This window comes from Mobula birostris, chromosome 2 (assembly GCF_030028105.1).
Source record: "Mobula birostris isolate sMobBir1 chromosome 2, sMobBir1.hap1, whole genome shotgun sequence".
NCBI lineage: Eukaryota > Metazoa > Chordata > Chondrichthyes > Myliobatiformes > Myliobatidae > Mobula > Mobula birostris.
This window is the reverse complement of record NC_092371.1, coordinates 98883008-99459723: the sequence shown is the minus strand read 5'-3', so window position 1 is coordinate 99459723 and position 576716 is coordinate 98883008. Positions and strand designations below refer to the sequence as shown.

At 45.9% G+C, this 576716-nt stretch overlaps 1 protein-coding gene across 3 annotated transcripts; it reads left to right on the top strand.

The window, feature by feature from the left end:
• Positions 1 to 93154: 93154 nt before the first annotated feature.
• Positions 93155 to 555934, top strand: LOC140188970 (sialate:O-sulfotransferase 2-like). Of its 3 annotated transcripts, none has more exons than XM_072245635.1 (10): positions 93155 to 93473; positions 193036 to 193094; positions 249968 to 251416; positions 382568 to 382682; positions 385078 to 385262; positions 474934 to 475055; positions 483085 to 483259; positions 484713 to 484877; positions 506407 to 506607; positions 553697 to 555934. In XM_072245635.1, the coding sequence occupies exons 3-10, from the start codon at positions 250996 to 250998 to the stop codon at positions 554047 to 554049; spliced, it is 1737 nt and encodes a 578-aa protein (XP_072101736.1). In that variant the 5' UTR covers positions 93155 to 93473; positions 193036 to 193094; positions 249968 to 250995; the 3' UTR covers positions 554050 to 555934. The 3 variants fall into 3 exon arrangements, with proteins under 3 accessions (XP_072101736.1, XP_072101743.1, XP_072101750.1); XM_072245642.1 differs by having other exon boundaries at positions 93155 to 93681; XM_072245649.1 differs by lacking the exon at positions 484713 to 484877.
• Positions 555935 to 576716: the final 20782 nt, after the last annotated feature.

The following is a 576716-nucleotide window of genomic DNA, read 5'->3' as shown; positions in this document are numbered from 1 at the left end:
CATTTGAGCTATACTCAACCACACAATAATGGGAATATAGAGAGTAGAGCAGTGGGTTGAGCACACACCTCTGAGGTGCGCCAGTTTTGATCGTCAGCGAGGAGGATATGTGATCACTAATCCGCACAGACTGTGGTCTTCTGGTTAGGAAGTCGAGGATCCAATTGCAGATGGAGGTACAGAGTTGCAGGTTCTGGAGCTTATCGATCAGGACTGTGGGAATGATGGTGTTAAATGCTGAGCTATAGTTAATGAACAGCATCCTGACATGGGTGTTTACATTGTCCACGTGATCTAAGGCTATGTTAAGAGCCATTGAGATTGCATCTACTGTGGACCTATTGTGGTAATAGTCAAATTGCAGTGGGTCCAGGTCCTTGCTGTGGCAGGAGTTGATTCTAGCCATGACCAACCTGTCAAAGTATTTCATCACTTTAGATGTGAGCGCTACTGGATGACAGCCATAAAGGCAACTCACACTACTCTTCTTAGACATTGGTATAATTGTTGCCTTTTTGAAGCAGGTGGAAACTTCCAACCATGGCAGTGAGAGGTTGAAACTGTTCTTGAACACTTCCGCCAGTTGGTTGGCACTGGTTTTCAGAGCCTTACCAGGTAGTCCATCGGGTTGAGTGAAAAGCAGCAGAGTTTTGAGAAATTATGCATTTTAAATCCCATTATTTGTTGCATGGACTGTATTTGTTACACATTAAATCAAATGAAGGTGTTGACTTATTTTGTAGCTTCTGAAGTACCACTGGTCTCCTCACTGCCAACATACAAATTGCTCATTTAATAATTCTGACATTAACTGACATTATCAGAACCTTTCGTTCAAAGCCTGGAACTTCACGACCTCCAGGTTGCTGTTCATCAGCTTTCACAAGAAGGAAACCAAGGTCACTCGGGAGAGCCAGCCGGTTGTTCTGCAGAGTCAGTGCACCTTCCAACCCCGGAGAGACCCGACGGTGACCCGGATTCTCGCCGCACTTCCTCACCCAATGAGTACTGGTGTTTGAACTCCAGCGCTCCGGTTCCCTTCACAGCGAGGAATGGCGGCCCTCGTTATCTCTCTCTTTTGACTGAGAGAAGGGTGTTCCATCATTCCACCAGAGCCAGCTTCATCTCTGGCTGCCTGATGAAGATTCAACATGGTGGACAGTCAGCCGCTGACTACACCATTGAAATTCAGACCCTGACCCAAGAGAGTGGCTGGGACGGGGAGGCCTTGGTCACTCGACACCGCCTTGGACTCTGAGATGAACTGAAGAAGACCCTCGACTTGGGAGAGCCAGCAGAGAACTTAGAGGTTCTGATGGATCAGTCCATTAGTCTCAATAATCGCCTGGCAGAGCAAAAGTGGGAATATTTCAGGAGGTCAAAGAAAGCCAGTCCAAGCCCGGCGCCTACGCATTGCAGTTCCATTCCCCAACCTCAGACCATGACCAGCCCGTCCCCTTTTCAATATCCAGTTGAACCCATGCAGGTTGGTTGCACTAGACTCGCTGCCAATGAGAGGTCACAGCATCAGAGTCAAGGTTGTTGCTTTTACTGCAGTGAAGCAGGTCACCTGCAGGCCGAATCCCTCAGGCTGCCACCGTCGGAAACGGCTAACACCATCCAGTGTCAGGAGGACAGTGACGGCAGCAGCCAATACGCCCAATCCCATGGATTCTCTTTTCATAGTTCACCTGGGGTAAGAACTTGAGCAGGTGAAGGCTTTTGTGGACTCGGGGGCAGCGAGTATTTTCTAGATTTAGAAACTGCCATCAGTTTGACATACCGCTGTAAGAGTTGAGCCAGTCCTTGCCCACAACTGCCTTGGAGGGCTGGCACTAGGCTCCAGGCAGATTGTGCTTTTGAAGGTGAGGATAGGGGATGATGTGGAGGACATCAGCTTCTCCATTATTGACTCTCCACTTATACCCCCGATCCTTGGGTACCCTTGGCTGTCCCTGCATAACTCATCTGTGGACAGGAGGGAGGGAAGAATCACTGCTTGGTCCAGTCATTGTAACAGGATATGTTTGCAGCGTGATGTTCCAACTCCCAAGAACAACAACCACCAAGGGGTTGTGAGTGTGAGGTAACCTGAGGCCTTCTGGTGACCTAGTCCTGCCCTCAAGGACAGACAAGCCGGTCCCGGCCAATGGGACTGTACGTGTCCCAACCCTGTCTAGTCGGGACCGCATGAGAACTAGAGCGAAGGAATCTCTAGTTCAGGAGAAGACCAAGGAGATGCTTGAGCAAATATACCTAAGAAATCCAGTCACCAGGTTTCGAGGAAAGGAAAGACTTCTATATGTAGATCCTTGAAGCCTGTTCCTGGGAGGGTTGTGGGGTAGGGGAAGGACCATGTGTAACACCTCATTGCCGTTACCTGAGGATACAGATTTGGATTTGGACTTTGATTTGGCCACTGTTTCCACAAATGAGTTTTGTGAACCTAGGGAGTTGACTCTGAGGTCCGTTGAATCACCCCTGCTACCTAAGGAGCAACAGGAGTCATCCTTGAATGAAGGTCTGGAGGAGATTGCAAAACTCAAAAAGGTCGAAATCCTTTCCATCTACAAGGACTTGCCCTCTGCAGGATCAATTATACGTGCTATCAAGCTCAGAGAGAAGTACAATGGAGGAGTTATCAAGGTAGACTGGGAAAGATTTGGACCCAAGGAAAGGTGCTGGGTGTCTGAAAGAGACATCTTGGATCCGGTTCTCACCCAAGACTACCATCACTGCCTCTCCGAGCAGTGAGGGCCACAGGGCAGTGGGTCCTGTTACGAGGTGCTCCCAACCATGCCAGCTTCTGGGGTTTAGACCCTCTCACACACCGGAGTACGGGTAGCTGGCACTACCCCTTTATGGGTTCAGGACCATCTAGCTAATTGGCAATCATGTTTTGGGGGCCAAGAATTGTGTATTTAAAGAGCACCTGAACGGAGGCTCAGTGCTCAACCATAAGCCTAACTAGAACTATCGCCTAGCATTTTGTTTTCACTCATTTCTTGTTCCATTTTATCCTGTGTCTCAATCCTTGCCCTCCGATACTCCAACATTTGGGTCCCAACTATCCTTGTCAAGGTCTCTCGTCCCAATTATATCTGAAGAACAAGTGCAATGAGCGAGATTTGTCAGACATTAGTCTCCTTGATCCTGAAGGACTGGGTGACTTTGAGCACAAAAATGTCGAATTGTGAACAAAAATTGTCCTTTCATCCTTCGCATTCACGATCCTGCCACTTTATGAACACAAGGGACACTATTACTCTGCTGAAGCAATCGCAGTTAAATATCGCCTGCAGTGTAATTGTTGAAGGAAGAATGACTGGTGATTAATATACCACATAGGTAACCAGCTACAGTATTTTTTTAACCTCCATTAGCATTAAAATGTGCTGCTGTTAGAAATAAGTTCAGTAATAATGATAGTTTTGTTTAACTAGTTCAAAGCCCGAGGGTCGAGGCTCCAAGAACAATGAGTCCGGAGGTCAGAGGCCCAATGTCTGCAAGGCTTGGGCTGCCACCTGGAGGTTGAAGGCCCAGTGGAGGCGTGTCCTGGATCTGAAGGCCCAGTGGAGGCGTGTCCTGGGGTTGAAGGCCCAGTGGAGGCGTGTCCTGGGGTTGAAGGCCCAGTGGAGGCGTGTCCTGGAGCTGAAGGCCCAGTGGAGGCCTGTCCTGGGGTTGAAGCTGCGTATGTCTGTGTGGATGGGTGGGGGGGAATGTATGGGAAAGAGGTTTGCTTTGTTGTTGCTTCTTGTTGTACATTAACTGTCTGCTGGTCTGCTGAGCGATGTGGGAGTGCTATGTCGGCGCCAGAAAGTGTGGTGACACTTGTGGGCTGCCCCCAGCACATCCTCAGACTGTGTTGGCTATTCACATAAAAGATGCATTTCACTGCAACAGGTCCACAAAGCTGCAGGAACTCAGCAGGTCAGGCAGCATCATGGAGGAGAGTAAACAGCTGATGTTTCGGGCCGAGATCTTTCTTCAGGACTGGAAAGAACGACGAGAAGTCAGAGTAAGAAGGTGGGGGGAAGGGAGGAAGAAGTGCAGGGTGGGGCAGGCATATTACTCTTTTCCATAGATGCTGTCTGACCTGCTGAGTTCCTCCAGCATTTTCTGTGTGTTGCTTTGGATTTTCAGTATTTGCAGACGTTCTCGTCCTTGTGCATTTCACTACATGTTTGATGTACATGTGATTAATAAATCCACCTAAATCTAACTCAGTTCTGGGCTCTTAAATAGAGGTATAAACTTAAATATTGTCTTGAAATAAACAAAATGATCCCAGAATTTCTAGAAACACAAAAACTGCAAATACTAAAGTCGTTTTCTCGCTCTCCTTTCAGTCTCAGGCCAGCCCATTATATGTGACTGGTGCACGTCACAGAGCGTGAGAATGAAATGATATAGTAGCTAAGATTTCAGGTACTGGTGTAATCAGCTACCAAAATGTTCACAATGACGAGCTACTTAACAGCCTACAGTTATATGTAGAATGTTGGGGAATGGTACAGCAATTATAGAATTACAGAGTTGTAAACACAGCCCAGTCCATCAGACAAACCAGCCTCAACTCCGTGTAGAGAATTGTAAACACAGCCCAGTCCATCACACAAACCAGCCTCACCTCCATGTAGAATTGTAAACACAGCCCAATCCATCACACAAACCAGCCTCGCCTCCATGTAGAGAATTGTAAACACTGCCCAGTGTCATGGTCCGGTCCGTGAAGTCGGCATTCCAGCTCACGGTCCAGTCCATTGACCTCAATTCCAGTTTTTCCTGTTTTCCCTTGTCCTGTTGTGTGCCTTAATTGAGGCACACGATTCTGATTTTGGGCTGGCTACATAAGTAGCTCCTGGGTTCAGCTTCATTTGCTGGACTGTTCCCATCCCTTCCCTTCACCTTCCTCCTGAAGCCTCAGCCTGCAACCTCCGCCTGAAGCCTTCCCTGCAACCTCCACCTGAAGCCTTGCCAACAATCTCTGCCAGAAGCTTTGGCCTGAAGACTTGCCTACAACTTTGCCTGTATTGCTGTCAAGTTCCACCGCCGGACCAAGGCTGGAGCCTTGCTGTGTCTAGATAAGGAACTGCCTATCGTTGTTTGGAACTGTCTCTGTGTCCACGCCTTTGCTAGGTAGGTCCGGCCGTTTGCCACTACCTTGTGTTGAAAATTATCAGTGTGTCCACGCCTTCACTAGGTAGGTCCAGCCATTTGCTGCTACCTTGTGTTGAGAACTGTCTCCCTGTGTTCCATGTATGAGTCCCGGCCCTACGTCCTGTGCCCACGGAGGGGACCTGGCTCTGTGTTCCATGCTCCTGTCTCTCCCCTGACTAAGGCTCTGCGTTCCCTGTTCCTGTCTCTCCCCCGACCAAGGCTCTGTGTTCCGTGTTCCTGTCACTCCCCTGACCAAGGCTCTGCATTCCTGTTTCCCTCCCCCGACCCAGGCTCTGCGTTCCCGTTTCCCTCCCCCGACCCAGGCTCTGCGTTTCCGTTTCCCTCCCCCGACAAAGGCTCTGTGTTCCCGTTTCCCTCCCCCGACCCAGGCTCTGCGTTTCCATTTCCCTCCCCCGACAAAGGCTCTGTGTTCCCGTTTCCCTCCCCTGACAAAGGCTCTGCGTTCCCGTTTCCCTCCCCCGACCCAGGCTCTGCGTTCCCGTTTCCCTCCCCCGACCCAGGCTCTGCGTTCCCATCCTCCCTCTACTAAGGCTAGGCTTCGTGTTCTTGTCCTGTCCATGTGTTGAGGAGTATCTCGTCCAGCCCAGTGCTGGAGTTCTCGCATCCTGTCCAGGAGTCTCTCGTCCTGTCCAAGCCACATCCAAGAACATCGTCCTGTCCAAGTCAAGGCTTTGTGTTCTCGTCCTGTCTATATGCATCATCCTGTGCAGGAGTTCCATGTCCTGTTCTGTAGCCACGTCCTATCCCAGCCAAGGTCCTAGTTCCGAGTCCTAGCCTAGACCTGGGTTCCGGTTCCGAGTCAAGACCCAGATTCTGGGTCCTTGTCCAGGCTCTGGTTCCGGAGTTCCGTGTCACTAGTCCAGGCCCCTTGTTCCTAGTTCTTGTCCGGGTTCCGTGTTTCTTGTCCATGCCCTAGCCCAGGCCCTGCATCCTAGTCTCGTCCAGGCCCTGTGTCAATGTCCAGCGTCCTTTCTTCCCAACTTCCCTTGCTTTTTTGACACACCAAGTCCTGTTCCTAGTACTTCAGTGTCTGTGTCTTGCACTTGGGTCTGCTCCCAGAGCCCCCACTATGACACCCAGTCCATCACACAAACCAGCCTCACCTCCATGTAGAGTTTAAACACAGCCCGGTCTATCACACGAACCAGTCTTACCTTCATGTAGAGAATTGTAAACACAAACCAGTCCATTACACAAACCAGCCTCACCTCCATTGACTCCATCTACACTTCCTTGGGAAAGCCACTAACATAACCCCCTTCCCCCACCTCACCAGTTGTTATCTCTTCACCCCTCCCCCCTTCAGGCAGAAAATACATAAGCTTGAAGATTCAAGGACAGATTCTATCCTGCTTGAGTGGACATCTCAACACTGAAGCTGAAGTCTTGATCTCCCAAGTTAACTTTGTAGTGACGTTAACTTTGTTTGTCTAACGGCACTGCACTTCACGTTAACTACAACACTGCATTCTGCTTTCCTCCTCAGCACCTCAGTCTACTTCTGTATAACACGATCTGCCTGCACGGCACAAAGCTCGAAGTGCATTTATTGTCAAAGCGTGTGTATCACATGCAGGCAGCCAGAAAACAGAAACACAGCAGCTCCAGGATAAGAACATTCCCTTGGAATGGCGATGGACAGAAATTTCTTTATGCAGAGTGAGGGGAAACTGCCACTGACAGCTGCGGCGGTCAGGTCATCGGGTATATTTGAAGTGGAGATTGATGGCTGCTTGACTGGTAAGGGTATCAAAGGTTACAGAGAGACGGTTGGAGAATGGGGTGAGGGGGATAATAAATCAGCCGTGATGAAATGACAGAACAGACTTGATGAGCCAAATGGCCTAATTCTGCAACTAAGTAGTGATCGTCTGAGGTGCTGGGGGAGGAGGGGGCGTTAGCAGGCAAAGATGTCGATCAGCCTGACGGCTTGGGGCAAGTAACTTTTTGAGTCTACGAGTCCTGGTGTAGATGCTGGGTAGCCTCATCCCTGATGTGAGCTAACGTGATTGTTCAGTTCTGTTATTATGAAATATATATACTTGATATATTTTTATTGTGTTTAAACCTTCATTTTGATTTGCTAGCTGTAGTGATGATGAAGGAGGAATTTTAACTGTTTGCTTCCAAATGCTTTGATTCATATTGCCTTGTTTCAGGGTCACCTGCCACAGAAAACACATGTAATTTGCACATTAGCTGGCTTATATATGTGCATATCAGGAAGAGATACCTGGGTCGAGTTCATTTCGAATGACTGAGATTTGTGAAAGCAAAGTTGTGACCGGCAGCTGCCGAGATAAGGGCACCAAATGCAAATCAGACAATCTGTTATTTAATTTTCTTTGGTATTACACAAAACAGGGGAATGTATTATAACAAACCACCCTTCAGTTAACCTGGCAAGTTGAAACTTATGCTGTTCTACAAAAGCAAGACCATACAGTACACTAGAATGTTGGAAAATGAGGGGAGGCCTCACAGAAATTATGGAATGGATAAAGCGCACGGTAGCAGATGGGTAGCACAATAGAATAGTGGTTAGTGCAAACCTTTATACTTTATTGTCGCCAAACAATTGACACTAGAGCGTACAATCATCACAGCGATATTTGATTCTGCACTTTACGCTCCCTGCAGTACAAATTGATAGAAAATATTAAAAATTTAAATCATAAATCATAAATAGAAAATAGAAAAGTGAAGTAAGTTAGTGCAAAAAAACCGAGAGGCAGGTCCGGATATTTGGAGGGTACGGCCCAGATCCGGGTCAGGATCCGTTCAGCAGTCTTATCACAGTTGGAAAGAAGCTGTTCCCAAATCTGGCCGTGCGAGTCTTCAAGCTCCAGAGCCTTCTCCCGGAGGGAAGAGGGACGAAAAGTGTGTTGGCTGGGTGGGTCGTGTCCTTGATTATCCTGGCAGCACTGCTCCGACAGCGTGCGGTGTAAAGTGAGTCCACGGACGGAAGATTGGTTTGTGTGATGTGCTGCGCCGTGTTCACGATCTTCTGCAGCTTCTTCCAGTCTTGGACAGGACAACTTCCATACCAGGTTGTGATGCATCCTAGAAGAATGCTTTCTACGGTGCATCTATAAAAATTAGTGAGGGTTTTAAAGGACAGGCCAAATTTCTTTAGTTTTCTCAGGAAGTAAAGGCGCTGGTGGGCCTTCTTGGCAGTGGACTCTGCTTGGTTGGACCAAGTCAGGTCATTTGTGATATTAACCCCAAGGAACTTAAAGCTTCTGACCTGTTCCACTTGCGCACCACCGATGTAAATTGGGCCGTACGGTCCGCTACTCCTTCTGAAGTCAACAACCAATTCCTTCATCTTGCTGACATTGAGGGATAGGTTATTGTCTTCACACCATGCCACCAGGTTCTTAATTTTCTCTCTGTACTCAAACTCATCATTACCCAAGATACGGCCGACAATTGTGGTGTCATCAGCAAACTTATATATTGAGTTTGATGGAAACTTGGCTACACAATCATGGGTGTACAGTGAGTACAGCAGGGGGCTGAATACACAGCCTTGTGGGGCACCGGTGCTCAGAGTGATTGTAGAGGAGAGCTTGTCCCCTATTTTTACAGCCTGGGTCCTGTCTGTGAGGAAGTTGAAGATCCAGCTGCAGATCTGAGTGCTAAGGCCCAGGTTCCGGAGCTTAGGAATCAGTTTATTTGGAATGATGGTATTAAAGGCAGAGCTGTAGTCAATGAAAAGGAGCCTTACGTATGTGTCTTTATTCTCCAGGTGTTCTAAGGAGGAATGTAGGGCCAGAGAGATGGCATCTGCTGTTGACCTGTTACTCCAGTAGGCGAATTGCAAAGTGTCGAGGTTGACCGGTAGGCTGTGGTTGATGTGTGCCATAACCAATCGCTCGAAGCACTTCATAGCAATTGATGTCAGAGCCACAGGTCGATAGTCATTCAGGCATGCCACCTTGCTCTTCTTTGGCACTGGGATTATCGTCGCCTTCTTAAAACACGAGGGGATCTTAGACTGAAGCAAGGAGCAGTTGAAGATGTCAGCAAACACTCCAGCTAACTCGCTTGCTCAGGCCCAGAGAGCCCGTCCCGGGACGCCATCTGGGCCCGTCACCTTCCTTGGATTTATCTTCTGGAAGGCCCTTCTAATGTCCTCCTTGGTGATGATGAATCTCGATGCCACCAGGTCTGGTTCATCCGGAGGAGGCGGGACACATCTCTTCTGTTCAAATCTTGCGTCGAATACGTTAAGTTCATCAGGAAGAGAAGCGCCACAGTTATTGATATTCGCAGCCTTTTCTTTGAGCCCAGTGATCCCATATTTAGACCCTGCCAAGGTCTACTGGCATCTCTCTGGTTAGCCTGGGCTTCCAACTTGGCTCGATATTGCCTCTTGGTGCCCTTAGTGGCTTTCCGGAGTTCACACCTGGATTCTGTGTAGCACCTGGTATCCCTGGACCTAAAGGCCGCAGCTCTAGCCTTCAAAGCGGACTTGACCTCATAATTCATCCAAGGTTTCCAGTTAGGGAATACCAGGATCGCCTTGCAAGACATGCAGTCCTCTATGCACTTCCAGATAAAGTCCACGACAGCTGAGGCATACTCATCGAGGTTAACTGCCGAGTCCTTGAATACTAACCAGTCTACCTATTCAAAGCAGTCACGGAGGACCTCATCCGTTTCCTCCGTCCAACGCGACACTACTTTTGACACCATGACCTCCCGCTTCAGTTTCTGTTTGTTAGCCGGGAGGAGGAGTACGGCCTGATGGTCCGATTTTCCGAAGTGAGTTCATGGGACAGAATGGTAGGCATCCTTGACTGCTGTGTAGCAGTGGTCAAGTATAGTCGGGCCTCTAGTGGGGCAGGAGACAGGTTGGTATAACTTTGGCAGCGCCTTTCTGAGGTTGGCCTGGTTAAAGTCCCCGGCTGTAATGAGCAAAGCCTCCGGATACTTGGTCTCAAGTTCACTGATGTTGGCATACAGTATGTTCAGAGCACACTCCACGTCCGCCTGGGGGGGAATGTAGACCGCTGTCAGTATGACTGAGGTGAATTCCCGTGGCAGATAGTAGGGATGACACTTCACCGACAGGTGTTCCAGGTCCAGGCTGCAGGAGCTTGTCAGTGCCATTGTGTCAGAGCACCACGCAGTGTTGATCAGTAGGCAGACACCACCTCCCCTTGTCTTGCTCGAAGACGCCGTGCGGTCCAACCGATGGATCGAAAATCTCTCCGGTCAGATGGCACAGTCGGGGGTGGCAGGGCAGAGCCAGGTCTCGTGAAACAGAATACACAGCAGTTCTGCATCTCCCTGCAGTAGGTGAGTCTCCCTTTAAGATCATCCACCTTGTTCTCTATGGCTTGCACATTAGCTCGTAGGATGGTGGGCATAGGGACCCTGAAGCCCCTCAGCTCTCAGCTGACCAGCAGTCCAGCTCTTTTCCCATGCTTCCTCGGTAAGTAGTGCATCTTTCCAGGTCTCCATCGATGCAGTGTGTTATTGTCATCTCTTTGAGTTTGGTGGACGCGTCCCGTGGGGATTGATCGGCGGGTCACATCATCGGGTGCTCCTTGTCAGGCCGAGTGGCAAGGGAGGCTCCGCTGCCACTTCCAGCTGCCGGGGGCACGGGCTGTCAATTGAGTTGAGCCCCGAAGCCAACACTTAATCCCGGAGGGCCAGGCTCCTGTTTGAAACAAGTCCATGAGTTGAATCATGGTTGCGGAGGCCTCTGCTCCAGCCGAGCCTCAGGCTCGATTTCCGAGGTCAGCAGCAGAGGCCTCACTTCCAGCAGCTGTGGATGTCCACCAAGAAGCTTTATGGTGGTCGATCCGGGGAAGCGTCTGGGGCACCTTGAGGTCTCCGATGTCACTTCTGTGTGGTCGTCTGCTCTGGAGAGGTGCTGGTTGGAATGGGCCGCGTCTCCAAGCCCTCCTGCACAGTAGCAGGCCATGGGTCTCTGGGAACGTGGTGGGCCTTCGACCAGGTCTCGCTGGTCGGGTCCAGGTGCGGTCTGGATTTGAAGAAGCATTTCTGGCGCGGTGATCTCCAGATGGGTCAGTAGCTTCGCCAGGGTGTTGTTGATCTTGCTAGATGTAGCAGATTGGAGGTTTAGAAGGGTTTCTTGGGTATAGGATAGTGTAGAGGGCAGTTTGCTCAGGAGAGCACGCACAGAGTCACCAGATACCGGCGCCATCTTGAAACTGTCTTTACCACGCTGCCTGTAAGATCGGGGTTAGATTCCCACTGCTGTCTGTAAGAAGTTTGTACATTCTCCCCGTGACCGCCTGGGTTTCCTCCCATGTTATAAAGACATACTGTATGTATTAAGGTTAGTGATTTTTATGGACATGCTATGTTAATACTAGAAGCGTGGTGACACTTGTGGGCTGCCCCAAGCACTGATTTGATTGGACACAAATGACACTTTTCACTACATGTTTCGACGTATACGTGACAAACAAAACTAATCTTTAAATCTTTAACCTCCCTTTTCCACGCAGTCGAGCAGAACAAAACTGGAGGGCATAGGGTTCGGGTGAGAGAGGTAAGATTTGAAAGGGACCTGGGCAGAAACATTTTCACACAGAGGTTGCTGAGTCTACGGAATGAGCTGCCTGAGGAAGAGGTTGAGGCAGGTTCAGGAAGCATTTGCGTAGATACATGCAGGTTGGGGTTTAGAGGGATATGGGCCAGATTGGGACTAGTTGCATAGAGAACATGGCTGGCCAGATTGGCTGGGCCAAAGGCCCCGTATCATCCAGTATTACTCTATGACTCTCAGATCACAAACTGCCACACGTGTGTCCTGAGGATATACCAGACATCTCTGTAAGTGTGTGGGCAGATGTGGAATGGAGGATTTGCAAGATTGCGGGTACGTGGTGTGGCATGAAAGGCGGCAGAGAAAGGATTAGTGGGAGTCAGACAGGGAACTAACACTTTCTGAATTAAAGTGTCTCTGCAAACCCATTACCTTCGGGTGACTGAATTTCAAAACTTTTGTCTCAAATGAATAAAAAGACAATTCAGACAGGATGCCTCAGGAAGCCCACAATGTTGTGCCAGACTAATTAAATTAGTAATCAAATACCCAACTGAATTAATCCTTTCTGCCGACACAATATTCATATCTTTTCATTCCTTGCACATTCATTGACCTATCGAGACGCCTCGTGAATGCCTCTATCATATTTGACAATGCCACCACATTCCTGACATGAACACTGCTTTCTGTGCTACAAACTGGCACAAAATGTCTCCTTTGAACGTGCCCCCTCTAACCTTAAATGCATGCCCTCTGGTATTAGACATTTCAACCACAGGTAAAATATACTAGCTGGCTATCTGTGACTCCCATAAACTTTTAAACCTCCAACAGATCTCCCCTCAGCTTTGGCCACTCCTGGGAAAACAACCCAACTTCTCCTTATAGCACATGCCCTCTAATCTAGGCAGCTTCCTGGTAAACCTCATCTGCACCCTCTTCGAAGCCTCCACATCCTTCCTATAATGGGGTGACCAGAACTAAATCCAATGCATCCTGATTTAACAGTATTTGTGGAGACGCTAGAATCTACTATCCAATTATCACTAGAATAACAAGGAGTGCTGAATTCATTACCTCTCCAGGTTAGAGATAGAGTGCAGAATAGGCCCTCTGGTACAATGGGCTGTACCACTCGGCAATCCACTTATTTAATCGAAGCCTAATCACAGGACAATTTACAATAACCAATTGACCTACTAACTGGTTTGTCTTTGGACTGTGAGAGCAAACTGGAGCACCCGGAGGAAACCCACGCGCTCACGGGAAGTACGTACAAACTTCTTGCAGATAGGAGTTTGACTCTGCATGGGTGTCCCTGATAGGAGTCTGACTCTGCATGGGTGTCTCTGATAGGAGTCTGACTCTGCATGGGTGTCCCTGATAGGAGTCTGACTGCATGGGTGTCCCTGATAGGAGTCTGACTCTGCATGGGTGTCTCTGATAGGAGTCTGACTCTGCATGGGTGTCTCTGATAGGAGTCTGACTCTGCATGAGGGTACCTGACAGGAGTTTGACTCTGCCTGGTTGTTTTCAACACGTTTAGAAAGGTAGTTGGCACCAGATTCCCCACAGGAATTAATCCAAGCACTAACAGACAACTCTTTGTGAGTGTAGTGTGGGGTGGGTAATTGGAGTGTTAGACCACCGGCTGAGCAGTCCAATTTATTTGTGACTTTGCCCCATGGAGGGAGTTAAATGCAGCTTACATTGGGGTTTGGAGCATTAAAATACAGTCTGGATCCTAATTCATGCTGAGCCTAATTCATCCAACAGCCTTCTCCTTGTCGACCTTCCATGACCACCACCCCCAACTCCAATCCTATTACCTGAGATTTCCACTCCCTTCCAACTCTGGCCTCTCGACCATCCCTGAATTTAATGTTCCACCACAGATGGAAGTGGTGAGTTCACTCCCCTCTGAAGGAAAAAGTAGATTGTGGCTAAAGTTAGACAAAGACACTGTAATTTCCCAGCCTTCCTAAACTTAGACATGGCCACTCCAGTATCCTTGTCCGTCCCACTGATCTACCACCAGTTAAGGTCAACTTCACAAATCCCAAAGTGCCAGCGCCTAATCTCTGCTCACTGCAGCTGCTTTATGAATAAAGACACCACTGTGAGGTTGTTTTAATAAAAGTGAAATGTAAAGAGATGGCTGGATATAAAATCATCGATTGAACAGAGAAGCAGACTTCTTGCCTGATTGTGGTCAGATTTAATCCTCGGAAATTCCAAATTCAAAGGCTGACACCTCTGCTGTTAAGTATTGCATATATCCAGAAAGCTGACAGAGTCAAAGCACAATACATGCAAGCAAAGACTAAATATCTGGTTAAAATGCTCATTTGTTTTCAAATACCTGGAATCCAGGTGTAGGGTCCGGACCTGAAATATGAGCTGTTCATTTCCCTTCACAAATGCTGCCTGACCATCTGTGTTCCTTCAGCATTTTGTGTGTTGCTCCAAATTACAGCATCTGCAGTCTCTCTTGAGTCTTCCAATCCCTCAGCTGGACCTGCCAACCATCTTGCATCACTCCTCAGTCCACCAATCACCTGTAGCCCCTGTCTCACCACTCCCTCCCCTTCTTTCCACCAGCATCTCCCCTCTCCACTCTCAGTCCTGATGCAGGGTCTAAAACCTAAATGTCAACAGTTCCTATCACCTCGCACAGATGCTACTCGACCTTCTGAGTTCCTCCAGCAGACTGTTGCTTGACATTCCAGCATCTGCAGTCCCTAAGAGGCATTCTGTTTCTTTTGATGAAATATTGTGAGCTCAGCCTGTTCTAAGTGTGGACAGATGGCAGGAAGCATGCTGTCCTCTCTTTTACCTGATTTTTTTTTCCTCCAAAAATACTTTATTCAGAAGTATTACAAAATAAAGTTACATACATATAAAAAAAAGTTCGTTGACCCTGAGTCCTTATTCAATAAATAAAGTTATTTACAATAAAATTATGCGTTGACTCTCTGTTCATATACAAATGAAAGATGTTTACAATAAATCGTTCATTTACTCTCAACCCTTGGTCAAGAGTTTAGACTTATTTACAATAAAATTATCAACAATAAAGGCAGGCGTTGGCTCTAATTCCTTTTCCAAATTAACAATTCCACCCACTCCTGGGGCACCATGTTGATTCATCTGTCCACACCGCTGATGAGGGTTATTCTCCTCTCCACCCGACCCCTCCCACTCCCACGGGTGATGAACCTTAAACTGTGGTCCTTCCCCACCGGGCCTTCGCGGTGGCCGCACCAAGCTTGAGTGCATCCCTCAGCACGTACTCCTGCAGGCCAGAGTGAGCCAGTCGGCAGCATTCAGTCACGGACATCTCCATGTGCTGGTAGCCCACCGAGTTTTGGGCAGACCAAAGCGCATTTTTCACCGAATTGATGATCTGCCAGCAGCACTAGATGTTTGTCTCCATGTGCATCCCTGGGAACAGCCCGTAGATCACGGAGTCCTCGGTAACGCAGCTGCTGGGCATGAATCTTAGCACTGTCTGTTTACGTCGTGTCTGAGCATCATAAACCCACAAAGGAAAGCTGGTCCTTTGAAGACAAAGGGCAATTATTCTGGTTACCATAGCAGCCAGGTGATGACCTTACACCCACAACTGCAACAATCTTCCAACGTCTCTGGGTTTCTCCAGCTCTTCCCTCCTATATGTTCCCAGTTCTCATCATTCTGGTAATCATTCTGTGGCCTGGCTCCTAAGTTCTGTAACCCTTCCTCAAAACCTTTTTGACCCTCATAAAAACACACAATGTAAGATGTAAACACAAAATATTCTGCAAATGCTGGAGATCTTGAGCAACTCAAACAAAAATTTTGGAGGAACTCAGCAAGTCAGGAATAAGCAGTCTTTCCGGGCCAAGACCCTTGGTCAGGACTGGAAAGTAAGGGTCAGAAGCCAGAATAAGATAAAATATAAGATATAGGAGCTGGAGTAGGTCCTCTGGCCCCCTCGTAGAGACAGAGAGTTAATTAGCATGAAAACAGCCCCTTAGACCCAACTCATCCATGCCGATCGTGATACCCACCAAGCTGGTCCCATTTGCCTGCACTTTGCCCAGATCTGGTTTAAAATGGCGCTTGTGAACCTCAGCGCTTTCTGGCTGGTAAGTAACGAAATATAGAAAGCAACTAAATACTTCGTTAACCACACTTCATCTGGCTGACGATCATAGCAAGTAATAGCAACACACACAAAGTAGTCTGTTTCTTCCCTTTGGATATTGAGGCAATTCGATGTGACAGAACCCGACGCAAAGGCGAGGCAGCGGGTCCGTCGCCGAGAGCGTGGAAGATCGGGCACAGGCCGAATAGAAGCCGCGGGCTCCAGACGGGACGGAGATTTACATTCCGAGTCGAAGTAATGAAGTCTAGGTGGCAGAACCCATCGATCAGACGGAGAATCAAGCGCCGGCCTAATCGAAAGGGTCAGGGTGTCGGTGCAGATCGTTGCTCGAAGCGGCAGAGCCTGTCGTTCCGATGGAGAGCTAAGCGCCAGGCCTGATTGAAAGGTTCAGGGTGTCGGTTCAGATCGCTGCTCGAAGCAGCAGAGCCTGTTGCTCGGGTGGAGGGTTAAGCACTGGGTGAGATTGGTAAAGTCGGAGTGTCGGGGCCCGGGGCGATGAGGTACAGGCCCAGTTCAGATCGCTGCACTCGGCTCTGCGCTGAACTACGGGACTCTCTTGTGGACTTCAGTTCAGAAACACTATTTGCTTGCGGTTACTGTTTGCATGGGTTTTGTTCATTGAACATTGGGTGTTCAAAGGTTCTTTTATGGGTTATTTTATTCTTTTATGGTCTTGTGGGCACAATGTGTTATTTCTATTATCTGCACATTGGGTGTTAAATAGTCTTTTTTTTCTTCTATATGGGGTTTGTTTTGGGGTTTCTTTGTTTTGTGGCTGCCTGTTAGGAGACGAATCTCAAGGGGAAACGAGCTGCCAGAGGAAGTTTTGAGGCAGGTAAATGGAGAGGAGGAATTTACAGGGACCCCAAAGTTCATTCAAACACCAACAAGAGAAACCCTGCAGAGACTGGAAATCAAAGCAACACACAGAAAATGCTGGAGGAACTCAGCAGGCCAGGCAGCATCTATGGAAAAGGGTAAACAGTTGATGCCTCCGGTGGAAACGTTGACTGTTTACTCTTTTCCATAGATGCTGCCTAGCCTGCTGCTTATCCAGCATTTTATGTGTGTTCAAAGTTAGAAGTATATTTTATTATCAAATTATGTATACATTGTAAGATCTTGTGGTCTTATATCTACATAGATAATAAAAAGTACATTGAACTTCGAGATCCCTCTAAGCCCCTCCTATCCATTTAGTTATTCAAATATCTTTTGATGTTGTTATTGTACCTGCTTCAATGCTTCCTCTGGCAGCTTGTTCCCTCAGGTTCCTTTTAAATCATTCACCTCTCACCTTATCCATCGGCCCTTCAGATTTTCATTGCCCTTCCCTGAGAAAAAGACGGGATGCATTCCCTCCTTCTACACTCCTCATGATTTTATTCACTCCCCTCAATCTCCTATGTTTCAAGAAATAGAGTGGCAGCCTGCTTAAACTCTCCGTATAATTCAAGCATTTGAATCCAGACAGCATCCTTGTAGATCTTCTCTGCACTCTTTCCGGTTTAATAAACAAGAGATTCTGCAGATGCTGGAAATCTGTTCAACGATGTCTTTCCTAAAACAGGGAAAACCAAACGGTACGCAATACTCCAAGGGCAGTCTCACCAGTATCTTGTACAATAGCAACAGAACCTCCCAATTCCTATTCTCAATGAACATTAGAAAGTTTTTGACAAGAACGGGGCATTTGGCCCAACAAAGCCTGCCAAATTCCTATTCACATAGTATGTTTAAATAACTATCAAGTTTAGATTTACAGTCTCTAAGATACTACTCTCAGCTACTCAACGAGGTAGTTTGTTCCACATGTCCACAACTCCCTGTGTAAAGAAATGCTTCCTGATGTTAGTCTGAAATCTCCCTTTAACAGTGCCCACTTATAGCCCCATATCCTTGTTGGTGGAATAACTTTAAAGTAGTAGCTAGCATCCATCTTACTTACACCCTTAATGATTTTGAACACTTCTGTCATGTCTCCTCTCATTCTACATCTACTTGGGTAAAAAGATTTAATTCTTTCAGTCTTTCTTCATAGCTCATACCCTGCAGACCAGGAATGAGTGTAGTCGCCCTTCTCGGGACTCTCTCCAGTGCCTACACATCCCTCACAAAATATGGAAACTAAAATTGTACACAGCTCTCAAGGTGTGGCCTCACAAGCATGTTATACAGTTGAAGGAGACATCTCTAGACTTGAACTCTACTGAACGCATTATATAGCCCAAGATTCTATTAGCCTTCCTCATCACTTGTGTACACTGTCTGGATGTTGGTTGTGATGAGTTTAAATGGACACCCAAATCCTTCATACAGTGCACTGTCTAACTCAAGAGTTCCCCCATTGTATATTTATATCTAATATTTCTAATTCCTATATGTAATATTTAACATTTACTTATATTTAATTTCATCTGCCATTTATCTGCTCACATCTAGATTTTGTTTATTGAGTTGATTCTGCTCCCTGAATGTTATCAGCCCGTCCCTCTATTTTTGTGTCGCCTGCAATCATTACAAGTTTATTTGTTATGTGCTTATCCAAATCATTAATGTAAAATAAAAACAGCAGCAGACCCAAAACTGAATCCTGTGGAATCCCACTTTTAACATCTTCTAGGTGTAACAGTGGGCACGTGGCCAAGTGGTTAAGGCATTGGACTAGCGACCTGAAGGTCGTGAGTTCAAGCCCCAGCCGAGGGAACGTATTGTGTCCTTGAGCAAGGCACTTAATACACATTGCTCTGCGACGACACTGGTGCCCAGCTGTATGGGTCCTAATGCCCTTCCCTTGGACAACGTCGGTGTCGTGGAGAGGGGAGACTTGCAGCATGGGCAACCTCCCATATAACCTTGCCCAGGCCTGCGCCCTGGAGAGTGAAGACTTTCCAGGCACAGATCCATGGTCTCGCAAGACTAACGGATGCCTTTTAGGTGTAACAACTCGTTGCTTTCTGTTTCTGTGCCTATTCACACACTTTATCCTGAATCCCTACCTCCTGTAATTTGATTATTATTCTCTCACAGGGTACCTTGTCAAAACCTTTCTGAAAGTCCAAGTAAATGATAGCAACCACTCTATTGTTATCATAAATTTTAGTTGCCTCTTCATAGAACTCCAGCATATTAGAAAAATATGGTTTCCCCTTTCTGAACCCATGCTGGCTTTCTGCTAACAAGCCTGTTCTTATCAGCTGCTTTGCCATCTCATTCTTTATTAATGTTTCCATTATCTTATCTACAATACATGTTAAGTTTACTGGTCGAGAGTTACCAGGGTCAGTATGGTCACCCTTCTTATATACCGGGACAACGCTAGGTCATTTCCAGCCCTTTGGGATTTCACCAGCATTTTATAAGAAGGGAAAACAAAACTGTACGCAATACTTCAAGTGCAGCCTCACCAGTGTCTTGTACAACAGTAATAGAACGTCCCTATTCCATTCTCAATGGCCTGACTCATGTCCACTCTGGCATTTTATAAGATAGTGGTTGATCTTTTACCTAACCACCATGTTCCTGCACTAACCACCTATGCCATGACTTCCTCAATATCCAAACTCCATCAGCCTCTGTCCTGAATGTACATGGCAACTGAGCATAGAGTAGATGGGCTGAAGGGTGTGCTTCTGTGCATTGTACTCTATGGTTCTGTGACTGAACTTTGTCTTGCTACTGTCCAGAAGCAGACTGTGACATGCATTTAAGGTAAGAGAGGAACAGTTTAAGAGAAATAAGCGGAGCAAGTTTTTATGTCTAAAGTGGTACTGCCAGGCGTAGTGGGGAAGGCAAGGTGACAGTGGCATTTAAGGGACTTTTATATAGACATGCAGGGTATGAGACCATGAGACACAGGAGCAGAATTAAGCCATTTAGCCTATCAAGTTTGATCCTGTGCAGAGAGGAAAGATTTAGTTTAATTTAGCTTTGTGTTAAGTGCAGGCATCACAGACAGTGTCTGTGCTGAGAACAACGTGAAATTAAACAACATCTTTCCTTTCATCTAAATAAATGCATACAACCCAGTCCATTGCAGGCAAAGCCCTCCTCACCCCATTGAACACATTTACATGGAGTTCTGCCACGAAAAGTAGCCTCCATCATCAAGGACCCCACCGTCTAGGCCGTGCTCTCTTCTCGTTACTGCTATCGGGCTGGAGGTACAGGAGCCTTAGGTTCCACACCACCAGGTTCAGGAGCAGTTATTACCCTACAGCCACCAGGCTCCTGAACCAGAGTGGATAACTTCAACTCTGAACTAATTCCCCAACCTACAGACTCACTTTCAGGGACTCAACAACTCATGTTCTCAACATTTATTTATTGTGTTATTTGCATGATTTGTCTTTGGCACATTGGTTGTCAATCTTTGTTCAGGTATAGTTTTTCATAAGTTCTATTGTATTTTGTTTTTCTGTAAATGCCTGCAAGGAATTAATCACAAGTAGTATACAGTAACATATATATATATATATATATATATATATATATATACATAATTTGAAAATAAATTTAATTTGACTTTGACTTGACTCAAAGGCCTCATTAACAGCAACCTCCTGTACCTAATCAAGTGGCCACTGAGTGTATGTTCGTGGTCTTCTGCTGCCGTAGCCCATCCACTTCAAGGTTTGACATGTTGAGAATTCAGGGATGTTCTTTTGCACATCACTGTTGTAATGTGAGGTTATCTGAGTTATGTCACCTTCCTGTCAGCTTGAACCAGTCTGGCCATTCTCCTCTGACCTCTCTCATTAACAAGGTGTTTTCACCCACAGAATTGCTGCTCAAGATGTTTTCTGTTTGTTTTTGCACCATTCTCCGTAAACTCTAGAAACTTGTGTGTGAAAATCCCAGGAGATTAGTAGTTTCTGAGATACTCAAACCACCCTGTCAGGCACCAACAATCATTCCATGGTCAAAGTCATTTAGGTCATATTTCTTCCCCATTCTGATGTCTGCTCTGAACAATAACTGAACCTCTTGACCATGTCTGCATGCTTTTATGCACTCACTTGCTGCTACATGATTGGCTGATTAGATATTTGCATTAGCAAGCAGATGCACAGGGTAACTCATAAAGTGGCCACTAAGCGTATGTTCTATGTATGATAAAATGGTCGATTAAGGCCGCATTACACTGTTACCACAGCTGTAGAGAACAACCAGAATTGCATGTGTGTATTATAAATGCAGCCAACAATGACTTGTCTTTACTCATCCAATTAAGAATGCCGATTCTGGTCTGGGAGTGCTTGCTGTAAATGAGTACAATTCATGTCTTTAACTTGCTGAATAGAAAGTTGACCTATTAGGTCACCAGCAATATCCTGTATAAATTTATACAGAAATTAAATGAACATTTCAAACCCTGTCAAAGAAAGATGAGGAAGTGAATGAGAAGGAGCAAAGATTTTATCAAAACTAAATCCCTGTTTTATTGTATATTGATTCCTGACTGAATGAAGTGCTGTCTCCATAGTCTGGCTGTTTTTGATTCCTCACTCTTCTTTCCCTTTACAGAAGATATTTCGGATACCCTAACCCAGGAGCCTCTGAGACAGGCAAGTCAACACATCCCAATTACAAAAATTTCTGGTTAACAATGCAAAAGAATTTTCCTGGCATCGGAGAAATAGAATAAAGCCAATTTCTCCTTTTAGCTCCTGCTTATGAATATAATCCAATCTAAGAAGAAAGGATGTCCTCACACCCATTCCTGTGACAACCTCCAGGATCTTCTGGAATTCACCAATTCTGCCCTCTTAAGTAAACCCACTCCTTACTGTTCATTGTTCTTTGGCCTGGCTCCTAAACCCTGGAATTCCTTCTCGAAACCTTTTACTTCTGATAAAGACATGAAATGTAACGTGTAAATGCCGGACTGTGGTGTGCGTTACTACCAAGAGTACAAATCCACAATTCCTTGACTAATAGGTTGATAGGGTTATAAAGAGAGACTTTGGCACATTAGCCTTCATAAATCAGTGCATTGAGTACAGGAGTTGGGAGGTCATGTTGAAGTTGTATAAGATGTTGCTGAGGTAGAATTTGGAGTATTGTATAGAAATATAGCATCTACCTACAGGAAAGATATAAATATGTTTGAAAATTTACAAGGATGTTGTCAGGACTTGAGTTATAGGGAACGACTAAGATACGGGAAGAGAATGAGGCCATTTGGCCCATTGAGTCTGCTCCACCATTTCATCATGGCTGATCCAATTTTCTCTGTCAGCCCCGGCCTCCCAGCTTCCCTTCATATCCCTTCATGCCCTGACTAATCCAGAATCTGCCTTCAATGTACCCAATGATTTGGTCTCAACAACTGACTCTGGCAACAAATCCCACAAATTCACTACTCTATGATAAAAGAAATGTCTCCTCATTTCTGTTCTAAAAGGATGCCCCTCTATTCTGAGTCTGTGTCCTATGGCCTTCGACTCCCCACCATAGAAAACATCCTCTTCACATCTACTCTGTCGAGGCCTTTTAACATTCTATAGGTTTCAGTGAAGTCACCCCTCATTCTTCTGAATTCCAGTGAGTACAGGCCCAGAGCCATCAAAGGTTCTTCATATAACAAGCGTTTCAATCCTAGAATCATCTTCGTGAAACTCCTTTGAACTCCCTCCAATGTCAAGACATCTTTTCTTATATAAGGGACCTAAAACTGCTCACAATACCTGCTGAGCAGTGCTTTGTGAATCCAAAACTGCTCACAATACCTCTCAGCAGTGCTTTGTGAATCCAAAACATTAGACCCTTGTTTTTATATTCTTGTCCTCTTGAAATGAAAGCTAACTTCGTATTTGCCTTCCTCATCAACTCAACCAGTAAATTAATCTTTAAAGAATCCTGCATGTGGACTCCCTTTGCACCACAGATTTTTGAATTTTCTCACCATTTAGAAAATAGTCTATGCTTTTATTTCTTCTACCAAAGTGCATGACCATACACTTCCCAACACCGTACTCTATCTGCCAATTTTTTGGCCATTCTCCTAATCTGTATGAGTCCTTTCTGCAGCCCCTCTGCTTCCTCAGCACTACCTGCCCCTCCAAACATCTTTGTATCGTACACAAGCTTTGCCACAAAGCCATCAATTCCTGCATCCAAGTCATTGATACAGAATGTGAAAAAGAAGCAGTCCAACATGGACCCCTGTGGAACATCACTAGTCACGGTCAGCCAAACAGAAAAGGCTCCCTTTATTCCCACTCTTTGCCTCCTGCCAATCAGCCACTGCTTTATCCATGCTAGTATTTTTCCTGTTATACCATGGGCTCTTAACTTGTTAAGCAGCCTCATGCATAACACCTTGTTAAAGGCCTTCTGAAAATCCAAGTACACAACATCCACCAATTCTCTTTTGTCTATCCTGCTTGTTATTTCTTCAAAAAAATTCCAACAGATTTATCAGGCAAGATTTTCCCTTAAGGAAACCATGATGACTATGCCCTATTTTATCATGTGCCTCCATGTACCCCAAAACAATATCCCGAACAATCAACTCCAAGATCGCCCCCAACCACTGAGGTCAGACTAAATGGCCAATACTTTCCTTTCTTCTGCCTCTCTACCTTCTTAAGGAGTGTAGTGACATTTGCAGTCTTCCAGTCCTCTGGAATCATGCCAGAATCAACTGATTTCTGAAAAATCATTACTAATGCCTCTGCAATCTCTTCCACCACATTTTTCTGAACCCTAGGGCATACACAGTCTGGTCCAAGTAGCATATCTCCATCAGACCTTAACATTTCCCAAGAACCTTCTCCTGTCAACTTCACACACATCTGCTCCCCGACATCCTCTAACTTCCGGTATACTACTGGTGTCTTCTACATTGAAGACTGGTGCAAAATTCTTATTTGGTTCATCCACCATTTCCTTGTCCCCCATTACTACCCCTCTAGCATCATTTTCCAGCGTCCAATATCTATTCTCGCCTCTCTTATGCACTTTACATATCTGAAGAAACTTTTGGTATCCTCTAATATTATTGGCTAGCTTACCTTTGTATTCCATCTTTTCCTTCTCGAACTTCCAACGAGTTTTTGCTGGATGATATGCCTTCTCTTTGGCTTTCATATTGTCCATATATTGGTCACTTCTCTTGTTAGCCTCATTTGTGTCATCCTGCTATTAGAGTACTTCTTCTTCTTTGGGATGTATATATACTGCGCCTTCTGAATTGTTTCCAGAAACTCCAGCCATTGCTCCTCTGCCATCACACCCTGCCAATGTTCTTTTCCAATCAATTTTGGCCAGCTCCTCTCTCATGCCTCTGTAATTCCCCTTACTCCACTGTAATACTGATACATTGGAATTTAGCTTCTCCCTCTCAAATTGCAGGGTGAATTCTATCATATTATGATCACTGGCCCCTAAGGATTCCTTTATCTTAATCTCTCTAATCAATTCCAATTCACTGCACAACACCCAATACAGCATAGCTGATCCCCTAGTGGGCTTGACCATGAGCTGCTCGAAAAAGCCATCTCATAGGCACTCTGGAAACTCCCCCTCTTGGGATACAGCACCAATGTGATTTTTTCAATCTTCCTGCATATTAAAATCCCCCATGACAATTGTAACATTAGTCTTTTGATATGTATTTTCTATCTCTCGTAATTTGCAGACCACATATTTATTACTGTTTGGGGGTCTGTATCTAACTCCGTTCAGGGTATTTTTACCCTTGAAATTCCTTAGCTCTACCCACAAGGATTCAATGCCTTCTGACCCTTTGTCACATCAGAGGGTAGAGAGATTGGGACTTAATACCCCAGAGTGCAGAAGAACAAGGAATGATCTTACAGAAATATGCAAAATAATGAAGTGTACAGATAGAGTGAATGCAAGCAGGCTTTTTCACCTCAGGTTGGGGGAGATTGGAACTAGAGATCATAGATTTAGGCTGAAAGGTGAAATATTTAAGAGGAAATTGAGGGGGTGGTTTTTCACTCATTGGGTGGTGCAAGTGTAGAAAGCGCTGGCAATAGAGATGTTGATGCAGAGTCAATGTGACACTTAAGTTTGCAGAGGTATATGGATGACAGAGGTGTGGAGGGCTGTGGTCTGGGTGCAGATAAATTGGACTATCAGAGGACAAGGTCTTGTTTCTGTACTGTAGTACTTTATGACTCTATGGCTATAAATCGCTACCTGGTTCCTTCAGCAAAGACTCTGCTTTAAAATTTACTCTTGAGCTCCTCAGAAGTGTAAAATTCAATTGGGAGGGAGAGAGGGGAACGTCGACTCAGACCGTGAGAGGCCTGCGTCAGGCATTTTCATGCCTTACAAGGTGCAGATTGGAAGTCTGTGTGGGGCGCCACTCCTCGCACAGACTAGAGCAATGTGTGATTAAGTGCCTTGCTCAAGGGCACAAACACGCCGCCACAGCTGAGGCTTGAACTAGCGACCTTGAGATCACTAGACGAATGCCTTAACCACTTGGCTACGTGGCCAACACCAATTGAAGCTTCTTTAAATACTTTGTCAAAGCATCAAAGAGCCCCAAACTCCACTGGAAGTTGTCATGAAGGGTTGTACATCTCCAGTAGATATACCTTCCATCTTCTCAAGAGGTTGCTCACAATTTCAGGATGGTAATATGAGGCAGGTGGACATCAGGACTACAGGCCTTACTGTGGGGACTCCCATCTTTCCTGAAGATCGCATCACAGAACTACCAATGTAACCTGCCCCAAGGTCAAATATATTTGCCTCACTCTGGGTAGTCCACGTAAGTCCCAGATAAGAGAACATAGAGACATCTGTGTCTTACCCTGGTTTCTATCTTTCAACAAAATTTGAGCTTGATCTCAAATCTCTTCATGGCCTTATCTTTCAGTAATCCTGTAGTTTCTCCCAACTGTACTCAGTTTGTTGTACACACCAGCCTCCACTCCATTGATTGTATTGCTATTGGATTATTATTGTCACATGCAACAGGACTGATGAAGGGTCTCAGCCTGAAACATCAACTTTTTAATCCTCTCCATAGATGCCGCCTGACTTGCTGAATTCCTGCAGGGTTTATTTTTGTATTGCTGTTGGTTTATTATTGTCACATGTACGGAGATGACTTGACTTAAGTACTTTATACAGATCAAATCATTGCTCAGTGCATTGAGTTAGAATAAGGTAAAGCAATAGCAATGCAGAACAAAGTGCAGTGCCGGTAAATAGTTAAGCATAAGATTATAATGAGGGTAGATGGTGAGGTCACGAATCCATCTTATCGTACCAGAGGTCCACTTAAGTGTCTGGTAACAGTGTGATAGAAGTTGTATTTGAGCTTGGAGACAAAATTCCCGTTGCTTTGGGAAAGTAGCAAACATAACCAAAGACCCTGGTTATTCTCTATTCCCTCCCCTCCATTGGAGAGAAGGTACAAAAGACGGAAAGCATGCATCATCAAGCTCTAAAGACAGCTTCTGTCCTGCTGTTTTAAGGCTCTTGAACAGACCTCTGTTCTGACAATCAACACAGGCCCAACTCAATGATGTGTGCTGAGCACACTGTCTCTGCACACATGAATCCATGGCTAGGCCCAGCTCAAACACCATCTATAAGTTTGCAGATGACATCACTGTTGTTGATAAAATCCTCAAATGGCAACCAGGCAGAGAGGAGTGAGGCAGATTGACTAATTGAGTGGTGTTGCAATTACCGCACACTCAGCATCAGCAAGCCCAATAAATTGAATGTGGACTTCAGGAAAGGGAAGTTGGGAGCACATACATCAGTTCTCACAAAGTGGCCAGACATGGAAAGAGTGAGCAGCTTCAAGTTCGCAGGCACTAACATCTCACAGGGCCCAACACATCGATGCAATCACAAAGAAGCGCACCAGCAGCCCTGCTGTTAGGAGTTTGAGGAGATTTGTTATGACACCAAAGATATGCAAATATCTCTCGACATATGGAGAGCATTCTGACTTCAAGCTTCAGCATCTGAGGATCTATCCTAGGGCTATAAGTACAGTGGAGAGCATTCTTCAAAGGGCAGTTCCTCATGAAGGCAGCATCCATCACACACCTCCTGGGACGTGCCCTCTTTTTGTTACTACCATTACAGTGGTACAGACACACTCAAAAATTTAGGACCAGCTTCTTCCCATCTGTCATAAGATTTCTAAATTATCCATATGAACTCATGAACACTTCCTTATTATTCCTCCTTTTTTGCATGATATTCTGTATTTAATTTTGTAATTTATAGTAATTTTATGAATTTGCACTACACTCCTGCTGCAAAGCAACAAATTCTTTGTCATAAGTCAGTTATAATAAATCTGATTCTGATTCTAAAGGTGAACTCTTGATCCCTCAGTCTCCCTGTTGTGCTCTCACATCATGCTGTCTTCCTGCAATTCATGTTCTCTGTAACCCTAACACTATATTTTCCATTCTATTATTGCTTTTCCTTCTGTATTATCTCAGTGTACTTCTGTTTTGTAAGGATCTGTATGGATGAATTACAACAGGAAGTCTTTCACTATGTCTTTGTGACGTTGATATACTAATTGCCAGTTGCCCACACAGCCCAGTTTCTTTCTTACTGTAGGTTTACACTCTCTGCCACTAACATCTCTTCACATACTGAGGCCCTAAAAACTGACTTTGTACCTTGAACCTCTCGTTCCAGAATCAGAATCAGATTTGTTATCAATGACATTGTGAAATTTACTATTTTGTGGCAGCAGTACAGTGAAAGACATTATAAATTACCTTAAGTTACAAAAATACATAAATAGCATAAAGGAGAAATAATGACATAGTGTTCATGAGCTCATGCTCTGTTCAGAAATCTGATGGTGGAGAGGAAGAAACTATTCTTAAAACATTGCGTCTTCAAGTTCCTGCGTCTCTCCCTCCCGCTCCGCCCATGGTAGTAATGGGAAGAGGGCAATCCTGAATGATAAAGGTCCTCAGTGATAGATGCCACCTTCTTGAGGCTACTGCCCTTTGAAGATGTCTCAATGGTGGAGAGGGTTGTGCCTGTGATGGAGCTTGCTGAGTCTACAGCCCTCTACAGCCCCTTTCGATCCTGAGCATTGGTGCCTCTACTTCAGGTTGTAATGCATCTAGTCAGAATTCTTTCCAGCATACGTTTGTAGAAGCTTGCTGAACTCTTTCATAACAGACCAAACTTCCTCAACCTCCTAATGAAGTATAGCCACTGGCACATGCCTTCTTTGTGATTGCATCAATGAGTCAGGCACAGGAAAGCTCCTCTGAGATGTCAACGCCGAGAACACTTCCACCTTCGGGATACTGCTCAAACCTTGAAGCAAACTTTACACCGTCTGTTCTGCCATGTTAGCAACCTCAAATGCTGTGTTAGTAATGTTAAATAAATGAGAGTCAGTTTTATGATGTTGTTGCTGAGTCACATTATGTTTCAGAATTGATTTTGACCCATTCTTTCTTCAACCACTACAGAACAAAATAGTACTTGTTTTGCTTCAGTGAAATTGCATTTGCTTATATGTTAGACAAATGGATAGCCTATGGTCTGCAAACATGATGCATCAAAATGAGAGAACAGTGGAGGATCAACGTTACAGCTCATTGAGTCAGGCACCCTGCAGTGATACTCCACAGTTCTGGCATTCCAGCCACCACATGCCAGCAGCTCAGCCTACCGGGTAGGAAGGTCAAAGGGGAGGGAGGATGACAGAGGTGAATGCTGCCAGTCACATGCATCCCACTCAAAAGGGCCAAGAATAAAAGGAACTTAAGAATTACAAGTAGGAACCGACCGTTTGGTCTTGGAGTCCGCAACACTATCTCGATTGGCTGATCTTCTGTCCCAGCGCTATTTCTCCGCACACTCTCTGTAACCTTTTATCCCCTTAAATTCCTGTGATATCTAGCAATCCCCCTGCATCATCCTGGCTTCTCTTTCATAGTTGGCACAGTAGTAAAGCTCCAGTGACCCAGTAATCCTGTCCATAAGACCATTAGACATAGGAGCAGAACTAGGCCATTCAGCCCATCATGGCTGATTTATTATCCCTCTCAACCCCATTCTTCTGCCTTCTCCCCGTTACCTTTGAGACCCTTACTAATCAAGAGCCTATGAACATCTGCTTTACAATATACAGGTATCCCCTGCCATCCGAAGGTAGAGGGTTCCTATGAAACAGTTTGTAAGCCGGAATGTCGTAAAGGGAAGAAGCAATTACCATTTATTTATATGGGAAAATTTTGTGAGCATTCGCAGACCCAAAAGTAACCTACCAAATCATGCCAAATAACACATAAAACCTAAAATAACAGTAACATATAGTAAAAGCAGGAATGATATGATAAATACACAGCCTATATAAAGTAGAAATACTTTTCCACAATCATTGCCTGAACTGTTGTCCGTAGCAAAAATCTCATGCAAGCGCCGTTGGCAAAAACACGGCGCAGGCGCTCTCCAGTAACCTTTAAGCTATGAAGCTGCCAAATCATACCAAATAACACGTAAAAATACACAGCCTATATAAAGTAGAAATAAAGTATGTACAGTGTAGTATCAGTTACAGGAATTGGGAAAGTGCGGAGTACACTGATGATGGTGTGTTAGGCTGAGCCGTTGGAGTTTGGGTGGTGCAGTGACCCACCCAATACCAATCCGCAAAGCATGCAGTGGTATAGTGGTAACCAGGAGGCACACAGCACGTCTTTAAGAAAAAAGCCGAAATAAACAAACTAATTAATTAGGTGCCACCCGGCACGTAAACGTCGGCCCAGATCAGAGACGATTGCCGATTGCATCGCCTCTGATCTGGGCTGACAATTGCGTCCCGGGCGGCACCTAATTAATTAGCATGTTTATTTCGGCATTTTTCTTAAAGATGTGCTGTGTGTCTCCCGGCAACCGCTGCATTCTCTGCGAATCAATATCTGTCCGCGACCTGGCTGTTGGGGTGGTGGGACACTGGGGTGTCACCTTGTCGTCTGTTTCCATTAGAGCAGGCAGCTCATCTTCTCCTATGACTGCCTACCTCGATGTCAAAGGTCGAGGTTCGTCATCTGCTGTGGCTGATGTGGAAGGCTTGCTTGACTGCTGAGCCTCGCGCATTTTTCTATCATACAGTTCTTTGTAAGCACTCAAACCATCCTGCAAAAATCCCCTAAACCGATGTACCCTTTCAAAACTAAAGTCGTACTTTATCATTACTCATTCGGCTTTGATTGTTATCTTTTCCTCTTGCAATTACATCAGCTCTTCATCTATCAGTTCTTGGTCATGGAATGCCAAAACCTCTTCAACATCATCTTCGTCAGCTTCCACAAGCCAAACTCACTTAGTCCTTACTTCGTTCACCACGATCGAAGCGCTTAATTATGTCTAGTTTTACGCTATGTGTAACACCCTTACAAGCTCTTTCAGGCTTTTCCGATACCATAGAACTCATCTTGCAAACGGCTGCTCTCAGACACGTGTTTAAGCAATGCCGGCGAGAATGCTGTTCCGAATCCGGGGGACAGCGGCTGCTCGGGGCACGCGCTGCCTTTTATCGCGCGCTGCTTTTTTCATAACAGTGAAAACACCTTCTGTTACCGAAAACAGGGTACTAATGTAGGTCTTTCGTAACAGTGAGGTTTCGTAAAGCGAACGTTGGAAAATTGGGGGACACCTGTACCCAACAACTAGGCCTCCATAGCTATCGGTGACAATAAATTCCACACATTCACCAGTCTCTGTCTAAAGAAATTCCTCCTCATCTCCATTCTAAAGAGATGTCCTTGTATTCTGGTCCTAGACACCCCCACTATAGGATAAGTCTTGGCGCCTGGTGGGATTTGAACTCACACCTCCAGGTCATTAATCCAGGCCTATAGATTGGCTACTCAACTACTTTGCTACTAAGGCTCCCTTGACCTCTGGTGCTGTCTGTACATTTTTCCCTGTCTTCCGCCGCCCCTCCCCATATGTTTCCTCCAGATGTTCCAGTTTCCACCCATATCCCACAGATTTGTGCGTCAGTCAGATCTTTGCTGCTGTAAATTGCCTCTAAGGTATCCGTAAGTGGTAGAATGTGGAAGGAGTTGATGGAAACATGGGGAGAACTGGATAGAGAGAATATTCATGGGGGAAATGAGTTAACTCCATGAGGCAGCATAAACTCCATGAACCAAATGGACTCCTCTATGTCGTTAGAAATTATGAGTGGTTAGAGATGTGATAGAGGGGGGAATAGGATAGAAGAGATGCTTAAAAGCAGGAAGGGGGAAATATTTCAACAGCCCAGATTAGCAAAGTGGCATGCAATAGAAATATTAATAACATCTTGTAGAGGCCATGTCATTGGGTACACTGGAAGGCCAAGATAAATTGGATGTAGAGAGAATGTTTCCAATAATGGGTGAGTCTAGGACTAGAGGGTACAGCCTCAGTAAAGAGGGTCACGACTGTAGAACAGAGATGGGAAGGAATTTCTTTAGCTCTAAGGTGGTAAATCTACAGAATTCCTTGCCATGGATGGCAGTGGAGGCCAAGTGATTGGGTATATTAAGAGCAGAGGTTGATAAGTTCTTAATTAGTTAGAATGTCAAAGGTTATGGGAGAAGTGAGGACAGTGGGATTAAAAGGGAAAATAAATTAGCCATGGTTGAAAGATGAAGCAGACTAGATAGACCAAATCTCCCAATTCTGATCCAATGTTTATGGTCCAACATTTTCACAACAACAGTATTTGTTCTTGCATACAGCCAGAATAAAGCAATCTGCAGAAGTCAGGGGAGTGTGATTAGTCCCCTCACTATCTGGTAATCCTAGGGTACATCCTATCCCTGCTGGTTTGGTGGCACTGCTGAATAAGGTCACAGTAAATAAAATTAGGTCTCTCCTTTGTCACAGATATGTCCTTAAGAGGGAGTAAGTCATCTTTGCTTTGGTTAATTGAATCAGATTCACCCAGGTTATTGAGGGAGGCAAGAGATGAGGTTGCTGAGGCCTCGACCATGTCCTTTCTAGCCACAGGAGAGGTCCCAGAGGATTAGCGAGTGGCTATTATTGTAGCTTTGTTTAAGAAGGGAACATGGGAAAATCCTGGAAACTATAGACAGGTGAGTGTCACATCAGTTGTAGCAAAATAGCTGGTGAAACTTCTTCAGGATGGGATATATGAGCATTTGGAAACCCATGGCTTAATGAGGGAGAGCCAGCATGTCTTTGTGCAGGCAAGTTGTGTCTTACCAACTTGATTGTGCCTTTTAACAAGGTGACGAGAGAGATTGAGGAAGGTAGAGCAGTGGATGCTATATACATGAACTTCAGTAAGGCATTAGACAAAGTCCCTCATGGGATGCCAATCAGAAGATTAGGATGCATGGGGTCCACAGCGAAATGGCTGTTCAGGTTCAAAACTGGCTTGTGTATAGAAGACAGAGGGTAGTGGTTGAAGGGAGTTATTCAAGCTGGAGGTCTGTAATTAGTGGTGTTCAACAGGGATCTGTGCTGGGACCTCTGCTGTTTGTGATGTGTATAAATGACCTGGGTGGGTTAGGAAATTTGCTGATGATACCAAGATTGTTGGAATTGTGGATAGTGTAGAAGACTTTTATACTTATACTTTATACTTTATTGTCGCTAAACAATTGATACTAGAACGTACAATCATCACAGCAATATTTGATTCTGCGCTTCCCGCTCCCTGGATTACAAATCAACAGTAAATATTAAAAATTTAAATTATAAATCATAAATAGGAAATAGAAAAATGGGAAGTAAGGTAGTGCAAAAAAACCAGGATGCAGGTCCAGATATTTGGAGGGTATGGCCCAGATCCGGGTCAGGATCCGTTCAGCAGTCTTATCACAGTTGGAAAGAAGCTGTTCCCAAATCTGGCCGTACGAGTCTTCAAGATCCTGAGCCTTCTCCCGGAGGGAAGAGGGACGAAAAGTGTGTTGGCTGCGTGGGTCGTGTCCTTGATTATCCTGGCAGCACTGCTCCGACAGCGTGCGGTGTAAAGTGAGTCCACGGACGGAAGATTGGTTTGTGTGATGTGCTGTGCCGTGTTCACGATCTTCTGCAGCTTCTTTCGGTCTTGGACAGGACAACTTCCATACCAGGTTGTGATGCACCCTAGAAGAATGCTTTCTACAGTGCATCTATAAAAATTAATGAGGTTTTAGGGGACAGGCCAAATTTCTTTAGTTTTCCCAGGAAGTAAAGGCGCTGGTGGGCCTTCTTGGCAGTGAACTCTGCTTGGTTGGGCCAAGTCAGGTCATTTGTGATACCGACCCTGAGGAACTTAAAGCTATTGACCTGTTCCACTTGCGCACCACTGATGTAAATGGGGTCGTGTGGTCCGCTACTCCTTCTGAAGTCAACAACCAATTCCTTCGTCTTGCTGACATTGAGGGATAGGTTATTGTCTTCGCACCATGCCACCAGGTTCTTAATTTCCTCTCTGTACTCAAACTCATCATTACCTGAGATATGGCCTACAATTGTGTCATCAGCAAACTTATATATTGAGTTCGATGGAAACTTGGCTACACAATCATGGGTGTACAGTGTGTACAGCAGGGAGCTGAGTACACAGCCTTGTGGAGCACCGGTGCTCAGAGTGATTGTAGAGGAGAGCTTGTCCCCTATTTTTACAGCCTGGGTCCTGTCTGTGAGGAAGTTAAAGATCCAGCTGCAGATCTTGGTGCTAAGGCCCAGGTTCCGGAGCTTAGGAATCAATTTGGAATGATGGTATTAAAGGCAGAGCTGTAGTCAATGAAAAGGAGTGTTACGTATGCGTCTTTATTTTCCAGATGTTCTAAGGAGGAATGTAGGGCCAGAGAGATGGCATCTGCCGTTGACCTGTTGCTCCGGTAGGTGAATTGCAAAGCGTCGAGGTTGATCGGTAGGCTGGGGTTGATGTGTGCCATAACCAATCGCTCGAAGCACTTCATAGCAATTGATGTCAGAGACACAGGTTGATAGTCATTCAGGCATGCCACCTTGCTGTTCTTCGGCACTGGGATTAGACTGGCAAAGAATACAGCACAATATAGATCAGCTGCAGATTTGGGCTGAGAAATGGCAGATAGAGATTAACCCACATAAATATGAGATGTTGCATTTCAGTAGGAGTTAAATGCAAGGAGACAGCGCACTGCTAAGGGGAAGTGTTGCTGAGCAGAGAGGTCTTGGGGTCCAAGTTCACAGTGGCTACACGGGTTGGTATGTTGGTCAAGAAGCCTTACAGATGCTCACTTTTATTAGCCGAAGAGGGGCTGTTACGTTGCAACTTTATAAAACTCTGCTTAGGCCACAGCTGGAGTAATGTGTCCAATTCCGGTCACCCACTACAGGAAGTATGTTGAGGCTTTGGAGAGGGTGCAGAAGATGTTTACCAGGATGTTGCCTGGTTTCGAGGGCACTTGCTATCATGGGAGGCTGGACAGGCTTGAGTTGCTTTCTCTGGAATGGCGGATGCTGAGGGGAGATTTGACAGAGATTTATAAGATTATGAGAGGCACAGACAGAATAGACAGGGAGTATCTGCTTCTCAGGGTTGAAATGTTTAATACCAGAAGACATGTGTTGAAGGTGAGAGGGGTAGGTTCAAAGAGGATGTGAGGGGTAAATTTTTTACTCAGAGACTAGTGGATGACTTGAATGTGCTGCCTGTATGGTGGTAGAGGCTTTTAAGAGACATTTAGATGGACACATTAATAAGAGGAAGATAGATGGATACGGATAGTGGGTAAGTAGGAGGGATTCGTTTTTAGGGTCTATTCAGTTATTTTTTAGCTAATGTAGCACAATATTGTGGGCCGAATAGCCTGTTCCTGTGCTATTCTGTTATATATTCTTTTGACTGGAGGATGCTTATAATGCTTTGGCATTCTTAGGCTAAAGAACCCCACTTCTGATTGTTATTGACATGAAACACCATTAGGTCACGCAGAACCTCCAGTCTCCTGAGAGGTCACCGAGCTAAGGTTGTTGATCACTGGAGGCTCCTCATGTCCTGTCCCATTAAATGTCCATTGCATCTCTCGCCATACTGTACCTACCATCAGGTTAATTATGCTCATTACAATCCTCTCACAGTTTGGTATGGCAAATGCTCTGTATACGACTGGGAGTTGTGGATGCAGCTCAGCATGAGGGGAACTAGCCCCCTCTCCAGAGACTCTATCTACACTTCCCACCTGCTCAGTAAAGCAGCCAACAGAACCCAACCAAACCATTCTCTGTTCTCCTCCCACCCGCCCCCCACCACTGGGCAGAAGATCTGAAAGCATGTACGACTACTCTCAAAGACAGCTGCTGTACTGCTGTTATCAGACTACTGAACAGTGCCCTTGTACAGTAAGATAGACCCCTGACAGCACAACTGACCTCATTCCGCCCTGGCACCTTACTGTCTGCCTGAAAGACACTTTCTCTGTAACTATTTATTCTGCAGTCTGTTATTGTTTTTAGTGTGCTGTTGTAATGAAGTGATCTATACGGATTGCATGCAGAACTTTTGTTCTTTACTGTAGCTGGGTAAGAACCAATTTATCAAGTTTATCAAAGTGAATGATTTGTAAGATTTTGGACTGAGCCATAGGCTCCTCTCCACACTGAATTACTCTCAATTACACTTGGGATTGAAGGAATGGCTGATGCCCTGTGGATTTATAGATTGGGAAATGCACAGGCCCCGTCATATTTCTTCCTCCTAATGGCTACTGGGAACAGACTAAAGGCATGTTTCAGCAGTTTTCGGATGGTGGCTAGCCTCCATCCCTGGAAAGGTGGAAAGGGTTGGGAATTATTAGTGTTCTTCCCTTTTGGCTTGTTTCTGTACCTGGGCACTGTTTCTGCTTTGTCTCTTTCTCTCTCTCCATTGCATCTGACTGGAATCTGTGCAGACATTCACAATTAATTTATTTTTTATGCAGAAATTTGCCATGGTAACGAGCCCTTCCGGCCCACTGAGCCCATGCCACCCAATTACACCATGTGACCAATTAACCTGCTAACCCGGGATGTGGCGAGGAAACCGGAGCAACTGGAGCAATCTCACTCACTTGGTCTCAGGGAGAATGTACAAACTCGGAACAAACAGTGGTGGGAATTAAACTCAGTTCACAGGTGTAATAGCGTTACACTAACCACTACGCTATCATACTACCCTGCTTGCTTCTGATTTGTGCTGAACTTGCCAATTCCTGGTGTAGCCCCCCTGGCCAGACTCGGGGTCACTCAGCTCGCTGTCGTCTAGGGAAACGGCCCTCGGCCTCGCCAAACTGGGTAATTAGTTTGTGTGGATGCTGTGTGATGTACCCCACCCCGCCCAAATAACAGACAATACACCAGATACAATTAAATGAATTACAGTTTATAGATATTACTGGAACTATATAATTAATAGAGATAAAATATAAAAGGAAAATAAAAGGCATCACTCTTATCAAAGTTCAATATCTTCGTGCACAAACAGTTGGAGCTCAGGACCCTCCTTCTTCATCCTGCAATCCCCTCGGACCACCTCGACCTGCCGCCTGGGACCAACAACGGTGGTCGACCAGACGCTTCACATGAGTCTGTCTTCGTCTCCTCTCCTTGCCGAACACCCTGCACCTCAGGCTCCTGTTCGGGCTCCGACCACGTTAGCCAACTCATAGCACCTTGTCCATCCTCTCTCTCTCTCGCGCGCGCCTTCTGCCCAAAAACCCGCGCATCACACTAATTTACAGACACACAGAAAGAATAACATCTATCCCAATTGGTTCGTTCATCCTCTTATCAATAACATAATCCAAACAAACTGCTAGCGGGAGGACATTCTCAGCAGTTAACATAACAAAGAAGCCATTTCAATTATAATATAAGAAAGAAGCCATTTTAATTAGACTACGCAGTAACATAAAAGAAGAAACCCCTTGCACTGGTTTTAGTGAGAGGAATGGTTATCTTCTCCCGTATTGTAAAGATTTCTTTATCCTAATTTTTATACAAAAACAAAATGCCCTGACCTTGACAACAAAGTTTTCCTCAATATGTAAATTTCCTTTTTTTTTGCAAAATTATTTTCCAAAAACAGAAAACATTAAAAATGGTGCCAGATCTTAAATGAAGGATTTGATTTATAGTTAATTGTTTCACCATTAGTCAGTGTGCCTTCAGCTCTGAAATCCCCAGTCCAGTCCTTCCTGTCCCCTTCTTCCCCTTCAAAATCCTTTGGCCTCTCTTTTCTGCTCGAATCCCAGCTCTTTGATCTGTCATTCCCAGCACACAAAGTGCGGTAGGGACTCTTCAGGTCAGACAGCAAGAGGGGAGGGAAATGGACAATCGACATTTCAGGTTGAGACCCTTCATCCAGACTGAATGATAGAGAGAAGACAGCCAGTACAAAGAAGTGTAGGAAAAGGTGGTGATCGGTGGATCCAGGTGCAGGGGATGATGGACAGGTGAGGAAGTGGGAATGGTGTCAGAAGCTGAGAGGTGACAGGTGGCGGTGACAAAGGGCTGAAAAATGGTAGAACCTGAGAGGATTGGAATGTGGAGCATGGAACAGAGGGAGGCAGGTGGAAAGGGGAGCCAGTGGGAAGAGTATGTAGGTGTTGGCCAGTATTGAAACAGTGGAGCAAGAGGGCATTATCAGTCTTGTCTGGTGTTTCTGTGAAGCCCATGGTGTTTTTCTTTGCTACATTAAAGGTGTAAGTAGTCACTTCATTAGGTACACCTATACACATGCACATTATAGCAAATACCTAATTAGCCAATCATGTGGCAGCAACTTAATGCATTAAAGCATGCTGACATGGTCAAGAGGTTCAGTTGTTGTTCAGATCAAATACCTGAATGGGAAAGAAATTTGATCTAAGTAACTTTAATCATAGATTGATTGTAGGTGCCAGACGGGGTGATTTAAGTATCTCAGAAACTGCTGATCTCCTGAGAATTTCACACACACAACAGTCTGTAGAGTTTACAGAGAATGGTGCAAAAATCAAAGGGCATACAGTGAGTGGTGGTCCTGTGGGTGAAAACAGCTTGTTAATGGTCAAGCAACACACATCAAAGTTGCTGGTGAACGCAGCAGGCCAGGCAGCATCTCTAGGAAGAGGTACAGTCGACGTTTCAGGCCGAGACCCTTCGTCAGGGCTAACTGAAGGAAGAGTGAGTAAGGGATTTGAAAGTTGGAGGGGGAGGGGGAGATCCAAAATGATAGGAGAAGACGGGAGGGGGAGGGATGGAGCCAAGAGCTGGACAGGTGATTGGCAAAAGGGGATACGAGAGGATCATGAAACAGGAGGTCCGGGAAGAAAGACGGGGTGGGGGGGGGGGTACCCAGAGGATGGCCAAGAGGTATATTCAGAGGGACAGAGGGAGAAAAAGGAGAGTGAGAGAAAGAATGTGTGCATAAAAATAAGTAACAGATGGGGTACGAGGGGGAGGTGGGCCTTAGCGGAAGTTAGAGAAGTCGATGTTCATGCCATCAGGTTGGAGGCTACCCCCTCCTGTCTTCTCCTATCATTTTGGATCTCCCCCTCCCCCTCCAACTTTCAAATCCCTTACTAACTCTTCCTTCAGTTAGTCCTGACGAAGGGTCTCGGCCTGAAACGTCGACTGTACCTCTTCCTACAGATGCTGCCTGGCCTGCTGCGTTCACCAGCAACTTTGATGTGTGTTGCTTGAATTTCCAGCATCTGCAGAATTCCTGTTGTTTTTGTTAATGGTCAGACTGGTTCAAGCTGTCAGGTAGGCCACAGTAACACAAATAACCACAGGTTACAACAGTGGTGTGCAGAAGAGCATCCCTGTACATACATCAAACCTTGAAGTGGATGGGCTTCAGGGTTCCACTCCTATACTGTAAAAAATAAGCGACTGAGCATAAACACAAACTGGTGTATAAAACTTGTCATCTCAATGTGCTATTTAGAGAATGAGATCTGAGGGTAGGAGGGAGCCTATTGCCCCTGTACACTGCTCCACTGTTGGTGCTATTCCAATCTTGACTCCAATTTTCCTACCTGTCCACCATCACCCTTCATACCCAGTATTCCAGCTTCAAATGCTTTTGGTTATTCAAACCTCAATGGCTGGCTGCCAATATAGAATTTTAATGGTTGTTAAACTTCTGAGAAAAAAAAACCCTCCTTCTCCTCCTAAGACTACACCTCTAGTTCCTAGGTTCCTCTCTGCAGCAACCCCAGTCAGTGCGATCAAAGATCACAATAGCTAGGTTGATGACACACTCAGCGACACAGAGTAATCCCAAGCATCTTTATGGTGTTCATTAAAGTTATTGGCCAGGACACCAGGAGTAACTGTTTTGCATTTCACTGAAATAGGAACAAGTCTCCCTGATAGAACTATCCAATAGACAACACACCTGACAGTGCAAGGCACTCTCTCAGTTCCTCACTGTAGACTCAGCTTGGATTGTAGCACACACACTAATGGACCCAAGAGATTCTGCAGATGCTGAAAATCTTGAGCAAGACATAGAAAGTGCTGGAGGAACTCAGCAGTTCAGGCAGCATCTATGGAAGGGGATAAAACAGTCGATGTTCCATCATTCAGACTGGAAAAGAAGGGGGCAGGAACCAGAATACGAAGGCTGGGGGAGGGGAATTAATACAAGCTGTCAGGTAAGAGGTGAGCACAGGTGAGGGGGGAAGGTGAGTGGGTGGAGGAGGGAGGAATGAAGTAAGAAGCCAGAAGGTGATAGGTAGAAGAGGTAAAGGGCTGAAGAAGAAGGATTCTGGTAGGATAGGACAGTGGACCATGAAAGAAAGGGAAGGAGGAAGGGTACCAGGGGCAGGTGAGGAGAAGAGAAGGGATGCGATGGTAACTAGAATAGGGAATGGTATATAAGAGTGAAGGCAGGAAGGGAGGAATTACTGCAAGTTGTCCCAAGAAGGACATGTGACTCTGGCCCAGGAAGAACATGTTACAGTGTCTTCTTCAGTCCTGCCTCTTTCCCGTTCCTTTCCAGTCCTGATGGAAGCTCCCAGTCCAAAATGTCGGCTGTTCATTGCCCTTCATAAATGCAGTCTGACACGGTGATGGAGCATTGATAGAAAGCTTTGTTTTTGTCCCTGAGAGCTCTCCAATGGGAGACTCCTTACAGAGACATTGCAACCAGACAGTTCTCACAGTGAGTCTGTGGGGAGCCCTCTGCCTCTGGGGAGAGATCTCTGGCAGTGAGCCTGTGGGGAGCTCTCTGCCTCTGGGGAGAGATCTCTGGCAGTGAGCCTGTGGGGAGCTCTCTGCCTCTGGAGAGAGATCTCTGGCAGTGAGCCTGTGGGGAGCTCTCTGCCTCTGGGCAGAGATCTCTGGCAGTGAGCCTGTGGGGAGCTCTCTGCCTCTGGAGAGAGATCTCTGGCAGTGAGCCTGTTGGGAGCCCTCTGTCTCTGGGCAGAGATCTCTGGCAGTGAGTCTGTGGGTAACTCTCTGCCTGAGGTACCAGTGACAGAGGGCTCCCCACAGGCTCACTGCCAGAGATCTCTCCCCAGAGACAGAGAGCTCCCTACAGAGTCACTGCCAGAGATCTCTCTCCAGAGACAGAGGACTCCCCACAGGCTCACTGCCAGAGATCTCTTCCCAGAGACAGAGAGTGCCCTACAGGCTCACTGCCGAAGATCTCTCCCCAGAGGCAGAGAGTTGCCCACAGACTCACTGCCAGAGATCTCTCCCCAGAGACAGAGAGTTGCCCACAGACTCACTGCCAGAGCAATCTCCCCAGAGACAGAGGGCTCCCCACAGGCTCACTGCCAGAGATCTCTCCCCAGAGGCAGAGGGCTCCCCACAGGCTCACTGCCAGAGATCTCTCCCCGGAGACAGAGGGCCCCCCACAGGCTCACTGCCAGAGATCTCTCCCCAGAGGCAGGGAGCTCCCCACAGGCTCACTGCCAGAGATCTCTCCCCAGAGACAGAGGGCTCCCCACGGGCTCACTGCCAGAGATCTCTCCCCAGTGACAGAGTGCTCCCCACAAGCTCACTGCCAGAGATCTCTCCCCGGAGACAGAGGGCTCCCCACAGGCTCACTGCCAGAGATCTCTCCCCAGAGACAGAGTGCTCCCCACAGGCTCACTGTCAGAGATCTCTGCCCAGTGACAGAGTGCTCCCCACAGGCTCACTGCCAGAGATCTCTCCCCGGAGACAGGGGGCTTCCCACAGACTCACTGCCAGAGATCTCTCCCCGGAGGCAGAGTGCTCCCTACAGGCTCACTGCCAGAGATCTCTCCCCAGAGACAGAGAGCTCCCCACAGACTCACTTCCAGAGATCTCTCCCCGGAGGCAGAGAGCTCCCCACAGGCTCACTGCCAGAGATCTCTCCCCAGAGACAGTGGACTCCCCACAGACTCACTGCCAGAGATCTCTCCCCGGAAGCAGGGAGTTCCCCACAGGCTCACTGCCAGAGATCTCTCCCCGGAGACAGAGGGCTCCCCACAGACGCACTGCCAGAGATCTCTCCCCAGAGACAGAGTGCTCCCCACAGGCTCACTGCCAGAGATCTCTCCCCGGAGGCAGAGTGCTCCCCACAGGCTCACTGTCAGAGATCTCTCCCCAGAGACAGAGGGCTCCCCACAGGCTCACTGCCAGAGATCTCTCCCCAGAGACAGAGTGCTCCCCACAGTCTCACTGCCAGAGATCTCTGCCCAGTGACAGAGTGCTCCCCACAGACTCACTGCCAGAGATCTCTCCCCGGAGGCAGAGGGCTCCCCACAGGCTGACTGCCAGAGATCTCTCCCCAGAGACAGAGGTCTCCCCACAGACTAACTGCCAGAGATCTTTCCCCAGAGGCAGAGAGCTCCCCCCAGGCTCACTGCCAGAAATCTCTCCCCAGAGACAGAGGACTCCCCACAGACTCACTGCCAGAGATCTCTCCCCGGAAGCAGGGAGCTCCCCACAGACTCACTGCCAGAGATCTCTCCCCAGAGACAGAGACAGCTCCCCACAGACTCACTGCCAGAGATCTCTCCCCAGTGAGAGAGAGATCCCCACAGGCTCACTGCCAGAGATCTCTCCCCAGTGACAGAGACAGCTCCCCACAGACTCACTGCCAGAGGTCTCTTCCCAGAGACAGAGGGCTCCCCACAGGCTCCCTGCCAGAGATCTCTCCCCAGAGACAGAAGACTCCTCACAGACTCACTGCTGGAGATCTCTCACCAGTGACAGATGACACCTAACAGGACAAAGGGCTCGCTATGAGATACTACAGAACTGACAGAGATAGCCCTAAAGAGAGGTTTCTACAGAGATAGAGGGCTCCCCACAGTTTCATTGACAGAGATCTCCCTGTAAAGGTAGAGGACACTGCATAGACTTATTGACTGAGACCTTTCTACAGAACTGACAGAGGCTCCCCACGGACACACTACTGAACTGACAGAGACTCCCCACGGACACACTACCGAACTGACAGAGGCTCCCCACGGACACACTACCGAACTGACAGAGGCTCCCCACGGACACACTACCGAACTGACAGAGACTCCCCACGGACACACTACCGAACGGACAGAGGCTCCCCACGGACACACTACTGAACTGACAGAGGCTCCCCACGGACACACTACTGAACTGACAGAGACTCCCCACGGACACACGACTGAACTGACAGAGGCTCCCCACGGACACACTACTGAACTGACAGAGACTCCCCACAGACACACTACTGAACCGACGGAGGCTCCCCACGGACACACTACTGAACGGACAGAGGCTCCCCACGGACACACTACTGAACTGACAGAGGCTCCCCACGGACACACTACTGAACTGACAGAGACTCCCCACGGACACACGACTGAACTGACAGAGGCTCCCCACGGACACACTACTGAACTGACAGAGACTCCCCACAGACACACTACTGAACCGACGGAGGCTCCCCACGGACACACTACTGAACTGACAGAGGCTCCACACAGGGACAGTACTGAACCGACGGAGGCTCCCCACGGACACACTACTGAACTGACAGAGGCTCCCCACGGACACACTACCGAACTGACAGAGGCTCCCCACAGGGACTGCTACACCAAAGCAGTTTGACCAGATTGAGGTCAGAGCAGAACCAAATGTAACACGGGTTGGCTTTTTACCTTTCATTAACCCGGCAGCCTGGAGGCCAAGCTGTATTGAAACTAAAATTATAAAGAGTCAGTACGTCAAATATGTACAGAATGAATTTATTTATTACCAGTTCAGTCAAGTTTACTGTCATTTAAGTACATACATGTATATAATGTATATAGAAACAAGACAACATTTCTTTGCACCAGGTTGTAAATTGCATGACACACATAATACACAATGATTTATGAAGGTAAGGATAAAATCTACAGATGAATCACACATAAATAACAAACTGAAGTGCATTATATTAAATACTGTAATGTACAGAACAGATTAACCAGTGACATTTGAATATGATGTGGCCGGGAGTTCAGAAGTCTAATGGCCTGGGGGAAGAAACGGTTTCTCATCCTGACCGTTCTTGTTTTTATGCATCGTAGAAAGTCAGAGGATGCTGGATGAATGGGTGGGATCCTTAATAACATTGAGGGCTTCCGATAAGTATCCCCTATGGATGGTAGGGAGATCCCTATGGTCCTCCCAGCTGTTCTCACAGTCCTTCGTAGGGACTTCTGGTCTGATGCTCGACTGTTCCAGTTAAGATTGGGGAGTGGGGGAGAACCTTGCTTGCCTCTGACTCCTTAGGAAGTGCAGGAGCTGCTGTGCCTTCTTGGTCAGGGAGGTGGTATTAATGGACCAGGTGAGGTCAGCCATGATGTGAACTCCCAGGAACTTGGTGCACTTAACTGTCTCTATGGAGGAGCCATGAATTTGCAGAGGGGATTGGTTTGCCTGCATCTTCCTGAATTCCACAGTGATTTCCTTTGTCTTCTCCATGTTCCGGCTTAGGTTGTTCTTCTCACACCAATCCACAGCCGCTCCACTTCCTCTCTGTCCTCCACCTTGTCATTGTTCTTGGTAGGGCCAACCGCTGTTGTGTCATGCGCAAACTCGATGACACAGTTTGAGCTGGATCCTGTGACATGGTCATGTGTCAGCAGTGTGGACAGCCCTGGGGAACGCGAGACCTCAGCGAGAGATTCCCCATTAACACCAAATCAATAAAATAGAAAGCACTGAAGCATCCTGTAATGCCCTGGATTAAGATTTTTACTGCTGTGCTGTAGGTACTTCATTTTAACAGTTCTGTAAGAGCAGTCACTTCTGCTTTCAGCACGTTTGGGTTTGAGCTGAGATAAGAGGCTTTGTTTTTTCCATTAGGAATGTGATGTCAGCCAATCAGGATGGTAGAATGGGGAGAAGGTTCTAGAGAACGATGGGGGAGAGGTTTTTTTTGGCAGGAGCTGGGAGAGGACAGGAGGGAAGAAGGTGGAGGATGTTGTCCTTGTTGCACAAGGTGCTTTGTGCAGCTGAATGACTTTGAGGAGGAAGATCCAATCCTCTCGTGGGAGATCTGTTTGTTCCAGAGGAATTTTGAGTGACCTTCAGAAGGTGGTGTGTGTTTTCATGCAGACCGAAGGTCCAGCGTGTGAGTTACAGACAAGTTCAAAATTTGAGCTCCATCATGAACATGTGACTATTTAAGGATGATGGGCCTTTTTTGTCTTTTTTCTTTCTTTCCTTTAATAATTGTTTGCTTAAGTTAACATTCTTAAATATACTTCATATTAATTGTATGCAGTGTGCGATCTGTTATTTATTGTCGACAAGTGATTGCCAGGGCAATATATCACACAGCATTCACACAAACCGGGATTTGGGTGGGTGAGACATCCAACCTCACAGATTTGGCTGGACCAAAGTCGTACACGCCCTAGACATATGAAGCCTGAGAAAGGTGGGTTTCTCACCGTGGAATCCAGTGGCTGTCAGTGAGGGGCTAACAATTTGCATTTCCAGAAACTTTCAGTAAGAGCTGGGTTTCAATTATTAGAGAGCAAATTTATTGCAGCTCCCTCTGCAATAATGCACCTAAAGATTCCAAACATGAGGAAATCTGCAGATGCTGGAATTTCAAGCAACACACATAAAAATTGCTGGTGAACGCAGCAGGCCAGGCAGCATCTATAGGAAGAGGTACAGTCAACGTTTCGGGCTGAGACCCTTCATCAGGACTAACTGAAAGAAGAGCTAGTAAAACATGGTGCCGGTAACTGGTGATTTTGCGCGTGCTCACCCAAGCAAGCTGCTCTCCCCACTATCCTATACAGGTTTTCCCCACCATCCGAAGGTAGAACGTTCCTATGAAACGGTTCGTAAGCCAAAATGTCGTAAAGCAAAGAAGCAATTACCATTTATTTATATGGGAAAATTTTGTGAGCATTCGCAGACCCAAAAGTAACCTACCAAATCATGCCAAATAACACATAAAACCTAAAATAACAGTAACATATAGTAAAAGCAGGAATGATATGATAAATACACAGCCTATATAAAGTAGAAATACTTTTCCACAGTCATTACTAAACTGTTCTCTGTAGTGAAAATCTCACGCAAGCGCCGTTGGCAAAAACACGCGCAAGCGCTCTCCAGTAACCTTTAAGCTATGAAGCTGCCAAATCATACCAAATAACACATAAAAATACACAGCCTATATAAAGTAGAAATAATGTGTGTACAGTGTAGTATCACTTACGGGAATCGGGACAGCGCCGAGCACACTGATGATGGTGTGTTAGACTGAGTGGCAGTAGCCCCCACCCTCCAGGCCGCCGAGCGATACATTGCTGCGAAGCACGCAGGGGTGCAGCAGTAGGAGGTACACAGCACATCTTTAAGAAAAAAGCCGAAACAAACATGCTAATTAATTAGGTGCCGCCCGGCACGTAATTGTTGGCCCAGATCAGTGCCGATTTATGATTGCGTCGTCTGTGATCTGGGCCGACAATTATGTGTCGGCAGCACTTAATTAATTAGCATGTTTATTTCGGCTTTTTTCTTAAAGATGTGCTGTGTGCCTCCTGGCTACCGTTGCATTCTCCGCGAATCAGTATCTGCCCGTGGCGTTGGGGTTGGGGTGGTGGGACACTGGGGTGTCATCTCGTCGTCTGTTTCCATTAGAGCAGGCAGCTCAACTTCTCCTATGACTGCCCGCCTCAATGTCGAAGGTCAAGGTTCGTCGTCTGCTGTGGCTGATATGGAAGGCTTGCTTGACTACTGAGTCTCACATATTTTTCTATCACACAGTTCTTTGTAAGGACTCAAACCATCCTGCAAATATCTCCTAAACCGACGTACCTTTTCAAAATTAAAGTCGTACTTTATCATTACTCATTCGGTTTCGATTGTTATCCATTTTTCTTCCAATTGCATCAGCTCTTCATCTGTCAGTTCTTGGTCATGGGATGCCTAAACCTCTTCAACATCATCTTCGTCAGTTTCCACAAGCCAAACTCACTTTGTCCTTACTTCATTCACGATGATAAAAACGCTTAATTATGTCTAGTTTTACGCTACGTGTAACACCCTTACGAGCTCTTTTAGGCTTTTCCGATACCTTAGAACTCATCTTGCAAACGGCTGCTCACAGGCACATGTTTAAGCAATGCCGGCGAGAATCCGGGGGAGAGCGGCTGCTCGGGGCACATGCTGCCTTTTATCACGTGCTGATTTTTTTGCGCGCTGATATTTTATCGCGCGTTGCTTTTTTTTCGTAACAGTGAAAACACCTTCTGAAAGCGAAAACAGGAAACTAATGTAGGTCTTTCGTAACAGTGAGGTTTCCTAAAGCGAACGTTCGAAAAGCGGGGGACACCTGTACCTGAGAAACCCTTCTAAGCCTCCAATTTAGCAAGATAAACATCAACAACACCCTGGCGAAGCTACTGATCCAGCTAGAGACCACCACGCTTCTTAAACTTCTTAAACTCCGGACCGCACCTGGACTCGACCAGCGAGGCCCACCACGTTCCCGGAAACCTGCGGTCTGCTACCGTGCCGGAGCGCTTGGAGACACGGCCCATTCCGACGTGCACCTCTCCGGAGCAGACGACCACACAGAAGTGACGGCGGAGGCCTCAAGATGGCCCAGACGCTTCCCCGGAGCGACCACCGTAAAGCCCCGTTGGTGGCCATCCACAGCTGCCGGAAGTGAGGCCTCTGCTGCCGACCTCGGAAATCGAGCCCCTGCAACCGTGACTTGGCTTACGGACCTGTTTCAGCAAGGAGCACGGCCATCCGGGATTAAGTGTCGGCTTCGGGGCCCGACCAAATCGACAGCCCAGGCCCCCAGCAGCTGGAAGTGGCAGCGGAGCCTCTCTCGTTACTCGGCGCAACCCAGAGCGCCCGACGACGCAACCCGCCAACATCAAAGAGCTGACAACAACACACTGCATCGATGGAAACCTGCAAAGATTCACTATTTACCGAGGAAGGGTGGGAAAAGAGCTGGGCTGCTGGTCAGAATGAAGCTGAGGGGCTTCAGGGTCCCTATGCCCACCATCCTACTAGCTAATCTGCAAGCCATAGAGAACAAGGTGGATGACCTTAAAGGGAGACTCACCTACTGCAGGGAGATGCAGAACTGCTGTGTATTCTGTTTTACCAAGACCTGGCTCTCCCCTGCCACCCCCGACTGTGCTATCTGACCGGAAGAGTTCTAGATCCATCGGATGGACCGCACGGCGTCTTCGGGCAAGACACAGGGAAGTGGAGTCTGCCTACTGATCGACACTGGGTGGTGCTCGGACACAGTGGCACTGACAAGCTCCTGCAGCCCGGACCTGGAACACCTGTCGGTGAAGTGTCGTCCCAACTACCTGGCACGGGAATTCACCTCGGTCATATTGACAGCGGTCTACATTCCCCCCCAGGCGGACGTGGAGTGTGCTCTGAACATACTGTATGCCAACATCAGTGAACTTGAGACCAGGTATCCGGAGGCTTTGCTCATTACAGCCGGGGACTTTAACCAGGCCAACCTCAGAAAGGCGCTGCCAAAGTTATACCAACATGTCTCCTGCCCCACTAGAGGCCCGAATATACTTGACCACTGCTACACAGCAATCAAGAATGCCTACCGTTCCGTCCCATGACCTCACTTCGGAAACTCGGACCATCAGGCCGTACTCCTCCTCCCGGCTTACAAACAGAAACTGAAGCGGGAGGTCACGGTGTCAAAAGTAGTGTCGCTTTGGACGGAGGAAACGGATGAGGTCCTCCGTGACTGCTTTGAATCAGTGGACTGGTTACTATTCAAGGACTCGGCAGCTAACCTCGATGAGTATGCCTCAGCTGTCACGGACTTTATTTGGAAATGCACGGAGGACTGCGTGTCTCGCAAGACGATCCGGGTATTCCCTAACCGGAAACCTTGGATGAATTATGAGGTCAAGTCCCTTTGAAAGGCTAGAGCTGCGGCTTTTAGGTCCGGGGATACCAGTCGCTACACAGAATCCAGGCGTGAACTCCGGAAAGCCATTAAGAGTGCCAAGAGGCAATATCGAGTCAAGTTGGAAACCCAGGCTAACCAGAGGGATGCCAGTAGACTATGGCAGGGTCTAAATGAGATCACTGGGCGCAAGGAAAAGGCTGGGAATATCAATAACTGTGGCGCTTCTCTTCCTGATGAACTTAACATATTCGACGCAAGATTCGAACAGAAGAGGAGCGTCCCGCCTCCTCCGGATGAACCGGACCTGGTGGCATCGAGATTCATTGTCACCGAGGAGGACATTAGAAGGGCCTTCCTGAGGATAAATCCAAGGAAGGTGACGGGCCCAGATGGCGTCCCGGGACGGGTTCTCCGGGCCTGTGCAAGCGGGCTAGCTGGAGTGTTTGCTGACATCTTCAACTGCTCCTTGCTTCAGTCTAAGATCCCCTCGTGTTTTAAGAAGGCGACGATAATCCCAGTGCTGAAGAAGAGCAAGGTGGCATGCCTGAATGACTATTGACGTGTGGCTCTGACATCAATTGCTATGAAGTGCTTCGAGAGATTGGTTATGGCACACATCAACCACAGCCTACCGGTCAACCTCCACGCTTTGCAATTCGCCTACCGGAGCAACAGGTCAATGGCAGATGCCAGCTCTCTGGCCCTACATTCCTCCTTAGAACACCTGGAGAATAAAGACGCATATGTTAGGCTCCTTTTCATTGACTACTGCTCTGCCTTTAATACCATTATTCCAAATAAACTGATTCCTAAGCTCGGGAACCTGGGCCTTAGCACTCAGATCTGCAGCTGGATCTTCAACTTCCTCACAGACAGGACCCAGGCTGTAAAAATAGGGGTCAAGCTCTCCTGTACAATCACTGAGCACCGGTGCCCCACAAGGCTGTGTACTCAGCCCCCTGCTGTACTCACTGTACACCCATGATTGTGTAGCCAAGTTTCCATCGAACTCAATATATAAGTTTGCTGATGACACAACAATTGTAGGCCGTATCTCAGGTAATGATGAGTTTGAGTACAGAATGGAAATTAAGAACCTGGTGGCATGGTGCAAAGACAATAACCTATCCCTCAACGTCAGCAAGATGAAGGAATTGGTTGTTGACTTCGGAAGGAGCAGCGGACCACACGACCCAATTTACATCAGTGGTGCTCAAGTGGAACGGGTCAGAAGCTTTAAGTTCCTCGGGGTCAATATCATAAATGACCGGACTTGGTCCAACCAAGCAGATTTCACTGCCAAGAAGGCCCACCAGCGCCTTTACTTCCTGAGAAAACTAAAGAAATTTGGCCTGTCCCCCAAACCCTCACTAATTTTTATAGATGCACCGTAGAAAGCATTCTTCTAGGGTGCATCTCAACCTGGTATGGAAGTTGTCCTGTCCAAGACCGAAAGAAGCTGCAGAAGATCATGAACATGGCGCAGCACATCACACAAACCAATCTCCCGTCCTTGGACTCACTTTACATCGCATGCTGTCGGAGCAGTGCTGCCAAGATAATCAAGGACACGACCCACCCAGCCAACACTCTTTTCGTCCCTCTTCCCTCCAGGAGAAGGTTCTGGAGCTTGAAGACTTGTACGGCCAGATTTGGGAACAGCTTCCTTCCAACTGTGATAAGACTGCTGAACGGATCCTGACCCGGATCTGGTCCGTACCCTCCAAGTATCCGGACCTGCCTCTCAGTGTTTTTGCACTACCTTACTTTCCATTTTTCTATTTTCTATTTATGATTTATAATATAATTTTTTAATATTTACTAATTTTAACTATTTTTAATATTTTTAATATTTAATATTTGTAATCCAGGGAGTGTGAAGCTCAGAATCAAATATCGCTGTGATGATTGTACGTTCTAGTACTAATTGTTTGGCGACAATAAAGTATAAAAGTATAAAGTATTTGAAAGTGGGAGGGGGAGGGGGAGATTCAAAATGATAGGAGAAGGCAGGAGGGGGAGGGATGGAGTCAAGAGCTGGACAGTTGATTGGCAAAAGGGATACGAGAGGATCATGGGACAGGGGGTCTAGGGAGAAAGAAAAGGGGGAGGGGGGGATAAAAGCCCAAAGGATGGGCAAGGTGTGTAGTGAGAGGGACAGAGGGAGAAAGAGGAGAGAGAGAAAAGAAAGTGTGTATATAAATAAATAACTGATGGGGTACGAGGGGGAGGTGGGGCATTAGCGGAAGTACATTCTGTCCGCCAGAAAAAGCAGGATCTCCCAGTGGCCACACGTTTTAATTCCACTTCCCATTCCCATTCTGATATGGCTATCCACGGCCTCCTCTACTGTAAAGATGAAGCCACACTCAGATTGGAGGAACAACACCTTATATTCCGTCTGGGTAGCCTCCAACCTGATGGCATGAACATTGACTTCCCTAACTTCCGTTAATGCTCCACCTCCCCCTCGTACCCCATCCATTATTTATTTATATACATACATTCTTTTTCTCTCTCTCCTTTTTCTCCCTCTGTTCCTCTCACTATACACTTTGCCATCCTCTGGGCTGTTCCCGCCGCCCCCCTTTTCTTTCTCCCTGGGCCTCCTGTCCCATGATCCTCTCATATGTCTTTTGCCAATCACCCATCCAGCTCTTGGTTCCATCCCTCCCCCTCCTGTCTTCTCCTATCATTTTGAATCTCCCCCTCCCCCTCCCACTTTCAAATCTCTTACTATCTCTTCCTTCAGTTAGTCCTAACAAAGGGTCTCGGCCTGAAACGTCGACTGTACCTCTTCCTAGAGATGCTGCCTGGCCTGCTGTGTTCACCAGCAACTTTTATGTGTGTTACCTAAAGATTCCAGGTGATCTGTGCTGGTCTGATAGTCTTGACGAGCAGAGGTTGGTCGTGTCACTGGGCTGGAGAAGATGGATAGATTGGTGGACTCCATGGACAAGGGGATACACCAGAAGCTCTATTTCCTCAGAAAGCTAAAGAAGCTTGGCATGTCCCTACTGATTTTCACCAATTTTTATAGATGTACCATAGAGCACATCTTATCCAGTGGTATCACAGCTTAGAATGGCAAATGCTCTGCCCTTGACTGCAAGAAACTGCAGAAGGTTGTGGACACAGCTCAGCACATCATGGAATCTAGCTTCCCCTCTCTGGGCTCGGTCTACACTTCTTGGTAAAGCAGTTAACATAATCAAAGCCCCCACCCACCCCAGACATTCTCCCTCCCCGTCCATCAGGTATATAATATAGAAGCCTGAAAGCATGTACCACCAGGCTCAAGGACAGCTTCTACCCTGCTGTTATGAAGCTATTGAACGCTCTACTTGTACGACAAGATGGACTCTTACCCTCATCATGGCTTGGCACCTTACTGCCTGACTGCAGAGCAATTTTTTTCCGTAACTGCAACACTTTAGTTTGCATTCCACTATTGTCTACCGTTGTAATGGTGCCTACGACCAAGTCCATCACAGGCAAAGCCAGCTCTACCACTGAGCACATCTACATGGAGCGCTGCCACAAGAAAGCAGCATCTATCATCTAGGACCCCCACCATGTCCTCTTCTCACTACCAGCATCGGGCAGAAGGTTCAGGAGACTGAGATACCACATCACCAGGTTCAGGAGCAGTTATTACCCTACAACCATTAGACTCCTGAACCGACGTGGGTAACTTCACTCGCCACTACTCTGAACTGACTCCACAACTTATACAAACATGACCCTACGACACCAGTTCTCAGTTTTTACCTGCACAGTTTGTCTTCTTTTGCACATTGGTTGTTTGTCAGTCATTCTTTCTGAATGCTTTTTCATAAATTCCATTGCATTTCTATATTTTTCTGTAAATGTCTGCAAGAAAATGGATTTCAAAGTAGTATATGGTAACAGAGATGTACTTTGATCATTAATTTAGTTTGACTTTGATGTCAGCTAAACAGGGGCATGATGTAATCGAGGATCCTACAACTAAAGAGGCAGCAATGCATTTGTACCTTGTAAAGCAGTTCAAGGGGCTTTATAAAAGTGTTGGTCAGACTGCACTTGAAGCATTGTGAGCGGTTTTGCTCCTGTTATCTAAGAAAGAATGTGCTGGCACTGGAGGGGATCCAGAGAGTTTCACAAGAGTTACTCAGGGGATGAAAGGCTTTATGGATGTGCAGGGTTTGATGGCTCTGGGTTGTTCTCACTGGAGCTTAGAAGAATAAGGGGGATCTCATTGAAACCTGCCAAATATTGAAATGCCTATATAGGGTAGACGTAGAGAGGATATTTCATATTGGGGGAGTCCAGGACCAGAGGGGACAGGCTCAGAATAGAAGTACACCCCTTTAGAATAGAAGTGAGGAGGAATTTATTTAGCCAGAGGGTGGTGAATCTGTTGAATTCATTGCCACAGACAACTCCAGAGGCTGTCACTGGGTATATTGAAAGCAGAGGTACCAAAGGTTACAGGGAGAAGGCAGATAATAAAGAGGGATAAATATAAATATTGATGTTTATAAATATGGAGAGGGAGAATAAATCTGACATGATGGAATGGCAGAGCAGATTCGATGGGCCAGATGGCCTAATTCTGCTCTGAATCCTTGTGGTCATTAAGCGAGGATTGAGAGAGGGCGAGAGAAGCAGAAAAGTGACACAGGGGAAGGGAAGTCAAATCAGTTGCAAAAACAACTGAAGATTGGATGGAGTGAGAAATAATACTTGGGAGTTTAAATTCTCAGAATCTTGAGTCAGTAATTCACTGGCTGTTGGAAGAGGCTTCGCAGTTTCCTTTGACTCCACACTGTCGAGTGGCATTGCAGGAACATAAACATTCCCATTGAAAAGGTATTTACACTGTTAATTGTCAGCTTTGCGCCGTGTTTAATGGACAATTACACCACAAGAGCAGCAAGCTCTGCCAGTAAGCTTTGACAGGCTGCTGCCATTCCAAATAGTCAGTCAGCAGCCTTTGGAGATTTGGGAAATCTCTTCTTCACCACGCACTAGGGTGATTTTTGCACCTTCGCGTTGTGATGGACTCTGACTTAAATTTTAACTGCCGCATTAAGATACTTAAAAAGTCAGCCTTATACCATCTTAAAAATATAGCGAGAGTTAAAAGGCTTATGTCCCAGCAAGATCTAGAAAACTCGTCCATGCATTTATTTTTTGTCGGCTTGACTGCTGTAAGAAGTCCCTCAGACAGCTACAGCTCATTCAGAACACTGCTGCTGGAGTCCTCACTAAGACCAAGAAAATAGAACTCATCACTCCCCTTCTTAGATCACTACACTGGCTTCCTGTCTATCAGAGGATTGACTTTAAAATATCACTACTGGTCTGTAAAGTACTGAATAGTCTCGGGCCAAAATACATCTCCAACCTCTCGCTGCATTATGACCCTTCCCGAGTTCTCAGGTTGTCTGGGGCAGGTCTACTTAGCGTCCCCAGGGTCAAAACTAAACATGGTGAAGCAGCTTTTAGTTACAGTACTATGCTCCACATATCTGGAATAACCATCCAGAGGACCTGTAGTCTGCCCAACTTTAAGTTCTGTTTAATCGAGGCTTAAAACTTTTCTTTTTGCTGTGGCTTTTAATTAGAATCTCCAGCATTGTGCCTTCTACTTATCATACTTTTGTGTGATTTTATTCTCTGATATATTGTCTGAAATTTGACGTTTGATTTTTATATCTTGTTTTATGTAAAGCACTATAAACTGCCTTGTGCTTGGAAAGTGCTGTACAAATAAACTTGTTGCTTGCTTGCACAGATTTAGAATCCTTGTTCTTCAGTCCTTCAACTTTCCCATCTATCACCTCCCAGCTTCTCACTTCATCCCCCCTACCTCATCCAGCTACCTTCCCCATCATCTGGTTTTACCTGTCTCCTTCTAGCTTGTACACCTTCCACTCCCCCACCTTCCTATTCTGGCTTCTTCCCCCTTCCTTTCCAGTCCTGATGAAGGGCCTCGGTCCAAAATATCAGCTCTTTATTCCTTTCTAAAGATGCTACCCGACTTGCTAAGTTCCACCAGCATCTTGTGTGTTGCTCTAATCTTTACACTAATATTTGCAAGCTACATTCACAGATGCTCCTCTGCACATCACTATCGTAATGTGTGCTTATTTACATTGCTGTCACCTTCCTGTCAGTGTGGCCATTTTCCTCTGAGCTCTCTCATTAACGAGGTATTTTTGCCCACTGAACTGCCACTCACTGGGTGTTTTTTTTGCTTCTCTGTAAACTCTAGATCAGGGGTTCCCAACCTGGGGTTCACAGACCCCTTGCTTAATGGTATTGGTCCATGGTATATAAAAAGCTGGGAACCCGTGCTCTAGACCTTGTTGTGTGTGAAACTCCCAGGAGATCAGAAACTTGTGAGATACTCACACCACCCGATCTGGCACCAACAATCATTCCACGGTCAAAGTCACTTTGATCACATTTCTTCTATATTCTGATGTTTGGTCTGAACAACAATGGAACCTCTTGACCACATTTACATGCTTTTATGCATTGATTTGCAGCCATGTGATTGGCTAATTAGACATTTACATTAATATGAATGTGTACAGGTGTACCTTATAAAGTGGCCACTGAGTATATCTAAAGCAGACATTGATAGGTATGCAGTCCGTAAGGGTGTCAAAGGTTATGGGGAGGAAGGCAGGAGAATGGGATTGAGAGATCCAGATTCAGATTTATTTTGTCACAGATACATTGAAAAGTGTCATTTGCGTTAACAACCAACACAAGCAAAGGATGTGCTGGGAGCAGCCCACCGGGGCCGTCACATATTTTGGCATCAACATTCTCATAGTGTTTGACACAGCAGAGAACAACACAAGCAGCAGTAGCAATAAACACAGCAGAACAAAACAAGACAGCAACACCAAAACAAGTCCTTTTCCCGATAGGGAACATAAATTTCCCATGATCAAATCATGTAGCAGGCTCAATGGGCTGAATAGCCTAATTCTGCGCCTATGGCCTTGGTCTAACATGACTCTAAATGGCGGTCGCTCCAGTGCAACACTCCTGTACATCTCTGGGGACAGCTGAAGTGTTTCTATCCACGTCTTTGGATCAGAACCCACAGACTTCTGACTCCCAGGCAGCTGATTGATCCTCTCATCCACGGGCTCAGTTACATCCCAAACACAAACACAATAACAGCGATTGCTTTATGCACAGTTCTGTCCATTTTACCCAACGGAGTTGTTTTGAGAACAACCCAACAACTTATTTAGGACGTCATCAGAGAGAGTGAGGGGATTAATTTATTCAATTCATTCTGAGCTCAGTTGAAACTCACACGGTTGTGGGTTTCCTAGTTCACAGCTTCTCCTTGGATCCAATACTCTCTCCATTTCTGTTTGATTTACGGGTTGTTGTTTGGGAGTGTTCACTGTTTTACCATTTTTAATGTTTTGCCAATATATCACGGGAATGATCCCACAGAGAGTGTGGAAATTACATTTGTGTTTCAATTGCAGATGCCTCTTTCCCCATTGATATGACGATTTAGAACAGCCAACACATATCCTGTCCCTTTCATTTCACATACTGGCTTTGCATTTCAATACAAGCATCAGTTCCTCTCCACTGCTTATTGATTATTTCAGTTAATCCTGTGCCAAAGAAGAGTGGTGTGAGCTGCCTTAATGACTATCGCCCGGTAGCACTCACATCTACAGTGATGAAATGCTTTGAGAGGTCGGTCATGGCTACACTGAACTCCTGCCTCAGCAACGACCTGGACCCACTGCAATTTGTCTATCGCCACAACAGGTCTATGGCAGATGCAATCTCAATGGGTCTTCACGCGGCTTTGAATCACCGGGACAAAACAAGTACCTACTGTGTGTCAGAATGCTGCACATTGACTACCGCTCAGTGTTTAACACCATCATTCCTACGGTCCTGATCAATAAGCTACTGAACCTGGGCCTCTGTACCTCTCTCTGCAATTAAATCTTCGACTTTCTAACCAGAAGACCACAATCTGTGCAGATTGGTAATAATATCTCATCCTCACTGACGATAAACACTGGCACAACTTAGGGGGTTTTGTTTAGCCCACTGTTCTATTCCCTCTATACTGTGAGGCTAGGTATAGTTCAAATCGCATCTATAAATTTGCTGATGACAGAATCTCAGATGGAGATGAGGGGGCGTACAGTGGTGTTGTAGCAACAACCTGGCACTCAATGTCAATAAGACCAAAGAGCTGATTGTGGACTTCAGGAAGGGTAAGATGAGGGAACACGAGGGATCAAAGTTGGAGAGAGTGAGCAATTTCAAAGTTTCTGGCTGTCAAGATCTCTGAGTATCTGACCTGGTCCCAACGTATCAATACAGTTATAAAGAAGGCAAGACAGCTGCTGTATTTCATTAGGAGTTTGAGGAGATTTAGTTTGTCACCTAAAACACTCGATGTACCATGGAGAGCATTCTGACAGGCTGCATCACTGTCTGGTTTGGGGAGTGGGGAGCGGGTGTGGATAGTTCTTGCACAGGATTGAAAGAAGCTACAGAGAGTTGTAAAATTAGCTCCATCTTGCGTACTAGTCTCCGTAGTATCCAAGACATCTTCAAGGAGCAGTGCTTCAGAAAGCCAACATCCATGATTAAGGACCCTCCTCACCCAGAGAATGCCCTCTTCTCATTGTTACCATCAGGAAGGAGGTACAGAAGCCTGAAGACACACACTCAGCGATTCATTTATTATCAATGTATGCAACTTGAAATTCTTCTTCTCCGGGTAGCCATGAAATCAAGAAAGAAAAAGAAGGCAGCAAGAGCATCAACCCCAAATACCCCCACCCTGCACAAACAAACAAACACTAAACAGGCTTACTCAACCCCCAAATTCCTCGATTATTACGATCAAGGAACATGTCTGTAGCCCGGATATTGAACTTTTTGCTGTTGGACTCCGGCCATATTATTTGCCAAGGGAAATCTCGCATGCAATTGTGGTTGTTGTGTACATCCCTCCCTCTGCCAACCCGACGTTGGTGTGTAACAGCATTTACACCGTCATAGCCAGATTACAAACCCAGCACCCGAGTGCCCTCATTACCATCTCGAGCGACTTCAACCAGGTTACCATGGCTAGAACACTGCCCAACTTCACGCAGTATGTGAGCTGTACAACCAGAGGGGAGAGGACTCCGGATTTGATGTACGCTAACGTTAAGGATGCATACAGCTCCTCTCCCCTCCCCCCACTGGGAAGGTCAGATCACAACCTGGTGCATCTAAAACCCTGCTACGTGCCTCTGGTGAAGAGTAAATCTGCAACCTTGAGGACAGTGAGGAAATGGTCGGAAGAGGCTTTTGAGGCGCTCCAGAGTTGTTTTGAGGTGACAGACTGGCAGGCACTCTGTGAGCCACATGGAGAGGATATTGATGGGCTCACAGAATGCATCACTGATTACATCAACTTCTGTGTGGTCTGCAATGTTCCGACAAGAACTGTCTTTTGTTATTCAAGTAACAAGCCATGGGTGACAGAGGACATTAAGGACATCCTGAATGCTAAAAAGAGGGCGTTTAGAGCTGGAAATAGGGAGGAGCTGAGGGCAATACAGAAGGGCCTGAAAACCAGGATCAGGGAGGCTAAAGACAGGTACAGGAGGAAGCTTGAGTGGAAACTCCAGCAGAACAACATGAGAGAGGTCTGGAGGGGGATGAGGACCTTCACGGGGTTCCAGCAAACTTGCAACAGAGGAGCTGAGTTCAGTGTGGACAGCGCCAACGAACTTAACCTGTTCTTTAACAGATTTGACATTGTGGCCCCTGCCCATCCTCCACATGAGCCATCTGTTGTCGGCCCCCAACCAACACATATTTCACTCTCCCCTCCTACCCCTCCTCACAGTCCTCCACCCTGCTCTCATGACTATACCCCTTCCCCACACGAAACCACCACGGTGGGCTTCACAGCTGAACAGGTGAGAAGACAGCTGAAACGTCTCAACCCAAGCAAGGCTGCAGGACCGGATGGTGTCAGTACCAGGGTGCTCAAAGCCTGTGCCCCTCAGCTATGTGGAGTACTTCGCCATGTATTCAACCTGAGCCTGAGGCTCCGGAGGGTTCCTGTGCTGTGGAAGACGTCCTGCCTCGTCCCTGTGCCGAAGACGCCGCGCCCCAGCGGCCTCAATGACTACAGACCGGTGGCATTGACCTCTCACATCATGAAGACCCTGGAGAGACTTGTTCTGGAGCTGCTCCGGCCTATGGTCAGGCCACACTTAGATCCCCTCCAGTTCGCCTACCAGTCCCGACTAGGAGTTGAGGATGCCATCGTCTACCTGCCAAACCGTGTCTACGCCCACCTGGACAAGCCAGCGAGTACTGTGAGGGTCATGTTTTTTGACTTCTCCAGTGTGTTCAACACCATCCGCCCTGCTCTGCTGGGGGAGAAGCTGACAGCGATGCAGGTGGATGCTTTCCTGGTGTCATGGATTCTTGATTACCTGACTGGCAGACCACAGTACGTGTGCTTGCAACACTGTGTGTCCGACAGAGTGATCAGCAGCACTGGGACTCCACAGGGGACTGTCTTGTATCCCTTTCTCTTCACCATTTACACCTCAGACTTCAACTACTGCACAGAGTCTTGTCATCTTCAGAAGTTTTCTGATGACTCTGCCATAGTTGGATGCATCAGCAAGGGAGATGAGGCTGAGTACAGGGCTACGGTAGGAAACTTTGTCACATGATGTGAGCAGAATTATCTGCAGCTTAATGTGAAAAAGACTAAGGAGCTGGTGGTAGACCTGAGGAGAGCTAAGGTACCGGTGACCCCTGTTTCCATCCAGGGGGTCAGTGTGGACATGGTGGAGGTTTACAAATACCTGGGGATATGAATTGACAATAAACTGGACTGGTCAAAGAACACTGAGGCTGTCTACAAGAAGGGTCAGAGCCGTCACTATTTACTGAGGAGACTGAGGTCCTTTAACATCTGCCGGACGATGCTGAGGATGTTCTACGAGTCTGTGGTGGCCTGTGCTATCATGTTTGCTGTTGTGTGCTGGGGCAGCAGGCTGAGGGTAACAGACACCAACAGAATCAACGAAATCATCCGTAACGCCAGTGATGTTGTAGGGATGGAACTAGACTCTCTCACGGTGGTGTCTGAAAAGAGGATGCTGTCCAAGTTGCATGCCATCTTGGTCAATGTCTCCCATCCACTGCATAATGTACTGGGTGGGCACAGGAGTACATTCAGCCAGAGACTCATTCCACCGAGATGCAGCACAGAGCGTCATAGGAAGTCATTCCTGCCTGTGGCCATCAAACTTTACAACTCCTCCCTTGGAGGGTCAGACACCCTGAGCCAATAGGCTGGTCCTGGACTTATTTCATAATTTACTGGCATAATTTACATAATACTATTTAACTATTTATAGTTCTATTATTATTTATTATTTATGGTGCAACTGTAATGAAAACCACTTTCCCCCGGGATCAATGAAGTATGACTATGACTATGAAATTCCTCCTCCCACACAAAAAAAACCAAACAGGCACATCAACTCTCAAATGTCTCTTTCCGCACAAAAAAACAAGAAAGATGGGGCAAAAGACACAGAATTAAAAAACGATAAGACTGAAAAAAAAGTCTGTAGTCCAAGTCCATATATAAAATGCAGAAAACATGAAGAACACTCTCCAGCCCAAGTGACAAACATTTCCCTCTCCGTAGCAGGTCACTGAAAAGACAGGCAGCCAGTGCACACCCTCTGTACTTGCCTTGATGCTTTAATCGGTGAAATGGAGTCGAACGACGCTTTGCACCTCATCCCACAGCCTTCTCGCCACAAAGTTGACACACAGTGCCTCCGTCTCCTGGAATCCTCCCAGAGACCGCAGAGTGCTGAAGCACCCAAATGATCTCCAAACTTCCACATTCACCTTCATGTTTCAATCTGACTCTTCGCTTGAATCAGCGAAGAATGAAAGCTTTAATTGGTGAAATGGAGTCGAACATCAACTCGCAGCCTGGCTGACATCAGTTTCCCTCTGTCTCCTGGAATCCTTTCAGAGACTTGAGCGCTGGAACACCGGAGGGATCTCCAAACAGCAAATCAGGCTCCAACAGTTCCAGCATCAATTCCAAGATGAGAAACAAACGTGAAAGGCATAAAAGGACTGAAATATATGGTTTCTTGATCTATCCAGAAGATGTCGACTGAAGGAGCATTGAACGCAGGTGCCATTTAGACCAGAAGTTCTGTATAGTCTTTTGTAAATTCTATTGTGTTTCTTTATTTTTCTGTGAACACCTGCAAGAAAATGAATCTCAAGGTAATAGGGACATACTTTGATAATGACTTCGACATTTTCTGTTTTTTGTGTCAGATTTCACCAGGTGTAGCTGTTTTAGGAGTTGTTAAGACCCACAACAGAAAGGGCAGGAGACAGATTCAGCTGTAACTTCCCAGTGGACAAACAGTCAGAAGGAAGATTGTGCAGGATAGTGGATGAAGGGAGACGGAAGACTAACTGAAGAGTTGCTGAAGAGTCAGCAGGGGAGTATTGACCCAGGCAACCTCCTCCGAGTCCACAACAAAAGCTGTTATGAATCCAGACCATCTGGTGCTATTTTTAGTTCTTCTGCTTAACCGTCAGTCTCTTCAGATGGAGCCTGTTTCTATTTTGACTCCATTATAGTCACAACCCAGAGCTAAAGAGAGGAAACAAAACCTGAGCTTGCAAATACACGTTCCTGAAATAGATCACAGCCACAGAGAATGAACCAGCTTAATAATGGGCTTGGTGGGAGAGATTGTTTTATGCAAGAAGAGCAGACTTGTAGCTATCCAACCCTGTTTTAAAATATCACCAACAAAAAATCAAAAAAACAGAGGATGAGATGTTAATATCCCTTGTGCCAATGGGTCGGGAACACTTGCTTGAGATTGCCTTGATAGACAATAGAAAATAGACAATAGGTGCAGGAGTAGGCCATTCAGCCCTTCGAGCCAGCACCGCCATTCACTGTGATCATGGCTGATCATCCACAATCAGTACCCCGCTCTCGCCTTCTCCCCATATCCCTTGACTTCGCTATCATTAAGAACTCTATCTAACTCTTTCTTGAAAGCATCCAGAGAATTGGCCTCCACTGCCTTCTGAGGCAGAGCATTCCACAGATCCACAACTCTCTGGGTGAAGAAGTTTTTCCTCAACTCCGTTCTAAATGGCCTACCCCTTATTCTCAAATTGTGGCCTCTGGTTCTTGATTCTCCCAACATCAGGAACATGTTTCCTGCCTTGAGCGTCTCCAATCCCTTAATGATCTTATATGTTTCAATCAGATCCCCTCTCATCCTTCTAAATTCCAGTGTATACAAGCCCAGTCGCTCCAATCTTTCAACATATAACAGTTCCACCATCCCGGGAATTAACCTCGTGAACCTCCGCTGCACTCCCTCAATAGCAAGAATGTCCTTCCTCAAATTTGGAGACCAAAACTGCACACAATACTCCAGGTGTGGTCTCAGCAGGGCCCTGTACAACTGTAGAAGGACCTCTTTGCTCCTATACTCAACTCCCCTTGTTATGAAGGCCAACATGCCATTAGCTTTCTTCGCTGCATGCTTACTTTCACTGACTGATGAACAAGGACACCAAGATTTCGTTGTACTTCCCCTTTTCCTAACTTGACACCATTCAAATAGTAATCTGCCTTCCTGTTCTTGCCACCAAAGTGGATAACCTCACATTTATCCACATTAAACTGCATCTGCCATGCATCTGCCCACTCACCCAACCTGTCCAAGTCATCCTGCATCCTCCGCACATTTCTCACTGCCACCCAGCTTTGTGTCATCTGCAAATTTGCTAATGTTACTTTTAATCCCTTCATCTAAATCATTAATGTATATTGTAAATAGCAGCGGTCCCAGCACCGAGCCTTGCAGTACCCCACTAGTCACCGCCTGCCATTCTGAATGGGACCTGTTAATCCCTACTTCTGGTTTCCTGTCTGCCAACCAATTTACGATCCATGTCAGTACCCTACCCCCAATACTATGTGCTCTAATTTTGCCCACTAATCTGCAACAATGTGGATGCCAACTGCCGTAAAAACTCAAAAAGAAAGAAGAAGACCTTATCAAAGGCTTTCTGAAAGTCCAGGTACACTACATCCACTGGCTCTCCCTTGTCCATTTTCATAGTTACATCCTCAAAAAATTCCAGAAGATTAGTCAAGCATGATTTCTCCTTTGTAAATCCATGCTGACTCGGACCTATCCTGTTACTGCTATCCAAATGTGCTGCAATTTCATCCTTTATAATTGACTCCAGCATCTTCCCCACCACTGATGTCAGGCTAATTGGTCTATAATTCCCTGTTTTCTCTCTCCCTCCTTTCTTGAAAAGTGGGATAACATTAGCTACCCTCCAGTCCTCAGGAACTGATCCTGAATCTATAGAACATTGGAAAATAATTACCAATGTGTCCACAATTTCTAGAGCCACCTCCTTAAGTACTCTGGGGTGCCGACCATCAGGCCCTGGGGATTTATCAGCCTTCAGTCCCATCAGTCCCATCAACACCATCTTCTGCCTAATGTGAATCACCTTCAGTTCCTCCGTTACCCTACGACCTCCGGCCACTATTACATCTGGGAGATTGTTTGTGTCTTTCCTAGTGAAGACAGATTCAAAGTACCTGTTCAACTCGTCTGCCATTTTCTTGTTCCCCATAATAAATTCACCCATTTCTGTCTTCAAGGGCCCAACTTTGGTCTTAACTAATTTTTTCCTCTTCACATACCTAAATAAGCTTTTACTATCCTCCTTTATATTCTTGGCTAGCTTGCCTTCGTATCTCATCTTTTCTCCCCGTATTGCCTAATCAGTTATCCTCTGTTGCTCTTTAAAAGTTTCCCAATCCTCTCGCTTCCCGCTCATCTTTGCTATCTTATACTTCTCTTTTATTTTTATACTGTCCTTGACTTCCCTTGTCAGCCACAGTCGCCCCTTACTCCCCTTAGGATCTTTCTTCCTCTTTGGAATGAACTGATCCTGCACCTTCTGTACTATTTCCAGAAATACCTGCCATTGTTGTTCCACTGTCATCCCTGCTAGGGTATCTTTCCAGTCAACTTTGGCCAGCTCCTCCCTCATGGCTCCATAGTCCCCTTTGTTCAACAGTAATACTGACACTTCCGATTTTCCCTTCTCCCTCTCAAATTGTAGATTAAAACTTACTAAATTATGGTCACTACCTCCTAATGGCTCCTTTACCTAGAGTTCCCTTATCAAATCCGGTTCATTACACAACACTAAATCCAGAATTGCCTTCTCCCTTGATGTTGGGAGTGGCACAAAATTGACACACGGGTTTTCAAGTGGGCAGCCTCGTATCTCAGTGTTTCTATATCTCGGAGGGCTTGACAATGACTTCTGACGTCCCAGAGTCACCCACCGTTCTGTCTGCACGGTCTCTTGATGCTATCTTGGAGCCCAGAAGAGGTCTTTTTGCTTGATCCAAAGCCAGTTACTGTTTCTTTCCACCGATACTGGTGGTCTGCCGTGGAATCTGATCACAGATCCCTAGCTCCTTCAGCAATTTGATGGTGGATGTGGCTATAATTCCCCTACAACCACCTCCACAGGACAAACTTTGGTTTTCCAGCCCTGTGGCTAAGCTTTAGCTGCTAGATGTTCATTACAGGGACACTCTGTAACATAAGTGGCACACAGCTACCTGGGTGAAGAAAGCTTGCATGAAAAAACAACTTAAATATCAAATGTATGTCCTCATAGTAGCTGAATTGGAATATTGTCTGAGTGCTTTATTCCAAAACAATCAGCTACACTCATGGTTTATGATCAACAAACTTTAATCAGAAAGAAAATCTGGCCATGAACTTCTGTTTAATTCAGCACGGAACAGGCCAATCTGACCCTTCGAGCCACACTGCCCCAGTAACCCCTCTCTCACTCCCATGGCCCCACTCTGCCCCAGCAAGCCCTCCCTCACTTCCATGGCCCCACACTGTCCCAGCAACCCCTCTCTCACTCCTATAGGCCCCATACTGTCCCAGCAACCCCTCCCTCGCTCCCATGGCCCCAGACCGCCCCAGCAACCCCCCTCTCACTCTTATAGGCCCCACACTGCCCCAGCAACCTCTCTCTCACTCCCATGGCCCCAGACCGCCCCATCAACCCCTCTCTCACTCCTATAGGCCCCATACTGTCCCAGCAACCCCTCCCTCACTCCTATAGGCCCTACACTGTCCCAGCAACCCCCCCCTCTCACTTCCATGGCCCCACGCTGTCCCAGCAACCCAGACATCCTACTTCTCCCGGAAGTTCTGGGAGACTCCCGCATATTGATGGCAACTCCCTGACATCCACAAATTATATACAATATCTCAGAAACTGATTTTTTTGAGAGGGAGAGCGAGAGCAGGAGCGAGAGCGAGACCAAGAACGGGAGCAGGAGCGAGAGCGAGCATCCTGATTGGTGTCTCTTTGTGCTAAGTAGACCTATTAGTTTTCTCTGTCGACCTCTGTCTCCATCAGTTCAGTTTAGTGTCCTGCACCGCCATGGCAGAATGTTTCAAAAAAAATATAAAACGTACTTCACCCCAGACTACACTAAAGTGTACCCCTGCCTGATAGGGGTCAAAAATAATGACAGTGTTGCTCGCTGCACTGTTTGTGACAGTGACTTTTCTATTGCCCATGGTGGGTTAAGACTGTAAAAGACATGTTGAGGTGAGTTTAACAGGTGTCATTCGTTCATTAGCATAGCTAACGTTATTTAAACTAGCTGACTAGCTGCTAAGGAGCTACTCTATTGATGTCCTACGTGATGAGGCCAAACTCCCTGTAGACGTGCTTAAAGTTGTAATAGAATAAAAAAACGACTCCATGATAAAGATAGCGGAGTGAAGGGATATGGGGATAAGGCAGGAAAAGGGTACTGATTGTGGATGATCAGCCATGATCACAGTGAATGGTGGTGCTGGCTCGAAGGGCTGAATGGCCTACTCCTGCACCTATTGTCTATTGTCTATTGATAATATAATATAATATAAGTACAGAAATAGCAAAAAAACTATGCCTGCTCATCAACCAAGACAGCAGCAATTGTGAACATGGCACTGGAACCTAAATGTTCAGAGGATCCGTACAAGTTCATCCGGACAGAAAAAAGACCATACAGTATTTTGGTTACTGAAAGCAACGATATCATGTGTGAGAAGGAACGTGCCATTTTAGCCAGGTACTAGAATGAAACACAGGATAAGGTAACGGTTGGATTCGCAGACATGCCAGTGAGCAATGATGCCAAAGCTGAAAATATATTCAACTGCATTGCATCATCCATGCATGACAAAGGTCTTGAATGGTCTAATTGTGTAGGATTTAGCAGTGACAACTGCAATGTGATGATTGGCAAAAACAACTCTGTTTTATCAGGAGTGAAAGAGCAGGCCCCTCATATTTACAGTGTTGGCTGTCCAAGTCACCTGGTCAACATTTGTGCCAACACTGCTGCTAAGGAGCTCTGAATGTCACCTGAAGAACTGCTCATTGGCATCTACTACTACTTTGAGAAAAGTTCCAAACGAAGAGAAGACCTAAAACAGTTTCAAGTGTTCTGTAGTGTTGCCCAGCAGAGAGTACAAAAGCAATGTCCTACACGCTGGCTTTCTTTAGGAAAAGGTTTGGACCATCTGCTCCACCAATGGCCAGCCTTTATTTCATATTTTGAGTCAAAGAGTGAGAATCAGAAGTCATCTCATATTCAGAAGAGGCTGAAATACCCCCAAATAAAAATATACACATGCTTTCTCCATAATGTTTTGACAAATTCAATTTGTTTTTCATAACAAGGCACCTATCCTCTTCAAGTTGGATCAGGGTTTAGAAGAGCTCCTGCATGACGTAGCAAGCAGATTTATTGAGCCAAAGGTATTGAGAGAACGGAACATTCAGGAGATACCCTGAAATTCACCACCCAGATGAAGAGCTTTTTACTGGGGACCTAGCAAGGAGGCAGTTGCTAAGTGAGGAAGCACAAGAGATCCCCCCCCTACAAGACAAAGCAGTTCTTCAAAGATGCCAGAGCATTCTATGTCAGGTGCTTTCAAAAAATCTTGGAGAAGTTCCCAATGAGAGACCAAATCTTGAAAAATCTGTCAGTGGTCAATACAGAGTGCCAAGATGAGGTGAATCTAGAGCAGATTTTGACATTGGCAGAGAGATTTCCAACTGTGATCAAGGCAGATGCAAGAGAACAGCTCCACTTGGAAGCCCTGGATGATCTCTCAACTAACCTTGAAGGACTGGTGCTAAACTACAAAAGTTTGCCAGTTGATGAGTTCTGGGGGAAGCTATCCAAAGTAAAATCTGTGATATGCATGTGTTGAGTAAATAGTTTCAATATGTGATCAAATAAATTGTTGTGTTCTTTCATAATCAAACGTCCTGTATACATGCAGCCTTGGAGGTCGACCGGGGGGGGGTGGGGGGGGGCGGTATGTGAGATTGCTGGGGGGCGGGGGTGCTACCTCCTTGAAATGGTGGTGATACCTCCCTGAAATGAATTTCTGCAGGGTGAGATGTCTGGCAATCCCTCTCTTACTCCTATAGGCCCCAAGCTGCCCCAGCAACCCCTCTCTCACTCCCATGGCCCCACACTGCACCAGCAACCTCTCCCTCACTCCCATGGCCCCACACTGTCCCAGCAGCCCTCTCTCACTCCTATAGACCCCACACTGTCCCAGCAACCTCTCTCTCACTCCCATGGCCCCACACTGTCCCAGCAACCCTCTCTCACTCCCATGGCCCCACACTGTCCCAGCAACCTCTCTCTCACTCCCATGGCCCCACACTGTCCCAGCAACCCTCTCTCACTCCTATAGGCCCCACACTGTCCCAGCAACCTCTCTCTCACTCCCATGGCCCCACACTGTCCCAGCAACCCTCTCTCACTCCTATAGGCCCCACACTGTCCCAGCAACCTCTCTCTCACTCCCATGGTGCCACACTGTCCCAGCAACCCCTCTCTCACTCCTATAGGCCCCACACTGTCCCAGCAACCTCTCTCTCACTCCCACAGCCCCACACTGTCCCAGCAACCCCTCTCTCACTCCCACAGCCCCACACTGCCCTGGCAAGCCCTCTCTCACTCCTATAGGCCCCACACTGTCCCAGCAACCCCTCTCTCACTCCCATGGCCCCACACTGTCCCAGCAACCCTCTCTCACTCCTATAGGCCCCACACTGTCCCAGCAACCTCTCTCTCACTCCCATGGCCCCACACTGTCCCAGCAACCCTCTCTCACTCCTATAGGCCCCACACTGTCCCAGCAACCTCTCTCTCACTCCCATGGTGCCACACTGTCCCAGCAACCCCTCTCTCACTCCTATAGGCCCCACACTGTCCCAGCAACCTCTCTCTCACTCCCACAGCCCCACACTGCCCTGGCAAGCCCTCTCTCACTCCTATAGGCCCCACACTGTCCCAGCAACCCCTCTCTCACTCCTATAGGCCCCACACTGTCCCAGCAACCTCTCTCTCACTCCCACAGCCCCACACTGTCCCAGCAACCCCTCTCTCACTCCCACAGCCCCACACTGCCCTGGCAAGCCCTCTCTCACTCCTATAGGCCCCACACTGTCCCAGCAACCCCTCTCTCACTCCCATGGCCCCACACTGTCCCAGCAACCCTCTCTCACTCCTATAGGCCCCACACTGTCCCAGCAACCTCTCTCTCACTCCCATGGCCCCACACTGTCCCAGCAACCCTCTCTCACTCCTATAGGCCCCACACTGTCCCAGCAACCTCTCTCTCACTCCCATGGTGCCACACTGTCCCAGCAACCCCTCTCTCACTCCTATAGGCCCCACACTGTCCCAGCAACCTCTCTCTCACTCCCACAGCCCCACACTGTCCCAGCAACCCCTCTCTCACTCCCAGGGCCCCACACTGTCCCAGCAACCCCTCTCTCACTCCCACAGCCCCACACTGCCCTGGCAAGCCCTCTCTCACTCCTATAGGCCCCACACTGTCCCAGCAACCCCTCTCTCACTCCCATGGTGCCACACTGTCCCAGCAACCTCTCTCTCACTCCCATGGCCCCACACTGTCCCAGCAACCTCTCTCTCACTCCCATGGCCCCACACTGTCCCAGCAACCCCTCTCTCACTCCCAGGGCCCCACACTGTCCCAGCAACCCCTCTCTCACTCCCACAGCCCCACACTGCCCTGGCAAGCCCTCTCTCACTCCTATAGGCCCCACACTGTCCCAGCAACCCCTCTCTCACTCCCACAGCCCCACACTGCCCCGGCAAGCCCTCTCTCACTACTATAGGCCCCACACTGTCCCAGCAACCCCTCTCTCACTCCCACAGCCCCACACTGCCCCGGCAAGCCCTCTCTCACTACTATAGGCCCCACACTGTCCCAGCAACCTCTCTCTCACTCCCAGGGCCCCACACTGTCCCAGCAACCCCTCTCTCACTCCCACAGCCCCACACTGCCCTGGCAAGCCCTCTCTCACTCCTATAGGCCCCACACTGTCCCAGCAACCCCTCTCTCACTCCCACAGCCCCACACTGCCCCGGCAAGCCCTCTCTCACTACTATAGGCCCCACACTGTCCCAGCAACCCCTCTCTCACTCCCACAGCCCCACACTGCCCCGGCAAGCCCTCTCTCACTACTATAGGCCCCACACTGTCCCAGCAACCCCTCTCTCACTCCCACAGCCCCACACTGCCCCGGCAAGCCCTCTCTCACTACTATAGGCCCCACACTGTCCCAGCAACCTCTCTCTCACTCCCAGGGCCCCACACTGTCCCAGCAACCCCTCTCTCACTCCCACAGCCCCACACTGCCCTGGCAAGCCCTCTCTCACTCCTATAGGCCCCACACTGTCCCAGCAACCCCTCTCTCACTCCCACAGCCCCACACTGCCCTGGCAAGCCCTCTCTCACTACTATAGGCCCCACACTGTCCCAGCAACCCCTCTCTCACTCCCACAGCCCCACACTGCCCCGGCAAGCTCTCTCTCACTACTATAGGCCCCACACTGTCCCAGCAACCCCTCTCTCACTCCCACAGCCCCACACTGCCCCGGCAAGCCCTCTCTCACTACTATAGGCCCCACACTGTCCCAGCAACCCCTCTCTCACTCCCACAGCCCCACACTGCCCCGGCAAGCCCTCTCTCACTACTATAGGCCCCACACTGTCCCAGCAACCCCTCTCTCACTCCCATGGCACCACGGTAGTGCAGTGGTTAGCGCCACACTATTTCAGCTCAGGCTGTCAGAGTTCAGAGTTCAATTCCAGCGCCTTCTTAAGCAATTTGTACTTTCCTTCCCATGTGTAAGTGAGTTTTCTCCGCATGCTCTGGTTTCCTCTCACATTCCAAAGACGTACTAGTTAATAGGTTATTCAGTCATTATAAACTGTCCCTATGATTCGGCTTGGGTTAGGTCGGTGGATTGCTGGGAGGGGCAGCTCCAATGCTGGAAGGACCCGTTCCATGCTGTATCTCTGAATAAATAAATATGTGGTGCAGGATGCCAGTGTAGTGGTTAGTGTAAACTAAAGAAATGTGGCCTGTCCCCTAAAACCCTCACTAATTTTTATCAATGCACCGTAGAAAGCATTCTTCTAGGGTGCATCACAACCTGGTATGGAAGTTGTCCTGTCCAAGACCGGAAGAAGCTGCAGAAGATCGTGAACACGGCGCAGCTCGTCACATAAACCATCGGAGCAGTCGGAGCAGTGCTGCCAGGATAATCAAGGACACGACCCAGCCAGCCAACACACCTTTCGTCCCTCTTCCCTCCGGGAGAAGGTTCAGGAGCTTGAAGGCTCGTATGGCCAGATTTGGGAACAGCTTCTTTCCAACTGTGATAAGACTGCCGAACGGATCCTGGCCCAGATCTGGGCCATACCCTCCAAATATCCGGACCTGCCTCTCGGTTTTTTTGCACTACCTTACTTCCCATTTTTCTATTTTCTATTTATGATTTATAATTTAATTTTTTAATATTTACTAATTATTACTATTTTAAATATTTAATATTTGTAATTCAGGGAGTGGGAAGCGCAGAATCAAATATCGCTGTGATGATTGTACGTTCTAGTACCAATTGTTTGGCCACAATAAAGTATAAAGTATAAAATTGTGTTACACTTCATATCACTAGTGAACAGCCATTAGTGTAATGCTTTACATCACTAGTGAACTGCCATTAATGTATCGCTTTACAGCACTAGTGAACAGTGATTAGTGTAATGCTTCACAGCACTAGTGAACAGCAATTAATGTAACACTTTACAGCACTAGTGAACAGTGATTAGTATAATGCGTTAGAGCACTAGTGAACAGTGATTAATGTAACACTTTACAGCACTAGTGAACAGTGATTAGTGTAACACTCTACAGCACAGTGAACAGTGATTAGTGTAACACTTTACAGCGCTACTGATCGGGCTTCAATTCCCGCTGCTGTCTACAAGGAGTTTGCACACTCTCCCCACAACCACTGAGGTTATCTCTGGGTGCTCCGGTTTCCTGTCACACTCCAAAGAGGCACGGGTTAGAGTCAGGGTTGGTAAGTTGTCAGTGTGTTGTGTTGGTGCTGGAAGCACGGCCACACTTGTGGGCTTGTCCCCAGCACATCCTCGACGTAAACAGCGCATTTCTCTCTATGTTTCAGTGTACATGTGGCAAATAAAGCTAATCTCATTTTAAATGGTTTATATTCAAGATAAAGGATTAAAGATTGTTTAATGTCATTTCCAGACACAAGTGTAAAGGAGAACAGAATAATTGTTACTTCAGATCTGATGCAGCACAAGAAACAGCACAATAAGATAAAGACAGAGATTTTATATATATGTTTGTGGATCAATGTCAAATTAAATTCATTATCAACATGCATATACAGTGGTGTATATTAGGTTCAGGAGTGGAACCCAGTGTGCATTAACCACCAGGTTTACAGTATCCCTAATAAAATGGCCGCTGAGTGTATGTTATGATATGCTTCCCTGAGATTCATTTCAATGTAAGTGTTTACAGGAAAATGAAATATAATAGACATTATGAAAAACTACACATAAACGGACTGGTGATGGTATGTGCCTCTGCGTTGCTGTGCGGAGGTCTGTATGCAAACATGTTTGTATATGTCCCCTTTGCCATTCCTATACACCTCCCCCTTTATTCCCATTGCTCCGGTCTCACTTTCTGTTGAAAAGTAATTATACATAACTGAAGCACCTTCAATTACTCCAAAAGACTGAGGTTTGGTAAAATACTGAAAGGCTTTTGTTTGCTGTACAATACGACCTCCACAGTGAGTGTCTGCCCCTGGACTGAGGGGGAGGGGCAAGGCGAACACCTTTATACAGTACTCTGTGGGAGGAGCCACAGGGGCAGTCAGCAGAGGGGTGTGTCCAGACAGGTAACCGAGTTACAACATATATACATGGTTTACCACATTCACCCCTCCATTTTTTAAAAAGAGTCCCGTGGGGTGAAATGACTGACAATATTTACAAGAAGTATATTTACAGGTTAAGTCTATCAGGCGGTCGAGTCCGTCGCTGTGATCTACGTAGCACCGGTGGTGATTGCACCGGCGATGGCGGTTGTGCTGGCTCCGGCCTGACTTCAGGTGCCAGCATGTTAGGCGTTGGTAATCCCTCGTGCGTGTGCGTCGCGCCCGGTATGGGAGTGTCGTGTGGTGTCTGTGTAGGGTTTGGGGTGCACGGTGTCTCGTAGGTACATACATTGGTGGGTACGGGGTCAATAGTCACCATGGAGTGTTCAGGGTAGGGGCCTGGAGCTCCTGCGGGCGCCAGGTCGCGGATGGAGACCGTGTCCTCCCGCCCATCAGGTAAAACCACATAGGCATACTGGGGGTTCGCATGAAGTAAGTGAAACCTCTCGACTATCGGGGAGTATATATTGCTCCTCGCATGTTTCCGCAGCAGCACTGGCCCCAGGGGTGTCAGCCAAGATGGTAGGGTGGTTCCAGTGGTCGATTTTCTGGGAAAAGAAAAGAGCCGCTCATGAGGGGTGGCATTGGTGGCCGTGCATAACAGGGAGCGGATGGAGTGGAGTGCCTCGGGAAGGACCTCCTGCCAGCGGGAGACCGGCAGTCCCTTTGACCTGAGGGCTAAGAGTGTGGCTTTCCACACTGTGCCATTCTCCTTCTCCACCTGTCCATTCCCCCGGGGATTATAGCTCGTGGTCCTACTGGTTGCAATTCCCCCAGCCAGCAGGTATTGGCGCAGCTCGTCACTCATAAACGAGGACCCTCTGTCACTGTGGATATAGCATGGGTATCCGAACAGAGTGAAGAGCTTGCGCAGGGCTTTTATAACTGACGTGGTAGTGGCGTCGGGGCAGGGGATGGCGAAGGGGAACCGCGAGTACTCGTCAATTACGTTAAGAAAGTACACATTGCGGTCAGTGGAGGGAAGGGGGCCCTTAAAGTCAACACTCAGTCGCTCAAAGGGGCGGGTGGCCTTGATGAGTTGTACCTTTTCGGGTCGGTAGAAGTGCGGTTTGCACTCTGCACAGACTTGGCAGTCCCTGGTCATCATCCTGATCTCCTCAAGGGAGTAAGGCAGGTTCCGGGCTTTCACAAAGTGGAAAAGCCAGGTGACTCCCGGGTGGCAAAGGTCTACATGTAGGGCGTATAGCCGGTCGATCTGCGCGCTGGCACATGTTCCCCGGGATAGGGCATCGGAGGGCTCGTTGAGCTTCCCAGGCCTGTACATGATGTCATAGTTGTAGGTGGAGAGTTCGATTCTCCACCGCAGAATTTTATCATTTTTGATTTTGCTCCGCTGCTGATTATTAAACATAAGTGCGACTGAGCGCTGGTCAGTTAGCAGGGTGAACCTTTTGCCGGCGAGATAGTGCCTCCAGTGCCTTATAGCTTCCACTATGGCCTGGGCCTTTTTCGCTACTGCAGAGTGCTGAATTTCAGGGCCTTGAAGGGTACGGGAGAAGAACGCCACTGGTTTTCCTGCCTGGTTGAGGGTAGCAGCCAGCGCAAAGTCGGAGGTGTCACTCTCTACTTGGAAGAGAATGGCCTCATCCACCGCATGCATTGCTGCTTTGGCAATGTCCCCTTTTATGCTGTTGAAGGCCGCGTGGGCCTCGGCAGAGAGGGGGAATGTGGTGGACTTGACCAGGGGGCGGGCCTTGTCTGCATAGTTAGAGACCCATTGAGCGTAATATGAAAAGAAGCCCAGGCACCTTTTGAGGGCTCTGAGGGTATTGGGAAGAGGGAGTTCCAACAAGGGGCGCATACGGTCGGGGTCAGGGTCAATGACTCCATTCTCCACGACACACCCAAGGATAGCAAGTCGGGTGGTCCCAAATACACACTTGTCCTTGTTATAGGTGAGGTTGAAAGATTTGGCCGCTTGGAGAAATTTTTGGAGGTTGTTGTCGTGATCCTGCTGGTCGTGACCGCAGATGGTGATGTTATCCAGATATGGGAACGTGGCCATCAGCTGGCACTGGTCCACCATCTGGTCCATTGCCCTCTGGAAGACAGATACACCATTCGTGACACCAAAGGGGACGCTCAGGAATTGATAAAGCCTGACGTCTGCCTCGAAGGCAGTGTAAGGGTGGTCCTCCTGGCGGATGGGGAGCTGATGGTAAGCGGATTTTAGGTCTATGGTCGAGTACACCTTGTACTGTGCTATCTGATTGACCATATCCGCGATGCGGGGTAGAGGGTACGCGTCGAGTTGCGTGAACGGTGTGTGTGTGTGGTCAGTAGCGGGGTACGTGACATATCTCTACAAAACTGGGGATTTCTGACAGTGATTGGTGGGAGGGGCCCATCATACTCCATTGTCACGCTTTTCAGGTGGCTCTGGAAGTCCAACCCCAACAGCACAGGGGCACACAGTTGAGGCAAGACCAGTAACGTAAAGTCCCGATATTCTGTTCCCTGCACCACTAGCGTCGCTACACAACCCCCCCCGGATGTCTGTTGTATGCGACCTGGAGGCCATGGTGACCCTGCGACTTACCGGCCTTATCATGAGTCCACAGTGCTGCACCGTGGCCGGGTGGATAAAACTCTCCGTGCTGCCTGTGTCAAACAGGCAGCTTGTCCTGTGCCCCTCCACCAGGATGTCCATCATTGATCTTGCGAGCTGGTGGGGAACGCTTTGGTCGAGGGTCACGGAAGCCAGGGTGGGGTCGCTGTCTTGGTCCGGCGCGGTGGGGTGGCCCGTGAGCACCCGTTGGTCGTAGGCGGTGGGAGGTGGCGCCGACCAAGATGGCCGCCCCCATGTCTCGCACGTGGTGGTGGCGTGCAGGGAAGATGGCGGCAGGGAAGATGGCGACCCCCATGTCTCGCACGTGGTGGCGGCGTGCAGGGAAGATGGCGACCCCCACGTCTCGCACGCGGCGCTGCTCGATCCCGCTTGCGGTTTTGACTTACAGACCTTGGCGAAGTGGCCCTTCTTTCCGCAGCTGGAGCAGGTAGCTTGTCGGGCCGCGCAGCGTTTCCGGGGGTGCTTCTCCAGTCCACAGAAGTAGCACTTTGCGGACTGACGACTGGCGGCAGCCGAGGTCAATTCGCCGGCGGGTTGCGGGGTCTGCAGCGCCCACGAGGCTATCGGGGGATCGCGTGCCTGGAGAGCTTCGGAGTTATGCAGAGCGGCCTCCAACGTATCAGCCAGCTCGATCGCCGAACTTAGGGTAAGATCAGCTTTTTCCAGCAGCCGCTGGCGCACGTACACTGACCTGGTCCCCGTGACGAAGGCGTCCCTCACTAGGAGCTCTGTATGCTGCGCCGCCGTTAGCTCCTGGCAATTGCAGGCTCGCACGAGTGTCTGTAGGGCCCGGACAAACTCAGCACTCGATTCCCCAGGTCGCTGTTGCCGTGTCGCAAAACGGTGCCGAGCATAGACGCTGTTTATCAGCCGCAGGTATTGTCCTTTGAGTGCGTTCATTGCGCCGTCATAGTTCGGCTGGTCTCTGATCAGCGAATAGACCCATGGACTGACCCTGGAGAGTAGAACTCTGCGCTTCGCTACGGGGTTGATCGCTTTAATCTCCTCTAGATACGCTTCGAAGCAGGCCAGCCAGAGTTCGAAAGCGTTTCCAGCGTCAGGCATTTGCGGATCGAGGTCTAATTTTTCTGGTCTCAGGGCCTGTTCCATGTTTTAAAATGTACAGCGAATAAAATTGAAGCACCTTCAATTACTCCAAAAGACTGAGGTTTGGTAAAATACTGAAAGGCTTTTATTCGCTGTACAATACGACCTCCACAGTGAGTGTCTGCCCCTGGACTGAGGAGGAGGGGCAAGGCGAACACCTTTATACAGGACTCTGTGGGAGGAGCCACAGGGGCAGTCAGCAGAGGGGTGTGTCCAGACAGGTAACCCAGTTACAACATATATACATGGTTTACCACAGTAACACATTCGGCTCCCCCTATGTGGCTCAATAAGATTTGACCTTTACCTGGCAGCACCTATAACCAGTTGGAGAGATGGTTATTAGAGCTATGAGCCATCTGAAGCCCACATATCCACACAGCAGCTGATCTCACTAAGGGGCTCCTGGGATCTGATGAGGACCTGCAGATGATTTTTTCTGTAAACACAATTGAAAAGATAAACCAGTATCCGTGGAGAAATGATTCAGTCAGAGCTACCTAATCCTGCATTAATTTTATGCACTGTGAGTCATTGCTTTTGTCAGGTGATATTGTGCCTGCCAATGGAAAGAAAGGTCACAAGATGAGACAGGTTATAAATAGCGTGTTCAACTGTGATTCGTCAAATATGGAGTTTGATTTAAGAGGCAAAGGTTATCAAGCAGTGAGGGGACGCAGACATCACTGGTGATGGAATAAAAAATATACTTAATTGTTTGAGATTTTATTTATTTTATCTTGTATTTAGAGATACAGTGTGGACAGGCCGGATGAACTACACCATCCAGCAACCCACCTAATCAGAGGACGATTCTGAATGACCTCCTAGCCGGTACGTCTTTGGGCTGTGGGAGGAAACCCAAGCACTTGGAGTGAACCCTCGCGCCCGCGGGAAGAATATACAACTTTCTTACAGAGGACGCTGGAACTGAACTTGAAATTCTAAAGCCCCAAGCTGTAATAGTGTCACACTAACTGCTTCACTACTGTGGCGCCCAATGATAAATGAAATATAAACTAAGAAAAAATAAATAAAATCAACACAATTCAATTCAATGATTTTGAAAGTAGTTGCCAGAATTCCAGATTATGAGATACTAGAGCAACAATTTTCTGTGTGCAGGGTATTCCATTGTGTTAGGGGGCACCATAATGTAATGGTAGTGTGACTGCCTCGTACTCAGGTTCAGTCCCACCGCTGTCTATAACGAGTTTGTACTGTCTCCCCATGGCTACGTGGGTTCCCACCGCTGTCTATAATGAGTTTGTACTGTCTCCCCATGGCTACGTGGGTTCCCACCGCTGTCTATAATGAGTTTGTACTGTCTCCCATGTCTACGTGGGTTTCCACCGCTGTCTATAATGAGTTTGTACTGTCTCCCCATGGCTACGTGGGTTCCCACCGCTGTCTATAACGAGCTTGTACTGTCTCCCAGGTCTACGTGGATTCCCACCGCTGCCTATAACGAGTTTGTACTGTCTCCCCATGTCTACGTGGGTTCCCACCGCTGTCTATAATGAGTTTGTACTGTCTCCCATGTCTACGTGGGTTTCCACCGCTGTCTATAACGAGTTTGTACTGTCTCCCCATGTCTACGTGGGTTCCCACCGCTGTCTATAACGAGCTTGTACTGTCTCCCATGTCTACGTGGGTTCCCACCGCTGTCTATAACGAGTTTGTACTGTCTCCCCATGTCTACGTGGGTTCCCACCGCTGTCTATAACGAGTTTGTACTGTCTCCCCATGGCTACGTGGGTTCCCACCGCTGTCTATAACGAGCTTGTACCATCCCCCCATGGCTACGTGGGTTCCCACCGCTGTCTATAACGAGCTTGTACTGTCTCCCTATGGCTACGTGGGTTCCCACCACTGTCTATAATGAGTTTGTACCGTCTCCCATGTCTACGTGGGTTCCCACCACTGTCTATAACGAGCTTGTACTGTCTCCCAATGGCTACATGGGTTCCCACCGCTGTCTATAATGAGCTTGTACTGTCTCCCCATGTCTACGTGGGTTCCCACCGCTGTCTATAATGAGCTTGTACTGTCTCCCCATGTCTACGTGGGTTCCCACCGCTGTCTATAACGAGCTTGTACTGTCTCCCCATGGCTACGTGGGTTCCCACCGCTGTCTATAACGAGTTTGTACTGTCTCTCCATGGCTACGTGGGTTCCCACCGCTGTCTATAACGAGTTTGTACTGTCTCCGCATGTCTACGTGGGTTCCCACCGCTGTCTATAACGAGTTTATACCATCTCCCATGTCTACGTGGGTTTCCACCACTGTCTATAACGAGCTTGTACTGTCTCCCCATGGTTACGTGGGTTCCCACCGCTGTCTATAAGGAGTTTGTACTGTCTCCCATGTCTACGTGGTTTCCCACCGCTGTCTATAACGAGTTTGTTGCTTCACTCCATGGCTACGTGGGTTCCCACCGCTGTCTATAATGAGTTTATACCATTTCCCATGTCTACGTGGGTTTCCACCGCTGTCTATAACGAGCTTGTACTGTCTCCCCATGTCTACGTGGGTTTCCACCGCTGTCTATAACGAGCTTGTACTGTCTCCCCATGTCTACGTGGGTTTCCACCGCTGTCTATGACAAGTTTGTACCATCACTCCATGACTACGTGGGTTCTCACCGCTGTCTATAATGAGCTTGTGACGTCTCCCCATGGCTACGAGGGTTTCCTCCGGGTGCTCTGGTCTCCTCCCACAATACAAATCTGTTCAGACTAAAAATTCACTTTGTCGGTCGTATGTACATCAAAAGATACAGTGAAATGTGTCAGTTGCATCGGTGACCAACAGTCTGCTTCCGCACCAACATCGCATGCTTACTAACCTGTACGCTGTTTAAATATGGGAGGAAACCGGGGCACTCACAGACAGCGGTGAGAATTTAACCACAATCATATCTGAGTCGCTTCTCAGGCAGGAGTTATACGTTTCATCACCAATCTCTCAAACCACTTCATCACTGTCAATGTACTGTAAGTGCTACTGGATGAGAGTTTTCTTGGGCACCGGTATAATTGAAGCCTGCTCGAAACAGGTGGGTATCTCAGACTGTTGGAGCAAGAGGGTAACGTTCACAGTGAACACTCCAACCAGTTGATCAGCACAGGTCTTTGGAACTTGGCCAGGTACCCTGTCCAGACCGGATGCCCTTGAAGGCTGCTGGTATGTTGGATTGAAATCACAGGATCATTGGAAGCTGTGGGAGTTTGTGATGGTTCCTCCATGTTTTTACGATCAAAACGAGAACAGAAGGCATTGAGCGCATCTGGAAGTGAAACCCTGCTGTCACCTAAGTCACTCATTTTAACTTTATAAGAGGTGATAGCATTCAAGCCACTGCCACAACTGTCGAGCATCCTTCATTGATTCAAGTTCAGTCCAGAAATGCCACTTCGCCTGTGAAATTGCTTTCCAGAGATCATACCTGGATACCTTTATAAGAGACTTGAATGCCTCTGATATGGCTCTCAGCAGGTTTCAGAACTCATGGTTCATCCAGGGCTTCTAATTGGGGAAGAATCTGAATGATTTTGTGGGGATACACTCGTCTACAACTGTTTTAATAAAGTCCATTACAACCATGGTGTGTATTCATTCAGATCCACAGATGAGCCCCTGAAACAGCCCAGTGCACTGACTCATAGATGCTTCTCTGCCTCCCATGACCACCTGTTGCTGTCCCAATTTCTGGAGCTGTGCCCTTCAGCCTCTGCCTGTGTGCGGGTAGGGGAAGGACAGCCCAGTGACCTGATTTATTGAAATATGGTCCAGGTATAGAACAGTGCGCATTCCTTATCTCAGTAGTCTAGTGTGTTGGGAGTAAATAGAATGGACGGTCTTTGACTGTTAGGTGTTCAAGGTTAAGGGAAGCAGTATTTCAGTGGAGTAAGGGAAATTACAGTGGTATGAGAGAGGGCTCCTCATCTTAGAAAAGATGTGGTGGCATTGGAGAGGGTCCAGAGGTGGTTCACAAATATGATTCCAGGAATGAAAAGGTTATCATACGAGGAGCGTTTGATGGCTCTGGGTCTGTACTTGCTGGAATTTAGAAGGATGGGGGAGGAGAATCTCATTGAAACCTTTCCAATGTTGAAAGGCCCAGACAGAGTAGATGTGGAAAAGGTGTTTCCCATGGTGGGAGAGTCTAGGACAAGAGGGCACAGCCTCAGGTTAGAGGGGCATCCATTCAAAACAGAGATGCAGAGAAATTTCTTTAGCCAAACTTGTGGAATTTGTGGAATTTGTTGCCACATGCAGCTGTGGAGGGCAGGTCGTTGGGTGTATTTAAGGCAGAGATTGATAGGTTCTTGATTGGACATGGAATCAAAGGTTACGGGGAGAAGGCCGGGAAATGGGATTGAGGAGGAGAAATATAAAAGGATCAGCCATGGTTGAATGGCAGAGCAGATTCAATGGGCCAAATGGCCAAATTTCTGTCCTATGTCTTATGGTCTTATGGTCTTAAAATAAATTTGACAAAAATGCCACATTGGAGAGTTTATCATGAAACACATATCTCCACCTCTTGCTTTTTCCAACTCAACAGTTTGGTCCATTCGGTTTGACCTCTGTATCTTGTGTGCTGGGAGACAGACAAGTCTCACTCAGACATAGAATACAACAGTCCCTCATTTCCCTCTGATACAGCAATCTTGCTCTCAGGTCCTCAATTTTGTTCTTCAGTGACTGCACATTTGCTAACAAGATGCTGGGTAGGGGGACCTCATCCCTCTGTGAATCAGCCTGGCTTGGAGTCACTCCCTCCTGGCTCACTTCCAGATAGGGCAAGGAATCTTTGTCCACTTAACAGTGCCGTACTGCCCAGTCCATTGACACCTTCAGATGATCGTGTAGATTATTAAGTTGATTTAAGAGTACATTGCTTAGAGGGAAATTACATGCTGCAGGTTGCCGTGGGAGTAATTCAAAGAGGTATATTTAAAAGTATATAAAGAAGTAATATACACACTAATAGGGATCGCAACCTGCATCTCTGCAGGGATTTGTGTAGGAAGTTTGCTATAAATTACAGCAGACACAACAATACCTGTACCACGAATGACAATAGTGCTACAAAAAGGATCTAGTGCTTTCCCTGTGTATATGACAAATAAACTTGCACTTCCAGCGGGTACAGGTGTCAATTATAACTGACATTTCAAGGACAAACTCTGCCATCCCTGATGAAGATGGCTGAGTTTGTCGGTTATAATTGATATTCCTCTCTGGCTTCAGGCCCGAGAAGAGGTCACTCGTCAGCTAGGCCTACGTTGAGGTTAGGATGAGGTTTACGGTTTGGGTGCAGATACATTAACAGAAGCACATGCTTTGTTATCAACTGGCACTAGGCAAACCCTGGCCACAAAATAGTACTAAAATGTACCATGGCAATTTGCAAATGGATTGAATTGGACATGATAGGGGGGAAAAGTACAGGCCATGTTCATAAACAACTTTCTGTATGTAAAGAAAATTTCAGAATGTTTGGTTCTCAGGCGATGATTATTGGATCATCAATATGCTGTTGCTTCCAAAGAGGTTTCAGTGCACAAACTTGTTTGTTTCTGGAATGACAACTAGAGCTGTACTGGGTTGACATGATTAATAAGGGCACCAAAGGTTATGGGGAAAAGGCAGGAGAATTGAGTTGAGAGGGACAATAAATCAGCCATGCTGAAATGGCAGAGCAGACTCGATGGGCTGAATGGCCTAATTCTGCTCCTATGTCTTATGGTGAAAGCATCTCAATGTCTCCTGGTGAATTTGAACAATCTGAGATGGACCAGGTAGGTACAGAATTTTATTTTGTTAAGTGAAATTTGAAATAATCCGGAAAAACATTCTCTGTAGTAACTGGAAGATGGGGCTGCAGATGGTGACCTAGAAATTGTGCAATGTCTCGAAGCAAGATGACAAGTGGAGTGTTTATGCGACTTGCACAGTGCACAAAATTATTTTCCAAGTGCTCCACACGACGGAAGTGTTTATGTCCAGAGATGGCAGACAATGGAGTATAGTTTATGACTGATAGATAGATTGAATTTGTCACAGGCACATCGAAACATACAGTCAAATGTGTTGTTTGTGCCAATGACTAACGTGGTCTGAGGATGTGCTGAAGGTGGCCCAGAGCTGTCACTATGCTTTCTGCACCAACATAGTATGCCCACAACTCACTAATCTTAACCCGTACATCTTTGGAATGTGGGAAGAAAGCAGAGCACCCGGAGGAAACAAACTTCTTGGAGACAGCGGTGGGAATTGAAACTCAAGGTGCCATTCGCATCATTTACAACTGTGTATGTGGGTTGTCCACAGGCCGATCATGTGGAGGCAGGTTTTCACAGCACCCATGAAGCCTGGCTCAGCACAAGTTAGAGAGACCCACCTACACTGGGCACAGATTGACACTGTGAAGCCAATGGGCAGATCACTCTTCGGTCTATGTATTCACTAGACTCATCTCTATACTGGAAGAGGATAGCACAGGAGGGGAGAGCCTGTTACATACTGCACAATCTCATGCACCATTGATTCCCACTTAACTAAAGCTCTTTATGAAACAAATGATCAACCTGATGCAGAACAGAGATCACTTTGTGGTGCATATTCACTTTGTCTGTTGAAAAAGGCAAGTTAATTGGCTTATTGCCCTGAGTGTGTAGGTGGGGGGGGGGTGTTAGAATCATGGAGGAGTTGTGGGAACGTGGGGAGAATTGCAAATAGGTTTAATGTGGGATTAGTGTACTTGAGTGTTTGAGGGTCAGCACAGACTCAGTGGGCTGAAGGGCCTGTGTCCCTGCTGTATAACTCTATGAGTTCCTACACTATCCTGCAATGGTCACTTTCAGTTCCAGCTATTGAGAACAACAAGTGGAACAACAATTTTTGCAACTTCATTTCACAATTCCAAGCTGTGCTCGCATTAATGTTGCAGTCTGCCAATGCTGGAGGCTTTTTGCAACTCATTCTTCATGTTGTTAATGTAGAGTGTTCAAAATCTGCTTGGGCTCATCTGGTAAGGTTTGACAAAAGTTATTTACAGCAATGGCATCCTGGTGAGCACTGGCTTCAGCTTATTTAGTTGTATCTCACCTGCAGGTTTCTTAAAATCTACAACAGCATTCTGATATACTCAGAGATAACTGAACCAAGGGGCTTAAATCTTTTTTGTTTTGCAGCTCTGGGATGTGCGATGTCCTGTGCTAGACACTGAAAGTTGATTAAATTTGATTTTCCTGCTTCAGGACAGGAATAGATTCTAAACTATGGCAGTGTGTCTGTAAGGTAATCCGGGGATTTGGATCTAAGTTTTGAGGTTTGTATTGACTACTGGATGCCAATGCCCACTGCAAATCTTGTGCCAAAGCCTTTGGTTTTATCAAAGAATCTCAGAAAAATTACATCAGGAGAATTTCTTGTAAGTACGAGTTTTCAAATTTAGTCTGGGAAAAGCAATGGGGAGTTTGAACAAACTTATTTTGGCCCTAAACTACTAGAAGAGTGAAATTTGTTAACAGGGTCGATAATTTTAGTGGGAGGTAGAGAAAGGCTGAAGAGATAATTGGATAGACATCCAGAAAGAGTGGGAGTTGAGGAAATCATGAAAGCGCAGATAGAACATCGAACAGTACAACACAGGAACAGGCCCACAATGTAGTGTCGGAATAATGAAGCTAATGACACCTAATCCCTTCTGTCGTTACCGACTGCTTATCCCGTCATTTCCTGCACGTTCAGAGAACGTCGAATTTCGAACCATACAACACAGGACCAGGCCCTTCGGCACATTATGTTGTGCTGTAACATCAATCTCACCCTTCCCAACAACATAACCCGCAATTTTTCCTTCATTCACAATCCTGTCTAAGAACTTCTCAAAAACACCTGTATTCTATCTGCCACCACCACCCCTGGCAGGACATTCCAGACACCCACCACTCTCAACGTAAAATACAATAAAACTTGTCCCACACATCTCCTTTGAACTTCCTGCCCCCGATTAAAATGGTATTAAGCAATTCAACTCCAGGAACAAAAAAGATACTGGTTGTTTAGACTATAAGACATAGGATCAAGATTAGGCCATTTGGCCCATCGAGTCTGCTTCACCATTCCATCATGGCTGATTTATTATCTCTTCAACCCCATTCTCCTGCCTTCTCCCCATTAATCACCCTGATTAATCAAGAACGTATCAACCTCCACAGATCCCTGTGGCAATGAATTCACAGATTCATGTTGATGTCTCTAGTAAGTTTAGAAACTCAAATATTCAGGAATAATCTGTCAAAAAATAGAACATAGAATATAGAACATTATAGCACAATACAGGGCCTTCAGTTCACAATGTTATGTCAACATTTTAATCTACTCTAAGAACAGTTTCTCTTACATAACCCTTCATTTTTCTGTCATCCATCTATCTAAGGGTCTCTTAAATGCCCTCAGTGAATCTGCTCTGCCACCAACCACGGCAGTGCATTCCACACATCTACTAATCTATTAAAAAGACATCTCTGACATCACCCCCCATACTTGACACCGATCACCTTAAATTCCAGCTCCCTGGTATTATCCATGGAGGTGTGATCACTCAACTCGAGTATGATGTCCTCCGTAGGGGTTGTCTACTGCGTCCTCAGGAGGCTGTAGAGGCTGATTGGGATCCATAGATTCTGGTGGAGTGTCGGTAATAGTAAGCAATAGCTGTGGTTAGCTGTTGGGTTTTTTGGCTGTTCAGTCTCTCCTTTCACAGCTATAACACAATTACTGGCCCCGTTCTGTTTATTTCATTCATAACACACATGGGCTTGATGTTGCTGGGGCACAGTTGGTGTGTGGAAAGCCTCAGGATGTTTTGATGTTTGTGTGAGAAAGTATTATCTATTTGTTTGATACAGCTCGGAACAGGTCATTCTGACCCTCCGAGCCACACCGCCCAGAAATCCCCCCAGTTTAATCCCAGCCTAATCACAGGGCAATTCACAACGACCAGGTAACCTACTAACTGATACATCTTTAGTATGTGGGAGGAAACCAGAGCACCTGAAGGAAATCCACGTGGTCACGGGGAGAAAGCACGAACTTACAGGCAGCGGCAGGAATTACCTTAAGACCATAAGATATAGGAGTAGAGGCAGGCCATTTGTCCCATTGAGTCTGCTCCGCCGTTCTTTCATGGGCTGATCCAATTGAACCTGGATCACTGATACTGCAAAGTGTTGTGCTAATCACTACTCAACCAACAGCATTCCGCAATAGTGGAAACAGCAGGAAATGATTTATAAGGGTTTTTAGGGTTAGCACTGGTTCCTTTGCCTTTCTTTTCATTACTAGCTCTTGGATAACCTTTATTTTCTCCTTGTCTTTTCAAGGGCTGAGGTTGGGAATGTGTCAGCCTGAGTGGGAGCCCATGATGCCTAAGGAAGCATCAGGAACAGATGGGACCTGGTGTGCTTTACCAAATTATCACGGGGGGGAGGGAACGTCGACTCAGACCATGCATCGGACATTTTCATACCTTACAAGGCGCAGATTGGAAGTCTGTGTGGGGTGCCACTCCTCGCACAGACACTAGAGCAACATGTGGTTAAGTGCCTTGCTCAAGGACACCAACACACTGCCACAGCTGAGGCTCGAACTAACGACCTTCAGATCACTAGACGAACGCCTTAACCACTTGGCCACGTGCCCAACGCTTGGTGATTAATTCCCAGTCTGGGGACTTGAGTGACTCCAAAGTTATCCTGACGCTGCAGTGCATTAACAAAGAGGGGACTGGACGTTAAACTAATGTGGGGGGCAGCACATTATCATAGCGATTAGCGCAACACTTTACAACGTGCCAGAGGTCAGCTAGGGGTCCAATTGCTGCCCATGTCTGTGAGGAGTCTGTGTGTTCTCTCCATTACTGCACGGGTTTACTCTGGGTCACAAAGTTTGGTTCAGTAAGCTGTGGACAAGCTGTGTTGGTGCAGGAAACGTGGTGACACTTGCGGGCTGCCCCTAGCACGTCCTCAATGCAAGCGACACATTTCATTGTAAGTTTTGATGTACATGTCATAAATAAAGCTGATCTCTAAGATATTTAATGTCACCAGTTTGAAGAAGTCCCAAAAATTCCGGCCAACATACATCCCTCAGCCAATGTTGCTCAAATTGTTGATCTGGTATTTGTCACATTGCAGTTTCTGGGAGTTTGTAATCTGCATATTGACTGTGTTTCCTACATTACAACCAATACTCTGCTTTTAATTTCTTGATGCTGGATTTTTGACCCAAAACCATGACAATTCCTTTCCCTCCAAAGATGCTGCTCAACCTGAGTTCCTTCAGCAGTTTGGACACTGATCTGATTTAAAGAATCCCGATGGGAATATGAAACTCCATCTTTGTATTTAATTTGTCTACCTGCACTGAACTTCCTCTGTTACTGTAATACTATATTCTACATCCTGTTAGTTTCCATTCATGTGACCTCAAAGTAGGGAGCGATCAGTCTGATAGCATGCAAACTGAGTTTTTCATTGCACCTCAATACATGTGACATTAATAAACCAACTACCACTTGATGATTACTCTCGTTTGTGACAGGTGCTACTTAAACACAAGTCTTCCTTTCCTCAGCTTTCCCATTAGATTCAGGTCTTGTCCTGGTTTGTGAGGAGGAGTGCAGTGTGTGGTGAAGTGTGCTGGTCTATTACTGGAGAGGCAGAGAGGCTGAAAATAGGAATCCACCAGAACCAAGACAAAGGAGGCAGATTGTTTCCATCCACTGTTGCTGAGCAAAGATGTGAATGTGGAATGTACTAATAAATTAAGTTCAGATTGCCAAAAAGGCTCTTATAGAATATCATAATAACTTCAGATAACTCGTTTGTTATGATGGTGTCATCTCTCATCATTTCCCAATTATTGCCTTCTGAAGCACAGCACTGTGCCAGATGCTGTGAGATGTATCTAAGGGGGTTTAAAGTTTAGACAGAGGTCTGAGTTGCCTATGATAAATTTCCAAGTTAAAAATATTTGTGTAATTGCAGGACAATTTAATCTATCAAACCAGATGCCTGTGAGTGTGTGTTAGATGTATGTTGAGGGCAGTTTCTGGGATGTATTACTCATTATTTCAGTTGTGACTTCACAGGTGAGACTCTTGTCTCCAGATTTGAAAAGATGAAGGAAATTGGTTTATTATTGTCACATGCATCAAGATACAGTGACAAACTTCGTGTTACATGGCATCTGTACAGATCATTTCACAACATAACTACATCGAGGTAGCGCAAAGGGAAATACAATACCAAAATGCAGAATAACTTGTTACAGTTATGGAGAAAGTGCAGAGTAAGTAAAACAAAGGTGTAAGGCCATTGGCAAAGAATATCGTGAAGTCAAGAGTTCACCTTTATCATTGCAGAGTCTGATAACAGCAGGACAGAAACTTGAGCCTGGTTGTGCATGTCTTCAAGTGTTTGTATCTTCTAGCATATGGAAAGGAGTAGAGCAGAAAGTTTCTGGGTCGCTGGGATCTTTGATTATGCTGAGGAAGAATTTTTTACATAAAAGACCGGATCTTTCCTTACCTTGTAACTATGAGCCATCATTTGAGACTCTCCTGTTCAAATCCATACCTGGAGTCAGCCGCCTTGCTGTAAACCTGCAATCAGCCAGATCAAGTAACAAGGTCCATCTCCTTTCCCAAAAACCATGGCAGTGAAGTAAAAGGCTTTCTTTGTGTAGTAGCAACCCAATCGTTTTGTGGTCACCATTAGTGATCTGGCTCTTTATTTCTGTACTTAATTAATTAACTTATCCAATTGCCAAGATGAAATTGGAACCCATATCTCAATTTCACCTATTCAGCCCTCTCGCTTTCGAATCCATTAATAGACACACTGTGCTGTCATGTTCTCTTTGCACTGCAGACTCCTTTGCCTCAGTTTGTTCACCTTGGGTCAGTTTACAACCAAAGATAAATGAGCAATATTTCAAAGAATACAATAGAAGAGCATGCTGTATTCAAAACCGTGTGGCTGTATTCCATCAGTTCCAGTCATAGATCCACTCCTTGTTTTTTTCCATAAAACCTGGCACTCACCAAACAGCGTACTTGAAAAATCTCAAAAGTGGCTGATATTTAGCAGTGTGTTTTGATATCAACTACTGTCTGTGTAGAAAGATTTGCCCCTCATATCCTCTTCCTCTCGCCTTCAATCTATGCCTTCATTGAATACCTTGAAGGTGTTCTCGATCTCCCTTTCGGAGTTCTGTGAGACCCTCACTCCCTGCTCCTCCTCTGGGATCTCTGCTGTTCTCCTTTTCCCCAGACCAGATGAAGGGCTGACAGTCCATTTCCTTCTGCAGATGTTGCCTGACTCAGGAAGCTCTGTGTGCGTTGTCCTGGATCCCAGCATCTGAGGTTTCTTCCATCGATGTGTAAGAGTCGATCCCGTCAGTGAGTCGGGTCACATACAGTAAGGGTGGCACGTTTGAGGAAAAATGAAAGTATGCGATAGAGCAAGGTTAACTATGTGAGATTGATGAGAAAACATTTACATAGGAACATGGAACATTGCAGCACAGTACAGGCTCTTTGGACTATGATGTTGTGCCAACCTTTTAACTTATATGAAGATCAACATAACCCTCCATTTTACTTCCATCCATGAGCCTACCTAAGAAGCTCTTAAATATCTCTGATATATCTACCAACATCACCACCCCTGGCAGTGTGTTCCATGCATGCACCACTCTCTGTGTAAAAAAAAACTTACCTCTGACATCTGCCCATACCTTAAAATTATGCCCCCTCCAAAGGGTAATCTTATTCTAAACCTCATTCAGCATTGTTTCATTGTATAGTTGGAATCTAGCCAGACTCACTTTCCTTAGCATTAAACTATTCCATCTAGCCCATTGAACACAATTAAAAAGTCCAATGTCTTGTGACCACTGCTGTGAGTGACGTTTATCAAAATTCCAGATCTGCACACTGTATTAGTAGAATTTAATTTCCCTCTCAGCTACCTCAGGTCATTAGCCGGCTGGTGGTGTAATGGCATCTGCACTGGACTTCGAGGCAAGTGGTCTCAGGTTCAAATCCAGCCAGTTCCTTGACATTGGCCATCAATGTTGGGTTGAGTGTTGAGCTAGCAACTCGGCCTTGTAAAAAGCGGATAAAAATGCTAAAGGAATGGCAAGGTTGCCACCCAATGTACCACAAGACATGGAGAATAATAATAATAATAATAATAATAATCATCATCATCATCATCATAATAATAATAATAACCTCAGGTCACTGGATCCAAGATTCTGGATCACTGAACCACCACCTCTGGACTACTGAAGATGTGATCTCTATTACTATGAAGGTGGAGGGCACATGGGGACACTAGCACTGATATGGAAATGTATTGCTGTTTCTTTATTAATGCCGGATCTAAGCCCTGTCAACAGTTTGGACATTCTCCCTGTGACTGTGCGTGTTTCCTATAGGTGCTCCGGTTTCCTCCTACATTCCAAAGACATATGGTTGAGGTTGTGGTCATGCTATGTTGGGGCCAGAAGTGTGTGACACTTGTGGGCTGCCCCCAGAGCAATCCACACTGATTTAATTTGACAGAAATGATGCATTTCACTGGGCATTTCGATATCTCGATGTACATGTGGCAAATAAAGCTAATCTTTAATCAATAAACCATGGAACTCCCTCCCCAAACAATATTTTGAGAGTATCTTCATCAGCAGTATTGCAACAGTTCAAGTAGGCACCTCATCTCTATCTTGTCAAGGGCAGCTATAACTGGGCACTAAACACCAGCCTTGTCAGCAATGTCCGATATCCAAAACACAATGAACGCAAAATACTTTAATGTAGGTGGTTCTCATGTCAGGACGTTGGATGTGATTGGTCTCAGGTGGCCCCTTGATGGAGCTAGAGGTTCTTTGGGATCCCCACAAGTTGAAGTGGATACAGATAATACCAGCCTCCTGGAGGAATCAGTGGGGTGTCTGGGGAAGTTTCCCACAGGTTTCTCACCCCTTCTGCCTAAATCCTGGCATCACTGTGCTGCAAAGGCAGGAAGAAGAAGATGGAATTTGTTTGAGCCTTTAAATCTCAGAATGTCCCAAAGAGTTTTACCGTCAATAAAATGCAGTAGTTAGTGTATGAACCATAACCATTCTAACACTATGGTCTGCTGAGATCTTTTACGTCTGCAAAGTAACATTTGATTTAAAGAAGGGGAAGCTGGGGGAACGCACAACCTGTCCTCAATGATGACTCAACAGTGGAAAGGGTGAGCAGCTTCTGGTTGCTGGGTGCCAGGCACCTCAGAGGATCTATCCTGGGCCCAATGAACTGATGCAACCATAAAGAAGGTCAGCCAGCAGCTTGACCTCATTAGGACCCTTGCATGTTTCTATGGATGTAGGGTGGAGAGCATCCTCGCTGGTTACATATGGATCAAGAGAGGTTGCAGATGGTTGCCGACTCAGCCCGTTCCACCATGGGCAGGACTGTCCCTGCCATTGAGGACATCGTCAAACGGCAGTGCCTCATTAATGGCCCTTACCATCCAGGTCAGTAGTATCATCAGGGAGAAGCTACAGGAGCCTGAAGACACACACTCAACATGTTAAGGGCAGCTCCTGCCCTTCTGCTATCAGATTTCAGAACAGTCCATGAACCCAAGAACACAAACTCATTACTTGATTTTGCAATGTTTATTTATTTTATAACTTATAGTAATTTTTATGTCATGGACTGTACTGCTGCCACAAAACAACACATCTCATGACATATGTCAGTGACAATAAATCTGAGTTATTCTGAGCTTGACTCTGTGATACTTCTGTAGTACCCATCCTGGTGTTGTGCTGAGGTTTCTGCTGCTAATATTTGAATCCATAATATTTTGAATTGGAGTGTTGGGGAGGATTACAAGCAACTCAAACAACTAAGGAAATGGACATCAGCTCAGGAAACAGGAACCAGCAGGGGTATATGGAAGGAAAGAGTATAGGGAAGGAAGATTCTTTTCAGTAGCTGAGGGGTGAGTTGATTTGTAATTGGATTAATCCTCAGCTATCCCCCAAACATGTCACATGAATAAGACTGGATAGTTTACAGCGGAGACACAAGAGACGGCAGATCCTGGACTCTGAAGCAACTGACAATCTGCTGGATGTCCAGTTTTGACCAGAATCAAAAATGTCAAAAAAAATGTTCTATGGCAGCAGTACAGTACAATACATTTTATAAATTATGTGTTACAATGAGAATTTCTTTTAAATGCAAATAGAGATTTAATAAAATGAAGCAGAGTTCATGGACTATTCAGAAGTCAGAAGGCAGAGGCAAAGAAACTATTCCTAAACCATTGAGTGTGTATTCTCAGGCTGCTGTACCTCCTCTCTGATGGTGGTAATGAGAAGATGGTTTTGACCCAAAGCTTCAACAGCTATTTTCCCCACAAATGCTGGTCAACTTATTGAGTTCTTCCAGCAGAGTATTTGTTAATAATCAAGTCCAAGTGTACTCTTAGACGTGAAATGAAATTAATAATTGTGAAGAGAAACCATACAGCCCATTGTGATCAGTCTTTGCAACAATGCACCAATTGGTCTGCATGTACATTGTTGAGATGAAACACTAGCGCTTTGTTTCTCTCTCCTCAGCTGCTGCCTGAACTGCTGTGTGTTTCCGACATTTTCTGGTTTTATTTTATTTTCAGATTTATATAATAAAATCTGCAGGTTTTTTTTCTGCAATTAGTTCCATTCTACTGCTTTTATGTTTAACCTTGAAACTCTTCTACACATATTTACCAAATTATTTATTGCTGAACTTGGATGATGGACTTAAGGAGAACTCACGAAACTCACACCCTTCTTTACACCAGCAGCACAGCAGCGGAGACTGAGAGCAGTTTCAGACTGCTGGTAGTTTGCATCATCTCATGGTCCCAGAACACATTCAGCACAATCAGGACAGCTCACCAACACCTGCACTTTCTGAGGAGGCTGAAGCATGCTGGTCTTTGCACATCTATACTCACATCATTCTAGATGCACTGTAGAGAATATCCAAACAAATTGCATCACTGCATGGCACAGGAAACTGCACTGGACAGGACGGGTCTACAATGGGTAGTCAAAACTTCCCAGCACATCACTGACAACAGCCTGCCTGCCATCAAGAACATATATAAAGAAAGGTGCCAGAAAAGGGCCAGTAATATCATAAAGGATCCCACCCACCCAGCTCACGGACTGCAGGTCCCACTCCCATCAGGAAAGGAGGCTACGTAGCATCCACACCAGGACCATCAGACTCAAAATCAGTTACTTTCCCCAAACAGTAAGGCTGATCAACACCTCCACCCACTAACCCACCACCACTACTTTATCATTTCCTGTCAGTCACCTTATGTACACACACTGTCACGTTATGCCACTTTCTGGACGTAAAATCAATCTATGTACATAAGCTATTTTACATACTTATATTTATTGTGTGTTTTTATCATTATCGTGGTGTTGATCTTATTTTGTTTGTATGTGCTGCATCGGATCCCGAGTAACAATTTTTGTGTTCTCCTTTACATTTGTGTACTGGAAATTACGGTAAACAATCTTCAAACTGGTCTCCTATATATATTTACTAAATTCTTTATGGCTGAATTTGGATGAAAGCCCCACCCGTTCCGTTGAACCTCATGTCCATAAATTGCCCTGGGAACGGGTGCAGGCCGTGAGATGAGGCGATGAGTCTGTCCAGTGAGTTCAGGTGTCGATTAGTAGCAGACAGCCCCTCACCCCGTGCTCTTGTGGAACTGAACTGTTTCTCATCGATTCTCTATCGGATCCCATTCCCGTTTCTCTGAGAGAGAATTGCCTAATCATTGTGTGAAGCATCGCTACCTGATTGATCTTGGTTCAATGCGGCCACTCACACCTCAGCCTGGTCCCCATTTCAAAGCTCTTCCGGGTTCTGCCCCTGAGAGGGGAAAACACCTCCGTGAAATACAAGAGGTTCTGCAGGTGCTGGAAATCCAGAGTAACACACATACAAAATGCTGCAGCAAATCGGCAGGTCAGGCAGCATCTATGGAGAGAAGTTCTCCGTATCCTGGGTTCTTCGCCCTTACTTTCCAGTTCTGACGAAAGCCCGAAACGTCGACTGTGTATTCCTCTCCATAGACTGCCGTTTGACCAACAATTGTCTGTGTTACAAACAGAAGAAAATCTGCAGATGCTGGAAATCCGAGCAACACACGCAAAATGGTGGAGGAACTCGGCAGGCCAGGCAGCATTCACGGAAAGGAGTACAGTCGACATTTCAGGCCGACACCCTTCAGCAGAACTGATTGAAGGGTCTCGGGCAGAAACGTCGATTGTACTCTTTTCCGTGGATGCTGCCTGGCCTGCTGAGTTCCTCCAGCTTTCTGTCTGTGTTACCGCGTGTTCCTCTCTTTCCTCAACAATTCCGACACCGATATTAGAGATACACACGATATAGGGGATTATTGGGAGGTGAAGTAAGGACGGGGAATTAAACATTTCTTTTGGTGATGGCGAAGGGGAGACGGATGAGCAGATGAGAGGTGATCTGCTTTAAGCGGTGTGGCTGTGCCTACAACGCCTGCGTGCTGGCTGAGAGCGGAGAGGGGGTTGCGTTTAAATTCAGATTCCAGATAACAGGAGGAGAAGAGAGGGGCAGGAGCGAGGATGGAGAGAGAAAAATATTAATGTATAGTTCATCTGCCATACTTGCCACCTTAAATATCAAAATTAGCCTTACTGCCGCGCCTCTTCATTAGAATTAAGACCCGAAGCCCTTTGAGGTTGGGAGCGCGGAGTTCTTGCTGCCCGAGTTGGTGTGATTGTACGTGGAGTTATGTGCTTGGCTTCCACTCCTCTTCGGTAGGGAAGAGCGGAGAATACTGCGGGAGAAGAGAGCCGATCTCACCCCGAGGCTGCGGTGACGCCGCCGGGATTCCTGCCGATGTACCACCGAGCAGGTAGGAGAGGCGAACTCGGGGTCCGGCTGAGCCCGGATCCGCGTCAGGTGGAGAGGGGCAGCCGTCCCCCTGTGAGCTGATGGGCAACTTCATTTCGCCGGGGGAAGCGACATTCCGCATCGTGAAACCCACTCTCATTTCGATTGTCTCCCAGGTTAATGTCCCCCTTCCCGCCGGTATTCAGTCCAACGTAGGCAGCCTGAAATTTGTGAGTACTTATTGGAGGCGGGCTGTTCCTTCACAGTTCTCTCCAACTATGCGCTACTTTTAACTTTGTTCTTTCGGGGGAAATTGAAAGGTTTGCTCTTTATTTACAGCAGCGTCCTTTCGGATGGAAACTCCGCCTGTTTCTTGGTTGCTCCCGCGGGATATATTGAATGGGTGCTGCCGTTAGAATGGACGGCGTGGCTCAGTCCCCGGCCGAGGGGTTAGGGTGGGAGGTCGAGGGGGGAGAAAAGGCATGGGTGGTTGGGGGACGAGGGGCTGAATGCGCCTGTGGAGGAGAAATGCAGGTAGTCCGAGTCTTGGAGAGGGAGCAATGTATGATGGGGGCGGGGGAATCATAAAGCGTGGGTGTGTTGTTTTTTTTTTGCAACACGAGTTCAGATGCAGCAAACCTTCCGTCTTGGCCAAACACGCGAGGAACGCGTTTAACTTTTCCAACTAATTGTGAATAAACATCTCTGGTTTAAGGCGTGGGAGCTTTGTTATAATTAAACAATACGCTGGGATGGAACAGCGCGTAAAATAGGCTGTCTGTCAATTAACCTGTCATTACAGAGGGCCGTAGAGTCCGACTTGAAACAAATGAGAAATCAGACTGTTCCTCGCTGACACTTTTTGACATCTGCATTGACAAACACTTCATACTCTGACTTTTATACATTCAGTGATTATAAAGTGGCGCACACACACACACACACACACACACACTAGTACAGCTCTGTGCTGTGTCGGGGATTTTTTTCTCAATGCTACAGAGAGATTAGAATCACCGCTGCACCTTGTACTTTGCGAAAGGAGCTGCTTGTAATAATGAATGGCGTCGCTTTTTCTCGCAAATAACGCTCAAGGCGAGACTGCACTCTCTCCTAATAGCCCATGAAATGCAACATTTTAAACCGAGGGCACGTTTAATTTTATGGCGAACTGGAGACTGCGTGCCTTTGATCGGAATCTCCCCGCAGTTTCTTTTGTAGACGTGCTACTGGGGACTGGTAATTAAACGGTTGTTATTTCCTACAGCGCAATTAACAAAACTTGTAATCAGGAGGGGCGTAATTATTAGCTACGATCTGTCATTGAAATAGCTAAATATTGCAATTCCCGGCTGGGACGCGGGTTTGATCATCTCATTGAGGGCAGTGTATCGTTTACAGCGGTTGACGGCGGAGTTCACTCTGGTCCGGAGAATGCAGTTCCCCAATACAACAGAGCTGTGATGAGGAGGTTTCAGAGAGAGCGAGCTGGACTTGAGAAATGCTTCCCTGCCTTTCGTTCAGAAGTGACACAACACCGATGGAGGAATTAGTACCGCGGGATGTTTGCTGACCATTTTAGAGAGAGTTTAAGGACTCGATTTACCACCCCTCCCTCCGGAGGCAGATTCTTCGACGGCGTTGCTCTCCCCCTCCAGAAGGTCAGCCTGAATGCATTTCAGTTTCTGGAGCGGGACCGAAACTCGCAGGGTTTGAAGGCAATCGTGCCGAACGCCGCAGTCTCGCAGCCGTCCCCAGAGCAATCCACTTCAGCCCACGTCCTTAACTCTTCCCCTGCCGCCCTGCAAATACTGTACGTGTTTTCTTTTAGTTATTCCTGTTCCCTCTGTGAAAGTTGGATTGAAAGTGCGTCCGCTGCCCCTTCCGTTTACAACATGAAACTTAATGCTAGAACAGTTTCAGCAAAGGACGGCATACCACCTGTGGACAGTTAAAAACAATTCTGCTCTATTCAGACCCCTTTGGTCGGAGTGGAGGTTTTGCTTTGTTTAGAGTTCAAGGTCAATGGCTGAACTCCCGCGATTCCGCGTGGTCCCGAGAAGATGCTGTTGAGGCAGTCTGTCTAGAGCAGACGGTGTTGGTCACCCAGAGTAGACCAGTACATTCGCTTCCCAACAGGGCTTTTGTTTTTCCAATGATCTCCGTCACTTCAACAGGCTCTTTATTTATAAATTAGAATTGAATTCCCTTTTACAATGCGTTGGGGTCAGGATTTGGCGTCATAAAGCACGGAAATAGGCCCTTCGGCCCTTCGTGTCCTTGGTGACCAAGGTATCCATCTGAGCTCGTCCCACTGCCTGCATTCGACTCATCATCTCTAAACTTAACTATTCTAGTTGTACTTGACTCTGCAGCTTGTTCCATATACCCGCCACTGTGCTTAAAGCGTTACCCCTCGGGTCCTGGCAATCATTCGCCTCGTACCTTAATGCTACCCGCTCCAGTTTTACACTCCACTCCCTTACCCTGGTGAAAAAGACCACAACTTTTCATCTTATCTGTGCCTCTCATGACTTTAGAAGCTTCCAGAACATCGCGGGGGGGGGGGACCCAGCCTCATTACTCAATCCTCCAGTCCCAGTAACATCATCTTGCCCTTGAGCTTACCACGCTGGATCTCAAGATCCCCACTGTTCCCTCACTGTGTTCAGTCTGACAAGATGCAGATCCACCAGGAATTATTTAGAAACCACAACTGATTACCCCACTGGTGCAACTCCCTCTTCTTTCTCCCATGATCTACTCTCCACTGCTATCAGAGTTTTCCTTCTTCACCCTTTACCTCTTCTACCCATCCCCTCTCAACTTCTTACTTCAACCCCCATCCTTCACCCACCCACCCCTCACCTGGCTTCACCCATCCCCTGCCAGTTTCTACTCCTTCCCCTCCCCCATCTTTTTATTCTGACTTTTGCCCCCTTCCTTCCAGTCCTGATGAAGAGTCTTGGCCTGAAACATTGACTGCCTATTCCCCTCCATCGGTGCTGCCTGACCTGCTGAGTTCCTCCAGCATTTTAAGGATGTTGCTCTGGATTTCCAGCATCTGCAGAATCTCTTGTGTGTACGATTGCCTCACTGTGGCTGTCAGCTTTGCCCTGGGTTCCACCCCTCCTCCAGGGGGACTCTTCCCTCACCAGATTCCAGCTTCACAAGCCTGCAAAACCCTGGGTGAGGGAAGAGATACTTTGCTCATTGGCCCTGGAGTTTGCAATGTTGGAAAAGAGGCCAAGACCTCATCACCTCCTTTTATAAATAATATAATGACTTCGCACTGACAACCCGAGTCCAGGCAGCAATGATATATTGCATTTTGGTATGAATCATCCAAGCTTGGCTGTTTCTGAGCAAACATAAAACCATAAGACATGGGAACAGAATTAGACCATTTGGCTCATTGGGTCTGTTCTGTCGTGGCTGATTTATTATCCCTCTCAACCCTATTCTCCTGTCTTCTCCCTGTAACCTTTGATGCCCTTACTAACCAATAACCTATCAACTTCCACTTTAAATATACCCTATGACTTGGCCTCCACAGCTGTCTCTGGCAATACATTCCACAGATTCACCACTATCTAGATAAAGAAATTCCTCCTCGTCTCTCTCCTAAAGGGACATCCTTTTATTCTGAGGCTGTGTCCTCTGGCCCTAAACTCCCCCACTGCAGGAAACATCCTCTCTACATTGACTCTAGCTAAGCCTTTCAACACTGGGAGGAGCATCACTGACCACTGTGTGCTACCGCAGGGTTCATCACACAATCACTGGCATCCAGCATGTGACACATTCTGACACATTCCAAATGCAGAATGGGAAGACTTGTTCATTTTTTAGAGGTGCCATGGTAGTGTAACAGTTAGAGTAAAGCTATCACACTTCTGTATCTATCACACCATAACTGGAGAAGTTGCATACCATCTTGGTCAATGTCTCCCATCCACTACATAATGTACTGGGTGGGCACAGGAGTACATTCAGCCAGAGACTCATTCCACCGAGATGCAACGTCATAGGAAGTCATTCCTGCCTGTGGCCATCAAACTTTACAACTCCTCCCTTGGAGGGTCAGACGCCCTGAGCCGATAGGCTGGTCCTGGACTTATTTCATAATTTACTGGCATAATTTACATATTACTATTTAACTACTTATGGTTCTATTACTATTTATTATTTATGGTGCAACTGTAACGTAAACCAATTTCCCCCTGGATCAATAAAGTATGACTATGACTATGACTATGACAGCACCAGCAACTGGGTTTAATTCCTACCAGTCTAAAAAGTTTGCACATTCTCCCTGACTTTCCTTTGGGTGCTCCAGTTTCCTTCCACATTCCAAAGACGTATGGGTCAGCAGGTTAATTGGTCACATGGGAGTAATTGGGCTGCATAGGATCGTTGGGTTGGAAGTTTCTATTACTGTGCAGTATATCTTTTTAAAAAATAATAAAGACTCTTTGCTTGCATGGATCCTCTTTAATTGTTTATCAAGCAACATTTTCCCCTCGATTGAAAAAGTTGTTTAAAGGAGGTGGAGAACACAAACTTTTTTAAATGTTTCAATACAATTTTAAAATCCTAAATCTTTTAATATTAACTCAAAGTCTAAACTGTTGTTTTATTGTTGCCATGTGTACCAAGATACAATAGGTGGAAGGAGAGGAAACTTCTGTTTGCAAGCCTTCCAGGCAGATCATGCCCTACATTCAGGTAGGGAAGAGAAAATAATGCAGAATATTGTGTTACAGTTACAGAGAAAGTGCAATGCCAGCAGGTAAATTGTGAAATCAAGAGTTAACCTTTCATCAAGAGTTAACAAGTGGTTACAACTGTTGCAAGGTAGTTACTTCCTCTTTGATAATAATTACCTGAGTGGAACAGGACAATAATCTTCAGCTTCAGAACAGATAGGTCTGAGCAAATGTGATGCTGTCAAGCTGAATAGTTGCAGGAATGGAGGGTGTTTGTCTCTGAACCACACTGTGAATGGTTACAGGAATGGAGGGTGTTTATCTCTGAACCCACACTGTGAATAGTTACGGGAATGGAGGGTGTTTGTCTCTGACCCACACAGTGAGTCGTTACAGGAATGGAGGGTGTTTGTCTCTGAACCACACTGTGAATGATTACAGGAATGGAGGGTGTTTGTCTCTGATCCACACTGTGAATGGTTACAGGAATGGAGGGTGTTTGTCTCTGAACCCACACGGTGAGTGGTTACAGGAATGGAGGGTGTTTGTCTTTGATCCACATGGTGAATGGTTACAGGAATGGAGGGTGTTTGTCTCTGAACCACACTGTGAGTGATTACAGGAATGGAGGGTGTTTGTCTCTGATCCACACTGTGAATGGTTACAGGAATGGAGGGTGTTTGTCTCTGATCCACACTGTGAATGGTTACAGGAATGGAGGGTGTTTGTCTCTGATCCACACGGTGAGTGGTTACAGGAATGGAGGGTGTTTGTCTCTGATCCACACTGTGAATGGTTACAGGAATGGAGGGTGTTTGTCTCTGATCCACACGGTGAATGGTTACAGGGATGGAGGGTGTTTGTCTCTGATCCACACGATGAGTGGTTACAGGAATGGAGGTTGTTTGTCTCTGATCCACACTGTGAATGGTTACAGGAATGGAGGGTGTTTGTCTTTGATCCACACTGTGAGTGGTTACAGGAATGGAGGGTGTTTGTCTCTGATCCACTCTGTGAATAGTTACAGGAATGGAGGGTGTTTGTCTCTGATCCACATTGTGAATGGTTACAGGAATGGAGGGTGTTTGTCTCTGAGTCCATTCTGAAGATATCAGCTGGCCACTCAATAGGTGGCACTCGGAGTGGGATGGGTCTGTGATCAAGAACTAATCCATTGACCGTAGAGGAAATCCAACAGTCTAGACAGATTCTTCAAACATCGGGAGTGACACAACATGCAGAGATGCCGTCAGTCGGGGTTTAGCCCTGAGCTTGGGTTTTGTCTGTCTGGAGTCTGCATGTTCTCCCTGAAACCACAAGGGTTTCTTTCAGATGTTTCAGTTCCTTCAGGTTAAATCAGGTTAAATATCACTGAAATATGTTGTGAAATTTGTTGTTTTGCAGTAGCAGTACAGTGCAATACATAAAAAACTATGCAATGAAAATATATATAAATATGCAAGTCTTAGGCACAGATATTGTAAATAGACTTTTGCATAGTACTGTAGTAATTTTCTATATTGCACTTTGCCGCAAAGAAAACAGATTTCAAGACGTGTGAGTGATGATATCCTGATTCTGATGTGGGTCTGTGTTGCAGACTGAGAGTGGGAAAGGGTCGGAGAGAGGGGAATCATGGTTGGGAAAAGGGATGGGAAGAAGAGAGTGAGTGGGAAGCTCCAGAGAGACGTTCCGCAATGATCAATAAACTGTAGGGTAACGTAACTGGGAGAAATGTACATAATTCACAACCACTAACATTGAGGTGGAGTTTCACTTTAAGAGGCAGGTCTGATGTGATGACGTCTCTATGTAAGGGTTTCAGCTTCCAGGGTTATCCCACGGTTCATTACGGACACCCTTTCAAGGCGACTCTTCCTGTGTGACAACGGGTGCTCAAGTGAGTGTGCTGCCAGTGTCGCCAATTGTCGAGAAGGCAAAGAGTGACAAAACCTCACTGGAGGCCGCCAACGGCAGCCGGACTGGGACCCATGGGACACAACGGATGACACTCTGCTTTAGAGATTGACCTTGCATGTGGGACCTCGTCCTGGCTAAACAACCCAACTGCACTAAAGTTTGTTTGGCATGGCCTCAGGAAGGACGTGCCTGATTGGACTGTAGCTTGTATAGAGTACCAGCGGGCAAAAATTAGCTGTCACGTCCAGGCGCCGTTGGCACCTTTGGAGATCTCTGAGCGAACGTTTGACCATGTCAACGTGGACCTTGTTGGTCCTCTTCCTCCTTCCTGTGGCTTCACGCACCTTCTTACTATGGTGGACTATACCACCAGGTGGCCGGAGGTCATCCTTTCACCACTGACAATGGCTGCGGACGTGGCTCGAGCGTTCACCAGCACCTGGGGTGCTCCATTTGGCACCCCACCTGATGTTTCCTCTGACTGCGGTTCCCAATTTATTTCAGACCTCCGGGCTGCGATGGCCTAGAACCTTGGTGTAAGGCTACATCACAACGCGGCATATCAGCTGCAGTTCAATGGCCTTGTAAGTGGTTTCACTGCTCCCTAAAGGCTGCCCCGAGGGCTTCCCTGACAGACGAGTGTTGGCATGATCATCTCACCTGGGTCTGGCTGGGGCTCAGAAAATCTCCAAAAGAGGATCTGTAGTCGTCCGCGGCTGAGTTGGTATATGGGCAGTCGTTATGAGTGCCAGGTGATTTCATTCCTGATGCCCTGACTGCCTGGTTGGCCTCTCAATGGAGTTGCACCCTCCTCTGTAAACTCAACTCCTTTGCATTTATTCCTACCTCCCGTCAAGGTGTACATCACTCTTGGGTTCCTGTTAACCTACGTTTCACCTCATTTGTTTTCATCCGCCATGAAGCACACCAACGTCCCCTTAGGCCCCCTTACGACGACCCATTCCACATGTTGGAACAGGGAGAAAAGACTTTTATCATAGATAAGAGGAGCAAACCTGAACATATTTTGGTAGATGACCTTAAATCAGCCCATCAAGATTCAGAGTATTCTGCTGCCATGCCACTGGCGTTATAACATGACCATGAGATGTGTCAACACACCTCTGGAAGAACCAGAGGCACCTGCTGTCCCTCCTCCCATGGCACACAGGACCTGAGCTGGGTTCCAGACATGCACACAATGTTTTAGTCAATTCTGTGGGGACCCGTGTAAGGTAACACAGTTGGGAGAAATGTACGTAATTCACAACCGTCGACATTAAGTTGGGATTTCTTTCCGGGGGATGGAGTTGCTGGCTGAGGAAGGCCGCTCTGATGTGCTGAGATTGTTACGTAAGGATGTTTGGCGCGTTTTGTATTCAGATTTTGTAGTTCAATAAAACGTATTACGGGTTTTGTAAAGATAAAACTTGCTCTCTTCTCCACATTGATAAGTACTGTAGCTGTATATATGTACGTACACACACCTGAGACAGTATTGTACAATATTTAAATAGGTAGTGCAGAAAGAATGGGGGGGAGGGAATGGATAGTGAGATCGTGTTCGTAGGTTCATTGTCCATTCAGAAACCTGATGGCAGAGGAGAAGAAGCTGTTCCTGAATCATTGAGTGTGTGTCTTCAGGCTCCTGTACCTCCTCCTTGAAGGTAGCAATGAGTGAGGGCAGGTCCTGGGTGATGGGGGTCCTTAATGACTTGATGTTGCCTTTTTGAGGCATCGCCTTTTGGAGGTGTCCTCAATGCTGGGGATCACTAAGGCAAGCAAGTCAGTAGGTTAATTGGCCATTGTAAATTGCCTGTTGTGTGTAGGTAACTGATGGACTCTGGGATAGTTTAAGTCCAAGTTCATTGCCATTCAACCACGCATGTATATAGCTAAAGGATGCATCATGCCTCTGGGACCAAGGTACAAAACAGCGTACATATAGTCACACACAGCACATATAGTTATGATCCAGCACGTACTGTCACAAAGTATTCGCACAAGTCCCTGAGTGCCTTGGCCTGCTGATTGAGAGGTTGACATTCAGTGTGAGGTGAATGTTGATGGAAGAGTTGAGAATAGAAATGGGGGGGGGGAATGTAGGATTGGGTGTTGCTGGTCAGTGTGGACTCAGGGGGCTTGTGTGCTGCATTCCTTTATAATGAAACCCAGATCGAGGGAGTGCTGGACTATATTTTGCATCTGACATTAGACCAACATCCCCCCTGTAGAACCAGCAGCACAAATGAGAATCCCTGGCACTGTTCAGATAAAGAATAAGGGAGGTGTTTTTGTTCATATCTACCCCTCAAAATAATACCAACAATCCGTTGTTGAAACCCTGTGTGTGGGAGCTTGCTGTTAACAAGGATTTGAAGGAAAAGCTGGATATGACAAAGTTGTCCAAGATAGATTGGGCTCTTCTCTTTGGAGTGAAGGAAGATGGGAGATAACTTGATAAAGGTGATAAGAGGCATAGATCGAGTGGACAGGCAGAGATTTTTTCCCGGGAAGGAAATGGCAATATGAGGGGGAATAATTTTAAGGAATTTGGAGTAAAGTATAGAGCGGAATAAAACATAGAAAAGTACAGTACAGGAACAGGCCATTTGGCCCACAACGTTGTGCTGAACCAGCTAAAAAGCAAATCAAAAGCACCCAAACACTAATCCCTCCTACCTACACCATGTCCATATCCCTCCATCTTCCTTACATCCATGTACCCATCCAAACATCTCCTAAAAGCCTCTAATACATGTTGGACATGCATCTATCCTTAGTTGACACATGAGTTTAAAGACTTCATTTATTGCAAAGTGTTTGACACTCGCGCACAACCTCTCATGGTCCCAGAACACATCTTACCTCGTCAAGAAAGCTCACCAACACTTCTATTTTCTGAGGAGGCTGAATATAGCTGGACTTTGCACATTCATACCCACATCATTCTAAAGATGTGCAATAGAGAGCATCCTAACAGGTTGCATCACTGTATGGTACAGAAACCGCAGACAGGAAGACTCTACAATGGTAGTCAAAACTGACCAACGTGTGTCTGACCCAGCCTACCCACCACCAAAGACATGCACCCAGAAAGTTGCCAGAAAAGGACCAGTAACATCCACCCACCCTGCTCATGGACTGCTGTCCCACTCCCATCAGGGAGGAGGCTATATAGCATCTAAGCCGGGACCACCAGACTCAAAAACAGTTACTTTCCCCAACCAGTAAGACTGATCAACACCTCCGCCCACTAACCCACCACCACTTATTTCCTGTCAGTCACCTTCTGCACAGCCTTGCATCGTTTTAAGGACATACAATCAATCTCTGATATAAGCTACCCTATGTATTTATATTCTGTGTGTTTTGTTGCTATTTTTTTTTATCTTTCATTTGTCTTTTTTGTGCTGCATCTGATCTGGAGTAACAATTATTCTGTTATCCCCACACTCGTGTACAGGAAATAACATTAAACAATCTTGATACATCCTGACGAAGGGTCTCGGCCTGAAACGTTGACTGCACCTCTTCCTACAGATGCTGCCTGGCCTGCTGCGTTCACCAGCAACTTTGATGTGTGTTGCTTGATACATCCTGAGTGTCTTCTCTGTATTGGTGTCTCACTGGTGTCAAGGTCTTTGGTGTCAGTTACAACAATATCCAATCAACGTAATAATGGTAATGGTGCTTTGGATCACTTTAAAAACCATATATTTATACTGCACATTCAAAGTTCCTTTCCAAGGTTTTCTATTAATCATGCTATCGAGCTAACAAAGATAGTTGATGACATTGATTTATTGAAAAGGAAGTAGAGAATTTATTTGATGATGCATGCACTTGACATGCATATTGACAATACTATTTAGAGAGCAGCATGTAATCTTGCAAAGTGAGGCAGTCTATTGAGATGAGGTTAATCGCCCCTTCCAGAATCACTGTGTCTTGGGCACGTCAGCCTTGCAGATTTTCCCTGTCTTACCCAATCAGGGAAGCAGGAAGTTGTAAATTGTACAGTTTTGCTTGTGCTGTGCAGACTCTCAAGTATGAGAAGACGACCTTCAGACCAATTTCTTATTTTCAATTTAACATTCCCATTCCAAAATCTTGTGTCCTGCCTATTCCCACGCCAATTCCAGCAAACTAGTCGACACAGTAGCATAGCAGATAGCATATTGCTTTACAGTGACAGTGACTGGGGTTCATTTCCTGCCGTGGTCTGTAAGGAGTTTCTATCTTCTCCCTGTAACTACGTGGGTTTTCTCTGGGTGCCATCCTGCTTAGGGTTAGTAAGTTGTGGGCATACTATATTGGTGCAAGAGGCACAGAAATTCTTACAGGCTGTCCCCAGCACATAGTCGGACAGTTTTGGTTATTTAAACAAACAACACATTTCACTCTGTTTCATTGCACAGTACATGTGACAAATAAAGCTAATCTTATAATCTAATGTTGTCACTAGAAATGTAGGCACAATGTTGACAGGTGGTGAAGCTCTTGTCCGAGTGGAAGGTTTCTGGTTGGAATCTCTTTCAGTTTTGCGTAGATGAGTGAATAAGTGGGTACCCCTGTGAACGTTCGGAAATCCCTCAGCACTTTCCTGAACTGTTCTGAGTGTTGTCTGTACTTGTGTGCCTGTGATACTGCTGCAAGCAGCTTTTTCCCTGTTTCTGTATCTGCACCGTGCTGTGGGCTGGCAATAAACGTCTTGATTCTTGAGCGGAAGTTTGAGAAGTCAGTGTTCATGCCATCAGGTTGGAGGCTACCCAGACGGAATATAAGGTGTTGTTCCTCCAACCTGAGTGTGGCTTCATCTTGACAGTAGAGGAGGCCGTGGATAGACATGTCAGAATGGGAATGGGACGTGGAATTAAAATGTATGGCCACTGGGAGATACTGCTTTTTCTGGCAAACAGAATGTACTTCTGCTAATGCCCCACCTCCACCTCGTACCCCATCCATTATTTATTTATATACACACATTCTTTTTCTCTCTCTCTTCTTTTTCTCCCTCTGTCCCTCTGACTATACCCCTTGCCCATCCTCTGGGCTTTCCCCCCTCCCCCTTTTCTTTCTCCCTGGGCCTCCTGTCCCATGATCCTCTCGTATCCCCTTTTGCCAATCACCTGTCCAGCTCTTGGCTCCATCCCTCCCCCTCCTGTCTTCTCCTATCATTTTGGATCTCCCCCTCCCCCTCCTACTTTCAAATCTCTGACTAGCTCTTCTTTCAGTTAGTCCTGACGAAGGGTCTCGGCCGGAAACATCGACTATACCTCTTCCTAGAGATGCTGCCTGGCCTGCTGCGTTCACCAGTAACTTTTATGTGTGTTGCTAGAAATTCCAGCATCTGCAGATTTCCTCGTGTTTGCATTTCTGTGCTGCAGTGCTCTATCACCCTGTGACACAATTTAAAAATAATCTCATTGGCTTTAATATGTTCCATGGTAATAAAAGTGCCATATAAATGCAAATTGTTTTTGTTTCTTCCTTGCTGTGGATTTTTGAGGTTCTCATTAGAACTGTTACCCTTTTCGAGTACGTGGACTGTCTGTTGTAGGGGCACGGCAGCCCACCACAGTCTGCCGACACCTCCATTTCTCACTCGCTACCTTCCGTGTGACCATCGGCAGGGAGCTCGCTAAATCTGTGCTAATTAATGCCGGGCTCAACAAGAGTCACACTGGGCAGTCTGGGCTCCCTCCAGGGGCAGATTGAACTGTCCAGACCTCCGAGCAAGGCTCATAAATGATCATCAACGTGAATTCATGGGGAAGGATGTATAGAGCCCATAATCGGCCGTCCGTGTCCGTGTCAACTTCAGCACCGCACAAACAAAATAACAAACAGTGAAGATAAAATCTGATTTGGATTGTAGAGTTTGCATTTACGCTGGATCTTCTGGTTCCCAATTCAATAGGCTGATATTAAATTTGTATCCCTGTTATTTTAACTCAGGCATTAACTTCTTTTGGGTTTTATGTGAGACCAGCAGAAGGTAGATAATCCAATTCCTTTATGTCTTTTGAAATTAGCTTTGCAATAATCTTTAATAAGCGATGCCGCTCGTTGCGGGGGCTGTCCGTGATCCACTTACTCTTGGCTCGGTTTGAAGTCGTGCTCCTGGGTCCCAAGCACAGAAAATGAATCAGCAAGCACTGTCATGGCTCGCAGGCCTGGCGGTGACGGTGGACAGAGACGGTCGAGGGGGTGGGGTGGGGAGAGGAATAAACTGTATGGTTTTGAGTCCTAAGGTTCAGGAACAGTTATTACTCTTCAACTGTCAGACTCCTGACATCTTCACTCCCCTCCACACTGAACACAACCCGAGGATTCACTTTCAAAGACTCTACAACTCATTCTCAGCTTTATTGATGTATTATTGAAGTAGTTTTTGTATTTGCAGTTTCAGTGTATAGTTTTTCATTCATTCTTTTGTATTACTTTGTTCTACTGTGAATGCCTGCAAGAAAATAAAGCTCAGGGTAGAATTTCGTGATGTACGTACTTTGATAATAAATTTGAACATGAATCTCGGGGTCGAATTTCGTGATGTATACGTAATTTCTTTTGAACTTTGAGCGGTTGGAGGAAGACAGGGAACCAGACAGAAGGTGGGTGATAGAGTGGAGGCTGTGATGGAAGTGGTAGTTGCGTGTTTGATAGCGATGGGAGAGGTTGGTCGTAGAGTCATAGGGCATAGGTCAAAGAGTCATGTGGTGCCAGGGTAGCATATTGGTTAGATTACTGCTATTACAGCTGGGGATGTCAGAGTTTGGAGTTCAATTCCGGTGTCCTCTGTAAGCAAGTCTGTACGTTCCTTCCCATGTGTGTGTGCATTTCCTCCGCCTTCCTCCCGCAATCCACATGCTATCCAAATTTCTTTTAAATCTTGTTATTGGACCTATCTCGATCTCTTCCTCTGGCAGCTCATTCCCTGTATGGATGACCCTCTGGGTGAAGAAATTACCTCCTGAGCCTCTTAAATCATTCCCCTCCCACCTTAAACCCTATAGATTCTGCAGATGCTGGAAATCCAGAGCAACTCACCCAAAACGCTGGTGTCATGGTCCAGTCCGTGAAATCCGCACTCCGGTTCACGGTCCGGTTTATCGATCCTTATTCCAGGTTTTCCTGTTTTCCCTTGTTCCATTGGGTGCCTTAATTGAGGCACCTGATTCTTGTTTTGGGCTGACACATAAATACCTCTGCAAACCAAGGATTCCCTGCCGGACTGTTCCCTTCCCCTCCCCATCTGAATCCCTGACAGTTACCTCGGCAAGTATCCTCGGCAGTCATCCTGGCCCTGCATTCAAGAAAGGGTCCTGGCCCTGCTTCCTAGAAAGTGTCCCGGTCCTGTGCTCCAAGGAGGGTCCTGGTCCTGCGCTCCAAGGAGGAAGCCGGCTCTGTACCCAAGAGCCTAATGAAGCCGGGTCCAAGAGCCAAGTCCTGGCCTGGAGTTCCACGTCCTGGCCTGGATTACCTTGCCCAGCCCGGTGCTGGAGTTCCCCCGTCCTGTCCAAACCTAGTCCAAGAGCCTTGTCCTGACCAAGTCAAGGCTTTGTGTTCTCGTCCTGTCCATGTGCCTCGTCCTGTGCAGGCTTTCCACATCCAGTCCTCGTAGCCACATCTCGTCCTCACCTAGATCCGGGGTCTGAACTCTAGTCAAGACCCAGGTTCCGGGTCCGTGTCCAGTCTCTGGCTCGGAGTCCAAGCCCAGGCTCCTAGTTCCCAGTTCCTAGTCCTGGTCCCGCTTTCCTAGTCTTAGTCCCAGCCCAGGCCCAGTTCCCTTGTCTCGTCCAGGGCTTGTGTCCATGTCCAGCATCGTTTCTTCCTGACTCCCCTTGCTTTCTTGATAAACCTTGTCCTGTTCCTAGTACTTCAGTGTCTGTGTCTTGTATTTGGGTCCACTCCCAATGCTCCCTTATGACAGCTGGAGGAACTCAGCACCCATGGAGAGGAATAAACAGTTGACATTTTGGGCTGAGACCCTTCATCAGGACTGGAAAGGAAGGAGGTATAAGCCAGAGATGGGGCAGGGTAGATGCTAGCAGGTGATAGGTGAAACCAGGTGAGGGGGCGGAGGAGGGGAATCTCAGGTTAAACTTGTGATCTCTAGTCTGAAGGAGGTGCAGGTATCTATCAGCAAAAAAGGAGAAAATAAACAAAATAAGCTTTATTCATAATAGAACTTATGTACGAGAATAAACCATTCACTGCCTTTTCGTCCTTTACAAACCTGGTCTTCTATGCCGTTCTATTACATTCATGAGGAGCACTACTGCCACTCATGTGCTGTATAATAACTACTACAATAGATGAGGGCCTCTTCCCCCCCGCCACCCAGCCCTTCCCTCTCTAGTAGGAGCATAACCCTACACCGTGGTTCTCCTCCCCCACCACCCCTTGCAGTGGCTGCACCAAGCCTCAGCGCGTGCCCCAGCAAGTACTCCCACAGCCTCGACTGTGCCAGTCAGCAGCATTCTTACATGGACATCTCGACGTGCTGATAGACCAACAGAGTTCGGGCATCTTTCACCGAGCTGATGATATGCCAGCAGCTCTTGATGTTTGCCTCCGTGGGTGTGCCCCTGGGAACAGCCCTCAGATGAGAGAACCTCCTGTCGCGCAGCAGTTTGAGATGAACCACGACACGGGCCCTTTCATTGTTTCTCCGCCTCTTTGCCAGCCTGCCGTCCGCAAAGAGGTGAGCTACTGTCTCTCCGCCACTGGTCACCCCGCGGGCGGTGGGCTGTTGCGGTGATGCAGGAAGGAGCCATTGCTGATTATGTGAGGTTACAGACCTGAGTGCTTAGCCTATTAGTCTGTCACATCCCCAGTACCCGAGCACCTTCACCAGGCTCACACCTTAATGCCGGAGTGAGGGAACCCTGCTCAGTTCTTAGTGCCTCATTACTCATTGATGTGTTAAACTGGGGCCTGGTGTGTTCTCTCAACTGCCCTTGTGATTCCATGGCACTGTTCCAGAAGGGCCCGGGAATCATCACCAGTTTCTGGAGAAGTGATCGCTTGGTCGATTTCCTTGACAAGTAACCAGGTGTTCATCATTAATATGGTGTGTGAACTCTCTGTGCATGTTGGCTGTTACATCTCTCATGGTGATTATGGTTACACTTGAACAAACCTTTAGAGACCTAGAGCTCTAGAGCACAGAAATAGGCCCTTTGGCCCATCTAGTCCATGCTGAACTGTTGTTCTGCCTAGTCGCATCCACCTACACCTGGACCCTTGAATGATGCATTAAGCCTGCATTCAGCACTTTCACTGGCAGCTCACTCCACGTTCACATCACCCTCTGAGTGAAGAAGTTCGCCCTTGGGTCCCCCTTAAATACTTCACCTGACACCCTTAGCCTACGACACCTAGTTCTAGTCTCACCCAAATTCGGTGGGAAAAGCCTGCTTGCATTTATCCTACCCACATTCCTCATAATTTTCTATCAAATCTCCCCTCATTCTCCTCTGCTCCTCTTCATTGGTTAGAATGTGTTTTGGTGGTTTAACATACTCCATGTTCTATTTTAATTCAGTGTTGTGTTTGGCCTGCAATGTTAGTGCTGTATACGAGGTTGAATTACTCTAAAACTCTTCTGCCAGCATGTGATGCACCCCCCCATTCCCCGTACCTATACTTGCATCTATCTAACAGCCTCTTAAACACACTATCATATCTGTTTCCATGGCACCCACCACTCTGCTTTTTTAAAAGAAACTTGTCCCACCTATCTCCTTTAAACCTCATCCTCTCAGCTGGAATGATGTCTTCTGGTACTTGACATGGCGAAGCTCTGTACAAAGATTATGATTCTCTATCTTGTCCAGGGTTGTTAAAGGTACTGACGAAATATTGGTTGTTATTTCGTGGTACAACACAGTGACAGCCCCTTCCAGCCCAACGAGTCCGTGTTGCCCAGTTACACCCACGTGACCAGTGCACCTACTAATCCGTACGCTTTTGGAATGTGGGAGGAAACCAGAGCACCAGGAGGAAACCCATGTGGACATGGGGAGAGCATACAAACCCCTTACAGACAGCGGCAGGCTTGAGTCTGGGTTGCTGGCACTATAATAACGTTACACTAACCTCTACACTACCATGTCGCCCCTGTTGAATATGCTTTTTTAAGTGGTTTTCTGCATTATTTTATAGAGCCAGAGAGTACTACAGCACAGACACAGGCCCTTGGACCCATTCAGAATGATCCTGGGAATGAAAGGGTTAACATAGGAGCGTTTGATGGGTTGCTGGAGTTTAGAAGAATGAGGTGGGAATCCCATTGAAAGTTATTGGATATTGAGAGTCCTCGAGTGGATGTGGAGATGCTGTTTCCAATAGTGGGAGGGTCTAGGATCAAAGGGCACAGCCTCAGAACACAGGGCATCCCTCTAGAACAGAGGTGAGGAGGAATTTTTTCGCCGAGGGTGGTGAGTCTGGATTTATTGCCATAAATGGCTGGGGAAGCCATGTCCTTGGGTCTACTTAAAGAGGAAATTGATAGCTTCTTTATCAGTCAGGGTGTCAAAGGATATGGAGAGAAGGCAGGAGAATGGGGATGAGAGGGATAATAAATCAGCCATGGTGAAATTATGGAGCAGAATTGATGGGTGGATTGTGCACCTATGTCTTATGGTCTAAGCACAGAAACATCTTGTCCATGCTGACAGGGAATAAGTATTCGGAAGTGAGTAAGTCCCATCTGCCTGCACCCGGAAAAGAGAATTCCATACAGCTCAAGTCCATGTCCCTTTGCAGGTACCCTTCCGTGGTATTGAGAATTCCATACGTCAATTCCATAGGTAAAGAGAATTCCATACGGCTCAAGTCCATGTCCCTTTGCAGATACCCTTCCGTGGTATTGAGAATTCCATACGTAAATTCCATAGGAAAAGAGAATTCCATACGGCTCAAGTCCATGTCCCTTTGCAGGTACCCTTCTGTGGTATTGAGAATTCCATACGTCAATTCCATAGGTAAAGAGAATTCCATACAGCTCAAGTCCATGTCCTTTTGCAGATACCCTTCCGTGGTATTGAGAATTCCATACGTCAATTCCATAGGAAAAGAGAATTCCATACGGCTCAAGTCCATGTCCCTTTGCAGGTACCCTTCCGTGGTATTGAGAATTCCATACGTCAATTCCATAGGTAAAGAGAATTCCATACGGCGCAAGTCCATGTCCCTTTGCAGGTACCCTTCCGTGGTATTGAGAATTCCATACGTCAATTCCATAGGTAAAGAGAATTCCATACGGCGCAAGTCCATGTCCCTTTGCAGGTACCCTTCCGTGGTATTGAGAATTCCATACGTCAATTCCATAGATAAAGAGAATTCCATACGGCTCAAGTCCATGTCCCTTTGCAGGTACCCTTCCGTGGTATTGAGAATTCCATACGTAAATTCCATAGGTAAAGAGAATTCCATGCGGCTCAAGTCCATGTCCCTTTGCAGGTACCCTTCCATGGTATTGAGAATTCCATACGTAAATTCCATAGGAAAAGAGAATTCCATGCGGCTCAAGTCCATGTCCCTTTGCAGGTACCCTTCCGTGGTATTGAGAATTCCATACGTAAATTCCATAGGTAAAGAGAATTCCATACGGCTCAAGTCCATGTCCCTTTGCAGATACCCTTCCGTGGTATTGAGAATTCCATACGTAAATTCCATAGGTAAAGAGAATTCCATACAGCTCAAGTCCATGTCCCTTTGCAGGTACCCTTCCCTGGTATGACTGCCATTCTGATGGTAATGTCCCCATGTGAAATACGGAATAGTCAATTCCTGCTACAGAAAACTCTGCTCCTTTCTGATCAGAAATGCCCATCCTTGAGTATCTCATTAATCAGTAAATCCTCACTGCAAATTCTGCAATGGTTTAGTTGCTCTGTCGTGGAATTCAAAAGCACTAATTCCCTGACCTTTCTGCTTTAGAAGCTTTTGGTAATTCAATTGACCTTAATTCTGTCGTCTATTGCTAGCCAAATGCAGATTATCACTTGATAATCCTATCGTGATTATGTTCCCATTGTCCATCCTTCAGAGGGGTGGATAGCCCGGTCCGGAAAGCTCTGTAATAACTCACTGCCGTCAGCATTAATTGCAGTGCAGTGTTTGCAAAGAGAAGAATTTGGAGGCAGCCACCCAGTCACAGTCCAGACAGCTGTACTTCAGTAAAAAGAATACAAAGTAAACGCAATCCAAAGAGTAGGTGGAGGAATTTCTGTCAATTAGCGGTGGCCTATGCTCAATTATTGATTCGGTGGTTGAAGATCTTGTCGGAATAATTGTTTACTAACATTCTTAAAACAGATGAACTCCCAACATGTAATTCTCCGTAACTTCCGCCACCTCCAACGGGATCCCACCACTAAGCACATCTTTCCCTCCCCCCCTCTCTCTGCATTCCGCAGGGATCGCTCCCTACGCGACTCCCTTGTCCATTCATCCCCCCATCCCTTCCCACCGATCTCCCTCCCGGCACGTATCCTTGTAAGTAGAACAAGTGCTACACTTGCCCTTACACTTCCTCCCTTACCACCATTCAGGGCTCCAGACAGTCCTTCCAGGTGAGGCGACACTTCACTTGTGAGTCAGCTGGGGTGATATACTGCGAACGGTGCTCCCGATGCGGCCTTCTATATATTGGTGAGACCCGACGCAGGCTGGGAGATCGTTTTGCTGAACAACTATGCTCTGTCCGCCAGAGAAAACAGGATCTCCCAGTGGCCGCACATTTTAATTCCACATCCCATTCCCATTCTGGTATGTCTATCCACGGCCTCCTCTACTGTCAAGATGAAGCCACACTCAGGTTGGAGGAACAACTCCTTATATTCCGTCTGGGTAGCCTCCAACCTAATGGCATGAACATTGACTTCTCTAACTTCCGTTAATGCCTCTCCTCTCCTCCTTACCCCATATCTTATTTATCTATGTATTTTACTTTACTTTACTTTATTGTCACCAAACTCCTTGCCTACTCTCCATCTTCCTCCGGCACTCTCCTCCCCCTTTGTTTCTCCCTAGGCCTCCCATCCCATGATCCTCTCCCTTCTCCAGCCTTGTATCCCTTTTGCCAATCAACTTCCCGGCTCTTAGCTTCATCTCTCCCCCTCCTGTTTTGCCCTATCATTTTGGGTCTCCCCCTCCCCCTTCCACTTTCAAATCTCTTACTATCTCTTCTATCAGTTAGTCCTGACGAAGGGTCTCGGCCCGAAATGTCGACTGTACTTCTTCCTATAGATGCTACCTGGCCTGCTGCGTTCCACCAGCTTTTTGTATGTGTTGCTTGAACTCTCTATGATCTAGGTTGGATGTTCTTGGAATCACACTTTGTAGGTGAAGGCTCTTCAGCCCTCTATGTTGATGCTAGCTCTTTGAGAGAACCATCCAATTAATCCAGCAGCCTTCCTCTGCACTTCTCCCGTTTTCTGTACTTCATCAGGACGCTAAAGGAATTTGGCATGTTCCCTTGAATCCGCACCAATTTTTATTGATACACCATAGAAAGTGTCTAAAGCGAGGAGGAGAAGATGGCAGCGCGACGAAGCGCGCGCAGCTCTCTGGTGAAATGATATCGTATCTGTTAAGTTGGGGTTGTGGACAATTCTGATTTGATGAAGACATACGTGAAAAGCACAGAGGAACATCTGGAGAAATTTCTGAAATGCCTGGTTCGCTGCCGCTGCTACTGTGCAATCAAGAATCTCCGGAGGGAAGGCCCCAAAATCCCTGGCTTTGCCTGCTGCTGGCGACCGAGGCTGAGGTCAAAGTGTTCGGATAGAGATGGTGCTCGGTACTCGGTGTCGGAGGGCTGATCAGAGCTCAAAGTTTTCGGAGGACTCAGAGTCGGACTGTGGTCGGGCATGGCAGGGAGAGTTTTCTTCCTTCTCCCATCTGTGTGAGACGTGGGACTTTCGAGAGACTTTGAACTTTTTTTACTGTGCCATGGCCTGTTCTTCATCAAGTTATGGTATTGTTGCACTGTTGTAAATATACGTTATAATTATGTGGTTTTTGTTAGTTTTTCAGTCTTGGTCTGTCCTGTGTTTTGTGATATCACACCGGAGGAATATTGTATCATTTCTTAATGCATGCATTACTAAATGACAATAAAAGAGGACTGCGTGTCCTCATAATCTAATCTAATGTAATCTAATGCAGATATATCATGGCCTGATAAGGCAACTGCACTGCTCGTGAACGCAAAAAACAGCAGATTATTGTGTACACAGCTCAATACGTCACAGAAACCAGCTTCGCCTCCACAAATCAGCAATGCAAAATGTAATGAAAGGACTTTCATAATAGCCTCATACTTCTAATAGGTCAGGAATTGGGCTTGTGAGAGTTGGGAACAGATACCCTTGTGTTAGGTGGTAATTAGAGCCAAAGAAGTTTTGTTTTCAGTGAGGTGGTGGATATTGAGATTGTAAATCACCAGATTACAGGGCTCAAGGAGAAATGATGGCCAGAAGAGCTCATGGTTTTGAGTAGATAAATCACAGGGATCTTCTGTACTGCAGCCAAGAATCAGGAGAGAAACCAGGAAAAAGCCTGTTAACTGAAGCACTCACTGAACTGCTGTTACAGTATTGCTTTTCAAATCTGGTCGCCTTATTACTGGAAGTAGTGATGACCTTAAGAGTGCATGCAGAGAAGATTTAGTACAGTGGGACTTCACTGGCGACCTGGAACTATTCTCATCAGATCAGATAGGAAACAGACCTTTCAGCCCATTGAATCCCTACTGACTATCCAACGCTCACTTACACTGACCCCATGGTGTGCTGTCCACGTTCCCTTCAACCCTCCCTCCAGATTCTACCACTCACCTGCACGCAGGGGGCAATTTGCAGCAGCCAATTAACTGACCGACGTGTGGGAGAAAGCCAACGGTTACAAGGGAAGCCTGCAAACTCCACACAGACAGCACCAGAGGTCAGTGAGCCGTGTCACTGGAGTTGATAGGCTGCAGCTCTACCACCTGGATCACTGTGATGCAAGGAACAGAATGAGAGGTCATTCGACAGGTTACAGGAGGCATAGGTATTAGGGACAGGCAGAGACTTTTTCTCAGGATGGAAATGGCTAATACAATGGGGCATAATTTTAAGATGATTGGAGGAAAAGTGCAATCACGAACAAAGCACTGCAGCACCTCTACTTTCTTAGGAGTTTGTGGAGATTCGGTATGACATCTAAAACTTTGACAAGCTTCTATAGGTGTGTAGTGGAGAGTATATTGACTGGCTGCATCATAGTCTGGTATGGAAACACCAATGCCCTTGAATGGAAAATCCCAGAAAAAGTAATGGTTACAGTCCAGTCGATCAAGTGTAAAACCACCGCACCATTGAGCACATCTACATGAGATGCTGTCGCAAGAAAGCAACATCCATCGTCAGAGAGCCCCCACCACCCAGGATATGCTCTCTTCTTGTTGCTGCCATCAGGAAGAAGATACAGGAGCCTCAGGACCTACACCACCCGGTTCAGGATCAGTTATTATCCCTGCTCTTCAACCAAAGGGATAACTTCACATACCCATCATTGAAAAGTTCCCACAACAAATGTACTCACTTTCAAAGACTCTTCATCTCATGCTCTTGGTATTTATTGATTATTTATTGTAATTCTTTTTCTTTTTTTGTATTTGCATAGTTTGTTGCCTTCTGCACTCTGGTTGAACGCCCAAGTTGGGCAGTCTTTCATTGATTCTGTTATGGTTATTATTCTAGCGATTTATTGAGTATGCCTGAGAGAAAATGGAATTTACTTTGATCTTTGAACCTTATGGGGAATGTTAGAGGTAGACCTTTTACACAGAGTGGTGGATGAATGGAACACAATGCTGGGGTAGTGGCAGGTGCTGAAACAGGGGCATCTAGGAGATTCTGAGATGGGCACATGGAGGAAAGAACAATGGAGCAAAGGCTGAGAGTAGGTTATAAGGTCAGCACAACATTGTGGGCTGAAGGGCATTTACTGTACTGTTCTAAGTAATAGTAAACTGTTCCTGTTGACAGAGGATCAAGAAACAGACGCCTAGATTTAAGCTAAATAACATCTAAATGAAAAGTAAGTGTAACACTCGTGGCATCTCGTGGCATGATCTCGGGGGGTGGCACGCCCTCCCCGACCAAACTTTAGCACTCTTGTTTGGGTGGATGCTGCACATTGTGTCCGCTGTGTAGCATCAGTACCCCGAAATAACATTCAGTCCACAATGTGCGGTTAAACGATTAAGATATTATATTTAAGTATGGGGTTAGTAGAGAAAGAGAAGAAAAGGAAAACAAATAAAAGGTGCCAATAATCTCATCAACATGTCCAGTGCACAAATGTTGGAGTTCACGGATTCCATTTTGTTGATCCTCCCTCACTTTTCGTCGACCCCTGGGCTTCCGCCCCGAGCCCAGGCCCGGCGGGTCAGGCAACTGTCTCCTCAAGCCACGTCTTCTCTCTTCATCCTCTTCACGCCTTCTCCCCAAAGCACGCACAAACTAACAGCTTTCACACAGACAGAAAGAATAACATCTATCCCAATTGGTTAGCAAATGAATGCAAGTCCTGTTATCACTAATTACAACCCAAGCATGCTGCTACAGAGAACGTTACCTCATCAGTTAACATTACAAAGAAGCCATTTCATTATACCCTACAGAGAAACCATTGCATTATTAGCCTTAGCAAGTAACATGAAAGAAGAAACCCCTACATAAGAGAAATACTTCCTTTTAGCAAATATTTATGTGTTGGCATGTGGCCAAGTGGTTAAAGCGTCGGTCTAGTGATCTGAAGGTAGCTAGTTTGAGCCTCAGCTGAAGTAGTGTGTGTGTCCTTGAGCAAGGCACTTAACCACAGATTGTTCTGCAACAGCACCGGTGCCAAGCCATGTGGGTCCTAGTGCTCTTCCCTTGGACCACATTGGTGGCGTGGAGAGGGGAGACTTGCTGGGCAACTACTGGTCTTCCATATAATCTTGCCCAGGCCTGCGCCCTGAAAATCTTCCAAGGCGCAAATCCATGGTCTCATGAGACTAACGGATGCCTATATGATTTACTCCTTGCAAAGGTGATGGGTGCAGGTACAGTTGTGCGTCTGACAAGAATTTCAGTTCTTAACTGGGTGTGGAGAGGATGTTTCCAATAGTGGGAAAGTCCAGGACCATGGGACAATGCCCCAGAATAGATGGACGTCCCTTTAGAATAGAGATGAGGAATTTTTTATATATGAAGGAAAGGCTAGATTGATTTAGAGTAGCTTAAAAGGTCGCACAACATTGTAGGCCAAAGGCCCTCTACTCTGTTGTAGTGTTCAAAGTTCTAAGTAGATTTTTATTAAAAGTATTATTATTTATTTATCTGTAACCCTCTCACTGTAAGCTTGTAATGAAATAGCTTTTACTGTGAATTCAAGCCTAGTAGCAATAATGCATGGGGAATAATGAGGAAAAGGTCATTTCCAATAAATAAACATGTCTAGGGTAAATATGATTTGGGTAAACACAAAACATAAAAGTTTGAAGTTTCCTTTAAGGGAAAGTAGGATTGTTAATTATGAACACTGACACACCCAAGCAAATTTACTGTTCGCCAGAAAGCAATAGATTAACTTACACCAGTATAAAGTTAGATTGAAAATTGTATTGACAAAATATTTTAAACTGTTCTAAGCAAAGTAAAGAAAAGGGCCCACCATATAGTGCACGTAATTGTTGGAGCTCATTGTTGCATAGTCAATCCAGTTTGCCTCACTTCATTTACTCATGCTACTGAAATGGTTTTGCAGTGAGGAACCAGTCTGAGCAAAACACAAATAAATATCCATGCATCATCCAAGGGACAAGGCATTGAACTCTCTCCAAGATCATGTGCTAACTAGCTAAAAGTTATCTGCACATTCTGCGTGAAACCAAAGTAACATAAGAATTTTCTAACAGCAATATCTGTCCTTTCAAATGAGTTCTGTGAGCATTTCACCGTGTTTTTCTGCAATGTTTGTTGTCTGTTTCCATTTTCCTCTTTCTCCTTCTTTGATCCCATGCTCTTTCCAGAAAAAATTGTTAACAAGACAAATCCTACTGATTAATTCAACAAGTCTGACTTAACAATCAACTGAATTTTTATTTTAAGCAGAAAAAATGAAATATTCGATTATATCATGTAATTAAAGGAACATTTAATGCATTGTGAGAAAATTTGCAGAAGAATAAAATACCCAACAGCAAAACTGTATTTAATAAAATAATGCATGGTCTTAAACCAGAGTATTACATATTATTTAAGTATGTATACTAAATACAACCTTGAGATTTGTCTCCTTACAGGCAGCCACAAAACAAAGAAACCCAACAGAACCCATTAAAAAATGACCATCAAGCACCCAATGAGCAGGAAAAAAGATCAAATTGTGCAAACAATAAAAGTAAGCAAATACCATTCAAAACCTGAAGTGCACAGAAGTGAGTTCACAACCATGATCACTGCAGCCAATTCAGGAGCCCATTAGTTGCAGGCCATAGCCTCAGTTCAGTGCAGAGATGAGTAAACCTTGCCGAGCAGTGAGCTGAACCAGCTCATCTCTCGCCTCCGGCCCTGACACTCTGACCATTTCAGTCTGGACTGGTGCTTAAATCATCCAAACCTTGTTCTCAGACCTGGCTCCTGCTATGTTGATATGCCCTTGGGCCTGGACCCAGCTGCCCCAATTAGGCCTGTGCCCGACCTTTTGAATTCGGCCTGGCACTTAAAGTGGTTGAACCTCAGGGCTTCTCTTGCTCTGGAGCCCAGGCCCTGCCACCTCAACCCTGCCTCACCTCGGTTGTGCTGCAATGACTCACCTCCAAGTCCCCTCCAGCAATGGCCAAACATTGGCTCGTTCCCTGTGCTCAGGCCCAGGCTCCACTGCTTCCATTAGGCCCAGATACACAGCGTCCCAGCTCTCCTTCATCTTCAAGACTTCAGTTCACACCACAAAAATGCCAGGTCATACAGGTGGTCCAAGTCCCAGCTCTGAAATGGACATTGTGGAGTATTGAATGCACTGATCATATCTGAGAAAAAGTGTGGTTAGTACAGTAATTTATAGTTTCATTTGTTTTCTTTGCTACTGGCAAGACATTGTTGTGCTTCCCCAGTACCATCTTTAACCTATGTTCTATGAATTTCCTTAGCCAGAGGGTGATGACTCTGTGGAATTCATTGCCCCAGAGACTGTGGTATTGGCTATATTTGCTATAGTTATATTTGTTATAAATATATATATATAGGCTATAGTTATTGGCTATATTTAAAGCAGAGGTTGACAGCTTCTTGATTAGTAAAGGCATCAAAGGTTATGGGGAGAGGACAGGAGAATGGGATTGGGAGGGGAAATAAATCAGGCAAAACGAAATGAGAGAGTAGCCTCAATGTTCAAAATGGCCTAATTCTGCTCCTATGTGCTGTGATCTTGAGGGGAGAGATAAAGTAATGAGAATAGGGAACTATCAAGGGAAGGGAGCCAACTGGATTATTATTACAGAAAGCTAGTGATGGGCTGAAATGATAGAACTCATTTTCTTAAATCTTGTAGCAAAGGGAAAATGTTCCTGAGAACAGAAGGAAAGGAGATCTTCGTATCCAGGAAAATTTTAAAATGCTGGAGAGGCCTTTGTGAAGCCTGTCACATCCCAGTGATGTGTGAAGAGATTTCTGCCTGTACTGTCAGAGTTCCAGACACCTCCTGACCTGCCCTGAAAGAACATTTTCCTCTTCTCCCAGCTAACCCGTCTGTCGGTTTAAGTCGATTTACAAGGCCGCTCCTTCACACTTACCTCTATCCAGGCCTCTTGTAATATCAGACCTCTGGAATAAAAGATGGCGAGAGGCCAGACAATTGTTGGCAATCGGTTTTGCAATTCATTTTAAATAACCCGGGGGCTATAATAAGGAATGAAACAAAAACATTTGAATTATGTGTTTTTAACGGTGATTTAGACAGAGTCTTAGAGAACCTTCAAACAGAAACAACTAACAGAAGAGGAATAGATGAAAATGCAGAGGCTGATGTTTATTTGGACTTTCTACGTTGAAGTTGTATAAGACATTGGTGAGGCCTCATTTGGAGTATTGTGTGCAATTCTGGTCACCTACCTACAGGAAAGAGTTGAAATAAGATTTGAAAGAGCGCAGAGAAACTTTACAAGGGTCTTGTTGGGACTTGAGGACCTGAGTTTTAGGGAAAGGTTGAATAGATTGGGATGTTATTCTGAGGAGAATGAAGGGAGATTTGATAAAGGTATATAAAATTACCCAATCTATACCCCTCAGAAATGCAAGAGGTTTTTTCCACTGAGGTTGAGTGAGACTAGAACTAGAACTTTTAGGTTAAGGGTGAAAGGTAAAATATTTAAGTGGAGCATGAAGGGCAACTTTTTCACTCGGGGTGGTAAGAGTGTGGAATGAGCTGCCACTGGAAATATGGGTTCAGTCTCAACATTTAAGAGAAGTTTGGATAAGTACATGGATAAGATAAAACTTTATTTACCCCAAAGGAAATTATTATTGCAAGGTTGCTCACTCAGAAATATTACTGTAAAATATGAAATGTAGGCATTGAACTACGAAAAAATACAAACTGTGCATTAAAAAGTAATAATGCAAAATACAGGTGTGTAATGAAACCATATACTTATACACTTAAGGAGGAGGAGCTGTAGAGTCTTATAGCTACAGGGAGAAAGGATCTCCTGTGATGTTCAGTGGTGTGCCACGGTGGAATCAGTCTGTTACTAAAGATGCTCCTCTGCTTAACCAGTGTGTCATGGAGGGGGTGAGAGGGATTGTCCATTATTCTCCGTAGCTTCTGCAGCGTCCTCCTCTCAGACACAACCACCAGGGAATCCAATTCCACCCCCCCAGAACAGAACAAGCCTTCCTGACGAGCTTAGTGATCTTCTTGGTGTCAGCCGTTCTCACCCTGCCGCCCCAGCAGACCACAGCGTAGAATGGAATGCTGGCCACCACCGAGTCGTAGACCATCTGCAGCATAGTACTGCAGACGTTGAATGACTGGAGCCTCCTCAGGAAGTACAGTTGGCTCTGTCCCTTCTTGTACTGAGCCCCTGTATTTTCAGCCCAATCCAGTTTCTTGTCCAGGTGAGTTCCCAGGTATCTGTAGTCCCGAATACCTTCTACATCCATTCCCTTGATGGAGATGGGAATGCAGGGTGTTCTCACCTTCCTGAAGTCCACCACCAACTCCTTTGTCTTAGTGATGTTGAGCTGCAGATGATTCAGCCCACACCGCCCAACAAAGTTGTCCTCCACTCTTCTGTACTCAGCCTCTTGACCTCAGCTGATACACCCACAATTGCCGAATCATCTGAAAACTTCTGCAGGTGGAAGGACTCTGAGTTGTATCTGGTCCAAGGTGTCGACGGTGAACAGGACGGGGGGCAGGACAGTCCCTGAGGTGCCCCTGTGCTGCTAACCACAGTATCCAATATACATCTCTGCAATCTCACATACTGTGGCCACCTGGACAGGTAGTCTGTAATCCAGGACACTACTGGAACATCCACCTGCATCTCTGTGGACTTACTCCCTAGTAAAGCAGGGTAAAGACAGGAGGGTAAGGAAGGCTATGGTCCAGGTGCTGGTTGATGGCACTCAACAGAATAATAGCTGAGCTGAAGGGCCTGTTTCTGTGCAGTATTGCTCTGTCACTCTATGATTTTGGCAAAGTATTTGAGAAGATACCATAATCATTCTACATCTTAACACAGAAAATCATGGCATTGCATTTCACAAGAGTGTCAATAACCAGTACATGATGTCTAACAGCTTAACAAGGTATCAAGACAGATAAGTACTGGCTTAGTCAAGGAGGTGAATTTGAAGAAGTTTTTATTAGAGGACGGGTGGATACCATGGGTGAGGAGGCTTCAAAGCCCCAGCAGATGAAGATAGACCCTCATCAATGGTGTCATTCACATCAGTATGAAAGGTCTTGCCACAGTGTACAGAACATTACAGCACATTACAGGCCCTTCAGCCCACTATGTTGTGCTGATCTTTTAGCCTACTGTAAGATCAATTTAACTCTTTCCTGTTGCATCCTGTAGCTCTCCATTTTCCTGCCATCCACGTGCCTATCTAAGAGTTTCTCAAATGTTCCTAATATATCTGCCTCTATCGCCAGCTCTGGCAGGGTGTTCCACACACCCATCACTCCCTGTGTTTAGGAAAATGGCCTCTGACATCCCCCCTCCCCCGCTTACACTTCCCTCCAATCACCTTAACATTATTTCCCCTTGTATTGGCCATTCTGCCCTGGGAAATAGTCTCTGGTTTTATATGCCTCTTGTCATCTTGTACAACTCTAACAAGTTACCCCTCATCCTGCACTCCAAAGAGAAAAGCCCAAGCTCGCTCAACCTGTCCTTCTCGGCCATGCTCTATAAATCTTCTCTGCAGAATGAAGGGAAGTTTTGCATGGGTAGAGAAGATGTTTCTTGGCAAAATGGAAACCCTGACAAGTTGTTGGATTGGGAAGGATGTGAAAGGTATTCCATGGAGATTTGAGTCAAGTCAAAACCACTTTAATACATGATCTGATTGGTAGATGGGGGAACAATATTGCAAGTTTTCATTCTCAACACTGGGGCTCCTGGAGTTGGGCCTAGCATAAATCTTCTCGGTTAGGGAAGGGAAGTAGGCAAAATCAGGAGTACTGATGAAAGGTCTCAGCTGAGATGTTGTCTGCATATTCCTCTCCATAGATGCTGCCTGACCTGCTGAGTTCCTCCAGCATTTTGTGTGTCGCTTGGGAAAATTACTTCTACTGAAGAGAAAATGGGGCTTGACTGTACATTCATTTAAGTAACTGCATTAACAACACATATTTCAAAATGCAATTAAAAGGATGCTAATGGATAAAGTATTAAAGTTTTTCTTGCATAACTATTAAAGGAAATGATTTTCCATGGTAGTGTAGTGGTTAAGTTACTGGAATAACAACCAGAGTTCTGATCCATTGATCTGGAGTAATGAGTTCAAATCCCACCATTGCACTTTAGGAATTTAAATTGTATAATTGAATCTAAAGCTTTAAGTCCCTGTAACAGCTCCCTTCACTGTGCTGGGTTGTTTGATTTCAAAGAAACATCTGGTTCCCTGTTTTCTCCAGGTAAGGAAATCTGCCAACTCACCCAAATCTGGCCTCTGTGACACCAGTACTACTAATACACATTCCTACTGTGACTATCTGAGTTTCCTTTGAGAACAATTGTATAATAGATCTAAACTACGTCCCAAAGATGTGAGGTTGGCAGGTCAACAAAAAACTTTAAAAAGCTTCTGTGGATGCGCACACTCAGTATACTGGAGGACCTCTGCAGGCCATGCAGCATCCGTGGAGATGAATCAACTGTCGACATTTTGGACTGAGACCCTTCATCCAGACCCTTAAAGCCCCTTTAGACTTGCTAGGCAACTGGCTGAAGCTTTTGAAAGACATTGTGGGGTGAATCACAGGTGACCACAGTGTTCAGGAAAATGAAATTTTATGGTTCGTTGGGAGTGAGGTTCAATGCTCCCACTTCTCAGTGTGGGTCTTGTTGTTCAACTTGAGCTGGAGAGCAGAGCACACCAGTATGTGTCCATGGAGATGATGTGCTGTCACTCGTGCTGTGCTCTGGGTGATGTTCTAGTTCAGGACATAGAACAGAAACAGACCCTTCATCCCATGATGTTGGGACAAACTCATTAATTTAATGGCATTTAATCCTTGTAATCTGAGACAATTAACCCTATTTTTTTTAGATTGTGAAGACACTCAGTCCTCTTTTATTGTCATTTAGTAATGCATGCATTAAGAAATGATACAATATTCCTCCAGTGTGATATCACAAAACATAGGACAGACCAAGACTGAGAAAAACTAACAAAACCACATAATTATAGCATATAGTTACAACAGTGCAACAATACTATAACTTGATGAAGAAGTCCATGAGCATAGTAAAAAGTTCAAAGTCTCTCAAATGTCCTACATCTCACACAGACGGGAGAAGGAAGAAATACTCTCCCTGCCATGCCGACCACAATCCCACTCTGAGTCATCCGAAAACTTCGAGCTCTGATCAGCTCTCCGACACCGAGTGCTGAGCGCCATCTCTATCCGAACGATTCGACCTCCTTCTCGGTCACCAACGGCAGTCAAAGCCGAGGATTTTGAGGCCTTCAAACAGAAAGATTTTCTCTTGTTTGTGTCCTGATGGCAGAGCCGACAATATGAATGCTGCCTTCCCAAGACATTCCTCTTGTAGATACAAAATGCTAGAGGAACTCAGCAGGTCAGGCAGCGTCTACGGAGAGGAATAAATAGTTTTGGACTGGGATGCTTTGGACCAGTCCTGATGAAGGGTTTTGGCCTAAAATGTTGACTGTTCATTCATTTCAATAGATGCTGCCTGACCTGCTGAGTTCCTCCAGTACTTTGTGTATGTTCTCTGGATATCTCTTGTGTTTGTGAAGTGCCTCTTGTAGCTGTTCTCCAGCACCCTGGTGGGAACTGAATGCTTGGCTCCGGATTCCAATGGAATACTTCAATCCTTGATCTACAGTAATATGAGAAGGGTTCTGTTTTAAATTAGAGCTGGGCTGTTCTCCATCATGCCTCATCAGTGTCTATCCATCAATGAATTACAATCTGATTCTTCGATGGGAACTTGCTGTGTAAGGACCAGATGCTGTTACCTCTGGCACAGCAGTGACTTTGCTTCAGAAGAACATCTTTGTCTGCAAAATGCTTTCGAACCATAAAACATAGGATTAGCTATTCAGCCCATCGAGTCTGCTCTGCCATTCCATCATGGCTGATGTATTATCCCTCTCAACCCCATTCTCCTGCCTTCTTCCTATAACTTTTGGCGCCCTGACTAGTCAAGAATCTATCAAACTCCGTTTTAAATGTACCGAATGACTTAGCCTCCACAGCCGCCTGTGACAATAAATTCCACAGATCCACCATCCTCTGGCTAAAGAAATTCCTCCAGCCGCAGGAGCGAGAAAGCGCAATGCTATCCATCCCGGGAGTGAGACAGTGCAACGTCGTCCATCCTGGGAGTGAGACAGTGCAACGTCATCCGTCCCGGGAGTGAGACAGCGCAACACCATCCGTCCCGGGAGTGAGACAGCGCAATACCGTCTGTCCCGGGAGTGAGACAGCGCAACATAGTCCATCCCGGGAGTGAGACAGCGCAATACCATCCGTCCCGGGAGTGAGACAGCGCAACGTCGTCTGTCCCGGGGGTGAGACAGCGCAACGTCGTCTGTCCCGGGGGTGAGACAGCACAACACCGTCCGTCCCGGGAGTGAGACAGCGCAACGTCGTGCGTCCCAGGAGTAAGACAGCAATATCGTCTGTCCCGGGGGGTGAGACAGCGCAGCACTGATGGTCTGCACCCCAGGGTACTTAAGGAGGTGAGTCTAGAAATCGTGGACGCATTGGTAATCATTTTCCAATGTTCTATAGATTCAGGATCAGTTCCTGCGGATCGGAGGGTAGCTAATATTATCCCACTTTTTAAGAAAGGAGGGAGCGAGAAAACAGGGAATTATAGACCAGTTAGCCTGACATCCCTGGTGGGGAAGATGCTGGAGTCAATTATAAAGGATGAAATAGCGACACATTCCGATAGCAGTAGCAGGATTGGTCCGAGTCAGCATGGATTTACGAAGGGGAAATCATGCTTGACTAAACTTCTGGAATTTTTTGAGGATCTAACTATGAAAATGGACAAGGGAGAGCCAGTGGATGTAGTGTACCTGGACTTTCAGAAAGCCTTTGATAAAGTCCCACATAGGAGATTAGTGGGCAAAATTAGAGCACATGGTATTGGGGGTAGGGTTCTGACATGGATAGAAAATTGGCTGGCAGACAGGAAACAAAGAGTAGGGATTAATGGGTCCCTTTCAGAATGGTAGACAGTGACTAGTGGGGTACGCAAGGTTTGGTGCTGGGACCGCAGCAGAAAAATTGTAGGCTCCAAGCAGACAGGTTACTTTTGTTCAGTTTGCGATCCAGCATCAAATTACAACGTTCAAACAGAACCAATCTGATATGCTCTCTAAAACATCAGAAAAATCTGCAGATGCTGGAAATCCAAAGCCACACACACGCACGCACACACAGAAATGCACGCATGCACACACAGAAATGCACGCATGCACACACAGAAGTGCACGCATGCACACACATGCACACACAGAAATGCACACATGCACACACACGCACACACAGAAATGCACGCATGCACACACAGAAATGCACGCATGCACACACATGCGCACACACAGATCCATTTCCATCTTCCCACGTTTTCACATACCTGTCCTGGTGAAGGGTCTTAACCCGAAGCACCAACTGTTTGCTCTTTTCCATAGGTGTTGTCTGGCCTGCTGAGTTCCTCCAACATTTTGTGTGTGTTGGTGTGCTCTCAGGTCTGTTGGGCAACAAAATGGGAATGTGGCACTTGGGAGCAAAGGCACAGGCAGACAGACAGACCATCCGTCTCTCTCCCCCACCCACCACAGTCAGTCCCTTTCCCTCCCTCTCCTTTTCTCTTTCCTCCCACTCACCCTCTCCCCCACTCCCTCCTGCCCTCTCACTCCTTGACCCTCTCCCCAAGCCCCTCCCTTTCCACCCACCCTCCACCCATCTCCCCCTCTCCCTCCTCTCTCACCTTCCCCCTCTCGATCCACCCTCTCCTCCCCCTTTCTCTAACCTCCCCTTCCCTCCTCTCCACTACCCCTCCTTTCACCGCTCCCTTGCCTCTCATCACACACTCCTCTTTTTTCTTCCACCCCTCCCTCCTCTCCATCCACTCCCCTCGCCATCCTCTTTCTCCTCCCCCCTCCGGAAATTTTCATGTTTTATTGTTTTACCACAGTCATTCACAGTGGATTTAATTTATCCTTTTTTGAAACACATCAACAGAAAAGAGTCATTTGTGTCAAAGTGAAAACAAATTTCTACAAATTGGTCTAAATTTATTACAATTGTTAAACAGAAAATAATTCATACTCACCCCTTTCAAGTCAGTATTTAGTAGATGCACCTTTGGCAGCAATTACAGCCCTGAGTCTGTGTGGATAGGTCTCTATCAGCTTTGCACATCTGCACACTGCAATTTCCCCCCATTCTTCTTTACAAAACTGCTCAAGCTCTGTCAGACTGCATGGGGATCATGGGTGAACAGCCCTTTTCAAGTCCAGCCACAAATTCTCAGTTGGATTGATGTCTGGACTCCGACTTGGCCACTCGAGGACATTAACTTTGCTGTTTTTAGGTCATTCCTGTGTAGCTTTGGCTTTGCGTTCATGGTCTTTGTCTTGCTGGAAAACAAATCTTGTCCCAAGTTGCAGTTCTCTTGCAGACTGCATCAGGTTTTCCCTCAGGATTTCCCTGTATATTTTGCTGCATTAATTTCACCCTCGATCTTCACAAGTCTTCCAGGGCCTGCTGCAGTGAAGCATCCCCACAGCATGATACAGCCTCCACCATGCTTCACGGTAGGGGTGGTGTGTTTTTGATGATGTGCTGTGTTTAGTTTACACCAAATATAGTGTGACGGCCAAAAAGCTCAATTTTGATTTCACCAGATCATAGAACATTCTTCCAGTTGACTTCAGAGTCTCACACATGCCTTCTGGCAACCTCTAGCCAAGATTTCATGTGAGTTTTTTTCCCCAGAAGTGGCTTTCTCTTTGCCTCTCTCCCATAAAGCTACGACTGATGAAGCACTCAGGCAACAGTTGCTGTATGTGCAGTCTCTCCCATCTCAGCCACTGAAGCTTGTAATTCCTCCAGAGTTGTCATAGGTCTCTTAGTGGCTTAGTGGTCACTCAGTTTTTGAGGACAACCTGCTCTAGGCAGATTTACAGCTGTGCCATATTCTTTCTATCTCTTGATTATTGACTTAACTGTACTCCAAAGGATATCAAGTTACTTGGAAATTTTCTTGTATCCATCCCTGGACTTGTGCTTTTCAATAACCTTTTTCACAGTGCTGTTCATCTCATATTCTGAATATTTGTTGCTTATTTATTCATTATTATTATTTCTTCTTTTCTCTTTCATATTTGCACAGTTTGTTATTTTTTGCATGCTTTTTTTTGTCCATCATATTGGTGCGGTCTTTCATTGATTCTATTGTGTTTCCTGGATTTTCTGAGTATGCCTGCAAGAAATGAATCTCTGGGTTGTAAATGGTGGCATATACGTACTTTGATAATAAATTTACTTTGAATGAAACGTCGTAATGTGCTTCTCCCGTGCTCTGTACTATCTGTACTTTGTGCGTCGGTGATACTGCATGGTTTTCAGAAGCCCAGTGTGAAATACGGATGTGCATGAATTGCGAAATAAATTGCACTGCTGATTTTCCATCTCATCCTTTTATCAGAGGTGCAGTTCAAGCATTAACCTTCATTCCTTCATCACCCTTGTTCACTGAAAGCCCCAGTATGAGGTCTCTGAAAGCAGAGATATGCTTTTTATGGCTGGTTGAAGTCAAACATATTTTAAATCTCTTTCAATCGAAGCATTTGTTGGAGAACAGAGATGATGGAAACCAACTGATTAAGGATAGCTCATCGAATGCAAGCTATTTAAAATTGGGAAATGGAAATTTCTGAAGCCTAACAGCACTGTTGCATTGTAGAGTCAAAAACAGCTGAACTGAATATTAACACTCTGGCCGCTTTATTAGGTACAGGAGTGGAACCTGGTGTGGTTTTCCACCACTGTAGCCCAACCACTTCAAAGTTCAACGTGTTGTGCATTCAGAGATGCTCTCCTGTGTAGCACAGTTGTGACATGTGGGTATCTGAGTTACCGTCACCTTCCTGTCAGCTTGAACCAGTCTGGCCATTCTCCTCTGACTTTTCTCATTCACAAGGACTTTTCACCCACAGGACTGCTGCTCACTGGACGCTTTTTGCTTTTCACACCAATCTTTGTAAACTCTAGAGACTGCGTGTGAAAATCCCAGGAGATCAGCAGTTTCTCAAATACTCACACAACCCCGTCTGGCACCTACATCTATTCCACAGTCAAAGTCACTTTTCTTCTCCATTCTGATGTTTGAACAACAACTGAACCTCTTGACCATGTCTGCACATTTTTATGCAGTGAGTTGCTGCCACATTTATTTCCTGGCATAATTTACATAATACTATTTAACTATTTATGGTTTTATTACTATTTATTACTTATGGTGCAACTGTAACGAAAACCAGTTTCCCCCGGGATCAATAAAGTATGACTATGACTATGACTATGACACGTGATTGGCTGACAAGATACTTGCATTAACAAGCAGGTTTACCTAATAAAGTGGTCACTGAGTGTATTACTCTGCATCTCCTTGTCCTCCTTGGTGGTAGACACTGAGGACTTTGGAGATGCTGTAAGGAGTAACTGCAAGGTATTTTACAGATGGTATACATTATACTCAGTGTTTATTTCTGTAATCACATTGAAACATTACCTTTTTCTTACAATATATTTCTATTGAAGATTGTAAACTATTGCTCACCTTTTGCTACAACTTAATGTACTTTATTGGCTCTGATTGACCTGGGATGTTTTGGGAATTGGAATCATAGGGTAATACAGCACAGAAACAGACCTTCAGCCCAGCTTGTCAACACCGACCACAGCATCCTCCCTGCTAGTCCCAATGGTCCATGCTTGGCCCATAACCTTCCAAACCCCCTCCCCCCTTCTATGAAGCTATCAAAATACCTCTTAGATGTTGCAATTGTACCCACCTTGACCATTTCCTCTGGCAGTTCATTCCAGGTATTCACTGCCCTCTGTGTTAAATCTTTCTCTTCTTATCTTGTATCTGTGTCCCCAGGTTTTGGTCTCCCCAACCCTGGGGAAAGACCCTGACAGTCCACCTTATCCATATCCCACAGAATACAGATTTTATAAACTTCTCTGAGGCCACCTCTCCGACCGTCAAAGGAATAAAGATCTAGCAAGGCAATCTCTCCCTATAACTCCATCTCTCTTGTTTGGGCAGAGTCCTCACTTGTCCCCTCTGCACTCTCTCCAGCTCCACAGTCTGTCTCCAATAACAGAGTGACCAGAGCTGTATACGATGCTCCAACTGGGGCTTCACCGGTGATTTGTGTTACTGCAGCATAATGGCCCCACTCCTGAACTCCATATCTTGACTGTTGAAGGCCATTCTGCTGAGCGGCTTCTTCACAGCTGTCTTCTTGCACAGCTGGTTTAGAGAACTGTGCACTTGTGAATCCAGGTCCCTGTGCTCCACAACACTTGTCTGTGTCCTGCAATTCACTGTATAGGCCCTGCCCTGGTTTCAGCAGCCACAATGTATCACCTCACACTTTAAGTTGAAATCCATTTGCCATTCCTCAGCCCAACTCCCTGCCTGATCAGGATCTCTCTGCAGTGGTGAACAACACCCCATAAATGCAAGTCTTTGGGGATTCCCTTTGTGTCTGAATCCAGGATCGAAGGACAGAGAGCAATGATCTGGTTAAGTATTGGTACTAGTCAGCATGCCAGCGCCTATGGATTGTTCCCTCCTGTGAATGTGGCCAATGAACCACACTGTGCATTGTTGAATAGATCATATAGTGTCTGAGCTTACTAATGGAGTGAAATTCCTTTGGTAATGAAGTGTTTAACAAGTTCATGTAAAATTTGAACTCCATCATTAAAATGTTTATCTTAAACGCATGAGTAACTGTGTTGTGCAGAGAGTAATTCTACGTAAACTCACCAGTGTGAATGGAATCCCAGTGTAAAGCAGCAAAGGAATTGTGTATAATATTTCAATAAAGAAATGTGGGAAGCCAGTAACACTTTATAATTAATGGTTCACATCCAGTACATCCTCTACAGAGGTGTCATGTGCCCATTTCAAGTCCCACAGTCACTGGTCAGGATGTTAGCAATCACACATCTGACTTATTAAGTATAATCTGATCACCAAGGAAGAACAAGTCACCGGCAGAAACCTCTGTCATAAATTCGTCAACTTATTTTCTGAAGCTTCCAACAGATTGACTTTCCCTGTCATCTAAAATTCAAGGTTATGTGGAACAAGTTACAAGAATAGGGCAGTGATTTAAAATGGAGGTGGGAGAGACTTCTCACAGGGTGCGAAACCTGTTTGCATCTACACTTGGCTGTATCCTCTTTGGATTCATTTCAAGAGAGGAATTTGAGGAAAATGACAGATTTGGTGTATACTTAAAACTAGCATATTTTTTCTTACAACCCAGTAATTTTGAGTTTGTTTGTTGCAACAGTAATCTGGCCATCATCTCACCACCTTGTCCATTTATTGGTCGTGAATAGGGTGACTAGTATTTAACGATATGCTCATTAATTTGAGAATATTTTGTCTGAGAAACTTCTCGGCAATGTACAACTTGAGATTGGCAACTTCACCACATGTACTTGCGCAGGGTGGAATGTTTGATGGGATTATCGGGTGCTCGTGAAGCAGCTTCGAGGTTTCCACTGAGCTGATAGTAGAAAGTATCATTGAAACTTGGCAGTGGAGTTGTACCAGACTTGGAAACAGTTTGACCATCCTCTGAGATCAAGAGAAAAACATGACCATTAACGTGAGCCTGGTGATCTGTAAACCTCTGTAATTTTGGTCTTGACCTTGAAAGGAAGGTGGTGGAAGCAGAGAAGTTTTAATTTTACACCCACTGAGAACAACTCACAGCAAAATATGGCAAATAAATTAAGTATAGCTGACAACTTTGAGTTGGCTTTTGGAATTTGGAATATGTCGAGTCTCAATCTATAGAAATAAATCTGTGGTTATTGAAACTTTGAAACAAAATCAGCAAAGGGGATTGTGAGTCCTTAAAGTTAAATTGATGTTGAATGAATCTTTGAAGTTAAATCAGAATAGCAAAGGAGAAATGATAATATAGACCATTGGAAAATGACAATACGGTAGTATAAATCCGTGGATATTATTAGTGGCTCTGTAATACTAGAAATTACACCTAAATTACTGTGTAAAGTTTTGTTTATCACTGTAAATATTATTCCATCTGTTTATGACCACCTGTCCTCTCAGCTGGAATGGCTTCAGAAAGAGTTGGATGAAATACACTCATTCCAGATAGAACAGACAGCAGTGTAGCAGAGAGCAGGCCTTTCGGCCCACAATGTTGTTCTGTCCTGTATAAACCTACTCTACAAAGATGACAACTTTATTTCACTGTAAAGTTTACTCACTTTCCTAAAGAAATTTAAGGATAAGGAACAGTTATTTTTCCCTTTAGTGTCATGTAATAGAAATTATTTCCAGGCCACTTCACTTAACTGTAATATTCAACTGGGCCCCTCATGATGTGAATGACAATTGTGCCCTCAGAATTCCTTGTGCAGCAATCCTTGGGGAATGTTTAAGGGGATTTATGGACCAGGCTATCAAGGGGCTCATTTGCTGCCTTTGGGAGAACTAGACATGTCCAAAAGCCACCTAAGTACCCAGAAAAGTGCATAGATTGAAGGATAATCGCGTATTAATTAATGTGGTGGGAACACAGTAGTGTAGGGGACAGAATGGTTGTGTAGCGGTTAGTACATCACTTTACAGTGCTGCAGTCACTGATCAGGGTTCAAATCCTGCTGCTGTCCGTAAGGAGTTTATATTCTCCCGTGACCGCGTGGGTTTCCTCCGCTCCAGCTTCTCATGCTCTCCAAAGACATGCACTTAGTGAGTTGCGCCATGCTGTGTTGGTGCCGGAAGTGTGGCGACACGTGTGGGCTACCCAGCACAATCCTCACTGATTTGATTTGATACGATCGATACATTTTACTGTATGTTTCGATGTACATGTGACAAGGTTAACCTCTTTATCTCTGTCTCTACAGTAACAGGAATCAGGTTAATCATCACTGACTTGTGTGGTGAAATCTGTTGTTTCTGTGCCAGCAGTATCGGGCAAGACTATGAGAAGCGACAAGTTACAATAAAATAGCATTCATAAACAGTTCAAATAAATGTTGCCTGATTCTTAATTTTCATCATTCTACTCAACACCCCACCAAAGTCCTGATGGAATCCTTGATCTCAGACGATCGCTGGCTCTGTTCCCAACTTTTACTAAATCTGCAACTTCAAATGCCGTCCCTCATTCCGCTCCCATCCCTGTTCCAAGCACTGTTGTTCCCCAGACCTCATTGACTAGTTCTTGTTCCTCATTTCCCCAATACCCGCCCCAACCTAACAATTTTAACAAAAGTAAAGTTTTAGCTGGAGGAGGGAGAATATCTATATTCCCGTTGCTAGTCAGTAAGGGATCAGAACCAGCTGATTTTGAAGCACGAGCACAAAATAGTGACATGGTGGAATATCTGAACATTAGGTAACTTGTGCCTCATATCTCCAACCCTGGTTCAAACTGACCTTGGGTGCTGTCTGTGTGGAGTTTGCCAGTTCTTTCCTCGATCAAGTGTCTTCCGTCTGGGTGCTCTGATTTCCTCCCACATGCCAAAAGTGGTAGATCAATTGGTTTACTATAGACTACCCTTGGTATGAGTAGATTGCAGGAGAGTCGGGGTGGAGTTGGGTGTGTGATGGTGTAGTTTGTAGAAGGGAAGTTGTGAGTATGAGATTGATGGCATTCCTCAAAGACATGAATTTCTTCCTACATTGCAAGGAAGCATCTTTGAAGAAAATGAAATGGAGAAACAAGATTCAGGATTGTTTAATGTCATTTCCAGTACACAAAAGTAAAGGAGAACTAATAATTGTTACTCCGGATGCAATGCAGCACAAAAAAAACCACACACAATAAGATCAAGAACACAGTAGTAAAAAAGAAGAGCTTCTATACATGGATTGGTTCTATGTCAATAAAGTGACATTAGGAACAGGAATGTCTCTACAAAAGCTGACTCCGACAGGAAATGATAAAATAGTGGTGTGTTGGGGTGGATTTGTGGGAGGAGGTGTTGATCAGTGTTAGTTCTTGGTGAAATGAACTAGTTTTGAGTCTAGTGCTCCTGGCGTGGATGTGTAGCCTCCTCCCTCACAGTTGTGAGGCAAACAGACCATGAGTAGTGTGGATGGGATCCTTCGTGATAATACCAGCACCTTTCTGTATATATGTCCTTGATGGCGGGTAGGCTGGTGCCAGTGATGCTTTGGACAGTTTTGACTACCCTGTTGTAGAGCCTTCCTGTCTGCTGAAGTTCTCATACCAAGCAGTGACACAGCTTGTTAGGGTGCCCCCTGCTGCACATCTGTAGAACGACATAAGTATGGACGTGCAAAGTCCAGCTCTCTTCAGCCTCCTCAGAAGGTAGAAGCATTGGTGAGCTTTCTTGACTGGTTAGGATGTGTTCTGGGACCGTGAAAGGTCGTGTGTGAAGTGCACTCCCAGGAGTTTGAAACTGTTCACAGTTTCCACTGCCGTGCCACCGATGTAAAGAGGTGTGTGAGTGGTGCGAGTTCTCCTGAAGTCAATAACCATCTTGTTTGTCTTGCTGACACTGAGGAAGAGGCTATTTGCCTGGCATTGGGCCCCGGGCTCTTCCTAATCCTCTCTGTATGCCACCTCATCGTTGTTGGCGATGAGCCCCACCGCTGCCGTGTCATCAGCGAACTTGACAATGTGGTTACTCAGGTGTGAGCCAATGGGCTCAGCACACGGTCGCTGTTGGGGGTGGCACTTGTGTTGAGGATGGTGAGGAGAGAGGGACGATTGTACATCTGACTGTCTGAGGGCTGTTGGTTAGGAAGTCCAACACCCAGTTGCACAAAGGGGTATTTACACTGAGGAGGAAGAGTTTCTTCAAGGTCTGTGGGACAGTAGTGTAGAATTCCGAACTAAGATCCAGAAAGCTGACATAGTAATTCTAACCTAACAGACGTATCCCAACGTAACACACACAAACTGCTGGAGGAACTCAGCAGCTCAGGCAGCATCTATGAGAAAACACTATCGTCTACGCTACCCATGGAATTTCATCGCTTGGGTGCACTTCTTCAGGCAACAATACTGCCCCACTAGAATGTGGAACCCCCCCCCACCAGCTCTCCATTGTTGCTCAAACCTCCCTCCACTTCCCACCTCTGTTCTCACAATGAACACATGAGATTGCAGGTGCTGAAATCTAGAGCTACAAACCATCTGCTGGAGGACACACAGCGGGCTGAGCAAAATCAGTGGGAAGAAAGGAACTGTCGAAGTTGTGGGTGGAAACCCTGAGCGACGACCAATCAAGAACCCTTATATCGAGCAGCATTTGTATCAGCAAAGACACTGTTGAGGATTGTCGTCAAGATTTTGAATCAGAACTGTGATTCTGAGATCAACATATGACATGAGCTTGGCTGTTCTGAGTCAGCAGTTCAATGCAAAGACAAAATCTATCGAATACCCATAAAAATAATTTGGAATGAATAATGAGCCATGGACTGTTCAGGATTCGAGTGAGTGCCTTCTGGCTCCTGTACTTCCTCCCCGGTGGTAGTAATGAGAAGAGGGCATGGTGAGTGCCCTCAGTGATGGAGTCTGCCCTCTTGAGGCAGAGTCCCAACTTGAATCACTGACTGTCCCTCTGCCTCCGCAGAAGCTTCCCGAACGGTGAGTTCCTCCAGCACTTTTGTTCAAGGTTTCCAGCATCTGCAGAATGCTTTGTGGTTGAGGAAGTTTACAAAATATTGGCTAGACCTCACATGGAGAGCTGTGTCTAGTTCGGATCACCACACTGTAGGAAGGATGTAGTTATACTGGAGAAGATTCACCAGGTTGTTGCCTGTATTAGAGAACTGTAATTACAGGGTGAGAGGGGATAGGCTGGGTTTGCTTTCTCCGAACTGGGAGAGACTGATAGATACCTGACAGAGATATGTAGAATCACAAGAACCATAGATTGGGTAGATAATTACAATATTTTTTTTCATGGTAGGAGTATTTGCAAATGACAGGGCAGAGGAAAGAGTTTTAAAGAGGATTGGAGCGGGAAATATTATATTTTATCTGCTGCCAAGGGGGCTCTGGAGGCTGGAGCTGGATATTATTACTGCATTAAAGAGACATTTAGACAGCCTCTTGAATTAGAACATCGAACAAGCCAGCACAGTACAGGCCCTTCATCCCACCACGTTATGTTGAATTTAGAACCTAATCCACGATCGATCTACCCCTCTCCTCCCACGTAACCCTCCTTTTCTCGTTCATCTATCTGAGAGTCTCCAAACGTCCCTCATGTCTCTGCCTCTCCCACCAGCCCTGGCAGTGCGTTCCACCCTCTGTGTAAATAAAAAGCAACTTGCCTCCAACATCCCATCCCCTAAACTTTCCTCCAAGCACCTTAAAGTTATGCCCCCTTGTATTAGCCATGTCCAACCTGGGAAAAAACTCTCACTGCCACTCGATCTATGCCTCTTACCATCTTGTACACCTTTGCCAAGTTACCACTCATCCAGTTCCCTGCGATAGTTTGGGCAGCACAACCATTACCATCTGCCTTATATGTGCAAGCCAGTTCTGAATCCGACCGGAATTTTCTCCAGCAATTACCTTACAGCAGACTTGAGATATCGGTCTATAGTTCCTATACTAGTCAAGGCCCCAGCAATGTCGTCTCTTGCCTCCTCCAATAACCTGGGTATATCCCATCAGGCCCTGGGGAATTATCCACCTTAATACTCATTAGGGTGCCCAATACTTACTCCCCCTTGACCTGTAAACACCCTAACGTATTTATACACTCAGCACTGATTTCCTGGTCCTCCATATCCTTTTCCTTGGTAAATACTGAAGCAAAGTTCTCATTAAGTAACTCACTCACATCCCCTGTATCCAAGCAAATGTTCCCCCCTTTATCATTAAGTGGCTTCACCCTCTCCTTAGTGAGGTACATATAGAATGCCTTGGGATTCACCTTAATCAGACTTGCCAAGGACGTTTTTTTTAAATGGCCCTCTCCTGGCTTTCATAATTCCCTTCTTTAGTTGTTTTCTGGTTTCTTTATTCTCCTCATGTTCTTCATTTGAGCCTACCTTCTGAAGCTCAACATACTTTTCCTTTTTCTTCTTGACTAAATTCATCACTGTCTGGACATCCAAGGTTCTCTTATCTTTCCATCCCTGTCCTTCTTTCCAACAGGAACATACCTTTCCTGTACTCTGCGCAATTGATATTTAAACACCCTCCACATGTCTGGTGTGGACTTGCCAGGAAAAAGGTGTTCCCAATGAACTCTTCCTAAGATGGCCAGGGAGAAGCAATGGGGCAAAGTGGTGTGGGGCAGGGCAGCAAATCCCTTCCCACTAGGGGCAAGCTAAAGTCCCACAGCCATTGGCAATCAAAGCAGTTTTCTCAGGATCAGTGACAATATTGCCAAAAAGGCCTGCTGCTCTGGCCATTCTCTCTTCTCTCTTCCACCTTCTAGAGGTAGATACAGAAGCTTAAAAGCCCAAGTGTCCAGACTTAAGGCCAGCTTCTTCTCCACTGCTTTCAGACTCCTGAACCAATCGCCTCTTTCACTTCTCCTTCCTGTTGGTACCGCCACGTTCTCAATTCTTCCGTCACTGCCACTTTAATGTTCCATTTTGCTTCGCCTCAGTGTGCACTGTTGTACATTGCACCTGTCCGCTGATTTGCACCCATGTGTGCTGTTTAGTTTCTGAACTTCAAAGATTCAAAGTACATTTATTGTCAAAGTATATATGCAGTATACAACCCTGAGACTTGTCTTCCCACAGACAGCCACGAAACAAAGAAACACTATGGAAACCATTCACGGAAAACATCAAACACCCAAAGTGCAAAAAAAACTGAACAAATCACGCAAACAGCATAACAAAACAAGTGGAAAACATGGAAAGCAAAACATCAAACTACAGAGTCATTGAAGCAGTCTGGGGGAGAGAGAGAGGTGGGGGTGAGAGAAAAGGAGAGAAAAATATTGTGAATAAAGCTTATTTTGATCTTTTTAAAATGTGAAACACACGTAATATGCCGGAGGAGCTCAGTAGGGCTCAGGCAACACCCCTGGAAAGGAATAAACAGTGGATGTTTTGGGCTGAGACCCTTCAGAGCGGATGTGAATCCTTTCCTGCTTCCGCTGAGCCACTGGAATGAGTGTTCAGGGGGAGTGCTGTGAAATTCCTGGCACTGGTATTGACAGGGTCAGGATCTTGCCGGTTTTTATTCTGTCTCGTGAAGAGAAGTGTCACGTTGAGTAGAATGGTGCTGAATGGAAGTGTGTCTGACAGCAAGAGCAGCCAAGAAACCATTATTTCCTCCCCCCCCAACCACACTGCGCATAAAGAGAAAAACAAACTGAGTTACTGCTTGAAATAAATTAAAGTTGACAGGCGTGGATTTGAGAGTGCACAGGGCCACACTGGAATTCTCTCTGCCTGCTGTCAGTGGCCCATTGTCAGGTACTGTTTGGGGGCTTTGAGACTGAATGCCAGACCATGTTGTTTGAGGGGGCATGCTTGCAGATTTCATTCCCACCCCCTTGTAGCATGGCCTCGGTCTTCCCCTGCTGACGCCAGCCTCCATAAGCCTGGATCTGGTTTATTAGTCTGTAGGTGCATCAAAGCATGCAGTGAGGTGCTTCCTCAGCATTAAGGAGGACGTGCTGGGAGTAGCCCGCAAGTGTTGTCGTGCTTCTGGTGCCAACATGGCATGCCCACAATGTTCAGCAGAACAATATATAACAAGACAGACACAACATCAGCAAAACAAATCCTTTCCTACTCACACCCCCACACCCTGGCCATCGAGGATCAGCAGCCCTCATCGTCAGAGCCTACCGGCCTTGGTTTTTGGCCTCAGGAATCACAGGTCTTCATTCTCAGCACCAGCCTCTATCCTCGGGGATCACTGGAGTCCAACATCCGTACCCTCTGACCAGTCTCAGATTTCCAGATCTGCTGAATGACTTTGGGTCCCCGGACCTGCTCCGCATGGACTCCTGACCCCAGCTCTTGCCGTCCTTGACTGAGTCATTGGCCTTCGATCTCTGGGCCCAGCAACCTCAGAGATCGCTAGGTCTCATCATCAGCACTTGCCATCACACCCACACTTGCAGGCTGCCCCCAGCATGTCTTTGAATTATTTGTCTTTGACACAAATGACACACTTCAATATATGTTTCGAGGTACAGGTGACAAACGAAGCTAATCTTCTTACGGATGCTACAGAAAGGGTTCGCAGGCTGCAGGCTGGTCTCTGTCTGGTTGTTTGAGTTGTCCCATGGATCTGCAGAGGGTAACAGGCAGTTTCACCACAGCCTGATGGAGAATGGTTTTGCTGACCTCCAGGACATCCTTTGCTAGAGGAACCCGTGCAACTTTGTCAGAGGTGCTGTCTTCCAGAGGAAGATGTACACTCGTGACCTCTGCTCCAAGATGAGCAGAAAGTGATAGACACAGCCCAGTCCACCTCAGGCAAAACCCTCCCCACCATTAAGCACAGCTACAAGCAACACCGCCACAAGAATGTAGCATCCATCATCAAGGACTCACACCATCCAGGCAATGTTTTCTTCTTGCTTCTACCATTAGGTAGAGGATAGAGTGGCCTTAGGTCCCACACCATCTGTGATGGTATCGGGTTTGCTGACCGCAAAATTCTAAACTGAAGATGTTAAGCTCTATCGTATATAAACACCACACTAAAGAGAGATTATACAATATTCTAACTACCCAATCTTCAATGACAAACAACAGGAATTCTGCAGATGCTGGAAATTCAAGCAACACACATCAAAGTTGCTGGTGAACGCAGCAGGCTAGGCAGCATCTGTAGGAAGGTGGATTCCCCACAGTGAGTTTAGCTGTGAATATCCACTATTTGAGTGGTGGATCCCCTCTCCGTACCAAGGAGAAGATACATCCAGCTAACAAAGTAGTTTTAAACACAGTTAATTTATTTTCAGTGATACACACTTAAATCCAAACAACACTTTTTAAAAACATATTTAAAACTCACAAAGGATTTCTATCTGAAATATTTCAAAATTCTCATGGAAGATTTTTATCTTATCTGGAATGATGGAATCATTATATTGAATCTTGAAGCATTATAAAACATTTCCAAAGTATAAACCATTTCTAAAACACAAACCATAAAGCACAAAGCATTAAAGATGTCTTAAACTCAAAGATTTCCAAAATACAGATACAATTCCTAAACTAAAAAGCCATACTGAATTACGTAATATATCTTGGGAACTGCAGCTGGGGGAATGGATTCTAGTCCCGCCGTGTTTCTTCCGTGATTCTTCTTGATGTTTCTTACCTCATTCGTAATAAGCCTGAACTGTTCTCTACATTTATGTTCTTTGTCTCACGCTCGGGTGACCTCACAAGCATGTGGTATTTCCTCAGATATCCTTTTACACATGTGGTCTAAAAGCATTTTTGGAGACATTGACATCAACTAATGCTATTAATGCTGTGAAACACATCAGCTATTGATATGCTAAATGATATTATCCATAATTTCTACAAGTTTCCTTGAACTTAGCAATCTAAGAGTCAGCTTGTCTGTTTGAATCAACTCAAATTAAGCAATCTATTGTTTTATAAGCAGTTACAAAGCATGTATCGTAACAAGCATCTGCTTCTACACAGACAGGGAATCTGCAAAATACACAGTTTGTTTACAAAGCTGTTCTATAGACAATATTTTGTTTTAACTTCAAACTGATTACTGATTTCCATATACATTTTAAGAACTCATACTTCCTTTTATTATTTCCCTTTATGACGAGACGTTAAACAAAGCAATATAGTTGTAAGTTTACTTACAACTGCTTTTGATCTTAGAAGCGGAAGCTGATGTTCAGAGAACAAGCTTAGCAAAAAACCAAGTGAATATCCATTACTCACCAGGTTTGGGAACAGTTAATACTCTAAAACCGTCAGGCTTCTGAACTGGTATAGATAACTTCACTCATCATAATGCTGAACAGACTCCACAACCTATAGACTCACTCTCAAGGACTACAGCTCATGTTCACAGTTATTTGTTTGCTTTGTAAAATTTTAATATTGGCATGATTTATCCTCTTTTTCACAATGAATGCTTGTCAGTTGTTGTTGTATATAGTTTTCCATTGTATTTCTTTATTTTCCTGTAATATCTGCAAGAAAATTAATCTCAAGATTGTATACAGTGACATGAATGTACTTTGATAATAAACTTGGAGTTGATATGATTAGCTATTCTAGAGGGAGGAGATAGAATAGCATGTTCTGGAACCAGGGGGGAGATACTAGAGCAAGATCTAAAGATGTGAGTAATGAGCTGCATAAAATCACTCATCACCTTTTTATTAAATCAAACCCTGTCATCTCATTATATTCTTGGCCACTTTCCCTTCATAAAATTCCTTCTAATTGCTGTTTAAATCTATTTGCACTGTCTGCTTTAGGGTGATTTACACTGATTTATTCCACAGCTCCCTTCTCCTCAGATGGAGATGTATCATCTGATGTTCCTGGGGCTTCGTGTTTCCTTCACTTGCTCTGGAGTTGTGCAACTAATGATGCTGGAGGAACTCAGCAGGTCAGACCGCATTTGTGGAGGCGAATGGACAGTCGACACTTTGGGCTGATACCCTTCTTCAGAAGTGAGAAGAAAGGGGAAAGATGGCATAATAAAAAGCTGGGTGGAGGGGAAGGAGGTCAAGTGAAGCCAGGTGGGTGCGAAAGGACAAGGGCTGGAGAAGAAGGAATCCAAGAGGATGCACCAGTGGACCACAGGAGAAAGGGAAGGAGGAAGGGACCCAGGGGAAGTGGTAGGTAAGTGAGAAGAGGAAAAAGGTCAGAGTGGGGAATAGAGGTAAGGATAGACATTTTCCTTTTAACCAGTAACAGAAATTGCAGTCAGGTTGGAGGTAACAGAATACAGGGTGTTGCTTCTCCATCCTGCGGTTCACCTCATCTCGGCACAAGAGGAGGCCACGGGTCGACATGTCAGATGGGATTGGGAATTGGAATTAAGATGTTTAGCAACTGGAAAGTTCCGCTTGTGACGGATGGAGTGGAAGTGGTCCCCCAATTATGACAGGTCTCGCTAATGTAGAGGCCACATCAGGAGCATCAGACACAACAGGCAAACACAGCAGATTTGCAGGTGAAGTGTCTTACCTGGAAGAACTCTTTGGGGCTTTGAATGGAGGCCAGGGAGGAGGCTATGGGCAGGTGTAGCACTTAGGGTGCTTGCAAGGATGAGTGTTGGGAGGGAGGAGTGGACAAGGGAACCGCTAAGAGAGCGATCTTGGCAGAAAGTGGAGAGGGGACAGATAAAGATATTTTTAGTGGTAGGATCCGTTCGGAGATGGCGGAGTTTCGGTGGATGATGCGTTGGATGTGGAGGCTGAAGGGATGGTCGGTAATGACAAAAGGAGCTCTACCACTAAAAAGGCGGCAGGATGATGGAGTGAGTGCGGATGTTCAGGAAATGGAGGAGATGTGATTGAGGACAGCATCAATAGTCAAGGATGGAAAACCCACTCTTTTGAAAGCAACGTCCCGGAACAGATGCAGCGGAAGCAAAGAAACAGAGAAAGGGGAATAGCATTTTTACAGGAAATAGGGTTGGAGGAGATATAGTCAAGATAACCGTGGGAATCTGTAGCTTTATAAAAGATATCGGTTGACAGTTTGTGTCCAGACATGGATCCCCAAAGATTGAGAAAGGAGAGGGAGGTGTCAGAAAGGGACCAAGTTAATATGAGGGCAGAGTAGAAGTTAGAGGCAGAGTTGATAAAATTGACGAGCTCAACATTGGTGCATGAAGCATCACCAATGCAGTCGTCAATGTAGCGGAGAAAGAGTTGGGGAGTATTAATGGTAAAGGCTTCAAACACGGCCAGTAAAGAAGTATGCATAGCTGGGGCCCGTGCTAGTGCCCACGGCTACTCCTCGAGTTTGAAGAAAGTAGGAGGAGTCAAAGGATAGCTCTCATATATGTTAATCTGCACAGTTCTCAAGTGGGTAGAGGGAAAGAGGGTGAACACATGCCTAAATTATTAAAAAAAGGCAGGATGTAATAGTTAGCAAAGTATATTGGATCCTTTGTTTCACAAATAGAATACAAAAATAAGGAACTTTATCCTGGGACCAGCACAGAGTGTCATCACAAAGAATCCAAAACAGCACCTCCACTTTCGATGAGAATATCATAATTCAAGTGAAGATATTCCAGTTAGTGATGGTTCAAGGACAGGGTTTAGTCCTTTAAGCATTATTGGATGAAAGATCCTGGGGGGATTTGAGCAGAGAAACTATTTTACACAGTGTAGTTATATTGTGGAACTCATTTTCTGTAGACCTCAGGGTGCAATTGGATAGGTACAAGAGTCAATTGACGGGATTCTGAGATTTTGGCACCGAAGTGGAACTGATGGGATATTGTACTCAACGTGGGCTCAGTGGCTTCCTGATTTAATTTTTCCTGTTCTGAATGATTTGGAGACTCATTTTGACATTTCAATGTCTTGTTGAACCAGGTCCTGACTCCAACTGAGACAGCGCAGCTTTGCACTGAATTTATGTCCAATCTTCCTTTTGATATGGTAGAGAAAAAATAATTTTACCCCGTGCTAATCTCACAAAATAACCATATAGGAAGAATAACTTACTCTAAGGCTTGACATCCACCACTGGAAAACACAAACTTCCTTCAACTAAAGGGTTCAGTAGCACTGTGGTCAGTATAATACTATTACCGGTGGCTCAGCTCCACTGCTGTCCGGAAGCAGATTGTATGTTCTCCCTGAGACCATGGATGTTTTCTCCTGGTACTCCGGTTTCTTCCTACACTCTGTTACGTACCCCGTAACTGGGTTACCAAACCAGCAGAAATGGAACACTCGCTGGAGTCTGGATTACTAGGAAATAATAAAGTTTTATTAAAGAAATAAGTAACACAGTACTCTAATCGTAAGGTTTTAAATGCAACAGGTTAGCAATGATAATACACACATGTACACAGAACTAGGGTACTAGGAATCAAACCAACCTCTATCGCAGTCTAGGGGTAAAATGGTCAGTCTTAAGTGATGCAGAGTTCAGTTCAGCTTAGTACAGTTTGCAGTAATCACTGTTGTGCTGTTGGAGAGAGGGGAGAGGGATTGCAGTTTGATCCAGGCAGACCTTTGATGTCTTCGCAGTTGTTTTTCAGGCGGACCCTTTTACGTCTTCTATCCCGCTGTGGTCACCGACTGTGACCCTTCCATTCCGGATATGACTGTTCTTCCGCGGTGAACCTGGCACCCAGGCAAGGGTGGACACACACACCAGGTTCCCACCAGCCGTACCTTTACACCCTGTGAGTCTATGGTTGGTTCCCGCGAACCGGACCTCCAAACTCCCATCAACTTGTGGGGGCACACCGCTCTTCCAGGGTCTCGTTATCTTGTGATCTCGTGGTGTGTGTCCGTGCTTAGTGAACCTGCTCTTTTTATCCCCCTGCTGGGGTATCACTTGTCCATCCAACTTCAAACACTTCAGGTTCAAAGTAACCGGTCTGTCAATAGCTGAATTGTTTCTTTTCCGTTAATCTCTCTCTCCTCTCTCATTAACATTTTGAACCTTTCTCCATTGTCTCTCTTATCTCTCTCATTAGCATCAATTGTCTGATAACTTGGGTTGGCGTCACACCCCTACCCTTCAAAGGATTTTTACCGGGGTAAAAATCATGGGCATGAATGCACATTATTAGATACACACTAATATACAGGGTCATCAGCTATTCGGCTAATACAGAAAACTTTAAGTTTCAACACCTTGACAGACAGTCAGCAATCACATTGTCCGTTCCTTTTATATGTTTTATTTTAATATCAAATTCCTGTAAGACCAGGCTCCAACTTAGTAACCTTTGGTTTTTATCCTTCATAGTGGCCAAAAACACAAATGGGTTGTGATCAGTGTAAGTTATCAGTGGTTTCCGTGCCGGACAAATATGACAAAGGTCGTCCCACGCAAACTTCGCATTCTTTGGCAAGAGCTTAGTAAGAGGGAGGGTAATATCCGCAAAGTTTTTGCAAAACTTCCGCTAGTACCCCACCATCCCCAAGTACCTTCTCAGGGCTCTCTTGTCTGTTGGGGTGGAGACTTCAGAGATAGCCTGCACCCTAGCCTGCATCGGTGCCAGCTGTCCCTACCCTACCACAAATCCCAGATAAGTGACCTTCGCGTGGCCGAATTCACTTTTTGCGAGGTTCACTGTCAGGCTGGCTCCAAACAGTCGTTTAAACAGTTCCTCTACTGCCACAATGTGCTCCTCCCATGTGTCACTCCAGACCACTAAATCGTCAATATACGCTTCTGCGTTCTTTAGCCCTTTTGTCACTGAATTAATCATCCTATAGGGGTGTTGCTTATTAGGCTGACCTGATGTGACAACAACACTCTGTACCGGCTCTTTGCATCGCCTCGGGACATCCGGACATACGTGTTCGTGCCGGTTAATTATCTTTCTCAGCGGGTCGCTCTGTTCGGGGGTTAAGGGAGAGACCTTATCAACAAAGTTGGCCAAAACAATAGAGTTCTCCCAACTGGTCGGCACCATACTTAGCTTTTCAAAATGGGTTTTCCCCTGATCAGGTGGCACCCTAGCCTCATTAATTTTCGTGATAACACCGACTAGGTCTGCTCGCTTATCGTGGCAAGCTGTTAACATATTAATAGGCTGTAACTGTGTTGGCTCACGCCTACAATAGTCAGTAGCATCCTTCCTCATGTTCGGCCAGTAAAACTCTTTCATGATTCTATCGACTGTTTTCCTCACCCCAAAATGTCCACCGAGGGGTATCTTGTGGGCCAGGTTAAAAATCTCGCCTCTATAAATTTTCAGCACTACCACCTGGTGCACCACCCCCCATTCCTCATCTGCGGGCACGGTACTTGGTCTCCATTTCCTCATTAGTATTCCCTCCTTCACATAATAGCCCACTGGCTCCCTTTTTAATTCTGCTTCGGAGAGAGCTGTCTCCGTCAAAACCATTAGCTCCTCGTCTCATTCCTGTGCCTGTATAAATTCCTTCCTTGCTGATGATAAGTCTACCTCAACTCCCTCACTTCCTTCCGTTTTACTATGCTCCTTCTTCTCACTTTCTAACCCCTCCTGGTACAAGGCTGGTAAAAACGTCTCAGCTAAATCTATATTCGCTTTGGCAGCCTTTCTGGACATGCACCGAGTCACTGCGCACACGGGATAAACCTGTGAGTCCATGAGCGGGGCTTCAATGCTGGCAGGCTGGCTTGTCAGTTTTACTACTTAGTACACATTTCTGCCGGCAAGGTCATTACCGAGTAAGACCTCCACGTCTTTCATCGGTAATTTGGGCCTCACCCCTATCGTGACTGATCCGGAGACCAAGTCGCTTTTTAGGTGCATCAGGTGCAAAGGTACTGCTTCAGTCCCTTTCCCAATGCCTTTTATCACACTGACCTCCCCAGTCTGGGTCTCTGAACTAAAGTCTAACACACTCTTTAAGATCAATGACTGACAAGCCCCAGTGTCTCTCCAGATCCGTACTAGAACCGGGTTTAACCCCTCTTTCACCGACACCAATCTGGCCGAAATAAATTTCTCGTGTCCTTCCTGAACTCTATCAGACCTTTTCTCCCCTAGCGGTTTGTTTGCCAGCTCAATACAGCCAGTCAGATTCGTCGTTTTTCCTTTCCCCGTCTCCTTCTTTGGGGCAAAACACCTGGACGCAATGTGACCGGCTTTCCCACAATTATAGCGTACAACCCCAGGAGACTTCCTACCAAACTGCTTCCTGTCTTCCTTATCCTCCTCACTAGTCCCCGGCTACTTTCTGGCTTTTCCGGCGGACTCTCTCCGCCCTCTCAACTACCCTTCTGGTAGCTTTTACTCAGGGTAAACTTTGCTTTGTGTGTAAACGCGTACTCATCCGCTAACTTAACAGTTGCGGCTAAAGTTTCTGCCTCTTTCTCATCTAGGTAGGGCCTCATACCTTCAGGGACACAACTTTTAAACTGCTCAATCAGAATTAGCTGTAGCAGTCTGTCATAATCCCCATTGACCCCTTTCGAGGCACACCAACGCTCACAATACATCTGCATCTCACGGGCAAACTCTAAATACGTGCGGCCCCACTGCTTCCTCACATTCTGGAACCTCTGCCGGTATGCCTCCGGGACCAACTCATAAATCCTGTGTGTCGCCTCTTTCACCACATCATACCTCTGGGCATCTTCTGCGGATACTGCCGAGTAAGCTCGCTGAGCTTTCCCTTTAAGTACGCTCTGAAGCAAAACAGCCCACTTATCCCTCGGCCAGTCCTGACTTGCAGCAACTTTTTCAAAATGTAGAAAGTACCGATCAACATTGGCCTCCTCAAATGGGGGAACCAGCCTAACCTCCTGGGTTTCCCTGAACCCTCCACCTTAGTTCGGCATGGGGCCTTGCGCTAGCGTCATCCTTAATTTCTCCAGCTCAAATTTCCTGTCCTTCTGCTTCTCTCTCTCTTCTTGTTCTAACTGCCTGTCTCTCTCTTCTCATTCCAGCTGTTTTACCCGGAACTCGTGCTCGAGTCTCAATTTTTCCATCTGCAGCTGTACTGCTTCTCCACCAGGTTTGCTCAGAGACACCACTTCCGGCTTCCCTTGGGGAAACACACCTTTAGGTACATAATGCTCAGTGATAGCTCGATGCATCTGCGTTCTCCTCATTGTCGACTTCCCCTTAAAAAGATTCAACTGTTTGGCAACAGTCACCAATTCTGATTTCCTGGCATCCTCTAATGCCTCCAAGGTTAGTGCCTTTAGAAATTCCTCAATCTCCATTTCTGCTGTTTGCCCTTTCTTTCTTTCGGGAATTTTAACCCAATCAATTTACCCAGTCCCAAATTTGGCGTTCAATATCACGGACGAGATCCCCACTTATGTTATGTACCCAGTAACTGGGTTGTCAAACCAGCAGAAATGGACCACTCGTTGGAGTCTGGATTACTAGGATCTAATAAAGTTTTATTAAAGAAATAAGTAGCACAGTACTCTAATCGTAAGGACATAAATGCAACAGGTTAGCAATGATAATACACACATGTACACAGAACTAGGGTACTAGGAATCAAACCAAGCTCTATCGCAGTCTAGGGGTAAAATGGTCAGTCTTAAGTGACGCAGAGTTCAGTTCAGCTTAGTACAGTTCGCAGTAATCGCTGTTGTGCCAGTGGAGGGGGGGGGCGCGGGGATTGCAGTTTGATTCAGGCAGACCTTTGATGCCTTCATTGTTGTTTTTTGAGCGGACCCTTTTATGTCTTCTATCCCGCTGTGGTCACCGACTGTGACCCCTCCATTCCGGATACGACTGTTCTTCTGCGGTGAACCCGGCACCCAGGCAAGGGCGGACACACAACCCAGGTTTCCACCAATCATTCCTTTACACCTTGTGAGTCTATGGTCAGTTCCTGTAAACTGGACCTCCAAACTCCACCAACTTGTGGGGGCACACCGCTCTTCCAGGGTCTCATTATCTCGTGATCTCGTGGCGTGTGTCCGTGCCTAGCGAACCTGCTCTTTTTATCCCCCTGCTGGGGTATCACTTGTCCATCCAACTTCAAACATTTCAGGTTCAAAGTAACCGGTCTGTCAATAGCTGAATTGTGTTTCTTTTCCGTTAATCTCTCTCTCCTCTCTCATTAACATTTTGAATGTTTCTCCATTGTCTCTCTTATCTCTCTCATTAGCATCAATCGTCTGATAATTTGGGTTGGCATCACAACTCCAAAGATGTAGTCATAAGGGTGTAATTGGGCTAGCTGGGCCAAGAGGGCTGTTAGTGTGTTGTACCTCTAAATCTAAGTGTTGGAAAGACCAAACCCTTTGTCTTTGGTTCCCATCACAAGTTCATTTCTCCTTCTGTCTTTTCCCCCCACCCCACCGCTCCGCAACCATCGGACACTGAACAAGCTCCTCACAGCTTTAGTGACCACATGAATTTCCAACTGTGGAGAAACGGTACAGAGTTGTGGACATGGTTCAGTAGATAACAGAAACCAGTCTCCCCTCCATGGCTGCTTTACTAAGACAGTGAGAAATGGCGACAAAGACACCACCCAGCCCAGACATCCCCTCTGATGACACCACCCAGCCCAGACATCCCCTCTTCTCCGCTCTCCCATCAGGCAGAAGATACAAAAGCCTGAAAGTACGTACCATCAGTTCAAGGACAACTTCTACCCTGCTGTTGTAAGACTATCGAACAATCCCCTAATACAATAAAGTGAGCACTTCACCTCACAATTTACCCCATTCTGGAACTGCTGCTTATTGTCTGCCTGCACTGCACTCTCCCTGTAACTGGAACACTCTATTCTGCACTCTATTTTTACTTTCCTTTTGTACAAACTCATCTCATTGTGGTAATGAAATGGTGTCTATGGACAGTAAAACAACCTCACTGCGTTGTGGTAATGAAATGGTCTGTACGGACATACAAAACAATGTTCTACCCTGCATCTCAGTACATGTGGCAATAATAGACCAATTTACCAATTAGTTAGAAGCACGTGTAAATCAGATGACCTACCAGCCTGTCCAACATCCATCTGTGACATCAGCCTTGCAGTCTAGTTTGCGCTCTGTAATCTTGCATCTCCTTGCTCATCAGGTTTCTACCAATCCTGCTGTAGGGACTCCACCTGGAATGTCGACTCTGCCTTGGCCTCCACAGATGTTTGATCCACTGAGTTGCTCTGAACTTTGTCGAGGCTTTATAAGGCATGGGTCAGACCACTCCTGTGAGCAGTTTTTATAAGGCATGGGTCAGACCACTATTGTGAGCAGTTTTGGGCCTCTCATCAAGGACATGCTGACATTGGAGATGGTCCAGAGGAGGTTCACAAGGTTGATCCCAGGAATGAAAGGATTAATTTATGAGGAGTATTTGATGGCTCTGGACCTGTACCCACTGGAGTTTAGAAGAATGAGGGAAGATCTCATTGAAACCTATAGAATATTGAAAGGCCTAGATAGAATGGACACGGAGGGAAAATGAGGGAATCTAGGACCATAGGGAACAACGTCAGGATTCAATCTGTCCCTTTAGAACAGAGATGAGGAGAAATTTCTTTAGGCAGAGGGTGGTGAATCCATAGATGGCTGTGGAGGCTAAGTTATTGGGTATAATTAAAGTGGAGGTTAATAGGTTATTGATTAGTAATGATGTTAAAGATTACAGAGAGAAGACAGGAGAATGGGATTCAGAGGGATATTAAATTTGTCATGATGGGAATGGCGGAACAGACTCGATTCTGCTCCTCTGTCTTACGGTCTTAAGTACAAATTGTTGTAAATGGCTATATACTGAGAAATTTGTGTAGATTTTACAATGTGGAACCCAGGGGATATGGTACATTATAGAACCTTGTTTCTTATGTCACTTTAAAACCACAGTTCAATACATTTCTGGCAACTATTTGTGAGTGGTGAAGCCAAGCTCCACACTGCTGTTGACTGATTTTCCCAATACAGTCATGTTAAAGGCATTTATCTGTTGCAGGTTCTTTCCTGTGGAAATTCCACATTGAAGACTGGTTTGGTTTATGGGCAGAGTTCGCTCAAAACCTCAGGCAGATTCCAGAAATAGCACATTGTCAGGAAACTCAGGTGAACAGGTGTCAGGAAGTTTGGGGTCACAAAGTTTGCATATGAATCTGATGGAATCTGAAATATAAAAGCTTACCAGAATCCAATGTTCTGTATAAATTTAAAAACTTGCTGTCACCAGCATGGCCCACAGAATCCATGTCACTAAGGCAATGGCTGGTTCCCAATCCTTATACAGTTATATGCTGTGGAACCAGGCCCTTCAGCCCATCGAGTCTGCACTACTCATCAACCACTCATTCACACCAATCCTACACCAGTCCCATAATTACTTTTCTCCCCACATTTCCACCAACGCACCCAAGTTTTTGCCACTCACTTGCACACTAGGGATAATTTGCTCCCGCCAATTTATCTAGCAACCTGCATGTCTTTTGGATGTGGGCAGAAACTGGAGCACCCAGAAGGAGTCCACGCAGTCACAGGAAGAGAGTGCAAACTCCACAAAGACAGCCTCCTTTGGCGCTACAAGGCAGCGGCTTTACCACCCTTGTACTCCATCCATTATTTATTTATATACACGCATTCTTTTTCTCTCTCTCCTTTTTCTCACTCTGTCCCTCTGACTACACCCTTTGACCATCCTCTGGGTTTTCCCCCCCTCCCCCTTTTCTTTCTCCCTAGGCCTCCTGTCCCATGATCCTCTCATATCCTTTTTGCCAATCAACTGTCCAGCTCTTGGCTCCATCCCTCCCCTTCCTGTCTTCTCCTATCATTTCGGATCTCCCCCTCCCACTTTCAAATCTCTTACTAGCTCTTCCTTCAGTTAGTCCTGACGAAAGGTCTCGGCCTGAAACGTCGACTGTACCTCTTCCAATAAATGCTGCCTGGCCTGCTGCGTTCACCAGCAACTTCTATGTGTGTGGCTTTACCACCCTGCTAGCTAGTTCTCTACAATAAATTTCTTTTTAAAGGTAATTTAAATTTAAAATCTGATTAAGTGATTGAGAAACCCAATCTGCTTATCTAAAATCTTTTTTTTTTGAAATGATAAACCCAGCAGATGTATCAGTCAATCGTGGCCATTTTGCAAAGCCATATATCAAAGGATATTTTCTAAGGTGACTTTTTAAAACTGTTGATGATGCTTTAAGATGCAATTTTATCACACTGGTTGAAGTGAGAATCTGTGCTCAAACGAAGTTCAGCAGAAGTTGGAGTAACAAATAAAACGTGGGTCCACACCACGGCAATCTTTGGATGTATTTATTCCAAGTGGAAAACTTGAGCACAATGCTGCTTGGATTTTCCTGAAACCTGCCAGTTTTTCACATCTCCTTGCTGGCGGCAGTAATGTTGCTGCCTCCGAGTCTTTTATAACATTACAATCCTTTAAAAAGAGATTAGATTTTGCTCTTCAGTTCAGGTCGTAAAGTGACAATGCCAGTGATGTCAGAACCTTTCTCCCAGCGTACAGCAATTAGACTGGCCTCCCAAAGCTCTTAAGGTTAATAATGTACAATCCAATCTTATTTTTACCTGGAGATTAAAAAGGATCAACGAAGCCAATACATTAGTCGGGGTTTAGTCATCCAGGTCATCGTAGAGTTATGCAGTGTGGAAATTCATCTAATCTGATCAGATGGTGACAAGGAAGCGTGCAGGAGTGAAATAGATACAGCCTCGCACTCAATGTCAGGAAACCGAGAAATTGATTGTGGGTTTCAGGAAGGTGAAGTTGGGAGAACAACACCAGTCCTTATTGAGGAGGCAGAAGTGGAAAGGGTGAACAGCTTCAAGTTCCTGACTGTCAGTACCTTGGAAGATCTGTTTTGGGCCCAACACAAAGATTCAGTCATGAGGAAGGGATGTCAGTGCCTCTACCTCATTTGGAGTTTCAGGAGATTAGGTACGTATGTCACCAAACACTGGCAAATCTCGACACTCGTACCATGGAGACTATTCTGCATCACCTCTCTATTCGGAGGCTCCATTACCCAGGATCGACAGAGGCTGCAGAGGGCTGTAGACTCAGCTAGTTCCATTACAGGCTCGTCTCCTCACCATCAAGATCATCTTCAAAAGTCAGTACTTCAAGAAGGCAACATCCACTAAGGACCCTCACATCCAGGATATTCCCTCTTCTCCACCTACCTGCCTTTTCCTCATAACCTTTAATTCCCCTACTATGCAAAAATCTATCCAAACTGGTCTTAAATATATTTACTGAGGTAGCCTCCACTGCTTCATTGGGGAGAGAATTCCACTGATTCACCACTCTCTGGGAAAAGCCATTCCTCCTCATCTCCATCCTAAATCTCACCTGAATCTTGAGGCTATGTCTCCTAGTTCTAGTCTCACCTAGCAGAGAAAACAACTTTCCTGTCTCCATTTTATCTGTCCCTTTCATAATTTTATATGTTTCTATAAGATCTCCTCTTATGAGGCTTGTTTTGTTGCTTGTTGTGGTCTCTGTTGTTCTGCTGGACATTGTGGGCATGCTATGTTGGTGCCGGAATGTGTAACAACACTTGTGGGCTGCCCCCTTCACACCCTCGGGTGTGTTTGGTGTTGTTAATGATACATTTCACTGGATGTTTCAATGTATACATGGTAAATAAACAAATTGTGAATGAATGGAGGGCTGATGAAACATTTTGAGCTTAAATGTCAATTTTCCATTTTTTTAAAGATGAGCTTCATTTACTATGTGCTTGGAAAGCTGTAAACATACAGTGCAATGTGACTTTTGTGTCAACGACCGACACAGACTGAGGATATGCAAGGGGCAGCCCACAAGCCCGCAGCCTGCCAGGCTTCCAGCGCTAACATAGCACGTCCACAACTTGCCAACACCGACCCCTTTGTCTTTGGAACGAGAGAGGAACCCGGAGCCCAGGGGAGGCCCATGTGGTTTTGGGGAGAATGTACACACTCCTACAGACAGTGGTGGGAACTGAACCCCGATCGCGGGCGCTGTAACGTGTTGTGCTAACCGCTACGCTGTGGATTTCCCTCCACAGATGCTGCCTGACGTTGTGTACAGGATGGGGGCTAGTCATCTCCCTGGTCTGTAAGCCTGAACAACACTCAGTAAGATTTGAAGCCATTTATAGATCTTGCCAATTCGTATATTAGTTTCACAAGAAAAAATATTTAGAGGGAGAAGTTTTGGAAGTGTTACAAGAGAATTTAACACTTTGTGGCAGTGCTTTGGTTCCTTCACATCCTTCCAGTTTTTGTTGGCAATTTCCTTGTGGTTTTCCCAAAATCATCACAGTAAAATACATCCTTGGGTCAGGTTGTGCATTTGAATGACGGAGTCCACAGCCATTGCTTACACTCACTCTGAAAGCAACCATTGGCTCTCATTTAGTCAAACAGGCTGAGGAGCTTTCAGTAAGAGAAAAGAGGCTGATCAAAGGGAAGTCAGTGATTACAAAGGAAGGCCTTGGACACGATGGGTGAGACACGACACAGACACGGACAACAGGTGGATTCCTTTAATGGAGAATGTCTGTGCATGACTTTGTTTAACCTGGGGAGGCTGATGGAGAGGCAGCCACCACATGGTCATTGACAGATCGGGGTCACGGTCCAGTCGAGAGGAATGTGGCCCCTTCAGCAATGAAAGGCTTTTCCTGCTATGTACTTGTTCCTTGAAACATTTGCCTTTCTGAAATTTAGGATCAAAGGAGACCATTCGGCCCATGGTATCCCTGCCCGCAAGATCGGAACTCTTACTTCCTCATGGTGTTAATGGTCTACCGGGTTTCCTGCCGTCTTTCAGCAATAGCCTTGACCCATTTCTTAACTGCAAAATGACGCTGCAGGGAGATGTCTCAATCATTAATGGCAATGGACTCAGGGGAATGAGTGACAGAGAGAGGCTGTGCAGAAAGGGATTTTATTCATTGGCGCCGAGGAGAAGGAAGGACAATCTTACAAAGGTGTATAAAATCAGGAGGGGCATAGATAGGGCCTTTTTCCAAAGGTTGGGGCATCAAGGACAAGAGGGCAGATGTTTAAGGTGAAAGGGGAAAATTTTAATATAAACCTGAGAGACAGTATTTTCACTCAGAGTATGGTCCGTACGTGGAATGAGCTGCTGGATAACATGGTTGAGCCAGATACATTAACAGCATTTGAAAGGTATTTGGACAGGTGCTCGGGACAGGTACATTCCTCTTAATTCATCCCAGGCTCTCACACTCACCTGCACACTGGGGCAACTTACAGTCCAAACATCGCTGAGGAATTCACAGAGAGAACGTACAAACTGCAGACTGCCAGAACTGGAAAACCGTATTAAACCTGGGTCATCAGTATTAAAACTGGTCCAACACCCCCCTGGGTCACTACCTGTGTCCAACACCCCCTGGGTCACTGGTCAGACAGCTGTCCCACAACCTGTGTCCATCATTCCCCTGGGTCACTGGTCAGACAGCTGACCCACAACCTGTGTCCAACACCCCCTGGGTCACTACCTGTGTCCAACACCCTCTGGGTCACTGGTCAGACAGCTGCCCCACTACCTGTGTCCAACGCCCCCTGGGTCACTACCTGTGTCCAACACCCCCCTGGGTCACTGGTCAGACAGCAGATTCACTACCTGTGTCCAACACCCGCTGGGTCACAACCTGTGTCCAACACCCCCCGGATCACTGGTCAGACAGCTGCCCCACTACCTGTGTCCAACACCCCTCGGGTCACTGGTCAGACAGCAGATTCACTACCTATGTCCAACACCCCCCTGGGTCACTGGTCAGACAGCTGCCCCACTACCTGTGTCCAACACCCCCTGGGTCACTACCTGTGTCCAACACCCCCCTGGGTCACTGGTCAGACAGCTGCCCCACTACCTGTGTCCAACACCCCCTAGGTCACTACCTGTGTCCAACACCCCCCTGGGTCACTGGTCAGACAGCAGATTCACTACCTGTGTCCAACACCCCCTGGGTCACAACCTGTGTCCAACACCCCCCGGGTCACTGGTCAGACAGCTGCCCCACTACCTGTGTCCAACACCCCCCGGGTCACTGGTCAGACAGCAGATTCACTACCTGTGTCCAGCACCCCCCTGGGTCACTGGTCAGACAGCAGCTTCACAAACAGTGTCCAACACCCCACTACCCCCATTCATAGATCCAGGATATAGCAGGAAAATTTGTTATCGTGAGTGAAAAGATTTAACGATTAGCTTTATTTGTCAAATGTGCATCAACATCCAACACGGTCAGAGATGTGTATTATGATGCTTCTGGTGCCAATTAAACGTGCCCACATTAAACATTAAACATGCTCACATCTTACTACCCCTGAGTGGAATGTGGGAGGAGACCCCCATGTTACAGAGGGAACGTACTAACTCCTTACTGACAAATTCAACCCCGATCTTACAGCTGCCACTATAAAGCGATACCCTAACCGTTTCACAACTGTGCTGCCCTAAACTAACAAACAAAATAGTAAATATCCTACAGACACTTAAAATTTCCCATAGATACTTAAATAGGCAGCAGGAAAGCGGAGTCTTCACATTCAGATCCAGATTCTCACCGGAGGTCAGAGGTTTAAGCCTGGTTGCTGAGGGAATTCGGCCTGACACTGTCAGACTTTTGCAGGATAATGTTATTTTTTTATTCATAGTTCTAACATTTTGTATCAGTTGTTTGGCTAAAATTAATGAGTGCTATTGTGGTCTGCAATGTTTCTACCCAAAGTCTCACTGTGAACGCACATCATGAAGCAGGGGAACACACCAATGACCTGTCAGAGCAAAGACTGAGGGATGAGAAGATAATGAAACAAATAATTTGAGACAGGTGAAAGAATGACAAATATTATTCAGTGGTAAAGTGGGTAGATTAAGTGGGAACAGTCAGAAAAGAGAAAGTTGAAGAATGCCTTAGATTTATTTTAAGCTTCTTTACAAGGATGTTGCTGGTGAAAACCCGAGTTTTTGGGAAAGGTTGAATAGGAGGATAAAGGGGGATTTGACAGAGACATATAAAATTAAGAAGTTTCTGGATATCATAAATGCAAACAGGCTTTTTCCACTGAGGTTGGGTGGAAGGTGAAATACTGAGGGGAAACTAAAGGGGATGTCTTTGCTCGGAGTGGTGTGAGTATGGAATGAGATGCCAGCAGAAGTGGTGTATGCAGCTTCAATTTCAGCATTTGTGAGCAGTCTCGATAAGTAAATGGATGGGAGGGGTATAGCAGGCTATGGTTCAAGTGCAGGTCCATGGGACTCTGTAGAATAAGAGTTTGACATGGACTGGATGGGCCACATTCACTCTGTCAAGGCCTTTCAACATTTGATAGGTTTCAATGAGGTCACCTCTCATTCTTCTGAATCCAATGAGTCAAGGCTCAGAGCCATCAATTCCATTATTCAAGTCACTGACATATGCAGTCCCAACACAGATGCCTGTAGAACACCACGAGTGGCTCCCTTTATTCCCACTCTTTGCCTTCTGCCATTCAGCCAAAGCTCTATCCATGCTGGTAGATTTCCTATAATACCGTGGGTTCTTGTGAAGTAGCCTCACGTGAGGCACCTTGTCAAAAGCCTTCTGAAAATCCAAGTACACAACATCCACCGATTCTCCTTTATCTATCCTGCTTGTTATTTCTTCAAAGAATTCAAACATAATGAAAGATTAGTCTCAATTTTACAATCATTAATACAAATTTGTTTTATCTTTGGAAAGAGATCCTAATGAAATCATTAAATAAACAAACAAATTGAGAGTCAGCCCAATCAGTTTAAAATGGTTCTTCAAAACCCACAGCTTTCAGCTGGAACACTGAAAGTACTTTTTTAAAATCTTGCAGTAATGGTGTTTTTAATAGGGCTACATTTTAGACCATGTTGTGGCATAGATAAGAGCTTTCAGATGAAACAGCGGGTCGATGACTACTCCCCTAGCTGTGTTCTGGTTCCCTCTGATTAACGTCCTACACTGCCCCTGCCCGTGCCCACCCTATCTGGTCAATGACCCTGAACAAGATCTCCAGTTACCTGAATTCTCAGTCAGGTTTATTATCACTGACATACAGTATGTCGTGAAATTTGTTGCTTTGTGGCAGTGCAGTGCAAAGCATAAATATTACTATACATCACAATATATAAAAATAAATAGTGCAAAAAGAAAGCAAAATATTGAGTTAGTGTTCATGGGCTCATGGACTGTTCAGAAATCTGATGGCAGAGGGGAAGGAGCATTTACCAAACATTGAATGTGGGTCTTCAGGCTCCTGTACCTCCTCCCTAAAGAGAAGAAGACATGTCCTAGATGGTGACACTGGTCCATGATGGATGCCACCTACCTGAAGCATCATCGCCATTTCAAGGTGTGCTTGATGGTGGGAAGGATAAGGGAGCACCACACTTGATGGTTATTGTCTTTCCTTGTACTCTCTCCATGCACTGCTGTAATGCATCAATCTGTACAGACAGTGTGCGAACAAGGTTTTACACTGTATCTCACTACATGTAACAATAATACTCCAATTTACCACCCATCATAGAGAAACTCGCCAGTGAGAGTCCAGAGTTAATGATTAGGCCATCATAATCTTACTGACTGACAAAGCAAGCTTGACTCCTGCTCCTAGAATTACATTCCCCAACTTGCTACAATGCTGAGATACTTTGGTTTCCTCTATGCATGGTGTAGCAAATACAATCCAGAAATCGAGACTAAACTGACCTCACACAACCAGGCTAAACTGACCTCACACAACCAGACTAAACTGTCCTTACACAACAAGACTAAACAGACCTCACACAACCGGACTAAAGTGATCTTACAAAACCGGACTAAAGTGACCTTACACAATCGGACTAAAGTGACCTTCCACAACCAGAATAAACTGACCTTACATAACCGGACAACACTGACCTTCCACAACTGGACTACACTAACCTTCCACAACCGGACTAAACTGACCTTCCACAACCAGACTAAACTGACTTTCCACAACAGGACTAAACTGACCTTACACAACCAGACTAAACTGACCCTCCACAACCAGACTAAACTGACCATACACAACCATACTACACTGACCTTCCACAACCAGACTAAACAGACCTTACACAACCAGACTAAACTGACTATACACAACCAGACTAAACTGACCTTACACAACTGGACTAAACTGACCTTCCACAACCGGACTAAACTGACCATATACAATCAGACTAAACTGACCTTACACAACCAGACTAAACTGACCTTCCACAATCGGACTACACTAACCTTCCACAACCGGACTAAACTGACCTCACACAACCAGACTACACTGACCTCACACAACCAGACTACACTGACCTTACACAACCAGACTAAACTGTCTGCATACTTACTAATCCAATTTACCACCCCATCATCCAGATCATTAACATATATGACAAACAACATTGGACCCAGTACAGATCCCTGAGGCACACCGCTACACACCGTCCTCCAATCTGACACACAGTTATCCACCACTACACTCTGGCGACTCCCATCCAGCCACTGCTGAATCCATTTTACCACTTCGATATTAATGCCTAATGATTGAACCTTCCTAACTAACTTTCCGTGTGGAACTTTGTCAAAGGCCTTACTGAGGTCCATATAGACAACATCCACCGCTTTACCCTCGCCAACTTTCCTAGTAACCTCTTCAAAAAATTCAATGAGATTTGTCAAAAATGACCTTCCATGTACAAATTCATGTTGACTGTTCCTAATCAGACCCTGTCTATCCAGATAATTATATATACCATCTCTAAGAATACTTTCCATCAATTTACCCACCACTGTCGTCAAACTCACAGGCCGACAATTGCCAGGTTTACTCTTAGAACCCTTTTTAAACAATGGAACCACATGAGCAATATGCCAATCCTCTGGCACCATCCCTGTTTCTAATGACATTTGAAATATTTCTGTCAGAGCCCCTGCTTTTTCTACACTAACTTCCCTCAAGGTCCTAGGGAGTATCTTGTCCAGACCCGGAGACTTATCCACTTTTATATTCCTTAAAAGCGCCAGTACTTCCTCTTCTTTAATCGTCATACTTTCCATAACTACCCTTCTTGTTTCCTTTACTTTACACAATTCAATATCCTTCTCCTTAGTGAATACTGAAGGAAAGAAATTGTTCAAAATCTCCCCCATCTCTTTTGGCTCCGCACACATCCGTCCACTCTGATTCTCTAAGGGACCAATTTTATCCCTCATGGTCCTTTTGCTATTAATATAACTGTAGAAACCTTTTGGATTTATTTTCACCTTACTTGCCAAAGCAGCCTTGTATCTTCTTTTAGCTTTCCTAATTTCTTTCTTAAAATTCCTTTTACATTCTTTATATTCCTCGAGCACCTCACTAACTCCAAGCTGCCTATATTTACTGTAGATCCCTCTCTTTTTCTGAACCAAGTCTCCTATATCCGTTGAAAACCACGGCTCTCTCAAACTTTTAACCTTTCCTTTCAAACTTACAGGAACATAAAGATCCTGTGCCCTCAAAATTTCACCTTTAAATGACCTCTATTTCTCCATTACATCCTTTCCATAAAACAATTTTTTTTGAAAAATCCCGATTTATTTAATTACTTGAATTTAAAGCTCACAGCTTCCTTGGTGGGATTCAAACCAGAATGTGCTGACACTGAAGAGGGTTCAAAGGAGCTTCATGAAAATGATTTCGGGATTGAACAGCTTGTCATATGAAGAGCATTAGATAGCTCTGGGTCTGTATTCACTAGAATTCAGAAGAATGAGTGGTGACTTAATTGAGACCTATCAAATGTTAAACGGCCTCGATAGAGTGGATGCGAAGAGCATGTTTCCTATGGTGGGGGAGTCTAGGACCAGAGGACGTTGCCTCAGAATAGAGGGGCATCCTCTTAGAATGGAAATGAGGAGGAATTTCTTTAGCCAGAGTGGTGAATCTGTGGAATTCTTTGCTATAGCCAGCTGCAGAGGCCAAGTCTTTACATATATTTAAGGCAGAGGTTGATAGATTCTTGATTGGTCAGGGCACAAAGAGCTATGGGGAGAAGGCAGGAGATTGGGGCTGAGAGGCAAAATGAATCAGCCATGATAAAATGGTGGAGCAGACTCGATGGGCCAAATGCCTTAAATCTGTTCCTGTATCTTATGGTCTAAAAATGTCCCAAACTGCTTAATTTCTCACTCTCTCCTTCACCCTCTGCTCTTTAAAGTTAGCACGTTCATCAAAAATAGTGAAATGCATTGTTCGCACCAATACCCACCACAGTCCGAGGACAAGCTGGGGGCAGTCACAAGTGTCACCATGCGTCCTGCGCCAACATAACACGCCCACAACTTACTAACCCTAACCTTTACATCTTTCCAATGAGGGAGGAAACCAGAGCACGCGTTCGCGGGACAAATATACAAACTGCTTACAGACAGTAGCGGGAATCAAACCACAATTGCTAGTTCTATAGAGTGCTGCCCCTAAAATGTCAGGGCCCAACGTGGGGTAAAGACCTTTAGAGTGAGGAGTGAGTACAGGAGAGGATATCTGACTTTGATCACTGCAGTGCCAGTAATTTCTCCTTCGGCTCCTCCCACTTCCTCCAAACTAAAGGTGTAGCTATGGGTACCCGCATGGGTCCTAGCTATGCCTGCCTTTTTGTTGGCTTTGTGGAACAATCTATGTTCCGTGCCTATTCTGGTATCTGTCCCCCACTTTTCCTTCGCTACATCGACGACTGCATTGGCGCTGCTTCCTGCACACATGCAGAACTCGTTGACTTTATTAACTTTGCCTCCAACTTTCACCCTGCCCTCAAGTTTACCTGGTCCATTTCCAACACCTCCCTCCCCTTTCTAGATCTTTCTGTCTCTGTCTCTGGAGACAGCTTATCCACTGATGTCTACTATAAGCCTACTGACTCTCACAGCTATCTGGACTATTCCTCTTCTCATCCTGTCTCTTGCAAAAACGCCATCCCCTTCTCGCAATTCCTCCGTCTCCGCCGCATCTGCTCTCAGGATGAGGCTTTTCATTCTAGGACGAGGGAGATGTCTTCTTTTTTAAAGAAAGGGGCTTCCCTTCCTCCACTATCAACTCTGCTCTTAAACGCATCTCCCCCATTTCACGTACATCTGCTCTCACTCCATCCTCCCACCACCCCACTAGAAATAGGGTTCCCCTGGTCCTCACCTACCACCCCACCAGCCTCCGGGTCCAACATATTATTCTCCGTAACTTCCGCCACCTCCAACGGGATCCCACCACTAAGCACATCTTTCCCTCTCCCCCTCTCTCTGCATTCCGCAGGGATCGCTCCCTACGCAACTCCCTTGTCCATTCGTCCCCCCCCATCCCTCCCCACTGATCTCCCTCTTGGCATTTATCCGTGTAAGTGGAACAAGTGCTACACATGCCCTTACCCTTCCTCCCTTACCACCATTCAGGGCCCCAAACAGTCCTTCCAGGTGAGGCAACACTTCACCTGTGAGTCGACTGGGGTGATATACTGCGTCCAGTGCTCCCGATGTGGCCTTTTATATATTGGCGAGACCCGATGCAGACTGGGAGACCGCTTTGCTGAACATCTACACTCTGTCCGCCAGAGAAAGCAGGATCTCCCAGTGGCCACACATTTTAATTCCACATCCTATTCCCATTCTGACATGTCTATCCACGGCCTCCTCTACTGTAAAGATGAAGCCACACTCAGGTTGGAGGAACAACACCTTATATTCCGTCTGGGTAGTCTCCAACCTGATGACATGAACATCGACTTCTCTAACTTCTGCTGATGCCCCACCTCCCCCTCGTACCCCATCTGTTACTCATTTTTATGCACACATTCTTTCTCTCACTCTCCTTTTTCTCCCTCTGTCCCTCTGACTATACCCCTTGCCCATCCTCTGGGTCCCCCCCCTCCTTGTCTTTCTTCCTGGACCTCCTGTCCCATGATCCTCTCGTATCCCCTTTTGCCAATCACCTGTCCAGCTCTTGGCTCCATCCCTCCCCCTCCCGTCTTCTCCTATCATTTTGGATCTCCCCCTCCCCCTCCAACTTTCAAATCTCTTACTCACTCTTCCTTCAGTTAGTCCTGACAAAGGGTCTCGGCCTGAAACGTCGACTGTACCTCTTCCTAGAGATGCTGCCTGGCCTGCTGCGTTCACCAGCAACTTTGATGTGTGTCACTGCAGTGCCGCCTGGAGACAGAATTAAACAGCTGCTCTGTAGTAGCGTTGAAAATAAATGAAAGACAGAATTAACTGGATTCAATTAAAGCACAATCCCACGCGTCAAACCGGTTGTGAAACCAAGAGACTCTTTCGTGGGCTACCAACACAGATGGGGCATGGGGGGCCAATGTCAGAATTTCTGACCTGAAGTTCCCAGGTCCCAAACTATCATATTCTGAACAGGACAACCTCACCTCAATTGAATTGATAATTTATGACGGAGCTGTTTTCAGTCCCATTCCCCCCATCATATACAGTACTCGATGCTGTGGAGCGACCTTATATAATGATGGCTGCATTCAAATAACGAATGTGAATTCTCCACGCCCTTCTCGCCAAGAGCACCGGCGTGATTCCTGGTTTGTCAGGCGCCCACGCTGTCGGACACCTGGTGTGTCTTGTCCAGAGGAAATGCCCCAAGTCACAGGTGGTGACCGAAGGGCATTTCTCTGTCCAGTGGTGTGACCCAACGGTTGTATGGGAGGCCTGGAGAGCGTAAATACCCACCTAGCGCTGATTAGTTACAATGCGGTTGTTCAATTCTTTAATAAAATGTTTTAAAATAACAAAATTTTATTCTAAACAAGTTAAAATTTCTCGAGCAGCTGCCATTAAGTAATTAGCCAATGGGAGTGCTTCACACACCACTGTCAGCCAATCACGTATTAGTTTGTGCTCTGCCCCGCCCCTCCCCCCCCCCCGACCTGTGTAAGCGTTCTTGCTCCGTCGCCAATTTGTTCCATTTTTCACCCATCAAGTCTGGAAAACGGCCCGTATCTCCCAGTGAGGTGAGAACACGTCAGATGTCCGGGGAAAGGGCTGTCAAACTGGAAGTGAGGGCGTTAACGATAGTGATGTTGAAGCGTTACTGCATTCTCACGGTGACAGCATTCACCACCAACAGCTTCGCGAACTGGCAGAGCAACACATCCTGGGTGAATCTGAGGACACGATGGAGAGGAGAAAACACCAAGAAACCTCACCACGAAATCCCTCAGCACTGGCATCACCTCAACCACCCACTCAAATCATGGACCAGTTCATCGATAATGACTCTGACTGGGAGCAAAGCAATCAGGCAATGAGAGGAGATCTCATCATGATTCCCTGCCACCGAGAACTGCTTCGTGAGGGGAAACTTAAGATAAGGCGGTCAAATCTCGATGCTGACTCAAAGAAAAAGCCTAAGTTAGGGGAGGGCCCAAGGCCTAGTCCCTCGTCTGAGACGTGCCCAGCACACACGTCCCACGCTGCTGCTGCTCCACTGATGTACAGGTTCGGCCTATTTGCATGTTTGTTACTCCATGAATTACCGTGTCTACATAAAATAATATATATCCCGGGTTTGATTGTTTTAAATTCAGGCACAACGTGACCCTGCATAGAGCTGATTTACATGCGCTCCACCTCCGAGGAACGTATCCTCAGCGTTAAGTAGGATCTGAGTGTAGTAAGAAAGTTTATCCGGTGGCTGGGTATCAGAAACTGGAGGACGTGGGTTTAAGGTGAGAGGAAGGAGTTTTAAAGGGGATAGGATTTTTTTTACAGCAAGTGTTTGATATCTGCAACTTGCTACCAGAGGAGGAGATGGAATCAGGTACAAATACTAGGCATTTAGACAAATTAATATCAGGGACAACTATGGCCCTTCAGCCCATCGATTCCATGCCAACCTGATCTGCTTAGTACCATCAAACAGTACCAAGACCATTGCCTTTCATACCACTCTCATACCACCGGCCTAACCAGAGTTCTCTTGAACCTTACAATTAAACCCACATCTATCAGTTCCACTGGCAGCTTGTTCCACACTATCATCACTCTCTGACTGAACTTGTTCCCCCTCAGATTCTTCTGAAATATCTCACCTTTCACCCTAAACCCATGACCTCTAGTTCTAGTCTCACCCACCCTGAGGGGAAGAAGTCTCTGTGCTTTAGCCCTACTTATATCCTTCATAGTTTTGCTTACCTTTATAAGATCTCCCCTCATTTTCCTCGGTAGGCAAGGCCTACAAACATACAGACTTAATGAGGGCACAGGGGACTGGTGTAAATAGTTCAACATTATTCTAATGGGCCTGTTTGAGTGCTGTACAAATCGATGCTTTCATGAGAGTTTGGGCTTTGTTTGTCAGGGTTAGACTGTAGGCCTCACTGCTTGATTCAGAGATGCAGAGGAAATTCCTCTCCTCACCCCAAGCCTTCACTACCCTACTTGCTGGGAAATGGAGGCAAACCCCTGGGTCCTGAGGGCAGACCCACCAGAATCTGCTTCCCTCAGTCCTGGCTTCAAGGGCATTACAGATTCCTGAGCAAAAGAGAAAATGTTGGACACTCAGTGGGTCAGGCAGCATCAGTGGAGAGGTGGGGACGGGATGGTTCAGAGGAAATATCAATGATAGGGTGAGCCCAAGTGACTTGAACCAGTTAAAAGCACAATAACTTTCTTATCACTTAACGATTTAGGAACAGACCCACCTACTGGCCGTCATCGGATTTCTGAACTGTCCGAGAACATGAGCTCAGTATTCCCCTTTTGTACTATTTATTTGTGTTGTAATTTATCATAATTTTGTGTCTTTGCACTGTACTGCTGCAAAACAACAAATTTCACATAAAAGTCAGTGATAATAAACCTGATTCTGATTCTGTATTGTGTTGCTTATAATGAGTCTGTGGGACGTGTCCAAACATGGCAGACTGAGCTACTGAAAGAGTAAAATGAAGAAATTTAAGGAGAGACAATAGACAATAGATGCAGGAGTAGGCCATTCAGCCCTTTGAGCCAGCACCACCATTGACTGTGATCATGGCTAATCATCCACAATCAGTACCCTTTTCCTGCCTTCTCCCCATATCCTTTCACTCTGCTATCTTTAAGAGCTCTATCTAACTCTTTCTTGAAAGAATCCAGAGAATTGGCCTCCACTGCCTTCTGAGCCAGAGCATTCCACAGATCCACAAACCTTTGTGTGAAAAAGTTTTTCCTCAACTCCATTCTAAATTGTCTACCCCTTATTCTTAAACTGTGGCCTCTGGTTCTGGACTCCCCCAACATCGGGAACATGTTTCCTGCCTCTAGCGTGTCCAATCCCTTAATAATCTTATATGTTTCAATCAGATCCCCTCTCAGCCTTCTAAATTCCAGTGTATACAACCCCAGATGCTCCAATCTTTCAACATATGACAGTCCCGCCATCCCGGGAATTAACCTCGTGAACCTACGCTGCACTCCCTCAATAGCTAGAATGTCCTTCCTCAAATTTGGAGACCAAAACTGTACACAATACTCCAGGTGTGGTCTCACCAGGGCCCTGTACAACTGCAAAAGGACCTCTTTGCTCCTATATTCAACTCCCCTTGTTATGAAGGCCAACATGCCATTAGCTTTCTTCACTGATGAAGAAAGATGCTCTTTGTTCTGCACATCTCTCCCCCATCTTCTGTGCTACTGCAAACTAGCTTTCCCAGCTCTAACAAATGGACACTGATCTGAAACGTTAATTGTTTTTCTTCCCATAGATGCTGCCTGACCTGGTGAGTGTTTCCAGCATTTCCACTTTTTATCTCGGGTTTCTAGCATCTGCAGTTTTCTATTTTTAATGAGGATGCTCTTGCTTTTTCTACTTTTTTCTCTTTCACCCAATATCTATGTCTAAGTGTGTGCCAGCCTCATCTCCATGGACACTGTCTGCATGTCCCACTGATCTGGGAAAGCATTTAATATCATGACAGTCCCCTCCCACCCCAGACATTCTCTCTTTCCCCCTCCCAACCAGGCAGGCGATACAAAACATAGAAACATAGAAAATAGGTGCAGGAGTAGGCCATTCGGCCCTTCGAGCCTGCACCACCATTTATTATGATCATGGCTGATCATCCAACTCAGAACCCCGCCCCAGCCTTCCCTCCATACCCCTGACCCCCGTAGCCACAAGGGCCATATCTAACTCCCTCTTAAATATAGCCAATGAACTGGCCTCAACTGTTTCCTGTGGCAGAGAATTCCACAGATTCACCACTCTCTGTGTGAAGAAGTTTTTCCTAATCTCGGTCCTAAAAGGCTTCCCCTCTATCCTCAAACTGTGGCCCCTCATTCTGGACTTCCCCAACATCGGGAACAATCTTCCTGCATCTAGCCTGTCCAATCCCTTTAGGATCTTATACGTTTCAATCAGATCCCCCCTCAATCTTCTAAATTCCAACGAGTACAAGCCCAGTTCATCCAGTCTTTCTTCATATGAAAGTCCTGCCATCCCAGGAATCAACCTGGTGAACCTTCTTTGTACTCCCTCTATGGCAAGGATGTCTTTCCTCAGATTAGGGGACCAAAACTGCACACAATACTCCAGGTGTGGTCTCACCAAGGCCTTGTATAACTGCAGTAGTACCTCCCTGCTCCTGTACTCGAATCCTCTCGCTATAAATGCCAGCATACCATTCGCCTTTTTCACCGCCTGCTGTACCTGCATGCCCACTTTCAATGACTGGTGTATAATGACACCCAGGTCTCGTTGCACCTCCCCTTTTCCTAATCGGCCACCATTCAGATAATAATCTGTTTTCCTATTTTTGCCACCAAAGTGGATAACTTCACATTTATCCACATTAAATTGCATCTGCCATGAATTTGCCCACTCACCCAACCTATCCAAGTCACCCTGCATCCTCTTAGCATCCTCCTCACAGCTAACACTGCCACCCAGCTTCGTGTCATCCGCAAACTTGGAGATGCTGCATTTAATTCCCTCATCCAAGTCATTAATATATATTGTAAACAACTGGGGTCCCAGCACTGAGCCTTGCGGTACCCCACTAGTCACCGCCTGCCATTCTGAAAAGGTCCCGTTTATTCCCACTCTTTGCTTCCTGTCTGCTAACCAACTCTCCACCCACACCAATACCTTACCCCCAATACCGTGTGCTTTAAGTTTGCACACTAATCTTCTGTGTGGGACCTTGTCAAAAGCCTTCTGAAAGTCCAAATATACCACACCCACTGGTTCTCCCCTATCCACTCTGCTAGTTACATTCTCAAAAAATTCTGAGATTCGTCAGACATGATTTTCCTTTCACAAATCCATGCTGACTTTGTCCGATCATTTCACCGCTTTCCAAATGTGCTGTTATCACATCCTTGATAACTGACTCCAGCAGTTTCCCCACCACCGACGTTAGGCTAACCGGTCTATAATTCCCCGGTTTCTCTCTCCCTCCTTTTTTAAAAAGTGGAGTTACATTAGCCACCCTCCAATCCTCAGGAACTAGTCCAGAATCTAACGAGTTTTGAAAAATTATCACTAATGCATCCACTATTTCTTGGGCTACTTCCTTAAGCACCCTGGGATGCAGACCATCTGGCCCTAGGGATTTATCTGCCTTCAATCCCTTCAATTTACCTAACACCACTTCCCTACTAACATGTATTTCGCTCAGTTCCTCCATCTCACTGGACCCTCTGTCCCCTACTATTTCTGGAAGATTATTTATGTCCTACTTAGTGAAGACAGAACCAAAGTAATTATTCAATTGGTCTGCCATGTCCTTGCTCCCCATAATCAATTCACCTGTTTCTGTCTGCAGGGGATCTACATTTGTCTTTACCAGTCTTTTCCTTTTTACATATCTATAAAAGCTTTTACAGTCTGTTTTTATGTTTCCTGCCAGTCTTCTCTCATAATCTTTTTTCCCCTTCCTAATTAAGCCCTTTGTCCTCCTCTGCTGAACTCTGAATTTCTCCCAGTCCTCAGGTGAGCCACTTTCTCTGGCTAATTTGTATGCTTCTTCTTTGGAATTGATACTATCCCTAATTTCTCTTGTCAGCCACGGGTGCACTACCTTCCTTGATTTATTCTTTTGTCAAACTGGGATGAACAATTGTTGTAGTTCATCCATGCAACCTTTAAATGCTTGCCATTGCATATCCACCGTCAATCCTTTAAGTGTCATTTGCCAGTCTATCTTAGCTAATTCACGTCTCATACCTTCAAAGTTACCCCTCTTTAAGTTCAGAACCTTTGTTTCTGAATTAACTATGTCACTCTCCAACTTAATGAAGAGTTCCACCATATTATGGTCACTCTTACCCAAGGGGCCTCTCACGACAAGATTGTTAATTAACCCTTCCTCATTGCTCAAAACCCAGTCCAGGATAGCCTGCTCTCTAGTTGGTTCCTCGACATGTTGGTTCAAAAAACCATCCCGCATACATTCCAAGAAATCCTCTTCCTCAGCACCTTTACCAATTTGGTTCACCCAATCTACATGTAGATTGAAGTCACCCATTATAACTGCTGTTCCTTTATTGCACACATTTCTAATTTCCTGTTTAATATCATCTCCGACCTCACTACTACTGTTAGGTGGCCTGTACACAACTCCCACCAGCGTCTTCTGCCCCTTAGTGTTACGCAGCTCTACCCATATCGATTCCACATCTTCCCGGCTTATGTCCTTCCTTTCTATGGCGTTAATCTCCTCTTTAACCAGCAACGCCACCCCACCTCCCCTTCCTTCATGTCTATCCCTCCTGAATATTGAATATCCCTGAACGTTGAGCTCCCATCCCTGGTCACCCTGGAGCCATGTCTCTGTGATCCCAACTATATCATAATCATTAACAACAATCTGCACTTTCAATTCATCCACCTTATTACGAATGCTCCTTGCATTGACACACAAAGCCTTCAGGCGCTCTTTTACAACTCTCTTAGCCCTTATACAATTATGCTGAAAAGTGGCCCTTTTTAATGCTTGCGCTGGATTTGTCTGCCTGCCACTTTTACTTTTCTCCATAGTACTTTTTGCTTCTACCCTCACTTTACACCCCTCTGTCTCTCTGCACTGGTTCCCATCCCCCTGTAGTGAACTAACCTCCTCACGCCTAGCCTCTTTAATTTGATTCCCACCCCCCAACCATTCTAGTTTAAAGTCACCTCAGTAGCCCTCGCTAATCTCCCTGCCAGGATATTGGTCCCCCTAGGATTCAAGTGCAACCCGTCCTTTTTGTACAGGTCACGCCTGCGCCAAAAGAGGTCCCAATGATCCAAAAACTTGAATCCCTGCCCCCTGCTCCAATCCCTCAGCCACGCATTTATCCTCCACCTCATCACATTCCTACTCTCACTGTCGCGTGGCACAGGCAGTAATCCCGAGATTACTACCTTTGCGGTCCTTTTTCTCAACTCCCTTCCTAGCTCCCTATATTCTCCTTTCAGGACCTCATCCCTTTTCCTACCTATGTCATTGGTACCTATATGTACCACGACCTCTGGCTCTTCACCTTCCCACTTCAGGATATCTTGGACACGATCAGAAATATCCCGGACCCTGGCACCAGGGAGGCAAACTACCATCCGGGTCTCTGGACTGCGTCCACAGAATCGCCTATCTGACCCCCTTACTATCGAGTCCCCTATCACAACTGCCCTCCTCTTCCTTGCCAAGGTTGAAAGCCTCGACCATCAGGCTCATGGACAGCTTCTATCCCACTATTGAACAGTCTCCTTCTTGGATAAAGATAAAGTCTTGATCACTTGTTCTCCCTTGTTGTGGTCTTGTTCCTTGGTGTCTACTTCACTGCACTTTCTCTGCAACACTTTATTCTGCACTCGGTTATTGTTTTTCCTCTCAGTACTACCTCAGTGTATTATGTATGGATTGATGTGTCTGGATGGCAAGCAAAACAAAGTTTTTCGCTGCATGTCCGTACGTGTGACGATAATAAACCAATCAGTCAATTTTATACAAACCACCCCTCCCTGCCAACTGTACCCACATAGAAGAACATTTCCTTCTGTGAAGTTCTTATCCTCTTGCGTGTGTCTCCTTGCATTGTGGGGGTGTTATTAACTGGTGAGGCAGATAGGATATTCTGTTCCGTTCTGGTCACCTCACTGTAGGAAGGACGGGGAAGCTGTAGAGAGGTTGCAAAGGAGATTTACCAAGATGGTGCCTGGACTAAACTGCATTACTTTTGAAAGTAGGTTGAGCAAACTGGGGATTTTCTCTTTGGAGAGAAGGAGGACAAAGGTTACTGGATAGTAGTGTGCAAGATAATAAGAGGCAAAGATAGAGTAGACAGCCAGATACGTTTTCCCAGGGTGAAAATAGGTACTACGAGGCAACATCATTTTAAGGTGATTTGAGAAAAGTATAGGGGCATGTCAGGGACAAGTTCCATACGGTGAGATTAGTGGGTACGTGGAACGTCCTGCCAAGGGTGTGGTTGAGGTAGATACATTAGGGGCATTTAAGAAGCTTTTAGTTAGGCACAAGGGTGATGGGGAAATGGAGGTTTCTGTGGGAGGGTATGGTTAGATCGATCTTAGTTTAATTTGAAATTTCGGCATGGCATTGTTGGGCAAAGGTCCTGTACTGTGCTGTGATGTTCTATGTTTAAAAACTCAGCACAAGCATGGTTAAAGAGAAATGGGTCTACTCTTCCCACAGCTGTGGGAAAAATAAATGCAGTTTCCAGTTCAGAGGTATTCACCGCACCTTTTGACTCAGCAGAAAGTTCAGAGCAAGGTACTAACAAAAGCGGAGAAATCAGCCCAGACACACTTCTGAATATCAATCCCACCCAGTCCAGATTTTACTTGCACAAGGAGCTGAGGCTGGTGTGAGTTAGCTGGTGATTGGGTGACTTGTCAAGAAATGGTTCCCTTCATTTGGGATTACACTAGCATTGGGATAACTTGTCCTGGTGAAGAGTAGACACAGTTTATAGACTCCTGTATCACTAAGTTTGGCCCACTCCTCTCGGTGATGAGACAGGGGCATAGACCAGCCAGAAATACTGATTGATCAATCATGCCTAGTAGACGAGAGCTGGATCCACACACCGACTGATCTGTAAGGAGATTCCGAGAGATTGTACATGTTGGGAACTGGTGCATATCAAACAAGCTGCTGGAGGAACCTAGTGGGTCAGGCAGCATCTGTGGAGGCAAAGGGATGATCAACATGTTGAGCTACAACCCTGCATCAAGACTGGGACTGTGGCCTCTGGGCTCAATGCTGAGTGAGTGTGGAAAGGAAGGAGAGTTTGCATTTCTCTTTGAATTCCTGTGGCCAGATAAGCAAAAGAAAGAAATTGTCCCTTCACATTCTTGACGTTCCTCTGGGCTGTTGACTGTTGTATCATGGGAATTGTGCTAGCCAGTTTGTGTGCAGGAGGATCTCAACACTGTTCTGCCTCTATCCTACCTCACCCCTTGAAAGCTAAACACTGTTGGATATAGTGGAAAATATTGGTCAGGTCACCGAGAGCGTAAAACACTGCCAAAGGATCATTTGTCCTCATCCAAGGGGGCTGATGGGGCCCATTTGAAGATGTGAAATGTTCCTTTATTGTTACATTGGACTCCCAGCCTTGTGCTGGGTGCTGATGTCCTGGAGTGGGCTTGAACCCTTTACTTTAGAGAGGACCTGAAAGATCCTCTCTACTTTGGACTGTATTTCTCTTATTTGCACTGATGTCCTTATAAACACAAGGGATTCTGCAGATGCTTGAAATCTTGTGTAACACTCGAACTGCAGGAGGAACTCGGCAGGTCAGGCAGCATCCACATGACAGAGGGAGGAGAAGTTGGCGTGATGCAGCGCGTGTGGCCGTTCCGAATTGATATCGTATCTGTGGAGTAGGATGTCGTGCACAATCCTGATTTGATGGAGACTGACGTGAAGAAGCACGGAGGAACACCTGGAGTAACTTCTGAAATGTCTGCTTTGCTGCCACTGCTACTGTGCGATCGAGAATCTCCAGAGGGGAAGGCCCCAAATCCGCGGCCTTGTCTATTGTCTGTTGCCGGGTCCAGGGTCGAAACGCTTGGCAGAGATGGTGCTCGGTGTCGGAGAGCTGGTCGGAGGCTCGGAGTTTTCGGATGGACTCGGAGTCGGACTGTGGTCGGATGCTTCCAGGATGCTGCATCGGCAAGTTTGCGGCACTGGAGGTTCACCGTCTGTGTGAGATGATGGGACTTTCGAGAGACTTTGAGACTTTTACCATGCCTATGGTCTGTTCTTATCAAATTACAGTATTGCTTTGCACTGTTGTAACTATATGTTATAATTATGTGGTTTTTGTCAGTTTTTCAGTCTTGGTTTGTCATGTGTTTCTGTGATATCATTCTGGAAAAACATTGTATCATTTCTTAATGCATGCATTACTAAATGACAATAAAAGAGGACTGCGTGTCCTCATAATCTAATCTAATCTAATCTATGGAGGAAGGGGGAGTGGGGGGGGGGGCGGGAACAGTCAACATTTTGGTCCAAGACCCTTCATCAGCTCTGCTGAAGTCATGATGGTCGTGTCCGAAACAGCGACTGTTTACTTCCCTCAATAGATGCTGCCTGGCCCACTGCGCTCCTCCAGTGTTTTCTGCCTCAGGTTATATATGTTATATTTGTTTAATCTGTCATGTAAGTTGTGTATAATTTATGTGAAGTTTTAAATTTACGTAATTATTGATCATGTTTGTAATGTACTGCAGTGCTGCTGCAAAAAGCTAATTTTCATGACACTTACACCATGGATCTGCATGTCCATCATAATATCAGGGCAGCACAGCAGTGTAGTGGTTAGTGTAACACTATCACAGTGCCACTGACATGGGTTCAGTTCCCACCGCTGTCTGTAAGAGTTTCTACCTTCTCCCCGTCGTGTGGGTGCTCCAGATTCCTCTGAAGGGTTAATTGGTTTCATGGTGTAATTGGGCTCATTGGGCCGGAAGGGCCAGTTACCATGCTGTGTCTCTAAACAGAAATATCTTGCAGTTGAATGTGAGCTCTGAGAATCAGAATCAGGTTTACTACCACTGACAAATGTCATGAAATTTGTCGTTTTGTGGCAGCCAATACATAATTGTGTTTTCCATCGTCGACGTTGATGAGGACCTCGACACAACTATGATGGTGTCGAGACTAGCGCGTGATTTGGATTTAATTGAGGGAGAGTTGCGCAGCGTCAGCCTCACTCTCTCTTCCCTGTTCCCATCTGGATCCAGTGGCAAGATAGAGTTGAGACGGTTGGAGATGGGATAATATAATAATAATAAAACTATAAATTACAATAAGAAGACATCTGTACCACCTCCTCCTCAATGGTAGTAATGAGAAGAGGGACATCCTGAGCAATGGCGGTTCTGGTTGCCGCCTTTTTCAAGCATCACCTTCTGAAGCTGTCCTTGATGGTGGGAGGCTTGGTTCTGTTCCCTTGCCAGTTGCCCTTCCCGGTGGTGAAAGATTGGGATTGCCTGACCATCTTTTAGCCTCATTGGCACACTGGCATTTAGTGCCCACTCTGATTGGCCCAACCAGGCAGGGGAAATTCAACCACATTGTTGGGTCCCATAAGACCAGACTGGGTAAGAATGGGAGAGTTCTGTCCCTGAGGAGCATTAGTGGACCTGATGGTTTTTTTGTAACTATTTGGAAGCTTTTGATCACCATCTCTGAAATACAATTTATTTAATTAGTTGAATTTAAATGTGTCCTTTTCCAAGATGGGAACTGAACTTACATTGGTCTATTAATGGTGACTAGTCCAGTCATTTAACTACTGTGCTTCTGTTCCAAACAGGGTTATTTCTTGTTAATTCTTTCTCACCGAGCACAGTGCTCAGACCTGGAGAAGTGGATTGTTCAGCTAGGGGTAGGATGCAATGGGGGTTGTAAACACAAAATACTGGGGGAACTCAGCAGGTCAGGACATCCTGATGAAGAGTCTCGGCCTGAAACGTGAACCGTTTATTCCTCTCCATGGATGCTGCCTGACCTGCTAAGTTCCTCCAGTACTTCGTGTGTGTTGTCTTGGATTTCCAGCATCTGCTCTTATGTTTACACTGAGGGTCATGCAGTGATGTGTGGGTTTCCCCCAGGTGCTCTGGTTTCTTCCCACATTCCAAAGACGTACTGGTGTGGGCTTGTTGGGCAGAAGGGCCTGTTACTGTGCTGTACTTCTGAATAAATAAATAAATAAATAAATAGAGCCTGCTGGACAACGTCACTCAGGTTTAGTATCTGAAACACACCAATTTAGATGTTTTCCACTCTCAGTCTTTGAGTCTATCAAACCATCCAATGGTTTCACTTTTCTGTTACCTTTTGTTTGCTACATCAGACAGGTTTCTGAAGCATGAGCTCTGAGCGTGACTAGTATTAATAGCTGGACTTCAAGCACAGTTAAAAAGATTAAATACTTTTGTGAATATTCTGTTTGATTTCTCAGTAATCGAGGAAAAGTAAAACACTACTTTATTAGTTCAAAAGAATCAAAATGTATGATTTTATTCTTTTAAAAAGCCCTTTGTCACTTCTGTTACTGTTAACTCCAACTCTGCGGTGCTATGAGATCCGTGAGGTTGTGTTGTTTCTGTAGTTGCCGTCTCCTGGAAGAGCATCAAACGTCTCTGACTGCATAGTGAAATTCCTTTGTAACTGACCTGTCCTTGAGTCAGTGAATGTTGCAGATCAGTAGCAAAGGACAAAAATGCAAATTTGTAAAGAAAACAAATAAGGATTTGTTGTCCCTTTTCTGGTGAGTTTAGTGTTGCTGGCATGAACATGCAGTGTAGCTGAATAGTGTAATTTACAATATATTCTGACAGGTTCTGTTTGAACTCACGTGGCCCTGGATAGTAGCAGTTCTTACCATTTCTGTCACAGTATTTTAATAAAGACCATAGACTTGGGAGCAGAATTAGGCCATTTCTCCTATTGAGTCTGCTCCGCCATTCCATCATGGCAGATTTATTATTCCTCTCAACCCTATTCTCCTGTCCTCTCCAAATAATCTTTGGCGCCTTTACTAATCAAGAATCCATCAACCTTCTCTTTAAAAATATACTAATGACTTGGCCTCCACAGCCATCTGTGGCCTTATTCCTTGTTCTTATTCCAAGGAGTTTTGCAATTTACACAGCTAAGAGCATCAGAAACATTGAAGCATTAGTGGTCCAGTAAGCCTGTTGCCCCACCACTCAACAACATCATGGCTGATCTTGCTCGTCAACTCCACTCTCCTTCCCTATCCAATCTCAGTTGATTCCCTCGGTGTCCAATCAACCTCAACTCTGAAATCTTAATGGGTCACAGGAAGGCAAGAGGAAGCTTTTCTTTATTCAGAAAGGCACAATCAGAATCAGCCTTATTATCAAAGACATATCTTGTGAGATTTGTTGTTTTGTGGCAACAGTACTGCACAAAGCATAAAATATACTGTGAGATACAATGTGAAGTCTCCTCAAGCTCCCAAAGAAATAGCCACTGGTACCGTCTTTGCAATTCCATCAACATGTTGGGCCCAGGATGGAGGTACAGAGACGATGACACCCAGAACCCTGGAACTGCTCACCCTCTCCACTGCTGATCCCTCGATGAGAACTGGTGTGTGTTCCCTCAACTTCCCCTTCCTGAGGTGGCCATTAATAGGGGAAGGAATGGAGTGGTTATAAGAAAGATGTCATTAAGCTAGACAAACTGCAAAGAAAATGTACAAGAATGTTGCCAGGACTTAAGGAATGAGTTATAGAAAGACAGTGGGCAGTCGAGGAGTTTATTCCTGCCTTCTCCGCATAACCTTTGACGCTTTTATCAATCAAGAAGTCCTCAAGCTCCATCTTAAATATACTCAATGACTTGCCTTCCACAGCCATATGCAGCAATAAATCCCACAGATTCACCATTTTCTGGCTGAAGAAAGGCCACCCCATATCTGTTCTAAAGGGAAGTCCATCTATTCTGAGGCTGTACCCTTGGGTCCTACATTCCCACACTACAAGAAACATCCTCTCTATCTAGGGCCTTCCATATCTGATATGTTTCAATGAGATGCCCCTCATTCTTCTAAACTTCAGTGAGTACAGGCCCAAAGCCATCCAACACTCATACATTAATGCTTTCATTCCTGGAATCATTCTTGTGAACCTCCTGTTGACCATCTCCAATGCCAGCACATCCTTTCATAGACAATGGGCCCAAAACTGCTCAGAATACTCCAAGTACCGTCTGACCAATACAATATGAAGTCTCAGCATTATTTTTATGTTCTCATCCTCTCGAAATGAATGTTAAATGCTTAGGAGATTATTTCAGGACAGATCAGCCAGGTTCGTTTTGAATGCTGGAGCTGGTTTGAGGGACCGAGTGGCGTACTGCAGCTACTGTTCACTTGTGTTGTTGTATGTGTTCAACAACAGCACCCTCAATCCTTTGGGATGGAGATTTCCAAAAATATATATTGCCTTCTGCATCGACAGCAAAACTTCAGGAACGGGGTAGCAAAACTCAAGTGGTACGCTGTACCATTTTTTGGTTGGAAAAGATTTTTTTTTTGAAGTTTGATATTCTGAGTGAAAACCTCTTTAACGATGGGGAAGCTGGTGATCGCCTTGATGGATGGTCTACCTTCCAGTGGCCTGCAAACACAGAGTATTTCATCTATGGTTATTTTGCAAAGGCAAGCTGATGTGAGGGTGATTTTGCAGATGCTGGGAACTGCCTTTGAGATGGGAACAGATAGAAGTCACACAGAAGATTAGTGGCTATAAAAATTATCCTCCTTTTTAAAAAAAACCCTGTCATTACTTGTATATGATGAAAAGTGCACGGGACAGTTTGTGCCTTCGGATTGAATTATGCCCTGAATGTGTGTGAATTGCAGGACCAATGAACGGCCAACAAACAGCGTGCTGTACACACTGGTAGAGCAGAAGGGAAACAAAATGCTGAACGTAGACTCAGTGACCACTTTATTAGGTACACCTGCTCATAAATATCTAATCAGCCAATCATGTGGCAGTAACTCACTGTATAAAAGCATGCAGACATGGTCAAGAGGTTCAGTTGTTGTTCAGACCAAACATCAGAATGGGGAAGAAATGTGATTGAAGTGGCTTTGACTGTGGAATGATCATTGGTGCCAGATGGGGTGGTTTTTTTTTGAGTATCTCAGAAACTGCTGATCTCCTGGAATTTTCATGCAGAGAATGGTGCAAAGAAAAAAGAAATCCAGTGAGTGGCAGTTCTGCGGGTGAAAGCACTTTGCTATTGAGAGAAGTCAGAGGAGAGTGGCCAGACTGGTTCAAGCTGACAGAAATGTGACAATAAGCATGTGTTACAACAGTAATGTGCAGAAGAACATCTCTGAATGCACAGCATATTGAAGGGGATGGGCTACAGAAGCAAAAGACCATGAACCTACAGTCAGTGGTCACTTTATTAGGTATAGAAGGTACCTAGCAAAGTGGCCACTGAATGTATTTGCAAGGGATGTACGCTTTTTTAGCAACTTATGTACATAGATCGAGTGGGTAACTAGAGTCTTTTACCCAGGGTTGAAATGACCAATATGAGGAGGCACAATTTTAAGCTGATTGGAGGAAAGTATAGGGTGCTGAGGGAACAAATCTGCCTTGATATCATTGACTGACTGAGCAAATATGAGGGGCTGAATGGCCCACTTCTGTTTCTATTTATTGTCAAAGAGCAACTCAGCCTAGAAACAGGCCCTTTGGCCCATCTGGTCCCTGCCAACCAAAGTGCCCCATCCAAGCCAGCCCCATTTTCTGGCATGTGGCCTGTAATTTTCTAAACTTTTCCAATCTGTGTCCCTGTCTAACTGTCTTTGACAAGTTATTAATGTATTTCCACTTCCTCTGGCAGCTCATTTCACATTCATACCCCTCGTTCCTAATCTTTCCCTTCTCACTTTAAGCCTATGCCCCCCAGTTCTTGATTCCCCGACCCTGGGAAAAAGGACCATGTGCGTGTAGGACCTTGCATACTCCCTTTCCCATGATTGTACACACCTCTATAAGATCACTCCTCAGTGTCCTGCACTCTAAGGTGCAAAGTGTCAGCCTATTCATCCATTACCTGTACCTCGATCCTTCACGTCCTGGCAACATCCTTGTAACTCTTTACAGTTTAATAGCATCTTTCCTGTGACAGGGCGACTGAAACTGAATGCAACCCTCCATGTGCAGCCTCCCCCGAGTCCTGGACAACCTTTATACTTGATGCCCTGACGTATGAGGGCCAGCAGTATGAGGGGAAGTCTTCTTCAGCACCCGGTCTCCCTGCACGTCCACTTTCAGTAAACAATGTACTCTGCTCTACAACAAGGAATTTAAATCCAAATGAATAAATTAAATCAACTGGGATTTAAAGAATTTAAGTCATTCACAGCGACTGCGAAACTGATTTACGGTCTTGCTGAGTCATACTCTTCAGGAAAGGGAATCTGTCATTCTCATCCAGTCTGACATAACTGTGACTCGGCATCACAGAACTGTGGTTCATTCCACGATGCCCTCTAAAACGTCCCAGTCACGTCCAGGAGAGACGGATGGGCGTGAAGGAATCAAATGCAGCTGATTCCCACATATTGCTAAATATTAAAGCACGTTGAGGCTTTATAAGGCATTGGTCACACCACATTTGGAGTATTGTGAACAGTTTTGGGGCCATGTCTAAGAAAGGTTGCACTGGAGAGGGTCCAGAGGAGGTGCACGAGAATGATCCTGGGAATGAAAGAGTTAATGTATGAAGAGCTGGAGTTTAGAGGATTGAGTCGGGGTAGGGATCTCATTGAAACCTGTGGAATATTGAAAGCCCTAAACAGAGTGGATGTGGAGAGGATGTTTCCTAAGGCTCGGGAGTCTAGGACTAGACTACACAGCCTCAGAATAGAAGGAATGCCTTTTAGAACAGAGATGAGGAATTTTGTTAGCCAGAGGATGGTGAATATGTGGAATTCAATTGCCACACATGGCTGTGGGTGTATTTAGAGAGGAGGTTGATATGTTCTTGATTACTAATGGTGTCAAAAGTTGTGGGGAGAAAGCAGGAGAAAGAGATAATAAATCAGCCATGATGAAATGGCAAAGCAGACTTAATGGGCCAAATGCCCTAATTCTGCCCTGTGCTTTATGGTCTAATCTTCAGTTATATTTCCAAAAACTGGAAGTAGCTGAGGTGCAAATGCACTTTATTTGTTCATATTATGATGGATTTTTTAAGTGTACTTTATTCATGGCAAATAAACTCGATAAAGTCATCTTTGCATTTATTGTGTTGTCAGTTCAATACATTCTCTTACAACCCACTGATGGTTTCTTCCTCAACAACGCACCCATGATGTGTTAGAGAGGCGATTACACAGAGCCCAGTCTCTCTGTGTCCACTAGTGGGAGGATCAGTTGCCCACATTTGACCCACCCATCATTGATCCAGAACTGAGGCAAGAGTTCAGAACTTGGAGTCACATGGAAGTCATACTGAGTAGGATTCAGACCACACCAACATTTCAGCACATCTACCCTAATCCTACTTGCCCATGTTAGGATGGTATCTTTATCTCCCTTACCTATTTAAGTGGCTGTCTGAATGTCTCTCAAATTCGACCGCTTCCTCTGGCAGAAAGTTCCCGATGTAAACTACTGTCGGGCTGGAAGTACACGGGTCTTGGTCCCACACCACCAGGTTCAGGAACAATTTTTACCCTACAACTATCAGGATCCTGAACAGATGTGGATAACTTCAATCACCACTACTCTGAACTGATTCTAACACCTACAGGTTCATTTTGAAGGACCCTTTGTAACTCGGGTTCTCAGAATTGTTTCTATTTGGACAGTTTGTCTCCTTTTGCACATTGGTTGTTTGTCAATTATTGTTAAAGTATAGTTCTAATATATTTCTTTATTTTCCTGTAAATACCTGCAAGAAAGTGAAGCCCAGTGTGGTATATGGTAATATTACATGTACTTCGATGGTAAATTTACTTTGAACTTTAAACTCTCTGGGGTAAAAGTATCCCGATATTGTATGAGCATCTTTATCTTGTGACTATTCAAAAGTTACTTAGGTGGAAAACACAACAGAATTGGGAGCCAACTTCCATGAATCCAAAGCAATTTAACTTTTTGACATTTCCCATGTCATACTTGGCTGTATTTATCTTTTTAGTTAAATAACTGATAAAACATGTAGAAATAAAAGAGGCAACCACCACAGTAACAAGCAGGGTAGGCCGTTGCCATGGGAACAAGAGACCTCTTGACTCAAAGTAGAATTTCCCTTTGTGACAAAATCAGGTGGTGGAAAAACATTTTTGAGTCCATCTGTCAATTCATTCAAAAGAACTATTTTTAAAAATTTTATTCCAGGAAAACAGCCAATAACAAATCTGTGGACCTATAGGCCATTTCTTTGTGTCCAGTATTTGAAGAATGTGTTGAAGTCATGACTGCAGGGTTTTTGTATGGCAATGAGAAAGTGATAGCCTTTCACCGAACCAGTATATTCATCTCTTCTGTCAGCCTAACACGTTTTATTAGGTGCAGTGTAATACAATTCTGATATGAAAACATTTGAACAGCCCGTAGGGTGTGGGTGGGGAGCAGATCGCCAATTTAAAATACAAGAGGCAACCACTGACACAAATGATAAAAGTTTGTCTCTGTTTCTGGCTTCCTTCATTCTCAATGAAAAGAGACAGGAATGTTTGCATATATTTTCATGAAATAAAAACCTTTATTTAAAGGTAGCTAGAGCTGGGATTTTGAATATACTGTATATGTGTTTTGGATTAAGAGATGGAAAGCTTTTGTTTAGCATTCAAGGGGTCTGTGCTTCTCTCTAAAGTGAATTGTGTCAAGGTGCCGAGCCAAAGAGAAAAATCGCTCAAGATCTACAGTAGCTTTCTTATTCAACCACAGTGGAGGTTGGTATCTATGGAATTGAACCTTGGAATTATCAACATCAGAATAGGAGGAGGAAAGAATTAGAGGGGACTAAACAAATGCACAAGCTACTCTAACCCGTAGCCGGTGTTATCAGTCAGTTGTGGCAAGAGAAAGGGCCACCCTAGTTTATAATCTTGCCACACTCCTGACAAGTATTTGATGTACTTCAGCAACCGAAGCTCTTAAAGAAGATTTGCAAATCGGCTTGGCAACAGAAAGCAGAGGTTGGTGATAAATGGTCTGAGCTCTACCGAGGGAACGCTGACTGGTACAGGTCAGCAAACATCTCTCTCAACTCTTTGACATTTGTGCCTTTACTGAGGGATGTGGACAGACTTTGCTCATATTTGCATGTTATGCATTCAAAGTCAATATCTTATATGTTGCCATATACTACCCTGTCATTCATTTTCTTTCCGGCATTTACAGGAAAATAAAGATATGAAAAATAATTTATGAAAAACTATACATAAACAGACAAACACTGACAAATAACCAATGTGCAAAAGAAGATAAACTGCAAATAAAAAATAATGCTGAGAACGTGAGTTGTAAGAGTTCTTGAAAGTGAGTCTGCAGGTCATAGAGTCAATTCAGAGTAATGGTGATTGAAGTTACCCACACCAGTTCAGGAGTCCAGTGCTTATAGGATTCCTGAGTCTGGTGGCGTGTGTGTAAAGATTTTTAGCTTCTGCCTGGTGCGTGTATTGAGAAAAGACCATGACCTGGGTGGTGGGGATCTTTAATGATCGATGCTGCTTTCTTGTGGCAGCGTTCTGCGTCAGTGTATTCAGTGGTGGGAAGAGCTTTGCCTTAGTGGACTGGACTATATCCACCACTGTCTGCTGGCTTTTCTGTTCCTGGGCATTGATGATTCCATATCAGGCCATGATGTAACTGGGTAGGTTATAAAACCATCTCTTCATGTCAAACTGTCTAAGGTAAGGAAACTCGATCACCTTCAAACTGATGGGCTGAGGGCTTCAAATGAATTATATTGGGGGACATGATGAAATAATGTGATCCTCAATTTAGAGATGCAGCTGTAGGGAAAGCCAACGTGATACCAACAAAACTGCTTATCAATGTAGATTAATCTCAAAGGTGAGCCTGATTGTGGATGTACAGTATATACAGGGAGGTGTGTCTGTATGTGGAATTGCTAGTATTATAAACAACGTGTGGAATAGAGTCATAGAGCTCCTGTGTCCACCCAGCTAGTCCCAATGTCCACATGTCCCATATCCATCCAAACCCTGCCCCGTCCATGTAAATAAAAGTTACCTCTCTTAACCGCTTTCGGCAGCTCATTCCATACACACGCCACCCTCTGTTTGAAAACTTTGCTGCACAGGTCCTTTTCAAAACCTTTCCTATCTCAACCTAAACCTCTGTCCCCAAGCTGTGGACTCCCCTACTTTTGTTTTACTTTACAGAAGATTAAATTATGTGATTTCAAAGCAGGTTAGGTCGACAGAGCGGACATTGTTCAAGGAGGGAATACTGCAGGGAACGGTGAAGTCCATGTTCTATTGGTGTTAGTAATCTGACTGGAGAAAATGTTCACTGCTGAATACTATAGGGATCTGGCTGAATCTTGAAGATTGAACTGGATTAATTTCCAGGATCATTAACTTCTGGAAAGTTCTTTTCATGCCTATTCGCTTCCCAGAGGAATGAAGAAAGTCGTGATGGGAAAAATGCCCTTTTGCATTAAGGTCTTAATGAGCATTTTCCTACGTAATAGTTGTCCCAACTCATGAATGTCCTAGACCCATTTATTTTTTTACTGTTTGCACCTTTGTGCCCTTTTCAGGAAAATAATATTTTCATTTTCCAGTCCATCATGGGTAAAGCCCATCCCACCACTGTGCACATCTACAAGGAGCAGTGTCACAGGAAAGCAGCATCCATCATCAAGAACCCCTACCATCCAGGCCGTGCTCTCTTCTTGCTGAGGCCAGCAGAAAGGAGCCTCAGGGCTGTCACCACCAGGTTCAAGAACAGTCAAGCCCCTGAACCAAAGGGGGTAACTTTATTCAACTTCACTCACTCCAACACTGAGCGGTTCCTAGAACTCACTTTCCAGTACTCTTCATCGCATGTTCTTGATATTTTTTGTTTATTTATTTATTATTGTTTTGTTTATTTGTAGTTGCATAGTTTGTTGTCCTTTGTATGTGAGCTATTTCTTCATCTTGTGTGCAGTTTTACATTGATTCCATTAGTTTTTGTATTTACTGTAAATGCCTGCAAGAAAATAAATCTCTGGGTTGTACACAGTGACACACGTACTTTGGTAATAAATTTACTTTGAACTTTGATTTTATGTACAGAACAGTAGCATAGTGGTTAGTAACACTTTGCAGAGCCAGCAAACCAAGTTCATTTCCTGCCAAGTTTGCAACTTCTCCCCATGATTGCATTGGTTTTCTCCAGGTGCTCCAGTTTCCTCCCACATTCTAGTACATATCAGTTAGAGTTAGTGAGTTGTGGGCATGCTATGTTGCTCCCAGAGCATGGTCACAGTTGGGGGCTGACCCAGCACATCGTTGGACTGTGCTGGTCATTGATGCAAACAGTACATTTCAATGTATGTTTCAGAGTATCAATGTACATTTGATAAATAAAGATCATCTCATCTAATCTATTCTAAACCAGAAGGGTTCCTCTTGTACCTAGAAGAATCTTCCTTACCAGGAGTTGCTGCATCACTTCAACATTTCCTGTCAGAGTCGCCTTATGTTCAGATACTCCTGCACCCAGCATCGCTTAACGTACAGTAATGTGCAAAAGTCTTGGGCACCCTAGATTTTATATAAATTTTGTTTTAGATGTTTGCCTTTTGTCTTCTGCATTAGTGTTTTTGTAGAAAAGACCAAATTTTAGATTTCCGAGCATTAACTTTCAAAAAAATTTAAATGTTACAAAAAAGCTTTTGCATTTTATTGAAGAAAGTAACATTAATTAATGGACCACTTTTCAAATTAAAGTTGGATTACTTTGTATGATTAAACAAAGACAACAAACAGGTGGTAATGATTAATAACATAATGAGTTGAATGTACTAAACTGATTAACAGTAACACAAACGGGTGTAGAAAGAATCAAACTGGGTGAAGGACAACCAAACTAAAAGGTGAGGGTGTGGCAGATGTGACAGTTTTTTTTAAGATTATGAGGACACGCAGTTCTCTTTCTTTGTCATTTAGTAATGCATGCATTAAGAAATGATGTAATGTTTCTCCGGTATGATATCACAGAAACACAAGACAAACCAAGACTAAAAAAACTGACAAAAACCACATAATTATAATATATAGTTACAACAGTGCAAAGCGATACCGTAATTTCATAAAGAACAGGCCACGGGCACAGTTAAAAAAAAGTCTCAAAGTCTCTCGAAAGTCCCATCATCTCACGCAGACGGTAGAAGGAAGAAAAAAAACTCTCCCTGCTATGAACCTCCAGCGCCGCAAACTTGCCGATGCAGCACCCTGGAAGCACCCGACCACAGCCGACTCTTGAGTCCGTCCGAAAACTTCGAGCCTCCAACCAGACCTCCGACACCGAGCGCCGAGCACCATCTCTGCCGAGCGCTTCGACCCCGGCCCCGGCAATAGGCAAAGCCGAGGATTTGGGGCCTTCCTCTCTGGAGATTCTGGATCGTGCAGTAGGAGTGGCAGTGAAGCAGGCATTTCAGAAGTTTCTCCAGATGTTCCTCTGTGCTTCTCATGTCTGTCTCCATCAAATCAGGATTATGCACGGTACCTACTTAACAAATACAATATCATTTCGGAGTGGCCTCACGTGCTGCGTTGCACCGCCATCTTCTCCTCCCCTCTGAAGTTTAACCTTCAGATCATTAATTCCTCCGCCATGGCAAGAATGAGCATAGCAACAAGACACAAGGTGGTCATCCTGCATCAGTACGGTCTCCCAAGCAGAAATTTCACAACAGTTTCAGGATGTGCTATCCAAGATTTTCTGAAGAAGCACATAGAAACACAGTGGTTGGCCACGGAAAGTGAGAGCAGCAGGCGAGAGATACATCATACTGACATTCCGTCTAAATTGGAAGAAGTCCAGCACGGTTGTCAACTCTAAACCCACAGAAACCACTGGAACCCAAATACAGAGTCTGGAAAAGTTTTGTCAGAAGTGGTCTTCATAAAAGTGTTGCTGCCAAAAAAACATTCCTCTGAGGTTGAACCAAAGCCAGGTGACTCACCCACGCACAAAGACACAAGGACAGGGATGCTGAACAATGGCAGCAAGTATTCTGGAGTGACGATTCAAAATGTGATTTTTTTTGGCTCAGATAGAAGGGCTGGAGAGCACTGCATGATGAGTGTCTGCAGGCAACAGTGAAGCACAATGGAGGTTTTCTGCAGGTTTGGGGCTGCATTTCTGCAAATGGAGCTGGTGATCTGGTCGGAATTAATGAGATCCTTAATGCTGAGAAGTACAAGCAGATTCTCATTCATCACTCAATACCATCAGGGAGACATTTAATTTCTCCTAACTTCATTCTGCAGCAGGACAATGACCCCGAACACATGGCCAAAATCTTAAAGAACTACCTTCAGTGAAAGGAAGGAGGAGTTCTGCAACAGATGGTATGGTCTCCACAGAGCCCTGATCTCAACTTCAAAGATTCAAAGTGCATTTATTATCAAAGAATCTATAGAGAGTACAACTCAGATTCTGTAAACATACTTTGATAATAAAAAAACGCAAACAACAGGAATTCTGCAGATGCTGGAAATTCAAGCAACACACATCAAAGTTGCTGGTGAACGCAGCAGGCCAGGCAGCATCTCCAGGAAGAGGTACAGTCGACGTTTCAGGCCGAGACCCTTCGTCAGGGCTAACGTTAGTCCTGAAACTTCGACTGTACCTCTTCCTAGAGACGCTGCCTGGCCTGCTGCGTTCACCAGCAACTTTGATGTGTGTTGCTTTGATAATAAATGTAGTTTGAATCTTTGAATCATCAATGCTGTCTGGGATAACCTGGAGAGACAGAAGCAAATGAGACAGCCAAACTCTGCAGAAGGACTGTGGCAAGTTCTCCGAGATGCTTGGAACAACCGACCAGCCAGTTTTCTTATAAAGCTGTGCAACAGTATGCCTGAGGAGCAGAGGAAACCTACAGCACAATACAGGCTCTGCCGAACATGTCCGTACATTAGAACTACCTAGGCTTACCCATAGCCCTCTATTTTTCGAAGCTCCATGTATCCATCCAGGAGTCTCTTCAAAGACCCTATCATTTCCGCCTCCACTGCCGCCGCCGGCAGCCCATTCCACACACTCACCACTCTCAGCATTTAAAAAACAACTTACCCCTGACTTCTCCTCTGTACCTACTTCCAAGCACCTTAAAACTATGCCCTCTCGTGCTAGCCATTTCAGCCCTGGGGAAAAGGCCTCTGACTATCCGCACAATCTATGCCTCTCATTATCTTAGCAACACACATCAAAGTTGCTGGTGAACGCAGCAGGCCAGGCAGCATCTCTAGGAAGAGGTACAGTCGACGTTTCAGGCCAAGACCCTTTGTCAGGACTAACGTTAGTCCTGAAACGTCGACTGTACCTCTTCCTAGAGATGCTGCCTGGCCTGCTGCATTCACCAGCAACTTTGATGTGTGTTGCTTGAATTTCCAGCATCTGCAGAATTCCTGTTGTTTGCCTCTCATTATCTTGTACACCTCTATCAGGTCACCTCACATCCTCCATTGCTCCAAGGAGAAAAGTCTGAGTTCACTCAACGTATCCTCATTAGGCATGCTCCCCAATCCAGGCCACATCCTTGTAAATCTCCTCTACACCCTTTCTATGGTTTTCACATCCTTCCAGAATTCAGTACAGTACTCCAAGTGGGGTCTGACCAGGGTCCTATATAGCTGCAACATTACCTCTCGGCCTTAAACTCAATCCCACGATTGAAGGCCAATACACCGTACGCCTTGTTAACTACAGAGTCAACCTGCACAGCAGCTTTGAGTGTCCTATGGACTCAGACCCCAAGATCCCTCTGATCCTCCACACTACCAAGAGTCAAGCCATTAATACTATATTCTGCCACCATATTTGACCTACCAAAATAAGCCACCTCATACTTATCTGGGTTGAACTCCATCTGCCACTTGCCAGCCTATTTTGCATCCTATCAATGTCCCGCTGTAACCTCTGATAGCCCTCCACACTATTCACAACACCTCCAACCTTTGTGTCATCAGCAAATTTACTAACCCATCCCTCCACTTCCTCATCCAGGTTATTTATAAAAATCACAAAGAGTAAGGGTCCCAGAACAGATCCCTGAGGCACACCACTAGCCACATGCCTCCATGCAGAACATGCCGTCTACAACCACTCTTTGCCTTCTATGGGCAAGCCAGTTCTGGATCCACAAGGCAATGTCCCCTTGGATCCCATGCCTCCTTACTTTCTCAATAAGCCTTGCATGGAGTACTTTATCAAATGCCTTGCTAAAATCCATATACACTACATCTATTGCTCTTCCTTTATCGATGTGTTTAGTCACATCCTTAAAAAAAAAATTCAATCAGGCTCGTAAGGCACGACCTGCCTTTGACAAAGCCATGCTGACTATTCCTAATCATATTATACCTCTCCAAATGTTCACAAATCCTGCCTCTCTGGATCTTCTCCATCAACTTAACAACCACTGAAGTTAGGTCTATAATTTCCTGGGCAACCTCTACTCCCTTTCTTGAATAATAGAACAACATCCGCAACCCTCCAATCCTCTCCCGTCCTCACTGATGATGCAAAGATCATCGCCAGAGGCTCAGCAATCTCCTTTCTCGCTTCCCACAGTAGCCTGGGGTACATCCCGTCCGGTCCTGGTGACTTACCCAACTTGAAAATTGATGCAGTTTTAAAGGCAAAGGGTGGTGACACTCAATATTGATTTCATTTAGTTTTTCCTGTTTACTGCTCTTTATAATAATTTTTTGAAATTTAAAAACTTTTCATTTCATCATTTTTGGAAGTATCTTTGCTTTACAGAATTTTTTTAACACGTGCCTAACAATGTTCCCCCTAATTTTTAGTAGTCAGTGTGTGCAAAAATCTTACGTTGTGCAATTTTTTTTCTTGTGACAAAAGTATGTACGCACTGAATGCACACATGGCACAGTTTATGTAGCTTTACAAAATATTTGACATAAAACTGCACGGAATAACAACAAAATAACATATTTAAGTCACACAGTTTTTTTTTTCTCTCTCCTGTCTTTGGCATTTACCCATTCTTTGTAAACTCTATCTGGACTAATAGAAATTCCATCCAGTTGATATGGTCTTACTCTCAAAGGGTATTTCACATTTAAAGATGTCTTGTAGGGCATTATGTATCCCATTCCAATAGTCTTTGGTAACAGGGCATTCCCAGAAAATATAATGGTTTGCATTTTGATTTCTACAATTTCTCCAGCAAACAGGGGGGTTATATATTTCGGGTATATACCTCAAGAATGGTTGGAAACAAATAAATATTTAATGAATATACTGCTGGTGGCTGGTAAAAAGACCCTTACCAGGAAATGGTTATCACAGGAAAGCCCAACTCTAAATGTATGGATTGAAATTACAATGGACATTTACAAAATGAAGATAACAGCATCCATTAATCATAAGTTGGAACAATTTTATTCATACTGGAAAAAATGGTTTAACTACATAACACCTCATAGGCCTGATTTTATTCTCACAAGTCAATGAATATGTTGTAAAAAAACATCAATCCCGACTCTGTACATAGTTTTCTTCTTTCGATTGTTTTTTCTTTCCTCTCCTTTCTATCAGATAAATATTATGTGGAGATTTGTGACAAATATAATTATATAATATATATGTACAGTATCTGAAATACATCTTATGGAAACATTTGATTATGAAATTCAATAAAAAATAAGTTACAAAAAAAAAGAAAAACTTGAACAGGTACATGGGTGAGAGGTGTATGGAGGGATATGGTCCAGGTGCAGGTCAGTGGGACTATGCAGAAAAATAGTTCGGCACAGCCAAGAAGGGCCAAAAGGCCAGTTTCTGTGCTGTAATGTTCTATGGTTCGATGATAGCTTTTGATTCTCATTAACATATCCAAATGACATTCACCTAAACGGTTCCTCAGCTTGTTTTGAGTTGATTCATTAGGCTAAAACCTCGCTCACAGTCTGCACTAGATGCAAGAAAGGTTCCCCCAATGTCCATCAACTGTGCAAGGTCACAAAACTGTTCATTTTGAAGTACAAATGCCACTATTTGAGCAAAGTTTGAAATCAGTTTGGATTTAATTTTTTCTTGCACAGAAAATTTGAAATCATTAAACTGTCTATTACAGTATTTTCAGCTAGAAAATCATGATATTTAAGACATAAGGCGTTAACTTGTTCGTTGCCAAATGTGAAGTCACAATCTGCAATTGCGGAGAAATCAAAAGTTGACCATTCTTGTACCTCATCTTCAGGAAACCTTTGTTCTAAATGAACACAAAGACTATTTGTAAAAGTCAACAGCGAACTTGTATCTACTGTGATGTTTTCTTCATGTTGTTGGCTTAGCAAAACTTTAACTTTGTCACTCCACGAAACATTGTCTCCCAGATCCCGGAACAGGAAGGTGAAGTGATGTAAATTAGTGACGTGCATTGTGGTATGTGAAAAACCGACTAACTAGTTAATGGAAACATTTAGCTGAAAGATTATTTTCAATAAGTATAATTATTAGTTACTACAGTACTTTAGGTAACTAACCTTTTGTGCGCATATTAATTTCCTTTGTGTGCTGGTTGAAAAATGTGTGCGTGCGCACACGTGCACAGCTTAGAGGGAACATAGGTGCCTAAGACTTCTGCACAGTACCGTTCAAGCAGTCAGTCTATATCTCAGCTGATCCTATGGATATACAGCCACACTCAAGCGTTACTTGTACATTGTGTGTTATTGGATTGCTTTTATATTTATTGTGTTTTGTTCATGCTGCATTGGATCTGGAGTAACAATCACTTTATTCCCGTTTGCACTCGTGTACTGAAGAATAACAATAAACAATTTTCAATCTTGAATAAAATTAACCTCAGTCAGATTTAAACAAAATGTTGGAGGAATTCAGCAGGTCAGGCAGCATCAGTGGAGGAAAATGTACTGTCGACTGGACCTCAACCAGAATATGGTCTGTCAATTTCCTTCCGCAGATGCTGCCAGACCTGATGAGTTCTTCCAGCATTGTTTGTTGTTCGATATTCCAGCCTCTGCAGTCTCTGGTATCTCAGCCACGTACAGCAGTGTAGTCATCAGGGAAGATGCCGAGATCTACAGAGACGGTAGATGCTGGAATCTGGAGCAACACACAATCTACTGGAGAACTCGGTGGATTGATAGTGGTGGGGAGAGGGGGGAGGAATTGTTGATGAGTCAAGTAAATACCCTGCAATAGGACCCTTATTAACTTTGAATAACCCAATTACCACCGCAGTGGATGCCTATAACCTTGTCACTAAGCAGAGCCAATAGAATTGTTGTTCCTGGACAATGCACAAGGCCATCTTTATGTCGAATATTTTAAAGAAAATTCCTCTACCCCTGCTTCCTCAGTTAAAAGGCCACTCTGAAACCAAACGCTTTGAACTATATTTGGTCCACTTTCTTGTCATCCTAGGCTGCTTGGTAACCAGTGAAGTAGCGCAGTCACTGTTGTAAGTAGGAAACATGACAGCCAACCTGTGTACAGTGAACTTGCACAAATTGCATCTGATGTTAATCAGACGACCTGCTTTTCATACGTTTTGATTTTGGGGATAAATATTGGCCAGAACACTAGGGATAACTACCCTTCTGTAAATAGGTGTACAGGTGTCTCTGTATAAAATCTCTTCCAACAGCTCACTCCTCCAGCACTGCAGCTCCTCCTCGGGTAAGCACCAGAACATCACCACAGATTGTTGTTTGACAGGAACACAGAATCCTCTGACACAGAGACTAAAGTGTTGTGAGGAGCAGAACTCCCAGCAGTGCCTGTTCCAGCAGGTTCACAGTGTCATTTAAAACTTCGACAAACTTCTGCAGATGCACAGTGGACAGTATCCTGACTTGTGGCGACATGGCTTGGTGTGGAAAGATTCAAAGGTTCAAAGATTCCAAGTCCATTTATTATCAAAGAACGTGTAAATTATGCAACCTTGAGATTTGTCTGCTTGGAATGATTAATGCCCGTGAATGGAAAAAGCCTACAAAAAATAGTGGATACAGCCCAGTCCATCACAGGCAAAACTCTTCACATCACTGAGCACATTTACAAAGAGCGCTGCCACAAGAAAACATCATCCATCATCAAGGACCGCCACCTTGCAGGCTATGCTCTCTTCTCGCTGATGCCATTGGGAAGGAAGTAGAGGGATTTTGATCCCACGCCACCAGGTTTAGAAACAGTTGTTACCCTTCAACCATCAGGCTCCTAAACCAGTGTCAATAACTTCACTCACCTCAACTCTGAACTGATTCCACAATCAAGCACTCTATAACTCATTCTCAGTATTGGTTGTTTACTTATTTACTTATTTTTTTAAAATTTGCAGGATTTGTCTTCTTTTGCACATTGGTTGTTTGTCAGTCTTTGTGTGTAGTTTTTAATTGATTCTATTGTATTTCTTTGTTCTACCATGAATGCCCACAAGACAATGAATCTCAATATGGTGACAAACGTGTACTCTGATAATAAACATACTTCGAACTTTGAATTTGAGCTGGTGCTGTGCTTGCTAGTCATCAGATCCAGACTCAATCTTTCCATTCAGTAAGATGCATTCAGTGGGCTGAGAGTTCTCAGTTGACTTGACAATTTTATAATAATTTTTTTGCCACACTTGATCATCCTTTCCTTGTGTAGTCAGTGTGCTTTAACAGTTCCAGTTTTATACCTGTATACTGGTTAATTCTATTCTCTGTTGGAATCTCAGTACTAAGAGAATTCACAACTATGCACGAGAGATACTGCAGATGCTGCAAATCCTGAGTAACAGCACACAAAGAATGCTGAATGAATTTAGCATTTAGTAAGATTGGTCTTTGCCCGAAACAGGGTCTCGGCCTGAAACTTTAACAGTTTATTCCCCTGCAGAGATGTTGTCTGACTTGTTGAGTTTCTGCAGCACTTTCTGTGTGTTACGCACTATCATGCATGTGCTTTTACCGTGGTAACTTAATTATAAGTGAAGAACTGTTTGGAAAGTAAGCGGTTTGATGTTCTTACAGCTATTTCTTTTATTCACGTTTCAGGTTGCTATAAATCTCTCCTTGGATCAAGAGTGCAGAATCACAATGGCAATGGCTACCTGGTGAGTGAAATTATCGCACTATGTAATGGCTGTATGTACTCTGAATGTAAGAGAGGTGTTGTCTCGTCTTGGAGGTCAAGTGAAACTACATTAATGTTGAGTTTATTACTGAATGCACAAGTATCTGTGTGCACAGGTGCAATGAGAAACTTGCTTGCAGGAGCATCACAGGCACCTAGCATCAGATACACAGCATTCACAACAAAAACAAAAATTAAACAAGAAAGAACACAATTAGAACAAAAATCGCAATGACCATTTTAGTGCAAAGTGGTCGAAGTGTTCATGGTGTTGCTGTTCTGAGGTTGTGATTAGGGTTGTACCTGTTGGTCCAAGCACCAAGTAGTTGAAGGGAAGTAGCTGCTCTTGAACCTGTTGGTGTGGGACTTCAGACTTCAGTACCTTCTGCACAATGATATCTCTGAGGACATGACATCTCCTGGATGGTGAGGTCTTTACTATAAACATGATATCATGGAGAGAGTAGCCTCATTCTTCCTTAGCGTGTTCTTTCTTGATGATGACCTGCCTCAGGAAGAGTAACTCTCACACACAATGCTGGAGGAACACATCAGGTCCTAATGTGTCCCAATCCTCAGCTCCTAATTCCTCCAGCATTTTGTGTGTGTTACTCCGGATTTCCAGCCTCTGCAGAATCTCTGGTGTTTCTGTCTGAGGAAGAGGTTAGGGTGAATACTTTTACAAGTGAATGAATAGCTCTGGGATGGTGGTGAATTATCGTGGATTGTTTCAGATAACAGACACTGACACATACTGTCTTTGATATATTCCCTTGATTGGATATTTGAACGCATTGCTTTCATATCAGTTGGACTTAAGTTGGGAGACAAAATGGTATCGACTTGAGCCGTATTCCTGAGTGTGTTTTACTGAGCTTTTCAATATTTCATTTTACTCTCAATGCCCTTTATCCCTTATTTCTCCACTCCAATATCAAACATCAAATCTAAGTTACTTGCTTTACAGTTGTGACCCTTTCCAAACTTTACCACTTCCCCAGGGGAGAGAGGGGGACAATGGTTTATGTAAGTTTCATGAACAGAGTAAATTAATATGAACAAATGTAACCTGCAGAGAGTGTTTGGCAGTTTGCATGTGATACAGTGCCCCCATTGGATGTCTTCATGTTTTATAGGTTTACAACATCGAATCACAATGGATTTAATTTGGCTTTTTGACACAGATCCACAGAGAAAGGCTCTCTCGTGTCAAAGTGAAAACAGATCCCTTAAAAAGTGATCTAAATTAATTACAAATATAAAACAAAATAATTGATTGCAGAAGTATTCACCCCCTTTAAGTCAGTATTTAGTAGATACAACTTCGGTAGCAAATACAGCCTTGAGTTTGTGTGGATAGGTCTCTATCAGCTTTGCATATCTGGACAATGCAATTTTTCCCCATTCTTTACAAAACTGCTCAAGCTTTGTCAGATTGCATGGGGATCATAAGTGAACAGCACTTTTCAAGTACAGCCTCAAATTCTCAATTGGATTGAGGTCTGGACTCTGACTTGGCCACTCCAGGACTTTGTTGTTTTTAAGCCATTCCTGTGACTTTGGCTTTATGCTTGGAGTTATTGTCTTGCTGGAAAACAAATCTTCTCCCAAGTTGCAGGTCTCTTGCAGACTGCACCAGGTTTTCCTCCAAGATTTCCCTGTATTTTGCTACATTCATTTTACCCTCTACCTTCACAAGTCTTCCAGGGCCTACTACAGCGAAACATCCCTACAACATGATGTAGCCACCACCATCCTTCACGGTAGGGATTGTGTGTTTTTGATTATGTGTGGTGTTTGGCTTATGCCAAATATAGCTTTTAGTCTGATGGCCAAAAAGCTCAAAGAACCTTCTTTCTGTTGTCTCTCACATGCCTTCTGGCAAACACTAACTGAGATTTCATCTGAGTTTTTTCCCACAGTGGCTTTCTCTTTGCCTCTCTCCCATAAAGCAGCGACTGGTGAAGCACCTGGACAACAGTTATTGTATGTACAGTCTCTCCCATCCCAGGCACTGAAGTTTGTAACTGCTTCAGAGTTGCCATAGGTCTCTTGGTGGCCTCCCTCACTAGTCCCCTTCTTGCATGGTCACTCAGTTTTTGAGAATGGGTTGCCCTGGGCAGATTTACAGCTGTGTCATATTCTTTCCATTTCTTGACGATTTGGAAATGTATCTATCTCCTGATTTGTACTTTTCAATAACCTTTTCGTGAAGTTGCTTGGAATGTTCTTTTGTCTTCATGGTATAGTTTTTGCCAAGATATAGACTCACCAGCAGTTGGACCTTCCAGATACAGGTGTATTTTTACGAAAATCAATAGAAACACCTTGACTACACAGAGTGATCTCCATTTAACTAATTATGTGACTTCTAAAACCAACTGGCTGCATCAGTGATGATTTGATGTGTTATATTAAAGGGGTGAATACTTATACAATTAATAATTACAGGTTTCCCCCGCCATCAGAAGGTAGAGCGTTCCTATGAAACGGTTCGTAAGCCGAAATGTTGTAAAGCGAAGAAGCAATTACCATTTAATTATATGGGAAAATTTTGTGAGCATTTGCAGACCCAAAAATAACCTACCAAATCATGCCAAGTAACACATAAAATCTAAAATAACAGTAACATGTAGTAAAAGCAGGAATGATATGATAAATACACAGCCTATATAAAGTAGAAATACTTTTCCACAATCATTGCCGACACTGTTCTCTGTAGCGAAAATCTCACGCAAGCGCTCTTGGCAGAAAATCTCATGCAAACGCTGTTGGCAAAAACACTCTGTCCAGTAACCTTTAAGCTATGAAGCTGCCAAATAACACATAAAAATACAGAGCTGATATAAAGTAGAAATAATGTATGTACATTTTAGTTTCACTTACGGGAATCAGGACAGCGCAGAGCACACTGATGATGGTGTGTTAGACTGAGTCGTCGCAGGTTGGGGTGGTGCAGTGGCCCCCACCCTCCGGGCCGCCGACCGATACTGATCCACGAAGCATGTAGGGGTACAGCAGTAGCCGGGAGGCATCCAGCACATCTATAAGAAAAAGAACGAAATAAACATGCTAATTAATTACGTGTCAGGGGGCACCTAATTAATTAGCATGTTTATTTCGGCTTTTTTCTTCAAGATGTACTGTGTGCTTCCTGGCTACTGCTGCGTTCTCCACGAATCGGTATCTGTCCGCAGCCTGGGTGTTGGGGTGGTGGGACAGTGGGGTGTCATCTTGTCGTCTGTTTCCATTAGGACAGGCAGCTCATCTTCTCCTATGACTGCCCGCCTCGATGTCCAAGGTGGAGATTCATCATCTACTGTGGCTGATGTGGAAGGCTTGCTTGACTGCTGAGCCTCGCGCATTTTTTTATCATACAGTTCTTTGTAAGCACTCAAACCATCCTGCAAATATCCTGTAAACCGACGTACCCTTTCAAAATTAAAGTCGTACTTTATCACTGCAGCGAAAATCTCACGCAGTTGCTTCACTTTCTGCATTCCGTTTCGACTGTTATCCTTTCCTCTTCCAATTGCATCAGCTTTTCATCTATCAGTTCTTGGTCATGGGATGTCAAAACCTCCTCAACATCATATCCGTCAGCTTCCACAAGCCAAACTCACGTTGTCCTTACTTTGTTCACCACGATCAAAACACTTAATTATGTCTAGTTTTACGCTAAGTGTAACACCCTTACTCTTTCAGGCTTTTCTGACACCTTAGAACTCATCTTGCTAACGGCTGCTCGATGCAACGTGTTTAAGCAATACCATTCCGAATCCGGGGGAGAGCGGCTGCTTGGGGCGTGCGCTGCCTTTTATCGCGCGCTGATTTTTTCGTGCGCTGCTTTTTTATCGCGCGCTGATTTTTTTCGTAACAGTGAAAACATCTTCCGTTAGCGAAAACAGGGAACTAATGTAGGTCTTTTGTAACAGTAAGGTTTCGTAAAGCGAACGTTTGAAAAGCGGGGGACACCTGTATCTGTTTTGTATTTGAAATTAATTTAGATCACTTTGTAGAGATTGTTTTCACTTTGACATGAAAGAGTCTTTTTCTGTTGATCAGTGTGTAAAAAAAAACACAAATTAAATCCTCCTGTCCCATGAACCTCTCGTATCCCTTTTTGCCTATCACCTGTCCAGCTCTGGGCTCTATCCCTCCCCCTCCTGTCTTCTCCTAACATTTTGGATCTCCCCCTCCCCCTCCAACTTTCAAATCCCTTACTCACTCTTCCTTCAGTTAGTCCTGATGAAGGGTCTCGGCCTGAAACGTCAACTGCACCTCTTCCTACAGATGCTGCCTGGCCTGCTGCGTTCACCAGCAACTTTGATGTGTGTTGCTTGAATTTCCAGCATCTGCAGAATTCCTGTTGTTTACAAATTAAATCCTCTGTGATTCAAAGTTGTAAGACAATAAAACATGAAAACTTCTGGGGGGTGGGGTGGGGGTGTGGTTAAATACTTTTTGTAGGTACTGTCTGTGATTCTTATCCGTTTAAGTCTGAGATGTACCCAGCATCACTCAATAGGTGAAAATGACAGCTGCCCTGTCCCTTTCTCCCATGCTTGGATACTGTACCATATTTCCATAGATATTAACATGGATGAAAGAAAAGTGGAGGGATATGTGGGAGGGAAGTGTTAGATTGATCTTGGAATAAGTTAAAGGTCAGCACAGAATTGTGGGCTGAAGAGCCTGTACTCTGCTGTACTGTTAGGTCACCATGTGATAGATCTCTGTTTAGTCCTTTGAGTTCCATGCTGGTTCATTTCATAGAACATAGAACATAGAATAGTACAGCACATTACAGGCTCTTCGGCCCACAATGTTGTGCCGACCCTCAAACCCTGCTTCCCATATAAGCCCCCATCTTAAATTCCTCCATATACCTGTCTAGTAGTCTCTTAAACTTCACTGGTGTATCTGCCTCCACCACTGACTCAGGCAGTGCATTCCACGCACCAACCACTCTCTGAATGAGAAACCTTCCTCTAATATCCCCCTTGAACTACCCACCCCTTACTTTAAAGCCATGTCCTCTTGTATTGAGCAGTGGTGCCCTGGGGAAGAGGCGCTGGCTATCCACTCTATCTATTCCTCTTATTATCTTGTACACCTCTATCATGTCTCCTCTCATCCTCCTTCTCGCCAAAGAGTAAAGCCCCAGCTCCCTTAATCTCTGATCATTAATGCATACTCTCTAAACCAGGCAGCATCCTGGTAAATCTCCTCTGTACCCTTTCCAATGCTTCCACAACCTTCCTATAGTGAGGCAACCAGAACTGGACACAACACTCCAAGTGTGGCCTAACCAGAGTTTTATAGAGCTGCATCATTACATTGCGACTCTTAAACTCTATCCCTCGAATTATGAAAGCTAACACCCCATAAGCTTTCTTAACTACCCTATCTACCTGTGAAGAAACTTACAGGGATCTGTGGACATGTACCCCCAGATCCCTCTGCTCCTCCACACTACCAAGTATCTTGCCATTTACTTTGTACTCTGCCTTGGAGTTTGTCCTTCCAAAGTGTACCACCTCACACTTCTCCGGGTTGAACTCCATCTGCCACTTCTCAGCCCACTTCTGCATCCCATCGATGTCTCTCTGCAATCTTCGACAATCCTGTACACTATCTACAACACCACCAACCTTTGTTCGTCTGCAAACTTGCCAACCTACCCTTCTACCCTCACATCCAGGTCGTTAATAAAAATCACAAAAAGTAGAGGTCCCAGAACAGATCCTCGTGGGACACCACTAGTCACAATCCTCCAATCTGAATGTACTCCCTCCACCACGACACTCTGCCTTCTGCAGGCAAGCCAATTCTGAATCCACCTGGCCAAACTTCCCTGGATCCCATGCCTTCTGACTTTCTGAATAAACCTACCATGTGGAACCTTGTCAAATGCCTTACTAAAATCCATATAGATCACATCCACTACACTACCCTCATCTATATGCCTGGTCACCTCCTCAAAGAACTCTATCAGGCTTGTTAGACATGATCTGCCCTTCACAAAGCCATGCTGACTGTCCCTGATTAGACCATGATTCTCTAAATGCCCATAGATCCTATCTCTAAGAATCTTTTCCAAGAGCTTTCCCACCACAGATGTAAGGCTCACTGGTCTATAATTATCCGGACTATCCTTACTACCTTTTCTGAACAAGGGGACAACATTCGCCTCCTTCCAATCCTCCGGTACCATTCCCGTGGACAACGAGGACATAAAGGCCCTAGCCAGAGGCTCAGCAATCTCTTTCCTCCCCTCGTGGAGCAGCCTGGGGAATATTCTGTCAGGCCCCAGGGACTTATCTGTCCTAACGTATTTTAACAACTCCAACACCTCCTCTCCCTTAATATCAACATGCTCCAGAACATCAACCTCACTCATATTGTCCTCACCATCATCAAGTTCCCTCTCATTGGTGAATACCGAAGAGAAGTATTCATTGAGGACCTCGCTCACTTCCACAGCCTCCAGGCACATCTCCCCACCTTTATCTCTAATCGGTCCTACCTTCACTCCTGTCAACCTTTTTTTCTTCACATAATTGAAGAATGCCTTGGGGTTTTCCTTTACCCTACTCACCAAGGCCTTCTCATGTCCCCTTCTTGCTCTTCTCAGTCCCTTCTTAAGCTTCTTTCTTGCTTCCTTATATTCCTCAATAGACCCATCTGATCCTTGCTTCCTAAACCTCATATATGCTGCCTTCTTCCACCTGACTAGATTTTCCACCTCACTTGTCACCCATGGTTCCTTCACCCTACCATTCTTTATCTTCGTCACCATGACAAATTTATCCCTTACATCCTGCAAAAGATCTCTAAACATCGACCACATGCCCATAGTACATTTCCCTGCAAAAACATCATCCCAATTCACACCCGCAAGTTCTAGCCTTATAGCCTCATAATTTGCCCTTCCCCAATTAAAAATTCCTGTTCATTTTCTCTGTAACCCATTCTGCTCATATTTTTAACAATTATCCCAGATTCTGTCATTCAACTACACACCAGAGACTAGTTACAGTGGCCAATTACCTGGCCATCTACATGTCTTTCAGATGTGGCAGTAAACTGGAGCACCCAAAGAAACTGTTTTCTTTTGTACGTTTGTCAGTCTTTATTGATTTTTGTAATTTCTATTGTATTTCTTTATATCCTTGTAAGTGCCTGGAAGAAAACAAATCTCAAGGTAGTAAATGGTTACATATGTGTGGATTGATTAAAAATTACTTTGAATTTTGAGCACACGTGTTCACAGGGAGAACATGCAAACTCCACACAGACAGCACCAGAGGTCAGGATCAAACAGGGCAACTGGAGATGTGCCATAGTCTTCGGTTTGTTGTCAGCTGTCATGTAATGGGCTGCTCTCTCCCTTGAGTCAGACAGTTTTGAGTTTACAGGTTCAAGGATGAACATGATTTTCCATAATTAATGTATTAGGAGTTTGCTGTGGTGTGCTGGTCAGGCTGCAACATGCAACAAAACACAACATCTAATAAAGAGTCATATAAAATATCAAGTTAGAGATTAAACCACAGATATGGAGGAAAATGTGCATAAATACATAAATAAGTGTGTAAACAATGTAAACAACATTATAAAAAGTGGTTTGAAGTGTTCACAGTGCAGTGACGGGTAATAGATAGAGGGGGGTGTGGAGGTACCAACTAGAATGGTTGGTCAGATTAACTACCTGAGAGAAGAAACTTTTAGGATGGTATGAATTTATTGTTTTCATAGCTTTCCAGAAGGCAGCTTTTAGAAAAGACAGTGGGCTGTGTCTGCAACAGTTTTTCCTGCCTGTTTCTTTGCCCTGGACACGTACAAGTGCTGGACAAACAAGGGAGCAGACACTCTACTCTGGAGATTGGAAGTACAACAGTTCAGCTTGCCTTTCCAATCCCGGACTGCGAGAGCACTGCCCAGCTAGAGCTTCCATATTTCAGATCCATTGTTAATCTAAGAGAGCCCATAACAATGGTTCAGAAGGCAGCTGACTTCTCCCTGAGAGGTATTTAGTTCTTAATGAACATAATAAAAAGCTTTTTACCAATTACAGATTTTTGTTTGGGGAAATTGCTGAGCACAGCTGTAATCAGATTATTACATCAGTGACTGCACTTTAATTTCAGTTCCCATTTCTATTCTGCCATGTTTGTCCACAGCCGCCAGCCCTGCCACTCTCAGGTTCGGGGAGTAACGCCTCGTATTCCATTTAGGTAGCTAACAACCTGATGGAATGAACATTGATTTCCAAACTTCCAGTAATTTCTCCCCCTTCACTCTTTTTTTCTTTCCTAATTGTGGCTTTCCTCTTACCTCTTCTCTTCTTCTCACCTGCCTATCATCTCCCCCTGGTGTTCCTCCTCCTTTTTCTCCCATGGTCTACTCTCCTGTCAGATTCCTCCTCCTTCAACCCTTTATCTTTCCCACCTACCACCTCCCAGCTTCTTGCTTGATCCCCTCCCTCCCACTCACCTACCTCCCCCCTCACCTTCTTTCACCTTCCCGTCTGTACTCCTTCCCCTCCCCCCATCTTCTGATTCTGGTTTCTTGCCCTTTCCTTTCCAGCCCTGATGAAGGGCCTCAGACTGAAACGTGACTCTTTATTTCCCTCCATGGATGCTGCCTGACCTGCTGAGTACCTCCAGCATTTTGTGCATGTTAATCCGGATTTCAGAACTGTTGCAAAGTACTTTGCAGTGACCTGAAAACTGTATCGATGCAAGACTTCATTTGTTTTTTTTTCCCCAGCAACCTTTGAGTGTGTCAACTGTTTGGTTGTTAGTTTTAAGAACTGCAGGCAAAATATAAATCTGCCAATGTTTGGCAGGGCCATAGATTGTCAAAGCCATCCCAGACCAGTTTTAAAAAGGCTTTCAATCAGAATTGTCCAACCCAGAGGGTCTTTCTATTAGCATTGAAGGTCAGAATGATTTTAAAAATGCATTACACCTATGGCATCCCAAATACCAAAATCAATAAGTATTCTGATGTGCGGGTCAATATAAAATACAGGAGTCTAACAAATTTTAGGTTTTTACATAAGACATGGAGCAGAATTAGGCCATTTGGCCCATTGAGTCTGTTCCAGTATTGCATTGTGAATGATTTATTTTCTTCAGCCTTCTCCCCATAACCTTTGACATACTTGCTTATCAGGCACCTATCAACCTTTGCTTTAAATATACCAATGACTTGGCCTCCACGGCCAGACGTGGCAATGAATTCCACAAATTCACCAAAAGAAATTCCTCCTCATTTCTGTTCTAAATGGACGTCCCTCTATTCTGAATCTGTGCCTTCTGGTCCTGGATGCCTCCACTGCATGAAGAATCCTCCCCACGTCCATCTCTTCCATTTTAAAGGAAGAGAGATTAGCTTTAATCGGAATGTGTTCAGGGAAGCGGACCAGGAAGGCTGATGGCAGGATGTGTGATACAAGTGTGATCACCACAAAAATAAATTTGACCAGCGGCTTTGCTGTGATTATTCTGGGTTGTAGAACAGTCTTGGGGGATCAAGAATAAGAGGATGTAGGTTTAAAGTGAGAGAGGAGCTTGAGAGGAGACCTCATGACATTGAGAGAGCGTGGAATAATCTGCTAGAAGAAGTGGTTGAAGTAGGGTACAACAGCACCTTTTAAAGGACATTTGGACAAGAACATCATTGGAAAGGTTTACAGGGAATGGGGCAAATCTGGTAAAGTATTACACTAGTGGATACGCTGCCCTGCCACTCAGATGTCATGAAAATGAGACTATTTTGGATGGGAATGCTGGTTGGCATAGATCATTTGAGCCAAGGAGCCTGTTCATCCTGTATGACTGAGGTTAGTTGGCCTGAATAACCATTCCTCTGTCCTAGGACATGTTCATAATTTAAATGTGTCAGTGTTTGGATGGGGATGAAGCTCATCACTGATCTTTAGCCTGTTGTTTCAAGTGAGATTGTTGCCTCTAAGTCAAAAAGTCAAAGTTTCAAGCCGCATGACTGAGAGGTGAACATGATATTCTGGAGCTGCACGGTACCAAGGAATGGCTGCTGTGCCAGGGATACCATCGGTTCAACGAAAAGTTAATAAGATGCTGGCCACTTCCCCATGGAAACATCCCAGGGCACGATATGAATGAAAGGGAAAGTTATGTGTTATATAAAAGTGGGGGCTGCTACAAACACTCAACTGATCTGGCAGCTTCTGTGCAAAGAGATGCAGAGAGACAGAGTTAATATTTCAGTACAAGACCCATTGTTCGAATTGGAAAAGATGAAAAACAAGTGAGGGGAAACAAAACTAACTTAACTGAAATGCTAACTCAATTTCTTTCTTCACAGATCACCTTGAGACCTGATTTGGTCTCTTTGGCAGCACTCTGAATTGGTTTCATTCTGATATCTCAGAGAGAACATTTTCTGTTTGTCTTGGAAAGCATTTTTCTAAGAGATACAATATACTTTTTGGTGTTGCTCAGTGAAGCTGGCTTAGTTCCTTACATTTCAACTGAAACATGCTCCCCTTAGGAGACATCATTAGAGAGCATTAACTTGATTTCCACAATTAATGCAGATAACACACAATTGTACATCTTGATTGAGCCCGATGATGATTCCACCCTATCTTCTCTGACTTCTGATACGGCTGATATAAACAAATGGTTGAGCAATAATTTACTAAAACTAATTGAAGATAAAACTGAAACACTTTTAGTTTGTTCCAAAGCCAAAAGGCATTACCTTCTTGATAATCTTGGGATCGTGACTGCCTTTGTAAAATCAGAAGTAACGAGCCTGGGTGTTATCTTTGATTCAGATTTGAATTTTAAATCCCACTTAAAGAAAGTGACCAGAGCAACATTTCTACACTTAAGCAGTATTGGAAGTATGCATCCGTTTTCTTCACGTAGTGATTTGAAAAAATAATTCATGACTTTATATGGAATAGTGTAGATTTCTGCATTACACTTTTTAATTGGTTTTCCTAAGCAATCTTGACAAACTTCAACTCATTCAGAACATTGCTGCTAAACTTTTAACTAAAACCAGAATGAGGGAGCATATCACTCCCATCCTAACTACTCTGCATTGGCTTCCTGTGTCACTTAGAGTTGATTTTAAAGTTCTCTTACTTGTTTTTAAAGCTCTTCATTGTCTGGGACCAGAGTTCATCATAGAACTGCTTTTGTTTTATAATCCTTCTCGAGCTCTCAGGTCTTCTTCCTCCGATCTCTTAAATTTAACCAAAGAAAACTGGCAGGTTAGATTTTTGAACTACACACCTAAACTGTGGAACTCAATGCCTTAAACCATAAGGGATGCAGACTCGGGTGACACTTTTAAACGCCAGCTCAAAACCCATTTACTTAACCTTGCTTTTAACTAACATCATTTTTCCTTAATGTTTGCACTTTATCCCATTGTAAAGTACTTTGAACCACAACATTTGTGTGAAAAGTGCTCTTTAAATAAGGAACTACTATTACCTTTTTATTTTTTTTTCTCAGCTGAAGCTAGTAAAGCCTGAAGTACAGGCATAGAGCCAAGTAGATTCATTTCTCAATTGTTAGGAACTTTTGGACGACTCTAGTGGTGTTTAGTACTGAGGCTATCTGGACATTTACATCAACATTGCTACGAAGGCCTAATTCTTTAATGTTACTGTATAGTACCTTTGAGATGATGCCAGTTGTAGATATTATTATTTGGACATTGTATATCCTGTTCATGTTCCATAGTCTTTCAATTTCCTCTTTTAATTCAGCATATTTCTGGTGTTTTTCACTTATTGATTTCTTTGTTTTGTGTGTTTGGAATGGCTGTTTCTATTATGTAAGTTGTTCTTGCTTGTTTGTCCTGTAATATTATATCCAGATGGTTATTATGAATCGTCCTATCTGTCATAATATAATTTACAGGACTCTGACTCTAAAGCTGGTTCATAAGGATGCAGAGAGTTGGGTGTGTTGCATTAACATGGATAGAGAGTTGGTTAACCAATAGAAAGCAGAGAGTTGGGTTAGATGGGTGTTTCTCTGGATGACAATAAGTGGTGAACAGTGTGCTGCAGGGGTTGGTGCTGAGCCCGCAACTGTTCACGATATACATTAATGATCTGGAGGTGGGGACCAAGTATAAATGTATCTAAGTTTGCTGAGGATACTAAATTGAGTGGAGAAGCAAATTGTGCAGAGGATATAGAGAGTCTGCAGAGAGACATAGATAGGTTAAGTAAGTGGGCAAGGGTCTGGCAGATGGAGTACAATATTGGTAAATGCAAAGTCATTCACTTTGGAAGGAAAAATGGAAGATCAGATTATTATTTAAATAGTAAAAGATTGCAGCATGCTGCTGTGCAGAAGAATTTGGGAGTGCTTGTGCATGAATCACAAAAGGTTGGTTTACAGGTGCAGCAGGCTATCAAGAAGGCAAATGGAATGTCGGCCTTCATTGCTGGAGGGATTGAATTTAGGAGTGGGGAGGTTATGCTGCAGCTGTACAGGGTAGTGGTGAGGCCGCACCTGGAGTACTGCGTGCAGTTCTGGTCTCCTTACTTGAAAAAGGATGTACTGGGTTTGGAGGCAGTGCAGAGGAAGTTCACCAGGTTGATTCTAGAGATGAGAGGGTTAGACTATGAGGAGAGATTGAGTCGCCTGGGACTGTACTTGCTGAAATTCAGAAGAATGAGAGTAGATCATATAAAATTATGAAAGGGATAGATAAGATAGAGGCAGGAAAGTTGTTTCCACTGGTAGGTGAGACTGAAACTAGGGGACATACTCTCCCCAATCTTGAGACTAAATTTAGGATGGAGCTGAGGAGGAACTGCTTTTCCCAGAGAGCGGTGAATCCATGGGATTCTCTGCCCAATGAAGCAGTGGAGGCGACCTCAGTAAATATATTTACAACAAGGTTGGATAGGTTTTTGCATACTAGAGGAATTGAGGGTTATGGGGAAAAGTCAATTGGGTGAAAACGAGTACATGGCCAGATCAGCCATGGTCTTAATTAATAGCGGAGCAGGCTCGATGGTTCAGATGACTTATTCTTGCTCCTATTTCTTATGTTTTTATCTTCAGACTTGTATTTTTGAAGGTATTGTGTATTTTATGAGTTTATATTTTAAAGCAAGATTTTGGTGAGACTTTCTGCACCTGGAAAGTCTTCACTCTCCAGGGCGTAGGCTTGGGCAAGGTTTTATGGAAGACCAGCAGTTGCCCATGCTGCAAGTCCCCCCTCTCCACGACACTGATGTTGTCCAAGGGAAGGGCATTAGGACCCATACAGCTTGGCACCAGTGTCGTCGCAGAGCACTGTGTGATTAAGTGCCTTGCTCAAGGACACAAACACGCTGCCTCGGCTGGGGCTCGAACTCAGGTCATTCAGATCGCTAGTCAAATACCTTAACCACTTGGCCACGTGAATAATATTTACCACTTAATTGTACCTGTGTAAGTAATCAGATTGAATTAATCTGCTGCAGGATCCTATAATGTGGTGGATTGTTTCTGGTTTCTCTTATAATTTTCTGCATTTATCGTCTTGAGTTTGTTAGTCTTCTATAATATATCTTTAAATAATTTTTGTCTTAACCACCTGGGCCTGTATTGCCACAAGGAACACCTCTGTTTCTGGGAAGAGGTCTCCAATGCTAAGCCAGGTGTTAGATGCTTCCTTGTTGACATCTAGTCCTCTCAGATCATGGGGATATCTTCCATAGAGGGTCATGCTCTTCCATTAATTAACCTTGTCATCTGTAGTGATAAGTTCTTCATTTTTTTGGGTTGCGCTTTCATTTAAGTTTGGTCGTGTGTACTTTTCGCAATAGCATGTGTTCGTGTGGAGTGTCGAACCTGTCTTCACTGATGTAATTATATCCTTAGTGTTTTCTAAAACTTGTCATTTCATTTCTTATTTTTCTTTGTAAATTTTCCAGATTGGTATTATGCCAGAAGAATATATTAAAATGGGTAAAGTGAAAGTGTTTACTGCCTTTGTTATACTCTAACTGTTGAGCTCTGTTTGTCAGATTTTCTTAAACCTTGAAGTAACTTCTGTCAAAAGTCTTTCCTTTATCACACTATGATCTATTTTCTTTCCTTGATGATATCCCAGATACTTGCGTTTCATGATCATCCATCGGTTGTATTGTATTCTGCTGCTCTGTTTTATATTCTAGTAGCTCTATTGCACCTTTCTTTTTGTTTAATGCTCTACATTTATCCAGTCTAAAGTCCATGCTTATATCTACTAATAGTTCTACTATTCGATTTAATTGCTTAAGCTTCACGGACTTTTATATGAAGAAAGACTGGATGAACTGGGCTTGTACTCGTTGGAATTTAGAAGATTGAGGGGGGATCTGATTGAAACGTATAAGATCCTAAAGGGATTGGACAGGCTAGATGCAGGAAGATTGTTCCCGATGTTGGGGAAGTCCAGAACGAGGGGTCACAGTTTGAGGATAGAGGAGAAGCCTTTTAGGACCGAGATTAGGAAAAACTTCTTCACACAGAGAGTGGTGAATCTGTGGAATTCTCTGCCACAGGAGGCAGTTGAGGCCGGTTCGTTGGCTGTATTTGGGAGGGAGTTGGATGTGACCCTTGTGGCTACGAGGATCAGGGGGTATGGAGGGAAGGCTGGGGCGGGGTTCTGAGTTGGATGATCAGCCATGATCATAATGAATGGCAGTGCAGGCTCGAAGGGCCGAATGGCCTACTCCTGCACCTGTTTTCTATGAAAGAGCATATAATTTCAAATCAGCCATGTTAAGGTATAGTTCATTTTGTTGCTTCTGATTTGATACCCAATTTTCATCCGATTCAGTAATTAGGGAGCATGTTTTTAAGCCAGACAGAACCACAGTGGGCTTGGAGAATTCCCCTGGGAAATGGTTTTGCTTTGATAACGGTGGTTGTTCTTTTTTGGTTGCTAATAAATAGGGTAATTATAGCATGTCAATGCTTCATCAGATGTCGAGGGAATTTCACAAGTACTGGGTGGAGTTATAAAAAATATCTATTAACCATGAAAGTGGGACAGAATCAAATGCTCTTTGGTAGATGATGTAGCACCATGAATTTTTTTTCCATTTTCCGTAGGCCTTGACTTAGAATTACAGAACCTATTATCGGTTGTTCTTTACATCCTTTCATACCCTTATTGCATTCTTTCTGCTCTTCTGTAAGTATACTGTGGCTATCTGAGTGGTGATGAGTTGCGAGAAACTTGATGTTACAATTTTATATATAGTTTATCAGTTTTACTAATTTTATATCCATATTTTTAGTCCATTTTGCTAATCTCTTTAATTCCTCCAATGACATTGACCATAATTAGTAAACATGTACCATGCCAGTGTTCCCTTCTCGGGGTCAGGGAATGATGCTCCCTGGTCCATCGTTTCACTTGCCTTGCTTCACTTAATGTATTCCACAATCAGTGCAGTCCATTACTGAATCAGTACAGTGTCCTTGAAATCTTATGCAGTGTTACTCAAGCGTTATTGTAATTTTTTATGTACTTCTGTTGATTTAGGGGCAATCAATTCTCCTTGACTTACAATAAGTTAGTTGTCCCAGAGGCTGGATCGACCCTTCCAGGTGCCCCTGACACAATCCTTTAACTTTAACCGACTCGAGCCGTGCGGCACAGATGCTGGATTGATCCCTTTAAGTCCCTGACACTTACTTCATTACTACAAACCTAGCATCCCAGAACACTTTTACTGTCCCTGTTTTAGTATTTCTGCCGCCTCGCTGAAAGCATTGGCGTCACAGTGAAAGAAACTCAAGGACATAGCATCAGTCGCTGTGTATAGGGCAGCAGTGAAACAGAAACCTGAAATCCGACTGAAGGCGGAATGCCCAAAGGAGCAAAAAGCAACTTGCTTCTTAGCAATTGCTACTCCCAGGGAGTTTCCCTCCAGCAGTTCAGTCACAGGGAATTCCTAACGTTGCCACTGAACCTAGACAGGTGATCGCGGTGGGACCTTCAAAAGCTGTCAAGTATTTCTCCACTAAGTCTCACAAACCACAGTACCAGCACTAACTGGATCTTTATCTAGCACCTTTATTACTTGCAAGGGGAAAGTTTGCTATGCTCCCATCAGGGATGGTAGGAGAGCTCCAACACACCATTTACAAAGCATTCCTTTCAAACATGAGAATGAGATGAGCTCATTGCCTCCAGTGAGCTCAGTCCTTCCGACACGTTCGTTGTAATCTGTCATCTGCAGTTGGGTCATCTCTGCAACTTCCTTATTCTCAAACAATATTCAGTACTTTGGGTGCTTGCAGTCACATATTCCTTTAGTAAGTACATTTCTTGTATACACACACAAATGCAGACACACACCACCCCCTTGTAAAAAGTATTGACCCCCCCCGCAGAGGTTTACTTGTTTTACAACATTGAATCATGGTGGATTTAAGTTTTTGAATACACTGATCAACAGATAAGGACTCTTGTGTCAAAGTGAAAACAGATCTCTACTAAGCGATCTAAATTAATTACAAATAATAAACACATAATAATTGATTGCGTAAATATTCGCCCCGTTTAATATGACACACCAAATCATCACTGGTACAGCAACTTCTTTCAGAAGTCACATGGTTAGTTAAATGGAGATCACTGTGTGCAGTCAGGGTGTTTCCATTGATTGTAGTAAAACTACACCTGTATCTGGAAGGTCTAACTGCCGGTGTAGTGTTGGCACGTGGCCAAGTGGTTAAGGTGTTGGTCTGGTGATCTGAAGGTCACTAGTTCGAGCCTCGGCTGAGGCAGCATGTTGTGTCCTTGAGCAAGGCACTTAACCACACATTGCTCTGCGATGACACCGGTGCCAAGCTGTATTGGCTCTAGTGTCCTTCCCTTGGACAAAATTGGTGGTGTGGAGAGGGGAGACTTGCAGCATGGGCGACTGCCGGTCTTCCATACAACCTTGCCCAGGCCTGCACCCTGAAAAAACCTTCCAAGGCGCAAATCCATGGTCTCATGAGACTAACAGATGCCTATAACTGCCGGTGAGTCAGTATCCTGACAAAAACTGTACCGTGGAGACAAAAGAACACTCCAAACAACTCTGTGAAAGGTTTATTCAGGAGATGGATACAAGAAAAATTTCCAAGTCACTGAATATCCCCTGGAGTACAGTTAAGTCAATCATCAGGAAATGGAAAGAATATGGCACAGCTGTAAATCTGCCCAGAGCAGGTTGTCCTCAAAAACTGAGTACCTGTGCAAGAAGGGGACCAGTGAGGGAGGCCACCAAGAGATCTGGAAGATCTACTCTGGAGGAGTTACAAGCTTCCATGGCTGAGATAGGAGAGACTGCGCATATAAAAACTGTTGTTTGGGTGCTTCACCAGTCGCAGCTCTATCGGAGAGTGGCAAGAAGTAAGCCACTATTGAAAAAATCTTGCATAAAATCTCGGCTAGAGTTTGCCAGAGAGCATGTTGGAGACTCTGAAGTTGGTTGCAAGAAGGTTCTATAATCTGATGAAACTATAATTGAGCTTTTTGGCCATCAGACTAAACGCTATGTTTGCCGTAGGCTAAACATCGCACGTCATCAAAAACACACCATCCCTACTGTGAGGCATGTTGGTTGCTGCATGATGCTGTGGGAATGCTTCACTGAATCAGGCCCTGGAACACTTGTGAAGGTAGAGGGTAAAATGAATGCTGCAAAATACAGGGAAATCCTGGAGGAAAACCTGATGTCGTCTGCAAGAGAACTGTGACTTGGGAGAAGGTTTGTTCTCTAGCAGTACAATGACCCCAAGCATAAAGATAAAGCTACACAGGGATGGCTTAAAAGCAACAAAGTTAAAGTCCTGGAGTGGCCAAGTCAGAGCCCAGACCTCAATCCAACTGATAATTTCTGACTGGACTGAAAAGGGGGCTGTTCACTCATGATCCCCATACAATCTGACAGAACTTGAGCAGTTTTGCAAAGAAGAATGGGGAAAAATTGCAGTGTCCAGATGTGCAAAGCTGATAGAGACCTATCCACACAGACTCAAGGCTGTATTTGCTGCCAACGATGCAGCTACTAAATATTGACTTGAAGGGGGTGAATACTTATGCAATCAATTATTTTGTGTTTTATATTTGTAACTAAATTAAAACACTTTGCAGAGATCTGTTTTTGCATTGACATGAGAGTCTTCTATTGATTAGTGCCAAAAAAAGTCAAATTAAATCCACTATGATTCAATATTGTAAAGCAATAGAACATGAAAACTTCTAAGGTGGGGTGAATACTTGTGTATATACATAATATACTGTGTGTATATGCCATTTGATTTCAAACAATTGGTTTACCGATCGTTACAGAGTTTCTCTCTGGGACTTCCCATTCCATCCCCTCTTCCTTCCCCTTTTCCCAGCCATGATTCCCCTCTCCTAGCCTCCTCTCAGTCCACAATAGATACCCATATCAGAATCAGGTTATCATCACTCCCATGTGTCATGAAATCTGTTTTTTTGTGGTAGCACTATAGTGCTTCATGATGATTTTTTAGCTACATACGTATACTGTGCCGAAAAAAGTACCTTTGAGCCTTTGATTCTATTGAGAGATTTCATCGCCTGGTTGACGGGGATGTATAAAGTTTGGATGTGTCCTATATAAACTTCCTCACAGACAGGACCCAGGCTGTAAAAATAGGGGACAAGCTCTCCTCTACAACCACTCTGAGCACCGGTGTCCCACAAGGCTGTGTACTGAGCCCCCTGCTGTACTCACCGTACACCCATGATTGTGTAGCCAAGTTTCCATCGAACTCAATATATAAGTTTGCTGATGACACCACAATTGTAGGCCGTATCCAGGGTAATGATGAGTTTGAGTACAGAGAGGAAATTAAGAACCTGGTGGCATGGTGCGAAGACAATAACCTATCCCTCAACGTCAGCAAGATGAAGGAATTGGTTATTGACTTCAGAAGGAGTAGTGGACCGCATGATTCCATTTACATCGGTGGTGCACAAATGGAACAGGTCAAAAGCTTTAAGTTCCTTGGGGTCAATATCACAAATGACCTGACTTGGTCCAACCAAGCAGAGTTCACTGCCAAGAAGGCCCACCAGCGCCTTTACTTCCTGAGAAAGCTAAAGAAATTTGGCCTGTCCCCTAAAACCCTCACTGATTTTTATAGATGCACTGTAGAAAGCATTCTTCTAGGGTGCATCACAACCTGGTATGGAAGTTGTCCTGTCCAAGACTGGAAGAAGCTGCAGAAGATCGTGAACATGGCGCAGAACATCACACAAACCAATCTTCCATCCTTGGACTCACTTCACACCGCACGCTGTCGGAGCAGTGCTGCCAGGATAATCAAGGACACAACCCACCCAGTCAACACACTTTTCGTCCCTCTTCCCTCCAGGAGAAGGTTCAGGAGCTTGAAGACTCGTACGGCCAGATTTGGGAACAGCTTCTTTCCAACTGTGATAAGACTGCTGAACGGATCCTGACCAACATCTGGGCCATACCCTCCAAATATCCGGACCTGCCTCTCGGTTTTTTTTGCACTACCTTACTTCCCTTTTCTATTTTCTATTTATGGTAAATAATTTAAATTTTTAATATTTACTATCATTTTGTACTCCAGGGAGCGCAAAGCGCAGAATCAAATATCACTGTGATAATTGTACGCTTTAGTATCAATTGTTTGGGGACAATAAAGTAAAGTAAGTAGCGTAAAGATGTTGCCAAGATTAGAGGACCTGAAATATAGGGAAAGTTTGGATAGGTTAGGGCTTTCTTCTCTGGAGCATAGGGAAGTGGCCAAGTAGTTAAGGCATTCGTCTAGTGGTTTGAAGGTCACTAGTTCGAGCCTCAGCTGTGGCAGCATGTTTGTGCCCTTGAGCAAGGCACTTAACCACACATTGCTCTAGTGTCTGTGTGAGGAGTGGCACCCCACACAGACTTCCAATCTGCGCCTTGTAAGGCATGAAAATGCCCAATGCAGGCCTCTCATGGTCTGAGTCGACATTCCTTCCCTGGAGCACAGCTGAATGAGGGGAGAACTTACAGAAGTATTTGAGGGGTACAGATAGGGTGAAGGCATGTAGGCATTTTTGCCTCAGGTTGGGTAAGAGTAGAATTCAAAATCCTAGGTTTAAGGGGAAAGGTGTCTTCCCTCTGTGGAGATGAGAGTGTGAAACAAGCAGTCAGTGGAAGTGGTGGTGGTGTGGGTAGATTGCAGTAGACAGAAGACCAGGTTGGCATGGTCAAGATGGGCCAAAGGGTCTGTTTCTGTGCTGTAGTACCTTGAGATCTATTGAGATATTTTGTCGCCTGGTTGGCAGGGATGTTTAAAAGTTGGATGCGTCCTATATGACATAATTGCACAACTATTTAGTTATATAGACTAAAAGGAGACATTAATGAAATACAGAAATTTTTTTGGCACTGTGCATTTCGAGGGGATTTAACCTAATTGACCCACTCTTCAGAATTTTGCTATCCTATGAGAATCCAAACTCAATTTAGAACTAAAGTAGAATGTGAAATTTTTGGCCTTGAGGAAGGGGAGTGAGTTGAGCTGGCCACACACCCAAGACCAGTAATGATGACTGACGATTCAGAGGAAAGTTGCCCCCTGCCAAAACCATAGCATCATCATTAAAATAAAAATGGATTTGATTCTTGGCTCGAGTTGCAGCAGGATTCTCCCTTGGGAAATTTGGATCAGAACTTGATTTGGATGGGATCACAGAGTGATCTCATCCATCAGAGAAACACGAGTCCTGGTGACGATCCAGAACCTGTTTGCCGAGGTTCGTTTTAACTCCGTCTGTCACTGGAAGAAGGGGCACATTGTGTGGTTAAAATAGCCAAAACACTTGCATAGGATGGGTTAAGTGGAACAAAATACAGAAACAAAACCTAGCCATGTATTGTTTTATGTTGATATGGGTTACTATTGTTGACACACACTTTGTTCCAATTTGCCGTAGAGTTACCCAGAAACAGGCCCTTTAGCCCATCGTTCTCATACCTCCTGTTGCATTTACCCACTGTAATCCCACCTACCTGGAATAGGTCAACAGCCTACGCTTTATCAATTCAAATACTTGTCAACAGTAGTTTGAAACACCTGCAGGTTGCACTGGGGCAGATCACTAAGAGACCTTAGACAGCAACTTCCAAACGCAGGATCTCTCCCAGCTAAAAGGACAAGGGCAGTCAAAGTATCGGAACAGCACCACCCAGAAGCTGCCCTCTAAACCTCACATCATCCTGACTTGTAAATACATTGTCGCTTCTTCATGGCCGCTGGGTCAAAATCCTGGAACTCTCTCCCTAACAGCATTGTGGGTTACTGACATTTCAACGACTGCAGAAGTTCGAGGAATCGGCTCTCTACCACCTTCTCAAGGGCACTTGGGGATGGACAATTAAATGTTGGCTGTGTCTGCAAAGCCACCATTCATTGAAGGAATAAAACCAGGAGTCATTCAGAAACCCTTTGGCCCGTCATGGCAATGTCATACATCAAATCCCCATCTCTACCTAAAGGCCCAACGTTTTAGGATTAGCTTCTTCCCCTCTGCCATCAGATTTCTGAGCAGGTCGTCAACCCATAAACACAACCCCATTATCAGATTTCTGAGCGGGTCGTCAACCCATAAACACAACCCCATTATCAGATTTCTGAGCGGGTCGTCAACCCATAAACACAACCCCATTATCAGATTTCTGAGTGGGTCGTGAACACTACCTCACTATTTCATTCTCTTTTTCCACTGTTTATTTACATTTTTATATTTCTATTGAAACATAGATTTTTTAATGTATTACACTCTGCTATTGGCGCAAAACAACAAATGATTATTATCAGTGATAATAAGCCTGATTCTGATACTGATTCCATTGCCTGTAGTTGACCATGCCTCATGTATCAAGTGCTCACTCAGACGCTTTTTAACTGTTGTAAAGGAACTTGCCTCCACCACCTTCTCGAGGAGTGCATTCCAGATTGCAATCACCCTCTGAGTAACGAAGTTCATTCTCATAGCCCCTCTAAACCTTCTACTCTTTGCTTTAAACCTACCCTCTCTAATCTGAGACACATTTACCGTTATTGGAGTGGTTTGGGAGATGTTCATAATGGAGAAAATATGTGGCCGGTACTCAATGTGGAGGCCAATAAGTCTGGTGAGCTTATAGTCAGTGTATCCACAGGTGGCACTGTGGTTACTGGCACAGGGCCCCCACCAGCAACCCTTACCGTCAAAAACGCAGCAGATGCATCGAAACACCACCACCTGTGCAACACACCATCTGGACTTGGCAATATATCACCAAACCCTCACGGTTGAGTCTAAATTTTGAAAATTCCTCCCCAATAGCACAGTGGGAGTCCCTTCCCTTTAGCAGCTGCAATGGTTCAAGAGACGACTCACCAACACTTTTTCAAGGGTCATTTGCAATCGACTGTAAAAACTAATTTTTCCACAAAGCCCATAATTCCAGAAAAAAGAATTGGGGGAAGAAGTTAGCTTTTTCTGGCTCCCCCCTTACCCCTTCTCTTCTCACCTCCTACCGGTGCCCCTCCTCCCTTCCTTTCCCCCACATGGTCCACTGTCCTCTCCTACTAGATTCAACCATTTATCTCTTCACCTATCACTTCCCTGCTTCTCACTTCATCACTCCCTCCTCCCCCCCATTCCATCTTCCCCCTCACCTATTTTCACGTATCACCTGCCAGCTTGTATCCTTTCCCTTCTCCCCAACTTCTAATTCTGGCTTTTCCTCCTCCATTTCAGTCCTGATGAAGGTTCTTGGCCTGAAATGTCCCCTCCATAGATGCCGCCTGACCCGCTGAGTTCCTCCTGCATTTTGTATATGTGTTTGAGATGTCCAGCGTCTGCAACATCTTTTGGGTTTAGCATTTGAAACAAATTGGATGGACCCTTTGACCCTTGGTGCCTCCCCCAGCATGCTGGAAACAGTTAGATGTTGGATGATGCAGTTGATCAGGCCAAAGCTCTTTGATGGGACGGGATTCATAGAAGCATGCAATCACCAGACAGACTTGCCCTGAAACCACTTGTATGTCAGATAGCAGAGAAATGTCCCAAGTATTTTTAGATTAGATTATGAGAACATTCAGTCCTCTTTTATTGTCATTTAGAAATGCAGACATGCATTAAGAAATGATACAATGTTTCTCCGGAGTGATATCACAGAAAACAGGATAAACCAAAGACTAACTCTGACAGAACCACATAATTATAACATATAGTTACAGCAGTGCAAAGCAATACCATAATTTGATGAAGAACAAACCAGGGGCACGGTAAATAAAATCTCAAAAGTCCCCGAGTCGATCGACTCCCGAGTCCCCGATAGTAGGCGGCAAAAGGGAGAAACTCCCTGCCATAAACCTCCAGGCACCGTCAACTTGCCGATGCCTTGGAAGCAGCCGACCACAGCCAACACTGAGTCCATCCGTCCGAAAGCTTCGAACTCCCAAGCGCCATCCTCTGCCGAGCGTCTTCGACCTCGCCCCGGCCACTGAAACACACAAAGCCGAGGATTTCAGGGCCTTCTGCTCCGGAGATTCCGGTTACCACACAGTAGCAGCGGCAGCGAAGCGGGCGTTTTAGAAGTTTTCCAGATGTCCTCCGTACTCTCACGTCCATCTCCATCAAAACAAAGTTGTGCACGGTCCCCTACTTGACAGATAACAGACATCATCACCGAAGTGGCCGCGCGAGGGCAGCGCCGCCATTTTCTCCTCCTCTCAACTTTTTCCATTGAAAATCATGGATTTTAGTTTGTAATTTAAACTAATAACAAGTTGTTTATTAAATTATAGTTTGGAGTGACAGGTCAGCATTTCCTGCTGTGACTGTCTTCACATCTTAGATTTACCAGAAAACAAATGTAATCTAAGTGTTAAAATATGAGACGAAATTATAGTGACTGGATTGTGTTCCTGGAATCGAGAAAATTAAAGGCCAGTGTCATCAAAGTGTTCACACATGAAATTGATAGGATAGTAATTATTTCTGCCAGTTCTAGAGTGTAGTATATTTGTGTACAGAGAAGATCAGGTGAATCTGTGATATAATGATGTCACGAAATTTATGATGCAAGCACGTGTCAGTAATTGTTAGTCAGTTTGTGACAAAGTGCACACACTTGCTCTGGAGCTCGCCGTATTTTCTACACATTATGATCAAGAGGTTATGTTACAACTTTATAAAGTTCTGGTTAGGCTACATCTGGAGTATTGCATACAGTTCTGGCTACCCCACTATAGAAAGGATTTTGAGGCTTTGGAGAGGGTGCAGAAGACGTTTAGAAGGCATGTGCTATCATGAGAGGCTGGTTAAACTTGGGTTGTTTTCTCTGGAGCACTGGAAGCGGAAGGGAGATCTGATAAAGGTTTATAAGATTATGAGAAGCATAGACAGAGTAGACTGGGAATATTTGTTTCCCGTGGTTGAAATGTCTTCTACCAGAGGGCATGCATTGAAGGTGCGAGGGGAATGTGAGGGTGACACCTGTGGGCTGCCCCAGGCCGTCTCGGGCTGTGTTGGTTGTTTGATGCAAATAATGTATTTTACTGTACTGTATGTTTCAATGTACATATGACAAATGAAGCTAATCTTTAGACCTTACAAATTTGTATCCAAATTTCCATGTCTGGCCAAAGGGAGAGTACTCCTTCATTTTCTTTTTCTACATTAACCCCTCCCTGTAGATCAGGCCCTTGAGTCCCAGTAATGTTCTGAATCTTCATTTTTGTCATGGAGCAGCTGAGAACTCCTTTCAAATAAAATGCTGCTATTTCCAACCAGACTCTCTCTATTCCTACACGCGAGGTATATCAGAGTAGTCTGGGTTGACCAGACTGTCGACAGCTTGGGGTGGAGACATTGACACTGCAACTTTTAGATTCCCATTGTCCTCACAAAAGCAGTGGGCTATCAGGAAGTTACCAGGAAAGTGGATGAAGGCAAGGCAGTGGGTATTGCCTACATGGACTTTAGCAAGGCATTTTACAATGTCCCACATAGGTGGTTGGTCAAAAAGGTTCAGTTGCTTGGCATTCGAGATGAGATAGTAAATTAGATTAGACATTGGCTTTATGTGAGAAGCCAAAGAGTTGTAGTAGATGGTTGCCTCTCTGAATGGAGGACTGCGACTAGTGGTGTGCCACAGAGATCAGTGCCGGATCCTTTGTTCATCTATATCAATGATCTGACTGATAATGTAGCTAATTGAATGAGCAAATTTGCAGATGACACCAAGAAGGGGATGTAGTGGACAGTGAGGAAGGTTATCAAGGCTTGCAGAGGGATCTGCATCAGCTGGAAAAATGGAAGAAGGTGGAATTTAATGCAGACAAGTGCAAGGTTTTGCACTTCAGAAGGACCAACCACCCAAAACAAAAATATTGTAAACAGAAAGAAGACCAGGAAAGCAAAATGGCTTTCTGTGGAGGCACTTCAAATGGCCGAGCAGTGAAGACCAATGGAAATTGGAGCAAATATCTCCAACTGAATGCAAAATTCAGGAAGACAGCAAGGAAAGACAAGGAAAATTAAAGGAGTGATGCACAGAAGCTGAAGAAACCAACAGAATTGGAAAAACGAGATCTATTCAAGAAGATAGAGAAATGAGTATAGTAAAGGACAAAGAAGAGAAGGACCTTACAGAAGCAGAGGACATCAAAAAGAGATGGCAGGAATACACAGAAGAATTGTATAGGAAAGATCCCAACAACAAAGACACCTGCCATGACTCCCTCATTGATCTAGGGCTGGACATTTTGGAAAGTAAAGTGGAATGGACGATGGAAATTATTGCCAATAATAAGGCTGCAGGATGTGACAGGATTCCAGTTGAATTGTTTAGAACTTTAAAAGGTGATGCTGTCAAAGTGTTGCATTCAATTTGCCGACAGATCTGGGAAAACCCAACAATGACATTTAAACTGGAAAAGATCAGTTTATATCCCAATTCCCAAGAAGGGAAATGTGAAGGAATGTTCAAATTACCAAACAATTTCACTAATTTCACACGCTAGTAAGGTAATGCTAAAGGTCATGCAAGCCTCCAGCAATATATGGAATGAGAACTGTCAGATGTACAAGCTGGTTTTAGAAGAGGCAGGGGCACCAGAGACCAAATTGCTGACCTATGCTGGATAATGGAAAAATCGAGGGAATTCCAGTAAAATATTTATCTATGGCATTTATAGCAAGAGGATTCAAGTACAGGAGCAGGGAGGTACTACTGCAGTTGTACAAGGCCTTGGTGAGACCACACCTGGAGTATTGTGTGCAGTTTTGGTCCCCTAATCTGAGGAAAGACATCCTTGCCATAGAGGGAGTACAAAGAAGGTTCACCAGATTGATTCCTGGGATGGCAGGACTTTCATATGAAGAAAGACTGGATGAACTAGGCTTGTACTCGTTGGAATTTAGAAGATTGAGGGGGGATCTGATTGAAATGTATAAAATCCTAAAGGGATTGGACAGGCTAGATGCAGGAAGATTGTTCCCGATGTTGGGGAAGTCCAGAACGAGGGGTCACAGTTTGAGGATAAAGGCGAAGCCGTTTAGGACTGAGATTAGGAAAAACTTCTTCACACAGAGAGTGGTGAATCTGTAGAATTCTCTGCCACAGGAAACAGTTGAGGCCAGTTCATTGGCTATATTTAAGAGGGAGTTAGATATGGCCCTTGTGGCTAGGGGGATCAGAGGGTATGGAGGGAAGGCTGGTGCAGGGTTCTGAGTTGGATGATCAGCCATGATCATAATAAATGGCGGTGCAGGCTCGAAGGGCCGAATGGCCTACTCCTGCACCTATTTTCTATGTTTTCTATGTTTTGTTAACTACTCTAAAGCCTTCAACAGTGTGGACCATAATAAACTATGACAAATCCTTAAAGAAATGGGGATACCTAGACATCTGATCTGCCTTATAAGAAACTTGAACAAAGATCAAGAAGCAACAGTTAGAACTGAACACAGAACAACAAATTGGTTCAAGATTGGGAAAGGAATATGACAAGACTGCATACTGTCACCCTACTTATTTAATCTGCATTTGTATAATAGGCATCGTGAGACCATGGATTTGTGCCTTGGAAGGTTTCCAGGGCGCAGGCCTGGGCAAGGTTGTATGGAAGACCGGCAGTTGCCCATGCTGCAAGTCTCCCCTCTCCACACCACCGATGTTGTCCAAGGGAAGGGCATTAGGACCCATACGGCTTGGCACTGGTGTTGTCGCAAAGCAATGTGTGGTTAAGTGCCTTGCTCAAGGACACAACACGCTGCCTCAGCCAAGGCTCGAACTAGCAACCTTCAGATTACTAGATGAACGCCTTAACCACTTGGCCACACACCAACACTAATCTATATGCTGAACACACCATGAGGAATGATGGTCTGGAGGACTCAAATGTTGAAATCATAATTATCGGATGAAATATTAATAATGTCAGATACGCAGATGATACTCTCGTGGCTGAAAGTGAGGAGGATCTGAGGAAGCTTCTAATCAAAGTGAAAGAAGAAAATGCAAAAGCTGGCTTGTTCCTCAATATTAAGAAAACCAAGATTATGTCGACAAGCCCTATTAACTCTGTGATAATAAATGGAAAGGAAGTGGAAGCAGTGATGGATTTTGTCTTCCTCGGTTCAAAGATTTCTATGGATGGTAACTGCAGGCTTGAAATTAAACGGCGTTTACTTCTGGGGAGGCAGCAATGGCAAATTTAGATAAAATACTCAAGAGCAGAGACATTACATTGTCTACAAAGATCCGTATAGTCAGGTCTGTGGTATTTCCAGGTGTGATGTATGGCTGTGAGAACTGGACTATTAGTGTGGCTGAATGCAAAAGAATCAATGCCTTTGAACTTGGATGCTGGAGGGAAGTGCTCAGAGTTTGTTGGACAGCAAGAAGATCCAACAAGTCAATACTTGAAGAAATACAGCCAGACTGCTCACTAGGAGGCTTAGTTATGAGACAAAAACTTAAATATTTTGGCCACATCACGAAAAGATAGGATTCGTTGCAGAAGACTCTCATGTTAGGTAAAACAGAAGATAAAAGGACGATAGAGGCTATGCTGGATAGATAATATTACTCGGACAGTGCATATGAGCTTGGGGATCTTAGAGAGGCAGTTTCCGACAAGAAGGCTTGGTGTACAGGAGTCCATGAGGTCAAGAAGAGTTGGACTCGACTTCATGACTGAACAACAAAGGACCAACCAGGTCTTACACAGTGAATGGTAGCGTACTGAGGAGTGTGCTAGAACAAAGAGATCTGGGAGTACAGGTCCATAATTTGTGCATAAAGAGGGCTTTGGCACATTGGCCTTTATAAATCAATGTACTGAGTACAGAAGATGGGATGTTATGTTGAAGCTGTATGAGATGTCGGTGAGGCTTAATTTGGAGTACTGTGTGCAGCTTTGGTCACCTACCTACAGGAAAGATGCAAATAAGGTTGAATGCGTACAGAGAAAACTTATAGGGAAGTCGCTGGGTCTGGAGGACCAGAGTTGTAAGGCAAGATTAAATAGGTTAGGACTATGTTCTTTAGAACATAGAAGATTGAGAGGAGATTTGATAGAGGTATACAAAATTATGAGGGGTATGGATAAGGTAAATGAAGGCGTTTTCTACTGAGATTTGGTTGGACAACAGAAGTCATGGATTAAGGGTAAAAGGTGAAAAGTTTAATGGAAACATGAGGGAAAATGTCTTCACTCTGAGGGATGTGAGAGTGTGGATTGACCTGCCAGTGCAAATGGTGCATGTGAGCTCGATTTCAACGTTTAAGAGAAGTTTGGATAGCTACATGGATAGGAGGGGTATGGTCTCAGTGCAGGTCGATGGGACTAGGCAATATAGGTAGTTTTGGCATTGACTAAATGGGCGAAAGGGTCTATTTTGTGCTGTACTTCTCTGACTCTATGGCTATGAAACTGTCTCCGGCTACAATAAAATGGACTCCTAACCTCACAACCTGCCCCAGCATAGCCTTCCATCTTAATGCCTGCCTGCACTTCACTTTCTCTGTAACACCTTACTCTGTTCGCATCCTCGCGCTATGGATTTCCTGTTGAAGAGAATGAACCCACTCACTTTCCCTGGTAATTAAGACCTCTAGTTATCTTTGATAGTAGAAGGCTATTATAAAACCCAAGTCTCCATGGCAATAAGAATTTCTTGACTGCTAACAGCACACAATGAGGCAATGGAACTGCTGGTTATCAAAGGATACAATTCTCTTCCCCTTCATAACCTGTTCTCTTGGTACCAGTCACTGTACAGGGATTACGGAGCAGTGAGTGGACGTATTTTGTTGTTTACACCCATCGATTTTATGTTTTCCCATTGCTGACCAGCGAGAATAATAGCCAACTTTAGTCTGTAAATCTTTCATTTTCTTTACAACTGTTATGGGGAAATGAAACTATTTGTTGCATTCAGAAAAAGAAACTGCCTACTTCCTTAAAACAGTCACTGACACCACAGGAATGGTGGCCCTGCCACAATGCACTTCATAATTGAAATGAGGGTGAAAGGTTTATTAGAGTTTATGTGTTCAAGGGTGCATTGCCTGGCTGCTTTGCTGTTAATTGAATATAAATACCATCCATTAAAATTTTATGTGGCTCACTGGGTCTTGCTGTGCATAAGCACTTGCTGACTGTCTATAATGCAGTGTGCTTTGCAGAATTTAGCTTTAAGAAAGACAAAGGAAGGGAATAGTGTTGGTTCGAGACCTAAACACATCAGTTTCTGCAGATCCTGGAAATCCAGAGTAACACACACAAAATGTTGGAGGTCAGGCAGCATCTATGGAGAGGAGTAAAGAGTTGACATTGCAGGCTGAGACCCTTCATCAGGACTGGAAAGGAAGAGGGAAGAAGCAGGACAAAAAGATGGGGAAGGGATGGAGTGGAAGCTGGAAGTTGATAGGGGAAGCCAAGTGAGGGAAAGATAGGTGAGCGAGGTAGAGGGGATAAGTGATAAGCTGGGGGGGGGGGTGATAGGTGGAAGAAGTAAAGGTTCAAAATGGAGGAATATGATAGGGGAGGAGAGTGGACCACTGGAGAAGGGGAAAGAAGAGGGGTACCAAAGGGAGCTGATGAGAAGATGAGGGGTAAGAGGGGAGACAGAATGAGATTGAAGCAACACACATAAAAGTTGCTGGTGAACGCAGCAGGCCAGGCAGCATCTCTAGGAAGAGGTGCAGTCGATGTTTCAGGCCGAGACCCTTCGTCAGGACTAACTGAAGGAAGAGTGAGTAAGGGATTTGAAAGTTGGAGGGGGAGGGGGAGATCCAAAATGATAGGAGAAGACAGGAGGGGGAGGGATGGAGCCAAGAGCTGGACAGGTGATAGGCAAAAGGGATACGAGAGGATCATGGGACAGGAGGTCCAGGAAGAAAGACAAGGCGGGGGGGAACCCAGAGGATGGGCAAGGGGTATATTCAGAGGGAGAGAGGGAGAAAAAGGAGAGTGAGAGAAAGAATGTGTGTATAAAAATAAGTAACAGATGGGGTACGAGGGGGAGGTGGGGCATCAGCGGAAGTTAGAGAAGTCAATGTTCATGCCATCAGGTTGGAAGCTACCCAGACGGAATATAAGGTGTTGTTCCTCCAACCTGAGTGTGGCTTCATCTTTATAGTAGAGGAGGCCATGGATAGACATGTCAGAATGGGAATGGGATGTGGAATTAAAATGTGTGGACACTGGGAGATCCTGCTTTCTCTGGCGGACAGAGCGTAGATGTTCAGCAAAGCAGTCTCCCAGTCTGCGTCGGGTCTCGCCAATATATAAAAGGCCACATCGGGAGCACCGGACGCAGTATATCACCCCAGTCGACTCACAGGTGAATTGTTGCCTCACCTGGAAGGACTGTTTGGGGCCCTGAATGGTGGTAAGGGAGGAAGTGTAAGGGCATGTGTAGCACTTGTTCCGCTTACACGGATAAGTGCCAGGAGGGAGATCAGTGGGGAGGGATGGGGGGGACGAATGGACAAGGGAGTTGCGTAGGGAGCGATCCCTGCGGAATGCAGAGAGGGGGGGAGAGGGAAAGATGTGCTTAGTGGTGGGATCCCGTTGGAGGTGGCGGAAGTTACGGAGAATAATATGTTGGACCCGGAGGCTGGTGGGGTGGTAGGTGAGGACCAGGGGAACCCTATTCATAGTGGGGTGGCGGGAAGATGGAGTGAGAGCAGATGTACGTGAAATGGGGGAGATGCGTTTAAGAGCAGAGTTGATAGTGGAGGAAGGGAAGCCCCTTTCTTTAAAAAAGGAAGACATCTCCCTCGTCCTAGAATGAAAAGCCTCATCCTGAGAGCAGATGCGGCGGAGACGGAGGAATTGCGAGAAGAGGATGGCGTTTTTGCAAGAGACAGGGTGAGAAGAGGAATAGTCCAGATAGCTGTGAGAGTCAGTAGGCTTATAGTAGACATCAGTGGATAAGCTGTCTCCAGAGACAGAGACAGAAAGATCTAGAAAGGGGAGGGAGGTGTCGGAAATGGACCAGGTAAACTTGAGGGCAGGGTGAAAGTTGGAGGCAAAGTTAATAAAATCAACGAGTTCTGCATGCGTGCAGGAAGCAGCGCCAATGCAGTCGTCGATGTAGCGAAGGAAAAGAGTGGGACAGATTTCCAGAATAGGCACGGAACATAGATTGTTCCACAAAGCCAACAAAAAGGCAGGCATAGCTAGGACCCATGCGGGTGCCCATAGCTACACCTTTCGTTTGTCTGGAGACAGCTTATCCACTGATGTCTACTATAGTCTCTGGAGCTTATCCACTGATGTCTACTATACAGTAGATTTAACAGTTGGGGAAGGGGAGAGATAAACACAGGGTGATAGGTGAAACCAGGAAGGGAGGGGTGAAGTAAAGAGTTGGGAAGTTGATTGGTGAAAGAGATACAGGGCTGGAGCAGGGGGTGTCTGATAGGAGAGGACAGGAGGCCGTGGAAGAAAGGAAAGGGAGGGGGAGCACAGAGCCTCTAGGCCCGGAATGTCCAACTCTAGATCAATGAGGGAGTCATGGCAGGTGTCTTTGTTGTTGGGATCTTTCCTATACAATTCTTCTGTGTATTCCTGCCATCTCTTTTTGATGTCCTCTGCTTCTGTAAAGGTCTAGGCCCAAAATGCTGACTGTACTTTTTTCCATAGATGCTGCCTGACCTTCTGAATTCCTCCAGCATTTTGTGTGTGTTATGTGGAACAGACTGTATCCTCAGTCAGATTGGTGGCTGGGGAATCCCAGCACTGAGCCAAGTCTGAGCATAGCTGTGCTGGAATTTGTGTCCCAGCCTACTGACTTTCATTATTGTCTTGAGCCATGAGGAGTCAGCTGACAGAGGGAAGTAAAGGGGTGGAATGCCTCAGGGGTTTGTAGAAAGAGGAACGATATTACTGACCGGATTCAGCTTGTGCTGGCACTTGCCGGCCGATTCATCTACACTGAGATCTCTGAACATCACAAGACCAACAGGCGAGGTGAGAGCTTTAGCACTGATAATTTATCGGGACGCCATAAAACAAGCTGACAGTTCCATGGTACTATCTACCTTCTCTGGTTCAACACTCTGCTGGAGGAAGTCAGCAGGTCAAGCAGCATCTCTGGGAGGGATGTGGGAAGGAGTCGTCGATGTTTTGTGTCAGAATTCCACGTCACCAACCTCGGAATCCGCTGCTCCAGATTCCGACATCTGCCGTCTGTTGTGAGACCACCTCCGGATGTATCAGTGCTTTTAAACTGTTCTGACATTGACGAGGACGCAGTTGACCAAGTCATACACAAGATGATCCCAACGTGATAGTGACCTTGCTTTGTAATTTTGAGTGAGCGATAAATATCAGCTGGAGACGGTGTCCCAGTTCTTCTATGGGTTGGCAAGTGCAACTCTGTCATCTCAGGAGGCTTCTTATCCACCAACATGACCTTCAGGTGTACAGTGTGGTAAATGGATGTAAATACCCCAGCTGTCATGATGGGATTTTAATCTGCCTCCGGATTAATTGCCTGGAATAACTAGACTGTCGTACGCCTGTAAATGTGCGAAGAGTTCTACGAGCTCGTTTATGGCGTGGTGTGTAAACCCAACAACTACACAGTGATCCATATCTAACAGAGATTGTGCTCTTGCTAATCTCCCACTGGACAATCAAAGTGTGATGCTCCTTCGTAGCTGTTCCGAGGCATCGTCCTAATGTGCCTCTGTCACTGGAGTAGAGCTCCACAGCCTCCTGCTTCAGACACAAGCATGTCTCCACTGGTAAGCGGGTGTCATGGTAATGGAGCGGGGTCCATGCAATGCTTTAAAGTGCCAGTGATTGGGGTTCAATTCCCACCACTGCCAATACTCCCCCCATCACCAGATGGGTGCTTCTGGGTGCCCCACATTCCAAAGAGGGTTAGGGTCAGTGTCACTGCGTTGTGGGCATGCTATGTTGGTGCCAGAAGCATGGCAACTCTCGCAGTCTGTCTCCAGCTCCTCCTCTGACTGTGTTGGTCACTGAAACAATGACACATTTCTCTGTTTTGATATGTATGTTGCAAAGAAAGCCAATCTTTACTTCATCCAATGAGCACTAACTGGCCTGGCCCTGTATCAGTCTCCGGTCCCTGATTTAATGGCTGAAAACAAAATGTTGGAGAAACTCCGTGGGGCAAACAGCATCTTGGTGGGGGAGAGGAAGTGGCAATGTTTCAGATCGAGACTTTTCATCAGGAATACTTTGTTTTTGCTCCAGATTCAACATCTGCAGTCTCTTATGTCTTCCAGTTGTATAACTGGATGTGGACAATTGGTTTAGATGCATCCGAGCTAGGGAGAAAAGAAAAATTAATAGGCTTCACAGTCCTTTTATAGAATGTGAAGTCATTTATAGAATGCAAATATGTGAAGTGTTTTATGTAATGTCTACACAAGTATGTGTGCACTTGTGTCTGTGGTCGGGGTGAGGATTGGTTGTCAAGATCAAAGACCTCATTTTTAATGGGACGTCATTCTTGACAAGCCTGTCACCAGAAGGCCCTGTCAAATTTGGCTAGCCTGTAATTTAATGGTCTGTTTTTGGCTTAATGTCATCTCAGTGTCTCACTCTCATGGCTTCAGTGAACTGATGACAAAAGTAGAACTATTTACTCATGAGTTGCACAAGAGGTTGCTGTGGGACCATTGCAAAGGTGTAAGTAAATGTATTATCAAAGTCCTTATACTGTATGTTTTGGGTGGCGGGGTGGAGATATGTCTCTAGCAAAGGAGGTGTAGGGTGCTCCTTCCCTCTGCTAGTCTGCAGGTCACCCTTGGGCAAAGTGTAGCACCTGTTTAGCCAGCCGATTAGGGTCACGTGAAGCCACGGGATCAGGTGGTGGATGGTCGTGTGAGCAACTGGTGCATGTCACAATCCTGGTTATACAACCACTGATGCCAGGCAGACAATCTCTGAAGAGTATTGACAATGGCTGAGTTCACCTGTCTTGTAAAGACACTGCCCAGAAGAAGGCAATGGCAAACCACTTCTGTAGAAAAATTTGCTAAGAACAATCATGGTCAAAGACCATGATCATCCACGGCATACAGTACAGCATATGATGATGATATACTACCTCAAGATTCATTTTCTTGTATGCATTTACAGGAAAAAGAAATGTAATATAATTTAGATGAAAAATGATATATAAACAAAGACTGACAAACAACCAATGCAAAAGAAGACAAGCTGTGTAAAATAAAAATGATACTGAGATCATGAGTTGTAAAGAGTCCTTGAAAGTGAGTTTGCAGGTTGTAGAATCATTTCAGAGTGGTGTCCAATAAAGTTATCCTGCTTGTTCAGGAGTCTGATAGTTGAACGGTAGTAACTGTCCCTGAACCTGGTGGTATGGTTTGTAAGGATTCTGTAGGGGAAAAGAGCATGACCTGGATGGTGAGGGTCTTTGATAATAGATGCTGCTTTCTTGTGGCAGTGTACCATGTAAATGTGCTCAATTGTGGGTGGGCATTTTCTTTGATGAACTACACTGTACCCAACACCTTCAGTAGCCGTTTCCATTCCTGAGCATTGGTGTTTCCATACTAGGCTGTGATGCAACCAGTTGGGATACTCACCAGTGTAGATTTGGAATATTGTGCTCTCTTTTGTTCTCCCAGCTCTAGGAAAGGCGGTGTTAAACTGGAAAGAGAAGAGTTATGAGGATGTTGCCAGGACTTGAGGGAGAGAGTCATAGAGGGAGATTGAGCAGGATGGCTTTTTTTCATTGAAGTGTTGGAGAACGAGGTGTGATTATATTGATGTGTATAAAACCATGAGGGTCACAGAGAGGATCCATGTACTCAGTGTTTTCCTCAGAGTTGGGAATCAAGAACTGGAGGGCACAGGTTTAAGGTGAGGCGCGAGAGATTTAATCAGAGCCTGAGGGGCAACTTTATCACCCAGAGGGTGGAGAGCTTCTGAAACAAACTGCCAGAGAAAGTGATTAAAGGAGGTACGTTTAACAACATTTAAAACATAAACGACAGGTACATGGATAGGAATGGTTTAAATGGCTATTGGCCAAAATGCTGGCAAATGGGATTGCTTGCATCAACTTTATTTGCCGAGTACATTTACATGTATTAGGAATTTGCTGCGGTGTGTTGGCACGACTTGCACCAAGAACAAGCAACGTTCAACAATTATTAAGGATTATTTAAAAACTGAAGTTAGAGGTTAAAGTACAGATATGGAATAAGATGTGCATAAATACCAGCATGTAGCTGTGTGATAGGAATCTTGTTCAGAATGGGTCAGATGGTCTGAAGGGCCTGTTTCCATGGTGTATGACTCTCTGACTGTTAGATGTTGTAAAGTGAATATTTTCAAACTGCCTATAAACAATATTGTTACTGAAATATTTTTAGTGAGCGTGAGTTTCAGATCCTATAAAGCCCGATAAACTGACGAAGGCAATAAGCAGAAATAAACTGAACTCACTAATGTTGCCAGGCAGCGGCAGATCACGTGGGCTGGGGAAGATAAAAGTGACAAACTCCAAATGCTGATGGAGCATCAGCTCTTCCACAAGACCATGCCACTCCTCCACAGCGCAGTCTGATAAATAACTCATTCTCATCACTACCTCATGTCGAGGGTAGCAAAAGGCATCTGGCATAGCCGGCCGTGATATAAGACATAGAAGCAGAATTAGCCCATTCAGCCCGTCAAGTCTGCTCCTCCTTTCCATCATGGCTGATTTATTATCCCTGTCAACCCCCATTCCTCTGCCTTCTTACCGTGACCTTTGCCACCCTTACTAATTAAGAATCTGTCAACCTCCACTTTAAATATACCCAATGACTTCAGCTCCACAGCCATCTGTGGCAATGAATTCCACTGATCCACCATCCTCTGGCTAAAGAAATTACTCCTCTTTTCTGTTTAAAGGGACATCCTTGTGTTCTGAAGCTGTGCCCTCTGTCCCAGACTCGCCCAACATAGGAAACATCCTCTCCATGTCCACGCTTTCTAGGCCTTTCAATATTCGATAGGTTTCAGTGAGATCCTAAACACAAGAGATTCTGCAGATGCTGGAAATCCAGAGTAACACATCCAAAATGTTGCAGGGACTCAGCAGGTGAGGCAGCATCTATAGGAAGGAGTAAACAGTTGATGTTTCAGGCCGAGACTCTTCATCAAGATTCATTGAGATTTCTCCTCAACCTTCTAAACCCCAGTGTGTTCAAGTCCAAAGCCATCAAACTCTCCTCCTACATTAACTCTTTCATTTCCAGAATCATTCTTGTGTACCTCCTCTGGACCTTCTCCAATACCAGCTTAAAATGGATGTGGAGCCTAAAACTGCCCACAATCCTACAAAGAGCACAGAACAGTTCTGGCAAAGCTTCTGGTCTGCGGAAGCTGCCTGTCCATAAGACCATAAGATATAGGAGTAGAAGTAGGCCATTCAGCCCGTCAAGTCTGCTCCACCATTCAATCATGAGCTGATCCAATTCTTCCAGTCATCCCCACTCCCCTGCCTTCTCCCCACACCCTTTGATGCCCTGGCTAATCAAGAACCTATCTATCTCTGCCTTAAATATACACCCAATGACTTGGCCTCCACAGCTGCTCGTGGCAACAAATTCCACAGATTTACCACTCTCCAATGAAAGTAATTTCTCACATCTCAGTTTCAGTTCTTAAAGGATATCCTTCAATACTGAAGTCGTGCCCTCTTGTCCTAGACTCCCCTACCATGGGAAATAACTTTGCCATATCTAATCTGTTCAGGCTTTTTAACATTTGCAATGCTTCTATGAGATCCTCCCTCATTTTCCTGAACCCCAGGGAATACAGCCCAAGAGCTGCCAGATGTTCCTCATACGGTAACCCTTTCATTCCTGGAATAATTCTCATGAATCTTCTCTGAACCCTCTCCAATGTCAGCATATCCTTTCTAAAATAAGGAAGCCCAAACTGCACACAATACTCTAAGTGTGGTCTCATGAGTGCCTTATAGAGCCTCAATATCACATCCCTACCCTTATATTCTATACCTCTAGAAATGAATGCCAACATTGCATTCACCTTCTTCACCACCGACTCAACCTGTAAGTTAACCTTTAGGACTCCCAAGTCCCTTTGCATCTCTGCATTTTCAGTTCTCTCCCTGTCTAAATAATAGTCTGCCCGTTTATTTCTTCCACCAAAGTGCATGACCATACACTTTCCAACATTGTATTTCATTTGCCACTTCTTTGCCCATTCCCTTAAACTATCCAAGTCTCTCTGTTTCCTCAACACTATCCACTCCTCCACTTATCTTTGTATCATCAGCAAATTTAGCCACAGATCCATTAATCCCATAGTCCAAATCATTGACATACATCGTGAGCTGCTGTAATGACTATTGTCCATTTTCCCCACCTCTACGGTGATGAAGTGCTTTAAGAGGTTGGTTATGGCTAGAGTCAATTCCTGTCTCAGCAAGGACCTCGACCAGTTGGTGAGGTAGGTTGCCTGTGTAGAATACAGACAGGAAGTATGTGTGTGAGGCCGGTTTTCTGTGCTCGGTGTCAGACGTGGGAAGCCCTGGACAGCCACATCTGCACCAGGTGCATCGAGCTGCAGCTCCTTAGGGACCGCATTAGGGAACTGAAGATGCAGCTCGATGATCTTCATCTGGTCAGGGAGAGTGAGGGGAAAAAACACTGCAGGGATTACGCTACGCCTCCCTTCTGCACAGCAAGATTCCAGTTAGCACTGGAGACTCTTATTAAAGCCATGCAGACTCTTGGAAACATCTTCCATTGGTGAGCAGGTTCTACACAAACTCACACAAGTCCCTGTGTAACACACTCACTGGCACACAGGTGGTAGTGTACGCACTCGGGTACCTTGGCTCTCGTGGGCAATGATCGCGCCTCGATAAGGGTGAATGAGGAGGAGCTGGCTCAAGATGACAGCACTGATCATATTAAAATAGACAAGGAATCGTCTGTAAGTAAATGATTATCTTTCCTCGTCGCACCCAAGGGGACTGCAGTCAATTTCCCCCCCCCGCCCCAGCTGCGGTCTCCTGAGACCAATTACATCTTCTGTGGCAGTTCCTCTGAGCTAGTAGTGCCCTCACTCCAGCCTGAAATCCCAACATCTATTTCTCTAACTTCTGGTCCCTTCTCCCTTTCTCTCTTTTCCCATTCCCTATTCTGGCTCCCCTCTTACCCCTTCTCTTTGTTGCCCATTTTCCTTCCCTTTCTTCCAAGATCCACTGTCCTCTCAGATTCCGTCATCTTCATCCCTTTTCCTCACCTGCTGATCACCTGCCAGCTTTGTTCTTCGTCCCCTCTTTCCCAGCCACCCACCTTCCCCCTTGTCTGGTCTCACCTGTCACCCGCCAGTTTGTTCTCCTTCCCCTTCCCCACCTCCGTACTCTGACTTCTTCCCCCTTCTGTTCCAGTCCTGGTGAAGTGTTTCAACCTGAAGTGTCGACTGTTTATTCCTCTCCATTGAGCTGCCTGGCCTGCTGACCACCTTCAGCATTTTGTGTGTGATGCTGAAGACTTCCAGCATCTGTAGAATATCTTGTGTTTTAACTTTTTTTAAAATCTTTTGTTGTTCTTCTGTGCAAGCAGACATCACAAACCTAGTGTATGTGACGGAGAACCATCTCCCTCCATTGACATGACTCAGTTTTCAATGTGGCTGTAATTAAACTGGATGGTTTAAATATAATTTTTGCATTCTGCAGTTGATTGTGTCAACAAACAGTGTTTAAACAGAGACTCCAACCAGTGTAGAGGATCAGTCATTTACAACAAGAACATTATTGTTTAAATAATATATTCACTATTATTTCATTAGAATTCACTAGAATTCAGAAGAATGAGGGGTGATCTCATTGAAACCTATCAAATGGTGAAAGGTCTCGACAGAGTGGGTGTGGAGAGGATGTTTCTTATAATGGGAGAGTCTAAGACCAGAGGAGACAGCCTCAGGATAGAGTGATGTCGTTTTAGAACGGAGATGAGGAGGGATTTCTTTAGCCAGAGAGTGATGAATCTGTGGAATTCTTTGCCACAGGTAGCTGAGGAGGCCAAATCTGTATGTATATTTAAGGCAGAGGTTGATAGATTTCAAATCTCTTACTCACCCTTCCTTCAGTTAGTCCTGACGAAGGGTCTCGGCCTGAAACGTCGACTGCACCTCTTCCTATAGATGCTGCCTGGCCTGCTGCGTTCACCAGCAACTTTTATGTGTGTTGCTTGAATTTCCAGCATCTGCAGAATTCCTATTGTTTGATAGATTCTTGACTGGTCAGGGCATGAAGGGATACGGGGAGAAGGCAGGAGATTGGGGCTGAGAGGGAAAATGGGTCAACCATGATGAAATGGCAGAGCCGACTCAATCTGCCAAATGCCTAATTCTGCTCCTCTATCTTAAGGTCTTATGGACTAAATATTATTTTTGCATTCTGCAGTAGATTGTGTCAAAGGCCAGTGTTTGAACAGAGACTGGCTCAGTCATTTACCACAAGGACATTGAGAAATTGATTTATTACTGTCACATATGTCATGGAGATACAATGAGAAACTTTGTTTTGCGTACCAGCCATACAGATCATTTAATCAGAGCAGTGCACTGAGATAGTACGAGGGAAAACAATGACAGAGTGCAGAATAAAGGGTTACTGTTACAGAGAAAGTGCAGCACAGGCAGACAGTAAGGTGCAAACTCATAACCACGAGCATAACAATATAGGTTGTGAGGTCTGGAGTCCACCTTATCATACTAGGAGACCGTTCAATAGCTGTATAACATTGGGGAACAAAACAGAAGCACGATACAGTTTTGTGGTCACTACCGAGACCAGCTTTCATGTCCATTCCAGCTGGGGGGAGAGGGGTAGCGCAGTGATGGTACTAGTAGAGTCGCTGCCTCACAGCCCCAGGGACTCTGGTGCAGTCCTGACCTTGGGTTCTGTCTGTAGGAATTTGCACCTGTGACTGTATGGATTTCCTCCCACATCACAAAGATAAGCTGCTGGTTAGTGAGTTTGGCAGTGTAAATTGCCACCACTGTCAGTGGGTGGTAAAATCTGTGGAGAGTTAGTGGGAATGTAGGGAGAAAATAAAAATAATGGGATTGATGTAAGCTTAGTGAAAATGAGTTGTAGATGGTTGGCAGAGCCTGTTTCTGTGTTTATCTAGTGTGAGTACAGTGTGGAACAGGTCTTTATTGGCCAATGAGTCGCGCTGCCCATCAAACCACCGATTTTTAACCCTACCCTCATCACAGAACAATTTACAATGATCAATTAACCTTCCAACTGCAACACCTTTGGATTGTGGGATGAAACCGGAGCACCCGGAGGAAACCCACGTGGTCACGGGGTGAATGTACAGGCTCCTTACAGACAGTGCTGGGATCGAACTCGGAACTCTTGGCCCCGAGCTGTAATAGTCTCATGTCAACCACAATGCTCCCATGCCCAACCATGTATATAACTCTTTAATTACTTGACTTTAGAACTCGTGTGTAACCCACACAAAATGCTGGAGGATCTCGGCAGGTCAGGCAGCATCTACGGAAAGGAGTAAAGAATCAACGTTACAGGCTGAGACCCGTTAAACTTTTCCTATCCATGTACTTATCCAGATATCTTTCAGCTCTTATTGTACCTGCCTCGACTACCATCTCTGGCATCTGGTCTATGTGTCCACTACCCTCTGTGTGAAGTTGTGCCTCAGACCCTTTTAAATCTTTTGCATAAGGCCTGGGAGCAAAATTAAGTTATTTAGCTCGAGTCTGCTCTGCCATTCAATGGCTGATTTACTTTCCTCTCAATCCCGTTCTCCTGCCTTTTGTCCACAATCTTCGACACCCTTACTAATCAAGAACCTAAACACAAAATAATCTGCAGATGCTGGGGTCAAAGCAACACTCACAATATACTGGAGGAACTCAGCAGGTCGGGCAGCATCCGTGGAAAAGATCAGTTGATGTTTCGGGCCGGAACCCTTCGTCAGGATTGTAGAGGGAAGGGGCAGAGGCCCTATAAAGAAGGTGGGGGGAGGGTAGGAAGGAGAAGGCCAGTTAGTTTCAGGTGAAAAACCAGTAAGGAGAAAGATAAAGGGGTGGGGGAGGGGAAGCAGGGAGGTGATAGGCAGGAAAGGTGAAGAAAGAATATGGGAAAACACAATGGGTAGTAGGAGGAGGTGGAACCAAGAGGGAGGTGGTAGGCAGTTGGGGGAGGGGAAGGGAGGGGGAGGGAATTACCGGAAGTTGGAGAATTCTATGTCAAGAACCTATCATCCTCCACTTTAATTATACCCAATGACTTGGCCTCCACGACCGTCTACGGCAATAAATTCCCTTTGTCTAAAAAAAATATCCTCCTCATTTCCTTGTACACTGAGGCTGTACTCTCTGGTCCTAGAATCTCTGTAGCACACATCCTCTCCACATCCACTCTCTTCCCCTGCATCCTTTTCTTGTTGGTTTACCATCCCTGGGAAACGGAAGACTGCATACTCACCCTGGCCATGCTCCCTCATAAACTTGTGTATCTCTGTGTGCTCGTTCCCATTCTTCAACTCTCCAAGAAATAAATTGCTAGCCTGCCCAACCGCTCCCTGTAACTTAGGTTCCTGAGTCCTGATAACATTCTTGTAAGTCTTCTTCACACTCTTTCCAGCCTTCCAGTTTGGTCGTTTAACCGTCACCCCACTGCCCCCACCCTTGCAGTAGCAATTACAATAGGTTTTCTGCAATTCTTTGACAACGTCTGGCTGGCTGCAACTGAAGGAGAGCTTGTTCAGAGTCACAAGCTCTGAAATACTGAAGGTCATTTTCCTTGTCTGATGATTGTTTTCACTGCCCCTTTTTTTCCTGGGGGCTACAGTTGTATGAATGTTGAAAATGAAAGGAAGTTGCAACTCAGGTGATCACAAAGGTTGAAGAACCCCGGATGGTAAATATGAGGAATTATCACCTCAGGTTGGTGGTGTCTGTGAGCACAGCAAGGAAACAGATTTTGATTCAGATTCAGACTTATTTATTTATTCATCATATGTACATTGAAACATAGAGCGAAATGAGTTGTTTATGTTAACAGCCAACACAGCCAAGGATGTTCGGGGGGCAGCCCTTTAGTGTCGCCACATATTCCAGTACAAGCATGGCACGCCTTCAATGTTCAGCAGAACAACAGAAGCAATGGCAACAATAACAACAGCAGTAAAACAAGCCCTCTTCCCTCTCTCCCTCACACACAGAGGCAGGTCACCAAACTCAGAACAGTCCTCCTCTACGTCTCCGAACCCAGAGTGGTCTGCCTCTAAGCCTTCAAACCCAGATCAGTCCTCCTCTATGTCTCCAAACGCAGGACAGTCTAACACTAGGTCCCCAGGCCCAGGATAGTCCTCCTCTATGTCTCCAAGCCCAGAACAGTTTGCTTCTCGGCCTCCAAGCCCAGAACAGTCTGCCTCTCGGCCTCTATCCTCCAGTCCTTGGCCTTTGCCATTTGGCCCACCGTGTGTAACAAAACATATTGATGAAGGTGGAGCAGTGGATGTTGCGTATATGGATTTCAGTAAGGCATTTGATAAAGTTCTCCATGCAAGGCTCATTCAGAAAGTAAGGAGTCATGGGATCCAAGGAGACCTTGCTTTGTGGATCCAGAATTGGCCTGCTCAGAGAAGGCCAAAGGGTGGTTGTAGATGGTTTGTATTCTGCATGGAGGTCAGTGACCAGTGGTGTTCTGCAGGGATCTGTTCTGGGACCCCTCCTCTTTGTGATTTTTATAAATAACCTAGATGAAGAATTGAAGGGTGGGTGAGTAAGTTTGCTGATGACACAAAAGTTAGGGGTGTTTGTAATAGTCTGGAGGGGTGACAGAGGTTACAGCGGGACATCAATAGGATGTAGAACTAGACTGAGAAGTGGCAGATGGAGTTCAACGCCGATAACTGTGAAATGGTTCATTTTGGAAGGTCAAATTTGAAGACAGAATATAATATTAATGTTAAGTATCTTGGCAGTGTGGAGGATCAGAGAGATCTTGGGGTCCGTGTCCATAGGACACTCAAAGCTGCTGCGCAGGTTGATAGTGTTGTTAAGAAGGTGAATGATGTGTTGGCATTCCTCAACCATGGGACTGAGCTCAAGAGCCATGAGGTAATGTTAAAGCTATACAAGACCTTAGTTAGACCCCACTTGGAGACTGTGTTCAGCTCTAGTCACGTAATGCAGGAAAGATGTGGATACTATAGAGAGAGTGTGCAGAGGAGATCTACAAGGATGTTGCCTGGATTGGAGAGAGTGCCTTATAAAAATAGGTCATGTGAACTTGGCCTTTTTTCCTTGGAGCAACGGAGGATGAGAGGTGGCCTGATTGAGGTGTACAAGATGATGAGAGGCATTGATTGCTTGGATAGCTTTTTACCAGGCTGAAATGACTGATATGAGAGGGCACAGTTTTAAGTGCTTGGAAGTAGGTATTGAGGAGATGTCAGAGGTAAGTTTTTCATACAGAGAGTGGTAAGTGAGTGGAATGCACTGCCAGCAGCGGGGGGTGGAGGCGGATGCAGTAGGGTCTTTTAAGAGACTCATTGAAATGTACATGGAGCTTAGAAAAGTAGAGGGCTGTGCAGTAGGGAAATTCTAGGCAGTTTCTAGAGTAAGTTACATGGTTGGCTCAACAATGTGGACTGAAGGGCCTGTAATGTGCTGTCGATGTCATTGTCCATGATAACCAGTGGGCATCTGTTCATATTGATCACATCTCCTTGCATGGCCCGTTTATATTGATAAGTATCAATAGTGAATTTATTATGATCATGAATTTACTTCGAACTTTCTTGGTCCTGTTGAATAGGAAAGATGTGCATGTTCTTTGTGTGGAGAGTTTTGGGGAATACGACCTGAGAATTTACAAACCCGACTTCATGAATCTTCTGTCCCGACTCAATTGCCATGCTGATGAGTCCATCTCCCCTCACAATCTTTGCATTTTATCAAATTATTCCAACACCTTCAATCATGAATTCCCCTTGACATCTCACATTTCAATTAAGTGATGACCTTGAAAAAGTATGTAATTGATTATAAGCGCCAGCATATTCCCCAAGCTTTAGCAGGTTTTGATGTCTCATGCTTGAATAACGATCCCATAACAATTGATTTAAATTTTGCCTTTTTATGTCCAGATATCTGACTGTGCAAAACTTCTGAAGCAATTTCTGAAGAATACATTATGCGCAGAGTGTTTTAGACTACAGTCATGTTTTCCTGGTATTGGCTTCCTGTCCATCAGAAAAAAATTTCACATTCTCTCCATCGATTTACTTAACAAGAAACTATTTCACTTTTTCTGCAGCTATTTGTGTTCAGGTTTCTGTTGTTCCTGACATCTAAACTTAGGTACAATTGGAGAAAGAGTCATAAGACCATAAGACATAGGAGCAGAAGTGGGACATTCAGCCCATCGAGTCTGCTCTGACATTCTATAATAGACAATGCAGAAGAGAAACAGATCGTTTGGCCCATCGAGTCTTTGAAAACCAGCAAACATCAATTAATATATTAGTTAATCCATTAACTAACCAATCATTAATTGAAACTTTTATACTTCCCACATTTCAGTCAACTTCCCCTAAGCTTCTGCCACTCACCCACACAAGGGATGGTTCACAGTGGCCAGTATAGCTCACCAACCTGTACGTGTTTGGGAATTGGGGAGAAACGGGATGTGGGAAGGGAAAGGAGCACCCAGGAAAGCCACACAGACACAGGAAGAACAAACAAATTCCACCCGGACAGTGTCAGAGGTCAGAATTGAACCCAGGTTCCTGGCACTGTGAGGTAACGGCTCTATACCCTGGTCCACTGGGTCACTCTATAGTGAGACAACAGCTCCCCTCCCTGGGTCACTCTATAGTGAGACAACAGCCCCCCTCCCTGAGTCAGTCTATAGTGAGACAACACCCCCCCGAGTCACTCTATAGTGAGACAACAGCTCCCCTCCCTGTCACTCTATAGCGAGACAACAGCCCCCCTCCCTGAGTCACTCTATAGTGACACAACACCCTCCCCTCCCTGAGTCACTCTATAGTGAGTCAACACCCCCCCTCCCTGGGTCACTCTACAGTGAGACAACAGTTCCCCTCCCTGGGTCAGTCTATAGTGAGACAACAGCTCCCCTCCCTGAGTCACTCTATAGTGAGACAACAGCTCCCCTCCCTGGATCACTCCATAGTGAGACAACACACCCCCCTCCCTGAGTCACTCTATAGTGAGACAACAGCCCCCCTCCCTGAGTCAGTCTATAGTGAGACAACAGCTCCCCTCCCTGGGTCACTCTATAGTGAGACAACAGCTCCCCTCCCTGGGTCACTCTATAGTCAGACAACAGCTCCCCTCCCTGAGTCACTCTATAGTGAGGCAACAGCTCCCCTCCCTGAGTCACTCTATAGTGAGACAACAGCTCCCCTCCCTGAGTCACTCTATAGTGAGGCAACAGCTCCCCTCCCTGAGTCACTCTATAGTGACACAACACCCCCCCCCTCCCTGAGTCACTCTATAGTGAGACAACAGCCCCCCTCCCTGGGTCACTCTATAGTCAGACAACAGCCCCCCTCCCTGAGTCACTCTTTTGTGAGGCAACAGCCCCCCTCCCTGAGTCACTCTATAGTCAGACAACAGCTCCCCTCCCTGAGTCACTCTATAGTCAGACAACAGCCCCCCTCCCTGAATCACTTTATAGTGAGACAACAGCTCCCCTCCCTGAGTCACTCTATAGTGAGGCAACAGCCCCCCTCCCTGAATCACTTTATAGTGAGACAACAGCTCCCCTCCCTGAGTCACTCTATAGTGAGACAACAGCCCCCCTCCCTGAGTCACTCTATAGTGAGACTACAGTTCCCCTCCCTGGGTCACTCTATGGTGAGACAACAGATCCCCTCCCTGAGCTATCCTGGGCCACTCTATTGAGTGAATGATATGTGGAACATTAGGTGGAGCTTACAATACAGACATTGGCCACTAGCTGCCAGGAAATTTTCTGCAGGCCAATGCCCAGTGTACACTCTCACCACACTGCAAAAGCAAAATACTGCAGATGATGGAAGCCTGTGATAAAAGAAAAGGTGCTGGAAATACTCAGCAGGTCAGGCAGCATCCATGCTGACAGAAAATCAGAGTTAACATTTCAGCTCAATGACTTTTCTTTTGACACCATCAGTATATCCTTCTTTTGCTCTCTCACCTACCTGTACTCCTCCTCCCCTGCCCCACATTACACCGCTTGCTAAATTGTTAAATTTATTCAGGAAGAGATTAGATACTGTTCTTAAGGTTGGAGGGATGGAGGGTTATGGGGTAAGAACTGAGCCGGACAGAATTTCAATGCTCAGCCCTGATGATACAGAGTGGCAGAGTAGGCTTGATGGGTCAAATGACTGACTCCTGCTCTGATTTTCCAAGTCCCTCCTTCCACTGCTGGAGTGTTCCAAAATTTTACCATTTTCAAAGTGAACATAGAACATAAAAATGGTTACAATTCAGTCTGGGCCGCTTGGGACACAATGTTGTGACAACCTTTTACTTCCTCTATGATCCATCTAACATTTCTCTCCTACTCTCCATAACTCTCCAATTTCTTCCATCCATGGGCCTCCTGAATGTCCTAGGATATCAGCCTCTATAACCACCCGGAGTAGTGTGTTCCATGCATTTAACACCTGCATAAAAACCTACCTCTGTCATCTCTCAGAAACTTTCTTCTACTCACCTTAAAAAGATGTCCTTCGGTGTTGGTCATTACCACCTCTGGAAAAACAGGTGCTTGTTGTCCACTCTGTTTACGTCTCTTACCATCTTATATATCTCTCAAGCTGCTTCTCATACTCCTTTGCTCTAAAGAGAAAAGCCCTAGCTTGTTCAACCTTTCCTCATAAGACTTGCTCTCTGATCCAGGCAGCATCCTGGTACATCTCTTCTGCACCCTTTCTAAATCTTTCACAACTTTCCTATAATGACGCGATCAGAACTGAACACAATACTCCAAGTTTTATAGAGCTGCAATATTATCTTGTAGCTCTTGAAGGCAATCCCCCTGACTAATGAAGGCCAACACACCGTGAACCTATAGACATGGACCCAAAGATCCCTCTGTTCCTCCACAGGTACTCTCCTGTGTTCCTTATGTTTGATTATCCCTCAGCCTTCAAAATATGAAGCTCTAACCTGCTAAGACTAGTACTAACACTGTGGCAAAGGGTGTCTTGACAGGGGATGCAAAATTAAAAACAATGTTCTCTTTAAGTCTGAAGTGGGGAGGCTCTGCCTCTTGTATCAGTACTCTCTGACAACTCCCAGACACATCGCTTTGGGTTCAAGACCAACTTCAGGGACTTTGGCCTCTGTAGATACAACGACACTTCAAAGCAACATTGTCACTGTCAAAATTGCCACCCTTTGGAAGAAGATACTGTTGAAATCAAAGTGGAGTTTATTGACATATCGACAAGTATGTGTACACAGAGGTGCAATGGGAAACCTATTGGCAGCAACATGACAAGCACATAGCGTCAGATAGAGTGGATGATTCCTATATTGGGGGAGCCTTGGACTATTGGACACAGCCTCAGGATACACGGACGTCCCTTTAGAACAGAGATGAGGAGGAATTTCTTTAGACAAATGTGTTGTGAATCTGTGAGATTAATTGCCACAGATGGCTGTGGAGGCTATGTCATTGGGTTCATTAAAAGCTGAGGTTTATAGGCTCTTGATTAGTGAGGGATAAAAAAGGTCGTGGGGAGAAGACAGGGAAATGGAGTTGAGGCATAATAAATCAGCCATGATGGAATGGCGGAACAGACACAGTAGGCTGATTGGCCTAATTCTGCTCCCGTGTCGTAACTTTTTATAAATTGCATGTACAAGAAAAATGTGTAAGGTGGATATAAATTATACACAGTATTTACAAGAAAGAGCACAATTCAAACAACAAAAAGAGGCATTATAGAATGGGTTGTTTGTGGCACAATCCTTTGCTCAATTCATAAAGACTTTTTTGTTTCCATGGTGAATGGGAAAACTCTCCCCATTGTCCTGGCCATTACATAATCCCACATCAACATTCCCTAATTTTGATGAAAAGGTCACTGTTGCATTGCTGTCAGTGGGAGGCAGCTGTGTTTCCTGCAGCAGCAATTGGCTGCAAGATGCTCTGGGAAGTTCAGAGAGGGCTTCATGAATGCAAGTCTTTCCTCCCTGTGACACTTCCTGAGTAACACATACAAAATGCAGGAGGAACTCAGCAAGTCAAGCAGCATCCATGGAAGGGAGTAAACAGTCAACTTTTCAGGTTGAGACCCTTCGTCAGGACTAGAAAGAAAGGGGAAGATACCAAAATAAGACACTAGGGGAGGGGAAGGAGTAAAAGCTAGAAACTCCACTACAAGCAAGACTTTTCCTGAGGTTCACAATATCGATTGTTCAAAGTTCAAAAGTTCAAAGTAAGATTTATTATCAGAGTATGTACATGTCACCACATACGATTCTGAGATTCTTATTTTGCACACATACTTAGCAAATTTATACAATAATAACTGTAAGCAAGCTGTAAATGAAGATATAAATAAATAACAATAAATAACAAGCATGAAATAACAATATAACAGAGTCCTTAGATGAGTGTAGTTATCCCCGTTTGTTCAAAAGCCTGATGGTTGAGGGCTAGTAACTGTTCTTGTACCTGGTGGTGCGAGTCCTGAGGCTTTTGTACCTTCTACCTGACGGCAACAGTGAGAAAAGAGCATAGCCTGGGTGGTGAGGATCTTTGATGATGGTTGCTGCTTTTCTTTGGCAGCATTTCATGTTAATGTGCTCAACGGTTGGGAGGGTTCTCTTGTGATGTACTGGGCCGAGACCACTACCTTCTGTAGGATTTTCTGCTCAAAAGCATTAGAGTTCCCATACCAGGCCAAAACGCAGCCAGTCAGCACACTTTCCACCACACACCTGTAGAAGTTTGCTAAAGTTTTCGATGACATGTCGAACCTCTGCAGACTCAAGAGGAAGTAGATTTTTGTGTGGTCATCACAGATCAGAACATGGCAGGATTGTATTTGATGGGAGTTTGATGAAAATGAGGCATTAATATTAATGAACTTACAAGTTCTGCTGAGCTATGTTCAACGAAGCATATCCAGGACACACTTCCCAAAGAACTTAATTTATAATGAAGTTGTCTGCAGCACATCTTTGCTCAAGCATTTATAAAACTTCTGTTTTGTCTCCCTGGTAAATGCAAGCAGCTCTGATTTTTCAATTCCAAACATTGACAGTTCCTTCCCTCCTAAAGATGCTAAGTTCCACCAGTAGATTGTTTATCTATTGTGAGAGGTTACATTTGGGGCTGATGACCTTTTTATCAGATTAGGTAAAAAGATACAGTAACTCTGAAAATGTGTTATCCTGTCATTTGGAAATTGTGATGACTTCCTGCAGCGCACTCTCTCTCTAACACTATATTCTGCTTTCTGCTTTTTTTTTCCCATTTTGTACCATCTCTGTATGCATTCAGTTGCAACACTGTTATGTACCCTCTTTACCTAATAAAGTGGTCACTGAGTATGTTCATGATCTCCTGCTGCTGTAGCCCATCCACTTCAAGATCTAACATGTTGTCCATTCAGAGATGCTCTTCTGTACACCACTGTTGTAATGCATCGTTACTTGAGTTACTGTCACCTTCCTGACAGGTTGACCTCTCTCAGTAAACAGGCATTTATGCCCACAAGACCAGCGCTCACTGGATTTCTTCTGTTTCTTTCTTTATTCTCTGTCAACTCTAGATTTTCAGGCCGTGCATGACAATCCCAGGAGATCAGCAGTGTCTGAGATACTCAAACCACCCCACATGGCATCAACAATCATTCCATGGTCAAAGTCACTTGGATCACATTTCTTCCCCATTCTGATGTTTGGTCTAAACAACAACTGAGCCTCTTGACTATGTCTGCATGCTTTCCTGCATTGAGTTGCTGCCGCGTGATTGGCTGATAAGACATTTGCATTAATGAGCAGGTGTACCTAATAAAGTGGCCCCTGAGTGTATTTATGTACAGAATGATCTGTCTGAATGGCACACAAACAGAATCTTTCCACTCTACCTTGGTATGTGTGACAATAATGAACCAGCAACCAATTGAATTGACACCTGTCTCACCTGGTTCTGTTTTCCAAACTCCTTTTTAAACTTAAGATATTTTATTTATTGTGTTTCCTCTGAATGTAATCCGTTCATTGTAAAGCTTCTGGTGTTGCATCCGACAAAAATGAATTGGAAGTGTCGACACAGAAGACTGCAGGTGCTGGAATCTGGAGCAACAAGCACTCTGCTGGCTGGAGGAACTCAGCAGGTCAAGCAGCATCTGTAGGGAGAGAGGGGATTTGTCGCCAGATGGGTTGAACTGACCTGGAAGGCTGTCATTTCCTCTTCCCTCACGGGTGCTGCTTGATTGGCTGAGTTCCTCCAGCAGATGGTTTGTTGCTCCAGATAAGGAAGGCAAATTTCCTTCCCCTCAATATGTTGGAGAACTAGATTGGCTTTTGGGTAGTTATTGGATGGGTTTCCTGGTGACAACACCATTTAGTTAATTGAAGTACTCCAACTGAGGTGGTGTAACTTGATTCCTCATGAAACCTTTCTGAACATTTTTAAAAAAAGAACTGTGAGAAACACTCGACAGGTTGGGCAGCAACTACAGAGGGAAGGAGATGCTGATACGTGGCAAGAAAAGGGGTGATGGTGAAGCAGGTGTAGAAACAGGACATAGTGAGGCAGAGGTGCTAATGGTTACATGAATGGACCAGTAGAGAACAGAAGTTATTGTAATAAACTGCTTTCTGGTTTAGGAATAGCAGAAGAAAGATGGAGACCCCAGAGATTAGGCTTGTTCTCTCTGCGACAGATGCCATCGCAAATGAATCTGATGGAGCGATTTAAAATCGTGAAAGCTTCAAACAGTAGGCAGAGAGAAACTGTTCTCAGCAGCTGAGGGATATGTTGAATAGGTTAGGACTTTCTTCCCTGGAGTGTAGGAGAATGAGGGGAGATTTGATAGAGCTATATAAAATGATGAGGGGTTGTGATAGAGTACATGCATGGAGTCTTTTTCCACTGAGGTTGTGTGAGTCTAGATCTACAGGTCATGGATTACGGATGAAAAGTGAAATGTTTGTGGTGAACCTGAGAGGGAACTTCTTCACTCAGAGGGTAGTGAAAGTGTGGAACAAGCTGCCAGCAGGAGTGGAGGATGAAGGTTCGATTTCAGACAAGTTTGGATGAGTAAATGGATGTAGGGGTATGGAGGGCTGTGGTCCAAGTGCAGGTCCATGGGACAAGGCAGAATAACAGTTTGGCATGGACTAGATGGGCCAAAGGGCCTGTTTCTGTGCTGTTCTGTTCCATGACCCTGTGACTCTATGTGCAGTTAAGGACCAAAGGTCTGAAATGACCATGATTGGCGAAACAATGAACAATGAAAAGCAATGTTTTATCTTCGTTTTTGTACAGAGAGTGGAAGGTGTGTGGAATTAGCTGTCAGGGGTGGTGCTGGAGACAGATACATGAGGGACATTGAAGAGAATCTCAGATAGACACATGGGTGAAAGAAAAGTAGAGGGCTGTGTAGGGGGGATGGGTTCGATTGGTCTTAGAGTAGGTTAAAAGTTCACACGTTGTGGGCCAAAGGGCCAGTAGTGTGTTGTACTGTTCCATGTTCTGTGTCTAATGTTCTATATTCAATGTTCTGTGTTGGTGATTGGTTACAATCCAGAATACAGTGTCGGTGGAGGTAGATTTAATTGTGGCATTGAACAAGAATTTGCAGAGCTCTGGGAAGTGGGTAGAGGAGTGGACTCTTCACTCTTGACAATAGACAGCATTGACTCAATGGGCTGAGTAGCCTCCTTCTGTGCTGCAACTCTTTGTGCTTCTGAGTGTTGATTCCTGTCACAATCACCAGCCTGGAGTTCTGCATTCTCGTATCCTGGAGTGTAAAGAACCAGGAGATATTGTCAGGATAATGGATCAGCTCTGAGATGAGGAGGGATCGACACTAGGAGGGCTGAAGTTTTTCTGGATTCTCTGGTGCAGAGGTCTGTTGGTGGCCAGTTGCTTAAAGTGGGGATGAGTGAAATGTTTTGGGATATTGGAAATAGGCAGGAAAGTGGGCAATACACTGGATCAACAATGATATCATTGAATGAAGATTCAGACCAATAAAGATGTACAGCCTGTTCCTTCATCCACTTTGTGTTGCTGAAGGGAAGATTGGCTGATCACTGTACACTGGAAACTAACTTATCCGGCCACACACTGACATAAAATTTCCAGCCCTGTTAGGTGCTAAATGCTGAGCGGTGTGTGTGTCCTCTCAGTCCTACGGACAAATTAAAATGAGTGGCAGTCTGGCTGCAGGGTTTTGCTTAGAGCTGGCTGTTCTGCAAAACCTTCCACTTCACTGAGCTTCCTCAGCTGAGATTCATAACCAAACGTACATTAGTATTAATGGAATTTTTCTCTGGTCTTTCATAAATTATGGAAGGAGCTGAAACAAGCCAGACGTCATTCACACTGGAGTAATTCTTGTTTCAAACCCAACACCGAAACTCAGCTCTGATGTGGAAATATGTCACCACTCTTTCAACATTGCTGGGTTCAGACCCTGGAGCTCCTTCTCTAACGGCGCAGTAGGAGCAATTTTAACACAGATTCAAGAAGGTAGCCCACTGCCAAATTCTCAGGATGGGCAGTAAATAGTGGTCTTGCCAATGATGCTCACATTCTGTAAATACAACCCCCAGCTGAGCTCATAGACTTCTAATTCCATGCATAGTTGATGGAACTGTGTCCGTTGTATAACATACTGAATTGCAGCATGAATTGATAATTGATTTACCATTGTCACATGTTCTGAGCTACAGTGAAAGTCTTGTTTTTGCATGTTATCCATACTGATCATTACAAACTAAAGGACATGGAAGTAGCACAGGGGAAAACAGTAACAGAACACACGATATACTCTCACAGTATTGAACCGGTTGGCCCAGCTAACCTTTAATGACAGCATAGTCAAGTTGTGTCAGCTCAGATTTATTGTCCTGTTCCGTCCCAGAATCCCTTAGTGTCCAAGCCAAAAGTGGGAATGATTGAAATGTTGGGATTGCACCATCTCAATGCGATTACAATCAACAGATCTTTGAATTCAGTGGCTCAACACAAACGAGCTGGTGTGGTGCTGGCAGTAGGTAGAGCTTGACATTTTCACTGCATTGTTTTAGTTTGAGTGTGTAGGAGTTTTTTGTTAATATGTGGTAAACTGTGAAATGCATCGAATTTTGTTTTTGATAAAACACGAGTAAATCAAAATTGTAAATAATAACAATTATAGACCTATCTTCTACAGGATTTAATTCAATTATATCATAGAACATAGAACAGTACAGTCCAGTACAGGCCCCTTGGCCCATAATGTGCCAACCAACCTAAACCAACTCCACAATGAATTTAACCCTTCCCTTCGACGCAGCCTGTAACCCTCCATTTTCTATACACCTACCTATGAGTCTCTTATAAATACGTGTTTAAAAGATCCAGGTTTAGTAATCGTTGAAGAGCAAACCCCATGAGGGTGGTAGGATATGGTTTAGGGTCCTCAATCTAAAATGTTTACTGTCCCAGTTCACAGATGCTGTGTGTTTCCGTTTAGCATTTCCGACACCAGCAGTTTTTAGGATTTTCAGGGGTGACAGAGTACGAAGAACAGTAAAAAGAGAGTGAAAATACTGAGCTGGTGTTCATTGGATAGTGGTTGTAAAGAAAAGATATCATCTCCTGTGTTGTTTGTGTGTGTGGGCAGGGAGCTAGTTTTCATTAACCTGTAATGAAACACTAGCTCTGTTTCCCTCTCCACAGATGCTGACTGATTTGTTGCGAAGTTCTATTTTTATTTTAGATTTTCAGTATTTGTTTTTTTTTGCTCTTTGATGGATCTTATTTGTTGATGGCATTAGTGTCGCTGAGCCAAGGCAGGTACACTCAGTCGACAGAGAGACACGTCCAGTTGAATAATAGAACAGGTTTCCTGAGGAATCATACCCATTTGATCTTTACAAATACAAAGAAGCTCTCCAGGGTACAATGCCTGCTGTGAGATAGTAACCTGGATGAAATCCAACATCTGGACAAGGGCAGATAAAGAAATATCCTGTTAAACACAGCAATAGTTATTTTCAGAAAGCCACTGTGAAAGGTAAGTAAAATACAACTTGAGTCCTCAGTTTCTTTCCCTCGGGTGACGGGAAGTGATTTTGGAAAGAAATATAGTTTTAATCAGAAGTTCTCTCTCTTATTTATAGGTCTGGCGAAATATCATATCTTGTTCAGAATCAGAATCAGGTTTGTTATGGCTGACATATTTTGTGAAATTTGTTTTTTTGAGGCAGCAGTACAGTGCAATATGTTCCTGAATCATTGATTGTGGGTCTTCAGGCTTCGGGCAGATAGGGCTAATCTTTTTCCCTGATGGTAGTAACAAGGATGGGCATGTCTTAGATGGTGAGAGTCCTTGATGATGATGATGAAGGATGCCATCTTTTTGAGACATCACCTATAGATAACGGCCTTAATAACACTACCTCATAAATTCTTTTTGTCACACTAGTTACTTATTAAAAAAAGAATCATGAGGTATTACTCATCGGTTCGTGGACCGTTCAGAAAACTGATGGCAGAGGCAATGAACCTGTTCCTTAAGCTTAGAGATTGGGTCTTCAACCTCCTTCCTCTCTCTGATGGTAGAAACAAGAAAAGGGCACATCACAGATGTTGATGGATGCCTCCATCTTGAAGATGTCCTCGATGGTGGGGAGGTCCATGCCTGTGACGGAACAACCCTTTGCAGCCTCTTGCCATCCTGTGCATTGGAGGCTCCAGCAATCAGAATGCTCCCAGGGGAATGAACAGCTGACACCTCATTAGAAAGGAAAGGGCGTAGAAGCCAGAATACGAAGGTGGGGGGGTGAGGAAAGAGTACAAGCTGGCAGGTGATCGGTGAGACAAGGTGAGGGGGAGGGGGGATGAAGTAAGAAGCTGGAAAGTGATAGGTGAAGGGTGGAAGAAGAAGGAATTTAATAGGAGAGGACAGTAGGGCAGGAAGGGAACCAGAGGGAGGTGATGGGCAGGTGAGGGGAAAAGAAGGGGGTAAAAGGCTTCTTATTTTATCTTCCATTCCCACCTGTCCACTTTCCTACTCACCTGGACTCACCTATCACCAGCCAACATGCTCCTTCCCCTCCACCCACCTTATTCTGGCCTCTGCCCCTTTCCTTTCCATTTCTGATGAAGGGGGTTAGCCCAAGGGGTTTATTCCCCCCCATAGTTGCTGCCTGATACGCTGAGTTCCTCCAGCACTTTGTGTGTGTTGCTCAAAATTGTCACATTTTCTTACCTTCACTCTCCACCACCCCTATGCTGGTCACTACATTATTTTTATATCTGTGCCCAGCTTGATACAACAACTGCTCTGCCCAAGACCAGAAGAAACCGCAGGGACTTGTGTGCACAGTTGAGTCCATCAGCTCTACCAACCTCCTCTCCCTTCACTCCCTCCACACTTCCCACTGTCTTGGGAAAACAACCAATATAATCAAAAACTACCCCCCCCCGCACCCCAGACATTCTCTCTTCTCCCCCCTTGCATCGGGCAGAAGATACAGAAGCCTCAGGTTCAAGGACAGCTTCTATCTCACTGTTACCAGACTTTTGACTGGACTTCTCATACTCTAAACCAGGGATCGGCGACCTTTTTGCCTCTGTGGAACGGATCGCGTATTAACGAGCGGATGGTGGGCCAGATAAATTCCATAAAAAACTTGAAATATGGGAATTATCCATTTAAATACATCTAGTTATGTTTTGCCTCAAATTAATGAATAACGCATGCTAGAAAATCATTTGTGCTTAAGGTTGCCTAACCCTGCTCTAAACGATAAATTCTTGATCTCCCAGTCGACCTCGTGACAGACCTTGCACTGTATTTGTCTTCTTTGTCTGTTGCAGCTACACTATAATCTGTTTTCTGTTTTCTTTTGTCTACCTCAATGTACTTCAGTGTGGTATGATTTGGTTCGGGTGTTTTTCTCTGCATTTATTACAATGTACTTCAGTGTGATATGATTTATATTGGGTACTTTTCTCTGTTTCTCGTTATGTGCGAGAATAATAAACCATTGTCTTGTTCTCTTGCAGAGGTGAATCCTGGTGGATGAGGGTCGAGCTGCTAGAGAGAGACTGTCTCAGACTTGCTGCTTCTTACCCCTGAGTCCACTCCCCCCCCAGTGATCTAAACAAGCTTCGTTGGTATGAAAGGAAGGGGGAGGGCAATGGGAGAGTAGCTTGGGGAGAGGGGGTGATGAAATTGGGTGGGAAGCAGGGTCTAAGGGTATAAACTCCACAAGGTAGAAAAGATGCCCACAAGAATGCTGTGTCTGCCATTCAAAGGGAAATTGAGAAACATGTCTATTCATCTGCTTTCAATTAATCTCCACGCTCTTTATTTACCAGATAAACTTCCTCAGTCAGTAGTCTGCCTCAGGGTTTCCCAAGAATTTAAACAGGGAAAAGATAGCAAAATACTTTGCTAAGACAGCCCCTGAGTGGAATATAAAATTACAGCCTGCTCAACCAACAACTATCTCAGTAGGTAGAAATTTGGTCAACCGGATAACCATCTCCAGGTGGACCATTGTTGGGGGGTGGGTGAGGGGTGAAAACAGGCTAAGGTGAGGAAGGGATTGGGTCAGGTCTGTCCCTTACTGATAGGATACAATTAGCCACCTCCAGACACACTGTTGTGTGGGATAGGGTGGGTGAGGAGTGGAGACAGATTAAGGTAAGGAAAGGTTTGGTTCTGGTCTGTCCCTTATTGATGGAGGGATACATTAACTTCCTGAGTTTGACGACAATAATAGTGACGTTGTAAGCGATTGGCCTGGAGGTTTACGAGGCTCGTTTGGTGGCTCTCCTGACACTGAAAGGTTTACGAGACTCGTTTGGTGACTCTGTCCCGGCACTGAAAGGAGGCACAAAACAGATGAAGCACAAAGTTGGGAGAAAGTCGATGCAGAGCAACAGGACAATTGTGTGGCTGCGCTAGCCGTGGATTACAAAATATTTTGTACCCTTTCCTTGTTTGGAATGCTTGTCTGAAAGATCTATATTTTTACATATTGCTGCCCTGAAGTTACTACGCACTAAAAGAAAGTTATGTGTTGGGAATGGCCAGACTAGCGATCAAGATACATCGCTGCTTCCACAGGAAGCCATTACGATTCTTCACCTTCATTATGGTTTACCTCATGGCTGGAAGTCTGCTGTTCCTGCACTCAGGCTTTGTAGGAGACAGCACTGTCGCTGGGAGGGCCTCACCCCACAGAGAGGGGGCACCTCACACAGCCTTGGGTTCTCCTCGTGGCCTCCAACATTTCTCCTTCTTGCCCTTCGGGAGGGCAAATCAGGAGGCACCACGGAAGGAGCAGTGGCCGGCCTTGCCTCCAGCCCTGCCCAGAAGGTACGGACCGCCGTGGCTGAAACCAGTCTTGCAGGACGCTCTGGACAAGCTGAGATCTGGGGAGCCCATCGGCAGCTGGAGTCGAGCGTTGAAGGGGAAAATGTCAAGGGATCAGGAGGAGAACAGAGGTGGGTGAGATCCTTCAACCGCAACAATTGCTCTTACACCTGACCTTTCTTTCATAGGAGTAGAATGGGTGGAGGGTGATGGCAATAGATCTTGGGATTAACACACAAGATGCTGGAGAAACTCAGCAGGTCAAGTCACATCTGCAGAGGGAAATATATGGTCAACGAATTGGGTCAAAACCCTTCATCTGGACTGAAAGAGTAGAGGGCAGATATCTGGAAAAAATTCAATTATAGTGAATAAATATGTGTATATATAAATGTATTAGAGTGGAAATAGTGACAGGCAGGGAGGTGGTTGGTGGAGATGACAAAGGACTCTAGATGGTGGAATCTCATGGGACAGGACGATGGAGGATGGAATAAAGAAACTGGCCCTTGTTCTATGTTTCACCTTCCTCTCCCATCAGATTCCACCGTCTGCAGTCCCTTGTTCCCTCCACCTGTCACCTTCCAACCTCTGTCCCTATTCCCAATCTCCCCTCCTCCATCTCCCTGTCACTCCCCCCTCACCTGATCCACCAACCTCCTGCCAGTTCTTGCTCCAGCTTTCCCCCTCTGCTCTTTATACCGGACATCGTCCCTCTACTCTTCCAGTCCAGATGAAGGATTTCGACCCAAACATTAACTGTCTATTTCCCTCCGCAGAATCTGCCAGGCCTGCAGTGTTCTTCCAGCTTTTTGAGTGTTGTGTTAAATACAGAGTTCACTTCTGTATTTCTGTTGCACCTCCCAGTCCTGCAGATCCAAGAAATCACCAGAATCCTATCCGGACCTCACCACGTTTGAACACCTTCCCTCTGAACACATCTATTTAATTCCTCTCTGCCTTTGTACATGGTAACAACTTCCAAATCCTTTCAAAACCTTTGATTAACAATTGACTACCTACCAAAACTGGAGAATCTGTGCAATATAACTGCAGGTTGTGTCCTTTTCAGTGTGTGCACCGGAGATGGTTTGTGACTCAGTTATATTGGTTCTGTGTGTACACTGGAGATGGTTTGTGATTCAGTTATATTGTTTTCTGTGTGTGCACTGGAGTTGTATTGTGACTCTGTCTATTGATATCTCTGTGTGCACTGGAGATATGTGTGACTCAGTTATGTTGTTTCTGTGTTTGTACTGGAGGTGGTTTGTGTCTGATTTATATTTTCTCTGTGTGCACTGGAGATGGTTTGTTACTCAGTTGTATTGTTTTGGACCTCATTTGTGTTCATGTGGACCTATTCTGATTAATGACCATAAAACCACTGTTACAGTTTATGATAATCCTGTAGTTAAATTACTTTGTAATGACAATTAGTCCTGTCAGATATTGGTCAGTGTGGAGGATACTGAGTGTGAGTTTAGACCGTGTACGAGTTTATACTAAGTACAAGTTTATACTGTGTATGTATTTTGTGACCATTTGTCTTTTGACTGTGGGAGAAAACTGGAGCATCCGGAGGAAACCACTGGTTGAACATACAAACTCCTTACAGACAGCGGTGGAATTGATTGAATCCAAGGCCCTAGCACTGTAAGAGTGTTACGTTCTCCACCACACTACTGTGCTGCTCCTATTACAGACAGCGGTGGGAATTGAATCTCAATCACGTCGCAAGATCACAGGTGGCGTCAAGTGTTACACTAACTGCTACATTACCAGGACTTTATTATCCCCAGAGTTAGCAAGGGTTTTAGTTTAATTTCGGTTTGAGAAAATGAAGATGTGATTTGATTAAATTTCCAGCTTGTGTCTGTTGGATTGCATTTCTGTTTTTGTGAAGTGTTTAGCTTGTATATGTAAGCGATGGGGTTTGAAATTCTGAGTTTGTTGTGTTTAATTTTACTGGCTGTGTCTTTGACCACTCTGATATTGCTATGGTTTGTCAAGTGTGTAGTTTCTGTATGTTAGTGCTGGGGTTTGAAATTCTGAGTTTGTTGTGTTCCAACTAGATCCAACTATTTCAGTTTTTATTTTAGATTTTCATCAACTGCAGTATTTTATTGAGACAAGGTACTGAAGTTACTTTGGCCACATGCAGAAGATCATCACATTGATCTGAAACCATCCTCTGTGTTACTGCCGTGACCTCGCCTGACTTTCCGCGCCACCGCCGTGACTTCACCTGACTGGCCACGCCACCACTGTGACTTCACCTGACTGGCCACGCCACTGCCGTGGCCTCACCTGACTTTCCGCGCCACCGCCGTGACCTCACCTGACTTTCCGCGCCACCGCCGTGACCTCACCTGACTGGCCGCGCCACCGCCATGACCTCGCCTGACTGGCTGTGCCACCGCCGTGACCTCACCTGACTGGCCGCGCCACCGTCGTGACCTCACCTGACTGGCCGTGCCACCGCTGTGACCTCACCTGACTGGCCGCACCACTGCCGTGGCCTCGCTGACTGGCTGCACAAATTTATTTGACTCTTACTTATTTAATAATCTTTTCCAGATGTACAGCACTAGGCCAACAAAATGCATCAAGAACATATGTGCCTGGGAAGAAATTCTGGCAACTTTTAACAAAAATAATTAGTGGTAATTAGCATGCAAGGGAAATAGTGTGGGAGAGCTTCACAACATCCATGTACCTGGTTGACAGGAAAAATATTTTACTATTTAAAATTATTTACTATTTCAGTAAATTTTGAATAATCTCGTATATATATTGGTTGATTAAGCATTGCTGTTAGTTTCAATAGTTAATTGCAGGTTTTCTGGAAAACTATGTTAACTGCATGCAACACCATTCTATCAGGTGATATGCTTGCACCTCGCTTAAAATAAATGCAAAGTTAGACCCACGTTTTGGACTCTCATGTCTTGCTTTGAAATAGTCATAGTCATAGTCATAATCATACTTTATTGATCCAGGGGGAAATTGGTTTTCGTTACAGTTGCACCATAAATAATAAATAGTAATAGAACCATAAATAGTTAAATAGTAATACGTAAATTATGCCAGTAAATTATGAAATAAGTCCAGGATCAGCCTATTGGCTCAGGGTGTCTGATCCTCCGAGGGAGAAGTTGTAAAGTTTGATGGCCACAGACAGGAATGACTTCCTATGACGCTCTGTGCTGCATCTCGGTGGAATGAGTCTCTGGCTGAATGTACTCCTGTGCCCAACCAGTACATTATGTAGTGGATGGGAAACATTGACCAAGATGGCATGCAACTTGGACGGCATCCTCTTTTCAGACACCACCGTGAGAGAGTCCAGTTCCATCCCCACAACATCACTGACCTTACGAATAAGTTTGTTGATTCTGTTGGTGTCTGCTACCCTCAGCCTGCTGCCCCAGCACACAACAGCAAACATGATAGCACTGGCCACCACAGACTCGTAGAGCATCCTCAGCATCGTCCGGCAGATGTTAAAGGACCTCAGTCTCCTCAGGAAATAGAGACGGCTCTGACCCTTCTTGTAGACAGCCTCAGTGTTCTTTGACCAGTCCAGTTTATTGTCAATTCGTATCCCCAGGTATTGGTAATCCTCCACCATGTCCATACTGACCCCCTGGATGGAAACAGGGGTCACCGGTACCTTAGCTCTCCTCAGGTCTACCACCAGCTCCTTAATCTTTTTCACATTAAGCTGCAGATAATTCTGCTCACACCATGTGACAAAGTTTCCTACCGTAGCCCTGTACTCAGCTTCATCTCCCTTGCTGATGCATCCAACTATGGCAGAGTCATCCGAAAACTTCTGAAGATGACAAGACTCTGTGCAGTAGTTGAAGTCCGAGGTGTAAATGGTGAAGAGAAAGGGAGACAAGACAGTTCCCTGTGGAGCCCCAGTGCTGCTGATCACTCTGTCGGACACACAGTGTTGCAAGCACACGTACTGTGGTCTGCCAGTCAGGTAATCAAGAATCCATGACACCAGGGAAGCATCCACCTGCATCGCTGTCAGCTTCTCCCCCAGCAGAGCAGGGCGGATGGTGTTGAACGCACTGGAGAAGTCAAAAAACATAACCCTCACAGTGCTCGCTGGCTTGTCCAGGTGGGCGTGGACACGGTTCAGCAGGTAGACGATGGCATCCTCAACTCCTAGTCTGGGCTGGTAGGTGAACTGGAGGGGATCTAAGTGTGGCCTGACCATAGGCCAGAGCAGCTGCAGAGCAAGTCTCTCCAGGGTCTTCATGATGTGGGAGGTCAGTGCCACCGGTCTGTAGTCATTGAGACCGCTGGGGCCCGGCGTCTTTGGCACAAGGTCGAGGCAGGACGTCTTCCACAGCACAGGAACCCTCCGGAGCCTCAGGCTCAGGTTGAATACATGGCGAAGTACTCCACATAGCTGAGGGGCACAGGCTTTGAGCACCCTGGTACAGACACCATACTGTCCTGCAGCCTTGCTTGGGTTGAGATGTTTCAGCTGTCTTCTCACCTGTTCAGCTGTGAAGCCCACCGTGGTGGTTTCGTGTGGGGAAAGGAGCAGGGTGGGGGACTGTGAGGAGGGGTAGGAGGGGAGAGTGGAACATGTGTTGGTTGGGGGCCGACAACAGATGGCTCATGTGGGGGATGAGCAGGGACCACAATGTCAAATCTGTTAAAGAACAGGTTAAGTTCATTGGCCCTGTCCACACTGCCTTCAGCTCCTCTGTTGCTAGTTTGCCGGAACCCAGTGATGGTCCTCATCCCCCTCCAGACCTCTCTCATGTTGTTCTGCTGGAGTTTCCACTCAAGCTTCCTCCTGTACCTGCCTTTAGCCTAGTTTAATATTTTGAAGTTACAAAACATAACAGCTTTATTTAAAGAACAGAAATTATTCTGCCTTTCAAAGGTCTTAAGCAATGATTCACCTAAAGCATCTTTCCTCGTAGCTGTTGGTATTCACACTCAGAATCAGGTTTATTATCACTGGCATGTGTCGTGAAGTTTGTTAACTTGGCAGCAGCAGTTCAATGCAATGCTAATAATGTCCAAGGGTTCAGTGCCCACTTCGAAATCAGAAGGCAGAGGGGAAGAAGCTGTTCCTGAATCACTGAGTGTGTGCCTTCAGGTTTCTGTACTTCCTTCCTGACGGTGACAATGAGAAGAGGATGATGGGGGTCCTTAATAATGGACGCTGCCTTTCTGAGGCACCGCTCCTTGAAGGTGTCTTGGATACCATGAATGGAGCTGACTAATTTTACAACTTTCTGCACCTTCTTTTGATCTTGTGCAGTAGCAGCATCATACCAGAGGGTAATGCAGCCTGTCGGAATGCTCATCTGTAGAAGTTTTTGAGTGTTTTATGTGACACACCAATCTCCTCAAACTCCTTATGAAGTATAGTCGCCGTCTTGCCTTCTTTATAACTGCAAAAATATATTTTTGACCAGGTTAGGTCCTCAGTGATATTGACACTCAGGAACTTTAAATTGCTCAGAGGATTGATTTGTTTTCCCTCGACTTACCTTTTCCAAAGTCCACAATCATCTGTTTGGTCTTTCTGATGTTGAGCGCAAGGTTGTTACTGTGACACCACTCAGCTGGCTGGTATATCTTGATCCTGTACGCCCTCACATCTCCATCTGAGATTCTACTAACAATGGTCGTATCATCAGCAAATTTATGGATGGTATTTGAGCTACGCCTAGCCACATAGTCAGGGTATAGAGAGAGTAGAGCAGTGGGCTAAGCACACACCCCTGAGGTGCGCCAGTGTTGATCATCAGTGAGGAGGATATGTTATCACCAATCCGCACAGATTGTGGTCTACCAGTCAGGAAGTCAAGGATCCAATTACAGAGGGAGGTCCAGAGGCCCAGGTTCTGTTGCTTTTTGATCAGGACTGTATTCCTTGTTTATGTCTCTTCCACCTTCAGACCGGTCCCAGAAATTTGAAGCCAGGTTTGACAGTTCCAGTGCCACTTTGACCTATGAACTGTTGAAACTCTTACATTATCAATGGTGTTAATCAGAAGCCCCCCACCAAGCCAACTAAAGCGACAGAAAATAATAATTTTCTGGAAGCTTCCCCAACTTACGGTGGTTGTTCCTGTGCCACCAGTGGGTTGTCCATTGTATCAAGAAGTGAAGGAAGGATGAGGAGCGAAGTTCATCTGATATGCGGCCAGGAGCAGTGTGTAACCACCAAACTGGCTCTGGGATATAGATAGATACTTTATTAATCCCAAATTACAGTGTCACAGTAGCATTACAAGTGCACAAATATAAATATTAGAAGGGAAGTAGAAAGAATAAAAATAAATTTCCTCAAACAGTCTAACAGGAGGGAGGTAATCAGCTATAGGGTGACTCATTATAGAGCCTAATGGCCGAGGGTAAGAATAACCTCATAGCGTCTTTGGAGCTGTGCAGTTGTCTTAATCTATTGCTAAAAGTGCACCTCTGCTCAGCCAAGGTGGCATGCAGTGGATGAGAAACATTGACCAGAATTGCCAGGATTTTCCGCAGGTTCCTTTGTTCTACCATAGACTCCAGTGTGTCTAGCTTGACTCACAGAACCAGCCTTTCTAATCAGTTTATTGAGCCCGTTGGCATCACCTGTGTTGATGCCATTGCACACCACCACATAGAAGATTGCACTGGCGACAACAGACTGGTAGAACACGTGAAGGAGAGGCCTGCGTACGCCAAAGAGCCTCAGTCTCCTCAGGATGTTCTGGCCCTTCTTGTGCACAGCTCATGTTGGTGCTCCACTCAAGTCTGTTATCCAGGTTCACCCCTAGGTATTTGTAGGTCCATACCACATCCACGTCCTCACCATCAATGGTAACAGGGAGCAGTGCAGGCTTGGTCCTCCTAAAGTCCATCACCATCTCCTTTTCTCACTGATGTTGAGCTGCAGATGATTCAGCTTGCACCGTTTGAGAAAGTTCTCCACCAGGGCCCTGTATTCATCCTCCCATCCTTCCTTAATATGCCCAGCTATTGCTGAGTCATAAGAGAATTTCTGCAGATGACATGACTCAGTGTTGTATCTAAAATCTGAGGTATACAGAGTAAACAGGAAGGGAGCCAATACAGTTCCCTGTGAGGTCGCAGTCCAGTGCTGCTTATAGCCATGTCTGACATACAGCTCTGAAGCCAGACAAACTGTCATCTGCCAATCAGGCAGCCCATTAACAGGATACAATGGAAGTGACAATTACATTGAACTGAGCTTTTCCCCCAGTAATGACGGCTGTATGGTATTAAAGGCACTTGAGAAATCAAAAATATGATCCTCCTAGTGCTACCCTGCTTATCCAAATGGGAGTAGGCTCTGTTCAGCAGGTAGATGACAGCATCAATGCCAATGTGCTCCTGGTAGGCAAACTGGCACAGGTCCGTAATGAGGACAGCTCTGGGTGACTTCCTACCCTGCTCTTCTCAAACTTCAGGGATGTCTGACCGCCTGGCTGTTGAATCAGATTCAGAATCATTGACATATGTTGTGAAATTTGTTGTTTTGTGGCAGCATCTTAGTACAAGATATAAAAGGTTCTCTAAGTTACAATAACATATCAAATAAAAGAGGAATAGTGAGGAGGTGTTTATGGGCCAGGAACTGTTCAGAAATCTGAACAGGTTTATACAGAGATACAGGAAGTGACTTGAAGGAGGTCTGTAGAATGACAAGAGACATCGATAGAGTGGACAGCCAGAGACTCTTCCCCAGGGCAGAAATGGCTAATACAATAAGACATACCTGTAAAACTGATTGGAGGAAAGTATAAGAGTATATGCCAGATAGATTTTTACACAGAGAGTTGTAAGTGCAAGGAACACACTTCTGGGGGTCATGATCGAGGCTGATGCCTTAGGGACATACAGAATTTTGTGGATAGGTACATGGATGAAAGAAAACTGGAGGACTATGTGCGGGGAATGGTTTGATTGACTGTAGAATTGGTAAAAAGGTCAGCACAATATTCAGGGCTGAAGGGCCTGTAATGTACTCAATGCTCTATGTTTTACAGAACATTATTTTGTTCTTCAGAAGAGTAGGTTTGGTATTCTTTTGTCAGGAATGAAGCTTGGCAAGGGTAATTTTATTTTGAAAGTGTTCTTGTTATTTTTGGTTTTACACTGTCACAGTGTGAAACATATGCTGGGACCTCTTGAGAAATTATAAAGGAATAAAAGTTGTATTAATGCAAACATCAGTTCTTCAGGAGGAGAACTTCCATGACTGGTTGTGTACAATGCCGTACAACATCTCCACACTAATGGAGGGCTATGTAGGAGAGAAGGGGTAGATTGTGTACAATGCCTTACAGCAGTGGTCCCCAGCCTCCGGGCTGCAGACCTATACCGTACCGCGAAGCATGCAGGGGTCCAGCGGTAGCCGGGACGCACCCAGCACATCTTCAAGAAAAAAGCCAAAATAAACAAGCTAATTAATTAGGTGCCGCCCGGCCCGTAAGTGTCAGCAATCACCTCTGATTGCCTCTGTCTGGTAGGAGGCAATGATTGTGAATAAAAGGATTCTTTTCTGGTTGGCTGCCAGTGACTTGTGGTGTTCTGCAGGGGTCGGTGTTGAGACCGCTTCCTTTTATGCTGTATATCAATGATTTAGATGATAGAATGTTGCCAAGTTTGTAGATGATACGAAGATTGGTGGAGGGCCAAGTAGTGTTGAGGAAACAGGTAGGCTTCAGAAGGTCTTAGCTAGATTAGGAGAATGGGGAAGATGGTGGAAAATGAGATACAGTGCTGGAAAATGCATGGTCATACGCTTTGGTAGAAGAAATAAATGTGCAGACTATTTTCTAAATGGAGAGAAAATCCAAAAATCTGAGATGCAAAACAACTTGGGAATCCTTGTGCAAAATGCCCGAAAGGTGTGGAAAGGATGTTTCCTATGGTGGGGGACTCTGGGACAAGTGGGCACAGCTTCAGGATAGAGAGGCATCCATTTAAAACAAGAGATGCAACAAAATGACTTTAGATAGGGGTTGGTGAATTGGTGGAATTCATTACCACAGGCAGCTGTGAAGGCCAGATCATTAGGTGTATTTAAGGCAGAGCTTGACAGGTTCTTGATTGGACATGGCATGAACGGTTACGGGGAGAAGGCCGGGGAGTGGGGCTGAGGAGGGAAAAAAAGGATCAGCTACGATTGAATGGCAGAGCCAATTTGATTGACGAAATGGCCTAATTCTGCTCCTATCTCTTATGGTCTCATGGACACAAACCCTGTGGGCAGGAACTCGAACCAGCGGCCTCTCCGATAGCAGCAACACGGACCAGCAGCCCCTCCGAGGGAAGTGACTCGAACCAATGGCATCTCCGAGGGAAGTGACTTGAAACAGTGGCCTCTCCAATGGTAGTGACATGAACCAGCAGCCCCTCTGAGGGAAGTGACTCGAACCAGCAGCCCCTCTGAGGGAAGTGACTCGAACCAGCAGCCCCTCTGAGGGAAGTGACTCGAACCAGCAGCCCCTCCGAGGGAAGTGACATGAACCAGCAGCCGCTCCGAGGGAAGTGACTCAAACCAATGGCCTCTGTGAGAGCCGCTCGCTCTCCTCTGCATTTGCCTTAATGTTTCAATCTTCCATGACGCTTCCATCAGTGAGAAATGTAGTCAGTCTTGGCCTCTTGTCTCATCACTGAGCTTCTCCTCGTGGTAGCTCATGCTCTTCATTTCTCTCCTGGGGTTCTCTCAGAGACAACAGAGCACTAGCTCACTCGATCAAACTACAGACACAGGCTCCAACAGTTTCAAAAACAAAATTAAGATATAGAAAATAAGTAGCAGATTAGAAAAACTGAAGTAATTCATTATCTGGAAGATGCCACCTGAGGAATTGTTCGCTGGCACCATCTTGACCAGAATGTCTGTATTCGAACTTCCAGTTCGAAATATGATTGTTCTAACTCTTTCATCTTCAAACTCTGTCCGCTTTTGACTGCGCAAGTCCTTCACGCAGTATTGGATACATTGTACCCTGATGGTGAAATGCCTCTCTTCACTGCAGGTTTAATCTTCGTTAGACAGGGAGACTAACGAGAGGGCAGGGAAATAACTAGGCCATGCAAAATCTGTGTGAGGCACACTATATTTATAGCTCAAACAACATGAAGCCTACTTTTCAAAACCTGGAAAGCCATAATGGTTGAGCAGATTAATGGGTTATGAATGTTAATTAGATTAATTAAAAGTCTTTTTCTGCTAGAGTTCCAAACTGGATGTTTTATGAGTCCAGAACTGTTGTGATAGGAAATATACCTGCACTATAAATAGCAAGTCCTGTCAGTCTCTCTAAAGGGAAAAGTGAGGTGAGTTTTATTTCAACTCAATGTTTGTTTTATTTATTTAAAATTCAAATACAGAACAATTAAGTATATATTTTCATTATATGTCATAATTTTCCAATTATTTAACAGTAGCACCTCTTCAGCTATCATTTGCCTGCAACCCTTAAGCAATAGTTCATGGGGTTTGTACACAGATTCTAATATCATTGTGCAACGTGTGAGACTGTGAGCCTTAAGGCTGATTTATACTTGTGCATGCTAGCTTACACCATAGCCTACACAAGTGGGCTACGCCGTTGTGAGCATTTATACTTGTGCGTTGGTGTATCTGCAATTCACTGCCAAAACGCTAGTTGGTGGTGGGGTTTCTATGCCATTGCGTTGAATTTCTTCGTGTTGAGACTCAGCACGAAGAAACTCAAACTTCAAACAATGGCGACTGAAACTGAAGGAGGGTGAATTTTCTGTGCTTGTCCGGCCACTGAGAGACATGGACAAGGAAATGCATTTCAAGTATTTTCGGATGTCGGCAGGTAGATTTGACGATTTGGTTCATCGTCTCCAACCATTTATTTCGCATCAGTGTACGCACAATATACTCAGAGACTGGCAATCACCATTCGAGTTTTAGCTTCAGGTGGAAGTCAACAGGCTGTAGCAGCTATCTACAAACTGGTGTCAAGCACAGGGTCCTCCATAATTCCGGAGGTCTGTAAAGCTTTATGGAAAGCATTGCAGCCAGAGTTCCTTCCCTGCCCTACAGTTGCCCAGTGGGAAGCTATTACAGCGTAGGAGGAAATGCGATGCTACCAAGCAGACCAATCACAGTTGTTGCAGTCTGTGTTGCAACGATGCGTAGTTACATTTTTGGGGAGGTGCGCGTCAGGCTACGGTGTAGGGTATGGCATAGGGTACGCGGCTATGCCGTACCTATGGCATTGATTTGATGCACAATTATAAATTGGCCTTTACCCTGACAACACTTGCCGAGGTTGCACACAGCTTCATCACAAACCTTAGCACTCAGTCCTGGGCCCTAGTGCAAGCAATTTGCAGTACAGTGGATTCCGTTTAACTGGGCCTTTGGTTAATCGGAGCAGGTGCTTATTTGGGAGAACTCTTAAAGAACAAAACCTAATCGAGAAAATAGCTGGCATTCCCTTAATTTATTTGAGACACTTTGCCGCTTAATAGGGACAGGAGACTGCTGCTGAACTAGTGCCAACCACATGTACTTGCCTGGCTGTTCGATAATGCCTTGTGCTTCAAGTGAACAGTTTTTAAATAGCATCAGTTGCATGTTTCTGTTCAAAAAGCAGCGATTTTTGTCACTGATAGTTGCTGAGAGATAAGCAGTAGGACAACTCAGAACTGTTTTGCTCACTGTGGTTTCAAGTTTTCAGGCTTGGAGATGCCAGAAATGCCAGGAGTGAAATTGAGATGATTCTGCTACTTCAACAAGTTTGGAGCTATGAAGAATTTGAAGGTATTGACAATCATCTTGAATGTTACAATGAAAGTGAAGATTTGGAGGATGCAATCATAGAGGGCATTTATTGAAAGCAGTCCATTATCTGCACTAGGTGTCTGCATGGATTTTGTTCACTTACAGTCAATCAAAAGAACACGGCATCATACACTGGATTAATTCCTCTGTCAATAATTATTAGGAACTAACACACAATTTAATAGTACTGTAATAGTATGGGCAGTGTTCTAATTTGTTCTGCAGTTCATTTAAGTACATTATTTGTTTCTCAGTCAAATGGTAGTTTGTCCTTATAGATTTTAAACTAGGTATGTTGCATCCGGATTTTCTCCCGTCAGCAGACGATTTCCCTCCACGCCTCTCTGACGTAGTGGGAAACCGCGTGTGCAGCAAGTTACAGCAGTGGTTTGCCATTGCCTTCTGCCAGGTGAGTTTCCAAAGAGATCACCAGCTTGTAACCCAGCACGGATGGGAAGCGTGCAGGGGAGCCGGCTGGATTCGAACTCGGGACCTTTCATTCCGAAGTCCGGCACTGATGCCACTACGCCACCAGCTAGGTCACATTTTAAACTATTTCCATGAAACTTCAGCTAATTGGGGCAGTTGCTGGGTCAAAATGTGCTGGTCTGGATGTGTCCCAATTAAGTGGAATCCATTATCCTTGGTCATGGACAAAACCTTGCTTAGGGACACCGGTGAGTTCTGGGCTTCTTTCACCATGTCAATGGTTTCTCTACAGCAGCTGACACGGAGTTAGAGTGTGTCCCCAATGACAACACTGAGCATATATAAGTCATGCAGAAAGACAGCAAAACTACTGAGGTAGTGTTCATGGGTTTAATGTCCATTCATGATTCTGGTGGCAGTGGGGGAAAAAGTTGTTCCTAAAACATTTAGTCTGTCTCTTCAGGCTCCTGTACCTCCTCTGTGATGGTAGCAATGAGAAAAGTGCATGTCCTGACATGAAGTGAGAACACAGAGCATCGAATAGTATCACACAGGAACAAGCCCTTCAGCTCGTGATATCTGTGCTGACACTGATTCCAATCAAAACTGATCCTGTCTGCCTTCTCCCTTCCCACCCAGTAAACTGCCCTTTCCATAAACTCATTTCTAGAAAGTGCTGTAGGGCAATTAAAACAAAAACTTTGAACCATTTTCAAAGTTTCTTCTCCCAGGCTGTCAATCTGAGTAACTGTTCTAGTTAACCACCCCACCCGATCTACTTTACACATCAGTCACTGTACTGTAAACACTTGTGATAATGCTGTTTACATTGTAAAAACATGCTGGTATTTATGTTCATTTTATTCCACATCTGTACTTTAATCTCTAAGTTTATTTTTTATATATTTTTTCTTCTTACAATTGTTGAATGTTGTTATTTTTGTTACATGTCATGCCAACACAGCACAGCAAATTCCTAATGCATGTAAATGTATATGGGGAATAAAATTGATCCTTTATCCTTAATCATTGATGGTTTATCCCCTGTCTGTCTAAGTGGCTGTTCAATGTGGCTATTGTATCTGCTTCCACCATCTCCCTTGGCAGCACGTTGCAGACGTCTCTCACCGTCTGTGTAAAAAAAAACATGTCTTGTAAATCTCCTTAAAATGTTCCCCCATTCATCTTAAAGACATGCCCTCTAGTATCTGACATTTTAACCCTGAGAAAAGACCTCGGCTATCTGCCCTACCTGCACCTCTTGTAATTTTATACATTTCTGACAGGTTGCTTTTCCTTCGGACGTTCCAGAGGAAACGATCTCTGGCCTCTCCTTGTAGCTCAGACTCTCCGGTCAAGACTGCAGGCTGCTGATCAGATTCCAGTGTTCGCAGTTGCCTGTGTCTCCACATTCTAGTGAACCCTGAGGGATAGGCTGTTGTAGAACTGTGGACTCCAATAAAATGCAAAAATACTCAACACATTTCGAGAACAGGACAGCAGAGTATAGGCCTTTCGGCCCAGTGTTGTGCTGACCTTTCAACCAACTCCAAGATCAATCTAACACTTCCCTCCTACACAGTTCTCAGTGTTTCTTTCGTCCATGTGTCTATCTAATAGTCTATTAAATGTCTGTAATGTACCTGTCTCTACAACCATCCCTGGCACCTTGCTGCATGCATCTACCACCTTGTGTAAAAAAAATTACCTCTATCATTCCTCCCTTGCTTCCCTCTATTCACCTTAAAATTGTGGCCCTGGTATTAGTCCTTTCCGCGACAGGGAAAAGGCTCTGACTGTATGCAGAATGTATAGTTTGGACTGATTCCCTGATCTGGGGTCTTCTGTGATCAAAATTCAGCTCACACTGGAAAAACATTTTGATGTCTTCTTCGTCATCAGTGCTGGGCTCAGCCAGGTCCATCACAGGTTTATCTCTCCCCACCATCAAGGACGTCGACAAGAGGCGATGTCGATGTCTCAGGAAGGTGACGTCCACCATCAGGGAACATGGCCTTTTCTCACTGCTGCCATGAGGCAGGAGGTGCAGGACCCTGCATATCTGATCCACGAGGCAGGAGGTACAGGACCCTGCATATTTGATCCATGAGGCAGGAGGTGCAGGATCCTGCATATCTGATCCATGGGGCAACACGTACAGGACCCTGCATATCTGATCCACGAGGCAGGAAGTACAGGACCCTGAAGATCTGATCCACGGGGCAGGAGGTACAGGACGCTGCATATCTGATCCACGAGGCAGGAGGTACAGGACCCTGAAGATCTGATCCATGAGGCAGGAGGTGCAGGACCCTGAAGATCTGATCCATGAGGCAGGAGGTGCAGGACCCTGAAGATCTGATCCATGAGGCAGGAGGTGCAGGACCCTGAAGATCTGATCCACGGGGCAGGAGGTGCAGGACCCTGCATATCTGATCCACGAGGCAGGAGGTGCAGGACCCTGCATATCTGATCCATAAGGCAAGAGGTACAGGACCCTGAAGATCTGCTCTTCAAGGTTCAAAAGCAGCTTCTTCCCCACTGTATTGACCCAATCTGAAAAACCCAAATACCAACTCAGACCATATTTCCCTCAGTTTAGATAAAGTTTTGCTTTATTTGTTACATGTACATTGAAACATACAGTGAAATGGGTCAACAGTCCTAAGATATTCTGGGGGCAACCCACAAGGGTCACACACTTCCAGTGCCAACATAGTGTCCACTACCTACTCACCCTGACCAGTACAACTTTGGAATCTGGGAGGAAACCAGAGCGTCTGGTGGAAACCCACACAAAGCAGAACGTACAAATTCCTTACAGACATCAGTAGGAATGGAACCGCTCTCACTGGTGCTGTGAAATGTTGTGCTAACTGCTACACCAGCATGCCACCCATTGTTTATGTTTATTTTTGTTTGTTTTGCTGTATAAATTATAAATGTCAATTTGTGTTGGACACGTTTGTGATGTATTGAGCTGCTGTTGCTACCACAAGCTAATTTTCATGGCAATTATACTCTGGGCATGTAAACCATGGCAATAACGTTAAAAGCAAATAAACATGAATTCGAATAATGTAGGAAAATATGATGGACTGAATGTCCTCCTCACTGTTTTATCCTACGATTCAGTATCACCGTATACTTGTCTGTGACATTATCCGTAAAGGTTGTGGACGTGTTGTGTTGGTGCCAGAAATGTGGTGACACTTTCGAGCTGCCCAGCACAATCCTCCCTGATTTGACTTGATAGAAATAATGCATTTCTCTGTATGCCTCGATGTTTCTGTGACAAATAAAACTGACCTTGAAGAGAGCGAGTTAATTCCTGCAGTAAATTTTGTTTCCCATTTATTTCTTGTTTTGTTAGCCTCGTGTGTATACGTAGCAGGAAAGTTCGAAGTAAATTTGTTCTCAATATGTCATCATCTTCTACCCTGAGATTCATTTTCTTGCAGGCATTCTCAGTAGAAAAAAAGAAATGGTCATAGTCATAGTGACAGCTTGGAAATTAGCAACAGTATTATAGCCAGAGCCTTGTATGTTTTGATGTAGATACCAACATCAATACTAATTATGTTGCTATGGCGCTTAGGGAAATCAAGATACATTGTTCAGCAAAGCATGAGAGCAGATAAGCAGCAGAGTACACTGAGAGGCAGAGCTGGGGTGAAGGCTTGACATGTTTTGATGCATTCATGTAGAAGCAGTGTTTGAAAGCAAGGCGGATTACAATTATTACCCCCGTTTGAAATGTCCCTTCGTATTGCAGTTCTGCAGTTTGCTGCGTGCTCAAAGAGAAGGGCAGGATGTGGCTGTACTCTTCCTGTCATCGTTTCCTGCAGGTGTCCGTGTATCGGGATGTTGTTCCGGGAAACTTCTCTGCCGGGCGATCTGCAGACACTGTTTGGGGCAGCAAACTCTCCGTCAAGCGAAAGTGAGCTAATCACCAAAGGCAAATGACGAAACACATTTGAGGCTTTCATGAGAATGCTGGTGGCAATGGGAGGTGTCACACGTGAACTTTTGTCCTTTGGGGTCTCTCTTGGATCATTAAAGATGGAACGTTACAGCCAGTAGTCACACGTTTGCTGTGTGTTAGGCTTGGGGACCCTGAGGCAATCTCCACCAAATCCTTCCCTCTCTTTTTCCGTCTTTAACTCGGTTTCTGTTTCTCTTACTTTTCCTCTTTCTGTCTCTCCCCTTCTCTTTCCTTGTCTTTGTCTCTCTTTGTCTGATTTCCATCTTCCCATTCTCTCTCCCCTCCTTCTTCCCCAACCTCTCCCCTCTCCCTTTCCCTGTCTCTTACTCCCATTCCTTCTCTTTCTCCACTTCTCTCATTCCCCTTGTCTATGTCTCTCTCTTCCTTTGTCTTTTTCCCTATTTTCTCTCATTCTCCTTCTCACTCTCCCTCTTTCCCTCCTCCCACAACACTGATTAAGTAATGTGGTATTCTGAATGAATTGTTCATAAAATCTTTGGAAAAGGAAAGGGCTGCATTTCAGTAGCAACTTTCCGGGTTTGAGAAGGTATGAATATACTTTGCAGCCAGTGACACCTTTCTAAATTGTACTCACTCTGTACTTGACAAATTTGTCTTCTGCAATTCTTGTAACAATAATTTCTTGTGTGTGTGTGTGTGTGGGTGTGTGTGTGTGTGTCTGTGTGTGTGTGTGTTTGTTGGTGTGCATGTGTGTGCATACATGCTTATGTACTTGTTCTCCGTATCAAAGCCCGTTCCCCAACTGTCTGGAACCTCTTTGCCTCTGGATGAAAATCTGAAGATCTCACCCTGTCGACACCACTCAGTGACCAGTATTCAAGGACAACATCACTGTAATGGGTTCAATGCCTCTGGATGAAGATCTGAAGATCTCACCCTGTCGACACCACTCAGTGACCAGTATTCAAGGACAAAATCACTGTAATGGGTTCAATGCACGGGCATCTTCTGCCCCTTCAAATGCTGGAGGGGAAGAAAGTATCTTCAGTTCCACATGGTGGCAGAGCAGGTAGAGCCGCTGTCTCTCAGCTCCAGTGACCTGGGTTCAATTCTGACCTCTGGAGCTCTCTGTGTGGATTTTATTTAGGGAAACAGCCCGGTAACAGGCCCTCTGGTCCAATGAGCTCGCACTGCCCAATTAACCAACTAACCTGCATGTCTAGTGAATGTGAGAGAAAACCGGAACACACGGAGGAAACTAACATAGTCATGGAGAGAACGTACAAACTTACAGACAGCAGTGTTACTGAACTAGGGTCATTGACGCTGTGATGGAGTTCCACTAACAGCTACATTACCATTCCACCCTCAAAGTGGAGTTTGTTTGTTCTCGTTGTGACTACGTGGGATTCCTCCAGGTACTCAGATTCCTCCCTCATCCCTAAGATGTGCTGGAGGGTTAACTGACATTGTCTCTCATGCGGTCGGTGGAAGGAGAGTTGGTGGTGGGAGTGGGGGAATGAAGAGTTGACAGGCAAGAGTTACTGACCACCTGACATTGTCTCTCGTGCGGTCGGTGGAAGGAGAGTTGGTGGTGGGAGTGGGGAAGTGAAGAATTGACAGGCAAGGGTTAACCGACCACCTGACATTGTCTCTCGTGCAGTCGGTGGAAAAAGAGTTGGTGGTGGGAGTGGGGGACCGAAGAGTTGACAGGGAAGTGAAAGAGTAAAGATTACGAGGAATTAATTGAGGGAATGTGACTGAGGGAACGGCCTTGGGGGCTAGCATGTGGAAATGGAACTGGAATTGGTTTATTATTGTCACTTGAGAGAGAGTGAAAAGCTTGTCTTGCACACTGTTCATACAGGTCAGTATTCATAAACCCGATTCTGAGGTCAATTCATTTCACAGTGCATTGAGGTCAAGCAATTTAAAACAATAACAAAATGCAGAATAAGGTGAGACAGATACAGAGAAAGTGCAGGGGAGGCAGTCAATAAGGTACAAGGTCGTAATGAGGTAGATTGCGAGGTCAGGAGTCCATCTTGCTGTACTAGAAGACCATTCAATAGTAACAGGGTAGAAGCTGTCTTTCAGCCTGGTGGAGAATGCTTTCAGGCTTCGGTACCTTCTGCCCGGTGGGAGAGGGGAGATGGAGAGACTTTCAGCCTAGCCACAAATTGCTTTGAGCATAGCAGCCTTTTAACATGTTATAGAAAGATGAGGGGGCGGGGGGAAGGTAAATCAAGGGGAGAACATACTGTCTGAGAATAAACAACCACGGGTATGCTGTTGCCGGAGGAAGTAAGGGAAAAAATTTCGTGACACTTGCCGGTGATAATAAATCAGAGGCTACGTCCACACTACGCCAGATAATTTTGGAAACAAAACTTTTTCTCTTCATTCTGAAATGTCCACACTGAAACGACGTTTTCATCCCCCGAAAATGGAGATTTTCGAAAACACTCTCCAAAGTGTGTAAATTTGAAAATGATTGTTTCGCGTTGTAGTGTGGACAGGGTAAACGGAGAGATTTAAAAATGTTGTCATGACAACACCACAACAATGATGCTTTTTCTGCTTCTGCTTGGGACTGCGCAAGCACTGCTGGATGGCTGTTCTTGGTTCTTGGTTCTTGATCCTCCAAAATATTCCACATGGAATTTAAACTGGAGGTGACTTTCAAGCTGGTCCCCTCGGTTTCTCTGTTTGCACCCTCTGTTCTTCTGCCCGTGTCTTCTGGTCTCCCTGTCTGCGGTGGTCATACCCTTGAGCTCCTGTACTCTGTGGTCTCCAAGCCAGCACTGTCACTGACTGACCACCGCTGTTATAACGCGCGGTCGGTGTGAACGGCCTGAGAGTTAAGTTGTAAAGTGAGCTTTTTTGACTAGGTCCCCTAAATTGATTTGATTGAATCTATCTTTAAAAATATTAATGTCAGAAATACTGTGCAGGTCTGGCGGCAGAAGATTCCACTCTCTCGGTTCTTGGTCTTGATCCTCCAAAATATTCCGCATGGAATTTAAACTGGAGGTAGCGGAGGGTGGGCTTAAGAAGGAGATTTTTGAAGAAGAAAAGCTACCTTAAATTTAATTGGGTTTGGTCATGTGACTGTGTTAGGATTAAGATTATTCCATGCTTTAATTGTGCAGGGGGAAAATGAATTGCTGTACACATCTGACTTGGTAGTTAGTATTTCAAATTGAGTTGAGTGCCCTCGTCTGCTCCTAATAGGTTTGGGTTTGATGTGGGATTGGTAGTCTTTGTCGAGTTGACCATTTAACATTTTGTAATTGTTGATCTTGGGTAGAGGACGGCTTCATGAGTGTGTTGTTTACTTTACTGTCTACATTAATAGCTTGTTTAGAATTAAACATTTCCACTGGTTTGCTGACTTTGTAGTCCTTTGTAACTCGCAGAAACAGCTCGACTTCATTGTCTGTCTAAACAAAGAAGTCCAGTCTGATTTTCCCAGTTTTCTTTGTATTCCTCGAAGACATTGTTGAAAACTTTCTTTTGCTGTTATTGTAGGTATTCTAGTTTTTGACCAATGGAAATAGCACAACGCCATCGCGGAACAAGGTCATAGTCATACTTATTGATCCTGGGGGAAATTGGTTTTCGTTACAGTTGCACCATAAATAATAAATAGTAATAGAACCATAAATTGTTAAATAGTAATATGTAAATTATGCCAGTAAATTATGAAATAAGTCCAGGACCAGCCTATTGGCTCAGGGTGTCTGACCCTCTAAGGGAGGAGTTGTAAAGTTTGATGGCCACAGGCAGGAATGGCTTCCTATGATGCTCTGTGCTGCATCTCGGTGGAATGAGTCTCTGGCTGAATGTACTCCTGTGCCCACCCAGTACATTATGTAGTGGATGGGAGACATTGACCAAGATGGCATGCAACTTGGACAGCATCCTCTTTTCAGACACCACCCTCTTTTCAGACACCACTGTGAGAGAGTCCAGTTCCATCCCCACAACATCACTGGCCTTACGAATGAGTTTGTTGATTCTGTTGGTGTCTGCTACCCTCAGCCTGCTGCCCCAGCACACAACAGCAAACATGATAGCACTGGCCACCACAGACTCGTAGAACATCCTCAGCATCGTCCGGCAGATGTTAAAGGACCTCAGTCTCCTCAGGAAATAGAGACTGCTCTGACCCTTCTTGTAGACAGCCTCAGTGTTCTTTGACCAGTCCAGTTTATTGTCAATTCGTATCCCCAGGTATTTGTAATCCTCCACCATGTCCACTTTGACCCCCTGGATGGAAACAGGGGTCACCAGTACCTTAGCTCTCCTCAGGTCTACCACCAGCTCCTTAATCTTTTTCACATTAAGCTGCAGATAATTCTGCTCACACCATGTGACAAAGTTTCCTACCGTAGCCCTGTACTCAGCCTCATCTCCCTTGCTGATGCATCCAACTATGGCAGAGTCATCAGAAAACTTCTGAAGATGACAAGACTCTGTGCAGTAGTTATACCGTTTATACCGTAAATATTATACCATTTCCTCTTCGCTTGTTTTCTGTAGATGTGTCTGCGCATGCCCAGTAGGAGTAGATTCGCCCAAATATCTGTTTTAGTGTGGACGCCTGTCGTTTTTACTCAAAACCGGCGTTTTCAAAATTATCTGGTCTAGTGTGGACGTAGCCTGAGTCTGAGGTAAAGGGACCCCAGTGGAGGAGGTGGAAGAAGCAGTGGCAGTACAGGAGGAGGTGTAGGCAGCCACAGCTGAACAAGTGCAGGGACGGTGCTTTCAGTCAGACACTGCTGATTTCAAAGGTGTTAAACAACAAGTTGAACAAAATGTTCCCACTCTGGCTGTCTGATTCGGAAAGGTTTGTAATAAGGCAATCGTTTCAGTCACCCTGACAGCGTGGGCTTAAGGGCAACATGGTAGTGTAGTGGTGACTGTAATACTATTGCACTACCAGTGACCCGGGTTCAAATCCCATCACTGTCTGTGTGGAGTTTGTACGTTCTTCCCGTGACCATGTGGGTTTCCTCCGGGTGATCCGGTTTCCTCCCACAGTTCCATTTGGGTTGTAGGTTAAATGGTCACATGGTTGGTATTGGGCAGTGCAAACTCATTGGGCTGGAAGGGCCGGTTACAGTGCTGTATCGATCAATCAATAAAACAATAAATAAACTGATCAATCAAGGTAGATGGATAAAAAAGACAGCCCAAGCCTTTCATCCACTGCACACCACATATGGGGTACTTTTCCTAGTCAGAAGCAGGTCACACTCTAAAAGTGATGACAAGCACACACACGGACATCTGCAGATGCTGGAAATCCAAAGCAACACACACTCCTTTCCATAGATGCTGCCTTCCTGCTGAGTTCCTCCAGCAGCTTGTGTGTGTTGCTCTATAAGAGATGCTCTGGTCTTGCAGACGTGCTGATGTACAAGTACAATGTTCCCTCCTGACAGGGAAAATCCCACCTGCCTCTTATTATTGTCTTGCAATTACCTACCGTCTCTCTGCAGAAATAATGAAAGCTGGAACCTCTGTGTGTGTCTCCCTTCTCAGCAGTGGAGGATGCAGCAAGTCCACTAAGTGATGACTATTGATCGGTTGACTGCTTTACCAGGATCAGAAATATGAAATAATTGCATTCCTTTCTGACTGATGAACTCAGCATCACCTCTCTCCCTGAGCCAGGTGACACAGCATTTAATAGTCTTTTCCAGATGCATTGATTGCCGGCTATCTTTTATCAGCTTTTGTTAGACGGTTCCCTGACATAAACCTCACCACTTTGGACTTCCTAGGGTTGATAACCATCTGCTTCAAATGCAATAAATGTTTCTGTAGAAGCACATCAGGACTCAATTGAAACGTAAATGTTTAATACAGAATAAGCTGCAGCCCATTGTTGAGTTGTTCTACAGAATTTTATTTATTGGAGAAGCTCCAATTATCTGCACTGTGCCAGGAACTGTGTGAATCCATCACAGTGTCTCATAGAGATTGAAATTCATTGATAACTAGCTGGTTTGCATTTATATTTTTAAATGGTGATAGATTTGTTATATATTTTTCAGAATGTGTTCCAGAAGTGTACAAGATTATGAATTAAGATGGGGCAGGTAGTCAGAAGCAAAAACAAGAGCCAAAGGAAGGATTTTTAAAGGGGGTCTGAGGATATTTTGTTTTACACAGAGTGAGAGTGGTTGATATCTGGAGTACAGTGCCAGAGGGGATGGTGCAGTCAGATGCAATCTCCATGGTTTTATGTGGTACCATGGGAAACCGGATAGTTTCGCTGTTGTCTTGTTTAGTTCTGTTGCTTGTGTTCTTCCACTGAACGTTGTGGGGACGCTGTGTTGGCACTGGAAGCTTGGTAACACTTGCGAGTTGTCCCCAGAACAACCCTGGGTGTGTTGGATGGGTGACACATCTCACTGATTGTCTCGATGTACATGTGATTAATAAATCTGACTCTTTCGGAGGCACAGCATACTGTATAAATCAGATATTTAAATAGGCAGGTCATGGGCCACAGAATTAATGTGGACAAATGGGATTAGTGTAGATGGGGAGAGAAAGGGAGCATGCATGTGATGGGCCAAATGGTCTCTTTCTGTGCCCCAGGACAACTTCACCTCTACGTCTCACTGCATTTTCCACCCAGTGGATTAATCTTGAACTGTTGTAGGAAGCAAGCTGCCACCTACTGCAGCGAGATAACGTGATGACCGTTAAGAGTCAGGGATCAACAGCGTCGGTGATTCTGGAGTCACACACATACATAGCGGCACGGAGGCACAGCTGGTCGAGTCGCTGCCCCACGGTGCCAGAGAGCCAGGTTTGATCCTGCCCTCGGGTGCTCTCTGTGTGCCCTCCTTTGACCCAGCCATCTCCCACTGGGTCCTCTGGATTCCTCCCACATTCCCAAGGACTTTGCATCTCAGTATTGCCACTTGAAAAAGCCCCGAGTGTGTAGGTGAATTGTTGAACCTGAAGAAATTACAGTGATGAAGGGCTTGTGGAAATGGGTGGTTAGTGGTCGGTGTGGATTTAGAGAACCAAGGGCATAATCAGTGTTAGGTAGATAGATAGATAGATAGATAGATATACTTTATTAATCCCGAGGGAAATTTGGTTTCGTTACAGCCGCACCAACCAAGAATAGAGCATAAATATAGCAATACAAAAAACCCCAACAATCAAACAACAAAATGCAAACTATGCCAGATGGAAAATAAGTCCAGGACCAGTCTATTGGCTCAGGGTGTCTGACCCTCCACAGGAGGAGCTGCACGTTCGATGGCCACAGGCAGGAACGACCTCCCGTGCCGCCAAGTGTTGTATCACGGTGGAATGTGGCCGAAGTCCAACAGTAAAAATTTCAATATCCAGTCTGCAAACACGTTCCTCGATCGTAATATACCCCGGATTGCACCATCCGTTGTTAGCCAGAACAGTAAGCACCCCACTCCTTCACGCCGCTTACCGCTCTCGGTGCACTTCCGGTCAACCGGAACGGTATTACCCACCGAACTCCTCTTCTCCAAAAGTCTCTGTTGTCTCGACCCGGTCCTCTTTCCTCGGCTTTGTGACCCCGTCTGTGTGCCGGTCTTTGCTGGTCCGAGAAATACACAATGCGACCTTGCTTCTGTCCCTCGTGTCGGGATGTAACCATTTCCAGCGCTAAAGGAAACCCAAATAAAACTCTCTCTACCAGCATGTTAGAGAGGGTGCAGCTTCGACGTGTTACCGTGAGAAAAAAATACAAAAAATAACGTAAATTAAAAAGTAAGAAGAAGAAGTTAAGAATAGATTGGAACGGCTGTACCAGGCTGCATGCACGACAGGCACATGCACACTAAAGTATCTCTCAATGTCTCAATGCCAGGCTGGTTAAAGATGGCAGATTTCCATCAGTGAACGATATGACTGAATTAGATGGGTTTTAATGATAAACTGGTGATTTTATTGTTTACCAGATTTTTTGGGGGTCCAGGTTAATTCTTGCATTTAAGCTCCAAGCTGCCATTCTGGGAATGCAAACTCCTGTCTCCAGATCAGCAACTGAGGCCTCTGCCTGTCAGATTGACACATGATCCTGTCCCACAAGGTTTGGGACGAGTTCGCCATCTCTCATTCCAGGGAAGGTTTAGTCTTGGTGTCTTGGTATATTTGCAGGGGGGCAGGGGATAGTTCACCAGCATAATAATCCCCCTCATTCTCCACCAGCTGAAATGAACCAAACATTGGGTAGCACAGTGGAGCTTTGGGTAGAGCCACTGCCTCTCAGTGTCAGAGATGAGGGTTTGATCCAGTCCTTGGGTGCTGTCTGTGTGTGGAGTTCACATGTTCACACGGTGACTGCGTGACAAGGTTCAAAGGAGATGTGAGGGGCATTATATACTTTTACATTGGATAGTACACAATTCACTATATATAATGTACTAATAATACACTCAAATATTATTTAAAAAGCACTTTGATAATTACATAAAGGGCCGGGCCTTAGAGGGATGTGGGTTCAGAGGGATATGGGTCAAACGCAGGAAATGGGGACTAGCTGTGTAGCACCATGGTCTGCAAAGACTTGTTGGGCTGAAAAGCCTGGATCCATATATTATTCTATAACTCCATGTACCGAGGTCCAGTGAAAACCTTGTCTTGTCCACTGTCCATACAGATACAACAGTGCACTGAGGTAGCACATGGTCCAGTGAAAACCTTGTCTTGTTCACTGTCTGTACAGATACAACAGTGCACTGAGGTCGTATACCATCCAGTGAAAACCTTGTCTTGTCCGCTATCCATACAGATACAACAGTGTACTGAGGTACTACATGGTCCAGTGAAAACCTTGTCTTGTCCACTGTCTGTACAGATACAACAGTGCACTGAGGTAGAGCACGGTCCAGTGAAAACCTTGTCTTGTTCACTGTTCATACAGATACAACTGTGCACTGAGGGGGTACATGGGAAAAGAAGAACAAAATAAAGTGTAACATCTACAGAGAAAGTGCAGAGCAGGTGGACGTGTGGGACAAGTTGTTTACACAGAGTGAGGGCTGGGTGTCTGAATGTGCTACCAAGGGTGGAGGTGGAGGCAACTCCATCTGAGGTGTTCAGGAGGCTCTTACACAAGCACATGAATGTGCAGAAAATGTAAGGATATGGACACTGTGTAGGCAGAAGGGATTACGTTAGTTGGCCATTTGACAATAATTTAATTACTTTGGCACAATATCTTGTGCTGAAGGTCTATTCCTGTGCTCTACCGTTCCATGTTCTCTGATGTAACAGGTTCACATTCAGTAACGGCTCAGTGGCTAAACGATACGACCTCTGGTCCGCAGACCTGAGTTGCAATCCCCACAGCACAAGTGGCATTTACCTTCTGTTAATAATCAAGTATGAAGAAATAAAAATTGTAACCACAGAACTACCAGATCCTTATAAAATTTAACCTGGTCCACAAGCGTCACAGGGAGTAATCTGTCACCCGTACACATCTCTTAGTATCTGATTCCGAAACCATTTACGATTGAGGGTTGAATCTGAGAAGCCCTCTAAAATAACCCTGCACACTGGACATGTCAACGGTAAATAGGGATGGGAAGTAAATGCTGGTCTTTCCATAACAGGTCCTGCAAATAAAAAAAACATCAGATGATAGCATTTGCTGAACAATGTACCTTCAGAGATTTATGATACCAAAATGAAATAAGGTCTTATATTTATTACAGTAACTTATTATGCCTCCGCTGGCTGAGCAAATGTTCATTATGTTACGTACCCCGTAACTGGGTTGTCAAACCAGCAGAAATGGAACACTCGTTGGAGTCTGTGATTACTAGAAACTACTAAAGTTTTATTAAAAAAATAAGTAATACAGTACACTAACCGCAAGGATATGACTGTAACAGGTTAGCAATAATAATATACACATATACACAGAAATAGGGTAATAGGAATCAACCAAGCTCTATTGCAGTCTAGGGGTAAGTAGGAGTTCAGTTCAGTCTAGTGCAGTTCGAAGTAATCGCTGTTGTTGTACCGTTGGAGAGAGAGAGAGAGTGAGTGAGAGATACAGTTGAGGTTTCAGGCAAACCTTTTCGATGCCTTCTGATCCCCCTGTGGTCACCAACTGTGACTCCTCCGTTCCGGATGCAACTGAGCCTCTGTTCAGTGGTGAACCCGGCACCCAGGCAAGGACGGACACACAACAGGTCCCCACCGGTCGTACCTTTACATCCTGTGAGCCTCTGACCGATTCCTGCGAATCGGTCCTCCAAACTCCCACCAACTTGTGGGGCACAATGCTCTTTCCAGGGTCTCATGGCGTGTGTCCCGTGCCTTAGCAAACCCGCTATTTTTATCCTCCTGATGGGGTATCATCTGTCCATCAAACTTCACTCTTCCTATTGTCTCAGCAGGATTTGTTAATCGACAGTTCAGGTTCAAAGCAAACTGTCTGTGGCAGATGTCACATACTGAATTATGTGGGTCGCTCTCGTTATCTCTCTCTTCTCTCTTATTAGCATTTTGAATGGCTCTCCGTTGTCTCTCGTTATCTCTCTCATTAGCATCATCCGTTCTGCAGCTCTGCTCGGCTTCACACATGACAATTATAATGTAGTTTTTGATTAGGAACTGGTCCCATTGTTCCATTTTACAAGTACAAATATATATGTCTAGTTTTCTGCATTTAATTATTTACCACTGCACGTATACTTTCCAAGACCCAGAGTAGATAATCAAAGGTGACATTTCAGTACAGTAAATAGGATTGTTGCTCCATCAAGGACACTGTATGTCAGACGTACCATAAAACTGAAGTGAATGTAAATGATATCAAGGCTTTAGTTCAAAGGGGAGTGATCTGACCAATATTTAGACATTACTGAAGGAAGTTGTTTGGTCTATCTAGTGAATGTCTGTATAATTACTTTTCTCAAGTTTAAAATGTTCCTTTCAGGGAAAGTTCCTTTTTTTCAGATTATGAGGACACTCAGTCCTCGTTTATTGTCATTTAGAAATGCATGCATTAAAAAATGATACATTGTTACTCTAGAATGATATCACAGAAACACAGGACAAAACCAAGACTAAAACTGACAAAACCACATAATTATAACATATAGTTACAACAGTGCAAACCTATACCATAACTTGATAAAGAGCAGAGCATGAGCATGGTAAAAAAAAAGTCTCAAGCCCTGATAGCCCCATCATCTCATGCAGACGGTAGAAGGGAGAAACTCTCCCTGCCATGAAATCCAAGCACCACAAACTTGCGGATGCATTGGAAGCACCTGACCACAGCTGACTCTGAGTCCGTCCGAAAACTTCGAGCCTTCGACCAGCCCTCTGACACCGAGCACCATCCTCTGCCGAGCGCTTCGACCCTGCCCCGGCCACCGAGCAACAAGCAAAGCCGAGGACTCGGGGCCTTCTCCTTCGGAGATTCTGGATCACCCAGTAGCAGCCGCAGCGAAGCAGGCATTTCAGAAGTTTCACCAGATGTTCCTCTGTTCTCTCACGTCTGTCTCCATCAAATCAGGATTGTGCTCGGCACTGTAATTGATAGATAACAGACATCACCACCGGAGTGGTCGCTGCGAGCTGCGTCGCGCCACCATCTTCTCCTCCTGCTTTTGTTCTCATTTATTGAACACCAAAGCAGTCATAAACTCAAACAGCATGGAACAGATCCTTTGGCCCATCACATTCATACTAAACACCAAGCCCTCGTTTGCTCCAGTCCTTTACTAATTCCAACTTATTCTCCTCACGTTCCCATTAGTTTCCCACAGGCTCTATCACTGATATTCTTACATGTTGTAGTGTGGTCATTCAAGTTGAGTATGATGTTCTCCTAAGGGTTTCTCTATTGGTAGGACTTCATGACTTCTACGAGATAGGAGAATTTAGCTAAGGAAATGAATTGGGAGAAATTGTTATGGGAAACAGAGAAATGGCAGACAAATTTAATAAGTACTTTGGATCTGTCTTCACTAGGGAAGACACAAGCAATCTCCCAGATGTATGGATGGGCCAAGGACATAGGGTAACAGAGGAACTGAAACAGATTGACATTAGGAAGGAAATGGTGATGAGTAGACTGAAGGGACTGAAGGCTAACAAATCCCCAGGTCCAGATGGTCTGCATCCTAGGGTACTAAAGGAGGTGGCTCTGGAAATTGCGGATGCATTGGTGATCATTTTCCAATGTTCCTCAGATTCAGGATCAGTTCCTAAGGATTGGCGAATGGCTAATGTTATCCCACTTTTTAAGAAAGGAGGGAGGGAGAAAACAGAGAACTATCGCCCCGTTAGCCTAACATCAGTAGTGGGGAAGATGCTAGAGTCCATTATTAAAGATGAAATAGTGGCATATCTTGATAGCAGTGATAGGATTGGGCCGAGCCAGCATGGATTTACCAAGGGCAAATCATGCTTGACTAATCTATTGGAGCTTTTTGCGGATGTAACCAGGAAGATAGATGCGGGAGATCCAGTGGATGTGGTGTACCTTGACTTTCAGAAGGCATTTGATAAGGTACCACATAGGAGATTGGTGGGTAAAATCAGAGTTCATGGCATTGGGGGAAGGATATTGACATGGATAGAAAACTGGTTGGCAGATAGAAAGCAAAGAGTAGCAGTGAATGGGTGTTTCTCGGAATGGCAGGTGGTGACTAGTGGGGTGCCATAGGGCTCGGTACTGGGACCACAGCTGTTTACGATTTACGTCAATGATTTAGAGGAAGGCATTGTGAATAACATCAGCAAGTTTGTTGATGATACTAAGCTGGGTGGCAGTGTGACATGTGATGAGGATGTTAGAAGAATTCAAGGTAACTTGGATAGGCTGGGTGAGTGGGCAGAAATTTGGCAGATGGCGTTTAATGTGAATAAGTGTGAGGTTATTCATTTTGGGAGCAACAACAGGAAGGCAGATTATTATCTGAATAGTGTGGAGTTAGGTAAGGGAGAAATACAAAGAGATCTAGGAGTACTCGTTCATCAGTCTCTGAAGGTGAATGAGCAAGTGCAGCAGGCAGTGAAGAAGACTAATGGAATGTTGGCCATTATTACAAAGGGAATGGAGTACAAGAGCAAGGGAATCCTTTTGCATTTGTACAGGGCCCTGGTGAGACCACACCTGGGGTATTGTGTGCAGTTTTGGTCTCCAGGATTAAGGAAGGACATCCTGGCTGTGGTGGAGGTGCAGCGTAGGTTCACTAGATTAATTCCTGGGATGTCCGGACTGTCTTACGCAGAGAGGTTAGAGAGACTGGGCTTGTACACGCTGGAATTAAGGAGATTGAGGGGGGATCTGATTGAGACATATAAGATTATTAAGGGATTGGACAAGATAGAGGCAGGAAATATGTTCCAGATGCTGGGAGAGTCCAGTACCAGAGGACATAGTTTAAGAATAAGGGGTAGGTCATTTAGGACAGAGTTGAGGAGGAACTTCTTCTCCCAGAGAGTTGTGGAGGTGTGGAACATGCTGCCTCAGAAGGCAGTGGAGGCCAATTCTCTGGATGCTTTCAAGAAGGAGCTAGATAGGTATCTTATGGATAGGGGAATCAAGGGTTATGGGGACAAGGCAGGAACGGGGTATTGATAGTAGATGATCAGCCATGATCTCAGAATGGCGGTGCAGGCTGAAAGGGCCGAATGGTCTACTTCTGCACCTATTGTCTATTGAAAGTGCCTCGAGCTCAATCCGTATCTTTATCATTTTCACTTTGGCAGGTGGTAGAATGGGATGCACGTGTTTGCATCTCATTTTTGAAGGGATATTTTCTCTCACTGACTAATTCTCCCCAGATCTTGCATCAGTATTAGGACCAAGATGACTCTGTGGATGGCACTTCCTGCACATTTGGACACTGAACCGAGATGACTTGGCATCTTGCCACATCAGGCAATGGGACAATTTTGTGCAGGAAGTGCTATGAAAGGAGGAAGCAGTGGAGTGGAGGTGTGGTAGGAGGAGACTGCTGTAAGTTTCCTCCCTGTGCTGCCCATAACTAAAGGCTACCTTTGCTTATAGAATCTCACAATGCAGAAGACCATTCAGCCCATGTGACTATCCCAGCTTTTTGAAGGAGCGGAACATTTTAAAAAAACCCTGCAGAATCTGTATATCTGAAATAAAAGTAGAAACTGATGGAAACTCTCTGCAGTTCAAACCACATCTGTGGAAAGAGAAGCTATTAATGTTTCAATTGGAAAAGAGAATAGTTGTGGTGAAGGTGGAAAAAGGATGGGATTAATGTTTCAGGTTCAAGGCATTCTATCACAGCTGGAAAAGAGAGAAAATAGTTAGGGTGAAGGTGGGAAAGAGATGTGATTATTTCAGGTTCAAGGCACTTCATCAGAGCTGGAAAACAAAGAGAATAAGTTTAGTTGCAGTGTAATTGAAGGAGGGATGGATAGGACAAAGGAAATATCTGATAGGGTGGGACCAAACTCATCAATGTACTAGTTACATGCAAGTTATGCCTCTTTGTGGGATGTATGGTTATTGGCAGAGCTGACGGCCATACACCGCAGGTCAGGTCAGACTTTGCTACTGGAGAGAAACACTGAGCCAAACCACAATTCTACCATCCCCCACCTCCCCCTCACCTTCTCTGGTACTAAAACTTTGTTTTCTCTCTTCCCTGGTTCTGACAAAGGTTCTCGGTCCTGAAACATTAACTCTGCTTCTCTTCCAACAGCTGCTGCCTGACCGCTAATTATTTCCCTCATTTTCTACTTTTCTGGAGTTGTAAAGTCATAGCTCAGAAAAAAGGGCTTTTCTGCCTGTACTTCTCCAGATTGACTGAGTTGTACAGTACAGTCAAGCTAATGCCATTTCCCAGCACTTGACCCATATCCCTCTAAACTCCTGGCATTGATATACTGTACCTGTCCACATACTTCTGACCTGTATCTTAACTCTATCTAGTATATCTTTGAATGAACAGTTATATATTTTAGATAGGTAGATAGATATAGTTTATTGATCCCGAGGGAAATTGAGTTTCGTTACAGCCGCACCAACCAAGAACAGAGCATAAATATAGCAATACAAAAACCACAAACAATATGCAAACTATACCAGATGGAAATAAGTCCAGGACCAGCCTATTGGCTCAGGGTGTCTGACCCTCCACGGGAGGAGCTGCAAAGTTCAATGGCCACAGGCAGGAACAACCTCCCATGACGCCCAGTGTTGTATCTCAGTGGAATATGGCCGAAGTCCAACAGCAAAAAGTTCAATATCCAGTCTACAAACACATTCCTCGATCGTAATATGACCTGGATTGCACCATCTGTCGTTAACCAGAACAGCAAGCCCCCAACTCCTTTATGCTTACCACTCTCAGTGCACTTCCGGTCAGCCCGAACAGTCTGGAAGCCATCTATGGAAAAGTTTTGATCGGGTATGTCCTCGTGCAGTCCCGTTCCAGTGAAACACATAACACTGCACTCCCTAAATGTTCTCTGACGCCTGGCTAGCGCTGTGAACTCGTCCATTTTATTACCCTCCGAACTCCTCTTCTCCATAAGTCTCTGTTGTCTCGACCTGGTCCCCTTTCCTCGCCTTTGTGATCCCCCTCTGCATCTTCTGTGTGTTTTCCTCCAGATTTCAGCAGGGGTGTCCGCCGCTTTGTTCGCTAAACCGGCCGGCATAAGCTCAATCAGCTGGTCCCTGGAATAAACAATGCGACCATACTGCTGCCATGCTAATGAGACGTGTCGGAATGTAACTATTTCCAGCCCTAAAAACCTAAATAAAACTCTCTCTACCAGCATGTTAAAGAGGGTGCAGCTTCAACGTGTTACCGTGAAAAAAAATACAACAAGTAACGTAATTTTAAAAAGTAAGAAGAAAAAAGTAAGAATACTATAGTCAGAACGGCTGTAACAGGCTGCATGCACGACTGGTGCATGCACACTAATCCCTACTCTTAATAGCTCTGTAGATTCTTTTTCCATTCCATATTTATCCAGTTCTTTTTTTGATTTACAGACTTATCCTTCTCTCCACAAAGGCGCACAAAAGAGTTTGATCTTAGACCCGGTGGCATCAGCTGAAAGATAAGCTATTCATTTGCTACCCAGGACAGGCCAAACACATTTTGTCAGCCCTCTACCTAATTAACAATGTCATATTGCTGATGACAGTTGTGAGGCTGCATGAACTTACATTATATAAAGGACATTCAAGTCATCGATATTTATGTGTTTTTTGTTCTGTTAAATGCGATGTTCTGCCAGTTTTATCTTTCCTTTCAATTTTGATTCCCTATTTTCTGGTTTTTGTATTATTAATTTTTTTTAGAAACTTATTCTTTAATTAAATTTTGAAGCCAACATTTGCTTTATCGAAGGCAAAAGGTCAGTGTAGACCTTCGAGCCACAGAGTTATAGAACACAACAGCACAGAAACAGATCCTTCGGTCCATCTAGTCTATGCCACACTATTAATCTGCCTAGTCCCATTGACCTGCACCTGAATCGTAGAGTTCCATACCATTCCCATCCATGCACCTATCCAAATTTCTCTCAAATGTTGAAATCAAACCCACATCCTCCACTTTCCAGTGGCAGCTCGTTCCACACTCTCAGCACCCTCTGAGTGAAGAAGTTTCCCCTCATGTTCCCCTTAAGCATTTCAACTTTCATCCTTAACCACGACCTCGAGTTCTAGTCTCACCCAAACTCAGTAGGAAAAGCCTGCTTGCGTTTACCCTATCTATATCCCTCATAAGTTTGTATACCGCTATCAAATCTCCTCACATTCTCCTATACTCTAGAGAGTAAAGCACTAACCTATTCAACCTTTCCCTGTAACTCAGATAAGCATAGAAACATAGAAAACCTACAGCACAATACAGGCCCTTTGGCCTACAAAGCTGTGCCAAACATGTCCTGGCATCCTTGTGAATTTTCTCTGCATCTTTTGAACCTTATCGATATCTTTGATGCAGGTTGGTGACCAAAGCTGCACACTAAATTAGGCCTCACCAATATTTTATACAACTTCAACATAACAACCCAACTTCAGTACTCAGTACTTTGATTTATGAAGGCCAATATGCCAAAAGCTTCCTTTATGACTCCATCTACCTGTGATACTATTTTCAATGAAATATGGAACTGCATTTGCAGATCTCTCTGTTCTACTGCACTTACCACTCACCGTGTAAGTCCTACCCTGGGTTGTTCTTCCAAAGTGCAACACATCACACGTCTGCATTAAATTCTATTAAAATCCTTCTCATTATGAAGACCTAGGAGTGGGTCCAGATAAGGTTTATGAGAATGATCCCAGAAATGAATGTGTTTCATATGAAGAGCGTTTAATGGCCTGTACTTGCAGAGCTTAGAAGAATGAGGGAGGGTTTTTTGAAACCTACCAAATATTGAAAAGCCTAGATAGAGTTGATGTGGAGAGGATATTTTCAATAGTGGGGGAAGTCTAGGACCAGAGGGTACAGGCTCAGAATAGAAGGATGTCCCTTTAGAACTGAGATGAGAAGAAATTGCTTTAACCAGTGGGTGATGGCCCTGTGGAATTCATTGCCGATGGCTCTGGAGGCCAAGTCATTGGATATATTTAAAGCGAAGGTTGATAAGTTCTTGATTAGTAAGGGTGTCAAAGGTTACGGGGAAGAAGGCAGGAGAATCGGGTGGTGAGAAATGATGGAATGTCACGGCAGACTTGATGGGCTGAATAGCCCAATTCTGCTCCTATGTTGTATAGTTTTATGGTCTCATGGACAATTCTCATTTGGCTCTTGGTGTACCTAGTCATTTTCACGCAAAGCAAAGAGTTGTTACTCCATGTTCAAAAAAACAACATCCCTTATGTTAGCAGAGTGAACAGATTTGTCTGGTTCCACTGGCTCACTTGTTTGTTCCGTGGTTGTAGTTCCTCTGCATAGTTTCCTGTGGAATTAGAACAGGGTGATGAAGATTGATGTGACTGTCAGGGCACTTTAAAGGTGCTTTTTTAGAATATCTTTTCCCCACTCTCCCCACCTCTCTAATTCTCAGGCTGCTCATTGTCACCGGGTTCGGATATGGCCCAAGTGCAGAGTGACAGACACTGAAGCAGGTTGATAGATCACAGACTTTAGTTCAAACAGAGTTAAAAGGGAAAAGAAAATGGTAAGTGCTAGGCCAAACAGGGCCATCAACTAAAACTCTCAAATGGAAAATGAAGCCTACACCGCGGCTGAAAGGAATAACTAAATATACAATGATTATTGCTAGTCTTCAGACTCAGTTGACTCGACGGTCCACTTTCTCAAGCAAGGCTAAATGCAAGCAGGCAGCGAAGCATTGCTGTGTCCAAGTCTCGACCAATACTATGACTGAATGATTGGAGTTAAATACTATCACAATGAAATAATAATTAGCTGACACGTGCATATTCATGAACGCAATTGCCGTATGTGCTGAGCTGCTGAATCCATGGTTGTGATACTCCTGGGGAAACTAAGCCCAGCCAAATAGTAAACTTTTACAAATAGTACTCCTGGCGAGTGTAACAAAAGTCAATAAGACTGCGCAGATTTTGAAGGAAAGAAAATGATTGAACTCCTCTCTGATTCGTAACTCAGCTTGTCACGATAATTAAAGCTGGCACTTGGAATATCCCTAACAGATGGTTGGGAAAACTTATTGTGAGCCAGAGTAGATGTACGTGTTCCCTCTTCTGTCTCAGGCCACATGTGATGTGTCTGAGACAATTACCGTTGAAGGAAGTGACCTGTTTCTGAAACTGATGTGAACGGGTCCTGACGGGCTTGGATTTCGCTCTCAGGAAGAGATGCTGATCAGGATGGAGGCGGGTCTCGTCTGTTCCTGCCAGTGGGGTTTGTGTTCACTGTCGTTTGGCGTAAAGCTCCTCCCAAGTAATGTGAGAGGTGGCACTGGATGTGAAACTCAGCTGCCGTGGTGTTCTCAGCCACACTGTTCTGACAGATAACTGTTCTCCTATCCTCAAAGAACAAGTGGGTTTTATTAGCCCTGTTTCCCTGGAACCGTCCAATTTAGAGACTACACTCAAACTGTGTTTGTCCCAATTTAGATCTGTGACCTATGACTTTAAACACATCTTTTGAACATGAAGGCCAGTGTCACAGTGACTAGCAACTTCCCTGGCCCCAGGGTCAATCCAGCCTGTTGATCTCTGCCACATCTCACAGCAGGGAAGCAGCCACACCCCACCCTCGAGGAGAGGAGACTTCACCTACTTTACCTCCCATCCACAGAGTGGGCATGGACATTTTGTTGTGTTGCAGCTTTCCCTAGAGTAGAGGCCTTCACAAACTTTATTCATGTCCTTGCCCAATCTCCCTGAAAATCTCCACCAGAACAGTCTGTCTTTGGGACTGGACAGTCTCTCTTCTTCCCCCCGCCCCTCCACCTACCATCATTTTCCTCCAGTACTGTTCTGAGCCAGCCTATTCTAGTTCCTGTGGCTCCCGACAGCCCTCTCCTATTGGTCTCTCATTATTACAGCATCTATCCAGCGCAAGCTCAGCAAAGCAGTCAATGCAATATCTTTAGCACGCCAGTGACCACTCAGGGTTCAATTCCTGCCACTGTCTGTAAGGAGTTTGTACGTTCTCTCCGTAACCTCATGGGTTTCATCTGGAGAATGCATTTTCTTCCCACATTCCAAAGGGTTAGTGAGTGTGGGCACTCTATGCCAGTCCCAGAAGAGTGGTAGCACTTAATGGCTGCACCCGGCATAGTCCTCCGACTGTGTGGGTTGTTGATGCAGAACTGGTGTTGCTGGTGTTGTTCCTCCAACCTAAGTGTGGCCTTATCCCGACAGTGAAGGAGGCCATGGATGGACATATTGGAATGGGAGTGGGAAGTGGGATTAAAATGGCTGACCACTGGGAGAACCCGTTTGTTCTGGCGGATGGAGCTAACCAGCAGTGGAGGAGGCATGGATGGTAACCTGATGGCATGCCTTATATTCTGTTTGCGTAGCCTCCAACCTGATGACATGAACACTGATTTCTCCATCTTCCAGTAATGCCTCTACTCCCCCCTCCTCTTCACCATTTCCCACCCCCTTTCCCTCTCTCATGTTAACTCCTTGCCCATCCATTGCCTCCTTCTGGTGCTCCTCCCCCACTTCTTCTTTCTTCCTGGGATCCTGTCTCTTTCACTAATCAATTTCCTGGGGGCGTCACGTGATGACGTGGGATTGAGACGTGTAAGTCCAGCTCTCCCGCAACAAATCAGTAAAGTACCGTTTAAACAAAACAAAGTTAATAAATATTTTCTGAAAACTATTTATAAACTTTGTAAGACTACTTTACGATATGCCTCCTAAACCGCAACAAAAGAAGTCTGCTGTTGCGAAGCAGCCGCGAGAGGGGAAGAAAAAAGGGCCTACTGCAGCGATGGAGCCTCGGACTCAGGTTGGATCTCCTTCGGTAGAACAGGGAGCAATGGCGGTGGTAACGGGTTCTTCGAAGAAGGCACCGGAAATGCGCATGCGCAAATCGACACAATGCAAACTACAAGAATCGACAGCCACTGCAATTGAAAATGACTCAGAGTCAGAAATGGATTCTGCAGAGAACACAGATGAAGAAGAGGAGGAAGAATTGGAAGCGATTAGAAGTAAAGGAGATGATAGAGACATAAGAGAGGCTATATTGCAATTAACGGCTGAACTAAGAAAAGTAAGAGAAGAGCTTAGAGGTACGAAGATGTGCTATAATAAAGTTATGGAAAGACAGGACAAAATGGATAAGAAGCTTCAAAAGATGGAAAGAGCAATGGGGCATATGAATGATAGAGTGGAAAAAACAGAAAATGATTTGCTTGTCTGGAACTGGGAAAGAAATTGACTCTTGGAGAAAGTGGACATGTTGGAAAATTTCAGTAGACGTAATAATATTAAAATTGTTGGTCTTAAAGAAGGTATGGAGGGAGAAAAACCAATAGAATTTTTTCAAAAATGGATCCCGGATGTTTTGCAAATGGGAGAGGAGGTTCGAGCAATTGAAATTGAGCAGGCACATAGAGCTCTAAGACCAAAACCAAAAGATGACCAATATCCACGATCGATTTTAATAAAATTCTTAAGATTTCAAGACAAGGAAAGGATTCTACAGGCAGCTGCTCGAGCTGCAAAGGATAGAAAAGGGCCATTGATAATTAAAGGGAACAAAGTTTTTTTCTACCCTGATATAAGTTATGAACTTTTGAAGAGAAGGAAGAAATTTAATCCAGTGAAAAAAGCCCTATGGGATCATGGTTATCAATTTACACTGCGTTATCCTGCAACCTTGAAGATTTTTTTGCCTGGTGGAGAAAAAAGATTTTTTGATGACTACCTGAAAGCAGAGCAGTTTGTGCGAGATTCTCTGAATATTCACCAGATACAAGAACAAATCCAGGGGAGTGAGATAGATTGAAGATGAAGATTGGGTTAAAGAATGGACTTGTTGGATTTTTGAAGCTGGATGAATGTATAAATATATCATTAATTATACGAGGGGGGTTAGAAAGATTAAAACTGGAGGAATATTAGTTGGGAATAGTAACATTAGTTTTGCCTATATATATATATATATATATATAACCTTTTGTTGCGGGGGAGCTGGAAGAAGCACTGATCGATTGCTACGCTAATCATGTGTGCAAGCGTGGCTTTTGCCACGACCCGTAAAATGGAGGGGGTAGTGTTGTGTACCTTTTCATTCACAACATTAGTGGGGGGGTATTTTGTTTTTTCTTTTTTTGTATTCTTTCTATCTTTTCTTTTCTTTTTGCCTGGAAGGTTGGGAGGGAAACACATAGCAATATGGTGAAGTTTAAAGAGATTCCCCAAGGAACTATGAGAGTTGAGAAGATAAGTAATGTTTTAGATTGGAGTAACTTTGTTAAGAATAATGACTAATTTTTTGAATTTTTTGAGTTTTAATTTTTATGGGCTTAATGGACCAGTGAAAAGAAAAAGAATCTTAACACATATTAAAAAAATGAAGATAGATTTAGCTTTTTTACAGGAAACGCACCTAACAGAAACAGAACATCAGAAACTAAAGAGAGATTGGGTGGGAAGTGTTGTTGCGGACTAATCAATTTCCTAGCTCATTCCTTCATCTCTCCCCCTCCAAGTTTCACCTGTCACCTGGCGTTTCCCTCTCCCCTCTCCCCACCTTTCAAATCTACTCCTCGGCTTTTTTCTCCAGTCCTGCCGAAGGGTTTCAGCCCAAAACATTGACTACTTTTTTCCATAGATGCTGCCTGGCCTGCTGAGTTCCTCCAGTATTTTGTGTGTGTTGCTCGGATTTCCAATACCTGCAGAATTTCTCTTGTTTGGAACTCATTTCAATGTATGTTTTGTTGTACATTTAACAAATAAAGCCAATCTTTAAGCTTTAAACGCAAGGAATTCTGCAGATGCTGGCAATCTGGAGTAATACACAGAAAATGCTGGAGAAACTCAGCAGATCAGGCAGCATTTATGGAGAGGAATATACAATTGATGTTTTGAGCCGAGACCATTTATCAGGACTTTAAGCTTTAGTCTTATTCACTTATCAGCATAACTCACTCTGCAGGATTTGGTATAGCATTACTTTTTTTGCACTGTGTCTCTGTGAGAGCTGGCTGCAGAGATACCACCTGCTAGGCTATATGCTGGCAGCTGTGAGAAGTTGCAAGGCCAACAATGTCATTTTCAGCACAGGCATACATAAGGAGACTCAACTGAAGTTTTTACTTTAAGTATCTGGCTTTCACAGGTGGGCTTGGGCTGACCCAATGATAAGGCTTCACTGTGGAAGACACCAGCAGTGTGCCTGATGTTGAAGTGTGCAAGGAAAGAGAAATGAGTGCAGTTACTGCTACAAGATAGAAGGTGCTCAAAAAGCTGAAAGACTTAATGGTACCTAAGTCACCCGGACCAGATGAACTATGTGCTAGGGTTCTGAAAGGGGGAGCTGTAGAGATTGTGGAGACCTTAGTCATAATCTTTCAAAAATCATTGGACTCTGGCATGGTGCCAGAGGGCTGGAAAATCGTCATCCCACTCTTTAAGAAAGGAGGAAAGGAGCAGAAAGGAAATTACAGACCAGTTAGCCTGACCTCAATGGTTGGGAAGATTTTGGAGTCAATTGTTAAGGATGAGATTATGGAGTTCTTGGTGACACAGGGCAAGATAGGACAAAGTAAGCATGGTTTCCTTCTGGGAAAATCTTGCCTGACAATCTTGCAATTCTTTGAGGAGATTACAAGAAGGGTAGATAAAGGGGATGCACTGGATGTTGTATATTTGGACAGGAAATATGGATGGCATTGGAGAGGGTTCAGAGGGGGTAAATAAGGTTGATTCTGCAAATGAAAGGGTTATCTTCCAGGGAATGTTTGATAGCTCTAGGTCTGTATTCACTGGAATTTAGAAGGATGAGGGGAATCTCATTGAACCCTTTTGAATGTTGAAAGGCCTAGACAGAGTAGATGTGGAAAGGATGTGTCCTATGGTGGGGGTGACTAGGACAAAGGGGCACAGCTTCAGGATAGGGGGGTGTCCATTTAAACCAGATGTCGAGGAATTTCTTTAGCCAGAGGATGGTGAATTTGTGGAATTTATTACCACGTGCAGCTGTGGAGGCCAGATCGTTGGGTGTACTTAAGACACAGATTGATAGGTTCTTGATTGGACACGGCATCAAAAGGTATGGAGAGAATGCCGGGAACTGGGGCTGAGGAGGAGAAAAAAGGATCAGCCATGATTGAATGGCGGAGCAGACTCGATGGGCCAAATGGCCTAATTCTGCTCCTATGTCTTATGGTCTTGTACAAGGAAAAATGGCTCAGAGCAATGTTAAGGGACTGGGGTCACACATTCCAGTAATTTTAGACAAATGCCTGAGACAAGGCTTTAAAACTGAACAGAACGTTGTGGCTTAAAAGTAAAAGTGCTTAAAAGTGCCAGATTATACGCGTCACATAACCTCATTAGACTGTCAGGTGGATTAGCATATGAATTGTAATTTTTTCTTGTAATTTAACTTTCCCTAAACAGTTCTATGGTTCATTATAATCACCTGTTTGTCTGTAAACGTTAAGTGGATTTTCAGTAATCTGTGGTATCGCTGGTTCTGTATTTCTGTAGTTTCTGTCTGTAAGCTTGACATGACATGGTAGTGTCCTTGTTTTCTCCTAGGCTGTTCTTTTCAGAGAATTCCCTCAATAGATCAGCTGAGTGACACAATTATGCTCGAATTCCTCGTCTTTTCTGGACCTCCTCTCAACTCTGAGTAGATTCCACAACCTACAGACTCACTTTCAAGTACTCTACAAATCACATTTGTTTTAATTTATACTTCATACTTCATATTTTATTGTCGCCAAACAAATTGATACTAGAACGCACAATCATCACAGCGATATTTGATTCTGCGCTTCCCACTCCCTGGATTACAAATATTAAATATTAAAAATAGTAAAAATTAGTAAATATTAAAAATTTAAATCATAAATCATAAATAGAAAAATAGAAAGTAAGGTAGTGCAAAAAAACCGAGAGGCAGGTCCGGATATTTGGAGGGTACGGCCCAGATCCGGGTCAGAATCCGTTCAGCAGTCTTATCACAGTTGGAAAGAAGCTGTTCCCAAATCTGGCCATACGAGTCTTCAAGCTCCTGAGCCTTCTCCCGGAGGGAAGAGGGACGAAAAGTGTATTGGCTGGGTGGGTCGTGTCCTTGATTATCCTGGCAGCACTGCTCCGACAGCATGCGGTGTAAAGTGAGTCCAAGGACGGAAGATTGGTTTGTGTGATGTGCTGTGCCATGTTCATGATCTTCTGCAGCTTCTTTCGGTCTTGGACAGGACAACTTCCATACCAGGTTGTGATGATCCCTAGAAGAATGCTTTCTATGGTGCGTTGATAAAAATTAGTGAGGATTTTAGGGGACAGGCCAAATTTCTTTAGTTTTCTCAGGAAGTAAAGGCGCTGGTGGGCCTTCTTGACAGTGAACTCTGTTTGGTTGGACTAAGTCAGGTCATTTGTGATATTGACCCCAAGGAACTTAAGCTTTTGACCTGTTCCACTTGCACACCACCAATGTAAACGGGGTGGTGTGGTCCGCTACTCCTTCTGAAGTCAACAACCAATTCCTTCGTCTTGCTGACGTTGAGGGATAGGTTATTGTCTTCACACCATGCCACCAGGTTCTTAATTTCCTCTCTGTACTCAAACTCATCATTACCCAAGATTCGGCCTACAATTGTTGTGTCATCAGCAAACTTATATATTGAGTTTGATGGAAACTTGGCTACACAATCATGGGTGTACAGTGAGTACAGCAGGGGGCTGAGTACATAGCCTTATGGGGCACCAGTGCTCAGAGTGATTATAGAGGAGAGCTTGTCCCCTATTTTTACAGCCTGGGTCCTGTCTGTGACGAAGTTGAAGATCCAGCTGCAGATCTGAGTGCTAAGGCCCAGGTTCTGGAGCTTAGGAATCAGTTTATTTGGAATAATGGTATTAAAGGCAGAGCTGTAGTCAATGAAAAGGAGCCTTACGTATGTGTCTTTATTCTCCAGGTGTTCTAAGGAGGAATGTAGGGCCAGAGAGATGGCATCTGCCGTTGACCTGTTGCTCCGGTAGGCGAATTGCAAAACGTCGAGGTTGACCGGTAGGCTGTGGTTGATGTGTGCCATAACCAATCTCTCGAAGCAGTTCATAGCAATTGATGTCAGGGTCACAGGTCGATAGTCATTCAGGCATGCCACCTTGCTCTTCTTCGGCACTGGGATTATCGTTACCTTCTTAAAACACGAGGGGATCTTAGATTGAAGCAAGGAGCAGTTGAAGATGTCAGCAAACACTCCACTAGCTTGCTTGCACAGGCCTGGAGAACCCGTCTTGGGATGCCATCTGTGCCCGTTGCCTTCCTTGGATTTATTTGCACATTCTGCCTTCTTTTGCAAATTGGATGTTTGTCACTCTTTGTTTATGTATAGTTTTTCATAAATCCCATTGTATTTCTTTATTTTCCTGTAAATCCCTGTAAGAAAATAAATCTCAGGTTATGAAATATGGTGACTTTGAGTTTGAGTTTTCTGGGCAAACATCCAGCTGTTCCATTTTCGTCCTTCAATGGCGACATTCACATCCTAAGTTTTCCAGGAGTCCTCAGTCTGGTACTGTGGGAGTGCAGCACCACTGGCGGTCTCACTTTTCCATGTCCAATATCTCTCTCTCAACCCACCTCACTACAGACAGAAACACAAGACTCAGCAAGATGCAAGATGCAAGATGCTGGAATGTGGAGGGACACTCGTGATGCTGGAGCAACTCAGTGGGTCAGGCAGCATCTGCGGAGGGAGATGGCATTTCAGGTTGAGACCCTTCATCTGGACTGAAAGATAGAGGAGGGATAGCCATGGAGGGAAGGGAATGATAATCACTGTGGTGGTTGTCCATCATGTCTAATGATGACAGGAAACCTGTGTGGGAGAGTTTTTAAAATTTAAAAACTATTGCACTGGGGCAGTTCTACTCTCTCGACCTCGCTAGTCCAGGTCTAGTGGTCTGAGCAAGTGTCACAAATTAGGGTCTTTCTTGGTCGCAGTGGATGACCATGATATCTTCTAAGCTTCGTCATGCCCTTCACTCTCCATGCAGAACCACCTTCCTGGCCGTTGGATCTCGCTGTGGATTTCACTGTAGATCTCATCTACCCGATACGCCAGAGCTGACTTCACATGCTAGGATAGGCAAGTCCCTATCTCACTGGGGTATGAGGCTGACAGCTACCCTCACCTGGTTTAGACTGCCTGTACAGGGAGTGGTAGAAGCTTCTTGTGTCCATTCGAGGGCAGTTCACTGGATAATCACTAAAGGTGGATTATTTAGTCATAGATTACTTTTCCCTTTTTGAGGGCTCACTGAATGCAAGTTAGCTCCTATTTTCCCTTCATCTCTGTGCTCCAAAAGTACTCCACTAGTTTTAAAGTACTTTGGGATGTCTTTAGGTTGAGTAAGAGGCATTGTCTCAATTTCTCTTGAGAATGAATAGAATCAAGAGAACAGAATCCCTGTAAATTCCCAACACACAGATCTACCCATTGGAAGTACAGAACTATTATTTGTCCAGATTGTCCACCATTTACACAAAGGAAAATGATTTTCTCTCATTTATTAGTGACATAGGATTTTCAGTCCCATTCCCATAGTTTAATCATTCTTGTTTGCTCAGTGAGTTCACTATAAACTTAAACAGTTGGTTTTTTAGATTATGTCTTATGTCTAATCTTATTTCTTATTGTTGTGACAAATGATCTTATTTTAGCCTTAATTTTGTGACTGCGTGACCAAGGAGGAAAAAAACACAAAAATCCTCAGTAGCAGGAATGTCTAACACGGTCATCACCAGCACTTTGTTGGAAAATGAGAGTTATTACATAACGGGAGGATGTGAGGCAACGGGACAAGGTACTGTAGTGGTTTTGGAAGGAAAGACATTATCCTGGCTGAGAGCAGGCAAACAGACCTGCCAAGCTGTGAAAAAGACAGTTCTCGAGCAGAGTGCTGTTTCTCGGCAGGCAACCTGCCAGTCACAGACTGGTGGAATCAGTGGTCGTTGTTCTCGGGTGGAAGTTATAAATGATCGACAGAGGTTTTTACAGCAGGAAAATAAGGCTGCTGGTGACTTCTGAGCTTAACATGGCTTGCTTACAGGAGGGGAGAATGCAGGGAAGCAGATGAATTAGTGTTGTAGTCACCTTTAGTCACAATGCTTTGTACATACAGCTCATTTTACACAACTCTTTCAGAAGTTAATGTTGCTTCAGTATTCCCAAACACACGCCAAACATCAGCAGCAAAGGGAAAGCACATTGTATTTACTTTTATAAATGCAAGAGATTCTGCAGATGTTGTAAGTTTTGAGCAACACACACACAATGTTGGAGGAACTCAGCAAGTCAGCCGGTAGCTATAGAGGGGAACAAACGGTCAATGTTTTGGACAGTCCCCACCCTCAGCTGGTGTGAGTAGAAAGAGTCAGGATATTTTAATGAAAAGAATTCTGAATGGCAAAATAGACAGTGGCTGAATGGCATATACTGAGTGACTGAACATCCTATTGAAGGGTCACGGCCCAAAACATCAACTATTTATTCCTCGCTGTCGATACTGCCTGACCTGCTGAGTTCCTCCAGCACTTTGTGTGTGTTAGGCTGAATGGCAGATTCAATTTTCTATATTCACTCAATAATTAATTGGAAAACCCATTTTAGATAGTTCCAATCCTTTTCCTGAGTTTCTCACTCAGAGTTCAACCATAAAGAGTGGAGTGGGTTTTAGCTCCAGGCTCTTTCATGTGTGGTTTAATGAGAAATTTAATGAAGTTTGAGCTCATCACCATATCCTAAAGACTGAAGTCTCCATGAAGGTCAGAGCCAATTATAATCCATCATTTTATCAACTTCAGAGACCGCTTATTTTTCTTTAGAATGGCTTTTGAGGAGTGGCTGTTGAAGTTCATCATTCGCAATAGAAACAGAGGTCTGACCACAACCAACAATCAAATCAGGAACCTTGGAGAAAGACAGAAAGTTAAATTTGCATTTATTTAGAGCCTTACACAAATTTGGGGCACCTTATAGAAAATTAATTACAGTTACTGGTGTAATACTGGAAATATATCCATTGCAGCAAATTAATTACAGTTACTGGTGTAGTACCTGAAATCAATCCATCTGCTTCTAGGCAACAAGTTCTCACAAACAACAATACTGTATGTTCACAACTGTTAGTTTTTTCAGTAATGTTGTTCAAACTTTAAAGTGAATTTATTATTAAAATACGTATGTGTCACCATGTACTACCTTGAGTTCATTTCCTTGCAGGCATTCACAATAGAACAAAGAAATAGAATCAATGAAAAGCTACAAAGAATTGCCAAACAACAGATGTGCAAAAGAAGACAAACTACAAAATAAATAAATATTTATACAAATTAGAGTCACAGAAAAGTACAGCACAGAAACAGGTTCTTCAGCCCATCTAGTCCATGCTGAACCCATTTAAACTGCCTACTTCTATCAATCTGCACTGGGACCATACCTCTCCATACCCCTACTATCCGTGTTCCTATCCAAACTTCTCTTGAACCTTGAAATCGAGCTTGCATGCACCACTTGTGCTGGCAGCTCATTCCACACTCTCATGACCCTCTGAGTAAAGAAATTTCCCCTCAAGTTCCCCTTAAGCTTCTCATCTTTCACCCTTAAGCCATGTCTTCTGGTTGTAGTCCCGTAAAACCTCAGTGGAAAAAGCCTGCTTGCATTTGCCCTATCTAATTTTGTATACCTCCATAAAATCTTCCCTCGATCTGCTGTGGTCTAAGGACTATAGTCCTAATCTATTCAATCTTTCCTTGTAACTCCTTGTAACTGTTCTCTGTACTCTTTCCACCTTGTTTACATCTTTCCTGAAGGTAGGTGAACAAATTTGTATACAGTACTCCAAATTAGGCCTGATCAATTTCTTGTATGTCTTGCACAACTTCAATATATATTCCATCTGCTGTACTCAATACATTGATTATGAAGGCCAATATGCCAAAAGCTTTCTTTACGACCCTATCTACCTGTGATGCCACTTTCAATAAATTAGGGACCTGTATTCCCAGATTCCATTATTCTATCGCACTCCTCAGTGCCCTACCATTCACTGTGTAAGACATATCCTGGTTGGTTCTCCCGAAGTGTAAAACCTGGCACTTGTCTATATTAAATTCCATCTGCCATTTTTTCAGCTGATACAGATCCCTCTGCAAGCCAAGGTACCCTTCCTTACTGTCCTCTACACCCCAATCTTGTTGTCATTCACAAATTTGCTGATCCAGTTGATCACATTATCATCCAGATCGTTGATATAGGTGACAAACAACAAAGGAGCCGGCGCTGAACCCTGCAACACACCACTTGCCACAGAGCTCCTGTCAGAGAAGCAACCATCTACAACCATTCCCTGGCTTCTCCCACAAAGTCAATGTCTAATCCAGTGTACTACCTCATCTTGAATGCCAAGCAACTGAATCTTTCTGACCAACTACCAATGCTGGACCTTGTCAAGTGCCGTGTTGAAATCCATGTAGACAATATCCTCTGCCTTGCCTTCATCCACTTTCCTGGTAACTTCATTGAAAAACTCTATAAGATTGGTTAGAAATGACCTACCATGCATGAAGCCATGCAAATGTTTTATATCCAGTCCCTTAGAATACTTACCAATAACTTTCCCACGACTATTGTCGGACTCACGGGCCTATGGTTTATGTTTGCAGCCTTTTTTTTAAACAGCAGGAAAACATTGGCTGTCCTGCTACCTGGCTATCTGTACCTCTCCTGTTGTTAAGGATGTTGCTAGGGCTGCAGAAATTTCTTCATTTGCTCCCGTAGGATCCGAGGGAACAACTTGTCAGGCCCTGGGGATCTATCCACTCTGATTTGCCTCAGGATAGCCAACACCTCCTTCTCTGTAATCTGTACAGTTTCTGTGAAGTTGATGCCGCTTTGCCTCATTTCTATAGACTCTGTGTCTGTGTCCTGAGTAAATACAGATGCAAAAAAAAAATTTAAATCCCCCACCCCAATCTGTTTTGGCTCCATAGATGGATTACCATTCTGGTCTTCCAGAGGACCAATTTTGTCCGTTGCAATCCTTTTGATCTTAATATATTCGTAGAATCTCCTAGGATTCCCCTTCTCCTTCTTTCATGGCTTCTTTTTGCCCTCCCAATTTCTTTCTTAAGTGTTCTTCTTATAGTCCATAAGCACCTCATTTGTCCCTACAAGCCTATGCCTACTATGCAGTATGCAGCTCCTTTTTAACTCTCTTAACCAAAGCCTCAGTATCTCTTGACAAACTCTATCCCAACTAGTCCTTTTACAGAATGGGATTCCCAATCAAGATGGTAAATCTGTAAAATTTGTTGCTACGAGTGGCTGTGGAGGCCAAGTCATTGGGTGTATTTAAGGCAGAGATAGATAGGTTCTTGATTAGCCAGGGCATCAAAGGGTCTGGGGTGAAGGCAGGGGACTGGGGATGACTGGAAGCATTGGATCAGCCCATGATTGAGTCATGGAGCAGACTTGATGGGCTGAATGGCCTACTTCTGCTCCTATATCTTATGGTCTAATATGTGGAAACTTAAAATCACTCACTATAACAATCTTATGTTTTTTGCAATAGTCTGCAATCTCTTTACAAAGTTGTTCCTCTAAATCCCTAGGATTGTTGGGTGATCTGCAGTAGAGCCCCATTAACGTGGTCATACCTTGCTTATTTCTCTGTTCCACTCATAATGCCTCACCAGATGAATGCTCGAGTCTGTCCTGACAGAGCATTTTCCCCGACTAGTAGCACCAGGCCTCCTCCCTTAATCGCTCTGCCACATCTGAAACAACGGAAACCCAGAATATTGAGTTACCAGTCCTGTCCCTCCTGGAGCCAAGTCTCACTAATAGCTACAATATCATAATTCCAGAATTTGATCCATGCCCTGAGCTCATCTGCCTTTCCTCCGAGACTTACTGCATTGAAATATAAGCAGCTCAGGACACCAGTCACACCATGCTCAACCTTTTGATTCCGGACTTTGTCTGAGGTCTTACCAACATCTGCCTCCACAGCCTCTCCACTGACTGTCTGGCTCTCTGGTTCCCATCCCCCTGCAACTCTAGTTTAAACCTCACCATACAGCATTAGCAAACCTTCCTGCTAGAATATTAGTCCCCCTCCAGTTCAGGTGAAAACTATCCCTTCTGTACAGGTTTTACCCCCCTGGAAGAGAACTCAATGATTCAAAAATCTTTTGCCCTTCCTCTTACACCAACTGCTCAGCCACATATTAAACTGCATAATCTTCCTAGCATGTGGCACAGGAAGCAATCCAGAGATTGCAGCCCTGGAGGTCCTGTCCTTTAACCTAGAACCTACCTCCATGAACTCACTTTGCAGAACTTTGTCATTGGTCCTACCCATGCCGTGGTGCATGCATGGACCACAACTTTTGGCTGATCACTCTCCCACTTGAGAACGCTCAGGATCTGATCCAAGATTTCACAGAACCTGGCACCCAGTAAGCAACGCACCATCCGGGAATCTCGTTCTTGCCCACAGAACCTCCGTTCTGTTTCCCTAATCAATGAATCTCCTATCACCACGCTGTGCCTCTTCTCCCCCTCCCCCCACGCTTGCCTTCTGAGTCACAGAACCAGACTCAGAGCCAGAGGTCCTACTGCTGTGACTTTCCTCTGCCAGGTCATCCCCTGTCCCAGCAGTATCCAGAGTGATATACCTGTTGTTGAGGGGGATGGCCACAGGGGTACTCCGCACTGGCTTCTTAACCCCTTCCCCTCCCTGACTCTCACCCAGTTTACTGTATCCTGCACCTTGGGTGTAACTACCCCTCTATATATCCTGTCTATCACCCCTTCAGCCTCCCCAGTGATTCGGAGTTCATCCAGTTCCAGCTCTAACCCCTTAACGTGGATTGTTAGAAGCTGCAGCTAGACGCACTTCTCGCAGTTGTGGTCGTCAGAGAATCTGGAGATCTCCCTGCCTTCCCACATCCTGCAAGAGGAGCATTTAATTATACTGCCTGATATCGCTGCTGTCCCAACTGAGCAAAGGTAATGAAGGAAGGGGGTGGGGAACTCTACCTAGCGCTTTGCTGTTTTTGCTTTCTCAGCCTACGAGGTATTCAGGACATCTTTAGGAAGCGGTGGCTCAGAAAGGCACCATCCATTATCAAAGACCTCCAGCACCCAGATGCACTTTCCTCACTGTTACCATCAGGCAGGAGATACAGAAGCCTGAAGGCACACAATCAGTGATACAGGAACACCTTCTTCCCCTCTGCCATCTGATTCCTAAATGGATTTTGAAACTTTGGACACTACTTCAGTTTTTTTAATATACAGTATTTCTGGTTTTGCACATTTTTTAATCTATTCAATATATGTAATTTATTTACTTGTTTGTTTATGATGTTTTATTTTATTTTTTTTCTCTCTCTGCTAGATTATGTATTGCATTGAACTGTTGCTGCTAAGTTAACAAATTTCATGTCACATGCTGGTGATAATAAACCTGATTCTGATTCTGACTGAAGCCTCAACAATATAACAGGAAATTGGAATGGCACTTGAGACTGATGGGATTACTTTAGAAGGAGTGAGCATAGACTCAGTGGGCAGACTGGCCAGTTTTTTATGCTGTAATAATCCTATTTTAAAAGACGGTTGGACAGGTACACAGATAGGAAGGGCTTAAAAGATCATGAGCCAAACACTATCAAATGGGACAAGCTTGGATGGGTTCTTGGTCTGCATGGACCAGTTCAGTCATGGCTGAAGTTTGCTTGTGGTATGACTCTATAGATCTATGACTATGCTTCTGTTTCAAGGAAAAGCAGAGACTTTTCATCGGTGATTAGTACAGCTAAAAATAAAGGTAGATGCTCCTGTTTATTGGAGCTCTCTGTCCGTATACTGATAGCCATGATTGCCTCAGTACTACAGTGACTATACATCAAAGAAGTATTTCTTTGTGCATAAAATTTGGAAAGTACAACATAAATGTTGGTCTGTCTTTCTTCACTTTTTCTCTAAGGTACAGTATGGCAACTGCCTTCTATAACCCAGTCCAGATCTGTGCATGTCACAAAACTGAGTCACCAAAAGGTTTTTAATCACTGGAATTTATCAACAGCAATGCTGAAGAGTTGACAGCCACCAGCAATGCCTGGGAGTACCTGGGGTGGTGTGTGATGGCAGCGTTCAGTCCATAAGCTTAAGTGGCAAGCTTGTGATTGAGTTGACTGCAGGGATAACGTCTCAATTCGCACCATTTGTCACAGTGAGGTTTGCCGCCCTTTAATCAGTCACACTGTGGTTCTGTGACCCCAGCTGCCATCTCTATTGAGAAACAACATGACAAGCTCATTCTGCAAGAGTTCCTGTTGCAAGAACAACCCGTCAGTCATTTACACAAAGGGTATTCAATCCATCAGAGCAGCCTCTTTCTTCAAAGGAACTATTTTGGACACTGCCTTGGCAAACAGTGCTAGATTACAGGGACAACAGCACAGACATTTTGTTTTCAGTGGAGGGGCAGGGGATGTGTATCTGGTCGTTGTGAAAACGTCCTGCATTTGTTGCCCACCCTTTAGTGCCCGCGAGAAGGTGCTGGTAGTGTAGAAGGTATTTGTGAAGAAGGTCGTTGTAGGTCACAATAGGATATACACGGGATGCAGAGAAGGGGCAGATGCAGTTAATTGGGTGTTAAGAAAGTGTATAGTGTGTTGGTCTTCATTAGTCTGGAGAATGAGTTCAAGAGCCAGGAGGTAATGTTGCAGCTCTATAAAATTTCAGTTAGAGTATTGTATATTGGGTTTGAGTAATGCGTTCATTTGGAGTATTGTATATCGGATTTCAGTATTGTGATCAGTTAGAGTATTGTATATTGGGTGTGAGTATTGTGATCAGTTGGAGTATTGTATATTGGGTGTGAGTATTGTGTTCAGTTGGAGTATCGTATATTGGGTTTCAGTATTGTGTTCAGTTGGAGTATTGTATATTGGGTTTCAGTATTGTGATCAGTTGGAGTATTGTATATTGGGTGTGAGTATTGTGCTCAGTTGGAGTATTGTACATTTGGTGTGAGTATTGTGTTCAGTTGGAGTATTGTATATTGGGTTTCAGTATTGTGATCAGTTGGAGTATTGTATATTGGGTTTTAGTATTGTGTTCAGTTGGAGTATTGTACATTGGGTGTGAGTATTGTGTTCAGTTGGAGTATTGTACATTGGGTGTGAGTATTGTGTTCAGTTGGAGTATTGTATATTGGGTTTCAGTATTGTGTTCAGTTGGAGTATTGTACATTTGGTGTGAGTATTGTGTTCAGTTGGAGTATTGTATATTGGGTTTTAGTATTGTGATCAGTTGGAGTATTGTATATTGGGTTTTAATATTGTGTTCAGTTGGAGTATTGTACATTGGGTGTGAGTATTGTGTTCAGTTGGAGTATTGTATATTGGGTTTTAGTATTGTGTTCAGTTGGAGTATTGTATATTGGGTGTGAGTATTGTGTTCAGTTGGAGTATTGTATATTGGGTTTCGGTATTGTGTTCAGTTGGAGTATTGTACATTGGGTGTGAGTATTGTGTTCAGTTGGAGTATTGTACATTTGGTGTGAGTATTGTGTTCAGTTGGAGTATTGTATATTGGGTTTGAGTATTGTGATCAGTTGGAGTATTGTATATTGGGTGTGAGTATTGTGTTCAGTTGGAGTATTGTATATTGGGTGTGAGTATTGTGATCAGTTGGAGTATTGTATATTGGGTGTGAGTATTGTGATCAGTTGGAGTATTGTATATTGGGTGTGAGTATTGTGTTTAGTTGGAGTATTGTATATTGGGTGTGAGTATTGTGTTCAGTCGGAGTATTGTATATTGGGTTTGAGTATTGTGATCAGTTGGAGTATTGTATATTGGGTGTGAGTATTGTGTTCAGTTGGAGTACTGTATATTGGGTGTGAGTATTGTGTTCAGTTGGAGTATTGTATATTGGGTGTGAGTATTGTGATCAGTTGGAGTACTGTATATTGGGTGTGAGTATTGTGTTCAGTTGGAGTATTGTATATTGGGTGTGAGTATTGTGTTCAGTTGGAGTATTGTGTTCATTCTGGTTACCTCAGTATTGGAAAGGTGTGAAAGCTTTAGAGAGGGTGCAAAGAAGATTTTTCAGGATGCTGCCTGGATTCGAGAGCATGCCTTCTGAGGAAAAGATGAGACAACGTGGGCTTTAGGAGATTTACCAGGATGCTGCTGGGATGAGAGACCATGCCTTCTGAGGAAAGCATGAGTGAGCTCAGGCTTTTCTCTTTAGAGTGGCAGAGGATGAGATGTGATTTGATAGATGTGTATAAGATTATGTGGACATAGACAGAATGAATCGCCTGCACCTTTTCCCCAGAGTGACAATGGCTGATAGTGGAGGATAACAATTTAAGGTGAGTGGAGGGACGTTTAGGGGAGATGTCAGAAATAGATTTTTACACAGATGGTGGGGATCTTTCACGATCACAGTGTTGATAACTTCACTCACCTCAACTCTGAACTGGTCCCACAAACTATGGACTCACTTTCAAGAACTGTACAACTCATGTTCTCTATTATTTATGTACATTTTTTGTATTTTCACAGTTTGTCTTTTGCCCATTGGTTGTTTGTCAGTCTTTGTGTGTAATTTTTCATTGACTCTATTGTATTTCTCTGTTCTACTGTGACTTCCAACAAGTAAATGAATCTCAAGGTAGTGTATGGTGAGACATATGTACTTTAATAATAAATTTAGTTTGAACTCTGAAATTTGATAGATATCACCTTCCTCATGTGGATTTAGTCAATGGTGGGGAGGGATTTGGGGGTAGAGTATTGGGCAGAGTCCATTCTCTGCAGCTTCCTACAGCAATGGAAAACAAGCCCTTTGGCTCAACTCATTCATTCTGACCAAGTTACCCATCTGAGCTGGTCCCTCTTGCTTGTGTTTCGGTAGCATACTGTCGCTAGTCTCATTATGTATTGTTTTAATTTCCTGTCCCAATATCTCTATTCCAACAGGGAGACCAAATGGTTGATCACAAAGCTAGTTCTAGGGTGTATCTTTTAAAAGGAGTTGAGAGAGGGAACTGCAGAGCTGAAATGGTGGTGTTATGGCCACCAGGAACTCAGGATCCCAGAAGACTGGAGGGAAAACATATTCTTTGAGAAACACAGGGCTGGAGCAGACAGAGGTGGTCAAGGATATTTATGGTGTGTTGTTCTGATGTCTGGTCCTCACTGTGATTGCCAATACCTCGGTTAGTCACATACACCTTTGTTATATGCTGTCTTTATCACTGTCTGCCACCTTAACGATGGACCAAAGCAATATTAGCTGTGTGGCTGGTTTTTCATTAAACCATTTCCAAAAGTAATTTATTCATGGCTTTTGTAGCGTTTTGCAAAGTAAAAGGGATGAAAGCATTAAATTGACATTTTATTGGAGATAGCATAACACTGTCTTTACATAAAAGCTATAAAGTTAAGTGAGCTGTTGCTGCTTCTCATTTATAGTGTCACGATGTGTTGAATTTATATTGCATCTGCTTTCTTTACCAATTAAAGTAAGCGACAGCTATTAAACTATCTTCTCCTTCCATTTGTTCCATCGCTGCTAATTTCCCAGCTTTAGTTAATGCTGTTACTCTGCTAATGTTGGGGAAGTGTTAATGCAACAATTGTGAACTGTTTGTCATTAAGCAAGCACTAAAATTACTGTGATTTCTTGCTTTATTTCCTTTAAACTTCCTTTGGAAGCTCAAAGGTTTGATCCCAGGATCAGACCAGTTTAACATGTCCCATGTGCAGATACCAAGATTGCATTCCTCTACGCTTGTGTGTGTGGTTGGAGTGGGCACTCCCGTTGAGACGAGAGACATCGATGACCAAACACTTCACACTGGGAAGCAAGCTCTTGAATGTCTTTAACACTGCTGGGGAGCAGGTGTCCACACGCTGCTGGAATTAAAGTCTTAAGGCATGGAAACAGGCCCTTCGGCCCATCTGATCAATGCTGAGTAGAATTCCCATCTGAGCTTGTCCATTTGCCCATGTTTGGCTATATCCCTCTAAACCTTTCCTATCCATGTACCTGTCCAAGTGCACTCTAAATATTGTACTTGCCTCAGCACTTCCTCTGGCAGCTCGTTCTAAATGTACATTTTATTCTATATTTGTACTTTAAACTCAAACTTTATTTTTTAATCTAATTCTTTATTCTTTATGTCTCTATCTTTTGTTGCATGAGCCCAGAGCAGCTCATCACAGCAAATCCCTCATGCATTTGAATGTATATGGTGAATACAGTTGACCCATCATCTTTGAATGTTCAAAATTCATCCAAATCAATGCGTCTGCTCTAACACCATTCTAACAATGTGACATAAGATTAATTTTCCTACATTGTAGCTGCGAGTACTCCTTAAAAAAAAAACTGTCATTAGATGTGAAGCACTTGACAATGTCTAGGAGTTGTAAAGACACGATAGAAGCACGAGTCTGTTCACAGAGTGGAAGCAATGGAGCTGAGTCAGTGCCTGACATCATTGTCTCAGGCTGTTCAACAGCTTTAATCAGAGATATAATTACTCCTGGAATGGTAACCCGTCCCTCTAGACTGTTACCATGCTAATTGTCCTTCACATATTTCTGCAGACTTTTCACTCAGAAAATTTGATTGTGAAATTTTATCTATCAAGTCCTGTACTGCTGGAAATAATCGGATTCACTTTCTCCATTTTAACTGAAACTTGCAGCTATGTTAAGCAAAGAATCGGCTGGCAGTCTTCGCACCTCTAATGGATTGCCTAGACAGACTAGATAGATAGTGGGACTGTGCCTCACAGCACCTGTGACGCATTTGAATCCTAGTCTCAGACACTGTCTATGTGGAGTTTGCATGAACTCCTTGTGAACTTACGAGTTTCCTGTGGATCAGGGGTTCCCATCCTGGGGTCCATGAACCCCTCAGTTAGTGGTGTTGGTCCACGGACCCCTTGGTTAACGGTGTTGGACCACGAACCTCTCAGTTAATGGTAGGGTTTCACAGGTCTCTCGGTTAATGTTAGGGGTCCACGAACCCCTCAATTAATGGTAGGGGTCCACGGACCTCTCAGTTAATGATAGGGGTCTATCTAACCCTCGGTTAATGGTAGGGGTCCAGGGACTTCTCAGTTAATGGTAGGGGTCGATGGACCCCTCGGTTAACGGTAGGGACGATGGCATAAAAAAGGTTGGGAGCTCCTGCTCTGGGTGCTTTGGTTTTCTCCAACACACAAAGCAGCAGGTGCTGGGTTGTTTGTCTGCTGTGAACTAACCCAGGTGAAGGTGAATGGCAGAACTGGAACTGGAACTGGTTTGTTCTTGTCACCTGTACTGAGATACAGTGAAAAGCTCCTCTTACATACTGTCCATATGGATCAGATCATCACACAGATAAAACAATAACAATGCAGAATAAAGTGTAAACGCTACAGGCAAGTGCAGTGCAGGTAAATGATAACATGCAGGATCATAACGAGGAGATTGTGAGACCAAGAGTCTGTTTTAGTGTCTCTGGTGTCCATTCAAAAGTCTGATAACAGTGGGATAGAAGCTGTGCTTCAACCTGGTAGTATATGTTTTCAGGGGTTTGTTCCTTCTGCCTGGTGGGGGAGGGGAGAAGAGAGAATCAGGAGGGGAGGAGTTGGTGTGAATATGGGGAGAATAGAACGGGATTAGCGTAGATGGGTGCTTGATGGTCAATGCAGACTAGGTTGGACCAAAGGGCAAGTTTGCACGGTGTGGCACTCAGTATCTCTGACCGGTGAAGAAAATCACTGACTTCAAAAAAACACATTTTTAGTGGTGACAAGGATGTGTGTTTCAAGACTCAGTTTGGGTCTAACATCGAGCTGGATGTTAAATTTCGTTAACAATGTTTCCACAATGAGCCATCCGATCTTTCTGCCTTTTTAAAAGCTTTATAAATGAAAGTCTCTGTCACTGGTTCATGTGAATTGATGTGGTTTGGAAAGTGTGAAGAGAATAAATGTTCCATGAAGGAAATGTTGTCGTTTTATTCCTTGGCTATAGATTCCAATTTAACTGTATCAGATGCATTCAGTCTTGAACACAACTTGGAATTGTGATGTTAAAGCACTCGTGACCAAAAACCACAGTGAGGTCTGTGTAAATGAATCAATTCCAATTGAGTGATTGGCTGGAATTTTAATCAGCAGTTACTGACACAATCAATTAATCTTGCCTTCATTTATTATGGGGCCAGTTGCTCAGAGATTGCTCGACCCAGCCTGGCTCCTGCTCTGAGGTGAGGAATGAGGAGGCACCAGATCTTTGGCCTCATGAGCTGCAGAGAGGTCTGATTTATTTGCCAGTGAATCAGCAGTTCAGTGCAATTGTGATTTAGTCCAAGCTGAGGATTATGTACTTTGAAATAAATGAGATTTTATGTGATTTGAGAGTGGGTGTGGACAAATAATTGATCCAAAACAGATACTTGTCCAGTGGAGGTATCTTATAAACTTAATATTTCAATTCCAGTTTTCCTCATCGGACTGTTTTCCACATAAGTACCACCAGGCTCCCGAGCAGCTTCTATCCCACTGTATGATGAGGGAGAACATCTGATCTCTCAATAACACACTCACAGTGATGAGGAATTCAGCAGGTCAGGCAGTATCAACGACGAGGAACAGACAGTTAATGATTTGGGCTGAATCCCTTCATCAGGACTGGAAAAGAAGCGGGTTGAAGCCAGAATAAGAAAGTGGAAAGGGAGGGGAAAGTGATGGGTGATAGGTGACGTTCCCAGGAACCCTCACTCACTGCTGTAATCAGTAGTGTTCTCTCATTCCTTGACCTTCTGTTCACCCAGCATCACTACCAGAGCAATGGGTCCTTTCAGGGAATTTGTCACCCATCACCTTCCAGCTTTCCACTTGCACTTGTAGATACTGGTTTTCTTCAACCCGGGATCTCCACTTTGTTTATTAATGATATCAAATTAAAACAACTGCCACCTTTTGTCCGTCAGGGGTTTGTACATTCTCACTCCTCTGGGTGCTCCGATTCCCTCCATCATTCCAAAGAGTCTGGGTCAGTGAGTTGTGGTATGCTGTGTTGGTGTCAGAAACAGAGCAACACTTGCAGGCTGCTTCCAGACAGTTTCAGACTGTGTTGGATGTTGATGTAAATGACGCATTTCACTCTATGTTTTGATATTCAGGTAACAAATAAAGTTAATTTTTAAAACTCTCAGTCCTCAAGCAGGTGGTTGCCCATTCCCTCTGCTTCCCCATTCCCTCTGCTTCCCGCTGAATTAGGCCCGCAGTTTGTTTTTTAATCAGGAATGTAATGATGAGTTTGGTACAGCGTATGAAGATAATGCACTGTCCCTAGAGTACCACGGTATTTTAATGAACAATATATATTTTTGGAAGTATAATACAGGATGTTCTAAAGGGAATTTTGAAAGGTGTTAAATGAATGAAAGCTTTTGTTTTCTTTAACTCCTTCACGTTTGAGTTCCAGTTTCTTTATAAAATTAAACCTCCGGCACTGACAGAGGTAAAGTAGCATGTCATTACTGATAATATTTTTCAAAGTGAGGAAGCACGTGGAATTATTCCTGTGGTTAATAGGATGCTTTCTACTCAGACCGTGTGACACTGAAGCAAGAATTAATAATTCAGGACCAAAGCTTCAGGAAATCAGGCTTGTCTACTAAAATATAAAGCTTGCACAATGAAGGTCCCAAAAATATACAGACAAGGTGCAGGAGTACAATGTTTATGTCCCTGGAGACATGAAACAATAGATCAAATCTCACCAAGGCAGTTTGATGTATTTCATAAGACCATAAGACCATAAGATATAGGAACAGAAGTAGACCTTTCGGCCCACTGAGTCTGCTCCGCCATTCTATCGTGGGCTGATCCCATTCTTCCAGTCATCCCACTCCTCTGTCTTCTCCCCATACCTTTTGATGCTCTGGCTAATCAAGAACCTATCTATCTCTGCCTGAAATGCACCTGATGACTTGGCCTCCACAGCTGCTCGTGGCAACAAATTCCACAGATTTACCACCCTCTGACTAAAGCAATCTTTCCGCATCTCTGTTCTAAATAGACATCCTTCAATCCTGAAGTTGTGCCCTCTTGTCCTAGACTTCCTTATCATGAGAAGTAGTTTTGCCATATTTAATCTGTTCAAGCCTTTTAAAATTCAGAATGTTTCTATGAGATCCCCCCTCATTCTCCTGAACTCCAGGGAATTCAGCCCAAGAGCTGCCAGATGTTTCTCATACGGTAACCCTTTCATTCCTGGAATCATTCTCATGAATCTTCTTAACCTTCTCCAATGTCAGCACATCCTTTCTAAAATAAGGAGCCCAAAACTGCACACAATACTCCCAAGTGTGGTCTCACGAGTGCCTTATAGAGCCTCAACATCACACCCCTGCCCTTATATTCTATTCCTCTAGAAATGAATGCCAACATTGCATTCACCTTCTTCACCACCAACTCACCCTGGAGGTTAACCTTTAGGGTATCCTGCACAAGGGCTCCCAAGTCCCTTTGCATCTCTGCATTTTGAATTCTCTCCACATCTAAATAATAGATAAAAGAAAAATGAAAGCCCTTAACTCCGAGTGGAGTCATCGGGATGCCGTCATGACGGCGTTTTTTTAGCAGGCTTTCTTATCTTTACGAGGCTGGGTTGCTAGCTCGACGCTCAACCCAGCACAGATGGAAAGCGTGCAAGGGAGCCGGCTGGATTCGAACTCGGGAGCCTTTGCTCCGAAGTCTAGCACTGATGCCACTACGCCACCAGCCAGCATATCTAAATATTAGTCTGCCCGTTTATTTCTTCCTCCAAAGTGCATGACCATACACTTTCCAACGTTGTATTTTATTTGCCATTTCTTTGCTAATTCCCCTAAACACTAAGACTCTCTGCAGGCTCTCTATTTCATCAACACTACCTGCTCCTCCACCTATCTTTATATCATCAGCAAATTAGCCACTGATCCATTAATCCCATTGTCCAAATCATTGACATGCATTGTAAAAAGCAGCGGTCCCAACACCGACCCCTGCAGAACTCCACTGGTATCTAGCAGCCAGACAGAATAGGATCCCTTTATTCCCACTCTCTGTTTTCTGCCGATCAGCCAATGCTCCACCCAGGCTAGTGACTTCCCTGTAATTCCACGGGCCCTTATCTTGCTAAGCAGCCTCATGTTTGGCACCTTGTCAAAGGCCTTCTGAAAATCCAAGTACACTACATCTACTTCATCTCCTTTGTCTACCCTGCTTGTAATTTCCTCAAAGAATTGCAGTAGGTTTGTCAGGCTGGATTTTCCTTTCAGGAAACCATGCTGGTTTTGGCCTATCTTGTCATGTGCCTCCAGGTACTCCATAATCTCATCCTTAACAATCGATTCCAACAACTTCCCAACCACTGGTGTCAGGCTAACAGGTCTATAGTTTCCTTTCTGCTGCCTCCCACCCTTCTTGAATAGCAGAGTAACATTTGCAATTTTCCAGTCATCCGGTATAATGCCAGAATCTATCAATTCTTGAAAGATCATTGTTAATGCCTCTGCAATCTCTCCAGCTACTTCCTTCAGAACCCAAGGGAGCATTCCATCAGGTCCAGGAGATTTATCCACCCTCAGACCATTAAGTTTCCTGAGCACCTTCTCAGTTGTAATTTTCACTGCACATACTTCACTTCCCTGACACTCTTGAATGTCCGGTATACTGCAGACATCTTCCACTGTGAAGACTGATGCAAAATATGCATTCAGTTCCTCTGCCATCTCTCATTACAATATTTCCAGCATAATTTTCTATTGGTCCTATAATTTACCCTCAACTCTCTTTTACCCTTTATATACTTAAAAAAGCTTTCAGAGTCTTCTTTGATATTAATCGCCAACTTCCTTTCATAATTCATCTTTCCTTCCTAATGACCTTCTTGGTTTCCTTATGCAAATTTTTAAAAGTTTCCCAATCCTCTATCTTCCCACGAGCTTTGGCTTCCTTGCATGCCCTCTCTTTCGCTTTTACTTTGGCTTTGACTAGTCAGCCATGGTAGTACCCTTCTTTCATTCAAAAATTTCTTCTTAATTGCAATATATCTGTCTTGCACTTCCTTCATTTTTCGCAGAAACTCCAGCCACTGCTGCTCTGCTGTCCTTCCTGCTTGTGTCCCTTTCCAGTCAACTTTGGCCAGTTCCCCTCTCATGTCATTTGTAATTTCCTTTATTCCACTGAAATACCGACACTTTGGAATTTAGTTTCTCCTTCTCAAATTTTAAAGTGAACTTGATCATATTGTGATCACTGTTCCCTAAGAGTTCCTTAACCTTAAGCTTTCTTATCACTTCCGGATCATTGCACAACACCCAATCCAGCACAGCCGATCTCCTAGTGGGCTCAATAACAAGCTGTTTAAAAAACCATCCCTTAGACATTCTACAGATTCTCTCTCTTGAGGTCCAGTACTGGGCCTGGTTTTTCCAATCCACTTTCATGTTCAAATCCCCAACGATTATCATGACATTGCCCTTCTGACATCCCTTTTTCTATCTCCTGCTGTAATTTGTAATCCACATCCCAGCTGCTGTTTGGAGGCCTGTATACAACTGCCATTAGGGTCCTTTTACCCTTGCCATTTCTTAACTCAACCCACCTTCCAATCCTATGCCATCTCTTTCCAATGATTTAATATTATTTCTTATACACAGAGCCACACCATCCCCTCTGCCCACTAATCTACCTCTCTGATACACCGTATATCCTTGGACGTTCAGCTCCCAATGGCAGCCATCCTTTCACCAAGTTTCAGAGATGGCCACAACGTCATACTTGCCAATCTGTAGCTGAATTTCAAGATCGTCCATTTTATTTCTTATGCTGTATGCATTCAAATATAACACTTTCAGTCCAGTATTTGTTGTTTTCTGTTTTAACTGCACCAAACCTCTATTGTCCTGTAACTCTTCCCACTGGCTGTGATTATGCCTCATCTCCTGCCTGTCCTTTCTATCATCTCTGTTGCACGCTATCTTTGATTTATTTCTGTTTTCCCCTTCCTCAGCCCTATCACTCTGGTTCCCATCCCCCTGCCAAATTAGTTTAAACCCTCCCTAACAGCTCTATTAAACCTGCCTGCTGGGATTTTGGGTCCCTTTGGGTTCAGGTGTAACCCGCCTTTTTGTACAGGTCGTACCTCCCCCAGAAGAGGCCCCAATGATCCAGGAACCCGAAGCTCTGCCCCTACACCAGTCTCTCAGTCACACATTAACATGCCCGATCATGCCATTTTTGCGTTTGTTAGCACGTGGCACAGGCAACAATCCTGAGATTACTACCCTGGAGGTCCTGCTTTTCAGCTTCTACCTAACTCCCTGAATTCTCTGTTCGGGACCTCCTCCCTTTTTCTACCTGTGTCATTGGTACCAAAGTGTACCAAGCTTATGGCTGTTCACCCTCTACCTTCAGAATACTCTGCACCCGATCCGAAACATCCTGTACCCTGGCACCTGGGAGGCAACACATCATGCAGGTATCTCTATCAGGCTGACAGGACCTCCTGTCTGTTCCCCTCACTGTGGAATCCCCTACGACTGCCACAGTCCACATCTTCTTCTTTCCCTCCTGCACCATGAAACCAGGCAAGTGCCAGAGACCCGAACACTGGGGTCATCCTCTGTCAGGTCACCCCCCTCAACAGCATCCAAAACAAGATAATGATTACTGAGGGGGATAACCACAGGGGTGCTCTCTACTATCTGAGCTCTACTCTTCCCTTCCCTTCCCTGACAGTCACCCACTTGTCTAATTTCTGCAGCCTTGGGATGACTATCTCCCTGTAGCTCCTATCTATCTCCTGATCACTTACCCTAATAAGGTGTAGGTCATCAAGCCACTGCTCCAGATCCCTAACACAGTCTCTCAGGAGCTGCATCTTGGTGCACCTGGTGCAGATGTGGACAACTGGGAGACTGGAAGATTCCCAGGATTCCCACATGTGACACCCAGAGCAAAATACTAACCCTACAGACATGCTCCCTATTCCTCAAAAAAATGCAAGGAAAAAACTAAGTCATAGTCATAGAAACACACATCAAAGTTGCTGGTGAACGCAGCAGGCCAGGCAGCATCTGTAGGACGAGGTGCAGTCAACGTTTCAGGCCGAGACTCTTTGTCAGGACTAACTGAAGGAAGAGTTAGTAAGAGATTTGAAAGTTGAAGGGGGAGGAGGAGATCCAAAACGATAGGAGAAGACAGGAGGGGGAGGGATGGAGCCAAGAGCTGGACAGGTGATAGGCAAAAGGGGATACGAGAGGATCATGGGACAGGAGGTCCGGGAAGAAAGACAGGGGGTGGGGGGGGACCCAGAGGATGGGCAAGAGGTATCTTCAGAGGGACAGAGGGAGAAAAAGGAGAGTGAGAGAAAGAATGTGTGCATAAAAATAAGTAGCAGATGGGGTACGAGGGGGAGGTGGGGCCTTAGCGGAAGTTAGAGAAGTCAATGTTCATGCCATGAGGTTGGAGGCTACCCAGACGGAATATAAGGTGTTGTTCCTCCAACCTGAGTGTGGCTTCATCTTTACAGTAGAGGAGGCCGTGGATAGACATGTCAGAATGGGAATGGGATGTGGAATTAAAATGTGTGGCCACTGGGAGATCCTGCTTTCTCTGGCGGACAGAGCGTAGATGTTCAGCAAAGTGGTCTCCCAGTCTGCGTCGGGTCTCGCCAATATATAAAAGGCCACATCGGGAGCACCGGACGCAGTATATCACCCCAGTCGACTCACAGGTGAAGTGTTGCCTCACTTGGAAGGACTGTTTGGGGCCCTGAATGGTGGTAAGGGAGGAAGTGTAAGGGCATGTGTAGCACTTGTTCCGCTTACAGGGATAAGTGCCAAGAGGGAGATCAGTGGGGAGGGATGGGGGGGACGAATGGACAAGGGAGTTGTGTAGGGAACGATCCCTGCGGAATGCAGGGGGGGGGGAGGGAAAGATGTGCTTAGTGGTGGGATCCCGTTGGAGGTGGTGGAAGTTACGGAGAATAATATGTTGGACCCGGAGGCTGGTGGGGTGGTAGGTGAGGACCAGGGGAACCTTATTCCTAGTGGGGTGGCGGGAGGATGGAGTGAGAGCAGATGTACGTGAAATGGGGGAGATGCGTTTAAGAGCAGAGTTGATAGTGGACGAAGGGAAGCCCCTTTCTTTAAAAAAGGAGGACATCTTCCTCGTCCCAGAGTGAAAAGCCTCATCCTGAGAGCAGATGCGGCGGAGATGGAGGAATTGCGTGAAGGGGATGGCGTTTTTGCAAGAGACAGGGTGAGAAGAGGAATAGTCCAGATAGCTGTGAGAGTCAGTAGGCTTATAGTAGACATCAGTGGATAAGCTGTCTCCAGAGACAGAGATAGAAAGATCTAGAAAGGGGAGGGAGGTGTCAGAAATGGACCAGGTAAACTTGAGGACAGGGTGAAAGTTGGAGGCAAAGTTAATAAAGTCAACGAGTTCTGCATGCGTGCAGGAAGCAGCGCCAATGCAGTCGTCGATGTAGCGAAGGAAAAGTGGGGGACAGATACCAGAATAGGTACGGAACATAGATTGTTCCACAAAGCCAACAAAAAGGCAGGCATAGCTAGGACCCATACGGGTGCCCATAGCTACACCTTTAGTTTGGAGGAAGTGGGAGGAACCCACTACAGATGCCACTACAGATGCTGCCTGGCCTGCTGCATTCACCAGCAACTTTGATGTGTGTTGCTTGAATTTCCAGCATCTGCAGAGTTCCTGTTGTTGTCATAGTCATATTCATACTTTATTGAGCCCAGGGGGAAATTGGTTTTTGTTACAGTTGCACCATAAATAATAAATAGTTAAATAGTAATATGTAAATTATGCCAGTAAATTATGAAATAAGTCCGGGACCAGCCTATTGGCTCAGGGTGTCTGACCCTCTAAGAGAGGAGTTGTAAAGTTTGATGGCCACAGACAGGAATGACTTCCTATGACACTCTGTGTTGCATCTCGGTGGAATGAGTCTCTGGCTGAATGTACTCCTGTGCCCACCCAGTACATTATGTAGTGGTTGGGAGACATTGACCAAGATGGCATGCGACTTAGACAGCATCCTCTTTTCAGACTCTACCGTGAGAGAGTCCAGTTCCATCCCCACAACATCACTGGCCTTACGAATGAGTTTGTTGATTCTGTTGGTGTCTGCTACCCTCAGCCTGCTGTCCCAGCACACAACAGCAAACATGATAGCACTGACCACCACAGACTCGTAGAACATCCTCAGCACTGTCCGGCAGATGTTAAAGGACCTCAGTCTCCTCAGGAAATAGAGACAGCTCTGACCCTTCTTGTAGACAGCCTCAGTGTTCTTTGACCAGTCCAGTTTATTGTCAATTCGTATCCCCAGGTATTGGTAACCCTCCACCATGTCCACACTGACCCCCTGGATGGAAACAGGGGTCACCGGTACTTTAGCTCTCCTCAGGTCTACCACCAGCTCCTTAGTCTTTTTCACATTAAGCTGCAGATAATTCTGCTCACACCATGTGACAAAGTTTCCTACTGTAGCCCTGTACTCAGCCTCATCTCCCTTGCTGATGCATCCAACTATGACAGAGTCATCCGAAAACTTCTGAAGATGACAAGACTCTGTGCAGTAGTTGAAGTCCATGGTGTAAATGGTGATGAGAGAGGGAGACAAGACAGTACCCTGTGGAGCCCCAGTGCTGCTGATCACTCTGTCGGACACACAGTGTTGCAAGCACACGTACTGTGGTCTGCCAGTCAGGTAATCAAGAATCCATGACACCAGGGAAGCATCCACCTGCATCACTGTCAGCTTCTCCCCCAGCAGAGCAGGGCGGATGGTGTTGAACGCACTGGAGAAGTCAAAAAACATGACCCTCACAGTGCTCGCTGGCTTGTCCAGCTGGGCGTAGACATGGTTCAGCAGGTAGACGATGGCATCCTCAACTCCTAGTCGGGGCTAGTAGGCGAACTGGAGGGGATCTAAGTGTGGCCTGACCATAGGCCGGAGCAGCTCCAGAACAAGTCTCTCCAGGGTCTTCATGATGTGGGAGGTCAATGCCACCGGTCTGTAGTCATTGAGGCCGCTGGGGCGCGGCGTCTTCGGCACAGGGACGAGGCAGGACGTCTTCCACAGTACAGGAACCTTCCGGAGCCTCAGGCTTAGGTTGAAGACATGGCGAAGTACTCCACATAGCTGAGGGGCACAGGCTTTGAGCACCCTGGTACTGACACCATCCGGTCCTGCAGCCTTGCTTGGGTTACCCACTTACCCACTTACCTCACCGAAGCCCAAATGAGCCAAAACCTTACCACTCTGACTCAGACCACTCCATCGATGACCGCTCCTTTGATGACCGCTCCACTAGGGAGTGTCCCCGTTTTATGACTGAACCTTTCCTGCTCTCCTACACACGATTGGTGCTCCAGTTACAGCCGAGTTCCGGCAAAGCCTTCCCCTTTTAAACTTCGCTCCCGGACCTGTATGCTGCCTCCTCTCTCGTAGCTCTCCAACTCATGATTGGTGCTCCGGTTATCTGTTCTATTCAGACCCTACAGATATTTCTATTCGGATATAAAAATATAAAATTGTTATCGTCATCACTGCTTCAACCAGTGAGGTGGAGATATCACAGTGGGGGGAAGGAATAACTCATTGCTGTTTCAACCAATGAGGTGGAGATATCATGGGAGGAGGGGAAGGAATGACTCATCACTGCTTCAACCAGTCAGGTGGAAATATCACACAGGTAGGGTGGGGTGATAACTTATCACCATAAAAATATACCATGCACAAAACAAAATCAGTTTAAGGGGAATCTTCTTCTCTCTGATGGTGGTGAGAGTGTGGAATGAGCTGCCATTGGAAGTGGCAGATGTAGGTTTGATTTCAACATTTAAGAGAAGTCTGGATAGGTACATGGATGGGAGGGGTGGGGAGAGCTATGGTCCAAGTGTGGGTCGATGGGACCAGGCAGAATAATAGTTTGGCATGGACTAGCTGGGCAGAAAGGCCTGTTTATATGCTGTAGTTCTCTATGACTCTAGTTTAATCAGACAAGAGAGTCTAATTTAAAGAATGATGGTAAGAAACTGAAGCAACTTCCCCTGATACAAGTGGAGCAATTTCTCCAGGACAATGGAAGATTGATCTCAGTCACGTACAGTGGTGGAGTCACCAAATGAGATGGGTGAGGTTGGATTTACCCTCTCATCTCATGGCCCGGCCAACAGCATTGAGGCTGGATTCAGGCATAACAAATGCTTGGAAATGAAAGGCTATTGATCAAAGCAGGCACTGAGCTGTTGGACAGTTGGACGGACCTATCCGGTTTCTGTCTTTACAGTTTTCTGTGGTTTACAGCTGACAGGTTTCAGATGACGGCAGGTTGGTGTTGAATTGGATTGTCAGTCTGTTTCCTCAGTGTGAAGTCCGTCCAGGTTTAGCAGCAACATGATGTGGAACATTACAGCACAGTACAGGACCTTCAGCCTGTAATGCTGTACTGAGACTTTCACCTACTCTAAGATCAATCCTGCAGAGCCTTCCATTTCTCTATCATCCATGTACCTATGTGTGGGTTTATTAAATACCCCTAAGGTATCTGCCTCTACCTCCACCCCTGGAAAGACATTCCACTATTCTCTGTGTAGCCCTCTTACATCCCCCACCCCTGTGCTTTGCTTAAAATTATGCCTCTTGTATCGGCCATCTCCACACCGGGAAACAAGTCTCTGTCTATTCTGTGAAGGACTATTTCATTTCAGAGACTCAGTAAAATAGTTTGTTTCCCATCTTCAATAGTTTATTGAATGAGGTTACAATTACCTGTCCTTTGGTGTGTAAACTATGAAGATAACTCCTCATTTATTTCTCTTATTGAAGGATTGTAAAGACTGAAGTCTTAGTGCTACCAATAAGTAAAACCTTGCCGTTGAAAACTGGCCAGAGTAGCTAATGAAAGCTCAGTGGATGATTAAAAAAAACTGCATCAGCTATTGACTAATAACACCAAGAGTGAATTATACTGTGAACTGTGCATTGACTTAGAGACAGGGGCTCCAGGGTATTTTATGGAGACACCCTGAGCTAGTTTTCTTGCAACGTCATTGTATAAATATTTGAGTAACATGGTAGCATAACAGTTAACATAACATTTACAGCACCTGCTGGAAGACCGGGGTTCAACTTCCGCTGCTGTCCGTACAGTTTGTACATGACTGAGATAGATTGGCAGGGTGTACAACTGCTTCAGATTTGACCTTCAAGATGATACAAATCATATCTCAGCATTATTCTTTTTAATTTACACAATATGTCTTCTTTTACACATTAGGTGTCTCTCTGGTTTTGTATTGTATCTATTTATTTTCTTATAAATGCCTGTAGGCAAGTGAATCTCAGGGTTCTATACGGTAACAAATACTTTGATAATGAATTGAAATATTGAGGCAAAAGTGTTTTTGACTGTTAGTTTTCCTTTGGTTTGGGTCGTTCTTTCCTTTGTTTTCTGATACTTGGTTTAGTTGGAGGAAAGTCAGGTTCTGACCTGCTATGTTGCTTGATTGAAAATATAAAAAAATAAAAAATCAAAAAAGCTGCAAATGCCATGAAGCTGAAAAGAGGCTGGAAATACTCAGCAGGTCAGGCAGCAGCTGGGCAGAGAAACTGTTAAAGCTTCTGGTTGTCGGAGGCTTTTTGTTAATGGAGGAGAAATGGTTCTCCCACATGAGGTCCTGTAAAATAATAACGCCCAGGATCCGAATGTTGAAACAGTCTAGCTGTCAATTTATTTTCGATGAGTGGGCAGAGGGGAGACACATTTCTAGTGAAGTTGACATGCATCTCCATGGTTGTTAGGGCACTCAGCTCCAATTTGTTGTGATTGTATGCTGCTAATTTGCAGCGTGAATGTCCTCCCTAATGTCATGGACAGGATACATCTCTCACAGAATGGCACTGAAACTGTTCATTGTCATGCTGCATTCTGTGGGATCTCACTGTGCACAAGTTAGCAGTGAGAAGAGACATTGAAATGCATTTCTTTATTTGGATGGAACGTAGGCACAGATTTTCATTGTACACAATTTAACAAGCTGAATGGGCTAAAATGCTTCTGATTAAAGTAGCTTCTGTGAGATAAGTTTCCAGCACCATAAAACCCTGGTTACACCATATCTGGAGCATTGTGTTCACTTTTGGCACCTCATTATAAGAAGGATGAATAGGTTTTAGAGATGGTACAGAGAATATCTAGATGCATCCTGGATTAGAGATCTTGTCTTATGAAGATAATGGGGGTTGAATATTGAAGTTGTAAAATGGATTCAGCAGTGGCTGGATGGGAGATGCCAGAGAGTAGTGGTGGATAACTGTGCATCAGATTGGAAGACAGTGTGTAGCCGTGAGCCTCAGGGATCTGTACTGGGTCCAATGTTGTTTGTCATATATATTAATGATCTGGATGATGGGGTGGTAAATTGCATTAGTAAGTATGCAGATGATACTAAGATAGGTGGTGTTGTGGATAATGAGGTAGGTTTTCAAAACTTGCAGAGAGATTTAGGCCAGTTAGAAGAGTGGGCTGAAAGATGGCAGGTGGAGTTTAATGCTGAAAAACGTGAGGTGCTACATTTTGGTAGAACTAATCAAAATAGGACATACATGGTAAGTGGTAGAGCATTGAAGAATGCTGTAGAACAGAGGGATCTAGGAATAATGGTGCATAGTTCCCTGAAGGTGGAATCTCATGTGGATAGGGTGGTGAACAAAGCTTTTGGTATGCTGGCCTTTATAAATCAGAGCATTGAGTATAGGAGTTGGGATGTAATGTTGAATTTGTGTAAGGCATTGGTAAGGAAAAATCTGGAGTATTGTGCACAGTTCTGGTCACCGAATTATAGGAAAGATGTCAATAAAATTGAGAGTGTACAGAGGAGGTTTACTAAAATGTTGCCTGGGTTTCATCTCCTAAGTTACAGAGAAAGGTTGAACAAGTTAGGTCTTTATCCTTTGGAACGTAGAAGGTTGAGGGGGGACTTGATAGAGGTGTTTAAAATTATGAGGGGGGTTGATAGAGTTAACATGGTTAGACTTTCTCCATTGAGAGTGGGGAAGATTCAAACAAGAGGACATGAGTTGAGAGTTAAAGGGCAAAAGTTTAGGGGTAACATGAGGGGGAGCTTCTTTACTCTGAGAGTGGTAGCGGTGTGGAATGAGCTTCCAGAAGTGGTTGAGGCAGGTTCTATGTTGTCGTTTAAAGTTAAATTGGATAGATATATGGACAGGAAAGGAGTGGAGGGTTATGGGCTGAGTGCAGGTCGGTGGGACAAGGATAGGGTAAGAATTCGGCACGGACTAGAAGGGCCGAGATGGCCTGCTTCCGTGCTGTAATTGTTTTATGGTTATATATGTTTATAAGATAGGTTATATGAGCTAGGGGTTTTCTCTTCGGAATGAAGGTGGATGAAAGGTGACTTGAGGGATGAATGAAAGATGATAAGACACATAGATCGAGTGGATAGACAGAGACTGTTTCACAGGATGCAAATGGCTCATACAAGGGAGCGTATTGTTAAGGTGATTGGACAGAAGCTCTTTGGGATGTCAGAGATAAGTTTATTGCACAGAGAGTGGTGTGTCCGTGGAACACCTGTCAGGTGTGGTAGTAGAGGCAGATACATCAGGGACATTTAAGATACTCTCAGATAGGCACAAGGATGATAGAAAATGGGCTATGTGGGAGAGAAGGGTTTAATTAATCTTAGAGTGGGTTAAAATGTCAGTACAACATCGTTGGTGAAGGACTTGTTCTTGTTATAATGTTCTATGTTCTCTGTTCATCCCTGGACTCTGGATGTATTTGACACAAGTAGGCAACTTGATAATGGCCAATTATTATCAAATTTTCATGCTAAAACATTCTTCTGTCCTTACTAAAAAGGATTAAGATATATAGTTTCACTGTAGCTTGAGCTTTAGAGTGAACTAAAGAATATTTATTTATGTGTATAATAAATATATATTTATCAATTTTCAGCAGAAATTTACAAAATAAAGCAAAATGTGCATAACAGATAGGTTCAAAGTAGTGGGGAGAAACTTGAGGTGTGGGTCTTCTGTACCTCCTGCTTGATGGCAGCAGCAAGAAGGGAGCATAACCTAAATGGTGGGGGTTCCCAGATGGTAGATGCCATGTTCCTGTGACCGACGTCCTCGATGGTGCAAAGAGCTCACATTACTGAATATTTCTAAGCAGTAATGTCACTGTCTTTATATTTTCCCTGTAAACACAGCAAAGGGTTGTTAGATTTTTTTCAATAATTAAGATTGATATGTGTAAAATTATAGGACATGCTTCACAGTTGCTAAAAGTCCACTTATTAGCCACTTCATTAGGTACAGCAGATTCCTAATAAAGTGACCACTGATTGTATATTGTAATCAGTTGTTGAAATATACCACCAAATATCTTATGCTTATTAGTACTATCCTGAATATTTCTTTAAGAAATTCGGAGAGAATTTTCATGAAGTTGTGGTTTGTTAAATTGTGTTTTCTATTCCCTGAAGAGTTCCTGTATAATTAATTATTAGACTTATCGATGATCAGGCTGGAAAAGCATGATAGGGCTCAACCACCTATACTTGCCAGCAAACTCAAAGAGAATTACAGACATACTTCCTGAGAATTTGTTGTGATGAGACAGCTCTTCACAACCAGCCTTGCAGGGAAATACAATTGTGCCTTTTGAGGATCTGTTGTAAATGAGATAGCTCTCTACAGCCAGCCTTATCCTTATTGGCTGGATCAAGGAACAACCAGAAAAACTTTGGTTGTCATTCCAAGGCTTAGCTAGCTGTCAAATATATCCATAACTATCAATGTCTCAGATATCTAAAAACTATTAAATATCAATGAAACCATTAAAACATTTTAATAATTATTGTAATACAGAAGCAAAAAAGTCGGACAATCCACACCAGAGGTGTGTTTAAAGAGCTACTTTTTAATCAGGGCGTGATCAAGATTTTGAAGGCAAAATTTCGCAGCAGTTTTTCTGAGTTGAGGAATGACCAATCAGCAAGTGGGATTCATTAGAAAGGGCCAATAAGAATAACTCAGGCGCAAGCAGAGCGGCCATTCTTGTAAACGTGCCATTCTTTAGAGTGGCTGTGGCTCAGCAGGCTTAGGAGACATCAGGGCTTGGGTGGAGTCGATTGTCTTGAAAGTTACTTTCTCTCTGTTCTTATTTTCTTCATTCCTCATAGTGAGAATGGTTCTAGGGTCAGTGTTTTCTACTGTGCGTGGGATATGGGAAGACTGACAGAATGAGGAGGTGATAGACAGGGGGTACAGAGAGGTAGTCACCCTTAGGTTGCAGGAGACAGATAACTGGGTGACTGTCAGGAGAGGAGGGGAAATGCACAGCTAGTGCAGAGTACACCTGTGGCCATTCCATTCAATAATAAGTATACATCTTTATATACTATTGAGGGAGATGACCTACAGTGACCGGGTCTCTGGCACTGAGTCTGATGCTGTGGCTCCAAAGAGCAGAGAAGTGAAGAGGACTGCAGTGTTTATAGGGGATTCCTTCATCAGAGGAACAGACGGGGTTCTGTGGGCATGACAGAAACACCTGGATGGTATGTTGCCACCCTGATGCCAGGATCAGGGATGTCTTTGATTGTGAACCTGGCATTCTCAAGGGTGAGGGTGAGCAGCCAGAAGTCTTGGTACATATTGGCACCAATGACATAGGTAGACAAGATAAGGAGCTCCTGGAGAGATTTTAGGGGGCTAGGTAGAAAGCTGAGAAAGAGGACCTCCAGGGTAGTAATCTCTGGATTGTTACTTGTGCCATGTGCCAGTAAGGGTAGGAATAAGATAATTTGGCAGGTGAATCCGTGTCTGAGGAACTAGTGCAGGGAGCAGGAGTTCAGGTTTATGGATCATTGGGATCTCCTCTGGGGAAGGTATGACCTGTACAAAAGGGACGGGTTGCACTTGAACCCAAGGGGGTCCAATATCTTTGCGGGCAGGTTGGCTAGAGTTATTTGGGTGGGCTTAAACTAATTTGGCAGGGCAATGGGAACTGGAGTAATTGTGCGGAAGATGGGATAGTTGGTTTACAAACAGAGGTGGTGTGTAGTGAGACTCCCAGCAAGGGGAGGCTGGTGATAGTGCAAAATTGCGGTCAACAGGATGAGTTGCAACATAAAAGGTGGACAAAATCGAAAAAGGTAAATACAGGACTGAAGGTGTTATATTTGAATGTGCGCAATGCATGGAACAGGTCGATGAACTTGTAGCACAGTTACAGATTTGCAGGTATGGTGTTGTAGGCATCACTGAATCACGGCTGAAAGAAGATTATAGCTGGGAGCTTAATGTCCAATGATGCACATTATATCAAAAGGATAGGCAGGAAGGCAGAGGGGGTGTTGTGGCTCTGTCGATAAGAAATGAAGTTAAATCGTTAGGAAGAGGTGACATAGGGTCCAAAGCTGTTGAATCATTGTGGATAGAGCTAAGGAACTCCAAGGGTAAAATGACTCTGATGGGGGTTATAGACAGACCCCCCCCCCCCCAAAGAGTCGTAAGGATGTGGGCTGCAAGTTACAATAGGAGTTAGAAAATGCATGCCAAAAGGGCAATGTTACAGTAATCATAGGGGATTTCAATATGCATGCGAAGAAAGTAAGTCAGGTTGGTATGCCATGATGTATATTTCGATTTTCAATATGCATGTAGATTGGGAAAATCAGGTTGGTATGCCATGATGTGTATTTCGATTTTTCAGAAAGCCTTTTACAGGGTCCCACACATGAGGCTGCTTAACAAGCTATAGGCCCATAGTATTACAGGAAACATTTTAGTCTGAATTAAGCAGTGGCTGATTGGCAGGAGACAAACAGTGGGAATAAAGGGAGCTTTTTCGGGTTGGCTGCCGGGGACTACTGGTGTTCCACAGGGGTCTGTGTTGGGACCGGCTTTTTACCTTATATGTCAATGACTTGGATGATGGAATTGATGGTTTTGCTGCAGAGTTTGCAGATGGTATGAAGATGGGTGAAGGGGCGGATAAGACATTACTGAAGGACTTGGGCAGATTGGGAGAATGGGCAAAGAGATGGCAGATGGAATACAGTGTCAGGAAGTGTATGGTCATGCACTTTGGTAGAAGCAATGAAAGGGTTGACTAATTTGTAAATGGAGAGAAAACACAAAAAAAAACTGAGTTGCAAAGGGACTTAGGAGTCCTTGTGCAGGATTCCCAAAAGGTTAATTTCCAGGTTGTGTCTGTGTTGAGGAAGGCAAATGCATTTCAGGAGGACTAGAATATAAAAGTAAGGGTGTAATGTTGAGACTTTACAAAGCACTGCTGAGGCCTCACTTGAGCAGTTTTGGGCCTTTATCTTAGAAACTAGAGAGGATTCAAAGGAGGTTCACAAAAATGATTCTGAGATTGAATGGCTTGTCATATGGAGAGCGTTTGATGGCTCTGGGCCTGTATTCCCTGGTACTCAGAAGAATAAGGGGTGACCTAATTGAAACCAATCTGGTGAAAGGCCTTGACAGAGAGGATGTGGAAAAGATATTTCCTATGGTGGGAGAGTCTATGACCAGAGGACACAGCTTCAGGATAGAGGGCTGTCGTTTTAGAACTGAGATGAGGAGGAGGTTCTTTAGCCAGGGAGTGGTGAATCTGTGGAATTCTTTGCCACAGACAGCTGTGGAGGCCGCATTTTTATGTACATTCAAGGCAGAAGTTGACAGATTCTTGATTGGTCAGAACATGAAGTGGGGTGGGGAGATGGCAGCAGACTGGGGCTGAGAGGAAAATTGGATCAGCCATGATGAAATGGCAGAGGAGACTCGATGGGCCAAATGGCCTCATTCTACTCCTATACCTTATGGACTTATGAGCTTCTGATTAGGGATAGTATCAATTCCAAAGAAGAAGCATACAAATTAGCCAGAAAAAGTGGCTCACCTGAGGACTGGGAGAAATTCACCAGATTGATTCCTGGGATGGCAGGACTTTCATATGAAGAAAGACTGGATGAACTGGGCTTGTACTCGTTGGAATTTAGAAGATTGAGGGAGGATCTGATTGAAACGTAAAAGATCCTAAAGGGATTGGACAGGCTAGATGCAGGAAGATTGTTCCCGATGTTGGGGAAGTCCAGAACGAGGGGTCACAGTTTGAGGATAGAGGGGGAGCCTTTTAGGACTGAGATTAGGAAAAACTTCTTCACACAGAGAGTGGTGAATCTGTGGAATTCTCTGCCACAGGAAACAGTTGAGGCCAGTTCATTGGCTATATTTAAGAGGGAGTTAGATATGGCCCTTGTGGCTACGGGGGTCAGGGGGTATGGAGGGAAGGCTGGGACGGGGTTCTGAGTTGGATGATCAGCCATGATCATAATAAATGGCGGTGCAGGCTCGAAGGGCCAAATGGCCTACTCCTGCACCTATTTTCTATGTTTCTATGTTTCTATGATAAAAGGACAGAGCAGACTCAATGGGCCAAATGGCCTAACTCTGCTCCTGTATCTTATGATCTTATGATCTAAAAGCACATAGAGCCATTGATACAAACTTAGACCAAACATTTGTTTATTGGTCTGACATAGAAACACTCATCCAAAGTTTTTGAACTTCGATCTTATCACAATGGCTGCTGCAAATTAAAATTCAGATATGAACTGTTAAGACAATTTAATAAACTGAGTTTAAGGGTGATAATCCTGAATATTTTCTTGTCGCAGACTCTCAGTGGGAAATGGGAGGCCGAAGGGATTTGAAATCTCAAGTTTTGACATTTTCCAACTTGTGATAATCCATTTAGCAGAGAAGAACAATGAGAAGAAGATGAGGTCAAGACACTACAGTGAATGTGGCATCTGTAATGAAGCTTCGGAATATGTTTAAAGGAACTCGTGCCTGTGTGAGACTGAACGGTGTGATCTATGGCTGTGTTGATTGCTTGTGGAGGCTGAAATTTAGTACACAGCCTACCAGTGTGCACTCTGGCAAATTAACTGCCCTCACACTGATCTTTGTTAATACCTGAGAACAGGGAATTATGGAGACTTTATATCGTAGAGCTGCCGGCTTGACAACTGATACATAATTCATTTCCGATGCTGGGTTATTAACCTTGGAGTGGTGGTTAAGCGTGAAGGCAAAGCTGACATGTTCGGTGCTTGAGTATGAGAAAAGAAACTGTTTCCAGTGCATGGAGATTCAATGGCCAGGGAGGAGGAGGATTTAAGGTAATTGGCAAAGAGAACAGGAGGGGGCATGAGGGAAAATATTGTTACACAGTGTGTGGTTGGCACTTAGAATGCAGTAGCTGATGGAAACTCAGTGGAAGCGATGGGAATGTAATCGCGTAAATACTTGAAGAGGAGAATCTTGCCAGAGGAGTAGGAAGTCCATCACAGGAAAATAAACCTGGAGAAATATAGAAAGAATAGGCCGCACAGCTCCTTGAGCCTGCTCACCATTTAATAAGGCCGTTTCTAGAATCAAGGGTGACAGATTCACACAATACAGGAGGAGGCCCTTCTCCCTGCCAGCCCTGATGACTGTCTACACCAATTCAATTTGTCTGTAATAGACCCATATCCATTTACAACTTTCCAGTCTATGTACCTGTCCAAGTGGCTTTTGAAAAGGCAAAATCCGTCTTCGAAGGTCCCCACCATCCAGGCTCTGTCCTCTTATCCCAGTTGCAGTCAGACAGGAGGTACAGAAGCTTGAAGTCCCACACCATGTAGCCTCTTCCCTTCAACAGTTTGCTCTTTGAACCGACCGGCATAACACAAATCACTGCAGCTTAGCAACCCCGCGGCTACTTTGGCCACTTTGCACTGAAGTCGACATTTGTTTTGTTCTGGTTGTGTCCTTTCTTGTTACCTGTGTGTTACGCATCCAGTAATCCCACTGCTGTCCCACCTGTATTGTTGATGGCTCCTTTCATGATCTTAAACCCCTCAGTCTTCCATCTGTCCAATTAATTAACAAATTACAGGCAGAAGTTTAAAAATAGAAGGAATCATCCTCTGTTTTTTCAACTCTGTGAGCTTTTCCTGTTTCTTACACCTCAGGGTATTTGCACTGGTGTTTCAGTACTATGAAACTGGAAAGATTACAGGAAAGATGTACATGGATGTTAACAGGACTTGAGGGACTGGGTTATAGGAAGAGGTTGGGCTGACCTGGACTTTACTCCTTAGAGTGGCTGAATTTACAGAGGGGCATAAAATCATGAGGGGACATAGACAGGGCGAATGCACCCTGTATTTTCCCCAGAGGTGGGGAATCAGAAGCTAAAGGTTGAAGGTGAGGGAAAGATTTAATGGGAACCAGAGGGGCAATGTTTTACACAAAGAGAGGTACCTGTGTGGAACAAGCTATGAGAGGAGGTGGTTCAGTAACTTCAAAGTAAATTTATTACCAACGTATGTACTGTATGTACCATCATATCTCAATACCTGGAGATTCATGTTCTTGCATGCATTTACAGGACAATAAAGAAATATAATTTAATTTATGAAAGACACTATAAATAACAACCAACCAACTTGTAAAAGAAGACAAGTCATGCAAATAGTTAAAATAAAATAAATAAATAATACTGAGAATGTGAGTTGTGGGCTCCTTCAAAGTGAGCCTGTAGGTTGTGTTGTCAGTTCAGCGTTGCGGTGCGTGGTTATCCACGCTGGTTCAAGAGGCTGATGTTTGCAGGGTAAGCCTGGTGGTTGAGGTGGGCACCATAACATCATTTAAAAGACTACTGGACAGGTACATGGATAACAAAGGTTTAGGAGGTTATCGGCCAAATGTTGGTGAATGGGACCAGCATGGATGGGGCATCATGGTCAGCATGGACCAGTTGGGCCAAATGGCCTGTTTCCATTCTGTATAACTATGATTCTATGACTCTAATGTCTTCCTTTGCACATTCCTTTTTCCTGAACTGTCTGGTATAACTTATATCTTTTTATTGTCTGTGTATTGTCTGAACCTACGGATCCTTGGTGCTGCTGCAAGCCAAGTTTTTTCTCTGCATCTGTGCCTCACTGTACTTGTGGACATGAAAATAAACTTGACTTGGACTGGTACTGAGAGCTTCTCCTGTGGAATGTAATTGTATAGTTCTGTAGAACCTGTCAGCTTCAGAGCATTCGAACCATCCAGTTTATACTCCACAAGGCTCTCAGTCCAGTCAGCTTGATGACAAAAATATAAATCAGTTTCTTTTCATAACAACAAGAGATTCTGCAGGTCCTGGAAATCCAGAGCAACACAAACAAAATGCTGGAGGTCAGTCAGTATCTAAGAAGAATAAACAGTCAACTTTTCGGGTTGAAATCCTTTATCTTCTTTGTTAAATAAAGATATTTTGAGCAAAAAAATGGACAATGCACCATTCAAAATATCAGTGAAATAAACGACAGTAGTAAAAATGCAGACTGTACTGGTCAGGTCAGTAACTGAGTAACAATTGAGTAGCAGTTGAGACTCTTGAAAAATGCATCTTTCCATTTCAAATTTACTCAGCTCTATCAGCAGTTTGTGTTGGATTCCATTGTTTGAGCTCTTGCCTGTTCTTAGATAAATCATTAGGAAAATCTTGGCATGTGGTGCATTAATCTTCCAAGTGAAACTTGGCAAAGGAACATTCCATTTCATCTGTGAAATCCTGCAGAATCCCCTCCTCTGAGCAAGGCTTGGCACGGTGCGCTGAAGGTATAGTTAGAGGCAGGAATGTGAGAGTTTGGTGGGTTGTGTTCAGGCTCTGACCATTCCTGTCCGCAGCCGGCCACTGATTCCGCTGGCTGTATGTGTCAGACATGTTGCAGAGAGCAGATCCAGGCACAGGCGCTGAAAGCTTTGCATCTTCAGTTTGCCAGTGGGGAATAGACTGAAGCTTGTTAGTTTGTATAATTCATCAGGTCTGCGTCAAGGGGAGCAGATTTTTCCTTACCGTACTGGCACTTGACACGGAGAGTCTTTGTTTAAACAGCTGGAATTCTTTAAAGGATTGCAAGGTAAGATTTAACACAGACTCTTGGGAAAGTCTTGGATGCCTCTGGAATTGAATGATTCCGTGGGGAGTGGTCAAGTGGGTTTCCCTGGGATTCCAATAGATTTCTGCTCTTGTTCAATAGTTCAATTTAATATCAGAAAATGTATGCAATATACAGCCTGCAATTCTTCTTCTTCGCAGACATCCACAAAAACAGAAGGGTAGCCCAAATAATGAGTGACAGTAAAAACATTAGAAACCCAAAGCCACTACTACTCCCTCCTCCCACACACAAGCAGCAGCAAAGCAACAAGCCTGCCTGTCCCCCACTTACTTCAGCAAAAAATATGAGAGAACCCTCCACTCACCAAACAAGCAACAGCAAAGCTCCATGCAAGACCATGATCTGCAGTACAGCAAAAACTAATCATTCAACCAACAATTCAACATACCCTAGGCTCAGGGACAGAGCGGCGTCACCCTTCCACAATGAGAGGAGAAGCATAAGAAAAACAACTCATTGATTTATGATGATAAAGTCTGCTGTGGCGCTTTTTTTTTGCATTCACCGTCTTGAGAATCGGCAGCAAACTCCCCCCACCAACGGGAGAAAGAGAGAGAGTATGCGATCCAAGTATTGAGCCCCCGACAGCTGATCCGCTCTTCCGTTTTCTCCCGTGACGCTTCAGTTGGTGGCACCGGCATAGAATCAACTCGTCCCCAGGGCAGCAAAGCCTCAGAACCCTGAAGGTGCGCTCCTCTTCTAGGCCGCGTCCTTGGGATATGGAAAACCAGGCAGTCGATGAGCTCTGGGTGCGGGTCCCAGGCCACAAGGAACTGGAGTTTGAGTGTAGCTCTAGGTCAGGGTCTTGAACAGAAATCTGTCCACCTTGAAAAGAGAAAAGAGAAATTTTAGAAGTAGAAATTAAGCTGTTTCCGCAGATGAGCTCGAAGGAGTCGCTGTCGAGAACTGTGATAGCTCTGACCTCCCACTGTGAGCTGTTCGTAACATGAACAATTTGCAAGCCGGAAAGGTGGTTGTGAAGTGAGTTCCCTCATGGAGAAAATGCCTGCAGCTGAACTCCCACGCGTTCACTGGTATCTGTTGGAATTGGTCTATTATTGTCACAGGTATCAATGTACAGTGAAAAAGCTTGCCTTGCATACTGTTCATACAGATCAGATCATTACACAGTGCATAGAAGTAGAACAAGGTAAAACAATAACAATACAGAATAAAGTGTAACAGCTACAGAGAAAATATGGTGTAAGTAAACAAAAGTGCAAAATTTCTTTTTTTAGCATGTGCGTGCGTGCAAGACTGTGCGTGTGCGTCTGCGTGTCCGTGCGTGCGTCCGTGATGATGTCTTTTTCATAGCTTTTACAAGGTGCGGAGCGAGAGAGAGAGAGACTGTGTGGAGCGCCACTCCTCACACAGACATTTTTGCAGTATTTTCCCTTTTATTTTTACGAGGTCGAGTTGCGATCTCAACACTCAACCCAGCACAGATTGAAAGCATACTTGGGAGCTGACCCAACTAGTTTCGAACCTGGGAACCTCCGCTCCCGGGTCCAGCGCCAATGTCATTGCGCCACCAGCCGGCCCAAAATTATGAGCTAAAAGTGCAAAATCTTAGCGAGGTGTATTGTGAGGTCAGGAATCTATCTTATTGTACAGTCAACGTTCCAGGCCGAGACCCTTCGTCAGGACGTGGGGTCTCGGCCTGAAACGTCGACTGTACCTCTTCCTAGAGATGCTGCCTGACCTGCTGCGTTCACCAGCAACTTTGATGTGTGTTGTTTGAATTTCCAGCATCTGCAGAATTCCTGTTGTTTGCATCTATCTTATTGTACAAGAGTCCATTCACGTGTTCACAGCAGGATGGAAGATGCAAACACAAAATGCTGGAGGAACTCAGCAGGTCTGGCAACATCTGTGGAAACGAATAAACAGTCGACGTTTAGAGCCAAGACTCCTCTTCAGGAAGAGGGAAGATTCCAGAATACAAAGGAGGATGGGAGGGCAAGGAGGATAGCTGAAAGGTGATAGGTGAACCCAGGTAGGTTGGAAAGGTCAAGGGCTGGAGAGGAAAGAATCAGATTGGAGAGGAGAGTGAACCATAGCAGAAAGGGAAGGAGAAGGAGCACCAGGGGGAGGTGAAAGGCAGGTGAGAAGAGGTAAGAGGCCAGAGTTGTGGTGGTTATGGGTATGTACTTTCAGATTTTTGTATCTTCTGCCCATTGGGAGATGGGAGAAGAGAGAATGTGGCAATGATAATAATCTTGAATTTTCAGTCAGTAAGAACCCTGCTTTAGTATAAAACTACTTGCAATATAATTTCTCAAGTGAAACATATTTTTTAACTCCAGTGCAATATCTTCCAAGGTCACCAGTTTAGGTTATTTGTTTGCTCTGTCACTCTATGAACAAAAATTTGAGATGTTCTCTAGGGTGTGATCAGTAATGTAATCGTATATAAAACTTCACAAACCTGCTTCATTATTTGTATTTGACTGACACATTCCCAGACAGAAAACTCCAAACCAACCTTTCAAAGCTGGTAAGCTCAACTCAAAATTCTGTGACTGACTTCAGTTGAGATTTGGTGTCTTTGTGACCCACATATCTTAATCAGACTCCAGTGGTGCTTTAAGGATCATCTTTGTTCACCATAGACACTTACATGTAGTAGGAATTTGCCGTGATGTGTTGGTCCGACATGCAACAAAAACAACAATATTCAACAATGACTAAAGAATTATGTAACAATAAAGTTAGAGGATAAAGGGTGGATATGGAATAAACTGTGCATAAATAGATAAAACCAGCATGTATTTTCAATGTAAACAGCATTATTAGCAGTCTATTAAAGTGCTTTCAGTACAGTGCAGTGACTGCGATAGCAGATAGAGGGGGTGGAGGGCCAACTAAATTGGTTGATCAGATTAATGGCCTGGGGGAAGAAACTTTTAAGATAGCATGAAGATTTTGACTTAATAATCCTACAGCAATTCCCAGTAAAGAGATTTTGGGAAAGTGAGTGGCTAGTGTCCACAATGATTTTTCATGCTCACTTCCTTGTCCTGGACACATGTGGTACCCTGCAGCCTATGACCTGTCTGCTGCCTTTATAGTTCACTGTTGTTTCCATGTATAAATGAGTATAGCTGCGAAGCAGTGGAGGTTTGAGATCAGAGTTTTCCTTCTAGATGAGCAGCCAACCATGGCTGACAAAACCCATCTGCCCAAAGTTTTAAGCTGCCAGTACATAGAACATAGAATAGTACAGCACAGTACAGGCCCTTCAGCCCACAATGTTGTGCCGACCCTCAAACCCTGCCTCCCATATAACCCCTACATTAAATTCCTCAACGTTCCTGTCTAGTAGTCTCTTAAATTTCAGTAGTGTATCTGCCTCCACCACTGACTCAGGCAATGCATTCCATGCGCCAACCACTCTCTGAGTAAAAAACCTTCCTCTAATATCCCCCTTGAACTTCCCACCCCTTACCTTAAAACCATGTCCTCTTGTATTGAGCAATGGTGCCCTGGGAAAGAGGTGCTGGCTGTCTTAATATCTTGTATACCTCTATTATATCTCCTCTCATCCTCCTTCTCTCCAAAGAGTAAAGTCCTAGCTCCCTTAATCTCTGATCATAATCTATCCTCTCTAAACCAGGCAGCATCCTGGTAAATCTCCTCTGTACCCTTTCCAATGCTTCCACATCCTTCCTATAGTGAGGCGACCAGAACTGGATACAGTACTCCAAGTGTGGCCTAACCAGAGTTTTATAGAGCTGCATCATTACCTCGCGACTCTTCAACTCTATCCCTCAACTTATGAAAGCTAACATCCCATAAGCTTTCTTAACTACCCTATCTACCTGTGAGGCAACTTACAGGGATCTGTGGACATGTACCCCACGATCCCGCTGCTCCTCCACACTGCCAAGTATCCTGCCATTTACTTTGTACTCTGCCTTGGAGGTTGTCTTTCCAAAGTGTACCACCTCACACTTCTCCAGGTTGAACTCCATCTGCCACTTCTCAGCCCACTTCTGCATCCTATCAATGTCTCTCTGCAATCTTCGACAATCCTCTGCACTATCCACAACACCACCAACCTTTGAATCATCTGCAAACTTGCCCACCCACTGAGTGATCTGTGACCTGACCCATTTCGTTACCTAATACTAGATCTAGTATTGCAATCCCCCTAGTTGGCCTGTCAACATACTGTTACAGGAATCTGTCCTGGACACACTTAACAAACTCTGCCCCGTCTAAACCATTGGAACTAATCAGGTGCCAATTAATATTAGGGAAGTTAAAGTCACCCATGATAACGACCCTGTTATTTTTGTACCTTTCCAAAATCTGCCTCCCAATCTGCTCCTCTATCTCTGCTGCTACCAGGGGGCCTATAGAATACCCCCAATATAGTAACTGCTCCCTTCCTGTTCCTGACTTCCACTCATACTGACTCAAAAGCAGATCCTGCTACATTACCAACCCTTTCTGTAGCTGTAATAGTATCCCTGACCAGTAATGCCACCCCTCCTCCCCTTTTTCCACCCTCTCTATCCCTTTTAAAGCACTGAAATCCAGGAATATTGAAAATCCATTCCTGCCCTGGTGCCAGCCAAGTGTCTGTAATGGCCACTACATCATAATTCCATGTATGTATCCAAGCTCTCAGTTCATCACCTTTGTTCCTGATGCTTCTTGCATTGAGGTACACGCACTTTAGCCCTTCTACCTTACTGTCTTTACGCCCTTTATTCTGCTTCTCTTTCCTCAAAGCCCCTCTATATGTTAGATCTGGCTTTACTCCATGCACTTCTTCCACTGCTCTATCGCTCTGGGTCCCATCCCCCTCGCAAATTAGTTTAAACCCTCCCGAACCATGCTAGCAAACCTACCTGCAAGGATATTGCTCCCCCTCGAATTCAGGTGCAACCCATCCAATCTATACAGGTCCCACCTTCCCCAGAAGAGATCTCAATGATCTAAAAATCTAAAACCCTGCCCCCTGCACAAACTTCTCAGCCATGCATTCAACCCACCTTTTTCCCATTCTCTTGTCAATAGGGCCGGAAGGTGGCAGAAGGATTCATGTCTGAAAGCATGTTTGAGGCAGGACCCCTCATTGCATTGAGTCACTGGACTGTGTCAACCCACAAAGCTGTGAGCTGTGTGCTGAGAAGTGGGACTGATTTCTATTTCCTATTGTTGGCTGACATGGATGTAATGGGCCAAATGGCCTCTTTTTGTGCTGTAATGATCCTTTGACTTAACAACATCTGATGCTTACATGAACGGTTTATTTTAGGTGCACTGGTCGGGTGTTATTAGAGCTTGGATTATCTCACCACCTCAGATCATCTCTCACTCAGTTACATTATCTATTTTCTTCAAATAGTCGATGATGCCAAGGCAAAATGCCGTGGGATGGTGAGATGGATGTCATCTTGCATGGAGCTTCATACTCCATTAGATTCATAGCTTTAGAAATCAAAGGACACTAGTTGTGTAAATAGATAAAAAATTAATTCCTGCACACCTACATCCCTTTGTACCCTAAAACTCCAATAACTCAGTCATTGTCAGTACCTGATTGGTAGACTTCTTGAAACATTTGTTCTTCTTTTTATTAACACCCCCAAACATTTATAATACACTTTCTTTTAAAAATATTACATAGTGTTATCATAAATATGTCCAGTTCTAGTCAGTTCATTACAGAAAGGACATGAAGGTTTTGGAAAGGATCGACAAAAGTTTTCAAAAGGTTTTGCAGTATCCTACCAGGAGGTGAGCTGTGAGAGGTTGGACAAATGTAGGTTGGTTTCTCTGGAAGCAGAAGGGAGACCTGATCAATGCTTATAAAATTATGGAGGCTTAGGTAGATAGCTGCAGGTGGCCGTGAGGTCAGGAAGAGTCAGACTACACAACAGTGATAGAGTCCCGTTATCTTTTGCTGAAGGTTGAACTGTCTAATACCAGAAGGCATGAGATAGGGAAAGTTAAAAGGAGACTTGTGAGGCAAGTATTTTTACACGGAGGGTGGCGGATGCAGATATGACAGTGATGTTTCGGAGGTTGTTAGAGAAACACATTAAAAGCAGGGAACAAGGATATTCAGATTCAGATTTATTTATTACATGTGCATCAAAACATAAAATGATGTGCCATTTGCATAAACATCCAGCACCCGCAAGGATGTGCTGGGGGAGCCCACAAGTGTCACAGACATTCCAGCACCAACATAGCAATCCACAATGTTCCACAGAACATACCTAGCAACAATGTGCACAGGCAGAAGAGACTCAGTTTAATTTGTCATTGTGTGCCTGTGCTGTACTGTTCTATGTTCGGTGTTCTATATCCGCCGAACGTGATGAGTTGAAAGGGAATGTGGGAACCAGAGCTGCAGAGAGTTTAAAGAGATCACCGTAAACATCACTTAGATAGCCCACTGCCTAACTATCAAACTTTCTGAATAGCCAGGGGAGGATTATTATCATTTCACTGTGCTTTCTGCTCAATACGGAATGAATTCAATTATTCTTTTTTTGTTGTTGTGTTCTCTGTTGGATTAGGATCTGAATTGTTACTTCTATTGAGTTTTCCTTGTAGTATTATCTTTCTTTATGTTTTCTTATATGTTTGTGTGATCACTTGATTGTCTGTGAACTTAGTAACTTGAAGTATAGTGAAGTGTAGGCCTTCTACTTACAAGGGGAGTTCACTGCCGTTGTGATTATTGCCCTTTACACCCCTTCCCCCCAGTGCTGGAGAAGCTCTGCAATCTGAGCCACTCGCTGGTGGTGTCCTCATTGTTGCTGGTGACTTCAATCATACCAACTTAAAACAGACTTGCCAAAGTTCTACCACATGTCAACTTCATAACCAGGGGAGAGAATATATTAGTCCTGGTCTATACCAATGTTCATGGAGCCTACAAGGCTGCCTCTGACCCACCATGGCCTTATGGTGCTCTGAAGCAGAATGTCGGAAAGACAACAGGTGGTTTAGGCGTAGTTTACTCACAAGTAGCAACGCAAAGGTAATCAGGTTGTTCTCATGATGCAGAGAGTGAAGTATTAGATGAGCCACTGAACTGTTTAGAACAACTACTCTGGGAGGTTTATACCACCTTTATCTCCTGTGAACACACAACACCACCTCTTCACAACAGGACCTTCAGCATTAGGAGATTTGCCCAATATCAGGAGATTTACCTCATATTTGGAATTTTGGAAGCAATTTTGGGCCCCACATGTATGGAAGGATCTGCTGGCCCTGGAGTGGTTCCAGCGGGGGCTCACAAGAATGATCCCAGGAATGAAGGCTTGATTTAAGAGCAGAGTTTGATGTCTCTGGGCCTGTACTCAATGGAGTTCAGATGGATGAGGGGAGATCTACCGGATAAAGTGGATATAAAGAGGATGTTTCCATCAGTAGGTCTGTCTAGGCTGCAATGGCATAGCCTTGGAGTAAAGGGACATCCCCTTAAAACTGAGATGAGAAAGAATTCATCAACCGGATGGTGGTGAATCTATGGACTCTATTGCCACAGAAGGCTGTGGAGACCAAGTTATTGGGTATATTTAAAGCAGAGATTGATGAGCTGTTTATTGGTAAGGCAGTTAGGGTTATGGGGAGAAGGCAAGAAAAAAGAAATCAGCCATGATTGAATGACAGAGAGACTCAATGGGCTGAATGGCCTAATTCTGATCTTCTATCTTACCTTGTGGTCTTGTGGAAGAAACAGAGCAAAGGACTCTTGGCCAAGAGGACATGCTTAAGGAACTGGGTCTTTCATCAAGAAGAGGTAGATGGCTGATAACACAGGTTGTTTTTATAACCCTGATATTTGAGCTTTTTAAATCGTTTACTTCAGTTGTTTTCCTTCATTGCTGTCTAACATTATAAAAATATCTCTGATCCACAACCTCTCCTTTGACTGAATACCACATCAATAATGCAGTTTCTCCAGTCACTGGACATCACTTTCAATTATGGTCTCTTCAAGTCCATTCAGACTGATCAGTTAGTGCTGGAAATCCCTGGGTCCCTTTGGATTGGAATGTTGCAAATGTCGTCTCACAGAAAACTGGGAACTAAAAGCCAGGTATCCTGTGAACATAGCAGTAATTTGTGGTCTGACTGCTGGAGGAACTCTACAGGCCAAGCAGCATCTGGTGGGAACAAGCAACTGTCAACATTTTGGGTGGAGACCCTGTGTCGGGAGAGTGGAGAGTGGAAATAACCGGTTTAAATTGGGCAAGGGGAGCACGGCAGCATAGGGGTTAGTGCAACACGGTGTAGCACCAGCGATCGAGGTTCAATTTCTGCTGCTGTCTGTAAGGAGTTTGTACATTCTTCCCTTTGACCACATGGTTTCCTCCCACACTCCAAAGATGAATAGGTTGTGGCTAGCAAGTTGTGTGCATGCTATGTTGGTGCAGAAGCATGGCAACATTTGCAGGCTGTCCCTAGCACGTCCTTGTGGGCTATCATCCGCAAGGACCATTGTGTTGGTGATTAATGGGAATGACGTATTTCAATGTTCAGTACAAACCTAATCTTTGAGAATGTGACACATTGATGAAGGTAGAGCAGTAGATGTAGTGTATATGGATTTCAGCAAGGCATTTGATAAGGTACCCCATGCAAGGCTTACTGAGAAAGTAAGGAGGCTGTCATGGTCCGGATCAGGGTCCCTTTAAATTTACCTTGTTTATGTTACGATCCGGACCATTGGCTCCATTTCCCTTTGGTTCCCTGTTTTCCCATGTCCCTTGGGCTTGATGATTGAAGGCAATTTACACTCGCTGAACCAGCAGTTTATAGTCTCCGGCATTCTGCCGTTCGGTGCGAGAGTGTTTGCAAAGTCACCAAAGGTACTGCGAGCCAATGTCATCTGGCCGGAGCAAGCCTAGTCTCCCCACTGAAGCGAGTGCCGGTAAGTCACCTTTCCTCACCAGAGCAACCCTGTCAAGTTACCTCGCCAAAGCGAGCCTGCAAAGTTTCCTCACCAAGGCGGGTCCGTCAGTTAACCCGCCGGAAGGAATCAAGAATTGCTGTCTACTGTTCCCGGGCCGAGTCTAGAGCTCGCCACTACCCAGCAGCATCCAAGTACCACGTCAAGTTCTGGCCCTGGCGGCATCCAAGTACCACGTTAAATCCTGGTCCTGGCTGCATCCAAGTACCAAGTCAAGTCCTAGCCCGGGCGGACCGTGATTCCAAAGTCCTAGCCCAAAACCTTAGTCCCAGCCTGCTAACCTCTTAAGATGTGTCTTGCATTTAGGTCCACCCTTGCTCCCAGCACTCCCCCATTGTGACAGAGGCATGGGATCCAACGGAACCTTGCCTTGGGGATCCAGAACTGGCTTGCCCACAGAGGCGAAGAGTGGTTGTAGACGGATCATATTCTGCATGGAGGTCGGTGACCAGTGGTGTGCCTCAGGGATCTGTTCTGGGATCCCTTCTCTTTGTGAGTTTTATAAGTGACCTGGATGAGGAAATGGAGGGACAGGTTAGTAAATTTGCTGATCACACAAACGTTGGAGGTGTTGTGGATAGTGTGGATGGCTGTCAGAGGTTACAGCAGAACATTGATAGGATGCAAAACTGGGTGAGAAGTGGCAGATGGAGTTCAACCCAGATAAGTGTGAAGTGGTTCATTTTGGTAGGTCAGATATGATGACAGAATATAATATTAGTGGTAAGACTCTTGGCAGTGTGGAGGATCAGAGGGATCTTGGGGTCCGAGTCCATAGGACACTCAAAGCTGCTGCGCAGGTTGACCCTGTGGTTAAGAGGGCATGCGGTGCATTGGCCTTCATCAGCCGTGGGATTGAGTTTAAGAGCCGAGAGGTAATGTTACAGCTCTATAGGACCGTGGTCAAACCCCACTTGGAGTACTGTGCTCAGTTCTGGTCACCTCACTACAGGAAGGATGTGGAAACTATAGAAAGAGTGCAGATGAGATTTACAAGCATGCCTTACGAGAATAGGTTGAGTGAACTTGGCCTTTTCTCCTTGGAGTGACAGAGGATGAGGTGGCCTGATACAGGTGTATAAGATGATGAAAGGTGTTGGTCATATGGATAGTCAGAGGCTTTTTCTCAGGGTTGAAATGGCTATCATGAGAGGACACAGTTTTAAGGTGCTTGGAAGAAGGTACAGAGGAGATGTTAGGTCTAAGTTTTTTATGCAGAGAGTGGTGAGTGCGTGGAATGGGCTGCTGGCGATGGTGGTGGAGGTGGATACGATAAGGTCTTTTAATAGACTCCTAGGTAGGTACATGGAGCTTAGAAAAATAGAGGGCTTTGGGTAACCCTAGGTAATTTCTAAAGTAAGTACATGTTCAACACAGCATTGTGGGCTGAAGGACCCTTATTGTGCTGTAGGTTTTCTGTGTTTCTATGAGTGATGAAAGAGGCAAGGGATTGATTAGTGGACTGAGGCAGCAGGACGTGTTCAGTGATTAAAAAGAGGTGAGGGATGTGGTGGGCTGAGGCAGGAGAGGGTGTTGAGTGATTACACAGAGGTGAGGGATGATCAGTGGACTGAGGCAGGAGGGAAAGATGGAACAGGGGTAAGGGATAAGTGGTGGGCTGAGGCAGGAGTGGGTGTTGAGTATTGATAATTATTCTCATTGCCTTTAATTTGAGACATTGCGTTTGTCCCTCCTCGCCTGGCCTGAGTTAACAATGATCAGAGCTACTTTACCCTCTCCCACCTGGTGTTTGTGTCAGCTCTTCTCATTGCCACCGTTAGTGAGGAGGTACAGGAGCTCGAAGACACACATGCAACATATCAGAATTACTGGTAGTTTCTTCCCCCCCATCATCACATTTCTGAATGGACAATGAAACCATGAAAACTACTTCACTTTGCAGTACTTACTTAATTTATTAATATATATATTTCTTAATGTAATGTATAGTTTTATTATTATTTTGTATTGCATTGTACTGCTGCTGCAAAACAACAAATTTCACGACATATGCCAGATATTTAAACTGACTCTGATTCAGATTCTGTCTGATACAACCTTTAATGTTGTAATATTTCTGACATAATTTCTGAGATACATTCCAGTTGGTCAGTCTTAATAAACTTTTTGCTTCAATGAAGCTTCAAATGGAAAAATACTTTTGAGTCAATTACACGTTCACAATGCTGTGTATTCCAGATGGGAGATAAAAATTTCAAAAGCTTCCCACCACCTGTTCAGTTTTTATTAACACCGATTCAAGAATGTTGTTTTGCTTGTTTGCTAGACTGGTGATCTTTCTGTGTGTATTTTTTTCAACAGTTTTTGGGACTCAATAGTTAATGATTTTTGGAGCCTTTACAACAATATTATCACTATGAATAGTGAAAATGACAGAATCAAAGGTTCCTGTCCGTGTCTCTCAGTGTTTTCACATAGAACACTACAGCAGAGTACAGGCCCGTAGGCCCATGATGTTGTGCCAACATTATAACCTACTCTGAAATCAATCCAAAAATTCCCTCCTGCAAATATCTTTAGTTTTGAAATCATCTAGGTGCCTATCTAAGAATTTCTGAAATGTATCTGCCTCTACCACTGCTCCTGACAGGACTTTCTACACACCCACCAATCTCTGTGTGAAGAACTCCCCTGTGACATCCCCCGCCCCATACTTTCTTCCAATCACTTTAAAATTATGTCCTCCTCGTATTAGCCATTTCCACCCTGAGGAAAAGTCTCTGACTATCCATTTGATCCAAGTCTCTTATCCCCCTGTACACCTCTATCAAGCCACCACTCATCCTCCTTCACTCCAAAGAGAAAAGCCCTAGTTTGCTCAACCTATCCCCATAAGACTTGCTCTCAAACTCAAACAGCGTCCTTGTAAATCTCTTCTGCACTCTTTCTAAAGTCATATAAAGCTCCATATTTCTCTGAACCTTGGTTCCCTGCGGTCAGTTTCTGGGATTGCGGTTACTTGTTTTCCATCTGTGCCGATAGCTGATCCCACTGATCTTGGTTCAATCAGCCATTCCTTACAGTATCCACATGGCTGGAAGGTCTTACTTTTAAGGTAAAACCCTGTAAAGCAGGAAAGTAAAGCCAAGTCAAGATCACAATGACCACGATCTTACAGGATGACAAAGGACTGGGTAGTTGATTCTTGCTTTATTGTTCATGGTTCTTACGCACTGAGCCCAGTTCCATCTCTCACTCCTGTGCTCACGAACCCATTATTGCCTGGTCCATTTAGTACAACAAGTGCTTTGAATTTCATCTTCTCTGTCAAGGTTTGGTTGGAATGGGATAAGGCCTAGCTCAATGGCTGTTCAGGGAAACCAAACCTGCCTTGATGCCTGTGAGTCTTCTGGGGAACTTGAACTGCTCCAACAAACTCCGTCACTCACCTCTGGGCTTGGCTGGTGTGCTGACCCAAACCATGGTCATGTGAGTTTACGTCGCAAAGGTTCCCACAGGAAATGTGACCTGATGGCACCCATTTCCTCTGGCCGCTGGTGTACAAGCTTCTCATCTGTACTCTGACAGGTATGCTGAGGCAGCCGCAACTCTCAGCGCATTGGAATGCTCCAGTGCACCAGAACGCAACGTCACATTGAGTTTATTGTGATATGCACAAGTGCAGGACCACACAGGCGCAATAAAAAAGCTTACAGAACCATCACAGGCACACAGCAATAGAGACACAACAAGCCACATGAAATACCCCATTGTCTTGTACCGTCCTCTCAAACTGTAATAAACCCAGTGCACTGACACAGAGCATCTTCCATTTACAGAAGCAAACACGAGGAATTCTGCGGATGCTGGAAATTCAAGCAACACACAACTGTACCTCTTCCTAAAGATGCTGCCTGGCCTGCTGCGCTCACCAGCAACTTTGATGTGTGTTGCTCCCATTTACAGAGCTTGTTTGCAAAGCTGTGTTTCGAAACTTCAACCTAGTTATTGCTTTCCATCTACATTTTAAGAACGGAAGACAGACGTACATTTATGACTACAAGTTAAATGAAACAATATTAGTTGGAAATTTGTTTTCAAGTGGCAGCTGGTGTGTTTAGAGAGCAAACTTTGCAAAATGAGGGACCACTGGCTCAGGACAGTGAATATCCATCACAGTTTTATAAACTTCTATCTGGTCTCCACTCTTTTATCCAATCTCTCCTTGAAGCTCACGCCCTCTAATCCAGGCAGCATCCTGGTGAATTTCTTCTGCGCCCTCTCCAAAGCCTCTTCCTTTCCTGAAAAAGGGTAGTCAGAAATGCACACAATACTCCAAGTTTGGTGTAGCCAAACTTTTACACAGCTGCAACTTGACTTCCTTGCACTGAGATTGAATGCTCCAATGAATGAAGGCAAGCATACCATACGCTTTCGTTACTACCCTATCTACGAGTGAGACCACCTTCTGTAAGCTTTGGACTTGGACCCTAAGATCCCTCTGCACATCGGTGTTATTAAAGGATCCTGCCATTAGCTGTGTGGTAGAAAAGGAGGCCACTTGGGCCCTTTGATTCTTTATTGACTCACAGAGGAATCCCATTCCCCTATTCCCTATTCTCCCCACATCCACATCATCTCCTTCCTGAATCTACACTCACCTACACACCAGTGACATTTGTAGTGGCCAATTAACCAATCAACCCACATGTCTTTGGGATGTGGGAGGAAGATGGAGCACTTGAACGAAGCCCACACGGTCACAGGGAGGATGTGCAAACTCCACATAGAGAGCTCCCGAGATCAGGATTGAACCAGCTTCCTCTACTGGCTGCCCTGGATAGCAGAACTCTCAGAAAGTTAATCAGATCAAATGTGACTACCAATGGCACTCTAGAGGTTGAACATCTTGTGGCAAGTGACTCCCCAAAGTGCTTCTACTGTGTACAAGACAGAATTCAGGAGCGTGGTGGAATATCTCCACTTGCCGAAAGATGAGGCTCCAACAATACTCAAGAAGGTCAGTGACAACTAGAAAAACTAACTTGATTGGCTGCCCACTGACCATCTTAAAATTTGTCTCTGAACAGAAATGGACTCTTTGACCCAGCACTTCCACAGCAAAATCTTGCCAAGGCTTCCTCAGCAGACCCGTGACTCCCGTAACTGTTGAGGGTGTCAGCCGCAGACGAACAGGAGCACTTCAATGTCATGCACCAAACTGACTTGAATGTATATCACTACAATTCCTCTTTCATATCGCTGGGTCAAACTTTTGGAACTCCCAGCCCAATAATTCCACAGAAAGATATTCACCACATGACAGCTACAATTCATGAACTGTCACTTTCTCAACAGCTGTTATGGATGGGCAATGAATTCAGACTTTGCCCACCTCCCTTCGAGAAATAATTTGTTTCCCAATGTGACCTTTTACTTTCAGCCTGCAATCTAATGAACAGTGACCGATTCCTGCTCTTCACAAAGGTGAAGGTTAAGGGTATTCCAACTTCCATGCCTTGATTGCTTCCCTAGATCCCTCGATCAGCTTTAACAACTCATACATCCCTGAAAAATAACATTTCTGACTGTGCCAAAGATACATAGATCCATAGAGTCATGGAGAACAGAAACAGGCCCTTTGGCCCATCTAGTCTGTGCTGAACTATTGTTCTGCCTAGTCCCATCGACCCACAGCCAGACCATATCCCTCCACACCCCTCCCATCCATGTACAGATCCAGATTTCTCTTCAGTGTTGAAATCAAACCCACATTCACCACTTACACTGGCAGCTTGTCCCACACTGGCACCACCTTCTACATTAATCATTTTTTCAGATAGATACAAAGAGTGTTTAGAATGTGATATTCACTACACATGAAGTAGTTGAGCCAACAAGGTTAGGGACTTTCTGAAGGACACTAGATGAGCATTTGAGATAAAAGAGATGGAAAGAGATGCTGAGAGACAGAAGAGGATACAACTGACCAAGACTCATGCAGAGAATGAACTCCAGTAGAGACAAGCGAGACCAAATGGTTTAGTTCTGAGCTGCAATTTGTGTAATTACACCCAGTGAGAGCCTTGCATCTGTAATTTTTTGGTCTGATCAGATTCACATTTTCCAAATCAAATGACTAACAATTCAGCTGTCTGGTGAAATGTCGGTTTCCCAGGTAATGAATTATTAGATTAGTCATTCCATTGTTTTCTAGTGTAAACATTGTGCTAATTGTATCTGGTTGACACTTTCACTCGGTTTGCAGGGATAAAATTGTGCTTCCAGTCAGAATTGAAGCAAAAAGGTTTCTGCTTGCTGGGGACATTAGTCAATGAGACTCAAAGATAAAATCTTATTTGCTGATGTGAACAACTCCAGTGAAGACAAGCTGGGAAAACTGATGTCTCCATGGTAGAGAAAGTTTAAGGCTCTGGAAGGAATTGGACTGCAAACAGTAAATGATTTTAGAATAACACAGCATGACCACAGGCTGTTCTGCCCATCGAGTCCATTCTAAAGATCTGGCACTATTTACACTAATCCCATTGTATTCTGCCCACCTTTCCCTCAACTCCCCTTTAACACTACCTTGCATTTATTACTTTTCTGTCTTCCTCTCTGTTTGCATGATAATTATTATGTTAATTTTGTTGTGTGAGTTATAATTTATGCTATTTTATGTTAATTTATGTTTGTCTTATTTATAATGGACAGAGCTGCTTCCTCATGGCATCCCACACCCTGGCTGTGACAACAAATTTGAACTTGAATTTGGAATTCCCTTCAGACCCTCCCACTCAGGGCCATACACAGGGGCAAATCAACCTACCAATTTTAAATTGCAAAGCCCTGAGAATTCCCCTTTTAATGGGAACACTGTCCAGCAAGGGATGAAAACTTTCACACAACTATGTTGTTGAATTTAGCTTCTGGTCCATTCTAAAGTATGGCAGAGAGAGTCTGTAGCTCTGAAGTTCTAGCTGAAGCTGAGATTGGTCAGCTGATGTTCTCACTCCTGACTGCTGTCCAATCACATTTTGGAGTTGTTGAGTCTCAGTGGGGAGTGAGAAAACTAGGCCAGAGGTCTTCTCATTACAACATACATTTCTTAAGCTGATGGCATGAATATTGATTTCTCTAACTTACAGTAACCCCTCTCTCTGTCCTCTCCCCTCCACTTTTGTTTTCCTCATCCTGGTGGCACTTTCACCCCTTGGGTTCCCCTTCCTCAACCTCATGACCTGCCTATCACTTCCCTCTGGTTTCCCACCTCCTTCCCATTATTCCATGTTCTACAGTCCTCCCCAATTAGATTCCTTGTTCTTCAGCTGTTCACCTCTTCCACCTATCATTTCTTAGCTTCTTACATCTTTCTTTTGTCCTCTCCTCCCCAACGCACCTATCTTCCCTCCTCACCTGAACTTATCTAATACCTGCCTGTTTGTCTTCCTCCCCCTCCCCTTCCTTCTTATTCTGGCTTCTTCCCTCTTCCTTACCAGTCCGGACGAAGGGTCTCAGCCTAATACATCAACTGTTCATTTCCCTCCATAGATGCTGTCTGACATGCTGAGTTCCTCCAGCATTTTGTGAACATTGCTCAAGGGTTCCATCATCTATAGAATCTCTTGTGTCAGTATTTCCCAGAAGGCTGGATGAAGAGTAATTTATTTAGAAAGGTGTGAACATTTGATGTAAGGCTTGTCAGTACTGAGACGGAAGGATATTTGGACACTAAATGAGTCTAGGATTATGGAAATAGTGTGAGAAGGTGGAGTGAGTGATACATTTGACCATGATCTCATTGAAGATAGAATACATTTGAGGGGTTGAATAGCCATCTTCTCCTGTTCCTTATCTTCTAGATCAGCACTAGACTTGTCTATGATGTTGTTATACAGGCATAAAACACACTGGGCTTCACTCCCTCCTAGGGATTAGCCACGTGGCAACCAATGAAAACCCTTCCCACCATCAAGGACATGCAGTATATATGGAAAGGTGCTGAGAAAGGGCCATTAACATTATAAAGGATCCCACCCACCCTGCTCATGGACTTTTTGTCCCTCTCCCATTAGGGAGGAGGCTACATAGCATCCACATCAGGCTCAGAAACAGTTACTTTCCCCAAGCAGTAAGGCTGATCAACACCTCCACTCACCAACCCACCCCTCCACACCCCCAACCACCACTACTAAATCATTTCCTGTCAGTCACCTTAGCATCACATTATGGACATACAGTTAATCTATGTATATAAGCTAACTTATGTATTTATACTGTTGGTGTTTATTTTTAATTATTGTATTCTTTATCTTACTGTGTTTATTTTTGGGCTGTATTGGATCTGGAGTAACAATTATTTCATTCTCCTTTACACCTGTGTAATGGAAATGACATTAAACAACCTTGAACAATCCTGGGTCTAAGGTTGTTCATCTTTAGATGGTACTGGTGTCACCATGTTCAAATGATTAATGCCTTGGACACTGAAGCCAAAAACTTAGAGGAAGGTTTATTGGAGTGTTCACATCTTTCTTCCCATTCGCTCTGAAGACGTTCCTCTCTCAGGTTGCTTGGTCGACAGTGCAGAATAATTGTGCGTATTGGCTGTCCACTTGACTTGGGCAGGTTAAGTTGGGAACCAATACAGAGAATGATAAGAGCCTGGGAAGGTTATGTGAGGGACTGATGAAGTGTTGAGACCCTGGAGGGTCTTGTGGTTCTGTCTCCATAAAGGCATATTGGGCAAACTGCCCCCTCCCACCCCACCTGGGAACTAATGGGTAGTTAAGAAGCTCCAACATTTCCAGCATTTGAAGGGAGCTCAGACACAGAGTGAGCTCTCATGTTGACTGTAACCTTCCCCATTATGTGAGGTGCCCCCTGGTGTACCAGAGGGATCACTGAATTGACATCAGCTGAGAAAAGTTGAACGTTTGTACCATCAGAGCTCTTGGTTTGGAAGAAAGATCAAATTTGATATTGAATCAAGATTGAATTAACATAGACATTAGAGCAACAAACAATCCCTGGAGGAACTCAGTGGCTTGAGCAGCATTTATGAGAGGAGGTAGTGGCTTGTCGTAAGGAATTGTTGTGTTTTAGGTCGAATATTCCAACATCAGGCCTTTGTACCATCTTCTTATCACGTAGCAGCCATTATATAATTATAGTTTTCATTATTTAGTGCGTAGCATCCAAAGGCTGGTGGATTTAATGCTTCTGAATAGACTGCATGTGTTATACTGTGTACAGTTCTGGTCACTATATAATGGAAAGACTATATCGTGGGTCCTGAGTTAAGGTTTAGACCAGAAGTGGTGACATCATTCTACTCTCCGTCCGTATGAAAGGCCTCGACCTAAAACATCGATTGTCCATTTCCCTTCACAGATGCTGCTCGACCCACTGAATTCCTCCAGCAGATTGCTTGTTGCTCCCGATTCCAGCATCTGCCGACTCTTGTGGCTCTAACATACAATGGACATTAGTTTCAGAGTAACCTCTGAAATGGAGGAATGACAGCCTCCCGGGCAGATTCACATCGCACGACCACCAACGTGTCATCTCTTCTGCAGTAGCTTCTGAGTTTTAGCAAAGAATCATGCTCAGAGTATTGCCATAGTTTTATTTACACAAATCTGTCGAAGTAAACGCAAGATTAACTCAAGATTAACTGGATGTCTGCAGCTTACAAAAGTAAACTTGTGGGGATTATGTGAAGTGCAGCACTCTGAATTTTTATAAAGTTTGAAGCAGGGCTAGGAGTCCCAAAAAGTTTGCGTGGATTATGCTGCTGTAATTCCCGGGAAGATGTAGAGGTTGTCCTGGCAGATGACCTTTCATCTTCATTACCCGTCTGTAGACAGCAGCCTCACCAGTCTCTGCCAACTCTTGCTAATTGCGATTTAATAGATAGAACAGTTTGTGAGCCCAGTGTGCATGTGAGTTTGGTTTAAAATGTCAGTGCTTTTCTGCTGACCCCAACAGTGCACTTTGACCCATTGCTGTGGAGCACGCTTACACATTTGCCCCATAACACCAAGGTCCTGTGTTTGTGTGTGTGTGTTCCAACAACTGGCAGATTTAAAATCCCTGGTTAGATTGCTCTTGTAGTAATGTGTACAGTTCGGGCCACTATACAACTCCAGGACTACAGGAGCGTAACAGAAAACGCAGAAAGAATAAATAAATTTCCACCTGGAACTCGCTATCGGGCTTTAAAACACAATGGTTTTACACCATCTTAATAATTTCTTCCTCCAGGCAGTTAATCTGATCAACCATTCTGGTTAGCTCCCTCCCCCCCACCCCTCCATCTATTACCCCAGTCACTATACTACACCGGAAACACTCTAATCCATTTTTTATAATCCTTCATAGATTTCAGCTCAAACTTTTCTTCTGTACAAGTTATGACTCAGGGAGAATGTCTGTGGATCAAGTTGACACTGGGGTTTGCTAAGCTAATGTGGGTCAGCATTTACTCCAAGAGAAAGGAGATCTATTATATAAAGGGTCAAAATGAATATTCTGCTCATTTTGTCGGACATAAGGTGGAATGGGTAAAGGAAGAATGCACACAAAATGCTGGAGGAACTCTGCAAGTCAATCAGCATCTACGAAAAGGAATCAAGTGTTGAGGTTTTGTGCCAAGACCGTTCATCAGGCGTTCCTGCAGCATTTTGAGTGTGTTCCTCTGAATTTCTAGCATCTGCAGAGGCTCTCGTGTTTAGGTAAAGGAGGGTTTTTATCCAGTCTGTCCATAACATACAGTACATTGAAGCTGTAGGTTTAGAAATCAAATAAACTGCAGATGTTGGAAGTCTGAAAGAAACACTAAAAATACCAGAAACTCTCAGCAGGTGAGACAGCATCTGAGTTACTGGTTCAGGGCAGTGAACCTTCCTCAAGGTTAAAATGTTAAACTCTGTCTCCCTTTGCACTGACGCACCCAAACCTGCTGCATGTTTCCTGCATGTTATGTTGATTTGTTTGGGGTTTAAGGTCTATTAGGTGTGTATCACGAACATTCAGGACTAAAAAATTAATCAGCTCTGGTAGTCTTCAGGAATAAGGCAGTAAGACATAGGAGCAGAATTAGGCCATTCAGCCCATTGAATCTGCTCTGCAATTCAATCATGGCAGATTTATTTTCTCTCTCAATCCCATTGTCCTGGTTTCCCTCTGTAACCTCTGATGCCCTTACTAATTAAGAATCTACCAATCTCTATTTTAATGACCTGGCTTCCACACTGTCCATGGCAATGAATTCCACTGATTCACCACCCTCTGGCTAAAGAAATTCCTCCTCATCTCACGGAGTAACTTCCCTCCATTCTTTAACCCAGAAATAAGCCTTGCATTTTTATAGCACCTTTCATAGCCACTTCTGAATCCTTCAGAGCTCTTTGTAGCCCTTTATTTTTTTGAAAGAACAACTCAATTTACACACAGCAAACTCCTACAAACATCAATCTGACAATGACCAGGTTTCAGATTTGTAGAGATATTGATTAATACAGAACCTCCATGGATTTCTTCTTTGAAGAAATAACAAGCAGGATAGACAAAGGATAGTCAGTCAATGTTGTGTACTTGGGTTTTGAGAAGGCCTTTGACAAGGTACATCACATGAGGCTGCTCAACAAACTCTGAGCCCTAAGTATTACAGGAGGCAAGTCTAGCATGGATAAAGCAGTGGCTGATTGGCAGGAGGCAAAGAGTGGGAATAAAAGGAGCCTTTTCTGGCTGGCTGCCGGTGACTAGTGGTGTTCCACAAGGGTCTGTGTTGGGACTGATTCTTTTTACCTCATATGTCAATGATTTGGATGATGGAATTGATGGCTTTGTTGAAAAGTTTGTAGATGATACGAAGATAGGCATTGGCTAGGTTTTTTGAGGAAATAGGGAGGCTACGGAAGGATTTAGACAGATTAGGAGAATGGACAAAGAAGTGGCAGATGGTATACATTGTTGGGAAATGCATAGTCATGCATTTCAGTAGAAGAAATGAAAGGGTTGACTATTTTCTAAATGGACAGAAAATAAAACATTCTGAGGCGCAAAGGAACTTGGGAGTCCTTGTGCAGGATTCCCTAAAAGTTAATTTTGTAGGTTCAGTCTCTGGTGAGGAAGGCAAATGAGATGTTGGCATTCAATTCAAGAGGACTACAATATAAGAACAAGGATATAATGTTGGAACTTTATAAAGCACTGGCGAGGCCTCGCTTGGAGTATTGTGAGCAGTTTTGGGCCTTTTATCTTAGAAAGGATGTGCTGAAACTGGAGAGGGTTCACAGAAGATTCATGAAAATGATTACAGGATTAAACGGCTTGTCATATGAAGATGGTTCTGGACCTGTATTCACTGTAATTTAGGAGAATGAGGGGCGACCTAATTGAAACTAATTGAATGGTGACAGGCCTTGATAGGAAAGGATGTTTCCTATGGTAGGATTGTCTAAGACCAGAGGACACAGCCTCAGAATAGATGGGTGTCCTTTTAGAACGGAGATGAGGAGGAATTTCTTTAGCCAGAGAGTTTGTGGAGTTCATTGCCATGGGCAGCTATGGAGGTCGGGTGTTTATGTCTATTTAAGACAGGGGTTGATAGAATCCTGACTGGTCAGGACATGAACGGATACAGAAGGAAGGCAGGACATCGAAACTGAGGGAGAAATGGATCAGCCATGGTGAAATGGTGGAGCAGACTCGATGGGCCAAATGGCCTAACTCTGCTCCTATATCTTGTGGTCTTATGGTCCTATCATCCCTCAGGATAGCCCAAGGGATCCTTTATATCCACCTGACAGAATATGCGTGGCCTCAGTTTATGTTCATGTGTAAGGTAAGATCTCCTACCAAGCAATTCTCCCAAAAACTCCAGAGCAGGTGTGAGCATTTAAACGTGGTGGAGTGGAATTTGAATCAAGAATCTCAGTTCAGAGTTCCAGCTCCTCAAGCAGAGACAGAAAGGAATTGTACAGCGGTGTAACTGAATCAGTAATAATTACCAGTCCAATTTACCCAATGGTACCCAGTCAGAACTGAACTCCTCCCATCTGTCCTCGTTCCAATCCCACTCCCTTATCTGAAGAGAGGTCTGAAACATGATCAAATCTCACAGCAGAGTACGGTGATGGGAAACTCGAGTGGTTAAGCCATTTAACTTGTCGATGCTAAGAACACCCTGGGGTAAGGAAACTGGGTGGTTGCCTCCTTTGGCACTGCTGATGCGGACAAACTGCACAGAGAGAGAGTTTAGTTCATTTGTTCCAGGTATCACATGTCAGAGCAAGTTAACTACAACATGACCAGAAAGATTGTCAAGTTAAAAGATCTATTTTGCAAACTGTGGGATAAATGCCTTACCCTCTGAGGTAACTGTGTGGGGGGAAAAAAAGCTACAAGTGATCCAACGAGATTATAATTCACGATGTTCAGCTTCAGATGCATCTGTCTGACACATTACACTCCTCACGAAGAGTAAAATCCGTGTGCTCAAAACACGTAGACTTTCCAACCTTGCCTGTTGTTTTAACCCAAAGGGAAGGCAGGGAGCTTCAGTTCTACAATGCTGGAAAGCACTCTCCCCTCATATGGAGGAGTAAAATACCTGATGTAGTTACAGATCCTAAGCTGATTTAAAGGGGTATGGTTTTGCTGGCCTGGACTTCGATTACACTTACAGCTGTAAATGTTAATGAGAAAATGCCGTTGCTGGGATTGTGGAATAAGAGCAGAGACCACTGGATACACACAGCAGGTTAGAGAGTACCTGAACCGGGGGTGACACGGTGTTGTAGCAGTTAGTGTAACACTGTTTCAGCGCCAGTGACCCAGGTTCAGTTTCTGCTGCTGCCTGTCAGGAGTTAGTACGCTCTCCCCGTGACCGTCTGGGTTTCGTTTGGGTGCTCTGGTTTCCTCCCACATTCCAAAGGTGCACGGGTTTGTAGGTTAACGGGTCACATGGTGCAACTGGGCGCTGTGGGTTCATTATCACTAAATAACGGTAATTTACCGAGGCAGTGGGGAGTGTAGACAGAGTCCTGGAGGGGAGGGGAGTTTACATAAAGTGACACTGGGCCCGATCATCCAATGTGTGCTGAGATAAGTTTAGTGGAAAGGCAAATGTGGAGGGAGATCCCAGCAGGTAATTATCTTCCTGAGCTGGACAAAGGGGCAAAGGCCTAGCCACAAGTGCTGGCATCTGTCTGGAAAGTACAGTCAGTCAGATGGAGGGGGAGCTGGACATCCGCTTCTTGAGGAACAGAAGAGTTGAAAGGACGATACAGGAGAACGGGTGCATCTTTCCTGCCTAACGGGAGCACCAAGTTTCATTTTCCTCCAAGAGAGCTTGGAGACAAATTTCAAACGTGTTCAACTCAGAACACAGAATATCACAGCAGTGGACCAGGCCTTGTCTGTGCTGAACTTATTAAGCTAATGGCACCTAATCCCTTCTGCCTGCATGTAGAATCATCGAGCACCATTGCACAGAAACAGGCCTTCGGCCCATCTAGTCTATGCCAGCCTGGTCTGCCTCATTCCATCTACCTGTACCCAGACCATATCCCTCCATACCTTTCTCATCCCTGTGTTTATCCAAACTTTTCCTAAGTTTTACAATCGAGCCCCCATCTACCACTTCTGCTGGCAGCTCATTGCACAGTTGAATCACCGTCTCCATTCACTGCACATTCACGTGCCTGTCTGATAAAAGCATTAAACGCCTCTGCCACTAAACCAGACAGCGCTTTCCAGCCAGCCATCGCTTTTTGAAAGAAACACTCAAGCTACCTTGTAAAAGGATGTAATCTGCTCCTCCATTAGGACTACATTACTCCATTTGTACATTTTATTTTTTTACAATGTAACAGAAAGACTCTATCAAAATGAAAAATGGATACAGCCTGCCATTTCCTCCTGACCTCTCCCAGCAGCAGGTACATCAATTTGAAGTCTGGAAGCTTTATTAAAGATACATTTTTCTCTGCTGCCCTGACCCGGGAGAGCAGGTGATGTTTTCCATCACATTTCCTTCATGGTCCATCTTTAAATCATTGCAATACATCGTGAAACGACGTGAAGTTACTTCCACATTGGTCAAAGCATCTGCAGAATGTTCTTGATCACTTCCCCAAGGATACAGAACACTTACGCTGGAATCACCAAATAGGGGGAATTACACTTGTGGCTCTTTGCTGTCCTTGCTTGGACGGTCATTCACTGGAATATGGTGGGGTGCTGTCCACCACACCCAAATGGATAATGTCACTCGGAAACCACCTGACTTCTCCCTCCTCCTTTCCGTGGCTTTTTTAAACTGCTGCTAACAGCCACAGAGTCAAACAGAATAGAACCAGGCTATTCAGCCCTTCAGTCCATGCCAGCCAGGACTCCCATACAAGTTTGTCCCATTTGCCGACATTCCGAACTTTTCCTACCCATGCACCTTTTAATTTTGTTATATTGTTCCTACTTCAACTACTTCCTCTGGCAGTTCATTCCATATACTCACCACCCTCTGTGGGAAACATAATTGCCACTCAAATTCCTGTCAAATATTCCCCTTTCACCTCAAACTTCTGCCCTCTAGTTTTTGATTCCTGACCCTGGGAAAAAATACTGTGTGCCTTCACTCTATCTATGCCCCTCGTGATCTTATACACCTCTATAAGATCACTCCTCTGTCTGCTACACTCTGAGGAGTGAACTCCAAGCCTGCTCAAGCTCTCCCTGTAACTCTGTCCTGGTGATATCCTTGTCAACCTTCTGTGCTCCTTCCAGTTCAGTAACACTTTCCAAACCTCCAGATTCAGGATTGTTCGTTGTCATTCATCAGTGCACAAGTGTAAAGGAGAACAAAATGATTGTTACTCTGGTTCCGATGGAACACTAAAAAAAATAGCATAAAGAACACAATAAAACACAGTAAATATAAATACATCAGAGTAGGTGCTGGAGTATCTACACATAAGGTAACTCTGAAAGGAAACAACAAAATAGAACCAGAGGTCATGGGTTAAGGGTGAAAGGTGAAACGTTTAAGGGGGCTATGAGGGGGAGCTTCTTCACTCACGGTGGTGAGGGTGTGGAACAAGCTGCCAGTGGAAGTGGTGGATTCAGGATTGATTTCAACATTTAAGAGAAGTTTGGATAGGTACATGGATGGGAGGGTATGGAGTGGATGGTCCGGGTGCGGGTCGGTGGGGCTAGGCAGATTAATAGTTTACCATAGACTAGATGGGCTGAAGGGATTGCTTCCATACGGTAACGTAAGTCTCTCACCGAGCTCGTATACAAACTAGGCTCGTTAGTTAACTCTGCTAACAGCCTCATGACTCGGCGGTGAAAAGGCCACCTTTCAAAAACAATGTATGTACCAGGTCGGTATGATCTGGGGTTCAACCAGATGGGAATGTCATTATGTTATAATTAAAGAAATCTCGATTTGAGCAAATGGTGTGTAAATACTGCCTTTCCATAATTATCGGTTGGTAAGAAATAACAGATCATACACTGCATAAAATTGAGAAGAAAGTATATTTACTGATTTCAGCTTTATCAAGAGAAAGAAAAGAAAAAATTAAAATGGCCCATTACAGATAAACCAGTCTACATATACACATGACCGTTGGAGCTCATCTCTTCCAAGGCTGGGTATAAGCGTTACTCAGATCACCGAACCCATGTGAAAACACCGGCCACATTTTTGAACTCCCTTCAAACACCATCTCGAAAAAACTAGCTTCTCTCAGGGGTATTGGCCCTCCTGCTTGGAACCATTCATCTGCACAAAGCACCTCTGGCAAGCGGACCTGTGCTTCGCACAACATTCTGCAGCATCTTCCCTTCCCACTCCACAGCTCCCGACAAAAAGACCCCAAACCAGACTACTGTCCTTCAGAAAACTCTTCCCCAAGAGCTCTCTAGAACCTTCTCACACATCCCGCCATCCTGATTGGCCAACTCACATTCCTATGTTGGACAACATAGCTCCTGATCTTTAGCCGAAACCCAAACATTCTTATCAGCATGGCACACTGCTTTTACAGAAAATTGCTAATATCAACTACCTCACAGTGCAGCAGTAAAAATCTTAACTAGGGTATTACAGTAATATTCTATGACTGTGGTGGTTGTGGGGTTATGGTGTGCTGGGTCAGTGGGTAGATTTAATGAATGGAGGACTGAACACAATATTTAAATGTATTAAGATATTAAGGTGATGTACAAAATAAATCTCATCCACTCACAACCATTATCAGCACAGAGAACCGTGCTCCAGTTAAGATCGTTTTACAACTTTGAAGCCCAATATACACACCATAATGCATCCGTTGTTAATTTAATTCCCAGAACCTGAAGTGTTCTAACATTAAAATACTTTGCACAAATAGAATGTGTCCGTGTTAACGTTTAAAAGTAGATCTAGCAAAATTTAACAAAGATGTAAAAAAAATCAAGTTATAAATCTGTTACAGCATTAATAGGGAATAACTTACAGCACAGTACAGGCTCTTCGACCCACAATGTTGTACCAAACCTTTAACCTACTCTAAGATCAATCTAACTCTTCCCTCCCACATCGAATAATCTGCAATCTCTGTTCATCTGACAGCAGTAGAGTCCCCAGCCCGCTGGAATAAGTGGTGACATCACTGTACCAAGGAGCTGTGAAAGCGATTGGATAATTGCCCCATCAATTAAACTTGCTACCTGAATCACTATACCTGACTGAATGCACGCATTTTATTTCAGAATATCAGATCACAAGAAATAAGAGCAACGATTCCAAGGTGCTGAGCTCCGGGGATGGATATAGCTTTATACAGATGTAGATACATCACGTTATACACCCTTCATCCGGCCCATCAGTACCGCAAAGATGTCCATCTACTTGAATCCACTCACCTGCAGTTGCTCATATCCCACTAAAGCTTTCCTAGCCATGGTCTGTTAAACATTGTAACTGTTCCCACCTCTACCACTTCCTCTGGTACCTTGGTCTATATCCCCCAGCCTCTGTGTGAAAAAGTTGTGCCCCAGGTCCCCTTTAAAACTTTTCCTTCTCTCCTAAACCCCATGCTCTTTAGTTTTAGTCTCCCTATTCTGTGAAAGACTTTGACGATCGACCCTGTCAATGCTCCATATAACTTTATAAATGTCTGCAAGGTTACATCTCAGCCTGCTTGTAAGTAGAACATAGGGGAGTTGATTTGAATAGGGTGACTAATGTTAATTAAAAAGGTAAATTTAGCAAAGGTTTTGCTATGTTTCTTACTAATCCCAGCAGATTTGTGTTCTGATTAGCAGTAATTTAAAATCGTACATATGTCCAGTGAGCTGTTGCAGACTGTCAGGTTGGTGCTGGGGGTGATATCAGAATTTGCCAGCCATGCAGACTGTCTGGATGGTCACAGAATCAAGGCCTCGAGATCATTGAATGCCACACGGTCTCCATTGATCAACATGATGAACGGGGTGGTGAAGTGCAGGTAACAGGTTTGGATCAAATCCGATCCAGTTTACTGATTCTGCCTCCCCCACCTCGAATAATGATTTGTTTCTTTCCTCGTCCCACAATTGTGCATCTGCAGAAATGTTGATCAGATGGTGGTTTAATGCTTACAAAATCCAAGGCCTGAACTTCACATCCAAAAACATGAGCTTCAGTCCTATCACAACAACTGTGGAATTTGCATTCAGTTAACAATCTGATATGTCAAAACAACCAGTAGCTGGTAACATTGACCGAACGTTTAGATAATGCAGGACAGAGAATAAGTGTAAAAAAAAAATTGCTCAGCATATCTTCTCTAACCTTTTCCCCTCTCACCTTAAGTCTATGTCCTGTAGTATTTAACATTCCTATGTTACATGCTCAAGGAGATCTGTTTTTTTTTCTGAGAATGATATAATGGTCTTTTGGAGGTCACATGATGTGATTTTCCTGCTGTTGTGAGGTCACGTGATGACATGTGCCCCGTGACTATATAAGGGTCGACTCAGGTGACACAGTAGGTTTTTGAGTTTGTAGATTTTCAGGTAGAACGTGTTGTTCCTCGGTTTCTGTTGCGTGTTTGTTTTTGTGACGCAGTTTCATTTTTTAAAACGGAAAGTGCGTTCTCTTACAAGATATTGCATTTGGACTGGAAATTTGTGGCTGGAAGTGCCAATTTACTCAGTTCCGACAGTTTTGAAGGGAGAGTGAAGAATTCATCGAAGTGAAGGATCAAGAGAAGTCGGCATCATTTGGCAGTTTAATAAAGGATCGACCTTATTGAGTCTTCGTTGAAGAGAACCTGCATCGCGATAACTCTTGCAATAGCGCAATGAGTTCATGCACAAAGGCTCTCTCTCTCTAAAGGAATTTAAGGTCAGTTGATTTAAACTGATTATTTTCGGCATCGGGAATCCTGTGGACCGAACCAGCAGTAAAGGAGCGTCGGTGAAGAAATCTTTCTCCAGAGAAGTCTCTCCCAATTGAATGTGTAAAACTGTTGGACTTTCGAAGTTATCGCTTTAAGAACTATATCTGACTGTATCGCTTTAAGAACTGTTTTCGCATTTAACGCTTTAAGAACCATGGCCGAGTGGAGTTGATGAACGGCTGCGTACCTGTTAACCTCTGGTTAAAGTTTTCCTTTGTTTTTTTTTCCTTATCGTTTATATGTGTTTAATAAATGTTTGGTTGTTTTCATAAAACCTGTCTCGATTAATATTCATTGTTGCCAGTTACGTAACACCTACCCTGGGTGAAAGATTCTTAATGTCTCACCTTTCATAATCTTATAAACTTCTACAGGCCTCTCCAATGCTCCAGAGAAAGTAACCCATGTTTGTCCAGCCTTTCGTGGTAATTAATATCCACTAATCCAAGTAACATCCTGTTAAATCTCTTTTATGTGATTTACAAAGCTTCTATGTCCTGCCTATAACACTGTGACCAGAAATCCATGCGATACTTCAAGTATTACCTGAACAAAGTTCTATACAGCTGCAACTTGCCTTTGTGAGTTTTATACTCAATGCCTGGAGCGATGAGGGCAAGGCTTCGTTACCACTCAGTGTACTTGTGCTGCCATTCAGAGTGATTAAAGACAGCCTGCAAGACCCCTTGTAGATCAACGTCATTTATGGACCTGCCAATAACTGTCTACTTTCCACTTGCATTTGACCTCCAAAGGTTCCACACTTCACACTTGCCTGGGATAAACTCCCTCCGCCACTTGTTGTAAAAGGGAGTGGGTGGTTCTGGGAGCGGTTGGGGGTAGGTGGTTGATGGAGGATGAGGGAGAATGATGTGAGAAGCTGGGACGCTACTCCCCCACCCAGCCACCTTCCTCCTCACCTGGTCTCACCTTTCACCTACCAGCTTTCACTCCTCCCTCCACACACCTACTTTTTCTGAGTTCTGCCCCATTCCTTTCAAGTCCTGATGGAAGGTCTTGGTCTGAAGCCGTGACTGTTTATTCCCCTGCATAGATACTGCCTGACCTGTTGTGTTTCTCCAGCATTTTGTATGTGTTGCTCTGGAGTTCCAACACCTGCAGAATCTCTTGTGTTATACAAATCTATCTGACATAAATGTCCTGCAAGGGATGAACTCTGGTGTCCTTCACCAGATTGATTCCTGGGATGGCAGGACTTTCATATAATGAAAGACTGGATCGGCTAGGCTTGTACTCTCTGGAATTTAGAAGATTGAGGGGGGATCTGATTGAAACATATAAAATTCTAAAGGGATTGGACAGGCTAGATGCAGGAAGATTGTTCCCGATGTTGGGGAAGTCCAGAACGAGGGGTCACAGTTTGAGGATAAAGGGGAAGCCTTTTAGCACTGAGATGGGGAAAAACTTTTTCACACAGAGAGTGGTGAATCTGTGGAATTCTCTGCCACAGGAGACAGTTGAGGCCAGTTCATTGGCTATATTTAAGAGGGAGTTAGAAATGGTCCTTGTGGCTAAAAGGATCAGGGGGCATGGAGAGAAGGCAGGTACAGGGATCTGAGTTGGATGATCAGCCATGATCGTACTGAATGGCGGTGCAGGCTTGAAGAGCCAAATGGCCTACTCCTGCATCTATTTTCTATGTTTCTATGAAATCTCCATTCCGTGTGTGACTCTGAAGTACTCCCTGAAATGGCCTGGTGTATTACTCAGTTCAAGGGCAAGAGGGATGGGCAGCAAAATGCTGTCCTTGGCCTGACGCTTAGAGCTTCAGAATCAGAATCAGGTTTATTATCACTGATGTAGGTTGTCAAACGGAGGAGTGGTAGTGGGGTCAAGCTCCCACTACCTAAAAGTGCTCCTCATGGCATGCGCCTCAAATAGCCTCTGACAACTAAGTCCAACTCCTGGCCTTCTCGTGTGGCTTAGCCTCTAAGCCTGGTGGAACTGTTTCTACTGACAGGAGAAGGGGCGAAGGCAGGTCCTGGCGCCTTAAAGCCAGTGCTTCGGGTAGATGGAGCTCATCAGCCTGGGAAGGCAGTCCACCTAAGAGAGGGAAAACTCTGATTTCAAACCTCTGCTGCCTTGCGGCCATACCCACTCATGGGAAAGGCTTCGGGAGTAAACCCTGAGGACAAATCAGGAGCTGGAGTCCCTGAGGCAGTCCGGCGTTGCCTTCAACCTCTTTCTGGCAACTCCTGCGATGACACTGGTGCCAAGCTGTATGGGTCCTAATGCCCTTCCCTTGGACAACATCGGTGTCGTGGAGAGGGGAGACTTGCAGCATGGGCAACTGCCGGTCTTCCATACAACCTTGCCCAGGCCTGCGCCATGGAAACCTTCCAAGGCGCAAATCCATGGTCTCAGGAGACTAACGGATTCCACTGCATGTTGTGAAATTTGTTGTTTTGTGGCAGCAGTACAGTCAGTAAAATATACAATAAATTATAATAAATATAGTAAAAATGTGAATAAGTTCCAAAGAAAACAAAAAGATAGTGAGGTGACGTTCATGGGTTCGTTGTCCATTCAGAAATCTGGTGGTGGATGGGAAGAAGGGGTTACTAAAGTGCTGAGTGTGTCAGGAGTCTTCAGGCTCCCGTACCTCCTCTCTGGTGGTAGCAATCAGAATAGAGCCTGTCCGGGGTGGTGACTGAACCAGTCCAAACAAAACATTTAAACATTTCCTTGAATCTTAATCTCAAGAGAGGGATACGAAGAATGGAAATGAAGTTACAGTTGTGTGAAGCTTTGGTTAGCTCTATTTTAGAATTTAGCGGTCAGTCTGCACACCACTTGTAAATCGAAAGTTGCTCTAAGAAAGTTGTCCAGTTGCTGAAAATGAAAGAAGGAAAAATCATTTCAGTTATGAAACGGTAGACAAAGGGGGTAAAAGAAAGACTCAAGAAATCAGTTAAACTGAGGAATGATCTCACAACCTACAGACTCACTTTCACAGACTCTACAGCCCATGGGCCTACAATCCGTGTTCTTAGAATTATTATTTTATTTGCATAATTTGTCTTCTTTTGCACATTTTGTTTGTCAGCCTTTGTTTATGTATAGTTTTTCATAAATTCTATTGTATTTCTTTATTTTCCTGTAAATGTCCACAAGAAAATTAATTGTGATTGTCTATGGTAACATAAACACACTTTGATAGCAAATGGACTCTGACTGGACTTTGATTTTGAACAGAAGAGAGAAGACAGAAATGATGGGGTGGGGCTTTACAAGTGAGTGTCCCGTTCTTGTCTACTCTGTGTTCCTGTCAGGCTCCTCGTTTAGCTCCCCCGTCCCCACGTCAATCCACTCATTTGGGAGTGGCTTCTAATGTCTTGGCCACAACTTATAGAAGGTAAATACACATGAGACATTCAAGGATGTCAGAGCTCAGATCTAGGGATGGAAAGTAGCAATTTCTTACCATTAGCCTCATAGTGGAGAGCCCTGGAGTTATAATTTACTCATCAGAAACAGTGGGGAAGAATGTTTTGTTTATCATTCAGGAATGGTATTGAGGATCTGGGGCCTAAAGAATAGGGATCTCTCACTAACTCTTCCTTCAGTTAGTCCTGACGAAGGGTCTCGGCCTGAAACGTCGACTGTACCTCTTCTTCGAGATGCTGTCTGGCCTGCTGCGTTCACCAGCAACTTTGATGTGTGTTGCTTGAATTTCCAGCATCTGCAGAATTCCTCTTGTATAGAGGTGATTATGTTGTCTTTCCTTACAAACCAGAAGACCATTTGGCCAGCCTCTCCATGGACTCTGTCTGTGCTCCTTGCAGCCTCAGTAAAGCAGCCAGCATAATCGAAGCCCCCACTCGCCCTGGACATTCTCTCTTCTCTCCTCTTCCTTTGGGCTGAAGATACAACAGCTTGAAAGCTGGTACCACCGAGCTCAAGTCAGGTCTAACCCGCTGGAGTCAGACTATTAACGGTTTCCTTGTACAATAAACTGGGCTCTCGACCTCACAATCTATCTCGTTATGAGTTTGCACCTTGCTGTTCCTGCACTGCACTTTCACTGCAGCTGCTACACTTTATTGTTATTCTTTTACCTTCTGCTTCAGTGTAAGGATCTAATGTGTATGGACAGTATGCAAGACAAGCTTTTCATTCTATCTCAGTATGTGACAATAATAATCCATTCTAATCCAATTCCAATTCCGATCCATTGAGTTTATGCCAATAAACCACATCACCTGCTTATTTCCCTCTAACCTTCTCTGCACACTGAATAAATATTGCGTTCAGTTTTGGTCGTCTTGCTATAGGAGACATCGTTAAACTGGAAAGAGTACAGAAAAGATTTACAAGGATGCTGCCAGGACTCGAGGAACTGAGCTATAGGGAGAGGTTGATCAGGCAAAATAACAGTTTGGCATGAAGTAGAGGGCCGAAGGACCTGTTTCTGTGCTGTACTTTTCTCTGACTCTGTGTCCCACGACATCTAGTTCCACTCCCAGCAAACCTCAGAGGAAAAATCCTGTTTGCATTGACCCTCTTTATACCCCTCATAATTTTGTATACCTCGATCAAATCTTCCCTCACTCTCGTACACTGCAGGGAACAGTGCGGCATATAATAGAGTCAGTATGAATAGAACTGAGAAATTCTAAGTGGAGAAAGACCCTAATGGGAGTTATCTACAGGCCCCCAAACAGTAGTCTGGATGTAGGGTGTAAGTTGAATCAAGAGTTAAAATTGGCATGTCGCAAAGGTAACGCTACAGTTGTTATGGGGGATTTCAACATGCAGATAGACTGGAGGAATCAGGTTGGTACTGGACCCCAAGAAAGGGAGTTTGTGGAGTCCCTCCGAGATGGATTCTTAGAACAGCTTGTACTGGAGCCTACCAGAAAGAACGCAATTCTAGGTTTAGTTTTGTGCAATGAACCGGATTTGATCAGGGACCTTGAGGTAAAGGAGCCATTAGGAGGTAGTGTCCATAATATGGTAAGTTTTAATCTACAATTTGAGAGGGAGAAGGGAAACTCGGAAGTGTTAGTATTACAGTTGAACAAAGGTGTTATGAGGGAAGAGCTGGCCAAAGCTCAATGGAACAATACCCTAGCAGGGATGACAGTGGAACAGCAATGGCAAGAGTTTCTGGGAATAATGCGGAAGGTGCAGGATCAGTTCATTCCAAAGAGGAAGAAAGATCCTAAGGGGAGTAAGGGGAGGCCATGGCTGACAAGGGAAGTAATGGACAGTATAAAAATAAAAGACAAGAAGTATAATATAGCAAAGGTGAGTAGGAAGCCGGAGGATTGGGAAACTTTTAAAGAGCAACAGAAGGTAACTAAAAAGGCAAACGCAGAGAAAAAATGAGGTACGAAGGTAAACTAGCCAAGAATATAAAGTAGGATAGTAAAAGCTTCTTTAGGTATGTGAAAAGGAAAAAAATAGTTAAGACCAAAATTGGGCCTTTGAAGACAGAAGCGGGTGAATTTATTATGGGGAACAAGGAAATGGCAGACGAGTTGAACAGGTACTTTGGATCTGACTTCACTAGGGAAGACACAAACAATCCCCCAGATGTAATAGTGGCCAAAGGACCTAGGGTAGTGGATGAATTGAAGGAAATTTATATTAGGCAGGAAATGGTGTTGGATAGGCTGTTGGGTCTGAAGGCTGATAAGTCCCCGGGACCTGACGGTCTGCATCCCAGGGTACTTAAGGAGGTGGCTTTAGAAATCGTGGATGCATTGGTAATCATTTTCCAATGTTCTATAGATTCAGGATCAGTTCCTGTGGATTGGAGGGTGGCTAATGTTGTCCCTCTCTTCGAGAAGGGAGGAAGAGAGAAAACAGGGAATTATAGACTGGTTAGCCTGACGTCGGTGGTGGGAAAGATGTTGGAGTCAATTATAAAAGATGAAATTACGACACATCTGGATAGCAGTAACAGGATTGGTCCGAGTCAGCATGGATTTACGAAGGGGAAATCGTGCTTGACTAATCTTCTGGAATTTTTTGAGGATGTAACTATGAAAATGGACAAGGGAGATCCAGTGGATGTAGTGTACCTGGACTTTCAGAAAGCCTTTGATAAAGTCCCACATAGGAGCTTAGTGGGCAAAATTAGGGCACATGGTATTGGGGGCAGAGTACCGACATGGATTGAAAATTGGCTGACTGACAGAAAACAAAGAGTAGCGATTAACGGGTCCCTTTCGGAATGGCAGGCGGTGACCAGTGGGGTACCGCAGGGTTCAGTGCTGGGACCGCAGCTGTTTACAATATATATTAATGATTTAGATGAGGGAATTAAAAATAATATTAACAAATTTGCCCATGACACAAAGCTGGGTGGCAGTGTGAAATGTGAGGAGGATGTTATGAGAATGTAGGGTGACTTGGACAGGCTGGGTGAGTGAGCAGGTGCATGGCAGATGCAGTTTAATGTGGATAAGTGTGAGGTTATCCACTTTGGTGGTAAGAATGGGAAGGCAGATTATTATCTAAATGGAGTCAAGTTAGGAAAAGGGAAAGCACAATGAGATCTAGGTGTTCTTGTTCATCAGTCACTGAAAGCAAGCATGCAAGTACAGCAGGCTGTGAAGAAAGCTAATGGCATGCTGGCCTTCATAACAAGGGGAATTGAGTATAATAGCAAAGAGGTCCTTCTGCCGCTGTACAGGGCCCTGGTGAGACCACACCTGGAGTACTGTGTGCAGTTTTGGTCTCCAAATTTGAGGAAGGACATTCTTGCTATTGAGGGAGTGCAGCGTAGGTTCACAAGGTTAATTCCCAGGATGGCGGGACTGTCATATGTTGAAAGATTGGAGCGATTGTGCTTGTATACTCTGGAATTTAGAAGGCTGAGAGGGGATCTTATTGAAACATATAAGATTATTAAGGGATTGGACACGCTGGAGGTAGGAAGCATGTTCCCACTGATGGGTGAGTCCAGAACCTGAGGCCACAGTTTAAGAATTAGAGGTAGGCCATTTAGAACGGAGTTGAGGAAAAACTTTTTCACCCAGAGAGTGGTGGATATATGGAATGCTCGGCCTCAGAAGGTTGTGGAGGCCAAGTCTCTGGATGCTTTCAAGAAAGAAATGGGTAGAGCTCTTAAAGATAGCGGAATCAAAGGTTATGGGGATAAGGCGGGAAACGGATTCTGATTGTGGATGATCAGCCATGATCACAGTGAATGGCGGTGTTGGCTCAAATGGCCGAATGGCCTAATCCTGCACCTATTGTCTATTGTCTATTATAATTAGAAATAAGACAGGTAAACATCAAGAAAAGCTTTAACAAAGAGCAGGGCTCTGGAGTAATAAATCACTTGCTGCCATAGCCAGTGCCAGAGAAAGTTAGCTCAGGAAATCCACTGAGAGTTTCTCAATACAAGTAGCAGAGTGTTCCTTGTTGTTGGGGGAAATGAGCACATGTGAAGTCCATTGTGATAGACTATTATTCTCATGCAAATCCATACTTTGTGGATTAAAGAGAAGGATATTCTATATACTGCTGGTATGATTAAACATACCAAAGGGTCAAAGTCATTGACTGCTGTTGTCGGAGTATGTAAGAATGTTATGTGTAAAATGCTAATTTGTTGTCATGAGGGTCTCTCTCACAGGTTAAAGCCGACAATTAGCATAGTTAGGTAAATGAGCAGCAATTTGAATACTTATGCATTATAGTAATTATCCAGAGATCCTGGTACTTATATGGAGATTATATCATAGTAAAAGAGCGCAAAAGATCATTATCCATTCTATCCACAAAGAGCTAGTGATATAAACAGGAGTCACAGGCCATTCAGCCCAGCAGGAAGCAGACCCATTAACACCAGTTGTTAAATACCCTTTCTTAATATTCAGGTTCAGGTTCATTTATTTTTACATTGAAATATACCCACACTGCCCAGCAGAAAAAATAAGTGGAAAAAAATGGCCATTAATCTTAATGGAGCAATTATAAATGGAACACTAAGGTCAAGTGTCATGGAGCCATACAGCTCTATAACGCAGAAACAGGCCCTTCAGCCCATCTAGTCCGTGCCAAACTGTTATCCTTCAACCTGCACTAGGACCACAGCCCGCCAAAACTCTCCCATCCATGTACTGTACTTATGCCAACTTCTCTTTAAGTGTTGCAATGAAACCTGCATCCAACACTTCTGCTCTCAGCTCATTCCACACTTGCAACACCCTCTCTGAGAGAAGTAATTGCCTCTCAGGTTCTCCTTAAATATGTCACCTTTCACGCTTAGTTCTAGTTCTTACCTGAGTGGGAAAAGGCCTTGTATTTACCCTATCTACATATACCCCTTCATAATTTTGTATACTTGTGTCAAGTGCCCCCTGATTCTCCCACACTCCAGGGAACAAAGTCCTAAGCTATTCAACCTTTCCCTGTAAATCAGTACCTCAGGTCCCAGCAACACCCGTGTAGACTTTCTCCATACTCTTTCAATCAAATTGATACCTTTCTTCTGGGTAGATGACCGTGTCACCAGAAGATAAATCCTGCAAACAGTGTATCCAGGTGACATTTATAGATGCTCATTGAGAAGCTGCCGTATGGGATGCTGAAATCTTTTTTTAACATCATCTTTGCAAAGCATTCACAGTTCACATACGGTATAGTGTCTCCCTAATGTACAAGGGACAGCCCAGTGTTTATCGACAGCAGAGAGACATGACTAGTAGTGCTGATGCCTCACAGCACCTGAGACCCAGTTCAATCCTCACCTTGGGTGCTGTCTGTGTGGAGTTTGCAAGTTCTCTCAGTGACCAGAGGAGTTTCCTCCCACATTCCAAAGCTGTGCAGTTCAGTTGGTTAATTGGCTAATATAAACTACTCCTTGAGTGTGGGTGTGTGGTAGAATCTGGGGAGGATTTAATAGGAATGTGGGATTGCTATAGGATTCAAAGTTCAAAGTAAAATTTATTATCAAAGTACATATATGTTACCATAAACTACATTGAAATTCATTTTTCTTGCAGGTACTTATAGACAAATAAAGAAACACGATAGAATTTACAAAAAAAATCTATTTTGTTGAAGACTGACAAACAACCAATGTACAAAAGAAGATAAATTGTGAGGGAAATAACTAATAAGAACAGGAGTTGTAAAGAGTTTTTGAAAGTGAGTCTTTGGGTCATAGAATCAAAGTTGAGGTGAGTGATGTTGCCCATGCTGGTTCGGGAGCCTGAGGGTTGTAGGGTAATAAGTGTTCCTGAACCTGGTGGTGTGGGACCTGATGGCTGAGGGGTAATAACTGTTCCTGAACCTGGTCATGTGGGAACTGATGGTTGTAGGATAATAACTATTCCTGAACCTGGTGCCATGGGACCTAAGGCTTCTGTACCTCCTTCTCTTGCGAGAAGAGAGCATGACCTGGATGGTGGGGGTGGGTCTTTGATGATTCATGTTGCTTTCATCTGGCAGTGCTCAGTGTGAATGTGGTCACTAGTGGAGAAGACTTTGCCTGTGATTGGACTGGGCTGTATCTGCCACGATCTGTAGTAAAATGTGAATGAGTGGTTAATGGTCAGCACTCACTCAATGGGCCAAATGGCTTGATTCCAAGCTGACTTTTTCTATTACTTCTATGACTTCTATAACAATTGCTTCAACATTAAGCAAAGTTAAATTAAAACCCTCACGATAAAAGCCTGTTCTGTATCAGAGAGACAACACTCACCCTGTTATAATGCATCCATCTGTGCCATTCTGTCAGTTATTACTTTTTGTCCTGTAAGTTATATCTGTGTCAAATACGGTGTAACACACAGTGTCTACTGGCTCGGCCAGAGTATATTGTAGGGAGTAGTGTTGTCAATTACATAAAGTTCAAAGAGAAAGTGCCACTACCTCGATGACGAACTTCCTGAAGGACTGAAGCAATATCGGAGAGGACATCTGTCAGTTGTGTTCAGGAACTGCTTACGGTGCAGTCTGGTTGGTGAGAGGCCGGTGATGGGGATAGATCAGTGCATGGCCCAGTTGGAAGAAGCTTTGAACACGCCTCTGTGTTTGTGTTCATCAGTGAAAGCAATGGGAACAGAAGGTATATTTTCCACTTGGCTGCCCTGATGAAAGCATCAAGTAATTTTAGTGTAAGTACGTATCAGGAATAGTTCCCACTGTTTTACTGTGGCACGGGGTTGGAATCCCCTGTACTTTAACAAATGCAGTGCTTCGCACATTCAGGTCAGTTGTGCACAGTAGTCATTGCAGTAAAGTTATGAAATAACTCCAGACATGGATGCAGAAGTACAGACAAACACAACCACACACAGTCATGGACACATATTCAGACACACAGTGTCTGTCTGTCTGTCTCTCTCTCTGTCTCTCTCACACACACACACACACACACTCACCAACACATTAGAGAAATCTAAAACTGGAGGACATAAGTTTAAAGCATGAAAGGGAAGATTTAGAAGGGATCTGGGGGCAATATTTTCACAAAAGATGGTGATGACAAAGACAAAGGTTGGCTTTATCTGTCACGTACATCGAAACTACAGAGAAATGCATGAAATCAAATCAGGATTGTGCAGGGCAGTCTGCAAGAGTCACCATCTTCTAGTGCCAGCGGAGCTTATCCACAACCTGCTAACCCTAATCCAAACGTCTTTGAACTGTTGGAGGAAAGCAGAGCACCCGATGGAACTCCATTCAGAACATACCAGCTCCCGACAGATAGCAGTGGGAATTGAATCTCGAGAATACAGATGGTGTTACACTAATGAAGTGATAGAGCTGCATGTGTTTACAATCTTTAGGAGGCACTTAGGCAGCTGCATGCATCAGGAGGGGTTGGATGCATTTGGGCAATCATGGGAAAGTGGCTCCATTTCTAGAAGAGATTGTCAACATGGATGAGATGGGCAGAAGGGCCTGCTTCTATGCCATATACCCTTTTAACTACGCTCCCCCCACTCTCTCTCACACACACACACACACACACACACACACACACACACCCACTGGACCTGGTAATTTGCACCGATGATGCTGAAACATGCAAAATTGAACAGCCCAGCACAAGAATGGGCCCCTTTGGCCCACATTGTTTATGCCAAACTCGACGTCAAATGAAAGTCAATCACCCCGACCTGCACGTGTTCCATGCCCCTCTATTCCCAGTCTGTTCACCTGTCTCACAGCCTCTCTCATGTCACTGTTGCATTCGTTTCCACCACTACCCTGGCAGACTGTTCCAAGCACCCACCGGTCACTGTGTACAAATACTTGTTCCACACAGCTCCAATCAACCTTTATATCCCCCTACCCCGCCCCACCCCCGTCTCAAATGCATGTTCTCTGGTATTTGAATATCCACCCTGGGAAAGACATTCTAATCATCCACCCTACCTACACCTCTCATAATCTTATAAAATTCCATCAGGTCTCCGACACTCCAGAGAACACAACCCCAGTTTCTCCAAACTCTCCTTACAGCTCGTGTCCTCTGATCCTGACAGCTTCTGCTGACCTTCGCCTCTACATCTTTCCTGCAATGGAGCAACCAGAACTGCATGCAGTGCTCCCAATGTGGCCTAACTAAAGTTTTATTTAGCTCACCATTGTTTCCTAGCTTAGTGTCCTGACCTTTGAGGGCAAGCTTACCATACAGTCAGAGAGCACTACAGCGCAGAAACAGGCCTTTTTGCTCATCTCGTCACTGCTGAACTGCTATTCTGCCTAGTCCCATTGACCAGCACACAGACCATAGCCCTCCCATCTGTGTATTTATACAAACTTCTCTTAAATGTTGCAATTGCGCCCATATCCACCAGTCCCACTGGCACGCCACTCCATCCTCTGAATGAAGAAGTTCCCCTTCAGCTTCTCCTTACGTATTTCAACTTTCACCCTTAACCTATAACCTCTAGTTCTAGTCTCACCCAACCATAATGGGAAACATCGGCTTGCAATTACCCTATCTATACCCCTCATAATTTCATGTACCTCTGTGAAATCTGCTCCTCATTCACCTATACTCCAGGGAATAAAGTTCTAACCTACTCAGCTTTTCCAAATAACTCAAGTCCCAGCAGCAACATCCTTGCAAATTTTCTCCATACTACTTCAATCTTATTGACATCTTTCCTGTAGGTAAGTGACTAGAACTGCACTCCAAATGTCTTATACAACTTCAACATAACATTTGAACTGCTGTATCAAGATGTTGGTGTGTCTTCTTTAGCAACCTTTCTACCAGGTGGTCACATTGTCAGGGACAATAGTGGCAGTAGGCAGTGTTGAACCTTGAGGCATGGGTCTTCAGGCTCCTGTCTGATGACAGCAATGAGAAGAGGGCATGTCCCAGGTGCTGGGTCCTTAAGGATGGATACTGGCTTCCTGAGTGTGCCTCTGTAGATGTGCTCAGTGGTGGGGAGAACTGTACTCGTGATGGAACTGTCAGAGTCCACAACTCCCTGGAGCAACTTGCATCGCTGTGCATGGTTCATCCCATATCAGGCCACGATGGCTCGTCCCATATCGGGCGTAACGTAAACCAATCTGAAATCTTTCCTCTGTACATCTGCAGAAAATTTTAGAATTCACAGTATAAAGAAAATATTTTATGGAAGAGCATACACGGTGGCAGTGGCATGCAAAGGTTTGGGCACCCCCGGTCAAAATTTCTGTTACTGTGAGTGTTAAGTGAGTAGAAGATGAACTGATCTCCAAAGGTCATAAAGTTAAAGACGAAATATTCTTTTCAACATTTTAAACAAGATGAGTGTATTATTTTTCCTTTGTACAATTTTAGAGTGAAAGAAAAGGAAAGGAGCACCATGAAAAAGTTTGGGCACCCCAATTCCTTCTTTGTTTTTTTGGAACTGTAAAAGATGGAAATAAAAAAGTAATCTTACTTAAAATATTAAAGAAATGTGTCATCTTTAACTTTATGTCTTTTGGAAATCAGGTAATCTTTTACTCGCATAGCTATTCACAGTAACAGAAATTTTGGCCAGGGTGCCCAAACTTTTGCATGCCACTGTATATTATTATAAACTACTTGAGATTCATTTTCTTGCAGGCTTTTACAGGAAGATAAAAATCACAATAGAATTTATGAAAACAAATTATTCATAAACAAAGACGGGCAAACAACCAATGTGCAAAAGGAGACAAATTGTGTAAACAAAAATTAACACTGAGAATATGAGTTGTAAAGAGTCTTTGAAAGTGAGTCTGTAGGTTGTGGGATCATTTCAGAGTTGTGGTGAGTGGAATTACCCACACTGGTTCAGGAGCCTGATGATACTTTGTCAGAGTCTTCAGTAAGTGGTAGGATCCTGTGTCACAATTACAAAGCAAAGGCATGTTATCTAGCCTTCTTACTTTTAAGGTTACAATGTAACAAATATTTTCTGTTTATGGATTAAATCAGAGATTAGACCATAAAAACGCAAGACATAGGAGCATAATTAGGCCATTCAGCCTGCCGTGTCTGTTCTGCCATTCCATCATGGCTGATTTATTATCCCTCTCAGCCCCATTTCCCTGCCTTCTTCCCATAACCTTTGACAACCTTACCAATCAAGAACCTATCAACCTTCATTTTAAATATACCCAATGACTTGGCATCCAGGCCATATGTGGCAATGAATTCCACAGATTCACCACCCTCTGGCTAAAGAAATTTATCCTTATCTCTGTTTAAATGGACGTCCCTATATCCTGGGTCTGTGCCTTCTGGTCCTAGACTTCCCCTGCCATAGGAAATACCCGCTTCACATCCACTCAATTTAAGCCTTTCAACGTTGGATAGATTTTAATGAGATACCCACTCATTCTTCTAAACTCCAGTGAGGGTAGAAAAATAATGTAGATAGTTAACTTTCCCAGAATTTAGCATTGTCCTTATCTTTACACGAGACTGAAAAACAGTTACTTTGCCCCTAAGCTGACAGGCTGATCAGCACAACCACCCCACCACCACTACATAATATCAACTAGTGTCACTTTATGCACATACAATTAGTCTACGTACTGTATATTACAGATACTTGTACATAGACACGAGATTCTGCAGATGCCAAGGATACAGGGTAACACATACGAAATGCTGGAGGAACTCAGTAGGTTAGGCAGCATCTATGGAGAGGAATAAATGTCAACTCTTTATTCCTTTTCATAGATGCTGCCTGAGCCTGACTTGCTGAGTTCCTCCAGTTCCTTGTACACTGTGTTGTATTAGATTTCATTAATATTTATATTTATTGTGTTTGTTATTGAATTCTTTATGTCTATTGTTTTTTTTAATGTTGTACTAGATCATTTTGATCTAAACAATAAACAATCCTGAAGCTTGAAATCACTGGGGCAATTTCCTGAGCAGTCAGTTTGATGAGTCTGCAATTGATTACAAGATTGCTGACAGTAATGTGGGAAGATTTCTCACAAAATTGACCACTAATGTTTACTGTGGAAACAGCTTTGATACTTATGAGGAGGTTAGGGATTTTCCATACCTCGATATGTGGATAAAAAGCCCAGTTCAACACTAAGCATCGTAGATGTACCTGTCGGAGATGGGGCGATGAAACAGGGAGAAGACACTGCTGCAGTTGACTACTCAAGTGGAGTATGTGCAGCTTCGTAAACAGGCATTCTAACCAGCTCCCACAAGCCAGGTAATTATAGTTGTGCCTGATTGCATCTTATCCTTGCTGGAATCACCTGTCACAATTTTCCAGGTGTCCTGAAAACCCAGGAGGTTACTCACAAAATACAGGAGGAAATCAGCTGGATGGGCAGCATCTGAGGAGGGAGATAAACAGTTGATACTTTGGGCCGAAACCCTTCATCAGGACTAGAAAGGAAGCCAGCAGACGAAGATGGAGGAAAGAGACTGGCAGGTAATAGGTGAGACCAGGTGAGGGGAATTGTGGATGGGTGGGGAGAGGAGATGATGTGAGAAGCTGGGAGCTGATGGGTGGAAGAGGTAAAGGGATGAAGAAGGAGGAATGTGGTGGGAGAAGAGAGCAGACCATGGAAGAAAGAGAAGGAAATGGGGAGCAAGTGGGAGGTGATGGGCAGGTCATGAGGGCAGCGGAGGAAAAGAGAAGGCATGAGAGAACCACCAGAATGGGGAATGGAAAAAGGGAAGGGAGAAGGGGAAAAGAGGAGAAATTACAGAGCGGCGATTCTTTTTTTCCCTCCCTAATGTACTTATAAAAATAAGAATAAGCAGCACAAATAACCTGTTTGGACATAAAATGTTGATCTAATTCAGCTTGACTTTCTCCCCATGATCCTCCATTTCCACATCACCCCAACAATATATATATAAAAACTTTGGGATTTTGATTCTCACTGTTTGTAGCAAAGACAAGTTTCTGGAACTGTATCCAGAATATTAAATTCCAGTGCTATTGAAGGACAAAAACAAGCCCCAATGGAGAGATGTTTGTCGTGTAGCAGCAGCAATGCTAACAAAAGCCAACGCTTACAAGCTGAAACCTACTGAATCCCTTCCCACACACCTCCAACTGAATTCACAGATGGTACAATTCACTGATGTTTGAGAGGTTACGGAGAATATTTTAAAATTAGAGAGCTTGGGAACTTTACGTTGGGATCCCATATGCAGTCCCTTCCACTGCAGGTTTCAGGAGTCACGTAGTTCTGAAGAAAAATTTTAACAATTCTCCTTTATTGCTTTTCTACGTTATGTTTATGGTATCTCTTTAAATTTTGCCTTGTTTTGTGCTCATGCCTTTATTGCAGTGGAAAGCTGAGATTAGTCCATCAGGAAATTCAGATAGTGTTTGCAACATTCTCGGAATAGACACCTGGAATGTGGATGGGTCCGGCTGAACTGGCACAATTAAATCTGATGAATGAAGTGCCCATTGGAATACAAAGCTTAACAGACTCAGATCTCAAAGGGATGGGCCATTTAGTATGTGAGGCAGGGTCTCGTGGTGGTCCAAATGATAGCTTCAGACTAGAATTCCCAAATATCATCCCTTCATGGTGAGATAGGAGATAAAGTGAGATAAGAAATGCTCAGGGCTGGCAGATTCCCCTTAGGATGAAGGACAAGATGAAAAATTGGGAAACCCAACATACTGAGGATCTGGTCAAGAGAAAGAAGGCATCTGCCTGGTTAGACCACACTTGGAATTTTGTGTTCAGTACTGGTTACCTCATGATAGGAAGGATGTGGAAGCTTTAGAGAGGTTGTAGAGGAGATTTACCAGGATGTCGTTTGGACCGAGGACATGTCATATGAAGACAGGTTAAGTGAGCCAGGGCTTTTCTCTTGGACTGAAGGAGGATGAGAGATAACCTGATAGAGGCCTACAAGATGATAAGAGGCATTGACTGAGTGGATACTAGATGCTTTTTTTCCAGGACTAATACAAGGGACATAATTTAAAGGTGATTGGAGGAAAGTATTGGGGGGATGTCCGAGGTTAGTTCTTTACTTGGAGAGTGGGGGCTGCTCGGAACGCCCTGTCAGGGGTGGTGGTAAAGGCAGATACAATATGTTTTTCTTAAGAAATTCTTAGATAGGCACATGGAAAAGTGAAGTGCTCTGTAGGAGAAAGGGTTAGGATGACCTTTGAGTAGGTTAAGGTGTCGGCACAACATCTTATTGTGCTGTTCTATGTTCTGGATGCCACACCTAGGCAGCTGAGGTCAGAGGATTGAAAGGATTTAGTGCACATTCAAGAAGGGAATTAGGAGGGCATAAAGAAGACATTATATATTCTTCCAGGGTCAGGGGCTGGAAGTTGGAGGCCCAATGTGTGCAAGTCTGAGTGTCTGGGACCAAGGACTGGAGACGGCCTGTCCTGGGTTGGAGACCAGTCGTGTGTGTATGTGAGTGAGCGGGTGGGTGGGTGTGTGTGAGTGTGTGTGTGTGTATATGTGTGTGTGAGTGAGCAGGTGGGTGAGTTTGGGTGGGTGGGTGTGTGTGTGGGTGTGTGGGTGTGTGTGAGTTTGGGTGGGTGTGTGTGAGTTTGGGTGGGAGTGTGTGCGCGTGTGTGGGTGTGTGAGTGGGAGTGTGTGAGTTTGGGTGGATAGGAGTGTGTGTGAGTGTGTGGGTGTGTGTGAGTTTGGGTGGGTGTGTGTGAGTGGGTGGATAGGAGTGTGTGTGAGTGGGTGGATAGGAGTGTGTGCGCGTGTGTGGGTGTGTGAGTGGGAGTGTGGGAAAGGGGCTTGTTTTGCTGTTGTTGTTTTGTTTTATTGTTTGCTTGTGCTGTTCTGCTGAACATTGGGGGCACGCCATGTCGTGTGGCAACACTTGCCGGCTGCCCCCAGCTCATCCTGAGGTTAACACAAACATTTCACTGTGTGTTTCTATGTACCAGGATACAGTGAAGAGCTTGCCTTGCATAGTGTTTACACGCATCAAGTCATTACACAGTGCATTGAGCTAGAATATATCATTAGAATAACAATGTAGAATAAAGTGTAAGGGTTATTGAAAAAGTGGAGTGCAGGTAAACGATAAAGTACGAGATTGTAATGAATGTGAGGGCAAGGGTCCATCTTATTACACAAGAGTCTGGTAATGATGGGATAGAAGCCGTCCTTGAGCCTGGTAGTACATGTTTTAAGGATTTTATACCTCTTGCCTGATGGGAGAGTGGAGAAGAGAAACTATCGATCAACTGAGAATGTGGGCAAAGGAATGAGAGATGAAATTTAACTCAGACAAGTGTAGGGTAATGCATTTTGGGAGGTTGAAATAGGGCAGGGCATGGAAAAATAATGGCAGGGTCCTGGACAGTGTTGTTGAACAGAGACCTCGGGTGCATAAATACATTCAGTAGATCCCTGAAAGTTGTATATATGGTGGTGAAGAAGGTATATGGCATGCTAGACTTCATCAGTGAGTGTAGAAACGGATATAGACCATCTCACTCCTTCATATAGAAACAGGTATAGACCATCTCACCTCTTCATATAGAAACAGATATAGACCGCCTCACTCCTTCAAATAGAAACAGGTGCAATCCATCTCACTCCATATAGAAACAAGTATACACCATCTCACTCCATATAGAAACAAGTATATACCATCTCACTCCATATAGAAACAGATATAGACCACCTCACTCCTTCATGTAGAAACAAGTATAAACCATCTCACCTTTTCATATCGAAACAGATATAGACCACCTCACTCCTTCATGTAGAAACAGATATAGACCATCTCAACCCCTTCATATAGAAACAGGTATAGACCACCTCACTCCTTCATGTAGAAACAGATATAGACCATCTCACTCCTTCATATAGAAACAGGTATAGACCATCTCACTCCTTCATGTAGAAACAGGTATAAACCATCTCACCTTTTCATATGGAAACAGATATAGACCACCTCACTCCTTCATGTAGAAACAGATATAGACTATCTCACTCCTTCATATAGAAACAGGTATAGACCATCTCACCTTTTCATATCGAAACAGGTATAGACCATCTCACTCCTTCATGTAAAAACAAGGATAGACCATCTCACCCCTTCATATAGAAACAGGTGCAGACCATCTCAGTCCTTCATATAGAATCAGGGATAGACCATCTCACCCCTTCATATAGAAACAGGTGCAGAACATCTCAGTCCTTCATATAGAAACAGGGATAGACCATCTCACCCCTTCATATAGAAACAGGTGCAGAACATCTCAGTCCTTCATATAGAAACAGGGACAGACCATCTCACTCCTTCATATAGAAACAGATATAGACTATCTCACTCCTTCATAGAGAAATAGGGATAGACCATCTCACCCCTTCATATAGAAACAGGTGCAGACCATCTCAGTCCTTCATATAGAAACAGGGATAGACCATCTCACTCCTTCATATAGAAACAGATATAGACTATCTCACTCCTTCATATAGAAACAGATATAGACCATCTCACCTATTCATATAGAAACAGGGATAGACCATCTCACCTCTTCATATAGAAACAGGTATAGACCATCTTGCTCCTTCATATAGAAACACGAATAGACCAACTCACTCCTTCATATAGAAACAGAAATAGACCATTTTACTCCTTCATATAGAAACAGATATAGACTATCTCACTCCTTCATATAGAAACAGGTATAAACCATCTCACCCCTTCATATAGAAACATGTGAAGAGTATCTCAGACCTCGATATAGAAACAGGTGAAAACCATCTCACTCCTAAAGCCACTTCATCAGTGATTGAGGTTCAATTCCCGACACTGTCTATAAAGAGTTTGTACATTCTCCTGGTGATCGTATAGGTTTCCTCTGTGTGCTACTTTTTCCTCCCACTTTCCAAAGATGTGTGGGTTAAGGATAGTAAGTTGTGGGCCTGTCACCTTGGCACCAAAAATCATGGCAACACTTTCGCGTTGCCCCCAGCATATCTTCTGACTGTGTTGTTCATTGACGCAAACGACACATTTCATTGTATGTTTCAAAGTTTGATGTGCATGTGACAAATAAACAATTTAAATCTTTATCTTTATTTAGATATTGGCAGTTACACATCCCAAACTCATCTGACAACATTAATATCAGCAATACATCAACACAATAGCAAAAAGGGCAGTTCTCCGTTTAGAGCAATTGAGTAGAACGAGTGAAGGTGTTGCCCAATTGTAAATATACCTCCCATGCATTTTCTCAGCTCGTTCAGTGCAACCAAGATCTTCATTGTAAGGACCACAACCTGTTAATGACTTTGTCATTCAATTGTTTCCTGATGGAGATATTGATTGCCTGGTTTGGTGCCTGTCACATGTTCCTCACTGAGTTCACACTTGCAGCTCTTGCAGGGAGAGTACATTTTCAGCAGTCATTCATTCCAAGTCCTGCAGTATAATGTGTGTGAGACTGACAGGACAGCCAGCACCGTTTTCTCAGGCCAGAGATGGTGAACACCAGGTGGCATAATTTTCAGGTGATTGGAGGAAAGTATAGGGGTGATGTCAGCTAGCTTTTACTCACAGAGTGATGGGTATGTGCAACAAACTGCCAGGGTGGTGATAGTAGCAGATACATTGAAGACATTTGAGAAACTCTGAGATAGGCAAATGGGTAATAGTAAAACGTAGGGCTATGCGGGAGGGAAGTGTTAGATTGATCTTGGAGTGGGTTAAAAGGTGGGCACAATATCACGTGCCAATTGTCTATTTCATGTTGTACTGTTCTGTGTTCTGATTTTCCTCTGATGGTCAATGACTATAGGAAAAGATGAGTACTGATAAATTTCCTCAATGTACTATTATGAATAAAGTTATTTTTTAAAATCAAAAACGTTATCAAAAATATTTCTGAGATACTACACTTTATAACTGGAATGGCAGAACATAAACAGGGAGGATTTAGAAACCTTTTGGCCAAGCTCATTGTTCGTGGTTGGACCCCATTGGGAACTTTGTACACAGGGCACTCACTACATCTTCCAAAGAGTTATCAGTCTTAGCAGGGCAAAAGCGTTCCACCCGAGCTCACTACAGCTCCTGGGGTTAGATTATCTAGACTAGGCATGTGTGATCTTCAGGGGTGACTAATTTGAGAGGTTTAGGATTTTGAAATGAATTGACAGGGAAACACTAATTATAATAGGAAACAGGTCCTTTACTCTTTTGAGTGAATGTTCCACCTCTGCTTTCAGCAGCCCTAGTTCTCAGGACTTGATGGGGATGTTACATTTCGTCAAAGAGGCATGGAGAGAAAGTCAGTCTGCACAGGTTTAAATCTCATCACATCCTCTGTGGGAAGAAGAGTGGGGAATAGGCACCCACTCACTCATTTACTAAAGCCTTCTCTCCTATTTTAAGTTCCATTCAATGTGCCCTCTGTATCCCGAGCTTCCCTAATTAATATAAATCAGTGAATATCCATGGCCATCCTACATGGAGAATACCAAGGATTCCCAAACTTCTGAGTGAGAAAAGAATCTTTCTCACATCATTCCCAGAAGTCCCACAATTTACACTAAAACTATACCCTAAGTACTTGGTTGAGTTGTATGAGGGACTATGGTCCAGGTGCAGGTTGACTGGGGCTAGTTTTGAATTTGTACTAGAGCTTTCGTTTAGCTGGGACTATGCAGAATAACAGTTTGCACAGACTAGATGGGCCAAAGGGCCTGTTTCTGTGTTAGAGTGCTCTATGACTCTCTGACTCTTGCAGGAGAGGCGCCCAATATCTACACTGAAAAACACTGTTAAGAGTTCTATATATCTCATCAAGGTTTTCTAAAGTTGAGAGGTTTGTGTCTTACATTACTCAGTGGACTATTCTCCCAATCTGTAAGGTGAGCATATTTGTTGTTAACTAAAGGAACCAAAACTGTACAGGAATTTTGCATGGTCCATTTGTAACCATTACTTGGAAGCTGTCAAATTCTTCAATCCCCTTCCACCTGGAGCGCATGGGGCTCGCAACCCAATAATGCCAACTTCATTTGCTCAACGTGGCCAGCAATTTGATCTAAGCTTCTCTGTGATTAAAAAGGAAATTAAAACAAAAGCCATCCTGTCAGCGTGTTTGGACAAGTTGTTAATCTGCTAATCTTCTCCATTTGTCAGCAAATTCCATGATTTTAATTTTTAATTTATGAATAAGATGCCCTCCAGCCTCACAAATCATGACTCTGTGAAGTTAGCTTTAAAACCAAATTAGCATGAGGTTGTTTATACAAGGGTTTCTGATAAATAGGTCACTGTGTGACACTAGAGTATTTGCTGTAATTACTCGGTGCCTTTTGGAAGAATTCCAGTTTCCCATGTTTAATATTCATTGAAGAATTCCCTGAGATTCAGTGAAACTTAATTTACCATCCGTCAGAGATCTATATATCTAGAGCCCCAAAATCCAGGACTAACTCAGTCGGAGTTAAAACACAATCCTTTTAAAATATTGATGTGCAGTCTTTTTCTGCTTTAGTTATCATTGAATTTCATGGAATTTCTAGAACTCTGTGCAGGGAAATGACATGATATATTGTGGGAAATAATTTAAAGAAGTGATTAGTCTTCTGGGTTCTTATCATCGAGTTGTTGTACCTGCTACTAGATTCCCTTAAGGATGTTGCATTTTTCTGAATTAGACACCAAGCCTTTTCTTATTGTCTACCATTTCTACTTTCTGTTGTGTTTTAATAATAGTGTGGTTCCAATGATCTCCACTAGATATTTCACAGAATGCAAGAAGAAGGAAATATTCAACTAACAAATTAACATAAGAAATAGGACATCTGGCCCATCAGAGCCTGCTCTGTCATTCAATAAGATCGTGGCTGATCTGGCCATGGACTCACCTCCACCTACCTGCCTTTTGCCCACAACCTTTAATTCCCCTAATATGCAAAAGTCTATCTAAACCTGGTCTTAGGGATATTTACTGAGGTAGCTTCCACTGCTTCATTGGGCAGAGAATTCCACAGATTCACCACTCTCTGGGAAAAGCAGTTCCTCCTCATCTCCATCCTAAATTTATTATTCTCAACCACAAAACTGCCAGACAATGTCCATCTGCAAACAGAGAGAGTCTTGCCAGCTCAAAGGTAAAATCAAATTTATTATCAAAGTTGCATATATGTTACCACAGTCTATCTTGAGATTGATTTACTTGCAGATAAATAAAGAAATACAATCAGATTTTTAAAAAGCTATTCAAAAGCAATGACAAAGAACTGATCTGGGAAAAAGATATTTAACAAGCACTTGGATTGGTAGGGGGGGGAGGCTGGGCTGGTGATGGGCTGAATGTGAGCAGAGAGGATGCTGCGGTCAGTATGGGCCAGCTGGGCTGAAGGGCCTGTTTCTGTCTGTAACACTCTATGACTACTTAACATTTCTATTCTGTGGAAAAGATTCTGTTTGTCTACACTAATTAAGCTCACTACCAGGGTCCTTCACAGAGTGCTGGCCAGTTGCTTTGCACAAATGTAGTTGGGATTCTCAAAACTGGAAGCGAGGAAGGGATCTGGTGATGAGGGGGAATAGGAACTAGCCTGTACTGGGAGGAAGGGTTAACACTTTCCACTGATTGTATTGTTTCAGTTCAGCACTGATTCCTTTTCTATTTCCTTCCTCCTGATGAGGGATATTTACAAGAATCAGCAAACATTACAAGTCTTATCCAAGTTGCCTTGCTTCAAGCTTGGAAGGATAATCCTTCCTGAAATAGGTGTCCTGGGTAGACAAGGTGGTGAAGAAGGCTTTTGGCACACTGGCCTTAATCACTCAGAGAGATGAGCACAGAGGTTGGGAGGTCCTGCTGTAACAAGACCTTGCTGAGGCTCTGTTTGGAGAACTGCGTTCAGTTTTGATCACCCTACCGTAGGGAAGATGCCATGAAGCTGGGAAGCGTGAAGAAATTATTTACAGGAATGCTGCCGGGACTCCCGGGGCTAAGTGAGTTTGAGAGGCTGACACTATTCACTGGAGCATGGGAGAGTGAGCTGTGATTCTATAAAGGTGCTTAAGAGCCAGTGGAGCATAGACAAGATAAAGGCCCTCAGGTTTATTAGGGCATAAGTTTGTAATGAGAGGGGCGATATTTGACTGAACCCGAAGAGCACCTTTTTCATTTATCCAGAGGGTGGTCTGTATAAGGAATGAGCTGCCAGAGGAAGTGGCTGATGCAGATTCATTCACAACATTTAAAAGGTTTTTGGACAGATGTATTGATAGGAGAGGTTCGAAAGCGATATGAGTCAAACACAGCTTAGTTAGCATAGACCAGATGGGCTGAAGGGCAAGTTCCCATGCTCTGAAACATATGGTGCCACTGAAATTTAGAACAAGAACATTCAAACGTATGAAGTAGGAGCAGGAGGTGGCCACACAAGCCCACCAGACAGCTCCGACGTTCAACAAGACTTCGGCTGGTCCGATTGTAACCTCATCTCTGCATTCCCTTCTATCCTGTGTGAGCTTTCGGCCCCTCACTGGCCTGGCCAATCAGCTGAAGTCTGGCTTTCCAGCAGAATACCACAGCTGGGTCACACTGAACAGACAGTGTGGTCCGTGGACAGGCAACTAGTGAGCTCAGTCAGCAGAACTTCTGTCCCATTACCTTCCTTCAACTTCCCCAACACCACTCTCCCAGTGTAGTCTTGGACATCCAGGCCTGGAGACTCCAGGACTGTTTGGGAGAACAAGACACCATGGAACCCAACAGGGACCAGCTCTTTGTCTTTATGTCAATACAGTTCCTGACATCCTGAATGACAGCACAGCCCCCATTAAAATTTCAGAAATGCATGCTCCCTGCGATTTTCACAGTCTGTCCATGCACTACAAGAAAGATGTCCATGTTCCAATTTGCAGCACCGTTGATCACCTGTAACTGACATGTTGTGAAACAGGAGAAATTTTATCATGAAACAACGGTGGGAATTCTTTCGCCCCAGGGCAAATCTCGGTTGTGTGAGGGAGGGGATCTCACTGAAGCCTATCGAATATTGAAAGGCCAGGGCAGAGTGCTTGTGGAGAGGATGTTTACTATAGTGCGTGTCTAGGACCAGAGGGCACAGCCTCAGAATAGAGGGACGTTCGTTTAGAACAGAGATGAGGAATTTCTTTAGCCAGAGGGTGGTGACTCTGTGGAATTCTTTGCCACAGACGGCTGTTCAGGCCAAGTCATTGGGCGTACTTAAGGCAGAAATTGATAGGTTCTTTATTCGTAAGGCTGTCAAAGGTTATGGGGAGAAGACAGGAGTATAGGGTTAAGACGGATAATAAATCAGCCATGATGGAATGATAGAGTAGATTCGATGGGCCAAATGGCCTAATCCTGCTCCAATGTCTTACGGTCTTACGATGAACCTGCACACTGCATCTTCAAGTTTTAATTATTGGTATTATGTGACAATTTGTTTACTTTCTTTCTCTCTCTCCATCCTAGCAAGATATATCGGCTGTTATCTCGACAGCAACAAGCAGAGGGCATTAAGGGGAACAGCGTTCTTTGACTACAGAAAGATGACCATATTTCGTTGCCAGGACAACTGTGCTGAAAGGTAGGGTCATGGAATTCCATTTACTGTGTATGAGGGTGGTGAACGAGGGCAGGAAATTCTCCGGGGCTGGTATTCTCAGAGTCACAGAGCAGTACAGATCATTCGGCCCAGTGAGTCCATGCTGACCCTGGTGACGTCCGGCTCGTCCCAATTTCCTGCATTCGGCCCGTCTCCCTCTCAGCCCCACCTCTCCATGTCCCAATCCAATTGCTTCTTAAACACTGCTACTGTTCCTGCCTCAACCACTTCCCCTGGCAGCTCTTCCCATTCACACCTTCCCATGCGTGAAAAATTACCCTTCAGGTCCCTTTTAAATCTTTCCCTTCTCACCCGAAAGATAACCCCATTTTGTTGCCAGGAGAACTGTGCTGAAAGGGAAGGTCTTGGAATTCCATTTATCATTCTCTTTCACTCATGCTCATCCCTGTAATAATGCATGAAGGTATTTAACTCTAAGGAGACAACGACAATTTGTTTATGCTCTGCTTCACCAGTTTCATTGGAAGTTAATTAGAAACAGACAAAAACCAAGAGCAAGATAGAAGGATGATAAAGGGTCAAGGACATGGACGTGGCTGGAAAGACAGGCCCCTATTGTCCATCCAAATTGCCCTTGAGAAAGTGTCTTCTTGAACAAGTTCAGCCCTTTCAATGACTGTACCTCCACGGTACCAATGAGGAAGAAATTCCAGCTTTTAGATCCAATGAGAATGAAGGACCAGTGACATATGAAGCTGTGTGACCACCAAGAACAGGAAAATCTCTGGGGCTGGGCTCCCCAGAGTCACAGAGCAGTACAGCACGAATACAGGCCCTTCAGCCCAATGAGTCCATGCTGACCATGGTGACCTTCCAGCTCGCCCCATATCCTGATGAAGTCCCACCTCTACAGGTCTCTATCCAAGTGCTTCTGGAATGCTACCACTGTACGTGCTTCAACCACTTCCTCTGGCAGCTCATTACAAATACCCACCACCCTCTGGAAGGAAAGATTCTCCCTCAGGACTCACAGCAATTCCACAGCCCCGGCATCAGTCTCCAGGACAGCTTCTGCCCCCTGTTATCAGGTCCTTGATCACAGCTGTTATATTTAAAGATGAGCCCTTGATCCCACAAGCTACCCCAGTCATGACTCTTGCATCTCACTGTCAGCCTGCACTACACTTTCTCTGTAACTGTATCACTCTATTCTGCATCCTGTTGTTGCTTCTCACTTGTACTACCCAATAGACTTATGTTCTGAAATTATCTGTTTGGAAGCTGTGCAAAATTAAGTTTACTACTGTATTTTGGTACATGTGACAATAACAAAGTAATTTACCAGTTAATTAGATTCCTAAACTGTGAAGTTTGTCCATTTTGAAATGATCTTTTCCTTGTGTGCCATTCTGTTGCCCTGCTGCTGATGTGATAGAGTGACCGAGAGATACAGCACAAAAACAGGCCCTTTGGCCCATTGAGTCTGTGCTGACCATCTATGTTAACTCTACATTTTTTTTAGGCATCCATTAGTCTCATGAGAGCATGGAGTTGCACCTTGAAAGGTTTCCAGGGTGCAGGCCTGGTCAAGGTTGTATGGAAGACCGGCAGTTGCCCATGCTGCAACTCTCCCCTCTCCACGCCACTGATGTTGTCCAAGGGAAGGGCATTAGGACCCATACAGCTTGGCACCAGTGTCGTCGCAGAACAATGTGTGGTTAAGTGCCTTGCTCAAAGACACAACACGCTGCCTCAGCTGAGGCTCAAACTAGCGACTTTCAGATCACTAGACGAATGCCTTAACCACTTGGCCAGGTGCCAACTCTACATTAATCCCACTTTATTCTCTGTACATTCCATGAATTTTGCCCGGATTCTACCGCTCACCTACACACTAGAGGCAACTTAGGCCAATTAACACATCCGCCCGCGTGTCCTTGGGATGTGGGATGAAACCAGAGCAACCAAGGGCAAGATTAAAGATAAAAGATCAGTTTCATTTGTGACATGTAGATTGAAACATTGAAACACAGAGCAAAAAGCGTCATTTCCATCAATGACCAGCACAGTCTGAGGATGTGCCGCAAGTCGAACCATGCCTCTGTTGCCAACACTGCACGCCACAGCTCACTAACCCTAACCCGTATGTCTGTGGAACGTGGGAGGAAATCAGAGCACCCGGAGAGAGCAGGCACACATCTCACGGATCACAGCAGAATTGAACCCCAATTGCCGATGCTGTACAGTGTTACACTGACCACTCCGCTACCAAACCACCTGTATAGGAATCCACATGGTCACTGGGAGAACGTGCAAACTCCACACAAACAGCGGCTGAGGTCAGACCTGAACCCAGGAGGATGGAGCAGCGGGGTTGCACCACAGTGTTAACAGCCTCTCTCATTTGTATCTACAGGGGCTATCAGTACGCAGGCCTGGAGTTCGGAGCTGAATGTTACTGTGGACACAGGATCCAAACCCAGAACACCACTGAGTCCGAGTGCAACATGGAGTGTAAGGGGGAAAAGAGCAGCACGTGCGGAGGCCCAAACCGGCTGTCTGTCTACCGACTGGAGCTGACCAATGACTCCGCCAGACGCTGTAAGCCCAGTAACAGTTGTTCAGCATGTTCACAGTCCATTCCCTCCATAGCACTGCAGTGTGAAACGTTCTCACACATATACACCAACTTCTCAATCAAACACTGCGCAGAGCGACTTCTCTTGTCTTTAGGTGGAACAGAGCTGGTTGGGCAATAACCTGTCAATCATGCCTAAAGACCCGGGAATGGGATGATTGAGAAGATCTGATTTACAAAATTCAGTCTGCTGTACTGTACATAATCACCCCTCCCCCTTTCATTGCTGGATCAATAATTACCAAAACACTTTGCAGTAGTTTTGGTGATGAGTTCCTTTTGCTGGTGTTTGCAAAATGGACCATGTTTTGCTGTTTGCTCAGAATCACATTTATTATCACTGATATATGTCAGTAAATTTGTTTTTGCACAGCAGTACAGTGCATTACATTATAAACATTATAAGTTATAATAAGAAATATAGAATATAAAGTTTAAAGTACTTTTATTATCAAAGTGTGTATGCAGTATACAACCCTGAGATTTGTCTTCCCACAGACAGCCACAAAACAACGAAAAAAATGGGCCCCTTTCAAAGAAAACATCCAGCACCCAAAACACAAAAAAGAACAAGTCAGTCAAATGACAAATACTGAGCAAAAAACACAGAATATAAAATATCGAACCACAGAGTCATTGAAACAGTCTAGGAATGTTTACTTCAGTTCAGTTCAGTTTAATATATTGTTGATTGGCTACGGGCCACTAATTAAAGTCACACAAGATAGAAATAAAAAAGAAGTAACCAGAAACCAGAAACACGTATAATATGAATTGCAGAGTCCAATCCACAAACCACATCGATTAAACCTTGCCCAAGAACCAAGACTCCGGCAACATTGAGCTAGATGGAAAGAGAGACCAGTCAAACACTGGCACTGTCCTATGGGAGCAGTGAGTGAGAAGGAGAGAGAGAGAGAGAGAGAGAGAGAGAGAGAGAGAGAGACACACACACACACACCCCGGTCAAATGCAGGAAACAGCGCTGAAAACTCGCTCGCTTTCTGATCTTGCTCAACGTTTTAATCAGCGAGAAATGGAGTCGATAATGGGCTTGCAGCCCATCTCTGGGTTTCTTGGCCTCTAGCCCACACTCTCGGCTTGAAACCTCACCAAACTCCCTCAGAGACGGCAACGCGCCAGATCGCTCAATCTGCCTGAAAACACACCATCAAAATGTAAATCACAGGTTCCAGTCGCTGGTAAAAGCTCAGTAGCAGAATCATATTTGAAAGAAGTAAAGGAGGAACTTTTGTGAACTGTCTGAAGGACATCGCCGTTGGTCGCGTTGTTCCCTGATGCCATTTCCTCCCAGTGTAATGTGCAAAATGAGAACAAAAGTGGCAATGAAATGTTCATGAGTTCATGGACCATCTGATGGTGGAGGGGAAGAATCTGAATCTAAAGTATTGAGTGTGTGTCTTTATGCTCCTGTGCCTCCTCCCTGATGGCAGTAATGAGAAAAGGACATGTCCTGGATGGTGAGATTCCTTAATGATGGATGCCACATTTTGGAGGCTTCATCTTTTGAAGATGTCCCGGACATTGGGGAGGCTGTTGTCCATGGTGGAGTTGGCTGAGTTTATAACCATCAGCAGTTTTGAGCGATATTGTGCATTGGTGCCTCCATAGCAAATGGTGATGTGACCAGTTAGGTTGCTCTCCACAGCAATCCTGTAGAAATTTGCCAGAACCTCTGATGAAGAAGCTGCAGAGGGTCGTAAATTTAGTGGTTCCATCTTTGGTGCTTAGTCTACAAAGTAACCAGAACATCGTCAAGGAGCGGTGTCTCAGAAAGGCAGCATCCATTATTAAGGACCTCCAGCAGCCAGGATGTGCCCTTTTCTCACTGTTACCATCAGATAGGAGATACAGAAGCCTGAAAGCACAAACTCAGCGATTCAGGAACAGCTTCTTCACCTCTGCCATCTGATTCCTAAATGGACTTTGAACCCTTGGACACTACCTCACTTTTTTTAATATGCAGTATTTCTGTTTTTTACACCATTTTTAATCTATTCAATATACATAGACTGTAATTAATTTACTTTTTTTTCTTCCTTATTATGTATTGCATTGAACTGCTGCTGCTAAGTTAACAAATTTCATGACACATGCAGGTGATAATAAACCTGATTCTGATTCTGATTCTGACATAACAGATCTCTTCGTCTCCTAATGAATTATAGCTGTTGTCATGACTTCTTCATAATTGCATCAATATATTAGGCCCAGGAGAGATCTTCAGACATATTGACATCCAGCAACTTGAAACTGCCCACCCTTTCCACAGCTGTCTCCTCGATGAGGACTGGCGTGTGGTCCCTTGTCTTTCCCTTCCTGAAGTCCACCATCGATTTCTTTGATTTACTGACGTCGAGGGCAAGTTTGTTGTTGTGACACCTCTCAACCAGCCAGTCTTTCTCACTCTTGGATGCCTCTTTGTCACCTTCTGAGATTCTGCCTACAACAGCTGTTGTTTCAAACTACAATCACAGGTATCCTGGAAAGAAATGGAGTCTTCCTGTGCTGTTTCACAAAGGCAATCAAACTTTAATGGAAAACATGGTACCGGCCGTGGAGTCAATAGGAAAGCCAAATATGCTGGAAACACTCAACAGGTCAGCTAGCATCTGTGGAAAGAGAAGCAGTCTTACCGTTTCAGGTCAAAGATCTTCCCTCAGAGCTGGGCCAACAGTTCATTCTGTTAGAAATATTCCCGTTGTCCTATCCAAACTTCCTCTTTCTCAGTTCTGATGAAGACTCTGTGACCAGAGGTTTTAACAGCATCTCTCCACAGCTGCTGCCTAACCTGCTGAGTATTTCCATCATCTTTTCAGCTCCACAGTATTTGCAGATTTTTTTTGTGATTTTCAATCAAACAACAGAGCAGCTCAGAACCTGATTTTCCTTCAACTAAATCCAAGTATCAGAAAATAAAGGAAAGAACTACCCAAACCAAATTAAACAAACACTTTAGCCTCACTATTTCAAAGTCAAAGTAAATTTATTATCAAAGTAAGTATATGTTACCATTTGGTTGCAGGCAATTACTTGAAAATAAATAAACAGAATACATTTTATGAAAATCTATACCTAAACAAAGACTGACAAGCAACCAATGTGCAAAAGAAGACATATTGTATAAATTTTAAAAAACGAATAATACTGAGAATATGATTTATAACATCATTCACGTCAAATTTGCAGTGATCCCACAATCTATGGACTCACTTTCAAGGACTCAACAGCTCATGTTCTCAGCATTATTTATTTATTTATTTGTATTCATGCAGTTTGTCTTCTTTTGACCATTGGTTGTTTGTCAGTCTCTGCTTGTGTGTAGTTTTTCATTGTTACTATTGTATTTCGTTGTTCTGCTGTGAATGTCTAAAGAAAACAAATCTCAGTCGTATATGGTGATATATACAGTACGTACTTTGGTAATAAATTCACTTTGAACTTTAACTTTGCAGAGTCTTTGAAAGTGAGTCTGTAAGTTGTGGGATCAGCTCAGAGTCATGGTGAGGGAAGTTATCCACACTGATTCAGGAGCCTGATGGTTGTAGGGTAATAACTGTTCCTAAACCTGGTGGGGTCCTGATGGTTGCAGGGTAATAACTGTTCCTGAACCTGGTGGTGTGGGACCTGAGGCTCCTGTATCTCCTGCCAATGGCAGTAATGAGAAGAGAGGGGTCCTTGATGATGGCTGCTGCTTCTTTGTGGCAGCACTCCCGTGAATGTTTCATCCTTCAAGCACTGAAGAGAAAAAAGGACCGATGGATGTTAGTAGGAACACTGAGTCTATTCTGGCCCGATGTAAGGGCATCCATCTATCCTGAAGCCCACGTTTCTAGTACCTATCCAGTTCCTAGACGATCATCCGATCTTCACTGGGCGCCACTGTAACTGAATGTAACTGTTTGAATTACAATAATTCCTCAATGTGTCATCCATGCCATAACCGTTGGATTTGGGGCTATCTTTAATTTATGGAGCTATGTCTTTTTTTGTTGTAACAAACAGTGTCCCACTTTGCATCCATGAGGATGCACTGTAACAAAATACACACAATATCGTGCAATGCGCAAGCCCGCTTCAGCCTGCTAACTCCAACCACCCATCTCTACTTAATCCCAATTTTTAACTTCTCCTCAACTTCCCTCAGATTCTGCCACTTGTGTACTCATGGGGGACAATTAACCTAGCAATTTGTATGTCCAGGGAAGGAACCTGGAGCACCTGGAGAAGCCTATGTGGTCATTCTGGAATGTGCAGTCTCTCTGCATCGGGTGACTGAGGTCAGGGCCAAACCCAGGTCTCTGGAGCTGAGAAGCAGCGGCTGTATCAACTGTACCATGGACTAATTTTTGATTTGCAAAGTTTTACTTTATCTCCAGGAACTAGTTCCTTTGACATTCAGAAGATTATGGTCAGATATTCCCCTCTTTACTAAAGAGGTGCGTGCTTTATTAAACAAAATTTCATAAATCTGCATTTTATGAAATGAGATTCCACAGCCTGCCTGGTGACTCCATCGCAGGGGGCAGAGCCCTGACAGGGTGGTAAATGAGCATGCTGTCAGTCAGGGAGTTCTGGTGCAAACAACAAAAGCAATGTGCATTTGTAAAGCATCCGTAACATGGTAAAATAACAGGTTTGCCATTCGAGGAATGATTGAATAATGTAGGCCTCCAGTCAGTGGATCTTAGATAATTTCGCTGACAGTACAACCTTCTTAGGTGTTTGACGGGGTAGGTGTGGGGAAAATTTGTGTGTGTGTGTATTTGAAACAGTGGAAACTAGTAGTCATGGTTTCTAAATAAAGCAGCCAGTGGCGGCCAGATCTATACACTGGCTGTCACTGCCTCCTCTTCACCGTGGATGTCCAGGCCCTATATATCTCAATTCTCCATCTGGAAGACCATCGGGTACTCCATTTCTCCCTGAAACATAGATTCAACTGGTTTCCCTCTCCCGTCGTTCTCCTCCATCTGGTTGAACTGGTTCCCAGCCTGAACAACTTTCCTTTTGATTCCTCTATGAATCAAATGTGTAGCCATGGGCACTCGCATGGGTCCCAGTTACACATTCTTTTTTCTTCGCTGCAGTCCCAGACCGATACTGACACCACTCCCCAAATCTTTCTCTGCTCCCTTGCTACTGCTTTGCATGTTGAACTCTCAGTTTTAGTGCATCACAACTCACGTCCATCCTGCCCTCTAATCCACTTGGTCGACAAAGTCTACCCCTTGAATAAAGCTGTTTGGAACGTAAATGAGGAGAAATTTTGTTATCTTCAAAGGGAAACTCGTGATTCTTTGAAATAGTCTACCTGAGCGGGATTGCTAGTTATTTATTTCATTCCGAGACAGATTTAGGGATATATAAAGGAATCAAGGTAGTTGAGATATCATGTTGAATTTGTATAAGACACTGGTGAGGCCAGCTTTGCGAGTGTGGAACAAGCTGCCAGCGGAAGTGGTGGATAGAAGTTTGGTTTCAACATTTAAGGAAGGTATGTGGATGGGAGGGTATGGTCCAGGTGCAGGTTGATGAGACTAGGCAGAATAATAGTTTGGTATGGACTAGATGGGCCAAAGGGCCTGTTTCTGTGCTGTGACTCTATGATTCTATGACTCTAAGGTAAATGGGAAAAGGGCAGGGAAATGGTGTTTGATGTGATCAGCCATGATCTTGCTGAATGGTGCGGTGAACGCGAGGGGCCAAATAGCCTCCTCCAGCTCCCATTTTGTATTTCCCTTTGCTCGATCTGAGTATGAAAGTCTCATTAAACTGCAGAAAAATTAAAAGTTATTTCAAAACACTAGAATGTTAATTAACTGTTAATTGATGCTAAATCTCTTATTATGAATGGAAGCAATTGTGTTGTGGTTAACTGACTGTGTGAAGTCTCATCTGCATTCAGGTGCAGGAACAGCAGTGCTTAAATCATTTATATTGCGTCTGGTTGAAGATCAAATGTGCTGATGAACTTTGTCTGGAGACTTGAGAGAGTTATCCAACAAATCTATACATAATTTAATGACAATAATTACAGTTACTTTCCTAATGATAATCTTGTGCTCTTTCATAATTATTTTTAATTACTTTTACCGAATTAGCGAATTATCATTCAGTTCCACTTTCCCCCCTGCCCTGGTGTTATTAGTCTCATGTTACTGCTTCTGTTACGGGGGTAAGTACTGTATTGGCCAATTCTCCATGGTTGGACAGGTTCACCCTTGGCTGTTTATTCTCGATGTACTCGATGTTAACAGGGGAAATGCGGAATGTTCGGTTTAATTGCAGTGACGTATCAAGCAAATATAATGGGTATCGATTAATATACAATAGGCAATGCCCTTTGTAACTTGGGAAAGGTTTGGAATGATCCCTGAAGTCCTAGTTCCATTTCCTTCAATGCCTTTTCATTCACATTAAACCAGATACTGCACGCCGCAGTGTTCTAATTGACCTTCAGTTCGGATTCAAACAACATGTCCTCATCAAAGCTTTAGACCATAAGACCATAAAACATAAGGAGCAGAATTAGGCCATTCAGCCCATCGAATCTGGTCTGCCATTCCATCATGGCTGATTCATTATCCCTCTCAACTCCATTCTCCCTACCTTCGCCCCGTGATGTTTAACACCCTTACTAATCAAAAAAACAATCTCTGCTTTAAATATACCCATGACTCGGCTTCCATAGCTGAATGTGACAATGAATTTCACAGACTCACCACATTCTAACAAAAAAAATTCCTCCTCCTCTCTGTTCTAAAGGGTCGAACTTCTATTTTGAGGCTGTGCCCTCTGGTAGTAGACTCCCCCACAATCCTGTGCACATCCACTCTATCTAAGCCTTTCAATGTTAGATAGGTTTCAGTGAGTAATCCCTTATTTTTCAAAACACCGGTGAGTACAGGACCAGAGCTATCAATTATTCCTCATACATTAGCCCTTTCACTCTTGGGATCATTTTGTGAACCTCTTCTAGACCTTCTCGAACTCCAGCACGTCCTTTGTTAGATGAGGGGCCCAGAATTGTTCACAATACCACAAGTGCGGTCTGATCACTGCTTTGTTAGATCTGCAGTTTGTATCGTCACCCCAGTCAGACACACGGTCTGCGTCGTCACCCCAGTCAGACACACGGTCTGTTTCGTCACTCCAGTCAGACACACGGTCTGTACCGTCGCCCCAGTCACACACACAAGTCTGTATCGTCGCCCCAGTCAGACACACGGTCTGTATCGTCACCCAAGTCAGACACACGGTCTGTATCCTCACCCCAGTCAGACACACGGTCTGTATCCTCTCCCCAGTCAGACAAATGGTCTGTGTCGTCACACCAGTCACATACACGGTGTGTATCGTCACCCCAGTCAGCATCACGGTCTGTATCCTCAACCCGGTCAGACACACGGTCTGCGTCGTCACCCCAGTCAGACACACGGTCTGCGTCGTCACCCCAGTCAGACACACGGTCTGTTTCGTCACTCCAGTCAGACACACGGTCTGTACCGTCGCCCCAGTCACACACACAAGTCTGTATCGTCGCCCCAGTCAGACACACGGTCTGTATCGTCACCCAAGTCAGACACACGGTCTGTATCCTCACCCCAGTCAGACACACGGTCTGTATCCTCTCCCCAGTCAGACAAATGGTCTGTGTCGTCACCCCAGTCACATACACGGTGTGTATCGTCACCCCAGTCAGCATCACGGTCTGTATCCTCAACCCGGTCAGACACACGGTCTGTAACATCGCCCCAGTCAGATGCACGGTCTGTGTCGTCACCCCAGTCAGACACACAGTCTGTATCCTCACCCCAGTCAGACACATGGTCTGTATCGTCGCCCCAGTCAGACAAACGGTCTGTATCATCGCCCCATTCAGATACACGGTCCATATCGTCACCCCAGTCAGACACACGGTCTGTATCATCACCCCAGTCAGACACACGGTCTGCGTCGTCACCCTAATCAGACACACAGTCTGCGTCGTCACCCCGGTCAGACACACGGTCTGCGTCGTAACCCCAATCAGACACACGGTCTGTGTCGTCACCCCGGTCAGAAACCCGGTCTGTGTCGTCACCCAGGTCAGACACACGGTCTGCGTTGTCACCCCGGTCAGACACACAGTCTGTATCGTCGCCCCAGTCAGACACACGGTCTGTATCGTCGCCCCAGACAGATACACGATCTGCGTCGTCACCCCGTTCAGACACCCTGGTTAGACACACAGTGTGCGTCGTCACCCCAGTCGGACACACGGTCTGCGTCGTCACCCTAATCAGACACACAGTCTGCGTCGTCACCCCGGTCAGAAACACGGTCTGCGTCGTAACCCCAATCAGACACACGGTCTGCGCCGTCACCCCGGTCAGAAACCCGGTCTGCGTCGTCACCCAGGTCAGACACACGGTCTGCGTTGTCACCCCGGTCAGACACACAGTCTGTATTGTCGCCCCAGTCAGACACACGGTCTGTATCGTCGCCCCAGACAGATACACGGTCTGCGTCGTCACCCCGTTCAGACACCCCGGTTAGACACACAGTGTGCGTCGTCACCCCAATCGGACACACGGTCTGTATCCTCGCCCCAGTGAGACACACAGTCTGTATCATCACCCCAGTCAGACACACGGTCTGTATCCTCACCCCAGTCAGACACACTGTCTGTATCGTCACCCCAGTCAGACACACTGTCTGTATCGTCACCCCAGTCAGATACACGGTCTGTAACATCGCCCCAGTCAGATACATGGTCTGTATCATCGCCCCAGTCAGACACACGGTCTGTATCATCGCCTCAGTCAGATACACGGTCTATATCATCACCCCAGTCAGATACAAGGTCTGTATACTCACCCCAGTCATACACACGGTCTGTATCCTCACCCCAGTCAGACACACGGTCTGCGTCGTCACCCCAGTCAGACGCACGGTCTGTATCCTCACCCCAGTCAGACACCCGGTCTGTATCATCACCCCAGTCAGATACACGGTCTGTATCCTCGCCAAAGTCAGACACACTGTCTGCATCATCACCCCAGTCAGATACACGGTCTGCGCCATCAGCCCTGTAAGACACATGGTCTGTATTGTCACCGCAGTCAGAGATATGGTCTGCGTCTTCACCCAGGTCAGACACACGGTCTGCGTCGTCACCCCTGTCAGATACACAGTCTGTATCATCACCACAGTCAGACACACGGTCTGCATCCTCAGCCCAGTCAGACACACGGTTTCTATGGTCACCCCTGTCAGACACACGGTCTGTATCGTCACCCAAGTCAGACACACGGTCTGTATCCTCACCCCAGTCAGACACACGGTCTGTATCCTCTCCCCAGTCAGACAAATGGTCTGTGTCGTCACCCCAGTCACATACACGGTGTGTATCGTCACCCCAGTCAGCATCACGGTCTGTATCCTCAACCCGGTCAGACACACGGTCTGTAACATCGCCCCAGTCAGATGCACGGTCTGTGTCGTCACCCCAGTCAGACACACAGTCTGTATCCTCACCCCAGTCAGACACATGGTCTGTATCGTCGCCCCAGTCAGACAAACGGTCTGTATCATCGCCCCATTCAGATACACGGTCCATATCGTCACCCCAGTCAGACACACGGTCTGTATCATCACCCCAGTCAGACACACGGTCTGCGTCGTCACCCTAATCAGACACACAGTCTGCGTCGTCACCCCGGTCAGACACACGGTCTGCGTCGTAACCCCAATCAGACACACGGTCTGTGTCGTCACCCCGGTCAGAAACCCGGTCTGTGTCGTCACCCAGGTCAGACACACGGTCTGCGTTGTCACCCCGGTCAGACACACAGTCTGTATCGTCGCCCCAGTCAGACACACGGTCTGTATCGTCGCCCCAGACAGATACACGATCTGCGTCGTCACCCCGTTCAGACACCCTGGTTAGACACACAGTGTGCGTCGTCACCCCAGTCGGACACACGGTCTGCGTCGTCACCCTAATCAGACACACAGTCTGCGTCGTCACCCCGGTCAGAAACACGGTCTGCGTCGTAACCCCAATCAGACACACGGTCTGCGCCGTCACCCCGGTCAGAAACCCGGTCTGCGTCGTCACCCAGGTCAGACACACGGTCTGCGTTGTCACCCCGGTCAGACACACAGTCTGTATTGTCGCCCCAGTCAGACACACGGTCTGTATCGTCGCCCCAGACAGATACACGGTCTGCGTCGTCACCCCGTTCAGACACCCCGGTTAGACACACAGTGTGCGTCGTCACCCCAATCGGACACACGGTCTGTATCCTCGCCCCAGTGAGACACACAGTCTGTATCATCACCCCAGTCAGACACACGGTCTGTATCCTCACCCCAGTCAGACACACTGTCTGTATCGTCACCCCAGTCAGACACACTGTCTGTATCGTCACCCCAGTCAGATACACGGTCTGTAACATCGCCCCAGTCAGATACATGGTCTGTATCATCGCCCCAGTCAGACACACGGTCTGTATCATCGCCTCAGTCAGATACACGGTCTATATCATCACCCCAGTCAGATACAAGGTCTGTATACTCACCCCAGTCATACACACGGTCTGTATCCTCACCCCAGTCAGACACACGGTCTGCGTCGTCACCCCAGTCAGACGCACGGTCTGTATCCTCACCCCAGTCAGACACCCGGTCTGTATCATCACCCCAGTCAGATACACGGTCTGTATCCTCGCCAAAGTCAGACACACTGTCTGCATCATCACCCCAGTCAGATACACGGTCTGCGCCATCAGCCCTGTAAGACACATGGTCTGTATTGTCACCGCAGTCAGAGATATGGTCTGCGTCTTCACCCAGGTCAGACACACGGTCTGCGTCGTCACCCCTGTCAGATACACAGTCTGTATCATCACCACAGTCAGACACACGGTCTGCATCCTCAGCCCAGTCAGACACACGGTTTCTATGGTCACCCCTGTCAGACACACGGTCTGTATCGTCATGCCAGTCAGATACACGGCCTGTATCCTCAACCCAGTCAGTCACACAGTCTTTATCCTCGCCCCAGTCAGACACACTGTCTGTATCGTCACCCCAGTCAGACACACTGTCTGTATCATCACCCCAGTCAGATTCATGGTCTGTGTCCTCACCCCATTCAGATACATGGTCTGTAACATCGCCCCAGTCAGATGCATGGTCTGTATCATCGCCCCAGTCAGACACACGGTCTGTATCATCGCCTCAGTCAGATACACGGTCTATATCATCACCCCAGTCAGATAGAAGGTCTGTATCCTCACCCCAGTCATACACACGGTCTGTATCCTCACCCCAGTCAGACATACGGTCTGCGTCGTCACCCCAGTCAGACGCACGGTCTGTATCCTCACCCCAGTCAGACACACGGTCTGTATCGTCGCCCCAGTCAGACACACGGTCTGTATCATCGTCTCAGTCAGTCACACAGTCTGTATCGTCACCCCAGTCAGACACACGGTCTGTATCCTCGCCCCAGTAAGACACATGGTTTGTATCCTCTCCCCAGTCAGAAAAATGGTCTGTGTCGTCACACCAATCAGATACATGGTGTGTATCGTCACCCCAGTCAGAATCACGGTCTGTATCCTCAACCCGGTCAGACACACGGTCTGTAAAATCGCCCCAGTCAGATGCACGGTCTGTGTCGTCACCCCAGTCAGACACACAGTCTGTATCCTCACCCCAGTCAGACACACGGTCTGTATCATCACCCCAGTCAGACAAACGGTCTGTATCATCGCCCCATTCAGATACACGGACTATATCATCACACCAGTCAGACACACGGTCTGTATCATCGACCCAGTCAGACACACAGTCTGTATCCTCGCCAAAGTCAGACACACGGTCTGTATCATCGCCCCAGTCACACGGTCTGTATCCTCACCCCAGTCAGACACACGGTCTGTATAGTCACCCCAGTCAGACACACGGTCTGTATCGTCACTTTGGTCAGACACACGGTCTGTATCCTCTCCCCAGTCAGACAAACGGTCTGCGTCATCACCCCAGCCAGATACACGGTGTGTATCGTCAATCCAGTCAGTCACACGGTCTGTATCCTCAGCCCAGTCAGACACAAGGTCTGTATGGTCACCCCATCAGACACACGGTCTCTATCGTCACCCCAGTCAGACACATGGTCTGTAGCATCGCCCCAGTCAGACACACTGTCTGTATCCTCACCCCAGTCAGACACACGGTCTGTATCGTCACCCAAGTCAGACACATGGTCTGTATCCTCAACGCGGTCAGACACACGGTCTGTATCCTCGCCCCATTCAGATACACGGTCTATATCATCACCCCAGTCAGACACACGGTCTGTAGCATCGCCCCAGTCAGATACACTGTCAGGATCGCCACCCCAGTCAGACACATGGTCTGTATCGTCACCCAAGTCAGACACACGGTCTGTATCCTCAACGCGGTCAGACACACAGTCTGTATCCTCGCCCCATTCAGATACACGGTCTATATCATCACCCCAGTCAGACACACGGTCTGTATCATCGCCCCAGTCACACGGTCTGTATCCTCACGCCAGTCAGACACACGGTCTGTATTGTCACCCCAGTCAGACACACGGTCTGTATCGTCACTTTGGTCAGACACACGGTCTGTATCCTCTCCCCAGTCAGACAAACGGTCTGCGTCATCACCCCAGCCAGATACACGGTGTGTATCGTCAATCCAGTCAGTCACACGGTCTGTATCCTCAGCCCAGTCAGACACAAGGTCTGTATGGTCACCCCATCAGACACACGGTCTGTATCGTCACCCCAGTCAGACACATGGTCTGTAGCATCGCCCCAGTCAGACACACTGTCTGTATCCTCACCCCAGTCAGACACACGGTCTGTATCGTCACCCAAGTCAGACACACGGTCTGTATCCTCAACGCGGTCAGACACACGGTCTGTATCCTCGCCCCATTCAGATACACGGTCTATATCATCACCCCAGTCAGACACACGGTCTGTAGCATCGCCCCAGTCACATACACTGTCAGGATCGCCACCCCAGTCAGACACATGGTCTGTATCGTCACCCCAGTCAGACACACAGTCTGTATCCTCACCCCAGTCAGACATACGGTCTGTATCGTCGCCCCAGTCAGACAAAAATCTGTATCATCGCCCCATTCAGATACATGGTCTGTATCGTCACCCCAGTCAGACACACAGTCTATATCCTCACCCCAGTCAGGCACACGGTCTGTATCCTCACCCCAGTCAGACATACGGTCTGTATCGTCACCCAAGTCAGACACACGGTCTGTATCATCGACCCAGTCAGACATACGGTCTGTATCATCACCCAAGTCGGACACACGGTCTGTATCCTCACACCAGTCAGACACACGGTCTGTATCGCCACCCCAGTCAGACACATGGTCTGTATCGTCACCCCAGTCAGACACACAGTCTGTATCCTCACCCCAGTCAGACATACGGTCTGTATCGTCGCCCCAGTCAGACAAACATCTGTATCATCGCCCCATTCAGATACATGGTCTGTATCGTCACCCCAGTCAGACAAGTGGTCTGTGTCGTCACCCCAATCAGATACACGGTGTTTATGGTCACCCCAGTCAGAATCACGGTCTGTATCCTCAACCCGGTCAGACACACGGTCTGTATCGTCACCCAAGTCAGACAGACTGTCTTTATCCTCACCCCAGTCAGACACACTGTCTGTATCGCCTCCCCAGTCCAACACATGGTCTGTATTGTCACCCCAGTCAGACACATGGGCTGTATCCTCTCCCCAGTCAGACAAACGGTCTGTGTCGTCACCCCAATTAGATGCACGGTGTGTATCGTCACCCCAGTCAGAATCACGGTCTGTATCCTCAACCCGGTCAGACACACGGTCTGTAACATCGCCCCAGTCAGACAAACGTCTGTATCATCGCCCCATTCAGATACACGGTTTGTATCGTCACCCCAGTCAGACACACAGTCTATATCCTCACCCCAGTCAGACACACGGTCTGTATCGTCGCCCAGTCAGACACACGGTCTGTATCCTCACCCCAGTCAGACTCACGGTCTGTATCGTCGCCCCAGTCAGACAAACGTCTGTATCATTGCCCCATTCAGATACACGGTTTGTATCGTCACCCCAGTCAGTCACACAGTCTATATCCTCACCCCAGTCAGACACACGGTCTGTATCGTCGCCCAGTCAGACACACGGTCTGTATCCTCACCCCAGTCAGACACACGGTCTGTATCATCGCCCCAGTCAGACACACTTTCTGTATCCTCGCCCCAGTCAGACACACGGTCTGTATCCTCTCCCCAGTCAGACAAATGGTTTGTGTCGTCACCCCTGTCAGATACACGGTGTCTATCGTCACCCCTGTCAGAATCACGGTCTGTATCCTCAACCCGGTCAGACGCACGGTCTGTAACATTGCCACAGTCAGATCCACGGTCTGTGTCGTCACCCCAGTCAGACACACGGTCTGTATCGTCGCCCCAGTCAGACAAACAGTCTGTATCATCGCACCATTCAGATACATGGTCTATATCGTCACCCCAGTCAGACCCACGGACTGTGTCGTCACCCCAGTCAGACACACTGTCTGTATCCTCACCCCAGTCAGACACACGGTCGGTATCGTCGCCCCAGTCAGACAAACGGTCTGTATCATCGCACCATTCAGATACAAGGCCTGTATCCTCAACCCAGTCAGTCACACGGTCTTTGTCCTCGCCCCAGTCAGACACACGGACTGTATCGTCACCCAAGTCGGGCACACGGTCTGTATCCTCACCCCAGTCAGACACACGGTCTGCATCGCCACCCCAGTCAGACACACGGGCTGTATCGTCACCGAAGTCAGACACACGGTCTGTATCCTCACCCCAGTCAGACATGCGATTTGTATCGTCACCCCAGTCAGACACACGATCTGTATCATCGCCTCAGTCAGATACACGGTCTATATCATCACCCCAGTCAGATAGAAGGTCTGTATCCTCACCCCAGTCATACACACGGTCTGTATCCTCACCCCAGTCAGACACACGGTCTGCGTCGTCGCCCCAGTCAGACGCACGGTCTGTATCCTCACCCCAGTCAGACACACGGTCTGTATCGTCGCCCCAGTCAGACACACGGTCTGTATCATCGTCTCAGTCAGTCACACAGTCTGTATCGTCACCCCAGTCAGACACACGGTCTGTATCCTCGCCCCAGAAAGACACATGGTTTGTATCCTCTCCCCAGTCAGAAAAATGGTCTGTGTCGTCACACCAATCAGATACCTGGTGTGTATCGTCACTCCAGTCAGAATCACGGTCTGTATCCTCAACCCGGTCAGACACACGGTCTGTAAAATCGCCCCAGTCAGATGCACGGTCTGTGTCGTCACCCCAGTCAGACACACAGTCTGTATCCTCACCCCAGTCAGACACACGGTCTGTATCGTCACCCCAGTCAGACAAACGGTCTGTATCATCGCCCCATTCAGATACACGGACTATATCATCACACCAGTCAGACACACGGTCTGTATCATCGACCCAGTCAGACACACAGTCTGTATCCTCGCCAAAGTCAGACACACAGTCTGTATCATCGCCCCAGTCACACGGTCTGTATCCTCACCCCAGTCAGACACACGGTCTGTATTGTCACCCCAGTCAGACACACGGTCTGTATCGTCACTTTGGTCAGACACACGGTCTGTATCCTCTCCCCAGTCAGACAAACGGTCTGCGTCATCACCCCAGCCAGATACACGGTGTGTATCGTCAATCCAGTCAGTCACACGGTCTGTATCCTCAGCCCAGTCAGACACAAGGTCTGTATGGTCACCCCATCAGACACACGGTCTGTATCGTCACCCCAGTCAGACACATGGTCTGTAGCATCGCCCCAGTCAGACACACTGTCTGTATCCTCACCCCAGTCAGACACACGGTCTGTATCGTCACCCAAGTCAGACACATGGTCTGTATCCTCAACGCGGTCAGACACACGGTCTGTATCCTCGCCCCATTCAGATACACGGTCTATATTATCACCCCAGTCAGACACACGGTCTGTAGCATCGCCCCAGTCAGATACACTGTCAGGATCGCTACCCCAGTCAGACACATGGTCTGTATCGTCACCCAAGTCAGACACACGGTCTGTATCCTCAACGCGGTCAGACACACAGTCTGTATCCTCGCCCCATTCAGATACACGGTCTATATCATCACCCCAGTCAGACACACGGTCTGTATCATCGCCCCAGTCACACGGTCTGTATCCTCACGCCAGTCAGACACACGGTCTGTATTGTCACCCCAGTCAGACACACGGTCTGTATCGTCACTTTGGTCAGACACACGGTCTGTATCCTCTCCCCAGTCAGACAAACGGTCTGCGTCATCACCCCAGCCAGATACACGGTGTGTATCGTCAATCCAGTCAGTCACATGGTCTGTATCCTCAGCCCAGTCAGACACAAGGTCTGTATGGTCACCCCATCAGACACACGGTCTGTATCGTCACCCCAGTCAGACACATGGTCTGTAGCATCGCCCCAGTCAGACACACTGTCTGTATCCTCACCCCAGTCAGACACACGGTCTGTATCGTCACCCAAGTCAGACACACGGTCTGTATCCTCAACGCGGTCAGACACACGGTCTGTATCCTTGCCCCATTCAGATACACGGTCTATATCATCACCCCAGTCAGACACACGGTCTGTAGCATCGCCCCAGTCAGCTACACTGTCAGGATCGCCACCCCAGTCAGACACATGGTCTGTATCGTCACCCCAGTCAGACACACAGTCTGTATCCTCACCCCAGTCAGACATACGGTCTGTATCGTCGCCCCAGTCAGACAAAAATCTGTATCATCGCCCCATTCAGATACATGGTCTGTATCGTCACCCCAGTCAGACACACAGTCTATATCCTCACCCCAGTCAGACACACGGTCTATATCCTCACCCCAGTCAGACATACGGTCTGTATCGTCACCCAAGTCAGACACACGGTCTGTATCATCGACCCAGTCAGACATACGGTCTGTATCGTCACCCAAGTCGGACACACGGTCTGTATCCTCACACCAGTCAGACACACGGTCTGTATCGCCACCCCAGTCAGACACATGGTCTGTATCGTCACCCCAGTCAGACACACAGTCTGTATCCTCACCCCAGTCAGACATACGGTCTGTATCGTCGCCCCAGTCAGACAAACATCTGTATCATCGCCCCATTCAGATACATGGTCTGTATCGTCACCCCAGTCAGACAAATGGTCTGTGTCATCACCCCAATCAGATACACGGTGTTTATGGTCACCCCAGTCAGAATCACGGTCTGTATCCTCAACCCGGTCAGACACACGGTCTGTAAAATCTCCCCAGTCAGACACATGGTCTGTATCCTCACCCCAATCAGACACACGGTCTGTATCATCGCCCCAGTCAGACACACTTTCTGTATCCTCGACCCAGTCAGACACACGGTCTGTATCCTCTCCCCAGTCAGACAAATGGTCTGTGTCGTCACCCCAGTCAGATACACGGTGTCTATCGTCACCCCTGTCAGAATCACGGTCTGTATCCTCAACCCGGTCAGACGCACGGTCTGTAACATTGCCACAGTCAGATCCACGGTCTGTGTCGTCACCCCAGTCAGACACACGGTCTGTATCCTCACCCCAGTCAGACACACGGTCTGTATCATCGCCCCAGTCAGACACACTTTCTGTATCCTCGCCCCAGTCAGACACACGGTCTGTATCCTCTCCCCAGTCAGACAAATGGTCTGTGTCGTCACCCCAGTCAGATACACGGTGTCTATCGTCACCCCTGTAAGAATCACGGTCTGTATCCTCAACCCGGTCAGACGCACGGTCTGTAACATTGCCACAGTCAGATACACGGTCTATATCGTCACCCCAGTCAGACGCACGGACTATGTCGTCACCCCAGTCAGACACACTGTCTGTATCCTCACCCCAGTCAGACACACGGTCTGTATCGTCGCCCCAGTCAGACAAACGGTCTGTATCATCGCACCATTCAGATACACGGCCTGTATCCTCAACCCAGTCAGTCACACGGTCTTTGTCCTCGCCCCAGTCAGACACACGGACTGTATCGTCACCCAAGTCGGGCACACGGTCTGTATCCTCACCCCAGTCAGACACACGGTCTGCATCGCCACCCCAGTCAGACACACGGGCTGTATCGTCACCGAAGTCAGACACACGGTCTGTATCCTCACCCCAGTCAGACATGCGATTTGTATCGTCACCCCAGTCAGACACACGATCTGTATCGTCACCCCAGTCAGACATACGGTCTGTATCCTCTCCCTAGTCAGACACACGGTCTGTATCCTCTCCCCAGTCAGACAAGCGGTTTGTATCATCACCCCAGTCAGACACACGGTTTGTATAGTCACCCCTGTCAGACACACGGTCTGTATCGTCACCCCAGTCAGATACATGGCCTGTATCCTCAACCCAGTCAGTCACACGGTCTTTATCCTCACCCCAGTCAGACACACGGTCTGTATGGTCACCCCAGTCAGACACACGATCTGTATGGTCACCCCAGTCAGACATACGGTCTGTATCCTCTCCCTAGTCAGACACACGGTCTGTATCCTCTCCCCAGTCAGACAAGCGGTTTGTATCATCACCCCAGTCAGACACACGGTCTGTATCGTCACCCCAGTCAGATACATGGCCTATATCCTCAACCCAGTCAGTCACACGGTCTTTATCCTCACCCCAGTCAGACACACGGTCTGTATGGTCACCCCATCAGACATACGGTCTGTATCGTCACCCCTTTCAGACACACGGTCTGTATCATCGCCCCTGTCAGACACACAGTCTGTATCATCGCCCCATTCAGATACACGGTCTATATCACCAACCCAGTCAGACACACGGTCTGTATCATCGCCCCAGTCAGACACACTGTCTGTATCCTCACCCCAGTCAGACACACGGTCTGTATCATCACCCAAGTCAGACACACGGTCTGTATCCTTACCCCAGTCAGACACACTGTCGGTATCGCCTCCCCAGTCAGACACATCGTCTGTATCGTCACCCCAGTCAGACACACTGTCTGTATCCTCAACCCGGTCAGACACACGGTCTGTATCGTCACCCAAGTCAGACACACGATCTGTATCGTCACCCCAGTCAGACACACGGTCTGTATCCTCGCCCCAGTCAGACACGCGGTCAGTATCCTCTCCACAGTCAGACATACGGTCTGCGTCATCACTCCAGTCAGATACACGGTGTGTATCGTCACCCCAGTCAAAATCACGGTCTATATCCTCACCCCGGTCAGACACACGGTCTGTATCCTCACCCCAGTCAGACACACGGTCTGCATCGCCACCCCAGTCAGACACACGGTCTGTATCCTCACCCCAGTCAGACACGCAGTTTGTATCGTCACCCCAGTCAGACAAACGATCTGTATCGTCACCCCAGTCAGACCTACGGTCTGTATCCTCGCCCCAGTCAGACACACGGTCTGTATCCTCTCCCCAGTCAGACAAACGGTCTGTGTCGTCACCCCGTTCAGACACCTCGGTCAGACACACGGTTTGCGTCGTCAGCCCGGTCGGACACACGATCTGTATGGTCGCCCCAGTCAAACACACAGTCTGTATCCTCGCCACAGTCAGACAAACAATCTCTATCATCGCCCCAGTCAGACACCCGGTCTGTATCGTCACCCCAGTCAGATACACGGTCTGTATCCTCGTCCCAGTCAGACACACGGTCTGTATCCTCTCCCCAGTCAGACAAATGCTCTGTGTCGTCACCCCAATCAGATACATGGTGTGTACCGTCACCCCAGTCAGACACACATTCTGTATCCTTACCCCAGTCAGACATACGGTCTGTATCGTCGCCCCAGTCAGACAAAAATCTGTATCATCGCCCCATTCAGATACATGGTCTGTATCGTCACCCCAGTCAGACACACAGTCTATATCCTCACCCCAGTCAGGCACACGGTCTGTATCCTCACCCCAGTCAGACATACGGTCTGTATCGTCACCCAAGTCAGACACACGGTCTGTATCATCGACCCAGTCAGACATACGGTCTGTATCGTCACCCAAGTCGGACACACGGTCTGTATCCTCACACCAGTCAGACACACGGTCTGTATCGCCACCCCAGTCAGACACATGGTCTGTATCATCACCCCAGTCAGACACACAGTCTGTATCCTCACCCCAGTCAGACATACGGTCTGTATCGTCGCCCCAGTCAGACAAACATCTGTATCATCGCCCCATTCAGATACATGGTCTGTATCGTCACCCCAGTCAGACACACAGTCTATATCCTCACCCCAGTCAGGCACACGGTCTGTATCGTCACCCAAGTCAGACACACGGTCTGTATCATCGACCCAGTCAGACATACGGTCTGTATCGTCACCCAAGTCGGACACACGGTCTGTATCCTCACACCAGTCAGACACATGGTCTGTATCGCCACCCCAGTCAGACACATGGTCTGTATCGTCACCCCAGTCAGACACACGGTCTGTATCCTCGCCCCAGTCAGACACACGGACTGTATCCTCTCCCCAGTCAGACAAATGGTCTGTGTCGTCACCCCAATCAGATACACGGTGTGTATCGTCACCCCAGTCAGAATCACGGTCTGTATCCTCAACCCGGTCAGACACACGGTCTGTAAAATCTCCCCAGTCAGATGCACGGTCTGTGTCGTCACCCCAGTCAGACACACAGTCTGTAACCTCACCCCAGTCAGACACACGTTCTGTATCGTCACCCAAGTCAGACAGACTGTCTGTATCCTCTCCCCAGTCAGACACACTGTCTGTATCGCCACCCCAGTCAGACACATGGTCTGTATCGTCACCCCAGTCAGACACACTGTCTGTATCGCCTCCCCAGTCCAACACATGGTCTGTATCGTCACCCCAGTCAGACACATGGGCTGTATCCTCTCCCCAGTCAGACAAACGGTCTGTGTCGTCACCCCAATTAGATGCACGGTGTGTATCGTCACCCCAGTCAGAATCACGGTCTGTATCCTCAACCCGGTCAGACACACGGTCTGTAACATCGCCCCAGTCAGACAAACGTCTGTATCATCGCCCCATTCAGATACACGGTTTGTATCGTCACCCCAGTCAGACACACAGTCTATATCCTCACCCCAGTCAGACACACGGTCTGTATCGTCGCCCAGTCAGACACACGGTATGTATCCTCACCCCAGTCAGACTCACGGTCTGTATCGTCGCCCCAGTCAGACAAACGTCTGTATCATTGCCCCATTCAGATACACGGTTTGTATCGTCACCCCAGTCAGTCACACAGTCTATATCCTCACCCCAGTCAGACACACGGTCTGTATCATCGCCCAGTCAGACACACGGTCTGTATCCTCACCCCAGTCAGACACACGGTCTGTATCGCCACCCCAGTCAGACACATAGTCTGTATCGTCACCCCAGTCAGACACACGGTCTGTATCATCGCCCCAGTCAGACACACTTTCTGTATCCTCGCCCCAGTCAGACACACGGTCTGTATCCTCTCCCCAGTCAGACATACGGTCTGTATCGTCGCCCCAGTCAGACAAAAATCTGTATCCTCACCCCAGTCAGGCACACGGTCTGTATCCTCACCCCAGTCAGACATACGGTCTGTATCGTCACCCAAGTCAGACACACGGTCTGTATCATCGACCCAGTCAGACATACGGTCTGTATCGTCACCGAAGTCGGACACACGGTCTGTATCCTCACACCAGTCAGGCACACGGTCTGTATCGCCACCCCAGTCAGACACATGGTCTGTATCGTCACCCCAGTCAGACACACAGTCTGTATCCTCACCCCAGTCAGACATACGGTCTGTATCGTCGCCCCAGTCAGACAAACATCTGTATCATCGCCCCATTCAGATACATGGTCTGTATCGTCACCCCAGTTAGACACACAGTCTATATCCTCACCCCAGTCAGGCACACGGTCTGTATCGTCGCCCAGTCAGACACACAGTCTGTATCCTCACCCCAGTCAGACTTACGGTCTGTATCGTCACCCAAGTCAGACACACGGTCTGTATCATCGACCCAGTCAGACATACGGTCTGTATCGTCACCCAAGTCGGACACACGGTCTGTATCCTCACACCAGTCAGACACACGGTCTGTATCGCCACCCCAGTCAGACACATGGTCTGTATCGTCACCCCAGTCAGACACACGGTCTGTATCCTCGCCCCAGTCAGACACACGGACTGTATCCTCTCCCCAGTCAGACAAATGGTCTGTGTCGTCACCCCAATCAGATACACGGTGTGTATCGTCACCCCAGTCAGAATCACGGTCTGTATCCTCAACCTGGTCAGACACACGGTCTGTAAAATCTCCCCAGTCAGATGCACGGTCTGTGTCGTCACCCCAGTCAGACACACAGTCTGTATCCTCACCCCAGTCAGACACACGTTCTGTATCGTCACCCAAGTCAGACAGACTCTCTGTATCCTCACCCCAGTCAGACACACTGTCTGTATCGCCACCCCAGTCAGACACATGGTCTGTATCGTCACCCCAGTCAGACACACTGTCTGTATCGCCTCCCCAGTCCAACACATGGTCTGTATCGTCACCCCGGTCAGACACATGGGCTGTATCCTCTCCCCAGTCAGACAAATGGTCTGTGTCGTCACCCCAATTAGATGCACGGTGTGTATCGTCACCCCAGTCAGACACACGGTCTGTATCCTTGCCAAATTCAGACACATTGTCTGCATCGTCACCCCAGTCAGATACATGGTCTGCGTCGTCAGCCCTGTCAGACACATGGTCTGCGTCGTCACCCCTGTCAGATACACAGTCTGTATCATCACCCCAGTCAGACACACGGTCTGTGTCCTCAGCCCAGTCAGACACACGGTTTGTATGGTCACCCCTGTCAGACACACGGTCTGTATCGTCACCAAAGTCAGATACACGGCCTGTATCCTCAACCCAGTCAGTCACACGGTCTTTATCCTCACCCCAGTCAGACACACGGTCTGTATGGTCACCCCATCAGACACACGGTTTGTATCGTCACCCCAGTCAGACACACAGTCTGTATCATGGCCCCATTCAGACACAAGGTCTATATCATCACCCCAGTCAGACACACGGTCTGTACCATCGCCCCAGTCAGACACACTGTCTGTATCCTCACCAAAGTCAGACACACGGTCTGTATCGCCACCCCAGTCAGACACATGGTCTGTATCGTCACCCCAGTCAGACAAATGGTCTGCGTCGTCACCCCAGTCAGATACACGGTGTGTATCGTCACCCCAGTCAGAATCACGGTCTGTATCCTCAACCCGGTCAGAAACACGGTCTGTAACATTACCCCAGTCAGATCCACGGTCTGTGTCGTCACCCCAGTCAGACACACAGTCTGTATACTCGCCACAGTCAGACACACAGTCTCTATCATCGCACCAGTCAGACACAGAGTCTGTATCGTCACCCCAGTCAGACACACGGTCTGTATGGTCACCCCATCAGACACACGGTCTGTATCATCGCCCCATTCAGATACACCGTCTATATCATCACCGCAGTCAGACATACTGTCTGTATCCTCGCCAAAGTCAGACACACGGTTTGTATCATCACCCCAGGCAGACACATGGTCTGTATCCTCTCCCCAGTCAGACAAACGGTCTGCGTTGTCACCCCAGCCAGATACACGGTGTGTATCGTCACCCCAGTCAGAATCACGGTCTGTATCCTTACCCCGGTCAGACACACGGTCTGTATCATCGCACCAGTCAGATGCACGGTCTGTGTCGTCACCCCAGTCAGACACACGGTCTGTATCATCGCCCCAGTCAGATACACGGACTCTATCCTCACCCCAGTCAGATACACGGTCTGTATCCTCACCACAGTCAGACACTAGGTCTGCGTCGTTACCCCAGTTAGACACAAGGTCTGTATCATCGCCAAAGTCAGATACACGGTCTGTATCCTCACCACAGTCAGACACACGGTCTGCATCATCGATCCAGTCAGATACACCGTCTGTATCGTCACCCCAGTCAGACACACGGTCTATACGGTTCACCCCAGTCAGACACACGGTCTGCGTCGTCACCCTAATCAGACACACGGTCTGCGTCGTAACCCCAATCAGACACATGGTCTGTGTCGTCACCCCGGTCAGAAACCCCATCTGCGTCGTCACACAGGTCAGGCACACGGTCTGCGTTGTCAGCCCGGTCAGACACACAGTCTGTATCGTCGCCCCAGTCAGACACAAGGTCTGTATCGTCGCCCCAGTCAGATACACAGAATGCCTCGTCACTCCGTTCAGACACCCCGGTTAGACACACAGTGTGCGTCGTCACCCCGGTCAGACACACGGTCTGTATCCTCGCCCCAGTCAGGCACACAGTCTGTATCATCGCCCCAGTCAGACACACGGTCTGTATCGTCACCCCAGTCAGACACATGGTCTGTATCCTCGCCAAAGTCAGACACACGGTCTGTATCATCGCACCAGTCAGACACATGGTCTGTATCCTCACCCCAGTCAGACACACTGTCTGTATCGTCACCCCAGTCGGACACACGGTCTGTATCCTCGCCCCAGTCAGACACACAGTCTGTATCCTCACCCCAGTTATACACACGGTCTGCGTCGTCACCCCAGTCAGACACACGGTCTGTATCGTCACCCCAGTCAGACACACAGTCTGTATCGTCACCCCAGTCAGTCAAACGGTCTGTATCATCGCCCCATTCAGATACACGGTCTATATCGTCACCCCAGTCAGACACACGGTCTGTATAATCGACCCAGTCAGACACACAGTCTATATCGTCACCCCAGTCAGACACACAGTCTGTATCCTCGCCAAAGTCAGACACACGGTCTGTATCATCGCCCCAGTCACACGGTCTGTATCCTCACCCCAGTCACACACATGGTCTGTATCATCACCCCGGTCAGACACACGGTCTGTATCGTCACCGTAGTCAGACACACGGTCTGTAGCATCGCCCCAGTCAGATACACTGTCTGTATCCTCACCCCAGTCAGACACACGGTCTGTATCGTCACCCAAGTCAGACACATGGTCTGTATCGTCACCCCAGTTCGACACATGGTCTGTATCCTCGCACCAGTCAGACACACGGTCTGTGTCCTCTCCCCAGTCAGACAAATGGTCTGTGTCGTCACCCCAGTCAGATACACGGTGTGTATCGTCACCCCAGTCAGAATCACGGTCTGTATCCTCACCCCGGTTAGACACACGGTCTGCATCATCACCCCAGTCATACACACGGTCTGTATCATTGCCCCAGTCAGATACACAGTATGTGTCGTCACCCCAGTCAGACACACGGACTGTATCATCGCCCCAGTCAGATACACGGACTCTATCCGCGCCCCAGTCAGATACACGGTCTGTATCCTCTCCCCAGTCAGACATACGGTCTGCATCGTCAACCTAATCAGACACACGGTCTGCGTCATCAACCCGGTCAGACACACGGTCTGCGTCGTAACCCCAATCAGACACACGGTCTGCGTCGTCACCCCGGTCAGAAACCAGGTCTGCGTCGTCACCCAGGTTAGTCACACGGTCTGCATTGTCACCTCGGTCAGACACACAGTCTGTATCGTCGCCCCAGTCAGACACACTGTCTGTATCGTCGCCCCAGTCAGACACACAGTCTGTATCATCGCCCCAGTCAGACACACGGTCTGTATCGTCACCCCAGTCAGACACACGCTCTGTATCCTCGCCAAAGTCAGACACATGGTCTGTATCATAGCACCAGTCAGACACACGGTCTGTATCATCGCACCAGTCAGACACACAGTCTGTATCATCGCACCAGTCAGACACACGGTCTGTATCATCGCCCCAGTCAGATACACGGTCTGTATCGTCACCCCAGTCAGATTCATGGTCTGTGTCCTCACCCCAGTCAGATACACGGTCTGTATCATCGCACCAGTCAGACACACGGTCTGTATCATCGCCTCAGTCAGATACACGATCTGCATCATCGCCCCAGTCAGATACACAGTCTGTATCCTCACCCCTGTCAGATACACGATCTGTATCATCGCCCCAGTCAGATACACAGTCTGTATCCTCACCCCTGTCAGACAGACGGTCTGTATCCTCACCCCAATCAGACAAACGTTCTCTATCGTCACCACTGTCAAACACACGGACTGTATCCTCACCCCAGTCAGATATACGGTTTGTATCGTCACACCGGTCAGACACACGTTCTTTATCGTCACCCCAGTCAGAGACATGGTCTGTATTCTCACCCCAGTCAGACACACGGTCTGTATTGTCGCCCCAGTCAGACACGGTCTGTATCGTCACCCCAGTCAGACACAAGGTCTGCATCGTCACCCCAGTCAGACACACTGTCTGCATCGTCACCCCATTCAGTTAAACGGTCTGCGTCGTCAGCCCGGTCAGACACATGGTCTGTATTGTCACCCCAGTCAGACACACGGTCTGCGTCTTCACCCCAGTCAGACACACGGTTCGTATCCTCGCCCCAGTCAGACTCACGGTTTGTATCCTCACCCCAGTCAGACACACGGTCTGTATCCTCACTCCAGTCAGACACACAGTCTGTATCATCACCCAAGTCAGACACACGGTCTGTATCCTCACCCAAGTCAGACACACGGTCTGTATCGTCACACCAGTCAGACACACGATCTGTATCGTCACCCCAGTCAGACATACGGTCTGTCACCTCTCCCCAGTCAGACAAACGGTCTGCGTCGTCACCCTATTCAGACACCGCGGTCAGACACACGATGTGCGTCGTCAGCCCGGACGGACACACGGTCTGTATGGTCGCCCCAGTCAAACACACGGTCTGTATCCTCGCCACAGTCAGACACACGGTCTGTATCGTCACCCCAGTCAGACACACGGTCTGTATGGTCACCCCATCAGACACACGGTCTGTATCATCGCCCATTCAGATACACGGTCTATATCATCACCCCAGTCAGGCACACTGTCTGTATCCTCACCAAAGTCAGACACACGGTTTGTATCGTCACCCCAGTCAGACATATGGTCTGTATCGTCACCCTAGTCAGACACACGGTCTGTATCCTCGCCCCAGGCAGACACATGGTCTGTATCCTCTCCCCAGTCAGACAAACGGTCTGCGTTGTCACCCCAGCCAGATACACGGTGTGTATCGTCACCCCAGTCAGAATCACGGTCTGTATCCTCACCCAGGTCAGACACACGGTCTGTATAATCGCACCAGTCTGATGCACGGTCTGTGTCGTCACCCCAGTCAGACACACGGTCTGTATCATCGCCACAGTCAGATACACGGACTCTATCCTCACCCCAGTCAGATACACGGTCTGTATCCTCACCACAGTCAGACACTAGGTCTGCGTCGTTACCCCAGTTAGACACAAGGTCTGTATCATCGCCAAAGTCAGATACACGGTCTGTATCCTCACCACAGTCAGACACACGGTCTGCATCATCGATCCAGTCAGATACACCGTCTGTATCGTCACCCCAGTCAGACACACGGTCTGTACGGTTCACCCCAGTCAGACACACGGTCTGCGTCGTCACCCTAATCAGACACACGATCTGCGTCGTAACCCCAATCAGACACACGGTCTGTGTCATCACCCCGGTCAGAAACCCCGTCTGCGTCGTCACACAGGTCAGGCACACGGTCTGCGTTGTCAGCCCGGTCAGACACACAGTCTGTATCATCGCCCCAGTCAGACACACAGTCTGTATCATCGCCCCAGTCAGACACACGGTCTGTATCGTCACCCCAGTCAGACACATGGTCTGTATCCTTGCCAAAGTCAGACACACGGTCTGTATCATCGCACCAGTCAGACACACGGTCTGTATCGTCGCACCAGTCAGACACATGGTCTGTATCCTCACCCCAGTCAGACACACTGTCTGTATCGTCACCCCAGTCAGACACACGGTCTGTATCCTCGCCCCAGTCAGACACACAGTCTGTATCCTCACCCCAGTTATACACACGGTCTGCGTCGTCACCCCAGTCAGACACACGGTCTGTATCGTCACCCCAGTCAGACACACGGTCTGTATCGTCGCACCAGTCAGACACATGGTCTGTATCCTCACCCCAGTCAGACACACTGTCTGTATCGTCACCCCAGTCAGACAAACGGTCTGTATCATCGCCCCATTCAGATACACGGTCTATATCGTCACCCCAGTCAGACACACGGTCTGTATAATCGACCCAGTCAGACACACAGTCTGTATCGTCACCCCAGTCAGACACACAGTCTGTATCCTCGCCAAAGTCAGACACACGGTCTGTATCATCGCCCCAGTCACACGGTCTGTATCCTCACCCCAGTCACACACACGGTCTGTATCATCACCCCGGTCAGACACACGGTCTGTATCGTCACCGTAGTCAGACACACGGTCTGTAGCATCGCCCCAGTCAGATACACTGTCTGTATCCTCACCCCAGTCAGACATACGGTCTGTATCGTCACCCAAGTCAGACACATGGTCTGTATCGTCACCCCAGTGCGATACACGGTCTGTATCCTCGCCCCAGTCAGACACACGGTCTGTGTCCTCTCCCCAGTCAGACAAATGGTCTGTGTCGTCACCCCAGTCAGATACACGTTGTGTATCGTCACCCCAGTCAGACACACGGTCTGTATCATCGCCCCAGTCAGATACACGGACTCTATCCACGCCCCAGTCAGATACACGGTCTGTATCCTCTACTCAGTCAGACACACGGTCTGCGTCGTCAACCTAATCAGACACACGGTCTGCGTCATCACCCCGGTCAGACACACGGTCTGCGTCGTAACCCCAATCAGACACACGGTCTGCATCGTCACCCCGGTCAGAAACCTGGTCTGCGTCGTCACCCAGGTCAGTCACACGGTCTGCATTGTCACCCCGGTCAGACACACAGTCAGTATCATCGCCCCAGTCAGACACACGGTCTGTATCGTCACCCTAGTCAGACACACGCTCTGTATCCTCGCCAAAGTCAGACACATGGTCTGTATCATAGCACCAGTCAGACACACGGTCTGTATCATCGCGCCAGTCAGACACACAGTCCGTATCGTCACCCCAGTCAGACACACAGTCTGTATCCTCGCAACAGTCAGACACACGGTCTGTATCCTCACCCCAGTCATACACACGGTCTGTATCCTCACCCCAGTCAGATACACGGTCTGTATCGTCACCCCAGTCAGATTCATGGTCTGTGTCCTCACCCCAGTCAGATACACGGTCTGTATCATCGCCCCAGTCAGACACACGGTCTGTATCGTCACCCCAGTCAGACACACGCTCTGTATCCTCGCCAAAGTCAGACACATGGTCTGTATCATAGCACCAGTCAGACACACGGTCTGTATCGTCACCCCAGTCAGACGCACGGTCTGTATGGTCACCCCATCAGACACACGGTCTGTATCATCGCCCATTCAGATACACGGTCTATATCATCACCCCAGTCAGGCACACTGTCTGTATCCTCACCAAAGTCAGACACACGGTTTGTATCGTCACCCCAGTCAGACATATGGTCTGTATCGTCACCCTAGTCAGACACACGGTCTGTATCCTCGCCCCAGGCAGACACATGGTCTGTATCCTCTCCCCAGTCAGACAAACGGTCTGCGTTGTCACCCCAGCCAGATACACGGTGTGTATCGTCACCCCAGTCAGAATCACGGTCTGTATCCTCACCCAGGTCAGACACACGGTCTGTATAATCGCACCAGTCTGATGCACGGTCTGTGTCGTCACCCCAGTCAGACACACGGTCTGTATCATCGCCACAGTCAGATACACGGACTCTATCCTCACCCCAGTCAGATACACGGTCTGTATCCTCACCACAGTCAGACACTAGGTCTGCGTCGTTACCCCAGTTAGACACAAGGTCTGTATCATCGCCAAAGTCAGATACACGGTCTGTATCCTCACCACAGTCAGACACACGGTCTGCATCATCGATCCAGTCAGATACACCGTCTGTATCGTCACCCCAGTCAGACACACGGTCTGTACGGTTCACCCCAGTCAGACACACGGTCTGCGTCGTCACCCTAATCAGACACACGATCTGCGTCGTAACCCCAATCAGACACACGGTCTGTGTCATCACCCCGGTCAGAAACCCCGTCTGCGTCGTCACACAGGTCAGGCACACGGTCTGCGTTGTCAGCCCGGTCAGACACACAGTCTGTATCGTCGCCCCAGTCAGACACAAGGTCTGTATCGTCTCCCCAGTCAGATACACAGTCTGCCTCGTCACTCCGTTCAGACAGCCCGGTTAGACACACAGTGTGCATCGTCACCCCGGTCGGACACACGGTCTGTATCCTCGCCCCAGTCAGACACACAGTCTGTATCATCGCCCCAGTCAGACACACGGTCTGTATCGTCACCCCAGTCAGACACATGGTCTGTATCCTTGCCAAAGTCAGACACACCGTCTGTATCATCGCACCAGTCAGACACACGGTCTGTATCGTCGCACCAGTCAGACACATGGTCTGTATCCTCACCCCAGTCAGACACACTGTCTGTATCGTCACCCCAGTCAGACACACGGTCTGTATCCTCGCCCCAGTCAGACACACAGTCTGTATCCTCACCCCAGTTATACACACGGTCTGCGTCATCACCCCAGTCAGACACACGGTCTGTATCGTCACCCCAGTCAGACACACGGTCTGTATCGTCGCACCAGTCAGACACATGGTCTGTATCCTCACCCCAGTCAGACACACTGTCTGTATCGTCACCCCAGTCAGACACACGGTCTGTATCCTCGCCCCAGTCAGACACACAGTCTGTATCCTCACCCCAGTTATACACACGGTCTGCGTCGTCACCCCAGTCAGACACACGGTCTGTATCGTCACCCCAGTCAGACAAACGGTCTGTATCATCGCCCCATTCAGATACACGGTCTATATCGTCACCCCAGTCAGACACACGGTCTGTATAATCGACCCAGTCAGACACACTGTCTGTATCATCACCCCAGTCAGACACACGGTCTGTATCCTCGCCCCAGTCAGACACACAGTCTGTATCCTCACCCCAGTTATACACACGGTCTGCGTCGTCACCCCAGTCAGACACACGGTCTGTATCGTCACCCCAGTCAGACAAACGGTCTGTATCATCGCCCCATTCAGATACACGGTCTATATCGTCACCCCAGTCAGACACACGGTCTGTATAATCGACCCAGTCAGACACACAGTCTGTATCGTCACCCCAGTCAGACACACAGTCTGTATCCTCGCCAAAGTCAGACACACGGTCTGTATCATCGCCCCAGTCACACGGTCTGTATCCTCACCCCAGTCACACACACGGTCTGTATCATCACCCCGGTCAGACACACGGTCTGTATCGTCACCGTAGTCAGACACACGGTCTGTAGCATCGCCCCAGTCAGATACACTGTCTGTATCCTCACCCCAGTCAGACACACGGTCTGTATCGTCACCCAAGTCAGACACATGGTCTGTATCGTCACCCCAGTTCGATACACGGTCTGTATCCTCGCCCCAGTCAGACACACGGTCTGTGTCCTCTCCCCAGTCAGACAAATGGTCTGTGTCGTCACCCCAGTCAGATACACGTTGTGTATCGTCACCCCAGTCAGACACACGGTCTGTATCATCGCCCCAGTCAGATACACGGACTCTATCCACGCCCCAGTCAGATACACGGTCTGTATCCTCTACTCAGTCAGACACACGGTCTGCGTCGTCAACCTAATCAGACACACGGTCTGCGTCATCACCCCGGTCAGACACACGGTCTGCGTCGTAACCCCAATCAGACAGACGGTCTGCATCGTCACCCCGGTCAGAAACCAGGTCTGCGTCGTCACCCAGGTCAGTCACACGGTCTGCATTGTCACCCCGGTCAGACACACAGTCAGTATCATCGCCCCAGTCAGACACACAGTCTGTATCCTCGCAACAGTCAGACACACGGTCTGTATCCTCACCCCAGTCATACACACGGTCTGTATCCTCACCCCAGTCAGATACACGGTCTGTATCGTCACCCCAGTCAGATTCATGGTCTGTGTCCTCAGCCCAGTCAGATACACGGTCTGTATCATCGCCCCAGTCAGACACACGGTCTGTATCGTCACCCCAGTCAGACACACGCTCTGTATCCTCGCCAAAGTCAGACACATGGTCTGTATCATAGCACCAGTCAGACACACGGTCTGTATCATCGCGCCAGTCAGACACACAGTCTGTATCGTCACCCCAGTCAGACACACAGTCTGTATCCTCGCAACAGTCAGACACACGGTCTGTATCCTCACCCCAGTCATACACACGGTCTGTATCCTCACCCCAGTCAGATACACGGTCTGTATCGTCACCCCAGTCAGATTCATGGTCTGTGTCCTCACCCCAGTCAGATACACGGTCTGTATCATTGCCCCAGTCAGATACACGGTCTGTATCCTCTCCCCAGTCAGACACACGGTCTGCGTCGTCACCCTAATCAGACACACGGTCTGCGTCGTAACCCCAATCAGACACAGGCTCTGCGTCGCACCCCGGTCAGAAACCTGGTCTGCGTTGTCAGCCAGGTCAGTCACACGGTCTGCATTGTCACCCCGGTCAGACACACGGTCTGTATCGTCGCCCCAGTCAGACACACTGTCTGTATCATCGCCTCAGTCACATACACGATCTGTATCATCGCCCCAGTCAGATACACAGTCTGTATCCTCACCCCGTCAGACAGACGGTCTGTATCCTCACCCCAGTCAGACACACGGTCTGCATCGTTATCCCAGACAGACACACGGTCTGTGTCGTCACCCCAATCAGACAAACGTTCTCTATCGTCACCACTGTCAAACACACGGTCTGTATCCTCACCCCAGTCAGATATACGGTTTGTATCGTCACACCGGTCAGACACACGTTCTTTATTGTCACCCCAGTCAGAGACATGGTCTGTATTCTCACCCCAGTCAGACACACGGTCTGTATTGTCGCCCCAGTCAGACACGGTCTGTATCGTCACCCCAGTCAGACACAAGGTCTGCATCGTCACCCCAGTCAGACACACTGTCTGCATCGTCACCCCTTTCAGTTAAACGGTCTGCGTCGTCAGCCCGGTCAGACACATGGTCTGTATTGTCACCCCAGTCAGACACACGGTCAGCGTCTTCACCCCAGTCAGACACACGGTTCGTATCCTCGCCCCAGTCAGACTCACGGTTTGTATCCTCACCCCAGTCAGACACACGGTCTGTATCCTCACTCCAGTCAGACACACAGTCTGTATCATCACCCAAGTCAGACACAAGGTCTGTATCCTCACCCAAGTCAGACACACGGTCTGTATCGTCACACCAGTCAGACACACGATCTGTATCGTCACCCCAGTCAGACATACGGTCTGTCACCTCTCCCCACTCAGACAAACGGTCTGCGTCGTCACCCTATTCAGACACCGCGGTCAGACACACGATGTGCGTCGTCAGCCCGGACGGACACACGGTCTGTATGGTCGCCCCAGTCAAACACACGGTCTGTATCGTCGCACCAGTCAGACACATGGTCTGTATCCTCACCCCAGTCAGACACACTGTCTGTATCGTCACCCCAGTCAGACACACGGTCTGTATCCTCGCCCCAGTCAGACACACAGTCTGTATCCTCACCCCAGTTATACACACGGTCTGCGTCATCACCCCAGTCAGACACACGGTCTGTATCGTCACCCCAGTCAGACACACGGTCTGTATCGTCGCACCAGTCAGACACATGGTCTGTATCCTCACCCCAGTCAGACACACTGTCTGTATCGTCACCCCAGTCAGACACACGGTCTGTATCCTCGCCCCAGTCAGACACACAGTCTGTATCCTCACCCCAGTTATACACACGGTCTGCGTCGTCACCCCAGTCAGACACACGGTCTGTATCGTCACCCCAGTCAGACAAACGGTCTGTATCATCGCCCCATTCAGATACACGGTCTATATCGTCACCCCAGTCAGACACACGGTCTGTATAATCGACCCAGTCAGACACACAGTCTGTATCGTCACCCCAGTCAGACACACAGTCTGTATCCTCGCCAAAGTCAGACACACGGTCTGTATCATCGCCCCAGTCACACGGTCTGTATCCTCACCCCAGTCACACACACGGTCTGTATCATCACCCCGGTCAGACACACGGTCTGTATCGTCACCGTAGTCAGACACACGGTCTGTAGCATCGCCCCAGTCAGATACACTGTCTGTATCCTCACCCCAGTCAGACACACGGTCTGTATCGTCACCCAAGTCAGACACATGGTCTGTATCGTCACCCCAGTTCGATACACGGTCTGTATCCTCGCCCCAGTCAGACACACGGTCTGTATCATCGCCCCAGTCAGACACACGGTCTGTATCGTCACCCAAGTCAGACACATGGTCTGTATCGTCACCCCAGTTCGATACACGGTCTGTATCCTCACCCCAGTCAGATACACGGTCTGTATCATTGCCCCAGTCAGACACACGGTCTGTATCGTCACCCCAGTCAGACACACGCTCTGTATCCTCGCCAAAGTCAGACACATGGTCTGTATCATAGCACCAGTCAGACACACGGTCTGTATCATCGCGCCAGTCAGACACACAGTCTGTATCGTCACCCCAGTCAGACACACAGTCTGTATCCTCGCAACAGTCAGACACACGGTCTGTATCCTCACCCCAGTCATACACACGGTCTGTATAATCGACCCAGTCAGACACACAGTCTGTATCGTCACCCCAGTCAGACACACAGTCTGTATCCTCGCCAAAGTCAGACACACGGTCTGTATCATCGCCCCAGTCACACGGTCTGTATCCTCACCCCAGTCACACACACGGTCTGTATCATCACCCCGGTCAGACACACGGTCTGTATCGTCACCGTAGTCAGACACACGGTCTGTAGCATCGCCCCAGTCAGATACACTGTCTGTATCCTCACCCCAGTCAGACACACGGTCTGTATCGTCACCCAAGTCAGACACATGGTCTGTATCGTCACCCCAGTTCGATACACGGTCTGTATCCTCGCCCCAGTCAGACACACGGTCTGTGTCCTCTCCCCAGTCAGACAAATGGTCTGTGTCGTCACCCCAGTCAGATACACGTTGTGTATCGTCACCCCAGTCAGACACACGGTCTGTATCATCGCCCCAGTCAGATACACGGACTCTATCCACGCCCCAGTCAGATACACGGTCTGTATCCTCTACTCAGTCAGACACACGGTCTGCGTCGTCAACCTAATCAGACACACGGTCTGCGTCATCACCCCGGTCAGACACACGGTCTGCGTCGTAACCCCAATCAGACACACGGTCTGCATCGTCACCCCGGTCAGAAACCAGGTCTGCGTCGTCACCCAGGTCAGTCACACGGTCTGCATTGTCACCCCGGTCAGACACACAGTCAGTATCATCGCCCCAGTCAGACACACGGTCTGTATCGTCACCCTAGTCAGACACACGCTCTGTATCCTCGCCAAAGTCAGACACATGGTCTGTATCATAGCACCAGTCAGACACACGGTCTGTATCATCGCGCCAGTCAGACACACAGTCCGTATCGTCACCCCAGTCAGACACACAGTCTGTATCCTCGCAACAGTCAGACACACGGTCTGTATCCTCACCCCAGTCATACACACGGTCTGTATCCTCACCCCAGTCAGATACACGGTCTGTATCGTCACCCCAGTCAGATTCATGGTCTGTGTCCTCACCCCAGTCAGATACACGGTCTGTATCATCGCCCCAGTCAGACACACGGTCTGTATCGTCACCCCAGTCAGACACACGCTCTGTATCCTCGCCAAAGTCAGACACATGGTCTGTATCATAGCACCAGTCAGACACACGGTCTGTATCGTCACCCCAGTCAGACGCACGGTCTGTATGGTCACCCCATCAGACACACGGTCTGTATCATCGCCCATTCAGATACACGGTCTATATCATCACCCCAGTCAGGCACACTGTCTGTATCCTCACCAAAGTCAGACACACGGTTTGTATCGTCACCCCAGTCAGACACACGGTCTGTATCCTCGCCCCAGGCAGACACATGGTCTGTATCCTCTCCCCAGTCAGACAAACGGTCTGCGTTGTCACCCCAGCCAGATACACGGTGTGTATCGTCACCCCAGTCAGAATCACGGTCTGTATCCTCACCCAGGTCAGACACACGGTCTGTATAATCGCACCAGTCTGATGCACGGTCTGTGTCGTCACCCCAGTCAGACACACGGTCTGTATCATCGCCACAGTCAGATACACGGACTCTATCCTCACCCCAGTCAGATACACGGTCTGTATCCTCACCACAGTCAGACACTAGGTCTGTATCATCGCCAAAGTCAGATACACGGTCTGTATCCTCACCCAGGTCAGACACACGGTCTGTATAATCGCACCAGTCAGATACACCGTCTGTATCGTCACCCCAGTCAGACACACGGTCTGTACGGTTCACCCCAGTCAGACACACGGTCTGCGTCGTCACCCTAATCAGACACACGATCTGCGTCGTAACCCCAATCAGACACACGGTCTGTGTCATCACCCCGGTCAGAAACCCCGTCTGCGTCGTCACACAGGTCAGGCACACGGTCTGCGTTGTCAGCCCGGTCAGACACACAGTCTGTATCGACGCCCCAGTCAGACACAAGGTCTGTATCGTCTCCCCAGTCAGATACACAGTCTGCCTCGTCACTCCGTTCAGACAGCCCGGTTAGACACACAGTGTGCATCGTCACCCCGGTCGGACACACGGTCTGTATCCTCGCCCCAGTCAGACACACAGTCTGTATCATCGCCCCAGTCAGACACACGGTCTGTATCGTCACCCCAGTCAGACACATGGTCTGTATCCTTGCCAAAGTCAGACACACCGTCTGTATCATCGCACCAGTCAGACACACGGTCTGTATCGTCGCACCAGTCAGACACATGGTCTGTATCCTCACCCCAGTCAGACACACTGTCTGTATCGTCACCCCAGTCAGACACACGGTCTGTATCCTCGCCCCAGTCAGACACACAGTCTGTATCCTCACCCCAGTTATACACACGGTCTGCGTCGTCACCCCAGTCAGACACACGGTCTGTATCGTCACCCCAGTCAGACAAACGGTCTGTATCATCGCCCCATTCAGATACACGGTCTATATCGTCACCCCAGTCAGACACACGGTCTGTATAATCGACCCAGTCAGACACACAGTCTGTATCGTCACCCCAGTCAGACACACAGTCTGTATCCTCGCCAAAGTCAGACACACGGTCTGTATCATCGCCCCAGTCACACGGTCTGTATCCTCACCCCAGTCACACACACGGTCTGTATCATCACCCCGGTCAGACACACGGTCTGTATCGTCACCGTAGTCAGACACACGGTCTGTAGCATCGCCCCAGTCAGATACACTGTCTGTATCCTCACCCCAGTCAGACACACGGTCTGTATCGTCACCCAAGTCAGACACATGGTCTGTATCGTCACCCCAGTTCGATACACGGTCTGTATCCTCGCCCCAGTCAGACACACGGTCTGTGTCCTCTCCCCAGTCAGACAAATGGTCTGTGTCGTCACCCCAGTCAGATACACGTTGTGTATCGTCACCCCAGTCAGACACACGGTCTGTATCATCGCCCCAGTCAGATACACGGACTCTATCCACGCCCCAGTCAGATACACGGTCTGTATCCTCTACTCAGTCAGACACACGGTCTGCGTCGTCAACCTAATCAGACACACGGTCTGCGTCATCACCCCGGTCAGACACACGGTCTGCGTCGTAACCCCAATCAGACACACGGTCTGCATCGTCACCCCGGTCAGAAACCAGGTCTGCGTCGTCACCCAGGTCAGTCACACGGTCTGCATTGTCACCCCGGTCAGACACACAGTCAGTATCATCGCCCCAGTCAGACACACGGTCTGTATCGTCACCCTAGTCAGACACACGCTCTGTATCCTCGCCAAAGTCAGACACATGGTCTGTATCATAGCACCAGTCAGACACACGGTCTGTATCATCGCGCCAGTCAGACACACAGTCCGTATCGTCACCCCAGTCAGACACACAGTCTGTATCCTCGCAACAGTCAGACACACGGTCTGTATCCTCACCCCAGTCATACACACGGTCTGTATCCTCACCCCAGTCAGATACACGGTCTGTATCGTCACCCCAGTCAGATTCATGGTCTGTGTCCTCACCCCAGTCAGATACACGGTCTGTATCATCGCCCCAGTCAGACACACGGTCTGTATCGTCACCCCAGTCAGACACACGCTCTGTATCCTCGCCAAAGTCAGACACATGGTCTGTATCATAGCACCAGTCAGACACACGGTCTGTATCATCGCGACAGTCAGACACACAGTCTGTATCGTCACCCCAGTCAGACACACAGTCTGTATCCTCGCAACAGTCAGACACACGGTCTGTATCCTCACCCCAGTCATACACACGGTCTGTATCCTCACCCCAGTCAGATACACGGTCTGTATCGTCACCCCAGTCAGATTCATGGTCTGTGTCCTCACCCCAGTCAGATACACGGTCTGTATCATTGCCCCAGTCAGATACACGGTCTGTATCCTCTCCCCAGTCAGACACACGGTCTGCGTCGTCACCCTAATCAGACACACGGTCTGCGTCGTAACCCCAATCAGACACAGGCTCTGCGTCGCACCCCGGTCAGAAACCTGGTCTGCGTTGTCAGCCAGGTCAGTCACACGGTCTGCATTGTCACCCCGGTCAGACACACGGTCTGTATCGTCGCCCCAGTCAGACACACTGTCTGTATCATCGCCTCAGTCACATACACGATCTGTATCATCGCCCCAGTCAGATACACAGTCTGTATCCTCACCCCGTCAGACAGACGGTCTGTATCCTCACCCCAGTCAGACACACGGTCTGCATCGTTATCCCAGACAGACACACGGTCTGTGTCGTCACCCCAATCAGACAAACGTTCTCTATCGTCACCACTGTCAAACACACGGTCTGTATCCTCACCCCAGTCAGATATACGGTTTGTATCGTCACACCGGTCAGACACACGTTCTTTATTGTCACCCCAGTCAGAGACATGGTCTGTATTCTCACCCCAGTCAGACACACGGTCTGTATTGTCGCCCCAGTCAGACACGGTCTGTATCGTCACCCCAGTCAGACACAAGGTCTGCATCGTCACCCCAGTCAGACACACTGTCTGCATCGTCACCCCTTTCAGTTAAACGGTCTGCGTCGTCAGCCCGGTCAGACACATGGTCTGTATTGTCACCCCAGTCAGACACACGGTCAGCGTCTTCACCCCAGTCAGACACACGGTTCGTATCCTCGCCCCAGTCAGACTCACGGTTTGTATCCTCACCCCAGTCAGACACACGGTCTGTATCCTCACTCCAGTCAGACACACAGTCTGTATCATCACCCAAGTCAGACACAAGGTCTGTATCCTCACCCAAGTCAGACACACGGTCTGTATCGTCACACCAGTCAGACACACGATCTGTATCGTCACCCCAGTCAGACATACGGTCTGTCACCTCTCCCCACTCAGACAAACGGTCTGCGTCGTCACCCTATTCAGACACCGCGGTCAGACACACGATGTGCGTCGTCAGCCCGGACGGACACACGGTCCGTATGGTCGCCCCAGTCAAACACACGGTCTGTATCGTCGCACCAGTCAGACACATGGTCTGTATCCTCACCCCAGTCAGACACACTGTCTGTATCGTCACCCCAGTCAGACACACGGTCTGTATCCTCGCCCCAGTCAGACACACAGTCTGTATCCTCACCCCAGTTATACACACGGTCTGCGTCATCACCCCAGTCAGACACACGGTCTGTATCGTCACCCCAGTCAGACACACGGTCTGTATCGTCGCACCAGTCAGACACATGGTCTGTATCCTCACCCCAGTCAGACACACTGTCTGTATCGTCACCCCAGTCAGACACACGGTCTGTATCCTCGCCCCAGTCAGACACACAGTCTGTATCCTCACCCCAGTTATACACACGGTCTGCGTCGTCACCCCAGTCAGACACACGGTCTGTATCGTCACCCCAGTCAGACAAACGGTCTGTATCATCGCCCCATTCAGATACACGGTCTATATCGTCACCCCAGTCAGACACACGGTCTGTATAATCGACCCAGTCAGACACACAGTCTGTATCGTCACCCCAGTCAGACACACAGTCTGTATCCTCACCAAAGTCAGACACACGGTCTGTATCATCGCCCCAGTCACACGGTCTGTATCCTCACCCCAGTCACACACACGGTCTGTATCATCACCCCGGTCAGACACACGGTCTGTATCGTCACCGTAGTCAGACACACGGTCTGTAGCATCGCCCCAGTCAGATACACTGTCTGTATCCTCACCCCAGTCAGACACACGGTCTGTATCGTCACCCAAGTCAGACACATGGTCTGTATCGTCACCCCAGTTCGATACACGGTCTGTATCCTCGCCCCAGTCAGACACACGGTCTGTATCATCGCCCCAGTCAGACACACGGTCTGTATCGTCACCCAAGTCAGACACATGGTCTGTATCGTCACCCCAGTTCGATACACGGTCTGTATCCTCACCCCAGTCAGATACACGGTCTGTATCATCGCCCCAGTCAGACACACGGTCTGTATCGTCACCCCAGTCAGACACACGCTCTGTATCCTCGCCAAAGTCAGACACATGGTCTGTATCATAGCACCAGTCAGACACACGGTCTGTATCATCGCGCCAGTCAGACACACAGTCTGTATCGTCACCCCAGTCAGACACACAGTCTGTATCCTCGCAACAGTCAGACACACGGTCTGTATCCTCACCCCAGTCATACACACGGTCTGTATCCTCACCCCAGTCAGATACACGGTCTGTATCGTCACCCCAGTCAGATTCATGGTCTGTGTCCTCACCCCAGTCAGATACACGGTCTGTATCATTGCCCCAGTCAGATACACGGTCTGTATCCTCTCCCCAGTCAGACACACGGTCTGCGTCGTCACCCTAATCAGACACACGGTCTGCGTCGTAACCCCAATCAGACACAGGCTCTGCGTCGCACCCCGGTCAGAAACCTGGTCTGCATTGTCACCCCGGTCAGACACACGGTCTGTATCGTCGCCCCAGTCAGACACACTGTCTGTATCATCGCCTCAGTCACATACACGATCTGTATCATCGCCCCAGTCAGATACACAGTCTGTATCCTCACCCCGTCAGACAGACGGTCTGTATCCTCACCCCAGTCAGACACACGGTCTGCATCGTTATCCCAGACAGACACACGGTCTGTGTCGTCACCCCAATCAGACAAACGTTCTCTATCGTCACCACTGTCAAACACACGGTCTGTATCCTCACCCCAGTCAGATATACGGTTTGTATCGTCACACCGGTCAGACACACGTTCTTTATTGTCACCCCAGTCAGAGACATGGTCTGTATTCTCACCCCAGTCAGACACACGGTCTGTATTGTCGCCCCAGTCAGACACGGTCTGTATCGTCACCCCAGTCAGACACAAGGTCTGCATCGTCACCCCAGTCAGACACACTGTCTGCATCGTCACCCCTTTCAGTTAAACGGTCTGCGTCGTCAGCCCGGTCAGACACATGGTCTGTATTGTCACCCCAGTCAGACACACGGTCAGCGTCTTCACCCCAGTCAGACACACGGTTCGTATCCTCGCCCCAGTCAGACTCACGGTTTGTATCCTCACCCCAGTCAGACACACGGTCTGTATCCTCACTCCAGTCAGACACACAGTCTGTATCATCACCCAAGTCAGACACAAGGTCTGTATCCTCACCCAAGTCAGACACACGGTCTGTATCGTCACACCAGTCAGACACACGATCTGTATCGTCACCCCAGTCAGACATACGGTCTGTCACCTCTCCCCACTCAGACAAACGGTCTGCGTCGTCACCCTATTCAGACACCGCGGTCAGACACACGATGTGCGTCGTCAGCCCGGACGGACACACGGTCTGTATGGTCGCCCCAGTCAAACACACGGTCTGTATCCTCGCCACAGTCAGACACACGGTCTGTATCGTCACCCCAGTCAGACACACGGTCTGTATGGTCACCCCTTCAGACACACGGTCTGTATCATCGCCCATTCAGATACACGGTCTATATCATCACCCCAGTCAGGCACACTGTCTGTATCCTCACCAAAGTCAGACACACGGTTTGTATCGTCACCCCAGTCAGACATATGGTCTGTATCGTCACCCTAGTCAGACACACGGTCTGTATCCTCGCCCCAGGCAGACACATGGTCTGTATCCTCTCCCCAGTCAGACAAACGGTCTGCGTTGTCACCCCAGCCAGATACACGGTGCGTATCGTCACCCCAGTCAGAATCACGGTCTGTATCCTCACCCAGGTCAGACACACGGTCTGTATCATCACACCAGTCTGATGCACGGTCTGTGTCGTCACCCCAGTCAGACACACGGTCTGTATCATCGCCACAGTCAGATACACGGACTCTATCCTCACCCCAGTCAGATACACGGTCTGTATCCTCACCACAGTCAGACACTAGGTCTGCGTCGTTACCCCAGTTAGACACAAGGTCTGTATCATCGCCAAAGTCAGATACACGGTCTGTATCCTCACCACAGTCAGACACACGGTCTGCATCATCGATCCAGTCAGATACACCGTCTGTATCGTCACCCCAGTCAGACACACGGTCTGTACGGTTCACCCCAGTCAGACACACGGTCTGCGTCGTCACCCTAATCAGACACACGATCTGCGTCGTAACCCCAATCAGACACACGGTCTGTGTCATCACCCCGGTCAGAAACCCCGTCTGCGTCGTCACACAGGTCAGGCACACGGTCTGCGTTGTCAGCCCGGTCAGACACACAGTCTGTATCGTCGCCCCAGTCAGACACAAGGTCTGTATCGTCGCCCCAGTCAGATACACAGTCTGCCTCGTCACTCCGTTCAGACACCCCGGTTAGACACACAGTGCGCATCGTCACCCCGGTCGGACACACGGTCTGTATCCTCGCCCCAGTCAGACACACAGTCTGTATCATCGACCCAGTCAGACACACGGTCTGTATCGTCACCCCAGTCAGACACATGGTCTGTATCCTTGCCAAAGTCAGACACACGGTCTGTATCATCGCACCAGTCAGACACACGGTCTGTATCGTCGCACCAGTCAGACACATGGTCTGTATCCTCACCCCAGTCAGACACACTGTCTGTATCGTCACCCCAGTCAGACACACGGTCTGTATCCTCGCCCCAGTCAGACACACAGTCTGTATCCTCACCCCAGTTATACACACGGTCTGCGTCGTCACCCCAGTCAGACACACGGTCTGTATCGTCACCCCAGTCAGACAAACGGTCTGTATCATCGCCCCATTCAGATACACGGTCTATATCGTCACCCCAGTCAGACACACAGTCTGTATCGTCACCCCAGTCAGACACACAGTCTGTATCCTCGCCAAAGTCAGACACACGGTCTGTATCATCGGCCCAGTCACACGGTCTGTATCCTCACCCCAGTCACACACACGGTCTGTATCATCACCCCGGTCAGACACACGGTCTGTATCGTCACCGTAGTCAGACACACGGTCTGTAGCATCGCCCCAGTCAGATACACTGTCTGTATCCTCACCCCAGTCAGACACACGGTCTGTATCGTCACCCAAGTCAGACACATGGTCTGTATCGTCACCCCAGTTCGATACACGGTCTGTATCCTCGCCCCAGTCAGACACACGGTCTGTGTCCTCTCCCCAGTCAGACAAATGGTCTGTGTCGTCACCCCAGTCAGATACACGTTGTGTATCGTCACCCCAGTCAGACACACGGTCTGTATCATCGCCCCAGTCAGATACACGGACTCTATCCACGCCCCAGTCAGATACACGGTCTGTATCCTCTACTCAGTCAGACACACGCTCTGCGTCATCAACCTAATCAGACACACGGTCTGCGTCATCACCCCGGTCAGACACACGGTCTGCGTCGTAACCCCAATCAGACACACGGTCTGCATCGTCACCCCGGTCAGAAACCAGGTCTGCGTCGTCACCCAGGTCAGTCACACGGTCAGCATTGTCACCCCGGTCAGACACACAGTCAGTATCATCGCCCCAGTCAGACACACGGTCTGTATCGTCACCCTAGTCAGACACACGCTCTGTATCCTCGCCAAAGTCAGACACATGGTCTGTATCATAGCACCAGTCAGACACACGGTCTGTATCATCGCGCCAGTCAGACACACAGTCTGTATCGTCACCCCAGTCAGACACACAGTCTGTATCCTCGCAACAGTCAGACACACGGTCTGTATCCTCACCCCAGTCATACACACGGTCTGTATCCTCACCCCAGTCAGATACACGGTCTGTATCGTCACCCCAGTCAGATTCATGGTCTGTGTCCTCACCCCAGTCAGATACACGGTCTGTATCATCGCCCCAGTCAGACACACGGTCTGTATCGTCACCCCAGTCAGACACACGCTCTGTATCCTCGCCAAAGTCAGACACATGGTCTGTATCATAGCACCAGTCAGACACACGGTCTGTATCATCGCGCCAGTCAGACACACAGTCTGTATCGTCACCCCAGTCAGACACACAGTCTGTATCCTCGCAACAGTCAGACACACGGTCTGTATCCTCACCCCAGTCATACACACGGTCTGTATCCTCACCCCAGTCAGATACATGGTCTGTATCGTCACCCCAGTCAGATACATGGTCTGTATCATTGCCCCAGTCAGATACACGGTCTGTATCCTCTCCCCAGTCAGACACACGGTCTGCGTCGTCACCCTAATCAGACACACGGTCTGCGTCGTAACCCCAATCAGACACAGGCTCTGCGTCGCACCCCGGTCAGAAACCTCGTCTGCGTTGTCAGCCAGGTCAGTCACACGGTCTGCATTGTCACCCCGGTCAGACACACGGTCTGTATCGTCGCCCCAGTCAGACACACTGTCTGTATCGTCTCCCCAGTCTGATTCATGGTCTGTGTCCTCACCCCAGTCAGATACACGGTCTGTATCATCGCCCCAGTCAGATACACGGTCTGTATCATCGCCCCAGTCAGACACACGGTCTGTATCATCGCCTCAGTCAGATACACGATCTGTATCATCGCCCCAGTCAGATACACAGTCTGTATCCTCACCCCTGTCAGACAGATGGTCTGTATCCTCACCCCAGTCAGACACACGGTCTGCATCGTTATCCCAGACAGACACACGGTCTGTGTCGTCACCCCAATCAGACAAACGTTCTCTATCGTCACCACTGTCAAACACACGGTCTGTATCCTCACCCCATCAGATATACGGTTTGTATCGTCACCCCAGTCAGACACACGGTCTTTATCATCACCCCAGTCAGACACATGGTCTGTATTCACACCCCAGTCAGACACACGGTCTGTATTGTCGCCCCAGTCAGACACACCGTCTGTATCATCACCCCAGTCAGCCACACGGTCTGTATCGTCACCCCAGTCAGACATACGGTCTGTATCGTCACCCTAGTCAGACACAAGGTCTGCATCGTCACCCCAGTCAGACACACTGTCTGCATCGTCACCCCATTCAGTTAAACGGTCTGCGTCGTCAGCCCGGTCAGACACATGGTCTGTATTGTCACCCCAGTCAGACACATGGTCTGCGTCTTCACCCGAGTCAGACACACGGTTCGTATCCTCGCCCCAGTCAGACTCACGGTTTGTATCCTCACCCCAGTCAGACACACGGTCTGTATCCTCACTCCAGTCAGACACACGGTCTATATCATCACCCAAGTCAGACACACGGTCTGTATCCTCACCCCAGTCAGACACACGGTCTGTATCGTCACCCCAGTCAGACACACGATCTGTATCGTCACCCCAGTCAGACATACAGTCTGTAACCTCTCCCCAGTCAGACAAATGGTCTGCATCGTCACCCTATTCAGACACCGCGGTCAGACACACGGTGTGCATCGTCAGCCCGGACGGACACACGGTCTGTATGGTCGCCCCAGTCAAACACACGGTCTGTATCCTCACCCCAGTCATACACACGGTCTGTATCCTCACCCCAGTCAGATACACGGTCTGTATCGTCACCCCAGTCAGATTCATGGTCTGTGTCCTCACCCCGGTCAGATACACAGTCTGTATCATCGCCCCAGTCAGATACACGGTCTGTATCCTCTCCACAGTCAGACACACGGTCTGCGTCATCACCCTAATCAGACACACGGTCTGCGTCATCACCCCGGTCAGACACACGGTCTGCGTCGTAACCCCAATCAGACACAGGGTCTGCGTCTTCACCCCGGTCAGAAACCTGGTCTGCGTCGTCAGCCAGGTCAGACAAACGGTCTGTATCGTCACCCCAGTCAGACACACGGTCTGTATCGTCACCCCAGTCAGACACACGGTCTGTATCATCACCCAAGTCAGACACACGGTCTGTATACTCACCCCAGTCAGACACACGGTCTGTATCGTCACCCCAGTCAGACACACGGTCTGTAACCCCTCTCCCGTCAGACAAACGGTCTCCGTCGTCACCCCGGTCAGACACACGGTCTGCGTCATCACTCCGTTCAGACACCCCGTTCAGACACACGGTGTGCATCGTCACCCCGGTCGGACACACAGTCTGTATGGTCGCCCCAGTCAAACACACGGCCTGTATCCTCGCCACAGTCAGACACACAGTCTGTATCATCGCACCAGTCAGACACACAGTCTGTATCCTCACCCATAGTCAGACACACGGTCTGTATCGTCACGCCAGTCAGACACACGATCTGTATCCTCGCCCCAGTCAGACACACGGTCTGTATCCTCACCCCAGTCAGACACACGGTCTGTATCGTCACCCCAGTCAGATTCACGGTCTGTGTCCTCACCCCAGTCAGACACACGGACTGTATCCTCGCCCCAGTCAGACACACAGTCTGTATCCTCACCCCAGTTATACACACGGTCTACGTCGTCACCCCAGTCAGACACACGGTCTGTATCGTCACCCCAGTCAGACACACGGTCTGTATCGTCACCCCAGTCAGACAAACGGTCTGTATCATCGCCCCATTCAGATACACGGTCTATATCGTCACCCCAGTCAGACACACGGTCTGTATCATCACCCAAGTCAGACACACTGTCTGTATACTCACCCCAGTCAGACACACGGTCTGTATCGTCCCCCCAGTCAGACACACGATCTGTATCGTCACCCCAGTCAGACATACGGTCTGTAACCTCTCCCCAGTCAGACAAACGGTCTGCGTCGTCACCCTATTCAGACACCGCGGTCTGACACACGGTGTGCGTCGTCAGCCCGGACGGACACACGGTCTGTATGGTCACCCCAGTCAAACACACGGTCTGTATCCTCGCCACAGTCAGACACACGGTCTGTATCCTCACCCCATTCAGATACACAGTCTGTATCCTAACTCCAGTCAGACACACGGTCTGTATCGCCACCCCAGTCAGACACACTGTCTGCATCGTCACCCCAGTCAGACGCACTGTCTGTATCCTCACCCCAGTCAGACACACGGTCGGTATCGTCACCCCAGTCGCACACACTGTCTGCGTCGTCACCCCAGTCAGACCCACAGTCTGTATCCTCACACCAGTCAGACATACGGTCTGTATCGTCGCCCCAGTCAGATACACGGTCTATATCATCACCCCACTCAGACACATGGCCTGTATCATCGCCCCAGTCAGACACATGGCCTGTATCATCACCCCAGTCAGACACACAGTCTGTATCCTCACCCCAGTCAGACACATGGTCTGTATCCTCACTCCAGTCAGACACACGTTCTGTATCGTCACCCAAGTCAAACACACACAGTCTGTTTCCTCACCACAGTCAGACTCACGGTCTGTAACCCCTCCCCCGTCAGACAAACGGTCTCCGTCGTCACCCCGGTCAGACACACGGTCTGCGTCATCACCCCGTTCAGACACCCCGGTCAGACACACGGTGTGCATCGTCACCCCGGTCGGACACACAGTCTGTATGGTCGCCCCAGTCAAACACACGGCCTGTATCCTCGCCACTGTCAGACACACAGTCTGTATCATCGCACCAGTCAGACACACAGTCTGTATCCTCACCCCAGTCAGACACACGGTCTGTATCGTCACGCCAGTCAGACACACGGTCTGTATCCTCGCCCCAGTCAGACACACGGTCTGTATCCTCAACCCAGTCAGACACACGGTCTGTATCGTCACCCCAGTCAGATTCACGGTCTGTGTCCTCACCCCAGTCAGACACACGGACTGTATCCTCGCCCCAGTCAGACACACAGTCTGTATCCTCACCCCAGTTATACACACGGTCTGCGTTGTCACCCCAGTCAGACACATGGTCTGTATCGTCACCCCAGTCAGACACACGGTCTGTATCGTCACCCCAGTCAGACAAACGGTCTGTATCATCGCCCCATTCAGATACACGGTCTATATCGTCACCCCAGTCAGACACACGGTCTGTATAATCGACCCAGTCAGACACACAGTCTGTATCGTCACCCCAGTCAGACACACAGTCTGTATCATCGCCAAAGTCAGTCACACGGTCTGTATCCTCACCCCAGTCACACACACGGTCTGTATCATCACCCCGGTCAGACACACGGTCTGTATCGTCACCGTAGTCAGACACACTGTCTGTAGCATCGCCCCAGTCAGATACACTGTCTGTATCCTCACCCCGGTTAGACACACGGTCTGTATCATCGCCCCAGTCAGATGCACAGTATGTGTTGTCACCCCAGTCAGACACACGGTCTGTATCGTCACCCCTGTCAGATTCACGGTCTGTGTCCTCACCCCAGTCAGACACACGGACTGTATCGTCACCCCAGTCAGACACACGGTCTGTATCATCGCCTCAGTCAGATATACGGTCTGTATCATCGCCCCAGTCAGACACACGGTCTGTATCAACGCCTCAGTCAGATACGCGGTCTGTATCATCGCCCCAGTCTTATACACGGTCTGTATCCTCACCCAATCAGTCTCACGGACTGTATCCTCACCCCAGTCAGACACATGGTCTGTATTGTCGCCCCAGTCAGACACACGGCCTGTATCGTCGCCGCAGTCAGACACACGGTCTGTATCGTCACCCCAGTCAGACACACGGTCTGTATCGTCACCCCAGTCAGATACACAGCCTGTATCCTCAACCCAGTCAGTCACACGGTCTGTATCCTCAGCCCAGTCAGACTCACGGTCTGTATGATCACCCCATCAGACACACAGTCTGTATCGTCACCCCAGTCGCACACACATTCTGCGTCGTCACCCCAGTGAGACACACAGTCTGTATCCTCACCCCAGTCAGACACACGGTCTGTATTGTCGCCCCAGTCAGACACACGGTCTGTATCGTCACCCCAGTCAGACGTACAGTCTGTATCATCACTCCAGTCAGACACACAGTCTGTATCGTCATCCCAGTCAGATACACAGCCTGTATCCTCAACCCAGTCAGTCACACGGTCTGTATCCTCAGCCCAGTCAGACTCACGGTCTGTATGATCACCCCATCAGACACACGGTCTGTATCGTCACCCCAGTCAGACACACTGTCTGTATCCTCACCCTAGTCAGCCACACATTCGGTATCGTCACCCCAGTCGCACACACATTCTGCGTCGTCACCCCAGTGAGACACACAGTCCGTATCCTCACCCCAGTCAGACACACGGTCTGTATCATCGCCCCATTCAGATACACGGTCTATATCGTCACCCCAGTCAGACACACGGTCTGTATCATCTCCCCATTCTGATACACGGTCTATATCGTCACCCCAGTCAGATACACGGTCTATATCGTCACTCCAGTCAGACACACGGTCTGTATCATTGCCCCAGTCAGACACACGGTCTGTATCCTCACTCCAGTCAGTAACACAGTCTGTATCGTCACCCAAGTCAGACATACGGTCTCTATCCTCGCCCCAGTCAGACACACGGTCTGTATCCTCTCCCCAGTCAGACAAACGGTCTGCGTTGTCACCCTGGTCAGACACACGGTGTGCGTCGTCACCCTGGTCGGACACACAGACTATATTTTCACCCCAGTCAGACAGACGGTCTTTATCATCACCCCAGTCAGACACATGGTCTGTATCGTCACCCAAGTCAGACACACAATCTGTATCCTCACACCAGTCAGACACATGGTCTGTATCGTCACCCCAGTCAGTCACACGATCTGTATCGTCACCCCAGTCAGACACACGGTCTGTATCCTCGCCCCAGTCAGACACACGGTCTGTATCCTCTCCCCAGTCAGTCACACGGTCTGTATCCTCACCCCAGTCAGACACACGGTCTGTATGGTCACCCCATCAGACACACGGTCTGTATCCTCAGCCGACTCAGACACACAGTCTGTATCAGCGCCTCAGTCAGATACATGGTCTGTATCATCGCCCCAGTCTTATACACGGTCTGTATCCTCACCCCAGTCAGACTCACGGTCTGTATCCTCACCCCAGTCAGACACCTGGTCTGCGTCGTCACCCCAGTCAGACACACGGTCTGTGTCATCACCCCAGTCAGACACACGGTCTGTATCGTCACCACTGTCAAACACACGGTCTGTATCCTCACCCCAGTCAGATGCAAGGTTTGTATCATCACCCCAGTCAGACACACGGTCTGTATCCTCACCCCAGTCAGACACATGGTCTGTATCGTCACCCCTGTCAGACACACAATCTGTATCGTCACCCCAGTCAGACACACGGTCTGTATCATCGCCCTAGTCAGATACACGGACTCTATCCTCACCCCAGTCAGACTCACGGTCTGTATCCTCACCCCAGTCAGACACATGGTCTGCATCATCGCCCCAGTCAGATACTTGTTCTGTATCGTCACCCCTGTCAGACACACGGTCTGTATCCTCACCGCAGTCAGACACACGGTCTGTAACCTCTCCCCAGTCAGACAAACGGTCTGCGTCGTCACCCCGGTCAGGCACACAGTCTGCGTCATCACCCCGTTCAGACACCCCGGTCAGACACACGGTGTGCGTCATCACCCCGGTCAGACACACGGTGTGCGTCATCACCCCGGTCGGACACACAGTCTGTATGGTCGCCCCAGTCCAACACACGGCCTGTATGGTCGCCCCAGTCAGACACACAGTCTGTATCATCGCCCCAGTCAGACACACAGTCTGTATCGTCACCCCAGTCAGACACACGGTCTGTATCATCGCACCAGTCAGACACACGGTCTGTATCCTCACCCCAGTCAGACACACGGTCTGTATCGTCACGCCAGTCAGACACACGGTCTGTATCCTCACCCCAGTCAGACACACGGTCTGTATCCTCACCCCAGTCAGACACACGGTCTGTATCGTCACGCCAGTCAGACACACGGTCTGTATCCTCACCCCAGTCAGACACACGGTCTGTATCCTCACCCCAGTCAGACTCACGGTCTGTATCGACACCCCAGTCAGATTCACGGTCTGTGTCCTCACCCCAGTCAGACACACGGTCTGTATCGTCACCCAAGTCAGACACACGGTCTGTATCATCAACCCAGTCAGACACACGGTCTGTATCCTCGCCGCAGTCAGACACACGGTCTGTAACCTCTCCCCAGTCAGACAAACGGTCTGCGTCGTCACCCCGGTCAGACACACAGTCTGCGTCATCACCCCGTTCAGACACCCCGGTCAGACACACGGTGTGCGTCGTCACCCCAGTCGGACACACAGTCTGTATGGTCGCCCCAGTCAAACACACGGCCTGTATCCTCGCCACAGTCAGACACACAGTCTGTATCATCGCCCCAGTCAGACACACAGTCTGTATCATCACCCCAGTCAGACACACGGTCTGTATCCTCGCCAAAGTCCGACATACGGTCGGTATCATCGCACCAGTCAGACACACGGTCTTTATCGTCACGCCAGTCAGACACACGGACTGTATCCTCACCCCAGTCAGACGCATGGTCTGTATCCTCACCCCAGTCAGACACACGGTCTGTATCGTCACCCCAGTCAGATTCACGGTCTGTGTCCTCACCCCAGTCAAACACACGGTCTGTATCCTCGCCAAAGTCAGACACACGGTCTGTATCATCGCACCAGTCAGACACACGGTCTGTATCCTCACCCCAGTCAGAAACACGGTCTGTATCGTCACACCAGTCAGACACACGGACTGTATCCGCACCCCAGTCAGACACATGGTCTGTATCCTCACCCCAGTCAGACACACGGTCTGTATCGTCACCCCAGTCAGATTCACGGTCTGTGTCGTCACCCCAGTGAGACACACAGTCTGTATCCTCACCCCAGTCAGACACACGGTCTGTATCATCGCCCCCTTCAGATATACGGTCTGTATCATCGCCCCAGTCAGACACACGGTCTGTATCAACGCCTCAGTCAGATACACGGTCTGTATCATCGCCCCAGTCTTATACACAGTCTGTATCCTCACCCCAGTCAGACTCACGGTCTGTATCGTCACCCCAGTCAGACACACGGTCTGCATCATCACCCCAGTCAGACACACTGTCTGTATCCTCACCCTAGTAAGACACACAGTCGGTATCGTCACCCCAGTCACACACACGGTCTGCGTCGTCACCCCAGTGAGACACACAGTCTGTATCCTCACCCCAGTCAGACACACGGTCTGTATTGTCGCCCCAGTCAGACACACGGTCTGTATCGTCACCCCAGTCAGACGCACAGTCTGTATCGTCACTCCAGTCAGACACACGGTCTGTATCGTCACCCCAGTCAGACACACGGTCTGTACTGTCGTCCCAGTCAGACACACGGTCTGTATCCTCACCCCAGTCAGAAACACGGTCTGTATCGTCACACCAGTCAGACCCACGGACTGTATCCTCACCCCAGTCAGACACATGGTCTGTATCCTCACCCCAGTCAGACACACGGTCTGTATCGTCACCCCAGTCAGATTCACGGTCTGTGTCCTCACCCCAGTCGGACACACGGTCTGTATCGTCACCCCAGTCAGACACACGGTCTGTATCATCGCCCCAGTCAGATATACGGTCTGTATCATCACCCCAGTCAGACACACGGTCTGTATCATCACCCCAGTCAGACACACGGTCTGTATCCTCGCCAAAGTCAGACACACGGTCTGTATCATCGCACCAGTCAGACACACGGTCTGTATCGTCACGCCAGTCAGACACACGGACTGTATCCTCACCCCAGTCAGACGCATGGTCTGTATCCTCACCCCAGTCAGACACACGGTCTGTATCATCACCCCAGTCAGATTCACGGTCTGTGTCCTCACCCCAGTCAAACACACGGTCTGTATCCTCGCCAAAGTCAGACACACGGTCTGTATCATCGCACCAGTCGGACACACGGTCTGTATCCTCACCCCAGTCAGAAACACGGTCTGTATCGTCACACCAGTCAGACACACGGACTGTATCCGCACCCCAGTCAGACACATGGTCTGTATCCTCACCCCAGTCAGACACACGGTCTGTATTGTCGCCCCAGTCAGACACACGGTCTGTATCGTCACCCCAGTCAGATGCACAGTCTGTATCGTCACTCCAGTCAGACACACGGTCTGTATCGTCACCCCAGTCAGACACACGGTCTGTACTGTCGTCCCAGTCAGACACACGGTCTGTATCCTCACCCCAGTCAGAAACACGGTCTGTATCGTCACACCAGTCAGACCCACGGACTGTATCCTCACCCCAGTCAGACACATGGTCTGTATCCTCACCCCAGTCAGACACATGGTCTGTATCGTCACCCCAGTCAGATTCACGGTCTGTGTCCTCACCCCAGTCGGACACACGGTCTGTATCGTCACCCCAGTCAGACACACGGTCTGTATCATCGCCCCAGTCAGATATACGGTCTGTATCATCGCCCCAGTCAGACACACGGTCTGTATCTGCGCCTCAGTCAGATACACGGTCTGTATCATCGCCCCAGTCTTATACACAGTCTGTATCCTCACCCCAGTCAGACTCACGGTCTGTATCGTCACCCCAGTCAGACACACTGTCTGTATCCTCACCCCAGTCAGACACACAGTCGGTATCATCACCCCAGTCGCACACACGGTCTGCGTCGTCATCCCAGTGAGACACACAGTCTGTATCCTCACCCCAGTCAGACACACGGTCTGTATTGTCGCCCCAGTCAGACACACGGTCTGTATCGTCACCCCAGTCAGACGCACAGTCTGTATCGTCACTCCAGTCAGACACACGGTCTGTATCGTCACCCCAGTCAGACACACGGTCTGTACTGTCGTCCCAGTCAGACACACGGTCTGTATCATCGCCCCATTCAGATACACGGTCTATATCGTCACCCCAGTCAGACACACGGTCTGTATCATCTCCCCATTCTGATTCACGGTCTATATCGTCACCCCAGTCAGACACACGGTCTGTATCGTCACCCCAGTCAGATACACGGCCTGTATCCTCGCCCCAGTCAGACACACGATTTGTATCCTCTCCACAGTCAGACAAACTGTCTGCGTCGTCACCCCAGTCAGATACACGGTGTGTATCGTCACCCCAGTCAAAATCACGGTCTGTATCCTCACCCCGGTCAGACACACGGTCTGTATCGTCGCCCCAGTCAGACACACGGTCTGTATTGTCACCCCAGTCAGACACAAGGTCTGCATCGTCACCCCAGTCTGACACACTGTCTGTATCCTCACCCCAGTCAGACACATGGTCTGCGTCATTACTCCAGTCAGACACACGGTCTGTATCATCGCCAAAACAGATATACGCTCTGTATCCTCACCCCACTCAGACACATGGTCTGCATCATTGCCCCAGTCAGATACATGGTCTGTATCGTCACCCCATTCAGACACACGGCTTGCGTCGTCACCCCGGTCAGACACACGGTCTGCGTCGTAACCCCAATCAGACACATGTTCTGCGTCGTCACCCCGGTCAGAAACACGGTCTGCGTCGTAAGCCAGGTCAGACACACGGTCTGCATCGTCACTCCGGTCGGACACAGGGTCTGTATGTTCGCCCCTGTCAGACACACCGTCTGTATCGATAGCCCAGTCAGATACACGGCCTGTATCCTCGCCCCAGTCAGGCACACGATTTGTATCCTCTCCACAGTCAGACAAACGGTCTGCGTCGTCACCCCAGTCAGATACACGGTGTGTATCGTCACCCCAGTCAAAATCACGGTCTGTATCCTCACCCCGGTCAGACACACGGTCTGTATCGTCGCCCCAGTCAGACACACGGTCTGTGTCGTCACCCCAGTCAGACATATGGTCTGTATCGTTGCCCCAGTCAGAGACACGGTCTGCATCGTCACCACAGTCAGACACACGGTCTGCGTCATCACCCCAGTCAGACACACGGTCTGTATCCTCACCCCAGTCAGACACACGGTCTGTATCGTCACCCTAGTCAGACACATGGTCTGTATCGTCACCCCAGTCAGACACACGGTCTGCATCGTCAACCCAATCAGACACACGGTCTGCTTCGCCACCCCAGTCAGATACACGGTCTGCGTCATCACCCCAGTCAGACACACGGTCTGCGTCATCAACCTTGTCAGATACACGGTCTGTGTCTTCACCCCAGTCAGACACACGGTCTGCGTCGTCCCCCCAGTCAGACAGAAGGTCTGTATCCTCACCCCAGTCAGACACCAGGTCTGTATCGTCACCCCAGTCAGATACACGGTTTGTATCGTCCCCCCAGTCAGACACACGGCCTTTATCGTCACTCCAGTCAGACACATGGTCTGTATTCTCACCCCAGTCAGACACACGGTCTGCGTCATTACCCCAGTCAGACACACGGTCTGTATCATCGCCAAAGTCAGATACGTGGTCTGTATCTTCACCCCAGTCAGAAACACGGTCTGTATCGTCACCCCAGTCAGACACACGATCTCTATCGTCACCCCAGTCAGAAACACGGTCTGTATCCTCGCCCCAGTCAGACACACGATTTGTATCCTCTCCACAGTCAGACAAATGGTCTGCGTCGTCACCCCAGTCAGATACACGGTGTGTATCGTCACCCCAGTCAAAATCACGGTCTGTATCCTCACCCCGGTTAGACAAACGGTCTGTATCGTCGCCCCAGTCAGACACACGGTCTGTATTGTCACCCCAGTCAGACACAAGGTCTGCATCGTCACCCCAGTCAGACACATGGTCTGCGTCATCACCCCTGTCAGACACACGGTCTGTATCATCACCCCAGTCAGACGCACTGTCTGTATCGTCACCCCTGTCAGATACACAGCCTGTATCCTCACCCCAGTCAGTCACACGGTCTGTATCCTCAACCCAGTCAGACACACGGTCTGCATCGTCACCCCAGTCAGACACACTGTCTGTATCCTCACCCCAGTCAGACACACGGTCGGTATCGTCTCCCCAGTCGCACACACGGTCTGCGTCGTCACCCCAGTCAGACACACTGTCTGTATCCTCACCCCAGTCAGACACACGGTCTGTATCGTCTCCCCAGTCAGAAGCACAGTGTGTATCATCACCCCAGTCAGACACACGGTCTGTATCGTCACCCCTGTCAGATACATAGTTTGTGTTATCACCCCAGTCAGACACACGATCTGTATCATCACCCCAGTCAGACATACGGTCTGTACCGTCACCCCAGTCAGACACACGGTCTGTGTCGTCACCCCAGTCAGACATACGGTCTGTATCATCTCCCCATTCTGATTCACGGTCTATATCGTCACCCCAGTCAGACACACGGTCTGTATCGTCACCCCAGTCAGATACACGGCCTGTATCCTCGCCCCAGTCAGACACACGATTTGTATCCTCTCCACAGTCAGACAAACTGTCTGCGTCGTCACCCCAGTCAGATACACGGTGTGTATCGTCACCCCAGTCAAAATCACGGTCTGTATCCTCACCCCGGTCAGACACACGGTCTGTATCGTCGCCCCAGTCAGACACACGGTCTGTATTGTCACCCCAGTCAGACACAAGGTCTGCATCGTCACCCCAGTCTGACACACTGTCTGTATCCTCACCCCAGTCAGACACATGGTCTGCGTCATTACTCCAGTCAGACACACGGTCTGTATCATCGCCAAAACAGATATACGCTCTGTATCCTCACCCCACTCAGACACATGGTCTGCATCATTGCCCCAGTCAGATACATGGTCTGTATCGTCACCCCAATCAGACACACGGCTTGCGTCGTCACCCCGGTCAGACACACGGTCTGCGTCGTAACCCCAATCAGACACATGTTCTGCGTCGTCACCCTGGTCAGAAACACGGTCTGCGTCGTAAGCCAGGTCAGACACACGGTCTGCGTCGTCACCCCGGTCGGACACACGGTCTGTATGTTCGCCCCTGTCAGACACACCGTCTGTATCGTTAGCCCAGTCAGATACACGGCCTGTATCCTCGCCCCAGTCAGGCACACGATTTGTATCCTCTCCACAGTCAGACAAACGGTCTGCGTCGTCACCCCAGTCAGATACACGGTGTGTATCGTCACCCCAGTCAAAATCACGGTCTGTATCCTCACCCCGGTCAGACACACGGTCTGTATCGTCGCCCCAGTCAGACACACGGTCTGTGTCGTCACCCCAGTCAGACATATGGTCTGTATCGTTGCCCCAGTCAGAGACACGGTCTGCATCGTCACCACAGTCAGACACACGGTCTGCGTCATCACCCCAGTCAGACACACGGTCTGTATCCTCACCCCAGTCAGACACACGGTCTGTATCGTCACCCTAGTCAGACACATGGTCTGTATCGTCACCCCAGTCAGACACACGGTCTGCATCGTCAACCCAATCAGACACACGGTCTGCTTCGCCACCCCAGTCAGATACACGGTCTGCGTCATCACCCCAGTCAGACACACGGTCTGCGTCATCAACCTTGTCAGATACACGGTCTGTGTCTTCACCCCAGTCAGACACACGGTCTGCGTCGTCCCCCCAGTCAGACACAAGGTCTGTATCCTCACCCGAGTCAGACACCAGGTCTGTATCGTCACCCCAGTCAGACACACGGTTTGTATCGTCACCCCAATCAGACACATGGTCTGTATCGTCCCCCCAGTCAGACACACGGCCTTTATCGTCACTCCAGTCAGACACATGGTCTGTATTCTCACCCCAGTCAGACACACGGTCTGTATCCTCAACCCAGTCAGACACACTGTCTGTATCCTCACCCCAGTCAGACACATGGTCGGTATCGTCTCCCCAGTCGCACACACGGTCTGTATTGTCACCCCAGTCAGACACAAGGTCTGCATCGTCACCCCAGTCAGACACATGGTCTGCGTCATCACCCCTGTCAGACACACGGTCTGTATCATCACCCCAGTCAGACGCACTGTCTGTATCGTCACCCCTGTCAAATACACAGCCTGTATCCTCACCCCAGTCAGTCACACGGTCTGTATCCTCAACCCAGTCAGACACACGGTCTGCATCGTCACCCCAGTCAGACACACTGTCTGTATCCTCACCCCAGTCAGACACATGGTCGGTATCGTCTCCCCAGTTGCACACACGGTCTGCGTCGTCACCCCAGTCAGACACACTGTCTGTATCCTCACTCCAGTCAGACACACGGTCTGTATCGTCTCCCCAGTCAGAAGCACAGTGTGTATCATCACCCCAGTCAGACACACGGTCTGTATCGTCACCCCTGTCAGATACATAGTTTGTGTTATCACCCCAGTCAGACACACGATCTGTATCATCACCCCAGTCAGACATACGGTCTGTATCGTCACCCCAGTCAGACACACGGTCTGCGTCATCACCCCAGTCAGACACACGGTCTGTATCCTCACCCCAGTCAGACACATGGTCTGTATCGTCACCCCAGTCAGGCACATGGTCTGCGCCGAAACCCCAGTCAAACACACGGTCTGTATCGTCACCCTAGTCAGACACATGGTCTGTATCGTCACCCCAGTCAGACACACGGTCTGCATCGTCAACCCAATCAGACACACGGTCTGCTTCGCCACCCCAGTCAGATACACGGTCTGCGTCATCACCCCAGTCAGACACACGGTCTGCGTCATCAACCTTGTCAGATACACGGTCTGTGTCTTCACCCCAGTTAGACACATGGTCTGCGTCGTCCCCCCAGTCAGACACACGGTCTGTATCCTCACCCCAGTCAGACACACGGTCTGTATCGTTGCCCCAGTCAGACTCACGGTCTGTATCCTCACCCCGGTCAGACACTCTGTCTGCGTCATCACCCTAGTCAGATACACGGTCTGTGTCGTCACCCCAGTCAGACACACGGTCTGCGTCGTCACCCCAGTCAGACACACGGTCTGTATCGTCACCCCAGTCAGACACACGATCTGTATCGTCACCCCAGTCAGACACACGGTCTGTATCCTCGCCCCAGTCAGACACACGGTCTGTATCCTCTCCACAGTCAGACAAACGGTCTGTATCGTCACCCCAGTCAGACACACGGTCTGTATCCTCACCCCGGTCAGACACACGGTCTATATCCTCACCCCAGTCATACACACGGTCTGCGTCGTTACCCCAGTCAGATACACGTTCAGTATCATCACCCCAGTCAGATTCATGGTCTGTGTCCTCACCACAGTCAGACACACGGTCTGTATCCTCACCCCAGCCAGACACACGGTCTGTGTCGTCACCCCAGTCAGACACATGGTGTGTATCGTCACCACTGTCAAACACACGGTCTGTCTCCTCACCCCAGTCAGACACATGGTCTGTATCGTCACCCCAGTCAGACACACAGTCTTTATCGTCACCCCAATCAGACACATGGTCTGTATTCTCACCCCAGTCAGACACACGGTCTGTATCGTCGCCCCAGTCAGACACACTGTCTGTATTGTCACCCCAGTCAGACACAAGGTCTGCATCGTCACCCCAGTTAGACACACGGTCTGCGTCGTCACCCCTGTCAGACACACGGTCTGTATCATCACCCCAGTCAGACACGCGGTCTGTATCCTCAGCCCAGTCAGACACATAGTCTGTATGGTCACCCCAGTCAGACACACGATCTGTATCGTCACCCCAGTCAGACACACGGTCTGTATCCTCGCCCCAGTCAGACACGCGGTCAGTATCCTCTCCACAGTCAGACATACGGTCTGCGTCATCACCCCAGTCAGATACACGGTGTGTATCGTCACCCCAGTCAAAATCACGGTCTATATCCTCACCCCGGTCAGACACACGGTCTGTATCCTCACCCCAGTCATACACACGGTCTGCGTCGTTACCCCAGTTAGACACACGGTCTGCGTCGTCACCCCTGTCAGACACACGGTCTGTATCATCACCCCAGTCAGACACGCGGTCTGTATCCTCAGCCCAGTCAGACACATAGCCTGTATGGTCACCCCAGTCAGACACACAGTCTGTATCGTCTCCCCAGTCAGAGACACGGTCTTTATCGTCACCCTAGTCAGACACGTGGTCTGTTTCGTAACCCCAGTCAGACACATGGTTTGCATCGTCAACCCAGTCAGATACACGGTCTGCGTCGTCACCCCAGTCAGACACACGGTCTGTATCCTCACCCCAGTCAGACACACAATCTGTATCGTCACCCCAGTCAGACACACGGTCTGTATCCTCGCCCCAGTCAGACACACGGTCTGTATCCTCTCCACAGTCAGACAAACGGTCTGCGTCGTCACCCCAGTCAAATACACGGTGTGTATCGTCACCCCAGTCAAAATCACGGTCTGTATCCTCACCCCGGTCAGACACACGGTCTGTATCCTCACCCCAGTCATACACACGGTCTGCGTCGTCAGCCCTGTCAGACACACGGTCTGTATCATCACCCTAGTCAGACACACGGTCTGTATCCTCAGCCCAGTCAGACACATGGTCTGTATGTTCACCCCAGTCAGACACACGATCTGTATCGTCGCCCCGGTCAGAGACACGGTCTTTATCGTCACCCTAGTCAGTCACATGGTCTGTATCGTAACCCCAGTCAGACACATGGTCTGCATCATCAAACCAGTCAGATACAAGGTCTGTGTCGTCACCCCAGTCAGACACACGGTCTGCGTCGTCACCCCAGTCAGACACACGGTCTGTATCCTCACCCCAGTCAGGCACATGGTCTGTATCGTCGCCCCAGTCAGACACACGGTCTGTATCCTCACCCCGGTCAGACACTCGGTCTGTGTTGTCACCCCAGTCAGACACACGTTCTGTATCGGCACCCCAGTCAGACACATGGTCTGCATTGTCACCCCAGTCAGACACACTGTCTGTATCCTCACCCCAGTCAGACACTCGGTCTGTATCGTCACCCCAGTCAGACACACGTTCTGTATCCTCACCCCAGTCAGACACACAATCTGTATCGTCACCCCAGTCAGACACACGGTCTGTATCCTCGCCCCATTCAGACACACGGTCTGTATCCTCTCCACAGTCAGACAAACGGTCTGCGTCGTCACCCCAGTCAGATACACGGTGTGTATCGTCACCCCAGTCAAAATCACGGTCTGTATCCTCACCCCAGTCAGACACACGGTCTGTATCCTCACCCCAGTCATACACACGGTCTGCGTCGTCAGCCCTGTCAGACACACGGTCTGTATCATCACCCTAGTCAGACACACGGTCTGTATCCTCAGCCCAGTCAGACACATGGTCTGTATGGTCACCCCAGTCAGACACACGGTCTGTATCGTTGCCCCAGTCAGAGACACGGTCTGCATCGTCACCACAGTCAGACACACGGTCTGCGTCATCACCCCAGTCAGACACACGGTCTGTATCCTCACCCCAGTCAGACACACGGTCTGTATCGTCACCCTAGTCAGACACATGGTCTGTATCGTCACCCCAGTCAGACACACGGTCTGCATCGTCAACCCAATCAGACACACGGTCTGCTTCGCCACCCCAGTCAGATACACGGTCTGCGTCATCACCCCAGTCAGACACACGGTCTGCGTCATCAACCTTGTCAGATACACGGTCTGTGTCTTCACCCCAGTCAGACACACGGTCTGCGTCGTCCCCCCAGTCAGACAGAAGGTCTGTATCCTCACCCCAGTCAGACACCAGGTCTGTATCGTCACCCCAGTCAGATACACGGTTTGTATCGTCCCCCCAGTCAGACACACGGCCTTTATCGTCACTCCAGTCAGACACATGGTCTGTATTCTCACCCCAGTCAGACACACGGTCTGCGTCATTACCCCAGTCAGACACACGGTCTGTATCATCGCCAAAGTCAGATACGTGGTCTGTATCTTCACCCCAGTCAGAAACACGGTCTGTATCGTCACCCCAGTCAGACACACGATCTCTATCGTCACCCCAGTCAGAAACACGGTCTGTATCCTCGCCCCAGTCAGACACACGATTTGTATCCTCTCCACAGTCAGACAAATGGTCTGCGTCGTCACCCCAGTCAGATACACGGTGTGTATCGTCACCCCAGTCAAAATCACGGTCTGTATCCTCACCCCGGTTAGACAAACGGTCTGTATCGTCGCCCCAGTCAGACACACGGTCTGTATTGTCACCCCAGTCAGACACAAGGTCTGCATCGTCACCCCAGTCAGACACATGGTCTGCGTCATCAGCCCTGTCAGACACACGGTCTGTATCATCACCCCAGTCAGACGCACTGTCTGTATCGTCACCCCTGTCAGATACACAGCCTGTATCCACACCCCAGTCAGTCACACGGTCTGTATCCTCAACCCAGTCAGACACACGGTCTGCATCGTCACCCCAGTCAGACACACTGTCTGTATCCTCACCCCAGTCAGACACACGGTCGGTATCGTCTCCCCAGTCGCACACACGGTCTGCGTCGTCACCCCAGTCAGACACACTGTCTGTATCCTCACCCCAGTCAGACACACGGTCTGTATCGTCTCCCCAGTCAGAAGCACAGTGTGTATCATCACCCCAGTCAGACACACGGTCTGTATCGTCACCCCTGTCAGATACATAGTTTGTGTTATCACCCCAGTCAGACACACGATCTGTATCATCACCCCAGTCAGACATACGGTCTGTACCGTCACCCCAGTCAGACACACGGTCTGTGTCGTCACCCCAGTCAGACATACGGTCTGTATCATCTCCCCATTCTGATTCACGGTCTATATCGTCACCCCAGTCAGACACACGGTCTGTATCGTCACCCCAGTCAGATACACGGCCTGTATCCTCGCCCCAGTCAGACACACGATTTGTATCCTCTCCACAGTCAGACAAACTGTCTGCGTCGTCACCCCAGTCAGATACACGGTGTGTATCGTCACCCCAGTCAAAATCACGGTCTGTATCCTCACCCCGGTCAGACACACGGTCTGTATCGTCGCCCCAGTCAGACACACGGTCTGTATTGTCACCCCAGTCAGACACAAGGTCTGCATCGTCACCCCAGTCTGACACACTGTCTGTATCCTCACCCCAGTCAGACACATGGTCTGCGTCATTACTCCAGTCAGACACACGGTCTGTATCATCGCCAAAACAGATATACGCTCTGTATCCTCACCCCACTCAGACACATGGTCTGCATCATTGCCCCAGTCAGATACATGGTCTGTATCGTCACCCCAATCAGACACACGGCTTGCGTCGTCACCCCGGTCAGACACACGGTCTGCGTCGTAACCCCAATCAGACACATGTTCTGCGTCGTCACCCTGGTCAGAAACACGGTCTGCGTCGTAAGCCAGGTCAGACACACGGTCTGCGTCGTCACCCCGGTCGGACACACGGTCTGTATGTTCGCCCCTGTCAGACACACCGTCTGTATCGTTAGCCCAGTCAGATACACGGCCTGTATCCTCGCCCCAGTCAGGCACACGATTTGTATCCTCTCCACAGTCAGACAAACAGTCTGCGTCGTCACCCCAGTCAGATACACGGTGTGTATCGTCACCCCAGTCAAAATCACGGTCTGTATCCTCACCCCGGTCAGACACACGGTCTGTATCGTCGCCCCAGTCAGACACACGGTCTGTGTCGTCACCCCAGTCAGACATATGGTCTGTATCGTTGCCCCAGTCAGAGACACGGTCTGCATCGTCACCACAGTCAGACACACGGTCTGCGTCATCACCCCAGTCAGACACACGGTCTGTATCCTCACCCCAGTCAGACACACGGTCTGTATCGTCACCCTAGTCAGACACATGGTCTGTATCGTCACCCCAGTCAGACACACGGTCTGCATCGTCAACCCAATCAGACACACGGTCTGCTTCGCCACCCCAGTCAGATACACGGTCTGCGTCATCACCCCAGTCAGACACACGGTCTGCGTCATCAACCTTGTCAGATACACGGTCTGTGTCTTCACCCCAGTCAGACACACGGTCTGCGTCGTCCCCCCAGTCAGACACAAGGTCTGTATCCTCACCCGAGTCAGACACCAGGTCTGTATCGTCACCCCAGTCAGACACACGGTTTGTATCGTCACCCCAATCAGACACATGGTCTGTATCGTCCCCCCAGTCAGACACACGGCCTTTATCGTCACTCCAGTCAGACACATGGTCTGTATTCTCACCCCAGTCAGACACACGGTCTGTATCCTCAACCCAGTCAGACACACTGTCTGTATCCTCACCCCAGTCAGACACATGGTCGGTATCGTCTCCCCAGTCGCACACACGGTCTGTATTGTCACCCCAGTCAGACACAAGGTCTGCATCGTCACCCCAGTCAGACACATGGTCTGCGTCATCACCCCTGTCAGACACACGGTCTGTATCATCACCCCAGTCAGACGCACTGTCTGTATCGTCACCCCTGTCAGATACACAGCCTGTATCCTCACCCCAGTCAGTCACACGGTCTGTATCCTCAACCCAGTCAGACACACGGTCTGCATCGTCACCCCAGTCAGACACACTGTCTGTATCCTCACCCCAGTCAGACACATGGTCGGTATCGTCTCCCCAGTTGCACACACGGTCTGCGTCGTCACCCCAGTCAGACACACTGTCTGTATCCTCACTCCAGTCAGACACACGGTCTGTATCGTCTCCCCAGTCAGAAGCACAGTGTGTATCATCACCCCAGTCAGACACACGGTCTGTATCGTCACCCCTGTCAGATACATAGTTTGTGTTATCACCCCAGTCAGACACACGATCTGTATCATCACCCCAGTCAGACCTACGGTCTGTATCGTCACCCCAGTCAGACACACGGTCTGTGTCGTCACCCCAGTCAGACATACGGTCTGTATCATTGCCCCAGTCAGAGACATGGTCTGCATCGTCACCACAGTCAGACACACGGTCTGCGTCATCACCCCAGTCAGACACACAGTCTGTATCCTCACCCCAGTCAGACACATGGTCTGTATCGTCACCCCAGTCAGGCACATGGTCTGCGCCGAAACCCCAGTCAAACACACGGTCTGTATCGTCACCCTAGTCAGACACATGGTCTGTATCGTCACCCCAGTCAGACACACGGTCTGCATCGTCAACCCAATCAGACACACGGTCTGCTTCGCCACCCCAGTCAGATACACGGTCTGCGTCATCACCCCAGTCAGACACACGGTCTGCGTCATCAACCTTGTCAGATACACGGTCTGTGTCTTCACCCCAGTTAGACACATGGTCTGCGTCGTCCCCCCAGTCAGACACACGGTCTGTATCCTCACCCCAGTCAGACACACGGTCTGTATCGTTGCCCCAGTCAGACTCACGGTCTGTATCCTCACCCCGGTCAGACACTCTGTCTGCGTCATCACCCTAGTCAGATACACGGTCTGTGTCGTCACCCCAGTCAGACACACGGTCTGCGTCGTCACCCCAGTCAGACACACGGTCTGTATCGTCACCCCAGTCAGACACACGATCTGTATCGTCACCCCAGTCAGACACACGGTCTGTATCCTCGCCCCAGTCAGACACACGGTCTGTATCCTCTCCACAGTCAGACAAACGGTCTGTATCGTCACCCCAGTCAGACACACGGTCTGTATCCTCACCCCGGTCAGACACACGGTCTATATCCTCACCCCAGTCATACACACGGTCTGCGTCGTTACCCCAGTCAGATACACGTTCAGTATCATCACCCCAGTCAGATTCATGGTCTGTGTCCTCACCACAGTCAGACACACGGTCTGTATCCTCACCCCAGCCAGACACACGGTCTGTGTCGTCACCCCAGTCAGACACATGGTGTGTATCGTCACCACTGTCAAACACACGGTCTGTCTCCTCACCCCAGTCAGACACATGGTCTGTATCGTCACCCCAGTCAGACACACAGTCTTTATCGTCACCCCAATCAGACACATGGTCTGTATTCTCACCCCAGTCAGACACACGGTCTGTATCGTCGCCCCAGTCAGACACACTGTCTGTATTGTCACCCCAGTCAGACACAAGGTCTGCATCGTCACCCCAGTTAGACACACGGTCTGCGTCGTCACCCCTGTCAGACACACGGTCTGTATCATCACCCCAGTCAGACACGCGGTCTGTATCCTCAGCCCAGTCAGACACATAGTCTGTATGGTCACCCCAGTCAGACACACAGTCTGTATCGTCTCCCCAGTCAGAGACACGGTCTTTATCGTCACCCTAGTCAGACACGTGGTCTGTATCGTAACCCCAGTCAGACACATGGTTTGCATCGTCAACCCAGTCAGATACACGGTCTGTGTCGTCACCCCAGTCAGACACACAGTCTGCGTCGTCACCCCAGTCAGACACACGGTCTGTATCCTCACCCCAGTCAGACACACGGTCTGTATCCTCACCCCAGTCAGACACACGATCTGTATCGTCACCCCAGTCAGACACACGGTCTGTATCCTCGCCCCAGTCAGACACGCGGTCAGTATCCTCTCCACAGTCAGACATACGGTCTGCGTCATCACCCCAGTCAGATACACGGTGTGTATCGTCACCCCAGTCAAAATCACGGTCTATATCCTCACCCCGGTCAGACACACGGTCTGTATCCTCACCCCAGTCATACACACGGTCTGCGTCGTTACCCCAGTTAGACACACGGTCTGCGTCGTCACCCCTGTCAGACACACGGTCTGTATCATCACCCCAGTCAGACACGCGGTCTGTATCCTCAGCCCAGTCAGACACATAGCCTGTATGGTCACCCCAGTCAGACACACAGTCTGTATCGTCTCCCCAGTCAGAGACACGGTCTTTATCGTCACCCTAGTCAGACACGTGGTCTGTTTCGTAACCCCAGTCGGACACATGGTTTGCATCGTCAACCCAGTCAGATACACGGTCTGCGTCGTCACCCCAGTCAGACACACGGTCTGTATCCTCACCCCAGTCAGACACACGATCTGTATCGTCACCCCAGTCAGACACACGGTCTGTATCCTCGCCCCAGTCAGACACACGGTCTGTATCCTCTCCACAGTCAGACAAACGGTCTGCGTCGTCACCCCAGTCAGATACACGGTGTGTATCGTCACCCCAGTCAAAATCACGGTCTGTATCCTCACCCCGGTCAGACACACGGTCTGTATCCTCACCCCAGTCATACACACGGTCTGCGTCGTCAGCCCTGTCAGACACACGGTCTGTATCATCACCCTAGTCAGACACACGGTCTGTATCCTCAGCCCAGTCAGACACATGGTCTGTATGGTCACCCCAGTCAGACACACGATCTGTATCGTCGCCCCGGTCAGAGACACGGTCTTTATCGTCACCCTAGTCAGTCACATGGTCTGTATTGTAACCCCAGTCAGACACATGGTCTGCATCATCAAACCAGTCAGATACAAGGTCTGTGTCGTCACCCCAGTCAGACACACGGTCTGCGTCGTCACCCCAGTCAGACACACGGTCTGTATCCTCACCCCAGTCAGGCACATGGTCTGTATCGTCGCCCCAGTCAGACACACGGTCTGTATCCTCACCCCGGTCAGACACTCGGTCTGTGTTGTCACCCCAGTCAGACACACGTTCTGGATCGGCACCCCAGTCAGACACATGGTCTGCATTGTCACCCCAGTCAGACACACTGTCTGTATCCTCACCCCAGTCAGACACTCGGTCTGTATCGTCACCCCAGTCAGACACACGTTCTGTATCCTCACCCCAGTCAGACACACAATCTGTATCGTCACCCCAGTCAGACACACGGTCTGTATCCTCGCCCCAGTCAGACACACGGTCTGTATCCTCTCCACAGTCAGACAAACGGTCTGCGTCGTCACCCCAGTCAGATACACGGTGTGTATCGTCACCCCAGTCAAAATCACGGTCTGTATCCTCACCCCAGTCAGACACACGGTCTGTATCCTCACCCCAGTCATACACACGGTCTGCGTCGTCAGCCCTGTCAGACACACGGTCTGTATCATCACCCTAGTCAGACACACGGTCTGTATCCTCAGCCCAGTCAGACACATGGTCTGTATGGTCACCCCAGTCAGACACACGGTCTGTATCGTCGCCCCGGTCAGAGACACGGTCTTTATCGTCACCCTGGTCAGTCACATGGTCTGTATCGTAACCCCAGTCAGACACATGGTCTGCATCATCAAACCAGTCAGATACAAGGTCTGTGTCGTCACCCCAGTCAGACACACGGTCTGCGTCGTCACCCCAGTCAGACACACGGTCTGTATCCTCACCCCAGTCAGGCACATGGTCTGTATCGTCGCCCCAGTCAGACACACGGTCTGTATCGGCACCCCAGTCAGACACATGGTCTGCATCGTCACCCCAGTCAGACACACTGTCTGTATCCTCACCCCAGTCAGACACTCGGTCTGTATCGTCACCCCAGTCAGACACACAGTCTGCATCATCGCCCCAGTCAGGCACTGGGTCTGTATCGTCACCCCAGTCAGAAGCACAGTGTGTATCATCACCCCAGTCAGACACATGGTCTGTATCGTCACACCAGTCAGACACACGGTCTGTATCGTCACCCCTGTCAGATACATAGTTTGTATTATCACCCCAGTCAGACACACGATCTGTATCATCACCCCAGTCAGACACACGGTCTGTATCGTCACCCCAGTGAGACACACGGTCTGTGTCGTCACCCCAGTCAGACGCACAGTCTGTATCGTCACCCCAGTCAGACACACGGTCTGTGTCGTCACCCCAGTCAGACATACGGTCTGTATCGTTGCCCCAGTCAGAGACTCGGTCTGCATCGTCACCACAGTCAGACACACGGTCTGCGTCATCACCCCAGTCAGACACACGGTCTGTATCCTCACCCCAGTCAGACACACGGTCTGTATCCTCACCCGAGTCAGGCACATGGTCTGCGCCGAAACCCCAGTCAAACACACGGTCTGTATCGTCACCCTAGTCAGACACACGGTCTGTATCGTCACCCCAGTCAGACACACGATCTGTATCGTCACCCCAGTCAGACACACGGTCTGTATCCTCGCCCCAGTCAGACACACGGTCTGTATCCTCTCCACAGTCAGACAAACGGTCTGTATCGTCACCCCAGTCAGACACACGGTCTGTAGCCTCACCCCGGTCAGACACACGGTCTATATCCTCACCCCAGTCATACACACGGTCTGCGTCATTACCCCAGTCAGATACACGTTCAGTATCATCACCCCAGTCAGATTCATGGTCTGTGTCCTCACCACAGTCAGACACACGGTCTGTATCCTCACCCCAGCCAGACACACGGTCTGTGTCATCACCCCAGTCAGACACATGGTGTGTATCGTCACCACTGTCAAACACACGGTCTGTCTCCTCACCCCAGTCAGACACATGGTCTGTATCGTCACCCCAGTCAGACACACAGTCTTTATCGTCACCCCAATCAGACACATGGTCTGTATTCTCACCCCAGTCAGACACACGGTCTGTATCGTCGCCCCAGTCAGACACACGGTCTGTATCATCACCCCAGTCAGACACGCGGTCTGTATGCTCAGCCCAGTCAGACACATAGTCTGTATGGTCACCCCAGTCAGACACACAGTCTGTATCGTCTCCCCAGTCAGAGACACGGTCTTTATCGTCACCCTAGTCAGACACGTGGTCTGTATCGTAGCCCCAGTCAGACACATGGTTTGCATCGTCAACCCAGTCAGATACACGGTCTGCATCGTCACCCCAGTCAGACACACGGTCTGTATCCTCACCCCAGTCAGACACACGGTCTGTGTCGTCACCCCAGTCAGACACACAGTCTGCGTCGTCACCCCAGTCAGACACATGGTCTGTATCCTCACCCCAGTCAGACACACGGTCTGTATCGTCACCCCAGTCAGACACACGGTCTGTATCCTCGCCCCAGTCAGACACACGGTCTGTATCCTCTCCACAGTCAGACAAACGGTCTGCGTCGTCACCCCAGTCAGATACACGGTGTGTATCGTCACCCCAGTCAAAATCACGGTCTGTATCCTCACCCCGGTCAGACACACGGTCTGTATCCTCACCCCAGTCATACACACGGTCTGCGTCGTTACCCCAGTCAGATACACGTTCAGTATCGTCACCCCAGTCAGATTCATGTTCTGTGTCCTCACCACAGTCAGACACACGGTCTGTATCTTCACTCCAGCCAGACACACGGTCTGCGTCGTCACCTCAGTCAGACACATGGTGTGTATCATCACCACTGTCAATCACACGGTCTGTATCCTCACCCCAGTCAGACACATGGTCTGTATCGTCACCCCAGTCAGACACACAGTCTTTATCGTCACCCCAGTCAGACACACGGTCTGTATTGTCACCGCAGTCAGACACAAGGTCTGCATCGTCACCCCAGTTAGACACACGGTCTGCGTCGTCAGCCCTGTCAGACACACGGTCTGTATCATCACCCTAGTCAGACTCACGGTCTGTATCCTCAGCCCAGTCAGACACATGGTCTGTATGGTCACCCCAGTCAGACACACGGTCTGTATCGTCGCCCCGGTCAGAGACACAGTCTTTATCATCACCCTAGTCAGACACATGGTCTGTATCGTAACCCCAGTCAGACACATGGTCTGCATCGTCAACCCAGTCAGATACACGGTCTGTGTCGTCACCCCAGTCAGACACACGGTCTGCGCCGTCACTCCAGTCAGACACAAGGTCTGTATCCTCACCCCAGTCAGGCACACGGTCTGTATCGTCGCCCCAGTCAGACACACGGTCTGTATCCTCACCCCGGTCAGACACTCGGTCTGTGTTGTCACCCCAGTCAGGCACACGTTCTGTATCGGCACCCCAGTCAGACACACGGTCTGCATCATCACCCCAGTCAGACACACTGTCTGTATCCTCACCCCAGTCAGACACTCGGTCTGTATCGTCACCCCAGTCAGACACACAGTCTGCATCGTCGCCCCAGTCAGACACACGGTCTGTGTCGTCACCCCAGTCAGACACACGGTCTGTATCGTCACCCCTGTCAGTCACACGGTCTGTATCGTCACCCAGTCAGACACATGGTCTGTATCATCATCTTACTCAGAGACACATTTCTCTCATTAACTGATACTCACTCAGACTTTGTGATGTTCACCACATCAAGATCAAAATCCAGATGCTGCTCTGTAAATCTTGCTGGAATTTTGGTCTTTTATGTTTCATAGTCACCTCCAGCTCCACTGAATCCACCTTCCTGCTCTGTCCCTTCATCATACCCTACCCTCTGGTGGCAGAGCTATCATTACAAATACATTGCATTGGGTATAAACATTGGCAAGACATACAGGTGTCCCCCACTTTACGAAACCTCACTGTTACGAAAGACCTACATTAGTACCCTGTTTTTGCTGACAGATGGTGTTTTCACCGTTATGAAAAAAGTGCACGAAAAAATCAGCGAGCGAAAAAAATCAGCGCGCTCCCGGAGCAGCCGCTCTCCCCCGGATTCGGAACGACATTCCAGCAGGCATTGCTTAGACACGTGCCTGTGAGCAGCCATTAGCAAGATGAGCTCAAAGGTATCGGAAAAGCCTGAAAGAGCTCGTAAGGTTGTTTGGCTTGTTGAAGCTGACGAAGATGATGTTGAAGAGGTTTTGGCATCCCATGACCAAGAACTGATAGATGAAGAGCTGATACAATTGGAAGAGAAAAGGATAACAATCGAAACTGAATGAGTAATGATAAAGTACGACTTTAATTTTGAAAAGTTACGTCGGTTTAGGGGATATTTGCGGGATGGTTTGAGTGTTTACAAACAACTGTATGATCTAAAAATGTGCGAGGCTCAGCAGTCAAGCAAGCCTTCCACATCAGCCACAGCAGACGACGAACCTCAACCTTCGACATCGAGGCGGGCAGTCATAGGAGAAGATGAGCTGTCTGCTCTAATGGAAACAGTCAATGATGAGATGACACCCCAGTGTCCCACCACCCCAAACCCCAGGCCACGGATAGATACCAATTCGCGGAGAATGCAGCGGTAGCCGGGAGACACACAGCACATTTTTAAGAAAAAAGCTGAAATAAACATCCTAATTAATTAGGTGCCGCCCGACACATAATTGTCGGGCCAGATCAGAGGCAATGCAATCGGCAATCGGTACTGATCTGGGCCAGCGATTAGGTGCCGGGCAGTACCTAATTAATTAGCATGGTTATTTCAGCTTTTTTCTTAAAGATGTGCTGGATGCGTCCCAGCTACCATTGTACCGCTTTGCGGCAATGTATCACTCGGTGGCCTGGAGGGTGGGGGCCACTGCACCACCCAAACTCGGACAAGTCTAACACACCATCATCAGTGTGCTCGGCGCTTTCCCAATTCCGGTAAGTGATACTACACAGTACACGCATTATTTCTACTTTATATCGGCTGTGTATTTTTACGTGTTATTTGGTATGATTTGGCAGCTTCATAGCTTAAAGCTTACTGGAGAGCGCTTGCACCGTATTTTTGCCAACGGCGCTTGCGTGAGATTTTCACTACAGGGAACAGTTCAGGCAATGATTGTGGAAAAGTGTTTCGACTTTATATAAGCTGTGTATTTATCATATCATTCCTGCTTTTACTATATGTTACTGTTATTTTAGGTTTTATGTGTTATTTGGCATGATTTGGTAGGTTATTTTTGGGTCTGCGAACGCTCACAAAATTTTCCCATATAAATAAATGGTAATTGCTTCTTCCCTTTACGACATTCCGGCTTACGAACCATTTCATAGGAACGCTCTACCTTCGGATGGCGGGGGAAGCCTGTATTGCAACAGTAGAAAACCCTGTTTAGGCCATGTTTGGAGTACTGTTTGCAATTCTGACTGAGCATTACAGAAGGATAAAGAAGCTCTGGAGAGGGTGCAGAAAGGATTCACTTCAATGTGGTCTGGATCAGAGAGTGAGTATCAGCTACAAGGAGAAGATGGATTAAACTTGGAACAGGTTTAAGGACGATCTGATAGAAGTATGTAAAATTATGAGAGGTACAGACAAGGTGAATAAGAAGAGCCTTTTTCCCAGGGTGGGATTGTCAAAAGGATTGCTCAAATATTTTCTATTTATCAGAATCAGGTTGATTATTCCTGACATTTGTTGTGAAATTCATTGTTTTATGGTAGCAGTACAGTCCAAGGCGTAAAAAGTTACAATCAATTGATCAATCAATCAATAAATAAATAAGTAATGTGAAAGAGGAACAGTGAGGTAGTGTTCATGGATCCTTCAGCATTCTGATGACAGAGAGGAAGAAACTGTTCCTAAATCACTGAGTGTGGATCTTCAGGCTCCTACGTCACTTCTCCAATCGAAGTAATGAGAAGACAGCATGTCTCGCGTGGCGAGGATCCTCAACGATGGATGATGTCCCCTTCTTGAGGCACCATCTTTTGCAGATGTCCTCAGTGGTGGGGACGGTTGTGCCCATGATGGAGATGAATGAATCTCTGACCCTCTGATGGTCTTGTGATCCTGTGCTTTGGAGCCTCCATACCAGCTCTGAGAGAATGGGCAGAATGTGGGATATGCAGGTTGGTCACTGGCACAGAAACAGGTGAAAGGTCATGTTGTGATCAGGATATCATGACCACAATGGGATATAAATAGCAGATGATCAAGATGCTGAGGAACTCAGTGGGTCAGGCAGCATCTGTGGAGGGAAATAGTTGACATTTCAGTCGAGACCCTTCATCTGAACCCTCCGTTTGCCGCCACAGATGCTGCCTGACCCACTGAGTTCCTCCACCAGCTCAGTGTCCTGGTCCAGATTCCAGCTTCTGTCATCTCTTGTCTCTCCAAAATAGAGATAGTTTGGGTGAAATGGAGCTTAATGTGAGAAAGTGTGAGCTGATGTTCTTACTAAGTAGAATCAAAAAGCAGACTGTCAACTTAATAAAGAGAGATTGTAAATGAGTGAATTGTGGCGGGATCTAAGTGTTCTTTTGCATAAATCAAATAAAACAGTTGCCAGGCAGGTGCAGTGAGTAAAGTAAGGTGAAGACGGTGTATCGGTCTTTATTGTAAAGGGGTTGGAGTTTCGAACACAGAATCGTTGTTACAATAACAACAACTTCTCACTCAATGTCAACAAAACCAAAGAGCAAGAAGCCAGAGGTTGATGAGCCAGTCCTCATTCGGGGATCGGAGATGGAGAGGGTCAGTAACTTTAAATTCCTAGTTGTTGCCATTTCAGAGGATCTGTCCTGGGACCAGCAAAGCAAACAGCATTATGAAGGACCCCACGCACCCCTCATACAAACTCTTCTCCCTCCTGCCATCTGGCAAAAGGCACCGAAGTATTCGGGCTCTCACAACCAGACTATGTAACAGTTTCTTCCCCCCATGCCTTCAGACTCCTCAATACCCAGAGCCTGGACTGGCACCAACCTACTATTGCCTTCTACTGTGCCTATTGTCTTGTTTATTATTGTAATGCCTGCACTGTTTTGTGCACTTTATGCAGTCCTGGGTAGGTCTGTAGTCTAGTGTAGTTTTGTGTTGTTTTACGTAGTTCAGTGTAGTTTTTGTATTGTTCATGTCGCACCATGGTCCTGAAAAATATCTCATTTTTACTGTGCACTGTACCAGCAGTCATGGTCGAAATGACACTAAAAATGACTTGACTTGACTCCACGCCTCTAGACTCAATTTAAGGATTCTACAACTTATGTACTCAGTCTTATTTCTTCACTTTTTTTATTTTTTGCATGACTTGTCTTCTTTTGCATGTTGGTTGTTTGATGTTGTTAGTTATAGTTTTTCATAACTTCTATTGTGTTTTCCTGTAATTACCAGCAAAAAAATTAATCTCAAGGCAGTGGATGGTGACATACAGTATACTGTACATATTTTGATCATAAATTTATTTTGACTTTTAATCGTACAGGATGGTGCTGAGGCCACACCTGGTGTACTGTACTCAGACCTGGCCCTCTTACTTAACAATGGATAACCAGGTCAAGAGTCCAACTTACTGTACTAGTAATAGTTCTACAACAGCGGGATGAAGTTGTCCTTGAGCCCAGTGGTACATGCTTTCAGGCTTTTGTATGGTGAAAAGGGCCTGTTTTAATGTGACCTGAATAATCACGAGGGGAATTAACGTGAAACTATTTTACCAAGGCCTGTGACCTTCATTGATGTTCAGGGATCCGCCAAGTTGCTTTGAAGTGAAGTCACTGTTGTAACTCCTTGGACACACAATAGCCGGTTTGTCCAACTCCAGTCAGCTGTTAGATAATTAGTAGATAATGCAGTCCCCTTTTTTCAATAATTTAGAACGAGAGCTTGCTGTTGTACATCAGGGACCCTTGTTCAGCTGTATAAGGTATCACACATACGTCAGAGAGCAGGTCTCGGTTGAATATTAGATTAGATTATGAGGACACTCAGTCCTCGTTTATTGTCATTTAGAAATGCATGCTTTAAAAAATGATACAATGTTCCTCCAGAATGATATCACAAGAAGACACAGGACAAACCAAGACTAAAACTGACAAAACCACATAATTATAACATATAGTTACAACAGTGCAAAGCAATACCATAATTTGTTAAAGAGCAGACCATGGGCACGGTAAAAAAAAAGTCTCAAAGTCCCGATCAACTCATCATCTCGCGCAGGCGGCAGAAGGGAGGAACTCTCCCTGCCATGAACCTCCAAGCACCGCCAGCTTGCCAATGCAGCACCATTGGAAGCACCCGACCGCAGCAGACTCTGAGTCAGTCTGAAAACTTCGAGCCTCCGACCAGCCCCTCCAACACAGCCTCTCCGAGCACCATCTTCTGCCGAGCGCTTCGACCCTGCCTCGGCCGCCGAGCAACAAGCAAAGCCGAGGACTCGGGGCCTTCTCCTCCGGAGATTCTGGACCACACAGTAGCAGCAGCGAAGCAGGCATTTCAGAAGTTTCACTCTGTGTTCCTCCGTGCTCTCAGGTCCGTCTCCATCAAATCAAGAATGTGCATGGCACCCTACTTGACAAATAATAGACATCACGACCGGAGTGGCCGCTGCGAGCTGTGTCGCGCCACCATCTTCTCCTCCCGCCTTTCACTGAGGTACAAGAATACCAGACTCCCTCAATACATCAACCCTGATGTTCGTACTCAACCTCTGGAGTAATTTTTTATTTATTTTGATATACAGCCAGTAACACGCTCTTCCAGCCCAACAAGTCCATGCTGTCGAAAGACACCGGAGTGACCAGTTAGCCTTCTAACCCAGAATATAGTATTAGTGGTAAGACTCTTGACAGTGTGGAGATCAGAGGGATCTTGGGGTCCGAGTCCATAGGGCACTCAAAGCTGCTGCGCAGGTTGACTCTGTGGTTAAAAAGGCATAAGGTGCATTGGCCTTCACCAATCATAGAATTGAATTTAAGAGCTGAGAGGTAATGTTGCAGCTATATCGGACCCTGGTCAGACCCCACTTGGAGTACTGTGCTCAGTTCTGGTCGCCTCACTACAGGAAGGATGTGGAAGCCATAGAAAGGGTGCAGAGGAGATTTACAAGGATGTTGCCTGGATTGGGGAACATGCCTTATGAGAACTAGTTGAGTGAACTCGGCTTTTTCTCCTTGGAGTGACGGAGGATGAGAGGTGACCTGATAGAGACATATAAGATGACGAGAGGCATTGATCATTTTTGATAGTCAGAGGCTTTTTCCCCAGGGCTGAAATGGTTGCCACAAGAGGACACAGTTTTAAGGTGCTGGGGAGTAGGTACAGAGGGGATGTCAGGAGTAAGTATTTTACTCAGAGAGTGTGAGTGCGTGGAATGAGCTGCTGGCAACAGTGGTTGAGGTGGGTCCAACAGGATCTTTTAAGAGACTTTCGGATAGGTACATGGAGCTTAGGAAAATAGAGGGCTATAGGTAAGCCTAGTAATCTCTAAGGTAAGGACATGTTCGGCACAACCTTGTGGACCGAAAGGCCTGTATTGTGCTGTAGGTTTTCTATGTTTCTATGTCTTTGGCATCAGTTGCATGAAATTCCTTACAGACAATAGTGGGAATTGAACCCGGGTCACTGGCACTGTGAAGCGTTACGCTACCAGGCCATCTCAATATTTGACCCCACAGACTTCAGTATCTGAAGTAAGATTATCACCCACTGAGGCGCAACCGACGGACTTACAAAGATCAGCCCAAATGGATTGGAGGTCTTTACTGAGCTGACATTGTTCCTGTGCTCTTTACCTACAGATAGGAAGTATTCAGATATACAATCCCTCATTACAAATTCCAAAATCATTGCACTTATGTATGTAAAAGGTCATTAAAAATTAATGATATCTTGCCTATTTTCAATTTCTGTGCAGCCTGTGATGAAAGAAATGTTATAAAATTTGATATATTGTCCATTATTAGGCCTAGTACCTGTAAATGAATCTGAAACATCCTTACAGTCTCCTCGTGAGAGTAATTAAAATGATATGTGGCTCTCCTTTCTCAGAATAAGGGGCTGACATTTAGGACTCAGAAGAGCCTTTGGTCCCACATCACCAGGTTCAGGAACAGTTATTAACCTGCAATCATCAGGTCCCCGAACTGGTGTGGATAACTTCACTCACATCAAATCTGAACTGATTCCACAACCTGGTGACAATCGAGTGCGGCCCATCCAATTCCTTCTGCCCCAGCTGCCTTTCTCTGCAACTTCATATTTCTAACTTTCCCCTGTTGACCTGAAATATTACCTCAGTTTATATCTCTCTATAAGTGCTGTGTATTTATGACATTTTATGTTTTTGTTGCTGAAAATAACACCTGTTGTAAAGTTTGTGGAAGGAATGAGCAAAGGCACTAATGTAGCACGCAATGAAGGCACCATGGTCTTGTCTCTGTCCATAATTTATTCTTTCATCCCTTCTGCGTAGATACGTCAGAGTGCCTGGACCATTTTAAAGAGAATGAAGCTTTTGAGTTAACTGTGAGCTTCTCTTGAATAGATGCGGAGCAGAACAATATCTCTGCAAAATCAGCTTGCAGCCTGAGTTTCTTCAGTCACGTTGGACTCTGCCTACTGCATCTTGCACTTAATGAATTCACCCATTTCCCAGCTGCTTGTTCAAAAATGAGAGACCACAGGGTCAAGCAGATGGATTCAGGGATAGTTTGCTTTCAGATATACTGTATGCTTCAAAGAGCTTCTTTGACACATTGGAATCTGGGGAAAGAGGAGTTAGTTTAACAAACAAAATCTCTGCTGTTTATTTCACTTCAGTTGTCTCAAAACTTCTTCAAATTCATTTTCCAATATTGTTTTATAATTGTTCTTCAACATGGACATTGTGAACTTCCCATGTAGAGAGCTCACAACAAGCTCTACTGCAGCTTCCATTTAAAGATTCAACGATTAGTTGCAATTATCACATTTACATCGAAGCATACATTGAAATACATTGATTGCGTCAACAGCCAACACAGTCTGAGAATTGTGCTGGGGACAGCACACAAGTGTCTCCACGCTTCCAGCACCAACATAGCATGTCTACAACTTCCTAACCCCGACCCAAATCCGAACGTCTCTGAATGTGGAAGGACCTGGAGGAAGCCCACACAATCATGGGGAGAGCATGCAAACTCCTTACAGACAGCGATGGGATTGAACCTGAATCGCTGACACTGTAAAACATTGTGCTAACCACTAGGTCAATACGCCGCCCGAGTAACTCAGCATTAAAATTCTCACGTGCATTTTCAGTGATATGACCCTCTCCCCTCTCTCTGTAAACTCCCCAACCAGCACTAGACCCTCCCTTACATCTTTAATTCCTAATGCAACAGGTCTCCAATCTTTAATCCAATATTGACAGCCATGCCTTCAGCTGGCTGGATCCTGACATCCTGAATTCTGTCTTTTAACCCCTCTGCTTCTCTCTCCTCTTGTTTGAATGAAATACACCCAGTGGCCACTTTATTAGGTACACCTGTACGCCTGCTTGTTCATGCAAATATTTAATCAACCAATTGAAGGCAGTAGGTCCATGCATAAAAGCACGCAGACATGGTCAAGATGTTCAGTCGATGATCAGAAAAAATGTGATCTCAGTGACTTTGACCATGGGATGATTGTTGGTGCCATACTGCGTGTATCTGAGTATCTCAGAAACTGCTGATCTCTCGTGATTTTCACGCACAACAGCCCCTAGAGTTTACACAGAAAAACAAAAAAGGCATCCAGTGCGTGGCAGTTCCGTGGGTGAAAATGCCTTGTTCATTAGAGAGATCCGAGGAGAATGGCCAGACTGGTTCAAGCTGACAGGAAGGTGACAGGAACTCAAATAACCATGCATTACAACAGTTGTGTGCAGAAGAACATCTCTGAACACAACACATCTCCTGAACCTGAAAGTGGACGGGCTACAGCAGCAGAAGACCATGAACATACATTCAGTGGCTACTTTATTACCTACAGGAGGAACCTCTAATAAAGTGGTCGCTGAGCATATTTACACAAACTTACCTCTTTGACTGAGGTTGTTCCAGATGGGTCATTAGCTCCTTATTTTGCTTGATCTATTGTTGTTGGGATTGAGAATGGTACACCGAAGCTGCATCCGCACTCGACCGAATAAATCCGTAACCACAGCTTTTTCTCTTTGTTTTGACCCTCCGTCCACACTGAAACGGCGTTTTCCTCCCCCGAAAAAGGAGCTATTCTAAAACACTCCCCAGAGTGTTTAAATCTGAAAACGTCGGTTGGTTGTTGTAGTGTGTACAGGGTAAATAATTTTAAAAACGCTGTCATGACGTGCCGGAACAAATGGTGGCGGCAGTGCGGCATTTCATTGTTTTCCTGAACACAGCCTCCAACACCACAACAACGATATCTGACAATAGATGTGTAACAGCCTAATGTAACATTGTATGGAAATACATGATAACACTGATGCAGACATGTTTTATACATTTAACAAGCTGCTTTATTAATGTATTGCTTGTGCGAACATTCAATAGATGCAATTGTCACTTTTGCCCAGTAACACATTTTATTGCACATGTTAAATACAGCAAAATAATACACAAGGTCATGGCAAAAGTAAAGACAAACAAATGAGGTAGCAACAAATTTCACTTTTGCCCAGTAACAAGCCTTATTGCATTTAGTTGTAGCTGTCATCCCTTTCATTGCTGAAGAGACTATGGCTGTAGGAAATGTTTCTGGACAAACGTGCACCAAGTCTTTCATTTGGCAATTTCCTTTTATGTTTTTCTAGTCTGTAACTGGACAAACGCGCACCAAGTATACCGTTTCCTCTTCGCTTGCTTTCTGTGTGTCCTGCGCATGCCCAGTAGGAGGAGATGCGCCCAAATATCCGTTTTAATGTGGACAGAGATATTTTCAAAAACACCTAGTGTGGACGCCTGTCATTTTTACGCGAAACTGGCGTTTTCAAAATTATCCGGTCCAGTGTGGACGTAGCCTGAAGCACCTTGAAATAGTTCAGTGTGCCAAAGAGACAATGTAAAGCAGATTGTTGTGGTTATGCCTTGATTAAATTACAAAAGGGAGATTGTAGGATATTGAAGAAACTGGAAGAGTTTGATATGCTAAATTCTTCCCTGACAGCAATTATATTTGTTTAGCGAAGTGTTATTCCACCAGGGAAACAACTTACCATCTCTCAGCAATCTCAGCTTCCCACTAAAGACATCCTGCTTCTCGAGAATGGATTCACCAGCACGTTTTCTCTGGAGATGTTTTATAGGTCACACTGGTAACTCAGCTTTAATTAGAACTGCTGATAAATGAATTCCCTTTATTGGACTGTGCATTATTATTCATCTTTGAAGATTTCAGCAGAAGACTGTTTACACCTTCCACATGGTGCAGTTGACTCCAGACTAACTTGTTTGCCTTTTCCCTGAAGTGTGGTAACTCACTTCTTTGAAATGGGGCGCCCTGGTAGCATAGTGGTTAGGGTGATGCTGTTACAGCCTGGCGCATCCAGAGTTCAGAGTTCAATTCCAGAACAGTCAGTAAGGAGTTTGTATGTTCTCTCCTGAACTGTGTGGGTTTCCTCCCACAATTCAAAGACCTGCTGGTTAGTCGGCTAATTGGTCATAGTAAATTGTCCTGTGATTAGGCTAGAGTTAAACGCTGAGTTATGAGGCCACGTGGCTCGTTGGGCTGGAAAAGCCTATTCAGCGCTGAATTTCTAATTAAATTCATAATAAACCTTGGAGACTGTCAGCATTACAGGCACGCTCTGAAAATTCAGTATCTCAATAAAGAGCTGGGAAGTTATCCATCCCTGACATCCAATTAGAGCCATAGTGAGTCATAGAACATGGAAATAAGCCCAGTGGCCCACCAGGCTCACACTGACTATCAATACTAATCCCATAACCTGAAATGCCTGAGTGATTCAACTGCTCATTCAGCTCCATTGCTTCTCTCCTATTGAGGCATCTAGTGCACAACCCCATGATCGACTCATTGCTTCTCTCCTATTGAGGCATTGAGCACTCGAGCCCATGATCGACTCATTGCTTCTCTCCTATTGAGGCATTGAGCACTCAAGCCCATGATTGACTCCATTGCTTCTCTCCTATTGAGGCATTGAGCACTCGAGCCCATGATTGACTCATTGCTTCTCTCCTATTGAGGCATTGAGCACTCGAGCCCATGATTGACTCATTGCTTCTCTCCTATTGAGGCATTGGGCACTCGAGCCCATGATCGACTCATTGCTTCTCTCCTATTGAGGCATTGAGCACTCGAGCCCTTGATCGGCTCATTGCTTCTCTCCTATTGAGGCATTGAGCACTCGAGCCCATGATCGACTCCATTGCTTCTCTCCTATTGAGGCATTGAGCACTCGAGCCCATGATTGACTCATTGCTTCTCTCCTATTGAGGCATTGGGCACTCGAGCCCATGATCGACTCATTGCTTCTCTCCTATTGAGGCATTGAGCACTCGAGCCCATGATTGACTCATTGCTTCTCTCCTATTGAGGCATTGAGCACTCGAGCCCATGATTGACTCCATTGCTTCTCTCCTATTGAGGCATTGGGCACTCGAGCCCATGATCGACTCATTGCTTCTCTCCTATTGAGGCATTGAGCACTCGAGCCCATGATCGGCTCATTGCTTCTCTCCTATTGAGGCATTGAGCACTCGAGCCCATGATCGACTCCATTGCTTCTCTCCTATTGAGGCATTGAGCACTCGAGCCCATGATTGACTCCATTGCTTCTCTACTATGGAGACATCGAGGGCATGAGCCCTATTGAGACATTGGGCAAGGTTGAAGTCAATGAGCACGAGAACAGAGGACGGGCGAGTGGCGCCGTTTGCCTGTGTTTGACGGGTCTTCCTCTCCCTGTCAATAGCTGCTTTGGGAGGAAAGTGCAGGAATCTTGGGACCCACATTCCCAGGATTGATCAGTGAAGCTGTAGACTTGTTTTGGGGGACATTAAGGTTCATGTTGCACGTATTTGATGATTTTTGTTAGTATTTTCTTTTACTGTGTTTGAGCAGTTTGATTGGGGAGATCAATGTGGACTGGGGCACTTTGGCAAAGAATGGTCTTGCTGGTGGTGCAGTGCTGAACTCCACCAAACTGAATACTGGACTCTGGGTCTGATGTTTGACAGGCTATGTGTTGTTTGCTCTCTTTTTGCTGTTAGCACAATTTGTTCTTTTTTTCTCACGTTGGATGTTTGACGTTTTCTTGAACGGGTTCCATGGTGTTTCTTTCTTCTGTGGCTGTCTGTCAGAGGACACGTCTCAGGGTTGTATTCTTTATATATACTTTGATAATAAATGTGCATTAGATATTGGAATCTTTCTAAGCGTGCTAAGTGTACCTGTTTGCAAAGCAGAAACCATTAGAGAACCAGATGGGTTATTTAACAAGTTGAATTGAAGTCCCCAGCTGCCGTGCTGGGATTCGAACTCGCGTCTCAGAACCAGTGGTCCGAAACACTGGCTGCTTGCTCAGTAACTGCACCTCGCAGTCAGCCCAGGCATATGCTCTCAAGTTCCCAGAGTAAGATCCACATCTGCACGGCAGAGCAAGGGTCTGACCCACTCGGACAGGACTGACACCTGAGCAGAAACCACAGAATAAAACAAAAAGCAAATGTATTAAAAGTATTTTGACCACCTTGTAGCTTTCCAAGAATTCAATCAAACGATACTAGCTTCAAATAAATCTCTGCGTGGAGTAGCACACGTGTTAATTTGTTTGCACGACACTAAGTGAAATGTAATTTAGTTCTGAATACCTTAGTACAAGTAGATGGTAATGATTGTTATTTAATGCATCATTTTCTGTAATTTGCTTCTCCTCTGAGGCGTACATTAGCATTTACTCAGTCAGTCATTAGAATGACATGATCAGCTCCTTCAATCAATGTACAGAATATTATTTTAGAATGGCTCACAGCACTAGAGGAACCAATCCAGTCACGTGGGTAACAGCTACCAAAGACATTGAAGGGGGATTTTTTTGATGTGACAGGGACATGCATCAACAGATCGCCGCCACTCCCCCACATCCCTACGCCGTGCGTGATCGGATGCTCTTACTCCTCCTTTGTCACTCTATTCCACCCCCATGCTGTATCGGAGTCAGGCCCGGAGATGAGACCCTCTATGTCCAAACAAATAATTTCTATTGGTCAGATAAAACCTTGAGGAAGATGTAAAACAGACTGATTTTTCACTATTGGTAAATTTGATGTTGTTACAGTGAACAACAGAGTCAGTTGGCCTAAGGGCCTGTTTCTATGGAGCATGATTCTGTGACTTCACACTCAGTGGCCACTTTATTAGCTACACCTGTTCACCTGCTTGTTAATGCAAATATCTAATCAGCCAGTCATGTGGCAGCAACTCACTGCATAAAAGCATGCAGACATGGTCAAGAGGTTCAGTTGCTGTTCAGCCCAACCATCAGAATGGGGAAGAAATGTGATGTAAGTGACTTGCACTGTAGAATGATTGTTGGTGCCAGACAGGGTAGTTTGAGTATCTCAGAAACTGCTGATCTCCTGGGATGTTCACACAGCACAGTCTCTAGAGTTTACAGAGAATTGTACAAAAAACAACAAACATCCAGTGGCAGTTCTGTGGGCAAAAATGCCTTGCTAATGAGAGAAGTCAGAGGAGAGTGGCTGGATTGATTCAGACTGAAAGGAAGACGACAGTAATCACATAACCACACATTTCAACAGAGGTGTGCAGAAGAACACCTCTGTGCACAACAGTGGATGGGCTACAGCAGCAGATGACCACGAATGTGCTGTACACTCAGTGGACACTTTATGAGGAGGTACTTAATGAAATGGCCACTTAGCGTATACCGCTGTCGTTTAAAACTATAGACACCGGAGATGCTGCAGATGATGGAAATCTTGAGTTACACACTCAGAATGCTGGAAAAGCTCAGCAGGTCAGGCAGCCTTTACAGAGGAAAAGGAATGGTCGATCTTTCAGGCTGAGACCATTCAGTGGGACTGATGCTCCTGAGTCCCAGCTGAGCTCCTACAGTACTTTGTTTGTGTTTAGAATTGTGTTGGGTTGGGAGGAGAGATGGTGTTTGGAGGAGTTTGAGTTTGAAGTGGGGTCCAGACACACATTTGATCAGAACCTTGAGTACAGGTAGTATTGCCCCGATATACTGCCTGCACATCAGCCCCACAGCAGTGTGCAGAAGTGGAACATCTTCATTAATCTAGCTTGAGTGGCTCATGATCTGCTTTGAAAGTGTTGAAGCAGTGTTACTACAGGTGTACACTGTGGAGTTACATTACTCATTCCTGATGGCGAGATCACATTCTGCAAATGTTACACATTTAACAACCAGTGATTTCATAGTGTAGTGGAGTTTCTTTATTCATTCCTAATGACGAGATTACATTCTGTGAACAGTGCATAACCAGTGATTTCACAGTGTAGTAGAGTTTCTTTATTCATTCCTGATGATGAGGTCACATCCTGTGAATGTTACATGTTTAATAGCCGGTGATTTCATTAACGGTTTGTGAAATGGCAATGAAAAGAAACTGATTCAGAACAGAGTGGGGGAAGCCGGTAAAATTGGAGTTGAAAGAGGACCTCGATTTGTTGAATACAAATCATTGAAAGCAGTTCTATGTTTTAACACCAAGTGGAAAGCTTTCACTCCACTTGGCATCCTGTCCGTTGTTTCTTCAGTTTCCCAGCAGCTTAGATTCAACTTCACTTCTAGGGCCATAACCAACAATTTATTTTTTTTTAATCCTCTATAATTTTACCTGATGAAGGGTCTCCACCTGAGATGTTGACTGTTTATTCCCCTCCATAGATGCTGCCTGACCTGCTGAGTTTCTCCAGCACTTTGTGCGGGTTCTCTGGGTTTCCCTTGTGTCTGTAATTTTACACAAACTTTCTGTCCTCATTTTTATTTTGCTGCTGTCTCAGCTCAGCATCAGTCAGAATTACTCAGCAGACCCTGAGAGACTCTAGAAACATTCCAGCTGAGGTTTATAAAGCATTGGTCAGGCCGCTCTTGGAGTATTGTGATCATTTTTGGGCCACTTATCGAGAAAGGATGTGCTGGCATTAGAGAAGGTCCAAAGAAGGTTCACAAGAATGATCTTGAGATTGAAAGGCTTAATACATGAGGAGAGTTTGATGGCTCTGGGCCTGTACTCGCTGGAGTTTAGAGGAATGAAGATGAGGTTGAGGGAACCTCATTGAAAGCTATTGAATATTGAAATATCTAGATGACTGGGCATGCACAGGATGTTTCCTATAGTGGGGTAGTCCAGGACCAGAGACTACAGCCTCAGAATAGAAGTTCATCCCTTTAGAACAGAGATGAGGGGGAGTTTCTTTAGACAGAGGGTGATGAGTCTGTGGTGGAACTCATTGCCACAGACTGATGTGGAGGCCAAGTTATTAGGTTTCAAAGGTACATTTAATGTCAGAGAAATGTATACAATATACATTCTGAAATTCTTCTTCTTCACAAACATCCATGAAAACAGAGGAGTGTCCAAAGGAATGAATGACAGTTAAATGTTAGAACCCCAAAGCCTCCCACACACAAGCAACAGCAAAGCAACGAACCCCCTCCCCCACCAGCAAAAAAGCATCGGCTCTCCCCCCCACCCACTGAGCACTTAAGCGTGCAGCAAAGCAACAATAAAGATATAGACTTGTAATACCCCAAAGTCTACTTGTTCACCAGGTATTCGACACACCATAGGCTATCTCTCTCTCTAATTAGGGAAAAAGAGGTGTCCCTGTTTCACAATTGAGAAGGGAGACATAACAAAACAACTCGCTGATTTATGGTGTAAAAGTCTGTTGCGTCACTTTTTCTGAGCTCTGTGCCCAAAGAACTCGGGTCTCTGGGCACACAGCCAGCTCGCTACTTTCGATCTTCCGTCTCCCACACCACATCAGGAGATGGCAGCACTAGCCTCGAATCCGCCTGCCTCCAGAGCCACGAAAATCTGGCACCCTGAACGCACGCTGGTCTTCCAGGCCACATCCTTGGCCTATCGAAAAGCGGCCGGTCATGAGGCCCTGAGAGCAGTCCCATTTCCACAAAGAACCGATGTCTGTGTGTAACTCCAGGTCAGGGTCTTCAAAAGAACCTTGAAAAAGAAAAAAAAGAGACATCAAAGATAGAAATAGAGTTGTTTCCGAAGATGCAAGTATAGGAGTTTCCTCTACTATATTTATATACAACATAGAACATTATAACACAGTACAGGCCCTTCAGCCCATGATGTTGTGCTAACCTATGTTGAAATCAATCTAACCCTTCCCTCTTTCATTGTCCTCCATTTATATATCATCCATGTGCCTACCTAAGATTTCTTAAATGCCCTGACATATCTGCCTCTATCACCATCCTGGCAGGGCATCTCATACACCCACCACTCGATGTAAAAACCCTCCTCTGTCATCTCCCATATACTTTCCTCCAGTGACCTTAAAATTATGCCCGCTTGTATACGCCATTTCCGCACTGTGATAAACTCTCTGGCTGTCCACTCAATCTATGCCACATATCATTTTGTACACCTCTATCAGGTCATCTCTCATCTCCCTCTGTTCCAAACAGAAAAGCCCCAGCTCACTCAACCTATCTTGATTAGACATGCTGTCTAGTCCAGACAGCATCCTGGTAAATCTCTTCTGCACCAACTTAAAGCAGAGGTTAACCGCTACTTGTTTAGTGATAGCATCAGTGACACAGGGAGAAGGCAGGAGAATGGGATTGAGAGGGAAATTAAATAAGACATGTTCAAATGGCAAAGTAGACTCAATGGTCTGATTGCTCTAATTCTGCATTTATGGTCTTGTTGATTTCTCTTGCAATGACTCATCTTTTGGGTGTGACACCCCCTCCTGACATCATTGTTTTGTCCTATAGAAGTATTTCTACTGCTGGAGTCATTTGGTATCTGGTATTTGCATGTTGAGAGTTCAATAGAGAAACTGTATGGGAGACAGAGATACTCACACCGAACTCAATGAGCCATTGGACCTGGGTCTGTGAGGGTTCAATAGAGAAACTGTATGGGAGACAGAGATACTCACACCGAACTCAATGAGCCATCGGGTCTTGGTCTGGGACCAGTGCATTGAGGTAGATCAAAGTAAAACAATAACAGAATGCAGAATAAAGTGTAACAGCTACAAAGAAAGTGCAGTGCAGGGAAACAATAAGGTGCAAGATCAGAGTGAGGTAGATTGCGAGGTCAAGAGTCCATTGTTTCTTACAGTGAGAACTAACTGTAAACTGGTAATGGGTAATTAGCAATTGATTTATTACTGTCACACGTACTGAGATACAGTGAAAAACTTCACCTGAAAAAAGTTTTGCAAGCCTTCCAAACAGATCATTTTACAACATAAATTCATCACAAGATAAAGTACAAGTGAAACGCAATAAAAGAGTGTATAATCACAGTTACATAGAAAGTGAAATGCAGGCAGATAATAAGGTGCAAAGGCTGTGACAAGGTGGATTGTGAGGTCGAGTTCATATCCAGGGTGGGTGGGGTTTTTGATAATGTCTGTTTCACTGAGGCGCTGAGAGTGGAGTAGCAGGGATGGTTTTCGTGATGGACTGAGATTTCCCTCTATAACTTCTTTCCAGTGCTCACATTTTTTGTGATGATCACATAAAGTTAGCTTCTTTACTCATCAAGTTTAAAGTTCAAAGTTCAACGTAAATTTATTATCAATATATGCATGTATGTATTACCCTGTGATTCATTTTTTGTGAGCGTTCACAGGAACAAAGAAATACAATAAAATCAATAAAAATCAACACAAAACAAAGACTGACAAACAACCAATGTGCAAAATAAGACAAACTGTAAATCAAAAAAATAATAATAACAAACGAACATACTGAAAAAACAAACAAATAAATAAAAAATACATATGTAGATTAGAGTTCAATTCCAGCCTCGTTTGTAAGGAGTTTCTATACATTCTCCCTGCAGAAAGTCTGGTCTTTCCTATCTGCACTGGTTTCCTATTGCAGTTTGAAGTCGTACTGTGTAGCTTAATTGGTCATTGTAACTTGCCCTACGATTAGATTCGGGTTATTTGGGGTTGTTGAGGTTACTGGGACACCATGGCCAGAAGGGCAGAAGAGTCTACTCCACACCTTTTGCTAAATGATTAAATAACACTGAGAACATGAGATGTCGAGCCCTTGAAAGTGAGTCCATAGGCTGTGGAATCTGTTCAGCGTTGAGGGGAGTGAAGTTCAGGAGTCTGATGTTGATAGGGTAATAACTGTTCCTGGACCTGGTGGTGTGATCTTGAGATTATTAACCATTAGACACATGCCTTCACAAAAGAGAGTGTATAATGTTCACTCTGACTTCCCATCTTCTTTGATGTCTGGTTCCAGATGGCAGTGCCTTGTTCCGAGGATGTTTCAAAAGACCAGCGAACGTTTCCCTCACCCTGCCCACCAGCACCATCCTGCTGAACATGTCCGTGCATAAATGTGTGGACCACTGCACCGAGAAGGTAACTTACCACCCACTAATTTACACTGGAGTAGATACCTACTGAAGGATTTGGCATTGAAACTCTCGGTATTGCTGTCATTGTTCTGAAATGAAAAGGCAAAAGGAAAGTCTGGACAAACTTGGATTGTTTTCTCTGGAGTGTCAGATGCCAAGGGGAGACAAACGCGAAGGGGAGACCAGATAGAACACAGCTGACAAGGGGAGACCTGATAGAAGGCAGATGACAAGGGGAGACAAACACCAAGGGGAGACCTGATAGAAGGCAGATGACAAGGGGAGACCTGATAGATGCTTGAAAGACGTACGTAGGGCAACATTCAGAGTCCTTTTCCCAGTGTAGAAATGTCAAACACTAAGGGATATAGGTTTAAGGTGAGAGGAGGAAAGTTTAAGGTTTATTGGGAACCTAAATTGGAATTTCTTCATTCAGAGGGTGGTGCGGAACAATCTCCAACTGGAAGTGGTGAATGTAGGTTCGAAGTGAAATTAAGAGAAGCTTGGATAGGTAAATAACTGGGAGGGTTATGGATGGTTATGGTCCACAAGCAGGTCGATGGGACTAGGAAGAATAACAGTTTGTCATGGACTAGATACACAAAAGGGCCTGTTTCTGTGCTGTCGTGTTCTGTGATCCTGTGTGTAAGGGAAGTTTTACTAACATGGAGTTTGGGAGGGGACTAGAGTACACCAAGGGAAAGTGTTTGAAATACAGGTACGATGGCAATATTTAAGATAATTTAGACAGATACATAAACAGGCTGGGAATGGAGGGACACTGACAATGTGCAGGCAGTTGAGGATTAATTTGACTGGTATCACAGTCAGAACTGACCTTTAGCCAGAGGGTGGTGAATCTGTGGAATTCATTGTCACGGACAGCTGTGGAGACCAGGTCATTGGGGAAATTTAAAGCGGAGGCTGATTGGTTCTTGATTAGTAAAGCAGTCAGAGGTTATGGGGAGAAGGCAGAAGAATGGGATTGAAACAGAAAGTAATTTCGTTGTGATAGAATGGCAAAGCAGGCTCAATGGGCTGAATGGCCTAATTCTGCTCCTATGTCTTATTGCCTTGTGGAGCTGGTTCCTGGTCCTCCTGACTATACAGGAATAGACTCAATGGGCCAAATGGCCTAATTCTACTCCTATGTCTTACTGTCTTGTGGAGCTGGTTCCTGGTCCTCCTGACTATACAGGAATGCCTCGACTAAGAATGTCCCAGCAGAAACATTGCACGGTGCCCCCTGGAATGGGATTACTTCAGCTGGTAAATTGGTTTATTTTTGTCATTTGTACTGAGATGGAGTGAAGAACTGAGTTTTGTGTGTCATCCATACAGATAATTTCATCAATCAGTGCCTAGAGGGAAGACAACAGCAGAATGCCTTCTACACAGAAAGTGCAATGCAGACAGACAATAAGGGGCAAGGTCATAATGAGGTCAAGAACCCATCTTAATGTATTGTTCAAACTTCTTATAGTAGTGGGATTAAATTTGTCTTTGAGCTTGGTGATGTGCGGAAAATAAGTTAGAAAGTTAGAAAGCAGCACACATCAAATGCTGGAGAAACTCAGCAGGCCAGGCAACATCTATGGAAATGCCAACCCAACTGTTTACTCTTTTCTATAGATGCTGGCTGGTCTGCTGATTTTCTCCACCTTTTGGTGTGTGTTGCTTGGATTCCAGCATCTGCAGATTTTCTCATCAAGAAAGTTCGCAAGTTGAGTTTATTGTCATATGCACAAGTACAGGTGCGATGAAAAACTTACTTGCAGAGTCAGATACACAACATTCACACGAAAAATATATATTAAGAACATAAATTAATCAGAATTATACAAGAAAGAAGACAATTTTAACAAAACAAAACCTCAAATCCATTGTTTTGCAAAGTGGTCCTGGTGTTATTTTATTGACTTGATTTTTGCCAGTTGGTTCAAGAATCAAAGAAGGAAGTAGCTGTTCCTATAGCTCGTGGGGAATTAGGATTCTGTCGCTCTTGCCTGATGGTAGCTGTAGGAAGCTGGCATAGCCTGCATGATGGAGATCTTTGATGAAGATGTTGCCATATTGGGGTACTTTGTCATGTGGATACTACCGATGCTGGGGAGGGATGGTCCTGTGATATATTGAACTGCTTGCACAGTGTGGGTCGTTAGGAATGGGTGTTTGGTTGTCAGCACATTCTGATGGATCTCTGTTCCTCTTAGTGCTGTATGATTTGGTGACTCTACACAAACTATATAAGGGTGGCAGATTTCCTACCACCAAGCCCATGCGCGGGAATCAAGAGGTTGTTGACAACAGTCTGAAAGTTTCATGGACACCAAACTCACCTTTTTTAGAAAAGATTCAGAACCAGAATCAGGTTTAATATCACCGGCAAATGTCGTGAAATCTGTTGTTTTGTGGCAGCAGTACAGTGCAATACATAGTAATAAAAAACTATGTATTATTAGATTATGAGGACACGCAGTCCTCTTTTATTGTCATTTAGTAGCACATGCATTAAGAAATGATACAATGTTTTTCCAGAATGATACCACAGAAACACATGACAAACCAACTGAAAAACTGACAAAAACCACATAATTATAACATATAGTTACAACAGTGCAAAGCGATACCGTAATTCGATAAGAACAGACCATGGCACAGTAAAAGTCTCAAAGCCTCTCGAAAGTCCCATCACCTCACGCAGGCAGTGAACCTCCAGCGCCGCAAACTTGCCGATGCAGCATCCTGGAAGCATCCGACCACAGTCCGACTCCGAGTCCATCCGAAAACTCCGAGCCTCCGACCAGCTCTCTGACACCGAGCACCGAGCACCATCTCTGCCGAGCGCTTCGACCCCAGCCCCGGCAACAGGCAATAGGCAAAGCCGAGGATTTGGGGCCTTCCCTCCGGAGATTCTCGATCGCATAGTAGCAGTGGGAGCAAAGCGGGCATTTCAGAATCTTCTCCAGGTGTTCCTCTGTGCTTCTTCATGTCTGTCTCCATCAAATCAGGATTGTGCACGGCATCCTACTTCACAAATATGATATCATTCGGAACAGCCGCGCGCACTGCGTCGCTTCGCGTCACCATCTTCTCCTCTCAGGAAGGCAGATTACTAAGATTATTATAATAAGAGGTGTATATATGTATAAAATAAATGTATATATATGTGTGTAGCCCCCTTGGCCACCCTCAGGGTCGCTCAGCTCGCTGTCGTCTAGGGAAACAGCCTCGGCCCCGCCAAACTGGATAATTCGTTTGTGTGGATGCTGTGTGAGGTACCCCACCCCGCCCAAATAACAGACAATACACTAGATACAGTTAAATGATTTACAGTTTATAGATATTACTGGAACTATATATTTAAAAGAGAATAAAATATAAAAGGAAAATAAAAGGCGCCACACTTATCAAAGTTCAATCTCTTCGTGCACAAAAACCGTTGGAGCTCAAGGACCTTCTTCTTCACCCTGCGACCCCCTCGGACCACCTCGACCGGCCGCCTGGGACCAACAACGGTGGTCGACCAGACGCTCCACAGGAGTCTGTCTCCGTCTCCTCGCCGAACGTCCCGCTCGGGGTCCGACCCCATTAGCGGACTCACAGCACCTGGTCCATCCTCTGTCTCGCTCTCCCGCCTTCTGCCCCAAAACCCCGCGCATACAGTATCTTCAAATACACCAAAACCATAACAACTATCCCAATTGGTTAATAACATATTTCCTATCACCCTCTAAACCACAATAAGCTGCTAGTGCAAACTTTCTCAGCGTTTAACACAACAAAGCCGCATTCCCCAGATTAACATAACAAAGTCGCCATTTTAATTAGCCTCCGCAGTAACATAAAAATCGAAACCCCCTTACACGTGTATAATAAATAAAGAAGTGCAAAAAGAGAGTGAAAAATAGTAAGGTGGTGTACATGGGCTCATTATCCATTCAGCAATCTGATGGTGGAGAACAAGGAGCTGCTCCTGAAATGTTGACTGTGCATCTTCAGTCTCCTGTACCCCCTCCTTATGGTGGCAATGAGAAAAGGGCATGTCCTGGGCGATGGGGGTCCTTAATGATGGATGCCACCTTTTTGAGGCATTGCCTTTTGAAGGTGTCCTCGATGCCGGGAAGGTTGGTGCCCGTGATGGATCTGACTGAGTTTACAACTTCCTGCAGCTTTTTCTGATCCTGTGTTGCAGCCTCTCCGTACTAGACGGGGTGATCCAGATTTATTCAATTGCTTGAATTATAATTCTTCTGCTACCCTGACAGGCTTTGAACCGAACAATGCAAGTCTCTTGATACTTGTCCACTATCTTAACCGTCCTGTTACTCTGTCCTTAATTGGAGATGTGCTCAGCCAAGTGAAGCAATCACACTAAGTGATGATTCATCCCACTCTCTCAGCCAGTAATCGGATACAGGCAAAACAACTAATGCTCCAATTGTATTTCTACTTCAAAAATTTGAAATCAATTTGCTATGCAGCTGTCCATACAGCTTTTAAAGTCTATTGATTTTTACCTTTGTTTATGGAATATTACATTTAGATAATAATGGGTTTGTGTTGGAAACACCCTCCTGTTGAAATAAAGTGAACCTGTCTTGTTAAAAGAGAAGTAACTATGTCGATTGAGGGTGATCCCAGGATGTTCTGAGACTCTTGCAGTTCAGCTGCTGTCACACAGGCATAACTTTATAGTATAGAAACAAATCCCCTTGTCCACTGTGTAATGCCAATATCAAAAACCTATTTTACCCTAATTCTGAGTAACACGGACAATACAAACAGTAAACCAACACGAAGTATTTTATACTCCCCACATTGACATCGATCACCCACCTGCACACTGGGAACAATTTACAATGGACAATAAATTACCCCGGATTCGATCACCCACCTGCACACTGGGCACAATTTACATCCATTAACCCGCTCATCATTGATCTGTGTGAGAAACCCACGTGGCCACCATGAGAACCAAAGGCTGGCATTGAAACTGGACTGCTGGAGATGTGAAATTCTGGCTCTACTAGTTGCCCCCCCCCCGTGCTGCTCGCAGTTGTGCTGTATGAACTTTGGATACACAGAAAGCTCCCACAAACAGCAAACTGTGTAAATGGACAATGTTTGGCATCTGAGTTTCACAGGAAGTGATGTATCTGGCATACGTTTCCCTGATTTTTCTTCAGGTATTGTGATGGGGTCTTGCTTGTCCATTGGAGCTGCAGGAAGCTTAGGTCCCAAATGACCAGGTTCGGGAACAGTTATTACCCACCAGCTGACAGCTTTCTGATCCAGTGGAGACAATTTCACTCACCTCAACTCTGAACTGATTCCACAACCTATGGACTCACTTTCAAGGTCTCTACAACTCATGTACTCAGTATTTCTTATTTATTTACTTACTTATATGTTATTATTGTTATTTGTTCCTTTTTTTGAAATCACACATTTTGTCTTGTTTTGCACATTGGTCGTCTACCTGTGTTTGTGAGCAGTTTTTATTTCTTTGTTCGATTGTGAGTGCCCACAAGAAAATTACTCTCAGGTACCATTTGGTGACAGATACCAACTTTGATAATAAACTCACTGTGAATGGTTCTCCCACGGCTCCTCATTTCTTTTCCAGCCAGCTTGGTGCCATGTAAAGATAATGATAAAGTTTACTATTATTCGTCACAAGTACGCCAAAACATCAAAACATACAGTGAAATGCATCACTTGCCAGCACAGTCCGAGGATGCGCTGGGGGCAGTCTGCAAGTGTCGCCAAGCTTCCAGTGCCAACATAACCTGCGGAACCTCTCCTTACAGCACTTGAGCACTAATCCTGGCAACATCCCGGTAAACCTCGGCTGCATCTTTCCTGTAGTAGGGTGACCTTGGAGCTCCATTTTCAGAGACGGAATAAAGTTTGGAATAAGGGGGATCACATCAAAATCCCAGGGAAGAAACAGAAATCTTTGAGAATTTCTTCTTGGATGAGGGAACCATAAAACATACTTTTTCACTTTATTCATGAACAGGAAGTGGACAAACCTGAATTTATTTCCATCCCCGTGATGTACATTCAGTGTGAAACATACAGTTTTCTCCATGTCTGCCTATGTGTTTGTATTGTGATGTAATATCTAATTGGGATGTTTAGTTCTCAATCAATGTAACTGTGTCACAAGTAGCCTGCCTTCCAGTTTCAGGTGTCAGCAATTAGTGTGTTGTCTTGTTTATAAACCTTCTGCTTTTGGCCGTCCATCCATAAGTCTCAATGTATTGAGGAAACATTGTGGAAACAGTCAGGGCATTGGAGTCACATATGGGCTAAATTGGGTAAGAGTGACAGATTTCTTTCTGTAAAGGTCTTTAACGAGTCTGAAGTGTCTTTCTTTTTAAGTTTCAACTTTACCTCTGTCAGTAATAGCTCTATTAATTGGATTTATTTAGTTACTTGTATAGATTGACATTGAGTTTCTGACTTGGATTAATGGTTTAGAAACTTCACTGCAGCAAAAATACAAGTCAGGAGGATGCTGTACGTTGCAGCTTTATAGAACTGTAGCCAGACCACTTCCTCATTATTACATCCAATTCTGTTCACCTCATGAAAGGAAAGGTGCAGAGGATTTGGAGAGGGTGCAGAAGAGGTTCACCAGAATACTGTCCGGATTAGAGGGCATGAAATATTGTGACCAAGTTATCAGAAGATTGATGCCGATAAGAAAGAGACAAACGGGGGAAACATTCAAAATGCTAATAAGAAAGAGACGAGAGGGATTAACGAAAAGGAGGCACGGTTCCGAGTATTGTCAGAGACCGGTTGCTTTGAACCTGAACTCTTTGAAGTTTGATGGATGGGCGATACCCCAGCAGGGGGATAATAGGAAAAGGTTCGCTAAGGCAAGACACACCACGACACCACGAGATAACGAGACCCTGGAAGTGCGGTGTGCCCCCACAAGTTGGTAGGCGTTTTGGACGTCTGGCCGCGGGACACCAACCATAGACGCACAGGGTGAGACGGTACGATCGGCGGGAACCTGGTGTGTGTGTCCACCCTTGCCTGGGTGCCGGGTTCACCGCAGAAGAACGATTGTATCCGGAACGGAGGGGTCACAGTCGGTGACCTCAGAAGACATTAAAAAGGGCTCGTGCCGAAAGCTAACTGCGAGGAATATCAAAGGTCTGTTGAATCCGATTTGAATATCAGCATTCGCTCTCTCTCTCTCTCTCTCCCCAACGGCACGACGGCGATTACTGTGAACTGAAACTGAACCGAACTCTGTGTCACTTGAGACTGATCATTTTACCCCTAGACTGCGATAGAGCTTGATTGATCCTATTATCCTAGTTCCGTGTACATGTGTGTTTATTCATTGATAACCTGTGTTAGAGTACTGTGTTACTTATTTCTTTAATAAAACTTTCTTAGTTCCAGTAATCCAGACTCCAACTAAGTGGTCCATTTCTGCTGGTTTGGCAACCCAGTTACGGGGTTACGTAACAATATGAAGAGAGTTTGGACAGATTGGAGTTGTTTTCTCTGTGGCCGCAGCGACTGAGGGGAAACATGATAGACTTCTATAAGACCTTGAGAAGCAGAGATAGAGTAGAATAGTCTGTACCACTTTTTCCCCACGGTCAAATCCTCTCCAATTAGAGGGTACGCATTTAAACTGAGAAGGGGGGTAACTTCAAAAACGGGGCTAGTTTTGACAGAGAATGGCACGTGCTTGGAATGCACTGCCAGGGGTGGTAGTGGAAGCAAATACAATAGAGTTTAGGAGGCTCATGAATGTGCAAGGTATTGACAGGTACGGCCTTCGTGCAGGCAGAGAGATTAGCTTAGTTAATCTTTTAATTACTAGTTTAATTAGTTCAGCACAGCGTCACGGGCCCAAGGCCCATTCTTGTGCTATACTGTTCTACGTTCTCAGTCTCAGGATTCAATCTACAGTGATGTGTTTATGCAAAGAAGTTTTTTTTCTTAAATAAGGGTTTTGTTTTGTGCTGAAGTACAGTGGCCTTCTCTCTCTGCAGGAGTACACGCTGGCTGTGCTGGGAGGCGTAATGTGTCACTGTGGTTTTCCTACCATGCATTTCACACTGCATGCCCCAGAGGACGAGCACCTGTGTGCCCAGAAATGCACCGGTGAGGAATACGAGCACTGCGGGAATGTGGAGTACTACGTTGTTTATCAAACCCAAGTGCAAGGTAGGGTGTAAAATCAAAGGCCAGTTTATTCCTGTATGCACAAGTACATTGTACACAGGTGCATTACTCAGAGCAGCATTAGAGACACAAAATTGACAAGGAACACATAAATTATAGAGAAGCAACTCAATTTGAACAGAAATGAAAGCCCATTGCATTGCAATGGCCATAATGAGCTGGTGATTAGGAAGGTGCAGGTTGGTTCAAGAACAGAATGGTTGTGGGGAAGAAGCTGTTCTTGAACTTTCTGAGACTTCAGGCTTTTGTACCTCTTGTTCAATGGTAGCTGTGAGAAGATGGCATGGAGCAGATGTGGGGATCTTTGAGGATATGGTTGCCTACTTGGGGCTATGTCTCATGAGATACTTTGAACAGGGAGAAGGGATGTGTCTGTGATGCATTGGGCTGAATTCACTATCCTCTGCAGCTTCTTACGTTCCTCTGCATTCAAATTGCTGTGGCAGATAATAACTTGGCAAGTTTTTTACCAAAGGACATAGAGCATTACAGCACAGTACAGGTCCTTTGGTCCATGATGTTGTGCTGACCTAAAAATCTACTCCAAGATCAATCTTGCCCTTCCCTCCCACATAGTCTCCATTTTCTATCATCCTTGTGTCCAGCAGTTACCAAGTTATATTGGAGTTTTCCTGCAATTAGATTGATAACTTGATAACATGCACACACACACACACACACACACACACACACACACACACACACACATCGAGAAAAAGAGAAAATGTATTTCCATAGCTCCTTGTACAAGCACTGTGCTTTATAGCCAGTGCAGTGTTGATTTCAGCGCAGATATTGTTGTAACCATGGAGGGAATTTATCTGCTCAATATGCCATGTCACAATGCGTAGGTTGTGTTACAAACAACAAGTGTGTGTTGTACAATGTGAGCTCATATGGGTGGGATTCTGGACAGGATTGACAGGATACTGCTGTCCCAGGTGGAGAGTCTGGGCCAGAAGGTTCAGGTTTAAGATAAGACATCAGCCACTTGGATGTGAGAGGAGAAACCTCTTCACTCAAGACAGGGTGCAAGTGTTTCTTCCAAAGAGCTGTGAATGATCAGTAGTTGAGGATATTCATGGATTGGGAGATGGACAAAGGGAACTGGGGCTATAGGATCAGGCAGGGTTTTGGATAAGGTTCAGTCTCAGAAATGGAGATGCTTGAATCTGGAGCAATAAAACAAGCTATGAGGACAAGTCAGAGGGCCGAGCAGCATCTGTGGGGGAAAAGGAATTGCCAATGTTTAGGATTAACACCCTGCACCAGGACCTGTCTTTTGTTGACAATTCCTTCCCCCCCCCCCAACAGATGGCCGTCACTTGCTGAGATCCTTCTTTCTTGTGATCTTACTGAAAGGACTGGACTCTTGACCAAATGGTCCACCTGCTCGATGCCTAATGCTTCAGTGAATGTCTGATTGTTCTTACAGATAACCGTTGCATGGATCGGCGGTTTCTGCCCGTACGCTCAAAACGCCTTGTGGCCTTGGCCAGCTTCCCGGGAGCTGGGAACACGTGGGGCCGACACCTGATGGAGCTCACCACAGGCTACTACACGGGCAGCTATTACTTTGATGGCTCTCTCTACAACAAAGGTAGGATCCTTGGAAAAATACAGCAGCACCAGAGGCTTTGTCTGAGATGGATGTAGAGCTCGGGTTCAAGGCCCAGCAGGAGTCTCCGGACAGGAGTCTGAGACCCGACGCAGAAGAAGCTTAAACCAAAATCATTGTTGGCATATGGTCACTGCTGTGCTACTAACGATGGAATTGGTCGACCAGGAGCTGGCATGGACTGGCTGGGTTGAATGGCCTCTGTCACAGCAAGCAGCTTATCCCTGATGTCCATTGTTTCACCATTGGCAACCGTACCTTCTGTGTTCCTGTCTTCTGGAACTCTCCACCCACCCCTCCACATCTCTCGCTCTCTTGCTCTGTACCTCCCTCTCTCTCTCTCACTCTTTCTCAATCTCTCTCTTTCTATTTCTATCTCTAGATCTTACTCCCCCCTCTCTCTCCCTATCTCTTCCTCCCTCTCTCTCCTCTTGCTCTCTCTCCTTTCCTCTCTTTCTCTGACTCTCTCCTTGCTCTCTTTTTTCTCATCTGTGCTCCCCCTCTCCTTTCCCTCTCTCTCTGTCTCCCTCTGTTTCTCCTTCTCTCTCCTCTCAGTCTCTTTTCCCTCTCTATCTTCTCCTCCCTTCTTCTCTCTCTTTCTCTCCCCACATCTCTTTCTTCCCCTCCCCTGCTCACTCTCTCCCACTCTCTCCCTCCCACATTCCCTCTCTCTCTCTCTCCCCCTCCCCTCCTCGCTCTGTCCCAGTCTCTCCCCCTCTCTCTCTCTCCCCCCACATTCTCTCTCTCTCTCTCTCGCTCTCTTTCTCACTCTCTCTCTTTCTCTCTTTCTTTGCTCTCTGCCATTCTCTCAATCCCTGTGTCTAGTGTTCTTTGTTGCCATTACACCATCAGTTAATTAAATTGGGCAAGGCCCATTTTGTTTCTCTCCTGTCGTTTGTCGTCGTTCCAAAGAGTCACCAAACGCTGCAGACCCTTTGGCTCATCTAGTCTGTGACAAACCATTAATCTGCCTCATCCCATTGACCTGCACCCAGACCATGGCCCTCCAGACACCCCCCCATCCATGTACCTATCCAAATTTCTCCTGTGTTGACATTGAACCCTCACCACCCACTGAGTGAAGATGTTCCCCTTTCACTCATAACACGTGACCTCCAGTTATAGATTCACCCAACCTCAGTGGAAGATCACTTGCTTGTATTTACCCTACTGATACCCCTCTCATTCTCCTACACTCTAGTGAACAAAGTCCTAGCATTCAGCCTTCCCCCTTAGCTCAGGTCCGCAAGGGATTCCAATGAAAAGGGGCTTTGTGGGAGATCGTTGTAGGGCAATGTAATTGGTGGAATGTACATAATTCACAACCACCAACATTTAGTTGGGGTTTCACTTTAAGGGGCTGGTCTGATGTGATGACGTTGTTACGTAAAAAGCTTTAGTGCGCTTATATGTTTAGGTTTTGAAGCTCAGTGGAATGTGTTACGGTTTTCATTAAACATAAAACACCTCACTTAATTTAATTACAAAAACCATTGGTGACCCTGATGCTGTAGGATGATTCCAGAATTATTGAACATGTTGGCCAATGCAATCACTTTGAAACTGTCGGAGTTTTGGGAGCAAAACCCCATCACTTGGTTTGTACAAGCTGAGGCCCAGTTTTCTCAGTGAGAAACCACCACCAAAAACACCAAATTCTACTATGTGATAACATCGCCCAACATTTCCACGGCTGTGAGAGTTGTAAGTCTGCTTGGACACCTGCCTGAACACGATAAATAACGATAGCTGAAAACTCACCTTTTGGACTTTCAGAGTCTGAATGCACCAAACAGTTGCTCCTTTTATCCGGTCTCAGCGATGCTAGGCCTTCGGAGCTAATGGACCAGATGCTGTCTCTCCTGAGAAATCAACATCTTTGTTTAATTTTTAAAGAACTCATCTTGCAGCAAATGCCTGATCCAGTCGCATAGCCCTCGGGATTTCACCTGTGCTGGACTACAGGGAGGTTGCTAAAATGACTGATAGTCTAGACTCAGCGAGGCAGCAGTGCATCATTCCTCCTCCTCTCTCTACGCCAACAGGCCTGGAGAGCAAAGCCCCCAACATAAGGACATTCACGACTCTGAAACAGATGACGCCGGGCGTGTGCTCACTTTGGTACGAATGCTATGAAGTGCCGACTGCCTTGCAGCTTCGACATCAGAAGTCTGTGAACACAGTGGGTTCCAGCTGCCAGGGTCACCTACTGTTCATTATGGACACCCTTTCAAGGCAACACTTCCTGGGTGACAGGGGTGCTGAAGTGAGTGTGCTGCCAGCATTGCCTATTGATGAGAAGGCAGAGCATAGAAACCTCACTGGAGGCCTCCAAAGACAGCAGGATGCAGATTACGGGACAGGACGGGTGACATTCTGCATCAGTGGGTGACATTACACCCCCAGGTCACTGGCACTGAGGTACCGTGCCACCCTAAATTATATGAAGAAAATGTCTGTGAATTCCTGTTGCTTTAATTGAATGGATTATTTCTCTGACATGTTAGTTTAAATAGGCAGTAAGTTTAAAATTATGGAGCTTTTGATGTCTCTGGGCCTGTACTCTGAGGAGCTCAGGAGGATAGGAGAATATCTCATTGGAATTTACTGATGGGTCTGGACAGGTTGGACGTGGAGGTGTTTCCATTACCAGCAGAACCTAGGATCTGAAGCCACATTCTCAGAACACAAAGATGCCCCTTTAGAACACAGATGAGGAGGAATGTCTTTAGCCAGAGGGTGGCGAATCTGTGGAATTTGTTGCCACAGATGGCTGTTCAGGCACAATTATTGGGTGTATTTAAGGCAGAGATTGATAGGCTTTTGATTGGTAAGGGGGTTAAAGGTTACGGGGAGAAGGTGACAGGATGGGATTGAAAAAAACATCAGCTACGTTTAAGTGGTGGAGCAGACACAATGGGCTAAGTGGCCCAAATCTGCTTCTCTATCACATGTTCTTATGGTCAAAATTACCATAATTTGTTATTGTCATGAGGACGGAGGTACAGTGAAAACTTTGTTTTGCATGTCATCCACACAGATCCTTTCATCACATTAGTACATTGAGGTCGTACGAGGGAAAACAATAACAGAATGCAGGATAAAGTGTTATTGTGACAGAGAATGTGTGGAGCAGGCAGACAATAGTGTCCAAAGACAACAATGAGTTTGATTGAGGTCAAGAGTTCATCGTATTGGACTAGGGCACCTTTCAATAGTCTCATAAAGATCCTTGAACCTGCTGGTACGTCCTTTCAGGGTCTTGGTGATGGGAGAGGGGTGAAGAGAGGATGTCCAGGGCGGGTGCGGTCTTTATGCCCGCTGCTTTACCAAGGCACTGAGAAGTGTGGACAGAGTCCATGGAAGTGAGGCTGTTTAACTCTGTTCACAATTCCCTGCAGTTTCCTGACATTGTGAGCAGACCAGTTACTGTGATGGATCTGGACCAGATGCTTTCTATGGTGCATCAGTAAAAATTGTTCAGGGTCGAATGGGACCTGCCAGATTTCTTAAACCTCCTGAGGAAGTAGAAGTGCCGATAAGCTCTCTTGTCCATGGTGTCTCTGGTTGGACCAGGTCAGACTGTTGGTGATGGAGAGATGCCATTTTCTTTCTGGTCCATGGTGTCTCCGTGGTTAGACCAGGTCAGACTACTGGGGAAGTAGAGATGCTGATAAACTTTCTTGTTCATGGTGTCTCTGGTTGGACCAGGTCAAACTATTGGTGAAGTAGAGATGCCGTTTGCTTTCTTGTCCATGGTGTCTCTGTGGTTGGACCAGGTTAGACTATTGGTGATGTTCACTTTTAGGAACTTGTATCTCTCCACCCTCTCAACCTCAGCTTCCTCTGTGAACTGAGAATCAGTGAAAATCTCTGTATTTATTTGAGCAAGGTGTTACACAGACATAGACGAGTACAGCACAGTACTGGTCCCTCAGCTCGGGATGTTGTACCAACCTATATCAACCGGCTCCATGATCAAACTAATGCTTCCCCCGAACACATCCTATAACTTTTCATTTTTCTTACCTCCATGTGTTTATCTGAGAGGTTTTAAGTGACCCTATTGTCTCAGCCTCTACCATTACGGCTGACGATACTTTCTGGGTCTCACATCCATAAACTGACACTTTCTGAGCCAGCTCTCCCACCTGCTGGTTGCTGAGGCACCAGAAAGGAACGTCAAAGCTGAGATTCCAAACTGACAATGGTCCTTGTTCATCGAAACATCAAAACATACTGTGAAACGTGTTGTGTGAGTCAACGATCACCACAGTCCGAGGATGTGTGGGAGGCAGCCTGCAAGGTTGTTTATTAGAGATACTGCACGGTAACCGGCCCTTCTGGCCCAATGTCCCAGTGCCACCTAACCCATCTGTATGATTTTGGAAATGGGAGGCAACCAGAGAACTCAGAGGAAACCTACACAATGACGGGGAGAACTTGCAAACTCCTTATAGCCAGCAGCAGGAATTGAACTCTTCACTGGCGTTGTAATGGCACTGTGATAAACACTACACTAGAGATCCACAGTGTTTCCGGTGCACAGTCCTCTGACCCACAGGAAAGATTCAATTCCAGGAAACACACAGTACTCCGACAGTCCGACCCTCAGGAAAGGTTTCAATAATATTGAAAGAATGCAAAGGAAATTTACAGGGACATTGCCGAGACTTGAGGACCTGAGCTATAAGGAAAGGTTGAATAGGTTAGGACTTATTCCCTGGAGCGTAGAAGAATGAGATAAGATTTAATAGCGGTGTACAAAGTTAGCAGGGGTACAGATAAGGTAAATGTAAGCAGACTTTTTCTGCTGAGTTTGGTGAGACTACAACTAGAGGTCATGGGTTGAAGGTGAAAGGTGAAATATTTAACAGGAACCTGAGGGTGATCTTCTTTACTCTGATGGGTGGTGTGGAACAAGCTTGCATTGGATGTGGTGGATATGGGTTTGATTTCAATATTTAAGAGAAGTCTGGATTGGTACATTTTTGGGAAGGTTATGGAGGGTATGGTCCAGGTGCAGGTCATTCAGACTATCGGAATAGGCAGAATGTCTGGTGGCACAGTGGTGTAGTGCTTAGCACAACACTTCACTGTTCAGGCAACCAGGGTTCAATTCCTGCTGCTGCTCTTTGTACGTTCTCCCCGTGACCATGTGGGTTTCGTCTGACCATTCCGGTTTCCTCCCACAGTCCAGAGACGTACCAGTTGGTAGGTTAATTGCTCGTTGTAGATTGTCCCATGATTAGGCTGGCGTTAAATCGGGATTTGCTGGGCATCACATCTCAAAGGTCTGGAAGGATCTACTCTGCACTCTATCTTTAACTGGATGCAGGGTTTGGGATGGACTAGATGGGCTGAAGGGCCTGTTTCTGTGCTCTATGACTCTGTGTCTCTGTACACAATACCTCAGGTGTACTGGTGCAGTGGGCAAGTTGCTCAATTAACAGCCAGTATTCTGGATTATTACACAAGTGGCCCGAGTTCAAATGGCAGCTGGGGAATTTAAATTGAAGTGACTACGTAAATAAAGATGCAGTTTTTATTTATTAAAGCATTGTCAACAGTAACCATGGAACCGGCAAATTGCCATAGAAACCCATCTGGCTCTCTGATACCCTACAGTTAAGAAAAACTACAACCATACCTTGGTCTGACCTACGTGACTCCAGACCACTAATATAGCTGACTTCTCCTTTGCTCAGGTAATTCAGCATAGACAATAAATAGTGGCATTGCTGGCAGTGTCTGTGAATTAATAATAGGTTAAAGATGTCACTGTGACTTTAGAGATTATATTTAGTAAAGGCACGTTGTAATATTCCACTGACAGCTGTTCACTGGTGACTGAGAAGCTCTCCATGACCCTGAGGCATCGGCAGCCTCCAGCCACCCGCTGCCAATGTCACCATCAATCATGGAGACAGGGCTGGAGTGCTTCATTTCAGCCTTTAATGTAAAATACTGGATTTGATGCAGGATGCCCAGTACGTCAGCTCTTTTGAACTGCAAATTATGAATAAATCCAGCTGGTGAATCAGATAAAGGAACGGATAAACACAAGAAATTCTGCAAGTGCTGGAAATCCAGAGTAACACATACAAAGTGCTGAAGGAACTCAGCAGATCAGACAGCATCTATGGAGAAGAATAAACAGTCGGCATTAACAGCCTCTTCATTCAGCGGTCCTGATGAGGGGTTTCAGCCCGAAATGTCAACTGTTTATTCCTCTTCATAGATGTTGTCTGACCTGCTTAGATCTTTCAACTCCTTGTGTGTAGGTAAGGAACTGATTCCCCAAACTCTTAACTCAGGACTCAGAATTCACTGCTCAGTGTTTGCCAAGAGAAGAGATCCTGAAAGCCAGTTCATAGATCAATAAGATTAGAATAATCAACTGGTTTTAAAGGCTGCAGAGTCCCAAGATTCTTCCCTCGGAATGATGTTGGAGAATGTGGGAATCTTTAGACTTTTGGTCTTTCTAAAGAATAGGCTTTAGTTTTTATAACTCAGGAGTACTTCTGAAGAACCAGAATCTGATTTATTCTGACTGACTTACTGTCATACAGCAGTGATAGTATATCTGATTCTGACATGAAATTTGTTGATTTGGGCAGCAGAACAGTGAAAACTCATGGAGCCACAGAACAATAAAGCACATCTTTGGCCCGTCTGTTCTGAACTGACATTCTGCCAAGTGGACCACAGCCCTTCATGCCCCTCTCATCCATGGACCTATCCAAACCCCTCGTAAGTGCTGAAATTGAACCAGCACCCACCACTTCCACTGGCAGCTCATTCCACACTCTCACCACCCGTTCCCCTTAAACATTTCAGCTTTCACCCTTAACCCATGACCTCTCATTCTAGTCTCGCCCAAGACATAAAATTACTAAAAATTGCAAAAATAATATGAAAGAAGAAACATTGAGGGACTGTTCTTGGTTTCATGGACCATTCGGAAATCTACTGATTAGGGAGAAAAAGCTGTTTCTGGATTGTTGCGTGTGAGTCTTCAGGCTCCTGTACCTCTTCCCTGATGGTAGCAATGAGAAGAGGGTATGTTCCAGATGGCGAAAGTCCTTAATGATGGATGCTGTTTTCTTGAAGCACCATGGCTTGAAGATGTCCTCAATGGCGGGGAAGATTGGAACTGGCTGACGCTACAACTCTCTGCTGTCTTTTGCCATCCTGGGCATTGGCATCTCAATGTTAGCCTGTGATGTAACCAGTCAAAATGTTTTACTCCATATGTCCATAGACATTTGCAGTCTCCTCAAACTGCAAGCAGAATAGAGGCTTGTCCCATGATATTGAGCCCTTGCTTGCCAGGTACCTATACACTTAACAATGTCACTTCCTCAAGCTGGCAGCTGTACCTGCTCATGATTCTGGCACTGGGGATCAGAGGCTCAGAACAGGGAGGCCCACGTGAGTCCAGGAACATTCAACATTCACCATTCTAGTTTATCTATCATGCTACACCGAAACCTGCAGTGAAACCTGTCATTTGCATTAACACCCAACACATACCAGGGTTTGCTGGGGGCAGCCGACAAGTGTCGTCATTCATTCCACAGCCAATCCGACATGCCCACAATGTTCAGCAGAACAACACAGACGACAACAAGCAACAAAGACACAACATCAAAAACAAGCCCCATTCCTCCTCCCCACCCACACACACACACTGTTCTTTAACCCCAGGACAGGCATCCAACCTCCAGCCTCCAGTGGACATGGGCTCGGACTTGCAGATATTAGTCTTTGAACTCCCCAGCAAACTCACAGAGACTCACAGACACAGCTCCAGCCAACGGGCTTCAACATCCAGACTTCCAATTTAACTCTTGAGCCTCGATCGTCAGCAACACTTCCAGGATACGCCAAGCACCAAATCCTAGGTCTCGAACTCCAGACTCGCTGATGACAGGATGCTGAACACTGGTCTCAGCTATTCACAAACCCAAGGGGGTCATTGGAACTTGTTTCTCCTGTCAGCCTGGAGCTCTAACTCCAGAACCCATGAACAACTTTCTGAGCTGAGGCGATCTTCATCTACTCTCTGCCAGTCCAACATCTGATCAAGGATGTATCACATCCACATCGTTGGTCTTCAAATGTAGAGCGAAGACTTAGACTCTGGCCTTACAATTTTCCTGTCTGTAACCCCTAGCCTGACCCCTAACTCCCCTCCCTGTCCCCAAAGCCATCCTCACAAATTCAAAAATCAATTAAAACACAATATATCTGGGACCTGTGTGGCCACAGGGAGCAGTATCTTCATTGAAAAAGCAATAGACCTTTGCAATCCTCTGGCCACAGCGCTGTGACTGGCGGGCTTCCATAGAGAATGATGTTTAAGTCCCAGTTATTCCCAGAACAGGAGATATTTTGCTGCAATTATATGGGCCCTCGGGGAAACCATGGCTACTGTACAGGGTGCAGTTTTGGCCACTTTGCAGAGATATTTTTCGCATATCATTGAAAAGTTGCAGCAAAGATTTAAAGATTGGTTCCTCGAATAGCAAAGTTGCTCGCGTCAGTTGAAGTTTGGATTTGAGGGACAAGAGGGAATCTCATTGAACCATACAGAATTCTTACAGGGTCCATCAAGCTGGAGACAGGGATGGTGCATCTCATCCTGATATGGGAACACAGGGGTCAAAGTCAAAGAATGAGGGAGGTCCATTTGATTCTGAAAAGGGAGAGATATCTTCATGCAAAGGGCAATGGACTTTGGAATTCTCTGCACCCGAGATCTGTGGAGGTTCAGGCATTGAGTTCATTGAGAAAAGGTTTCTGACCAATAAGGAAAGTTGAAGATAATGAGATAGGGCTGAATAGCCTAGTCTTACTCCTCGTTCTTATATACCTGATGCTGAAATCACAGCTTTCAAACACATCCAAATACTATTGAAATCAATGAGATTATAACATTTTAAATATTACTAAAATTTGACTAAAATAACCTTAATTACAAAATAATTTAATTAAATCCAATTAATTAAAGAAATAGAAATGACTCACTATTTTATCTGGTACAGCAATGCCTCACCCTGGAAATGAATGGAGTCGCTGTTCCGTGGGGCGATTCCTGAACTAATTTAAAGATAATCCAAAAACTAGGACACTTCAAAACCACATCTTTTATTAAAAGTTAATTTGAATAGATTTTGCCAGTGACCAGTCGGAGTCATGCGGCTTTAGCTGAAGTGTGTGTTTTATGAATGTCAGAGGCAGCTCACCCATTATTAATTTATTTCAATGCAGACGGTGATCATTTACAGGTTAGTGATTGTGGTTTATCGCCTGTCAAGTGATGCATGGTTATTTATGGAGCTATCCACTCTTATAAACACAAAGGGCTCTTTTCAGCTTACCTCCATTAATAACTAAAGAGGGGACTAGACTAATTCTTCAGGAGACAGGATAAAAGTTCTTTAGTGAAGTGAAGGTGGTGTAAATCCCTCCATCAACCTCCAAGCAGTGAATTGTTATCTACTGTCTCTGTTGTCCACTGTCTGTGTTTCAGATCCTGGTCCAGAATAAAATCTATGATTACTTTGCAAATAATTTACATCAGATACTGACAAACAAGCAAAGGCAGGTTGGTTTACCAAACCTGCTCTGTTCATCTGGCAGAAACGATCACCTCATAGCATGGCCTCAACTCATTAACCCCAACCACACACCTTTGGAATGTAGGAGGAAACTGGAGCACCCAGAGGAAATCAATGCGGTCACGGGGAGAACATACAAACTCCTTACAGACAGCAGCAGGAATTGGACCCCTGTCTGTGATTGCTGGCACTTAATGGTGTTACACTAACCACTACACTGTTATGCCAGATGGGCGACAAAAGGTTTGGCATGGACTTGTAGGCCAAGTGGCCTATTTGTATGTGTACAGCTCTATGATTCTGTCTTCACCACATCCACCCATTCATGGAGTCTGCAGGTGCTGGAATCTGGAGCAGCCTACAATGTGCTGGAAAAGGATCTCAGCGGGTCAGGCAGCATCTGTGGTGGGAAATGGGCAATCAGCATTTCAGGCCGAGACCTTCCAGCGCAGGTGAAAGTTTTGTGTGTTTATCTATGTAGTCATAACATCAGAGTCTAATATCATGTGACTCACTTAACTTAGTGAAAAGATCAGTGACATTCAGAGATATTCAGAATTATTGATACGTTTGACAGCTGGTAAAGCCATGGGGGTGTGATGTACTCGACAGCCAATATTTGTACCATTTGATCTGCAATCCCAGTCTTCAGTGAGAAACTGGACAGCCAACTCAAAAGTTCAAAAGTACAAAGTATATCTGTTATCAAAGTATGCATAAAATATACAACCTTGAGATTCATGTTAATTGATCCTCATCAACACCATTCATTACAATATTGTGAAGGTATGGTCACTGTATAGTCTCTGCCAGGATAATGAATGCCAGTGTGTTTTGACCACTTACTGTTGAAGGATATTAATGAATGTTCAGCAGTTTATCAGTTTAACAATTCCAAAGCAGCCTACTGCTTGAAGATATTTGCTAATCCTGCTGGAATTTATCCTCTTATTATCACTTTTAGCCTTGTAATTTTTCACTTTGCAAAAGCAGTCAAAATTACTCATGCAAAAACACCATACTACACTGAGAGAAAACTTTCTTAAACACATTTCAGTGATATCCAATCAGTTGCAGTGTAGAGCACTATGTATCAGTGCAGCTAAAATGTTTGAGGTTCTCTTAATCATTTGTCTATTCTTGATGGTCTATTGGGTGACAGTGGCTTCAGCTGGTGAGACATTTGCCTCGAGGAGGCAAATATATCCACAGAAAGATGCTGGAAGTAGGCCAGCAACTACATGAAGGATCCCACCCACCCTGTCCATGGATGGTTTGTCCTCATCCCATCAGGGAGGAGGCCACATAGTATCCACACTAGGATCACCAGGCTCAAAAACAGCTATTTTCCCCAAGTAGTAAGGCTGATCAACACCTCCACCCATTAATCTACCCCTCCATGCCCCCAACCACCACTATTTTATATTTCCCATCAGTCACTTTATGCACAGACAGCCCTGTGCCTAGCATCTCTTCATGGACATACAATCGATCTCTGCATAGAAGCTATTAAATGTATTTATATTTATTGTGTTTTTAATATTATACGTTCCTTATCTTACTGTGGTTTTTGTGCTGCATCAGATTAGGAGTAACAATTATTGTGATCTCCTTTACACTTGCGTACTGGAAATGACATTAAACAATCTTAACTCTTGAATCTTGATTTGGCTTCTAAATCTCTGCATATCCCACCTCACTTTGTCCTGAGCATTTACCTATTTGATTGTACTTCTGCCCATTGATCTCAGAAATTGTCGGCAATGTGAGGCACCTATGCCTCTACATTATTGGGGTGATATACAAACGCAAGTTGTTGTTGCACACAGGCCGTCTCCATGTCATGTCATTGCAAGCGTCAATAAGCCAGTTTGTCCAATGCCAGAAAATGCACAAAATCACTGAATATCGTCTTCATACCTCCACAATATTGTCAGGAATGGTGTTGATGAAGGCCAGCTAATGTAAGTATTTATTTATTGTCTCCACCTGCCTAGTAACAAAGACACAAGATTTATTTATTTACTTCTTTTATTTAGAGTTACAGCACAAACAATGCTGGCAGCCCAGTGAGCCGTGCCACCCAGAAATCCACCTCTTTATCACTAGCTTAATCACAGGACAATTTACAATGCCCAATTAACCTACCCACTGCTATGTTATTGGACTGCTGGAAGAAACTGGTACAAAGTGGCGGAGAGCCAGTCGGTAACGAGGAGAACGTACAAACTCCTTTCAGATGGCACCAGAATTGAACTCTGAACTCCAATGACCCGAGATGTAACAGTGTCACACTAACTGCTACGTTACTATGGCAACTTAAGATCTGGGTGTTACCCACACCCAGCGGCTGGTTTCAATGGTCTATTAGTATTAGTGTATGTTGCATTGAGTAAACATCTTAAAGAAGTGATTGAATATCAATTTTCAAAGCAAATCTCTTAAGTGGCCTGTCATGGTAAAATCAGAAGCCTGTGTTTCTCTGTTGCTTTAAGATGCATTGGTGCCTGATTCCTGTGGGGATGTGACATGGATGATGTTGTTTCTGCAAGACTGGCTCCTATTTGAGTTTAATAATATTAATGGGAGCTCATTCATATGAACAGAGTGTGCACAAGACTGGCATTTGTAAGCCAGGGAAGGCTTGGAGGGAAAATCCAACTTCAGTTAGTGCACAGTGAGATCCCACTATTGATATTGCAATAACCGGCAGCAGGAACAATACATAAACACAAGAGATCCTGCAGATGCTGGAAATCCAGAGCAAGACATGGAAAATGCCGGATGAGCAGCAGGTCAGGCAGCATCTATGGAGAAGAATGAACAGCCGGCATTTCAGCTGGAGCAGGGGTCCCCAACTTGTGGTCCAGAAACTCCTTGCTGAATGATATTGGTCTATGGCATAAAAAAGGTTAGGAACCCCTGAGCTGGAGCAATGGTCCCCGGGGGTTGCGATCCTGGAGAACTGAAGTTTCTCAGTTGAGATGGCCATTTGAAAGGATCATGGGAGTTTTGGTCCTGTGTATTCAGAGAGCATGATGAGTGATTTACAGGACAGGAGTCTTGGTCCCATGTATTCAGAGAGTGTGATATATGATTTACATCACAGGAGTTTTGGTCCTGTGTATTCAGAGTGTGATGAGTGATTTACATTACAGGAGTTTTGGTCCCATATATTGGGAGAGTGTGATGAGTGATTTACATGACAGGAGTTTTGGTCCCATATATTGGGAGAGTGTGATGAGTGATTTACATGACAGGAGTTTTGGTTCTGTGTATTCGGAGAGTGTTATGAGCAATTTACGTTACAGAGTTTTGTTCCTGTGTATTCAGAGACTGTGATGAGTGATTTACATGACAAGAGTTTTGGTTCTGTGTATTCGGAGAGTGTTATGAGCAATTTACGTTACAGAGTTTTGTTCCTGTGTATTCAGAGACTGTGATGAGTGATTTACATGACAGGAGTTTTGGTTCTGTGTATTCGGGGAGTGTGCTGTGAGATTTACATGACAGGAGTTTTGGTCCCATATATTGGGAGAGTGTGATGAGTGATTTACATGACAGGAGTTTTGGTTCTGTGTATTCAGAGACTGTGATGAGTGATTTATAATAGCAAAGAATAGCATCACAAATCAAAGATGTACCCCAAATGATGAATGATGTCACAGGAAACATTGATAAATTGAGCATTTAAAGATAGAGGAATATCAGTGAGCTGGTCTTTGGGGAAGGAGTTAATGGATTGTAGCTGTCCAGGACACTGACAATAGAAACCAAACAGGGAGATTCCTTGTGATCATTAAGCCCACAGTTTATATTGTATTTCTGTGTTTCCATAAGTCACAGAAAGGAGGCCGTTTGGCCCACTGAGTGATGCCAGCTCACTGAGCAATATCACTCCCTGTAACCCTTATCCTCATGTTCACATCCCTCTTACACAGGACAGAGTGGCCAATTGATCCAACGCCACACACAGCGTTGGCATGCTGGATGAAACCAGAGCTCGCAGGGAAACCCTTGCAGTCACAGGGAGAACACTGTCAGCACCACAGACACAGCACTGGGGGACACTGGAGCCGTAAGGCAACAGCATCACCCATTGTGCCGTCTGTCTCTAGCGACACAAACAAAATGCTGGAGGAATCCAACAGGGCAGGCACTATTGATGGAAATGAGTAAGCAGTCAACATTTCGGGCCGAGACACTTCTTCAGGACTGAGAGGGAAGGGGGAAGATGCCTGAATAAAAATGTGGGGAGAGGGGAACGAGGCTAGTTGAAAGGTGATAGGTGAAGCCAGGTGGGTAGGAAAGGTCAAGAGCTGGAGAAGGAGGAATCTGATTGGAGAGGAGAGTGGACCATAGGAGAAAGGGAAGGAGGAGGGGACCCAGGGGGAAAGTAATAGGTAGCTGAGAGAAGTAAAAAGTCTGAGTGGGGAATGTGGGCGGGGGGTGAATTTAGTTCACTGGAATGGGAAATCGATATTCATTCCATAAGGACAGAGGGTACCCAGATGGAATATAAGGTGTTGCTCCTCCACCCTGAAGGTGGCCTTATCTTGACATATGTAGTGAAATTCATTTTTTGCAGCAGGAGCAGAATGCAAGACATAAAAATTACTATAAACTACCATGAGAAATATAACAAAAATGTATCAGTTGGGCACAAAGAGAGCAAGAGGTGAGCTAGTGTTCATGGGTTCATTGTGCGTTCAGAAACCTGATGGAGCAGGGGAAAGAGCTGTTTCTGAATCATTGAGTATGTGTCTTTAGGCTCCTGTACCTCCACCCTGATGGTAGTAATGAGAAGCAGACATGTCCAGGGAGATGAGGGTCCTTAATGATGGGTGACACTTTTTTGAGGCATCGCCTTTTGAAGATGTCCTCGATGGGGAGGAGGCTCATGCCCATGGTGGATCTGGCTGAGTTTACAACCCTCTGCAGCTTTTTCCAATTCTGTGCATTGGCACCCCCTACACCTGATGGTGATGCAACAAGTTAGAAATCTGTTTGCCTTTGATTGCATCAAAATCTCCTCAAATCATCATATTAGGGAAAGGATTCAGATTCTCAGGGGGTTTGATAGATTGATTTTGAAAGGATATTCCCCCAACTGAAGGAATCTAAAACCAAGGTTCATACTATCAGTATAAGAGGTCACCCATTTTAGAGCAGATAATTAGAATGGTGCTTCATAGGAACAGACCTTCAGCTATTTGAGCCCTCGCTGAATATGATGCTGAATTTAACCAAATATCCCCTGCTTTACATGATCCATATCTATCCATTCTTTGTGTTTTCATGTATCTATCTAAAAGCCTCTTTTAAAAAACCTCTTGTCTGTTGGCATTGGAGAGAGTCCAGAGGTTAATGTGAATGCTATTACAACTCAGGATACTGGAGTTCAGAACTCAGTCCCAATGTCATAGAAAATCTGCAGCACATCACAGGCCCTTCGGCCCACAACGTTGTGCCGACCATGTAACCTACTCTAGAAGCTGCCTAGAATTTCCCTACTGCACAGCCTTCTATTTTTCTTAGCTCCATGTATCTAAGAGTCTCTTAAAAGACCCTATTGTATCCAACTCTACCACCTTCGATGGCAGTGCATTCCACGCGCCCACCACTCTCTGTGTGAAAAACTTACCTCTGACATCTCCCTGTACCTACTTTCAAGCACCTTAAAACTATGCCCCCTTGTGTTAGCCATTTCAGCCCTGGGAAAAGCCTCTGGCTATCCACACGATCAATGCCTCTCATCATCTTATACACCTCTATCAGGTCACCTCTCATCTTCCGTTGCTCCAAGGAGAAAAGACCAAGTTCACTCAACGTATTCTCATAAGGCATGCTCCCCAATCCAAGCAACATCCTCGTAAATCTCCTCTGCACTCACCTCACTATAGGAAGGATATAAATACCATAGAGTGACCAGAACTGAACACAGTACTCCAAGTGGGGTCTGACCAAGGTCTTATATAGCCGTAACATTACCTCATGGTTCTTGAACTTGTGTTCCTTTGTAAAGAGTTTGTACTTCCTCCACAAGGAATGCGTGGGTTTCCTCCGGGTGCTCCAATTTCCTCTCACAGTCCAAAGGTGTACCAGTTAGTAGTTATTGCAAATTGTCCTGTGATTAGGCTAGGGTTAAATTAGTGGGTTCCTGGTGGCCTACCTACAACTTACTGTAAATTTTATGTCCTGCACTGTAATCTTGCTTCAAAATAACAAATTTAACAACATATCTCAGTCAATGATAATAAACCTGATTCTAATTCTGAGAGTTGATGGGAACATGAGAGAGAACAGGTAACAGAGAAAGAATTGGGAGGAATAGAACAGATGGGATTGTTCTGAAATGCCAGTATACACTTGGTGGTCTCCTTCTAAGTCTTGACCATGAAACTACCAGATGGTTCACAGGTGTCCTTTGGGGAAAAGAATCTATCGTTCACTCTGGTGTGGTGTCGATGTGACTCCAGACTCACCAACATGGCCAAAGGTCCTGATCCAGTTCTGTTCTGCTCCATGTTCTCTGTGCCACCTTAGTTACAGATAACAGATCAGCTTTATTTGCCACAAAACATCGAAACATACGGTGATGGGCATTGTTTGCGTCAATGACCAGTACAGATTGTGACGTGCTGAGGGCAGCCCGCAAGCGTTATCGTGCTTCCGGCACCAGCAAAGCATGCCCATAACTTACTGACCTTGGTTCAGTAGCAACTGGGGATGGGGAAACGCCAGCGTTGTCATGGTTGTCCAGAACCCGGGAGCGAAGAAACTGAAAAACAAACATGAAAATTAGTTAGTGGGATTGACGTTAACCTTAAAGCATCGTCAGCCAATAATTACAGTTTTATTAATCAGGTTCAAAGTTCAAAGTCAAAGTAAGAAAAAGGGAAGAAAGCAAGACAGGGCCTCTACTTCCTCAGGAGTCTGCTGAGGATCGGGGTGTCATCGAAAACTTTGGCAAACTTCTGTAGAATTATGGTGGATATTGTGCTGACTGGCAGCATTACGGCCTGGTTCGGGAACACCAATACCTTTGAGCGGAAAATCCTACAAAACTTAGTGGATTCGGCTCAGTTCATCACGGGTGAAACCTTCCCAACCATTGAGCACATCTACATGAAGCACTGCCAGAGAAAAGCAACATCCATCATCAAAGATCCTCATCACCCAGGCCATGCTCGTTTCTCACTGCTGCCATCAGGTCAAAGGTACAGGTGACTCAGGACTCGTACCACCAGTTCAAGAACAGTTACTACCCCTCAACCATCAGGCACTTGATAAAAAGGGGATAACTACACTCATTTAAGGACTCTTATCTTGTTATTTCATGCTCATTATTTATTGCCATTTATTTATATCTGCATTTGCACAGTTTGATTATAGTTTACAGTTACTGTTGTATAAATAGATTTGCTAGATATGCCCACAGAAAAAGAATTTCAGGGTTGTATGTGGTGACATGATTATACTCTGATAATAAATTTTACTTTGAACTAAGTTCATCATCAAGTATGTAAATATCACCACATGCTTGAGGGCAGTCACAGTAGAATAAGAAATTCAATAGTTTCAGTAAAAACTACACACAAAGTCTGACAAATGATCAATGTGCACAAGGAGACAAACTGTGCAAATGAACCAAATATTAATAATGACTCAATAAATAATAGCCTAATGATACTGAGAGCATGACGTAGGGTCCTGGAAAGTGAGTCTGTGGGTTGTGGAATCAGTTCAGTGTTGAGATGAGTGAAGTTATCCACTCTGGTTAGAACTGAGGTTGAAGATTCTTGAAATAAACAGACTGATCAAAGGAGACAACGTGATGCTGGGTTCCTCATTAACTGGCTGACATTCAGTAATGGATATCATGACCTAGACAGATTCTTTGGAGTTTTGTTTTCAATACTTTTCCGGATCAGGGAGAAATCTTTGCATAAATTTCCCTCAGGACATTTGGTAAGTGGAGCGGAGTGTGGAAGGGCAGTTCGAGCCTGATCTGTAGGATTAATGAACAACCTGACCTTTCCGAGGCCATCGTTCAACTTCTTGATGTTAGCAAAAGCATCTGCAGATTAAAAAGGTGTAATGTTCTGCTCATGTTTGGCTTCCTAACTCTGAAAGATCTTGTACTCCTGCAAAGAGTCTTTGCTTTCTATGGCACAGCCAGGAATGCACTTTAGAAATGCTTCATTTGTTGTAGACATTGGAGCATTGTGATAGGTTCTATGTAAATGTACCATCCATTTTTCAGTGTGTCTATGGATGGTGTTCACTGACACTCCAAAACCATTCATACACTCAGTGGCCATTGGAGCGTAACCCGGTGTGGTCTTCTGCTGCTGTAGCCCACCCTCTTCAAGACTGGACATGTTGTGCATTCAGAGATGTTCTACTGTTATATCACGTGATTATTTGAGTTACTGTCACTTTCCTGTCAGCTTGAACCAGTCTGGCCATTGTTCTCTGACCTCGCTCATTAACAAGGCATTTTTGTCCAGGAAACTGCCGTTCAGGTCCCTTTTAAATCTTTTCTCTTACAACTCTCTAGCTTTTGATTCCCCAGCTCCAGGAAAAAGATTTGTACATTCACTCTATCAATGCCCCACATGGTCTTGTACACCTTGATAAAGCCACCTCTCAATCTCCTACGTTACAAAGAAATCCTCGCCTGCCCAACCTCTCCCTATAGACAAAAACATGATTTAAGATTAAAAGATTTGTTTTATTTGTCAATTACATCAAAACATAGAGTGAAAAAGGATTGTGTTGGGCAGCCCACAAGGGTTGACAGGCTTCCAGCACCAACATAGCATGTCGACAACTCACTAACACTAAAGGAATGTCTGCTGAATGTGGGAGGGGACCAGAGGGAACCTATACAGTCAAGGGGAGACCTTCAAACTCCTTCCAGCGAGTGGCAGGAACTGAACCCAGATCTTACATCTGGCATTGTAAACGTTGTGCTAACCACTATGTTAACCTGCTGTCGCTCAGACCCTCAAGTCCTGGCAACACTGCAAGTGTAGGATAGTGGAGAAAAGTTACCGACAAGAGCCTCACAAGGGTACAGAGTCATGAACGCTGAGTCTTGTACATGGGGGAAGACCCAAGACTTTATTGTAATAAGATTGCGAATGGATCAACTTGTTTTCACAATAACAAATACACATTATGTGAGTTTTGTATGTTTTGAAATGACTATTTGAAAGTCAGAGAACCACTGGAATGTACAAAGAGAATTTGTCTGCATACATAATGAGTAGCAGTTTATCATGATTTTCTCAATCCTATAAACAGCACATCAAAAGGGATTTCCCATCGGTCATCTCATAACTTGAAAGAGAATGGGATTTCTCATTGCCATTGATTTCCTTTCCCTGAATTGTAGCCAAGTCTAAACTGCTTAGCAGTCACTTTATTAACCATTTCTTGTACCTAATAAAGTTACCACGGAGTATACATTCATGGCCTTCTGCTGAGGTAGTCCATCCACTTCAAGGTTTGAAATGTTGTGCATTCAGAGATGCTCTTCTGCACACCACTGTTGTAATGTGTAGTTAGTTCAGTTATTGTCACCTTCCTGTCAACTTGAACCAGTCTCTATTCTCCTCTGACCTCTCTCATTAACAAGGCATTTTCACCCACAGAACTGCTGCTCACTAGAATTTTTTTAATGCACCATTTTCTTTAAACTCTAGAGACTGTTGTGCGTCAGGAGATCATCAGTTTCTGAAATACTCAAACCACCCCATCTGGCACCAAGAGTCAATCCATGCTCAAAATCACGTTTCTTCTCCCTCCTGATGTTTGGTCTGAGCCTCTTGACCATGCCTGCATGCTTTTATGCATTGAGTTGCTGCCACATGACTGGCTGATTAGATATTACATTCATGAGCAGGTATACAGGTATACCTAATAAAGTGGCCACGAAGTGTATTTCCCAGCTGTTTATTCAAGGTGTGGAAAGACCAAGAGATCTTCCTCATCGTTCATTGAACAGAACCACAGGTCTCTATTATGTCTACCTGAACATGGATGTCAGACTATGGCTCAACATACACAAAATGCTGGAGAACCTCAGCAGATCATCAACACTTATAGCAAGGAATAAACGGTTGACATTTTGGGATGAAACCCTTTATCATGAGTCCTGATGAAGGGTCTTGGCCTGAAACGTCAAACATTTATTGCCCTCCATGGATGCTGCCTGACCTGCTGAGTTCTTCCAGCATTTTGTGTGTGTTGCCTAGATTTTCAGCATCCGCAGAATCTCTTGTGCTTAATATTTCGGATGAAAATAAATGTCTTTTTTTACCATAATGTTCCCTTAATACTGAGAGTCGCTGTCAGTTTACCTCTGTCCTCCAAGTCTAAAGATTGTACACTTAGCTAGACAGCTGAATTTAACAACCTCGATTCAATTGCCAGGGCAGTATCTAGAGGTACACACTCCCTGGAGGTGAGACATCTCTCTCAGTGGATGTAGAAGATCCTATGACTGTATGTTGAAGACGAGCAATAGATTTATTCCATGGCTCCTGTGTAATGTGGCTAAGTATCTGTTCACTGTACAAAGGAGTAGAAGCTGGCAGATAAGAGGTGAGACCAGGTGAGGGGAAGGAGGGAGGGTAGGCGAGGGAGGGATGAAGTGAGAAGCTGGGGTTTGAGAGGTGGAAGAGGTAAAGGGCTGAAGAAGATGGAATTTGATAAGAGGACAGTGGACCATGGGAGAAAGGGAAGGAGGATATAACCAGAGGGAGGTGATGGACAGATGAGGAGAAAAGGAGGGGTGAGAGGGTAACCAGAAAGAGGAATGGAAAAAGAGTGAAGGGAGAGGGAGGAGAAATTACCGGACTTTGGAGGAATTGATATTCAAGCTACCCATACAGAATATGGAGTGTTGTTCTTCCAACCTGAACGTGGCCTCATTGTGGCAGTAGAGGAGGCTGTGGACTGACATGTTGGAGTGGGATTAGGAAGTCAAGATGTGATGACTCCATTTTCAAGCAGTCTCACAGTCTGAGCGCCAGTACAAAGATTGGCCAATAGTACCATCTGTGGCTCGGTGCTCCAGGGTAAACCAGGAACTGACAGGGGGAGGAGGAGAGCCAGAGGCAGTACGGTAGCAGAGTGGTTAGTGCAATTACTTTACAACACCACCCATCGCTGATCAGGGTTTGATACCCTCTGCTACCTGTAATACTAAGGGTGGCTCAGTAGTGTAGTGGTTAGGACAATGGTGTTACAGTGCACTGATCACTGATCGAGCTCAATTCCCTCCCTGACTGTAATATTAAGAGTGTCTCAGTAGTGTAGTTGTTCGGACAATAGTGTTACAGTGCACTGATCACTGATCGAGTTCAATTCCCTCCCTGTCTGAACGTTCTCCCCATTGCACCTTGGCTCCCTCCAGGTACTCCGGTTTCCTGCTGTGGGCGGGCTGCGTTGGCACTGGAAGAATGGTGACACTTGTGAGCTGCCCCACACTGATTTGATTTTATTTGATACAAATGATGCATTTCAGTTCATGTTTCGATGTATCTGTGACAAACACATTTAACCTTTAATCTTTAGGTCATGATCAATTCTGACCTTGTGGCCTAGGGAACCTTTCCACACAATGTGAGAAGCTGGAAAGCAATAGGCAAAAGAGGTAAAGGGCTGAAAAAGATGGAATCTTATAAGAGAGGACAGTGGAGCGTGGGAGAAGGTGAAGGAGAAGGTGTTAGGCAGATGAGGAAAAGAGCAGAAGTCCACTGTCCTCGTTTCCTTTGTCCAGAGGGTGACTTCACTTCAACCCAGAACTGCTCAGAGCCCAGCAGGATCAGCTGCTGATGGTGATGCCTGTTCTCTCCTTCATTCTCCCTCAGGTTTCAAGGGAGAGCGGGACCACTGGAAAAGTGGGCGGCTGATTTGTATAAAGACACACGAGAGTGGCAGGAAGGAAATCGAATCATTCGACGCCGCAATCCTTCTTATCCGGAATCCTTACAAAGCACTGATGGCTGAATTTAACCGCAAATACGGAGGTCACATTGGCTTTGCCTCCGAGGCCCACTGGAGGGGGAAAGGTAGGTTGTGGGGTGTTGCCTTTTGCTTGTTTGAAGACCAAGGGTTCATTTACTGGGTGAAGCCAAGGGAAGATGGAACCAGTACCAGACTGAATCTGATGTTAACAATGAGATATTGGTTTGGTACTGTAACATGTACGAGTTCATAGTACAAAGGAAAACAGAACACAGTGTTACAGGGACAGAGAAAATCCAGTGCAGGTTCTCAGGTAAACGGCTAAGGGTTAGATTGAGAGGGCAAGAATTCATCTTTATCACATAAGAGATCTGTTCAATAAGAGGCTTGTAACAATGGGATAGGAGCTGTCCTTAGCCTGGTGGTACATGCTCTCTGGCTTTTGATGGGAGTGGTGTGAAGAGAGAATGTTCTGGGTGGTTGGGTTTCTGGATTATATTGGTAAACAGAGCCTATGGAGGGAGAGGCTGGTTTTTGTGATGGACTGAGGTGCGTACAGAACTCTCAGCAGTTTCTTATCATCACGGACAGGGTAGTTGCCGTACTACGCTGTGGTGCATCTGGATAGGATGCTTTCTGTGGTCCACCTGTAAAAAGTCATGATGGTCAGTGGGGACATGACAAACTCCCGTAGACTTCGGAGCAAGTAGAAGTGCTGATGCATTTGTTGGCCTTGGCATCTGCATGGCCAGACCAGGACACATTAGCATCCTTAGATTTCTGAATGGTCCATGAACCCATGGACACTACCCTGCTATTCTTCTTTTGCACAATTTGTATACATACAGTTGTTCATTTTTATTTTAACTTGTATGTAATTTCATATCTTGCCCTGTACTGCTGCCACTAAACAACAGATTTCATGATGTATGTCGGTGATAATGAACCTGATTTTGATTTGTCCTGCTTAGCTTTCCAGGAGATGGTCAATTAGAGCCAGATGCCTCCCTTCACTCCTCCCGAGAGCTTTTGCTCACAGCATCACATGACAGATACCAGACTTCTCAAAACACTCACTTCACAGGAGAGGTGGGATGGCTGAGTAACCATGGGGACAAAGGCACTTCTTTTTAATTGTGTTCTGAAGGATAAAGTGCTGAGGAAAGTACAACCGACAACCACAAGAGCACTCTGGGAGTTGTAAGAAGCAGCAAAATAATTAGTGTTGTTACCATGGCGAAGTGATAGCGGAACACATGGAGGGTTACCCTGCCCTTGTTCAAACCAGGCTAGGTCAGGCAGCTTTTGTTTTCCTTTGTCCTGATTTATTTCCCAAGAATCCTGCAGAAATGAACATTTAATAGTCACAATTCCCAGGATCGTTGCACTGGTTTGTGAAATTGCCTTACCGTTATATGCATCCGTCTGCACCCCCACCCTTTTCTTTCTTTCCCTCTCTCTCTCCCTCTGTACACAAAGAACCAGATATGGCTTGAAAGGGCTACTTCAAGAGTGAAGGGACGATTTCAAATGAGGTTGCAGGCAACATCGGATGTCTGACATCTCTGGCAGGGTTTGCAGGACATTGCGTCCTACAAAGCAAAACTTAATATCATAAATGGCAGTGATGCTTTAGTACCAGATGAGCTCAACACCTTCTATGTCGGGAGAGTATAACCACAGCTGTGAAGATCCCTGCTGCACCATTTGACACTGTGGTCTCTGTCTAGGTGGCCGACGTCAGGCTGCCTTTAAGGAGTGAGAACCCTCGCAAGGTGGAACGCGCCAGCAGAGTACCTGGTAAGGCTCTGAAAACTTGTGCCAACCAACTGGCAGGAATATTCAAGGACATTTTCAACCTCTCACTACTACGGTCAGAAATTCCCACCCACCTGCTTGAAAAGGGCAACAATTATACCAATCCCTAAGAAGAGCAGCCTGGATGACTCTCACCCAGTAGCACTCACATCTACAGTAATGAAATGCTTTGAGAGGTTGGTTATGGCTAGATTGAACTCCTGCCTCAGCAAGGACCTGGACCCGCTGCAATTTGCCTACCGCCACAATAGGTCTATGGCAGGGGCAATCTCAATGGCTTTTTACATGGCCTTAGGTCACCTGGGCAATAGAAACACCTATGTCCGGGTGCTGTTCATTGACTATAGCTCAATATTTAACATCATCATTCCCACAGTCCTGATCAATAAGCTACAGAACCTGGGCCTCTGTACCTCCCTCTGCAGTTGCATCCTCGACTTCCTAACCGGAAGACCGCAATTTATGCAGATTGGAGATAACATATCCTCCTCGCTGACGATCAAAGCTGGTGCACCTCAGGAGTGTGTGCTTAGCCCACTGCTTTACTCTCTCTAAACCTATGACTGTATAGCTAGGCATAGCTCAAATGCCATCTATAAATTTGCTGCTGATACAACCATTGTTGGCAGAATCTCAGGTGGTGACGAGAGGGCGTACAGGAGTGAGATATGCCAACTAGTGGAGTGGTGCCGCAGCAACAACCTGGCACTCAACGTCAGTAAGATGAAAGAGCTGATTGTGGACCTCAGGAAGCGTGTGATGAAGGAACACATACCAATCCTCATAAAGGGATCAGAAGTGGAGAAAATGAGCAGTTTCAAGTTCCTGGGTGTCACGATCTCTGAGGATCTAACCTGGATCCTAACATATCAATGCGACTATAAAGAAGGCAAGACAGTGGCTATATTTCATTATGAATTTGAATATATTTAGTTTGGTCAACTAATTCACTCAAAAGCTTCTATAAATGTATCGTGAAGAGTGATACTATAATTAATTAATAAACCTGATTCTCATTCTCTCTCTCTCTGACACTCTCTCTCCCCTTTCCCTGTCTCTCTCTGACACACTCTCTCGCCTCTCTCTCTCTGTCATTCTTTCTCCCCCTCTCTCTCCCCTTTCTCTCCTATCTCTCTCTCTCTCTCCCCCTCTACCCCGTCTCTCTCTCTCTCTCTCTCTCCTCTCTCTCCCTCCATCCCACCGTCCCTCCTTCCCCAGCCCAGATCATGGTATCTCTGTGATCATACACATCCACACGCAGTTAGTGGAGTGACTGTCCCTATTGCCTGGAGGGGAATCACCCTTATGTCACCTCACCTTTTCACACAGCCACTGATATGGAAACCCATGCACCACACTTGCAGTTTAAGTGAGATGAGAAGCGGAAGTGATGAGAATTGATTCTCCCATGCACACTCCTACAGAAACGGGCACAACAGGCAGCACAGTGACACAGCAAGTACAGCTGCTGCCTCACAACCGCAGGTTCGATCCTGGCCTCCGGTGCTGTCTGTGTAGAATTCGTGTGTTCTCCCTGTGACCACATGTGTCTAACTGTATTCAGCCAGGTTACCCCTACACCTTATCCCCACACACTCTATCAACCGATTCCTTATCCATCATTTCTGCAACCTCTCTAAAACTTAAAAATCCTTCAGGGCCTTTGATGGGAAATGTTAATCCCAATTCTCCCTCCACTGGTGCTGCCTGACCTGCTGAGTGTTTGCAGCAGGTCCTGATTTTGTTTCAGATTTTCAGCATCTGCAGTTCCATTTCACAGTTCAGAGGAGATTGAACATATAGATTCCTGGAAGAAAGAGGACAGTGAAAAAGTATCGAGTAGGTTGAAACATCAGAAAATGTTGCATATACCCAGCAGGTCAGGCAGCAGCTGTGGAAGGTGAACCAGTATAAACGTTGCAAATTCATAGGATAACAATTTCCTTGCTCAGGACACCATCTAGCTCATTTGTTTTCTGTGGGGCATCTGCTGAAAAGAACAGCCGAACCATTACTTGCTTGTGTGAGTAATTAATGGCTTATTGGATTGACCCGAGATCTTTAGATTTTATTAAGGGGAGGGCAGGTAGCTTTGCCCTGTGGTTTATGTGTGGTACACAGCAATGGGGATGTGAAAAAAAGGAGTGTCAGCTACAACATTTACAATGAAACAAATCCGATGTGGTCTGCACTCTGCTTATGGACCTGTTGACAACTTGGGGGAGACTAAGCCTGGGCTGGCTGACAGGAATCACCTCTGTACTGGAATTACATGCCCCTCAGCACTCACTTAAAATACAGCAGTGTGGCAAGAGGAGAGTCTCTGTGGAGTGTGTGGGGAGTGTGACACCAGGGAGAGATGAAGCTTTTCTCCAGCATTGTAGAGTAGCCTTACAGCACCAGCAACCAGGGACAAAGGGCTGTGTCCGTGTGTGAGTGGGAGGGAGGAACGGGATTTGTTGTGTTCTGTGTTGTTCTGCTGAGCATTGTGGCTCTGCTATGTTGGCACGGGAGTGTGTAGTGACACTTGTGGGCTGCCCCCAGCACACCCTCAGGTGTGTTAGTTGTTAGATTCAAGATTCAAGATTAGTTAATGTCATTTCCAGTACATAAATGTAAAGGAGAATGAAATAATTGTTACTCCAGATTCTCTATAGCACAAGAAGGAACACAATAAAAAAACAGAACAACTATAAATACATGAGATGGTTTATGTACATAGATTGACTGTATGACCATAAAGTAGTCATAGGAGAGTCTGTACATAAATTAACACAAATGACTCGTTTCACTGTACTTTTCAATGTACACCTGACACATAAACTTGAATCTTGACTTCCCACTGCTGTCTGTAAGGAGTTTATCTGTCCAGGCTGTGAACATGCTGGTTTCCTCCCACGTTCCAAACACGATGGGTTATGGTCAGTAATGTGTGGGCATGCTACGCTGGTGCTGGAAGCCGGGTGACACTTGTGTTCTGCCCCTGCACATCCTCGAACTGTGTTGGTTGTTGGCACGAATGAGACTTTTCACATTGTTTCAGTGTTTTGATATACATGTGACAAGTAAAGCTAATCTTTCATCTGTAACCACACTCAGGATCAGGTGCCGAGGTATCTGGGAATGACTCTCAGACAAAGCCTGTGTCGACTGAAGATGTCATGCCCCTGAGGCCATGTGTTAGAAAGCCAGGGAAAGAGACAGATAATATGACCTTCTTGTTCCCAGGTCAAGATTGGTTTTAAATCCCCAATCAGCCTCTGCTTGGGGAGAGATGCACTGTTTCGTGCCTTGCCGCTTTTGAAAACAATCTCATTTTAAATTACTGCAGCCTCAAAGACACACGACTCAGACTCTCTCCTTCCCCTCCCATGTTACTATGTTAGTTTTATCTCAGAACAGTTTTAATAAACCATCCATCTTCCCTAAATTATTTCGAAGTGGTGGTTACAGTATCCAAAAGGACAGATGGTATCTTACTCTTCTGGTATTTTTTAAGCTTCTCTGTCAAATAAAGAGTTTTAAAATGTCAACTAAATGCTTGAAGCTGTCAAAGGAAGCTTGAGTTACATTCAGTGATGTCTTCCTCAGACTATAAGAAATAGATAATATGAACTGAATGCCATATATTGATGAAATCAGTGCGTGAAGCGTAAAAATCTACAGCTGTCACACTCTAAAGATGTTTACCAGTGATGTCAATCCTGAGTAATGTAACATAGGCACAGGAACGATCAGTTCAGTATTTAAGTTAGGGATGGCACAGCAGTGTATTAGTTAACGTAACGCTTTACAGCGCTGGCAATCTGAAGATCGAGATTCATTTCCCGCCGTTGTCCGTAAGGAGTTTGTACGTTCATCACGTGACCATATGTGTTTTCTCCAGGTGCTCCAGTTTCCTCCAAAGACGAATGTTTAGCATTAGGGTTAGTGAATGGTGGGCATGCTATGTTAGCGCTGGAAGCCCGGCAACACTTGCAGGCTGCCCTCTCGCAAGTCCTCGCACTGTGTTCCGCATTGTCGAGCAAATGTTACTGTACTTTTAATACAGAGTCCATTGGCCTTTGGAAAGCCTACGCTACACTTTTCAGCTCAAATGACATGTGCGGGAACTCAAAGAGGCCAAACAGGATTATCACAGCCATTCTGGGATTGTCCTCCAAGCACACATGCACCTGATGGTAGCCCCCAACTAAATCAACTTTGGAAAAAAATCAACATTCCAACTAAGTGTGCCATAAATGTGTGAGAACGGGTGACGAGAGATGATGACCTTGTTAAAGCATCAGTCAACATCACATGGGGCAACCACCACCGGACTTAGGGACCATATGGCTGAGGTGAAGCCCAGGGGCTATTCGACTGGTGTACAATGCCAAGTCTTTCAATGTTGACAAACTCAGACTTCACGTTTGTCATCTTTTCAGGTTTCAGACCACACACGCGGGCATGGACAGGCAGACAGGTTGTGGAAATGTGGTGCTAAACCCTCTGTTTTGTGACTGTAGTGTAGAATGTGGGCTTGGTGAGGTCTGGGAATTCACCCAGCATTTCAGTAAACTCACATGTGCTTGAAAGAGTCGTCGTGGGGAACTAACTGGGGGAGCAGGGTAACAAACCAAAGTCTTTGACATGCATAACCTGGTAGTTTTTAAGATCAACTAATAGTTCTTGAGTAGACAGGAAATCTGCACCCAGCAGAGGTCTAGCCACTTTAGCCAGGATGAACTCCTATGTGTAACGTTGCCCACTGAAACTGATCATCACCCATCATGTCCTGTAAGTCTGCATCCTGCTGCCTTTGGCGGCCTCCAGTGAGGTTTCATCGCTCTTTGCCTTCTGATCAGTAGGCGACACTGGCAGCACACTCACTTGCGCACCCATGTCACACAGGAAACGTCGCCCTGAAAGGGTGTCCGTAATGAACAGTAAATGACTCTGAAGCCCACAGTGTTCACAGACCTCCGATGCATGGGCACTGCTGAAGCTGCAAGATGGTCAGCATTTCCAAAGTGAGCATGGTAAAAACATAGGCCCAGCATTATCTGTCTGACAGCCACAGGCTTCCTTATGTTGGGGGCCTACTGACCGTGCTCATTGAGGTAGAGAAAGGAGGAGTAATGATCTTCAATTCAATTCACTTTATTTCCTGTGAGGAATTTCGCTTGTGCGGTGACAAGGATGGCATCACAGAGCTTAAGATGCACAACATGACGCTACATATAGTTAAACACAATATAAAATACTCACAATAGATAATAAATACTGAAAATTAATGCATGTAATTTAAAATACAAATACACATGATAAAACTGACTGCTTTTACTGTCAAATATGCTATGCATACTATATTTTCAAAATTGGGTGTAGGGGAGGCAAATGGAGGAAGCCACAAAACTTGGTAAGGCTGTTCTGTTGCTGATGGGCAGGGACCTGTAGCAGCGTCCAGATGGCATAAGAGTGTAGTGTGTGTGAAGAGCATCTGTAATGCCCCCTGCTATTTGTTGAGCCTTCTTTATTGCCTATCTCTTATCGATGCTGCTGAGTGATTCTTGTTCCTGGCCAACGATTTTGCTACTGATTCTGACAATTCTGTGGAATGGGCTGAGGTTGGTGGAGCTCACTGCTCTGAACCATGCCGTGATACTGATTCAATGAAGCATTTTTAAGATGCCTGGAGAATCAATGGCTGGGCCTGAAGTTTCCTCGTCTTAGGGAAAATATGTATTTATTTATTTTATAGTCGCGCGCAAAGAAACACACGGAGGCAGAGAGAGCTGAACTCAGAATGCCTTTACTGATTCAAAATTTCGTGCTTAAATCTCCCCTGCCATGGGCCCCTGCGACCCACGGGGCGGACTGTCAGACTGTCCCCGGAAGGTCCGCCCCGAGCTGGTAGTTCCAAACGCGCTACCACGTGTCTGCCCGCGGCTCCCGATGGCGGTTCGAGTCCCTCATGCACGGGCCGCCACAATTTATTACCTTTGTTCCTTTTGCACAGTTTGTCATCTTTTTGCATGTAGGTGGTGATCGGTCTTTGTTTGAAGTTTTCCATTGATTCTATTGTATTTCTTCGTTCTACCGTGAATACTCACAAGAAAATGAATCCCAAGGCAGTCTAAATGCAGAGTCAAATGTAAAGCATTGCAGAAAGTGTAGAAGTGTAAAAACTACTAAGGAAGTGCAGTGCAAGTAAAGTGCAAGATCATAATGAGGTAGACAGTGAAGTCAAGAGTCCATCTTGTCATACAGTGGGTCTGTTCAATTATATCAGTGCGATAGAAGCTGCCTTTGAGCCTGGTGGTACATGCTTTCAGGATTTTGTATTTGCCAGATGGGAGAAGGGAGAAGAGAGGATGTCGGGAGTAGGTGGGGGTCTTTGATTATGCTGGCTGCTTTACAGAGACAGTGAGAAATGTAGACAGAATCCATTGAGGGGAGGAAGGTTTTAAATCCAAGACTCCAGTTATAACACGCCCCCAGCCGCACTAGCCTCCGAGGTTTAGATGCTCAAACTCTCCGGAATATGGATAGCTGGTATGGCCCTATAAAGATTCAGGCCTGCCCTGCTAATTGACGGCCATGTTTTGGCACCAGGATTTTAATATTTAAAGAACATCTGAACTGAGGTTTGGTGCTCAATCATCAGCTCAACTTTGGAATCTCATCTAGTGTCTAGTTTACAACCTTGTCTTTCTTTGAGTCTTGTATTGTGTCCCAATTCTAGCCTTGAATACTCCAGTGTTTGGGTCCTAACCATCCTCACCTAGGTCTCTCGTCATAGTACAATTCAGCCTAGCATGGACCCAACAGGGTATCAGACCCTGCAAGAAAATTTCTGAACAGAGCCTGATGATACTGGACCTTCAGGTCGCCATGCACCAGCTAGCACAAGGAGGAAGCCAAAGTTGCTTGTGTGAGGCTCTGCGTAGTCAGTCCATCTCCTGACCCCGGAGATTCGGCGGTGACCCGGGCTCCTGCTGCAGCTTCCTCAGTCAGTGTTCATTGGTGCTTGAACTGCAGCCATCCTGGTTCCCTGCGGAGCGAGTAAAGGTGGCCTTCATGATCTCTCTCCTGACTAGAAGAGCCCTGGCCTGGGCCACCGCACATTGGGAGCAGAGGTCGGAGACTTTCTCGGATTCGAAGGAATTCGTGCTCGCCATGAAGAGGGTGTTCCATCATCCCACCGGAGTAAACAGAGCCTCGGACCATCTGATGAAGGTGCCTCAGAGTAGTCGATCAGCAGCAGACTACACTATTGAATTTCAGACTTTGGCTAAGGAGAGGAGAGGCCTTGGCGACTCTACCACCATAGACTCTGAGGTGAACTAAAGGATGCCCTTGCATTGGGAGAACCAGTAGATAACTTAGAGGCTCTGATTGACCAGTCCTTCTGCCTCGATAATCACCTGGCGGAGCGAGAGTGGGACTACCTCGAGGTCAAAGGTGAGTAGCCCAAGCCCAGCCTCAATGCATCGCAGTTCCACTTCTCGACCTCAGACAATGACCAGCCCATCTTCTACTCAGGATCCTGTTGAACAAATACAAATGGACTGCACAAGAGTGCGTGCAATCTGGTCCGCATCATGGAGGGCGACTGGTGGAAGACTGCACTCAACACATCGACAGGGCAACATGAGTACCGCGTCATGCCCTTCTACCTCACGAGCGTTCCAGTCGTTTTCCAGGACTTTATAAACAACATGCTCCAGGATACTCTCCAGAAGTATACCTGCGTCTACTTGGATGATATCCTAATCTTCTTGAGGTCCATGGAGAAGCAAATCACTCACATCAGAGATTTCCGAGAGAGATTTCTTGATCATGGAATTTATGTCAAGCTGGAGAAATCTGAATTTCATGTATCCACCATTTAATTTTTGGTTTTTATCATCTCTAATGTCAATCTCAAGATGGACCCTACTCAGACACAGGCAGTCAGAGATGGACCACGACCATCCAATATGAAACGTCTAATGATTCCTGGGACTTGCCAACTTCTACAGACAGTTCATCAGGAACTTCAGCTCAATGGCAGCTCAGCTGACAGCACTAACTAAGAGATGAACGGGCCCTTTTATCGGGACTACCGAAGCAGAGGCTGGTTTTGCAAAGCTCGAACAGCGGTTGATGACAGCTGCCATTTGGGTTTCACCTGACCCAGACCTTCCCTGAATTGTGGAGCTGGATGCCTTGGCCGTCTGAGTGGGTGCAGTGTTGTCTCAACGGACACCCTCAGACAATAAGATGCACGCATGTGCATTCTTCTCCAGGCGAGGTGAACTATGACATCAGAAATAGCTGGTCGCGGTCGCTTTGGCTTTGAAGGAATGGCTTGAGGGGGCCAAGAATCCTTTTATTGTATGGACAGACTACAACAACCTGGCTTATACGAGGGGTGATTGATAAGTTTATGGTCTAAGGTAGAAGGAGTCAATTTTAGAAAACCTAGCACATTTATTTTTCAACATAGTCCCCTCCTACATGTACACAATTAGTCCAGCGGTCATGGAGCATATGGATCCCTTCCTTGAAGAAGTGGTCCACAGAAGGGGTGATTGATAAGTTCGTGGCCTACAGTAGAAGGAGATGAGTTATTAACTTCAAACTTTCTGTATTATCACTCAAAGAGTTGAACAGCACGTGCATGTAATGAGAGCGTTTTGGACCTTCAGGTGGTCCACAGCAGGGGTGATTGATAAGTGCGTGGCCTAAGGTAGAAGGAGATGAGTTATACAGCTCTTGTTACATGCACGTGCAGTTCAACTCTTTGAGTGAAAATGTAGTTTCTCCTCATCTCCTAGGAAAAATAAATGTGCTAGGTTTTCCAAAATTGGCTCCTTCTACCTTAGGCCACGACCTTATCAATCACCCCTCGTATTTAGGATGATAGAAGACTCCAGGCAGGACAGTGTGGTCTCTTTTCTTTAACTGCTATAATTTCATCCTGACCTATCGACCAGGGTCAAAGAACCAGAACCCGGATGCCTTGTCTTGTCAGTTTTACAAACCCAAAAGACAGGAACAGCCTACTACAATTTTGCCCTAAGCTGACGTGATAGCACCAATTCAGTGGGGAATTGATGCTCTTGTTTGTGCATGGGGAGACTCCCCAGAATGGTCCTCCAGGTTGTCTGTTCGTCCATCAGGTCCTGGGTACTTCAAGAAGAACTGCTCACCCAGGGATTGCCAGGGCCCTTAAGTTCATTAACAAAAGATGATGGTGGCCTGGAGAGGTGAGAGATGTCCAACAATGCATGTAGGCATGTGAGGTATGCATCTGGAAAAAAGAATCCTGCACTCAACCTCAAGGGCTGATTCACCTTCTGCCTGTTCCAGACAGACCATGGGTGCACATCTCCATGGACTTTGTCAGGGGTCTTCCGCCTTTCAAAGGGAAGACCGTCATCATAGTAATTGTAGGTCATTCTTTGAAAGCCTGAAATTCATTGCTTTCGGCAAACTGCCATCTGTGGTGCAGGCGGCTGAAGTTATCCTGCAGCGGTTTTCAGGATCTACAGATTTTCGGTGGACATTGTGTCGGAAAGTGGCCCTCAATTCGCACCACGATTTTGGAGGGTGATCTGTACGTTGATTGAGGCAACAGTGAGTCTTTCCTCTGTGTTTCACCCGCAGTCCGATCACCAGACGGAGCGGGTGAACCAGGATATGGAGCAAACCCTAAGATGTCTAGCCTCAGAAAAACCAGACGAGTGGTGTGACCATTCCATGTGGACAGAGGTCACCCACAACACTTTACAACATTCTGTGCGTGGGATGTCCCTGTTCAAATGCCGATTTGGATATTCTCTGCCACTCCTCCCTGAGCAGGAGGCTGAGTTTGGGGTTTCTGCAGCCGAGGTTCTCGTCCAACGCTGTAAGGAGAGATGGACTAGGGCAAGGGAGGTTTTGTTTGCTTCTACCTGGAAGGCTGAAATACGGGCTAACCGCAGAAGAGAAGACAGGAAACAGTTTTGCAGCCTGGGGAACAGGTCTGGCTGTCTGCCCAGGGTTTGCCTTTCTGGAGTCTAGGAAGTTGCCACCCAATTCTGTTGGACCCTTCAAGATTCTGAAGAAGGTAAACCCGGTGGCTTACACCTTGCCACTCCCCAAGACACTGAAGGTCAATCCCAGCTTCCACATTTCAGATAAAAACCTGTAAACACCAGCCTTTTAGCCCCTCCACCATCAGTCCCGCCACCACCCAGGTGTATCAATGGGGAACAGGTCTTCACTGTAAAAATAATTCTGGATTCACAAACTGTACAGGGTGTTCGACAGTTCCTCGTGGACTGGGAAGGATTTGGATATGAGGAACGGTGCTGGGTTTCTAAGAGAGACATCTTGGATCCGGGTCACATCCATTGTCTCTCCAAGCAGCCAGGATGGTTAGGAGTCGCCAATAGAGGAGGGGGTCCTGTTACGACACGCACCCGACCGTGCCAGTCTCCATGGTTTAGATGCTCTAACTCTCCGGAATATGTCTGTTTTGGTCTCGATTCTAATCTTGGATACTCCAGCACTTGGGGCCCTAATCATCCTCGCCTAGGTCTCTCATCACTCGGAGCTACTTGGAAGCCTGGGATTGAATTACTGCCCTGGATCGCTGCCAAATCAAGAGGAAGTCCCAAGGGGTTTTTCAATGATATACACAACTGAGCTGTAAGCTTGTTAGAAAGTAACTGTAATTCATTGAGTTGTACTTTCAGGATCCCTTTAAGTAAAGAAACAAAATATTTTATTAGACTATTCAATGAAGTACTAACCAAGGTGAAATACATTAATCAGATAAGGAAAAGGGGACTGGAAAGTAGTTTCTCCCATTTCTGGGACAGGGGTCTGAGGCTCATCCATAACAATGTGAGCAAATCAATGATGGACATAAGGGTCCTACAAACTGTTGCTTGGTTAATCATTATCCTTAAGTTTCCTTCCCTCTACAGTGGGATCACGTGGATTATGCAGGCCATTCAGCCCAACTGGTCTCTGCCAGTCAGCAAGCTCCATGTCAGTCTCCACCTCTCAGCAAGTTAGTGAGGGTTAGTAAGCTGTAGCTATGCTATGTTGGAGCCAGAAGCATGGCGACACTTGCAAGCTGCCCCCAGCACATCCTCAGACTCTGCTAATCCTTGAAGCAAAAGACACATTTCACTGTATGCTTTGATGTCCATGGACAAACAAAGCTTATATATATCCTCATTTTTTAGCAACACCTTGATGTATAAACTCTTCCATTTGTTACCAAAGCTCCCCCCTTTCTTCCTTTCTCTGTGACATCCTCCAAATCTACAACACTCCAGTACAGAGCACTTCTAATTCTGCCCTGAATTAAACCATTCACTTTATCACTGACTGCCAAACTCTTGAGCTCTGAAATTCACCCATTCCTCTTCTTCATCCTTGAATGCACTCCTTAAACTTGCCTCCTTAGGCATGGTCTTGGTAACTTTATCTAATAAATGGCTCAGCATGAATCTCCTGTTCAATAATGCCACAACAAAGAATCCTGGAGGTTGAAGGCCGAACTGTTTCAATAAAACTCTTGGTTCCACTGACTTCACGTGCTCTTTTGGCTCCTACTTTAACACATTCTTCTTTCTGGAGCTGGTTATCCTTGCAGTCATCTTGGGGTTCCCTGAAATCCAATTTGAAGTGTTTTGGTAGGGCCATTGACACCATGGCAACAGAGGAAGGCTGAAGATCAAAGCTGGAAATGCTCAGAACAACAAAGGGGATTTAATTATCGTTTAAACCTGGGGTCCCCAATCTTTTTTGCACCGCGGACCGGTTTAATATTGACAATATTCTTGCAGACCAGCCGACTTGAGGGGGGGGGGGGCGGGGAGTATGCAAGTAGGGTTAAACTCACCTCAACATGTCTTTTACAGTTAGGGTTGCCAACTTTCTCACTCCCAAATAAGGGACAAAAGTAGCAGTCAAATACGGGACAGTGTTTACCCCGAGAAAGACTACCATGACCATGAAGCCTTGCGCGGGCGCCTGTGTGCATGCGTGACATGCGCATGCGCGTACGTGCCGATTTTTTTTCACAAATCGGTTTTGGCTTAATCTTTCCGATTATACTGTACGTACATTATTTCTACTTTATATAGGCTGTGTATTTATCATATCATTCCTGCTTTTACTATATGTTAGTGTTATTTTAGGTTTTATGTGTTATTTGGTAGGTTATTTTTTGGGTCTGGGAACGCTCAAAAATTTTTCCCATATGTATTAATGGTAATTGCTTCTTCGCTTCACGCCATTGTGGCATGAAAGGTTTCATAGGAACGCTCTACCTTAGCGGGGGAAATACGGGACAAGGGTGGTCCGTATGGGACAAACCAATTTAGCCCAATATACGAGATGTCCCGGCAAATACGGGACAGTTGGCAACCCTGTGTTCAAGTTCAACAATGCGTGACAGGGAATGAGGAAAGGTGCAGCTGACTCATATCGTTTCCTCACGGCCCGGTAGCACACGCTTTGCGGCCCGGTGGTTGGGGACCGCTGCATTAGACCACTGAAGCACTGCGAACTTGGGTGGACCTTCTTCAGCTTCTGGTGAGTATGTACTGAGAGCACAGAAAGGAGGATGCACACAGTTTGCCAATGATGGCGCCAAATTGGACTGGTCTTCATCAAGAAGCTGTTAAATTTCTGTACTTCTGTTAAACCTCTGGAGTAAGTGTGTCTTGTGCATTGCTAGCAACCCCCCCCCCCGCCCCCCGAGTCCTTTATAGGGAGCGTGAGCTCGAGAAAACACAAGGGGCTCAAAATGCAACGTGCTTCATTACTCAAGTATTTCACACAAACCACCTGAATGGAATTCCTTATGAACATTACAGCAGCTCAGAAGCAGAGAGTCTGAAGACACATTTGGTATTGAATTGATAATGGGTTTATTTCTGTCACGCTTACTGAGATACAGAGGGAAAACATTGTTTGCATGCACACCATTTCCAAACCTAAGTACAACAAGGTAGTACAAGGGGTAAAAACAACAGATTGCAGATATAGTGTTACAGCTACAGAGGAAGTGCAGTGTCGGTGGACAAATAAGGTGTAAGTACGAAGATGAAGTAGATTGAGAGATCAAGATTTCACCTTTATTGGGCAAGAGGTCCATTCAAGTGTGGACGGCGGGAGGAGAAGATGGCAGCGTGCGCTGCTCTCCGGTGAAATGATATCGTATCTGTTAAGTAGGGGCCGTGGACAATTCTGATTTGATGAAGACAGACGTGAGAAGCAGAGGAACATCTGGAGAAATTTCTGAAATGCCTGGTTCACTGCTGCTGCTACTGAGCGATCGAGAATCTCCAGAGGGGAGGCCCCAAAATCCCCGGCTTTGCCTGCTGCTGGCGACCGAGGCTGAGGTCGAAGCGTTTGGATAGAGATGGTGCTCGGTACTCGGTATCAGAGGGCTGATCAGAGCTCGAAGTTTTCGGACGACTCAGAGTTGGACTGTGGTCGGGCATGGCAGGGAGAGTTTTCTTCCTTCTCCTGTCTGCGTGAGATGTGGGACTGTCGAGAGACTTTGAACTTTTTACTGTGCCATGGACTGTACTTCATCCAGTTATGGTATTGTTGCATTGTTGTAACTATATGTTATAATTATGTGGTTTTGTTAGTTTTTCAGTCTTGGTCTGTCCTGTGTTTCTGTGATATCACACCGGAGGAATATTGTATCATTTCTTAATGCATGTATTACTAAATGACAATAAAAGAGGACTGCGTGTCCTCATAATCTAAAAAAAAGTGTGTTCTAACAGTGAGGTAGAGGCTAACCTTGAGCCTGGTGGTATGTGCTTTTAAGATTTTTGTATACAGTATTTTGCCCTACAGCAGGGAGGAAAACATAAAAGTACTGGGTTGGGTTTGATCTTCTCTGCTGTCGCGAGGCAATGGGAAGTGTGAACAGAGTCTGTGGACTGGAGACTGGTTTTCATGACGCACTGAGCTGTGTCCACATCTCTGCGACTGTTACTGTTCACAGACTGTTTTAAATAGCTTACAAGCTGAAATCTGTTTTAACCTAGAACAGCACAGCCCCATTGTACCAACCTTTTAACCTACTCCAAGAGCAATCTAACAATTCCCTCCCACATAGCTGTCCATTTTTTCTTTTATCCGTGTGTCTAAGAGTCTCTGAAATGCCTCTAATGTATTTACCTCCACCACCAAGTTCACTTTGGTACAAACACTGGGAAGTGCCAACCGCCTTGCAGCCTCAACAATGCCAGTGCATTGAGACCTCAGAACACTGTGTGAACACCATGGGTTGCAGCTGGCAGGGACATCTCCTGTTCATTCTGGACATCCTTTCAGGGTGACACTTCGTGTGTGACACGGTTGCTCAAGTGAGTGAGCTGCCAGCATCACCTATCTATGAGAAGGCAAAGATTGACGAAACCTTGTTGCAGGCCGCCAGCAGCAGCAGGATCCAGACCTAAGTGACTTGACAGGTGATGATCTGCTTCAGTGGGCGACGTAACACATGGGACTTGTCCTGGCTAAAGTGGCTAGACCTCTGCTCAGTGCAGATCTCCTGTGTGCCCAAGGACTGTTAGTCGGTTTTAAGAACGCCAGCCTGTAGATATCAAGGACTTTGGGTCGTTACCCTGCTCCCTCAGTGAATTCCCCACGACGCTTCTGTGAAGTGCACGCAGAACCACCTGTGAGTTTACTCAACTGCTGGGCAAATTCCCAAACCTCGCCAAGCCCACATTCTCCATGACAGTCACAAAACATGGGGTCGAGCATGACAAATGGCCCACCAGTCCATGCCCATGCACGTCCACTAGATTCAGAAAGGCTGGCAACCGCGAAGATTGCGTTTGCCAATATGGAACGTCTCGTCAATGTATGCTGGTCGAATAGCCCCTGGGCTTCACCCCTCCATGTGGACCCCAAGTCTGATAGTGGTTGCCAACATAACGATTACCAACGCCTTAATAAGGTCATCACTCCCAATTGTTACCCCATCCCACACATTCAAGACTTTTTGGCACCTCTAACCAGGAAGTTAATTTTTCCCAAAGTCAGTCCAGTTAGGGGCTACCATCAGGTGCCTGTGTGCTTGAGAATGTTCCCAAAACAGCTGTGATAATCCCGTTTGGCCTCTGCACATGCCGTTTGGGCTGAAAAATGCAGCACAGACTTTCCAACGTCTGATGAACTCAGTATTAAAAGAGTTAGATTTTCTCTTAGTTTACCTGGATGACATACTTGTCGCCAGTGCATCCAAATTCCAAACACATATCTCACCTCCGCACACTCTTTGAGCACTTAACCCAACACGGGTTGATTATTAACCCTGCTAAATGCCAGTTTGTGTTGTCAAACGTTGACTTTCTCGGCCATCGCATCTCCGCAGAAGGTACAAAACCCCTCCCATCAAAAGTAGTTGCTATTGTGGTTTCCCACTGCCTTGCACTATGAGAAAATGACAGGAGTTTTTAGGTGTGGTCTATTTCTATCACCGCTTCATTCTGCGAGCTGGTGAATTTACATTTCCCCTGTATAGAGCGTTTAACAGCAATACCCCAAATCACGTGCTTGGCAGGTCTGGGATATGACAGGGCATTTGATGATACCAAACAAGCTCTTTCCAACACGACCCTACTGACGCACCCACTCCCCAATGCACGTATAGCCATACTACTGACTGTGGGTGCTGTGCACGAACAGTTGGTTGTAGGGGTGTAGCAGCTCTTTGAGCGTGTGCTTGTCTGTCTCTATCTGGCTGTCCACCATTTTTGGTTCTTTCCAGAGGCTTGCAATTTCACAGCTTTCATTGACCACAGGCCCCTTGTGTATGTGATGGCCAAAATATCAGACCCTTGGTCTGTACGGGAGCAATGCCCCCTGGCCTACATTTCTCTATTCACAACTGATATACATCACATTAAGGAGAAAAATAATGTTTTGGCTGATTGCCTCTCACGGCCCATCATTGAGGTTGTACACATAAGAGTTGACTATGCCAGCATGGCAGCTGACTAAGTTACTGACCCTGAGGTCCAGGCTTACCGAACCATAGTCACGGGTCTACAGTTGGCTGACATTAAGTTCAGGGAAGCTGGGGTTTCTCTCCTGTGCGATGTCCCATCTGCTTGGCCTCACCTCATTATTCCTGCAAATGGGACTGTTTTCCACTCCTTACATGGCCTCTCAAATCTGGGCCGGAAGGCCTCACAGGAACTGGCTGCACTAAAGTTTCTGTGGCTATAGAAAAGACTCGCATGATTGGACTGCGGCCTGTGCGGAGTGCCAGCGGGCAAAAATTGACCATCGTGTTCAGGTGTCATTGGCACCTTTGAGGTCCCTGAGTGACAGTGTGACCATGTCAATGTGGACCTTGTTGGTCCTCTTCTTCCCTCCCGTGGTTTTACGCACCTTCTTACTGTGGTGGACCATATTATCAGTAAGCCAGAGGTCATCCCTCTGGCATCGACAATGACTGTAGACATGGCTCAGGTTTTCATGAGCAGCTTGATTGCTCAGTTTGGAACCCCTTCTCATATTTTCTCTGACCGTGGTCCCCAATTCATTTCAGCCCTCTGTGCTGAGATGGCCCAGAACCTCAGCGTTAGGCTACATCACACCACGATGCATCACCCACAGTCCAATGACCTATGCGAGTGTTTTTCACAACTCCTTAAAGGCCGCTCTGAGAGATTCCCTGACCGATGAGTGTTGGCATGATCGTCTCCCCTGGCTCCTGCTGGGGCTCAGAACAGCTCCAAAAGAGGACTTGCAGTTGTCCGTGGCTGAGTTGGTATACGGGCAGACATTACGAGTGGCAGGTGATTTTATTCCTGATGCCACAACCACCTGGTCAGCCTCTCAACAGTGTTCCACCAGTGTTCCTTTTCGCCTATTCCGTTGGGTTCCTTTTCAACTACATTCCACACAAAATGCTGCAGGAATTCAGCAGGCCAGGCAGCATCAATGGAAAAGAGTACAGTCAACGTTTCTGGTCTCAGCCTAAAATGTCGACAGTATATTTTCGATAGATGCTGCCTGGCCTGCTGCGTTCCTCTGGCATCTTGTGTGTGTTGCTTGGACTTCCAGTAGCTGCAGATTTTCTCTCGTTTGTGATGTACATTTGCACTTTTTTTTTGTTCGCCATGATGCACACTATCAACCCCTTGGGCCCCTTCTGTGATTTGGAATGGAGAGAAAAGACCTCCTTTATTGATAAGAGGGGTAAACTGGAATGTAAATCACTTTAAACCGGCCCAACAAGATTTGGAATATTCACTGCCATGTCCCTCCACCCATGGGACATCGGACCCGAGCCTGGTGGCTTGTCTGAGCTCTGGCAGGCTCACAATGCGGGTTTTAGTGAACTCTAGGGTGGGGGGTTGCTGTGTAGGGTAACATAATTGGTGGAAACATACATAATTCACAACCACCAACATTGAGTTGGGGTTCACTTTAAGAGGCTGGTCTGACATGATGACATAATTACGTAAAGGACTGTTACCACACTTTGTGTTCAAGTTTTAGAGTACAATTAAATTAGCTGCTATGGTTTTTCTTTAACATAAAATGCCTCACATCATTTTATTTGCAAGAACCTACAAAGGCAACAGTAACTCAAATAAACCACGTTTTACAACATCTCTGAATGCACAACATGTCAAGCTTACTGATTGAACATAGAGCTGACTGTGGACTTCGGGAAGGGCAAGACAAGGGTACAGGAACCAATCTTCATAGAGGGAACAGAATTGGAGAGAGTGAGCAATTTGAAGTTCCTGGGTATCAAGATCTCTGAGGATCTAACCTGATCCCAACATATCGATGCAGCTATAAGGAGAGCAAGACCAGCTATATTTCATTGAGAGTTTGAAGAGATTTAGTTTGTCAAATGAAACACTTGAAAATTTCTACAGATGTACCTTGGAGAACATTCTGACAGGCTGCATCACCGTCTAGTATGGGGGGAGGGGTGGAGGCTACTGCACAGGACCGAAGGAAGCTACAGAAAGTTGTAAAATTAGTCGGCTCCATCTTGGGTACTGGCCTGCAAAGTACCCAAGACATCTTTAAGGAGTGGTGCCTATGAAAGGCAACGTTCATTCCTAAGGACCCCCACCAACCCAGGGCATGTTACCTTCACATTGTTACCATCAGGAAGGAGGTACAGAAGCCTGAAGGCACGCACTCAGTGACTCAGGAACAACTTCTTCCCCTCTGCCATCCGATTCCTAAATGGACATTGAACCCATGAACACTACCTCACTTTTTAAAATATATATTATTTCTGTTTTTGCACTCTTTTGAATCTATTCAATATATATATACTATACTCACTATAATAGATTTACCAAGTTATTTATTATTTATTTCTTCTTTCTACATTATTGTATACTGCATTGAACTGCTGCTGCTAAGTTAACAAATTTCACCACACAAACCGATGATAATGAATAAACCTGATTCTGACTCTGAGGTACCTAATAAAGTGGCATTGGATGTATATTTCTGATTGTAATTTATAGTAAATTGTGTGTATTGCTCTGTACTGCTGCCGCAAAACAACACACTTCATGACCTATGTCAGTGATAGTGAACCTGACTCTGATTCATTGCCCTGACCAATGAACACATACGTGCCACTTGCCACCTTTACCACCCTCTCCACTCACAGAGATTGACGCACGGATCCACTCAGACAGTCAGTAATGACTGTGGTTTACAACAAGAAGGGAAAACGTAACAGTGGCAAGGAATATGGGAATTGAACGCACAGTGGCAGAGCATGCCGATGCAGAAATTGACATGAAATTAACATTTCCACATTAGTTAGCTGCTATCCATTTTAGTAATTTTTTGTCACTGTTTTAGGCGATACTGGTTTTATATAACAAGATAAATTATGCTGAAGAGTCCGTTAAATTGTAAACTCTCTTATGACAAACTTTGGTTGTTAAAATATGCTTATTAACCTCATCTTTATCCTCAGTGAGATGAATCACTCACAGACTCCAATCCAATGGGACTGGCCTGATAATGAAGAGAGGATTAAATTGGTGAATCATATTGCAATTAAGTACCTGACAGTTGGCTAATCTACACAGCTCACTGTCAAAGGCCAATCTGAACTTGATTGCTTCTCTTCTGCTGACCTTTCCTTGTAGCTCAGTGAAAGCTGGCTCCATACGATTCCATTTTTCAGGCATCTGATATAATTCCCAAGTCTCTGCAGTAGGGAGTTGTGAACACTGCTCAGCACATCGGAAACCAACCTCCCCTCCATAAACTCTGCCTACACTTTTCACTACCTCAGTAAAGCAGCCAATGTAATCAAAGATCCCACCCACTCCAGACATCCTCTCTTCTCTCCACTCCCATTGAGTGGAAGGTACAAAAGCCTGAAAGTCGAAGGACACATTCTAACCTGCTGTTATAAAACTATTGAACAGTTCCCTCGTATGATAAAATGTTCTCTTAACCTCGCAATCTACCTCGTTATGACCCTGCGCCTTATTGTCTGTCTGTACTGCAATTTCTCTGTAAGTACACTATTCTGCACTCTGTTACTGTGTTCCCCTGTACCCGCTCAACACACTGTTGAATCTGCATGAATAATATGGAAGACAGGTTGTTCGCTGTGCCACAGAACATGAGACAATAATAAACCAATTTACAGCGACACATCCTAAGGGCCATTGGGATGTAGATTATCCCCGAATTATTTTATTGCACATGTTCCTAGTTCCTTGTTAACATTGACCCAACTGTGGAGGGGTCACAAGACTGACGATTGGTTATCGTCATCCTTCAGTACTAGAGTGTAAGGGAGAATTAAATGATTGTTGCTCCAGATCCGATGCAGCATAATAAACACAACAGGCATAAAAACACTGTAAATATGAACATAAAATAAATATAAAAGCAATCCTGTAGATTACAATGTACAAGTTACTTGAGTGTGCCATATATACATATGATTAGCTTCTATCCATAGACTGATTGTACGTACGTAAAGGGGATGTAGTGGGTGGGGCTGGGTTTATGGGTGAAGGTGTCAACCAGCCTGGCAACTTTGGGGAAGAAACTGTTTTTGGGTTTTGTGGTCCTACTGTGGGCGCTGCATTACCTCTTCCCTGATGGGAGTGGGCAGTCGATAAACATCATAGATGGGGTCCTTCATGATATTTCTGGCCCTTTTTCAGCACCTTTCTCTATATTCATCCTTGATGGCAGGTAGGCTGGTGCCGGTGATGTGTTGGGCAAGAGGAGAATTATCTCAGATATATTTATCAATTACACTACATAAAGAAGGTGAAATAAACATTATCAAATCATCCATAGTATTAATCTGATATAGAGCCGCATCATCTGCAAACAACATGTCCCTGATGAGTACTTCACCAGCCTTGCTTTTTGCCCTCAGCCGGGACAGACTGAACAACCTCCCGTCCGATCTGGTGTGGAGATAGACACCATCAGTTGATGTTCCAGGGGCGTGCTTCAGCATGACTGCGAAGAAGATGCCAAACAGGGTGGGGGCAAGCACACAGCCCTGCTTCACACCTCTGCGGATGTTGAAGGCCTCCGAAGAAGAGCCGTCGAACTGAATGACGCCCTTCATGTCTGTGTGAAATGACTGAACTATCCTGAGGAGCCTCGGGGGACAACCAATCCTGGCGAGGATTTTGAACAGGCCGTCTCTGCTCACAAGGTTGAAGGCCTTCGTAAGGTCAATGCAAGCGATGTAGAGTGGTTGTCTCTGCTCTCTGCATTTCTCTTGTAGCTGTCGAAGAGAGAAGATCATGTCGATTGTGGAGCATTCCGACCTGAAACCGCACTGAGACTCAGGATATACCCTTTCCGCTATTTTCTGCAGTCTGTTCAGGACCACGCGGGTGAAGACCTTCCCAACGATGCTCAGCAAGGAGATTCCCCTGTAGCTGTTACAGTCGCTTCTGTCCCCTTTGTTCTTATATATGGTGACAATGTTACAGACGCTCATGTCTTGCGGCACTGCTCCCTCTGTCCAGCACTGGCACAGTAGTTCGTGCAGGTGGTTTAGCAGGATGCCCTTTGCACATTTGATGGCCTTTGGTGGAATGCTATCCAATCCTGGTGCCTTCCCAGTGGGCAGGCTGTCGATGGCTTTACTCAGCTCTTCAGCAGTCGGCAATGCATCAAGTTCCTCCATGACAGGCAGGCATTCCACAGTATCTAGTGCGATGTCCGAGATGCTGTTTTCTCTGGAGAAGAGTTCAGAATATTGCTCTACCCATCTCTTCATCTGCTTGCCTTTGTCATTGATGGTCTCGCCTGTTATGGTTTTCAATGGTGCTGTCTTGCTCTGGGTTGGCCCAATGGCTTTCTTGATCCCCTCATACACTCCACGGATGTTACCTGTGTCAAATGATGACTGAATGCTTTCGCATAGCTGTAGCCAGTAGTCATTTGCACAGCGTCTGGCTGTTTCCTGGGCCTTGCATCTTGCTGTCCTTAGTGCTTGCAGTGTTGCCTGGGTGGGGTGGTGTTTGTGCTCTCGTAGTGCAACATGCTTCACCTCGATGACAGCGGTGAGCTTACTTGAGCTCGCTTCAAACCAGTCCTGTGTCTTGCCCCGTTTCTTCCTGAAGGCCTTGAGTGCAGTGCTGTGGATAGTGTCCCTGAGAGAGTCCCATCTCTGCTGAGCATCTCCTTCTGGTGGGTCTGCAAGGAGAGCATCCTCCAGTGACTTGGTGAACTCTGCAGCTTTGTCTGGGTGTTGTGTCTTACTGGTATCGATGCGCTGCTTGCCTGGAGGCTTGGCGCAGTGCATCTTCTTCGGCCGAAGACTGATCTTGCAGCAAACCAGAGAGTGATCCGTGTTGCAGTTGGCACTCTGAAAGGAGCGAATCATGAGCACGTTTTTCAGGGGACGGCGTCTTGTGATTATCGGGTCTAGTTGGTGCCAGTGTTTGGAGCGGGGATGCAGCCAAGACACTTTGTGCTGAGCTTTGGTCTGGAAGTAGGTGTTGGTGACACACAATTCGTGGAGCATGCAAAGCTCGAGCAGTCGTTGCCCGCTGTCATTCATGCTGCCAATCCCATGCTGCCCCTGGCAGCTTGGCCAGGAGTCATGGTCGACACCCACTCTGGCATTGAAGTCACCAAGTAGCAGCAACTGTTCCTGACTTGGGATCTCCTGTATCATCATTGAGAGCTGGTCGTAGAACTTGTCCCTTGTGTCTTGTGTAGAGTAGAGGGTTGGGGCATGGACGCTGACAAGGTTGACAGGCCCATCGGATGTGTGGAGTTGAAGTGAGAAAATCTGTTCCGACCCTTTCTCGCTAAGCTCTACCATCTTCAGCAGTGAATTCTTCACTGCAAAGCTGACAGCATGCTCTCTGGTCTCATTTGAGCCCTTTCCCTGCCAGTAGAAGGTATAGTCTCTTTCATGTAGGGTTCCTGATTCTGCGAGACATTGTCTCTTGGAGCATTGTGATGTCCACTTGGAGTCTCGACAGTTCATTGGTAATCATTGCTGTCTTGCGTGTGTCGCTGATCTCCCGAAGGTCATCTGATATGCCAGTTGTCATGGTCCGTATATTCCAGCATCCTAGTCTGAGTGCTGGCTTCTTTCTTTGTCTTCTAGTTGTGCTTGGTGCAGCATTTACAGTCCGCAGTTCGGGCTACTTGTATCCCTAAGCTCCACACACCCAGTGGAGCGGGCGGACTGTGGCGGGACAGCACCTAATTGGCGGGGGGCTGCCCAGCTTGAGACGGGCGGTGGCTGTCCAGTGAGACTCGATGGTCTCTCCCTCTGTCGAAAGCAACCCCTGGCTGAAGAGCAGCTGCAGCGCCTCATGGACAGCTTCTCAAGAGCCTGCCAGGACCTCAGCTCGACCATCAGCCTGAAGAAAACCAACGTGTTGGGCCAAGGCGTTGAGCACCCCCGCCATTACCATCAACAACTACGAGCTGGAGGTAGTTCACGAGTTTACATACCTTGCCTCCACCATCACGGACAGCCTCTCCCTAGACCCCGAGATCAATAGACGGATCGGACGAGCAGCCTCAACATTCGCCAAGCTGACAAAGAGAGTCTGGGAGAACAGAAAGCTGACAGCACACACCAAAGTTGCAGTCTACAGGGCCTGCGTCCTCAGCACACTGCTTTACGGCAGCGAGACCTGGAGCCTCTACCACAGACAAGAGTGGTGTCTCAACGCCTTCCACCTTCGCAGCCTGAGATGCATCCTGGACATCACGTGGACTGACCGAGTCACCAACAATGAGGTCCTGGCCCACGCCCAGATACTCAGCCTCTTCACCCTGCTCCAACAACGCCGTCTCCGCTGGCTGGGCTACGTACACCGCGTGTCAGATGGGAGGATCCCGAAAGACCTGCTGTACGGGGAACTGGCCTCCGGCAAGAGAGCACAAGGGCGGCCCCATCTTCATTTCAAAGATGTTTGCAAGAGAGACATGAAGTCACTGAAAATGAACGTCAAGGGGTGGGAGGACATCGCAAGCAATCGCTCTCACTGCAGGCTGGAAGTACACAGAGGTCTAAAAACAGGAGAAGAGAAGCTGAGGCTTGCTGAAGAAAAGCGCACTCGTCGGAAAAACAGTACCAAGACAACACTGGAGGAGAGCGCCTTCAAGTGCATTCACTGCAGCCGAGACTGTCACTCCCGTGTGGGACTCTACAGCCACAACAGACGCTGCTCTAACGCAGACTGAAGCAAGACTTTCCAGGCGCAGATCCATGGTCTCGCGAGACTAACGGATGCCACCAAAAGAATGTATAATAAGGAAAAAGATAATTAATTCTCCTCTTATCCATTCATGAAGAGAAAAAAGACGTTGAAATTTTCATGTGGTAAAAAAACCCACTATTCTATGCAAAATTAAAGGACCGGGCAGTCCATCCTGAGAGTAAAACCAAGAAAAGAAAGACTTTCTGATCAAATCCAAAACTTCGGAAAAATAACTGGAAGAGAGTCAGTACAAAAATGAATGAATCAAATAATATGAAAACATTGAATAAAGGGTCGCCAGGTAGTCAATACTTGTCCACCCATTCCCTCATAGCCCAGTCACAAGAAGGTCTGGTTTGCCCACCCTGGGCTTTCAGTGCTCCACTGATCACTTCACTATTAATTCACCGAGGCAAAATTCTACCCTGAGCGTTACCCTCATAATCTAAGTTTTGCAAAAGTTTTCTGATGATTAATGAGGTAGTTAGCAAAAATCATGTCCTCTGGAGAGGGAAATCCTTTAAAAAGACAGCTTAAAATTTGAGACAGGCTCCTGTGGAGAGAGATCAAGATGCATTTACCTATATAAAAGATAGTGGGAGTTTGAGACTCCCTCAAGTGCAGTGGGCCAATTGAAAATCTCAAAACCTGGGACTGTTAAGCTTTTGATAGCTAACATTATTAGAGGAAATGAACAAAACTGAGTGGACGTTGTTAGAAGAGTCATAGAGAGTCAGGCAACATTGAAACAGGATCTGCAACCCAATGTCAATGACGCATAGAACAGTACGCTCCAGGAACAGGCCATTCAATCCACGATCAAGAGAAAATCTACAAGTGCTGGAAATCCGAGTAACACACCCAAAATGCTGGAGGAACTCAGCAGGCCAGGCAGCATCTAGGAAAAGAGCACAGTCAACATTTCAGCCCAACATTTTGTGTGTTGCTTCAGCCTACAGTGTCTGTCCTGGATACAGTACCAAATTAAACTAAATCCTTACTGCTTGTACCATAGTTGTATCCCTCCATGCCCTGCATGGTCAGGTGTCTGTCTAAAAGCCTCATTATAGTACAAGCAAATTGATGTGTAATTCTCCTCCACCAACTGTTAATAATAATGATTAAAATTATTAAAATAATGTAATATTTATTTAAAATAAAAAAATATATATTAAAATATAAAATGACTTTTTGTCAAAATACAAAAAAAATCTAATTATAATGCTGTATTTCTAGCTAAACCAAACATTCTTAGATTGGGAGATCTACTGAATATTGAAAGGCCTGGATAGAGTGGACGTGGAGAGGACGTTTACAATGGTGGAAGACCTGGGGACACAGCCTCAGTATACAAGGACGTCCCTTTAGAACAGAGTTGAGGAGGAATCACTTTAGCCAGAGGGTGGTGAATGCTGAATCTGTGGAATTCATTGAATCCCACTGTCAATGAGCCATTAACATCAGTGCTGGCTTTTATTCTCCCTATAATCCCATCAACACCCACCCTGCATGAAAATTCCACCATTCACCGACATGAGGGTCAATTAACCTACTGATCTACTTGTCTTTGGGATCATGGGGAGAGCACCATTCCGGTAAAGCCAGAGCCAAGTTGCTGGAAGTGCGAGATGGTTGCTCTACTAGCTGTGCTGCTGGGCCGCCACAGTAACGTAGCAGTTAGCGTGATGCTGTTACAGCTCAGGGCGACGGAGTTCGAAGTTCAATTCTGGCCCAATCTGTAAAGAGTTTGTACGTCCATGGGTTAATAGGTTAATTGGCCATTGTAAACTGTCCTGTGACTAGTCTAGTGTTAAAGAGGTGCATTGCTGGGAGGCCCAAGACGGCCCAAGAATCTTACAGAACTAGAAGCTTTTTTCAAGGAAGAATGGGTGAAAATCCCCCAAAGAAGAATTGAAAGATTCTTAGCTGGCTACAGAAAGCGTTGGGCTGGAAGGGCCTGTATCTCCAAATAGATAAATAAATAGCCGGTCAGCCATGACCTGATTGAATTGGGGGGGAGGATGAAGGGGTGTGAACTCCAGCTTCCATCTTTCCATTTCTCTCTTCTCCTGTCCCCACCCACCAGAGTCTCATTTCTCTCTAGTGATGAGCTGAGTCCAACTTTCCAGAACTGCACAAACCACCAAAGCAGAATTGGAATCGGGTTTATTACCATCGACAAATGTCGTTTCCATCACTAACCCCAGTGATGGATTCCCAGCCCCTCGCTGAAACATTTTGCCTCATCTCCCTTTCATTTCTCTCACCAATCACCTTGGTCTTTTCATCCTTCACTCCTCCCACTCATCCTGGGCCGAAGGATCGCAGTTCCGCTGCTCCCGTACAACTTCAGACTGCTGTGGCGTGGGTCTGTCGGGTGACCTCTCAGTCTGTGTCATGGTGAGTGTCCTAGTGAGGACAAGCTGTCGATATTTATTCCAAGGACACCCTGACCACATGTCAGTGTCAATGCCATTCTGTTATGATGCTGAGCAGATATTTACCCTCCCTGCCTGAATCTGACTGAGATCTCAGGAAGATAAATAAAGGTGATACAACAAAACTCTAATTTTAAACATATTGTGAATTGCTGTTCTGCCTGAAGGGAGGTGGAAGTTAAGTAAACTGTTGTCAGAGAATCAGACAAATATTTGAAGGGAAATTAAGCTACAGGGCTACAAAAAAAGAACAGGAAGCTGGTTTAATTGGATAATTTTGCTGGAGGGAGTTACAGAGGCTCAAATGGCTGAACTAGATGTTTGATTCCATGAAATACTCATTGAGGTAAAATACTTGTAGGATTTTTCCCAATTCAGAATTTTCTTTTACTTTCAAGTTGTACTTCAACATTAACTCAAGTTGTTTATGATTACAGTCAAGAAGGTGTAAGAGCTCTGGTTGTAAGCACAGCAGGTTCATTGTGATGCATCCAATATTGAGAAGTAATACTTAGTTCATCATGGTCTGCTCCTGGACATCCCCAGAGACTGGGCATCTTCTGAGGGAGACACAAGCTCACTGCCCCCTGCTAGCTGCAGATTCTCTGACTTCATAGTCTCTCACTCTCTCTCAGTCTCATTCTTTCTCTCTTGCTGCTATCTCTTTCACAGTTCAAAGTAAAGTAAATTTATTGTCAAAGTGAGTACAAGTCACCGTATACAACCCTGAGATTCTCCTGCTCTTTCATTCTCTCTATATTTTGTTTTTGCTTTCTCTCCCTCTCTCTCCCTCTGTCTCTTGCTCTCTCTTTCTTTTGCCCCCCTTTATTGTCCTTTTCTCTTTCTCTCTGTTTCCTTCCTTTATCTCTCTCCCTCATTCTCTATCTCTCTCACACCCCATCCCTCCAATTCCACCTGCTTTACATTTGTTTTCATTGATCATCACTGCTAACAGTCAGTTTCCTGAGTTACTTTATCCCTGGTCATTTAATGCTGACTAATTACTAGTCCGATTACTATGTGTTCAGATTGAAATGATGTTTGCTTTCTCAGGAACCCCACACTGAGTATCAGACATATTCCGACACAAATGTCACTTGTTTCAGTAGTGTGCCCTTCGGATGTTTCAACCCCATCTTTGTCCACTCTATCTCGTAACTGTGTTCTGCCCCTAACTTACTTGTTTCGAGTGCATTGTTCCCACCTTCTTGGTAGATTTAATGCACTTTTTTACAACACAGCACAGTAACAGGCAGTTCTAGCTCAGAAGCCCACGCTACCCAATTACACCCATGTTACTAATTAACCCCCGTCTTTGGAATGTGGGAAGAAGCCAAAGCACTGGGAGAAAACCACGCGGTCACGGGGTGAACGTGCAAACTCCTTACAGGCAGTGGTGGGAATTGAACCCACATTGCTGGTGATGTAAAAAGCATCACACTAACTGCTACACTGCCGTACTGCACTTGGGCCATCTGTTAGCTTACAATGTAACACCACCATTCAAAATAGTGCCCTGACCTTCACAGTCTGCAGGCTTCAATGTTAATTCTGCTCAGCACCTTCTGTTAACTGACCATCAGGCTTTGCCTCATGACCTTACACCATGTTAAACTTACTCTATCAATCTTTACAACGCTGTTCCGTTATAACAATATTAAAACACTAGGGCAGATCAGAAACATAGTAAATGAGTTTTGCACATTTAAAGAAGTTCACAGCCTGTTGAAATGACATTGTACGTGATGTCATGATGCAGTCTCCACGCAGAAGGTCAGACAGTGGATGGTGGATTATAGGCACTGCTTGTGATTTGTTGAAACAACCTATTAAATGTCTAAATGGATGCCTTGTTCTTCATCAAGGTCACAAAGAATACTTTGAACAGCCATAGAATACAGCACAGAAACAGGCTTCTTAGCCCACAGTGTGCCAAACCAATTAAACTATAATTAAACAGCAAACTAACTAATCCCTTCTGCTTACAAACATCCATATCCCTCCATTATCTACACTTCCTTTATTATTTACATGATTTGTCTTCTTTTGCACATTGGTTGTTTGTCAGTTTTTCTTATTAAGAGATTTTCACAAATTCTATTCTATTTCTTTATTTTTCTGTAAATGCCTGCAAAAAATGAATCTCAAGCTAATATATGGTGACATATATGTATTTGGTGATAAATTTACTTTGAATTTTGAACTTTGAACATTCATATCCTGACCTGCCTGAACATCCCTTTTGACCTTTCTCCCTCTCACCTTAAATGCATGCCCTCTAGTATTAGACATTTCAACCTTGGGAGAAAGATTCCGACTCTCTACATTATCTTGTAAACTTCTGACAGATCTTCCCTCAGCCACCGTCATTCCAGAAAAAGCAACTCCAGTTTGTACAACTTCTCCCTGCAGTCCAGGTAGTATCACAGTAAACCTCTTCTGCTCCCACTCTGTAACTCCCTGAAAGGGCAACCAGAAATGAATGCAATACCTCACATGCAGCCTAACCAGAGAGTTATACTTGCTTTAAGCTTCTGAAGGTTGAGGAGATGGGGCGCGGAGGGGTAGCAGAGGATGGTGGGGAGCTCTGTGGAATTTCAACTGCATTACAAAGAAAGGCTCTGCAGGTGAGATGCATTGAATATGGTGGCTTTCATATAAAAGTACACTTTGTGTTCTAACGTTTTCAGCATTGCAGTAAAACTGAAATGTGTGTTTGAAGTGGGAGCCTACACTCAGTGATCACTGTATTAGGTACTCCTGTACAACTGCTCATTAACGCAAATATATCATCGGCCGTCAGTAACTCAATGCACGCCGCTGGCCGGCAGTGTAGTGACATCCACACCGGACTTCAAGGCGAGTGATCCCGGATTTGAATCCAGCCGACTCCTTGCGCGCTTTCCAATGTGCTGGGTTGAGCATCAAGCAAGCAACTTGGCCTTGTAAAAGCTTACAAAAGGTTCAAGAGCTAGAAAATTACCAGGAAGGAGCTCAAGAATGAAATTAGGAGAGCCAGAAGGCGCCATGAGAAGGTCTTGGTGAGCAGGATTATGGAAAATCCCAAGGCATTCTACAAGTACAAGAGGGTGAGCTGTGTGAGAATAGGACAAATCAGGTACGATGTGGAAACGTGGGCATGGAGTTGGAGGAGGTAGCGGAAGTACTTAATGAATACTTTGCTTCAGTGTTCACCAGAGAAAAGGACCTTGGCAATTGTGGGTTTCAGCAGACTGAAACGCTGGAGCATATAGACATTAAAAAAGAGGATGTGCTGGAGCGTTTGAAAAGCATTCAGTTAGGCATGTCTCCGGGTCCAGATGCAATATACCCCAGGCTACTGTAGGAAGCAAGAGAGGAAATTGTTGAGCTTCTGGCGATGATCTTTGCATCATCAATAGGGACAGGAGAGGTACCAGAGGATTGGAAGGTTGCAAATGTTGCTCCCTTGTTCAAGAAAGGGAGTAGAGATAACCCATGAAATGATAGTCTTACTTCAGTGGTGGGCAAGTTGTTGGAGAAGATCCAGAGAGGCAGGATTTATGAGCCTTTGGAGGGACATAATCTAATTAGGGATAGTTAGCATAGCTTTGTCAAGGGCAGGTCATGCCTTACAAATCCGATTGAATTCTTTGATGATGTAACAAAACACATTGATGAAGGTAGAGCAGTGGCTGTAGTGTACATGGACTTCAGTACGCATTTGATAAGCTTCTCCATTCCCGGCTCATTCAGAAAGTAAGGAGGCTTCGGATCCAAGGAGACGTGCTCTGTGGATCCAGAACTGGCTTGCCCACAGAAGGCAGAGGGTGGTTGTAGATGGTTCGTATACTGCATGGAGGTCGGTGACTGGTGCTGCTCCCCAGGGATCTATTCTGGCACCCTCCTCTTTGTGATTTTTATAAATGACCTGAATGAGGAAGTAGAAAGGCGGATTAGTAAGATTGCTGATGACATAAAGATTGAGAGTGCTGTGAATAATGTGGAGGGCTGTCAGAGGTTACAGTGGGACATTGATAGGATACAAAACTGCACTGAGAAGTGGCAGATAGAGTTGAACCCAGATAAGTGTGGAGTAGTTCATTTTGGTCAGTCAAATATGATGGCGGAATATAGTATTAATGGTAAGACTCTTGGCAGTGTGGAGGATCAGAGAGATCTTGGGGTCCATGTCCATAGGACACTCAAAGCTGACGCGCAAGTTGACAGTGTTGTTAAGAAGGCATATGGTGTGATGGCTTTCATCAATCACGGGATTGAGTTCATGAGCAGTGAGGTAAGTTACAGCTATACAAGACCTTGGTCAGACTCCACTTGGAGTACTGTGTTCAATTTTGGTCACCTCACTACTGGAAGGATGTGGATACTATAGACAGAATGCAGAGGAGATTTACAAGGATGTTGCCTGGATTGGAGAGTGTGCCTTGTGAGAATAGGTTGACTGAACCTGGCCTTTTCTCCTTGGAGTGACGGAGGATAGAGGTGTATAAGATGATGAGAGGCATTAATTGTGTGGATAGCCAGGGGCTTTTTCCCAGGGCTGAAATGGCTAGCATGAGGGGGCATAGTTTTAAAGTGCTTGGAATTAGATACAGGAGAATGTCAGAAGTAAATTTTTCCACAAAGTAAGTGGTGGGTGCGTGGAATGCACTGCCAGTGATAGTGGTAGAGGTGGATATAATTGGTACATGAAGCTTAGAAAAATAGAGGGCTCTGTGGTAGGGAAATTCTAGGTAGTTTCTAGAGCAGGTTACATGGTTGGCACAACATTGTGGGCCGAAGGGCCTGTAATGTGCTGTAGATTTCTATGTTCTACGTAAAAAAACAAACGCAAAAGAATAAGAACCAGAATCAGCTGTAAAATCACCAGCGTATGTTGTGAAATTTGTTAACTTAGCAACAGCTCAATGCAATAAATGATAATATAGAAAGAAAAATAAACAAGTAACCAAGTAAATCAATTACAGTGAGTATATATATGTATATTGAATAGATTAAAACTAGAAGTGCAAAAACAGAAATAATATATATTTTAAAAAGTGAGGTAGTGTTCATGGGTTCAATGTCCATTTAGAAATCGGATAGCAGAGGGGGATGAAGGGCTGAGTGTGTGCTTTCAAGCTTCTGTACTTCCTTCCTGATGGTAACAGTGAGCAGAGGGCATTCCCTGAGTGATAGGGGTCCTTAATAATGGATGTCACCTTTTTGAGGCACCACTCTTAGAAGATGTCTTGGACCCTACAGAGGGCAGTACCCAATGTGGAGTGGACTAATTTTATAACTTTCTGTAGTTTCATTTGGTCCTGTACATTAGCACCTCCACCCCGCCCACCCACCAGTACCAGACAGTGATGCAGTCTGCTGTCAGAAAGCTCTCCACGGTACATCGAGAGAAGTTTTTGAGTATTTAAGTTGACAAACCAAATCTCGTCAAACTCCTAATGAAATATAACTGCTGCCTTGCCTTCTTTATAGCTGCATTGATAATGTTGGGACAAGGTTAGATCCTCAGAGATCTTGACATACTGGAACCTGAAATTGCTCACTCTCTCCACTTCTGGTCCCTCTATGAGAATTGGTTTGTGTTCCCTCATCTTACCCTTCCTGAAGACCGCAATCAGCTCTTTCAACCTACTGACATTAAATACAAGGTTATTGTTGCGACACCACTCAACTAGCTGGTACATCTTGCTCCTCTACACCCTCTCATCTCCATCTGAGATTCTACCAACAACCGTTGTGTTATTAACCAATTTATGGATGGCATTTGAGCTATGTCTAGCCACACAGTCATAGTTATAGACAGAGTAAAGCAGTGGGCTAAGCACACACCCCTGAGGTGTACCAGCATTGATTTTCAGCGAGGAGGAGATATTATCACCAATCTGCACAGATTGTGATTTTCTGGTTGAGAAGTCAGGGATCCAGTTGCAGAGGGAGGTACAGAGGCCCAGGTTCTACAGCTTATTGATCAGACTGTGGGAATAATGGAGTTAAACACTGAGCTATAGTCAATGTACAGCATCCTGACCTACAGTAGGTGTTTGCATTGTCCAGGTGATCGAAGGCCGCGTGAAAAGCCATTGAAATTTCACCTGCTGTAGACCTATTGTGGCGATAGGCAAATTGTAGTGGGTCCAGGTACTTGCTGAGGCAAGAGTTCATTCTAGCCATGACCAACCTCTCAAAGCATTTCATCACTATAGATGTGAGTGCTACTGGACGATAGTCATGAAGGCAGCTCACACTACACTTCTCAGGCACTGGAATAATTGTTGCCTTTTTGAAGCAGGTGGGATCTTCTGATAGTAGCAGTGTGAGTTTGAAAAATTCCTCAAATCCTGCCAGTTGGTTGGCACAAATTTTCAGAGCCTTACCAGTTACTCCATTGGGACCTGCCACCTTGTGAGGGTTCACCCTCCTGAAAGACAGCCTAACATCGGTGTCTGAGACAGAGATCACGGGGTCACCGGGTTCCACTGGATTCCTCAGAGCTGTAGTTACGTTCTCTCTTTCAGAGGTGCAGTTTGAGTATCTCAAAAACTGCTGTTCTCCTTGGATTTTCATGCCTAATCATCTCTAGAGTTTACAGGGAATGGTGCGATGACCAAAGTGAGCAGCAGTTCTGTGGTCTAAAGCCCCTTGTTAATGAGAGGGGTCAGAGGAGAATGGCCAGACTGGTTCATGTGACAGTAACTCAAATAACCACGTGTTACACCAGTGGTGTACAGAAGGTCATCTCTGAATGCCCAACACATTGAACCTTAAGTAGATGGGCAGCAGCAGCAGAAGACCACAAATGTAGAATCTATGACCTCTTTATTAGGCGCAGGAGGTTCCTAATAAAGTGGCCACTGAGTGTACATTGTGTGTTCTAACATGACAGTGAAACTGAATTGTGTGTTTTAAATGGGAGTCAATAAAATTGCCAATGAACTTTTTAAAGCTCTATATTTTCCCTTTCCCTTCATTTTATTATAAAGACACCAACAACACTTTCCAAAAGGTGGGGAACGAAACTGATCTGTAATACACGAACATTTGAACCACTGTTTGATTTTAATATTGTGTGTTGCTGAAATCAAACCCAAAGCCTGTTAACCATGAAACATGCTTGTTATACATACAGCTAATTATTATCAACCAATGTTGGGATTTATAGGACCTGACAGACTCTGTGAATAATTCACAAGCCCATGTCCAATAATAATGGACAAAAAAAACATTGCGTCGTGTTTGCTGTCTTCGTAACTTGGAGCACCTAATCCATTACTCCTTGTCCTCGTTGATAGACCAATACCTTCATTCCACCTCCGCAGAATATTGAATATTTACTGCACAAGGAACATTAAAAAAATCCAGTCACCATACTTGAGACACGGAGAAAGGAGAAACGCTTGCATAAACACTCAGAACTGAACAGGTCGAGCAGTATCTGTGGGCAGGAAGGAATCTTTGACGTTTTGGGTCAAAACCCTGCATCAGCATGCAAACAATCTCCTGAAGCAGCGTCTTGTCCAGAAACATCGACACTTCCTTTTCTCCAATGGATACTGCTCGACCCGTTGAGTTCCTCCAGCAGACCGCTTGCTGCTCCAGATTCCACCATCTGCAAATCCCTTGTGTCTCCACCGCCTTTCCTGGAATTGATGGGCTGAGTGGCCTCGTCTTGTACCGTACTGCACCAGAGTCTGTAAAGCTGTCAGAAATGTAAAGGGCAAGGCAGTGTTGTTAATCCTTCTCTCCCACCTCCAATCATGGCAGGATTTTTTAACAGAAGACTGCAAACCAGCGGGAGCAATCACCGTTTTGTCTGTGGGAACGCTGATAGATTTAAAGCTTCGACAAGCAGCCCGTGCCTGAGTTAATCACGGGCTCAGTGACAAACAGAACAAAAGAAAGAACTGTTTCTATTACTGCAAAAATTCCTTGTTGCGTTGCGATGCCTCGAAGCTGATTTGAGTTCTCATGACATGCCAGTCTCACTTCTGAATCATTTGTACATTGAAACCACACTCCAGGTCTAGCAGGCAGTCGGGCTGACATTTGCAGCATGTTACTGAAGCAGTATTACACTGTTTGAGTCCACCTAGAAGTTAATGCACAGGCAGTCGGGCTGACATTTCCAGCACGTTACTGAAGCAGTATTACACTGTTCAAGCGCGTCTAGAGGTTAATGCAACATCCTGTCTTTATCAGAGTAGCGCAGGCAAATCTGACACAAAATACCTCTCGTCTGCTCCGTGATATATCACTTATTACACTCGTTCCTGCAAAGCAGAGTGCCAGAAGTGTTGTTACAGGTATTGCTACCATTCCCTGTCGGAACCGGACGCATGATGTCAGGTGCAAAGCCGTACACAGGAGTCAGATGTAACAGGAAGACCTTGTTTGGCTGCTACCAATGGCCTCTTCAGGTGGAAGCAAAATAAAAAAAGAAATATTGTAGACCTCAGCAGCTCAGGGATCTTCTGCAGGGAACGAGAGCGGCAACATCACAAATCAAAGAGTCAAAGAGAGACAGAGCAGAGCCCTTCGGCCTTCTGACTCGATGTTGACCATCAACCAGCCATTTACGCCAATTGTTACTGGTAATGGTTTATTATTGTCACGTGTAGCGCCACGTGGCTGACATAGTAGTGTCATGGTTAGTGTAACGCTCCTACAGTGCCCATGATCTGGGTTCAGTTCCCAGCGCTGTCTGTGAGGAGTTTGTACGTTCTCCCCGTGACCGCGGAGGTTTCCTCCGGGTGCTCTGGTTTCCTCCCACAGTCCAAAGATGTACCGGTCAGTAGGTTAATTGGTCACTGTAAATTGTCCTGTGATTCGGCTGCGGTTGTTTGCTGGTGCAGCTCGTGAGGACAAAAGGGTCTGTTCCACATCGTATCTCTAAATAAATAAATACCTGAGCCCAGATACAGCGGAAAGCTCGTCTTCTACACTGTTCATACACATGGTCGTTGTACAGTGTACTGAGGTGAAACAAGATAAAAAAGAATGCAGAATGAAGTTTAAAAGCTGCAGAGAAAGTGCAGAGCAGATAAACCATGAAGTGAAAGATCATAATGAGGTAGGTTATGAGCTCAAGTGTCCACTTGATGTACAAGAGTCTGACGGCAGTGAGATAAAATCTGACTGGAGCCTGGTGGTGTCTGCTCTCAGGCATTTGTATCTACTGCCCAGTGGGACAGGGGAGAAGAGTGAATGTCTGGGGTGGGTGGAGATTTTGATTATGCTGTTTGCTTTACCGAGCCAGCAAGAAATACGCAGAGGTTTCATCGAGGGGAGTCTGGTTTCTGTGACATGCTGAAGTGCGTCCACAACCCCCTATACTGAGTGACCACAACTCCCTTTACTGAGCCAGCAAGAAGTACACAGAGGTTTCATCGAGGGGAGTCTGGTTTCTGTGATGTGCTGAGGTGTGTCCACAACTCCCTATAGTTTCTTGCAGTCACGTGCAGAGCAGTTGTCAGACCGAGCCGTGAAGCATCCAGATAGAATGCTTTTCATGGAGCATCAATGAAAGTCGATAAGGATCGGGACCTGCCAAATTTCTTTAGCCCCTGATGAAGTAAAGGTGGTGCTGAGTTTTCTTGGCCATGAACATAATACTCTGGTGTCCCTGATGTGGCAAAGTGTCACATTAACAAACAGAGAGAGCAGAGGAACACTCCCTCCCATTTGTGCTTGTCTTCACTCTCAGGGTGGGGAAACAGAAGCAGGTATACAGAGATATGGACCAAAACCAGGTGAATGAGACTGGCTTCAATCGGCATTTGGTCAAATTCAAAATTAACTTAACATCAAAGTGTGTGTTTTTTACTATATACTATCCTGAGAATCATCTTCTTGTGGGCATTCACTAGTAGATACAAAGAAACACAACAGAAACAATAGACAAAGTTTGCGCCTGTGCACAATGGATAACACTTCTGATGAGCGATCAGAAGATTGTAGGTTCGACTCCTACCTGTCTCACTGTCTCCTTTGCCCACTCTTTCGAGCGGCATGGTAGTGTAGTGGTTAGCACAATGCTTTAGAGTACAGGTGACCGGGGTTCAATTGTCACCACTGCCTGTAGAGAGTTTGTACCTAATCCCCGTGACCACGTGGGTTTCCTCTGGGTGCTCCGGTTTCCAAAGTTGTACCGGTTGGTAGGTTAATTGTTCATCGTAAATTGTCCTGTGATCAGACTGGGGTTAAATCGGGGGTTGCTGGGCAACATGGCTCAAAGGGCCAGAAGGGCCTTTTCTGTAGTGTATCTCAGTAAATAAACGATCAACGTGCCAAAGAAGACAAATTGTAATAAACAAAATAGTAAATAAATAAATAAGCAAATAAATGAACAAGCGAAAAAACAAACAAAATTTGGAACATCGGCAGTGAGAAGAGAGCATGGAACGGACTGGATGGTGGGGTTCCTGGATGACGGATGCTGTTTTCTCGTAGCAATGCTCCAAACAGATGTGCTTAATGATGGAGAGGGCTTTTTGTGATGTGCTGGACTGAATTGAATTGAAAATACACGTGGACTAAGATGCTAACTGTCCAGTGCTATCACCAGTGGGATCATCAATTGACCTGCCACCTGTCTTCAGGAGTTTCGGCCTGCTTATGATCAAGACTCCCTCGAGGTGGTGGGCCGGCAGTGCTAAAGCACCACCTCCCACTGGTAAGCTTAAAAACTTGGCATCTACCTCTATCAGAGTTGTTGGTCACTTCCATGCAAGAGATAGTCTACTCTTTAGGTGTCTATGCAACTACTGAAGGGTTTGCAAAAGATGTGTACACTGTCTGACTATCTGCCCCTCTGGACATACTTGGTCCACACTCATGCTGATCCTGTCTCTGCTGCCTCAGCTGCAGCCCTGCTGGTTGACTTGATCTCTCTTCTAGTGAAGCCAAGGTCACGCAGCCACTTCTGGAAAGTGAACGCAATAAAGCCACGGCAGCCTACTTCGAATGGATAGCATGAGACCTTCCACACTCTGTCTCTGTACTCGGATCTTAACTCTGCATACTTGGTTAACTTGTACTCATGGGCTTCATCGATGTTGTCTTTCCAGGGGACTGTGAGTTCACCAATAACCGCTTCTCTACTGGTGTCAGACCATACGATTATATCTGGACGCAATGTTGTGAAAGCTATTTGCTCTGGGAAGCTGCCTTTCCCATCCAGGTCGGCCTTGACACACCAATCATTGGCTGAAGAAAGTATGCTTGATCATGGGCTTGTGCCGTACACCCTTGACTTGGAGCCTTCTTTCACAAATGATATGCGATGTTCTGTGCAACATGGGGCATGAGATAAGTTGTGCTGCAGTACTTTCTGCTCAACCGCTTCTGTTACAACTTTGAGAACATTGTTATGTCTCCAAGTGTACATGCCACTGACTGTATCCTCTACATTCTGTAGGGAATTTCTGTTCTTGGGCACTGGCTTTTCCATACCAGGCCATGATGTTACCAGTCAGGACACTCTCCCCTGTGCATCTATAGAAGTTTTTCAGAGTTGTAGATGGTGTGCCAAATCTGCAATTTTCTTTAGGAAGTTGAGGCACTGTCATGCCTTCTTTGTAATAGCACTTAGATGCTGGTCTCCCGACAGATCCTCTGAAATGATAACACCTTAGAATTTAAACTGAGCCTCTCCATCTCCAGTTCCCTGATGAGGACTGGCTCATCGATCTCCAGTTTCCTCCTGAAGTCAGTAATCAGCTCTGTGCTTTTGCTGACATTGAGCGAGAGGGTGTTGTTGAGGCATCATTCCGCCAGAATTTCAGTCTCCCTCCTGTGCGCTGATTCGTCACCACCAACTGGTCAGCATGCAAACCTGGCTGAAATATTTGCTGACTTGCTGCTTTTGTAACAGTGACAGGGGTCAGAATGAAGGAAGGAAGAAGAGCCACAACGTCCATTGATGTGGTGCCTTTGATCCAGTAAAATCTCCCAAGGTGTTTCACCGAAGCAACAATGAAACCAGTTTCAGATGGGGTCAGGGAATGACCATCAGGGGAGATCATCAAGGTTTGTCAAAGAAGTACAAACGTTGTAGATTTCAAGGAGTGTCTTATAGATGTTAGTGTTGGGTTATCATTGTCACATGTACCAGGATGCAGTGAGAAGCTTCTGGTTACATGGGGCAGCACAGAGTTGAAGTAAATAATGCAATCATGTCACAGTGGCAGTGATCACTGAGCGGGGTCTGATCCCCACTGCTGTCTGTAAAGAGCTTGTACACTCACCCTGTGAATGTGTATGATTCTTCCAGGTGCTCCTGTTTCCTCCCAGATTCCAGAATTGTATGGTTAGGGTTCATGAGTTGAGGGCATGCTGTTGGCGACTCTTGCGGGCTGCCTCCAGCACATATTTGAACCATGTTGGTTGTTGGCGCAGGTGATGCATTGCACTGTATGTCTCGATGTTTCGATGTACATGTGACCAATAAAGCCAATCTTTAAATCTAATCTTTATGTATCGTCTAGGCAGATCACACTGTGCATAAGCACATCGAGGTAGTACAAAGGAAACAGTATGCGGAGTACACTGTTGAAAGCAGAATTCAGTCAACGTAGAAATAGGAGAGAAGGAGGAGGGAGAAATCCAGAGTGTAGGCTGAGGCAGCTGAAAATGCAAATGAAAAATATTCGAGTGACTAAAGGCTGCACTGGGAAAGAGGCCAGAATTGGATGAGGGCAGAGATCTCAGAGAGTTATTGAGCTGGAAATCACTGAGGCAAAAGAGTCTGAAGAGATGGCGAGGTCAGATGGTTGAAATCGCCAAGGATGATGATAAGTTGCTTGATATAGAGGAACTGGATGAAATCATCCTCGTGGGAAAACAGGTTTTGTATTTGTGTAGAGAACAAGAATTCTTTCAGAAGAATGAAACGAAGTGAGGTATTGAAAGGACCAGAAGGTTGCCAAAGGTTAGGTGGTCAGACCAACACTTGGGTCACACTACCAAAGCAGCAATCTGCACTGGGCGACGAAAGCTTCATTAACCAGCCGTCGAGTTTGTCACCAGGGGAAAATCGATGCAGCGTGGCTGAATAAAGCTCAGAGACATCAAAGTGAACAGACCTTCCAGTGATGGGTGAGCTGCAGGCAGAGTCCACAGGCAGGGAAGATGAGCAATTGTCCACTAACACAGAGTATCGTTGCTGCTGTGTTAATGTCTTTTCTATCAATGGAATGAAAAGTCAAAGTTGATCATGAGGATGGAGCTCAGGGTGGAAACAGCTGGAAGGACAAGAAGAAAAATGAGGGAAGATTTTTTTGAAAGTTAAACCAGTCTGAAAAAATTGTTTTGTCTCCAAGCGATCTTTGTGGGAACAAAAAGAGAAAGGAAACCATGAGCTGTTTGGCTTGTTTAGAATATTGTTCGCCAAATTCCATTTACAATTTCCACTTTTGCAGAACATGTCATGCTTAATATCACGTTACAGTGGCAGTGGCTACTTTATGAGGTGCATCTGTACAACTGCTCGTTAATGCGAATATCTGATCAACCAATCACGTGGCAGCAACTCAATGTATAAAAACATGCAGACATGACATGGTCAAGGGGTTCACTTGTTGTTCAGACCAGACATCAAATTGGAGAAGAAATGTGATCTAAGGAACTTTGCCTGTGTAGTGGTTGTTGGTGCCAGACAGGGTGGTTTGAGTATCTCAGAAACCACTGAACTTCTGAGATTTTCACACACATTGGTCTCTATAGTTACCGGGAATGGTGCAAAAAACAAACAAAATAAAGTCCAGTGAGTAGTTGTTCTGTGGGCAAAAGTGACTTGTTAACAAGAGAGGTTGGGGGAGAATGGTGACAGGAAGGCAAACCTTGAAGTGGATGGGCTGCAGCAGCAGACCAGGAACATACACTCAAAAAGTAGCCAATAAGTAGTGTAGGTGCTAGTTTAATGTTAATGGTCACCTACTGAAGCTCCGATTTGCAGTTTGACGTTGTGTGCCCACAGCAAATGTACAGTATCTGCTACACAGGCAATAAAGAAAGCACTTCACACAAAGAACTGTGGTGAATCTGACACAGTAAGCCTTTTAAGCTTCTTGAGATATTTATGTGTTGAATTGGAAAAGAAGTGTTGGCAGAGAGATTACTTTCAGTTCCAGTGCCAGTCTTATGCCTTTGCTGTTAAGATATAACAGAAGGTTGGGTTTGGGTTAAAATTTCTTCATTTAGAGATCATAATAGGATACATCCCAATTTGTAAGGACATGGGATTCATTTACTCAAAGACGATGGAAGATCTGCTGTTGAGACAAAGCAGTTTCCCAAACCAACCATTTTATCATCCAAGTGAGATTGACAGTTTGTCTAGTTCGTGGCCTATGGCATTATATTGACGCGGCTGGCTTTGCTCACACCCAGTGTGTAGCAAGTCTTGGCACTTTCCAGTGGCAGTAGATCTTCACCCACAAAGAATGACTTGGTTACAAAGCTCCGATACTCGAGTGATATGTATCACAACCACCTCAGTGACATTTACTACAATAATTGAGTTATATGTACACACCACCTCAGTGACATTTACTACAATACTCGGGTTATACGTAACACACCACCTCAATGACATTTACAATACTCGACGTATACGTGTCACACCACCTCAGTGACATTTATTACAATACTCGAGTAATATATATCACAACCACCTCAGTGACATTTACAACACCCGAGTGATACGTATCACACCATCTCAGTGACATTTGTCCGAGTGAAGAATCAGTATTAGGTTTATTATTACTGTTAAAAGTTGTGAAATTTGTTGTGTTGTGGCTGAAGCACAGTGTCTGACATAAAACATTGTTGTAAGGTAAAAAAAAATAAATGAATATATAACTAGTGTGAAAGAGGAAGAGTGAGGTTCACGTAGAGATGGTTAATAGTGATAGTTCAAGAGTTCATGGACGGTTCAGCTGAGGTTCTTGGGATTATCTATTTGTTTATGTGTGTATATTTGCTCAGTTTGTCTTCGTTTGCACACTGGCTGCTCAGCTGTGTTTGTGTGCAGTTTATCATGGATTACATTGCATTTATTTGCCCTCCTACAAATGCCTACAAGAAAATGAATCTCAGAGTAGTAATTGGTGACTTATACCAGGTATATTTTGATAATAAATTTACTTTCAACTTTCAAATCTGATGGTAGAGGGAAAGAAGCTGCTCCTATAACATTGGGTGTGCATCTTCAGGCTCCTGTACCTCCTCCCTGATGGTAGTAACGAGAAGAGGGCAAGACCTGGACAGTGAGGGGCTGAAATGATCGATGCTTCCTTCTCGAGGCACATCTCTTGAAGATGTCCTCAGTGGTGGGGAGTCTTGAGTTTGTAGCCTCTTTGATCCTGTGCATTGGAGTCTCCATGCACAGCAGTGATGCTGAGAGAGGGAGCAGATGGAATTCCTACCATGGAACAGAAGAAGGAACAGGTGTTGGAAGATCCCAAGCTGAGATGGAAACCATTAAATTGATGGGTCTGAATTAGTTAAAGATAACATTAAGCACAATTTAATTGATCTTGGCGTTCTATTGCAAGGGCTGGAATGTTCCAGTACATATATTCTAATAATCATGCAGACTTGACTAAGACCCCTGCCTTGTCGTACAGCTCCAGCAGTGTTGCCCCAGCTGTTCCATTTGACATGACTGAAGAGTCTGCAAAATTGTCACACTGTTCCATGACATTAGTTTTATGATCTCCTCAGGGCCATTGTAAAGCAAAGCTTTATGTGCTGTGATTACACAAGGTGGATTGCCCTGAATCTGCTTAATGAAACAGCTTCTGTCTCTGATGGTTCAGTGTGGAGTTAACGGCTTACTCAGGCATCTGCTCTGGTACATCTGATCACAGAGCAAGGAGCAACACTGGCTCTGTCCCAGCCCACTCCGAGCCAGTCAGCTGTGACACCAAGCTGAGAAAATGTTTTGCCCGCAACCTTGGCATGGAAAAGAGCAAATGGTTATTTTTAGTTCTGTCTGGAGGAACTCAGCAGGTCAGGCAGCATCTATGGAAAAGAGTAAACAGGCAATGTTTTGGGCTGAGGCCCTGCGTCAGGACTGGCCTCGTTAACAAGTTGTTTTCACCACAAAACTGCTGCTCACAGAATTTTTTTTAATGTTTCACACCATTCTCTGTAAACTCTGGAGGCTGTTGTGTGTGAAAATCGCAAGAGTTCAGCAGTTTCTGAGATACTCAATCCACCACCAATCATTCCACGGTCAAATTCACCTAGATGGCATTTCTCTGTCCCATTCTGATGTCTGGCATGAACACAACTGAACCTATTGACCATGGTTACACACTTCTATGCATTGAGTTGCTGCCACATGATTGGCTGATTAGATATTTGTGTTAACAAGCAAGTGTACTGGTGTACCTAATAAAGTGGCCACTGAGTATTTGTCCACCCACACATGTGAATGGGCTCCACTAATATTATTAAATTAATGTACATTCCTATGAACAGCAGAACCGGATTCCTCCCTCTCCACTTTTTGAACTCTTCCTTCTTATCAGTCTGATGTGTTTTTGATGTTGTTTGTTACAACACTGTGGCGGTTTGGCGACCGTAACAATTGATTTTTGTCTATTTTTCAATTTATGGACAACTGTAAGTACAGAACGCATTCACTACTAAACACAGATTTACAGTGTCACCCCCTGTCCTTTGTTGTGAAGTATATCAGTTCTGGTCAACACTGGCACATATTCTGTAGCAGGAAACGGATTCATTTTATTATTCTCCTGAATTTAAACCTTTACTGTTGAACTCCAATAATCCAGCACAGCTGGGGCTTTGATGGTGACAGACCATTTGGAACAGGGATGAGGAGGAATTTTTTTAGCCAGCAGGTGATGAATCTGTGGAATTCATTGCTGTGAAGGCCAATTCATTAGATATATTTAAAGCAGAAGTTGATGGGTTCTTAATTAACAAGGGTGTCAGAGGTTACGGGTAGGAGGCAAGAGAATGGGGTTGAGAGGGAACATCAGTCAACCATAAGTAAATGATGTCATTCTGCTCCTATATCTTAATTCCCCAACACATCTTTTAATTCTCTAGATGTTGTATAACATTATAATACAGCAAACCGAGTAATTTGAAAAGTAACAGTGGAACAGGGTGAGAGGAAAAGGAGTATGTGAATCCCCATTATGTGAAAAGGGAGCGTGGGAACCAAGCCCTGGTGGATACAAACACTGCCTGGTGTATCTGATACTGAACCAAAAGGATTTCCAAATAGGTGGAGAGTGGACATTGTCATTAGTTCTTCTGGATAAATTATCCATGCCTTTTCCTCAGCACAGAAGTATTGTTAAATTATAATATTGCGTCCACTTTAAGAACACTGCATCTTTCCCTTGAAAGAATGTTCTCTACAGACTGAAGTGTGTGCAGGGAACTATGGAAGCATCCATACTGTTACTGAGTGGCAAAGTGTGCATTTAGGAGCTAGATCTTTAGAGGTTATAAACAGCAATCAGGGTAAGTTAACTTACTTATTTACTTAAGCCCATCACCCCTACTGGGGCATAGGCTACTGATAGCAGCTCACCAAAGTCCTCTTTCCTGGGACAATCCTTCAGGTGCAGACCATCGTCAAAGATCCTTCCTCTCCCGGGGATGAGGTCTTTGGAGCTTCTGTTGGTGTTTTGTACTTCTGTTTGTTTGTTTTTAAAAATGGGATGGGGTCGCTAGCCCTATGCCCAATCCTCCTCCTTATGCAGCCAGGCTTGGGACAGTCAGGGTAAGTTTGGACAGCATGAAATGGACCTACATTTCTTTTTGTTGTGTATCAATCAAGTGGATTTAGCCAAGTGTGTCCCCATATGTTTAGTAACCTGACAACTTGTCTCCGTACAAAGAACCAGAATCTACTCTGTGTGCATTAAGATTATTGCATGAGCTTCAAGTGGGAGACAAAAGGCTGTTTGTAAAAGTAGATACAAAGACCAAAGGCCAGCTGGGTGTATGGAAGGTCAATAAGAAAGGAGTCAATGGAGATCTGAAAACAGAGGATTCATCAGATAATGTTGTGGGTGAGGAAGCCAAGAGGAGAGAGATTGCTTCCTTTACAATCTGATCTCTCTCTCTCTCTCCTCTTATATGTCCTGCTACTATGTGATATGTGAGTGCCTCGCTTAAAGTAAAAACACAAGCGAAGACTCGCATCTCTTGGCTCCCTTGTTTTCCTTTAAATTAACGTTTTGAAATTACAAAACAGAACAGGCTGCAGAAGACTACAAATATGCAGAAATACACTCCATGGTCACGTTATTAGGTACAGGAGCTACCTAATTAACTGTACACTGAGTGTATTTCAGGGATAATGAACCTGGTTCTGATTCTGATCCTGAATGGATCGATCCAGTGTTATGGAGATTCCCTCTGACTGTTAATCCAGTCTCAATTTCAGAATGTTCTCATTGTCCCATTCATTGATGACAGGTGTTGCAATTCAATATTAAACGTCAATATGTAGTGTTGGAGGATCAGTCCAAGTTTTTGACTGTTGACAACACCATGGCTTGTTCACACATGGCCTTGTTCTTAAATCGAAACCCTTCTCTCTTCTGGCTCTCCTCTTGCCCTTCTCTTTTCCTCACCTGCCCATCACCTACCTCTGGTGACCATCCTCCTTCCCTTTCTCCCATTGTCCACTCTCGTCTCCTATCAGATTCCTTCTTCTTCAGCCCTTTAACTCTTCCACCTATCACCTCCCAGCTTCTCACTTCTTCACTATTCCCCACCCACTGACCTTCACCTTCACCTGGTTTCACCTATCACTTGCCAGATTGTACTCCATCCCCGCCCTCCACCTCCTTATTCTGGCCTCTTCCCAATTCTTTACCAGTCCTGTGAAGCAACTCAGCCCAAAACATTGACTGCTTATTCCTCTGCATAAATGCTGATTGATCTGCCGAGATCCTTCAGCATTTTGTGTGTGTTACCTTTAGTTACTGACCCATTTTCTAAGAGTCACCTGACCTTCCTCAATGACCCTCACTCCTGCTTTACTCTTCAGCCTCCCCTGGAGAAGTTCCTTTCATCTTCAACTTCTTCCTTACACCCCTGCAATATCTCGGGTGACAATGATGAATGCTGCTTTCTCAAAACGTCACCTATTGAAAATGTGTTGGCATGAATTAAACCAAAGAGGTCTTTAATATTTAATGATTTCCTTTGTTCTACAGAATGGCCTGAGTTTGTGAAGAACTACGCACCTTGGTGGGCATCCCACACCCTCGATTGGTTAAAGTACGGCAAGGAAGTCCTTGTGGTCCACTATGAAGATCTAAAGCACGATCTGTTCAACCAACTGAAAAAGATGGTGTCCATCCTGGGCCTCAGTGTCTCCGATGACAGGCTGCTCTGTGTGGAGAGCCAAAAGGATGGGAACTTCAAACGCTCTGGCCTCAGAAAACTGGAATATGATCCCTACACTCCTGAGATGAGGAAGATGATTGATGCTTTTGTCAAGACTGTAGACGTGGCCCTCAAACTGAGAAACCTAACTGGTGTTCCTGAGGATTATGCCCCCAGATGATTTTGTTGGTAAATGCTTTTGGGACATAGCTGTGTTCTCTCTTTCCCTGGTCAGTATTCCTTCTCCCACAGTGGGTGGCTTCTTTTAATATTCAACAGCTATTAGCTTCCTAAGTGCTTCCAGCATCTAGAAAGAAGTTCACCGGATAGAAATAGCTGGGGTTGTCAGTAACTGTAGAGCGTTGTTATGCCAGGAAGCAGCCTTTAGGAAGTGGAGTGTTGCCAGGATCAGTGACTGCCTGAAGTTCGCCACAATGTAGAAGGAAGTATTTGTATGATCCTTGAGCTTTGTGACCTGCAAGAGCCAGAGTTTGCCACCAAGTGGAAGGAGATATGTGTGGCCCATGGGCTTTGTGACAAAGGGAAGCTGGAGTTTACCACAATGTGGAAGGAGGTATCAGTGTGACCCATGGGCAGTGTGGAGGGAAATATCAGTGTAGCCCATGGGCTTTGTGACAAAGGGAAGCTGGAGTTTACCACCATGTGGAAGGAGGTATTTGTATGATTCTTGAACTTTGTGACCTGCAGGAGCCGGAGATTACCACTAAGTGGAAGGAGATATCAGTGTGACCCATGGACCTTGTGACATTCCGAAACTGGAGTCTGCCATGGTGTGGAAGGAGATATCAGTGTGACCCATGGGCTTTGTGACAAAGTAAAGAAGGAGTTTGCCGCCATGCGAAAGGAGATATCAGTGTGGTCCATGGGCTTTGTGACCTGCAGGAACTGGAGTTAGCCACAGTGTGGAAGGAGATATCAGTGTGACTTGTGGACCTTGTGACATTCAGGGACTGGGGTTTGCCACAGTGTGGAAGGAGATATCAGTGTTGTCCACGGGCTTTGTGACATGCAGGAGCTGGACTTAGACCTTTGCTACTGTTTTTAATGCTGTTCTTAGACTGTCAAATCTGGAGCTGAGTAGCAGAGAAAAGTAGAGACTGTGATTGGTTGGAATGAATATGGAGAGGAACCAGACAAGAGCTGACCTGCCTTTTACCGAGGAGGGAGTGGGAAGGGCAAGTTGGGAGAAAGTATGTACTTACTAATTTCAACCAACACAGCCATCTGGATCACACCACAACTGGCACACCACAAGTGGTTTATCAAGTGCAAACCTATCCAGCTTTGATTGAGAACACAGCCACTGTCTTGCTCTTCCACACCTTCCTCAAAATCTGAATTGATTTTGGGCTGTTGTTTAGAGTTCAGGCCTGGCAAATTCATTCACTAAGAACATCTGGGATGATCAACATACTTAATGTGACAGGACACCACCGCCTGTTTCCTGCTCCTTTCAGAACACAATCAACCACTTCCCTCCTCCACTACCTTCCAAACCGTGGTGACTCATGTCAGAATGAAATCAGTGTATTTTATAAACATGGCAGCAGATCTTACCTCACTGATATGATGCAGAGCCTTTGTTGTGGAGGTTTGTTGAGTCATCTCCAATCCAATCTGCCAAGGGTGGGAAGATCGGGACTCTCTCTCTCTCTCTCTCTCTCTCTCTCTCAAGACATACTACCCCATGAGAGCACCAAGAGTGAACCAAAATATTGGGAAACAAAAAATAAATGTGATGAACTCTTGCCTGTGATTAACTATATATCTATATGAGAGAGAGAGAGAGAATTTTGATAATAATTGGGGTCAATGATTTTCATTGGGTAACTCAATAAAACACTCATTTCCATTGGATTTTCTTTGAGAAGCTACGTGAGTGGATTAGGAAAGTAATTAGATTAGAACTATACAAAACTGCCGATCAATTGAAAGGACACAATGGATGAAATGGACTCCTGCTGTGCTGTCATTGTTCTAGTTAAAATGCTCTAATCATTCATTTGAGATCCATTAATGAACAGTTTTGTGTTAAGTTTACTTGGGATGGCAGAATAAATGGTTTAGCACTGCTGAGCTGAGTATTGGATTTAGATTTCCAGCACCTGGTTTGATCTTCCACCTCTTCCTAAGCAACAGGTAACTCAGAAACTGTTCAGCTTTGCACTGTCTGCCTGCTGATAGATACTCTCTATGCTGAACTATGAGGAAACATACAGTTTGTTGTCACATACACCAGGGTGCAATGAAATTCCTGACTCACGTGAAACTGACAGGGTGAACAGTTACACATGGTAATGAGAATTTCAACAATATGTACACTGACAAACACGAAACGAGATGGTGCAAAGTATAGTGATGCAAACTGAAATAATGTAGGAATATGGAAGGAAACTGATGCACCCACTGGAAACCTACACACTCATGGGAAGAATGTTCAATCTCCTTACAGACAGCAGAGGACCGGAACCTGGGTCGGTGCTGTAATAACATTACACTTAACCGCTGCTCTAACGTACTCTCTCTAATCCCTTGTTTGGATCAGATGAAACAAGGGTATCGAGTACCATGGCACTCATTTCTGTTGGTTATTGTCCCCACTCATTTGGAAGGATCCCAAGACATGAAGGAGGGCAAGGGTTAATCCTCGCCGAAGGGACTGCAAGGTGGAAAGGAGTGGGGAGGAGCTGATGTGGCTGCTGATGCGATCGCATGGCAGCTGGTGAAAATTTCAAAGGATGAAATGTTGGGTGCAGAGGTTCACAAGGTGAAAGGTGAAGACCAGGGAAACCGCTCGGTCTGATGGGAGGTGGGGTGAGAGTAGAAATGCAGAAACAGAGAAGATGTGAGAGTGGACTCCGTCAACCACCACAGAAAGCAAGCTACACTTCCTGACAGTTACCTGGAAAGGAAGGTCCCATACTGAGAGCAGATTTGGCAGAGAATGTGAAATTGAGAGAAAGGAATGTTATCCTTACAAGAGACATGGTGGGAAGAGGTGTGAGAGTCAGTGAGTTTATAGTGGAGCTTGTCTCCTGAGATGGAGACAGAGAGAGAGTGGGAAGAGGTCTAGTCAAAGGCACTGAGAGAGTCAGTGAGCCTACGGTAAATATCAGTGGAGGGCTTGTCTCCTGAGATGGAGACAGTCATAGAATCATAAAGCACAAAGTTGCTCTGATCATGCATCTTTCCAGCAGAGACCAGGAAGAGGAAGATAAGTGTCAGAAATGGACCTTGAGAACTTGAGAAGGTAGAAATTAGAGGCGAAGGTGATAAATTTGGTGAATTCTGCATTGGTGCAGAAATCAGTATTTGTACAGTGATCAGTGTAGAAACTTGTCCATATTGTAACGCTGTTTCTTGGAAATGATATTATGTTCCCTCCATTTCTCAAAACTATATTGAATGTTGAACCCCAGCCCAGTCTACTTTCATCAATTAAGTAGGATTTTCTCAAAGGCGGCAGGATTCCACTGTGTCAGATTTGCAGTATTCTCAATGCTGTTACACACAGGTTATGGCGTAATAGTGGTGGGATGGCCTGGGAAAATTCAGACCCTTTATGTTAAGAAATCATCCCTACATAGTAAACATAAGACATTTAAAAAACATGACAGCACACGTGTACCATTTTCAGGGCAGTGTTGGTCTTGTGCATCAGGAAAATTCCTTTGTCAAAAGAAGTGAGTCATTCCCAGAATTCACCACTGTTGTCAAGGGCAACTGGAAAGAGGAATAGGGTTTCTTGAGGAATTGGTGATCAAAGTAAGAGAAGCTTGAATCTCGTGTACAGCTAATAATTCTAGTATTCACAGGTGACACGGTAGTGCCATGAGAAGTTCTGATTTAAAAACTCAGTCTCTGTAAAGAATTGGCCAATCAGAGACTATCTTTGGAGAAAAGGACTTCGGGGTTGGAAGGTGTTCCCAATCAACAGAGTTGGATAATAATTCCTCTGCTTGTTGCTTGTAGTGATTGCCTGGAGGTATTCATGATGGTTATTTTGCTGACAATATTCCTGGAACTGGGAATGTGCTGGATAAGAAGGTGGCAATCAGAGATATGCCAATCTCTCTTATAACTGCTGTGACTCAATGGTGTGGAGGACCCTATGTTTGTGTGCTCAGACACAAACACACCTTTAATTGTTTAGACTTTGCATGTCAAAGTCAAGCCAGGTTTATTGTTATAAGCACAGGGCCATGTGTGAACAATGAAAAAGTTACTTGCAGCAGCATCACGGACACACAACAGATTCAAGTTTCATTGTCATTTAACCATCCATGAATGCTGGTGAATATAACCAAAGGAGACGGGGTCAAGGTGCTAAACACATTGTCAAGTCACACACAGGATCACACTCACGGAATAAGAGTCCCAACGTCCTCCCCTCGCGATATGATGCCCGGTCTTCGCACATACATCAACAAACCCGTATAGAATGTCAGTAAAATACAACAAGGCAGAATATGCATGTATATCGTCCAGACCAGCCCACCGAGATCATCTGACAACCCGCCCTGCCACACGGCGGCTTTGAGGCCCAGTCCAGTCCTCACCCCGACGCTGAACTCCTGCTTGGTGAATCCGCGCGTTAGAGGCCCAGTCCAGTTCTCGTCCCGACGCCCGACTCACGCTTGGTGAATCCGCGCGTTAGAGGCACAGTTCTCACATATACAAGCACATATAGGATATAGTAAAAATACAACGACACACAATATATATATAGTCCAGATCTCCCAGCCCACCAAGTTCATATGTCGACCCACCCACCCGACACCAGACACCCGTTAGGCGATACCGCGGCTTAGAGGCCCAATCCTGGCATATACAGGTTCATAAGGAATATTAGTAAAAACACACCCAGAAAAGTAAAGTCCAGACCCCTCAGTTCAATTTAAATCTTCAGTCGACCACAACTGCACTATGTCGTCCCCAGTCGAGCGCAACGGCTCGGACGCCTCCTCCTGCAGCGGCTGAAAAGCAAGCGACCCCGTAGCTTGAGGCCAAGGTCTGTTGGTTGCTGCCACAATAAAATCCGTAGTCGGCCACAACAGAGCTTGTCTTCATCCGAGAGAAACCAATCCCTGGGAAGGCACTGACAACTCTGTCCTGGGCGCTGCCCACGGTGAGGTCCGCTCGCTCAAGTAGCTGCAAATGGCTGACACCGTGGTTCCAGGCCCAGTCCTCGCTGTAAGCTGAGGCCAGAGAGAGAGAGAGTCCCCCACCATCCCCACCCTCTCTCATCCAGTAAATCCCCATCCTCTCTCATCCAATAAATCCCCACCATCCGCACCCTCTCTCATCCAGTAAATCCCCACCATCCGCACTCTCTCTCATCCAGTAAATCCCCACCCTCTCTCATCCAGTAAATCCCCACCATCCCCACCCTCTCTCATCCAATAAATCCCCACCATCCCCACCCTCTCTCATCCAGTAAATCCCCACCCTCTCTCATCCAGCAAATCCCCACCATTCTCACCCTCTCTCATCCAATAAAACCCCATCATCCCCACCCTCTCTCATCCAGTAAATCCCCACCATCCCCACCCTCTCTCATCCAATAAATCCCCACCCTCTCTCATCCAATAAATCCCCACCATCCCCACCCACTCTCATACAGTAAATCCCCACCATCCCCACCCTCTCTCATCCAATAAATCCCCACCCTATCTCATCCAGTAAATCCCCAACATCTGCATCCTCTCTCATGCAATAAATCCCCACCCTCTCTCATACAGTAAATCCCGACGATCCCCACCCTCTCTCATCCAGTAAATTACCACCATCCTCACCCTCTCTCATCCAATAAATCCCCACCATCTCTCATCCAGTAAGTCCCCACCACCCGCACCCTCTCTCATCCAATAAATCCTCACCATCCCTACCCTCTCTCATCCAGTAAATCCCCACCATCCCCACCCTCTCTCATACAGTAAATTCCAATCATCCCCACCCTCTCTCATCCAATAAATCCCCACCTACTCTCATCCAGTAAATCCCCACCATCCGCATTCTCTTTCATAAAATAAATCCCCAACATCCCCACACTCTCTCATCCAGTAAATCCCCACCATCCCCAGCCTCTCATCCAATAAATCCCCACCATCCCCTCCCTCTCTCAGGCAATAAATCCCCACCATCCCCATCATCTCTCATCCAATAGATCCCCACCATCAGCCCTCTCTCTCATAAAGTAAAACCCCACCATCCCCACCCTCTCTCATCCAGTAAATCCCCACCATCTCCACCATCTCTTATCCAATAAATCCTCACCCACTCTCAGCCACTAAATTCCCACCATCCCCACCCTCTCTCATCCAATAAATCCACACATTCCCCACCCTCTCTCATCCAGTAAATCCCCACCATCCCCACCCTCTCATCTAATAAATCCCCACCATCCCCACCCTCTCTCAGCCAATAAATCCCCACCATCCCCACCATCTCTCATCCAATAAATCCCCACCATCCGCACTCTCTCAAGTCCAGTAAAACCCTACCATCCCCACCCTCTCTCATCCAGTAAATTCCCACCATTCTGACCCTCTCTCATCCAATTAATCCCCACCATCCGCACTCTCTCTCATTCAGTAAAACCCCACTATCCACACCCTATCTGATCCAGTAAATCTCCACCATCCCCACCCGCTCCCATCCAATAAACCTTCACCATCCCCACCCTCTCTCATCCAATAAATCCTCACCAACCCCACCCTCTCTCATCCAGTAATTTCCCACCATCCCCACCCTCTCTCAGCCAATAAATCCCCACCATCCCCACCATCTCTCATCCAACAAATCCCCACCATCCCCACCCTCTCTCATCCAATAAATCCCCAAACTAGCTCATCCAGTAAATCCCCACCATCCGCATCCTCTCTCATCCAATAAAGCCCCACCCTCTCTCATCCAGTAAATTCCCACCATCCCGACCCTCTCTCATCCAATAATCCCCACCATCACCACCCTCCCTGATCCAATAAATCCCCACCATCCCCACCCTCTCTCATCCAGTAAATCCCCACCATCTCCACCCTCTCTCATCCAATAAATCCCCGCTATCCCCACCCTCTCTCATCCAGTAAATCCCCACCATCCCCACCCTCTCTCATCCAATAAAGCCCCACCCTCTCTCATCCAGTTAATCTCCAACATCCTCACCCTCTCTCATCCAGTAAATCCCCACAATCCCCAGCCTCTCTCATGCAATAAATACCCATCATCCACACCCTCTCTCATCCAGTAAATCCTCACCAACCCCACCCTCTCATCTAATAAATCCCCACCATCCCCACCCTCTCTCAGCCAATAAATCCCCACCATCCCCACCATCTCTCATTCAATAAATCCCCAGCATCCGCACTCTCACAAATCCAGTAAAACCTTACCATCCCCACCCTATCTCATCCAGTAAATTCCCACCATTCCGACCCTCTCTCATCCAATAAATCCCCACCATCCCCACCCTATCTCATCCAGTAAATTCCCACCATTCCGACCCTCTCTCATCCAAAAAATCCCCACCATCCCCACCCTCTCTCATCCAATAAATCCCCACCATCTGCACCCTCTCTCATCCAATAAATGCACATCCTCTCTCATCCAGTAAATTCCCACCATCTCCAGCCTCTCTCGTCCAATAAATCCCCACCATCCCCACCCTCTCTCATCCAATAAATCCCCACCATCCCCACCCTCTCTCATCCAGTAAATCCCTACCATCCGCACCCTCTATCGTCCAGTAAATCCCCACCCTCTCTCATCCAGTAAATCCTACCATCCCCACCCTCTCTCATCTAGTAAATCCCCACCATTCCCACCCTCTTTCATCCAGTAAATTCCTACCATCGCCACCCTCTATCATCCAATAAATCCCCACCCACTCTCATCCAGTAAATGCCCACCATCCGCATCCTCTCTCATCCAATAAATCCCCACCATCCCCACCCTCTCATCCAATAAATCCCCACCATCCCCACCCTCTCTCAGGCAATAAATCCCCACCATCCCCATCATCTCTCATCCAACAAATACCCACCCTCACTCATCCAGTAAATCCCCACCATCCCCACCCTCTCTCATCCAATAAATCCCCACCATCCGCACCCTCTCTCATCCAATAAATCCACATCCTCTCTCATCCAGTAAATCCCCACCATCCCCACCCTCTCATCTAATAAATCCCCACCATTCCCACCCTCTCTCAGCCAATAAATCCCCACCATTCCCACCATCTCTCATTCAATAAATCCCCACCATCCGCACTCTCTCAAATCCAGTAAAACCCTTACATCCCCACCCTCTCTCATCCAGTAAATTCCCACCATTCCGACACTCTCTCACCCAATAAATCCGCACCATCCCCACCCTGTCTCATCCAGTAAATCCCCACCATCCCCACTCTCTCTCAGACAATAAATCCACACCATCACCACCATCTCTCATCCAACAAATCCCCACCATCCGCACTCACTCTCATCCAGTAACTCCCCACCATCCCCACGCTCTCTCATCCAATAAATCCCCACCATCCCTACCCTCTCTCATCCAGTAAATCCCCACCATCCCCACCCTCTCTCATCCAATAAATCCCCAACCTATCTCATCCAGTAAATCCCCAAAATCCGCATCCTCTCTCATCCAATAAAGCCCCACACTCTCTCGTCCAGTAAATCCCCAACATCCCCACCCTCTCTCATCCAATAAATCCTCACCCTCTCTCAGCCACTAAATTCCCACCATCCCCACCCTCTCTCATCCAATAAATCCACGCATTCCCCACCCTCTCTCATCCAGTAAATCCCCACCATCCCCACCCTCTCATCTAAGAAATCCCCACCATCCCCACCATCTCTCAGCCAATAATTCCCCACCATTCCCACCATCTCTCATTCAATAAATCCCCACCATCCGCACTCTCTCAAATCCAGCAAAACCCTTACATCCCCACCCTCTCTCATCCAGTAAATTCCCACCATTCCGACACTCTCTCACCCAATAAATCCGCACCATCCCCACCCTGTCTCATTCAGTAAATCCCCACCATCCCCACCCTCTCTCATCCAATTAATCCCCACAATCCGCACTCTCTCTCATTCAGTAAAACCCCACTATCCACACCCTCTCTCAGTCAATAAATCCCCACCATCACCACCATCTCTCATCCAACAAATCCCCACCATTCGCACTCACTCTCATCCAGTAACTCCCCACCATCCCCACCCACTCTCATCCAATAAAACCCCACCATCCCTACCCTCTCTCATCCAGTAAATCCCCACCATCCCCACCCTCTCTCATCCAATAAATCCCCAACCTATCTCATCCAGTAAATCCCCAAAATCCGCATCCTCTCTCATCCAATAAAGCCCCACACTCTCTCGTCCAGTAAATCCCCACACTCCCCACCCTCTCTCATCCAGTAAATTCCCACCACCCCACCCTCTCTCATCCAATAAATCCGCACCCAATCTCATCCAGTTAATCCCCACCATCCACACCCTCTCTCATCCAGTAAATCACCACCAACCCCAGCCTCTCTCATGCAATAAATTCCCACCAACCCACACTCTCTCATTCAGTAAATCCCCACCATTCCCACCCTCTCTCATCCAGCAAATTCCCACCATTCCCACCCTCTCTCATCCAATAACTCCCCACCATCCCCACCCTCACTCATCCAGTAAATCGCCACCATCCCCACCCTCTCTCATCCAATAAATATCAACCATCCACACCCTCTCTCGTCCAGTAAATCCCCACCATCCCCACCCTCTCATCTAATAATTCCCCGCCATCCCCACCCTCTCTCAGCCAATAAATCCCCACCATCCTCACCATCTCTCATCCAATAAATCACCACCATCCCCACCCTCTCATCCAATAAATCCCCACCATCCCCACCCTCTCTCATCCAATAAATCCCCACCATCCCCACCCTCTCTCATCCAGTAAATCCCCACCCTCTCTCATCCAGCAAATCCCCACCATTCTCACCCTCTCTCATCCAATAAAACCCCATCATCCCCACCCTCTCTCATCCAGTAAATCCCCACCATCCCCACCCTCTCTCATCCAATAAATCCCCACCCTCTCTCATCCAATAAATCCCCACCATCCCCACCCACTCTCATACAGTAAATCCCCACCATCCCCACCCTCTCTCATCCAATAAATCCCCACCCTATCTCATCCAGTAAATCCCCAACATCTGCATCCTCTCTCATGCAATAAATCCCCACCCTCTCTCATACAGTAAATCCCGACGATCCCCACCCTCTCTCATCCAGTAAATTACCACCATCCTCACCCTCTCTCATCCAATAAATCCCCACCATCTCTCATCCAGTAAGTCCCCACCACCCGCACCCTCTCTCATCCAATAAATCCTCACCATCCCTACCCTCTCTCATCCAGTAAATCCCCACCATCCCCACCCTCTCTCATACAGTAAATTCCAATCATCCCCACCCTCTCTCATCCAATAAATCCCCACCTACTCTCATCCAGTAAATCCCCACCATCCGCATTCTCTTTCATCAAATAAATCCCCAACATCCCCACACTCTCTCATCCAGTAAATTTCCCCCACCATCCCCAGCCTCTCATCCAATAAATCCCCACCATCCCCTCCCTCTCTCAGGCAATAAATCCCCACCATCCCCATCATCTCTCACCCAATAGATCCCCACCATCAGCCCTCTCTCTCATAAAGTAAAACCCCACCATCCCCACCCTCTCTCATCCAGTAAATCCCCACCATCTCCACCATCTCTTATCCAATAAATCCTCACCCACTCTCAGCCACTAAATTCCCACCATCCCCACCCTCTCTCATCCAATAAATCCACACATTCCCCACCCTCTCTCATCCAGTAAATCCCCACCATCCCCACCCTCTCATCTAATAAATCCCCACCATCCCCACCCTCTCTCAGCCAATAAATCCCCACCATCCCCACCATCTCTCATCCAATAAATCCCCACCATCCGCACTCTCTCTCATTCAGTAAAACCCCACTATCCCCACCCTCTCTCATCCAGTAAATCTCCACCATCCCCACCCGCTCCCATCCAATAAACCTTCACCATCCCCACCCTCTCTCATCCAATAAATCCTCACCAACCCCACCCTCTCTCATCCAGTAATTTCCCACCATCCCCACCCTCTCTCAGCCAATAAATCCCCACCATCCCCACCATCTCTCATCCAACAAATCCCCACCATCCCCACCCTCTCTCATCCAATAAATCCCCAAACTAGCTCATCCAGTAAATCCCCACCATCCGCATCCTCTCTCATCCAATAAAGCCCCACCCTCTCTCATCCAGTAAATTCCCACCATCCCGACCCTCTCTCATCCAATAATCCCCACCATCACCACCCTCCCTGATCCAATAAATCCCCACCATCCCCACCCTCTCTCATCCAGTAAATCCCCACCATCTCCACCCTCTCTCATCCAATAAATCCCCGCTATCCCCACCCTCTCTCATCCAGTAAATCCCCACCATCCCCACCCTCTCTCATCCAATAAAGCCCCACCCTCTCTCATCCAGTTAATCTCCAACATCCTCACCCTCTCTCATCCAGTAAATCCCCACAATCCCCAGCCTCTCTCATGCAATAAATACCCATCATCCACACCCTCTCTCATCCAGTAAATCCTCACCAACCCCACCCTCTCATCTAATAAATCCCCACCATCCCCACCCTCTCTCAGCCAATAAATCCCCACCATCCCCACCATCTCTCATTCAATAAATCCCCAGCATCCGCACTCTCACAAATCCAATAAATCCCCACCATCCCCACCCTATCTCATCCAGTAAATTCCCACCATTCCGACCCTCTCTCATCCAAAAAATCCCCACCATCCCCACCCTCTCTCATCCAATAAATCCCCACCATCTGCACCCTCTCTCATCCAATAAATGCACATCCTCTCTCATCCAGTAAATTCCCACCATCTCCAGCCTCTCTCGTCCAATAAATCCCCACCATCCCCACCCTCTCTCATCCAATAAATCCCCACCATCCCCACCCTCTCTCATCCAGTAAATCCCTACCATCCGCACCCTCTATCGTCCAGTAAATCCCCACCCTCTCTCATCCAGTAAATCCTACCATCCCCACCCTCTCTCATCTAGTAAATCCCCACCATTCCCACCCTCTTTCATCCAGTAAATTCCTACCATCGCCACCCTCTATCATCCAATAAATCCCCACCCACTCTCATCCAGTAAATGCCCACCATCCGCATCCTCTCTCATCCAATAAATCCCCACCATCCCCACCCTCTCATCCAATAAATCCCCACCATCCCCACCCTCTCTCAGGCAATAAATCCCCACCATCCCCATCATCTCTCATCCAACAAATACCCACCCTCACTCATCCAGTAAATCCCCACCATCCCCACCCTCTCTCATCCAATAAATCCCCACCATCCGCACCCTCTCTCATCCAATAAATCCACATCCTCTCTCATCCAGTAAATCCCCACCATCCCCACCCTCTCATCTAATAAATCCCCACCATTCCCACCCTCTCTCAGCCAATAAATCCCCACCATTCCCACCATCTCTCATTCAATAAATCCCCACCATCCGCACTCTCTCAAATCCAGTAAAACCCTTACATCCCCACCCTCTCTCATCCAGTAAATTCCCACCATTCCGACACTCTCTCACCCAATAAATCCGCACCATCCCCACCCTGTCTCATCCAGTAAATCCCCACCATCCCCACTCTCTCTCAGACAATAAATCCACACCATCACCACCATCTCTCATCCAACAAATCCCCACCATCCGCACTCACTCTCATCCAGTAACTCCCCACCATCCCCACGCTCTCTCATCCAATAAATCCCCACCATCCCTACCCTCTCTCATCCAGTAAATCCCCACCATCCCCACCCTCTCTCATCCAATAAATCCCCAACCTATCTCATCCAGTAAATCCTCAAAATCCGCATCCTCTCTCATCCAATAAAGCCCCACACTCTCTCGTCCAGTAAATCCCCAACATCCCCACCCTCTCTCATCCAATAAATCCTCACCCTCTCTCAGCCACTAAATTCCCACCATCCCCACCCTCTCTCATCCAATAAATCCACGCATTCCCCACCCTCTCTCATCCAGTAAATCCCCACCATCCCCACCCTCTCATCTAAGAAATCCCCACCATCCCCACCATCTCTCAGCCAATAATTCCCCACCATTCCCACCATCTCTCATTCAATAAATCCCCACCATCCGCACTCTCTCAAATCCAGCAAAACCCTTACATCCCCACCCTCTCTCATCCAGTAAATTCCCACCATTCCGACACTCTCTCACCCAATAAATCCGCACCATCCCCACCCTGTCTCATTCAGTAAATCCCCACCATCCCCACCCTCTCTCATCCAATTAATCCCCACAATCCGCACTCTCTCTCATTCAGTAAAACCCCACTATCCACACCCTCTCTCAGTCAATAAATCCCCACCATCACCACCATCTCTCATCCAACAAATCCCCACCATTCGCACTCACTCTCATCCAGTAACTCCCCACCATCCCCACCCACTCTCATCCAATAAATCCCCACCATCCCTACCCTCTCTCATCCAGTAAATCCCCACCATCCCCACCCTCTCTCATCCAATAAATCCCCAACCTATCTCATCCAGTAAATCCCCAAAATCCGCATCCTCTCTCATCCAATAAAGCCCCACACTCTCTCGTCCAGTAAATCCCCACACTCCCCACCCTCTCTCATCCAGTAAATTCCCACCACCCCACCCTCTCTCATCCAATAAATCCGCACCCAATCTCATCCAGTTAATCCCCACCATCCACACCCTCTCTCATCCAGTAAATCACCACCAACCCCAGCCTCTCTCATGCAATAAATTCCCACCAACCCACACTCTCTCATTCAGTAAATCCCCACCATTCCCACCCTCTCTCATCCAGCAAATTCCCACCATTCCCACCCTCTCTCATCCAATAACTCCCCACCATCCCCACCCTCACTCATCCAGTAAATCGCCACCATTCCCACACTCTCTCATCCAATAAATACCAACCATCCACACCCTCTCTCGTCCAGTAAATCCCCACCATCCCCACCCTCTCATCTAATAAATCCCCGCCATCCCCACCCTCTCTCAGCCAATAAATCCCCACCATCCTCACCATCTCTCATCCAATAAATCACCACCATCCCCACCCTCTCATCCAATAAATCCCCACCATCCCCACCCTCTCTCAGGCAATAAATCCCCACCATCCCCATCATCTCTCATCCAATAAATCCCCACCATGCGCCGTCTCTCTCATAAAGTAAAACCCCACGATCCCCACCCTCTCTCATCCAGTAAATCCCCAACATCCCCACCCTCTCTCATCCAATAAATCCTCACCCTCTCTCAGCCACTAAATTCCCACCATCCCCACCCTCTCTCATCCAATAAATCCACGCATTCCCCACCCTCTCTCATCCAGTAAATCCCCACCATCTCCACCCTCTCATCTAAGAAATCCCCACCATCCCCACCCTCTCTCAGCCAATAAATCCCCACCATTCCCACCATCTCTCATTCAATAAATCCCCACCATCCGCACTCTCTCAAATCCAGTAAAACCCTATAATCCCCACCCTCTCTCATCCAGTAAATTCCCACCATTCCGACACTCTCTCACCCAATAAATCCGCACCATCCCCACCCTCTCACATCCAGTAAATCCCCACCATCCCCACCCTCTCTCATCCATTAATCCCCACTATCCGCACTCTCTCTCATTCAGTAAAACCCCACTATCCACACCCTCTCTCAGCCAATAAATCCCCACCATCACCACCATCTCTCATCCAACAAATCCCCACCATCCGCACTCACTCTCATCCAGTAAATCCCCACCATCCCCACCCTCTCTCATCCGATAAATCCCCACCATCCCCACCCTCTCTCATCCAGTAAATCCCCACCATCCCCACCCTCTCTCATCCAATAAATCCCCAACCTATCTCATCCAGTAAATCCCCAAAATCCGCATCCTCTCTCATCCAGTAAATTCCCACCATTCCCATCCTCTCTCATCCAGTAAATTCCCACCATCCCCACCCTCACTCATCCAGTAAATCGCCACCATCCCCACCCTCTCTCATCAAATAAATACCAACCATCCCTACCCTCTCTCGTCCAGTAAATCCCCACCATCCCCACCCTCTCATCTAATAAATCCCCACCATCCCCACCCTCTCTCAGCCAATAAATCCCCACCATCCCCACCATCTCTCATCCAATAAATCCCCACCATCCCCACCCTCTCTCATCCAGTAAATCCCCACAATTCCCACCTTCTCTCATCCACTAAATTCCCACCATCCCCACCCTCTCTCATCCAGTAAATCCCCACCATCCTCACCCTCTCATCCAGAAAATCCCCACCATCCGCACACTCTTCATCCAATAAATCCCCACCATCCCCAGCCTCTCACATACAGTAAATCCCCACCATCCCCACCCTCTCTCATCCAATAAATCCACACCCTCTCTCATCCAGTAAATCACCACCATCCCCACCCTCTCTCATCCAATAAATCCCCACACATTCTCTCATCCAGTAAGTCCCCACCATCCCCACACTTTCCCATCCAGTAAATCCCCATCATTCCCACCCTCGCACATCCAGTAAATTCCCACCATCCCCACCCTCTCTCATCCAATGTATCCCCACCCTCTCTCTTCCAGAAAATCCCCACCTTCCCCAGTCTCTCTCATCCAATAAATCCCCATGATTCCCACCCTCTGTCATCCAATTAATCCCCACCATCCCCACCCTCACTCATCCAGTAAATCCTCACCATCCCCACCCTCTCTCATCCAGTAAATCCCCACAATTCCCACCTTCTCTCATCCACTAAATTCCCACCATCCCCACCCTCTCTCATCCAGTAAATCCCCACCATCCCCACCCTCTCATCCAGAAAATCCCCACCATCCGCACCCTCTTCATCCAATAAATCCCCACCATCCCCAGCCTCTCTCATCCAGTAAATCCCCACCATCCCCACCCTCTCTCATCCAATAAATCCACACCCTCTCTCATCCAGTAAATCACCACCATCCCCACCCTCTCTCATCCAATAAATCCCCACACATTCTCTCATCCAGTAAGTCCCCACCATCCCCACACTTTCTCATCCAGTAAATCCCCATCATTCCCACCCTCGCACATCCAGTAAATTCCCACCATCCCCACCCTCTCTCATCCAATGTATCCCCACCCTCTCTCTTCCAGAAAATCCCCACCATCCCCACTCTCTCTCATCCAATAAATCCCCATGATTCCCACCCTCTCTCATCCAATTAATCCCCACCATCCCCACCCTCACTCATCCAGTAAATCCCCACCATCCCCACCCTCACTCATCCAATAATGCCCACCATCCCCACCCTCCCTGATCCAATAAATCCCCACCATCCCCACCCTCTCTCATCCAGTAAATCCCCACCATCTCCACCCTCTCTCATCCAATAAATCCCCAGCATCCCCACCCTCTCTCATCCAGTAAATCCCCACCATCCCCACCCTCTCTCATCCAATAAAGCCCCACCCTCTCTCATCCAGTAAATCCCCTACATCCCCACACTCTCTCATCCAGAATATCCCTACCATCCGCACCCTCTCTCATCCAGTAAATCCCCACCATCCCCAGCCTCTCTCATCCAGTAAATCCCCACCATCCTCACCCTCACTCATCCAGTAAATCCCCACCTCCCCCACCCTATCTCATCCAGTAAATCCCCATCCTCTCTCATCCAATACATCCCTACCATCCCCACACTCTCCCAGCCAATAAATCCCCACCATCCCCACCATCTCTCATCCAATAAATCCCCACCATCCGCACTCACTCTCATCCAGTAAATCCCCACCATCCCCACACTCTCTCATCCAATAAATCCCCACCATCCCCACCCTCACTCATCCAATAAAACCCCACCATACGTACTCTCTCTCATCCAGTAAGTCCCCACCATCCGCACCCTCTCTCATGCAGTAAATCCCCACCATCCCTACCCTCTCTCATCCAGTAAATCCCCACCATCCCCACCCTCTCTCATCCAGTAAATTCCCAACATCCCAACCCTCCCTCATCCTATAAATCCCCACCCACTCTCATCCAGTAAATGCCCACAATCCGCATCCTCTCTCATCCAATAAATCCCCACCATCCCCACGCTCTCCCATCCAATAAATCCCCACCATCCCCACCCTCTTTCATCCAGTAAATCCCCACCATTCCCACCCTCTCTCATCCAGTAAATTCCCACCATCCCCACCCTCTCTCATCCAATAAATCCCCACCATCCCCACCCTCTCTCATCCAGTAAATCCCCACCATCCCCACCCTCTCTCATCCAATAAATCCCCACTATCCCCATTCTCTCTCATCCAGTAACTCCCCACCATCCCCACCCTCACATCCAATAAATCCCCACCATCCCCACCCTCTATCAGGCAATAAATCCCCACCATCCCCACCATCTCTCATCCAATAAATCCCCACCATCCCCACCATCTCTCATCTAATAAATCCCCACAATCCGCACTCTCTCAAGTCCAGTAAAACCCTACCATCCCCATCCTCTCTCATCCAGTAAATTCCCACCATTCCGACCCTCTCTCATTCAATTATTCCCCACCATCCCCACTCTCTCTCATTCAGTAAAACTCCACTATCCACACCCTATCTCATCCAGTAAATCCCCACCATCCCCACCCTCTCTCATCCAATAAATCCCGAGCATTCCCACCCTCTCCCATCCAATAAATCCCCACCATCCCCACACTCTCTCATCCAATAAATCCTCACCATCTCCAACCTCTCTCATCCAGTAAATTCCCACTATCCCCACCCTCTCTCATCCAGTAATTTCCCACCAACCCCACCTTCTCTCATCCAGCAAATCCCCACCATCTCCACCCTCTCTCATCCAACAAATCCCCAACCTAGCTCATCCAGTAAATCCCCACCATCCGCATCCTCTCTCATCCAATAAAGCCCCACTCTCTCTCATCCAGTATATTCCCACCATCCCCACCCTCTCTCATTCAATAAATCCCCACCATCCCCACCCTCACTCATCCAGTAAATCCCCACCATCCCCACCCTCACTCATCCAATAATCCCCACCATCACCACCCTCCCTGATCCAATAAATCCCCACCATCCCCACCCTCTCTCATCCAGTAAATCCCCACCATCTCCACCCTCTCTCATCCAATAAATCCCCACCATCCCCACCCTCTCTCATCCAGTAAATCCCCACCATCCCCACCCTCTCTCATCCAATAAATCCCCACCCTCTCTCATCCATTAAGTCCCCACCATCCCCACCCTCTCTCATCCAATAAATCCCCACTATCCCCATTCTCTCTCATCCAGTAACTCCCCACCATCCCCACCCTCACATCCAATAAATCCCCACCATCCCCACCCTCTATCAGGCAATAAATCCCCACCATCCCCACCATCTCTCATCCAATAAATCCCCACCATCCCCACCATCTCTCATCTAATAAATCCCCACAATCCGCAGTCTCTCAAGACCAGTAAAACCCTACCATCCCCACCCTCTCTCATCCAGTAAATTCCCACCATTCCGACCCTCTCTCATTCAATTATTCCCCACCATCCCCACTCTCTCTCATTCAGTAAAACTCCACTATCCACACCCTATCTCATCCAGTAAATCCCCACCATCCCCACCCTCTCTCATCCAATAAATCCCGAGCATCCCCACCCTCTCCCATCCAATAAATCCCCACCATCCCCACACTCTCTCATCCAATAAATCCTCACCATCTCCACCCTCTCTCATCCAGTAAATTCCCACTATCCCCACCCTCTCTCATCCAGTAATTTCCCACCAACCCCACCTTCTCTCATCCAGCAAATCCCCACCATCTCCACCCTCTCTCATCCAATAAATCCCCAACCTAGCTCATCCAGTAAATCCCCACCATCCGCATCCTCTCTCATCCAATAAAGCCCCACTCTCTCTCATCCAGTATATTCCCACCATCCCCACCCTCTCTCATTCAATAAATCCCCACCATCCCCACCCTCACTCATCCAGTAAATCCCCACCATCCCCACCCTCACTCATCCAATAATCCCCACCATCACCACCCTCCCTGATCCAATAAATCCCCACCATCCCCACCCTCTCTCATCCAGTAAATCCCCACCATCTCCACCCTCTCTCATCCAATAAATCCCCACCATCCCCACCCTCTCTCATCCAGTAAATCCCCACCATCCCCACCCTCTCTCATCCAATAAATCCCCACCCTCTCTCATCCAGTAAATCCCCACCAACCCCACCCTCTCTCATCCAATAAATCCCCACCATCTGCACCCTCTCTCATCCAATAAATCCACATCCTCTCTCAGCCAATAAATCCCCACATTCACCACCATCTCTCATCCAAAAAATCCCCACCATCCGCACTCACTCTCATCCAGTAAATCCCCACCATCCCCATCATCTCTCATCCAATAAATCCCCACCATCCGCCGTCTCTCTCATAAAGTAAAACCCCACCATCCCCACCCTCTCTCATACAGTAAATCCCCAACATCCCCACCCTCCCTCATCCAATAAATCCTCACCCTCTCTCAGCCACTAAATTCCCACCATCCCCACCCTCTCTCATCCAATAAATCCACACATTCCTCACCCTCTCAAATCCAGTAAATCCCCACCATCCCCACTCTCTCATCTAATAAATCCCAACCATCCCCACACTCTCTCATCCAGTAAATCCCCACACTCCCCACCCTCTCTCATTCAGTAAATTCCCGCCAACCCACCCTCTCTCATCCAATAAATCCGCACCCAATCTCATCCAGTTAATCCCCACCATCCACACCCTCTCTCATCCAGTAAATTCCCACCATCCCCACCCTCTCTCATCCAATAAATCCCCACCATCTCCACCCTCACTCATCCAGTAAATCCCCACCATCCCCACCCTCTCTCATCCAGTAAATCCCCACCATCCGCACTCTCTCTCATTCAGTAAATCCCCACTATCCACTCCATCTCTCATGCAGTAAATCCCCACCATCCACACCCTCTCTCATCCAATAAATTCCCACCATCCCCACCCTCTCTCATCCAATAAATCCCCACCCACTCTCATCAAGTAAATGCCCACCATCCGCATCCTCTGCCATCCAATAAATCCCCACCACCCCACCCTCTCTCATCCAGTAAATCCCCACAATTCCCACCTTCTCTCATCCACTAAATTCCCACCATCTCCACCCTCCCTCATCCAATACATCCTCACCATCCCCACCCTCTCTCATCCAGTAAATCCCCACCATCCCCACCCTCTCATCCATTAAATCCCCACCATCCCCACCCTCTGTCATCAAATTAATCCCCACCATCCGCACCCACTCTCATCCAGTAAATCCCCACCCTCTCTCATACAGTAAATTCCCACCATCCGCACCCTCTCTCATCCAGTAAATTTCCACCATTCCCACCCTCTCTCAGCCACTAAATTCCCACCATCCCCACCCTCTCTCATCCAATAACTCCACACATTCCCCACCCTCTCTCATCCAGAAAATCCCCACCATCCCCACCCTCTCTCATCCAATAAATCCTCACCCTCTCTCAGCCAATAAATCCCCACCATCCCCACCATCTCTCATCCAATAATTCCCCACCATCCGCACTCTCTCTCATTCAGTAAATCCCCACTATACACACCCTCTCTCATCCAGTAAATCCCCACCAACACCACCCACTCTCATCCAATAAATCCCCAGCATCCCCACCCTATCTCATTCAATAAATCCCCACCATCCCCACCCTCTCTCATCCAATAAAACCCCACCATCCCCACCCTCTCTAATCTAGTAAATCCACACCATCCGCACCCTCTCTCATCCAGTAAATCCCCATCCTCTCTCATCCAGTAAATTCTCACCATCCCCACCCTCTCTCATCCAGTAAATCCCCACCATCCCCACCCTCTCTCATCCAATAAATCCCCACCCTCTCTCATCCAGTAAATCCCCACCATCGCCACCCTCTCTCATCCAATAAATCCCCACCATCCCCACCCTCTCTCATCCAGTAAATCCCCACCATCCGCACCGTCTCTCATCCAGTAAATCCCCACCCTCTCTCATCCAGTAAATTCCCACCATCCCCACCCTCTCTCATCCAATAAATCCCCACCCTCTCTCATCCAGTAAATCCCCACCATCCCCACCCTCTCTCATCCAGTAAATTCCCACCATCCTCACCCTCTCTCATCCAGTAAATCCCCACCTTTCCCACCCTCTCTCATCAAGTAAATTCCCACCATCCCCACCCTCTCTCATCCAATAAATCGCCCCCCACTCTCATCAAGTAAATGCCCTCCATCCGCATCATCTCCCATCCAATAAATCCCCACCATCCCCACCCTCTCTCATCCAGTAAATCCCCACCATCCCCACCCTCTCATGCATTAAATCCCCACCATCACCACCCTCTCTCATCCAATAAATCCCCACCATCCCCACCCTCTCTCATCCAGTAAATCCCCACCATCCCCACCCTCTCTCATCCAATAAATCCCGAGCATCCCCACCCTCTCCCATCCAATAAATCCCCACCATCCCCACCCTCTCTCATCCAATAAATCCTCACCATCCCCACCCTCTCTCATACAGTAAATTCGCACCATTCCCACCCTCTCTCATCCAGTAATTTCCCACCATCCCCACCCTCTCTCATCCAACAAATCCCCATCATCTCCACCCTCTCTCATCCAATAAATCCCCAACCTATCTCATCCAGTAAATCCCCACCATCCGCATCCTCTCTCATCCAATAAAGCCCCACCCTCTCTCATCCAGTAAATTCCCACCATCCCCACCCTCTCTCAACCAATAAATCCCCACCATCCCCACCCTCACTCATCCAGTAAATCCCCACCATCCCCACCCTCACTCATCCAATAATCCCCACCATCCCCACCCTCCCTGATCCAATAAATCGCCACCATCCCCACCCTCTCTCATCCAGTAAATCCCCACCATCTCCACCCTCTCTCATCCAATAAATCCCCACCATCCCCACCCTCTCTCATCCAGTAAATCCCCACCATCCCCACCCTCTCTCATCCAATAAAGCCCCACCCTCTCTAATCCAGTAAATCCCCACCCAATCTCATCCAGTTAATCTCCACTATCCTCACCCTCTCTCATCCAGTAAATCCCCACAATCCCCAGCCTCTCTCATGCAATAAATTCCCACCATCCCCACCCTCTCTCATCCAGTAAATCACAACCATTCGCACCCTCTCTAATCCATAAATTCCCGCCATCCCCACCCTCTCTCATCCAATAAATCCCCATCATCCACACCCTCTCTCATCCAGTAAATCCTCACCAACCCCACCCTCTCATCAAATAAATCCCCACCATCCCCACCCTCTCTCAGCCAATAAATCCCCACCATCCCCACCATCTCTCATCCAATAAATCCCCACCATCCGCACTCTCTCATCTAATAAATCCCAACCATCCCCACCCTCTCTCATCCAGTAAATCCCCACACTCCCCACCCTCTCGCATTCAGTAAATTCCCGCCAACCCACCCTCTCTCATCCAATAAATCCGCACCCAATCTCATCCAGTTAATCCCCACCATCCACACCCTCTCTCATCCAGTAAATTCCCACCATCCCCACCCTCTCTCATCCAATAAATCCCCACCATCTCCACCCTCACTCATCCAGTAAATCCCC

Excerpts from the sequence above, each read along its gene's own strand:
- LOC140188970 (XM_072245635.1), top strand. The coding sequence starts at position 250,996 with ATGGCCAGACTAGCGATCAAGATACATCGCTGCTTCCACAGGAAGCCA. Across the intron at positions 251,417-382,567 it reads GGATCAGGAGGAGAACAGAG|CAAGATATATCGGCTGTTAT; the intron begins GTGGGTGAGATC and ends TCTCCATCCTAG. Across the intron at positions 483,260-484,712 it reads TTATCAAACCCAAGTGCAAG|ATAACCGTTGCATGGATCGG; the intron begins GTAGGGTGTAAA and ends TTGTTCTTACAG.